Below are 453,737 nucleotides of genomic sequence, written 5' to 3'. Positions count from 1 at the left end.
GCTTGTCAGAGGATGTCTGGTCCCTGCATGCGGTGGCCCTAGATGTGGGACCTCTTGTTCACGGATTTCGTGGCTTTTCTTTTTGTTGAATTCATTGTATAAATACCTCATTTTGTCACCTGCTCAGCGGGTCCTTTTGCTCATGCAGGGGAGAAATCATCTCAGCTAACAAATAAAGGGTTAGGAAGACTCCTTTACTGCATTGATTAGTAGTGGTTACCCCATAGGCAGCGTAGCCAGGCAGCCAAGCAGTCATTCCACAGAGTGGCAAGGAAGGCAGAGGATGAACAATGTTTCCATCTTGTGGATCAGGAATTTGCATATTCATAGGTTATGCAGCAATAGTCATGATTATTTTGCAATCTCTTAATGTCACCATTCACCATCTTGTGTACCATCTTGCACAAGGTCAAAAATGTGTCTAAAATTGTGTTCGCTAATCTCCAAAATTTATAAAGTACTTAAAAAACTTTACACCAAAAATACCCAATCAATAAATCCAATTAATAAATGAGCTAAGGAACTGGGCAGACACTTCACAGAAGACAATATGCAGGTGTTAACATCTCTAGTAATTAGAGAAATGCAAATCAAAATCAGTAAGATTTCATCTCACCCCAATTAGAATGGCTGTTATCAAAAACACAAGTAATAATAGATGTTGGCATGGATGTGGGGGAAAAGGCACACTCATACATTGCTGGTGGAGTTGCAAATTAGTGCAGCCACTCTGGAAAGCAGTATGGAGATTCCTCAAAAAACTTGGAATGGACCCACCATTTGACCCAGTTATCACACTCCTTGGTTTATACCCAAAGGACTTAAAATCAGCATACTACAGTAACACAGTCACATCAATGTTTATAGCAGCTCAATTCACAATAGCTAGATTGTGGAACCAACCTAGATGCCCTTCAACAGATAAATAGACAAAGAAACTCTGGTATATATACACAATGGAATATTTTTTCAGCCACAAAAAAGAATAAAATTATGGCATTTGCAGGTAAATGGATGGAGTTGGAGAGTAATCTTGCAAAGTGAAATAGCCAATCCCAAAAAACCAAAGCCTGAATGTTTTCTCTGATAAGTGGATGATGATACATAAGGGCGGGGGGAGGATAAGAGAAGAATGGAGGAACTTGGGATTGTGTAGAGGGAAATGGGAGAGATGGGAGAAGGAAAGATAGTGGAATGAGACAGACATCATTACCCTGTGTACATGCATGATTACACGAATGGTGTGAATCTACATTGTGCACAACTATAGAAATGAAAAATTGTACCCCTTTTGTGTACAATGAATCAAAATGCAGTTTGCAAATATATATATATATATAAAAGTAGAAAGATATAAAGAGAAAAAAATAAATTTGTGCTAGGTCTCCCCTGGATGTATCTTTTAACATGGAAATGAAGTTAAATGATGGTCCCACTCTGCCCCGCTACCTTGGGTCCAGAGGTTACTTCCAGGTAAGGGGTTGTGGTCAGACCTGCTTGCATAGCCTTTGATATTTTCTTGTTTGTCTAGAACAGTGGAGGCAGTCGGGGAAGACTTTTTACAAGGCACTTTAAGCATACGGCCAGCACTACTTTGCTGTCACCAGCTTAAACTTTAACCTGATACTTCTGCCTCAGTTTGACCACAAACCACTGCTGTGAGGTGCCCTTTTACTGCCCACTGGGCTCTTGGGAAGGGAGCTTGACTCTTCTTTCATGTTGTGCTATTTTCTCTTTTATGAATTTGTGCTTTGCCTCCCCCATTAAATTAATATGAAGTTCAAATATGGTGTCAACCTGCCTTAGGATTTCCCATTGTACCCGTAAATCCTCTGCTCAACCCCCGGGCTGCCAAAGCCCCAGCATATTGTTTGCAATCCTGAAGAAAGAACTTGGAGGACTCATGGAAAAGTCTGGAAAGTTTACTACTCCTGCACTTCTCCATAGAATAGGTGGGGGAAATATGGAGGGCCACACGCTGCCCACAGCAGGAGAAATAGATACCGGATAGACCATGTACCGACTGCTGGATTGCTCGTGTGGGTTTCTTCAGATGTTTTATGAGTAAATGGCTTTACTTCACAATCTGCTTTGATCACCACTCTGCTTTGATCACCACCTAAAAATTGGAGATAAGGGAAATAGCCAATTTCCTTTTCCTTACCCTTGCTAACACATTCTTAGAAGTTCTTCTTAGCTCACCTCTAGAAACAAGTCTTCCTAGGGACTGACCCATGTTCAACCCCAGCACCCTCATTGTGTTTATTGGGGAACATCAACTCCACAGTGAAGAGGTATATCTTTCAGATTTGGCCTCAGTCTTCAGTAAGTTACCACCTGAATTAGACCTTAAGGGAATCAGAGAAAGGAGCCTCCCTCTCTCTCCTCAGCCAACTCAGACAATGAAATGTTTGCTCCACCATTAAGGAGTTGACTTCAGTTAGAAATAAAAATTAAAATGCAACTTTAGCTAATAGAAATGATTCATGGGCATCAAGACTCTAGGGCGAGAGCCCTAGGGTCTTAGGCTCCCAGTCCTGAAGACATAAAACTGGGACCTCTGTTAAATTTAGAGCATTCTGCCTCAGTGTCTAGGAAGATGTCTACCAGGGCTCATCTGGTCGGTGGTGCATCTCAATATAATAAATAAAACAGGCTGGGGATGTAGCTTAGTGGTAGAGTATCCTTGGGGTTCAATCCCCAGTACTAAAAAAAAAGAGAGAGAGAGAGAGAAAAAAAAAAAACAGATACTTAGAGGGGTATAAGAGAGAAGAGGAAGTTGAGGCAGAACAAGAAGGCCTTAACCCTGGGGCTAAAGACTCACATACCTACACACAATTGTGTCTGCAAAGGGGGATAAAGATGAAGCTTTGAGGTATTTTTAGCAAATCATGCAACTAATAAGGCTAGTGGGCGCTTTTGAGCACCTCTACAACCTGTTAGTATCGCAGGATATAAAGATAAAAGAATTAATTTTCAAGATTGTCTCATCCAATTCTCATCTTACAGATAAATAAGCCAGAGAGATTAATTTCTTTCCCTAAGGCTCAGCCCCCAAGGGAAATTCTCCTGTGTTCCATTTTACACTACGACACCTCTGGGGCAGGCGGAGAATTAGCCTGGGGCCTCAACAGGTTTCCAGTCTGGTTCGGGAGGTGGAGAGGTAGGATGGGTTTCACTCCTATCCAGGCAAAACTGACCCCACCGGGGCCCCTCCAACTGCTCCTCATCCCATGGAAGAAGGAATCTGCAAGGCCAAGGGAACACCTCTCCAGATCCCATCTGCCCCATGTTGAGGCCCCAGGACTCCAGAATTCCTTCCCCTCTGGCTCCAGGCTCTTCCTCAGGTGTCTCCTCCCAAGAGTGGACCAGCAGCTCCTGGGTCTGGTCCTGAGGAGTGAGCAAGGAGTAGCTGCGGCTACAGATGTGCACAGGAAGTCTCCAGGAATGAAGCAAAGAATCGCGTGGGAAGAGAAGGCCAGGAGAGCTCCGTGTTCACAGGGCAGCTCATTCCTGCTCACAACTCCTAGGAGTCTGAAATTCCGCCTTTGAACCCAGCCAGGCAGGTCTTCACGCAGGTCACCATGAAGGTCAGGGAGGAAGCCAGGCGACTCTTGTTAGATGCTCTGCTTGCTTGGCGTGTGTTTGCTGAGACTTCACTGCATTGTGTGGGCACCTCCACCTGCACACGTGGCTCAGGCCCCTCTGTCCTTAGGGGTGGCCTGGGTGTGGAGGGGAGGGAAGACTGACCAGCAACTAGAGGCCTTCCAGCTAGAGGCCTGGAAGAGGAATCAGGACTCCCCAGTTCTGTACTCTGATCTGTCACATGAAAGTTTGTGAACCTGGGCCAAAAACTTTAGCCTATTCTCAAAATTCCATCTCTTTTAACTGAAGATGGGCTTGAAATGCCCACTTCAGCTAGCTCTGGGTTGTTAGGAGAATCACACAAACTAAGATGAATGTCCAATAAGTTCCTTGCATGTCTCTTGAGCACTTAGCACATGCCAGGCACTGTAGTGGGCTCTGGGGACACAACAGCAAACAAAAGGGAGGCCTCTCTTTGTGGAGCTTACCTTCTGGTGAGAGAGACAGGCAACACATAAGTCACAAATACTCAGCTGGTGACAGATGTTCGGGAACTAATTAAGGAGGAAAGGAGTGTGTGTGGTGGCGGACAGTGATACCATGTTAACTAGGGGGACAGCAATACCTTGTTAACTAGAGCAGTCAGGATGGTGACTCAATAAGGTAACACTGACCCAGTGGGGACAGCTGGAGAAAAGGACTCCAGCAGGAGAAGCAACTGTAGGAGACAAAAAACAACTGCAATAAACATCCAAAAAACATTTACTGAGCTCCTATTGAACAAATGTCCCATAAAGTGCTAAGAGATGAGTAAGATTAATTAGCTACAGTTGTTTCAAAGAAATTAACAATCTTACAGCTTACAGGGAAAAAATAGGTAAAGTAAAAAAATTATGGCAAAGCAGAACATGATGATTGTCCAGAGGGAAGTTAGAAAAATGATTAAAAGGGCCAGGCATGGTGGCGCTCGCCTGTAATCCCAGCTGGGAAGGCCAAGGCAGGAGGATCACAAGTTCAAAGCCAGCCTCAGCAATTTAGCGAGGCTCTAAGCAACTCAGTAAAAAGTCTCTAAGTAAAATACAAAAAAAAAAAAAAAAAAGGGAGGGGGCTGGGGATGTGGCTCAGTGGTTAAGCACCCCTGGGTTCAAACCCTGGTTTAAAAAAAAAAAAAAATCAAAGGGGGCAAAGGTGTTTGATAAGGGGACTCAAAGAAAGCTTCATTGTGTAGTTTGCAAAGGAGCCAGGCCTCCGGGAACCTCAAGGGATGAGGCGGATTTAGAGGTTATAGAGGACTGAACAGGTATGGTAGGGGGAAGAATGGAAGGCCTGAAGAAAGACATAAAGGCAGGAACATGTGAGATTTTTCTAAGTAGTATGTCAGAGTAGCTGAAAAGGTGAGTGGTCACATCCCTGGCTGCATGTTAAAATCACCTGGACTCCAAAAAACAAAACAAAGCAAAGTACCCACCCCCAACCCAGGCCACACCTCTAAACAATTAAATCCGAATCTCTGCAGACAAGACTTGGGCAACCCTTTCTGAAGAAAGCTCCCCAGGGTTCTGATGTGCAAACAGGGATAGAAACTATTAAGCTATAAAATCGAATCAGCCAAGAGATAAAACAGGGTCCAGCACAAGTGGCGTGCACCTGTAATCCCAGCAACTGGGGAGGCCCAGGCAGGAGGATTGCAAGTTCAAGGTCAGCCTCAGCAATTTAGTGAGACCTATCTCAAAAAACAAAAATAAAATGGGCTACAGATAAAACTCTGTAGCTCAGTGGTAGAGCACCCCTAGGTTCAATCCCCAGTACTGCAAAGAGAGAGAGAGAGAGAGAGAGAGAGAGAGAGAAACAGTTACTTGGAGGGGTGTAAGGGAGAAGAGGGACTGGACTTAATTTGTAGGCAATGAAGTGTCAGTCCAGATTTTTTTTTTGAGATATTATTAGAACTAAGCACAAAAAAAGATTACTGTACTAACAATATATAAGATGATTTAGAGAGAGAGAAACCTAAATGGGGGATCCACGGGGACAAGATCTTAGCACCACATACGTGAAGTATCAAGGATCCTACCATTTCCCACCGTCAGATAGACAAAGCTTTTAAAAATTTGGTTTTCCCCATGCAAAAGCCTGGGGAAATAGCCTCTTTCAAATTCTACTGGTAGGAATGGAAATTGGTGTAGCCATTTTGGAAGACAATTTGACCTTATCTATCAAAATTTAAAGTCAATTCATCATTTGCCTCTGAAAGTCCTCTTGAAATACATATACTTTTCCTCTCTCTCTCTCTCTCTCTCTCTCTCTCTCTCTCTCTCTCTCTCTCTCATTTCTTTTTTAAGTCAAGTGTATTGCAGCCACATAAATTCAGTTAGGTAATTCAATCAGAGAAAATTCACCTTGTTAAAACAGTGGATGAGTTTGACAAATCTATGAAATCCTATAACCACCACCACACTTACAATATGGAATATTTCCATTGCCCTAAGAAGTTCCTTTCAGTCAGATGTTGTGGTTCACACCTGTAATCCCAGCTACTCAGGAAGCTGAGGCAAGAGGGTTACAAGTTCGGAGCCAGGTTTGGCAATCTAGCAAGGCCCTATTTCAAAATAAAAAATAAAAAGGACTGGAGATATGGTTCAGGGGTAGAGTACTTTCCTAGCATGTGCAAGGTCCCTGGGGTTCAATACCCAGTATCACACACACAAGTTCCTTCCTACCAACTTTCCATCCCCTGTCCCCTCACCACCCCTATTCTCGATAACCACTGGTCTGGTCTGGTCTGATTTTTTTTTTTTTTTTTTTTTTTTTTTTTTTTTTTGCAGCTTTGCTTTTTCCAGAATTTCATATAAACAGAATCAGGCAGTGTGTAGCCTTTTGAATCTGGTTTCTTTTAGTGAGCAAAATGTCTCAGGTTCATATAAGTCATCCCATATATTGGTCATGTGTTCCTTTCTATTGCTTAGTAGTATTTCACTAAATGGATATATAAAATTTGTTTATCCATTTTACCAGTTGGTAGACATTTGAGTTGTTTTCAGGTTTTGGCTATTATGAATAATGCTGCTAAAACTGTTTCCAGGTTTCGTGTGAACCTACATTTTCATTTCTCCTGGGTGAATGAATACCTAGGAGTCAAATTGCAGGGTTGCATGGTAACTGTATATATAACTTATGAGAAACTGCCAAACTGTCTTCCAAAGTGAGTTATATTTTGCATTTCCACTAGCATTGTAGGGAAGTCCTAATTGTTCTGTGTCCTGGTTAACACTTGATCTTGTTGGTCTTTTTCATCAAGCCTTTGGAGTAGCCATGGAGAGACAACTCATTAGTCTCATTTGCATTTTCCTAAGGAACAGAGAGGTTATGTACCTTTTCATGTGTTTATTTTTGCCCCGATGCATCCTCTTTGATAAAGTGTCATTCATATCTTTTACCCATTATATGTTTGGGTTACTTCTCAAATTGTAAGTATTTTAATATATTCTTAATAAAAAAAATCTTTTCTGACATGTGTTTACAAATATTTTCTCCTATCCACAGTTTGTCTTTCATTCTTTTAATGGTGCATTACAAAAGGAAGAATTTTTTTAACTTCGATGAAAACCAATTATTTATTTATTTATTTTTGTTGGCTCATGCTTTCTGGGTCCTAAGGATTACGTGATTAGGAGACGCTGGATTAGGAGAAAAGACCAAGCCTTGAGTACTAAAGGCATTGACTGGAACGTGCTGAGCAAGCACCGGGAGCTCTGTTAACATGAGCAGTGGCCACGAGCAGCTGGGGCTTGGAGGAGTTGGCTGGAAGGCTAAAGATACAGATAGGAAGTCGTCGGCACAGGGTTATTAGCTAAAGATGTGAGAAAACACCACTGTGCCTAGAAAGAGAGGAGAGAAGGAAAGAAAAGGGGACAGGGGAAGGGCCCTCAAGAAAGAACTTCTGGAAAAGCTGAAGAGGAGACAGTGAAAAAGGTGGGGAACCGTGCAGAGAGAAAGCAGAGCACCATGCAAATGAGATGTCACCAAAAGCCTAGGATGAAAGTTTTGAAATAAAGGGATGAAAGTCTTGAAATGTCAGGGTCAAAAGGACCCAGGGGAAGACCTCTTTGAACTTGATGATCTAGTCATTAACAAGAGACTTTCTCTCTGTGCCTGGCTTATTTCACTTAACATTATGTACTGCAGGTTCATCCATGTTGTTGAGAAAGATAGGATTTTCTTCTTTTTATGGCTGAACAGTATGCCATTATAAACCCCACATTTATAATTCAGCCCCCATGGATGGCCTCCTAGGTTGCCTCCACATCTTGGCTGTTGAGAAAACTGCTGTGGTGAACTCGAGCATACAGACTTCTTGACACGTGGATTCGGTTTTCTCTGGACGTGTACCCAGTAGTGTCATCGCTGGATCACATGGTGATTCTGCTTTCTAGTTTTTAAGGAACCTCCACACTATGTTGAAGGGGGTAGGAGACAAACAGTAAGAGGAGAGAGAGTGAACAGGTTGGGAAGCAGTGGAGACACAGAGAGTGGCACACAGTAAGGCTGAGGTGCTTTCGGGGTAGACAAGACTGAGCATCCTTCTAGATAAAAGAGGAGTCCAAAGACTGTGAGCAAAGAAAATGCAGCAGATCATCGCCAGAGCAAACTCTCAGAGCTAAGAGGAGATGGAACTGAGAGCAACATGCAATGCTTTTGAAAAGGTGGAATGCACAGCCCACAGGCTAGCGTCAGGAGGGATGCTTGGTAGATGGCAGTGGAGGGAGAGGCAGTGTGGTGTTTCTGGTACAGTAGCCGAGAACAGACACAGGAAGGGCTTGGGTTATGTCAAGTGGAGAAAGCTAATACCAACTGGTTTATGAACTAATACATAACACTCTATGACTGGGAAGGAATTGTGACAATCTTAAAACGGTTGCATTAGGATACTCGACTCACAGCCATTCTTCCTTTAGGCGATGCCACTATATTCATCCTTTTAATAAAAAAACAATTCGACATCAATGCCGTCCTCCCAGAGAGGAGAGAAGAGGCAGGTGAATCAAGGTGGAGGCCTTCAGTGGCCTCTGACTTAGTTTCCCCCTCTTTACCATCAACAGTGTCAGTGCTAGATGGCAGGATGTAGGCTATGAACACGAAAATCTGAAGGAACAGATCAGCTAGTAGGTAAGGAAGGTGTCATCGAGCACGTGGGACTTGAGCTGGGTCCTAAAGTGCGGAAACCATGGGTAACATTTGTAAAAGGAAGACAAAGAGGAGGAGGAGGGAGGCTTGCAGAGAAAACAAAGTAGGAAGATAGAATTGACTAAAGCATGCCACGAGACAGGGCCTCTTGCCTAACGGGAAGAAAAGTTATTAAGAGGAATTGAGGACAAAAGAGAAAATAAGGGACTGGAGTTGTAGCTCAGTGGTAGAGTGCTTGCCTAGCATGTGCAAGGCACTGGGTTCAATTCTCAACATCACACATAAATAAATAAAATAAAGGTTCACTGACAACTAGAAAGAGAGAGAGAGAGAGGAAATAAGTAGGATAGGGTCAGATCTAGACCTGCCCCAATCTAAACTAAATAACTACCTCCATTCACCTCAGCCCCTGGGAAGGACTTTCTGCTACCAAAATAAAAGCCAGTGGAGGGAGGGACATCCTCAGAGTGCCGGTGACCACGGGTACAAAGGGTGAACCAGGTCCATGCCTGGGTGGATTGGGCTGGAGATGTCTGCCACCCTCGCACAGCTCGGTGGCAGCAATGGCACATAGGAAGGTTCCGTAGGTAGGTTCCAGACTTGCTCTCTGCCCTTGCCGTTTCCCTCACTGCCTTTTCCTCCAAGACTCCACAAGCTACGGGAGATCAGCCGGCTCAATCCTCTGCCTGCGCTCGCCATGGTCATCTCCTGCGTAGTTCCAAGCCCACGGCAACTCTCTTGAGGCAGGCAGAAATCCACATTAGCATCATGGCAACAGTTGGTGCAAGCTATTTTTAGGATCATTCGCCTTCTCCGGCTTGATACTAACTCCAGCTCACACATAACCATGTTCTAAAATTCAACTCTGGCTCAAGCTCAGAATAGCATAATGATAATAGTCTAGCTCAGTTCCTCCCTCTTCCATCTTGTCATGAGTTCAGATCAATTACATGAATAAATGAAGCCAAACCCAGATAGTAGCCATTTATCTGTCTAGCAGCCTTGAGTCTCTAGAAACTTCTCTACTGCTCAAATCTCTAGAGGCACATCCTTCCTGGGGTTGAAACCCCTGGTCTTGAGTCCTCTGGCATCAGGGGCCTCACTCCTCCAGGAAGCCTTCCCTGATCTCACCAAGGCTGGGCTTGTTGCACTTCCTCTATGTTCCCACAAGTCCCCAAAATACCTCTGTCACTGCATTGGCACATGGAATTAAGTCTTCAGGAGTCTGCTCCCCAACCAGACTGCGAATTCTTCAAGCACGGGGACCTTGTCCTTTTCATCTCTTCCCCACCCACTGCTCGGTGTTTGTTGAATGAATAAACAGAAGTATAAGAACAAAGCCAAGGCCTGTCTCTTCTCTCATCTCCTGCTCCCCTCTCCCCAGAGGGAGTGAATTAACCCTAAGAGAAGCATGAGGTTGTCCTTAGTTCTTTGGTACCAGGCCCAGAAAAAGGTAGCTTGGCATCTACTTTTCCATCCTCCCACTGACAGAACAGCTTATCAAACATCAAGGATGTCAAGAAGTGCTGGATTCCTCTGCCGTGCACTGAGAAACACCAACCAGAGATCTCTTGAAAATATAAAAGGCTGCTTCAGATAATGACATCGGCTTGGCCTTCTAAGGAGCTGGGGAAGCTGTTCTAGCCGACATCAGCAAACATTTATTAAATTTAGTGGACTAAGGCTCTTGACAGAAAAAGAGGAAGAACACAAGTTCTGCCCTTTAGGAAATGGCAATCTCCAAACAATAAAACAGGCTTGAGTAGTGAATCTTGCTCAATATTGTACAAAATTGAATTTTATAGGTTCTGGATGACAATTGCGAGAAGCTAGATGACAACTGTGAGAAGCTAGAAGACAAAATTACCTGCCATGAACAACTCTCCGTGGAATTCATCCACCATTTTAAAGGGAAAATTAGGAAATTTCTGGACCAATACTGTGCAGAAAAACTTTCAAGAATGATGGATTTGCTCTATAAATCTGTGCTGTTCAATGAAATGGCCACTAGCCACAAATGGCTATTAAGCATACAGAGTATGGCTCAGACAATTAAGGAACTGAATTTTTAATGTGATTTGATTTTAGTTAATTTAAATTTAAATATCCACATGGGGCTAGTGGTTTCCATACGGGACAACATAGCACTAGACTATGGAAAAAAAATGTGTGCTGACTTCCATGGGAAATTGGAGAATCTGGCAATTAATAATACACCATGCACCAAATGTAGAAATAAGCACCAAACTAAATATACAATGATGATTATCATTGCTCAATTCTTTGCTGGAATTTCATTTAAGAATTTTGTAACTATGCTCATAAATGAAATTGACTTCTAATAGGATTCTTAAGAAATTTTCCTTATCAGTGATAAGAATAGCACCTATTGAACTCACAGAATAAATCTGGGTTCATGCCATCTTTTTCATTTTTCTAAAAAAAGAATTTTAATTTTTTATTACACATTGTAGAAAAAGCATAAGAAATAAAGAAGCAAAATTCTGAATATTGAAATGATCTGTAATCTCACCTTCCAGAAGAAGTATTATTAACAGTAGGTGAATGCTCTTCCCAGACTCTTTAAATGCATAAATTCACATACAAAATAAAGATTTTAAAAATGGGGCCAGACAAGATGAAAAATTTTGTTTCACTCAACAATATATTATGAATATCTTTCACCTTAATAAATAATACTTCCAAAATGTACCTTTTACTGGTAGAATTGTATACTAAAATATAAGCCTATCACAAGTTGTTTAGCATATTCCCTAATGATGGGTACTTAGGGAGTTTCTAATATTTTACCATTCTAAGCAATGCTACATCAAACACTGTGCTGGATCCTTTTTTTTTCTTTTCTTTCTTTTTTTAACCCTCCAGTGCTTGGGATCAAACCCAGGGCCTTGCACATGCAAGGCAAGTGCTCTACCACAGAGCTGCACCCTGCTCAATGCCAGGCTTTTAATCAGTGCTGTGCTCAGTTCATCCACCACCCTTCTGCACCATGCCGTCTGCTTGGAAGGCTGATCTTCGTAATTATGGACTTACTGTTGCATCCCTGGGATTCCTCGTCTCCGGCTTCCTGTGGGTTTAGCCCAAGGTAAACATTAGCAAGGAATCTGATGATGGGAAGGAATGGGAGATCAGGGTACCAATTCCAGGACTACTGGTTGACTGAGTCTCTGAACTAAGACCACCACGCTGGCTGAAGGTTGTCTCCCATGGCCACTTTTCCTGGGCTTCCAGAACAGCTCCTTCCCCTTGCCACCATCTTTTGCTGGCTTCCTTTAACCCTGCCCAGACCTTTATAAATGGTCCTTCATTAAACTCTTCCCGCTCTTCCTGTTTAAGTGTCCCATTTGTTTCTTGCTAGAGACCTAACAAATATAAACAACTTTTTAGGTGAAGTTCTCATTATTATTATTAATTATTACTATTTTAATAATCATTTTTTTATTATCACATGACAAACCTCTGCAACTGGAATTATTTGATCAAATAGCATGTATAGTTTAAAGACCTTTACAACACAGTCTTCCAGTGTACCCTTCCTCCAGCAGTGTATAAGAGTTATCAGCCTTCCAGGTCCTTAATCCAACTGGGTATTCTCATTTCTTTTCATCTTTTTTTGTGTTTATAAGCACATCTGTAATATGAGGAGCATCTTGTCTTTGCTCCAGGGCTTGGGGGACTATCAGTTGTTACAGTCTATTTGTTTTAGTGTTCCTTACATAACTTTCAGCTTTCCTCTGCTATTAGCTGTTACAAATTGACTTGCTAGCCCATACTTGGCCTTTAGAAAGTCATTATATAGCGTGCACCTGTATTCCCAGCAACTTGGGAGACTGAGGCAGGAGGATGGCAAGTTCAAGGCCAGCCTCAGCAACTGAGTATGACCCTGTTTCAAAATAAAAAATTTAAATGGGCTGGGGCGTAGCTCAGTGGTAAAGCGCCCATGGGTTCAATCCCGAGTACCCCCCACACAAAAAAAATTCACTAAGATTCTAGTGCTTTTCATCTTACCCATTTGTGTGGGGCCTTCTCTTTTCCCCATGCTCTGCTAAAGGTGACCCAACCTTTGTGTCACACCTCTGCCTGCACAGCAAGTCACTCTTTGGATTTCAGTTAACTTGCCTTGTGATCACAGTTCTTTTATGGACTCAAGAGTATGATTTTGTAGATCATCTGGCTTTGTCCTTGATTTTCTACACCCTAGGTGACATGAGACTTTGCATTTAATTTTTTAAAAACATAATTAAATCTTAAAAGTATTTTTTTATATTTTTAGTTGTAGATGGACACCATGCCTTCATTTTATTATTTATTTATTTATTTATTTATTTATTTATGCAGTGCTAAGAATCAAACCCAGTGCCTCACATGTGCTAGGCAAGCACTCTACCACTGAGAACTAACCCCTAAAAATATTTTTTATAAAACACAAAACCATGTTAAATTCCATATGCAGTGTGGAAGAAATTTATCTCCTGCCTCTCACATATTATGTGCAATGCTACTTATCTATCTACTGAGGAATCACAGGAATTGTTTCATGGTACAGAATGTCCCACAGCTGCCAGGAGCACTGTGGCAAATGCTGTTCAATTTGTGACTATGTCCAGAACTACTGATGAAAACAAAAAGAAGGAAGGAAAATGGGCGCCGGAAACGACTGAGGGAGAGCAATTCATTTTACAAAGCTCTCTGAGGAGTCAATTCGCTTCTGCCTACCTGCTTATTTCCACCACTGACATCCTCTGCAAAATCCAAACCCATGTTCCTGCATCACACAGCCCTGCAGGGCATTCAGATGTGTAATGCGCAAGTCCACGAGTCCCCCAAAGACCACCAGGGAGCCAGAGTAGGATGGGAGCGCAAAAGGACCAGTTTATTCAAGCAGCTGCTCGAGCACTCGACACAGACCAGTTTAGCAGTCCATGCCGAGTACCGCGAGCACAAATTTACAAGCTGTTTTATACACTTCAAAGGGACTCAGTTTCTCTTTTACAATTGGAGGGTTTGTGTCCTTGTTTGCATATTAGGATACGTTTTGGCTGCCAAGTGTTAGTCATCATAGTAACCACTGGTCTATATGAGGTCAGCAGTGAGGTCAGCTTGACCGCAGTCGGGGGGATCCCCCATTACCCCTAGCAACAGCCTAAATTAGCTGCCAAGGTCATCCTGTTATCTAGCTAGGCCAACTTCAGCTCGTCTGCAGCTTTTCATTTTTAACCCCTTTTTAGCATCAGCAGCACTGGCAACTTTTTAAGTTAACTCATTGGGGCCTTACAGATGCAGCCACCTCGGTATAGAGGACACACAATAGAAGCTGTTGAGAAGCATTTCCCTGAGTACTGAGTGATATATGTCACAAGCAGAGACAGCCCTTTAAAGCAGAGACCCAGAGCGAGGGACCCAGGTGCATCAATTTACCTCATGTCCATTTTGATAACCACATGAGATGGTTTACCTAAAGGACTTCACCCAGTATTTGTCTCATTTAGTAAAGTTGCAAGAAACGGAAGCTACTACAATTACCAATATTTCTCATCATTGATGAGTAGTATTAAGTATCTTAAAGATACTGATTTCAGTCCCTCTGCTTTTCATTTGGATTCCAATTCCAAAGTCATTTTATTTGGTATTTCTTTAAATGTTACTAACTACTTATTAGTTGTATAAAGTGCTGGTTCAGTGGTAGAGCATGGATTTAGCTTACACAGGCCGTGGGTTCACTCCCCAGCAAATTTGAAGTGTGTGTGTGTGTGTGTGTGTGTGTGTGTGTGTGTGTGTTTGGGTTTCTTATGATACTTGATAGAGCCCTGAGTATTTTGAGTTTCATACTCAGCCGATTTTTCATTACCAATTTTAGAAAATGCCCCTCTCCTGCAACCCTGATGAAGCCGCTAATCTGTTACTTCCTCAGAAATTCCTTTCAATGCACAGTTGAACTTCAGTGCTCTGTTGCCTAGGTCAGAGCAATATGATTTTGCTGGTAATATTTTAATCCTCTTACTCCTTCTGTCTTTTGAATTTTATTTTTCAATTGATCTGTGGTATCACTGATTGGTTATGCTGTAGATTTGATTATGTAGTTTTAGACATTAAACAATTAAGCACAAAACATTTAGTATTATCTCAATCTCTATAGCACTTACAAATGCATTATAACCTGTTTTCCTGTAGTATTTCCGTGGGATCCCAAGCAGCCCTAAACTCCTACTTGGAATTCGCATTTCTACAATTGGTTCGGGTTTCGCTCTTTGTGCTATAATTCCTAGAATTGCTTTTAGGCTAGTTTTCCCCTTTCCTCGTTATTCTTTAGATGTTTTTTCCCAGATGGTGTGTGTGTGTGTTTCTGGAGCTTTGTGCATGCTAGGCAAGTACTGTACCACTCAGGCACTCAGTACCCTCAGACTCCCCTGATTTCTGATGTTTAATTTTTTGTTTCAGATTATTTGGTTAGTATTTTGTCTGTCCCAGCATATAAAACAAAAACAAAAACAAAAACACTTGCACTCTCAAATCATTCATCAGACCTTAAAGACAAGCTCAGAAAATGTAAATTTAAGCAGAGAGAAGTGCTTACTTAAGAACAGACCGATCACCACTGAGAAGTCCAAATTTGAGAGTCTTTATTAAGCCAGCCGGCTGACTGTCTCACACAATGCCCCAAAAAATGGCTATTGGGAGAACAACCCCGACCGCAGGGTTGTAGGGGTTCTTATACCAAAAATTACATCAGTCATAAGTATCTGTTGCTATGATTCGAAATTACACATTAACATCATGACATCATCAACAGAGGGGGAAGTGGGTCAAAATGATGCTTACCTAGGTACAAACCAAAGAATGGTTGCTAAGATCCACACAATCACTGTTCACATGGTACATTGTTTAGGAGCAATAGGGATCAAAAGAGAGCAATTTTTTACTACATGTGAGTTGCCATTGTATATTATTAAACATGTCACACCAAGTAACTGATGAGGGGTGCAGAGGCGGGGTGTTCCCATGGGAGAAGCTTATTTTCTACATAACATGGAGTCTCAGAGCAAAATGGAGTCTGTTTAGTCATTTCCCTTTGAGTCTGGCCTATAACAGTCTCATGGAGCCAGATCTGTCCGCCCATCACAGTAAGTGTCTGTAATCCCAGCTACTCAGGAGGCTGAGGCAGGAAGATATCAAGTTCAAGGTCGGCCTGGACAACTAAGTGAGATGAGACCCTGGCCTCTCTCAGAATGAAAAATAAAAAGGCTGCAGATGTAGCTCAATTATAGAATGCTTGCTTAGCATTCATGAGGCCCTGGGTTCAATCCTCAATAGTTAAAAAAAAAAAAAAGTAAATTTATATTTAGGGCCTCAACCAAGTTAGAAGCCTTCAATTCATGAATTACCTTGATATTTATAAAAATAGGGCCAGGGGTGTAGCTCAGTGATAGAGTGCTTGTGTAGTATACACAGGCCCTGGGTTTGATGCCCAGCACCACAAAAAAAGTCAATAAAAATAAAACAAAAGCAAAATCATTAATTTATTGATTTTCTCAATGACGCATTAATTATGTTAGTATCCTTATTTATAAATACTTTTAAATTTAATGAAATATGAATCAAGAAGCAAAGCTTAACAATTATCTTATTTTGGTGAGGCAAATTTTTTTAAGTATTTTTTTTAGTTGTTGATGGACTTTTATTTTATTTATTTATTTACTTATTTATTTATTTATCTGCAGTGCTGAGAATTGAACCCAGTGCCTCACACATGCTAGGCAAGCACTCTACCACTGAGTTACAACCCCAGCCCAAAGCAAATGTTTTTAAGGAAAATATTTTCAGTTCTTTTTAAGACAAGACAGAGTTTCCTAAATAATTGCTAATTATCACATTAGCTGGCTTCTTGTGCAACTACTTGAACGCGAGTCTTACTACTGAGAACTTCTACCAGCGATTAGTCAGCTATCAGATTGGTGCTATGTGCTATTTTACTGAGCTCACCAGGCTCAGTAAACAGTGACTGTCAGCCTCGACAGACTTTATTCTGTTTTTTTTTCCAAATATCATATCATTTTGAAATTTTCTTATTGTGTTATCAAAATAATACATGTAAGTAGTTTTTTAAAAAATCATATAGATCCACAAGCTTTTAACAAATATACTATCTTAATTCTCTACAATTGTTTCTTTATATGTGCAGGGATGGGAATGTAGGAGATCAGGACCCAGGACCCTGCACATGCTAGACAAGTGCTCTATCACTGAGCTACACCCCAGGCCTTCTTGTTTTCTGAGACAGGGTCTCACTTTGTTGCCTAGGCTGGCCTTGAACTTGTGATCCCCCTGCTTTAGTCTCCCAAGTAGCTGGGATTACAGGCGTGCACCATTGCCCAGGCTCTAGTTGTTTCTTGCTTAAGTCTATTGAGATTAGCAGGACAGAGAGAGCAGTCCTTAGCACCCACACTGGTTTTCCTCAGCTAGACAGCTGAAATATTCCCATCACAGCTTTCCTAATTGCACTATGACTCATTTCTACATTGCAGTATCAACTCTAAGGATTGTCAGTCCAAAGTAATTTCATCACTTCCATTCCCATTATTATATCATTTGCTTCTCATGGGCTTTCTAAATATAAAAACTATTTCTATTCTATGTGATGTTACATATTCATAGGTTTCCCACCCATGAAGATGTACTTTCAAAAATATTGACAATCAGTTTCCTATTATCAGGGTATATTCACAGTGTCATCATTGTCCCTCCTGTTGTTTCTCCCTCCTCTTTTACACCATGAGCTCACCTCATCAGTACTCCTGGCTCTGATGTTAGTCAACAGTTCTTCTGTCCCAGCATATCTTTTCCACATTCCTCGGGCTGGCTCTAAAAGTCTTTGGTTTACTCAAATAGTAATATTGCTGGATCTCTCTACCGTACAGTTTTCTTTTTTTCTCTTTTTTTTTTTCCAAGCCAAACTGTATCCAGCTTTATTAAAGATACTTTTCATAAACAATCATGGTATTTCAGGCAGGACATGGGCAGACAATCGTTAACAGTATACAACAACTTTTAAATTCTCTTCCTCGGTGGACTACCAAAATCAGAAAGCCACTATAAAACCCAATGAAGTCTTCATTTGATGCTCTGAACAGGGAAAGTTTAGAGTGAGGGTTGACATTTCACATTTAGCATGTTGTTTAACAACTTTTCACAAGCAAACCCTGACTTTCAGGAAATGAAATGAAAATGGCAAAAATTATTAATCTGAAGATCCACAATCTAGAAAAGGAACTGTTGCTCTTCTGAGGGACAATATCTCAAAGATGTCACTGGGAAGTCCAGATGGCCTACACACTGGTAAAAAACAATTGTTGGCAGACGGGTCCCAACAGGTCTGAGTTTAGGGGAGTTAAGCCTATGCCGATGGCAAAGAGGGAGAGGAGGACATAAGATGAATTTGAGTTTTTCCATTCCACAAGGCGTTTGTGCCAAGGTGGCTATGTTGCCAACACCAGGGAATCCCTCCTCTTGGGAGCCAAGAGGAAGTCTCTCAAAACTAGCAGGGGAAGGTGTTTTCCCACAGCAATCCAGCTTTGGAGACATTCTACTAGAGACGTATGCTCCGTCCCCTGAAAAAAATAATGAAGTGTTCTGTGTGCTAACAACATAGCTTAAAAAAAAAAAAAAAAAAGTAAAACTAAATTCTGCATTTTTATAAAACTCGATAAAAAATAGTATTTCAAACTGTACAGTCACTAGGAGTACACAGTTATAAAAAATGCACACACTTCACTTGGCATGTCCAGCACCGTCAGCTTTCTGTGCCTGGTCTCTTTTGGCATCTCCATTTTCTGCAGGGTTATTCCCATCCTCGACAGCGTCGGCTTTGAAAGGAGCAGACTTGCATGTCTAACGAATAAATGGCAAGCCCCTAGTGGAACGCAAACCAAAAAAAAAAAGACATAAGTGTCAGGAGAGCGCTGCACCAAGGAGATAAGACCAGAACTGGAAACAAGCCAAGAAGAAGGGTGTATAAACGCCCCTCTCAGACAGCTCCTCGGCTCAGCCCAGATCTCCTGACAACCCACGTCAGCCAGGTTCGCGAGCCCCACCGATCATCCATCCGCCGAGACTCCGCTGCTCTGACGGCTTCACGACCAGCAGAGACCTGCCTGTCCTCCATTCCCAGACCATCGACCGGAGGAAGTTCCGAGACCAGCCGCCGTCTGCTCTCCGACTAAGATACGTCGCATTCGGGGTCCTCGGAACCGACAAGGCAGAGAGGACTTTGGACTATTTGATTGAGGTGTGTTTATTTGCCATTCGATTTGATTGATGTGTGATATTAGGAATATTAAGGTTTGTGTCATCCCGAGTGTATCAAATAAAGCCCAATTTGGAACCAAATTCTAGTCACTCGCCTGTCTGCCGCTGTTGACAGACTTTTACCTTTTTCCCTCTGGGTACCTTCTCTCTCTTCTTTGCAGGGGCCTTTTTAGGCCTGGGCTCTGGCTTTGGAGGAGCAGGTTCAGCAGACAGCCTTGCTGACTTCTCTGTGGTTCGTCCTTCGCCTTGGCTTTATCTCCTTTAGCATCCCCTCCGCCTTTCTCTTGGGCATGGTGGCGATGGTGGTGGGACGCAGGCGCTGGACGCGGGGATGCAGCACGCGGCCTTGGTCCGTCCGCAGGTCGTTCTCGCCTCTTCTTCTTCACACCGCTCCCCCAACACAGTTTTCTTAGGCAAATATTTACCTTCCTTTCTCAGGACATTTGGTTGTATTATAGGTATGTATGTAAAATCAACACGACATCTCTGCTTTTGTCTTAGACGGATCATTCCCTACACAATCTTAAAAGGGCCTAGGCTTCTAAGAGCAGGAGGAATTAATTCAATTTCACACATAAAATGACTCATAAAGACTACATGATCCATCAGAAGTCACACAATAAATTGAAGGCAGCCTCAACTCAGACTCCCAGTCCAGTGCCCATTACATTAAGCTATACTCCTTTCTAACCACTAACTTTATAGGTTGAAGTATTAAACTTGTGCTGTATCATGGAAGTTAGTTTTCCTTGGTCTTTACTAAGTTTGCCCTAACCAGAGTAATGAGTGAAAATATATACAACCCACAAAAAGATTTTTCAAGAACTCATAGTTTCAACAAAATTTGATCTGATCCCTCAAATTCCAAAGAGCTTCAATCTGTATCCACCTGAAAAGAATGTACTAACACATAAGTACCATATGAAAGAAGTCATTTCCCTACATTGTCACGAGTACCGAGAGTTTTAGTTAACTATGAATTCATGTGCAGTGATTTTCAGGATAAATAGTTACGTGAAAACAAATGAAGTACAAAAGAGTTGACGATAGACTCCTTCTTCATGGTTTTGCTTTTTGTGGTTTCTGTTACCTTTTGGGCAACTGCAACCTGAAAATATTAAACGAAAAATTCCAGAAAGAAACAAATCATACATTTTAATACATGCCCTCCCAAGTTGTATGATGAAATCTTGCAGTGTCCCAGCCTGTGAATTATCTCTTTGTCCCGCATAGCCACACTGTATATGCTACCCACCCATTAGTCACCCTCTTGGTTATCAGACTGACAGTCATAGTATCACAGTGCTTGTGTTCAGGTCATCCTTATTTTACTTAATAATGATCTCAAAGCCCAAAAATAGTAATGCAAAGGAGGCAGCAGGGTATAAATCACAGAAGAACAGATTAACTCTGATTCTAGATGGCAATGCCTTAGGGCACATAGGGAAAACACAGTATTACAGAGTTTGGTGCTAGCTGAAATTTCAGGCATCTACTGGGGATCTTAGAATCAATAAGGGGAGACTGTTACCTTTTATTATGTTATATTTATATAAGAAAGAAGGGAAATAAGACTTTAAATATATAGACATATATTTACATATATGCATATGTTTATATGTGTGTATACATTATATACCCCTATGTATATATTATATGTATCTACCCATCTAAACAAACAAAAACCACTGTAAACTCACCAGGTATGGTGGCACACACCTGTAATCCCAACAACTAGGGAGGCTGAGGCAGAAGGATGGCAAATTTGAGGCCAGTCTCAGCAACTTAGCATGACCCCCATCTCAAAATAAAAGTTGAAAAGAGCTGGGAATGTAGCTCAGTGGTAAGGCACTCCTGGGTTCAATCCCCACCAAAAAACAAAAACCAAACAAACAACAACAACAAAAACCTATGGAAAACTAAAACAGAGAGTTATGAGATTGGTTACAGTTATAGATCAAATTAGGTCCCTGAGAATTCATGTATTGAAGCCCTAACTCCCAGTGTGACTGTTTTGGAGATAGTAATTAAGTCTCAGTGAGGACTCATGAGTCCCTAATCCAGTATGATTAGTGTCCTCGTAAGCTGAAGAGACTCCAGGGATGTGTGCACGTGAAGGAAAGACCATGTGAGGACACAGGAAGTGGCAGTCGCCTGCAAGCTCAGGAGAGAGGCCTTAGGAAGAGCCAGACCTGCACACTCCTTGGTCTTGAACTTCAGCCTCTACAACTGTAAGAAAATAAATACCTGTTGTTCAGGTCACTCAGTTCATAGCGCTCCTTATAGCAGCCCTAGCCGAGGAACACCGCTACCTACAGGGGTGGGTGGGAACAGGATGGGAAGAATGAGAGGTAGGGTGTGTCACCTTGCTGAACATCCATTTTTGTTTAGTCCCTACCTTTGAAACCACTTTTGCATTTCATATACTGCAAAAAGAAAAAAAAGGAAAGAAAAGAAAAATCAAGGATAGGGGCTATCCCCCAAATTAAAACAATAGGAGCAAATGAACCAAACTGTATTTTCAAAGGAATAACCTAACTAACCTGACCCAACCTAACTCACTTTGAACACGCTGTTTGGATTGTATGATCCCAGTTTAAGGATAAAATGGCCACTAGTCAAATATTAACTGTAGTTAGAATTCCTCTTATAGAGGTGTTTAGCAATTCTAAAATTTCTTTTCTATACATTCTAGAAGTGAACATTAAGTAAATGTATTGTTTTTTTTTTTTTTTTTTTTTTTTTTGCGGTGCTGGGGATCGAACTCAGGGCCTTGTGCTTGAGAGGCAAGCACTGTACCAACTGAGCTCTCTCCCCAGCCAAGTAAATGTATTGTGAATAATGGGAATATAGTCTAATGCAGTGGGCAATGGACTGGGGGCCTTAAGTTGAGGTTCTGCCTTCAATGTATAGTATAAATTTTGAAGGATCATGTAGTCTTCTCATTGTTTAAGAAGCAATTTAGAAATATGGACAGGAAGTAAGAGAGAATGAAGCCTTTGGAGCTGCATCAGATCTGGAGGATTCAATGTGAACTCAAGGGTTTTAATGTATATATAAATAGTACCATATACAAATAAATATTGATTGTGCAGTATGTATATGTGTGTAAATGCATACGTGTGTGTGTGTGCACCCATTTCTAGACCCCTATCCAAGAGAATTCTTTCCCCAACAATTACTATGAGCACATCTCAGTTTATATGCAGATCTTGATTTTAAATGTCATTTTCAGCTGGGGGTATAACTCAGTAATAGAGTGCATGCTTAGCAGGCAGGAAGCCCTGGGTTCGACCCCCAGCACCAAAAAAAAAAAAAAAAAAAAACAAATAAATAAACAATAGCTTCTTCTAAAAATCAGCAAGGTGGAGAAGAAAAGGTGAAAGTTTTTGCTAATGTTTTGAAGAAAAGGTAGCTTCCAGGGCTTAAGCATAAATGAACCTCACAAAGTAATGCCCAAAGAATGATGAGGACATGTCAAAAGGACAGAGAAGCTAGCTTGAAGGGACTCCCACTGGACAAATAAGAAGCAATTTGTGCACCAAAGTAAGGATAGAGCTGGGAATGTAGCTCAGTGGTAGAGCCCTTGCCTAGCAAGTAAGTAAATAAGGGAAAACTCTTCTCTCATAGTAGGAAGCCAGCCAGTAAAAGTATAATAAATAAAGGAATTAGAAAACTACCCTTGGCAGCCATTACCATAAGTGATTCTGACAGGAATCATCGACATATGCTAAAACAAATAGATGAAAGTTTGAAGAGTAACATACCTTTTATATTGTCTCAAAATATTACCCCAGAAAATAATTAATGTGTCCTTAACTGACTTGTTCTCTGAAAAAGGAATATGAAAATCTCTAGAAGCGCCAATAACCTGGGTCAGGTGAATATAACAACACTGATAGAATCTTATTTAGGGACTACATATTTGACAGAGTTATCAGGTAAAGAAATGGAATTGGAGCCTGTGGAAGTTTCCTGGACCTCAGGTCTCCCTGCAATAGTGGAATGGCAGAGGTGGTAGTGAAGAAAATAGGCCCAGAATTAGATTGCAAAGTCCACCTCTACCACCCACAAGGCACGTGACTTTGTCTGTTAAGTACCCTGTGCCTCAGTTTTCTTATTTATAAAATGAAGACAATGCTAGTAACAGTACCTATCATATTGGGTACATTCTGGTGTGTAAATGAGATTATGTATTGTATCAGTCAGCTTCTGCCACATAACAAACCACCCAGTCCTGGTGATTTCAATCAGTTAGCATTTATCATTGCTCACAAACCTGCAGGTCAACTGGTCAGTTCTCTTGGTCTCAGCTGGGCTCACTTGTGCACAAATGGTCAATTGCAGGTGGAGGAGGTGACCCTGCTGAGCTCATGAAGTGGCTGAGTGAGGGGTAGCAAACAAGAGGCTGCTACAGGATGCCCTCAGCCAGGACAACTGGACTTTCCTCATGGGAACAGGCCAGCCTAGGTTTCTTCGAGAGAGAACGAGTGGAAGTGGGCGAGGGCTCTCCAAGAGGCTTAGAACTGGCATATTTTCACTTACCCTGCATCCCATTTAGCCAAAACAAGTCACCTCACCTGCAGGAGTTTGGGGAAGGAGGCTCCATCTTTCCAAAGGAGGAGCTACAAAGTCACACAGCAAAGGCTATAGATACTGAGTAGGGTATTGAACTATTTTTGTAACCAAAATGTCACTGAAGGTGCTTCATACAAAAGGATGACCAGGCAGCAAATCTAGACTAGCCCAGAGACCACCACTGGGTTTGGATCTGGGCAATGGCCAGTGCTAACTAAGCCCTGCCCAGGACAGGCTGGGTGTTTGAAACATGGTATTAACCACACGTTCCAGTTTCTGTATCTGAGGTTTTGACCTTTCTGACTAGAGAGGGACTGTCCCTCCTGGAATTATGGGATTCCTAGAGATAGAAAATGACTCTTGAGTGAGCCTTTCATCTGCAAATCAACCAGTCCAGAATGTCTCCTTTCTGCCATCCGTTCTTCCTTGGCTCTTGCACTACAGGACTCTGTTCTGCCCTGATCACTGAAGGTCTAGGAACAGACAACGAGCGGCAGCCCCTGCGCCCGGAGCTGCTCAACCACCAGTCCTAAACCTGCTCAGTCTGCTTACCCACCTCACCGTCCCCACCCTCCAGTCCCCCACATGTCCTGCCAGTTACCTGCGAGCACCCCTCAGGTGGCCTTGCCTGGTATGGCTTGGACCCCTCTTCTCTGAAAACTGCCTTTTCAGTGACAATCTGGTCTGCTAACTTCACAACACCTGAATAAATAAAACCTCTGTTTTATAACACATGGTGTTTGCCTCACGTGCAGGAACAGAGCTGGCTCAGTCTTCAGATGGTCAGGCACCTAAGGGGACTTCGGTGTGGGCAACTGAAAGAGGCTGTCATTGATGACACGATAGGGGCTGAGCAGAGGAGGCTACCAGGACTGATACGGAAAACAAGCGGGAGTTTGATCCACACAGTCAAGGATAACAGGAAGATCCACTGATAGAAGTTAAGAGTAGCTACCAGCTGGCATAAAAGTTATCAAAATTTGGGAAGGAAGGATGCAGATCAGGTGTACAGACTCAGGAGAAAGTAACGTGGATTGTGTTACGAGGCAGCTTAGCTTGTCCTGGCTATGTGCTTCTCATCTGGGATTTCTTGAATAGAACTACCAGCAAATTCTACCTGGAGGTTCTTAGAGACATCTGGTAAACACAGACAGGGGCAGAAACCAGGCGGAGAGGTTGGCGGTGAGTGAAGCTGTGAACAGATGGGGTTTAGTGCAGTAGTTGAACCCAAGATGTTGCAGAGGAGAGGACAGATGCAGAAGATCAACCTGGGGCCTGGGGGCACAGCTCAGTGCCAAGCACTTGCCTAGCTTGCCCAAGGCCCCATGTCCAATCCCCAGTACGGGGGAGGAGGGAAAGAACGCTAAGAAGAGGACATGATTTGTCTGTTTTTGTTTTGAGCATTTTTATTGTGTTTTGAGTGGTTTTTTTTCCCCTCATTAACATAATGCACGTTCATTGTAGGAAATCTGGAAAGTTCAGAAGGGTCTAAAGTTCAGAACTGGTCCACTAAGATACCATTGCCACCTCAGGCACAAGATGCCGTGACTGTCACCACTACCACCACAGTAGTGCTGGGTCCCCAAAACTGAGCTGAAATACTATCTAGAAGTGAACACTATTAATATTTTTCCTATTCAACTATTCTTTTTCATATCTGATGTCATGTTGAGGATGAAACTTTTTATTCAGTTTTCTGTACCCCGTGAACAAACATTGTAATAATATTTAGAAAACCTTCTACCCCCTTTCATTTTTATTTTCGTTACTGGGGATTGAACCCAAGGATGCTTTACCACTGAGCCACATCCCCAGCCCTCGCCCCCAACTCCTCTTTATTTTCTTTTGAAATAGGGCCTGGCTAAGTTGCTGAGACTGGCCTCAAACTTGTGATCCTCCTGTTTCACTCTAACAAGTGGCCCCCATTCCTTTTAAAAGTAAGAATGGAGGGAAATGTGCATAACAACATGAGGATGCTAATGTAATGGAATGCGGAACGCACCTGGCATTCCAAATCCTCATCATGTATTGTGTAAGTCTGTTTCATGTGGGGCATAGTCTGTCTCTTGCTGTGGAGACACTCACACTCCCATCCTCCCCTGTAGCCAGAGCATCAACAGGTGACACAGATTCTTCCCCCTGAGGCTGCACTTTATAATGTCTCACTTCATCAGAAGCTGGTAACCCAGAGAAACAAAGTCTGCACAGACTCCATCTGGATGGTGGGTGGCTTCAGTTCAGTTTTGGGGACCCAGCATTACTGTGGTGGTGGTGACAGCCGCAGCATCTTGTGCCTGAGGGAGGTGAGGGAGCAGTGATGTGTTAATGGACCAATTCTCAAGCACAATTTGGGGTGAGGTTCCTGGTGGCAGTCTCTAAACTTTCTTCTTACAGTTCCTTCAGAGTCTGTGAACTATCCCATACTCTTTTTTTTTTTTTTTTTTTTTTTTTGCAATGCTAGGGATCGAACCCAGGGCCTTGTGCTTGCAAGGTGAGCACTCTACCAACTCAGCTATCTCCCCAGCCCCCATACTCTTAATAAATTCCTTTACTTTCCAGTTTTGTTTTGAAAACAGGGTCTCACAATGTTGCCCAAGCTGGTTTTGAAATCCTGGACTCAAGTGATCCTCACACCTCAATCCTGGGTAGCTGGGACTACAGCCATGCACTACTGGGCCTGGCCAAATTCCTTTACTTCGTTAAACTGGAATCACTTTCTATAGGTTGGAATTAAATACTGATTGATAAAGTGCATAACTAGGACATTGTTCAATCTCATTTTCTAATTCAACTAATAGTAAAGTTTTAAATATGTGCACTTATGTAATTGGTAGATGCATTAGTCAGTTTTCCATTACTATAATGAAATACCTGAATATTGGCTGCTTTATAAGGAAGAGGAGCTTATTTAGCTCACAGTTCTGGAGGTTCAAGGCATGGCGCCAGTAACAGCTTGGATCTAGTGGAATTCGTGGCTGACAGCATCATGGCAACAGGAGCACACGCAAAAGGAGGAGATGACGTTGGTCAGACAAGAAGCCAAAGAGCAACTGGAGTCCCACGTCCAAAGGCATGCCCCCCGCTGACTAAAGGACCTCCTGCTAGACCCTGTTTCCTAAAGGTCACGCACCACCACCCTGAGCCCAAGCTTCCCACATACAAACACTTGAGGGACAAACTCAAACCAGAACAGTATGTTTAGTCCTATTTCTGTTACTATTATCATTTTGGTACCGGAAATTAAACCCAGGGGTGTTTAACCAATAAGCTACGTGACAGGTTGACATATCTAACTCCATGGAAATGTTACAGGCCAGGTTATATGGGCAATGACTGAACACTCCATTTTACCCTGAGACTCCAAGTTATATAGGAAATGCTTCTCCCGCCTCTGTACCCACCAGCAGTTGCTTAGAGTCTCCCGTGAGAACACTCCGCCTCTGTACCCATCAACAGTGGCTTAGCATAGCATGTTTAGCAACACAAAATGGCAATTCTTATATAATGTAAAATTGTTCTCTTTTCAAATCCTATTTTTCTTAGACAATGTACCATATCAACAGTGAATGTCTAGATGTTAGTAACCATTCTTTAACTTGTACCCAATTAAGGTCGTTTTGACCCACATCCACTTCTGCTTATGATTTTAGATCTCATGATATGAGTTTATAGTTTTGAATCATAGCAACGGTCACTTATGATTGATGTACTGACTGATGGTATAAAAACCCCTGCAACCCTACGCTCGGGGCTGTTCTCCCAAGAGCCATTTTTGGCGTTGTGTGAGACAGTCAGCCGGCCAGCTAATAAAGACTCTCAAATTTGGACTTCTCAGTGGTGATCAGTCTGTTCTTAAGTTACACTCCGCAACAAGCTATATCCTCAGTCCTTTTTATATTTTATTTAGAGACAAGGTCTCACTAAACTGCTGAGGCTGACTTTGAACCTGTGGTCCTCCTGCCTCAGCCTCCCAAGTTCCTGAGATTACAGGAGTGTGCCGCCATGCCTGGCTTTCTTCCTACATTCTCTTAAAACTTCCACAATGATATATTACTATATTTTTTTAAAACTTTTTTGGAAAACTAGTCTCCACTAATAACAGAGAGAGTAATTTAAAAGCACAAGAATAATTTTTTAAAAATATTTCAAATCAATTTACAAAAATGCTAAACAGTAGTTAGAATAAAACTTATGCTTTGAGCATACAAATATAAAAATAAAAAGGAAATTACTATATACACATATAAAATATAAATGAATTTTATTTATGAATGTATAAATGAATACAAAATAGGGGAAAAATGCATTAAAAGAACATATACCATAATCAGGTAGAGTTTAGCTCAGGAATTTAAGGATATTTTAATATTATGAAAACATTTTATATAGTCAATCATATTAGGGATTTAAGTGATTAAAAAAAAAAGATTCCAAGTCATCTTATCAAGCTTTTAAATTCCAAAAAGAGAATAGATGTTATTCCTCTTATTCTAATAAAGAACATTCATTTAAAACCAAGAATCAACTTTATATTTAATGAAGAAATGCCAAAAAAATTTTTTATCACATTTTGTACTTAATGCAAAACAATAGAAATATATAAGAAAGAAATAACTTTGTAGCTATGGTTTTATTTTTAGAAAAAAAAAAGCCATCTACAACTATTAAAACAAAGACAATTCACCAAAAGATAAATATTTGTAAGATTAACAGCTTTCTAACGATAAAGATTTCCATGTTGAGTAAGAACACAGATATAAAACACTCAAGAAAGAAGTAACATAATAAGACCTAGACAAAAATAAGAACAAAGTATAAGAAAAAATCAAGAAACACACTTAATAACGGACAGATTAATTCTTGATGGAAAGAATTAGCATTATAAACAAAAGTGTTTAAGAGTTAATTTTAGATCTGTACAATTCAAACTGAAGTACTGAAAGAGATGTTTACCTTAAGTATCACACCCATTGGGAGAAAAAGGTTTCTGAATATTAAAGAATATAAGCGGGGTTTGAAGACCAATGAAGACCCATATGATGCTCATTCAAACAGATTCAAATACAGCATTTAATTCATAGTATGATAAAAAATATGCCTTAACTTCCAAATGTTAGAATTACCAAGAATAATGATTCTGCTCAAAGCCAGGGAATAAAAACCGAAAGACTGTGATGTATGTGGAAAGTACTGCGCTAGCACTACAGGAAGCGGGCACAGAGGCTCACACCTGTGATCCCAGCTACTCCGGAGGCTGAGGCAGGAGGATCTCAAGTTCAAAGCCAGCTTGGGCAATTAGAGAGACTCAGCCTCAAAATGAAAAATAAAAAGCGGGGCTGGGGAGATAGCTCAGTCGGTAGAGTACTTGCCTTGTAAGCACAAGGCCCTGAGTTCAATCCCTAGCACTCAAAAAAAAAAAAAAAAAAAAGAAAGAAAAAGGGCCGGGAATGTAGCTAAGTAGGATACTGACCCCTTTTCAATCCCCAGTACTGCAAAAAAAAAACCACAAATATATAAGAGCTGCCTCCCTAGGGGTCATTTGAAGACTGTAACTGCCAGGTTCTTAGGCAGGCAGAGAGAAGTGAGATCTGGGACTTGTAAAAGAGGGAACATCTTCCAGAGAGCACATTTCAAATATTCCAAGTGGGTCAGCAGAAAGAGTCTTAATTTCTAAAACTTGATTAAAAACCAATACTTAAAAATCGGAATATTTCTCACAAAATATGGATTTCTGGCTTCTTCAGAAATACTGGACAATATGACAAACTGGGTCCACATTCCCAGAAGGAAATCAGCGCGGCGCCCATTTTAGATGGGGCAATTTTCACGGCCCTTCCTCAGAGACCCATTTCTCTCGCAGACAGTCGCGACAGTCCACTCCAGGAGTTTATGACTTGCCTTATGTGAAAATAAAGCAATATGATTAGATTTGCTTTTCAAGGATCAACCAGACAGCTAGGTGGAGGACAGTAAGGAGAGCAATGAAATCCACAAAGGTCTAATATAAGAAACATTAAAATGAAGCTACCATCGTTGAAGTGGGAGCAAGGAGCCCACCTAGGCCCTCCTATTAAAAACGCCTAACACATTTAACTGTGGAATACACGCAATGGGTGATGGAGGTGTGAACCAAGGAACTGTGGAGGGAAGGGTAAGCCTTAGGAGGTTCCTTGGGAGTAAAATGTCTCCAGCACTGGGTAACCAACTTGGCACAGGAAATAAAGAAAAAGAAGAGTATAGGAAAATTTGCAGCTTTTTGGCTTAAGTCAAATGACTGGATGGCGGTAAGGAAACAAAAGGAGAAACAACCCTGGAGAAAAATGAATTAATTCAAGTTAGTATACGTCGACAATGTGGAGCCCAGAGACGTGAGGCTTCACCTTGTGACCCCCAATAAATTACCAAAGAAAACGCATCTCCAGCTCTAACATGGTAAATCTAACAGCTGGATCGTCAGATGGAAAGAGAGACGGATAAAGAAGTGTGATTATGCAACTCAGTTTAAAGATGCTTTCTTTCATTATCAGAGGTTTGTAATAAGTAACTAATGGAAGCCTGTTTTCACCAGGAGTTTGGCAATTACCAAGAGAGACTAGTGGCAGCTACCCAGTTTGAGCCTGTCCTTTGTGTAATATGTAACTCATCAGTGACAAGAATAGCCTGAGGAAATAATGACCTGTGCTTCTGAAATCTGCAGAACTGAAAAACATCTCATGACCAGACAATAAGGATCAGATGTGTATCATCTGGCCCACCCACTATGAGACAGGACCCACCAACTGGGGAACACCCATCTCCCATCTACACAAGCCACATCGAAATCAGCTTCCCAGCAAGATGGGCTGGATGGAGTGCCCTATCTTCTCACCTAGCTGGCTTTTTGAATAGTCAGCTTCTTTGCCTGAACACCTTGTCTCTTGACTTAACTAGTATGTAGTGGGGTGAGCAGTCAGACTTGATCCAGTAATTATATAAGGTAATTTTATAGAATGATTATCAGAAGAACTAAAATTAAAATGAAAGATGACAGAACTGAATAAAACATTCCAACAAAGATGACAAAGGGCCTCTCCTCTACCTACTTCACATGTAAGATCACAACTGTAAGATATATAAAAGGAACACAATGATGTGAAAATCTACCAAGTCTCTCAGTATAAAGGACACACGTTTAGACCCTCACTATTTCCATTAAAGGTGTATATGGCCTAAACAAAAGTATACATTGTAAAATGATAAAATAGAAATAGTAATAATAATTAAATGTAATTATTTACTCCCCAGGGCTGTGGGAGTATGAAGCTCAGTGGTAGAGTACTTGCCTAGCATGCACAAGGCCCTGGGCTGGATTCCCAGCACCACCATGGGAAAACAATAGCACCAGAAAAAATCAGAACTAGTGGGAAAAAAAAGAAAGAAAGAAAGAAAAAATACCTAAAATTTGCAGAACATAAGAATTTTCAGAAATACTGTTGTTGGCAACCACAGTAAAAAGATTATCTTAAGTTGTATGAATCATATTGTCCATGTAAGAGAAAACAGAAATTTCTCACTTGAAAACACTTTGTATTTCCCTCTCTCAATAGAAGAGCATTTCAGGTTTCTGAAAATTAAAACAGAAGTTTTCTCAAAATTAAATAATTTGGTTTTATGAAAACATACTATATTGTCCCTTTTTTTCACACTGCATTACAACAAAAAAAAATTTTTTTAAGAAAGCACTTTACACAATGATATTTGGAAATGTCACTACATTACACACAGCAAAGGGTTTCACAGAGCTGCCTCTTGGTGGTACCCCTTGATAAAAACAAAGGATGTAACAGCTACATGTAACTTGAGAAAGACAGCAGGGTGTATGGAAGCAAAGAGCAGAGGAAAGAGGGAGGAAGGGGAAGTCAACATGCAATGGGTAAAGCAAACAGATTTCCGGTGGTCCATCTGCATCCACAGAAAGAAGAGTTATAAGAGTAAGGGATGAACTGCCCCTCCTTAAAACTATAGCAGCTGGGCTTAGTAAAAGCTCAATAAAAGATAAAAATAGGCTGAGGTAGAAATCTTTGACAGGAACCCAAAGGTTACCTTCTCTGAGGTGCGGGCCAAGGTTGAACCCACAAAGCTTGTACATCATGAGCACTGTATGGATGACATCCTTTTATGAAAATCGTGGAGTCCCACATCAGCACAGAGGCCCCAGCAATAAAAGGCCACGTAAGCAATACACAAAATAGAGCCTGCAGAAGGCAGTTACGGAGAATACCGTTCACACACATATATCTAAAGAAATGCAAACCAAAAGACATTATCATTTAGCACCTATAAGCTAAGCAAAAGGAAAGCATGGCTTTATAAATTCAATACTGTGTACATTTTATAAAAAGGTCTATTCAAAATTTGTTAGAGTTGAAATATCCCAGAATCAGGGAGGTAGTTAAACTATGATAGATTAATGTATGTGCAAAAAAATGATTACGTATGATAAATGTGAACAAAATGGAAATGCTTATGAAATACATAAGTAGAAAATTGTGCAAAGTGTATGGACCTATGTAAACTGTTCATATGGACATGTCACTAATCACTGGCCGGACCACAGAAGTCAGCAGACATTTACCACTTGAAGAGCTCCTTCCGCCCAGCCTGGGGAAGGTGCTGAAGAACTGCAGAAGCTGCCTCTTCAGGATTTGCCCTGGACTGACCCCTCTGCTCATATTTTACCCACTCTCTGCCTGCTTCACATCCAGCCTCATCCCTAGTCACTCATGCCCAATTTTATCCTCCCCTCTTTAGCGCTCACAATAAACTGTGAGGTAGCTATGAATGACCATTATTAAGAAATTACTAAATGAACAAACGGTTACGAACTGAAGCTCAGCAAAAGACTTGCTCTCAGGTCTTCCAAGATGGACAAGCTTCTTACTTCACTGGTGCCCTTTTAAGGTTTACCTGGGCAGGGCTTCCTGGCCGACTGAGCAGGGACAGGGACCAGAGGCCTGTTTTCTGCAGCCCTGGCCTCCTGTGTTCCCTGTTTTTCAAGGCCCCGTGAACCCTCTGGAGAAGTAGCTGAGTTATCTAAAAGAAAGAAGAAAGGGGTGAGCTTTCAAAACATCTTTCTTATTACTTTAAGTTTCATTAGACATTGGGAACATCAGCCCAGGTAGCCAGGTCTCAGACAAGACTCCAAATACCCTCCCAGGGTTTGGAGAGTTTGTGACTTCTGAATTAAAATGGGCAATTGATGTATTAAAAATATAACAATATCAAGTAGAAAGTCAGTATTTCATAGTTAGAAGAGTCTCAGTAAACTTTACCAGATAACAATAACAACAGGCCCTACATATGAAATAGAGTAGAAGATCCTTTCCACCACGGAGGGTTCCCCAGACAGCCTGTGACACTGGTACACCCAGAGTCCCCCCTACTTTCAAAATTCATAAAGTCTGCCACTAACATTCCGACATAAGAAAACTTCAGGGCTGGGTACAATGGCACATGCCTGTAATCCCAGCTACTTGGAAAGCTGAGGCAGGAGGATCACAAGTTTGAGACCAGCCTGGACAACTTAATGAGAGGATGTCTCAAAACTTTTTTTTTTTTTAAGGGCTGGGGAAGTTGCTCAGTTGTAGAGTACTTGTGCAGCATGATCAAGTCCCTGGGTTCAATCCCCAGTACTAGAGGAGAAAAAAAGAAAGAAAGAAAATTGCAAATTAAAAGCTCAGTACCTCTGACTTTGGCAATTAATTAATTACCTTTTCTCATTCTAAGCCCACCACTAATTGATTTTAAGCTATAAACAAATTTAATAAATAAGCAGCACACTTTATAATTAAAAGAACATTCACATAGGAACAGGACTGAAAGGTCTACAATGACATTGTAATAATTATTACTGTTTAGAGTGAGGGGAATCATGTGCAATTTTTAAAATTTTTTTTTAGTTTTTGATGGACTTTTATTTTATTTTATTTATATGTGATGCTGAGAATCGAACCCAGTGCTTCACACAGGCTAGGCAAACACTCTACCACTGAGCCACAACCCCAGCCCAATCACATGTAATTTTTATTTCTAGTTTGTACTCCAAATTTTTCTGTAATTCTCCCATGGTGACAGAATCCTATGAGCACAATTCACTGATCTTTCCCTCAGTATTACATGCTAATAAAGGATAACACTAATCTTGAATCTTTTGGCATCTCTTCCATTAAATTGGAATTGCTTTCTCATAGTTTATATTAGAAAGATGTCCAATATACTAAAGCAAACCAAAAAAAAAAAAAAAAAACAAAGTTTTTCTGTAATGTGGTAAAAATTGCTAAAAAATGAAAAAAAGAAAAACCTTTAAACCAACTGATAAAAGAAAGCCACCCCTGTGTTATCCTTACCCTTCCAGCCACCAGCCCATCTACCTCTCCCCATCTACCAGGAAGCTGTTAAGACTGCTCCTGACCCCCAATCTGCCCAGGAGCCACTCTGTTCAAATACTATAAACTCAGTCTTCTGAAACCCTTCAATATTATCACTGGTTGACTGTCCTAACCTTCCCAACCACAAGCTTCAATTAATATATGAAGTGGTTTTTGTCCTCAGACCCACTTTCAAGTCACTGTTCTTATTTCTTTACTGTGAAGAATCCTGAATACCTCACCATTGATAGTTCCTGTCTGCCTCTGATATACCCACCTTTATTTTCAAGCATCTTGTGCAGCTTCATATGCTTGTAGGCAGCGATGATCTGAAAATTAACGACACTTGGAATACTCAATCCTTGCTCCTGTAGCAACTTCAGCGTGGTAGCGTGAATGAGCTGATGGGACCGTTTGCAGGTCTGAAGCTTGCACTCTCCCCTGACAAAGGCTTTGCACACGTGAAACTTGGTGCATTTGTCTTTGAGGTTGCAGTAACCATAGAAGGGATCCCCACCTTTGTTATACAGCAAACAGACCTGGGACAGAAACAAGGCAACACTTAAAATATTAGTTCTCACAATATCTTTATTTATTTTGCAGAACTGGGGACTGAACCCAGGAGCGCTTTACCACTGAACTACATCCCTAGCCCTTTTTACTTTATTTCAGGACAGGGTCTTACTAAATTGCCCACACTGGCCTTGAACTTGTGATCCTCCTTCCTCCCTGCTGACTTGCTGGGATTACAGTTGTGTGAGCTACCACACCCAGCTGTTGTGTCTTTTCAGCCCATAAACAAGTTCCTCTTAGTAAACTGGAGATTAAGTAGCATCTTCTTTTTTAATTAAAATTTTAATTGACACACAGTAACTGTACATATTACTATGTACCCTGTATTGAGGTACAGTGTGGCATTTTGATACATGTATACAATGTGTATATAATGTGTATAAAGATCAGATCAGGGTAGCTGCCATATCTGTCTCTTGGACACATGTCATTTCTTCGTATTAGAAACATTCAAAATTCTATTAGATATTTTGAAATATTCAATTAATTGCTGTCCACTATTGTTACCCTACAGTGCCACAGAACATCAGTGCAAGAATTAACCATCCTCTCCCTTCCTCACACCCTTCCCAGGCTGTGGTAACCATTCTTCTATTCCCTACTTCTCTGAGATCAACTTAGCTTCCACATGGATGAACATATAGTATTTGTCTTTCTGCACCTGACTTACTTTCCTTAGCATCACGTCCTCCAGTTCTAACCATTTGTTGCACAGTTCATTCTTCTTATGGCTGAATAATATTCCATTGTGTATCTATACACATTTTCTGTATCTATTCATCCATCAATGGACACCTAGGTTGTTTCCACATTTTGGCTGTTGTGACCAGTATCATGGTAAACATGCCATGCAGATGTCTCTTCAACATACTAATTTCAATACCTCTGCTTATATACCCCGTAAAAGAATTGCAGGATCACACAGTAGTTGGTTTTTCTTTCTTTGCTTGCTTCTTTGAGGAACCTCTGTACTTTTCCACAATGGTATATTAATCTATATTCCCACCAATGGTGCATGACAGTTCCCTCTCTCTGCATCCTCACCAGCATGTGTTATTTTGGGGTCTTTGTTTTGTTTTGTGTAACCATAGCCATTGTAACTAGGGTGTGATATGGTGGTTTTGATTTGCAGTTCCCTGGTGTAAATGGCATCTTCTGATTTGTCAAGGGCTGTTAAGATCTTGAAAGGTTGAGGGATAGCATAAGAGGGCCAGTGGGCACCAGCCAGGCCTCCCTGAGCTATTGTGTGCATTGGCTCTGGCGACCCCCTCCTCTTACACTAGACCCTCAACTGACCTGCTCTCCCCCAAAGCCCGTAGCCAATGAGGGACTTACATGGAGGTACAAGAGGCTGGCCCCTTGCCTCCAGGGTGGGACAATTCTTCAGTGCAATTTTTATTCCACAGCCCCACGAATCAGGTCAGAGCCAGACTTCACCTTGCTTGTAGTCTTTTCTTCCCTATATCCTGCTTCCCTTCCTCTCTTACTGGTTTTTCCTAAAGAGCCCTCCCTCAATAAATCACAAGACCTGAATCCCTACCTAGGCTCTATTCCAGTGACACCGACTCACTGGTGACACTAACATACTGTGTGATCGCGGCAGGGAGCAGGGGAGCACTGTCAGTGATTACTTTGAGACCGTGAATGTGAACTGGTTTGCTCCAGGCAAACCAAGGACATTCTCTTGGGAAGTTTATAAAGATGGATCAGGCTGTCAGTTCTGAAATGACTAATCAGACTTAACCTCACACACACAAAAGATGGCAAGATATTATATGACCCCAATGTGATACAACACCACCCTTATCCAGCTTTGACCATGAAAGTCATTCCCATGCAAATGGGGATGGTTAAGTTACCCCAATAATGCACCTATAAAAATACTCTTGCTGTAAAAAAATATAAATATTATATATAAATATATAAATATTCTTGCTATAAAAAATCAAACCCAAATCCCATCAAACCTTATTGGGACTAATGACACGTTAACTAACTCAGGCTGACTCCTTACTCCCTGGCGAGTAAGCAAGATCAAGGCCTCAAAGGTGGTTTCAATAGTTAATGACAATAAATCGGACCACCGTCAGGGATTGGTCAACAACAGTTCCGTGAACGTGATCAGCTCGTGCTTGCCATATAGTCCTATGGGACTCTCACCTGCATGAACACCACCCCCCCACACCCCCGTGCCTTGCTGACCTTTAAGCTGGTTGGTTCCTGCCTAGCCTCCACCCTACATAAAAGCTGTGTGATTTCCTCAATAAGTGAGTTCCTGCTGTGACTCGTCTCCCTGACACGTCTGATTGTCCTCGGCCCAGAGGGCTGCGTGCAGGCGGTCAGTCAGTCCTACCTATCCTGGTCTGGCCTTGTTAGGGAGTGTCCCCTTCCCTTGTCACTGGTTGAGAAGAGCAAGGGGGTTTAAGACCCCGACAAAACCTCCAGAGCTAACTATTAGTTCACCATATATTCAAAAAATAGAACATGTTAAATGATATGACAGGAACACCATCAACCAACCTAAAACAGGGGCAATTCTATAGGACACAGATAACCCGCTTTAAAACAAAGAAATATCCTATCTAGAATTGTGGTGCCAATTTTCTAAAATGAACTCAATTTTAATGCAATTTCAACCCTCCTCAAAGAGTTCCTAGAAAATAGTTTTAGGAATTTAAGTGATTCTAAAGTTTACCTGAAGAAGAAAACAAGAATTGATTAAACAAACAAAAAACTGAAAAAGAAGAGTAATGGGCATAGAGACTTGTATTATCATACATTAAAACACATTATAAACTATTTTAAACAGTGGGATGCTGGTTCGAGAATGTACAGAAGATCAAGGAAAAGAGACCCCAGACATAGTCCAAATATTAGAGTAATCTGTTCCCTAAAGACGTGTTAGAACTTGGGAGGAGAATGGGGAGTTACAGGTAAAGGGAATAAAGTTTCACTTACGGATTAGTTCTGGAGCCCTCAGGTACAGCATGGTGTCTATAGTTAATAATAACCTACTCCATGCTTGAAAACTGCTAAAACAATAGATCTTCAAAGTCCTCATCACCCCAAAATTTTAAAAAATAACCATGTGAGGTGATAGATATGTTAATTAGCATGATTATGGTAATATGTCACAATGTAAACTTATACAAAAACACTTCATCATATACCATAAATATATAATTTTTACATTTCAATTATGCTTCAACAACAAACAAAACTGATAGATCTCAATGATAAAGCTTTGTAAGCCTGATGTTTTCTTGTAGAAAACTAATGCTTCAGGGTTTGTTTAGTGCTTTTATTTTTTAAAAAAATGTAAGACTCTTCTGGCTTTCTATTTCTTCTTGAATCAATTTTGATTTGCTCTATGTCCTAGAAATGTGTCCATTTCAGGTAAATTTTCAAATGAGCCAGCCTAATATTTTATATACTATCTGCCATGGTCTTTTTTTCTTGTGTGCTGTGTCTGGATTCTGAGCTGTACCTTTAGGACAGCAGGGAAAGGATCAATTGGGCATCTTCACACAAGAGACAGGAGGCATCATTCTCACCTCATCCTCTGTGCTTGTCTGTGGTCCCTGATGTCTGGGTGTCCATGTGCTGTGTCCCACACACCTCTAGGCCCAACTGAAGGGGCCAGGGTAGTCTCCCACTGTAAGGGTTCAAAGAACACTGAAGCAGTCTAATAGGACAAGATGAGGCTGGGCCCAGGTCATCTAGGTAGAGCCATTGTTGTGGTTTAGATATGAGGTGTCCACCAAAAGCTCATGTGTGAGACAATGCAAGAAAGTTTAGAGGTGAAATGATTGGGTTGTAAGAGTCTAAACCTAATCAGCACATTAATCCCTTGCTAGGGATTAACTGAATGGCAACTGTAGGCAGGTAGGGTGTGGCTGGAGGAGGTGGATCCCTGGAGGTGCGCCTATGGGGTTTATATTTTGTCCTTGTTGGGCAAAGTGAAGCTCTCTGCTTCCTGATGGGCATGTCCTGAGCAGCTTTCCTCCAGACATTCGTCCACCATGATGTTCTGCCTCACCTCAATCCCTAAGGAATGGAGTTGGCCTTCTATGGACTGAGACCTTTGAAACTGTGAGTCCCAAAAATAAACTTCTCCTCCTCTACATTTGTTCTTGTCAGGTCTTTTGGTTACAGCAACAATAAAAGCTGACTAAAACAGCCATAAAGAAAAAGATTCAATGAGTTTGACCATATAAAACTGTTAAACTTCCATAAATCAAGAAAAACGATGAAATTCAAAGGCAAACAGCAGTTGTACTGCTCCTTCTCTCTAATAGAGGAAGGTCTGGTCCCAGCCTCATAGCTGCTGCCACCCTCCTGATCCTTCCTGCCAGTAACCTGCACCAACTTCTGGGTGGATCTACTTTCTGCAACACAGTGGGATGCACCTGGCTCACCCACAGCACATAGAAAACCTGCTGCAAAATTTTCAGAAGGTTAAAATGAGACAGAGGCCAAGAAGAAACCTTGGTTCCTAACATCCCCTCCAGGACTGCCTTGGGTACAGATTCAACTGCCTCCAGGGGGCCTCTGCCATCTGCTCCAGCTCACATTTAACCTCATGACTTTCTTTTCCTCTGGACCCTACCACACCCTAGAGTTAAAACAAGGCATCCTGAATGACTGTCTCCTCACTGTTTGACCTTCTTCCCACCCCTTTTCTGGCAACAAGAGAAAGTCTATGATAGAATCACTGTGCCAGATTAGAAAATTCTACTTTCAATTGGTGGTCTCATAATATTTTCTCTTGGGATTCTCACTATTTGGTTTAAAATAATTCTTTATAGCTAAACAGAAATATACATGCTCATTTTGCCATTATAGCAATTATAAAGGGTACTTTTTAAGGATTTGAAACTAAATCATACTACTTCAAAGCAATTACAATATAAAGTCAAAAAAGGAAATGAGGGAAATACATATAGACATCTTTATAACAAATAAACTCCAGGGTCACTCACCTCTGGCAAAAGGCAAGGGTCATTCTGCAAAAGCAGGATCCGAAGCTGGGCTTCATTGAGGCCAAAAATCCCATGATTTTTCAGGACTTGGATGTTGACAGGTGTGTGGATATCATGGGAAAGGGTACAGGTAGACCTGGGGGAACACGAAGCTCTGGGTCAGAAGCCCAGGTGAGGAAGGGCCAGCGGGTGGAATTTTTGCCTTAGGCAACTTTCAACTTACAGGTGGGTCAAACAATTTCCCAGACACTGATTGATAGTAAGAAAGTTGGGTTGAAACTACTCCCTTCCCAGGGTCATTTTCATGTTCACTGGGGCTGCTTTCGAACCAAGGGCACCTCAGGCAGTCAGCTGCCCTGGCTGCACATCTGTTCGTCCATAACTGCACTTGGCCTTCTCCACCCAGAGAGGGCCCCATCTCCCACTGACCACTAACGTTGGAAAGAAAGCGCCTCCACCTAAACTGGGGGTGAGGGAGCGGCGAGACTACGCCACGCAAGAGCTTCAGCTCGCGGCTCGGGGTGTAGGTCCCCACTCGCCTCCAGCCCTGTTTCCGGGGGAGGGATGAGGGTCGGGCCAGACCAGGATAGTCAGGCTCGGGAGCACAGCCGCGCTCCTGTGAGCCCAGTAACTTGGGGAGCGGACTCTCAGGGGATCCTCAGGTGTCCCCCTAGGGCACTTTGAGGCGGTGAACTCAAAAGTTCCAAACCGATTTAAGCCAGGCGCGGGGCGAAGGCACCGCGGCGGGACAGCAGTTCGGGGGCGATTGGGGAATCTGGGCCCAGGGGACCTCCCGCTTCACCCCGCATCCAGCCGCCAGCTCAGGCGAGGCCTCCCCAGGAGGAGCCTGCGGCGCCCCTTCCCGCCCCTCCGAGGGTCCCGTCTCCGCCATTCTCTGCTCCGGCTCCCGCTGGACCTTCCGGCCGCGGCTCGCGCCCTCCTCCCGGCCCTCCCGCGCTTTCGCCTTCGCCTTCGCCTCACCAGCAGTCGCGGTGGGGGCACTTGCCCAGCATGTGCCGTCGACAGAAGTGCAGCTGGTCGCAGGCCTGGCACTCCCCGCGCTGGTAGCGAGCGCAGAGGCGCGCGGAGGACACGGCCACCACCCTCCAGGCCCAGGCGCCGCCGCCGCCGCCGCCGCCGCCCGCGCCGCCCGCGCCCGCCGCCGCCTCGGCCTCTGCGTCCCAGAGGCCCTCCTTCATCTCCACCTCCTGCAGCAGGAAGCGCTCGGGCCCGGCCCGCTGCAGCACGTCCCGGAGCTTCGCCTCCGACAACTCCACGTGGCCGCGCAGGTCCTGCAGGAACATGCGGCCGCCGTTGGCGCACAGCACCTTGGTGAGGAAGGAGCACACCGTGAGGTCCGCCATGGCCGGCGGCCGCGTCCCTGTGCGCCCCGCGAAACCCGAGGCGGCCAGACTCCTCCCAGTCACGTCCACGATTTCCAGCAACATTCCAGGGTCCCGCCTGGGGGAGGAAGGGCGAGGGCAGCCCGCGGTGGGCGGTGAAAGGAGGCCGGGGCCTGCGTGCCCACTGGGCAGGGATTCAGGCAGGGGTGGCATTTATTGAGCGTCTGCTCTGTCCAGGCACCGTTCCAGGTGAGTCCTTGTCACAAAAGAGACTGGCAAACCAGAGTTTTGCGAGTAGTAGTAGGGGCTGCAAAGAAGATAAAATAGATAAGGTGGTAGGAGGTGAATTGCTGGCCACTTTAGGCACTTGGTAGGGGATGTCTAAAAGGAGGTGACCACAAGCTTCGTGTGGCTGCAGAGCACTTGAAATGTGGCCAGTCCCTGCTGAGATGTGATATGTAAAACACACACTGGATTTGGAAGATTTCAGATAAACAAAGAATGTAAAATACCTCAATAACTATGTGAATCACAGGTTAAATGGATACTACTTTGGATATGTTCTTTAAATAAAATGTAAAGATGGTTTCATCTGTTTCATTTACTTTTCCCATGGAGCTATGAGGAAACTTGACACACGTGACTTGCTTTTCCTCCTGGACAGCACTGATCTCGACCTGTACATCTATGCTTTTTGCCCAACGTCTCATTTAGCAAACATTTATGGAGCTGACTCCTACTGCACTGACAGAGTACAAAGATGAATAAAGGCAACGGGGACGCGGCTGGTCTACTTGCTGTCTTCCGGGTGCTTGTGAGTATGACATGAGCTGACGCCATGTAACGTAAAAACTAGAGGAAGGTAGCCGGCCTCTTGCTGTAAGACTTTCTCTGCCAGGTTAAGAAATTAGGACTTAGATCCTGAGGTCTTTGGGAAGCCACTGAAACAAGGGTTTTCAGCTAAGGAATTACATGGTCTCTGCCTGCACGTGTGCATGGCTGTGTCCTTTGTTTCATTCAGTTCTGGTTTTCAATGTGTTCTCTTAAAAAATACCTATTCTGACCTCCCAGTCTAAAGTAGGTCCCCAGTCTGCATTTTTCTTCTTTCTTATTTATTTATATACTTGGAGAATTCATGCTTATGAAAGCAGGAATCCTCTTGGTCTTGTTCATATTTATATCCCTTCCACCTAAAAGACTGTCTGCCATGTTGAAAGACAGGTGTTTATTTGTGTATTTTTTAGGCATGCATGCACGCGGGGGTCAGACCCATCACCTGTGTATGCTAGGCAATCCTTGTGCCACTGAGCTATACCCCCAGCCCAAGACAGATGTTTTAGAAAGACTCTGGCAGTACTGAGACCAGATTTCAAGAAAGCAAGACAAAATAGGAAATAACAGAAGAGAAAAAGTTTTAAGACACCATCAACCCAGGGCTTGAGCTGTGGCTCGGGGGTAGAGCACTTGCCTAGCACATGTGTGGCACTGGGTTCAATCCTTAGCATCACATAAAAATACATGAATAAAATAAAGGTATTGTGTTCATCTACAACTAAAAAATACGTATTTCTTTTTAAAAAAGAGACTGTCAACCCAGTTTTTATTTTGTTGTGTTTGCAGTGAACAATCCAAGGTAAGATGTGTAGTGTACACACACACACCTTAAGGGAGATGAAAAGGGAAGGGTATAGATTTGAGTGACATCAGAATATCAGGTAACTGAAGCTGTGAGGATTATGGAAGGATAAGATCTTGGGGAATACCACCATTAAAGAAGCAGGTAGAGGAAGAAAAAAAATCCAAAGTGGCAATAGCTGGTGTCCTCTTGTTAAGACAAGATGACAATAAATCACCAACTCGATCTTTTTTTTTTTTTTTTTTTTTTTTTGGTGCTGGGGATCGAACCCAGGGCCTTGTGCTTACGAGGCAAGCACTCTACCAACTGAGCTATCTCCCCAGCCCACCAAGTCGATCTTAAGGCAGGAGAGGGAACCATCTTTACTCACCAGCTGGTGGGATGGAGGAGCAGGCTGCAAGACTGCACCCTTGACCCCCTCGAGGGGTTAGAGCACAACTTTTATAACCATAAGTAAAGCATGTCAGTACATTAGTCATAAGTGGCTGTTGCTATGACAGTCAAAGAATGGTTACTAACATTTAAACAAATGTTAAGGTACATTACCCAAGAAAAATGGAACCCAGAGGGAGAACAATATTACATTGTATAAGAATTGCCATTTTGTGTTGCCAGACATGCTATGCTAGGCAACTGTTGATGGGTACAACATGGGAGTTTTCTCATGGGAGAAGCATTTCCTACATGACAGGGAGTCTCAGGGTAAAATGGAGTCTGTTTGGTCATTGCCCGTATAACCTGGCCCATAACACTTTTGGTGCTCAGTGTTTTTAGCAGGATTCTCTGCCTAAAGAGAGACAGACTAGGATTCCCAAGGAGTTCAGACCTCCAAAAAAAAAAGCCCTCAACCAGTGATATTAGGGAATTGGTGGTGTGGGAACCCACTTGGGCCCCAGAGTATGAGGATTATTTTAAACTAAAAATATTTGAGATTCAACAGACGCAGAAAGAAACACTGCTGGAATTCTCCTTATCTCACTGAAAGCAGAAGCTTCCGAGAGCGAGAGTGAGTCTGTATGGATCCCCTCTCTGGGCCAGTTTCATGGCAGGAAAGAAAGAAAGGGAGAAGAGGGAGAAGGTACTCCCACACCTATGTAAGCATTATCTCAAACTTTTCTCCACTTTGTTACCTAGAAACCCATTTGTTCTTCCCATAGAAGCCATTTTGCCTTCCTTTCTCCCCTATTAATCTCAGTTTGTAAATTCTTCTCTTTAACTGATGTTTTTGTTTTGTTTTGGTACTGGGGATTAAACCCAGGGGTGCTTAAACCCTAAGCCACATCCCCAGCGCTTTTTATATTTTATTTAGAGGCAGGGTCTCACTAAGTTGCTTAGGTCCTTGCCAAATTGTTGAGGCTGAGTTTGAACTTGTGATCCTCCTGCCTCAGCCTCTCACGCTGGGCTCCTCTTAACTGTTTAGGAAGCCGCTATGGTGTGCTCCATATGTACGTGAATAAACTTTGGAGTTTTTTTCCTATTGTCAGTTTAATTTGCACCACCCCACTAATGAACCAGCTCATTATTCCTCCATGGAGCAACTTGGAGTGTGTATTCCACAACCTCCCACAGGTTCTTCAGTGGAACTGAGCCCGCTGCCCCTGGCCATAGTCTGCCCATTAGCACAGCCTGTAGCGTCTGCCTTCCTTTCCCTGTTTCCTCTCCCCATTCCCTTACCAGTGTTTCTAGGATCAACTTCCAAATCAACTGCTTGCTTTCAATCCTTATCTCTTTGCTTCTCGGGGAAGTCAGCCTAAGGTGTAAGCTGAGAAAGAGCGGTTAGAGGATAATGTGAGTCATGGATAGACATATGGAGGAGACAGGTTCAAGGAGAAAGTGGTCAGCAAGGTAAAATACTACAGGGAGCAGTTTTGCTACTAAGGGCAAAAGCAAGTGTTTTTCAGTCATTTGACTATTCCACTGAGCTGTTATCCCCAACCTAACACAGCATACTTCTGTAGATTAAAAAAGAATGGGACTTTGGATGGTGTAGAGGAAAATGGGGCAGGAGGGGTCGGGGAAGGAAAGATAGTAGACAGAGAAAGACAGTATTACCCTGTGTATATACATGAATGGTGTGAATCTACATTGTGCACGATCACAAAAATGAAAAGTTGTACCCCACTTGTGTTCAATGAATCAAAATGCAGTCTGTGAAAATAAAAATGAAAAGAGAATGGGAGGGCTGGAGATGTGGCTCAGTGGTAGAGTGTCGGGGTCTTAAGCCCCCTTGCCCTTCTTGACCAGTGACAAGGGAAGGGGACACTCCCCAACAAGGTCAGACCGGGATAGGTAGGGCCGACTGACTGCCCGCTCCTAGCCCTCCGGGCGGAGGACAATCAGACGCGTCAGGGAGACCCGTCACATCAGGAACTCATTTATTGAGGAAGTCACACAGCTTTTATGTAGGGTGAGGGCTAGGCGGGAACCAATCAGCTTAAAGGTCAGCAAGGCAGGGGGGTCCACGCAGGCAAGAGTCCCATTGGACTATATGGAAAGCACGAGCTGATCACGTTCACGGAACTGTTGTTAACCAATCCCTGATGGTGGTCCGATTCATTGTCATTAACTATTGAAACCACCTTTGAGGCCTTGATCTAGCTCACTCGCCAGGGAATAAGGAGTCAGCCTGAGTTAGTTAACGTGTCATTAGTCCCAACAGTAGAGCGCTTGCTCAGCATGTGTGAGACACTGGGTTAGATTCTCAGCACTGCATATAAATAAATGAATAAAAATAAAGAGTCCATCAACATCTTTAAATATATATATATATAAAAAGAATGGGAAAATTCAGAGACTATAGACTTTTTTTTTTTTTTTTTGCCTTGCTGGGAGTTGAACCCAGGGACTTGCACATGCCAGCTAGGCAAGCCCCTGACCACTGAGCCGTTCCCCCAGCCTTATATGCTACTTTTATACATGTTATCTGAAAAGGAGATGATAGGATAATAATTAGAGGAAGGCACAAGTTTCAGAAAGATACTTGATTATAGGTGAGACAAGTATGGTGATATAGCAAGTGGAAAGTGCTAGCAAGAAGGAAAGTTGAAAACACAGGGAAGAAGATGGTTAGTGGGTAGGTGATGTCCAAAAAGCAGTGAGAGAACAACGGGACCCAGTGGGAGAACTGACCTCAGACAGGAGGAGAGAGACCTTTTCTGTTCAGTCAAGAGGAAAGGAAGCGAGGACACCTGCACATAGAGACAGGTCTACGGGCTCAAGTCAGGAACTGGAAAAGGTTCCTCCTAATAGTTTCGCTTTGCCTTTGTAAGTAGGACACAGGTTGAAGAATGAGTGGGAGGGGTCCTTGAGGAGACTGGGAGGGGTTGGCAGGGCAGACTAGGGGTAGGGAGGATGCTGAGGGATGGTGGCAATGGACAGCCTTGACGAGGGCAGCGGCCACGGCTGTACAGTGCACCCTGCTGGTAGCTCCACCGTTCTCCCTGGAGACACTCAATGGATAGGAGCAGAATCTGACTGATCCCCTTTTAGGTTTCGCCAAGTAGATGAGCGCAAGGTTAGAGGTTCTGGGTGATCACAAGTATTAAATGGAAGAGGGGTCAGAGGTTGAAGGATGGGTTCACAGCTAACTGAGTGTGCAAAAGGAGACAAGAAGTGGCTGAAAGCGGGGAGAAGGTAGATGTGGGGATGGTAAGAGAGCGGGAAGGTCAGGGATAGGAAACAGAAGTTTAGGATTTCAGAAAGAGCAGTTCTAGAGCGATTCTGACTAATGACAGTGGGTGACAGATGTGGGTTCCCCAATACAGTGAAGATGAAGACAGAGACCGCTAGGCTGGGGACATTGAGTGGGTCGTCCGTAGGAATGTCGAAAAAGGATGGGGGGGTTGGAAGTTGAGAAGACTGTGAATCAGAAAAAGTGTGGAGGAGACCAGAGTACGTCCAGGGAGAGGGTAGGGAGGTGAGAGGAAGAGGGAGACTGTCCTGTAGAGGCAGCACAGTAACACACATCTGTGGGCTCTGGATCTGGGTTCGTAATTCTGGCTCTGTTCCTCACTAGCTGTGACACCTTGCACAAGTTGAGCCTCAACAGAGGTACAGATCCAGGAGTTCAAACTGTGTGGTATCAGGAGTCAGCTTCCTGTTATTGTAACAAATGCCTGAGAAAAATCAACTTAAAAAGAGGAAAGGTTTGTTTTTGGCTCAGTATTGCGGGTTTCAGTCCATGACCAATTGGCCCTATTGGTTTGGTCCTGTGGCAACACAGTATACCATGGAGGGAGCAGGTAGTGGAGTAAGTTGCTCACCTCGTGGTGACTGAGAAACAGAATGAACAGGACCAGCATCCCCAGTCCTCCAATGACCCAAAACCTCCCACTATGCCCCACCTCTTCAGATTTCCACCACCTCCCAGGAGTTCCACACTGAAGACCAAACCATGTACACACGGGCCTTTGGGGGACATTGCAGACTCAAACTCTATGGCATGGATGATACCTGAAGTCTGGACAAAAAAGATCATTCATAGGGAAGGGGATAGAGGGAAACAAAGAAAACATCCCGGAGTCAACTGCTGGAGAATGGCAAAGAGAAGCAGCAGGTTGCAATTGGGCGTGGCATTGTAGGCTTGGGGCTTTGGCGTTCAAGCAGTTCCCTGGACGTTCCCTGGGGTCCTCCACCCCTGATTCTGAAGCTCATGCTCAAGCTGCTGGCACTTGCAGGCACACTTCTGGAGCCCAGTGTCCAGGGACGGACACTGATACTGCTGAGTGCGTTCTTCCCCTCTACCCTTCATGTTGGAAATGAAAGCTGCCTGTTATCCCTCACACGCTTTCAAAGCCATGTCCCGAAACAGCCCCAGGGGCCCTAACCACACACATCCTGCTGGGCACTCATTGCCTTTCCTGATAGTTGTCCTAGTAGCTACAGGCAGGAGCAAGAAGTGGTTGCCATTTGGCTTCACTTCCACCAAATGCTGATAATTGCAGATTTTTTTTTGTTGTTGTTGTTGGGTGCTGGGGATCGAACCCAGGGTCTTGTGCTTACAAGGCAAGCACTCTACCGACTGAGCTATCTCCCCAGCCCCAATTTTATTGTGAGCATGCTAGAACAGAGTAAATAAATACATAGGAAAAAAAAAAAAGACCCTCAAATACCTGCCCACACTTGGTTCGATAGCATTTTCATGTCTTTGAATGCAAGTGCCTTAACAGCAATGGGTTTGCCCTTCCTGGTTTTACTTGTAGTGAGGTCCCAGATCAAATGGCAGTATACCTTCCCTTTATCAAATCTGTGCTGCCATACACGTTGCTCTCCCTCGCCTTCTCTCATCACCCAAAGCTTTGTGATTAAAAACCAAGTGGAAGACTGGAGAGGTAGCTCAGAGGAAGAGTGCTTGCCTAGCATGCGTGAGGCCCTGGGTTCAATCCCCAGTACTGCAAAAATAAAAGAACAAGGAAAGGTTTTTGAGTCTGCTGACGACCACTTACACATTTAACTTCTGTGCTTCAGCCTGGCCCTGCTGCCCACCCCCAGGGGCCAGAGGAGGCAAAGAATGAAGGTATGTTCTCAGCTTCTGGTCCTTCCAGCCCTAAACCTGCAGATCAAAGATGTGCCAACCAACGGTGGGCTTCTCCATCACCACACCTGCCATGCCTGGCAGTGTTCCTAGGTCATCGAGCAGCAGAGTGATAACCCTGGAAGGGATACAACATATCACCTTTTCCCACCGCCCTAACCCTTGGAATAGACCAGTGTCTGCAATGGCCTTTTTGGAAATACCTACCAAAAAAAAAAACAAAGGCAACAGAACAAAATTATTGTTTTCTTTTTATTACATCATCTCAAATGAAGCAAACAAGAACAAGAAGCAATATAACTCAACTACTACAACATAAATAGTTGAGCTTACTTATTCATCAGAGTCTATCCAGCATATCAGTATATTAAGTGCCCAGCTAGTCTGGGCATCAGTGGTAGCAAAAACAAATAAGACCGGTTGACTCAGCCCTTGGGGAGCTTACATTCTAACGCAGGAAGCAATCTCAAGTTTCATAGATGCTAATGAACAAGTCAATGCACAAAGTATTTTAAAAACTCTCAGGGGAGGGGAGCAAGGTGTGACCTATTCTATAGGACTCCTGATGGAGGTAACAGTTGAATCTAAAGCTTCTAGACATCAGTGAGGCCAGTGGTTCTCACTGCAGCGTATGGAATGTGATGGGTAGGTGTTGGCTTCATGATAATTGGGAACTATAAGCGGCACTGAGTAGAGATAGTCGGGGGTAGCAGATGTCTTGCAGTGCATGGGTCAGTCCCACACAATGAATGACCATCCTGTACCCAGTACGACTGTCTGATGTCCTGTTGGACATCTATGCAGGACCTACAGCTTGTCTGAGAGAAAAGAACCCATGTTCCCTCTGAAACAATCTGCAATTTGTCCTGTTATCCTTAGTTCAATGAAGGTAATTTCGCCCTTTCCTTTATTAAAGACAGATAAGGTATATGGTCTGTTATGACTCACCCTAATACTGGTTCCCTTTCTAGTGTCACCCATAATGCTAATCTTTCACTTTCCTGTACTTCTTTACAGGAAGTAGCCCCTAACTAACTCTTAATTCCAACCCTATTCATTATAAGAGTAAACATCTGTCTATTTCATGGTTTATAGCGCAGTCATGCCTGAGCATTTATATATTGAAATTCACCTTATTTTCACTATAAATTTCTAATTTTCTATATCCAATATAATAGAGTTAGGCCATCAAATTAATATGTTAAGAATTCATGTGTGTCGATATATTGTATTATCTATAAATCATCTCAGGACAGCAAAGGGGATGTTACAAAACATTTGCTCTGAAGAGGGTGAACAGGTATAGTGGGTAAGTGGTTGCTATGACAGGGGCTGGTGGGGCGCAACTGGCATTCAGCAAGCAAGAACCAAGTATGCTGAGCATCTTGCGATATGGTGGACAATTTCTCACAATGAGAAATCATCAGAAACCCCATACGGATTTTGAATGTCTCGCTAGACATTCACATATAATCTACAGCTCGTCTGTAAGAATATAATATTTTCTCTTTTTTTTTTTCTGTTTCGACAATCTGTAAATTTTCTTACATAGCCTATTTCAATGAAGGTTATTTCGTTCTTTCTCTTATCATATACACACAAGTGTTATATGCAAATAAGTTGCTGTAGCACTAGTTTTTATTCTAATGCCCCCTCATATCCCTGCTTTTTTCATTTTCTTTGTCTATACAATAGCATCTGCTCTACTTTCAAGCTCAAATTTATTTATTATAAGTACAAATTAGCATGTGACTACTTCATTATGCCTCCTAGTACTATAAGGTTGTGCCCAAATTGTGGGCCTTCTGTTTGTCTTTTATATTAATAGTAGTATTACTTAAATTTTATTGTATGTAGGCAGAGTATATTACCTCTGAATTGAATTTTGAAGATAACAAAACAGATGTTGCAAAGTATTTCTTTTTTTCTTTTCTTTTCTTTTTTTTTTTTTTTAAGGTAGAAGTACTCAGTAGGAAACACTGAACTAGACGAAGAGAGCACCAAAGAAGTGCATGGGAGCCAGGCTGTCTCATGTGGAAGAAATAAATGATAGAAGTCTAGGGAAGGGAGGATCATGTGGGGCCATGATCATGCTTTTGAATTTTATCCTAAAGATCAGATCAGATTTGTGCTTGAAAAGAGAATCACGAAGTAAATATTTTAAAATATGACCAATCTTGCTGCTATGTAGAGAACAACTTAGAAAGGGACCAAGGGGTATTGAAGAGGTAAAATGTGACTTGGGAAGGACTTGGATATGTAGTGGGAGGGACAGCAGGAGTCAAGTATAGCTCCTGGAATTCCACTTGGGTAGATGGGATCCAGTGACACTGTTTACTTGGGGGAGGACCATATTCCTGTGAAGGAGGCGGATGGACATGAGCAGCTAGAGATGCCTGTGAAATAGCCAACTACACATCTGGAAGGAGCTGGATAAAGGGCACCTCTACAGCTCAAGGGTCAAGGTCAAGAAATGAATTCTAAGTGTCTTCATTTGGAGTGCCCGTTCAAAATCACAATCAGAGCGAATGAAAATAACCACTTGTGTGAAGCCTTCCAGAAAAATAACCCTGCTCTTACAAAAGACCTTTACACATGTGTTACTAGTGGAAACACTATACCAAGGAACTGTGAAGCTTTTTGAACTCATCTAAAACCTAATATGAACTTTCGGAAACTGATAATGGAATGTTGAGAAGGAAAATTGGAAGGAAAAACCTGACTCAAGATAAGGAAGATGATATTGGTCCAGGCACCTCAACTGCTCTAGAAACTAACTACATTACAATACAATCTACTGTTTTTACAAAAAGAAGCCCTAGAGGGCACAAGGTCCCTATTTGGGACTTCATTCTCTTTGTTTAGAGTCTGTGCTCACAAATAAACGAATCTCACCTCATAAGAGCCCCATCCTTCAACAGGGATGGCCTGCTCCTAACTCCTGGGTGACTCTCCTCGACCACAGCAAACGACTACAATAGCACACAGGTTTATCAGTCATGCTTGTGTGTGAACCTGCTTCTGCAGTCCTCCTAAAATACAGACGTCATCATGAAAGTCTGGCATGCAGAACACCTTTTCTGTAATCACATTAATTAGAATATAAATGTCTACTCTGTCATCATTAAATAAAGAGCCCAAATGGGCAGTGAACTCCAGTCGCTTGCTTCTCTCTGAGACATACTTGATGGCTCTTACTTATTGCATCCCAGAAAGAGTCAGTCCTATGGAGTCTGTCTTCTGAATAAACGCAGAGTCAGAGAAACGGGTCCCCAGATTACTTTCATCACATGATACGGTATAGTACTGCGGTTATGTCTACAATAGCATTTACATTTCATTTTTTTCTTGTTTTTCCCCCTCAATGTGTCCGTAGGCACTTTTCTCCCAGCTGTTCATAATCTTCCACCCAAGTCTGTAATGTCTTATGTCCTTATTTGAATAGGTATTAATACCTGTTAAATTTCTCAAATTTCCCCAATTAATTTTCTTTTAATTTAACTAAAACATAACCATGCTATACGTAAAGCTCAAAAGAGAAGAGAAAGATTAATGGAACTGTGGAAAATTCAGAAAAGAGTCTTGACCGATTGTAGCTAAGACAACACAAACATCCTAACACACTGGAATCACTGCAAGACCTATAAAAATACCACTACCTGGCTGTTGCCCCTGCAAAGAGTGATTTTGTCGGGATAAGGTACAACCTGGGCATTGGAGTTTTTGTGCAGCAAAGTTTGGGTACCACGGATTTAAGGCATTAGGTAATTTGATAAGAAAATGTAAAAATCTAACTGTTACCTGGGGCAATTTGGTCCTATTTGTGAACAGAATGGGTGTGACATCCTTTCTAACAAATCACGCAGGCTTTATCTGTTTCACTATATTCAATCACGTACGCTGGGTACATCTGATCCTTCTGAAAGATGACAAAAATGGAGGGATTCGGAATCGTATCCACGCAGCTGTCATTGGGAGGAGGAGGCCTCGTGTATGTCATATTTCCCTCGATAAAATTTCCAACCAGGACTCGGGCAACGAACATAATGGTGTTTTTAGCATCATACTGGCAATTTTTATGGGAAGAGAAGGCTTCTTTTGCAAAGTGATTTCCTAGAAATAATCAGAAAAAGTTTCAGAATTATTATGAAGAAGATGCATAGTTTGTAAGATTCTTTAGAATCAGATGATTGGCTGGAATAAGCATATGTCAACAGTATCTTACTGATACCTAGAAACCCACCTCTGTATGTAAACAAATGTTTATGACACAAGTATACTTAGCCACCATATAACCCTCCTGAAAGAGCAGGGAAACATCTGCTCTGGCATGAGGCTCACAGTGGTGGGGAAAGCCAGAGGGCACCATGTGGTGATGTCACAGGGACCCCATTCAAGCAACTCATGCAGGGGAAGTTGAATGAATCGAGTTGGAACCCATGAGCCAGAGATCCTCCAGAGCAGAGGCCACTCCACACTGCATACATTTTAAGGAACAAAGGTCAATTACTATTACTAAGTGGGTCTTGGAAGGTATGGAAAGAAGGGGAAGGAATTGACCCTGACAAAGTTTTCCAAAGAAAGCTGATGCACCATCCTCAACTTTAAAACACCCCAGATGACCATGGAGATTTCCGCACCCAGCAGATCAACAATTTCCTGACAAGAGAAAATTTCCTATTTTTATTGTTTAAGATACTTTTTCTGCCATTTTAGCCTTTTTTTTTTTTTTTTTTTTTCCCTAGTACTGGGGATTGAACCTGGGGCCTCATGCGTGCTAGGCAAGCACTCTACCACTGAGCCATGTCCCCAATCTGTTTTCTGTCATTATAAAGGAAATGCATACATAATGGCAAATTCTGATTTCCATGCAAAAATCAATTCACAAAAAGGAAATTGTTTTCTTTGTGGCAAGAAACATTTAATAAATTTTATTATGTTTGCTGCCAACTTTTTAATAGTTAAATGTTTGAACTCCAGACACATTGCTTATTCTGAATAGATCAAATACTGGAAGTTCTGGGTAACTGATGTTCTACTGTATTTAACGTAAAACATGGAAGTCCACCTGCTATGGTTTGGAGGTTGAATGTCCGCTTGTGTTAAAGGACTGGTTTCCAGGATGGTGCTACTGGGAAAGGTTAGAACTTTAGGAAGTGGAGCCTAGTAGGAGGTCCTTAGGTCATTGGGACCAGCCCTTGAAAGGCTGTAAAATTCCACCCATCTCCCCTTCAGCTGGTGATATGATCATCTTACTCCTACACACACTCCCACACAACGGGTGGCAAATGGTGGCCAGGACTAAGCCAATGAAGGACCATGCTTTAGAACCTCCAAAGCTGTGAGAATAATTAAACTTCACTTTTCGAGCTAGCTGCCTCTGGTATTTCACTGTGGTATTGCAAAGCTGATTAATACACTACCCATATCAACCTGCCAAATCCTGTCCTGCTGCCCTTCCCCAGGAACAGCCTGGTGGGAATGCTTTCACACCTATTTATATGCATCCACATTCATATATGTGCATATACTCTGGAATAGTTTTATTTTAGTTTATGTGTTCATAAATAGTATTATACTCTAGGAATGATTCTACAACTTTCCTTTCAACTTTAAGTCCTAGAGATCTTGCTATGTTGGTACACCTATCCCTCCCCCTGTTCTTTCTAATGGCTGCAGAGAACTACATTCTATGGGTATATCACAATTTAAGTACTACTAAATTGATGCAAATGTAGGTTGATTTCACTTTTTTGCTATTACAGCATTTCTAAATAACCCATACAGAACTTCAGAACCTGTATGAAGTTCTGTAGAGCAGATTGCCAAGTCATAATGGCTGAGTCAAAGGACCTGACATATTAAGTTGTGACAGGCATTGAAAAGTAGTCTAACAATTTTATCACTAGCAATGAAGACAGTCTTGTTTCTCTACATCCTTGTCAACGTTGGTTATGTTGGGTCTAATTTTTGCCAATCCAAAGGGAAAAAAAAACCTTCTAAACCCACCTGATTTGTGTATTCATTTTCCTGAATACTACTGACACTGAGCATCTTTTCATACATTTATGGGCATAATTCACATGCTTTGTCTCCAAATGGTTTTTCTACACTCTTTTTATTTTGTATTATCCTTTACCAATGTATGGCATAACCAAGACAAGTTTATATTAAGAGACAGCAGGGATCAAATGATCAGGATCAGGCTATGGTTGTGGCTCAGTGGTAGAGCGCTTGCCTAGCATGTGTGAGGCACTGGGTTTGATCCTCAGCATCATATAAAAATAAATAAATAAAATAAAGGTATTGTGTCCATCTACAATTTAAAATTTTTTTAACAAACAAAAATAGGGATCAGGATCTTTTTGCAATCTTATGAGATGGGTCAGGAGATAACTGGGAAATGACCAGAGACACACAAAAGTCACCAACCCACCCCACATTTCTGTTGACTGCCAGTTGTCACTGCCAACTGCCCTCCTTTGTCAGTCTTGCCAGATAACTAGTTACAGCTACATCCCATACTGCTCTGCTATAGTATCTGCACTGGTCTGGGGTAGCGGACGTGCCTTCTTTGTGTTATTTCTCACTGTGATGAGCACCCACTACAAGTTCCATGTTACACTGCCAGGCTACCTACATCACAGCATAGTCCTATCTTGTTTCTTAAAGTGTCTGCAGTCACTCCTCATATATCAAGAACTTCTAAACAATTTAAGCTGTTTTGAAAAGAAACTTTCTAAAGCACACACATTTCTGTGACTTAAAAAAATAAACAGGAACCAGGGTATAGCTTAGTAGTAGAACACCTAATTAGCAAGCACGAGGCCATGGGGTCCATCTGAACCATCAAACACATAAAAAAACCATTTTAACCTTTCTCTTACTAATAACTCAGACGTAAATATTAGCTCTGATATATGATATTATAACATAGGTACACCCTCTTGAGTTACTAAGGTAGAAAGCACTACTTAGTCCTATAATACAGCTTGAGGAAAAAAAAATGTATTAGTGTTTTGCAGTCCCACTAAAATCCATTGACTTCCTTCCTCTGCTTGTCTCTGGCATCTCTTTGCTCCCACTCCGTATTTGCTGGGTTCAGGAACAATACAATTCACTGCAATAAGACTCCATAGATTCTGCATGTGGATATCCAGCTTTCTCAGCCGCAGTTATCAGAGAAGCTATCCTTTCTCCAGTGGAAGTTCTTTCTTGGTACTTTATTGAAAATCAGTTGCCAGTTTCTTTCTTTTTTTTTTTTTTTTTTAATATTTTTGGTACTGGCGATCGAACTCAGGGCCCTGTGCTTGCGAGTCAAGCACTCTACCAGCTGAGCTATCTCCCCAGCCCAGTTTCTTTTTTTGAGACAGGATCTCACTAAACTGCCAAGGCTGGCCTCAAATTTGCAATCCTCCTGCTTCAGTCTCCTGAGTAGCTGGGATTACAGGCATGAGCCATGGCACACAGTCATCTTTTATCAATCTTTAAACACTGTGCTGTCTCCAGCCTTCCTGACCTTTGATAATCCTTCATTTTCATGAACACTCTCTCCCTTCCTTCCTCTCTTTTCCTAGAGGTCTCACTTAGACTTTACCACAGGTTGCTTTTCTGTAATCTACTTTGATTCTTTTTTGTTTTCTTTTGATACTAGGTATTGAACCCAGGGGTGCTTAACCACTGAGCCACATCCCCAGTCCTATTAATGTTTTATTTAGAGATAGGGTCTCACTAAGTTGCTTAGGGCCTCACTAAGTTGCTGAAGCTGGCCCTCAACTTGCGTTCCTCCTGCCTCAGGGATAACAAGTATATGCCACCTTACCTGGCTTGATTCATTTTTCGATATAAGTTTATGTAATGGGATAATGTGTTTTATATATAAGGGCAAGTCTTTCTTTTTTTTTTAGGACAAGTTCTTATATATAGCCTCCTTTTATTTAGCCAGACATGGCCCTTGCTCAGGTATAATTAGAATTAGTGGAAGAAATATAAAGAGAGAGAAAGAATTATGGTCAGCTGGTAATGACCACATAGGATTTAGTACTACAATACAAGAAAAATCACAGGCTTTGTCAACTAGAAAGAATTCTGAAGGGCTGGGGATTATAGCTCAGTTGGTAGAGTGCTTGCCTTGGGTTCAATCCCCAGCACTGCAAAAAAAAAAAAAAAAAAAATTCTGAATAAAATCTGGGGAAGGAACACTTTCTAGGTTAAAAGGCAGCAAGGTTCAAGTTGACTCTGACCCAGTCATTCAGGGAGTCTTGGACCAGGGCACAGTAAGTGGCTGCAAGTCAGAGAGGAGGGAGAGGGAGGCAGACACAGAGGAACCCACATCCCACTCTCTGCAGAGAATACAACATTCAGTTCTTTGTAGACGCTTTTGGATTTTCCATGTAGACACTTCTCTTACCTCTAAAAATAACATTTTTGTTTTGTTTTGTTTTTCTTTTCAAGCAGTTTGCATGCTGAGGTGCCTGGGTTGCAGAATCTTAGGAGAATACAGTGTCCTGGGTAGTCAATGAATGTCCCTTGATCTAACATGCTTTCCATCTGGCCCTGAGAATCCAGTCAGCCAGGACAGGCCCTTCTTTCCTGAAAGATCCTCCCAACACACGCTTCTTTTTCTGCTTTCACCTTGCTTCTACTTTTATCCAAATCTGAACTGACTTTTTGTACTCTCCCCTGGCTGCTGAGAGTTTTTCCTAATTGCCAGTTCTTATTCTTAGCCTTGGTCCAGAATGAGCAACAGTTCTGATCCGGCATACTGCTCTTCAGACTCTGTTACTAACCTGTCTTCCGCTATTGTCCCTCCTTTCCCATCAGATACCTGAGCTCCGCTCCAGTTTATCAGGGTCCTTCCTCTCCCAGCACCCCTTAAACATGGCAAATACTAAACCACAGCCTAACCAGAATAGTTTCATACCAGCACCAGGGGAGTGCTTTCCCCAGAGAATAGCAGGATCTCTGGTATTTAGATAACCAGCCTCTTTGGGAAAAACCACCAGACTTTTCAGGATTATGGGTCCAGGGCTTCATGTCGGTCTATGTGATCAATACTAACGGCATCGTAGGAGATGGGGATGGAAAACCAACACCAAAAATAAATAATACTTCTACTTCTGTGCGACAGGAGACAGACCAGGAGAACCATCACCTGATGATTTCTCTTTTGGGGGTTATATGTAAATTTAATCTTAGTTGTATGAAATTATGATTAACAATTACTTGCTCTCAAAAGATAAGTGATTCTTTGATTTCATGGTGTTATGTTTTTGTTTTTGTTTTACACATTGCACACAAGAGATTAGAAGCAAAAAGAAAGAGGCATAAAGATTTTGTGAAACTTTGGGTCCCAGGTGACCCCAAGTGGTCTGAGGTAGGGAAGAGCCTCTTTTCCTCATCCTTAATTAGAAGCCTTTGGTGGCAACAGAAAGCTACTTCAAATTACTTTGCAGCCATGGACATAGGTCAGGAAGAGCCATCTCTAGGAAGTAGTAATGGTGGACAATGTACCAACAATGGAGCAGTTGTAAGCAGTATGAGGACCTGGGTCACTCCCAGAAACAGACAGAAGATGACAGGAGCAGGGGTAGGCCCACGCTCAACCCCCAAGTCAACTAACCATTCTAATCTGTGCATTTAAGGTTGCTGTGAGTTTACTTTCTATGATTGCCAAAGCCTAGACATGCTGACAAAAACAAAATCATGGGTTGGTGATATAGCTCAGTTGGTAGAGCGCTTGCCTCACAAGCACAAGGTCCTGGGTTCAATCCCCAACACCAAAAGAAAAAAAAAAAAAAAAAAAAAAAAAGCATTACATACACCTCTTACTAGAAGCACATATAAAGTCTGAGCGGGACTCTGCTAATTAGCCTCCTCTATGCCAGCACACACCTTTTCCATATTTGAGCTCATGAGGTCCATGCAGGGTCCAGTCGAAATTATTCACACAAATAGAATCCACATGGGCACGACCTGTTGCATAAAACAGCAAGCTCTCTTCTTTCTGCATCTTCGATTTCTTCCTAATATGAGAAATGACAGACTCAACACCAAGAACATTCCTCTCCCAGTCTACTTAACAACATTATTCCCAACTAAAGTCTAATCATTTATATTTCATTCAATTTCAAAATGGAAAACTTAGGCAGTGGCTATAAAATGATAAATTTATGAAGACGTTTAAAGGATAGACATATAGAATCATTGAACTGTGAAATTGGAAAGCTGAGATTTTTAGGCAATGGAAAAAAGAGAGAGAGAGAGAGAGAGACCAAATACTAGAGTAGTTATTTGACTACTAAAATAAACCAGCAAATATAAAGTTTGTTAGATCAGAACTAATCCTTCCAAATTCTATGTAAACCAATATGATCACATGGCCACCAACCTTTCAAAAGCTTGCAAGAGCTCTGGGTTCAAGATCTTCTTTATCTTTTCAATCTTGAAATTTTTCATAGAAGCTTTAAAATATTCACTTATTTTGGTATATTCTCTGTTTTGGTTATCAAGCTCTATCAACTAAAAAAAAATTTTTAAATATATTAATGTGAAGCAGGAAACATTGAAAGTTTGCTATATCTACATGTGTGGCCCCTACTGAGGATCACTACCAGTTCTCAATAGCCAAGGGGATAGGCTGGTTTAGGGTGTTCATTCCAGGTGTAGACACCCAATAGGCAACGGGCCTGTCTGTTCAGATGACCTCAGGTTAACAAAGCACTGTGCCTAAGGACAAAGGGATGTCCCCTGCAGTGTCTGATTTAGTCCAGTGACCTGACAAGGCCCTTGCTTAAAGCTTCAAACCAATGCAGTGACAGAGGAATTGAAGGTACCCTTGGAGTTCAAGCAGATTGGCCTTCACAAGGGCTAGAGCCAAACCTGGAGTCTCAAGTCTAGGAACAGTTCCACCCTACCAGGCTAGTGGCAGAGTGAGGCACATTGAGCCAAGTCATTTTTACTCTCTGAGCTGGTTTTCTCATCTGTGAAGCAAGGTACTAATGTCTACCTCAAGGATTGCCATCAGGATCTGCCCATATGCCATCATATGTGGCTGAACCACAAAAATGATGAGGCTCCCTGTCAGGGTTAGTTGTCCTCCAGAAAAGTGACACAATTAGAAGTCTGTCTTTGAATCCTGAACCTGGAGTTTTGTGGAAGCAATTCATTCATTCAAATCAACAAACATACATGCTTATAGCAAAATACTTTCCCCCCTCTTTAAAGGATTCACCCACCAATCAAGTGAAAAACAAGTACCTGGTAACCATTCAGAGGGTGGGAGCCAAGATCCCACTGAGGAAGCAATTCTGAAGTTAGCAGAGACTCTGCTGCAGGCCGCACCAGCTGATGGCTACAAACAGAGAATGAAAATTCACTTGGGGTCGTGTTTCACATGTCCAGGTGACTTTCTATCCATAACTTCCTAGGGATGCAGGGTTTATTTCTTTATTTTTCTTTGAAGTACCTCCTGGCCTGTTCCTGATATAGCTGTACAAGTAGTCGTGTTTTTTTTTTTTTTTAAATTTCAGTAACTATTCACAATTTAGTAAGTTAAATGCCATCTCTCCATTGATTTAAAGTGTAAACACATAGATTATGTTTTATATTTTGGTTTAAGCTTCAAAGATACTAATGTGTTAGAATAAAGCAAGTATCAGTTATAACTTTTGGTCAAATGATAGACACTGAAGTACAACAACGGATTTGGGAGAAAGAACACTGTCTTTGCTGCATTAACTGTATTTCAGGATAACCACGGAGGAAGAAAAATTCTTCTTTTAAGATGAATCACAGCTAATAATTGTAAGAGAAGCAAAAGAATTAGAAAACCACCATTTGCAACACCTAATGGTATATACTGAATTCAAACAGTGACCATAAATAGCTACTAAGACCATTAATTGACTGATCAAATGGAGAATGCTGTGATGGAAGGATCAGGTTGAAGTGACTGAAACCTCTACTTACTCTAAATCACTAAAAACAGGATAATCAGGTGTTACCTGCTTCCTAATAAGATGCCGCAGGAAGTACAAAGCATCCCTTGTAGATTATTCTTTTTTTTTTTTTTTTTTTTTTTTTTTTTTTTTTTTGGGTGCTGGGGATCGAACCCAGGGCCTTGTGCTTATAAGGCAAGCACTCTACCGACTGAGCTATCTCCCCAGCCCCTGTAGATTATTCTTGACAGAAAAACAGAACCTGTATCTAATCAGTCCTCAGATCTCATCAATAGGTTACAGAAATGACCCATAGATCTATGAGGATACACTTTGCTACATTTTGAATTTGGGGAATTCTATAAGTCAAATCAATCTTTTCTTAAAAAAAAAAAAAAAAAAAAAAAAAAAAAGAATAAATTGCATGAAGAAAAAGTGGAGGAGAGAAGACTGTTGAGAGTAAAAGAAACTTGAGAGACAAATCAACTAAATGCAATGTCCAGACCCCGTTTGAATGCTGATTGGAACAAACCAACTGTAAATTGTCACTTATGTGACAACGGAAAAACAGAACACAGGCTGGGCACTCAATGATGGTAACGAATCACTGCCGATTTTGTTAGGTAGGAAAATGGTATTGCATGATGTTTTAAAAACTCCTTATCTGTTAGAAACATGCCTAAAATATTTACATGACAACACAGGTGTGATTTGCATTCAAATATTCCAGCCAAAGAAAAAAATGAGAGGTGATGGTTAGGACAGATGGAACACCACGGCAAAATCGTGACCGCTGCTGAACGTCGGGGGCGGGGCACCCAGTAGGGTATCCTTCAGTTCTCTCTATTTTCGCCAGTGTTTGAAACTAAACACAATCAGAACAATTACCTTTAAAAATTTAATGCTTTAGGGGAAAATCTTTTAAAGATCTCCTCGTGTAAAATGAAGGGTCTGAGGGAATGAGAAAGATCGGCCCCAGCCTCTCTGTATTTTAAACTCTGATTTCCACTCTGTATTTGCATCTGTAGTGCAGGACAGACTGACACATGCACGATGAGATGCCCAGAGGGGGCTGGGCTGTAGCTCAGTGGTAGGACACTTGCCAGGCACATGAGAGGCACTGGGTTCCATCCTCAGCACCACATAAAACTAAATAAATAAAATAAAGGTATCGCATCCATCTACAACTAAAAATAATAAATAAATAAATAAATAAATGAAATAAAAGATGCCCACAGAGCGTGGAGTGTGCTGTATGTAGCTCACATCTCCAAGCACTGCATAAGCACTCATGGCCCTTGTCCTATTCTGACAGCAGGTGTCCCTGATGGATGGGGGACAGCAGCATTAAAGCTCCTTCTCTGCAGGAGCCCCAGTGACACCCTTTTTCTCAAATAATTTTAGCCATTTACTCTCACTTTCTACCTACGTCACTGTGTGCCATGCATAATTCAGAACATTTCAAGAGCTTCAAGGAGATGATAATGGGAACTGGAGGGGAAAGAAAGGGAGGCAAGGAAGGGCTTTGCTAGGGATGACATTTACACACAGAAGAACTACAGTCACACACTGCGTGCTGAGAGATGCACTGTCGGGTCATTCTGCTGCGTGGACCTCACCCACTGGGTTTGCAGAAGCGTGAGTGGCAGAGCTCACTAGGAGAGGCTATGTGGGTTGGCTGATGTGTGGCTTGTTGTTGACCAGAACTTCCATGTACTTGTGCAACTCCCAACTGCAGCTACTTATGTTGTCTCATCCACAGAACGTAAGCTCCACTAGGGCGTGAACTCCACTCCTCCCTCTCCCCACCTGCAATCTTTTTAACTTTATTAATCTGAATGTTAAAAGTATTGGAAGGGGCCTTAGATTAGCTAGATTGATCTGATTCTAATTCTTGGGAAATTGAAAAGAAACTCAGAGCACGCTGAGTGTGATGGTGCATGCCTGTAATCCCAGCTACTTGGGAGGCAGAGGAAGGAGGATTGCAAGTTTATGGTCAGCCTGGGCAACTCAGGAAGGCCCCATTTCAGTGTGAAAAACAAAAATTGGATGGGGATGTAGCCCAGCGGTAGAGCGCCCTGGGTTACATCCCCAGCCATGTTTTTTAAAAAAAAAAAAAAAAGCAAGATGGGGAGAAATTCAGAGAAAATTAGGCTAATTAGTGGCAGAAGTTTGGAACTCTGAGGTTAGAATTTACTCAATTCAGTCCTCTCAATCGTGCATGTAATAGTCCCCTCTTATCTGCAGAAAATACATACCACGACCCCTCAGCAGGTACCTGAAACTGCAGGTAGTTCTGGACCCTATATATACTGGTTTTTCCTAATTTATCCTACATATGATAAAGTTTGATTTAAAAATTAGGCACGGTGAAAGATCAATAATATAATAAAACAAGAATTATATCTACTGTGTTATGTGCATGTTTTTCTCCCAATATTAATGAGTCAATAATAGGTCAGTATCTTTTTGTTGGGGGTGGATACTAGGGTTTTACCATTAAGCCACATCTCCAGGCATTTTTATTTTTTTTTATTTTGAGACAGGTTCTTGATAAGTTGCTTAGGGCCTTGCTAAATTGCTGAGGCTGACTTTGAACTTGCAGTCCTTACCTCAAGTCTCCCAAGTCTCTGGGATTACAGACATCCACCACTATGACTAGTTAATAAGTCAGTATCTTATTGTACTATACTGTTTTCAGAATGTGGTTGACAGGAGTGTGTATGTGTGTATGTGTGTATGTGTGTGTGTGTGTGTGTGTGTTTACATGCACACACACATAGTTACTGAGTGTGTTAATACCAGGGGAATAAAAATATAACCAGAGAAATTAGTACTTACTGAACTAATCCTCAGTACTTACTGAACAGATCCTCACAGCTAATGAGCAATCGGAAGATTCTGAACTAAGGGGATCTATAGCTAGTCTTTGACCTGGTCACGGGCAAGGACCTGTGATCCCAGGCTGCTCCGACTCCTTGGTAAATGGGAACTAATGTTACCCCTGAGGCCAGAGGTAGCTCATTTCCCCATCCCAGTCTTGGATTCTCCCAGGATAGTATTTTCTATGTTCCCTCAGATTTATCCTTCCCTTTCTCACAAAATACCTTGAATTCCTATAACCAAAGAAACCTAATCACAATACCTTGATTTTACACCTGCCTTGAAACCTGTCTGACATATTTACACATCACCAGTGGGGGAAAAAGTCCAAATCCAAAAATGTTTGTGAATACAGTAGATTTTACTGAGAATTTCATGAGCAATTTCAGGTACTCTCCTATGGCAAAATTTCCTTTGAAAATCCCCTTTAATGCAAGTCAGTGTAATTATTATGTCAATTAAAAATAAATTAAAACAAAAAAGCTCCTTTAACCAATGTCATCTACCTTCTAAATCCTTGCTCAGGAACTTCCTTGTCCCTTTTTTCTCTCCATCTCTTCCTCAGCATCGCATCCTCTATAAACCACACAGCACAACCACAGACACACAGAAGTCACAGCAAAACAAAAACCCAGCGCTTTTGATTATTTCCTAGGTATGTCCCCATTAATCCAGTCATTATTGATATTGTGGGTCACAGTTGGAAAAACTGAAGCCCAGGATATTTAAGAGACTTGCCTTAAATCCCTGTGAGTTAGAGGAAAACGCCAGTTTCCTGATTTAATACTTTTTTTTTTCCCCCAGTGCTGGAAATGGAAACGCAGAGCTTCACACCCACGATGCAAGTGCTCAACCACTGAGTTCTGCCCTCAGTCCCCTGGGCCAGTGTCTCTCACTCATCTGTGACTAAGGGGACTGTTCACAGGTAATGCAAAGGGACACTGCAGGGTAAAGCCTGCAGGAGCTTTCCAAGAACACAAGATCCTGATGCATGAGAACTTGAAGAGATCAGGGAATGAACACCTCAAACATCTGCCAGCCAACCCTGCTGGATGACACTTACTCTGGTCCCCTTTTCATTTGGTGCATATCCAGGGAAGAAACAAATTTCGGCCTTCTGATGACATCCTTTTGAGTCTTGGAAATTATGTTCGTCTGAATCATCCCTTTAAACAGAAAAAATAAAAACAAGAATCAAGACTCAGCCCCAGAAAATGACTCACTTTTCAGAGCTACTTACACAGCAAATGTTCATGACTGAATTGTACATGTATGGATTTGGATGAAAACTGTTCATGATAAAAAAAAAATAAATAAAAAAAATTTATATCCCTCACTGACCTTACTCAAAGATTCAGAATGCAAAGTATTGAATCAACATTCAGAAGAAACCTAATCTCCCCCCACCCCACCCCCACACGTACCGCATGGGGACTGAGCCCAGGGGCACTTTACTGCTGAGCCTCATCTTCAGTTCTTTTTATTTATTTTGAGACAGGGTCTCACTAAGTTGCTGAGACTGATCTTGAACTTGCAATCTTCAGCCTCCCAAATTGCTGGGATTACAGGTGAGTGTCACTGTGCCCAGTCAGGATTAACCTAATCTTTAAATAAAAATTAGATGGCAAAAGAGAGCTAGGGCACCCAGATGACAAGACATCATCCATTCAAGCTACCCTAAACAGGACATCAGTGATTTGGGGCTGGAACGTGATAGAGCTTATTAATTTTTTTCTTTCATCAAGGGTGAAATGTCATTTTCAAGTCACGCATGTTGTAGTCCTGGCTCCAAACTGCAACAGTGATCCTTTTAAAAAGTAATCGCCACACATTGTACAACCATGTTGGAAAACAGTTTGGTAGTTTCCTATGAAGTTAAACATGTGCTGCTATATGATCTATCAATTCCACTTCTAGATATATATAGATAAATAAAAACCTATTATCTATAAGACTTTGCATATGAATGTTCACAGCTACATTATTATATAACCAAAAAGTAGAGATAATCTAAATATTCATCAACTGGCAAATGGATACACAAAGGATGGTAGATCCTCATAATGGAATATTCAGCAATGAAGAGGGAGAAACAACTATACATGCACCATCATAGATGAATCTAGAAAACATTGTTCTGAGTGAAAGAAGCCTGCTATGTATAGAATACGTAGTGCAAGGGTCTATTTATATAAAGTTCTAGAACAGGCAAAACTAATCTATAGGGATATAAAGCACACCAGCCACAGCTTGTCATGGGAGTAGATGAGGTGAGTGAGGGGAAGCAGAAACCCACAGCAAAGAGGCAGAAGCAAACTTTTGGGGTTTGATGAAAATGTTCTCTATCTCGATTACGCTGGTGGTTACAGGCATTTGTCAATACTGGACCAACTGCACACTTGAAATGCATGCATTTATTGTAATAATTAAGCCTCAATAAAATGCATATATTTTATTGTCATAATCAAGCCTCCATAAAGATGACGTATAGCAAAACAAACATAAGAGCGAAAGAGCAACCCTGATCACGCTGCAGTGCTGCAAGACCTTCCCACAGCTTCCATGTTTAAAATCAAAAAATCCAGGTTTCTCTTTGCTTTCATCTCTTGCAGAACTTCTTCCTTTCTTTGAAACTTTAAGCTTGGCTGCACCTGCCAGCCTCAACCTTAACGGCTACCTCTCCTGGAGTACCTCCTCCCACGGGCATGGGCTGCTCCCTCCATTCCAACGGTTCCTCCTTGGCCCAACCTGGGTGCTCTCCCCCTGCCTCCTCCAATGTCTGGCTCCTTCATCCCCGTGTGTCATTTTCTCCAAAGCAGTTACCACTTTCTGAAATTACCTGATCTGCTCACTTGCTCATGGACTTTCACTACCCTCTTGAACATGGGTTCCAAGAGAGCAACCTCACCACCATACCCCCAGAGCCAAGGACAGAGCCTGACACACAGATGCACTCAAATTCTAATTTGGTGAATGAGAGCAATAGAAAGACAGTCTGGAACACCACAAGCTGCTCTGAGCTGGTTTCTATGAACCAGGTGAACAAAACCAACTGACCAAATTGCTGTAGACTCAGGAACAAGGCACTTTAGTTCTCATCTCTACATCACCCTTTTAAATTGTGAGAGCCATATATTACCACCAAAGACAAAAACTTTACGGTTGTTGTTATTATTATTATGAATAGAATTGAACCCAGGGGTGCTTAACCACTGAGCCACACATCCCCAGTCCTTTTTATTTTTATTTTGAGAATGGGTCTCACTAAGTTGCTGAGGCCAGCTTTGAACCTGCAATCTTCCTGCCTCAGTCTCCTGAGCCACTGGGATTACAGGTGTGCACTACCACACCCAGCAGGTAAGTCATTTTTAATTCCATGACCCCATAGAACAGATTTTCCTTCATTGTTTTCCAGTTGTGGTTCACACGCACATTGTTGCAATGATTATGCACATTAAAATTTTTCAAACCTTTTTCCATTTTAAATATACACATAGAAAAGTGTATAAACATAAATTTGTGGTTCTGCCTTTTTCATTTAACAATATCCAGTTTTTCTTTTACTAACGCAGTTTTCATAATTGTAGTTTTTGACAACTGTCTAATACACACAGGCATGTCATATTCCTATTTGTTTAGCATTACTCCTCTAGTACACAGGCTATTCCTATTTTTTTAATACTACAGATAAGGGTTCAATAAAGCTCTTCACTGACGAAAGCTTTTATTCCCCACTTTCTGGTAAATTATTTTCTAAGGAAGATTTCTGGGGGATGAAACTAGTAGGACTATTTCAACATGTCTCAACATGGACTGCCAGGTTGCTTTCCAAAATGGTGAGTACGAGGAGGGCTGGGGACATAGTTCGGTGGTGGAGTACTTGCCTAGCATGCTCAAGGTCCTAGGTTCAACAATCCCCAGCACCACGTGCACACACATGCACACACACACACAGCCAGTATAATGGTCCTTAAAATCCGCATTACTTAATGTACACTAAGTGGTACAGGACTCAAATCTCAGGAACCACCTAGGAAGTCAAGGTCCTGAGAAAGTTTCAGTTCCTCCAAAATACCTGCCAAGCAGGTCCCAAAAGGCAAGTTTCTGACCGTGTACAAGGGTGCCCTGGAAGTGTGCCACTAGGACACTACCTTCAGAGGGAGGACAGCTCCTGCCGTTTTCTTACTTAACATAAGAAGAGTAGAGACACTGGTAGATGCTAACCAGAAGACCCTCCTGTAGTGGTTCAAATAAATACGGCAGAAAGCACACTGCTTTAGTCAATGTGATGGATGAAACCATCCATCCATGGATCTAGTGATGAACTCTCAAAGGAACAGCAAGTTTCTAAAACTCTGAAGGTGTCCAAAGGCACAAGGCCTCCACTGTTGTCATCAGCACCTGAAAATTCAACTGCCCACCCCGAATGGGAAACTCAGACCAGCAGAATTAAAGATCCGCCCACCTCGAGATGAGGAAGTGGGCTTAGGTGCCCTTTCAGGGCTGCAGGCGGGTGGTTGCAGCCAGGGCTCTAGAACACAGGCCCAACCGCTGCTGGCTGCACTCTGCTGGGCTGCTCACCTGGCTACCAAGAACCCTGCCCAGTGTGAGATACACATTCGCAGTTCCCACTCCCACACGGACAGGTGAGTTGGATTCCGACCACACACGACACGGTCAAACACAGAAACTCACCTTGGAAACTCAGCTCGTAGTTCCGTGACCCCGCCTGGAAGGGCACCACTCCTCTGGGACAGGACTGGAACAAAGACTCCAGGTAGGTTGAGTCGATGTTCGAACAGGGCTGGTTGTTGCTCTAAGTTTAAAAACAAATCAGGCAAAGACTTTAGAGTAGGCTTTTAGGAAATCTCGACTGTTCCATCTCATATGCTTTCATTTTATCCATGGAATTTGAACAGGAGTGCATCTTGCTCCCAAGCCAGATCACAAGGGCGTTCAGGCAGAGCCATGTCAATGCCGTAGGTGGTCCACCCTCTACACGAAAGTGGCTTGGATTTGCCACTGGGGCTATAATAAAAGGTGTGAGAACTACTCAGATAATATAAAGATCTAATCTCTGGCTTCAAGGTATCTGTGAAGCATCTGAGCATGAGAACCAGGTAAAGAGGAGTATGCTGATGTAGCTACAGAGCAGGTGAGGTCACTGTTCCATGAGGTCACAGCAAGTGCAACAGACCAGGGCGGACTGAATGTTAGCCCCTAATAGCAGGAGTTCACAATATTTAATGGTGGTGAAACATCTGCTTCTCGTGAACTAGCACGGAGGGGCTAATGACAGCAAAATCCTGCCAGCAGCCATGGGTGGGGAGCTACAGCCTGGAGTTCACAGCCCCTATAATGACACTGCAGACTCCTCGGCTTTCAGCCGTACTCATTGCCTTGCCGGTCCCTAATGGCAATGCCTACTGGAGATGAAGGGAGGGCACCAGGATGGAAGCATCCACGGAAATGTCCAGTCTGGAGAAGGGCCAGAGCTCATCTCTAGCTTTGGAGGAACATGTTTGAGCATTCAAACATTTGCACATGGTGCACAATGGGATTAAATCTGAATGTTGCTACAGGAGGCAGAGGAAGAACAAAGGGTAGAAGGCGTTAGAACTTTCTAACCTGCAGCATACAACAATGAAGTCATGCCAGGTAGCTGTTTGTTGCAGTAGCACTGGGATAGGAATGATCAGAAAAGAGATTGCTGCCATGACAGAATAAGCCTGGTAAACCATATACATTTTTTGACCCAAAGACCGACTGAAGTTGGTCAGGCAAATAGTCATGGGCCTGAGGGTTTCCCAACCCTCTAACTGAAGTCTTGTATCTACTGAATACCTGCTCAGCCTTATAGAACCCACCCTGTTCCTGGCTTGAAAGGCCAAAGTCTTTCAAACTTTGATGTACATGTGCATCACCCAGGGATCTAGATAAAGCACAGATCATAATGAAGGATTTGGGGTTCCACATTTCAACAGCTCCAAGATGATGCTGATGCCACTGGTCTGTAGGGTCTAGACCAGTGCTGTTACTAGAATATTCTGCAATGATGGAAACAGTCTCTGTGCTGTCCTATATGGTATTTAAGGGAGGCAAAATCTTGCCTTGAACTTTTTAGGGTTTTTCAGCTGGGCCTTAGAATTAAATTGACATAAGGAAAAACATACAAACTTTTACACGGGAGACTTCACCAGAAAACGAAGACCTGAAGTAGTAAGTTACAAACATATTACAAGGCAAGGGGGCTTGGCTGGTGCTCAGTGGATGGAGAGGTGGCCAGGAAGACAAGGTTTTCCTAACAGGCTTGTTTGTACAGATCTCCCTCTGCCCAAGCCCTGTCCTTGATGATAAGACCATGACCCTCCTTCTGCTGTAGGGGGGCGTCTTTCACATGGAATTTCATTCCCTGCTCTAAGAAGCAGAAGGAAGGGAGGTCAGAGTGATCTTCTTGCACCTGCTGTTTTCCAAGTGCCTTTTAACTCAAAACAGTTGATATACCAGAGGGGCTTATTTTTAACTCCTTCGGTAGCCTAGAACTATGTGACGATCGAGCATTCAAAATGTGACTAGTGCCATTCGCTGTGGGGCTGAGGTCCTGATTTTATTCTTAAGTTTAGTTTACGTAATTTTAAAATTTAATAGCCACACAAGGCTATAGGCCATCGTACGGGCCAGCACAGGGCCATTAAGTCAGTGACCTGGCTGGGCACCATGCTGACCTTCTCAGTCGTGTCCACACACTGTACTTGTGTTTGTGGATCATGGTAAAGTCCCCAAGGATGACATTTCCCTTCAGGTCAGTGCACACCCACAGCAAAGGTGGTTCTCAGGACTGGGATGATGTCCGTGCATGTGAGAGTCAGGAGGTCACACAGTCAGCTGACCAGTAGGGGTTCTGTCCAGAGACGACTCTCAAGGCTGGGGCATCTTTCTCCTCTCTCACACCTGTGTGCTGTCCAGGTCACTCACCAGGTGACCTGCTTTAGTAAGGGTCCCTTCAGTTTTTCTTGTATTTGCACTAAGCTGGCCCTAGCTCTTTGGAAATCCCCAGTCAGTATTGTCTCATGCTCCTAAGTGACAGGCAATGACAACCTTGTGAGACGCTTCATTAGTCCTTCTAGCTGTTAATTAATTTAATAGTTGTAATGTGTCCTAGAGTGTCCTACAGTACTGCGGTTCTGCATCAATGAAGAGATGATTGAATAAGGTTGGGCCTTCAATTATTTATTCTCCTAGACGACTTGCATTTATGTCTCAGTTGCAGTGGCCTGGTCTTGGCTTTTGTCCTGTGCCTCAATTACTCCTGCAACCCTGGCTTTCTAGAGCTATCACCTGCCCTGACTCTGAGCAGCCCTCTCAGGCCTAGGGCCCCTGCCATTCCTCCATGTCAGCTACCATAATGCCCAAGCTTAGCTCTGTGCTGGTGAGCATCTGTAGGAACTGCCTCTGCACATCCCACCTGCTGCAAACCCAGTGATCACCAGCCTCTGCTCTACTGTTCTATTACTGTCCAACAGCCCACCAAGTCAATCATCACCTCCAATACCATAGCATCTCCCAGCCCACCATCTAGGTATAAGTCCTCATTAAGCTCCCTCATTAATTTCCCTAAAAGGGTATCAATTCCAGAAAAATCACGCCAAGCAAATGCACCAACCCTTCGTTAGTGAAAATTTCTGTACCCCAAGTGCCTAGCATGTCTGAGGCACTGGGTTCGATCCTCAGCACCACATAAAAATAAAGTATTGTGTCCATTTACAACTAAAAGTATTTTTAAAAAAATAAAGGCTGGGGTTGTGGTTCAGTGGTAGAGTGCTTGCCTAGCATACGTGAGGCCCTGGGTTCAATTCTCAGGACCACAGAAAAATAAAATAAAGGTATGTGTCCACCCACAACCAAAAAATATATATATTTTTTAAAAATGAAATAAAACCTAGCTGGGCTCAGTGGTGCACACCTGTAATCCCGGCGGCTCAGGAGGCTGAGGCAGAAGGATCATGAGTTCAAAGCCAGCCTCAGCAACAGGGAGGCGCTAAGCAACTCAGGGAGACCCTGTCTCTAAATAAAATACAAAATAGGGCTGGGATGTGGCTCAGTGGTTGACTGCCCCTGAGTTCAATCCCCTGTACCAATAAATAAATAAACAAACAAACAAACAAATAAATAAAATGAAAACCTGCAGGGCACATCTAAAGACTATCCAGTGAACTTTCTTCTCCAACTATGCACTAGATCAAAATTTGAACCACAACTGAGTCATGAGAGAAATGGGGCTGCTCATTGTTTGGAGTTCAAATCTAGAACCACCACTTCTATTTTAATTGAAGAGCCAGCAAGGAAAACTCTAAACCCAGGGACTGATTTTCTTTCTTCTCTCTCTCTCTTTCTTTCTTTCTTTCTTTCTTTCTTTCTTTCAACAACAGAAGAGTCAACTTAGTGTCATATAATGTCACATAACGATGGGTCTAATGAATAAGAAACCATAAGAATTTATTCACACCTTCAATGAATACAGAACATGTGTTGCAGATTAAATGAATTCAACATTGCATACATACACAGACATAAAGTTATAGTCTACAAACTGCATTTAATGAGGGTCCTAAAGAATTTTGTATTAACGAGCTCAAGAAGCTTCTTAATGTCTTATTAGGGAACACAATCTACAAAACTTGTGTAAATTTAAATTTAGATACCAATTATACCCCACCAATAAGTCTCTGGGACCCTGTCATCAGGGAAAAAAAAAAAAGGTTTTCTCACTTTTCTCCTTTGTCTCAGTAAATTGCAAGGACCTGACACAAGAACTATTAAGATCTATAATTTACTTTTATTTTGACCGAGGCCACTTAGTTCAGGTTTCTAACTTTTATTCCCTCGGGCACTTCTACAGAACTGTATTTTAAGAATCTGTGCAGAGTTCAACATCACAGGAGCCTCTCCACACCATTCAGCAGAACGTGTTCCGAGAGACGCTACCTGGGCCCCCATGGGAGAGGAGAGCAGAGGGGACCCAGCTCTGGGGCCCTATCCTGTTTCAAGGGAGCAGCTGGGCTTGACTTCAGTTGGCTCATTTAGGTTCTTCAGAAGATAATTTGATAAAACATCTGCTGATGAAAAGCAGTCTGGACAGCACCGTGCTACTGAACTGACGGCAGGACGGTTGACTGTAGAACTCCCCACCTCCCGAGGCACACCTTGCTGTCCCCTCCATGAGACCCGTAGAGATCCCTCCCCAGCAGAAATCAGGGTGCCTCTCCTGAGCGGCCGGTGTGTTTTGCCATAGAGGTGCAGGGGATTTTGTAACAGATGGTGTTTCTGTTTGCTTTGGCAGCTTTGCAGCTCAGAATCAAATTCAGAGGCCACTGACTTAAACCTTTGTAGAACCTGAGGCCACGTTTCCTTTTCCTTACTTCAAAAATCTCTTGTTTTTGTTCTTTCTCATCACTCTGATCTCATTTTCTATTTAAGACCTCCCTTCCCTTTCTTCTCTGCACGCCTCTTTTTTTATCCTATGCATCAAAGGACAGAGACGTAAGACAGAAGTTCAGCTTTTCTAAACTTCTACCCCCTGTTCGATGTCCCCTCTGTGGGTCAGCCTAGAATCTTCTAGTTCAGGTCCTTCCAGTCCATCTGGATATAAACTCTGGATACTAGTATCCATCTCTACCAGATGTGGCTTCAGTGCTTGAGCAAATGAACACACCCTCTGGTACAATTACCATCCCACCCTCTCCAGCAGCCTTCCAGCTTCTCTCTCCTGCTCTCTGCCGGCTCACAGAGGCAGTCTCTGTACAAGTTAGTATTAACACAGAGAAAGCTACCACGAGACCCACCCCCACCCCTGATAGTGAGGAAGAGGGGTATATGACTGACTCATGTCTTCAGGGGTTCCTTAAAAGTGACTAATAGAGCCGGGTGCGGTGGCACACATCTGTGATCCCAGCAGCTCGGGAGGCTGAGGCAGGAGGATGGTGAGCTCAAATCCAGCCTCAACAACTTAGCAAGGCCCTCAGCAACTCAGAGAGACCCTGTCTCTAAATAAAATATAAAAGTGGGCTAAGGATGTGGTTCAGTGGTTAAGAGTCCCTGGGTTCAATCACCAGTATCAAAAAAAAAAAAAAAAAAAAAAAAAAAAAAAATATATATATATATATATATATATATATATATATATATACACCTGTCTCCAAATAAAAATTAAATAAAAAGAGGGTGTAGCTCAGTGACAGAACTTGCATGCACCAGACCCTAGACTCCATCCCCAGTACTGATTTATTAAAAAAAAAAAAAGTAATTTGTGTTTTTGTTTCTGATTGCAATAGGAATATATGCTTGCTTAAAAAATGTAAATATGGGGCTGGGGAGATAGCTCAACTGGTAGAGTGCTTGCCTCATAAGTACAAGGCCCTGAGTTCGATCCCCAGTACTACAAAAAAAAAAAAGAAAAAGAAAAGAAAAGAAAAAATGTAAATATGGCTGGGGCTGCAGCTCAATGGTAGAGCTCTTGCCTAGCATGTGTGAGGCTCTGGGTTCGATCCTCAGCACCACATCAAAATAAATCAATAAAATACAGGTATTGTGTCCATCTACAACTAAAAAAATAAAAGTAAATATGGCTAGGTATAAGTAAAGAACATCACTTTCTCCACCATGTCCACTCCGCATGGGTGGGCATGTAGACTTCAAACATTTTACTAATAGTGTTTTCCCCTCTAAATTGGCAAGTTTAAGTGAGAGCCTCCCACAAGGGGGAATGGTACTCACCTCTTCCCCATACTGAACCCATTTGTCAGATTCATTCTTCCAATACCAAATCCATTTGGTGGCAAAGACAGAGTTGGCTGACTTCGGGATTAAGGCGGATGAAGGAGTGGAGAGGCGTCGGATGGGACTCAAGTTACAAGTCATATTCCGGAAATTGAATTTATCAGTTCCTACAAAAAAGCTGAGAGAGAAAATTGTAAAGGAGATGGAAATGCTTCCTTGACCTGTTTTCTGCGCTCTGGTCTCTTCCCTAATGAGAGCACAGAATTAAAATTTTAGAGCTGAAAAGGATCTTACACACAGAAGAAGAACTGAAACACAGAGCGTAAAGAAACTTGCCTATGCTACTTATTTAATGACATCATGAATCGTATTGATTCTTCCCTCAAAAAATATCCCAAAGTAAAACTGCTCACAAAACAACTGATATGTTTAAGGGTAGAAAGTGCCTCGGTTGGGTGTGGTGGCACATGCCCGTAATCCCAGTGGCTCGGGAGGCTGAGTCGGAGGAGTTCACGAGTTCAAAGCCAGTCTCAGTAATTCAGCAAAGCCCTAAGCAACCCAGTGAGATCCTGTCTCAAAATAATAAAAGGGTTGGGGTGTGGTTCAGTGGTGAAGCGCCCCTCAATTCAATCCCTAAAACAAAAAACAAAACAAAACAAAAAAGTGGAAAGTAAATGGCTCGTAGTCAGCCAGGTTGAAAAATTATTATTTAAATAGTTACCAAAGTATAGTCTGAGACCTTCTGAAAGAGCTGACAAGGTCAAAGTAACTTTCAAAATTAAATCAAGACATTTAATGTTGCTTTTTTGGTTTCAGGCTTGCACAAGGGCACAATGGAGTTTTCTGGAGGCTACGTGATTTATAATTTCACAATAGATTTTTAAAAAGCAGCAGATTAGAGAATCTAGACATCTTCTATTAAGACCAACATTACAGAGATTTGCAAATATATAAAACAATGTCGCTCTTCTTGATAAATTTTTGGTTTTAGAAAACAGTCATGGTTACAGTTATCTATATGTAGTAACTGACATAACAAATGTAATTATATGAATATAATTATATAGAAATGTTAGTTATGCTAAGGAGTTTATTATTGTCATGTGTGAGTAGATTGATAAAAATTTAATTTTTCTCAGTTCTAATTTTTAATATGACAAACATTGATAGCTGTAAATTCATAGAAACAGACATTCTTTGGAATCCTCAATACATAAGAGTGTTGAGGGGTCCTAGATAAAAATGTCTGAGTACTGCTGCTATAAGAAAGATCTCTTAGATCAGTAAGTGCATCTCACCCAGGACCAATTTTAAACCCAGGGAACATTTGACAATATCTGGTTATCACAACTGGGGTAGGGCTGGGAGAAGGGAGGATGGTCCTCTTGGGATCAAGAATAGAGACCAAGTTGGGCGCAGTGGTGCACCTCTGTAATCCAGCAGCTTGGAAGGTTGAGGCAGGAATATTGCAAGTTCAAAGCCAGCCTCAGTAACTTAGTAAAGACCTAAGCAACTTAGTGAGACCCTGTCTCAAAATTGAATTGTTGGTTGGGGATGTGGCTCAGTGGTTAAGTACTCCTGGTTTCGATCCCTGGTACCAAAGAGAGAGAGAGAGAGAGAGAGAGAGAGAGACAGACAGACACACACCAAGAATACTGCTAAACAGTCCCCCACAACAAATAATTATCTGGCCTCAAATGTCAATAGTTTCAAGGTTGAGGAATTGTTCTAGATTTACCTAGGGGGTAAATATGTAGTTTCTAGAAACAAGAATAGCTTATGCTGCCCTCTGGTGGCCATATTCAACAACACAGAATCTCCACCAAAAATTCAGTCAATTCTGCAGATGAAAAAAGAAGGCACTTCCTGGCCACCACCCTTGCCCAAAGAAATTTATTGTAAACTAGGCTGCATCTTATGTCCCTGAACATCACAGGTAAATATGGTCATGTGGGTGTTACCCACTGCAGCCCTGAGAGAGCAGAAATGTAAAGTTACCTCCAAGACAGAGAAAAAACGCAAACACAAAGAAGTTAGAAAATGCTAAAGCACACAACAAACTTCTGCACTAGAAATACATGAGGCTACTCAAATCATATTTTTAAATTATGAAATGAAGCCAAAAGCTCATTTGTTGAAATTAATTTGGTTCTTTTAATAGTTCTGCATCGAGTTGGTAAGACTAAGAACTGACCTCCACACTGTGTTTTTCTGCAGGACACACTGACAAATATCAGTTAAACAAATAATCACATCACTGTTTACTTCACTTGAGTTAGTGAATATTTCCAGACTCCCTAGCCAGGCACCTAACAGTAGGATTTCCTTTGATGTGGATCACATAAGCCAGGGTACCCAACTTACATGTGGGTTTTGGGGTCACAATAGGCCTCCTCAACCTTCTCCGAATACGGAAAGTCCATCCAGGTGTCTGAAACGAGTATCTGCCACTGGTAGGGCCAGAGGGAGTGGATTTTGTTACAGAGGCCTACAAAGACAGAGAGGAGAAAAAACAAATAAGCCCATCAATAAATGAGCTAAGGAACTGAACAGACACTTCACAGAAAATACATCTCTAGCATTTAGAGAAATACAAATAAAAAACCACTCTAAAGATTCCATTTCACTCTAGTCAGAATGGCAATTATCAAGAATACAAGCAACAATAAATGTTGGTGAGGATGTGGGGGAAAAGGTGCACTCATACATTGCTGGTGGGACTGCAAATTGGTACAGCCACTCTGGAAAAGAGTATGGAGATTCCCCAGAAAACTTGGAATGGAACCAACATTTGACACAGCTATCCCACTCCTCAGTTTACACCCAAAGGACTGAAAATCAGCATACTACAGTGATGCAGCCACATCAATGTTTACAGCAGCTCAACTCACAATAATTAAACTATGGAACCACGCTAGGTACCCTTCAACAGATGAATGGATAAAGAAAATGTGGTATATATACATAGTGAACTACTACTCAGCTTTAAAGAAAAATGAAATTATGGCATTTATCAGTCAATGAATGGAGCTGGAGAACATCACACTCAGTGAAATAAGTCAGTCCCAAAAAAACAAAGGTCAAATATCTTCTCTGGTATGCGAAAGCTAATTCACAATAAGGGTGAGACTAGGGAAGAATAGAGGTACATTGGATTAGGCAGAAGGGAGTGAAGGGCAGGGTATGGGAGTAGGAAGGACAGTTGAATGCATCAGACATTACTACCCTATGTGCATGTATGATTTTAAGACCAGTGTGATCCTATATCATGTACAGCCAGAAGAATGAGAAGTTATACTCCAGTTATGTATGATGTGTCAAAATGTTTTCTACTGTCATGTACAACTAATCAGAAAAAAAAAAAAAAAAAAAAAAGAGGTCTATAGGTTGTTGGGGAACTCTAGCCAGTTCAACCAAGTCCAATGCCGACTTTCCCCATCAGGGCCTGCCTTTCCTCCCTCCCAGGTGGTTCCTGTCTGTACCTTTGCTCATGCTGGTCCCTGCTGGTACTGCCCCATGTCCACTGTTCAGGTCCCTTTATCCCCCATGAAAACTTAACAAAAATTCCCCACTCCCCACAAACTCATGAACCCTCCTGCTCCCCACATGCACATATGAAGACAAAATGCCCTCCAGCATAGGCAACCATTTATTATTTCCTTGAAGTCCTGGCCTAAAATTCATTTCTTGCAGAAAGAATCCCCCAACCTATCTCTCCCTTCTGATCTGATTCGTATTCTCTTAGCAAGTCCCTCACCTCGCCATTATGCATTTACTGATTTTATGCAGTTCTCTCAGGTGTGCACGTTTTAATGCCCCACCTTAATTACAAATGTTGCATTGTTGCTTATCTCACATCCCCTTTGCATAACTGGCATGGGCATGAAAAAATGGTCATTAAATGAATGCTTGCTGACTAATAGATCAATGTTATAGGCCATAATACAGGAATACAGAAAAAAGTCCTGTTTTTCAAATTTTTCATTATGTGCTAGGTATAGTGGCTCACACCTATAATCCCAGTGACTTGGGAGGCTAAGGCAGTGGACGGAAAGTTGTAGGCCAGACTGGGCAACATGGAAAGACTCTGTCTCAAAATAAAAAATAAAAAGGGTTGGGCTGGGGTGGGGTTTAGCTCAGTGGTAGAGTACTTGCCCAGCATGCACAAGGCCCTGGGTTTGATCCCCAGTGATGCAAAAACAAATTAACATTTTCATTATGTTATGTTTAAATCATTTTTGAAGTGTTCAAAAGATGTGTGACTATTTTAAAACAAAATGGCACCACAGGTGTTACGGTTTTGGATATGGAAGTTCTCCCAAAGTCTTGTGTGCCTAAGGCCCGGTCCTAACGCAACCACATTCAGAAGTCGGGTATTTGGGAAGTGCCTGGATCATGAGGGCTCTGGCCTCATCAGTGGATTCACCCACTGAGGAATTCAGAACTTGGTGGCTTTCCGGGGTGGAGATTCCTTAGAAAACTTGGAATGGAACCACCATTTGACCCAGCTATCCCATTCCTCGGCCTATACCCAAAGGACTTAAAATCAGCATATTACAGAGATACAGCCACATCAGTGTTCATAGCTGCTCAATTCACAACAGCCAGACTGTGGAACCAACCTAGATGTCCTTCAATTGATGAATGGATAAAGAAACTGTGATACACACACACACACACACACACACACACACACACACACACACACAAAATGGAACATTACTCAGCCATAAAGAATAATAAAATTATGGCATTTGCAGGCAAATGGATGAAATTGGAGAATATCATGCTAAGTAAGATAAGCCAATCTCAAAAAAGCAAAGGACGAATGATCTCGCTGATAAGCGGATGATGACACATAATGGGGGGTGGGATGGGGGCAAGAATGGAGGAAGGAGGGACTGTATAGAGGGAAAAGAGGGGTGGGAGGGGTGGGGGGGAAGGAAAAAATAACAGAATGAAGGAAAAAATAACATCATTACCCTATGTAAATGTATGATTACGCAAATGGTATGCTGTTACTCCAGGTACAAATAGAAACAACATGTATCCCATTTGTTTACAATAAAATAAAATAATAAAAAAAAAATGCTCTACCAGAATTTGGTGACTTTCATGGCAAGTGGTAAAACTAGATGCCAGGGCCTCACTGGAGGAAGCAGGGCATTGGGGACACACCCTGCAAGGGTGTATCTTGTCCCTTCCTTGCTCTCTTTCTGCTCTGGCTGCCATGAGGTGAGCCATTTTGCTCTGCCACACCCTTATGCTATAATGTTCTGCCTCTCCACAGGCTCAGAAGCAATGGAGCCAGTCAACCATGGACTGAAACCTCGGAAATCGAGGGCCAAAATAAATCTTTTTCTAAACTAACTTTCTCAGGTATTTGTCGCAGCAATGAAAAACTAACGCAACAGATAAACCCAGAACGGATTGCTTGAGGATGTAGAAAACATTCGAACCCTTGTACTTTGCTGGTGGGAATGAAAAATGGTATAGCCACTATGGAAAATGTTTTCTCCAAAAATTAAATACAGAATTACCACACAATCCAGAAATTCCAGGTCTGGGCATTTACCCCCAAGAAGTAAAAACAGTCTTGAACAAATACTGGCATACATATGTTCACAAGAGCGTGAATAACAAGGACCAAAAGGTAGACACTTGTAGAAAGTTCTTATGTTACTCACTATTAAGTTGACAACCCTTATACAGATAATCTAGACAAATTTCCTTTGAACCATGATCATCCATCCTAGAAGATGTGGTGCTTATGACATCAGATATGGAATCTATAAAACAAAAGAGAGAGGACACATGCATGCTGATCTTCATCTTTAAATGAAAACCAAAGATACCAGGTCTCACATTGGGAAATAATTCCTACAATGGGAGCCATGTCAAGAAAATTCCTGGGATTCATGTGTGACTCCCAAGAGCTCAGTCACCTCATAAAATGGAACACAGGCACTAGGGCCACACAAGAGCTATGATTATTTCTGAAACTATAGTCAAACAATTTTAATTCTCAATAAATGTAGCAGCCTATTCCATGTGGTTCTATCATTGGGTCCTGGCCTATCTTCATACATTAGGCTTCTCACCAGTACCTCCTCTTCACCAAAACCTCCAACACTAGCCTGTTAAAGGAAAAACTACCAGCCAGGGCCGCTCTGCTGCAAATTCAAGATATGGGTCTGAGTGACTCTGTGGAGTGACTTAGGCTGAGCGGGCTAACAGAGTCCTGGCAGAGTCATGACCTTGGGTCCCCCAGGCTGCAGCTCTGTTGCTCAAGGAAGGTGGAGGTGACTGAGGCAGAATGCCACCTCATGCGGACCTGGCTTCTCAGACTTTGACGTCTAGAATATTTCCCCCAATGGTTGCTATTTTTAAGCCAAAACCAGCAACACCAGTTTTGTCCATTATAGTTTCATCCACGTTTTGACTAGAGCCATTTTGAGTGCTATACACAGACTTACTACCCCAACACAGGTCCCCTCTACATTTACCATTACGAAAAGCTGCTCCTGGGTCCTTTCTCATCCTGGCAATCTGCACATCCTGGGGAGAAGTGCCGTTGTCCTGGTGATTCCTAGCTACAGCCGTTTCTCTCTGGTTGCTGGTGGTGGTTCCGTAATTTAAAAATCTTGCAGAAGTAATATCCATGGCCGCTCCATCAGCGTTATTATTAAAAAGAGGGACACGCTGAGTGTCCTGAGTCCCATTCTTGCCCTTGACATTCACAAGGTCTGGGGAGAGGATGGCCGTGCCCTTTCTGGTGGTTACGGCTTCAGGTATTTTTCCAAAACCAAGAGGCGAGACCACAGCAGCCGGACTTGGATAAAACACACTGTCTCTCCCAGTGCCTTGGTCGTTCAGCCAGGTTGGGGAGCCCTTCTGGCTGGAGGCCGGCGTTGAATCAGAATGATTCCTATAAAAGATGCCATCTGGGCTGCCATTCTCTGAAAACTTCTGGCTTGATCCCACCTGATCTGGTCCTCCAAGACCAGCTATCTTAGACAAGATGGAGGAAGACTGGGTGCGATCCTGACCCCCCAGATGTGTGAACTTGTGGGTGAGGTCATCCACCAGCCCATCCTCCCGGGGAGGCCCTTGGCCCACAACATCTGGGCTGGATGTGCGGGACTTCTGAGCAGCAGCTGAGGCAGATGGAAAAAACTCTTGGCTGTCCTGCAGGAATCTTTCCCTACTCTTGCTTCTACCTCTAGGCACCACAGGTCTACGGTGCGGGGTAGGAGCTGGAAAGAGGAAAAGAAAAATGAAACAAAATAATAAAAATTATTGAGCGGTTAAGGTCCTACCACTATTCCTCCTCTCTACTTTTCCAGCCTTGTTATTCAACTTCTATCAAACTGCTTGTCCTAATCTGGTGCATAAAAACATTGAGGAAGGGTGAATCCTGATGTGCTGTGAGCAGAGCAGGAAACAGCAACTATGGCTAAGCTGGGGATGGGGGTACCTGCTTCTCTCCTGGGACTCAGAGGTAGACCTTCCTCCCCACACCCCTAGGTGGCGCTGTCTGCTACTTCTGAGTCAGCCATCACTGCTACGGTGAATGCAAAGACCAAAAGGGGCAAATCAGAGAGAAGTTTCCAAATCATCTAGATTTTGCCCACACTGTAATATGGACGTACCTGATCATCTAAGGATTCATAATACTCAAACAAAATGAAACTACATTCTCAAGGTATGATTTCATCTAAGCTAGGAAGTTTTCCAGATTCCTTCATTAGGCACCCCGCTCCCAATGCCTAAGCTTAATAGCAAAAGTCAAAATTGAGCCAGGCATGGTGGTGTACCCCTGTAATCCCAGTGATTCAGGAGGTTGAAGCAGGGGGTGGGGGTCACAAATTCAAGGCCATCAAGGGAAATTTAGTGAAATCTTTTTTTTTTTTCTTTTTCTTTTTTTTTTTTTTTTTTGCAGTGTTGGGTATTGAATCCAGGGCCTTGTGCTTGCAAGGCAAGCATTCTACCAACTGAGCTATCTCCCCAGCCCTGAGATATTAAAAATAAAAAATAAAAAGGACAGGGGATGTAGTTCAGTGGTAAAGCACCTCTGGATTCTATCCCAGTACAAATAAACAAAGTCAAAACTGACAAAGCAGTGGCCTTTCTCTAGAACTGTGATGAGTCATATCCTGGAGGGAGCGAGCATGTGTATTGTGAGTGTGCATGAGTGTGCGTGTGGTGTGCATGTGTCTGCATGTGCGCTTGTGCACATGTGACGAAAAGCCACCCTCTGTTCAGACAGCACTGGGGTGTGAGAGAAAAGCATTAGGTATGGATTCAGAGCACGTGAGCTCTGCTACTCGCAGGTGAGGCCTGACACATGCCTTTTCATTATACATCACGTTACCTTTCATCCTTTTAAAAACAATGTACTTTTAAAAACGATGTAAGTCTGCCAGAAATAAAAGTTGTTCAATGAATTTTTATCATATCTGACTTACTACCTTATGAATAAATATTATTTAAGAAGTTGCTTAAAAATTCTGAGTCTTGGAGCTGAGATTGTGGCTCAGTGGTAGAGCGCTTGCCTAGCATGTGTGAGGCATTGGGTTCAAGTCTCAGTACTACATATAAATAAATGAATAAAATAAAGGTCTACCAACATCTAAAAGTATATATATTAAAAAATAATAATAATAAAAAATTCTAAGCCTCAATTTCTTTAACCCTTATATTATTATAAGCAATATATCTACCTTTCTTCATGATTTTGCGATGAGGAACAATGAGGTACTTTGGGTGAAAGTTCCTTTTGTAAATGATAAACCATTCCCAGATATAAGGAAGTGTAATTGTTCGTTACTTTTTACAGCATCTTGGACTCATGTGTTCTATGTGCTTCATGAAATTTACCTCTTCTACAGTCAATTCATAGACAAAAAATGTTGAGATCAAACCCATTACATAAAATGTGAAAATGCCTAAGAAATGGTTTCTCCACACCCACGAAGATGGCCATCGTCAAAAAATCAGAAAATGACAAATGCTAGAGAGGATGTGCAGAAAATCTGAACCCTGTGCATTGCCAGCAGAAATAAAAACTGACGCAGCTGCCGTTTTACCATGCGGCCCCACCTCAAAAAATTAAATTCAGGATTACCAGAAGATCTAGCAAGTCTACTTCTGGTTATAGTCCCAAAAGAAATGAAAACAGGGTCTCAAAGAGATATTTATACACCCACATTCACGGTAGCATTATTCACAAAAGGCAAAACTAGAAAAGACTCAGATGTCCATGAACAAATGATTAGATAAACAAAATGGGGTCTATTCAGACAATATAGCATGTGTGAGGCATTGGGTTTGAGTCTCAGTACCACATATAAATAAATGAATAAAATAAAGGTCTACCAACATCTAAATATATATATATATATTAAAAATAATAATAATAAAAATTCTAAGCCATTCTAAGACATTACTCAGTCTTTAAAAAAAAAAGAAAAAGGAGGAGGCTGGGGATATAGCTCAGTTGATATAGTGCTTGCCTAGCATGTACAAGGCCCTGGGTTCAATCCCAAACATCACTGGGGAAGAAGAAAAAAAAGGAATTTTGACCAATGCTATGACATAGATAACCTAGAAGACCTTAAGGTAAGCAAAATAGCCTGTCATAAAAGGGCAAGGATCCCAGCAGTTCAGGAGGCTGAAGCAGGAGGATCACAAGTTCAAAGCCAGCCTCAGCAAAAGTGAGGTACTAAGCAACTCAGTGAATCCCTGTCTCTAACTAAAATACAAAGTAGGGTTGGGGATGTGACTCAGTGGTTGAGTGCCCCTGAGTTCAATCCCCAATACTGCACCCCCAAGATAATAAAAGGGTAAATATGACCTGCTTCTACCTATATGAGGTACCTAGAGTTGTCTAATTTATAGACAGAAAGCAGAATGCTTGGGAGAGGGAATGGGGAGTTTTGAAGACAGAGTTTCAGTTTTGCAAGATGAAAAGTTCTGGAAATATATGGTGTGAGAGTACTTAATATCACCAACCATACACTTAAAAGATGGTTAAAATGATAAACTATTTATTTACTTACTTATTTTGTGATGCTGAGGATCATACTCAGGGCCTTGCACCTACTTGGCAAGCGCTCTACCACTGCGCTTACACTCCCCACCATGAAATGGCAAATTTTATGCCATGAATATTGATCCACAATAAAACAACTTTTTAAAGAAACAGTACTGAGAATGGTAAATTAAATTTTATATAGTTTCACATTGATGCTAAATTTTCTGTAACTAATTATATCATGGTTATGTAAGAGAAAAGTCTCACGCTGAGATAAGGTTGACATCAAATGCTTTAACCACAAAAATGTGTATGTGCATGAGTATCTGTATGTACACATGTAGAGAAAGGAAGAGATAATACAAATAGACAAAATGTTAACAACTGGTGACTCTCAAAAGAAAAGTTTGTTTCTTTCCCTTTAAAAAAAAAAAAAAAAACCTATCAATTAGCTTTTAGAAAAACGATAAAATTTTTTTAAACATTTTTTTAGATGTTGATAGACCTTTACTTTATTCATTTATTTATATGCGGTGCTAAGAATTGAACCCAGTGCCTCACACATGCTAGGCAACTGCTCTACCACTGAGCCACAACCCCAGTCCAATAAATATTTTTTGACCTGGGGAAATAATGCTAAGCATTAATATTAAACTGCAAAATCACATATGTATTATGATTATAGTTATAATAAAAGAGTGTATACACATGGACAAGATTTGAAAGAGAAAATGAAGACAGGTTTACGTGGTAAGGTAGAGCACTCACAGGTAGACTTGCTTTCTTTGCAACTTCTGTTGGAAGGTGCACACAGTTTAAAAGGCAAGAGCACATACCTCTCGGCCCAGAAAGGTTCCTCCGGGCGTGCTTGCTGTTGCAGATGTCCTGGATGTTCTGGACCACATCCAGGCTCAGCCCATGCTCCTTCATGATCGCCAGCACCTTTCTGTCCATCAGGTTATGGGATCTCAGGCAGTTGAGGTAACTACAATTTCCCCGGGTGAAGTGTTCACAGATGTGGAGTCTCTCGCATGGTGGCTGCTGGCTACAGATCTGTTTTCGACCCTCTCCTTTATAACTTTTGCATATCTGCAGAAGGAAAACACCAGAGCCAGAGATAAAACATCTCTGTGTACCTGCCACACATTCATTAAGGAAAGTTCAAACCCACAAAAATTTCTAAAGCAAAAGGAGGAAAATACATGCCCACAATCTCTGATGAGGTACATTCAATTGATGGCTTATTTGGGCAGAAATGGTCTGGAATCTAATGATAAGACAGTGATGAATCTGATAATCCTTGTCAGACTGCCAATTACAATAGAGTAGCTGAGCCCTGTGTTAGAAAAGAGCCCAAAGACAAATTTCTAAGTTTGGGATATCAACTTATTTTGCAATCAAATCGATGTGTGTTTTACCAATAACTGTAATTCAGAATTTGGTCTCTGATATGAAGAATGTGAAGTGTCTAAAATGATAAGCTAAAGAAGAAAATCCCTGAGTTTTTATCTAAATGGACATATCTACATATCTTGTGCTACAGAGATGTAGTTCCTACTGAGAAGTGGAATACTATCACGGAGGCCTGGTCATATGAGGCAGGACTAAAAGATACCAATGTAAAGTGGGAGGCCCTAAAAGCAGCTGGAGGACCTCAGGGGACCCACTGACTAGTTTGTTTCCTTTACTGTAATGGGAGGAAAATATGTGCCCCATCTACCTAAGTTGCACTGTTAAGCAGGTGAAGTAACGTGACTGGGTTGTACAGAATAAAGTGTGATGCAAATGCTTGAACCAATAATAAGAAAACCAATATGATGAGTAAAAATCCTGAGTTTCAGACATTTTAAAAATAAAAACACTTATAGATGCTTCAATGGGCTCTGCACAAACTAGATGAACATGGTTCCCCATCATTTGTCTAGATGGATCCAGACTCCAGGAACAGTAATTTAGCCACATAGCTTCTAACACCAGATTCAAAGATTCAAATAGATACAATTGGCTAGAGTCTACTCTCCAGATTCTAGCCTCTAGATCACCGGTTCTCAAAGTGTGGTCCTTGGACCAAGCACCATCAGCAGCACATAGACACCTGTTAGAAATGCAAAGCCTCAGTCAGAACCACCAGAGATAGAGCCCCCATATCTGTGTTTTAACAAATCCTCCAGGTGGTCCTGACACATGCTCGAGTTTGAGAAGCACTGTCCTGGAGGCTCTATCAAAAAAGAACAACTAGCAACTTCATAAATGATGCTTTGGTTAACATTCCCGTTATCATGCTGATATTGAAGCAAGAAGACTCTGGCCTTAAATAGGCCAGAACAAATGAAGTCATTCCTTCCTTTAATAAACACATTATAGTTTTACAACTTTACATACCAGGAAGTCAGATTTGCCTGATGTTTTCATGTTCTCCTAAGTCAAGGCTAAGTGGAAAAGTGGGGCTATTTTACATATTTTAGGGCAGGTGTGTCTTGTGCACTTCTGCCTTCATGGAAGGCACAGTGTCTGACACTTGCAGGCAGTTCTAAATCTTAACTGAATAAAAGTAAAAAAGTAGAAATAAAAACAGAGATGCCCAGAAGCGTTCAATGCCTTGTCCAAGGTCCCACGGGGAATTAAAGGCAGAGTGAGGGCTGCAAGGGATACCTAAGGGCTGAGAACACTCCAATGTTTTCTAGGTCCCTGTCCACTTCTCCCCAGCCACAGCTGATCCTCTACACTCCCTCTTGCACTTAACTTAGCCCCTCTTTCATGTATCACCCCTTCTGATAAAATCCAAATTGCAGCTGGGCATGGTGGTGCACGCCTATAATCCCAGCGACTCAGGAGGCTGAGGCAGGAGGATCACAAGTTCAAAGCCAGCTTCAGCAAATCAGGGAGGCCCTAAGTAACTTAGCTAGATCCTGTATCAAAATAAAAAATTTAAACAGCCAGGGATGTGGTTCAGTGATTAAGCACCTCTGGACCTCTGGGTTCAATCTCTGGTACTGAAAAAAAAAAAAAAAAAGGAAAGAAAGAAAAAAAAAAATCATCTCATGTCTTAGTTTCTAAAGTCCTCAGGGAAATATACTGAGCTCACAGTCAAAAAGTGTTTAATCCTCAGGAAGTCTCTTGTCACCTGGGAAAGTTCATTCCACTGAATTCCAACCTCCATCCCTTCCACCCACCCCATCTGGGCCTTCCATGTTTCTGTGCCTCTCTTTCAAAGTAAAGCTAATTTTTCACTTAAGGATTTTTCTCAGGTCAGATACCACACCCCAACAGCTCTTGTGATCTTCAAATATTTATGGCCACAGGGATGAGACTTGATTATCCACCATGGTCCCCATCTTTCTTCTAGAATTGGAGGCCTCCAAGTGTTAGGTAGACAAGTGATCACTCAGCCAAAAACTCCCTTCCAGCTAAGCATGACCATGCATGTGATAAGCTCTGACCCTTGAGATATGAGCAGATGTGCTGTTTCCATTGTCCAGGTCACATCTTTTATAAAGGAAACTGTCTGCCTTCCACATACTACTCTCTACCTTCCCACTGGCTAGATATGGTGACCAATGAGAACAGCCATGTACCTAGAGGAGGAAGACACATTTTGAAGATAACAGAGTTGACCTACTGGCCTGAGTCTCTGGATGACATTGTGGAATCCAGTTGCCTGACCACCCATATGCAGGCAAGAGCTGGCAAACTTTTCTGTAAAGGACCAGATTTTAATATATTAGGCTTTGAGGCCATTCAGTCTCTGTTGCAACTACTCAGATTGCCCTCTCAGAATGAAAGCAGTCACAGACAATATGTAAATGAATAGGTATGGTCATGTTCTGAGATTCCTTTATTTATAAAAACAGGTGGCTGGCCAGAGTTGGCCTGTGGGCTGCAGATTGCAGACTCCTAATCTAGACTATCAAGTGACAGATAAATAAAAGTATATTTTATTCAAGTCACTGCACTGCAGGGGAGTCTGTTATAACAGCTTACCCTGTACCTTCTTCTTCCAGATCATGTTCCCAACTTCACTGCAGAGACCACCCTGATGGAAAGCATCCACTGGTCCCCTGACTACTGGGTCTCCAGCTCATCCTCACTCACACAGGCTTCCCTAGCAGTCCTGCAGGGGAGGCAGCCCAGAGCCAAATGCTTATAAAGACTTTGAATATGAAGGAAATTGCTGGAATCTCTTAGGTCACTCAGCAGCAGCCCTGCTGCCACCTGTAGAGCCCTGATGTCAACCATGAGCGTCTCTCTGTCCCTACCAACAAGTCCATGATACAACACTGCCAATAATGCTCTCCCTGCCATTCAAACTGAGGAACTGTCACTTACCTCGGGCATAAAAAATGGGTCGCTTTGGAGGAGGAGTACTGCTAATTCCTCTTGGTTGAGTCCCGAGAGCTCGTGGTTTTTCAGGACTTGGAAATTCTTTTCTGAGAGAACCTCGTGAGAATATTTGCATAAGTTCCTAGAAGAAAACATGACAATCGTCAGTGTTTCCACATTTCACAGAAGTTAAGAAAAAGAAATCATCACACTCGCACTCAGCTGAGATCGATGCCCATATCCCTTGGTAACGAACACAGGTTGGTCCTGCTTGAAGAAGACGATTTAAAAAGATAAATGTATGAAGCAGCTAGATTGGCAGGGAGGGTATGTTTTATTCACAAATTACACACATGTACACACATGCTGACTTAGTTACTGCAATACTAACTGGTAAAGAAACTAAAATAAATCGATTAGAAATGACTTCCCATTGAGAAACAGATGACAATAAAGTTAAGAAGATAAAAGAATTCCATTTACTTAACTTTTTTGTTTTTTGGCAATGGGAATTAAACTCAAGGGTGCTTCACCACTGAGCCACATTCCCAATCCTTTTTTATATTTTATTTAGAGACAGGGCCTCACCAAGTTGTTGAAGTTGGCTTTGAACACGCTCAGCCTGCTGAGTTGCTGGGATTATAGGCATGTGCCACCGCATCTGGCTTTATTAACATTTTGATTATGTGAAATTGTTTGTTGCTTAATCTGCTCTGACTTATACATCATTGTATACCTTGTAACTACAAAGGAATAGAGGAAGTTCTTTATATTCAAACTACTCCACAGAAAAAGAAGGAAAATCTCCTTTACTTTAGGATGCTAGTGATTTAAGAAAACAGAGTCCAATGCAACTTTCTGAGGTGATAGAATTGATCTATAATCCAGCTTTTGAATACAAAAGCCATGAGCACCTAATATAATCACACTGAAGTCTGAGTGAGACAAGCATAATCTGACAGTTATCCATGTCCACAAAACAAACTCATTCCACTTCTTAGTTTACATATCCTACATATATCATTGAAGTCCTCAGGTTTATGGTTTTAATAGTTATTGATATGATGGCATATTAGTATTTTCTAGTTTGCACAACCATTATCAAATTGACAGATGGGTAATGGTCAGACTTCCACTATTTAAATAGCGGAACTGCAACTATCTGTGTAAAATAGACTTCTTTTACATTATTTCCTTGATAGCTGTTCCACTGGGAATATTGCCTCAAATGATGCACTAATTTTCTTGGCAGCTTATGTTTCACTTTGATCCATTGGTCTCTGTAAAACATGCCAGCAACCTGGGAGTGTCATGAACACAGACTTTTGTCAGTTTCACTACTGCAGTAGGTATAAAATAAACTTGTCCTCTTACTAATACCCACTTTTATTATGAGCAAGGCTGAAATATTCCCAAACGTAGGTGTGAAGCTTGTATTTCTTCTCATTACTATTTGTTTATATCCTTGAACCGTCTACATCATGGAGGAAAGGTACTGACCTGCGGATTTGTAATTGTTCCTTATGCTTTTTTAACATTAAATTTACCCATCTTGTTTATTCAAAGTTTTGCACATTTTTTCATCAGAAGTGATTAAGGTTGTTATTGCTAAATTCTTTTTTTTTTTTTTTTTTTTTTTTTTTGCGGTGCTGGGGATCGAATCCAGGGCCCTGTGCTTGTAAGGCAAGCACTTTACCAACTGAGCTATCTCCCCAGCCGTTGCTAAATATTGAAACGAACAGTTCCTCCTGATTCACCACTCATAATTTAGACTGTTTAACACTTGTGAAATTAATTCATACACCACAGCTGGATAAGTGTATCATTTTTCTCTCTTTCTTTCTTTTTTTTTAAACCAGGGATTGAACCCTTTTATATAAGTATATTTTACTTAGAGACAAGGTCTCACTGAGTTACTTAGGGCCTTGCTAAGTTGTTGAGGCTAGCTTTGAGCTTGTGATCCTCCTGCCTCAGCTTCCGGAGCTACTGGGATTATAGGCACAAGCCACCACCAGTTCAACGTTAATTCTTTAAAACATCTGAAGTTTATTATGACAAAGGCTGTCAAAGGGGGATATATGTGTTTTGCATCAATTTTTCTCAATAACATCTATTGAATATGATTTCTTCCTTGTTATCTTGTTAACCTTTTATCAAGTTTAGAACTACTGGAATCCCTACTGTGTGTGTTTTATCATTCTGCTGTTCTGCTTTGAATCCAATACCATAATACCATATAATTTAAAGGTCTTTTATGCTATATCTTATATATTATCAGAGTAATTTATAATATCATTGGCTTACTCCTTTTCAAAAAACACTTTAGTGTGCTTAACTGTTAGTTTCTCCTTAAAAATTTTCTAAGTCTTGTCAATTTCCATGAAACAGCACAACAGAGATTTTATTTCTGTTAACCCCATAAATCCCACTGCATATTTAACATGTCATCTTAACTACGTCAAATTTTCTGATTCAGGAACAGAAAATACCTCTCCACTTCTTCAAGCCTTGTTCTGTTTTCCCTGCTTTTAATTAAAATTTTTCTTTTAATAATTGTCTCCTTTTTCCCAAATATTAACTATTATCTGTTCCCCCTATTATTTTTAGTTTTTTGTCACTGATAAAGAGAAATGCAAAATGGTAAATCCCTGAAACTGGTGATTTTTCAAAAATGGAAACATCTAGGCAAAAGTTATTCTCTAAGCATTAATTGCTAAAAGTCACTTATCCAAATGTTGCCTGCGTGTGAAACATTTCTGAAACCCTCTGGAATTGCCTTCAGATCTAGCAGTAGAATTTCATAAGAAAAAAAGTCACGGAATCAACAACCCTGTAAGCCACCTGCTGAGCTCTGCCACCCTAGACAGCCACCCCATGATTCATGAACAGGTCAAGGGCAGCTGGTCTGTCTCTAGCAACAGACTCCACCCAGCCGTTTTCTCAGGCAGGCCTTCTCCTTCCACCAAATAACTTGGCTTGTTTCTGGTGCTGCTTGATAAGGCTTGATAAGGTTGACCTCGGCTCTCTGCTAACTTCTGGATTCTGCTATGTGGTTTCAGATAACTGCTCCCCACCCACCTCCACTTCCCAGAACCCTTTGCAGCTGGGCTGACACTGCTTTATCACTCACCCACTCCCAGCCCACAGGTGTCCTGCAGCCTCCAGCTCTGGCCCCTCATGTCTCCCCCAAACATGATCTCGTGAGGCATCTCACTCCAAGGTTCCCAGGCCATTGCTATTAATGTTCCTGTTGATATTGATCTGAAAGTGATCTCACTAAAATACTCCCACGGACAGACCGACAGACTCTGCCCTCTGGCCCTGAGACATTGATAACTGTTGGTCGAAGGAATAAGGAACTCCAGTCCAGACATCCCGAACATGGAGCCCAGCTGATGACACCTCTGCAGGTCACAGGGAGATGCAGGATTGGTTGTGCCTGTCCTCACCAAGGACATGTCACTTCCAAGGTCCCTGAACTCAGCACTTCCTCTAAAACACTAAAAGCAGTCAGGCAGCCTAATGGGGATCTGCCTAGAACCCCGAGAGTGCAGGCCTTTCCAAGCCCACCCAGGACATTGATGTCTGGAGGAGTCACACCTATCCTTGGTGGTCCCACCCTGGTGACCCTGCCATTTCCCCACATTCCCCAGAGTTCCCCCGACTGCTTTTTAGGGACTTTATCTTAGCCCTAATTGCAGTGTATTGATCAGCTACCAAGGAGGGGCAATTTGTGCTACATTCTACTTGAGGGCAAGCACAGCATCTAACATTTATTAGACGTTTGCTGAGTGACAGGAACTTTACATTTGTTACTTAATTTAGTCGTCAAAATAATCCTACTTTTGGAAACTGAAGCCTGAAAGATGAGAAATTAAGGGTGATTCAGATAAGGGGAAAAGCTGGTCATTGAACCCAGCTCTAAAAAATAAATAAAAAAAAAAAAAATCTAAGACTTTTCTAAATCAAAAAGAAAAAAAATTACCATTCTGGATTATTGAAGGCACTACTCCTCATTACTGCCTTTTTTTTTTTGGTACCAGGGATTGAACCCAGGGGGGCTTGACCATTAAACCACATTCCCACCTTTTTGTGTTTTATTTTGAGACAGGGTCTTGCGAAGTTGCTGAGGCTGGCTTTGAACTAGCAATCCTCCTGCCTCAGCCTCCTGAGGCACTGGGATTAGAGGCGTGTACCACCACGCCTGGGGTACACGCCTGGCTCTACCATGGCCCCTTGAGGACTAACACTTGGCACCGAGTGGTCCCGAGCACAGCATCCTCTGCACCAAATCGAAGCTGTACAAGTGCAAATTCTTGGGTCTCCTCCGAGACCTATCAGGTGATACTCAAAGCTTTTTGCATTCATTGGCATCAAGTACAGGGTTTGTTAGAACAAAAGCAGCCCCAGGGGTTCTGAATCAGTCGGTCTGCGGGCACTGTGAATTGACATGTCTAGCAGGTTCCCAGATGATGTGGAGGTGCCGGTTCTAGGGACACACTTGAGTACCACGGGTTCAAGGCTGCCTCCCCCAAGGGAACAGTGGGCCCTACAGAAGGCTGGTTAGGCTGCAGGAACTCCCCACTTCCCAGAGGTGCCCAGGACAAAGCAGATACTGTCTGCACTTGGAGATGATAAGCTTCAAACAAACTGCCTGAGTTGGGATAGGAAATGGTAACTTTAAAAAAAAAAAGGATTAGAAATGACCTTGAAAGAGGCAGAATTGTCTTTCAAGAATCCCAGGCCAGAGGGGGCGGAGGAAGGAAAGATATTGGACTGAGACAAACACTGTCACCCTATGTAGATGTATGAGGACCCGAATGGTGTGAATCTATATCGTGTAGAACCAGAGGAATGAAAGTTGTGCCCCATTTGTGTACAAGGAATCAAAACGCAGTCTGTAAAAATAAAAATGATTAAAGAGGAGAATCCCAGGCCAAAAACCTAAAAACAAACGACCCTTTCGCTTTTCCCTTCCAAGCACAGGAAAAAAAAAAAAATGTTATTTTAAATCAGGCAAAAAGTGTTCCCCCCTCTTTGGAGGGTGCCATCCAAACAGCCAGGCTCCACAGGGCTTCTTATCCCAGCAACATGTGTAATCAACTGGGGAGTGTTTAAAAATACCTGGGCCTGGCCGCACCCTCAGACATTGGCTTAATTGGAGTGGAGCAGGAACCCAGATGATTCTAATGTGCAGTCAGGGCTAAGAATCACTGGTTGGGCTTGTCACATTCGATTCTGGGTTAGGCTCCTGAACTGGATGTTCACCTCTGAGCCCTTGGGCTTTGCAGGTCAAGTAAACACAGGGCCAGCTCAAAAGCAGACCGAAAAGAAAGATAATAAACTAAGAGAATCTGGATAGTAACTTATATTAAAATGCCCTTCTTTTCTCCTCCTCAACCCTCTCTACCCCCATACCTCACCTGGTTGATGAAAACAGCCGATTTGTGTAGAAAACAGGAATTAGTTCACCATAATATAAGCCAGGTAGAGAAGGAACCAGGATGTGTGAAAGATATAAATCTACAGAACATTGGTCTAAAGAATAAAACATCAGCAATCAAAACACAACCCTACCAGGTATGGTGGCACACGCCTGTAATCCCAGCAACTCGGGAGGCTGAGGCAGGAGGACTGGAGTTCAAAGCCAGCCTCCGCAACTTAGCAAGGCCTTAAACAATCTAGTGAGACCCTGTCTCAAAAGAAAATCTAAAATGGGCTGGGGATGTGGCTCAGTGGTTAAGCTGGGTACAATCCCTGGTACCTAAGTAAATAAATAAATAACAACCAACCTAATAAAGTACCATTTTAAGGCCACAAGACTTCTATTCTCTTTGTGTTTATACTTCTCATGTTCACGAGTAGATTGCTGTCTTATGAAACTGTAGGGACGGCTTGCTGCCGGAACCCCTAGTAAGACAGGGAGAAACGTGGACCAAGAGAGAACATGTGAGCAGGGTCACAGTTACGTGCATGCGGGGGAGTGAAGAGGCGGATCGGGGAGAACTCGCTGGCCTTAACCACCATTGCGTTACGGGCACATGCTTGGCACAGAGAAGGGAGCCCCTGCCACCGCTGCAATGTGGCACAGTTCAAGCTTCAGTTCTCTGCCTGGCGAGAGGACTGCACCAAGCAGGCCAGAGACTGCACAGGCCACAGGAGGCGACCCAGGCTAAGGATGGGGGTGACTCTGTGCATGTTCTACAGTTGTACCAAGAGTGGGACAGACAAGCACTGGTGCCACCAAACATCATCTCTCTGTCGCTGTGGACAACTCCCCAGTCTGGACATTTCTCTAGTGGTTTGCAAACATTGTTGCCTGGTAGGATCACCCAGGGACATTTTCAAGATTTGCTCGGTGATAGATCACTTGCCTACCACGCCTGAAGTTCTGGGTGCATCGCCCTGAGTCCACATCAGGACTGAGAAAATGCACAGAGAGGGAAGACAGTAAAGGGCAGGAGCTGTGGCCGTGTTGCCAAAAATCTGGATGATTAGGGAAAGTAGGTCACACAAGCCTCCTCTGCCGTCACATGTCTCTTCTCCCCACCCAGATATAAATTCCTTTGAAAGCTAAGATTCATAATAAAACAAACAGCAAAATTAATAACTATCTAAGGGTATCTGAGGATTCCATTTTAAAGAGGAAGGGGAAGGCGCTCTAGAAGAGTCTACCTTTGTGACACAAAGCATGTGCTCAATGAACACTTGTTGCCAGGTAACTGGAATGCCAAAGGTCACATAAAGTAACAGGTAGGTTGCCTTAACATTTGAGAAAGCAATACTTTTTAATCTGCTGTTCACCCCGCCCTAAAGAATTCACACAACACTGCATTTGCCATCAGTCAGAGAGCACATCTCTGGGTAGCATTTGTTTCTGAAAATGGGGTTTGGACCCCTGCAAAAGAATCCTTCAGGGTGGTAGTTAAAATGTAGGTTCCCATGCCTGGGCTCACCCCTTTGGAACCAGAATTTCCCCTGTGGGTCTCAGGAGTCTGCAGTTTAGTAAGCTCAGAGGCACATGGAAGTTCGAGAAGCACAGTTTGAAAATTGAGTACTTGTACACCTGGACATTATTCAAAACAATCCATCAGGGAGAGGGGGAATGCTACAACTCATTGTATTTATTTTATTAATCTAAGAAGGAAATTATGGGCTGGACTGAAAGTACTGGAGGAGTAGGAGGATTAACTGGTTAACTGAGAAGAGGCACAACAAAACCTTTGGGGCTGATGAAAACATTCCATACCTTTTGTTGCAGTCTTGCAACATGGTGTGGGTCCATTTGTCAAGGTTCTTCACACTGTTCACTTGAAATGAGCCATTTTATTGGCTGTAAATCATACCTTGATGCAGTTGATTTAAATTTTTTTTTCTTTTTTTGGTACGGGGGTTGAACACAGGTGCACTCAACCACTGAGTCACATCCCCAGACCTTTTTTTATATTTTATTTAGAGACAGGGTCTCGCTAAGTTACTTAGGGCCTTGCTAATTTGCTGAGGCTGGCTTTGAACTCTCCATCCTCCTGCCTCGGCCTCCCAAGCCGCTGGGATTACAGGTGTGTGCCACTTCACCCGGCTTAAATGATCTCTTTTAATCTAATGTCACAAGTTGGTCTGAAAGTTCTTTTTTTGTATGGAAAACAGTTAAAAGATCATGAAATGGACCTCTACTCTCCTCCCCCATCCTGAGTCAGCTTCTTTGCTCCAACTTGGTTAAAGTGATTTCTGATTTCTCACTGGGCCTCAACTCCTAAGTCTTCCTAAGATCTTTGATTCCTTTTCCACACTCATTTGGGGCCTTGGCTATTTCAAAGCAGCCTGCAGGTAAAGATCACAGATTACTGTTTAGAAGACCATTTGGTCAGGAAGAGTAAGAAAATCAGACCCATTTTATGGATGACCAAAAAAAGCATTTACTTTAAATGTTATTTTTTGCCATTGCTATATTATGTAAAAAGTAGCAAGTATTTTGTTACCAGGTACTTATTTTTCATTACTGAAGATTTCATTATGGTTCACAGAACCCCTTATAACGTCATTGAGTTTCTTAGTTTAATTTCTACAGAACACTATAGGCATTGAAAGTCAAATATGATCAAATTAAAATAGAAAAGAAAATCAAGCAAACATGAAAAGAGAACAGAAATTCCCAAATAATTCTTATGGGGTATACCCCTTTGTGTCATGATATTATAGAAAAGAGCACGTCTTTAAGGCTCCCAACCTGACAACGTGACTCCACAGACAGAGTGCAAATTAGTAACAGAAAGAACTTCCAGGAAGACTCCTAGGTAAGTACCCTCACACAAACAACAGAGCTCATGGACAAGTAAAATGCACACCTTGCAAATGTCACACTTAGAGATGAAGAGGGCCCAAGAGGACATATATTAAGTGATTCAATTTACAGGAAATGTCCAGAATCCATAGAGACAGAAGGTAGATGAGAGGTTGGTTGCCAGGAGCCAGGGAAAGGGCAAGGAGGAGTGATAGCTGATGGATTTGGGGATTCTGCTGGGAGCGATGGAATGTTCTGGAATTTGATAGTGGTAATGGTCAGGCATCAGGAGAGTGCTTACTGACACTGAATCAATCACTTTAAAAGTTTTAGCTAGTTTTAAAAAAATGGTAAAAGTAAATAAAATAAAGGCTATTACAAACAAAAATAAAGAGGACACTAAGATGACTGAAAAATAAAATGCAAAGAAGCATCAAGTAAGACAATTTTATAAAGCAAGTAACAATGACTTAAAAAGGCCCAGAGACCCTAACATGAAGGCCAGTAATACCAGCAGCTCGGAAGGCCGAGGCAAGAGTATCGCTGAATTCAAAGCCCTGTCTCAAAATAAAAAAATGATACATGCTGGGAATGTGGATCAGTAGTTAAGTACCCCTGGGTTCAATCCTTGGCACAAATTTTAAAAGGCTTACGATACCACTTGGTAAGAGTATAAAGCAAGGGTGAGTTATATTGGCCAAAGTATATTGTTATATTATATATTGTGTGCACGTAAAAATATGTAACAATAAATTCCATCAGTATGTACAGCTATAACACACCAATCTTAAAATGTGGGGAAAAAAAGAATATAAACTAGATTCAGATCTAGTAGAAATTATACTTGGCAAACATGCTTTGGAAAACAATTTGGTATTATATCAAAAAACTTAAGGTAAGTATGGGAATTCCACTACAAAATAGCCAGGGAAACTCCAATACATGTACATAAAGAAACATATACCAGGGGCTGGGGTCGGAGCTCAGTAGTAGAGCATTTGCCTGGCATGTGTGAGGCACTGGGTTTGATTCTTAGCATCACACATAAATAAAAGAATAAAATAAAGATATTGTATCTGTTTACAACTAACAAAATTTTTTTAAAAAGAAACATACAGGGAGCTGGGGATATAGCTCAGTTGGTAGAGTGTTTGCCTCACAAGCACAAGGCCCTGGGTTCAATCCCCAGTACCACCCCCCCCCAAAAAAAAAAGAAACATACACCAGAATGTTCAAGCACCATGGTCCAGAAGCAAAAAGTTAAATCTCAATCATGAGAAAATGGATATGTAAATTGTGCACATTCATACAAAAGATAGCTACACATTTCAATGAATCAGAATAGTTTCCTTCTAAAACCTGTGGGACCCTGAGCAAGGCTCAGGTACAAATGTTTAAATATTTAATAGTAATACATCAAGCTAAGAAATTGTTAGCATGGTACAAAGGAGGCCCAGGTACAAATGTTTAAATATTTAATAGTAATACATCAAGCTAAGAAATTGTTAGCATGGTGGCACATGCCTGCAATCCCAGAGGTTCTGGAGGCTGGGGCAGGAGGATCGAGAGTTCAAAACCAGTCTCAGCAACTCAGCGAGGCCCTAAGCAACTCAGTGAAACCCTGTCTCCAATAAAGTATTAAAAAAGGGCTGGGGATGTGGCTTAGTGATTAAGCACTTCTGGGTTCACTCCCGTATTGCTTCCTATCTTAACAAATATGCTTCGTAATGACCAAGATGGCCAATTAGAATTCTTGGATGGCTCAGTTTTATGATGGAATATAGCAGAGTGAAGGCAGCCAGTCCTGCTCCCACCTCCAGCCCACCACCTCTTTCTTTTCCCACAGGGGCTTTGTCCTACACTGCTAATGCTGTCATCCAGAGGCAAAGGACATGCCAGCCTATACATGCAAATTTCTTCCACATGTAGAAAGACCCAGGGAAGAAGTACACACAAGTCCTGCAGGTGGTGAGAAGTCCAGGGGCCAGAGAATCCAGTGTATGGTGTAAACTCAAGGTGGGAACCACAGGTTCAGTGGGCACAATTCTGTGGCACCGTGGACTCCTCAAAAAGTAGATAGAGCTACAACTGGACAAAGACCCAAACCGAGAGCTATCGATCCCAGGGCCCACAGCAGAAGGTGGTAGAGAAATAGAGAGCTCTACATCAGGGGTAGTCTCAGAAGCATCGCGTTGAGCCAATGACAGCAAACAAAGCAAGTACAGTCATCCTTTGGTATCCACAGGGAATCTGTTCCAGGACCTCCCTAACCCAGGGATACTCCAGTCCCTTGCATAAAATTGTGTAGTATTTGCATACAACCTATGTATATCCTCCAATATACTTCATGTCATCTCTAGGTTAGTTACAACACCAGATACAACCAATGTAAATGCTACATATACTGGTGTAGAAAATAATGACGAGGAAAAAACCTGTACATGATCAGTGTAGATACAATTCCCTCCCCAAACATTTCACATCTGCACTTCGAGGTCCACAGATGTGGAACCCATGATACAGAGGACTGACTGTATTTGCACCTTCAGTATGAACACCATCTATAGGTCTGCAGATTTGAAAACAGTCAAAACAATCCTAAGTATTGCTTAAAAATACAAAATATGTAGAAAATAATACACGCATGAGAAAAACAATCAACAAATACAAACAACATTTATCTCTAGGGAGTAATGATCAAAGAAGAGAATTCAGGAAGGTTAAAATGTGTAATATCCCATTTCTTCAACTGATGGGTTGAAGATCTTTGTTGTATTCTTTACATATTTTCATAAGACTTAAATATCACATAATAAAATTTTAACGAGTATTTTTTTGTTTTTGTTTTGTTTTGTTTTGTTTGGAGAGGGGAGGTGGAGAGAGTATTGGGAATCAGACCCAGAACCTCATGCCCATTAAGCACACACTCCACCAGTGAGCTACAACTCCAGATCAAGAAATTCTTCTTAAATTAAAACAATAGTATTTTATACCCTCCCAACTGGCATACATTAAAAAAAGTCTTGGGTTGGGGAGATAGCTCAGCTGGTAGAGTGCTTGCCTCGCAAGCACAAGGCCCTGAGTTCGATCCCCAGTACCGCAAAAAAAAAAAAAAAAAAAAAAGTCTGATAGTACCAGGGGTCATTTGGCCAGAAAAAGGGGGAAACTGAGACTCTCAAACACAGAAGTATAAATGGTATAACCACCTTTAATTCTGATCTGTCTGATTCTGGAATTGTTGAAGCTGTACGACTACTCAGTCCAGCAATTCTACTTCCTAATGATCTGCCCTAGGGACACTGTTGCCATGAGCACCTAGAGACACATGTATTCTTGGCAGTATGGTTTGCTGCAGTGAGAAACTGTAAATAGCCATCACTGGGGGAATAGTTAGCTGAACTGTAGTATAAGTCGTATGGTGAAATGCTATTCAGCAGTTAGAAATGAATTAAAAGGGCTGGAGGTGTAGCTCAGGGAACATGTCCCTGTTTTCAATCCCCAGTACCAAACAAATAAAAAGAAGAATTGAAACATGTAAATGTTCCTTCTGAGAGGTGTTATAAGCTTATTTTATTATATATCCTTTTATATAATGTCATTTCTACTATGTATTCAGAATATGTATACTATGATGCTTGTCACATTATTCTTTGTGCATTTCAGTATTTCTCTTTCAATTTACGAAGCAGTCAACCAGTCCTTCTCCCATCTACCCACCCCCACCCAAAGTTTCAACTAACCAAAAGGGAAAGGCAAAGGTATACAAACAGGAAAGAGCTCACAGGAAACACCCACATGGGCAGAAACCACAAAGCACGTCAAAGACATTCAGAAGGCCTACTTTAAACAGCTATACAGAAAACATGCTTGCAAGTAATTATAATGACTTAAATTAATAAAAAGATCACACTTCATACAGAAACTGGGCAATGGAAGTAGCTACTTAAGAAGTTATACAGATCAGGTTCAAATATTAATTCTTCCAGCTAGGTGAACTTTAGTAAATTTCTAAAAACCTCTATGTTCAAGTTTCATGAGATTACCTCATGAAACCTACTCTCAGGAATTACAAAAAAGACAAACTTGAATATTATCTCTACTGGGCTTTTCATAGAGCTTGGTATATAATTATGTGTTCAATAAATGATAGTTATTGTTTGTGTCAGAACTGGGATTTGAACTCCATGTGTGGGAATATATTTCAGCAAAACAAAGAGAAATATCCAAACTGATGTACCAGAACAAATAATTACACAACACCTAAGTAAGCCTTGCTGTCAACTAAAACACAAGGCTCAAAGTAATGCAAAAGAGAAACTACAGAATAGGAGAAAGCCCATCTATAAACAATAGTACTGCAGAGGAAATTTTATTCAGTGAAAGGCACACTATCTCCATGTAAACACAGAACAGTTAACTGAACTGAATGTATATGGGTATTGATTGATTAGCAGACACCATTAGCCAATGACTCAAGAAGGAAGTCCTCAAACTTGAAAGTATCACTTTTTTTTTTTTTTTTTGGGGGGGGGTGCTGGGGATCGAACCCAGGGCCTTGTGCTTACAAGGCAAGCACTCTAGAAAGTGTCACATTTTAGAAGACAAAGTTCTGTGTATTTCCTATATTCAATCATGATATAAAAGGAAATTTTAAATATAGCTAAGACCAAAAAATGTAAGAAATAAGATTTTATCACTCCATTAAAAAAAAACACTTTAATAAAATCCTTGGAGGGATGATCTAAATTTGTATAGACAAGATAATCCCTATTTTACAAATAATATTTTAAAATACAGAAAAGTGCAGGTTAGCAACCCACTTTAGAAGTTTGACATGGTTTTGATGTTTCAAACCTGGTCAAAAAGTTTGAAAAAAAAAAAAAAAAACAACAACAACAATAAAATCCATAAAACTGAAACTCCTAAACATATCATGTTCAACAATTGAAACAAAATTTCTAAACATATGGGATACATAACATCTCAAAACAATTACAGATTATGTCTGTATAGGGTTTTTTTCCCCAGAAATACAAAGTTGAATTTATAAGACCATCAAGGAAATTTGAATACCAACTGGTATTAGATGATGATAAAATTATAATTTTTAGTAAAACGGGATCATCTGACTAATTATGTTAATAAAATATACTTCTTATCTGTTAGAGGTACTTAAGTCGTTATAAAGCAAAAGACTGCAGGAATTTGCTTTACGGGACAACACACTGGAATTGGAGACAACTGGGGAAGGGTGAATAAATGAAACGAGCCATATTTTGAACTGTTGAACCAAAATAATAGGCACATACATGGGGCTCATGATTCTTCTCTCCATTTCTGAATATGTTGAAACACTCCCAAGAAAAAAATTAAATTTAAAATTATAAGTCAACACAAACTAGTGAAGAATTTTTCATAAAACAGGTAAGGACAGAAAAAAGATCACCAAGCCTTCCGACCCTGTCCTTATTCAGTATAGTGCTAGAATGTTCCTTCCTTTCCTGTCTTCTACCTACTTCCCCTCCTCTCATCCTGGGTGATTTCTTGTTGCTGGTAACTTAGATGACTGTCTCTAGACCATTTCCCACAACTCAGATGCAGACTTTCAAACTGTTGCCTCACAACATACTAAATAAATATTTAAATAAGGGAGCACATATTCAAGCACTTTTTAAAAATTTCAGAGTGAGTTGAAAGGATTTTTGTTCTAAACAAATACATTTTTAAAAAATTACCTCATCTACTTGGTCCATTTGAAACACACCTCCTTTGCCTGTTTTGTTACACATATTGGGAGTGAGTGAGAGTTGTTTTTTGCTAATAAATGCATGACCAAAAGTTTAATAACCACCATTTTGGACGTTGGGTACCACTTACAGTTTTTAAGTACACTAAGTGTGAAAAGTAAGTACCCTATCAAGAAAAAATAATTGGGGTTGGGGAGATAGCTCAGTCGGTAGAGTGCTTGCCTTGTAAGCACGAGGCCCTGGGTTCAATCCCCAGCACCGCAAAAAAGAAAGAAAGAAAGAAAAAAGAATTGAGCAGAAGTCTCTAGGGACAGAAAAAGAAAGAAAAAAAAAAAAAAATGCAGGAGAAAGACAAGGCCGGAGAGAACCATTCATTAATTCAACAAGACATTCTTTCAGCAGTGTGACAAGAAAGAGGGATTGAGCAGAGAGGGAATGAGAGACCACACAAAAGGATCTGATGATCAAGTCTTGTAAGGAGGAAGATTAATAAGTTATTGGGGGGCTGGGATTGTGGCTCAAGCGGTAGAGCACTTGCTAGCACGTGTGAGGCACTGGGTTCAATCTTCAGCACCACATAAAAATAAATAAAATAGTTACTGTGTCCATCTACAGTTAAAAGAATACATATTTAAATTAAAAAAAAGTTATGGGGAAAGTCAGAAAGCCTGCCTGGAGGGAGTCTTGCCCCAGGGCAACTGTTGCTCAGATGCACGCCAGAGATGGAGAACTGGATTCAGAGGACAGACAGGTCTGGGCAGTGGATACATATTTGGAAGCCATTTTTGTAGATGTGACAGCTGACCCCACGGGAATGAGCTTCCTTAGGGAGTGAAAGACAAAAACGATTTGAGAGAGTGGTTCCAAAAAAGGGTAGTCCACGGTGTGGACCACCGCGCAGATTGCGGGAAAGGAGGTTGGGCGAGGTCACGACATCTTCGTTAACCTGGAAGGTAACCATTCAGGCCAGGTGGTATGGCCTGGCACCAGACAGGAGAAAACTGGTATTGAGGGCATAGAGGGAGCCAGGACCAAGTGGAGCCCTGCAGCTCCCGCCATGGAACCGATCCAGGTGCCGAGCGAGGCTGGGCTGCTGGGAAGACCCAACCTGTCCAGAGACGAGGGAAGCAAAAAGGGCAAAAGTCTCAAGAGGCGGGAGAGTAGAGGTATTTCCCTACTTTCCCAAAGCAGCCTCAAACTTCTCTAGGCCCTGCCTGATCCAAAGCATTGGGAGGGTTCGGGGCAAAAAGGGCAGAGGTGAGCCTGGTCTCTGCTGGGCAATATCGCGCCGGCCGTATTCAAGGAACGGTCTGGGGGCGCTGGAAGGAAGGGCAGCGCAAGGGTGGGAGCGCGGGCGCAGCAGGGGCTCTCCACCAGGAGCCGAGGAGTGAGCGGACGGAGAGAGCGGCCGTCAGATGCAGGGCCCAGCGAGGTCGCGCCTCTCCCCGAGCAGCGGTCGGCGGGGAGGCGCCCCTCCCTCCAGGAGCACTCACCTCTCCGACTGCGAATAGTGGCACCGGCCCAGCAGGTTGAGTTTACAGAGATGCAGGTTTTCGCAGGCTCTCTGGCAGTACTTGCGACGGCAGACCCGGGCTCGAGTGGTGGCCACCACCGACCGGGTAACCCCGGCCTTGCTGCCGGTCTCCAACACCAGGAAGCGGTCGGGCCCGGCCACCTCCAGCACCTCGCAGAGCTGCGCCTCGGAGAGCGCGATCTTGTTGAGCAGCGCTTCCAGGGACATGCGGCCCCCGTGGGCGCACAGGATTTTGGTGATGAAGCAGCACACCTCCGGGTCCGCCATGGCGCGCTCGCCTGCTCGCTCTGTGCGCTGGCCTGGCCGCTGCGCGGGACTCGACTCCGGGAAGAATCGAAACTTACAAGTGTTCGGGGGACGGAGGCGGGCGGTGCCGGGTGCCGAGTCCCGCGGTTTCGGTTTCCTACTAGGCTCTAGGGTCGCGAGGCCAGACGCACCGACGGCGTCCTCGGGTCGGGAAGATCTGGGTCAGGTTTAAAGTCAGCAGGAGAGCGAACGAGGGAACCGGCCAACGAGCGCGGGCAGATGGACTTGGCGACGCAGCAGCGCGCGGGCAGCCCCCTCTCGGTTCTAGTTCGACGAAGGTAGTTCCCCAGCTGGGCACCGCGAGGCTTCTTCAGAAAGAAGAGGAAGTAAAAATGGTCTTGGGGCTCTGGTGGGGATTTTATAAACCAACCCAAAAGGCGATGACGCGTCTTGATGGCTCACTTGAGGCGTCCTTCTAGTTCTCTGCCCCACCCACCCCCGGAAAGAGCCAACGTTAGGGAGCGCTTCTTCCCAGGCTCAGCCTCCGGAGATAGTGAATCTTCTCCACCTCTCCAGGATTTAGATTTTTTTTTCCCCCCCTCACTTTGTACTTGAGGAAGTAACTTGAGAAATACGCACTGTCATCAAGTGGAGCCCTGAAGCCACGAGGTTACCAAAATCTGGCCCCGGGGTGCCAGATCGCGATGCGCCTGGTCTAAGACTGGTAGGCACACTTTTCGCCACACCACCGACCCCTCTTAAGAGAAAAGCTATGATTACTCCCCCCTTTTCTTTCTTTCTTTTCTCTCTTTTCTCTCTTTCTCTTTCTCTTTCTCTTTCTCTCTCTCTCTCTCTCTCTCTCTCTCTCTCTCTCCCTCTCTCTCTCTCTCTCTCTCTCTCTCTCTCTCTCCTCTCTCTCTCTCTCTCTCTCTCTCTCTCTCTCTCTCTCTCTCTCTCTCTCTCTCTCTCCAGAACTTTGCGAAGAACCCCTTTTGACCCATTCAGGTCTTCCTATAATCGCCAAGGTAGGAGCCCCAAACCACTTCTTAATCCCCTCATAGCAAGAGGTCACAACATGCCTAGACAATATCCCAAGATTTAAAATCGGTTACCTCCCACCACTAGCTCCACAACCTTGGCATAGATTGTTTTCAAGTGAAAGCCTTTGAGTTATAAAAGATGCAGAAATAACTATTGTCTTAACTTCCCTTATCTGACTAAAGCAGAACCTCCGGAAAATACAACCATTAACGCCCCTGTAAGGAATTTCCTGCGTTTTCAGCTGCCTGGGAGACTCTGCACCCTTCCATTAACATAAAAAAGCCCAAGGGACTGTTCCACACTCTCCTGTTGAAGCCTAAAACCTCATTCCTGCTTTTGTTGTATTGAGATATGTAAACCTTTCCCTCAGAATGTTCCATGAATTTCCCCTCATTGGAAGCTCCTGAGGGCACTTGTGAACAAGCCCTGTTGTCTGACTATTCTAATTTGCAGGCCCCAGTGGACTCAAGTTAGAAAAAGAAAAAGGTTTTCCTCCCAACATCGCAAAATAAAATAAGTAGATCATTGATTAGAGAGGAAATAAGCCTTTTTAAAGAATCATAACAAGCCAGACATGGTGGCACACGCCTGTAATCCCAAGGGACTCAGGAAGCTGAGGCAAGAGGATTTTAAGTTCAAAACCAGCCTCAGCAAAAGTGAGGCACTAAGCAACTCAGTGAGACCCTGTCTCTAAATAAAACACAAAATAGGGCTGGGATGTGGCTCAGTGCTCCAGTGCCCCTGAGTTCGATCCCTGGTACCACCCCCCTCAAAAAAATTAACAATAATAAAATCTTGTTGCCAAATTAGAAATTCTTCAAAAAGATTATTGGGAGTTCTCAGTATGGTAATTATGATAGATAAACCGTGTCTCAGAAATTGAGTACTATGGTATGAAAACCAGCCAAACTTGGGCCCACATAGGATCATCTGACTTCTTGTTGCCTCTGGCTGTTGCTTCTATAGTTGTCTTTTAATCCACTTGGCCTTGTTTGTGGTCTGACAGGTTCCCAGGAGTCTTTTATTATTAAATCAATTAAGTTTAATGTGTTTATTGTCTATCTTCTTGTGGCCTGTTACTCTTAACATGCAAAGGTCTAAGAAACAGTCGGTGCACCTAGGGGACATGTATTTGGGAAGACTCAACAAACATTAACATGTAAGGAGTTGAGTTGAGAGTGGTGTTACACGCCTGTAATCCCAGATCCTGGGGAGGCTGAGACAGGAGGATAGCAAATTTGAGAACAGCCTCGGCAATTTAGCAAGACCCTGTCTCAAAATTTTAAAGAGAATTGTAGTTGTAGCTCAGAGGTAGACTACTCCTGGGTTCAATTCTCAATAAAGAAAAAAAAAAAAAAGGAAAGAAAGAAAGAGAGGAAGAGAGAGAGAGAAAGAGAGAGAAAAAGAAGAAAAGATAATCAGTAACTAACTACTGCAGCTGCAACAGGCAGACAGATTAGAGAATGAAGAGTCCAGTTTGGTGAGGGTTTGGGGAGTACAGATATATAATTCCCTTCAATTTGAAGTCATGAAAACCAATTTGAGTTGTGGGAAAGAAGGACAAAGGAAACGTTTAGAGAATTTTTGAAATACATGCCGTCACATGTCAGCTTCTCAGAAAGGAGATACAGATGCTGACTGTGCAGAAGATTTCCGGGGTGCAACACCAGAGGAAGCCAAGGGAAGAAGTGGGAGCCATCAGACTTGATTGCAGACCTGACAGTCCGCCAGCCCAAAGGGGAGCTCTGGAGCAGAAGCTCAGCCTTGGGCAGAAAAGGCTAGACCCTTGGAACACTGCCTTTGTGTCCTTGGTGGAGGCCACCAGAGACCATGAAAGAGCAGGGCAGGTCTGGGAGGAGCTGAAGCTGCGGGCTACCAGCTCAACATACACCTCCAAGCTCGGCCACCAGCCCTGGGCTGAAGGGCAACCTGAGGCAGGTATAGTCCATCCTTTGTACCACAAGACTTTCCTTCTCTATTTGTATTTGGGAAACAGCTATAGGAGCCATCTTCCCACAGGGAAACTTAGAAGAGGGCAGTTAATGGAATGAACTGTGGTGCCTGTCATCACAGTTGGTCTCAAGGCCATGCCTGGCCCTCATCACATCCTCTCATCCTTAGCTGCCACCTCAATAGATCTCCGCAGCTTACCAGGTCGGGTGCCCCGATCCTCATTCCTATGCAATGTGAGTACATTCTCCAGCCAGGGTTGCTACGCTTGTCCTGTCCATGAACAGCCAGAGTTAGGGAAAGCAGGACCAAGAATAACCCGAATGGGCCACTGGAGTATCACAAGTATTCCAGCAAGCCCTGCTGCATAAAAGCAGCTCTACCTCCCTTGCTGACCGGCATCAATTACCTCTCATAAGATGGCCTTTCCTTTTCTTACCTGTTAGTCCCTGTAGCTCGAGTTTCAGGGAGAAGATCCCAGTTCCAAGAGTCCTAACAGACCAGGCTCAAGCACCCATTCCAAAATACCAACCCAAGAGATGCCACAGCAAAAAGTGGAAAGGAGCTTTGATCAGAGAGGCCATGGTGGGACAAAGAGGTAAAAGGTAACCTAAGAATTGTCTTCCAGGGGCTGATGGGGACTTTGAGGTTTTATAGAAAAAGGGAACAGAAGCATGACTGGGAGGTGCATTGCATAGCTGGCAGAGTAGGTAATCCTGGTCAGGTTAGGTAGAGTTGATCATTATCTCAGGACTGGTTCTGTGAAGCCCCAGGAAAGCCATCATTGCTTGAGGGGGTGACTGGGTTCTCATGGAGAGATGACTGCTCCTGCTTATGGGGGCAATATCGTCATGGAGCAATCTGTTCTTCCAAGCTGCCAAGGCTTCCATTGCTTGGGGGTAGTTTTGGTCCTTTGTCATAAAGATACTTATCTATCAGACTTGTCGTTCCTGGAATGCAAGGTAATTGCAGAAGAGAGTGGCTCAGAAGGGAAAAAGTTAACGAGGCAAATAGAGTCTGAGAGGGACAAAATGGAGTTGATTTGGTCAAGGACTGGGCCCTCCTTTCCATTAGGAGACCCAGGTAGCCATCACTTGTAGTCCAATAGGATCTTCACTGTGTCTCTGGGCAAGTGTATCCCTTTGGGGGACCAAGACCTCTCACTCTGTGGAGCCCAGAGTTGTGGGAATGGAAAAACCCAGTGAGTCTCTGGACGTCAAGTGAAGCTGCTGCTTCTTCTGCACATGCTCTCCAGATCCATATATTCATTCTGTTGGGAACACATACTAGAATCCTACCTGATTCAAGGCATATACCATCATGTTCTGGAGAACACCATCAGTATGGTGTGTCACCCCCCATGCTCCACTTCAGCTGCAACTTTAACTGACTGTTGCAAAACGTCATCCATCTAGAAGCTTCTGTTTGGTGAGGTGTGTGAAGTGACCGGTGGATCCCATGCTCAAAGGCTCCCTCCTCCTCACTTCCTATGCCAAAAGAGAGTTGTCTGCTCAGCTGCTACGACATGTGGGATTCTTGTCTTTGAATCAGGCAATCTTGACACCACCAGATAGTGATGCTATTCACACCTGCTGATAGGAAAGGCCACTCCATATCCACAAGCGCCCAGTCCTATGAAAGTGAACTCCTGATCTTTCCACCAAGTAGCCTATTGGTGTTCTTAAGGAAGAGAACTTAGCATTGGTCTGGCAGATTGAGCCTCCTGGGGTGGCAGTGGCGATTTCCATTTTGGCAGATGGTGGTCTAGACCCATAGATTCTTGCATCCCCTCCATCTCTGTCATCACGTCCTCTTCATCCAACAGCAGTGGGGGAGGGGACCCATCCCCCAAACTGGGAAAACATTATCCAGCCAAGTTATTTTGTCTCGTTGGCACATTTTCTGTGGTAGGTACTTACTACTAAGCCTGGACAGGTGATACAAACATCCTCCCACTCTGTGCCCACTCCCACATATCCACCCCGTGCCTCTTCCCCAGACCTGCTTGTCTCTCATTTTTCAATCTTTTTCTTTCAGGTCCTCTATCCCCAGCCAGGAGATGGTAACTGCTCATGACTCACATTTATCCTAAGCTAAGGCCATTCTTTCATACCACGTGTGTGATGAGGTGTACATCTCCAAGCTCCTTCCATTGGGAGGTTATGGCTTATCACCCTTTCCAAGGCCTTCCCTGATAACACTGTAGGGTCCATGTACTGAGCAGATCTTTCCATAACCCAGGCTTGGTCTTCTCCCTTCCTCCTTTAGCAGCTTATATGGAATCCCCTCATGTGACCAGAGGCAAAATTCAGGAAGGGGTTCTGGGGCGACTGTAGTAAATGACATGGAAATCTGGGTTACTTGCTCTTAAAGCTGTACCCCCTGGTCCTGCTTGTGTTCAACCTCAGATGTACCACATTGATCCTTTGATGGCTTTAATACTGATCCTGCCTGACTTTATGACTTGATGTGTCCAACAGGATCTAGATCATCATGATGGTCATTCTGAATTCATGGTCACTTGGTATCTCTGCCAAGGTCTAACAGAAGCTAGGAGCTGTTTTTCAAAAGGAGCTTAATCCTTCATTCCAGGTGGCATGAGCTTGCTCTACAGTGTTAGGGAGTGTATTGTGAGTCTTCTTTGGGACCTGCCACAGATATACCACTATAAATATATATATTTATTTATTTATTTATAATATATATTTATATTATATATATTTGTATATATATAAATATATTTATATTATTATATATATATATATTTTTTTAATTACTGACACCTGTACTGACCACATCTGCCCAATTATGTGGTCCAGGCAGAAGGGCTGTTTGTAGCCTGGTCCTGCTCCTGAGTTCTTTCCTGTTCTGGAAGGCCCCACTCAGAGTCGGCAGTCTTCTGTATAAACCCAGTTGCTATGGTTTGCATATTGTTTTAGTCAGCTTTTTTGCTGCTGTAACCAAAAGACCTGACAAGAATAATTTTAGAGGAGGAAAAGTTTATTTGGGGGCTCATGTTTTCAGAGGTCTTAGTCCACAGATGGACAACTGCATTCCTGAGGGCTCCAGGTGAGGCAGAACATCATAGGGAGGAGTGTGGTGGAGGGAAGCTGCTCTGGACATGGAACCAGGAAGCACAGATAGAGAGAGAGACTCCACTCACAGAGAAAAAACATATTCCTCAAAAGCACACCACCAGTGACACACCTTACCTGCCTTCGGTTACCACCCGGTTAGTTCCTGTCAGAGGATGAATGCACCAGTTAGGTTAAGACTCTCACAACCCAATCGGTTCACCTCTAAACCTTCTTGTATTGTCTCATGTATGAACTTTTGGGGGGCACCAAATGTTTGACGCCGTCCTGCGGAATCAATTTGGCTCGGGAGACAAACGAAGAGCGAGGCTCTTGAATTCCGAACGGTTTATTATAGATTAAGGAAACCCGGAAACCGGAACCTCGAACCTGGAACCCAGGCGCTCGAGGAGAGTCGGCTTATATCCCCTCCAGGAGGTGCCGGGTAGGGCTGACGCCAATTATGTGAAGATCAGGTGAGGAGCCAGCTGCCCAATCATGGTAAATGTCAAAATGAGCAGGCACAATCAAGAGCACTGAGAACACATGTGCATGCATTGTATGCATGGACTTAATTGAATATGGCCAATGACAAATCACCTGAGTGTGCTTATGTTAATCAACCTCCTCACTGCCGATGTGACCAAAACAACTTCTGGCTGGCTGCCAGGCGCCATCTTGGCATAGTCCGCATGGCATAGCCCCCAACAGGTTAAGACTCTCACGACCCAATCATTTCACCTCTAAACCTTCTTGTATTGTCTCATGTATGAGCTTTTGGGGGGCACCAAATGTAAACCATAACAAATGTGTATCCCAAAAGTTTATGTGTTATGAACTTAATCCCCAGATTAATAATGTTAGTGGTGTTTGGGGGTGGGGGATCTTTGGGAAATAATTAGGGTTAGATGAGATCATGAGTGTGGGGCCCCCAGATTGGCAATATTGACTTTATAAAAAGCAGAGGACAGATCCATGCCAGCACAATGCTCTTGGATTTGCCAGCCTCCAGAACTATGTGCTAAATAAGCTTTTATGTTTTTAAATTACTTGATCTCAGATTATTTTGTTATAACAACAGAAAATGGACTAAGACACCAGGATAGAGACAGCAGTGGTATTCAGGGGTGTGGAATGTGTTTCCTCAAGAACCCAAAGATTCCTATATGCTTCCTTCTTTCCAGTAAGGGATATGAGATGCAGCAATTTATCTTTTGTTTTGGAGGGTACACTGAGCACACTGATAACTATGGAATTTCTAAACATTTTAATGAAGCGGCAGGTCACTGACTCTTCACAGGTTCAGCTCCCACTCTCTGGAGGACATGTCACTTGCTCCCCACAGGTTTCTCATCCAGCCTCACCAATGCAGTGGATCAGTGACATGCTCCAGTGCTCTTTGGACTGTATTGCGACAGAGCACCAATGGTTGAATACAACTCTGTGGTCACACTGCAAATACTTGTAATCCATTCCATGTATGGGGGACCAATCTCCTGAAGTCAGGGAGAGTGCACCCTGAAGAACCTGAACACAGAATTCCTGTGCATGAGCGGAAGTCAAGGAGGCTGGAATGCTGAGCGCAGGGGACGGACGGCAGTAACTCTTCACGCTGGGCCAGTTCTTGTGGGCACCATGACCCTGATTAAGGAGAAAAATAAGGCCCGACTGTACCACCTGCTGCGTACTTTAGGTGTGTGGTTCCTGGCATCTTATGAGGACACATCCTGTTTCCTCACTGGGAAAAATGTTTTCTCCATACCAGCAAACAAGTGAGTTGTTTCCAACGTGTTATGCCAGGGTTAAGATTTACCCTCACACTGCCCTCTAAGAGATGTGCTGTCAAGAACAAACGGTCTGCAGCTCTGCAGGCTCCCCAGCTCCCCGAATAAGCACATTCTCAGTTTTAGGACTCAGGGTCTTCGTGCATAATTGTGGGACTCAATGCTCAGCAGTAGTTTATTCGCGGCACATGTGATTAGGAACTATTTGCTAATTGGGGTAGAACTGAATACATTCTCCAAATCAACAGCCATAAACCACATACTGTAGGTTTCATAGATCTGCTCTGACAAAGAAGCTATGTCCAGCACAGCTGGTGTGACAGGGGCTACCACTTCCTTGCAGTATCTGGAGTCATTCTCTAGGATCCATCCATTTGCTGCAGGGTCCACAGTGCCAGGTTGAACAGAGATATTATAGGGATCATACCTATTCATCTTTTAGATACTTAAGAGTGAGTGGCACTGATCTTTGCCATATTCCCTATCCTGGCCAAGAAGTCAGGGCAATTTCAGATACTTTCACTTTGGCTTCCCTATTATGGTAGCTCCCACTCTACGAGACCAGAGTGAATGTGGGGCTGAGCTTACTTCCAAGTACGTCAATCTCAACCATATATTTGAGGATTAGGGCAATGACAACTGGTGAGTCCAAGGACCCAAGGAACCCACTGCAAGCTGGAGGTGAGTCAAGACTCCATTTGTCCCACTCTAACATCTAAGGTGAGGTCATCAGGATGCTTCAGGTCTCTGGGGTATCAGTTGACCTCTGACCCTGTGCCCAAGAGTCCCAAAATGCTGAGGTAGTCCTCTTTCCCCAGGATTTCCTCATTCCAGAAAATGCTGTCAATCTCTTTGGAGAGAAGGATTGGAAGAACCACTACAGTACATCACTGTCATAGTGTTACTGGTCCTTTACTGTGGGTTCCAAGTGAGTTCTGAGTCTGAACACTGGTTCACGTATGGAATCTGGTAAAGAATTGTGACTTTTCATTGAGTGATTGCTCTCCTTATTGTCCTGCTTCTTAATTCTATTCTTTCCAGATGGTACATATTAAACTACTTTGTTGACAACCTATTTTTCCTTCCAGGGACACTCTGCTCTGTTCACAATACCCACTATTCCTTACAAAAGTCTTTGCAGAAGTGACCCCTTGGTTGTCACTCTAACTTTGTCATTACAAATGTCCAGCTTCTGCTGTTGAGTGCCATCCCCTGGTGTTGTATCAGAGCCCTAAAATCCCCATTGCTATCAGTGAACCAAGTGCTAGGACAGTGCCTCCCTCCTACTGGGGAAAGTGTCACCAAACTTCTTGGTGATACCGGTGTCCCTCACACCTGTGTGTTCCTGATGGCCCTGATGAACGTGATTCCTCTGGCCGTCCTTGGGGCATCTGCTCTGGTGGTGTCTGATCTGACGTGCACTTCAGTGTGCTACTTTCCCTCTAAAATTCAGGTATTTCAGCTAACACTTCAAGTGCCATCACTTTCCCAGGTTGGAGGAGCCATGCTGGCAGCATGTCCCATCCCCTGGCCCCTGTATGATAGTAGGTCCTTAATCAATTCTCCTGTGTGCAGTCTCGCATCCCAGTTTACCTGAGGGAGTAGTTTTCTCAGAATGGCAAGTTTGGAAATCAAGAAATAGAGTAATTGAGTATACATCACTTATTTTAGACGCCTGACAAGGGAAGGAATTGAGAGCCAAAGGGAGAATCTTATTATTTGATTGTTAATTGCTTTCATTTTGTTGATCACTCTTGGGTTTTTATTGGTCTTTACTGGAAGATAGAGCACATTGATACTGGTCTGTTGGAGATTGGCAACGGGTTCCTGTTCCCGGTGTTGCAGAATAAACACCTGAGAAAGGCAGAGGCAAGTGTAGAGAGCAAGTTTTATTTAAGAAAGTGGTAGAGACAGACTCCCCTGAAGGGGAAGGGGACTTGGAGCCAAAAGTCTATGGGAGAGGGTGTGACTTGCTTTCTTAGAGACCCCAGAGCCTCCCTCTTTGTCTTCTCTTTCTTCCACACATATGTGACTGGGAGCAGGGGGTGCAGAGGGTAACTGTTAGCAACCCAGAGTGCCAAGGAGCATGGTCTCTTGGCAAGTCATTGTTCTTTCTTTAATAATCTCCTGTCACCCCAACCCCCCTCTATTTTTTTTTTTTTTTCTTTTTGGTATTGGGGATTGAACCCAGGGGTGCTTAACCACTGTGCCACATCCCCAGCCCTTTTTTTGTTTTGAGACAGAGTCTTGCTTAGGAACCTCACTAAGTTGCTGAGGCTAGCTTTGAACTTGTGATCCTCCTCCCTCAGCCTCCTGAACTGCTGGGATTATAGGGGTGCGCTGCTATGTCCGGCAGTCATCACTCTCTCAACCCCCACCATTCATTACTTACACTGACTGCCTGACCTTTGCCCCTGTCTCAATGTGTGAGAGTTTTGAAGCAATTCGGAGGAAAGTACAAAGCCAGAGCTACTGGGAAACATTATATAATATAGAGCTGGAGCTATAGGAATTGGTTGAACCACCAATTAGAGAAGAAAATGCATAGGCTATGATGAGTCAGCTATGCTAAGTCATAGAAATGAAAAGTACATATACATCAGAGGTCAAGTCAGGTGGAATAGCCAAAGTCCATGCCAAACAGGTGTTCTACAGCAGACAAGGGTGCGGGGAGAGGCCTCAGTCAAGCCGAGATAAACACACGGGCAGGGCAGAGTGGCCAGAAGGCACAGGGGTTTCCCCAGGGGTTGGACCTGCCTAGCAGCAAGGTTCCCTGGAAAGAGTGGAACTGGGAAGGTACGGAATTGTAAGTGCAGGTGGAGGGCTTGACCAGAGAGTAGCTGAGGGCCACATCCCTCCTTGAGGAAAAATTTAGACTCCGTTTTGATGGTGTTGAAATGAGGAATATCAGGCTGTGAAACCTCCCTGGTCACACTAGTCTGAGAGCAGAGGAAATGGATGTGGGAATCCAGAGGTGGGTTGAGTTGCTAATGATAGCCTGATGTGCACCAGCTGGTCCCCAGGGAGTTTTGCACCCCTGTGTGAACTCCTTCCATGTTGAATGTCGAATGGGACTGATTTGTGTGATATTATAAAAACAATAGTGGATTGGACACAGGGGCACTTAACCCCTGGGCCATATCCCCAGCCCTTTTTAAAAATATCTTACACACACACACACACACACACACACACACACACACACACACACATATATTTTGCTATTTTACTTAGAGACAGATCTCATTAAGTTGCCTAGGGCACACTAAGTTGCTGAGGCTGGCTTTGAACTCTCTATCCTCCTGCCTCAGCCTCCTGAGTCACTGGGATTACAAGCATGCTCTGCACCTGGCAAGAGTGTGACTTTCAAAAAACATCGTTCCTTTCTTTCTCTCTTTTCTTTGCTCTGGGGGAGCCAACTGTTAGGTTGTGTGCACACGTGAGCTGTTGTACGGAGAGGTCCACGTGGCAAGCTACTAAGTCCTCCGTCTGACAGCCAGCACTGAGTTGCTCAGCATGTAGGTTAGAGGTGAAAGAGAGCTTTCAGTCCCCAAGAAGACATCACATGATAGTAACCTTCAGGAGAAACTCTGAGGCAAAACCACCAGGCTCAGCCACACCCAGCAGAAACTGTGAGAGATAAGAATGTTTACCCTTGAAACCACTCGGTGTGTGGACTCTTGGAGGACACTGGGTAGGTGACCACATTCAGAGGTGAACTGGGAACACCAAGACCGCAGAGAAGGAGCAGGCAGGACAACAGGCGCCAGGTTGTGTGGGGCTAGAGGGAGCTAAGGGGGACCCCGCCAGGGCAGGACTGGGCCTGGCAGGCCAAGGAACCAGCAGTCGCTAGGTGACCTTTCCTAGCTTGGCCTCTTCCTTGAATTTTATTCCATCCAGGATAGATAGGATAGCTGTGCCCTCAACTGCAATGCACTAGGTGGAATGCTGGTAGGACCACTGACCCCTGAACACCTACTAGGCACTACTTGCTTTAAATAATATGCAGACTTAAACAAAATATGGTATGTGTATAAAATGGAATATTATTCAATCTTAGAAAGGAATGAATTACTGACACATGAACCTTGAAAACATGGCGAGTGAAAGAAGCAAACTCAGAGGTGTGTGTTTATGATTCCATCTTTAGGAAATGTCCAGAATAAGCAAACCATGGAGCCATAAAGTAGTTGCTAGAGCAAGAGGGGAACAGAGTGACTGCTAATGTGTATAGGCTTTGTGAGCAGGGATGACGGAAGTCTTCTAAAATTAGATTGTGGTGTTAGTTGTACAACCTGGGGAATATACTGAAACCACTAAGCTTTGCAGTTTAAAATGCTAAATTTTATGGTATGAAAATCATATCCATTAAAAATAATAATGAGTCCTGAAACACGTATAATAACCAATGTGCCCAACACTATTCTAAAACCTTTGTGTATATCATTCACTTAAATTATATAACCAATAGATGTACCAGGTAAGCACTATTGTTTATCATTTTATTTGTACGTATGAGAAAACAGAGACCCAGAGAGCTTTAATGACTTGCTTAGGTAACACAGCTGAAGCAAGTGGTAGAGTCAGGAAATGAGCCCTGCCAGTCTGTCTCCAGAGGCTGCATGCTCACGTACCTGTTACATGCTTCTTGCTGATACGTGATCTCAGATGCATCGTAATCAAATCAGTGAGGAGAGTTTCATTATCATTATTTACAGAAAATTAAAAATCAGAGAGGTTAATGTATTGGAAGCAGCAGAGCAAGATTCAAATCCAAAGCACACAAGCTTAAGAGGCCCTCAGTCCTTGCTGGCAGCTGCCTTCGGCCTGGGGGCAGCAGTGACCAGGCCATCCCAGGATCCCTCACCTCAGCAGGCAGCTGACTAGGGCATTCCTCTCAGGCTCTGTGGCCTGGAATGCCTGGTGTTTTTCCTGTTTACAGCTTATATTTATATGTCTTTCTGACTTCTTTCCATCAAGTAAACAATTACATTAGCAATCAGAACTTGAAAATTATTTCTCACAGTATCCTCACATGGAGGAGGCCACAGTTTTGCTGTTGTTTTGGTTCTGGGGACTGAACATGGGTAGCTTTGCCAAGCTACATCTCCAGTGCTTTGTATTTTTTATTTTGTGACAGGGTCTCACTAAGTTGCTTAGAATCTCGCTAAATTGCGGAGGCTGTCCTCAAACTCAGAATCTTCCAGCTTCAGCCTCCGTGTCACTGGACTTACAGGCATGCACCACCATGCCAAGCTTGTTAAATCACTTTCTGAAAAGCACTGAAATGTTAATAAACGTTCTTTCTTAGTTATATGTGTAGTTTACATTTTCTTCCTTTTAATTCTCAGTATCTTCCAAAATTCTCATAGTGAATATGTAGTACTTCTTCAATAGCATAATAATAACAACAATATCATTTTAAAATAACTGAAAAGTGTATTTCTTCAAGGAGTTTATTTTTGAGTGCTGAATCCAGGAATCAGTCTTTTTTTAATTTTTAATTTTTATTTTTTCTAATTAGTTATACATTACAGCAGAATACATTTCTGTTCATGGAGCACAACTTTTCATTTCTCCGGTTGTACGTGATGTAGGGTCACACCATTCGTGCAATCACACATGTATGTAGGGTAATGGTGTCCGTCTCATTCCACCATCTTTCCCACTCCCATGCCCCCTCCTTTCCCCTCACTCCCCTCTGCGCAATCCAAAGTTCCTTCATTCTTCCCTTGCCCGCCCCCATTATTGATCAGCATCCACATATCAGAGAAAACATTTGGCCTTTGGTTTTTTGGGATTGGCTTATTTCACTTAGCATGATATTCTCCAGCTCCTTTTATTTACCTGCAAATGCCATCACTTTATTCTCCTTTAAGGCTGAGTAATATCCCATTGTGTATATATGCCACATTTTCTTTATCCCTTCATCTATTGAAGGGCATCTAGGTTGGTTCCATAATCTAGCTATTGTGAATTGAGCTGCTATGAACATTGATGTGGCTGTGTCACTGTAGTGTGCTGATTTTAAGTCTTTTGGGTATAGACCAAGGAATGGGATAGCTGGGTCAAATGGTGACCAGGAACCACTCTTGCACTTCCTTAGAATTATCCATTAGTCATCCTCTCCTCATATAGCTTGATAGGAGGAAGTGGCATAAAATTTGGTTTCTAAGACATTCCTTTTGGTGGTAAGAGTGAACATTTATAACCTAGTGAACAAAAGAAGTAAAATAACTAACGGCACTCAGAACCAACGAATAGAGTTACTAAGGTCTGTAGGAGAAAGGTAGAGAGTTCTTTTCATGAGACTTTTTTTTTTTTAACCTCTTAAGGAAAAATCAACCTTACTGAGAAATGCCAAAACATTTTTTTTCTATGCCTCGTATATGCGAAGCATGTGTTCTACTACTGGGCTACTTCCTTAGTCCCTGCCAAAACTTCTTAATATCTCAGCATTTCCTCAACAATTCATGACCCTGCTGAAGGACAGGGGCATGATTTCCAGTAATTTCTAAGAAGTTAATATCACTGTGCATCAGGGTGAAACTGGAGATTTGGTGACTCAAGAACATCACTGAGCTCCGAGTTGCATTGCCTTTAAAACAAACAAAACCAGATTTAGTGAGATGAATTTTACGTATCATAAAATCACTTGTTTTAATTGTGGGATTAATGGGCCAATGATCTTTACTAAATTGACACAAGTCATATAACCATCACAATTTGTATTATTATTTTTAAATAATTTCTCAGAAAACTGTTCTTTTGTTACTACAATATATGGCAAGTTCCAACTTTGTCTCTTACCTGAGCGATCAGCTTTTGTGTACCTGTTATTACATGTTTCATAAAACCTAGGTGGGTGATTCTCAGAGCTGAAGTTGGGAGGACTAACATGTCAGGTACACTCGATGCCATATTCTGTCCCATAGCTACAGTTCAAACACCCTATATCAGGATTCAGAGATTTAAAACAGTACCCCAAGTTGCTGGGAGTCAGTGATCATTTCAACTGATTTAGCAAACTCAACAGGGTGCATTCGGCATTATCGGCAATACTGCCGTTAGACCCTGGTGAGGGGGCCCTTCTTGGAGCCCTGCACTGTGAGAGCACCCTAACCCAGGCACAAAGAGTCCATGGGGCTGAGAAGCCCTTGAAAATTCATGCACCTCCATCAGCCATGCCAAGATGCTCTGCATTCCCTGCCCATAGGCCCTCAACCCGGTTTCCATACCTGAGCAGGTCTCTCCTCTGGGTCTGCCCTCCCTTTAGGTCAATCAGAGAGTGACAGCACAAGGAATTGGGTACTAGGCCTTGGATTTGTGGGCTGTGTCCACACACATGCACAAAGCCCTCACAGTACAAGACAGAGAAGAGTTGTGGGCTGAGGCTTGGGGTTAGATCTCTCTGAACTGCCACATCCAGCACAGAATTCTGACGAGTCTGGGAATTTGGAATTGAAGTCTGAGCTTCTTCATGGTGGTATATCTGTCAAGGTAAAAGGGTAAAACATTTTATTTAAAAATTTGTTAAGCTGACTTAAACTTTTTCCGTATTTAGATATATGGCATGTGGTTCTTCCTGTGTGGTTTCATTTATGTGAACTATGCAGCAAAGGCAAATCCATAGAGACAGAAAAATAGATCAGTGGTTGTCAGAGTCTGGGGAGAGGGCAAAATGATGAGTGACTGCTGATGGACAGTGGGGGTTCCTTTTTGGACTGAAGAAAATGTTTGAGAATTCAGTCGTGGTAATGGATGCGCAACATTGTGAATGTACTAAAAGTCACTGAATTATACTTTTAAAAGGGTGAGTTTTGTGATTATTTGAATGATATCTCAATTAGGCTGTCTCAAAAAGATATAGAAAAATCTGCTACAAAGAGAAGTTAAAATATTTGTTTTAAATTTAAAGCCTGGAGCACACCTGTAATCCTAGCAACTCAGGAGGCTGAGGCAGGAGCATTGTAAGTTCAAGGCCTGCTTCAGCAATTTATGGAGGCCTCAAGCAATTTAGTGAGAACCTGTCTCAAAATAATAAAATAAAAGGGGTAGTGATGTGGTTCAGTGGTAAAGTGCCCCTGAGTTCAATCCCCAGTATCAAAAAATAAATTAAAAATCAATCAATAAATCTAACCAAATATCTGGATATTTCTGAAAATTAGAACCAAAAGAATTATAAATACAGTGCATGTCTGAAGTCTCTATGTGCCTTTCTGTGTCTCTATATATCCACATTTGTGTACATACCAAAAGTATAATTTTCAGTGAATTAAGATAAGTAATTATTCATTCTTAAACTGATTGAGGGAGTGAGAGGAAGGGCCGAGGCTGATGCAGGAGCAGTAAGCAAAGGACTCTAAGATATCATACTTACCTTCCATGAGTTTGTGGTATAATTGAAGTTTCATAGGACTGGTTATTCAGGGATTACTTTACCACACCCAAGTTAACAGTCACCCAAGTTGTTAGTTAAAACTAATAATGTTAGTCCCTTGGCATGTTAATTCCTATGTGTGTATGCATGCCAGGGATTGAACCCAGGGGCTCCTTATTGCTGAATCGCCCCCCTCCCCCACCCCTTTTCATACTGGTATTGAATCCAGAAGCGCTTTACCACTGAGTCACATCCCAGTCCTTTTCATTTATTTGTTTTTTTATTTTGAGACAGGATTATCACTAAATTGCTCAGGCTAGCCTCGAACTTGAGATCCTCCTGACTCAGTTTCCCTGGGATTACAGGTCTACACCATCATGCCAGGCTACTTTAGTCTGTTAATTCTGAGAGGTTGAGTGGATGTCTTTTAAGGTGCCTGCCAGCTCCAGCATTCCACGATTTGGTGATTTGTGAAGACTACCTTTGCAGCCACGTTAACTGGGTTCAGGAGTGAGACTTTTTTTTTTTTTTTTTTTGGTAATTCAGCACAGGAGCCATACCCCCAGCCCTTTTTATTTTCTATTTTGAGACAGGGTCTCGCTAAATTGCTTAGGGCCTTGCTAAATTTCTGAGGCTGGCTTTGAACTCGTGATCCTCCTGCCTCAGCCTCCTGAGCCACTGGGATTACAGGCGTGCACCACTGCACCCGGCCAGGACTGGGATAAAGTTGACACTCAGCAAATATTTATCACAGTTCCTTACTGCGTGGGGGCGTATTGGGTTCCACTTCCGCGTTCAAACGTCAACCCTCTCGGTTCAGATTCGCTCACCAGCAGGAGACATGACACGGTGTCAGAGCCCGGGGTTGCTATGGAGCCTAAATCCAAAACGGAAGTGGTCCTCGGAAATACATTTCCCAAGGAACTTGCATTTGGAAAAGCAATGCCCTTCTTTTTTTGGGGGGGTGGGGGCGGTGCTGGGAATCGAACCCAGGGCCTTGTGCTTGGAAGGCAAGCACTCTACCGACTGAGTTATCTCCCCAGCCCCAGCAATGCCCTTCTAATTAGTCTTTTCCTAAAGTAAATTCATAAGTAGACACACCGCCAAACTCGCTTTCAGCACAAAGAACGTTGCTGTCCTCCCAAGAGAGGAGCTTCCACTCCTCCAGCGGCGGAAGTGGTGCGGAACCAAAGAGCGGAGGTTCCTGGTTCTCCGACGAGCTCTTCTCCCAAACGGACCAGTCTCCCGGCTGGGTTGCCGTGGAGACCGAGCTAGCTGTGTGGATGCGGCGCCCAGCGGAGGCGCGGCCTTTGCTGTCTGTCCACAGAGAGGGCTCACAGGACCGACGCCAAGATGGTTAGTGGCTCTGAATAGTAAAGGTGTCCAGGGCTGGAGGTCAGAGACTCCCAGCACACTTTGGGGCGAAGTCCAGGTGTGTCAGCCTCCCTGCGTTCCCCACGGGGGCAGGGAGCGGTGCAGACCTAAACGCCTCCATGCTTTCCTCCCTCCTGCTTCTCCATTTCCCCCACCTGAGCTGCACAGGGGATGGAGAGCAGAGCACAGGGGAGGCCGAGGTGACAGAATCTGCGTGGAAACGTCTCCAGTGGATAAAGAAGTTGGGAGTAACTATTGGGTTCGGCTCAAGTACAGAGTGATGGCCCTTTTAGGAAAATGCAGTGCTTCAGAAGGGATTTGAATAGGCTTCCCCGGAGTTTGTTGTTAAGGATTTGACTTGTAAATCGTGGAGCTGTCGCTCTCAGTTTAAAACGACCATCGAAACTGGAGCATTCCGTTGTCTTTGTTGTTTCTTTTACAGATGCTCTCAAGGGCCAAGCCTGCTGTAGGCGGGGAACTACCGCACTCTGACAAAAGAAAGAAGAAAGGTAGGAAGATTCCAAAACTAGAGGAGCTTCTTTCACAAAGAGATTTCACTGGCGCTATTACCCTATTGGAGGTAATGTCCAAAGAGGGTTGCTTCTTGATTCGGTAAATACCAGACTATAGGCGAATGTTCAGGTGAATTCTGGTTACTGTGTTGTTCTAACAGTTGGATACATTATGGGGTTTCTTCAAGATAGAGCCTAGTAAATTTGGTAGGTTGCAGATTCCAAGTTAACTATGAACCTGACTAAAGATGAACTTAAAAATAACATTTCTTTAAAAAAATTTTTTTTAGTTGGCAATAGGCCTTTATTTTATTTATTTATATGCCGTGCTACAAATAGAACCCAGTACCTGGCACGCTAGGCAAGCACTCTGCCACTGAGCCACAACCCCAGTCCAACAACTTAATTCTTAAGGGCCACTTTGATTGTGTCTAGTTTCACAGATAGTAGATTCAACCTAAAAATATGCAGTGACACTTAATACAGTTTCATTTCTCACATTGTTTATCCTAACTCCTGGGCAATTTATGATGAATTTCTATTATGTAATGAAATTTGGGTCAAATTTAAACAATTTACTATGTTTCTTTTTAAAAAACATTATATCCCCAGAAAGCCTTTCAAATCTCTATGGCAGTAGTGCTGACCCCACCCCCTGCGCGTGCACACACACACACACACACACACACACACACACACAGAGCTGGTGATTGCATCCAGCAATCCAGCATAAGCTCCACCATTGAGCTACACTCCCAGCTCCAGTAGTTCTCACCTTTTAATATGTATTGGAAATACCCAGAGTAGTTACCAAAATGTGTGTCTTCCTGGACTCCTGCATTAGCAATTCTGATTCTTTAGGTCTGCAGCAGTCCTCAGGAGTCTGCATTTTAAGTAAGTAGTCTAAGTGCTTCTAATGGAGATGGTTCATGGAGATTGTACTTTGAGAAACTGTTTTGTGAGACCCTAGAGGTGAGTGCAGGGGCACACCAGAAGATGAAGAGTTTGACCAGCATGTCTGGTTGTGTGGTGCTGCAGTCATTTCTCCCAGACATTACTCTTGCTATATTACTATGAATCTATCTATAGTAGTTGTTTTAATTAACTTAACATATATTTCTCAGTCTTCCATGTCTTAACAGTACTCTGGAAGTGAGCTCAATTTTTAGCTTTTTTTAGTGGCAACTCATCTTTACAGTTGCAGAGATTGACTTGGAGGGAACTTCTAGCTCTATCAACCAGTGGGTTGATTATATAAATCTATTTTTGTCATTCTGTTTTCTTTCTTTAAGGCAATGATATTTTCCTTATTGTATTTCAGACTGCCTTTAAATTGGCAGGAAAACTCTGCTCTATGCCTACATTCTCAGGTAGCTAAATGGAGTGGGGAATGGTAACTATTATGGTTTGGAATTTAAAAAATTTCATGGCCTCAGGGAATTCCTGGGGGCAAATTCAGGGGTAATTCTTCAAAAATTCCTCCAGATTTAAGGCACTATACTTAAATTCATAGCATTTGGTGAGAAGAGTAAATTTTGATCCCAGACAAAAAAGTATCAAAGAGATGTCTTCCTCCTGTCATGACTAAGCCACTGTGGTGATACTCTATGAACATGTGTTGACTCACTACAAAAAACAAAAAACTCACCTTACCATGCTAATTCAGAATCCTCTTTCAAAGTCTCAGTCTATTCCTGCAAAACAGAATTTTTCTTTTATTGGCTGAGTAACTTATAAATATTTGTTCATGGTGAACATAAATGAAGCTAGTCTTCTGTAAATTGTAACTCCTTTAGACCTGGTAAACTAGCTTGGTCAAGGGTAGTAGAATGATTTAGTACTTTACCTCAGGGAAGGGTTATAACCTCTTAATAAATCTGTGTGTGCTCATGTGGAGGGATGAGGTGGAGTGCAGTAAGCATGGGGGGTGGGAATATGGCTTTGGAGGCAGACACTACTTTTAAGTCCCTGTCATCACATGTGCTGGCTGTGTGATCTTAAATTCCTTGCTCAGCCTCTCTGACCTTCAATTCTTTGACTTTAAACATTTCGCACAATTATTTTGTTCCATACATATCATCCAGAGTTATTAGAGAATTCAATGTTTTCCAGAGTAAGGTATCTATAAATATAGAAAAACAAGTGTGAAATATTTGAACATATAAATTTCTGTGATGGTTAGAAAATAATTGTGCTGAGTACTGTAAGTAGAGACCTAATTAAACTATATATTGTTCTGCATATGCTACTTAGCTTGCTGATAATTCATTAGTAACTTAATATAGCATTTTTTAAAACAGAGGATTTACTATTGAAAGTTTTTCATAATTTTTTTTCACGAACTTTAAACCTGAAGTTTAAACGTCATGTTGGAGAACAAGAAGAGGATACTAATTTGTGGATTGGATACTGTGCTTTTCATCTGGGTGACTACAAGAGAGCTTTGGAGGTTAGTAAAATTGTAAAAAATCTTAACAGGAATGTGTGTAAAATGTTATTAAACTTTGTATTATAACATCTACTCAAGGTAAAATTCAAACAATGCAGAGGAAAACAAAGTAAAAAAGAAAACTGAATCACCCTATCTACCTTCCCCAGTTCTATTTCACTAATAGAAACCCCCACTGACTCTTTTTTAATTTATTGATTCAGAAATCTATATATGGGGCTGGGGATTTAGCTCAGTTGGTAGAGTGCTTGCCTCACAAGCACAAGACCCTGGGTTCAATCCCCAGCACCACACACACACACACACACACACACACAAAAATGAAATCTATATATGTATTCCAGCATATGAGTATGTGTCTCGTTTGCTTTTTTACTTTAACATGTGTACTAATACAACATTAGCATTAGCATTAGGATGGTATTGAACATGCTAGGCAAGTACTCTACCATTGAGCTATACTGTCACCTGGAATTAGTATTTCTTACCCAAATCTCCAGAAGAGAAATATTGAACACTTTTGACAAAAACTTTCATCAGTCTGTTCTGAAAAGAATTTCACTTTTATTTCACTTGGCTATTTTCATATAATAGACAAGATTATATAATCTTTATGTAATCTTTTTTATTATTATTTTAAGTATAATTTCTTGGTAATCATTTTTCTTGATCATTGCAAACCCTACCCATCTGCAGTGATTAATATGTAGGAGAATGGGTCTCAATAAAATTATAGATGCTTTTTGTCAAGCAGTTTTGATTTATAAATGAAACTGCTGAAACATTTCCCACATATTCTTACTCAAAATGTAACCTAAAAGAATTTAAAGACTCTGCATAACAAAAAAATATTCAAGGCCAGGTAATGAGGAGGTAAGTTGAAGAACAAAGGAAACAAGACTCTTGAAGGAAAAGGAAAGATGTGAGAAGGACAGAATAAACTGGTTACTGTTTGTGAAAGATATAGGGAAAAAAGTAACCCAAATGTAATAAATACAAAAATAAACAATGGTATTTGATAAAAACCAAGAAGCTATGTGGAAAATGTGGTTAACAAAGTGAATCTCAGAAAGCATCCTTAAGAAATTTAATACCTTTTTTTAACATAAAGACAAATGAAGGGCTGGGATTGTAGCTCAGTGGTAGACCACTTGCCTAGCACGTGTTCGGCACTGGGCTGAATCCTCGGCACCACATAAAAGTAAATAAATAAATAAATAAAGGTATTGTGTCCATTTACAACTAAAAAATTAGAAAGATAAAATAAAGACAAATTAACAAAAATTACCAAAACTGAGAAATAAGTACAATGAAGTGAAAAAAAAAATTATTTGGTAGTAGTAGGGATCAAATTCAGAGCCTCATGCATGCTATGTATGTGCTCCATCTCTAAACCACATACCCAACCCTAGAATGAAATAAAATTTAAGTGTATTAAAGCTATCAGATTTTAAGTTAATTGAACCTAAGTATTTTACTTTTATATGTCTTTTTAAGTTAGCAAAAATAAAATATTTTTGTTGTTTTTCATGTCTGCAGTTTGTTAGCCTATTGTCAGTGTTAAAAGCGGAATGGGGAAACCTAGTGTAAACAAATGAACAACAGCCCTGCGTGGGTAGGATTGAGCTTCAGCTTCAATATCTCACTTTTTCAGTATAGAATGAGGAGTTGGTAAGATTCTCTAAATGTAAAGGTGCCCTATCTCAGTAAGAAATCTTAGTTCCTTATAAAAGGTTGGTCTATCAATTGCTTTACTGCCAAAATGAGATCAACACTTAACATGTATTTCAGGAATATGAAAATGCAACAAAAGAGGAAAATTGCAATCCTGAAGTCTGGGTGAACCTAGCCTGTACCTACTTTTTCCTTGGGATGTATAAACAAGCCGAAGCAGCTGGATTTAAAGGTAAATGAACTCTTTTTATATTTGATACTCTTCACTAAGAGTAAGAGACATTTTGGAGATTTTTAAAGCTTCTTTTATTCCTTTATCATGGAGGCAAGAACCAACTAGCTTTAGAAAACAAAAAAGTAGATTTATTTTTCAAAAAATACTGAATTTGAGCTGAGTGTGGTGGTACATGTCTATAATTGCAGCTACTTGGAAGACTGAGGCACAAGGATCACAAGTTCAAGGTCAGTCTGAGCAATTTAGCAAGACCCTGTCTTACAATTAAAAAATAAAAAAAATTTTTTTAAACAATAGGGCTGAGGTGTAGCTCCATGAAAGGCCCCAGTTTGATCCCCAGTTCCACAGGGGGAATGAATATTGGATTTGATCTATGTTTAAAGGAAGAGTTAATTCCCCTCACCCTCACATTAGTACCCCCCACCCCCATCAGCCTTCATCCAAGAAGCTACATCCCCAAAGTAGAAGGATGAGAGAAGAGAAAGGGAAGGTATCTCTTAGGCCCCGTCACAGTAGGACAATCTTGCTCTTGGTAGTACAGTAGTCAGGTGTAGGTATTTAAGCTCTTATGGCTGCAGTTTCATAGCTTCTTTCCCAATTTCTGAGTCAGAAACCCAGTAACTTTAACTTGAGGAATCCAGAGACCTTTTCCCCTGTGCCTTCTTATTGTCATGACAGTCATCTCAGGAGGATTGCATTCAAATTTGTAAACAAGAGTAAGGGGAAGGAGAAACATGGGAAAAAAGAATAAAGTTAATTAGAGGATAAATCAAATTAAGTTCAATGAAATTTAGAGAAATGGATAAGGGACTGTTTGTTAGGAAATTTGTTAGGGAAGAATACATTCCAGGGTAGAATTCATACACACTCACATACAAAGATATGAAGACAGGTGTGTGTGTGTGTGTGTGTGTGTATACATACATATTAATCTTCATGGAAAAATGGAACTTGAAGCCTTTCTTAAAAATATATATATATTGGGGATTTACCAGCTCGGGGGTGCTTTACCGCTGTGCCATATCTGCAGCTCTTTTTACCTTTCTTGTGAGACAAGGACTTACTAAGTTGCTGAGGCTGGCCTTGAACTCGCGATCCTCCCGCTTCAGGCTTCCAAGCCACTGGAATTTCAGGCATGTGCCACCATACCCAACTTGAAGCCTTTCTTAATTTGTACCCAATGTTTCATATTTGTGAAGTTTTTCCTAATTTAATCAAAAGGTCCTTTAACGTGTTTACTGTATCTCATGTTTCTAGACTTTGTGCTTAGAAGAGTGTTAGATACATAAAAAGTAGTCAAGGTAGCTATCTCTGTTTCAAAAAATATTTTTTCTTTTATATGCACTAAAATAGGATTTTTTTTGTAAAAGAGATGAAGAATTAAGTGTTTAGAACTGGAAAAATTTCTAGGAGTACAGAGGATATTTGGAACTGGAAAGATGTTGACCTTTATGTTTGGCTTCCTGTTTAAGTGTAGTACATTGCTATGCTAGAAGACCTTTGAGATAAAGTTTGGGATACTACTTAGGAAGATATGACAGTATAATTGTGGAAAAGAAGATTTCAAAAAGAAATTGAAAAAGAATTCTGGGTTGACAACTGAATGATAGTGGATTCATGCACATACTGAGATGACCACAGTTGTCCACTAACACTGTTTGGTTCAATATAAGAACAATATGAAAGTGGGCTACTGTTTTAATTGTGTGGAGTGTGTACTCTTGGAGAACATAACAAAATCAGAGAGAACAAGTGGTGGGAAGAGCAGATCTTAGAGCATTTCTCTTGTTCTTGATGTTGCTGCTGCTACTTCAGGTGGAGATCAGACTCAATATTCATTACATTAGACACATCTCAGGATCAGATAGATAAGTATTTAGGGAGATTCATCTGAGTATCATTTTATTCTTACAAGGTATTAAGTGCCATAGACTATTGAATTTTTTAACAACCAACTTGGATTCTTTTTTTAGCTCCTAAAAGTCGACTCCAAAACCGCCTGCTCTTCCATTTGGCTCACAAGGTATTTATGTTTTCATTTCAAAAAAATTTTTTTTTTGTTTTAACGGTATTTTTCTCTGACTTTCTTCTTTTTAACAATAGAGAAAGGCATTAACTATAAATTCTTGTTAACAGTATTTCTAGAATAAGTGGAATATAGATGTTAATTTTATCGGATTGTCTCTCCCATCAATGTTCTTTACCCTCCTAATTTATTCAGAGATGTTGAGTTTTAGCTCTCCTTACACAGCAGTCATTTAAGAAGGTCAATGTGTTTCAACTATCTTATCATCTCTTAGGAAACAGACTCAGAGACACCTTGCTCTGACTCACATACACTTTTCATAATTGCCTTATGGCAGTAATTTTGATCATTATAATGTCGTATTTTAAGTTCTAAGTTTTTGAAATATAAAAGTTATATACATTTATTTTATCAAACAAAATATAAGAAAGAAAATGAGCAAAAGAAATAATATCTACCATATTAAAAATAACTACCTTTTAATCTTTTGAATTATCTCCTTTAGGATATATTTTTATTAGAACTTTATAGTTATACATAGTAGTTGAATTCATCCCAACAAATTCATACATACATGGAAATCAATTTCAGTTCATGATCCTCCTTTCCCCTCCCATCCTCCAGCCCCTCTCCTTTTCTCCTTCCTCTATTAGACATTCTTTTACTCATCTGTTAATTTGTATTTGATTGTTTCTTTATGTTATTCTATCCTTCCCTCCCACTTTCCCTTATTTAACTCTAGTTTCCACATGTGAGAGAAAACATTTGACCTTTGAGTTTCTGAGTCTGTCTAATTTCACCTTGCATGATATTCTCCATTTCTATCCATTTACCAGCAGATGCCATAATTTCTTTCTTTTTTATGGTCGAGTAGAACTGCATTGTTTGTGTGTGTTGTGTGTATTATATATCACAGTTTCTTTTTTTAGTACTTTTTTAGTTGTTGAAGGACCTTCATTTTACTTATTTATTTGTGGTGCTGAGAATCGAACCAAGTGCCTCACACATGCTAGGCAAGCACTCTACCCCTGAACCACAACCCAGCCCCATCACAATTTCTTAATCCATTCATCTATTGACAAGCATCTGGATAGACTCCATAATTTAGCTATTGTGAATTGTGCTGTTATAAACATTGACGTGACTGTATCGCTTAGTGTGCCAATTTTAGATCTTTTGGGAAAATACCAAGGGGTGGGATAGCTGGGTCTGTGGTGGTTTCATACATAGTTTTTTGAGGAATCTTTACACTGCTTTCCAGAGCGGTTGTACTAGTCTGCAGCCCCACCAACATTGTACAAGTGTACCTTCTCACCAACCTTTGTTTTTGTTTATATTCTTGATGCTTGCCATTCTGCCTGGAGTGAGATGGGGTCTACATGCAGTTTCGATTTACATTTCCCTGATTGCTAGAGATGTTAAACGTTTTTTCATATATTTGTTGACCATTTGTGTTTCTTCTTTGAGAAGTTTCTGTTAGTTCTTTTGCCTATTATTAATTGGGTTATTTATTTTTTAATGTTAAAATTTTTGAGTTCCTTGTATATTCTGGATATTAATCCCCTACAAGAGAAGTAGATGGCTGAGATTTTCACCCATTCTGTAGACTCTCTCTTCAAGCTCTTAATAGTTTCCTGAGCTTTGCAGAGTCTTTTAGTTTGATGGCATCTTTTAGGATAATTTTTATATGCGTATTTATCTGTCTGTTACTTTGTTGTGCAGAATCAGATTCATACTGAATATTTATTTTTGTACTTCCCTTTTTTTCACTTTCCTTTGTTTGATGAGCTTATTTCTGCATCACTAAATAGGCTTCAAACCCAATTTTTAAATGGTTTAATATCATTCCATCATATGCATTGGATGTGCCATAATTTATTTACATTTCCTACTTATTTGATTTTTAGATAGTTTCTAATTTTTAGTTGTAAAATATTATTTCAAACATTGTAGAAATGAACTTATTGACTTATTGGGTATGAATAACTTTAAATCTTTTCATTGATGTTGCTAAATTGTTTTATAGAAAGTTTATCAAATCACTCATAGGCAGTATAAGAATAATTATTTTTGTGCATTTAAAAATTTTGCACTGGGCTGGGGATATGGCTCAATTGGTAGAGTGCCTCCCTCGCATGCACAAGGCCCTGGGTTCAATCCCCAGCACCGCAAAAAAAAAAAAAAAAAAAAAAAAAATTTTTGCACTGTAATTATCTCTTTGCTTCTTCCTCCTTTTAGTAGTTCTGCCAATTTTTACTTGATATGATTTTCAAAATTGGTTATTAAGTACACAGATTTGGAATTTTTGTGTCTTTCTAGTAGATTTCGTTATCATGAAATGTCTTTCCTTATCTCTAAAACTCCCTCTTTGTCTATTTGTGTAGCTGCACAGATGCATAGACAAAACTCCCTCTTCGTCTATTTGTGTAGTTGGTTAGTGTTTACCTATTGTTTTTCTTTATCCTTTTACTTCCTGCGTCCTAATAGTTCAAGTGTCTTCCTTATAAATAGTATATAAAAAAATAGTATATAAATGAGTTTTGGTGCTTTTTAATCCAGTTGAAATCTTCATTTTAAAAAAATTCCAGTATTTGATTTATTTCCTAAATTTAATGTATTTACTGATATGGTCAGCTTAATAACTACCTTGTACTACGCATTTCCTATTTGTCACTATGAATCTACATCCCCTTTTTTTCTTTCTCGTATTCTTTAGGATTGATTTTTTTTTTTTTTTTTTTTTGTGGTGCTGGGGATCGAACCCAGGGTGTTGTGCTTGCAAGGCAAGCACTCTACCAATTGAGCTATCTCCTCAACCCTAGGATTGATTTTTTAAAATTCCATATTTCTCCTTCAATGGCTTTAAAAAAATTTAAACCAGTAAAATAGATGAGGCTTTATCTAGTCAATCAGGAGTGGGATTGGGGTGGAAAGAGAACACAAATATACAAAATTTTATACCTCTTGGCTATATGTATACATATGCATGTATATAATGTATACATGTATATATACATACACATATATACATATATATACACATGCGCACAGTCTATCTATATATATACCTATATATGTACACACATACATATACACATACACATATATATATTTGGTGGGGTGGTTACTGGGGATTTAACCCAGGGTTGCTTAACTACTGGGCTATATTCCCAGTCATTTTTATTTTTTATTTTGAGACAGGGCCTCACTAAGTTGCTGAGGCTGATCTCGAACTTGAAATCCTCCTTCCTCAGCCTCCCAAGTTGCTGGGATCACAGGGGTGCACCAACACGCCTTTATGCATTATTTTGGGGTCTTAGCACTTTTCCTATGATGTTTCTAGCTGCTTCTTTTAAAAATTTTTTCCTACTGGAAATGCTACTGGGGATTGAACTCAGGACCTCACGAATGCTAGGCAGGCATTCTAACATAGCTACATCCCTAGCACCTCTCCTTCTTTTTTTAATTTGGAAAACTGTTTGGTTATTAACTCTTCAAATTTTTCTTCAGTCTCATACTTTCCTTCTAGAACACCAATAATATGCACATATGTAGACATTTTCATTGTGTTGCATGCATATAAACACTTTTTCACATTTCACTGTAGAGATTTTTTTTCATTTTACTAACCTTTCTTCAGTAATATATAATCATCTGTTAAATCCATCTACTTGGTTCTTAATTTTTATTGTGTTCTTCATTTCTTAAATTTACATTTTTATTTTATTTAATTTTTTTTTTTGCTGTGCTGGGGATCAAACCCAGGGCTTTGTGCTTGCAAGGTAAGCACTCTATCGACTGAGCTATCTCCCCAGCCCCTACATTTCATTTTTAACATTTCCAACTCTTTAAAAATTTTTTAGTCATAGATGAACACAATACTTTTATCTTTTTAATGTGGTGCTGAGGATCAAACCCAGTGCCTCTCACATGCTAGGCAAGTGTTCTACTGCTGAGCCACAACCCCAGCCCATTTCCAACTCTTAAATTCCCCAATTTTTAATTGAATTTTTAAAACATATCAATAACAGATATTCAAAGTCTGTGTATAATAAGTCTAATGATCATATTGTCTGATAACTGATTTTGGGATTTTGGTCAAATGGAACTAAGTGTCCTGTATGTGGAGTGTTAGAGGAAATGGAGATAAGTGTCCAGGTAAGCTTGGTAATGTTGCATTGAATGCTGGCTATGGTATATAAAAATAGAGAAGGCCAGGCCAGGCATGGTGGCGCACACCTATAACTCCAGGTGTAATCTGGGGAGACTGAGACAGGAGGATCAAGAGTTCAAAGCCAGCCTCAGCAAAAGTGAGGTTCTAAGCAATTCAGTGAGAACCTGTCTCAAAATAAAATACACAATAGGGCTGGGGAGATGGCTCAGTGCCTCTGAGTTCAGTCCCCAGTTCCTGCCCCTGCAAAATAGAGAAGGTCAGCTATTCAGGAGACTGAGGCAGAAGGATCACAGGTTCAATGTCAGGCTTGGTGACTTAATAAGCCCCTGTTTCAAAATAAAAAACAAAAAGGGACTGGTGATATAGTTCAGTGGTAAAGTCCCCTTGGGTTCAATCCCTAGTACTGAGAAGAAAAAACAAAAGAACAACAAGAAGAAGGAGGAGGAGAGGAAGAGAAGGAGGAGGAGAAGGAGGAGGGAAAAAAGAAAGAAAAAGAAGAAAAGAGAAAATATATATGGATAATTTTGAGACTTTGGATAATTCTTTCTTCTTCCAGAGGGAATTTGCTTTTGTTTTTGACAGGCACACAGGATAGGGGCAAATCTACTGATTTGTGTGTAGAATTTCACTACTTTAAAGCTGGTGTTCAGTTTTTCTGAAGGCTGGTCTATTTCCATTTTACCTTTTAGAGTACCTTTCCAGTGGTCCTAACTGATAGCCTTGTTGGGTCCTTGTCCATTAAATATTCTCTATCTCTCTCTCTCTCTGTCTCTCTCTTGTCTCCTTGTACGGGGAATTGAACACAGGGTCGCTTTACCACTAAGCCACATCTTCCTTTTTATGTTTTATTTTGAGAAAGGGTCTTACTAAGTTGCTTAGGGCCTCACAGAGTTGCTGAGGCTGACCTCAAACTTGCAATCCTCCTGCCTTAGCTTCCTGAGCTGCTGGGTTTACAGGCTTGCGCCACCATGCCCAGCCTTAAATTCTCTTTGAGATCTTGGTGTCTGAAGTCTTCACTATTTTGGTAGCTTTCTGATGCCTTCACACAGGTATTTAGTAGTTTTCAAGCTTTTCTACTTGTTCTTGGTGAGAGGACTGTGCTATAAGCTACTCCACCATTATTAAAAATGACAGTCTTTAATTCGGGTTTTTTTTTTTTTTTTTTTGAGGGGGCACACCAGGGATCCGACCCAGGGGCACTCGACCACTGAGCCACATCCCCAGCCCTAATTTGTATTTTATTTCAAGACAAGGTCTCACTGAGTTGCTTAGCATCTTGCTTTTGCTGAGGCTGACTTTGAACTCTCGATCCTCCTGCCTCAGCCTCCCAAGCTACTGGGATTACAGGAGCGTGCCACCACACTTGGCTTTAATTCAGTTTTGAGAAATATATTTTATTTGTTTTTCTTCTGATTTCAAAAATAATGAATGTTCATCATAGCACTTTTAGAAAAATCATTAAAAAATCACACACACAAATCAAGATTTCTTATAAGTCTGCTACTTAGAGATAACACTATTATATTTTGTTCTCTTTTCTTCCAGTTTTTTAAAAAAAATCATATCTTTTAAAAATGTATGAATGCTTATCAAATTTGGTTCATAATATTTATGCTGTTGTATAACCAGGTTTTTAAACTTAAAAGTGTCTCATACATTTTTTTCATGTCACAAGATATTCTAGAGAAGAGATCGTAAATAGTATCTCACGGGCTGAAAATGCACCACAGATGTGTTTCTAAAACAGCACTCCAAATTTTTATATTTAAAAATAGGGTATGCCACACAAACACTTTATTTCTGACTTTTGAAAAATTGGAAAATTTTAAAACTTGAATTCCCATTTCTACATGGAGCAAATTGAAGATCTGAAGATTGAAGCTGAGTAGATGGAATAGGTTGTCTCCATTTTTTCCTAGTCTTGTGCTGTCATAACATTTTAATTTGGAACCTCACTACTCTGTCCTGCACTTTAATGTCTTCATAGCATTCTGTCTAACAGATGTGTCATTATTCACCTCATCACTTTCCTATTGTTGCTCATTTGAATTGTTTCCAATTTTGATGTCTCAGGAAATAGTATCATTTGAAGCTTTTTAAAAAATGCATATTATAAATTAAACGGAGTACAGGCAGGTAAGAAAAATTAGACTCAATAAAGACTTTCCCAAGTCAGAGTTTAGAATGCAGTCTATAGACTATAGTATAGGCATTCATTAGCTGACAACATTAATATGTATTTTACAAATTAAACAGTAATTTACAAAATTACTTGTAATAGGTGATAGGGATGTAGCTCAGTGAGAGAGCTCACCCTAGAATGGACGAGGTTCTGGGTTCAGTATCTACCACCATGAAGAAAGATTATCTGTAATATAATTTTTGTCACTGACCAAACTAAAAGTCAGCTTCAGAATTTATTGTTTTGTGGACACAGATTCTTTAAAAATTTTTAAGCAAATAAGCCAATTTTACACCAGGCAGGCATGAGTAATCTATATATAAAGAGTCACTATCAAAATGTATCTGTTCTATCCAGGTATAAGCAAAAGGCAGCCATTATTTGCAGCTGCCATTTAATAAAATAAATATACAAGGTTAGAATGGAATTCTGACATCCTGAACAATACATAGTAACTAAAGAGAGGATGAAAAAAAATCTAGAACAGAAAATCTAGATAAAAAATTGTAATCACTAAGTTACACAATGAGAAATACATTTCGATTACATATTGTCCACCAAAAAGAAAGAGTTACACAATACCAGATAAATTGTTAAAGGAGGAGGGCAGAGATGTGGGGGGAGGGAGAGTGGAGAGAACAAAAATATAGAGAAAGGAAGGTAAGCGGATGAAGGTGGAGAGTTAGGTAATTAATATTAACTGTAATTTGAAGACTTTCCAGCCAGGTAAGGTGGTACACACCTGTAATCCCAGTGACTTGGGAGGCTAAGGCAGGAGGATTGCAAGTTTGAGGCCAACCTCAGCAATTGAGGGAGATCGTGTCTCAAAATAAAAAATATGAAGGGCTAGGGATGTAGCACAGTGGGAAAGCACCTCTGGCTTCTAGAATCAATCCCCAGTACTCGAAGCGGGGGGGGGGGGGGGGGGGGCTTTCGCTGCCAAGGTTCTGTCTTGAGGTTATTTCCATTCTTTCTCTGGAGAGACTGAAAAACACAGAAACACAGAGCCTAAGGGAAATAGAAAATAGAAATACAGTGGCCAGAAGAGGAGTTCAAATCTGTATCACATAGGTATTGATTTCTCTAACTACACTAATGTGAATCTTTACATGTCTGTTCCTCTCTCACAATTTTAGTTCAATGATGAGAAAAAATTGATGAATTTTCATCAAAATCTTCAGGATATCACAGAAGACCAACTCAGTTTGGCCTCAATCCACTATATGCGGTCTCATTATCAAGAAGCTATCGATATATATAAGCGAATACTGCTAGATAACAGGTCTGTGTCCTTTCATGCCTACCTGAAATGTCTTTCATTTTGTTAGTTTCTTTTATGACAAGTTTGGCTGAAGACCTACTGTCCTTTGGATCTAGTAGCACCATATGTTCAAATCTGTTTAGTTGATAATCTGATACAATTATGAATTACTTAGATATTGTTTAGATTGGTATTTCTCTACCTTTTTCATTATTACCCTTCTAAGGAGACTTTGTAGACATTTTTTCTCCAATTGCCCCCCCATGAGATTTTAATATGTATATGTATGTGTATATATATCTTATATATGAATAACATGTTTATGTTCTATATGTTCGTCTATGTTTACCCACAAAATGAGTATGATTTTTTCACTCTCCTATAAAAATCAACTTTAAAAAAAATCAACTTTTATAAAAACCACTACCTCTGGTAGTGATATTACCCCTTTTGAACATTCATGGTCTAGATGGGTCAATCTCAATGATGTGATCACATTGTAGGTAACTTGCTGACAAAATTAGAAATAAACCATTTTGAAGAATTAGCATCCCAACTTTATCATTTAACACTTGACCTCTTTCCAAGCTTCTCTGTCCCTTCTCTTTATGGGGTGCCCTTTGTTTTATGTTCAGTTATAGCGTGTGTTAATTTTTCAGTATGAACATTCTGAACTTTTCCCTTGCTCTCTAGTTTCCATCTTTTACTCTATTTATATCGACATACCCAAATATTACAATGCAAAAGGAGGAAAAATTGTGCTGATTGCATCTTGTCTTCTTTCTTTCAGGGCACATATTGACCTGTCCTCTTTGCCGTGTTGTCCATTTGAGCTCGTAGTTTGACATTTCTGTGAGGTATAGACTGTTAACTGTTAATTCTTTTCTCCAATAGGGAATACCTTGCCCTCAATGTTTATGTGGCCCTTTGCTACTACAAGTTGGATTACTATGATGTGTCTCAAGAAGTTTTGGCTGTTTACCTTCAGCAAATTCCTGATAGTACCATCGCACTCAATCTGAAAGCCTGTAATCATTTTCGCCTTTACAATGGCAAAGCAGCTGAGGTAGTGATTGAACTATTTCTAATTGACTGAACTCCGGTTTGAGTTACTTCATACTTTTTAAGTTACTCATTGATCTCTGTTATCTATAACTCTTCTTTAAAAAAAATTTTTTTTTATTTACATGTGCTGTTGAGTATCAAATCCAGGGCCTCACACATGCCAGGCAAGCGCTCTACCATTAGCCACAACTCCAGCGCCTGTCATCTGAAAGTCTTGATTAATATCCCTGGTCATTCCCAGCATGATTTTCTAAGAACCTAATTGTATAAATATTTTTGTTTATCAGATGGCATTCTAAAAATGTTGGCTTCTGAATTCTCTGTTATGTCTAATTTATTGTAGATAATTTGACCTAGATGCCCTGCGTTAACCTAAATATGTTTAAAACCAAGTGTGTTAGCTTCTTCCTCTGAAATATGTTTGTGGCTGTGTGGATGAATGTCACCAGTACGTATCCAGTAAACCACATAAGAAAATTGGTGCATATGTCACTCTTTTCTTCATCTCCATATAATCATCTGCCAGTTCCTATCAGTTACTTATTCTAGAAATTTCTTTTTATCAGTCCCCCGGTTCTCGTCTGCTACTGCTCTAGTCCAAGAGCCCCTCACCTCTGATTTTGGCCCTCTGAATAGTTTACCTGACTCTAGTCCCTCTTGTCCTCCCCACTCCAGTCCTTGAGCCTGTTGGGCATGCCCTACTCTCTTTCTGCCACAGTGTCACACACTCCATGCCCTCTGCTGCAACCCTCCCTCCTCTGCTTAGTCACCTCAACTTCTCTTCAGGGTTATCCCAAGAGATAAGCATGTAGACATTTTATAAATAATGAGAAACTGGCTAACTTATAGGCACTGTGCAGAACACTTCATATCCATTATTTAATTTTCTTGACAAGTCTATGGATAAAGGATGTGTAGCCTACTTTTATAGGAAATTGAGAGAAAACAGGAGACCATACATTATCATCACCTTTTATTTAACATATTTTATTTTTATTTATTTATTTTTTATTAAAATATTTATTTGGGGGCTGGGGAGATAGCTCAGTTGGTAGAGTGCTTGCCTTGCAAGCCCAAAGCCCTGGGTTTGATCCCCAGCACCGCAAAAAAAAAATAAATAAATAAATAAAATAAAATAAAATATTTATTTTTACAGACACATTTTGATTCATTGTACACAAATGGGGTACAACTTTTCATTTCTATGATTGTACACAATGTAGATTCACACCATTCATGTAATCATACATATATATAGGGTAATACTGTCTGTTTCATTCTACTGTTTTTCCATCCTCACCCCCTCCCACCCCTTTTTCCTCTACACCATCCAAAGTTCCTTCATTCTTCTCTTCTCCCCATCATCCCCCCATCATTATATATTGTCGTGTACTTATCAGAGAAAACATTTGGCCTTTTGTTTTGGGACTTGGCCTATTTCACTTAGCATGATATTTTCCAACTTCATCCATTACCAGCAAATGCCATAATTTTATTCTTCTTTATGACTGAGTAATATTCCATTGTGTTTAGATACCACAGTTTCTTTATCCATGCATCAATTGAAGGGCATCTAGGTTGCTTCCACAATCTAGCTATTGTGAATTGAGCTGCTATGAACATTGATGTGGCTGCATCACTGTAGTATGCTGATTTTAAGTCCTTTGGGTATAAACCGAAGAGTGGGATAGCTGGGTCAAATGGTGGGTCCATTCCAAGTTTTCTGAGGAATCTCCATACTGCTTTCCAAAGTGGCTGCACCAATTTGCAACTCCACCAGCAATGGATGAGTGTGCCTTTTTCCCTACATCCATGCCAACACTTATTATTGCTTGTGTTCTTGATAATAGCCATCCTAATTGGAGTTAGATGAAATCTTAGGGTGGTTTCAATTTGCATTTCTCTAATTACTAGGGATGGTGAGCACTTTTTCATATATTTGTTGATCACCTGTATATCTTCTGTGAAGTGTCCGCCCATTTCCTTAGCCCATTTATTGATTGGGTTCTTTGTATTTTTGGTGTGAAGTTTTTTAAGTTCTTTATAAACTTTGGAAATGAGTGCTCTGTCTGAGGTGTGTGTGGAAAAGATTTTCTCCCACTCTGTAGACTCTCTTTTTACATTATTAATTGTTTCCTGTGCTGAGAAAAAACTTTTTAGTTTGAATCTATCCCATTTATTGATTCTTGCTTTTATTTCTTGTGCTGTGGGGGTCTTGTTAAGGAAGTCTGGTCCTAAGCAATGTGATGGAGATTCGGGTCTACTTTTTCTTCTATTTGGTGAAGGGTCTTAGGTTAACATATTTTATTTTATTTTATTTTATTTATTTATTTATTTATTTATTTATTTATTTATTTATTTGTGGTGCTGGGGATCGAACCCAGGGCCTTGTGCTTATGAGGCAAGCACTCTACCAACTGAGCTATCTCTCCAGCCCCGGTTAACATATTTTAAATAAAATATAATTAAAAAATTTTTGTTGTTGTTGTTTAGACCTTTATTTTATTCACTTATTTATATGTGGTGCTAAGAATTGAAACCAGGGCCTCAAACATGCTAGGCAAGTGCCCTACCACTGAACCACAATCCCAGCCCTAAAACACAATTTTAATAACATTTTAACTAACATAAAGCAATTTAACATTATATATAGATACACACAACATATACACACACATGTGTGCACACATATTCACATGTATACATTTAGGTAGATAATAGGATGTTCATCTACACATAGATGTATAGATGTAGATATTTAAATCAGCAAATTAACTGTATCAAAACAAATTTTATGGAAAAAAGTAATTACAAGGAGCACTATGACACACTTCAACAGATGGAGAGTCACCCCTGAGTACAGCAGTGTTTGGTAGTAGGGAGAGAGGGTATGGGATGGAGAGTACAAAAAACAAATGCAACCTCTTTTTGTAGCAATAGGATATAGTTTTTATTTAATTTTGATAATCTTATTAAACCAGTCTTTTTTTTTTTTTTTTTTTTTTGTACTGGGGATTGAACCCAGAGGTGCTTAACTACTGAATACATCCCTATCCCTTTTTATTTTTTATTTTGAGGCAGCATCTCACTAAATTGCTTAGGCCTCACTAAGTTGCTGAGGCTGGCCTCAAAATTTTTTTTTTTTATTGTAAACAAATGGGATACATGTTGTTTTTCTGTTTGTACATGGCGTAAAGGCATACCATTTGTGGCTGGCCTCAAATTTGCAATCCTCCTGCCTCAGCCTTGAGTGACTGGAATTGCAGGTATGTGCTACCACACCTAGCAAACAAGGCGTTCTTATTAAATCAGGCATTTTTCTAGTTTCAGTAAAATGAATTCTGTATTATATGGTTCAGTTTATCAAAAAAACTAGTGGTGTTCTGTTCTTAAAATAATGTTTTCTGACCTGAAATAATCTGTAATGATTGATTTAACTCTTAAAGTACTTTGAATAACTTGCCAACATTAGACAACTTGGACTAGGGTTGTGGCTCAGTGGTAGAGCACTTGCCCAGGATATGTGAAGCTCTGGATTTGATTCTCAGAATCACATATAAATAAGTGAATAAAATAAAGGTCTATCAACATCTAAAACAATATTTTTTTTAAAATGATTACACAACTAACATAATAAGTGGCAAATTCAGGTCTCAAACACGTATAACTGACTCTAAAGCCTAGAGACTTAATCACTAAAATTTACTGCAGATTTAAGGTTCTTTCTTCTTTGCTTTTGGCATATGTGTCTCTATCATCATGCTTATCATTTGATAGTTACTACTACTTCAATCTAGACAATCTTACTGGAGGCAAGGACTGAGTTGTTTGACATTTGTAACCCAGGACCAGGCACAGTGTATGCACACAGTTAATGCTAACTGTATGTTGGTTGAATGAGAAATTAAAAGTATGACTGACAAGGAGAATTACATTTAAAGAAGGAGGATATGCAAAAGAGACCAATAAAGATGAAGATTACAAAAAAGGCCATTAGATTTTGTTGCAGGTTGAGTATCCTTTATCCGAAAGTGTTTGGAACCAGAAGTTTTAAGTTTCAGAGTTTTTTGAAGTTTGGAATATTTGCACAGACTTTACCAGTTCAGCATCCTTAATCTGAAAAACACACCAGTACTCAAAATGTTTCAGATTTCGAAGCCTGCCTTCCTTCCTTCCTTCCTTCCTTCCTTCCTTCCTTCAGGTTATCTTGATGTGCTGGACATAGTATTTGAAAAATTACTTATAGGAATAACTTAAGACCTGCAATGAGAATACTTTCCTCTCTAAATAATATGTATTCTCTCCACCAAGTGCTTGGTAGAAATATCAGACTGAGACCACCTTAAGCCAAAGCCAAGGACTGAGATTCTAACTGCCCACAGGATTCTAACTGAGCTGTAATTCTGCACAAGGCTTATTCTAGTTCTGTTCCATCCTTCCCTTGCCCGTGTGGCCCTTTGGAATCCCAGATGATCATGGCAAGGATCTCCTATTAGATTTCCCACCTTGTTCTGGCCCTAGGCTTTGTTTTTGTCCTTCTTGCCTGGTAAGATGATCAAGTAGAAGTTCTAACTGATTCCAGAGTAAAAAATGACTTCTGTGCTTTCTTACTTCTCTAGATTTAGTCTTTCTCCTTTGTTTTTGACCTGACAGTTCCTTATCATCTCTTTGGTATGCTTAAGAAAATGTTTTAGTAATTTCTCTATTTTTTAAGTTTTTTCCCCCCCAGCAGGAGCAGTAATTTGAATAATCTAGCCCCATGGCCATCAAATGTTACCTGGGCAGTCTGGGGCTGTAGCTCAGTGGTAGAGTGCTTGCCCAGCATGTGTGAGGCACTGGGTTCAATCCTCAGTATCACATAAAAATAAACAAGTAAAATAAAGGTATAAAAAATATAATAATATTTAAAAAAATGTTATCTGGGAGCCCAAAAGTCCCTGAAACCCATGTAGGGGGCTTGGAGGAGGGCTAGGAGAGAATGGGGTAGGCAGGCTGCCTGGGAATGGAGTTTAAGTGGGGGCACTCACGCCACTTGCACAAAGCACCTCCTTACATTGTGTCCCTAGGCAGCTCTCTTGTCTCACCTTTGGTTCTTGCTGGCCCTGCCTGCTTATTCATCTTATATTAAGCTAGACAGTAATAAGGAGATTTCTCAATAATGTTAAACAGAGCCACTTCTCTCACTAAATTTTCATTGGCAAATATAATTTTATTAAAATAAAAAATATTTGTGTTAACATGTAGTAGAGTTGTTACTACTCTTTTGATTAACCAAATACTTAAAAATTTGTTTTAATTTATTTTATGATAAATATCAATAGCTATAAATCACATAAACAAAAGCCCATTGAGCTCCTTAATAATTTTTAAGAGTATAAAATGGATCTTGAGTCCAAAAAGGACCCCCCAAAAATCCTGCTAATCTAGCCTAATATTATACCAAACTTCGGAATTGCTGTGGTGAACAAAGAAGAGATTAATAAAAGGATTGTTGCTTGGGTATACACGCCTATCATCCCAGCTGAGGATTTCAGATTTGAGGACAGCCTGGGCAACTTAACAAGACACTGTCTCAAGACAAAATAATAAAAGGATGGGGAGCGGGTGTAGCTCACTGATGGTGTTCCTGCCTAACGTGTTAGGCCTTGGGTTCAATCCCTAATACCACAAAGGGAAAGGGAAGGGGAAGGCGAAGGGGAAGGGGAAAGGAAGAAAGGAAAGGAAAGGAAAGAAAAGATTGCTAAAGAGGTGTGCACTCCCAGCTAAGACCAATGGAATGAGTTTGTAGAGGACAGTGAGAATATCAAGAATTTTAACAATTTTATTCAGAACATCTTAAATACCCACTAATGGGAGTAGAAAAAGAATAAGAGGAAGATTGTTGGGTTCAATCCACGGTACCAAAAACAAAAACAAAAACAAACAAACAAACAAAAAAAAAAGTAGAGGGGAACGGGGAGGGAGGAGTAGAGAGTAGAGAGAAAGAGTACTGCATTAAAGCAAATTATATTCCATGCTATTATAATTATGTCAAAATGAATCCTAATGTTATATATAACTAAAAAAGCTAATAAAAATTTTTAAAAATATGGATTGATAAGGTAGAAATAGCAGAAAGTTAAAGAAGGGGATAAGCCTAAGGACTTAGTGAAGACACTGTGGAAATGACTGACCATTTGTTCTAGAGTAAATCAAGGGGGGCAAGAGAAAACAGAAGAGCTATCCTAGATAAGACAAAAGGGAAAAGACACTTGAATTACATTATGTAAATTAAAAATCAGTTTAGCAGGAAGGAGGAACCACGAGAATCAGAATATAGATGAAATGATCAGATTGAAGAATCGAACTTAGTTGTTAAAGGCTTTGCTCTTTATCACTTTTGGCACTGAAAGAAAATCTAACACTAGGAGTGTGCTATTTTTCAAACTTGCCACTTAGTATGAAATTCAAGACTCTACCTTTTATAAGCCTTGCTGTGCTCATCTATAAAATGTGAAGAATAGTAATTACACTAACATAGTCATAAGGATCAAATGAAATGGCTTGTTTAATTCTTTGTAAAATAGAAATTATTATATAAATATGTGGCATAAGAGCTATAAACTTGTTATTTTCATAAATCTTTGCTTTTTAATTTTCAGGCAGAACTCAAAAGCTTGATGGACAATGCTTCTTCGTCTTTTGAATTTGCTAAAGAACTCATCAGGCACAATCTGGTGAATAACGGTTTCCCGTCTTGACTGACTTCAGCCCTACTCTACTTTGGTACATCCCAGCAACTAGAAAGATGAATAAAAGGAGATGCCCCGACATATATTGGTCCTCTTCAAAGGACTGTCTCCTTACTCAGAAAAGAGAAAATGAGGATATCAGTCCCTTTCCTTAAGGAAATATTTCTTGGGAGAGCAGGAATATATTACCTTTGGAAAGTCGCTCAAGGCACTGTAGATCCAAATGTTTGGTTTTTGAGCAAAGACAAACATATCCTTGTGGGTAGAAAAAATGGTGAAGATTTTCTGGTCTTGGAAAGATGGCCAAGATTTAGTGGGTTCTTTCTAGTCTAGGACATGGACCTTGAATAGCAGTGACATATGAAGGATTGCAAACATTGATTTTACTAGAAGTAAGTTTGCACTGGGGAATCCTAAAGCTGGGGCAGAGTGGTTGAGTTTAGGGCTAGATTATGATGACCATTGCTTTAAAAAAAATCTGAGTTCAGATTAAGTTTGATTCTATTGACCATGTAATGTAGTAAGATGCAGAGCAGCTGCTTTCAACTCAGATATCTGGGAACTTTGGACAAATTATGTAATATTGCCGAGTCTCAGTTTCCTCATCTAAAAATGGTGATAATAATAACTTTATCTTTTCCTTCTGATTTCTGTTTGTTTAGCACTGATTCTTCCATTCCCCAAGCTGAAAACCACAGCTATTTTAGACTCTCCCCTTCCTTTTATCTCTAATATCAAGTAGTAACTAAACCGTAATATTTCTTTCTTTGCAATGACTTATATTAATTTCATTTCTTCTCTAGGTCAGGTCTCCATCAAAGATAAAGTTTTATTTGGATAGCTTCTTTTATGGGCTCCTGCCTCTAATCTTTTCAGTTCTAAACTAATTTATAAATTCAATTATATTTTTATGGAGAATGATACATTTGAGATAACAGGTTGGAATTAAGCTTGGAGTGGGATCAAGACTAGAGCTGGACATGGTGGCACATACCTGTAATCCCAGCAGCTCAGGAGGCTGGGGCAGGAGGATTGCAAGTTCAAAGCTAGCTTCAGGAACGTAGAGGCTCTAAGCAACTTAGTGAGACCCAGTCTCAAAATAAAATATAAAAATCCCTGGAGATGTGGCTCAGTGGTAAAGCTCTTCTTGGTTCAAAGCTAGGTTTAAGAGTTATCATGGAGTCTTAGCAAATAAAGATTTTCACTTGCTGAAGTCCTGACAATTATATATGGAAGGATTAAAAACAGAAATTTATTATTTCAGAAGAGCATTTGTATTTAATGTGCTGGAGAAAGGAGCATCAGCAGATGACACAAGAAAGGGCAGACAAGAAGGGCCAACCTAAATAATGTCATGTCACTTAAAACTGCACACTTTAATCACCTGGGAGGCTCTTGAAACTAATTATGGACTCTATCCCCAGGGATTCTTATATATATACTGGGGTAACGGTGTCTTTCTATGTTGCCTAGGTTGGCCTTGAACTCGAAGGCTCAAATGATCCTCCTACTTCAGCCTCCCAAGTAGCTAGGACTTTAGGTATATACAACCACACCCAAACTTCCAGGGATTCTTATTTAATGGTTGAATTGGGGCCCAACCATTCATTTTCTTAAAATCTTACTAGATGGATGTCATATACACTCAAGGTAAAGAAACACTATATGTGCATAGAACTGGAAGGAACACTTTAGATAGTAAACAGGGATTAGCCTTGAGGAGTAAAATTAGAGAGGGAAGTGAGAATATAGAAATTTCCCCTTTTTTCTTTTGAAATGTTGCCTTTACGTTTTTCCCCAATAACCATATATTATTTCTATATCTTTTAAAAAACTGTGAAAAGTGTTAAGGCAATATAAATAATTGTGAAGAATATCAACTTTTGAAGTCAGATTTGAGGTCAAAATCAAACTATCATGTACTAACTTTGTAACTTTAGGTAAGTCACTTAACATTGCTGGGTTTCAGTGTTCTCATATGTAGAATAGAGAAAATTGAAGTACTTAACTCTTGTATGAAGAGTAATAAAGTAATGTGTATAAGGTGCTTTGCATGGTATGTAGCAAATACAGATTATCACTTATCTGAAAATCTTGGAATCAAACGTGTTTCAGATTCCAGAATTTTTAAATATTTGCATACACAAGGTGTGTTGGGATGGAACCCAAGTCTAAACCTGAAATTCACTTATGTTTCATTTATACATTCTATACATAGCCTGGAGTTAACCTATATCATATTTTTAGTCAGCCTGTATTTTGATTATGACCGGTCACATGAGATCACATATGGAATTTTCCACTTGTAGCATCATGTCAGTACTCAAAAAGTTTCAGATTTTGGATTTGTAGATTAAGGATGCTCAGTCTGTAGTAAGCATTTAGTAAATGGTGCTGTTATTCATATTGTCATGTTGAAGTCAACAGTGTCAAAACTGCAGACACACATGGAGCAAGCAGACAGAAAAGTTCTTTGCATTTGGTTAAATAGGTTAATTTGTGACTTGAGGAGTATGTTTACTAATGTGCTGAAAGAAAAAGCCAGTTTGGGGAGGAGGTTAAGGAATGAGAAGATAAGAAGAAATTAGAAGCAGTAAGCTACATACTTAGAACCATAGCATTGAAAGAAGGAAAAATAGGGCACTATCTGAAGGAACAGTGGGGCCAAGTGGAAGATTTTTCAAGAGAACAAAAACCCCTGTGTGTGTTTAAAGTTGAGAAGTAGGACCAGAGTGAAGATGCATTGATTAATGGAGAAACAAGGTGCAGATGGAGTCAGGAGTCATGGTATCAAGGGGGCAGGTGAGGGACTGGAATTGTGACTCACTGGTAGAGCACTTGCCTACCATGTGTAAGGCACTGAGTTTGATCCTCAGCACCGCATGAAAATAAATAAAGGCATTGTGTCCATCTACAACTAAATGTGTGTGTGTGTGTGTGTGTGTGTGTGTGTGCGCGCGCGCGTGTATTTTTAAAAGGCAGGAGAGCCTGCTGTGGTGATGCCTGCCTATAATCACAGCTACTCAGGAGGCTAAGAGAGGAGAAGCACAAGTTCAAGGCCATCTTAGCAACTTAGCAAGATCCTGTCTCAAAATAAAAAATAAAAAGGGGTTGGGTTACAGCTCAGTTGTGGAGCACCCCTGGGTTCAATTTCCAGTACCAATAAATAAAAAAGTAAATAAATAAGTAAATACATACATACATATATACATAAATAAAGTAAGAAGACAGACAAAGGAGTTATCTTGGGAAAACAAGGAATTACTGCAGATAGGCTCTGGAAATACAACAGTACAAAACCAATTGTCTTCTCACGGATGGTTTTTCTGCTTTTTGTTTCTTAGCTTTTCTCTATAGCACCTGTTATCATCTGATAACATTTATTTGTTCCCCACTTGAACAGTCTGTACGGTAGCAGGGGAGTGAGTGACTTGTTCCTGCTGTAACCCCAGTACTTATTACGAAAGCAGGCATGTAGGAGATGCTAATGAATATTAACTGAATTCATTTAAAAAAATATTATCTGCTATGTGCCACACATATAGCCCACTTTGACTCATTTAATCCCAGCTACTTGGGAGGCTGAGAAAGGAGAACCCACAGTTAGAGGCCACCTTCAGCACCATAGTGAGAGCCTGTCTCAAAACAAAACATGAAAGGGCTGGAGAGCAAGCTTAGCGCTAAAGCACCCCTGAGTTTAATACCAGGACCACAAAAGCAAAAGTAGAAGAAAGGAAAGGGTTAAGAATGTGACTGTGGAGGTGTTAAGAAGAATCAAAAGTAGAGCAGAGGAAAAAGAGGAGAGAGTAAGAAGCATAGGAATTAGTTAGGCAGTAAGTCGACCAATTTTTAAACATTTTCACTAATAAATATATACATGCCACAGTAACATCATTTCTCTATCTCTAGGTTGTTTTCCGAGGAGGTGAAGGGGCCTTACAGGTTTTACCACCCCTGGTTGATGTCATTCCTGAAGCTAGGCTAAACCTGGTGATTTACTACCTTCGTCAAGGTAAGAAAAAATTGTTATGGTCTTATAATGAGATATTTTAGAATATTTAACCTCTGATTGAACTACTTGCTTAAATTTTTAAATCTGTAATACTTCCAAAGGTAATATTTGCAACAAGTTCATAGGACATAACAAACGAATTTATTGGTGCTTATTTATCATCTTTTTTATTTTTGGTACCAGAATTGAACTCAGGGGCACTCGACCACTGAACCACAACCCCAGCCCTACTTCATATTTTTATTCAGAGACAGGGTCTCACTGAGTTGGTTAGTGCCTTCTTTGCTTTTGTCGAGGCTGACTTTGAACTCTTGATCCTCCTGCCTCAGCCTCCCCAGCCTCATGCACCACTTTGCCCAGCAGTGCTTTTTCTTTTTATCTTCTTTCCTCTTCTGTTGTTACCTACTTCTCCTTTGTTTTTTCTTTTTCCTCTTATTGTTCTGTCTTCTATCTATTCTCTTTTGATTTTTCATTGTTTTTCTTCCATTTCCCTTGTAGTAGTTCTTCCTTTTTCTAGTTCTTTTTTATATATAATACATATTCACATTTTCTTGTGTCTTTTTAAAATAATCATTAACTTTTAAAATCTATTCTAATTGTCTGCCTTTCTGTTTCTTTGTACCCCAGGCATCTTATGAGAAACATTTTGATTTTAAAGAGAATGTGGTATTTATTGACCCTAAGCAAAGTTAAGACTGTTGGACACCTGCCTGAGTTACCAGTACAGGGTAATGGCTGCCATGCATTGGTGGCGGCAGTCTGTCATGAACTTCAGACAACAGTGTGGGCCTTTTTAGGTACATGGTAGAAGCCAATCAGACAACATGTTCCTCATTGAGGAAAATGTGTTCATTAAAATGATCATATGGACTTGCAAGCAGACTCCTCTGTTTTATATAGAAGTAAAAAGAAATGCTTTTGGACAAGAATTAAAGAAACATATATATTTTATAAATTTAGTTTATTATGAAAATATTTTTTTCTTTTTTTGGTACCAGGGATTGAACTAAGGGGGGCACTTAACCACTGAGCCACATCCCAGCCCTTTTCTTTTCTTTCTTTTTTTTTTTTTGAGACAGGGTCTTGCTAAGTTGCTTAGGGCCTCTCAAAGTTGCTGAGACTGGCTTTGAACTTGCAGTCCTCCTGCCACAGCCTCCCAAGCTGCTGGGATTACAGGTGTGCACCACTATTCCCAGCTTTTATGAAAAATATTAAATGGAAACAGAAGTAAATAGTATAATAAATACCCAAATACTCCAGATTTAATAATTTTTAAGATATTGCCAATCTTTTGTATCCATCACTTAATTTTTTGTTCCTGAAAATTTTAAAGCAAATCTTAGACTTCATCATTTCATTCCTATATACTTAATATATGTCTTTTTTTAAAATGGTCATTTTTCTTACCTAAAAACAATGCCGTTGCCATATGATACCCAGTTCATATTCTTAGCTTTAACATATTTTAGGTGTCTCATGGTTTAATATGAATTTTCTAAGGATATTTGGTTATCTTTAGTATAACTATGCAAGATTCTCCAACAAATTGATGGAGAATTAGAGGGCAGATGAAACAGATTATACTTTCTGTGAATATGTATTTCACAGGGCTGGGGATCAAACCCAGGACCCACACATGTGAGACAAGTGCTCTACCACTGAGCTGTATCTTCAATCCTATTTTCTGTGAAAATTTGAATACTGAAGATTTTATCTTTTTTGGGACTGCTTCAGAGGGTTTGCTTGAATACATTGATATGTTTATTTTTTAAATTTCAGATGATGTACAGGAAGCTTATAACTTAATTAAGGATCTGGAGCCTACTACTCCTCAGGTAATTGAGAATGTGGAAAGTAGAACTTTGGAACTATAGCTGGGCATATTAGAGAAAAGTCCTGCTTGTAGAATCCCCAGAGAAACCATGTGTATTGATCTAGGAATGTTTTATGAGACTTGATATGAGAATCAATGTTCTGGGCTTTTTGATGTGGTTAAACTCCCTTACATGAAGTTGATTCCTCAAAAAGTTAAAGTTTGAAAATATTAAAATATATAATTTTGATGAAACTAACAGGTATACACACTTACCTCATGAGTATAATTGCAACTTGTCCTTCTCCCCCATTAGGTTTGTAATTTCTTATAGTTAGGGACTTTATCTGTACTGTAGCTCTAACATTATATATGCTAAGTACATAGTAGGTATTCCCTTTATTGAATGAAGGACTGAATGAAAATATTGCCAGACTTCTTGGAGTATAAACAATTATGTGTCTCAAATGTATTAAAAGTTTCATCATCTGGGCTGGAGTTGTGACTCAGTGGTAGAGTACTTGCCTAGCACATGTGAGGTACTGGGTTCAATTCTCAGCACTGCATATAACTAAATAAAATAAAGGTCCATCAACAACTAAAAAAATGTCTTTAAAAAAGTTTCAGCAACTTTTATGCTATTTTTTAATGAACACTTTTAAATAAAAATTGATAAACCTGCTAAGGAAGGTATCTATTAAAGAATTAAACCAAGTTTGAAAACAGGGATATAGATGAGGCCCCAGACTCCAAAAGAAAGAATGTCTTACAAATATGAATCAAAGGATTTTTTTTTTTTTTTTTTTAGGAAAAGGATCACTAGCAAAGGAAGGTATTATAACATTGGAAAAAGGAAATATATACGTGATTTGAACACAGAATAGCAGTGACTGATAGGGTAGTAAAAATGATCACAGAAACATCTTACTGGGGTTTTTCCCCCTTTAACTGAAGTACAAAACTTACTTCCTGGAGTTTCCACTGTTATTAAGATTGGAAGGTTAACTGGGTGTGTTGGTGCATGCCTATAATCCCAGTGGCTCTGGAGGCTGAGGCAGGAGGATCACAAGTTCAACGCCAGTCTCAGCAATTTAGCAAGGCACTTAGCAACTCAGCAAGACCCTGTCTCTAAATAAAATATAAAAAAGGGGGACTGGGGATATATCTAAATAAAATATTAAAAAGGGAATGGGGATATAGCTTAAGTGGTAGAGTGTTTGCCTCGCAAGCACAAGGCCCTGGGTTCAATCCCCAGCACCACAAAAAGTAAAAAAAAAAAAAAAAAAGTATATATATATATATAAAAGGGCTGAAGTGGGACTGTAGCTAAGTGGCAGAATGCTTGTCTAGCACTTGTGAGGCACTGGGTTCAATCCTTAGCACCACATAAAAATAAACAAATACAATAAAGGCATGCTGTCCATCTACAACTACAAAAAAACTGAAAAAAAAAAAAAAAAAAAAAAGAGGACTGGAGATGTGACTTAATGGTTAAGCACCCCTGGGTTCAGTCCTCAGTACAAAGAAAAAAATAGGTTGGAGTTTACAAATAATGGTGAATTCTATTGTATGGATACATGCCTACTGGAAATGAAATGAAAGTCTCCTACTTCTTTCATTCAAGCCAGGGACAGAACAGAGAAAAGTACTCAGTGTATGGAATGCCATGCTGCTGTAAGGGATTAACTAGAAAGATAACTATCTTACCGCTGTACTTCTTCTTAATCAGTGTTATTGTACATTTCCAGGAGTATATCCTCAAAGGAGTGGTTAATGCAGCCCTTGGTCAGGAAATGGGTTCGGTGAGTATGAATTTACTGGTAATCCATAGTTTGCAAAGTTATCGATGTGTGGAAATGACCAAAACGGATATCAAAGTGCACCAGTAACAAGCTTACCCCCACCCCAGGCTCTTCTACAGTTCCTTTTAGTTCTTCAAAATCTCCAATCTAGTTTCCATTGTTTAAAAAAAAAATCTGTTGTTAGAGACAAAAAAGAAAAAGAAAAAGAAAGCTTTAACCCTAAAAATTGATGCTTTGTTTAAAAAGAGTCCTATTCTTTTTTTTTAGTTGTAATTCGACACAATGTTGTCATTCAGTTTCAGATTATCATTTTATAGTTGCTTATGCTTGTAAGAATCAATATTGTTTTAGTCATGACTTAAAACAAGGATATATGTTAGATCTTGACAAATATGGTAGAAACATCAAGTGTAATACAAATAAAATAGTTTTACCATATCTTCTGCATCAGCTGTTTTGTTTTTCAGAGGGATCATATGAAAATTGCCCAGCAGTTCTTCCAGTTGGTGGGAGGATCGGCCAGCGAATGTGGTATGTTTGAAATCTATACTAATGACCATGACACACAAGTGGATATATATACATACATACATACATTTCACATTATGAAGTAGAAGGTCAGAATATTGGAATTATCTTTTCTGAATATCTTAGTTAAAGTGGAATGAGAGAATAAATAAATAAATAAATATTTACTCTTTAGATCATGAGTGTTTTAAAAGTTTGAATCATTTTTAGATATGAATTGTTACTTTTTATTGAATTTTCAACAGTTCTTTATATAATTGATCATCTTGCAGATATGTTTTGAGTGAAAAATATGTGGCATTTTTGCCCATATAAAAAAATTAAAATATTTAATATTAATCTTTTCTGTAATAATTTCTCACATGGATATTAAGCTTAGATAAATAGTGGATAAAAGCATTCAGAAAGTGTTTTACTGTTGTAGCAACCTATGTTCACATATATTTCCAAGTAATGGTCTTTCATTTGTATTATGAAAGTATTGATTTCAAAATTCAGTTTAAGATTTGAGAAAGGACTATAAAAAGGGATGATAGACAGTATGAATTGATCTGGCTGCATATACCAGTGGTCTATAACTGACATCTATTCTGATTAATGTTATTCATGCTGAACTGATTGTTAAATATTTTTATTGCCCCTGGGATATTCACAACTGTTTCATCAATACTGTTTGTGGAATAACATTTCCTTTCCCTGCTTTATTCATTCATTCATCTAACAAAACTATATTGAGGTATTGGGGATGGATGTGGCAGTAAACAAAATGAACAAAACTCCCTACCTTATGGAACTTACAGTCTTGTGGAACAGATAGACTGGGAACATAAGACATAAATAGGTTATAAGTGCTATGAAAAAAAATATTGAACTGGGTAGAGTCTTGGGAATGCCAGTGGCAGGGGTCAGGGTTATACTAGTCCTTTGCTACCTCAAATAGGAGACTGATACCAGACAGAAAGTTGGATTGGGATAAGAATCAACTGATTCTAAGACAAGTTATTTCTCCATTTGAGATTGGAAGTGCTAGGTTGTCTTAGACAAGTGATAAAGGAGATCAAGACACATTAAGTGTATGGATGTTAGAGTTGGACAAGAGAATCAAAGTCCCTAAAAATGATCTAGGGAATACTGTAACCAGTGTACCTGCAGAGTACTTGTTCATTTTGTACTTTGGGAGTTAACCCCCAGAGAGATTATTAGTCACTCAGGTGCTGTGCCCTCTGTTTTTCTGGGGCTTGATCCACTAAACATAATCTGTAATTGCAGAATCTAGAAAGATGTCTTAGAATATATTCTTATATCTAAGTTGTAAAATAACTCAATTTCAGCTAAAGAGAGCTTTTAGTTTCATTAACTTACATGGTTTCTTTTTCCCCTCCATTTCAGATACAATACCAGGGAGGCAATGCATGGCTTCATGTTTCTTCCTGCTTAAGCAGTTTGATGATGTCTTGATTTACCTCAATTCATTTAAGGTAAGTATAGAATTATCTAGATGACTGTATGTATGAAATACTATAAATAAAATGTCAGAAGTTAAAATACTCTTATAGATAAGATAGCCCTTTTTCTCTGGTGGCATTAGTAACATCAAGGAATTAGCCCAATTCCTTGAGATTATTTTATATTTATCCAATGTAACTAATGGTTTTATATTTTATATGTTAATGCTTTTTAACATAATGCCCACCCTTGGGATATTTTTCAGAGTTACTTCTATAATGATGACATCTTTAACTTTAATTATGCCCAAGCCAAAGCAGCAACAGGTAATACCAGTGAGGGTGAAGAGGTGGGTACCAATTTTTTTTTTTTTTTTTTTTTAAAGAATGACATTTACTAAAGCACCAGATTTTTTTTAGGTACCAGGGATTGAACCCAGGGGTGCTTAACCACTGAGCCACATCCCCAGCCCTTTTTAATATTTTATTTAGAGACAAGATTCTGCTGAGTTGCTTAGGGCCTCACTAAGTTGCTAAGGCTGGCTTAAACTCCCGATTCTCCTGCCTCAACCTCCCAAGGCCCTGGGATTACAGGTGTAAGCAACCATACCTGGCAAGGCACTTGCTTTTGAAGACATTTGAATAATTCTATCTAAAAGCATCTTCATCTTTTTCTCATAAAATTAATGGTCAAGGGTAAAGAATATTAAAGATTCTTTTTTTCTTAGATTCCATTAAAAACTACAATGTGACTAGACACAAAGGTTTTATGACATTAATATTTACTTCTTTTTTGATAAGTTTTATAAAAGTATATAACATGTATAGAAAAGTATACAAATTTCAAGTTATACCCTTTGATGAATTTTCATGAAGTGACATACCCATGTTACCATCACCTAGATCATGAAACAATATCATTATAACCCTCAAAACCCCTCCTCTCCTTTATAAGTCAGTCCCCCTTCCACCAGGGCCAATCACTGTCCTGATTTCAAACTCTATAGATTGATTTGTTTGAAATTTTCAAAATAATTCATTTGAATTCTTCAGCTTAATTTTGTTATTAATCTATAAAAGTACAGTGATTATCAGTCTAAGGCAAGCTGGTAATGTATATTTTGACTACAAAACCATTCTCCAGTTTATTCCTTTTCTTTCCTCTTGTTGCAGGTGTTTCTCTTGATCCAAAGCGAGAAGTTGAAAAATGATTACATTTACCTCAGTTGGTTAGCTCGGTGCTGTGAGTCTTCTTTTAAATATACAGTAATAATTCTCCTTTTATTTTTCTTATTTTACAATGTTTTGAAAATTACATTAAGCATTTTGTAATCTTTAAAATTTTTTTTTGTATTTTGTTCTATAGAATGAGTAAACACTGAAATTAAAGGTTGTTAGTGCTACTCAGTAAGAGTTGCCATGTGAATGTGTTATGTAAGTTCGCCCTATGATTAGTTCCACCATTCATCACTGACCTAGTACTTATAGTTCTGAAAAATGTCAAGTTCTTCTAGCTCGTTAAGGTTTCCAGACTCTCAGTGTTCAGTGTTTTTTGTGAAATGATACACTCTGATTTTACCTTTTCACTTTGTAGGCCCAAAAAGTGCCAAAATGTCAAAAATGCAGTTTCTTAATACACTATATAACGTATAAGCTCTCTCATTATTTTTTCTTGCTCCTTTTTTCCATTCAGATTTCAAATATGCACTGATTTTTTGCTAAAATTTTTTAGCAGTTAGGTTTTCTTTTTTTGAACATTTGTTGAACATTGTGTAAATGAGCACAATACCTTTATTTATTTATTTATTTTTATTTTTTTAATGTGGTGCTAAGGATCAAACCCAAGTGCCTCACACTTGCTAGGCAAGTGCTCTACAACCCCAGCCCAGCAGTTAGGTTTTCTAAGTGAACTGAAACTATGAATAGGATTGAATGAATGATAGGTGTCCTCTTTTAAGCAAATTGGCAAAAGTGGAAACTACAAGAAATCAACCCAATCTAAAAGATATGTGAGTCTGAAATATTTTAAATGTAAAATTCCAATAGAAGCCAACTTCATGCCAACATTGCTAGCTTTCCATGTAAGGGTATTCTACAACTACATTATATATTTAGGATATAGATATAAATTCATAGAATAACAAGATGTAAAAGTTATTTCCTTTCCTTTCTTTTTTCCTCTCTCGGTTTGCTTGTTTGTTTTGTTTTGTTTCAGTACTAGGATTGACGACCTCATGCATACTAGAGCTTCATGTATACTAGGCAACTACTCTAGCACTGAGCTATATCCCCAGCCCTTTTAAGGTTTTATGTTGAGGCAAGGTCTCCCTAAGTTGCCCATGCTGACCTCAAACTTGCAATCCTCCTGCCTCATCCTCCCTAGTAGCTGGAATTATGGGTGTACACCACCACACCTGACCAGAAATTATTTCTTTTTCACTTAAAAACCATAAATATTTGTTTGCTTTTATAGATATCATGAATAAGAAACCAAGACTAGCCTGGGAACTTTATCTCAAGATGGAAACCTCTGGCGAGTCCTTTAGTCTCTTACAGCTCATTGCTAATGACTGTTACAAGGTAAGTCTGAGTCTAGTAAAGAGAAAACTGAAGATGAGCATTACACTGCCACAGCGGCTGAATATTAGGGAAAAGTATCCTGGAGCCGAAGTGGTTATTGGTGAGAAGATTTTTGCATAGTGATATCAGAAATGTCCTTTTATAAATTAACTGAACTCAGAGGTAGACAATATTTATAGATATATCATTCATGGATTCAGCTGGTGGTTGAAAATTTGATTCTGAAATTATGTCTAGAGACATAGGTTGGGAATCATTGTCAACATTTAAGTAGTAATTGAAAGCATTAAAGACAGTGAGATTTACCAAGTAAGGAAATAAAGTGAGAAGAGTTACAAACCAGACCTTGAGGAATGTTAAGGTATAAGTGTTAGACAGAAAATGCAAAGGAACCAGAAAAAGTGATAAGAAAATAGTCATAGTTAACTGGTTTGTGTGTGTGTGTGTGTGTGTGTGTGTGTGTGAGAGAGAGAGAGAGAGAGAGAGAGAGAGAGAGAGAGAGAGAGAGAGAGAGATATTGGGGGGAGATGTGTTGGGGGCAGTTGAAAAGACAGAAAAAGTAGTTTGGGGTCTTATCCTATAGATTATAAATTTAAAAAAATATTAGCCTCAAATCCTAGAAATTTCTATTTTTAGAATATCTCATCCTGTTGAAAAGATGGGAAAATGTCAGATAAAGAGAATGTAGTGTTAAGCTAATCAATAACAGCTTGTTTCAAAGTGAATCATTACCAAAAAAAGAAGCGAATCACCAGTAGAGAAGGATTCGAGACACTGGAAACTTGAAAATAATGGTTTAACATGATTTGGTGGGCAGCGATGTGGTTAAGTAAGTTAGGGGAGGCAGAGGGAAAGAAAACATTAAGAGACAGGAAATGATTTCAATTTTAGATGTATTAAATACCAAGTATCATTGGAGCTCCCAATAGAGAGAATATGAATAGGAAATTCACAGAGTGAACCCAGAAAAGTATTTAGAAAAATCAGGAAAGGAAAAATGATTTTCATTATTCTTTTTCTAGTTCCTATTTATCACAAGCCAAGGAAGGGGAATGTTAATTCTGCACCTAGGTAGTAATATAAGAACTGAGATGACAGTAGCTGGTAGAGAAGAAAGTCAAATTAGGAAAAAGGTACAATGAGAATCATGTAGACCAGAGACTTTAAATCTGTGATTTTGAGGATAAGGAAAAAAATTATGGTGTCACCTTAAAAGGGAAAACAGGGTTTTTGAATTTAGGGAAGTGGGGTTGGGGAGTTCGTTTTCTTTTACAATGATGGGTAAAATTATACCGTAGGCTAAGGAAAAGGGAGATTAAAGATTCAACAGAGTACAGGCATTTTTGGTGGAGTAAAGCTGTAGAGGAGATAAGAGTGGGATCGAGTTAAAGTCAAAAGAAAATAACCACTGTGCAAAGCAATTTGGCTATCTGTCATCTCATAGCCACCCACGAGCCTGATGATTCAGTAGAAGGGCTCATACACACACACACACGATGATGGCCCAGCAATTGCACTCCTGTACATTTATCCCAGAGAAATGGAAACCTCTATCCACACAAACACCCAAATGTTAATAGTAGCTTTAGCTTTAATAGTCTCAAACTGGAAACAAAGTCTTTATGTAGGTGAATCATCAAACAAACAAAAAGAAACTATGCTGAGGAGTCTGACTCCATTTCCTAATGTTTAAGTGCTGACGGCTTTTAAGCCTCACTTCTGCCTCTTCCCTTTGGTCTCCACGTCTGGACAAAATGATAAGAAAACCTGGATGCTGCCTCCCTTGGTGCCGATATTCAATCTCAAAAGGTCCCCTACTGTGTTTTTATATGTATGTGAAATATATATCATTCTTTCCGGCATGGTGGTGCACGCCTGTAATCCCAGTGGCTCAGGAGGCTGAGGCAGGAGCATTGCAAGTTCATAACCAGCTTCAGCAACTTAGCAAGGCCTAAATAACTCAGCAGAATCCTGTCTCTAAATAAAATATTTTAAAAAGGTCTGGGAATGTGACTTAGTGGTTAAGTGCCCCTGGGTTTGATCCCCAGTACCAAAAAAGAAAGAAAGATATAACATTATTTGAAATGACAAAATTATACAGATAGAAAACAAATATGTGGTTGCTAGAGGTTAGGGATGGTGAGCAGGGATCGGCAACTATGTGTAACTATGAATGATAACCAAATCTTTGTGGTGATGGAATAGTTCTGTATCTTAATGGTGGTGGTACATATATGAATCCACACATGTGGCAAAATGACAAGTCAACACACAGTACCAATGTCAGCTTCCTGGTTTTGATAGTATGATACTGTACTGTAGTTACATAAACCATAACCATTGGGGGAGTCTGGATAAAAGGTACAGATAACCTCTATCTTATCTTTGTAACTATCTACAGAGCTGTAATTATTTCAAAATAAGTTTTTTAAAGAAATGAACCAATTAGAGCAATGTAAATGCATCTTACAAACATAATGTTGAGTCAGATGCAAGACACAAAAGAATATTGCAGTATTATCTCAGTTATATTGTTTAAAAATATATGGACTGAAGGCAAAACTATAAAGAAAGTAAAAAATTAATGACCATAAAAGAATAGTAGTTACCTTTTGATGGGGAAGGGAGAGGATTATGATCTGGCAGCGATACACAGAGAGCTTTTATTTTGTTTCAGTGTCTTGATCTGAGTGGTGGACACATTCATATTCACATTATACTTAGTAAGCTGTACATGTATGTTTCCTGTGCCATTCTATACTTGTGACATTTTATAATAAAATATTTTAAGAGAATGTAAGTAGAAGGAATAACCTTGAAAAGAATAAGAGCTAGAGCTAGGCAGAAAGAAGGGGAAGATGAATGAAGGTGTAAGTATTATTTGAAGTGAAGGGAAGAAACTTATGTTTTCCCTGTAAAGTAGAAAATTGAGTTAAACTAAGAATGCAGTAGAGGCCTTAAGGAAATTGCCAAATCTTTAGACAAACATTAATAGAAGGAATGGAAAAGTAACTAAACCACACTGAGTAAAGAGGGTGCCCAGCAACTTGGAAGCCTAAGTTATTGGCAATATGCATTTATAATTGCCAGTCAAAAAAACTTATCAAAGCAAGACTTAATGGTCTTCAGCATGTTCCAAGAGGTCAAGGAATGTGTAGTGTACTTAGGATAGATGTCTGTCAAAATGGATTACATATTTAAGAAATTGAGTGTTTAGACTAATGTCTGTCAAAATGGATTGCATAGTTAAGAAACTGAGTGTTTAGACTAGAGGTCAGTATACATCTAGGCATTTTGAGAATTTAAGAATAGGGAAAGACCACTCTTGAATTAAACATGATCAGATTAACATAAAATGAATCATAGTAGTAATATAAAAAGAATGTATTAAAGAGACTTGAAAAATCCCCAGTTCAATCAGTCACTTAGGGTTTATCCTCAAGATTGGAATATAATTAGAAGAAATAACAAGGCTTGATGACAGTATAACTTGGCTATATGTAAAAAAAAAGTTGCACTATTTAAAATGGATTTAAACTGAATCTGTCTTCAAACTGTGCTTTTCCTTCTCATTTTAGTTAGTTGAAATTTAATTTGCTAACTGAAAATATTGTCATTACTCATATCACTTATTTCACATGGTTCTATTTTATGTTATCTATATGTTTAGTGTCTAATTTTTTCAGTATAATTATTACCATAACACTTTCTTTTATTTAGATGGGCCAGTTTTACTACTCAGCCAAAGCTTTTGATGTCCTAGAAAGGCTAGATCCCAACCCTGAATACTGGGAAGGCAAAAGGGGTGCGTGTGTGGGCATTTTCCAGATGATCTTAGCGGGGCGAGAACCCAAGTAAGTACATAGACAGGAGATATTACCACTATTCATTTTTGGTGTGTGAGGGGAAATAATTGTTTTCTTGGATGGTATCTTCTAAAAACTTAAAGTTATAATGACATTTTATAATACTGAAAAAAATGTTAAGATGTTATTTCTCTTTTTTAACTGTGAATATTTAAAAAATTTTTATAGACTTCATTTTGATTCATTGTATACAAATGGGGTACATCTTTTCGTTTCTATGGTTGTGCATTATGTACACTCATACCATTTGTGTAATCATACATGTACATAGGGTAATGACATCTGTCTCTTTCCACCATTTTTCATACCCCCCCCCTCATTTCCCTCTACATAATCTAAAGTTCCTCCATTCTTCTCTTACCCCCACCCCCCACTCCCATTACATATCATCATCCACTTATCAGGGAAAACATTCGGCCTTTGGTGTTTGGGGATTGGCTTATTTCACTTAGCATGATATTTCTCCAATTCCATCCACTTATCTGCAAATAAAGATTTCAGCCAATTAGAATGGCTATTATCAAGAACACAAACAATAATAGATGTTGGCGTGGATGTGGGGGAAAAGGCACACTTGTACACTGCTGGTAGAGTTGCAAATTGATGCAGCCACTCTGGAAAGCAGTGTGGAGATTCCTCAGAAAACTTGGAATGGACCCACCTTTTGACCCAGTTATCCCACTCCTCAATTTATACCCAAAGGACTTAAAATTAGCATACTACAGTAACACAGACATATCAATGTTTATAGCAGCTCAATTCACAATAGCTAGATTGTGGAACCTACCTAGATGCCCTTCAACAGATGAATGGATAAAGATGTCATTTCTGACCATCCTCCAGAAATGTCTTGCTTTTATAGAATCAAATCATTCCAAATTATATATACTAGAACACTGAATATGCTACAACTCTTACATAGAAGGGCAAGATGTATCTTTTGTTCCAAATGAATGGCCATTTTCTTTTTGTTGTTGTTCACAGTGCTGGAATAGCCATTTTCATAAGCAAAGTCTTTTTTTCTCCTTTTTTTTTTTTTCAACTATTGGCTTTTTCATGTCTTAGTTTAGGCCTCAAAGAATTATGAATGAAGTGGATATGGTTGATAATTCTGTTTTTTCTTTTGCCTTTTGATGTTTCATGAAATGCTAAGACATTAGATTACAATAAATTAAGTGACTCATAGCTTCATTCAAATAAAAATTAAGACACTTAAAAGCTAAATTAAGTGTTCTAAAATAAATTAATGGAATATATTTGTTACTCATGTGTGAATAGAAATTATGATAGTTTTCTAAGCAAATAATCTATCAAATATTACTTCCTGCCTTGTACCTATTTCTAATCCTAAACAAAAATTTAAAAGCATTTAGTCAGGTGAAAGAAGATGTGGGGGTAAAGAAGTAGAAAATATGAAAATATTGTTAGGAAAGTGCCAGAGACAGTTACATATAAGTCTGGCAAAGTGATAAGCAGGTTTTAGTATGCATTACTTTAAATGTTTTAATTTTAATTAAACTTAATTAGTTAAAGCATAAATGCTGGTCATTTGCCAATTTTTTTTTGTGTGTGTAATGTTTGTGTTTGAACCCAGGGCCTTATGCATATCAGGCAAGCACTCTACCAACTGAGCTATATCCCCAGCCCACAAATCTTATTCTTTTATGCTTCCCTCCTCTGTGGCTTTCCTGACCAAATTTCTTGAAGTAATCACCTATTCTTCTAGCTTTATAAAATTTTACAAATATTAACAAGACAGGGATGTCTGTCTACTCTTACCACTCCTATTTAATATAGTACTAAAAAATCTAGCCAGAGCAATGAAAGAAAGAAGTCAAATTACCACTGTTTGCAGATTATATGATCTTATACCTAGAAAATGGAAAAACAAACAAACAAAAAAACTCCACCAAAAAACTGCCAGAGCTAATAAACAAATTTGGCAAAGTAGCAGGTTACAAAATCAGCATACAAAAATTAATAGCTTTCTTATATACCAATGGACATATCTGCTGAGAAAGAAATCCAGAAACTAATTCCATTCACGGTAGTCTCACAAAAAATAAAAATCCTAGGAATACATCCAACCAAGGAGTTGAAAGAGATGGTGAAAGACCTCTATAATGAAAACTATAGAACATTAAAGAACAAAATTGAAGAAGATCTCAGAAGCTGGAAAGACCTCCCATGTTCATGGATAGGCAGAATTAATTTTGTTAAAATGGCCATACTGGGGCTGGGTTGTAACTCAGTGGTAGAGCACTTGCATAGCATGTGTGAGGCACTGGGTTCGATTCTCAGCACCACATGTAAATAAATAAAGGTCTATTGACAACTAAAAAAAAATTTTTTTTAATGGCCATACTACCAAAATCAGTATACAGATTCAGTGCAGCGCCCATCAAAATACCAATGACATTCTTCACAGAACTAAGAAAACAATCCTAAAATTCATTTGGAAGAAGACCCAGAAAAGCCAAAGCAATTTTAAACCAAAAAAGCAATGCTGGGGGCATCACAATACCTGACTTCAAATTTACTACAGAGCTATAGTAACAAAGGCTTCATGGTAGTGGTATAAAAACAGACACATAGACCAATGGTATAAAATAGAAGACACAGAGATAGACCCACACAGATACAATCTCTGATCCTTCACAAAGGTGCCAAAAATATACACTGGAGGGAGATGTTTCTGGGACAACTGATTATCCATATGTAGAAGAATGAAACTAGACCCTATCTCTTACCCTGTACAAAAATCGACTCAAAATGGATCAAAGACCTCAGAATTAGACCAGAAACTATGCAACTCCTAGAAGAAAACATAGGGTCAATACTCCAGCTTTTAGGCACAAGCAATGACTTTTTCAATAGGACCCCTAAAGCTTGGGAAATAATGCTAAGCATTAATAAATGGAATGACTTCAAATTAAAAAGCTTCTGCCCAGCAAAAGGAACAATTAGGAATGAAGAGAGAATCCACAGAATGGGAGAAAATTTTCACTAGCTATTGTTCTGACAGAGGATTAATATCTAGAATATATAAAGAGCTCAAAACACTTTACACCAAGATCAAACAACCCAATTAATAAGTGGGCAATGAATTAAATAGATACTTGTCAAAGAAAGAAATACAAATGGCCAAAAAATACTTTAAAAAGTGTTCAACATCATTAGCAATTAGGGAAATGCAAATCAAACTACACTGATATTTCATCTCACACCAGTAAGAATGACATGCATAAGACCCTGGGTTCAAGCCCCATTACTGAGAGAGAGAGAGAAAGAGAGAGGGAGAGAGAGAAATTATGTCATTAGCAGGAAAATGGATGGAACTAGAGACCATCAAAGTTATGTGAAATAAGTTAAACTCAGATGGTTAAGGTTCTTATGCTTTCTGTAATATGCAGAAGCTGAAGAGGAAAAAGGAAAACAAATGTGAGGATGGATCTCCTAGAAATCAAAAGGAGTCATTAGAGAAAAGGGATCAAAGTGTGGGAGGGGGGCAGGAAGACCTGGGGAGTGATATTGGCCAAATTGTATTGTTATGTTTTGTGCATGTATGAATAGCCAAACCATGGAACCAACCTAGGTGTTCATCAATGGATGAATGGATAAAGAAAATGTGGTATATATACACAATGGAGTTTTATTTGGCCATAAAGAAAAATGGCTGCATATGTAACAACAGATCCCATCAGTACATATAACTATAATGCACCAATAAAAATGTGGAAAACAGGGCTGGGGAGATAGCTCAGCTGGTAGAGTGCTTGCCTTGCAAGCACAAGGCCCTGAGTTCGATTCCCGGTACTGCAAAAAAAAAAAAAAAAGGTGGAAAACAAAAATTTTCCAAATATGGTAGTGATACCCAGTTTAAAGTGATTACCACCTTAAAGGAAAAATCTAAGGCTCAGACAAATTGACTCATTAGCAGTGGAGCTAGAATTTGAATCCAACTCCCTGAATCTGACTTCTGGATATAGATATGCTTTCTACCTTGTCATGCAAATTAAGTGTAGAAATAGGAATATTTAGATCATCTGAAGGACAAAAAGATTAGTAGTATGTATTATGACAATATAGATAAGTAAGAACTTGGGTTAACAAGGAGTATTTCACAGGATTTCTGTTTTACTACGTAAGAGTAGAAATCTAGGAAGTTCGGTTTATCAGTGCACCATGAAGGATTCTATTCACAGATGCCCTGCTTGAAATCACACAGTTTGAAATCACTAGTTTATTTTGTTAATTTTCATATTTATTGAAATACTTTGTTCTTTCAAATCTTTTCCTCAGAGAGACCCTTCGAGAAGTACTGCATTTACTGAGAAGCACAGGTAACACCCAAGTAGAATACATCATCCGAATCATGAAGAAATGGGCCAAGGAAAACAGAGTGCCTATCTAAATAGTCCTAATCCTGAGAATCAGCTTCCACCTCGACTTAAAATTGGAAATCATTTTCCTCAAGTTGAATATAAGACACAGGGCTCTATTTGATTGACATTTTCCTTCCTTGCTCTTCAAGCCTCAAGATCAGTGATTTACTTAGAGTTTGCCTGCTGACTGAACAAAGTACTGTTGTCTGTGCTGTGGCCCCTGTATGATCCTACTAGCAATAAGACTTTGGACTTATCTGGTGCCTTTCTTCCAAAAATACTCAGAGTACTCTTAGATAGTTTACTGACTTTAAGGAAAGCAGCATATCCTTTTTGATTTTTTTTCTTTTCACATTTAGCATTTCATGGCATTTTCTCCCAGCTGCAATAACAGGTGTCTTTGATACTCAAGAATCACTATCATTCATTCTATCATCTTATTTTAGCCATCTCTGTACAATATCCCATTTTAGCACAGATTCCATAAAGGATTTTGTAATGCATCTCTGAATCTTGAAGAACAGAGGTTTTTAAGTAGCAGTGTGATTCTAAGAATGGCAGTAAAATCCTCTATCAAGCCATCCAGTCATTAATAGATAATAGACTTATGGGATTTCTCTTTCAGTAATTGAATTGTTGATGATAATATTTTACTGTGGAGTAAGATGAGTACTGCAGTTTTTAAAAAAGTGAGTACTATGAAAAAATGTGTGTGCTGCCTCTGAAAATATTCAGGAAACAAATCTCATGACTCACTTCTCCATCATATTTTAGATAACAAAGCAGGTTAGGGTTTTTCTTAATGTATCTGCTGAATAAGCATCATATTTTGAAAGCAGAGCTACAGAGGTTTTATATATGTATGTTGTGGGCATTTATTAACATAATGGTGATAAACCATAGATTGTGTAGAGCCCTCAGGGGGCTCCTAGTGGTTGGACTGCCCTCAGTCATGTTCCAGCCCCATGTTTCTGAGCTCTCACAACATAAACCTAAAGTACAACTGAGCACTTTAAGGCTCACAGCCTACTTTCTGGAAGTAGATCCACATTGTTTTACATATTGGGTTACCTTTGTTTCTATATTATGTAATTTTTTTTCTACAAATTTAATGTACTCCATGTTATAGGTCTAGAAAATGCAGAGCATTCCCTATACAGCACAAATGGGAAGAGAACTGAAAGGAAGAAAGAATTCCTACAAGCACTACATTAGTTCTTCCTCCTGCCTCCAGCATCCCACTATGGATGAGAGTTGTATAGATGGGCAATGGGAACATGACTGGGGTTAAAGCTGCCTAGGAGAGAAGATCAGTCACCAAAGATAGCCAATTACCTCAGGACAGTTACAAGGAGTTCTTTCAGCTCTGCTCAGGAAGATGGCCAGTTTTCCTATCATTTATGTTGGACTCAGATCTAATCAGTTCAGAGCACAAATCACAATAAACTGGCCTGAATAACTGGATTCTAGCAAACAAAGATACATCAGTTTTCATGTGCCAAAGCTGCTGTTTCCTCATTATTTTGTTTCTACTCTTTCAATAATGACTGGTTCTCAGCATCAAAGGCACTAGTAGATCAGATCTGGGCAGAACTTGCTATAATTTTTTGAATCAGCCTTGTAAATCTTTTCTTGCTTAGAATATTAGGAAGGGCTGGGGATGTGGCTCAGTAGCAAAACATCCCTGTGTTCAATGCCTAGTACAAAAAAGAAAAGAAACACAATAGTGGAAAAGACAGATAGAACTCCTCAGTAGCTTTTGGCAGTTAAATTTGTCTTCCAGTGAATTGCTATTATTTTCAAATTTCTTATACTTGAACAGCTTTTCCATTAATGGTGATTTACCTTTAAATGAGCTTTTGTTGAGTTTAACACTTAAGATTCCCCCTGATATTTTCCTGCCTTGTGGGGTGGAGGGAATACATATTCCAAAAAATAGCAGAATTTTAGACTAATTTTTTAAAAAAATTTTTTGATCTATAGGATTGAGCCAAAAACATAAAGGCTAGTTTAAAGAGAACTATCATCCAACTCTGTTATTAAGGGTAACTACTACTTCTAAAATGTCTTGACAGGATTTAAGCTACATGGCTGTTTTTCTTACATGTTGTGATATAGGAGAGAGGAAGGCCCAGGCTTAGGAATGTAGTATAATGTGTAGTTTATAGCATCATTGTACTGTTTATAGTCCATAGCATAATTACTTGCAAATGGAAAAAAATCTTTTACAATTATTTTTGTACCTCATAAGAATTATACACCATTGTATTATATCCAAATTAAAGTTTATTATTTGGTTCTTATCATGGTATTCTGTTGCATGTGGTGAGTGCAGGACTTGGATATGTCATATGGCATCTCCTCTTTATTTCCTGGCCCTAGAGTGAAGGTAGAAAAATAAAGTTTTGGGCCCCATGAGTTACTGTTTACCAGACAGGAAGTAGATATTTCCTAAGCCCTTTCCACTAAGAGTCTGGTGGTTCTTGCTTGATCACATTAGAATTTGGCTCTCTGCTGAATTGTAGCCCATTCAGAATTTATATGACCAGGCAAAGTATAATGCTTCACACATGGAAAGCTCTTAAATACTTATTAATAAAGTGTAAGTAAATATATAATAACTGGTAGTGCAAGGGACTTGTGAGATCTCACCTCATAAATTTTGGTTCCCATCTAATTATTGTTTTATTGTGCGCTAAGCCTTTGCTGGGTGCTAGGGATGCTAAGATAAGTAGTGCATAATACTAGCCCTTAAGAACGTCAGTCTAGGGGGCTGGGGAGATAGCTCAGACGGTAGAGTGCTTGCCTTGTAAGCACAAGACCCTGGGTTCGATCCCCAGCACCAAAAAAAAAAAAAAAAAAAAAAAAAGTCAGTCTAACAAAGTATATAAGCTAAACACAATAAGAAGTGATTTACATCATCAGCATCAATAAAGTATTACATAGCCAGGAGTGAAGGTACCTGCCTGTAATCCCAGCGACTCAGGAGGCTGAGGCAGGAGGATCACAAGTTCAAAGACAGCCCTAAGCAACTTAGCAAGACTCTGTCTCTAAATAAAAAATAAAAAGTGCAGGAAATGTGGCACCCTTGGGGTCAATCCCCTGTACCAAAACAAACAAATAAAAAGTATTGAGATAAAAGAAGGTTAATGAGAATGTTTATATCCTTGTAAGTGGGATACCTCCTGCCTCATTTGGGAAAAGCAATCAAAAGCTCAACATCTAGCAACAAGCCCAAGCTCTTCCCTGTGTTCAACACACACAACAGACTTCCAAGTACACAGAAGTCGAAGGACTTCTCTATGGTTTAATACACTTGAAAACTTTCAAGCAAGTAGGCTTCATTATCAAGTGGAAATCTACTTTCTAAGGGAAATGTGAATTAGTGACTTAGTTATTCCTATAGGCAGAACTCTCAATGTGACTTAGATGAACAGTCATCTCTTTTCTTCTTTACCCTATAAAATACTTCTGCATTAAGGTTTGTATGTACTTTATAATAATGCTCAAACCATAGTCCTACCTGTTGAGAGGTGGTCTCAGAGCAACAGAGCTAGAGGCCTAGTGATGTACCTGAAACCTACCTTAACTTTAGACTTTAGGATTAGGAGAATGCAAGAGAACACGCAGTAAAATGCTCAATGAATACCATCAGCTGATGTGTTTGTATTGAGTATGTAGTATAAAGACAGGTTGGCACATTTGTTAGCATCAATAGGGTTTCTTTAAATTCTGAATGTCCAGTGTACACCTAGAGGCTGCTCCAGGGGTTGGATCAAAGGAGAAATGGAAATACAGTAGGTTCATCCTTCAACTGTCCCTCATAGGGTAACACAATTTACAAACCTCAGATATAAGAAATAAGGACCTTGCTGGGCTAACCTTTGGTGAGAAGACAAGGGGCATAAACTGTGGGTACATTTTATCTAATTTGTTTATCATATTTATGTATATTTATGTATATTTATTTGATCAGTTATTTATATCCACTATGCTTGAGAAATGATTTGAGGTAAATTCTAATATATATATATATATATATATTTTTTTTTTTTTTTCATCAATAGATAGAAAGCATGTAAGAGTAAAGGAAGGATGCTGGGCACAGTGGCACAGGCCCATAATCCCAGAGAGTAGTGATGCTGATGCAGGTGGATTGCGAATTTGAGGCCAGTCTGCGCACTTTAGCAAGACCCTGTCTCAAAATGAAAAATAAAAAGGGACTGGTGATGTAACTCACTGACAAAGTGCCTCTAGGTTCAATCCTCAGTACTAAAACAGAATAATTGCTAAAGATGGACCAGAAATTCATTTCAAGCTTCCTGTCAACCAAAAGTAAGGGTCACACACAACCAGATACAAAATTCACAGTTCATCTGTGTGAATGAACTACCTAAGGGAAAGAAAGAACTTGATTTTCTGAGATTTCTGGTTGTTCATGGATTTATAAATTAGGTTTTCTATACTAAACTTGGACATAACTAAATGCTTAAAAAAATTCCAAGGAAATTTTATTATTCCTCTTAAACATGCACAGGTCTTTCCTACTGAAAGATAGTTGGACAGTAAGTAATTACACTCGTCTTTCTATTTTTGATTTTCTCTGTAAACATATTAGTTATACTCTCCTTTGCTGGTTATAACTGAGGAGTAATTAATATGGTGGAGCTAAGATGTCATTCAAGTTTTTAAAACTACAAGCACATGCTAGGATTAAAATGTAAGTAACAATGGCCTGAAGAATAAATTGAAAAGAAGATAAACACAGTGAAGTGATGGGATAGTGTAGCTTATACATTTACTGAGAAACTCAAAGGGGAAAAGCACTTGTGGAGTAGGTTAACTAGAAGAGTGGTGGATGCCGAATCCCAGCAATTTGGAGGCTGGAGGCTGGAGGCAGGAGGATAGCAAGTTTGAGACCAGCCTGGGCAGCTTAGCAAGACCCTGTTGGAAAATGAAAAATAAAAAGGGCTGGGGATGTAGCTCAGTGGTAAAGTGCCCTGAGTTTAATTCCCAGTACAAAAAAGAAGAAAAAGAAAAGGCTACACAAGAGAATCTTATGCCACAACTTAAAGTATAAAGAGTTTAGCTAAGTAAAGAAGTAAATTATGTCAGAAGATAGCAGCATAAAAGAAGCATGAGTGAAATTTACAGATGTTTAATCTCAACTTTAATAGTTCTTTCATCTGCACATAGAGATTAATGTGTTCTTTGAAAAACAATATGACCTTATCTTGTAAATAAGGCCATAGTGAGTTTCATGCTTCTGTTCAGGAATTTCACTCTGAGCTAGATGCCCAAGAGATAACTCCTATGCAAGTGTTTCAGGACATAGGTACAAGAGTGATCCTCTAAGACCCAGCACCTGGTCCATGCCTATAACCTCAGTAACTTGGGAGGCCGAGGTGGGAGAATCACAAATTCAAGGCCAGCATCAGCAACTTAAGATAACCCTGTCACAAAGTGAAAAAAAGAACTTTTGATGGAGCTCAGTGGCAGAGCACCCAGGGTTCAACCCCCAGTAATACACACACACACACACACACACACACACAAGAATGATCCTCGCAGCACTGTACCTAGGAAAAACTTAGAAACAACCCAAATACCCACAGATGGAAGAGTGGATGAACAAACTCTGGTGAAACCACAATGAAATAGTGTACACAATAAGTTATAGCTTCTTGCAACAATGTGAATGCCTCTTAGCAATATATTGCTTATAGTAATAACCTTTTTAAAGTTAAAACAACTTAAATATACACTCGAAAGGAAAGCACAGAAGTGGTGAATACAGAAGTCAGGGTGGGTTTTCCAAGGGAGCACCAAGGGCTTGGATGGAGAGGGTGCCATTCAGATAGGTGGAGATTAGATAGATTACCAGCAAATACTAGTTTTAGTTTTCATATGAGTGGTGAGTCACAAGGGTCTTTGATTCAATGACTTTAGCAGCCATGATGATCATACCAAGACCCATCGTTTCATTCAGGGTTGCAAAGCGATGACTTCCTAGTTCAGATTTTTTTCTCTGCTCTAAAGTTCTACACAGAACTTTCTCATTTAACTATTTAATTATTCTCAAAATCAGCTTATATGGAAAGGTGAGAGAATAAAATTCTTTTTTACAATTTTTAAAGAAATGAATTGGTGCCCTAGCCACCTCCATAGTAATCAATGAGGCTCGCCCCCCTCCTGGGCCAGGCAAGCAGTATGCCCCTGGGCTATGCTCCAGCCCCAGACTTCTATGGTAGTATTATGAAATCATAGATATTTTATATGATCAATTTATTGAAAACATTGTTCATTTTCATACTCTTGAGTTGTCCAATCTTAGGGCAATAAAAGATCTTTTAAGTTGACTCCTGTGAACTTTAAAAAATATTTTAATTTTGCAATAAAATACATAAAACATTCCCAAATCTAGGCATTTTTTTCTAAGGAAATAATTGGAGACTTACTTAAAGATACATGCACAAGATTGATGGCTGAAATATTGCTTATAACAATTAAAATGTAAGCAACATAAATGATCGCTCACAAATATATTCCTATCTAACACGGAGCATGGTAGATACCCAATGAACATTTATTAAGTGAACTAATCAAGGAATATCCATCAACAAGGTATCAGTTAAATAACTGCAGGTACATCTACACAATATAATACTTTGAAGTCATTAAAAAGTGTTATGGTTAATACACTATTTAATTACATTGTGGGCAGAATAATGGTCCCTCGAAATATTCACATCTGAATTTGCAGAACCCATGACCATGTGGAGCTACACAGCAAAGGAGAACTAAGGTTGTCAGAAGAACTATAGTTGCTCATCAGTTGGCCTTAAAACAAGGCACTTAGCCTGGAGTATTCAGGTGGTCTCAGTGTTATCACAGAGATCCTGAAAAGGAAGAAGGGGGAACAGATGATAGCATGGGAGTGACTTGACCATAGCTGCGGCTTTGAAGATGGAGAGAGGGAGTCATGAATAAGCAATGCAAGCCACCCCTAGAAGCTGGAGAGGGGCGGGAAGTGAGTTCTCCCCTGGAGCACCTGAAAGGAATCCAGCCCTGCCAACAACTTGGTTTTGGCCCTGTTAGACCCATTTTCAGTTACAGAGTATAAAATACATTTGTGTTGCTTTAAGTCATTGAGTTTGTGGTAATTTGTTAGCAACAACAGGAAACTAATACAACATAGAAACATTTATAAGACACAATGTTGAATTTAAAAAGTAGGTTACAAAATAACCCTTTTATGTCACTATGGTTTGAATGTATCATCCAAAATTCAAGTGTTGGAAACTTAACCCCGATGGAACTGTGTTAGAAGGTGGGGGCTTTGAGGAGGATTAAAGGGTTTCCACCTTCCACCACATGAGGACACAGGAGGAAGCCCTTGCCAGGTGCTGGCACCTTGATCTTAGACTTCCAACTTTTAGAATTGTTAGACAATGAATTTCGGATATTTAGAAATTACCCTCTCTTCTGTCATAGCACAAAATGGACTAAAGTGTGATTCCATCTTTGTGCAGAGTTGTATGTGCTTAGAGATGTCAGGAAAGATGGTCAAGAAAAATTAAATTTAGATATTTATTAATAGTCAATATACAGCTAATAGTAGCAGAAAAAATAAAGTTTGTTGTTCTCAAAAAATCAAAAGACAGGAAGTAGGTGGTTATTAATGTGAGTTCAATGGAAGGGAAAATGACCACCAGGCCATTATCCAGTGAGCCCACAGTAAGATGGAATTTGGCCCAAACTGTATTTACTACCTGGTCCCCCAACTCCAACTGGGGACCATGAGGATGGACACTGTGTACCACTGTCTACTAAGACTGAGTGCATGACAGTCCTCAAAAGAGATGAGGGCTGGGGAGATAGCTCAGTCAGTAGAGTGCTTGCCTTGCAAGCACAAGGCCCTGGGTTCGATCCCCAGCACCGAAAAAAAAAAAAAAAAAAAAAAAAAAAGAGATGAGTAGCCTTTAATGTACTGCCACCTGAGTAAACGGGCATAGGTCTTTCTGAGACATGACTAGAGAAATCATTAAAGTAAATGCATATGGTGGTCATTACATGACTGTACCTCTTCTAAAACTCATGGAGCTGGACATTCAAAATAGGCAATTTTGTATAAGCTTTAAAAAAAAAAAAAAGAATCTCAGGTTTTTCATACATTTGTGCTCATTCTCTATGAACACAACTACTATTCAGAGATTGGAATTAGACCTGGGCATCAGTCCAGGGTGTCATTAGAACTACCCCCCCCCCAAAAAAAAAAAAAGTTATAGGAACACAAGAGACAAGAAGAGCTAACGCTTCTGATGGGGGGAGGTGAGCACAAATTGCAAACAATTAAGTTAGATCAATAGATGACACTGGACTTCTCTACTGCAACTCTGGACACTTCATTATGATGCAGTGTCTTAAGAATTCTGAGAAGTATTTCCAAGTAAAAGTTGCCATTGAAATATGTAATAGAAAAAAATGCGTTTCAGACATGTACATAACATAAAAATATCCCTACCTGGGAGTGGTGGTGCACACTTGTAATCTCAGCAAATCTGGAGGCTGAGGTAGGAGGATCTCAAGCTCAGGGTCACCCTGGACAACTTGTTGAGACCCTGCCTTAAAATTAAAAAAAAAAAAAAAAAAAAAAAAAAAAATGAAAGGGACTGGAGATGCAGCTCAGAGTAAAGTGCTTGCCTAGCATGCTCAAGGCCCTGGGTTCAGTCCCTAGCATAAAACAAAACAAAAATGAACTCCTCAAAATGTGCTCCATCAAACACATGGAAACAAGGGAACAAACAAAAGAAAAAAAGAAGACGTCATACAAAGAGACAGAGGCTCCAACTTAAGCAAGGGGTCTTAGGAATGCCAGGATGATGGTGGAGAGCAAGCCTCAAGGCAGCTGGGCAATGTTTTCAGACATAACACAGAGCTCCAAGACACTCATTCAAGATCAAACACACAGAATACCTCATTTATTAATGCGCTGGGTGGGGGGAGAGTTTGGAGGTAAGTTTTATATATATATATATATATATATATATATATATATATATATATATAACTAGAAAACTAAACAAATGAGAAGATAATTACTAAAATGTTCAGGAAAAGAAATTATTCATACTTCAAGGCTGAGCTGTGAAAGCATTTATATGGTCACAAAACTGTAAGCACTGAACACTGATTCAACCTAAAAGTGATGCAACTGTATTAGGAGGATGAGAAGATGGGAAGTGTCCACATTGAACTGTGTGTGTATATATACATGTATATGTATATATTTTGTTGTGAAATAGTGCTAAATCCTCATGTTTTGTTGCATTGTAATACATGCAATCTGTTTAGATATGAAGTATCTAAAATGTAGTTTTGAGAAGCAGAGGAGACTGAGCAAAACAAAAAAATCAGAGATAGCCAGATTGCTAGAAAGCATTTGGCCCTGCAGCACAGAAGCAGCATTGTGAACAGCTCCCAGCTGTTTATCAAATGAGATGGAGAAGAGCAAATGCAGAACTCTGTGTCAGAAGGTAAATGCCAACTAGGTGGGTACATGGCCCTTGGGTCCCCCGACATGCATATTCATCAAACAGCTGCTCCACAAAAACTCATCTTTCTCAAAGACGAGTAACCAAACCAAACAGACAACACAGCTTAGAGCAAGGGAGAAACAGGGAAAGGAACAAGAAAACCAAATGTTATGAATATCATAGAAAATTGATGACTAAGAGAATTGGTGTACATACATGGAACCTGTAGACAAATATTCTATTCTAGCAAAAAAAAAAAAAAAAAAGTAGAAAGTAGTATTACAACTGGTATTTTTATCATTTGAAGCTGACAGATCATGTCACAGGTGTATAAGTGCATTTTGTAATATCAAGTTAAATGCAAAATGGAGAGAAAGAAAAAATACATTAATTTCATCATTGTACATTATGGACAACTTTCAAAGCAACTGAGGATTAAGGACATTTTAAAAATATTTCATTACAACAAAAATGTGAACTGTCCAAATTATCAAAAGTAACACACACAGAACAAGAAATAGGTAATTTCATGGAGGATTAAAAAAAAAGATTTGAAGGAGAAAGAATGGCATAAGATAATGGGTTAGATCTATGCTCAAACACACCTCTCCTGTCAAAAATGTAAATGGTCTTCAGTCACCTATTAAAAGAAAAAGATTGGCTTATAGATTCACACAGTAAAATCGAATTCTGGACTATTTGCTCTTACTTAGAACAAAGTGATGCATAAATATTAACAATAAAAAGATGGGCAATAGTACAATTAGGCAAATGCAAATAAAAAGAGAGCAGGTGTCACAATCAAACAAGGTTGAATCCAGGTCAAAATCATTAAATCAAAGAAGCACACTTTGAATGATAAGAAGTTCATTTCTCAATGAAGACATAACAGTTATGAATACACAACAAAGAAAACAGCACCGCTATTCTAAAAACAATAATGATAAGATCACGAGGACCTTAGTAGCAGAAGATTACAGTTCATGACATGTGAGATTTTTTAAAAATAAGTAAAATTTGCAAGTAATCTATCAAAAAAAAAAAAAAAAAAGGAATAGATTGTTATTATGGTTTATGCCTTCAAAACAAAGACTGGACCTCCCTTTCAAGGACTCACCGATCATCCAATAAAACTGATTGTTCATTAGAACAACATCACAAAGAACATCAAACATTTATTTTGCTGCTTACTATGCACTAGGCCCTCTTCTAAACACTTCACATTTATTAACTCACTTAATTCCAAAAACTTCTGAAGTATATGTATTATTATCCTCATTTTGCTGATGGAGAAACAGGCTTAAGTTATTTGTGCCAAGGTCAAAGAGCTTGTGCTAGTAAATGGTGGAGCTGGAGTTGGAGGTGGCTTACTGGTTAAGCACCCCTGGGTTCAATCCCTGGTACCAAAAAAAAAAAAAAAAAAAAAAGGAAAATCATCAGGCTCCATGAACTCTGCTCCAGAGGCCCAAATGGCTCTGCACAACCACTGTTGCCAAAAGCACCATGGGTCACCCCAGAAACCAGAAACGGTGCTGCACAATCCAAAGGGAGAATGACAGGACACCGCAGAAGGCAAGAAATGTGCGCCCCGCATTTTAAAATGCACTGAGATTGCTATAGTGAGTTTGCATTTTTGCCAATATCACATATGCAGAAAATAGAGAAAACAGTTGTACCGTCAACTTAAAACACTGCAAAGAGAACATTTGCTTAATGAAAATCAGGCAAAGACTTGTAAGAAAACGTCACAATATTTTCCACTTGAAACCATTCTTAAAGGCCAAATCATTCTTAAAGGCCCTTCTCTCCAGATGGAACCCAGACTGTGAATCACAAGATAACTTCCTTTTCTTCATAGCCCCCACCACATGAGCAGCTCTGCTCCACCACATGTTCCCTGCCATGAGGTCTGACCTCCCAACAGGGCCAAAGCCACTAGGCCAAGCAACCAAGGACCAAAAATGAGCCAAATTAAATATTTTTGAGATTTTTCCATCTATGAACCTAAAATATCTCACTATTTATTTATGTTGCCTTTGATTCTGTCATTATAAATTTCTAATTTTTCCTCATAGATTTTCATCAAACTATACAGAACTATCGCTTTTTTGGCACTACATATGTGGTCCAGTTTTAAATTTCCAATCCAGTTGTTTGTTGCTATTGTAAAAAAAAAAGTAATTGAGTGCTATATTAACTTTGTATTCTAAGTCCTTGCTATAATCTCATGTTAGTTTTCTTTTATTTTTTGTGGAGCTGAGGATTGAACCTGGGTCCTTGAACATGCTAGGCAAGCACTCTCTACCACTGAACAACATCCCCAGCCCTAGTTTTCATGAGTCTTTGGAATTTCCTGTGTAGGTAATCATGTATCTTTGCATACATGATTAATTGAATGATTGAATAAAGAAATTTTTCTTTAAAAAACATTTCTTTTTGCAGTACTGGGGATCGAACTCAGGGCCTTGTGCTTGTGAGGCAAGCACTCTACCAGCTGAGCTATCTCCCCAGCCCTAAAAAACAATTTCTTAATTTAAAAATTAAATTAAAATGCAAATGCTCAGCTAATCATGTTGATTCTAAGACAAAACAAGTCCACTGGGCTTATCTCCATAATTACACCTGTGTGTCTTGTATCTGTTTCTGAAGGTGGGCCACATAGTGTCCCTGTCATTGTAGATTATCAGTCAGAAATTATAAACTGGATGCATTGTATCCAGCTTATATCATACCTGTGTGGATCTTAAAAGTAATAGTATTGAGCAAAAAAAGAGAGAGAGAAACAGAATTAGGTATGTAAGATAACACATTTACAAATTAAAGATATATTCACATGAAATAATACAGTATATACAAGGTCACATACAAACAAAAGTATTATTTTGTTTTCAGTATCAGGGAGCAAACCCAAAGGTGCTTTACCACTGAGCTACATCCCCATTCCTTTTTATTATTTTTTATTTTGAGACAAGATCTCACTAAGTTGGTGAGGCTGGCCTCAAACTTTTGATCCTCCTGCCTCAACCTTGCAAGTTACTGGGATTATAGCCTGTGCCACTGCGTCCATCAAACTTAGAATTTTTATATTGGAAGTGAGGAACTGAAAAGAGATAAATACACACACACACACACACACACACACACACACACACACACTCACAAAGAAGTGAGAGATGTCAGAGACAGAGATTTAAAAGGGCCTGGAATAAACAATGATTCAACCTTCTTTGCCTGAAATGAAGAGAACATGCCTCTGGCTCCTTAGGGTCATCAATAATGTACATTTTGCCAAACCCAGCAGCCATCTCCTTGCCCTCATTTGCTAGACTTCTTGGTGGCATGGGTCAGCTGATGGCCCCCACTTTGTTTTTCCTGTAAGATTATGTCACTTCTCTACTTAATATTTCCCAGTGGCTTCTTGTTTCATTTATTTTTTAAAAAAACAGTCTTTCGATGTCACTTCATGACCTGGCCCCTTGCTCCCTCACTCAGATCTCCTCGTCTCTAGCACCTGGCCCACACTGCTCCTGCTCTCTTACCTTTCTTCCACCTCTCCAAGTTCACTCTGTCCACAGACTCTGCACTTGCTTTTCTCTGTGATTTTTCTTCCTTTGGATGTTCATAAGACATTCTGGTCTTTGTGAAAACATTGTCAAGAAGGTGTAAGTGGCTAAGTAGTTTACTATCATACCTTCTATGTAAGTTTTATAATTTTATGTAACTTCTGTACACCTTCCCTTCCAAGAGTGCTTTATCTCTGATCTTACAGCATACAGATAAATAACATTAAAGACACTCTGATTCTGCACTGGGAATTGACTTTGACCTCTCCCCATCCAACTTGAGGGCCTCTTCTCCTAACAAAATCAATCAGGATTTTCCAAATTCTCACAGAAATGTATAGGTAGACACTTTCTACGCCTAGTCCCTAAGAGTAAAATTACTTTTTCTTCATGTGTTCAATCTCTAAGTACTAGATTGAACATCTACTTCAGATTGATGATTGCAACCAATTAGAGGATTGTAGGATCAATTTTAAGGGTCAAAGTACTTCTTTAAAAAAAGTTGAAATAGACTACAATAATTTAATAGAAAATATCAGAATGCACCACATTTCCTGTCTAGGACTTCTGATAGTTTAATTATTTGTAAAGAGCAGGGTCAGGGAAGGAGGGGCAGTCCATACACTGGAATTTCCTGGGTTAATTTTTTGGACAGTTAGCATTATATATCCCAATTTTGTATTATCAGAACTCAGTATAACTTATGAAATGAAGTACATGAGAATCTTACTGGCTCATAGAAATCCCAGAATTTTCAATTGAGTTCCAGGGGAAAACTTGATGTTTTTCAAAAAGGATATCACCAGTATGTGTGTATGTATCAAGTATATTATACAAACTAGCATAAACTGCAAGAGGTTGTATTAAGAGAAAAAGAAATAAGGGGGAAAAAAAAAAAAAAACCAGAAATGTGTTCAGGTTTAGCTGCTGGATCTAGAATTGTAAGTAGTGAAAATATTTAGAAATATTCAAATATTTCTAATTCAAAAAATGGTGATTTTACAGCTCATTCAGAAAGGAAAACTGCGTTTCCTGCAGATGAAAACATACTCCCTTCAAAACTAAAATGACATCTGAAGATATAGCAGGATGAAATTATCGACAAACCCCTCAAATACATGCTTAGAAAAGGCAAAGTTATTGGCATAATTTCTCAGTTGTTCCACAAAAAGAAAGATAATCCTCATATTCAGTAGCCTACTGTTGTTGCAAAAAGAAAAGTGGATCATGGTAAGAGGTCAAACTCCTCTTCATTCAGCACTGATGGATATGGTACAGGTACATGTGCTTTTGGTGACAAATTAGCTGATAAAGGAAAATCATACTTCTTGGTGATGTCACAATATCAATTGTAATACCACAGAACATTTAGAAACTCCTACTACTGCAAGTTGTGTAACTTTTATGCCAGATATATGTAGTAAGACAATTTCATAGAGGGATTGTTTGTATAGAGAATGATATATTTAAAATTAGAAAATAGCATTTAGTGGCTAGGGATATAGCTCATTTGGTAGAGCGCTTGCCTCACAAGCACAAGGTCCTGGGTTCTAATCCCCAGCACCACACACACACACACACACACACACACACACACAAAGCATTTAGGTCAACAAAAATTGACCTATATAATTTATTTATAGAATTTCAACTGATAGAACAGCAAAGATGGGCTGGGGAGATAGCTCAGCGGGTAGAGTGCTTGCCTTGCAAGCACAAGGCCCTGAGTTCGATCCCCAGCACCGCAAAAAAAAAAAAAAAAAAAAAAAAAAAACCAGCAAAGATAATCAGCAAACAAGGTAGAAATGCAAAAAGTGGAAGAAACTACTAAAAACAAGATAAATTGAAACACTACATAAAAACATATTTAAGATTAATTTGATTTTCAAAACCTTAAATGAATAAAGAGGACAAACTATTGTGGATTAATACTTCATTTACACAGAAAAATGGTTACCATTTATCAGGGCAGATAAAGATTAAAGAACAACTTATTGCTATGAAAAACATGGGCATACATTATTATGATTTATAACTGTTTAAGTATGTGAATTAGAATGTTCAGTTTTGATCCATTTAAAAATAAAAGATCAAGTTGGACATTCTCTTAGTTGTGCATGGGGCATGTCCTCATGCATTCTGGCCTGGAATAAACCTAGGGACATTGCATGAACTAAAATCTTTCCTAACTTGCTTCTGTATAATTTATGATTTCTACATCTTAATAATACAATGTTTCTACGTTGTATTATAAAATATTTTTATATTGTATTGTTTTTACTTCCACTCAGGAAGACAAGTAGTAGGTATGTACATATGTGTGTACACACTGGGTTATAATGTAATATCTGTTTCTTATGGTGGGTTATGGTTCAAAAGGTTGAGAAAACACCCTGTGGGTTAATGGTTAGCAGAAGATAATGTTGCGTGAATAAGTCACACAAATGCCAAATGGTTTGGCCCAAGACCACCAGTTTGCAATCTGTAGGCTAAATTGTGGAGGATTTTGCATATACGTATATAATTTATTTTGTAGGTACATTGTACCTAGGATAGAAAACGATATGATAAAAAGTGTTCTAGAAGCGTTAATATGTCCCTTCCGACATTTTCCTCCAAAGTAGAAAGTTTGAGGGCAGAAAGGTCACTAAGTGCTAGTGCTAAGACAGTCCTAAAATGAGATCCTAATCGCAATCAGAAGAGTGGAGGGAAAGGAGAAAATGGAGGTAAACACAGTGCCAAGAAAAAAATGATAGCTTTTTAGAGCCAGGAGGGACCTTTGGAATCACAGGTTCCATCATCATGTTGGTTCAACATGGGGAAATAAAAGAACAATGAAAACCTACTCAGAATGTCTGTGACTTCACACTGACTCAGAATCCTCAATAGTTAATCCAGTGAGTACAATTTACGGAGGGTTTAGATTCCTTCGAGAATGTGGAGGGCGAGTCTTCAAATTTACTTTCTACTGAATGAATTTAAATGGCCAGTGATTCTCATCCTTTAAAATCTGAATTTCAATTAGTTTTTCCCGGTGCGTCAGGAAGGCGTGCCCAATCACCACTCTTCCCCGCCCTGAAATGGGTCATTTAGCATACTTGCAGAGGGTGGGTCCGCTAAAACACATCAACCCTCCTCAATTAGTTTTAATTCTATTGATTTCAACAGTGTAGGCCTTATGAATGAACCCAGTGTCCATCTGCTCGTTCCATTTTCCAACAGGAGAGCGTTACTGAGTTTTACGTAGTGCCCCCGCCGGGCGAGAGCGGGTCTGGAAAGGGGACGCGCGTGGGAGTCTGCGCCGCGCCTTAGGCAGGGGTCTGGTGGCGCGGGCCACCTGGGTTCTTCCCGGGATACGTCGGGCTGCCGGGGCCCTGGGCGGGCAGGCACAGCGGGCGGGTGGTGCGTCTCCTTCCTCTCTCCCGAACTCCGGAAAGCGTGAACACTCGGCTGACAACCCCGACTCCTTCGCGCCAGGAGCAGAAGGCAAATGTCTGGCGGGACCCGGCGCCATGCTAGGTTGGTCCCGGGCACATCCCGATGCTCGCCTGCTAGAGCCTCGAGCGCGCCGCGGTTTCCGGGTGAGAGTAGGAAGCTACTTGGGAAACCCCAGACCCCTCCCTTAGAGGAAAAGGGCCGATAGCGTCCCCGTTTCCAAGGAAACATGCCGGATCATGACGTCACTTCCGCCGGCTTGTCTGGACTCCAGACTGTTGGAAGGAAAAGAGGAAAACTGAGCAACAGCCACGACGGTGGACGCGAGCGTCTCCTCTCTGCGCATGCGCCCGCTCAGCGGCCTGCTTCTATTTATGTGGGGGATCCAACATGGCGGCTGCGGCGACCCTGGCGATGGCGGTGGAGCCCATCAGAACATAGTAGCGGGGAAGGGGGCACGGTCCACGCTCACGGTGGCGTCGACGAAGACGGCTGAAGGTGGTGGAGGGAAGAAAAGCGACGGAGAGCAAGAGGAAGGGCGGGCAGGCACGCAGCGCGGCGTAGAAGCGAGCGCCGGCTCGAGCGAAAGCGGAGGGCCAGAACAGTGGGGATGGCGGAGCCGCGCAGAGTAGCGTTCATTAGCCTGTCACCGGTGAGGCGGCGCGAGGCCGAGTACCCGGGGGCCGAGCGCGAGCCCGAGTACCCCCGCGAGCCCCCCCGGCTGGAGCCGCAGCCGTACCGCGAGCCGGCCCGGGCGGAGCCACCGGCCCCCCGGGAGCCGGCCCCCCGCTCGGACGCGCAGCCCCCTCCGCGGGAGAAGCCGCTCCCCCAGCGCGAGGTCAGCCGCGCCGAGCCGCCCATGTCGCTGCAGCGCGAGCCCCCGCGGCCCGAGCCGCCGCCGCCGCCGCCGCCGCTGCCTCAGCTGCCCTTGCAGCCGCCCCCGCCGCGGGAGTCGGCTTCCCGGGCCGAGCCGCCGCCGCCACCGCCGCGGGAGACCGTGCGCCTGGAGCTGGTGCTCAAGGACCCCACCGACGAAAGCTGCGTGGAGTTCAGTTACCCGGAGCTGCTGCTGTGCGGAGAACAACGGGTACAGAGGATTCCTCCCTCCCGCCCGCCCCAGACCCGGGCAGCCTCAGGACCCGCCGCCTCCCCCGGCTGGCTTGCACCCCGGGACGGCCCGCGGGCGCGTCCTGGTCACCCCGAGGGTGGGGTGGAGGGCCCGGGCCGAGCGGGTGGACCGGGCGGGAGCGCGGCGCAGCTCGGCTCCCCGGGGTGGCCGAGGCTCTCCCCGCGACCCCGCACCGCGCCTGTTTTCCTCAGCACCTTTCGAAACCTCCAATTTTCCTCTTCCTTTCTGCTCCCTACACAAAATCTTGGGGCCCTGCGAGTGGCGTGTCTGGGTTCTCGTTGTGGCGCTGCCGCTGTGTTTCCAGTAGCTAGGAAGAGAAAACCTTGGGGGACACGCCCCCCAGCCTGGAGCGGAGAGATTGTGTAACCCCTCGCGTTTCATCCTGGTCCTCATCACTGTGGCGCAGGGTGCCGGTCTGCTGGACTGGGCTTGCGTGCGGGGGGCTTTTTCATAATTGATGGGGATTTAAGAGTAATTAACATTTTCAGAGGCTAGGGATTCCACTTTAGGCACGAAGAAATTGCTTGGTTATTTGGTTACTCCCCCCCCCCCCTCCTATTGACAAACGTTTTAGCATCTTTTTGAGAAATTGTTTCTGGTGGTGTTTGTTCATATTGTCATTGAATGGAAGGAGTCTGGTGCCTACTCATCGTATTCTTATTTGAGTATCATTAGTTTATGAGTCTGAGTTGGAAAATAATATACTTGGCCATTGTAATTTGTGGATTTTGATGAAAAAAATATTGACTTTGAATTTTTAAAAACTTTATTTAAAAGACATAGGTGTACCTTTGATGGAACTGGTGAACAATGGGGATTGGAAAAGCGGTTTGTTGGTAATTGTAATTTTTATTGTTGTGGGTTCATCTTTAGAAGTGAGTCAGAAAGGGAGATGATAGAGTGACAGAGCGAGAAAAAGAGAGAAGGGAGAGGGAGAGAACATTGTCTTCTGTTCTTAGAGATTATGTCCTTTATTAGGTTTTGCTTTAGCATGGTTCTAATGGACTCCAGAAGTCACTTGTTTTGTTTTTCTCAACTATCTTTGTAGTTAAAATGAATGACTCCTTAGTCAAAAAGTATCATATTAAACAATGTCGCTAGATTTTATTTATATTGTAGCCAGGTAATCTTTTGATCATTAGTTACTAACAGTGCTGTGTGGTCAAATCATTACTAAATTATTTTAATGAAAATGAATTTTTTTAAGGGTAGAGACTATTTTGGGCTCTTTCACATAACGTTTTGTCTTCACCTAGTGTCCTCATCTTTATAAACGTGATGTAATTTTTTCCAAAGAAAATTAAAAATGTATGTTTGGAGCATTTTTCAAGAAATTGTAGGCTTGCAATTTTTGTAATTTTCATAAGTTACAGCTGAAAAGCATTATCTTTGGGTTAAAAATACATAATACTGGCTAGTGTATACTAAGTTCTTATTATGTGCTAGACAGAGTTGCCAGCAGAGTACATTGTTTTATCTAGTTTAGTGCTGCAGAACTCATGAGGTAAGAATTATTGTCCTTGTTTTACAAATGAGGCTAACACAGAGGGTTATACTTAATTTTATTAGCATTTATTTCCATTGTAATATGGATGCATATAGAACAGCAAAATGTCTTACAGTTAACTCATGCAGTTAAAATTTACAGCACGCTGTCAAAATCAAGTTAGTCATAGTACAAATACAGAGACCTTTTTTATAATCCTCTTTACGCTGTACTGTCCATGCCTGATAAATTATTATGTATTTTTAATTCTCAAAAAGAAGGGGGAAAAGCTCATTTTGACACCTTAGCTTTGTTAACATTTTGATATCACAGCTATTAACAGTCTTGCAGTGCTTAATGACAGGATACTTGCAATCTCATCATTGTGCAGCCAGCATAGAATGTCCTTAACTCACCTAGCACCTAGGTGGTATAACCTACTACTTTACCTTGGTATGTGGTCTATACCATTGTTTGCGTGCTTTGTCGTTGAGCAAAACATTGTTGTGTGGAGTGTGTCTATACTTTCATGTTTTAGGAGAAAGATGAATAATTTAATTTTTATGTTTACTCCATACATAACGTCCATTTAGGGGTAAATTAGTCCAATTTTATCATTGTACATTCAGCCATATGCCTTTTATCATTCCACAAATTTTTTTCTGCTCCACTGTTTAATATAACATACTTTTGCAACAAAGATTTACTAGATTTTCCTATGATTTATTCCAGTTAGTATATTTTTTACATAAGAAATAGTAGAAAACACTTGTTTAAGTAAAATTGCATAGTTCCATGATAGGAAACCCTGAAGAGAGGCCATCAGAAAGCAAAATGATTAGCTTTGGCCTGGAAAGTAATGACTCCCAAATATTCCTTTCCTCTCCCTCTGGGAATACTCCATATATTTTGAGAGATGTTATATTTTCAAAAGAGTTTTAATTTTGGGTTATTGTAATTGAACATATTTTCAGTAAATAGACTGAGAAGGGGAAAAAGAGGTCTTGTAAAATTAGAAGAAAAAAGGCTCCATGGACTGGGGCTGTGGCTCAGTGGTAGAGTGCTTGCTTAGCATGGGTGAGGCACTGGGTTCGATTCTCAGCACCACATAGATAAAAATAAACAAAAGAAAGTATTGTGTCCATCTACAACTAAAATTTTTTTTCAATAAAAGAAGAAAAAAGTCTCCAAATTTTTGAAGCAGCCATCTATCATGGAATAAGATTTCAGCTCTAGATCTCGAAGTTGATACATGTGGAACTAACTGTAGGTGGGAAAAAGTGGTACATGTGGATACCATCTGTATTGGGGTGCATTTCAATCAGTTCCCTTCCTTTATGTACAACTATAATGCACCAATTAAAAAAACATGGAAAAAATAAATCTGTCCCCTTAAATGCTAAATGAACAGTTAAATACCAGTCAACTGAAATGCAATCAAAAATTTTCTATGCCCAGTTTTTATAAATGAGGAAAAGCACAATTAAATAAGAATATGCTGGCAAAACAGAGTGCAAAGCCACCTCCCAGGTTGTTTGGATGCAGTCCACTGAAGATTTCCTTGATGCTTCTGTGCAGTACGAGGTGGTTCCGGATGAGACCAATGCATTGGAGTCATCTCTATCCTGAAAGATTGATTTGTTCACCATTTTTGTCTAAAGAGTGATAGTGCATTTTAGAAATAAGAATAGTAGTAAACCAGAACACAAGAAAAGAAAAAAGAAACAGAAAATTCATTAACTGAAGTACCAGTTTGTGAACATCATTAATTGGATGTTTACTGTAAAGAGAAAAATAAGTAATTGTAGTATAAGAATTCTCTGGCATTCTGCTGCTTGTCACATTGCATATTTTGGATAAGATGTATGATAGATCAAGAAATGATGTTAATAAGATCAAAGGGCAAAATTTTGCACATGGATAGTTAGGGTAGTTGGTAATTTTTTCAGGTGAAGAAAAATCATAAAAGAATCATACAAAAGTTTGATTGAAAGAGGGGACCTATTTTTAACAGTAAAAGAAAAATGAATCCATTTTCTTAAATTTATTTTTATAGACCATCAGAAGTAAGTAAAAAATGTTCTTTGAAGCCTGCATAAAGTACATAAAATATTTTAGAATGGCATATAAATAGGATTCTTATTGAAAATATACCAGAACATGGTGATTGCTCACTGTCTTTAACTTTAGCCTTAAGGCTGTACCTGAACATGTCTACTATTCCTTATTTCCTTACCCGTGTGTTCTTGCTATTTTATTTCTTTTGGATAATGTTTATATTTTCCATTGATAACTCCAGCTGGAATAAGGCATTCTACAGATTTATTACTTATTACAGTTCTAAAAATTTATTCTAAAGTTAACTCCTTTAAGCCTTAAGGAGTATCCTATTTTTTTATTGTTGTTGTTTTTAGTTGTAGACAGACAGAATGCCTTTATTTTATTTATTTATTTTTATGTGGTGCTGAGGATTGAACCCAGTGCCTCACAGGAGCAAGGCAAGTGCTGTACCACTGAGCTCCAACCAGAGCCCCATCCTTTTATTTTAATGTCCTAAGTATGATGGATTGTTTTGTGTTCATTCTGCCCATGTTTTTTCCTATCAGGTGTTTTAGACTGATCATATCTCAACCTTTATGTCTAGGATGGAGTGTCTCAGTTCCGAAGTATGGAGATCTGTGCCTCTTCTGCATTTTCCCCCCCTTCACAGTCAGCCAAATCTATACAGTATTTGAGTTGTAATATACTTTTTTTTTTTTTTTTGGTACCAGGGATTGAACCCAGGGTCACTCAATCCCTGAGCCACATCCCTAGCCCTTTTTCATTTTTTATTTTGAGACAGGGTCTTCCTAAGTTGCTGAGTCTGGCCTTGAATTTGTGATTCTTCTGCCTCAACCTCCTGAGTCCCTGGGATTACAGGCATGCACCACTGTACCTGGCCCATACTTTCATTTCTAAGTAATCAAAGATACCACTTTAGCAAAACATCTAGCCTTCCTTTTTAAAAATTTACTTTCAAATTAATTGTTTGAAATTAGATAAAAATAATATTTTTAAAAAGTAGCTGTGTGTTTTGGCTGGGGTTTTTTTGGTGAATTGAAAACCATATATAAAAATGTGTTTGCTAAAATAGTGAACCTGAGTAAAGGATGTGATTTGTTTGTTTTGGCAAATAGATGATAAATATAGGATCCTAGCTGTTGTGTGCAAGCACGCACTCTTGCTGCCTGTGTGTGTGCAGGTGCATGTGTTTGAACTGCATATTTTAAAATAAAATTTCACTGTCCCTACTAAAAGAAAACCATGGTAATGTAATCTTTCTGCAATTATTTTTCTTTTCTGGCTTTGTTTAAAAAGAATGTGTACTGGGGGCTGGGGATATAGCTCAATTGGTAGAGTGCTTGCTTTGCATGCACAAGGCCCTGGGTTCAATTCCCAGCACCACCAAAAAAAACCAAAAAACAAAAAGTTTATACTCCCCGAATGGATATGCATTGACAGGAGATAGAGAGTTGATTATGGGTCTCATCAGGAAGCTAGGGGGGCTGCAGCTACTGAAGTAATAACTCATAGACAAATGATTAAATGTTGACTCTATTTAATGTTCTAGACATCCTTTTAAAGGCATTTCCTAACCAAAACAATTAATCTTTGTTAGGGAAGACATCAAACTGGAGTTATACTTTTTTTCATTTTTACCTAATGTTTTGGAGAATTTTCACCTTACTATTTTGGGTGGGGTGATCACATGACCATTTTGCAGGTAGGGTCAGTTTGGATTGTTGCATTCTTGGCCACCAAAAAGCTAGAATGTATATAAGTCTATCAAAACTGCAAACATTTTCTTGTTGTGAATCAATAGTTCTTTTTAGTTACTTTTAATCCTTCTAATTTGCTTGTTTGCAGTAGGAAAAAGTGATTCTCATTGATTAAATTTCAGAATATATTCAACTATGAATAATAATTGAAGTAATTATACAGTGTATAATTATTGAATACACATTAGATGTTATTGATTATAATTGCATATTCAATTATATTGAAAGGTAATTGAAGTAGGTAATATATAGCAACAATAATAGTTGAGGTAATACTAATACTTTCATTTCTTTTCCTATTCACTTTGAATCAGAAGAAGATCATTCATACAGAAGACCCATTTAATGATGAGCAGCAGGAGAGGCAAGAGGTGGAAATGTTGGCTAAGAAGTTTGAAATGAAATATGTGAGTATAATAAACAGTGTTTGGAAAGGTGATTTTATCCTTCTGTCCTATTTTCTTTCCGTGGCTGGATGGGGAGGAGTTATAAATATCCATTGCCTGCCTTATCTTGTTGCCACAAATTGAAACCAAATGAATGTTAGACAGAGTTTGATTAGGTTTGTTATGGCTGTAGTAGTGGGCACCATTTGTTATAGTCCTTCTGGAGTCCAGAAAGCTTGCTTAACATATATTACCTCCAGTTCTTATAACAATACCACAAGATAAGTAACATTAACCATATTTTACAGATGAAGAAATAGACTCTGAGCCCAGTTGATCTGTGTTACACTATGGCAAGAATAGGCAGCGCATCCACGCTGTCTAGCTCTAACCTTGTGCCTTCTCCATTATGGGGAAGCGTGTTGTCTTAATTTCCTTAGTGTAGTTGTTTTCCAACCTGTCTTTCAAGAGTTTAAGAGAGTTAATGTATATGCTATATTTCCAGGTTGTTTGGATCAGTCTCAATCAGAAGCAACACAAAATTTCTTTGAAAGCGTCCTGTTTATCTTAAATATTCATGTACATTTTACATTCTATGTCACACTATATTACTTCTTGTTTTAATATAAAAATAATCTTTAATTACCTGATAAATTGCTTAACATTTTTCTCAGATTTTCTAGTATGATTTGTAGGAAGCTCCCCAGCCCCATATTTATCCTATGACTTTAACTACTCTTGGCACTTTGCTAAAAAATAATCCAGTTGAGAAAACCAGATCCCTTCTGGTTCTTCCATGAACATTGACAAGTGTTTTATAGAGATAGGATATCAGCTCACACTAACCCTGCCATTATATTATCCTCAGAATGCAACTAGGATCGTGGCTGACATTTGATGGCTCCTTGTAGTAATTAAGAAACCATTTGTGGGTGATAGAAATATCTGAGAAAAGATTGGAATTTGTGTCAGGCTCTAGGCTTACTTTGCCACCTACTGACTGTGTCCTTCAGGTGAGGTTATTTAGTCTTGTAGGGTCACAGTTAACTTTTTTGGAAATCGAGAGATTCAAGATTTTTAAAGACCCTTTTAGCTCTGTATTCTGTGACTATGTAATTATAAATCTAGAGATGAACTGGTGGGTATTTTAATAAAAAGAAAAGCAAAAATTATTACTCTAATTTGTAATTTTTAATTATAGTGTGAGATTATACTGTATTGCAATGTAGAAATCCTAAAACACTGTTTTGTTAAAAAAAGTATACATTGGTTTAATGTTTTACTCAAGCACTACATTTACATGGTTCAAAATTTTAAGAACTATAGCATGGAACTGGCTTCATGACTCAGTAATAGAGCACTTGTCTTGCATGTGTGGGGCACTGGATTTGATCCTCAGCACCACATGAATAAATCAAATAAAATTTAAAAAAAACTATACAGTAACTTTTTAAAAAAAAAAATTATTTTTATTGTGTTTCCCACTCATCTAATCCCACTTCCTAGGCAGGTAACATTTGGGTGGGTCCTTCTGGAGATGTTATATGTGCATGTCTCTCCCCCCCATATATATGTGTGTGTTTTTCTTTTTATTTATTTATTTATTTTTAAAGACTGCATTTTGATTCATTGTACACAAATGGGGTATAAGTTTTCGTTTCTATAGTTGTGCACAATGTAGATTCATACCATTTGTGTAATCATACATGTACATAGGGTAATGATGTCTGTCTCATTCCATCATCTTCCATACCCCCACCCCCTCCTCCCTCTCATTTCCCTCTATATAATCTAAAGTTCCTCCATTCTTCTCTCACCTCCTACACCCCCACCTCCATTATGTGTAATCATCCACTTATCATGCCTTTGTTTTTTGGGGGATTGGGTTATTTCACTTAGCATGATATTTTCCCATTCCATCCATTTATCTGCAAATACCATAATATTATTCTTCTTTATGGCTGAATAATATTCCATTATGTATATATACCACAATTTATCCCTTTATCTGTTGAAGGGCATCTAGGTTGGTTCCACAGTCTAGCTATTGTGAATTGAGTTGCTATAAACATTGATGTGTCTGCGTTACTGTAGTATGCTAATTTTAAGTCCTTCGGGTATAAACCGAGGAGTGGGATAACTGGGTCAAAAGGAGGGTCCACTCCAAGTCTTCTGAGGATTCTCCACACTGCTTTCTAGAGTGGCTGCACCAATTGGCACCACCAGCAGTGTACCAAGTGTGCCTTTTTCCCCACATCCACGCCAACTTCTATTATTGTTTGTGTTCTTGATAATAGCCATTCTAATTGGAGTAAGATGAAATCTTAGGTGGTTTTAGTTTGCATTTTTCTAATTACTAGAAATGTTAAACACTTTTTCATATATTTATTAACCACCTATATGTCGTCTTCTGTTAAGTGTCTGTCCAGTTCCTTGGCCCATTTATCAATTGGGTTCTTTATTTTTTTTTTTGGTGTAAAATTTTGTAAGTTCTTTATAAATTTGGAGATTAGTGCTCTGTCTGAAGTGCAGCACACACACATTTCTATTCTACCCCACCCGCTTTTTACACATATTACAGAATACTATATATTCTTCTGCTCTTTACTTTTTGTATTTTCTATATCTTAGAGATTTTTTTCCCCTCTTCTCAGAACAAAAAACTCATGCTTGTACATGCTTTCTTTATTTAAGACTGTATGATATTTTATTGTGTGGAAATATCACAGTTTATTTAACCAGTACCCACATAGGTTGTTTAAGAAAATTTTGTTCTTACAAATAATGCAGTAAATTACTTTGTGAAGTGTCATTTTACAAATTTTCAAGATTACTGCAAGACAAATTCCTACAAGTGGAAGACTTGGTCAAAGATTTTATACATTTATAATTTTGCTATATATCACTAAATTATCAGCTTCCATATTCCACTTTTTCCAGCTTGATAATTAGAGTGTTTTTTTTTTTTAACCATGGATTATTAAAAAACCAATATTAGAATTTCCCTCTGCAAATTGGAAAGATCCTGTACATAATGTGACTCAGTGTGACTCATGATTTAACTTATAATGTGATTCAGCATGTGATGTGCTGCCTCCCAAGTTAGCATTAATATTATTGGGGTCCCCTGAGTTAGCATTTGTCATAGGAAAACCTGTTTTGAAGTTGTGTGATGTATAAGATTGAGTTCCAAACAACTTGAACATGTCTAGACATTGACAATATGCCCAGATAAGATACTATTCTCTTTTTTTGAGCCAGGATCTCACTAAGTTGCTTAGGCTGACCTCAAACTTGTGATTCTCCTACCTCAACCTCCCAAGTCACTGGGATTACAGGCATGGGCCACTGCATCCAACCTGAAATACTGCTATAGCCCAAATTAATGTGCTATGATTCTTCTCCAGATTTTTATTTTTCCTACTCTCATTTCCATTCTAATTAGAGATTTACAATGTAAATCTGCATTGTGAAAGTTTTATATGCATTAACCTAAAAGCATGTCATAATTATATCTGTGAGTGTTAAATTTATATTATACATGTTATATTTATATTTATACGTGTGTGTGTGTGTATACATTATTTGAGAACTTTTTAAAAAATTAACCTGAGAAGATAATTCATCTTGCTCTAGGTCATCACAAAAAGATCTCCTAAATGGATATTTAGGGGTAGCAAATACAGATATTTTGCTAGTTGAAAATCAGTGATATCAGAAAATATAGGAAGTATAAAAATTGTAAAATTGAATTTATGGGGTTCCTGCTATGGTACTCTATCCCATTTTTATGGCCTGTGTCCTATTTCCTGTTATTGCTCTCATGCTCAGATAACGTGACAATTCATGTTTGCCAACAATTTGTAAATTTTTGGGGGGTAAAGAGCAATGTTATTAAATACTTAAACTGGTACCTATTGACATTTGTATACTAATATGACTACTAGAGTTTACTGACTACATGCTAATTGGGTGTAAATTTTGTTAAATAGGTGAGTCCAAGTTTTAATATTTCTGCTTCTCCATAAACTCCAGATTAGTGTCATTGGTTACTAGAAGCAGGATTCAGAAGGCATGGGAGCATTATTCTCCCAGTTAGGCTAAAATTCCAGATTCCCACACAGCTTTTAGATGATTTCTCGGTGGTATATGCCTTTTCTTGAGGTCATCTATGCTCTAGAACAGGGAATGAGGTTCAATTTAATGGTTATAGATTTGTTTTCATAGCTTCCTACAATATAGGATAACCTATGATGCTTAGAAGCTTTCTCTGTGACTTATTTTGCTTCTTTAATCCCAGCTGTCATGAAAGATCATGCTCCTAGAGTTGGATATAAATTCAGTAATCTGAGTAAAAGTGTCTGTCTAGCACACTACTGGTGCCTGGCAGGGGCTCAGTTAAGACTAATTCTGAGTGACTCCCTGGTAGGTATTCTGCCTGCTGTTTAATTCTGTGTGGTTTTGGACTCTCAGAGCCCTAGTAACTTTATATTTATCTGGAAAGAGAGTACAAGCTGGGCACAGTGGTATGTGCCTGCAATCCCAGCAACTCCAGAGGCTGAGGTAGGAGGATCTCAACTTCAAGGCCAGCCTCAGCAATTTTGTAAGACCCTGCTTAAAAATTTACAAAAGGACTGGGGTTGTAGCTCAGTCAGTAGTAGAGCACCCCTGGGATCAATCCCCAGTACGCCCCCCTCCCCCCCCCCACACGCACGGCAAGGATAGATTTAATGATATTAAAGAAATTCTGAACAGGCTTATAAATAGAACAGTTGATGATGCAATACTAATTTTACTGAAAGGCAAATTATGTTTCTAAAATCTTGATTTTCTTTTTTTTAAATTTTTCTTATTTTTTTAGATGTTGATCTTTATTTTATTCATTTATTTATATGTGGTGCTGAGAATTGAACCCAGTGCCTCACACATGCTAGGCAAGCACCCCACCACTGAGCCACAACCCTAGTCCCTTGATTTTCTCTTGATGTAGATTATAAAATTGATTTGGTTAAGATAGATTTTAAAGAATGGTAATATTTTAATAACTCTACAACACTTGATAAGTGACTTCTTCACAGTAAATTCTACTCAGTTGAATGGAAATAAATGTAATTTTATACTTAAAATAATTATGGATTTTTTTTATATGTCCTCAAATATGGTACTGATATTATTGGATATTATGAAAATATTTATATTTTCTTTCTGGGAATTTTGAGAACTATTTCAGTTACTCATTATTAATTAATCATTTTGCTAAGGAGTTAATACTTCCTTGGGAACTTCCTAAGGTCTGGTTTTCCTTCTTGGCCTTAATGTTATGTCTGATTTATAAGGATCAACTTGTAGGTCTATGGGTAAAGGAGTTTGGGCAAGCTTGGTAACATTAGCACACAATAAATTCTATTTGCAGAACACAAATACCAGTGTATTTAGGGTTCTGTAGACCAGCAGTAGTACATTATATATACCACTGGCCCACCATATCTGCAGTTTTTGCATCCATGGATTCAACCAACCACAGAACAAAAATACAGCCCCCCTCCAAATTGTACAGAACATGTAAAGACATTTTTTCTTGTTTTATTCCCTAAACAATATAGTCAACCACTATTTACATATTATTCACATTATATTAGTTATGATAGACATCTAGAGATAATTTAAAGTATACAGGGTAATGTGAATAGGTTATACACAAATACTTTGCTTTTTTCGGGGGGAGGGGTACCGGGAATTGAACCACTGAGCTACATCCCTAGTTCTTTTTATTTTTTTGAGACAGGAGCTTACTAACTTGCTAAGTTGTCCAGTCTCACCTTGAACTTAGAATCCTCCTTCCTCTGCTTCATGAGTTTCTAGGTTAGTAGTAGTGCTCCACTATACCCAGTTAGCTATATTTTGGTATTTTATATAAGAGATTGAGCATGTGTTGATTTTGAGTATCTGTGGGGGATCATGGAACCTATTCAGGATACCAAGAGATGACTGACTATATAGTAAAAATATAAAATAACTTTTTAAAATAAACTGGAGTGGGAAGAGGGGTCTTAGGGGAAGAATTCCTAACTCAAATAGTTTTATTTATTGCAGTAACCAATTCTGATTGCTTGCTATGACATGACCTTTTAATTCCATGGTCTCTTTTTTTTGAGCTAAACAAATTCTTTTCACCCTCTTTTAGAACTCTTGAGAATCTGCAGTTTTAGGATGTTTGAGAGGAAGGACTTTGGTCCCTAAGTGGTGATTATAGAAATCTGTGTATAGAGCTGGGCGCAGTGGTGCATGCTTGTAATTCCAGGGGCTTGGGAAGCTGAGACAAAAGGATCATGAGTTCAAAGCCAGCCTCAGCAAAGGCGAGGTGCTAAGTATCTCGGTGAGACCTTGTCTCTAAATAAAATACAAGATAGGGCTGGGGATGTGGCTCAGTGGTTGAGTGCCCCTGAGTTCAATCCCTGGTACCCGGCCCCCCTCCAAAAAAAAGAAATCTGTGTACAGTATAACTATGCTGTGTAATCAGCTTTTGGCTTTCTTTCCAGTGACTTAAAACTACCCATTTTTATTGGCAGGCCCATAGATAGAAAGAGAGAAGGTTTTGGCAGGGCTGGGGCAAATAGGGAAGCTTCAAGACTAAGGGATGTTTCTTAGTCATAAGATAGCAGTCTTTCTTAGCAATCAGTGTCTTAATTGCTTCTTTTGCCATATGTGACTAGTGAACATTGATTATTAATTTCATTTACCATTAGTTAGAGTTAGTGGAGTACTATTCTAAGAATATCGTGTTTTTTTTTCCAATTTACTAATCATACCACATTGTCTTGATATACTGATTATCAAGTTAAGCAGGTACTAATGACTCGGTAATATTCTGAGTCATAGTGAACTAGTACCTAGAATGATTTAAAGGGGTTTCTTCATTTTAGATTCAGCAAAATTTGAGGGTTTTTGTTTAGAAATAAATTTTGATTTTTATAAGTTCTGTTTAATAGATAAGCTGTAATATCAACAATAGCAAAGGTTCAGAAAATGTATCAAGTTATACTTTGATTTTATTGTAGGAAGTTTACTAAGGATGCTGAAAAGGAGAGTAATTGAAAATGGGTTTGTCTGATTGGAAAGACACTTGTATAGCTCTCTGCCAATCTGTCTCGAGTTCCTTTAGGTAAAATTTTAATGTTATAAGTTAATTTATATGTTCCTTTTTTGACAACTGTTAAAAACTTGGTTTATACAATTTGCACATAATTGAATTTTAGCAGAATTAGGAAACTGGAGGTTGGAGAATAGAAAAGGGGAGGTATGGCAAAAAGTAGGTCAAGGGTAATTTTCCCAGAGAACAAAAGGTGAAGAAAAGTAAACTGAGGCTAGAAAAATGTACCCTAGTGACCTCTGTGCTGGAGGGAACTGGGATTTGCCTAAAAGAAAATGTTTTGATAGAAAGCTATTAATAGGTAGAACCAAACCTATGATTTGAGAAAAAGTTGGTCTCCGGTAGAGTTGTGGCAAACACAGGTAGCCTAGAATTCTTTCCCTAAAGTAGATGGGAGGCAGAACCTAGAATAGAGTCCAGAACTTTGGTGTTGAACATTTGGTGGGTTACACCTAAGAAAGTAGAATTTATTAAATGGGTGGTATATATACTTAATAAAAACTCAAAAGTTATGAAAGGTAATATGATAAAAATTAAAATGTCCCTCCTATCCCTGACTCCCAGTTAACCATTTCTCTTCTCAAGACAGCCACTACTTTTGTTTCTATTCCAGGGAACTATGTGTACTTAAGAATTTTTGTATTTCAAAGATTTTTTTGTTCATATAAAGGAATGAGTAAATACAGATAAATAAAAATCAGCTAGTCATTCATAAGTCCAGTGCCAGGCAAAACCACTGATAATAGTTTGACGTGTGTCCTTTTGGAGCTTTAAAAAACGCACATGCAATTGCATATGTACTCTTGCAATAAAAAAAAAGTTTTTAAGTCACCTGAATAATACATGAAGATGTTCCTATTATTAAAAACAAATTCAGATGATACCATTAAACCAAAATCATCTTCACCACTGCCCTCAGTTATATCATTTCCTATCAATAATAACCATGGTTATGTAGTCTTTGAGCATTTTGTATTTATCTATAGATTTATATTGTTGTTTTTCATAAATGAGATCATCCTGCTCATGATAGAGGAAAGAATGTCTGGTTATTTAAATACTGTTTCCTTGATTACCAGTTGGATTGAACATGTTTTCAAATGTTTAGTAAACAACATTTGTGTTTTTCTGTGAATAAAGTGACCTATAAATAACATTTGGTAAACTGTTTTTATTATCTTCTGTGTTTATAACTATTGTTCTGCCGTATTGTCTTCAAATGTCTGCTAACATTGAATGGATATGTCAGTTTATATGATTTATACTTCTGTCATTGTTATGATGCTGTCATTGGTGAAGATCTTATACTTGTAAGATCATGTTTTGAGATGCATTTTGACCAAATTCATACTATTAAGATCAAGTAAAGTTTTAACTCTTGTGTACTCACTCTCATTGATAAGATTTACACTTATTCATTTAATAGCACTACCATTTGATTATGAGCTCAGAACTACTAGCAGCAGTCATTGTTTCTGGTGGCAACAAACTGGTCATCTTGACTAAGCTGTTCCTAAATCTGATTACCTATAAACTATTTGCTCTTGTGCATATGTATGATTGAGCTTATTACAACAGAAACTGTTCATTGTTTTGTTTTTAGTTTTCCCCAGGTGAATCTTACAGGCAGCTAGTTGCGCCTACATCAAAATCAAAACAAACAAAAAATGGACTAGGAGAGCAGAAAAAAGTCATTGTGATTTGAATTAGAAGGCCTCTAGGAAGAAAAATTTGAAACACGATGGGCATTGTATTGTTTCCAGTTTTGAACTGTGAAGGGCAGGAGAATTCAGTGAGGAGTAAATCTGTTATACATGAGGGGAAAGCATGAGGAAAGATAAGATAAGCAGGTGTGTTTGTGGGAGCATCAGTATGTAGTTTGAATGAATCCAAGTGTTCGTGTTAGAAAATGGTAAGAAAAACGTTGGATAGGTAGGTTGAGTTATCATGCAGACTGTATTTACCTGGTACCATATAAGGGTTTTGAATTATCTTGTAATAAATAGGACTCTTTTGGCACATTTTGAGAAGGGAAATGATATAAAATAGCATTTAGGAATATTAATTAGTTGGTATTATGCAGGATAAGTTTGAGAGGTTAATTAGGGTATTTATTACATTTGGGCGAAATGACCAGAATTCTAACTTTGGAGTTAGAATTGGAAATAAGCTATAGATGTGAATAATTATATGAACAGAAGTTAATAGGAGGGAGACTTGAAGTAGAAATAATAATCCTGGATTTGATTCCAGGCATTGCAAAATAATAATAATGATAATAATAATAATAATAATAATAATAATAATAATAATGGGCTTTTAAGATGTGTATTATTGAAGTATAATATATAAATATATCAATTTTTTTTAGCATTGGGGAATAAGCCAGTATAGGCAAATGCTATTCCTGAGCTATGCCCCAGCCCCAATTCATTGATTTTAAGTGTACAACTGGGTGAATTTTGACAAATGCATACAATCTTGTAACCATTACTACAGTCTTTATATAGAATATTTCTGTCATCCCACAAAGTTCCCTTGTACATCTCCACAGACAATTCTTACCTCCAGCCCTAGCCCTTGGCAACCTCTGGTCTATTTCCTATTACTTTAGTGTTTTCTTTGTTTTTGCAGTTCCCTATCAACAGATCTTATGTCTTCTGTGTTTGGGTTGTTTTAGTTAGCATAGTACTTTAGAAATTTTTCTATGTGTTGCATGTGTCAGAAATTTCTTCTTTATTGCTGTGTAATAATCTGTTTTATGGATTAGGTACCACAGTTATTTATCTATTCACCACATGATGGGCTTGGTATTGGTTCCACTTTTGGACTGTAATGAATAAAGCTGCCCTAAACATTATTGTATAAGTTTTATATGGATATAGTTTTCATTTCTCTTGGGTATATGTATGTAAGAGTGGAGTTGTTAGGACATAAGGTATAACTGTATGATTGACTTTATCAGAAACTACCAAACTTTTCCAAAATGGCTTGATGTATCACTTTGTATTCCTATCAGTGATATACAAGATGTCAAATTGCTCTACATCCTTGTTTACGGTTGGTATTATCAATCTTCAATTTTAGCCAATCTGAAGTTTGAAGGCAGAAAAATCGTAAGGGTAAGCAAAATGGGAATGACAAGGGGGAAAAATGAATTTGGAGACAGATGTCAGTGCAAACATTGATTTCAGTTTGGTGTATTGAGATTAAGGTGTCTCCATCTAAAAAGTGACCTCTTAGGCTCTCTAAATTCTCTTACAGAATTTTTCTAGACATTTATAAGTTTGAGGATTAGCTCACTCCTTTCTTTGTGACTCTAGACAAGTTGCTTGTCCTTTGTAAGCTTTGGTTTTCGTATTTGCTGAATGTGAAATTAAAAAATGATAGTACTTACATAGGATCTAATACAAAGTTAACACTCAGTAAGTGGTGTCATCAGCACCATCAACATCATGAATGGAATGTAAACATATGATAAGCCTTTTAGTAGCTTATGACTTTCAAATCTCTATTTTTTCCTTTCTGATTTATCGGCGTTCATTTTCTATATGATACCCATACTGATTTTGTTCAACACTAATCTTGGGGGGTTTACTACCCTATTCTAATCCCTTCAGTACTTCATTTTGTTTGCCTTGTTGGTGTATAAATAACTTAGTTAAGCCTTGACTAGGGCCTCTGTTAGAAAGGTCTCTGTATAACCTGCGTTTTTCCTTTCTGCTGTCTATCACTGCTATAGTTATTTGTTTAATCTTTCTCCTCTTCACAATACTATAAAATTCATAAGGCCAGCATGTGGTAAATGCTCAGTAAATTTAATTCGTTGAATAATTATCTTGTTGTAAGATCCTTGAAAATAAGAACTTTTCACTGAAAATATTTTGATATTTTAACATTACTTTGTATAGCATTAGTTTTATGAAATTAATTATTTATTTATTTTTGTTGCTGGAGATCATACCCAGGGAGGGCCTCACAAATGGGCTAAGCATGTACTCTACCACGGAGCTGCAGTCTCAACCCTTAACAGATACTTCTGAATCAAAATAGCAGTTTGCATTAAACTATGTAATTTAGTAGAATTATTGGGTCATATAAGATAAAGAGTTTTTAAAAAATTGTTTTAGCATACTCCATTATGAAGTAATACTTCATGGAAAAATTGGAAAACAGAAGAAGCAAAAGAAAAAATTTAAGAGTTTTATAGCATATTATTTATAACATATTATTTAGTCTCCAGGTGTTGGAGTAGTTTGTATTTTTTATTTTATCATTGATTTCTAATTTCATTCCATTGTGATCTGATAGAATGCAAGGTAGTATTTCTTTTTTTGTACTTACTAAGAGTTGCTTCGTGACATAACATAAAGTATTTTAGAGAAGGATCCATGTGTTGCTGAGAAAAAAGTGTATTCGCTTGTGATGGGTGGAATATTCTATATATATGTCTGTTAAGTCTAAATAATTGATTGTATTATTGAGTTCTGTGGTTTCTTCGTTCAGTTTTTGTTTGGAAAATTTATCCAGTGGTGAGAGAGGTGTCTTAAAGTCACCCAGTATTATTGTGTTGTGGTTTATTTGATTCCTGAAGTTGAGAGGGTTTGTGTGATGTATGTAGATGCTCCATTATTTGGGGGCATAAATATTTGTGATTTTTATAACTTGTTGATTTATGGTTCCCTTAAGCAATATGAAATGTCCTTCTTTATTCCCTCTTACTAACTTCAGTTTGAAGTCCACTTTATCTGATATGAGGATGGAAACTTTCCCTTTTTTACTGAGTCCATGTGCATGGTATGTTTTTTCCCATCCTTTTACCTTCAGTTTGAGGATATCTTCTCCTATGAGTCTTTTGAAGGCAGCATATTGTTGGGTCTTTTTTAAAAATCCCATCTGCCAGTCTGTGTCTTTTTTTTTTTTTTTTTTTTTTTTTTTTTGTGGTACTGGGGATTGAACTCAGGTCCTTGTGCTTGTGAGGCAAGTACTCTACCAGCTGAGCTATCTCCCCAAGTCCAGTCTGTGTCTTTTGATTAAAGAGTTTAGGCCATTAACATTCAGGGTTATTATTGAGATATGATTGTATTCCTGGTCATTTTGGCTTATTTTCAGTTTTTAACTTGACTTGATTTCTCCTTTGATTGGCTATTCATTTGTATAGTTCCTCCCTTTGCTGACTTGTATTTTTGTTTTTCACTTCCTCCTAATGGAATATTTTGCTGAGAATGTTTTGTGGTGCAGGCTTTCTGTTTGTAAATTCTTTTAACTTTTGTTTATCATGGAAGGTTTTTATTCATCATCAAATCTGAAGGTTAGTTTTGCTGGATATGAAATTCTTGGTTGGCATCCATTTTCTTTCAGAGTTTGGTATATATTGTTCCAGTCCCTCCTAGCTCTTAGGGTCTGGGCTGAGAAATTTGCTGATATCTGTATTGGTTTCCCCCTATATGTAATCTGGTACTCTTCTCTCATGACCTTTAAAATTCTATATTTATTTTGTATACTGGACATTTTCATCATAATGTACCTTGGTGTGGCTCTGTTGTAATTTTGTACATTTGGTGTTGGGTAAGCCTCTTGTATTTGATTTTGCATTTCATTCTTCAGGTTTGGAAATTTTTCTGATATTATTTCATTGATTAGGTTGTTCATTCCTTTGGTTTGTATCACTGTGCCTTCCTCAATGCCAGTAATTCTTAAATTTGGTCTTTTCATGTTATTCCATAACTCTTAGAGGTTCTCTTCATGATTTCTTACCAGATTCTCTGTGTAGTCAGCTTCATTTTCAAGATCAAATGTTTTGTATTCATTGTCTGAGGATCTGTCTTCCAAATGATCTGTTCTGTTGATAATGATTTCTATTGAGTTTTTAATTTGGTTATTATTTCCTACATTTCAAGGATTTCTGCTTTTTTTTTTTTTTCAGAATCTTTCTTTATTGAAATCTATTGCTTCCTGCATTTGCTCTTTTAACTCTTTAATGAAGTGATCTTTTGTTGCCTGCATTTGCTTTCTTATATCATCCTTTACTTTGCAAATCATTTTAATTATGTACATTCTGAACTCCTTTTCTGACATTTCTTCTATATAATGTGCTTTGGAATGACACATGAATAGCAGAAGATATCAGGGAGGAGAGAAAAAAAATGTTTAGAGCCAAACAAGAACACCAGTACAACATAACAAATTCTCTGGGACACAGTGAAAGCAGTACTAAGAGGAAAGCTCACTTGCACTGATTCAGTCACTAAAAGAATAAAAAAAATCAACAAATAAATGACCTAACATTACATCTCCAAACTCTAGAAACTAAAGAACACATTAACACCAAAAGTAGCAGAAGGGAGGAAATAATTAAAATCAGAGCTGAAATCAATGAAATTGCAAGAAAAGAAACAATTGAACAAATTGACAAAACAAAAAGTTGGTTCTTTGAAAAAATAAATAAATAAAATTGATAAACCCTTAGCGACACCAACAAAGAGGAGAGAGAAAACTCAAATTACTAAAATTTGTGATGAAAAAAAAATATCGTGATGGACACTATTGAAATACAAAATATAACTAGAATCTATTTTGAAAATCTATACTCCAACAAAATAGAAAATCTCAAAGACATTAACAGATTTCTAGACACATATGACTCACCCAAATTGAATCAGGAGGACATACACAATTTGAACAGATCAGTTTCAAGCAATAAAATAGAAGATGCCATCAAAAGCCTACCAACCAAGAAAAGCCTGGGACCAGACAGATTCTTAGCCCAGTTCTACAAGACCTTCAAAGAACTAATACCAATATTCCTAAAAGTATTCATGAAATACAAAAGGAGGGAAACCTTCCAAACTCATTCTATGAAACTAGTATCACCCTGATACCAAAAGTAGACAAAGACAATTAAGGAAAGAAAACTTCAGACCAATATCCCTGATAAAACAGATGCAAAAATTCTTAACAAAATTCTGGCAAATGGAATACAAAAACATATTAAGAAGATAGTGTGCCATGATCAAGTGGGGTTGATCCCAGGGTTGCAAGGTTGGTTCAGTATCTATAAATCAATAAATGTAATTCATCACATCAAAAGACTTAAGAATCATATGATCATTTCAATAGATGCAGAAAAAGCATTTAGTAAAATACAGCACCCCTGAATGCTCAAAACATTAGAAGGTATAGGGATAGTAGGAACATACCTCAACATTGTAAAGGCTATGCTAAACACAAGGCCAACATCATACTAAGTGGAGAAAAATTGAAAGCATTCCCTCTAAAAACTGGAACAAGTCAGTGATGCCCTCTTTCACCACTTCTATTCAACATTATCCTTGAAACTCTAGCCAGAGCAATTAGATGAAAGAATTTAAAGGGATACGAATAGGAAAAGAATAACTCAAACTATCACTATTTGCTGACAACATGTTTCTATTTTTAGAGGATCCAAAAAACTCCACCAGAAAACTTCTAGAACTAATAAATGAGTTCAGCAAAGAGCAAGATATAAAATCAACACTCGTAAATCTAATGCATTTCTTTTCAGAAGTGATGAATCCTCTGAAAGAGAAATTAGGAAAACTACCCCGTTCATAATAGCCTCCAAGAAAATAAAAAACTTGGAAATCAGTCCAACAAAAGAGGTGAAAGATCTCTGGAATGAAAACTACAGAACACTAAAGAAAGAAATTTAAAGAAAACCTTAGAAGATGGAAATTTCTCCCAAGTTCTTGGATAGGTAGAATTAATATGGTCAAAATGACCATACTACTGAAAGTGCTATACAGATTCAATGCAATTCCAATTAAAATCCCAATTACATACCTCATAGAAATAGAGAAAGCAATCATGAAATTCATTTGGAAAAATAAGAGACCTAGAATAGCCAAAGCAATCCTTAGCAGGAAGAATGTAGCAGGAGGTATCACAGTACCAGACCTTAAACTATACTGTAGACCAATAGTAACAAAAACGGCATGGTATTGGCACCAAAATGGGCAGGTGGATAAATGGTACAGAATAGAAGACAGAGACAAAACCACATAAGTACAGTTCTCTCATACTAGACAAAGGAGTCAAAAACATACAATGGAGAAAAGATAGCCTCTTCCACAAATGGTGCTGGGAAAACTGGAAATCCACATGCAGTAAAATGAAATGAAACCCCTATCTCTCACTCTGCACAAAACTCAACTCAAAATGGATCAAGGACCTACGAATTAGACCAGAGACCCTGCACTTAATAGAAGAAAAAGTGGGCCCAAATCTTAATCATTTTAGCTTAGGACCTGACTTCCTTAACAAGAGTCCCCAAGTGCAAGAAAAAAAACAAGAATCAATAAATGGAATGGATTCAAACTAAAAAGCTTTCTCTCAGCAAAGGAAACAAAAACATCAAGAGAGAACTACAGTGAGAGAAAATCTTTACCACATACACTTCAGATAGAACACTAATCTCCAGAATATGTAAAGAACTCAAAAAACACCAGAAATTCAAATAACCCAATCAATAAATGGGCTAACGAACTAAGCAGACACTGCACAGAAGATACACAATTGATAAGTATATGAAAAAATGTTCAACATCTCTAGTAATTAGAGAAATGCAAATCAAAACTACCCTAAGATTTCATCTCAATCCAATGAGAATGGCTTTTATCAAGAATATAAGCAACAATAGGTATTGGTGAGAATGTGGGGGAAAAGGTACACTCATATTTCTTGTGGGATTGAAATTAGTGCAGCTACTCTGGAAAGCAGTATGGAAATTCCTTAGAAAACTTGGAATAGAATTACCATTTGATGCAGCTATCCCATTCTTTGGCCTATACCTAAAGGACTTAAAATCAGCATACTACGGTGGTGCAGCCACATCAATGTTTATAGCAACTCAGTTCACAATAGCTAGATTGTGGAACCACCTAAGATACCCTTCAATAGATGAATGGATAAATAAAATGTGGTATATATACACAATGGAATATTACTCAACCATAAAGAAGAAAAAATCCTGGATTTGCAGGTAAATGGATGGAGCTGGAGAAAATCATGCTAAGCAAGATAAGCCAATTCCAATAAACCAAAGGCCAAATGTTTTCTCTGACAAGTGGATGATGATACACACGGGTGGGGGGCAATAATGGAAGAATGGAGGAACTTTGGATTGTGTAGAGGGAATTGAGGGGAAGGGAGGGGGCAAGGGATAGGAAAGATGATGGAATGAGACAACATCATTACTCTATGTATGTGTATGATTACACGAACTGTGTGACTACATCATGTACAACCAGAGAAATGAAAAGTACCCAAAAAAACAAAGTTTTTTATGATTTTGGCAGTGGCTTTCAGATTGCTTTCTAAAGATATTTAATTGGTATGTTCTTAGTAGTGTTTAAGCAGTCCTATTCTCATCTGTATGAATTTATAATTTAATAGGTAAGATTGCTATCTTTCTTCAATTCTTTTTGATTTGTTAATCATTTCCCCCTCTGAATTTTGATACTGCTTTTTTCCATTTCTGTTCAATGCATCCACTCAGATATTTATTCTTATATTCCTGCCATAACTATTTTTCTTCTGTACCTTGAATGTACTTCATATGTGGGAGGCCTAGACTTCATTAGTTTTGTCTATGAGTTTTTGTATACTTTCTAGTTCTCTCTCTCCCTCTGCAAATTCCTACTATGTGGGTGAAACTGTCCCTCACATATTCATAGACTGTTTTTAAGAACCCAGAAAACCACGCCGGACACGGGAACTCACATAAGGGAGTTTATTAAACACACAGAGTGTCTCCCTGCAGGGTGAGAAAATGAGAGGAAAAGAGAGAGAGAGAGCGTACACGCAGGAGAGAGAGAAATGGAGGAGACAGCATGAAAGCGAGGAGGAGAGAGAGAAGCATGAAAGTGAGGAGGAGAAGAGAAAAATGGCAGGGAGCTACCCTTAAGCAGTCGAATTCCGCGGGTTAACAAGACCAATAACGGAGAAGGATACTTAAGCTGACTGATGAACCAATAGCTAGCTAGGATGTTCACAGACTGACAAGTAGTTGGGAGGTGGGAAAATGACTGTAGCGGAAAGGGCGGGGGAGCAGCTTTATATTATGTTACATTCTCCTGTCTCTTTTTTTTTTTTTTTTTTTATTATTGTACACAAATGGGATACATGTTGTTTCTCTATTTGTACATGGCGTAAAGGCATACCATTTGTGTAATCATAAATTTACATAGGGTAATGTTTGATTCATTCTGTTATTTTTTTTCCCTTCCCCCCACCCCTCCCACCCCTCTTTTCCCTCTATACAGTCCTTCCTTCCTCCTTTCTTGCCCCCCTCCCTTCCTGTCTCTGTTTTTATAAGATCTTTTGTTCTCCTGTTTTTTACCCCCTTGTTTCTCCTTCCTGCCTATGTGACTAGACCTGGTTTTGCAGGTGAGATGTAAAAAGTCCATTCCTCCAGGGGCAGTCTTCAACTTCCAGACTTCCAGAGGCAGATTACTTTCATGGACTTCATTTCCTTGATTTGACTGATCCCCTACTTCTACACTAACTGCCTGTCCCCAATTCTGACTTCATTCCCCCCTCTAGTTTTAGGAACTCCTTTATTGCTGTAGCAAAAGGGGGTCAATGATCGCTCTGGCTTCTTCGAGCTGGAAGGGGGCAGCGTTGGGCAAGCAGTTTGGAGTTCCCTTTTTAGAAATCGGGTCAATCTAGGTGTCCATGGTAGAAGTCTGGTTGGGGAAGAACAGGTTGTAAAGGCATCTGAGGGTGGGTGCTTCTATGAGAGAAGAACAAAAAGACATGAGTACTGAAATGAGATTAGTACAAGATAAATGTTGCAGAATCTGGAACATGCCAATGAATATCATGAAGGTGACAGAAGTCAATAATCCCTCACCAGGGGGTGGAAGAACTGAGAAGTGTTCCCATAACAAGGCCTAACAACGGCTGGAGAGGACAAGGCCTTTATTTGGGAACTTTAAACACAACATTTAGTAGAGATCTCTATGTTTCTGTTACTAGCATACATCGATTAAGCCTACCTGTGTCTGTCGGCCTTAAACTGACTAAAAACTTCTGACTCTGGCAGTTTCTCTTGATAGTTATCAGGCACATTTGCCTAAGAATCTCTCTTTTGTAGCTTTTAGTCTTTATTCTAGTGGGTTAACACAAGTGTACATCTTAAGTTACATTTAACTTATTTCTTTTAAATGCTCAAGAATGGCTATATTTTGGTTTTAACTGTTTTGCTAGGTGTCTAAGATCAAACTGGTCAAAGTAACCTGTTCCTCCCAAAGACTCAGCTGAGTTCCCACAGGGGTCACTCATAGAGAACTTGAGAGCAGCTTCTTAGCTTTTGTGCTGTCCGTTAGGCAGGGTCTCCTGGATGAGGTGGCTTCCCTTGTAAGCACCAGGGACCTCCATGACCCTCCTCTGCAGCAGGTACACTGATTGGCTTTTCATCCTCTGCAGCAGGTACACTGATTGGCTTTTCATCCTCTAGTGGCCTCATCAATCTCCCTGATCGGGAGGTCATGTGACCCAGAGTTTCAAAGCTCCTTAGAGAAGTCCTCTTGTTCCCTGGGTTCAGGCTGACTTTGAGGACAAGATACTAGTTTTTTCTTGGCTTCTAATCTCAATCTCTAAATTTGATCTTAACCCATCCAGCAAGCCAGTCTCACCAGTCATAAAGTAAGAGTGCTGGGCTGTAATTTCAGTGTCTATGACTTCACAGTTATTTACCCCCTTTTATCTAATTGGGGTCTACATTATCTGTCCTGTAGGTGATGCCTTACTATTTCAAGTGAATTTATGGTGTTTGCTCTTGAAGCAATACTTTTGCAAAATATTAATCAGGCAACAGCTAGAGTTTACAAGGAAAATACAAAATAGAATCACCAACAGTAAAACATTCAGTTTGTGCAATAGCTATCCTGAATTTTGGCTGAGTTATTAATTATATCCCCTGTTTGAGATCACAGTAATCTTTACAACAAGCATTAAACTTTTGAACACAACTTTAAATAAGTTAAAGTCTGGCTTACTTTGGAGTCATTCTAACATGCAGCAGGGTGGGAGGGGAGGCAGAGCCTTATCTCAGGTAAGGCGGGGCTCTTTACAAATCTTAAGTGTTCTAATTCAGATGTTGATCTTTACTCCTTTCTTAAATGTCATTTTAAGAAGTTTACATATATTGATTCCTGAGTCTATATGAACACACAATTTAACATTATATCTAAAACATGAATTAAAGAAAGGCTGAGAGAGCTTTTAACTTTCCTTTTGTGTGTCAAAGTGGCAAAATGCTTTCATGTTTCACGATATTAACCTTTAAACAAATCAGGCTCTCACTAACTTTTAGAAATACATTTACATTTAAATTTTTTATCTCAATGTAAAAAGTAACAAATTTTACATATACCCTATTGATGACAGGTCCTGTAATAGAACATTAAATGATAGAAATAAATCTCCAATAACATTTACTCTTCTTATAAGTTTAAAATTATCATTACAGACAAGTTTAATTTGGAGAATAGCAGCTTGATAAATTTTCTGCTTTAAAGGCTTGTATACCTGGAAAATATGAACACATTTAATATCTGTAACGTAGCACAGTACCTTTTTTAAGACTAGTTGTTCTGAGGAATAGAACTTAACAGACATATTAAATTTTACCAATTATGAAAACACCAATAATGTTTAAGTATGTTGTTCCATGGAATTTAAGGAGTTGAGAGTACTCGATGTTATTTAATAATTAGCATTTTAACTTTGTAAATTAATCACATGTCTCTAACACACACATTTGAATAATCCCATACATGTCAACTCTAATTCACTCATCTTATTGTAAAAAAAAAACAAGATATCAGACAAGTGTACCAACACTATTCCTATGTAACATCTCCTCAGTAGAATAACTCCTGTCCTAGAAATAACTCTTTACCTTGCCTGACATCTGATTCTTACTGTAATTCTATAACCTGGAGTGAAGGTCCCAGTTTGCAGATCTGGCAAAATGGGAAAAATAGGGACCATTTAGTATATATGTTGCAGTTAAGCATGCATGTATGTTGTGTGTATATATGTGTGTATGTTTAATACATATGCATGTTTGTGCTTAAGGATGCCAACTGTTATTCTTGAGAAAGATTGTTGTTCTGAAATGATGCGTTCAACTTGCTTTATTTAGCATAATAAAAAGTTTGCCACCATGTGTTAGATCCAGAATTACTTTTGAAACTTACTAAATTGTAAAATTTATATATATGGGAACCAAAGTGGTATGCACCTGTAATCGCAGCTACTAAGGAGGCTAGTCTAGAGGATTGCTTCAGGTAATGAGTTCAAGGCCAGCCTGGGCAGATTAGCAAGACCTCATCTCATTAAAATAATAATAATAAATAAGGGAACTACCACTTCACCTCACGCCTTAGTAATTTCTTGGTAGTGATGGGATAGTAATAGTGTTTTGACCATTGGAAAGTAAAGAGTGGAGTCATAGCTTATGTTGGGGTTAGGGTTTTCAGCAATAGTATGGAATGCAAACAGCATTTGCTTATTTGCAAATCACATAGAAAGGGATGGCACCCTGTCGTCGATCTCAGTAAATCTAGCATCATTTTTTCTCCCAAGCCCTAGAGTAGATCACTGTTTCTTTACATGGAAACAAGCAGTTAGCTTTTATTTAAGGGCCATGTGGCATAAAAATGTCCCTCTTTAACATTTAGAATTACACTCGCATTGAGAGGTATTCACTGTGAGGACTGAAACCAAATGAGTTCATAGAAGTTCACACCTTATACCTCATGCTTGCCACAAGGCCTGCTGTAGCCCAGGGGTATGTTGGTAGACAGAGTCCTTAGCACTGTTTTCTCTCTTCCCAACCCTTTACCCCACCTTTCTCTCTCTTTGAGCCTTTTCTTCATCCCTGACTACCACACTGAAAGAAATGCAGTAGGGATGCATTAGAAGGATGCTTATAAGGTGTAACTGAATATAAGTAAGTAAATTTAAAAGTCCAAAATGAGACTTAAAGGCTTAACTAATATATGTTCATGTGTGCACACACACACAATTTTTTAAAACTTTTCTGCAGGGGGTAGGGTATACCAGCTATTAAACTCAGGGGCACTCCACCACTGAGCCACATCCCCAGCCCTATTTTGTATTTTATTTAGAGACAAGGTCTCACTGAATTGCTTGCTTTGCTTTTGCTGAGGCTGTCTTTGAACTCATGATCCTCCTGCCTCAGCCTCCTGAGCCACTGGGATTATGGTGTGCCACCATGCCTGGCACAAATTTTTTTTTTTTTTTGATGGTTCTGACAGTTGAACCCAGAGCCTCACACATCTGTCATTGAGCCACATCCCCAGCTTATTTAAATCACTCATGCCAAGCTTATATAAAAACTTAGGAATCCATGTAAATTTATATCTGAAATATGAGTTCTTTATAGAGTGATCAGTCAGTCAAAAGGCTCCATAAGATATCATCTGTATAATGGAATCTACAGGAACTAGTTTGTTTTGACATTGTTTTACTCTTTTAAAAGGATTTATTTAAAAAGGACTATGGCCTCACAAAAAATTGCAAATATAGTAAAGAAGACCCTTATGCCTATCACCCAACTTCTCCAGTGGTAATATCTTATACACTGCAGTTACAAAACTAGGAACTACACATTTACACAATATACCTAACCAGACAACAGACCTTATTCAGCAGATTTCACCAGTTTTTGATACCAGCGTTTTTGTTTTGTTTTTTTGTTTTTGATTCCAGAGTTGCTTTACTACTGAGTCATATCCACAACCTGTTTATTTTGAGACAGGCTCTTGCTCAGTTGCTGAGGGCCTTGCTACATTACTGAGGCTGGCTTTGAACTTGTAATCCTTCTGCCTCAGCCTCCTGAGCCCCTGGGATTACATGCATGAGCCACCGTGCCTGGCTGATTTCACCAGCTTTTGTATGCACACATTTATCATTTTTTCTGTTTATGTGTGTAATTATGTACAGTTAAAAATAATTTTAAGCATAGTTTTAGAATTGCAGAAAAGTTACAATATAGAACTGGGCACAGCAATGCACACCTTTATAATCCCAGTGATTTGGGAGGATGAGGCAGAGGGATCTCAAATTGTAGTCAAGCCTCTGCAACTTGGTGAGACGCTGTCTCAAAATAAAAAATAAAAAGTGCTGGGGATGTAGCTCAGTTGTAAAGCATCCCTGGGTTCAATTTCAAATTCCAAAAAAAGTAAAATTAAACAAGATAATACAAAGAGTTCTCATATAGTTCTCACCCGCTAACCCCTGTTAATATCTTACATTCATGTAGTATGTTTGTTATAACGAGGGAACTGACATTGGTATGTTATCATAATTAAACTCCAAACTTTATTTGGACTTTACTAGTTTTCCCCTAATGTACTTTTTCAATTTCTAGATCCTATCCATCATACCAAAACTCATTCATTGCATCTTTAGCCTGGTGTGGACTACGACAGGTTTTCAGATTTTCTTCCTTATTTTTGAAAATCTTGACAGCTTTGAAGAACTTTTTTGTAGACTTTCACTTTGGTCTGTTTGATGTTTTTCTCATGGCGGGGCTAGTGTTATAGGCATTTGAGAGGAAGACCTACAGAGGTGAAATGCAGTTTTTATCATGTATCAAGACTATATCAAGGACATGTCATCAGTATGACGTATCATTATTCCTGTTGATGTCACCTGACTGAGGTAAAGTTGGGCAGGTTTTCTATTGCAAAGTTACTTTGTTCTCTTTTCTGATTCTGAGCTGTGAAAGCAAGTCACTAAGCACAGCTTATTATGCAAGGTATAGGGAAACTTAACTTCAACCTTCTGTAGGGACTTATCTACAAAAATTATCTGAATTCTTCTAATAGATCTTTTAAAACTTTATGGTAACAGCATGAGTACTGAATTAGTCTGATATGTCTTTTCTTTGCAGGGTGGGAAATCCCGTAAGCACCGGAAGGATCGACTACAAGATTTAATTGACATAGGCTTTGGCTATGATGAAACTGATCCATTTATTGATAATTCAGAGGCTGTGAGTAATATATCTTTTTTTTCCCAATCAATTTAATATTTGTTAAATATTAAATACATACAACAGAAGATCTATACTTTAGTTAGAGAGGCCAAATGTCCATGCATAAAACTGTTAAGAGAAGTAGAAGAGTATATGAATAATGCAAAAATTAAAGAGCAGAGGTGAAAACTGCCCTCTGAGTTTAGAAAATGAGGGACCAATCTGGACTGGACTCTCTAGGAAATGTCTTAGTGAAAAGAAACTTATAGTTAAATATAGCAAGCTATACACATTTATTCCCCTGATACTACCTTAAAGTGAGATAATTTCTTTTTTTATTTAATTTTTTAAAAATTTATTGTACACAAATGGGGTACAACTTTTCATTTCTCTGGTTGTACATGAAGTAGAGTCAAACTGTTTGTGTAATCACACATGTACATAGGGTAATGACGTTTGTCTCATTCCATTATCTTTCCTTCTCCCCACCTCCTCCCCACCCCACATTTCCCTGTACTCAATCCAAAGTTCCTCCATTCTTCCCTTACTCTCCCCATCACCCCCTATTATGTATCATCATCCACTTGTCAGAGAAAACATTTGGCCTTTGGGTTTTTGGGATTGGCTTATCTTACTTGGCATGATTTTCTCCAACTCTATCCATTTACTTGCAAATGCCAGAATGTTTTCTTCTTTTTCCATTGTGTATATATACCACATTTTCTTTATCCATTCATCAATTGAAGGGCATCTATGTTGGTTCCACAATCTGTTGTGAGTTGAGCTGCTATAAATGTTGATGTGGCTGTATCTCTGTAGTGTGCTGATTTTAAGTCCTTTGGGTATAGGCCAAGGAATGGGATAGCTGGGTCAAAAGGTGGGTCCATTCCAAGTTTTCTAAGGAATCTCCACACTGCTTTCCAGAGTGGCTGCACTAATTTCAATCCCACAAGAAATACAAGCGCACCTTTTTCCCCACATCCTCACCAACACCTATTGTTGCTTATATTCTTGATAATAGCCATTCTCATTGGAGTGAGATGAAATCTTAGGGTAGTTTTGATTTGTATTTAGTAATATGTCTTTATTATAGCAGCTAATTTATTGGGATAGTAGAAGTCAAGGGTAACTTAACTAGCTCAACAAATGTGTTCTTTTGTGCTTTTTAAAACCATGTTTACTGCTTAAAGATTTAAAACTTTTAAAAGAATACTGCAAATTTAAAATTTTGTAATGTTGGGTTGACTCACAATGGGTCGTTATACTACTATAGTAGACCAGGTTTTGGCAAACATCTTTTTCTGTAAAAGCCACTTGGTAAGTATTATAGACTTTGGGTGCTGTCACAGCTACTCTGCCATTATAGTGTGAGAGCAGCCACAGACAATATTTAAGCAAATGAGTATGGCATTTGTAATAAAATTTTATCGATGAAGTCTGCAGTTTAAATTCATGTAATTTATTTATTATTTTATATCTTTCTCTCTTTCTCTTTGTCTCTTTGTGCTGGGGCTCACGCCAAGGTCCTCACGTAGGTCAGGCAAGAGCACTCCCAAATTTTCATGTGTCACAGAATCTTCTCATTTTTTTCTTCAACCATTTAAAAAATCTATTTTATTGGCAGCTATATTTGGTGGGCAATCATGGTTTGTTGACCTTGTACTAGATTGATGTTTTTGATAAGCTATGCTTGTTCTCAGGTCCTGCAAGAATCTTGTGGATTATTTAGTAGATGCTTGTTTCCAGACATGTGTAGTGAGCATTAATTCTGTCATTGTCCCTTGCCCAATCTAAGAATGAAAACAAGTTTTAAAAAAAGGGAAAATGAGGGCTGGGACTGGGCTCAGTGGCAGAGTGCTTGCCTAGCATGTGTGGGGCACTGGGTTCCATCCTCAGCACCACACACAAAAAATTAAGGCATGTTGTCCACCTACAACTACAAAAAAAAAAAAAAAAACTTTTTTAAAAATAAAGAAAAGGAAAAAACAATGGTTTAATACTGAAGACCTTTATATTAAGCAAATGGTTCCTAATCAGGGGTGAAAATTTTGGAATTCTTGTCTTAACTCAGACTTAATGAATTAGAATTTCTAGAGGTGAGGCTTCAGAGATTTTTGGTATTTTTTGTTTTGTTTTTAGTAAAACAAATATATAGTACATTGGTATATTGATTACCACCTATTGATTACTATTTATTATGATAAAACAACAAACACAAGATGATTATAAAGTAGAAAATATCTAAAAATATCTAAAAAACTTCTCTCCCAAGAGGTCAAACACTGTTTTAAGCTTCTGTATAGCTGTCCATAAATTTCCATGAAAGTAAACATACAACCTATACATCCTTTAAGGTAAATAACAGAATTAAGATCATTATATATATCATATTTTAAATTTTGTTTTTCTATTATAATATAGCATATTTTAATATTTTCATATTAGAATTGAGATACATTCCTTCTAATCATTATTGGCAACATACCTAAATTGCATAATTATTTAACCAGTCCTAGTCAATGTGTATCTAAATTGTTTCTGGTGTTATGTGTTTACAAATAGTTGAGCATATTGTTTGCATTTATCTGCTTAAGTAAATGTGTATGCGGTGTATTTATAGAGTACAACTATGTGGGTAGGTTAACTTTCTAGCAGTGGAATTTATTGGTCCAATGGTATTTTCATCTTGAATTTTTATTGATATTCCCAAACTTTGGGCAGGTATATTTTGAAATGACTTTGAAGATGAGACCAAGCAATCGTGGTGCTGCTTGATTGAAGTTAATTTGGCAGACATTTATAAAATACACTTAATGTTTAAATTGCTGTATGCCTTACCAGTCTGTTTTGATCAAATCCTATAGCTTTTCTCCTGAAATTCTCTTTCTCTACTAAAAGGAAGAGGGATTTGGAACGTTTCATATGGATTTTAATAGTCTCTTGATCTTGTAGCAAACGAATGAGGGCATTCCCGTTTTGCCTTAGGGAATATGTTCTTCTGTTCTTGTCTGTGTATTAGAGTAATCTAATCCCTGGGACTATAATATCCTATATAGGGTACAGTAATTACTTAGGGTATACAGAGTGACACTATTTAACTCCTACACTACTCACAAACTAGCATGTCTTTTGCCTGTGGTTACGGTACTTTCTTGTATAGTCGATGACAAATCTTATACAGGTAAGAGAGTGATAGGAAGGTTGTCCAGCATGATGCACACTGAATACCCTGTCATACTTACAAATCTTTTCTGGTGTCCTGACTAAATATAACATATCAATAGTGCCCTTTGGACTAGGGATTCCTTTCTGTTACCAAAAAGGTTGACAGCTAGTGTGGGTGTGGGTTTCAAGAGTCTTGACTATGATTTGGAACTCAAGACAGAAGTCCTAGATTCTAATTCTCCATCAGTTTCTAACTCACCATGTGACCAGGAGCAGGTCTTAGAGCATCACTTGGTTTTCTCTGCCATGATTTGCCCAGAATTATTCTGAGGCCCACATAAGGTGAAGAATGTAAACATGCTGAAGCATAAAGCAAATATAAAGCATTAGCAATAGTGTTAACATTATATGCAGATTTTAAATTCTGAATAACCCACAAAGGAACTTACTCATGGTTAAACATGTATGCATGCTTCCATAAATAACTTTTTAAGAAAAAATAATAAGCTTTATGTTTTAGCGCAGTTATAGAGTCCCAGAAAACTTGAGCAGAAAGTACAGAGAACATTCATATATAACCCTGCCCACCCCACACCCTCCCTTACTATCAGTCATTCGTTTGTTGTAATTGAGGAACCCAACATTGATCCACCAGTATCACCAAAATTCATAGTTCACATTAGTGTTCCCACCTGAAGTAGTCTGAGAGTTTGAACAAATGTATAGTGACGTGTATCCACCGTTATAGTATATACAGTATTTAGTATATTATAGTAGTTATACTTTCCTAAAAATCCTGTGTTCTGCCTATTCATCCCTCCCTTCTCTCCCAGCCTATGCAACCATTTAACTGTCCTCACAGGTTTGCCTTTTTCTTAATAGTTGAAATCTAAAGTATATAGAATTTCATATATAATCTTAATTTTAATAACTTCTTTTGTAGCATTTAGAATATTTCTAAATAAAGTATTTACAAACTGACTTTTGCAAGCTATAATTGGATTATAGGTCTATTTAATAGTATGACTAGTGTTCTCAAAGAAAATGGAATCAAATAGATTAGGAGTTATCATAGATTATGTAATTTTTGTTGTGTCTGTATATGCTTTTTTAAAAAAATTTGTTTTAGTTGTAGATGGACGTAATACTTTTTTAAAAAAATTTGTTCTAATTAGTTATACATTACAGTAGAATGCATTTGACATATCATACATAATTAGAGATAACTTCTCATTCTTCTGGTTATACATGATGTAGAATCACACATGATGTAGAATCACAGTCATATAATGTATGTACGTAGGGTAATAATGTCTGATTCATTCTGCTATCCTTCCTACCTCCATACCCCACCCCTCCCCTCCCTTTACTCCCCTCTGCCTAATCCAAAGTACATCTATCTTTAGCCACCCCCACTTACTGTGAATTAGTATCTGCGTATCAGAGAAAACATTCAGCTTTTGGTTTTGGGGGATTGACTTATTTTGCTTAGCATGATCTTCTCCAACTCCATCCATTTACCAGCAAATGCTATAATTTCATTCTTCTTTAAGACTGAGTAATATTCCATTGTGTATGTATACCACATTTTCTTTATCCATTCATCTGTTGAAGGGCATCTAGATTGGTTCCATAGTTTAGCTGTTGTGAATTGAGCTGCTATAAACATTGATGTGACTGCATCACTGTAGTATGCTGATTATTTATTTTTATGTGTGGCTGAGGCTGGAACCTAGTGCCTCACGTGAGCTAGGTGAGCACTCTACCACTGAGCCACAACCACAGCCCCATATGCTTGGTGTTGATGTGCATTGCATTTTCCACTGAGTTATGGGGAAGAAAATTTGAAAGCTGTTGCTCTAATAAAGATAACTTAAAAAAATTTTTTAGGTGTTGATAGACCTTTATTTTATTCATTTATTTATATGTGGTGCTGAGAATTGAACCCAGTGCCTCACACATGCTAGGCAAGTGTTCTACCACTGAACCACAACCCCAGCCCCTAAAGGTAATTTTTGTAGGTATAGTTATATAGTTAGTTACTAACATTTATAAGACACTGTAGGTCCCTATTTTTTAAGAGAAAAATCAAACTATAATACAGGTTGATTTGTAGAATAATTTACTATCATTGCCCTTAAAAAATTATTTTGTTCTTTTTATGTGCTAATTTAGATAACAAACAATTACAATCTAATCAGATGTTCCCTGTTTTTCTTATTGATTGTACAGTCAGTAAACTTTCCACATTTACAAATTATTTCATAAACAATAAAAATAATCTGGTCCTAATTAATTTTTAGAGTCATGTGCTACTTATTACTAAAAATGTCTGGAAATAAATGCTTTTGAAGCATTAAAAATTTCACATTTAGCCCGACAAATTGAAAAAGGAATGAAAGAAAATGTTTTTTATTTATTATTAAATAATAAATAATAATAAATAAATAATACCAATAAAAATAAATAATACCAATAAAAAATAAATACTAAATAAATAGTACCAGGTATGAGCAGCACTTTTATATTTAAGTTGTCCTTTTTCTGTTTTGTTTTTTTTTTTTTTTTAATGCATCCATATTTTTTTTTTACCTTTTTCTGGTTTTGTTTTTAACATTTTTACTTGTAGATGGACACAGTAGCTTTTATTTTATTTATTTATTTTTAAGTGGTGCTGAGGGTCAAACCCAGTACTTCACACATGCTAGGCAAGTGCTCTACCACTGATCTACAACCCTAACCCCGCAGGTTGTCCATATTAAATTTCCCTAGAACTTTGTGAGGTAAAGTAATATTGTCCTTGTTTGATAATCCCTCCTCCCCAAAATTGATGTTGATTTGCCTGGGGTTGTAATAGCTAGTCACTGGCAAAGGGTCTAGATGCAGAACTCCTGGTTTCTCAAGTTCAGTGTTCATTGCCTCTTAACACTTTTAAGTGGCTAAATTAAATATTCATAAGGAATTTATGCTCCTGAAGTGTTATGATAGAGAAAGCTCAGCAGAATTCTACATAGGAAGACAGTCTTGGAGCACATCAAAATTACTGTGAATACCTGGTGACGAATATGTTTTCTCCTTGGTGCAGTGCATAACTTAAGAGTCAGTTAGTGACTTTGTCATAAACAAAAAATTCCTTAATAAGGTAATTACCTGGTTTGCAAATAATGTTTTCCTTCCTTGCCTCACAAGAGTATCATAAGGACCAAAAGAAATCATTTATAGGGGCTAGAGTTGTGGTTCAGCAGTAGAGTGCATGCTTGGCATGTGTGAGGCCCTGGGTTCAATACTCAGCACCACTTATAAATAAATAAAAGATTCATTGACAACCAAAAAAAATTTTTTTTAAATAGAAATCATCTATATGAAGAAGCATTGAAAACTAGAAAACCTTATACAAGCTTATGTAAACAGAGGATATAGGCGTATTTATCTTTTTGCATTTATGCATTTTCAAACTAATTGCTACAAAGTTTTTTAATTCTTCTCACACCACTTCTATACTTGGAGATATACTGGCTGTTTTCTGTAGGATCTGTAGGGATCTTTAAAATAGTGGTATCAAGTAAAGCAATAAAATGGTTCATTTTTTTCTTTTACTCATTTCCTTTCTTTCTAATTCTGCCTGACTGAACTGGGTTCTTTTTTTCCCATTTTCCATACAATTTGAAGTAATACAATTTAAAATCACAATTTATTTCTTTATTGTTTTTATGGTATTAGGGATTGAACCCAGGGTCTCATTTAAGTTAGGCGAGTACTCTACCACTGTATTTGGGCCAGGGCCTCATTTAAGTTGCACAGGCTGGCCTTGAACCTGTGATGCTCGTCCCTCAACCTCGCAAATCACTAGGATCACAGGTATAAAGTTGTCACAACTTTTACATTTAGTCATAATATTCTTTCAATAATCGGTAGAACACGTGTATTCCTTGCCCATGAAAAGACTTCTTCTTAAAAAAAAAAAACAAAAAAACAAAAAAAACTCACTTAAAACCTAGTTACATAATATAAAAAAAATTCCAGAAGCAGAGTTCTGGAGTATCTTTGCACTGTTAGAACCTTAGCTTTGAGGGCACAGTCTGATTTAGGCAGTTTGAGTCTTTTTGCTCCAAGGAGAGTGCCTGCCTGGTTCATTCCAGGTTCTCCAGTATATGCTTGTAGACTTGGGCAGTTTTTCTGCTTCCCTTTAAAACATTACACGCTATTTTTTCTTCTAAACATTTTTTTAATGTTCCCAGTTAAAATACAGCACTAAGGATAATTATATGATTATAATCTCCTTATTTATAAAATTAACATACTGATATGTTAGGAAATTTAATCATCTGGTCATTCAGCCATCTTTTAATGTGTTTCAACTTCTCATCAAAAACCTTTGTCACTAACAATAGTAGCAATGGGAATGAGAAGGGAAACAGTGGCAGTGCTCCTTAACATTCCTCATCAGGCCATACCCGGTCTGAAGTATGCCACACGGTCAGAACCAACTTTTATTCCAGATAGTGAACTTTTTCCGAACGTATTCCATTAACATCCTCATTGCAGTCCTTTTTTCATTATCTTTTTACTTTTATTTTTAATTTACAAATAATAGTTGCACATATTTATGGAGTGAAACATCATGCTTTGACGCTCATGTACATTTTGCAATGATCAGAGTAATATCTGTCTCTTCAAACATCATTTATTTTCAGTGAGAATATTCAAACTTATCTCTTCTATTTATTTTGAAATATACATAACCTATAAACAACCTACAAAGCAACAGAATACCAAAACATATTCTTCCTGTCTGCCTATAACTTTGAACTTGTTGACCAGCATCTCTCATTTCCTTTTCTGCCACTCCCCCAAGAATCTATCAATCATTCTACTCTCTACGTCTGAGTTTAGATCATTTAGATTGCACATGTAAGGGTGATTTTATGGTATTTTTCTAGGTTCATCTGTGTTATTGCATGACAGAATTTCCTGTTTTTTTAAGGCCAAATAGTATTCTACTATATAGATGTACCACATTTTAAAAATTCATTCATTCATTAATAAACACTTAGATTGTTTTGTATCTCGGCTATTGTGAATAATGCTACCTTGAACACAAGAGTGCAGACATCCTAATTGATATCCTAATTTCTTTTTTTTTCCTCCACTCATTTCTTTTTAATTCAATATGATTAAACATGATGCCTTTGGCATGTACCCAGCAGTGGGATTGCTAGGTCTGCAGTCAGTTTTGCAGTCAGTATTTAAGGAAAATGTTTTCCTGATGAATTAATTTCTTTGACATTTATAGACAATAGGATATCTTAAACTTTTTTTTTTAATTTAGTATGATGAATTAGTTCCTGCTTCTTTAACAACAAAATATGGAGGCTTTTATATCAACACTGGCACTCTGCAGTTTCGCCAAGCTTCAGATACTGAAGAAGATGATATCACAGACAACCAAAAGCACAAGCCATCCAAGGTGAGTTTCTCCAGCATTGCACTGATAAGGAGAATGTTAAATTAACCGGATATACTTTTTGAATCTTACTTGATCAACAACTGTGACTATAAGGAAAAATAAAGTACTAACCATTGCTCAGTGATTCTATTTTTAATTACATGCTTTAAAACAAAAGTATGTGGATATGGGGAAATTGGTATTTATATCACAGAATTGTTTTCGTTTACTGTTACTCTCTATGATGTGGTTTAATAGTCTATTGACTATTTAATAGTCTATTGTTTTGGGGATAAAGTTAAGTTTCTAGGATAGATTTAGACTTGCTATAGAAATGACTATTTATAACTGTTACCATTGCTGAGGTCTAATTTGTAACAAATTCTATAGAATCAGATACACTGCATTTGGGAAATGAGTAATGTACATAGGTAAATGTTTGCTGATGTGAGGGCCAAAGACTTATTTGTATCAGAATCACCAAAATGCTTGTCAAAAATCCATTTTCAAAGCCAGGTGCAGTAATGCACACCTGTAATCCCAGTGGCTCGGGAGGCCGAGGTAGAAGGATTGTGAGTTCAAAGCCAGCCTCAGCAAAAACAAGGTGGCAAGCAACTCGGTGAGACCCTGCCTCTAAATAAAATACAAAATAGGGGACTGGGGTTGTAGCTCAGTGGTGGAGTGCTTGCTTGGCACATGTGGCGTACTGGGTTTGATCCTCAGCTCCACATAAAAATAAATAGATAAAACAAAAGTATTGTGTCCACATATAAATTTTTTTAAAAATTACAGAATAGGTCTGGGGATGTGGTTCAGTGGTCAGGTGCCCCTTTAGTTCAATCCCCAGTACAGGAAAAAAAAAAAAATCGATATTTGAAAGCCCTATTCTAGAGAACTAAAAGAGCTCATGGACCGCAAGAACTTGCCCATGAAGCAAGTAATTCTGTTGCACTCTGAGTGTTGAGAAAAACCACTGCTAACATCAAAGAGGAGAGTATTGATAGTTAAGTAAATGATGCCTTCTTAAAATAAATTTAAAAATAAATATATAAATAATGCATTCCTCTTTTTAATCATTTTGTAGGTTCCCAAAATAAAAGAAGATGATATTGAAATGAAGAAGCGGAAACGGAAAGAGGAAGGGGAAAAGGAGAAGAAACCAAGGAAAAAAGTACCCAAACAACTGGGGTAAGTTGAACCTAATAAGGGAACTAGTGTTATAGTCTGTTTCTCTTTTTAGACATATTCCCCACTAATTAATTAAGAGTAGCTAAGTCTAATTTAATAAAATATTTACAAATACTGTTAACTTAGTTATTTTTAAATAATATTTTATTATATGTTAATAAGTAGAAGGCTTTGTTATCTAAGAGACTTGTGGTATTCAAGAAGATTTTTATGGGCTGGGGTTGGGACTCAGTGGTAGAGTGCTTGCCTGGCATATGTGAGGCACTGGGTTCTATTCTCAGCATCACATATAAATAAATGAATAAAATAAAGGTCTATCAACATCTAAAAATATTTTTTAAAAAATCAGATTTTTAGAGTGGTACATTGAGCATTTTTCTCATTATAGTTTTGGGTTTTTTTTTTTTTTTTTTAAACCAGCAAGAGCCAGTTTAAAAAGATGATATAAAGATCAAATTACTTTTTTAAATCTTTTGGTGCTGACACTAAGCTGTGATGCTTGGGGATTAAGGATTACTAGTAGCCTGTGTATGAACAATTTAGGGTTGTTTTAATATTAAAAAAAAAATGTCATGTGGATATGGCTTAGTGGTAGAACACTTGCCTAGCATGTGGGAGGCTGTGGGTCTAATCCCTAGCACCACAAAAAAAAAAAAAAACAAACAAACAAAAAAGAAATAAAAGGAGAAAAAAATGTCATTGATTTTTTTGGGGGGTGGGGCAATACTAGCAATTGAATCCACTCTAACACTGAGCTATATCCTCAGCCCTATTTAGCTATTTTTAATGCTTATGATTTTAGGTGACATATTGCTACTAAAACCAAATAGAAATTTTTCAAAAGCCTAAGTCAACTGGGTGTGGTGGCACACACCTATAATCCTAATGACTCCAGAGGCTGAGGCAGGAAGGTTGAAAGTTTGAGAGCAGCCAGGACAACTTAGACAGACCCTGTCTCAAAATAAAAAATAAAAAGGGCTGAGGATCTGGGAATGTAGCTCAGTATTAAAACACCCCTGGGTTCAATCCTCTGTCCCAAAAACAAATAAGTCTTACATCCAAAGAATAAAATATTTGTGTGATACAATTAAAAAATTGTCATTGTCTCTACTTCTCAGTAGTAATTTTTGTAGATCTAAGGGAAAGACTTATGAAAGGCTGGGTTTTCTGTCCCTCCTTAGCAGGGAGGAATATCTTCATTTGAGACTGTCTGTATCCAAAAGATTGATGTATAGTAGTATTTCTCCTCATGTGAACTTGGGATTACAGTTGTAATCATGACTTGGAGTCATTAAGAGATTAGAAAAAAAAATGTGTGCCTTGCTAACAATTGTCTTTACAGGTTTTTTTTTTTAAATATTTTTTTTAGTTGTAGATGGACACAATACCTTTATTTATTTTTATGTGGTGTGAGGATCAAACCCAGTATCTCACATGCTAGACAAGCACTCTACCACTGAGCTACAACCCCAGCCTACTAATGGTTATCTTAAATATTCTTTATTTACAAGTAAACTTCTTGTGAAACATAAGGTATGAGTAATACCTTTAATTGATTTTCTAATTATAAATTATTTAGTAAATATTGTTCCCTGTACACTAGGCACTGTTGTAAGTTTGGGGTATATGAAACTGAAACATTGACCTCTCTTTGAGTACTAATAATCTTTAGGTTTTGTAGCACATGTAGAAACACCTAAGCCATAGGATTTGGAGAAGATTTTTAGAGGAAGTGATAGCTAAATTGAGACCTTTCCCCATGGTTCATGTAAGCAAAAGGTTATCATGGAGAACTACACATATCTGGTTGCCTAACGTAACTTGTCCTAGAATGGAAAGTGAAAGATGATCAGAAGATAGTAGCAGTTAGAAGAGGATCTAAGCAGACAACATGGTGGATAAAGGCTCATAGATCAAGATGGTGGACTTTCTGTTTCTTTGGCGGTTTGTAACACAAACTACCTCTGCTCCCATAGGTGAAGGGGGACGATAATGAACTTTTGCTTGTAAGGCAGCTCTTTTTCAGCAAAAGTGCATTTCTTTACTGCATTAATTCTTTAGGTGACTACTTTATAGATGGATTAAAGAATGTGAACCTTCCAAAAAGAATAGAAATTTAACTTTATTTACTTTAATGAACCCGAGCTACAGGTTTACTTCTTTCTGCTGTCTTTCTTTCTTTCTTTTTATTTATTGTAATGCCTGTTTATCTATTTGCTTTTCATGGGTGATAATCCAGATGATGTTGAATGTACAATGACGATGTGTTGTAAGAGTATAATTTAATGTGAAATTAAGAAAACTGTCAACTATCAGATGATTATTTTAGTACCATACCTTTATATTTACATGTGGCATTAACCTTTAAAGTTACACCTAGCCTCACTGATCACTTTTTCTTCACAGAGTTGTGGCTCTAAATTCACACAAATCTGAAAAAAAGAAGAAACGATATAAAGATTCTCTTTCTCTAGCTGCCATGATACGAAAATTTCAGAAAGAGAAGGATGCATTAAAGTCAGAGTCTAACCCCAAAGTTCCTGTGACCTTATCGACCTCCTCACTTACCAAGCCTTCCTGTCCTGCTACAGCATTGGGGAATGATGTCCCAGAATTAAATCTGAACAGCACTGATCCAGAACTCCCCATTTTTGTTAGCACAAATGAACACGAATTGTTTCAGGAAGCTGAAAATGCCCTAGAGATACTGGATGATTTTGACTTTGACAGATTACTGGATGCTGCTTCTGATGGTAGCCCCCTATCTGAGTCAGGGGGAGAAAATGGAAACACCACCCTGCCAACCTTCACCTCTCAGGTTATGCCTAAGGTGATACCTACACTCCCAGAGGGTCTACCTGTACTTCTTGAAAAACGCATCGAGGACCTCCGTGTAGTAAGTATAATAATTCTCTTGGTTTTTATTTGCTGCACAAACATAGCAATAAATGCTTCATTTTTTTAAAGACAAAAGTTGTTACCCATAATCCCAATGCTCTTGTAGCAACAACTTTTTATTTTCCAAATTCCCTTTAAGACATTGGTTATCTGCATAGGCTTTTTCTTTTAAATTGAAATAATTATAGTTACAATATGGATATATGTGATTCTTTTATTATTTCAGCTCACCTATAAGTATTTTTTCATATAGATTTTATGATTTTTATTAGCTACATAGTTAGGGAAAGAAAATAGGGCAACCAGATGCAGTGGTGCACACCTGTAATCACACAACTCCAGAGACTGAGACAGGAGGATTGCAAGTTCAAGACCAGCCTCAACAACTTAGTGAGGCCCTCAGCAACTTAGTGAGACCCTGTCTCAAAAAGTAAAAAGGGTGGGGGATGTACATCAGTGGTAATTTGCCCCTGGGTTAAATCCCCAGTACTCCTTCCTTCCTCCAAAAAAATAGGTCAAAGAAAGGAACAAATAAGAACGTTGCAGAAGTGTACCTGAACTTGGTCCAAACTGTATTGACATCCAGTTTTTTATAACCTATTTTCCCAACTGATCAGTACACATGCATTGTGTTCCTAGTAAAACAAAGCTAAGAGCTTGACCAGGCATGATGGCGCCTGCCTATAATCCCAGCAACTTGGAAGAATGAGGCAGGAGGATCGCAAGTTCAAAGTTAGCCTCAACAACCTACCCTCAAGAAAAAATAAAAGGCCTGAATATGTGGTTCCATGGTTAAGTGCCCCTGGATTCAATCCCTGGTACCAAAGAAAAAGCTGAGAGCTGAGACTGGTCTGTCATGATAGATTTCTTTCCTCATCAGCTTGGATTCATAATCTTCATTAATTAGCTTCTAATCCAGTTATATTGTACAAAGAGAGAGATAATATTTTTTATTAAAAATGTGCCAAACCTAGCTTAAAATGCTTCTGATTATTTTGTCATGTTTATTTGTTGAGCCTATGCCATATTTTAGTCATTTCAGAATTTTTTTCCTGATTACAAAGTAACATAAATACAGAATATATTATGTACTTAGTAAAAGACCCTCATTACTTGACATTCTCTACCCACAGCAGAAATAACCACTATAAAACTGCTATTTTTCTGCATTTTAATCCATACATCCTCAAATATTATTTCTAAAAATTATTATTAATGGGATTATAATATTTTGATTATTTTACACCCTACTTTTTCCCCCTAGAATTTCTCCATTTTCCATTTCTCCATTTATAAGATTATGATGGCTGTACCTTCAGTGTGATGATTATCATCAGAAGGTGATCCTTGTCCTATTAATGCTTTTTACCTTCAGTTTAATTTTGTATGATTTTACTTAGTCCTCTTTGTTTATTGTTGCATGGTATGGCTTTTCTCTTTGATTGCCTTTAACCTTTTGAGTTCCTTTATTTTAGCTCTTTAAAAATTTGCTCATTGACCTAATCTGAGCCTTTTTCCATTAATCTTCTCACCATTTCTGTGTGTGAAGTTTAGACACTGTTTCCTTTTTAAGAAATGTAAGTGGGGATAGTCAAAAAACTTGATCAAAACAATTTGTTAGTGGTAGAGCCAGAGTTTAAGCAGTGGGATTTGCCTGACTCCAAAATACATGCTTTCTTTTTCCCCTACTCTCCCCTATTACTGAATTCTTCATTTTCCCCCCCTAGGTTTTCAAAAGTGCAAGTGATATGACTCAGATTTTTCAAGATATAATTATTAATAATAGCTACTGGGCTGTGCATGGTAGCACTTGCTTATAATCCCAGTAGCTTGGGAGGCTAAGGCAGGAGAATTGTATGTTTCAGGCCAGCCTGGGTAATTCAGTGAGACACTGTCTCCAAATAAAAAGTAAAAAGGGCTGGGGATGCAGCTCATTATTCCTCAGTTCAATCCCCAGTATTGCAAAAATAAATAAATAAATAATAACTACTGTTTATTCAGCAAGATTCAACACTGTGTACTGAGTATGGTGCTGCTGTGCCGCTCTTCACAATGTCCCTTTTGCCTCTCAGGAGATAGCAATCCCTGACTGGGTTTGCTATTCTTTACTTATTGCATAATACAGTCCTCCCAAGAAACATGAGAGCAACATGTTGGCAGTGTTTTTCCCATTTAGTAGATGAAGAAACTAAGGTTCGAGATGGTTAAGAGATTTGTCTGAAGACACATAATTTTTAAGTGCCAAGCCAAAATTCAGACTTTGGCTTTAAAGTCAGGATCATTGCACTTCCTAGCTTATGTGTTGTCTACCGGCTTATGCATCATTTATCTCACTTCATAAACTAACTGGTCAGTCATAAGTGTGTCCAACCTTGAAAGGCTCTGTCATATCTTATAGGAAAAAATATCTGTCTCTGTAATAGCCATGCCAGGATTAACATGGCTTCTTCCTAAGCCCTTATTAGGAAATTATCAATAAATAAGATTCATTTTACTTACTGAAAAAATTCTCCATATTTTTTGAATGGTGTTTTTTTTTCAGGAGATTCATCTTCAACTCACATGCTCCTGTCTGATAAGCAGTTTGTTCTTGTTCTTTTCTCACTTTTTGATATTCTTCCAAGTTCAACCTCTTGACTTTTTAATTTCATTTTTTGAAATTTGACTTTTACTTTGACTTTCTTCCTATATTTTTGCCCCATACACATCCAGTCTTCATTCTATCTTAAGAAGTATGTCTCAGAAATTTATCTCTTCTACTTATAGCATGTAAAATTGTCAAATGATTTGGTAGATTGACAGTCAACACCTGGTTTGCTCAAGTTATTGGATCAGTTCTCTTAATGTTTTAGATCTTTTGAATTTTAAGATGGACTGTGTTGCTGGGCATAGTGGCACACGCCTCTAAACTTAACTCTGGAGACTGAGGCAGGAGGAACACAAGTTCAAAGCCAGCCTTAGGAAAAATGAGGCGCTAAGCTTCTCAGTGAGACCCCATCTCTAAATAAAATACAAAATAGGGCTGGGATGTGGCTCAGTGGTCGAGTGCCCCTGAGTTCAATCCCCAGTACCAAAAAAAAAGAGGGGTGGGGGGGAAGGGAAAAAAATAAAATTAATCAAACAGCATTACTCTATGTAAATTTATGATTACACAAATGGTATGCCTTTATGCCATGTACAAACAGAGAAACAACATGTATCCCATTTGTTTACAATAAAATAATTGAAAAAAAAGAAAAAAAAATATCTAATTTCCTCTGGAAATTTTGTCCCATAGATTGTGACAGAGTGTTCAGGTTTAAAAAGCCTTTTATTTGGTCATCTGGTTAAGATGGGAATTGTAGCGATGAAAATATCCTTAAGAGCTTATCCCTTGATAATAATCTCATCTAGTTTTTCATTGTTGTTAAAGGGGTAAAACCCAAACTGGCTTTTCCAAACCAATGGACTTGGCCATTGCATGAAACCTCTTTAAGGTTTAAGGTCTTTGTGTGTAAGATGGGGGTTATAATACCAAAATCTTTGACCATTACGAGGATTAAACATGGTCAGAATTATTAAGTACATAATAGAACTGGAGAATACAAGCTTAAATAATTATAGCTGCACCTTCAAAGAGTTTATTCTTTAATAAGTAAAAACAGAAACAAATAGGTGTAAACCTACAGTTTAAAGCATAAGATTATCAGTTAGTTGTTAAATCATGTAATAAAGACCAGTATTTTAAAAACTTGAAATAAAATGGAAATACTTATACATTCAAAGTAGGGCCAATAAGTACTGATGCATGCATGACAGTTTTGTTTAATAAACATACACATTGTGACTACCGGGTGACTCTAATTTTGTAAAACTAGATTATATTAACTTTTTAAGGTTATAAAGTTTAAATTTTTTCAGAAATTCTTAAAGTTCAACTTTTCATCAAAAATTCTTAGGTCTACTTTTACTCAAAGGAAATATGTCTAATCACTTTAGGTTTTTGTTTTTTTTTTAAAGTACATCATGAAGAGATTCTTTTTTATATTGTTGTTATTTTTTTTTAAGTATGGGGATTGAACCCAGCAACACTTTTCCACTGAGCTAAATCCCCAGCCCTTTTTTATTTTTTGAGGCAGGGTCTTGCTAAGTTGCTGAGGCTGTCCTTGAACATGCAGTCCTCCTGGCTCAGCCTCCCAAGTCAGTGGGATTACAGGTGTACACCACCAAACTTGGCATGAAGAGTTTATTAACTTCCAGTTTCATACATTTTATGAACTGTGATGATCATTGAATCTAAAAATAGGCAGTGCTGATTTATTATTGCATTGCTTCTTTTTTTAAAAAATATTTTTTAGGGCTGGGGATGTGGCTCAGTTGATAGAGTGCCTGCCTCACAAGCGCAAGGCCCTGTGTTCTATCCCCAGCACCGCAAAAAAAAAAAAAAAATTTTAGTTGTAGATGGCATAATACCTTTATTTTGTTCATTTAGGGATTTTTTTGTTTTGCTTTAATGTGGTGCTGGAGATTTAACCCAGTGCCTCCCATGTGCTAGGCAAGCACTCTATCACTGAGCCACAACCCCAGCCCTACATTGCTTCTTTTTGAATATTGTATTTCCCTTTGCCGAACCATCATTTTAAATGAGTTTTTAAAAAATCCTTTAATTTTTTCCCAACATTCATACTATCAGTTCCATATTACTTTATTTATTCACTACATGTTTGGCATTTATTGGACATTCCAACTCTACTAATTCTTTTATTGACATATAAAGTTAATTTGTTCCTATATATAGGAACCACCCATTTGGGTGCCCCCAACCACCCATTTGATCTGGATCATTGGTTGTATTCTAATCAGAAATCTTGTTAGAATTCCATGAACTCTATTGTCATTGACTCTATAACTTAAAAGCATAGTGGTCATATAGAGTCTGTATCTTGGATTCAAGTTAGATGGATTACCAAATACTTTTGTCTACTCATAGAAGTCTGCAGCTTCATGTTGAGTTTATCACATGATTAGCCTTTATATTTCTTTGAAATAACCTTCAATATTTCTAAGTGTCTTTTTTTGATTCTGAATACCTTGCGTCCAAAGGAAATTGATCTTTCATTCTTTGATATTCTTAACACTCACATGAATTTAATCTGTAGTAGTCTGAAAAATGAGTCCCAAAAGTGATCCATATTCTGATCCCTTAAACCTGTGAATATTACCATTTATGTTAAAAAGGAGACAGGGGTCTGAAGATATAATGTTAAGTGTCTAGAAGTGGGGAGATTATCCTGTGGGCCCTAAATGCAATCACATGCCGTCTAGAAGAGGGAAACAGGAGGAGATGTGATGCATCTAGAGAATCCATGTGAAGGCAGAGCACAGAGATTGGAGATGTGGCCCTTGAAGATTGGAGTGCTGTAGCTGCAACCAAGGAATGCTGACAGCCACGAGGAACAAGCTGTCCTCCACAAACTTGGTGACTTAAAACAATAGAAATTTAACTGGGCACAGTGGCATACACCTGTCATCCCAGTGACTTAAGAGACTAAGGCAGGAGGATTGCAAGTTTGAGGCCAGCCTCAGCAACTCAGCAAGGCCCTGTCTCAAAATAAAAAATATAAGAACTGGGAGTGTAGTTTAGTGGTAAAGCACCCATGAGTTCTATCCTCAGTACCAAAAACAAAACAAAACAAAACAAAATCCAAATTTAGTCTCAGTCCCAAGTCCAAATCAGTAGACTGAAATTCAGGTGGAAGCAGGGCTGCACTCCAGAGGCCCGGTGCTGCACAGCTGTGCTCACACCCCGATTTCAGCCCAGTAACGTGACTTGGGGCTTTGGACTACAAGAAAAAATTCCTGTTTATTTCTATTTAGTCACCTAGTTAGTGGTAATGTGTTGTAATAACTGTAGCAAACTTATTGTGCACATATCCAGTTAAATTTGGATCTCTCAAATGACTTTACCTGATTGTGGATCTTAACTCATGTGGTATGTGTACTCTGCTGTTAAGTTCCTTTTTTTCCCCCCATTAGGCAGTTCTTCTCAGAGTTCTTTTGTATAATGAGTATATTGATAGTCTTTCTTATGTTTCTCTAGGCTGCCAAACTTTTTGATGAAGAAGGAAGAAAAAAATTCTTTACACAGGATATGAATAATATTCTTTTGGAGTAAGTATTTCTCTTTTTTAATTACTAAAAAATCTTAAGAATTATTCATTTTAAAATATAGCAGGAGGGAGGCTGAGGCAAGAGGATCATAAATTTGAGGCCAGCCTGAGCAACTTAGTGAGATCCTGTCTCAAAATAAAAAGGACTGGGGATGTTGCTCAGTGATTAAGCACCCCTGTGTTCAGTCCCCAGAACCATATAAAAATATATATATACATATATTTTTTTAAAACTTTGAGACAGATACACACACACCCCCCCACACACATTAGGCCTGTGAGATACAGAAACTGAATGATGGTTGGTCTCAGACATGTACTCTTCCCTTTAATCCTGTAGCATGCACAGTTTACCTTTGTCTCTTAGCAGAATTATTCATCTACAGGTATTGGTTCTCTGCAAATGACCATTGTGCAGGATGGATATTAACCTGGACTTAAAAGTATTACATACTCTAGTTTATATGAAAATATCTTTCTGAAATTTACAGTGTTTATACAAATTGGCTTAATTTTCCTCTTATTTTCATTACTTAAACTTGAGAAAAACACTTCTATTGATATCTATTGAGGTTAATTATAATTAATACAAATTTTTGAAGCCAAATGAAAATTATGGTTCAATAAAGAAATCCTGGTTGTAGGATAGAATGGAAGTAATGTGAAGGCAACAGGTTAGTTTGGAAAAGGGAAGGTAAAGACTGATATATAAATTATTGATACTGATTACAGTATTGGAGATTGAAATCAAGGTACTCTACCATTGAGCAACCTTACAGTCCCTTTATATTATTTTATTTTGAAGTAGGGTCTGGGCAGATTACCAAGGCTGGCCTGGAACTTGTGATCCTCCTGCCTCAGCCTCCAGAGTAGCATGTGTGTAGTAGTAGGTGTGTGCCACCATGCCCATCTTAGATTGTATTTACATTAGGTTTTATACTTAGCTAATTTTGCACTTTGAGTGCAAAATTTTTTGATAGTAATAAATCTGTATATTCTGAGGTTGTGGTCAAATAAGCTGTGCTTTAAAGCTGTTAGCTCACATTTTAACCATTGATAACAAGAATCAAGTATATAATTGACTTCAGGGAGAAGTAGGCAAATAGTGATCATAAGGAAAGCAACAAATCTAGCTCCTCTGATGAAAAATAACATGACCAGTTGTAGTGGTGCACACCTGTAATCCCTGTCACTCTGGCAGCTAAGGCAAAAGAATCACAAGTTCCAGACCAATCTCTGTAACTTGGCAAGCTTATTTCAAGTTAAGAAATAAAAAGGACTGGGGATATGCAGCTTAGTGGTATAAAGGCCCTGGGTTCAATCCTGAGTACTTCAGTGATGATGGTGATGATGATCACAACAATGATAATGATAATGTATTCATATTCTGATGGTTTATAGTACCATACAGAAAGATTCAGGACAACAACGTAAAATACTGTGATTCTGTCTTTTAAATACATGATTGAGACAGTTTCTTGCGAGTCTAAAGAAGGATCAATTGGTTGATTAGTTCTGATTACTATTTGTAATTAATTGCAATATCCTGTATTGCTTAAAAACGAACTCAGAAAATATGTAACCCAGTGTTCTGTTAGTATTTGGGCAGAGGAGTTTCTTTTTTCTGTCCTTTAGGTTAGCTATGTTGATGTGTCTGCCTGGAAAAACAGGCAAACAAATGCTTTCTATCTGAGCCTCTGCCTTTTATGTACCTCCTTTTCAAACACCAGATTCACTATACAGTGTTGCCGTTAGTCATCAGAGCCGTCCCAGATTCCATAATCAGGGATCTGACTGACTCTTCTTTTTCTTTCCACCTGAAAGTCCCAAGTGTTAGATCAGCTCTTGTGACTGAGACTGTTCTTTTTGTTTTACTCTTCTGTGAGAGGGAATAACTATTTCTCCCCTGAGAGAGTCAAGAGACTATCCTTGGGACATGGCATCTCAAATAAGCAGACTACCAACATTTCACCATTAGGCTTCTTTGTTCAGTCCTTCCATGTCTATCAGGAAACAAATCTTAAGTTTTAGGGAGCCAGCTACTTTTTTTTTTTTTTTGTCTTCACAGAAAATGTGCTTCCATTTCTTTGAGCCCTTAGGTTCAGAGTTGAATTCTTCCCTTTAGTTATATTATTCTCTCTGCCCTCTTTTTCCACTTTCCTAAACAAACATGCCTTAATTCTATGGACTGAGTTGCTCTCTTTTTATTTTTATTTTTTGGGGGTGCTGGGTATTGAACCCAGAGGTGCTTAACCAGTGAGTTAAATCCCCAGCCCTCCCCTTTTTAAAAATTTTTTTAATTTTTTTTTTTTTTATTTTGAGGTAAGTTCTCACTGAGTTACTTAGGGCCTCATAAGTTGCAGAGGCTGGTCTTGAACTTGTGATCCTCCTGCCTCAACCTGCTGAGTTGCTGGGATTACAGATGCATACCATCATGCCCAGCCTGAGTTGCTTCTAAGAGAGACATACAATGATTTTGGTGGGTAGTCATCCCATGAAATTATCCAGGTGTATTGGCTCTGCCTCACTATTGCTTACTGCCTGGGAGGAAAGGAGATCAGCTCGTTAGAATGGGGAACCCTTTTCCTTTTGCATAATTGAATTTGACCTGAATCTACAAATACATAACATGCTGACTTGATTTTGTTCCCAATTACCTGAAGCAGAAATTGCTTATCAATCATGATACTCTTTGCATAAACATTCTGTTTAACAAATTGTTCTGGGTTTGTACCATCAATCCTTTTATACACTTAAAATGAAACTTATCTGCCATCTCTTTGTTAGATGCTCTTTTAAGGAGGCATCAATGAGTAGTGATTTGAATCTCAGTATAAAGGGTTCTCTTCAGGGAGTCAACTCTTCTTATATCTTAGTTAACCTCTTTGGAAACCACTGACTTATATACATAGGTCATTGAGTCAGTCTATCCTTATCTGGAATCTCTTAGTACTTAGAGTTTCTATTTTAATTTTCAGCCTCAAAGAACTTTCATTGACAGGGCAAGCCTAGAAGACCTCCAATACCATGAATTTTCTATTACCAATTCCAAGGAGTATAATTTTCCACATCTCATCTTCAGTGAAATTGCAATATGTCTGTGTTGTAAGTGATGGATGTACTTGATATGATATGGTTTCTTTTCTCTCCAAAAAACTATTAATTTAATCTTTGGGTGCATCTTACATATGTGAGAAGTATTTCAAAGTCTTTCTTTAGGGGCTGGAGTTGTGGCTCAGTGGTAAAGTGCTTGCCTCACATGTATGTGGCACTGGGTTCGATCTTCAGCCCCACATAAAAATAAATAAGGGTATTGTGTCCATCTGCAACTAAAAGTACTTTTTTTTTAACAAAGTCTGTCTTTACCTTCTTCTATAATAGAATGTGATGATTTGGTCATAGATTGTTGCCAAGAACCCAAATTTGATCATGGCCTTCAAATCTATCTATTGTTATCTTTCTACAGTGCTAGTGGCTAGGTAATTAAATCTTCCATTTGGGGAGACATCTCTGTTATTGGTTTGTCCTGCCTGCCAAAAATGGAACTATTGAAAACTTCTTTCTCTTTTCTTCCTCTTCCTCCTCTTCCTTCTTCCTCTTCTTCCTTCCCTTCTCTTCCTCTTTCTCTTTCTCTTCTCCTTCCCCCCTTCCCCTCCTCCTCTTCTTCCTCACACTACTCCTCCTCTTTTCCCTCCTCTTCCTCTTCCTCCTCTGCCTCCATCTTAACTAATTTAATAGTAGAAGTGGAAACTGGGAAATTTTAATATTGAACAAACTACTAAATATTTATCTTGTAATACCAGCACAAAAAGGGAAACAAAGAAGGATAAATTATTTCATGTCTATAGCTGGGCGTGGGGTATTTTTTCTGAATCTCTACTTTTCTCAACTATCTTTGAGAAAAATATTGTAGGAATTAAATAAAACTGTGTCACTGGCTACTATAGAGATTGCCAGAGTGTGGAAGTCTGGCACAATATCTCTGAAGAAATGAACTTTTGGTTGACCCTAAAATACTTGGCTCCTGTCATCAAAAAAGTATTGTCAGCTCATTGTGGTCATATAAATTCTACTCTGAACTCATAAATATCTTCTATAGTATGCTATTTATTGACAAGGAGGTAAATTCTATGAAAAATACTGTCTGGGAAATCATGGAAATATAAATTGAGAAAAACAATCAGCTACCTTTGTTCCTTGCTTAAGTAATGCCACCTAAAAGAAATCCCATACTGTTTGTTGTTGATTGTTTTTTTTTTTTTGGATCAGCATTGAGTTACAGCTACAAGAACTAGGCCCTGTCATTCGTAGTGGTGTCTACTCCCACCTTGAAGCTTTTGTGCCATGCAATAAAGAAACACTGGTAAAACGTCTAAGGAAGTTACATCTCAATGTCCAGGTAAGAGGAAGAACAATATCTGCCTCTAAGGTTTCACAACCTACAAAATAAGAATTTGTACTAGTTAGGGCCTTTGTACATTAATTGCTTTATACTCAGATTGAATGTATGTAATAATCATTGGAAATAATTGAAGGCTTTGGATTCCTTGAAAAATAGTTACTTCTCAATAATCGATAGGTCTAGATGTGAATGTTTCCTAAGGCTGATAAGTCAGTGTATAGCAGGCATGATCTTATAAGCATAGGATTCTTCATACAGGTAAATTGAGAGGCATTAGTTCTTTCTCAATTCAGAGCAAATTAATGAATGAATGAAATTTATTGATAGCTCAGATTTTGTGCTTTTGCCTGGCTCCTTCACACATTGGCAGTTGGAGGGACTTGCTGTCGTAAATTGAAATGGCAGAAATGGTTACCAAGGGGGGGGGGGAATACTAGAAGTAGGAAAATAGCTTTTTTCACATTATAAAATATTCTCTAAGGAACATTTAAAGTTTGATGTTTGAAGTTATTTAAAGCTCTTTTCCTTTAGTTATAGAAGATATTTATCCTTTTTTAAATGTAGTTTTATCACATAGTTTGTATCCCTGAACACTATATTGTTTTACATTTTTTGAGCTTCATATAAATGGAGGTGTATTGTCTGTTTTTTTTTTCTGCAGCTTGCTGTTTAACACTGAACATTATGTGCTTCAGATTTATGTATGTGTATATGTAATGGAAATCTATTCATTTTTACTGCATGTAAACAGAACACCATATATAGTGTTCTATTGTATGAATATATTCCAGTTCATTCCAGGCAGATGGTCTCAGCTACATAATTCTTCAAAAGTGATCATCCAGGAACCATGATACTGAATGTCAACATTTAAAAATGGGATTTTATAGCAAAATGGGATATTATAGCAGATAGTCATGGCTTAATATTTATTAATTGGTACATATGGGATAGGTTAAATTGATTATTAGTAATAAATTTGTACTCAAAGTGATCTCTCTACAAAAAAGTATGTTTTATAAACAGTTGATTTAGTGCTATGAATGTAGCTCAGTAGTAGAGTACTTGCCTAGCATGTATTAAGCCCTGGGTTCAGTCCCCCAGCACTGCAAAAAGAACAAAACAAAACAAAAAACCCTATTGTTGTAGTGGAAAAACCAAGTCTTAAAATATTTCCATACGTATGTTATTTTGCAAGAATGAAAATAATAAGTTGGTTGATTAGAGCTGTCAGATACAAACCTACTTGCTTTCCTTTTTACCCAGAACACATATGGATAAGTCTCTCCCAGTCTCCTCTTTCACTTTGGCCTTGAGTTTGCATTTCGACTTGCAGCATAAGTCACAATTACTAACAATAACCAAGAGAACAGGATGCCAACATCCTGTTGGTAACTACCCAAACAAGATCAAGTGGATCATATGTTCCGTATTCCAGAGAACTGCCTTCTTTTGGGAATGCTTTCCCATTGTAATAGGGACTATATAGTAATCTGCACAATGTAGATTTCATTCTCTCTTTTATCATTTTATTATAAAGTATATATAATTTATTGGTTAAAACATAGGACTTTTTTTTTTTTTTTTTTTGGTTCCAGGGATTGAACCCAGGGGTGCTTTATATTTATTTAGAGACAGGGTCTCACTGAGTTGCTTAGGGCATCACTAAGTTGCTGAGGCTGGTTATGGACTCTAGATCCTCTACTCAGCCTCCTGAGTCACTGGGATTACAAGCATGTGCCACTGCGCCTAGAATATGGGGCACTTTCAAGAATGTAAAGGAATACTATTGATAATTTTGGAAGGGCAGAAGATAAAAACTGGGACTCTCCTTGGCAAACTAGGAAATTTTATCATTCTAATTTTATAACCAGTGTTAATTAAGGGAAGTCAGTGCTGTAGAAGAAATGTCCATATGTAGATATGCTAACATTTCAAATCTGTAATCAATATCTTAAACATAAATTACACCTTTTGAGAATCTATTCTTTGAATAAATTTTGTTAAGATGTTTGAAAAACTTTCAATATGTTTTTTTCTCAGGATGATCGTTTAAGAGAACCTCTGCAAAAGCTGAAACTGGCTGTTAGCAATGTTATGCCTGAACAGCTATTTAAATACCAGGAGGACTGCCAGGCTCGTAGTCAAGCTAAGTGTGCCAAGTATGTACCTCTTCTGATTGGATGACGGGCTTTGGCATTTGAGAAACACTTTTAGGTGTTAGGGGTGGTCTTAACTGGATCTCATCATCAAGTACAAATCCACATACACCACTGAAATGATAAGTTGAATGTTTTCTAAATGATAGGTCGCTACCCCAATTGCTTTGGTGTCAAAGGCAATTAAGACTTTGTTGATTTACTGTATGAATGTGATCAAAGCAAGAGCTGGCTGGTCAGACATTTCACATATTGACTAATTTGACTAGCTGGTTCTGGACACATATTTTCTGATCTAAAAGACAAATATGCCTTTATTATAATTTGGATACTTTAATTTGCCAAGTACTTTATAACTTACTTAAAGTTTTATGTAAAAAGGTAGATCCCCTATTTACTCTGTTGTTTGAGTAAAAGTTTAATTTAGTGATTTAGGAAGTGTTTATAGAACATATTGCAGGCAATTTTGTGTTAAAACTTTGCTTCATAAAAGGTTTTCCAATTTTTAGGTTGCAAACAGATGAAGAACGAGAAAAAAATGGATCCGAGGAAGATGATGATGAGAAACCAGGGAAGCGTGTCATAGGACCAAGAAAGAAATTCCACTGGGATGACACCATTAGGTAGGATTTAGCTAGTCTTCACTCTTAACCAAATATACAGTGGAGAAGTAAGGTTACTCATAAAAGCAATCTGTAGGGAGTGGGAATGGGAATGTAACTCAGTGGTAGAGCACTTGCCTAGCATGTGTTAAACCCCGAGTTCAATCCCCAGCACCATGAGAAAAATGCAGTAAATGAAAGACTAGACTGGGAACAACCAAAGCTTAGTGTGTATATATTTAAGAGAACATTATTCTGGTCCTGATATCCTTATATTTTTATCACTTTCATTTTCATGTAATTCTTTTTATAACCTGATCTAAGAATGGAATAAGTTACACTGGATTCAGAAGGTGAACTATGCAATATACTTGCATAACTCAACCACCTTTCTTACTAGTATTTGTATACCCCACAGAGACAGCTCTTTTACCTATCTTTGGTACTTATCAAAGGAAATTGCTTCATGTTGGGGGTTTGACTAGTGCAGTGAATGACAAATTTTAAAAATTATCTTCTTGCTATAGTCTGAATTCTTCAGATAATATTCTATATTACAATTGTCAGATTTTTTTGCTTTTAAAAAAAGTCTTTGGGTCTGGGGTTGTGGCTCAGTGGTAGAGCACTTGCCTAGCATGTGTGAGGCACGGGTTTGATTCTCAGCACCACATAAATATAAATAAACAAAATAAAGGTGTTGTGTCCATCTACAACTTAAAAAAAAAAAAAAAAAAAAAAAAAAAAAAGTCTATTGTCAGTGCCTTAGAAGAAAACTCCAGAAATAATAGTGAAGAACTCTTTAAGAATGTCTGAATCACCATTGCCTTGGAAGGAACAGAGGATGATACAGTGTGGTCAAGTGACTCATTCTGGACTGTGAATAGGAAGAGGTTTTAGGAATACCTGAACAAATCAGTTAATTTATTTTGCTTGCTTTTCCATTTTTTTTTTTTTAATTTATGAGTAATACTTGTATAAAAACAATGGAACCTAGTCAAGTGAGCCTAAAGGAATTCTCTCTGTCTCTTTTTGGTACGGGGGATTGAATCCAGTGGTGCTTAACCACTGAGCCATATCCCCAGCCCTTTTTTACATTTTATTTAGGGACAGGGTCTAAGTTATTTAAGTCCTCACTAAGTTGCTGAGGCTATCTTTGAATTTGTAATCCTCCTGCCTGCCTCCTGAGCTGCTGGGATTACAGGTATACACCACCATGCCTGGCAAGGAGTTCTTTGAATAAAGATAATTCTGTTTCAAACTTAATTTTCTATAGTTTATTGTCTGACTATATGTAAATTTTTTTTATCTATTTAGAACTTTATTATGTAACCTTGTTGAGATCAAATTGGGATGCTATGAGTTAGAGCCAAATAAAAGCCAGTCTGCTGAGGATTATCTGAAATCCTTCATGGAGACAGAGGTGAAGCCCTTGTGGCCTAAGGGCTGGATGCAGGCAAGGTAAGAGAATGACTTCCTGGATTCTGATTTACTTTCTTACTATTATTATTATTATTAAGGGCACTCATGCACACAGTCATACCTGACATTGGTTTTGCTAAGAACTTAATGTGTTCAACATCCTATACAGTATCTCAGGTAGTTTCTCGAAATTTTTAAGCCCTTAAAATCCAAAACAGTTAGGTCTGTGGGCATATAAAGAGATAGGCATCAAGGTGATTTTTTTACTATCATTTTTCTTTTCTGTACCTGAATTTGCTAGTAGAAAAAAAGGGAAAAGGAATGATTGTTACAAACTTCAGGAGGGGAACTGCCTATGGGTAACGTGTAGTTCAGGAATCAAATACAGGAAGTAGAGCATAAGAAAATACAGGCAACGGTAGGTTCTATGGTGAGGTGTCTTGAGAAACTTAAGAATAGCCCTATTTAAAGTCTCAAGAGTTTTAAGAGTGTGAAACATCATAAACCTGGCTACCGTACCCCACTATCTCAAATTGCTCCATTTATTAAAGATTTTAAACAAGTAGAGGTGATAAAACTCTCCATAATTAAGCACACTAATACCATTACCTTTACTTGGTAAACATGCAAGTGATAACCTATTGAAAGTTAAATGATTTTGTGTAAAAAAAAACAAAAAAAAAAAAGCAATTATGTTATTATCTGCTATAAAAAAATTAATTGTGTTCTTTAAATTTTTCCAGAATGCTTTTTAAGGAAAGCCGGAGTGTACATAATCACCTTACTTCTGCTCCGTGAGTAAATGCAGATTCCAGATTTCTTGATTTTTTTTTTTTTATTCTCATTATAACTTTAGTAAGAATGTTTCATTTATTAAATGCTGTTGAAATAGGACTTATTTAAGCAATTTCCATTTACCACTATCTTCTTAAAAATAAATCATTGGCCTGTTGCCTGTTTGGACCTCAGAGTCTATTAAAATAGTTCTCAGGCTGTTTTTCAAGACCTCCTGAATCCAGATGTGACACTGACTGCCTGGGATTCTTGTATAGGGAATGATGAAAACACACAAGCTCAGGACAGGGGGTTGCGGGGTTCCCTTTGTTCCTGGATTTCTATCCTGCAGTCTCGTGTTCCTTTTCTTCCCCTCTTAGTAACCAGCTGCATAGGAACCTATGGCCTTCTGCTGCCCTAGCATGCCAGGATAGTTCCATATACAAATGTTCCCTGCCTTACCTAAAGCACATGCTGGGGGTTCAAACCCAGGGCCTTGCACATGCTAGACAAGTGCCCATGCACTGAGCTACATCCCCAGCCCAGTGAAAGGATTAGTAAAGATCTCTTATCCACCTTACATACAGTAAAAGGGCACATTTTGTCTTCTGTTGCTATTTGAGTGAATATTGGTCAGCTTCACAACTTTTTGTACCTACAACGTAGGGCTACTTTTCTGTAGCTTGCAAGTGTAGTCCTAAAGAGTTATTAAAATATAAAATTAGCAAGTTAAGAATTTACTGAGCATTCTATTCAATATTTTGCTAAGATATCTGATTGATATTGTTTGGACAGCATTATAAAATTCTTCCTTTCCTTGTATATCGTTGTAATAGATGGAAGTTTTTAGGAAGGACACTTTGTATACTATCAGGGATCTATTGAGTTGTGGTTTTAAGTTCTTATTATTCTTGGATGTTTTGTTGTTGTTTGTTTGTGTTTATGTTGAGATGAGTTCTAGCTTTGTTCTCAGGCTGATCTTGTACTCCTGGGCTCAAGTGATCCTCCCACCTCAGCCTGCCAAGTAGTTGGGGCTATAGATAGGCATGCATCATCCAACTTGGTCCCTTGCTTTTGTTTTTTGAGTACATTACAGGTTTACTTTGTTGCAATAACTTAAATTTATAAGTAAATAAACACACACATAAATTTATGTCAAGAGTATATATGGCCTTTAGTTTCCCTATAGTTCTAAAACCACATATGCATTACAGCTCAGGTACAAATTCAGCAAAGTAGCAAGATAAAAAATTAACACCCATAAAGCAATTGTGTTCCTATACACCAACAGTGAATCAACTGAAAGAGAAATTAGGAAAACTGTCCCATTCACAATAGCCTCAAAAAAAAAAAAAATAATAATATACTCAGAAGTCAGTCTAACAAAAGAGGTGAAAAAGACCTCTATAATGAAAATACACTAAAGAAAGAAATTGAAGAAGACCTCAGAAGATGGAATGGGTCTCCTATGTTCTTAGACAGGCAGAATTAATATAGGCAAAATGACCATACTATCAAAAGCACTATTCAAATTTAATGCAATTCCCATTAAAATTCCAATAATGTTCTTCATAAAAATAGAAAAAGTGGTCATGAAATTTATTTGGAAAAATAAGAGACCCAGAATAGCCAAAGCAATTCTTAGTGAGAAAAGCAAAGTGGAGGCATCACAATACCAATCTTAAATTATACTGCAGAGGTATAGTAACAAAAACAGCTTTGTATTGGCACCAAAACAGACATGAAGACCAATGGACTAGAATAGGAGAAACAGACAAACCCACATAAATACACTTATCTTATATTAGACAAAGGCACCAAGAACGTACATTGGAGAAAAGAAAGCCTCTTTGACAAATAGTGCTGAGATAACTGGAAATCCATATGTAGTAGAATAAAATTTAACCCCTCTCTCTCACCCTGCACAAAACTCAACTCAAAGTGGATCAAAGACCTAGGTATTAGACCCAAAATCCTGCACCTACTAAAAGAAAATATAACACTCCAGCATGTCAGCTTAGGAACCAACTTCCTCAACAAGACTCCTAAAGTACAAGGAGTAAAATCAAAAATCAATAAATGGAATATATCGAAATAGACTCTACTCTCATGTATAACTTAAAAGAACAAATTTTAAAAATCAGTAAATGGAATGGTATCAAACTAAAAAGCTGCTTCACAGCAAAGAAAATAATCAAGAGTGTGAAGAGAGAACCTAGAAAAGGGGGAGGAAATCTTTGCCACCCATACCTCTGATAAGATGTTAATTTCCAGGATATATAAAGAACTCAAAAAGCTTAGCACCAAAAAAAATAAAAAATAAATAACCTAATCAATAAATGGACAAAGGAATTAGATACTTCTCAAAAAACTACAGTCAACAAATATATGAAAAAATATTCAATATCACCAGCAATTAGAGAAATGCAAATTAAAACTACACTGATATTTCAGCTCACTCCAACCAGAATGGCAATTATCAAGAATGCAAATGACAATAAATGTTGGCGAGGATGCGAAGAAAGGAGAATACTGATACGTTGTTGTTGAGACTGCAAATTGGTGCAGCCACTCTGGAAAGCAGTGTGGACATTCCTCAAAAAAATAGAAACGGAACCACTATTTGACCCAGTAATCTCACTCCTTGGGATATGTCTAAAGGATTTAAAATCAGCATGCAGTGACACAGCCACATCAATGTTTCCTAGCAACACACTTCATAATAACTAAGCTATGGAAGCAACCTAGATGCCCACCAACAGATGAATGCATAAAGAAATTGTGGTATATACACACAACTGAATATTATTCAGCCATAAAGAAGAATGACTTTATGACATTTGCCAGGAAATGGATGGATCTGGAGACTATCATGCTAAGTGAAATAAACAAATCCCCAAAAAACAAATATGTGGATGTTAACCCACAATAAGGGGGGTAGGGAAGGAAAGAATAGAAGTTCTTTCCATCCTATACATCCACAAGACTGGGATCCCAATTAGAATAAGATATGCTCCATGTTATATAAGTATATCAAAATAGATTCTGCTGTCATGTATAACTAAAAAGAACAAAAGTTTTTTAAAAAGGGCATCCCTAAACAAAAAAATACAAACTAACTCATGTTTTAATTCTAAAGGTGTTTATGTATTTCCTCTCCCTCAGGTTTTTGTTTTTGTATTCGTTTTTAGCTGAGGTCTTCTGATGTGGCCCAGGCTATCCTGGGACTCCTGAGCTCAAATAATTCTCCTGCCTCAGCCTTCTGAGTAGCTCGAACTGCAAGCACATAGCACTGCCCACCAGCTCCCCTCACTATGTTAAAATAGGTTAATTATTATTGCTAGTTTTGTGTTTCATAAGCAGGAATCTATAAGATAAGTAAACAAGGAGGTCTTTTTGCTCTAGTGGCCTTTACCAAAAAACTTTGAAAATTACCATTGCCTTTATGAAACTGTAGATTCACAGCTTAAATCAAGATATTTGTTAGTCTAATTGATGACATTTTACCCTAATGAAATAAAAACACTCAGATGAGGTGAGGTATTTAAGTTTGTCAGTCATTAATTATTCAAAAACATTTGAGTGCTTCTTCTATGGAACCCATAAGATTGTTTTAATCTTTAAACTTTTCACACAATTTCCAAAGGTTCTCAAGTTCCGTAGTATTTTTTTTGCCCTTTTTTTGTTGTTATTCTGACACTTTTTATTTGAATTTTTACATTTAAAAGTAATTCTATACAAAAACTTAATAGTTTGTTGTTGTTGTTTTTAAGTAAAATGCAATTCACAGCTCCTTGTTATGGTCCAATTTTAGTTTGAAGTTTCTTGAAGCTGTTTTCCTACAAATAATTGTAAATTCTCAGCAGTTATTTGAAATAAGTTTCCTAGGCAGCTTTGTTCAACAAACTTTTGAATTGTTTTATGTATTTATATTTGCTTTAACTGTATCATCTACTTCTCATATTTTACTAATTGACCTTTTCTTCTTGTTAATCTGAATTGGGAAAATTGTGTTGCTGAATATTCGCATCTACACCAAGTACTTATATATTGTTACTTCTTTCAAAGAGCTTCCCAAATATTGGAAGAAATTTACTTAATTATAAGAATTGTTATCATTTCCTAATGAGTGATATAACTGCTACTGTAATGGCTTTTATTTTAATCTTTTATCTCAGGGCAAAGAAAAAGGTGATTCCTGCACCCAAACCCAAAGTAAAGGTGAGTATCTGACAAATCATAGTCATGATTAGTGAATATTAAAATACATTTTTAAGATGGAAAATATGTATGATGTTTAATAAAGATCATCAATAAAATAACCTTTAGTTGGTTATTTTCAACTTTTTTTTTTTTTTTAGTTGTAGATCGGTCACAATTCCTTTATTTTATTTATTATGGTGCTAAGGATCGAACGAGCCCAGTACCTCACACGTACTAGGCAAGCGCTTTACCACTAAGCTACAGTCCCAGCCTGGTTATTTTCAACTTTGTAAAAATCTTGGAACCTTTGTATTTGGTAGAACAGAAGACCATGTAGCAGTAGGAATTTACACATATTAATTAAATTGTAAAGTTTAACAATTCTTAGAAATACTGGATATAATACTGTTTTTAAATATCCTTCAATTTGGGCGTGGTGGCCCATGTCTGTCATCCTAGCAACTTGGGAGGCTAAGGCAGGTGGATTGCACACTTGAGGATAGACTTAGCAACTTAGTGAGACCCTGTCTCAAAATTAAAAATTAAAAAAGCTGGGATTGTGGCTCAGTGGTTCAATCAAAAAAAAAAAAAAAAAAAAGTGCAAGTATACAAGAGAAATTCCAAAGTTAAAAAGAAATAAAGAAAAAAGGAGGAGGTAAAGGGGAGATAAGTGAGATAGGCCAATCCCCAAAAAACCAAAGGTCAAATGTTTTCTCTGATAGGTGGATGATGATACATAATAAAGGGAGAGGGTAAGGGAAGAATGGAGGAAGGATGGATTGTGTGGAGAAGAATGGGGGGTGGCAGTGGGGAGGAAAGATAATGGAATGAGAGAAACGTCATTACCCTATGTACATGTGTGATTACACAGTGTGACTCTACTTCGTGTACAACCAGAAAAATGAAAAGTTGTACTCCATTTGTGTATAATAAATCAAAAAATAGTAATAAAATATTTTTAAAAATAGGGCTGGGGATATAGCTCAGTTGATAGAGTGCTTACCTCACAAGCACAAGGCCCTGGGTTCAATCCTCAGCACTAAAAAAAAAATTTTTTTAAATAATAAGGAGAAGTGGGGTATGGTGGCTTATGTCAGCAACTCAGGAGGCTAAGGCAAGAAGATTATAAATTTGAGGCCAGCTTCAGCAATTTGACAAGACCCTATCAAAAGAAAAAACAGTCTAAGGATGTAGCTCAGTGATAAAGCCTCAGGGGTTAATCTCCAATACCCACCCCCCAGCCAAAAAAAAAACCAAGAGATAAGATACTGCTGGGGGTGATACCTATCACTGAAATCTTGGTTGCCCTTGGAGCTTCTGCCTATCACCTTATGGTTTCTTTTTACATTTCTTCTCAGAATACAGCAGATGGGGTGTTCTCAGGCTTGTACAGATCAGAAGTTAGAATGAGACCTGCATAAAGCTGGGCCCTCAAAAGTAGCATCTTTAGTTAAAAAAAAAAGAAAAAGAAAAAAAAAGAACCAGAAGAAAAGTCTACCGTTAGCAGATTTAGGAACATTTTCTGTCTTGGCGTGGATTCTAGATTAGAGGAAGAAAGTCTTCCTTTAAAACTTTCCCTGGTTTAGGAGTTTGTTTTACATTACCTGAATAGACCGGGAAAACCCCAAACTGACAGAATAGCTTAAAATCATTTTAGTTAATAAAAACCCAGGTCAACTGGCAAAAGCAAAAATTCTCTCTGGAATAATGTGTCCTCACCCTTGGTCTCAGAGGCTTACTACTTACAAATTATGTCAAACATTAGCTTTAGGTGAAGCTTTGCCAGCGAGCTTGTGCTGGGCTTTGGAGAGGCCCTGGTGCCATCCCCAACACCACCAACAACAAAAAACAAAAATGGCATGAGCTTTAGTTGAGATACAGAGTTTAGAGCAAGAAGAGCATGATTAGATCTGTAAGAAGAGCAAGTGGTGGGTTTAGAACATAAAATAATTTTACTTAATTTTTAAATAAAGTAGAAGAGGGAGTAAAAATATTTCCTATCAAAACAGACAAACCAGATTTGAAAAAGAAGCAAGTATAACCTCTAAAATTAACACCTACAGCCATTTGAAATTTAATTTTAATGAAAGTATCTCTGTGCTGCTCTTAGATTTTGGATTTTCTCCATATCTCTTTGAACAGATGAGTTTATTTATCAGGTGATGGCCAGAGAGAATGTCAGCCTGTGGCCTTCTCAACTTTTGTTGCTAGAGCTTTGAATGTTCAGTAAATAGTCCTCTTTTTCTTAACTTATTTGTCTCCTAATCCAAATAATGTTAAATTTCTCTTTCATTAAATTTCTTGTTGGGGCTTTGTTTTGACACATGACTTTGTTTTTATTAGAATACTAATCTCTTAATGCCCATGCCTTATTTAAATGTTCAAATTTTGACACATCTATTAAAATATTGGTAATGAAATAATAGGGCAAGAAATTGATCAGCCTTCTAATAAAGATGTGTTAGAATGATATGAGGAAATTATTGGAGAGGGGCTGGTTGGTGTTCCTTGCTCTTTGATGAAATTAATTTTTTCATTTTCCCAAAGGAAAAAGGCTATATTGCTGGTTTGGATTTTTCCTACTACACCCCCATCCCAGTAACTTCTGTTTTTCTTCCAGCACTGGGGATGGCACCCATGCCTCACAAATCCTAGGCAAGCACTCTACACTGAGCTACAAACCATCCTCTTCATACCTTTTTTAGTTATAAAGGTAGTATAAGGAAATGCTTGCAGGAGAAAAAGTGTACAAGAAATTTCTTCTAAGAGGGAAAAGCAAAAACTTCCTGGTCTATATCTGCCCTCCCTTTCTTCTGGATCTTTCTTCTGTATTTCTTCTCATCCACCCTACCAATCCTTCTTTTACTCAAAGTGTGATAACCTGTGTTTTGACTCAGGTATCCTAAACAGTTTTCTCTGACAGTATAAGTCTACACAGTTAGGTTTAATGTATTTTATAAAACTATTAATTTAAAAAGTTATTTAAAACAGTAATTTTATACTGGTAACACCTTAAATATTATTCTGATACATTCCCCCACCTCAATTCTGTATTCTTTATAATGATGGAATTTAGAACTGGGGAGATAGTTTAGTGGTAGAGCTCTTACCTAGCACATTTAAGGCCCTAGTTTCAATCCTCAGCACCATAAGGGAAGAAAAAAAAAAAAAAAAAAAAGAAGCTATAATGATGAAATTTTCACTAATCACTTAATCAGATGACTGTCTTATCTATATGACCCATTCATCTCAGCAGCTGCTTGTGACTTTATGCAGTGCTTCTGATAAGCAATGAGGTTTTTAGTTGTGAGTCTTAGAAAAAAATGCTAAGGAGATTATTGAGTATAACAGCATTCTTAACAACTTACTTACTGTAATACCTTAGGAGGTGATGGGAAAGACCCTTCCTCTCCATTCTTTCCCCACTATGCTTAAGGTAAGTAATATGGTTGTAATAATCAGTTACGTTTGGGTCGGGTTTTGGGTTTGACTGTTTTTAAGAAAGTGGAGAGAGTTTGAAATGACTTTTGTAATAATTTTATTTTTATTGATCTTAAAAATGAAATGAATCAAATCCTCTTAAAGAAACTGTTGCTTTTTAATTTTTTTCTTTTGCTCTTTGAATATTCTAAACTGAATTCTAATTCTCTTATCTCTTCCTCAAATCTTTAAGAAAGTTGATTTTTTGGGGAAATTAGTATTCTTTTGGGTATTCAGAGTTTTAACTTCTAATATACCCTTATTTTCTTAGCATAGGTCCTTGCTCATAGTGGACACTCAGTAAATACATGTTGAAAAAAATTACGATATGTAATGACTTGTACCAGATGAGTATAAAATGTGATTTAAATATGCTCAGAAAGATTCATCTGTCAATTGATGTGCCATTTTCCCTATGTACTGTTAGTAGGTAGCAGCAGGAAAGGACATAGAAGGCAGAGAGAGTCGGCATCCTCAAAAACTTCACTAGACGAGAAGGGTAGAGTCTTAATGTAATTAAGGCACAGTTTCTCCTGTGTACTAGGAGAATAAAAAGAGAAGAATCTCTAAGCAGATGGATTTGCAGTAGGATCTGAAGATCTGATACAAGTGGGCTGTAGAAATGAAGTTCCTCAGTCACTGGCATGTATTAGTCTCATTTTCAACTGTTATCTTAGAGTGGCTATCAAGGGTATGGCAGTGCAGTGAGGACAGCTCAGGCAGGAGCTCCGTCCTCTTGAAAATTATTTTGAGTTTGACAATTTCACAAGATTTCCAATAGAAAAATAATTTTTAGTCATCATGAGAATTTCTTGGTCCTTTAAAAACTAACACTAATTTTTTTTAAACTGTTCATATTTTTTCTTTCCAATACAATGCTGCTTATGCTAGGAGTGTAGTCCAAAAAAGGACCAGAAAGCTCCTTCATCCTTGGTGGCTTCAGTCAGTGGTCCTTCCACAAGCTCCAGCACCTCTGTTGTTGCCTCAACCAGCTCCAGCTCAACACCAGCCCAGGAAACCATCTGCCTCGACGACTCCCTAGACGAAGATCTTTCTTACCACTCACCTTCACTGGATCTTGTTTCTGAAGCTTTAGCTGTCATCAACAATGGGAACAAGGGTCCTACAGTTGGTCCAAGAATAAGCATGCCAACTACAAAACCTCGTCCAGGACTGAGAGAAGAAAAATTAGCAAGTATCATGAGTAAGCTGCCACTTACTACTCCCAAAAAATTAGATTCTACTCAGACTGCACATTCATCAAGTCTTATTGCTGGTCACACTGGGCCAGTACCAAAGAAACCCCAGGATTTAGCTCATACTGGCATCTCTTCAGGCCTTATTGCTGGTTCTTCAATTCAGAACCCTAAAGTTTCCTTAGAACCTTTGCCAGCCAGGCTCCTTCAACAAGGACTACAAAGGTCAAGCCAGATTCATGCTTCTTCCTCCTCACAGACTCATGCCTCCTCTTCCCAAGCCCAAGTTGCTGCCTCCTCTCATGCTCTGGGAACATCCGAGGCCCAAGATGCTTCTTCGTTAACACAAGTAACAAAGGTGCACCAGCATTCAGCTGTCCAACAGAACTATGTGTCTCCATTGCAAGCAACCATTAGCAAATCACAGACCAACCCAGTGGTGAAATTAAGTAATAATCCTCAGCTTACCTGTTCATCCGCTCTCATTAAGACTTCAGATAAGCCACTTATGTACCGCCTTCCCTTATCTACCCCCTCGCCTGGAAATGGTTCTCAGGGGTCCCACCCCCTGGTTTCTAGGACAGCACCAAGCACCACTACCTCCAGTAACTATTTAGCCAAGGCTATGGTGTCACAAATCTCCACGCAGGGTTTCAAATCTCCCTTCTCAATGGCTGCATCCCCCAAACTTGCCGCATCTCCCAAACCTGCTACATCTCCTAAACCCTTGCCCTCACCCAAGCCTTCTGCCTCACCCAAGCCCTCTCTTTCAGCTAAGCCTTCAGTATCAACTAAACTTATTTCTAAATCCAACCCCACTCCCAAGCCTACTGTATCCCCAAGTTCTTCCAGTCCAAGTGCACTAGTAGCCCAGAGTAGCCACTCCTCTAGTAACCCAGTCCATAAACAGCCCAGTGGAGTCAGCATCAGCAGGCAGTCTCCCACCTTGAATTTATTGCCCTCTAATCGCACTTCAGGCCTTCCATCTACAAAAAATCTTCAGGCCCCTTCAAAGCTAACAAACTCATCATCCACTGGAACTGTTGGGAAGAACAGCTTGAGTGGAATTGCAATGAATGTACCTGCCAGCAGAGGTAGCAACCTTAACTCAAGCGGAACTAATAGGACTAGTCTATCTGGGGGAACAGGAAGTGGAACACAGGGTGCTACTAAACCGTTGTCTACTCCACATAGACCATCCTCAGCCTCAGGGTCTTCAGTGGTAACAGCCAGTGTGCAGGTATGTATGCTCTGGATGTTCATCTGATAAAACGTAAGGTTCCTCAAATTTTCTTGAGTCACTTTTATGAGCTTACTGTAATATATACACTGTTTATTATAAACTGATTATAGAATGGCCATGGAATATTCCTGGTGTTGATAGCACAATGATAAACACACTGTGGATAAGGTTTTTTTGAAGCATGTGGATTTTTTTTTTCCTAGCAAAGTATCGTGTTTACCTTAACATTTGTTGACAAATACAACTAAAGTACATATTTAGAACTCTGATTTAAAAAGTTAAGAAAAAGCAGTAACTTATTAATTTAACATACATACAATTGTCTCCTCTTTTCTTCTGCCAACTTTTAAATTTTTAGTTAAATTTATTCATTTCTATTATTTTTTTCTTTAAGCATTTATTGTCTTGATTTTTTTTAATTTTGTAGTTATTTATATGTAATTTTCTCTGTCAAATAGTGTTAATAGTTCTTTTATACTACACTTTCCCCGGTCATGAGTTTTAACTTAAACTTGCCTCTCAAGTTAGCTAGAGTGCCTTACATAGGAATCTTTGTGCGAAGGGCCCTTCAATGTAGCTTTTGCATACAGTCACTTTTCTGTGCTGTCACATATGTACATCTTGGGTCATTAACTGGTTCACTCTAAATTTTATAAATATTGCTCCACTGACCCTTGCTTAGTGTTAAGATTATAGAAAAGTCTGAAACCATACTGATTTTTTAATTCCCTTTTGTAAGTAATGTGTTTTCTCTGCTAAATGCTAGTAAGATTTTTCTCTTTTTCCTTGATATCCAAGTATTGGTAGGCTATGGCCAGGTTTGCCTAGTTTTCATTAATTTTGGACCTAAAATAGTAACACCTTTTAATCTCAGACCTGGCTCAGTTCAAGAATATTTTCACTTATTTTATGTCTGATTTTTGTTTCTGTTTCATTTATCCTAGGTTTTTTGAGAACTCTTTATTTTATATATTTCATTGCTGCCTTCTATATCATTTTCTTTTATTGTTCTCATCTCTGCTTTGTTTGTATTCTAAGACTTTCTCAGATTGTCCTTCACTTTAATGACTCAGTTTCTTTAACATTCTTCCCCAGCCCCCACCCACCTTACCCCCTGAAAGGAATATGCATTCACTGTTGTCAAATTTAGAGAAAATAAAAATCACCCATTATCCCAAATGTTTTTGCTCCGTAGGTTATTTTTTTTAATCTTCAAGAAAGTATGTTTCACATAATATTGTGTTTCATAACCAGCTTTTTAAAAATGTACCATTTTATGATGTGCAAATTCTGAGGTTCGTAAATATTCTTAGAAAACATTACTTTTATTGATGTATGAAATTGTGTTGTCTAAGAAAGTATTCTTAACTTTGTATGCCTCCTACTTATGTTGACTAGGAACATGTAATGAACGGATTTCCCTCTGCTGTTTGTAGAGGTACCCTGCTGTTCAGTGTTATATGAGGTTTTGTGTTCAATCCACATTTAATACCCAAGTTATCATTGTGCCCCTTAAGTAAGTTTAGCAGTGACTTCCAAAATTCTAATATAGAACAAATTCAGTTGACTGGTATTTCAGTAATTGAAACTTATTTTATCTGTATAATTTTACTTAAATCAAAAATAAGAAAATAAAGCTGAGCAGGGGGTGGCATGTACCTATAGTTCCAGCTGCTTAGGAGCCTGAGGCAGAAGGATCACTTGAGTCCAGGAGTTCAAGGCCAGCATGGGCGACATTGTGAGATCCTGTCTCAAAAAGAGAAGAGGCTTTAAATGCAGCTCAGTAGTTGCTTAGTTGGCTAGCATGAGCAAGGCCCTAGGTTTGCTCCCCAGCACTACAAAAAAGAAAAAGAAAAGAAAGGAAATAATGACAGTAAAATCACTATTAGAGATTGTATGTTAAATTTTTAATTATAGGTAAGGCCTGAGAATTATTCCTCATTACTTTTGTGTTACCTTTGCTAAAAAGTTGACACTTTTAAAAAATTAACTTTTAATTTTATCAAAGGTAATCAGTAGAATAATTCTTTAGCAATAACATTTCCCTACCCCATAGCATCAATTACATTTAACTGTTTTCTTCTAGGTATTTCTAAATAACAGTAATGATTAGAAACCTCTTAATTTATCAATTTTAGTACTATGTTATCTTCTGTCTTTTCATTATGAAAAATGAGACTCATAGTTCTCTTATACCTGCCTTGTTCTCCTCAAAGAGTAATTCAATTTTTGGTCAAATTCTTGACTGTAAATATTGTCTCTCTTGAACTAAATATCATAATTGTGCTTTTATTTCTTGCTTTATAAATGGGGGGGTTCCTAGAGCTAAAAAAATTTTTTTACTTGTTTCTTTTCCTTTGAGCTTAAGTTTAAAACTTTATCCTTTGTCATCGCCAGAATCTGTCAGTTCTATATTTTCTCCAGAGAGCTTCCTGTATTTGATCATGTATTTCAAAAGAACCCAGATACTATCTAAGAAATAATTGGTTTGCCAGCAAGAACTCTGTATGCCAGGATTTGTGTTTCTGACAAGTAACTACTCCCTCCTCGTTTTCTTCCTTTTCCAAATGGCTTTATAATGTGGAGAATCCAATGTTCCTGCCTTCATATCTGGTCTGTTTTTTTCTCTTACTGATTTGACGGAAGAAAAGGTCTTTTCTACTCTTTGTGAACCTGAAGTGGTTTTCTTGACATAGCATCCCATTAAAGTCTCATCAGCTACCTTGTAGCCTCCAGATCTGTCATAGCACCCTACCCTGAAAGCAGCCTTCTTATCTGTGCCTATGAAGCATTCACCTCCTGTCTGAAAGTCATCTGAAGCTGTCTACTCATTTGCAGTGAAAATGACAAACCATTTAAAAAAGGACATGAGTTAAAATCTTTCTGGGTTCAAGTTATTAGCTCTCCCTACTTTCTGTTTAACAATGTTACACTCAGAGATTTTCTCTTCTTTCTGACCCTTCAATGTACAGATTTTCTATGAATCCTGTCATTGCCACTTTATAATTCCAAAACCCATTTATTCATTAAGTAAATGTTTATTGAGTATGTACTATGTGCCGAGTATTCTTCTAGGTACTGGGGAACACTGTTCCTTTCTCATGCTGCATGTATTCTAGGTAGAAAGATGAGCTAAACACAAGTTTTTTTAAAAATGGCAAGTACTGTGAAAAAAAAATGCGATAAAGAGTGATTGCTGCTAACATAGAAAGGGGAATGGGGAGACCTCTTTGAGGAGGTTGCATTTAAACTAAGGAGCAAATGACAGGAGCTAGTCTTGTCGAAGTAAGTCCAGGTGAGAAGGCATAGCACTGTGAAGACACTGAGGTGGGAAAAGAGCCTGGGTTGAAGGCCTGCATGACTGGACTGTGGGGAGACACCTCTGTGTGTCATGGTGTCAGGCTGCACTAACTATAGGAAGGCTTTTGGATTTTATTCTGTGTGCAGCAGGAAGCTTTTGGAGGGTGGTCTTAAACAAGGGAGTGATGTGGTCTAATTTATGTTTTGAAAGATCGCTGTAGGTGGTGTAGAGAACAGAGGACAGATGCACTTACCAAAATAGAGTGCATGCTTTAAAAAGCTTTCATGTCCCCCATGGAACGAAAAACCTTTCCTTTCCTATCTTCCCTGGCTATGGGGCATCATCCTGAACTGTTCAGTTACTTCATGTCGAATGTTAGCAGTGGGCCCCTCACCTCTAAAGAGCTCTGTCTTCAAGAAGTTTATAATTGCCCATGTAACATTTAAATTATCTGGTGCTTCAATTTAGATTTATAAACAAAGGTGGATATGGAAGTTCTTAGAAAGTGTAAAGTATTAGTTATAGCATGGTATTTTGTTGTTGTTGTTGCTAATACTAAAGTTATTTAATTTTGGAATTTGCCCTGATTTACATTTTTCATCTATTTTAGTACTTCAATTAGACTCCCCCAGAAAAAATTTCAAAGATTCTCCTTATTAGCAGGATTTAGTGTTCTTCACTAGGGGTCATCAGTTGGGGCACACAGCCTTGCAGACTCCGTATCATCCTTATCATTGCCTTCTATGATAAAATCATGATTAAAATGAAGAAACAACTCTTACTGATTCTTAAATGGATACAAGATCCTTTCTATCCTAGTTGTTTGAAGACATTGTTATCTCTAACTGGGTAATTTATTCTTAAATGTACCACTGTGTATGGTAGTTGGCACAGTAGAGGAAAACAATTGTCAAGTTTACAAAACTGTCAAGTCCAAGCATAAAATGATGGAGATTTGTACTAAAATATAAGAAGTAGTTCTGGTAAAAAAGAAAGAATGTGTTTGTTGACTATGAGCTCAGCTTGTCTTCATTTTATGAGGCCTGAAAAATAAGGTTCCCAGTGTGAGTGGCTGGAAAGGAGGAGACGTGGTCACAGCTAGGCAGAAGGCGGGGCTGATTTCACGTCTGGACTCATCATGTCAGTGAGAGTCAGATACACAAGTGTGACTGGTCACTAAACTCACATATACACAGGATCAGAGTTGGCATGAGAGGCCACAACTGTGGTTATGTTAGCATTAGTAAAGGAGATGAGAGAAGGGAGGAGATTGAAGAGTGAGTGCAGTGACCAAAGTAGAAGACCACTACTTCTCCATGTTTTATCTTTAAAGTGTACAGATCCATGCAGTGTGCCATACACATACGGAAAAATTGTGTACATTTTCCTTATAGTTAACTATGTAATAAAACCATGACTATTAGTATGGGTTTTTTGCTAGAAATAGCATCCAAAATAAAACTGAAATAGCTAACATTTATTATTGACTAAAAAAAAATTAAAGAATTCTATTTTCCTGACCACATTTATAACTGTAAAATTTTTGACTAGTGAAGTTTATATTTTATAAAATAAGACTGCAAAAGAAAATTTGGTGGCAGAAACTTGATGGTATCTTATATATGTTGATAATTATACACAGAAAAGAGTCAAAATGGGGAAAATCATTAAATTGCTGCATACAAAATTGCTGAAAGAATTAAATTAGCTTAAGGGGTATATTTAAGTAATTTCCCAATGAAAGCTCATCAGTGTTAGCATATGTCTGATCTAAATGCCTTTATTCACAAACAGTGCCTCAAAGATCAGGCGAAAGAGCATGAAAACACTAATTTACTTTTTTACCGTAGGGAATCTTTAAGTTCAGTAAAGCAGTGATGTGGAAATCAGCTTTCATAGGGTAAGGAGTAACTAGATGATGTAGAAAAGGAAGCTGTGAGTTCAGCAAGTTTAATAGGAGTTGGAGATAAGTCAGGAATAACTGTGACTGTGAAAATGAATTAAAGTGAATTTCTCAGAGGCAGAGGAAACATAGAAAAGGTGGACCTCGAGAGATTCCTATAGGAAGCTCTGCAAGGTGAATTTGTGGCGCAGGTCAGGTGGTTGTCAGCCAGCCATGGGGAGAAGGGTGGTAAGGTAAAGGAGAGAAAGAATATCCAAATGACGCATCTCTTAAAGGTGTTGTGGTAGAAGTCAAGTCTATAGGTTAAGGGCTGGAAAGGGCAGTGGCAGAACAGCAGTTGCAGGCCTTGTGCCAGGAGAGAGTAACAAGCTGGAAAATGATGGAACATCTCAGAGTTCCATATGAAATTGCATGGAATTATTTTTGTAGTGATTCATGTCTGTGGGCCTGGAGCAGAAGTGAAGAAGTGGAAACGTAAGGGTAGAAATTAGATTAGGAGAGTCCTTGTTGACCAGTTCATAGGGGGTCTAAGGTGGTGAATAGCTGAGTATACAGAAATTCCAAATGCAGTTTGCAGATTTTCAAAACCAATATTGGTAGCTCTTTAAAATATATTTTTCACCTGAATCTTAATTTCTGTCTCACAGAGTTTATTAGAACAGATACAAGACACAGTCTTGCATCCATGAGGGTATTAAATACAATAAATCAATTTAGGTTGACTGCTCTATTTCTTACCTATTTTGACCCCTGGTTTCTGCACAGTCCACAGCAGGAGCATCATTATTGGCTAATGCCTCACCTCTGACTCTCATGACATCACCTTTGTCTGTAACAAATCAAAATGTGACTCCTTTTGGGATGCTGGGTGGCCTTGTTCCAGTGACCATGCCCTTCCAGTTTCCCTTGGAGCTACTTGGCTTTGGAACGGACACAGCTGGAGTGACAGCCACCTCGGGAACTACCTCAGCCGCTTTCCACCATAGCCTCACTCAGAGTAAGTGGGGCCTTTCTTTTCCTCGGCTGTCTAGTGTGAGAGAACAGGGAACCTGTTGGAGTTCTGGGAGAGTATAGGTTTTTAAAAAAGAAATACAGTTGATTTCATCTATAAGTCAACTTACTGGGCTCTGGGATTTATTTACAATTTTAAAATGAACTAATGAACCTTCTATTATCATACTTCTGTCATAGTGAAATTATAAGAGGAATTCAAATTTGTTGGGTTCTTTGCATATACCTATCTATATTTCTATATGCAAGCTTCTAAAAAATGTATATACTCTAGTTTTAGAAGACCTTTGAAGTCAGGGCTATGATGACATTAGATAAATTGAACTATTTTTAGGTTTGATTTTTAAGAGGGCTTAAATCTTTGTTGAAAGATCACTGACAAGTCTGTTTTCCTCTTAGATTTACTAAAGGGTTTACAGCCAGGAGCTCAGCATGCAGCAACACTTTCCCACTCACCTCTGCCTACACATTTACAGCAAACATTTAATGGTAAGAAAACTGCCTATTTCTTCATCTCTTTATTATTTATATAGGTTTATAGATACAGATTATATTTTTCAAAAAATGATGTAAATGGAATGATAAAAGGAAAAATTTTTATATGACTGCTCATTGGCAACAAACTCATTTTAAAAGAAAGAAAATAACTAAATGAGGTCTTTTGTTATGAAAAGAGCCGCTTAGAAGGTATTTATTATATGGAAGTGATAGCTAAGAAGATTCTTAAGATAGTTAACAGAAGTCACATGCAGTAATTATAGTAGTTTATATTTGTCAAAAGCTCACTAAATGCCATTTAGTCTTGTGTCTGTTTATATGATTAGCTAATTTAATCTTTAGAACAAGCCCATGAATGATAATGATCCCCATTTTACAGATCAGAAAATAATCAGAGATAAGCTACTTGCCCAAGGTAACTCACCAGTAAGCAATCTGAGATACAAACCCAGGAAGCCTATATTCTTTTCTTTTTTCTTTTTTTAATAGTGTTAAGGGTTGAACCCAGCATCTCATGCATACAAACTACATACTCTACCACTGAACTACACTCTCAGCCAGCTTGTATTCTTAAGCATTAAACTTTCCTGCATCTTAGCTTTCATTAAATTAATGTGGTCCACACTATGCATTGCATACTTGATTGCTGCCCAACTAGCCCACTCTGAAATCTGATGTTGGATAGAAGGCCCTGTGTATAAAACATCAGCCTCCAGATTCTTTTTTTTTTTTTTTCTTTTTCTTTTTCTTTTTTCTTTTTGATACAAGGGATGTTCAACCACTGAGACACACCCCCAGCCCTTTATCATGTTTTTATTTTGAGACAAGTTCCCCCTAAGTTGTTCATGGCCTCGCTAAATTTCTGTGCTGGCCTTGCGACTTTCAATCCTCCTGCCTCAGCCTCTGGAACTACTGGGATTACAGGCTTGTGTTACCACACCCAATTTTCAAGATCTTTTGAGGAGAATTAATTACTTACCTGCCTCTTTACTTTGGAAATGAAGAAAAGCCTCACTTTTCTTTTTGGCCACTGCATTAAAAATTATCTTTGAACCGGTTTCCCATTGACCGCAGTGCAGAAATGGGAGCTCCATAGCAATCTTGCGGCAACAAGTTGTCATTAATCCTATAAAAGATGGAAGGTAGATGGAAGCAAGAAGCTCTGATGTACTGTTGTACAGTTTAGTGACCATAGATAACAATTATATGTTGTATATTTCAAAAACCTAGAAGAAAGAATTTTGAGGGTTTTCCCTATCAAGAATTCATTTTTTAAAAACCAGATTTGAGCATTACACTGTACATGTGTATCAAACCTTCCATCTGTCCCATTAATGTATATATCTTTTGTGTTTTTGTATATCAGTTAAAAATAAAAAATAACTGGTCACAGTGGCACACATCTGTAATCCCAGTGAAATAGGAGACTGAGGCAGGAGGATCACAAGTTTGAGGCTATCCTTGGCAACTTAGACCCTGTCTCAAAATAAAAATTTTAAAAAAAGACTGGCGGTGTTCCTCAGTGGTGAAGCATCACTGGATTCAATCCACAGTACCAAATAAATAAATATCAATCAATGAATAAATAAGGCCAATGGTACACTGCTAACCGCATCCAGTTTGTACAAAATGGGCAATACAACGTAGTCACAAATAGCAGCACTCCTGATCTTGCTGAACTGGATAAGGCTTAAATTCACAAGTGGGACTGCTCTGTGACTGAACTGGTTCCTCCCTGAGTGTGGACAGCTGCTTAGTGTCATGATTCAGATGAAGACCATCTGCCTGCTCCTGGGGCAAACTGGCACAAGTATAATCACCTGTGAGGAATTAGGATTCTTAGGACTCAAGAAGACCTCAGTATTCAACTCCTCGTGAATCATTATCTGCTCAATACCACCACTCCAGAGTCAGAAGGAAAACATGACTGTCTGTAGTTTCCAAATAACTGAAGTTAAAAAGTTTAAAAGTTTTCATTTAAAAATACTTTTTACTATAAAAAATTGAACTTGAGAATCAGACTTGGATTTTTTTAATTCCAGAACCACAGATTTGAGCAAGATTCTTAACTTGTTTGACCATCATTTCTCTTGCTTATAAACTCAGGACAAGATGTTTTAAATACACTTCTTACAGGACTGTAATAAAAATAACTGATTAAAGCTTCTAGCATGAAACTTGGTGTATAGTAAGAGCCCAATTAATGTTAATTCTCTTGTTTAAAACAAGAGATCAGTAAACTTTTTCTATAAAGAACTAAACAGGAATACTTCAGACTTCGTAGGTACATGTTGTCTGTTGCCACTATTCGACCCTACCATTACAGGACAAAAACGACCATGGACAGTATGTAAACAAACAAGTTTGACGGGGTTCGTTCCAACAAATTTTATTTACAAAAACAGGTGGTAGGCCAGGTAAAGAATCTCATAGTTCAAAGCTGGGTCTGTGGCATACTCCTGTGATTCCAGCTGTAAGTTGCTGAGGCAGGTGGATTGCAAGTTTAAGGCCAGCCTCTGCAACTTAGCAAGATCCTATCTCAAAATAAAACAAAAAGGGCTAGGAATGTAGCTCAGTGGTAGAGTGCCTGCCTAGCACATGGAATGAGACCTTGGGTTCAATCCCCATTACAGGAGGAAAAAAAAAAAATCAGTCCAGTTAACTCCTGAGTATTTTACTTTGCTCAATCTAAAACTTCCTTGGGCAAAATCTCATTTAAGAACTGCCGTACTGCCGGGTGTGGTGACCCACGTCTGTAATCCCAGCTGCTAGGGAGGCTGAGGTAGGAGGATCGGGAGTTGAAAGCCAACTTCAGCAAAAGTGAGGCCCTGACTCTAAATAAAATACAAAATAGGACTGGGAATGTGGCTCGGTGGTCCCTGAGTTCAATCTCCGATACTGCCCCCCCCCAAAAAAAAAAACCCCTACCGTACCATTTTTGAATTTAATTATACCACAGATCAAACCATTTATCTCTACAAATGTAAATATAGCCTATTAAAAATGAGAAAAACTTAGGTGTTATCACCAAAGTCATTTTGTAGTATTCTGTTAATACAGCTTTTGAAATAGATATGTATTTCATTGATAACAGCTTTTCTTCAAGAGAGGCAGTTTTTTGGTTTTATGTTTTTCCAAAGTAATTCATGTATCACATGAGTGGACCTGGCCATGTAACATTTATGGCCTCTCTAGCCTTAAGATTTCGTTACTGTCTGTAATGATTTGTTCCTTTTTGCCTGTGTGTTTCTGCCATTCATGCCTCTTCCCTGAAGTAAAGCTTTCCTTCCCGTCTTTCTCTCTCAGGCCTGGGTTGTCTTGGGGCCTTCGTTTTCCTTGCCTAAGGCTTTAACCTGTTAGAGACTTTCTCTATATTCCGTTGGCTCTCCGGGTCATTGGGTCCTACTCTTGCCCAGGTATCCCCTTTTTCTATCCTCTCCCAGCATTTGTAGGTAATTAAACTCAGATTTAAATAAAGTAATCAACATTTTCCCCATAAACAGTAAAACAATGTAGAAATAGAAACCGTTGTTCCCAGTGGCAGACTAGGTTCCCAGTAACCTAGACTTTTGCTAGGTTAGGACCAAAACAAAAATACAGCTGAATTTTCCACTACCAATGTACTGCATTCATTTACATAATAATTGGGAATTAATTATCAAATACTGTATCATAGCAAAAAATTAATTTCACTTACAAGGAGGTGAAATTCACCTTCTCTTCCAGAGGAATCAAAAGATGTGATAGAAGGTGGGAATAATCTTGTTCTTCTATAATCCTCCAGCATTGGACAAAATCAGCCACTACAGTGCTTTACACTATGTGAAATATTAAAGGTTATCTTTTGAGAGAGGTCATCCACATAAAAATTTTAAAGTGAATTGTCTTTTTGTTCTGTTTCTCTTATGTGCTTTTTATAACATGCCAAACTATACCAGTTTAACATCTCTTTTTCTCAGATGGAGGCCAAAGTAAAGGGGACACTAAGTTACCACGGAAATCTCAGTGACTTCCCAGCAAGCAGAGAGATGAGACATTTAACTGGCTGATGGGATCTACCTGATGGGAAAGTCCTTATGTGGTCACAGGGCTGCTGTTTCTGTCGATGTTTACATTCTCGTCCCAAGCACTGTGGTGAGGAGGCAAAGGAAAGAAAATGTTACTTGAGCAAAGCCAGGTGCAGGAGGAAGAAATGCTTTTGTGCAAAGTTAGTGACCTTTGGTCTCTTCTAAAGAAAGACAAAGTTACCATGTTACCTGACTTGAAAGAGACTCAGTTGTCAAACCCACAGAAGTATAAATTTTATTTTTCCCCGGGGGGAGGAAGAAGGAAGTTGAGAGAATTTGGGTAAACACCATCCATCCTGGGGTTGGATCTGAACACTTGTAGACATAATTGCATAATAAAAGCAATAGATCTGGAATTAGGCTAGTTTGTCAGGAGTAGTAATCATGCCTGTTTAAGTGAACGATTAGCAAATTTGCCACGAAACAATTGACTGACCCTATGTCTGATATAAACACTAGCTGAAGAAATACTGTACCCTCAGACATCCTGAGCAAACTTGAATCTTCTCCAGTATGTAGCAACTCCCCATGTAAATCAGTGGACTGAAGATGCTTCAGGAAAGTTATTTTAGCACAGTGATGTATATTACTAAATCATTTAGATTTTTAAAAGTCAAGAAATTGAGCCTGTTGCTGTTAACAGACAAAAACCTACATGTCCCCTTTTTGTAAAAGGGTCAATTTCATCTTCCATTTAGAAGTAGGTACTTAACTCTTTTCTTCAGGTGATTTGTGCATCTGGTATTGACTGGTTCATTTTTATTTCTAGTCTTGCTGTTAAAATGTGACTCAGTTTCACTTGAGTAATGGGGAATCTTGGTCACAGGGCTGCTGCTTTCCTGCTCTTCACCCTTGCAGGCCTCCCAATAAAACTGTCAACTCCCCCAAGTCCACCTCACAGCTTCCCTTTCTCCTCTTTCAGCTAGTGGTTCTTCAGGTGATTGTTGGCTGTGGATACAAACAGGTGGCAGTGAGCACTACCTGTATTTCTTCACTGGTCATCCAAATAGCACATATATAGTTTGATTTTGTTTTTTAATTTTTAAGGGGAGGAATTGCATAGGGCTCTTTATGTACAAGGGATTCTCTTTTTAACAATCACAGTGTGGTTTTACTCGCTTTATCCAATGTAGTGAAATCGTTCAAAATTTGGAATTTTAAAGCTTTACTAATATTTCTCAGTGTTGATAGCGAGTAAGCCTACAGAGAAGACTCCTTAGTTACTGTAGCTTCCTTATGCAAATTACATAGTCAACAAAGGATGTGAAGGGGAAATGGGTAATTCTCTTTGCATACCTTTTATTTTGCCTCCTCATCATTCTGGTATCTCTTGAGTTGTAACTTATGAGTATTTTCAAACTATACCCAAGAATGGTGTAATCTCTAAATGGTGTAACCTTGGTCAGTTTATGACAGACTAACCAAAAAAATCAGCACTAAACTGGTGGTAGCAAGCTTTTTTTCATGTTTCCATTACCCTATACCAGTAAGTTTTTTCAATTAAGAGTATTAACCAGGCCCTTTTTTCCTTTAATAAGCAGAAGTCCCAAATAGCCTACAGGACTATAAATAAATAACCACAGATCTTTTCAGATCTATATGCCTATATTTTGACTTCAAAGTCACATTGGCTTGCTTCATAGCTGAAGGGTTAATAAATAACTGAACACTTTAGTTCCAAGAACTTGTTACAGTAAGAAGAAATGATTATTTCAGAAGAATCATTGATAAAATATTTCAACTCTTCAGAATCTAGTTTACCAATAAAACAAATATGGATGAATCCCAGTAGATATTTTGGAGGGATGCTGGGATGTTGTAGAGAGGTTTGATTTGAATTCAAGAAGTTTAATGAAGACTCATTTGTTTTTTTAATTAGGGAAGCTTACTCAACTTGTGATTTATTCCAGTGTAGCAGACCTCTTGCCTTTGCTCATGCTCCCTCGGTTGGTGATGGGAGTTTTCCTTCCCAAAGGGAACTTCACTTCCTCTGCCTGGAGAGAAGTTAGAGAGCATATTAACCTCGCTTCCTGCCAATAGCTGTACATGTGTTCATGTGTGTATGTGTGTGCATATAGACACACGCATCTTCATATAAATTGCTAGTATAAGTCAAAGAATAATAATTGTAATTTCTTAAATCCACCAGTTCTGAATCATGCTATATGAGGATCCTGAAGATTCTGCCTTCATTAGAAAAGATCAGGATTAATTCTATCCTGTGTCATTTTATACTAACCAATCAAATACTTGAAGGCCTTCGGCTCTGAGAATATGATATAAAGATTATGTTCTATTCTATTCAGTCTTGAATCCTTGACAATTATATTGGATCCCAGCCTCAGCAACCCCCTTCCCCATTTTACTGATCAATTTTTATCCGTTTCAATCAAGATCCCTCTTTTATGTTGTACAAATGGGTCAAGATCCTTGTCTTTCTCCATAAAGTATGATCAGAGATTTCTACATGTAAATACAAACTTATTTCTTTTCTAGATCATAACATTGAAAATGGTGTCCAGGCTTCATGGTCACCTGTCTTTACAGTTTTTATTACTAAAAAACAAACATATAAATGGGTTATTTTTTAACACAGAGACTTGTGACTCATACTGTATTTTTGCACTTAAAATCAAATTATGTTATTTTTTAAAATGATGAGTGATTGGAAAGGGTATCTATAGAACAATGTGTATTTCTAAAGAGCATTAGCAACATCCAAATGCAAAAGTAATCAGCACACTTAATTATATCCCACTCAGCGGGATTCTTGATTCAGGAAGATTAAACTGTTTATTTCCACTGTCTTATGTTTGAAATTGCCTTCACTGATATATAAGCTGTTACTGTACATACTAGGTAATCCTCAGTATTCACAAGCAATAACGGTCAGCAGAGCTGTCCTCAGAGATAGAGTGCTGGGCCTCAGTTGGAGACTGTTTGGGAGCAAAGTGTCAAGCTCATTCAGAGCCTCCAAAGTAAATGCAAGCAATAATTTCCAGTATAAGTTAATTATAATTCTTTCTCATATGCTTCTGAGATCAGAGATTTAGAAAACAGGATTTTAAAACAACCTGAAGAAAAGGTTTTTGGGAAAAGAAGTGAGGTTGATCTGTAGTCACAAAATCCTGATATCTTGAGAAAATCAAGAGGATTGTGCTAGTTCATTCTTTTATGCCCACCACCCCTTTGATGGATGTTGTTAGCCCAAATTATATGATTTTGTATCATAGACACTGTATAGGGTTTATTGGATCACCAACATAAGGGGAAGAACCGGGCACAGACAAGTTTGAATACTGTGGGTTTGACACCTGTTTGAAAACAAGTTATTGGAACTGATTTTTAACCCAGGATATTTGTTTCCCAAAGCAGATCTAAATTGTTTACTACCCAGGGATGGAAAGGGCAGGCACCTCTAGTCTCTCTCCTCTGGTTGCCCTCTCCCATACCCCTTTCCACCTCAACTTGGTTCAAGACATTTTCTGAAATGAAAATTCTACTGTTATTCAAACTGCCATTGATATTGAGAACTCTTATGTCCTTTGGGATCATCTATCAAACTCCAGTTATCTATCATATTTGCTGCTACATTTGTAAAATGAACTTTGTATTTGGTTGACTTTAATTTACACTTCTTTATTTCTAGGATTTTTGTCATGTAATTTGACCCATGTATAGAATTAGGATACTTTATTTTAGGAGTGTACCATTAAAAAGCACACTGGTCCCTATATTGTTTTTATCATTTAGTTTTGAATTTGTTTGCTTCATTTGTTGGTTTTTGTTTTTCAAGTTGAAAATAGAAGAATGAGAAAAATCTATAATCAGGCCAAACTTGAGAACTTTCCCTGTGCTTCAGCACCATGATTTCTGCTGACCTAATGTTCTCAGAAGGGGCACTTTTACTTTCTATTTTGCATGTATGATTGTTTTTTGTTATTTTTGCTTTGGTGGGGGGGTCGTTTCAGTTTTGTAAAAAATGAAGCAGGCGAAAAGTGCAGTAGTAGATAAATGATTGATCACAAACATGTTATGCAATTTTATTTTATAAAATTTTAAGGGAAAAGTTTAACTCTGTAAATAATTTCTTAGCTCTGATAAATGCTTATATTTCTCCTCTAAAACATGCTCAATTCAGGCCTTTGTCTTTGTTAAGTGCCTTTTTTTTTTTCTTTCTTTTTTCCCCTCTTTCAAAAGTGTTCTCAGATCTCCTAAAGTGCAGACTGATAAGTCAGGGGATTCAGGAGGAAGAATGTCAAACTTGCCAATGTTGTGTCATGCTGTAATGTTCTTCCTTTTCTTTATGTGTCTGTGGCTATACTGAAAGATACGTACAGACTTACGGATAAATCTAGTGGCTGCTGTATCATTGCACCCTCTCTGAACACTCCCTTTCAACATCTGCAAAACTTCTGCCTTGTTTATTGTTACTTTTAGTCGAGTTGATCGAAATGGGTGGATTGGGAAATTCTCTTTTCACAAGATGCTGTCTTCCCCCTTTGAATATCTGTTTGTAGATGTAACAGATATATATATACATATATATAAAAATATATAGTTTTACAAGTAAAATAAATTTAGCAGATTCATTGACTATTCCTGGATGTCGCCAACTGCTCCATGCGGTTCAGACTTGGCATGTGTAATTAGGAGAAAGTGCTGGAATGAGCAGAGTATCTTGTGGGTCGTGTTGGTGAGTGCACTGTGACAGGCAAGGCTCAGACCTGGAGGGCTGGAGGAGAACCGCAGGTGCTCTCGGAATGCATCTGGAAGGAAGTTAGCAACTGTGTCAACATTGGAAATGTATCATATTTTCTTCTGGAAAACTGATTTTTTTAAGAAATCATAGCTACATATTTATTATAACTAATAAACATAGAAGTAGAAAGACTTCAGATACTGAGGACAACACTCATATAATCTATAGCCTTCTTGAGCGCTCTTCAGTCTATTTTTTTAGTCAGATAACTACATTTGGCTCTGTCTGATCTTCTGGTCGTTTAGGTTTCTCCCTTGAGCAAAATAATCTAATTTTCAGTATCTAAGATTCATCTGTTTCTTGTGAAAAATATATAGATGTGACATGTTAAGGGAGACTAAATTGAACTAATCCTCAAAAACAGTACAATAATCTAATAAATTCCCCCTTTTAAGTGAAATTTTAATTGAGAAGAGGGAGACTGGTGGCTGAAAAGAGAAAGCAGAGGCTTCTGGTAGTAAAACTATTGTCAGGCAGCCGGAGTTCAGTAGTGAGTGTTAATTCCTAAATTACTATGTCGACGGGGACATCATTTAACCTTTGTGCCTCAGATTACCCATGAAACAATTGGGTATAATAATATTCACCTACCTCCCAGGGATATCAGAGACTTTACTCTTTCAAAAATATTTTAAGTTTTTCTAAAATGTCCTATATAATTAAAAATACTATTATCATCTTGCAGAGGCCGAAAAACGATTTCCTTACGATGGGTATAGTGAGCACCCTATGATTTTTAAGTTTTAAAAAATATCCCTGGAACTCTAATTTAGATACATATTTGCTATTCAAGCATAATATATTTGTGGCCAGGAAAAAAAAATGATTAGTTTCAGATTAACGAAATGATGACACTAAATTTCTTAAATATAAGTAGGGTTTTTTTTTTTTTAAGCTTTTTATGGTGTTATTGCTTATGTGATTTTTGCAAAGTTTTTTTTTGTTGTTTTTTTGTTTTGTTTTGTTTTGTTTTTTGGGTGCTGAGGATCGAACCCAGGGCCTTGTGCTTGCAAGGCAAGCACTCTACTGACTGAGCTATCTCCCCAGCCCCTGCAAAGGTCTTTATGGAGCTAAAGTTAAGTTTGGATGAAAGTTTTATCTGCCTAACTTTTCCATCTTCTCAATCTAATTTCCTTATATTACTTGTTTGGTGATGGATAACCAAGTTTTGACTTTCTGAGAATGAAGGGGAGTCTCCTTATGCTTGTAAATCAGAGACAACATGCAATTCCTACAACTGTAGGTTTATCCAACTCTGCACTGAAAGGGCAGGCACTACACATACGTAGCCAGCGACATACATTTTCAGCCAGTTCTACCTTTGTGGTTCAGGCTTCTCCAGCCTACACAGGGTTGGAGCCATCAGCTGCTCAGGTTGTAGGAAAATGGGACGGGGAAGGCAGGATTTGCTTCCCAGCTGGGTCATGGGCGGGGATGGTCAGGGGAGAAGGAAACATGGCCTCCCCAACTCCAGTTGGAAATGAAGATCATTTCATCCCACTTTCCGTCCCTGTGTACTAGTAATAACATAAAATTTTCCTTTTGTCATTTAAAACAACAGGAAGAAAAATGGATGCTGCATTTTGGGTTAGGGCTAAATGTTAGGATGTGTGTGAATTTAAAGTGTAGCATATATTCAGGGTCAGGAAAGAGAATGCAGGGGGGCGAGGAACAGCTCCAGCTCAAGGGAGATAGGAGAGAGCACCAGGCCCACGCAGATGAAGCATCTGGTTAATTCCAGAATCAGCCAAGACCCCATTAATGTCTAGTGATACGATTTGGTTTTGTTCTGAATCACATTTTTTACTTCTGTTGCTTTTTCCAGATAAGGCCTTAGTTAGTAGCCTCTAAATATGGACTATGCAGATAACCCTACTCTTTATTTTTCACATTTCCCTACTCCATTCTTCAAATAACAGATGTTAAGACTTCTACCCAAAGAACTAAGACATAAGGGTTTCATTGAATGTGTGTTTGTTCCTCCAGGGAAAACTAACAGAAATATAAAATAGACATATTTTGTGTGTTTATCCTAAAATGTGAACTTAATATTCAAATGCTAACTACAGACCCTTTCACTGGTGCGGAAGTGTAGTTAGTGTTGTGGAATGTCTGGTTTGTTAGGATGAAATTGTCCCAGTGTTCCATTCTGGAGTGTGTGGATTCTGTGATACAGTGTTCAGGTTTATAGAGCTGAACAGGTGATCAGACTCCAATTAAAAATAGCTTTGAATATGTGGAATTATTCTTTCTTCATTTCCTTTACCCTTTTGTTCTTCTGTCCTTTGCTGTGAGTTCTTAAATTAGCCATCTCATCAACCAGTAGCTCCACCACAGCTCCAGTGGCGTGTTGTTAGGAGTCTGGGAAGGAAAGGTCAAACTTTCCTCACATCATCTTTTCTCTCACTGTGGTGCTGTGTCCTATGTCCTCGTTGACCTGTAACACCTACAATGCAAGCAACTGTTGACATCCCTGCAGAGGGTGCAGGCAGACTCCCTAGAAGTTTAGTGAGAATGCCTTTCCATAACATCCATTTCCCTCACTTACTACATAAGAACCATTTGCTTGAAACTGGCTATTTGTGGTTTTTGTTTAATTTCCTCATAATGTAGTATTTCTACTTCTCAGTCTTTCCTCCATGTTTCCATTTTATAGTCAGTTAGTACCTAAACTCTGGACACTTTTTCAAACTGTTATCCAGACAGATCAAGAATGGTTTTTTAAGTTTCGGTCATATCATTAAGGGTCTTTGTGTCCAGGACTTGATGACTAGAATTTTTATCTCCTTTGAATTAAAATAATAAATTTCGTGGGCTGAAGTTACAGCTCAGTGGTATAGTGCATGCCTAGCATGTGCAAGACTGAGTTGGATCCCCAGCACCACAAAAAAAAAAAAAAAAAAAAAAGATTTTGTGACTATGTAATGTGGTAATAGTATATTTTGTGGCTTCCTGCTAGTAACTTTCACGGTTATTGCAGACCTTTTCCAGGGGCTCTTGTTTTTCTAATGGTCTAACTGGCTTGTCTTCATACTTGCCGTAGAACTAATCTACTTTGTAAAATCTGAGTCAAGCAGGCTGTTAGTACCAATTTTATGTTCCTCAGAAAACTCTGTATACAGTATTTCCTCCTATTTGCTATTAGTAATAGAATTCTGTCTTAAATCTGGTTTTTAGGTATTTTATAATAGAGCACTAGTAGAAGCCTGATTGACATATAGATTTGGAAATACAATGACTTGGCAATACTTCTAATTACAGAGCACATTTAGGAATTAGCAGCAACCAAGACCAGCCGGTTGACATGTTTTTCTGTCTGACAACCTGTCCTTAAATCATCAGACCTTAGCTATCCTGTTTTCTGTGCTTACATTCATAAACTTTCCTCCTTTTTGGCTGATCTCTGCAGTTTAGGAGTAGTGTGCCCTCTTTCTGAAAAATTGGGTTTTCTTTCCCTTACCTACAAAATTACCAAGGATTTCCTCAATTTTGCTTAGCACATCAAAAGGAAAAGCAGTTATTCTAAGTTGACAAAGATGTTGCTGTTTTATATAGTTAGTTGGAAAATTTGGCCAACCTTGGTCGGGTTTTTGTTTGTTCTGTTTTTGGTTTTGTCTTGTCTCTGCCTACATAATGAGTTACATACACCTTCTGACACCTTCAGGTGATCAGGGGGCCTTCCACCAGTATAGGTTGGTTCTTAGTCTACAAATAATTGCCTCTGATCCATGGCTAGCCTCCAGAGAAAAGATCCAAGCTTTGAACTGTCCTTTTGCCAACTGCCATGGAAAAATTATAAAGTATCAGAAATAGAAAATTGTTCTTTGAAGAAAGTATGTAAATCTGAGGCTCTCCCATGTCACTTGCTAAACACTGTCAAACTTTAAAGAAGAGGAAAATAAATCTCTGGCTGGTTGCAAATTTTATGCCCCAAATAATATATTAAAGTTTACCAAGGTAACTAAGTGATGAGTGTTTTCTCTCTTTAATTATGAGCAAGAAGATCTATTTGAGGTTGTAAAAATTAGTATGGAACTGCAGACCTATTTGCTATGATTGATTAGAAATCATGAGTCTGATTTTTTAGTCTGAGCAAGCACATATTTCCAATTCTTACAGTATGAATTTTGATAAGGGAAAGACTTTTGTTTGTAGCAGAAGGAAAAAATAGAACTTATTTATACAGTAAATGTCCACTCAACAGAGGGGCTTTCCTTCAGTTAAATGGTCCTTCTTTAGCCACCTTCACACTTAACAGATGCCACGGTGTTTCAGAAGCAGTCGCAAGAGCCGGTCCTATAGGGGAAGGGCGCGGCCTTCCGTGTCGCACCTGCTGGTGGGAGGCGCGTTTTTGCTCACTTGAAGGGATATGCTGTATTTCAAATAAGTGTGTGACTTAATATCTTGGGATTTTTTTTCCTCCTTTAAAAACTGGACCTGAACACAAGCTTTGAGTTGATATTTGTAATAATCTCAGGACCTGAAAGATTGTAGCATTTAGTGTGTCTTAAAAATTATGTACTGTACCAGCCATGGATTTTTGTAAATATACCTGTCTCCCTTTTTTGTATTATTTTAGTAAAAAAATAATAAATTTAAATAAAAGGGGGTGGTGATGATACGTGAATGGGTGTGGGTATGTGTGTGTGTGTGTTTGTATAAGGCTCTTTTGAGACGAACTGGTGCTTGTTAATTTCTGGCTCAGCTCGGAGCAGGAATATGGACAAACTGCTGCTACTGACCCTGCACTGAGCCGAGGTATTTCCATTCTGTCTTTGCCGGTGGTTGATTAAATGCTAGCTACCAGGAAATGACTTAGTGATAAATTATTGTTCCCACTGCCATCTCGCCTTTGCACTCTCAGTTCCCCATGCCCTTTGGACGCTAATGGTGAAGCGTTCCAGAGTCTGCTGCTCTCCGGTTTTTAGGGAGCTCTTGTCACTCTTTCCTAAGAAAAAAGAAGGGCAGGTAAATTTCTTTAACCAAAATAATTCGCACATTTCATAAAACCCAGGTGAATTTTGGATCTGTGAAAGAGCAAAAACATTCCTAAATACGGATCTGTGAATTTAGTAAATTAACCCATGGATATACTCCTTCAGTGCAGGGATTTTTGTTTATTTTTATTTTATTTTATTTTATTTTATTTTTTTGCAACAGCCTTGCTCATATTCCAGGTATAGCTAGCAAACCCCTGTTTTGAAGCAAGAGCCTTATTTGATTCAGTGTAGACGTTGCCTGTCTATCCTTTGTGACAGGGCCTTTTACATGAGTGTGGGTTTTTTTCTTTTTGTATGTGTTACGTGTTTGTTGTATTAAATAAAAAGGAATGTACATATTACTCTTGTGTCTGTCGTGTTATTGGTTAACTTGAATTTTAATACTACATTCTTTCAGCAGTGGTTGAACGTTGTCGTGTCACACTGTGCGAGGCACTCTGGGGTACAGATGTGAAGGACATGGTCCCCACCCTCAGCATATTCACAGTTGCAATCACTTGACAAACTAAAAGATGATCCGTGTGTGTCGCACAAGTGTGGTCCACTGCCACATCACGTTCAAGTTCCAGGCCCGGGAGAAGCTGTAGTATGGTAGATGGTGCCTGAGGCAGGTCTCCAAGCAGATGGGGTGCGTCAACGTCAGGAAGAAGCTGGGAGCCCAGTCCGATGCGAGGGGTATATGTGAATGAGGAGAGGAGGGCAATGGTGGGTGTCTTTGAATGCAGGTTCCTTTGGGTAATAGGGTGAGTGCTTGTGAGTCGATGCTACCAGAGTCAGGCTTTGAATTGTTCTTAGGGGAAACAGCCACAGAAGTAATCATCTTTTAAAGCCTTATTTGTATAGAACTTCTAAGAAAAGCGACATTAAGATAAAAGGGGAAGAATTCGATCTTAGAAGTCTAGGTAGAGCCAGGTGCAGTGCCACACACTGTAATCCCAACTATTCGGGAGGCTCACTTTACTCTTCTCCAAAGGGACAAAATCATCTCAGATTGGAGCTTTGGCATAGGAACACGTGACCAGTTAAATGGGTGTGTGGAGAAGCATCTCTAGATGGAGGTGGAAGCTAGATTTAACAGACTTTGTCCTTACAGACTTATTCTAGGGGAAACAGGTTTGTCAAAGGTTTGTGCACATCACAATGCTGATCAATTACATCAATAAAGTTAACACTAAAAAATTAAAAAGTGATCGAGATATCCATATGTTATATGAAAGAGCAGTTAAGTATAAGTACATATGTGTAGAAAACTACATAACTGAACAGACACTCCAAAATAGAGTGATGGTGTGTTTATTTTTCCATTTACTTGGATGTATTTTCAATGAACGTGGATAATATAAGTAAGTTGGGGTCTTTTGATTTGTTTTTCTTTAAGAAAAACTGGCTGGGTACAGCGATTCATACCTGTGATCCCAGTGGCTTGGGAGGTTGAGGCAGGGGGATCTCAAGATCAAAGTCAGCCTTAGCAATTTAGCAAGGCCCTCAGCAAATTAGCAAGACCTGTCTCAAAACTAAAAACTAAAAAGGGCTGGGGATGTGGCTCAGTGGTTAAGCACCCCTGGGTTCAATCCCTGGTACCAAAAAAAAAAAAAAAAAAATGAACTACAATACATGAACTTGGTTGAAGAGAAAGAAATGGGAAGGAGGTTCTTCCCATTTCACTACTGGAAGAAGGGAAAAGATAAGAATATGTTTCTTCCACTCATACACTGCTAGATCTCAAAAATGGATTTGCTTTGAAGGAAACACACAATGGATAGTTTGATTTAAAGTAAAAATGTTTTTGAAGGGATTACCCTTGCAGTGGGTGAAAAAAATACAAATACTAAAAATAGTAATAAATTGGATGTACACTGAGTGCCCATTTTCCTTCCCCAGAGCAACTGCTGCCACCAGTTTCTCCAGGTATAAGCAGAAGTATGGATGTGACTTTTGATCCTGAATTTAGCACACATACCTACTGTACTGAAGCATTTTTTCTGTTACCTTGGAAATTATTCCACATCAATCCATAACAGTCTGCCTTATTCTTTTTACAGTTGCATAGAAATCCAGAGTTATGATATTTCTTATCAGTGGCAATCAGATTACTATCACATGAAACATCACAGGCTCTTTTATATATTTGCAGTCTGCATGTTTAGCAAATGGATCATCAGAACTTTATTTTGGGGTGGAAAGTAATCTCACACTCTAGATCTGAAAGTCAGTGAGTGTCTGAAATGATGACCTTGTTTCCTGTACATAAAAGGCCTTGAGAAATGAGAAGATAAATCTTTTGTTTAAAAGAACTTTGAAAATTGGAAATGGACGCAGAAGAGCAAATTCTGGGTACACCAAGGGTTGGGTCATGTTGCGAGACCGTGTGTTTTTCAAAGGACAAGTGACAGCCTCTGACAGGTGACGAGTGTCCTTACCTCAGACAGACTGTGCCTCATTAACATGTGCCTTGATGTGACTTGTCTTTCTCTCTTCCTGTGCATTTACCTCTTCTGTGTCCCCATGTATGTCCCCTCAGCGTTTCCCCACCCTCTTTTCGAGTAGGGTGACAAGACTTAAAGCAGGAGAAGTTGGCGTTAGACAGACATGGCTTCCCTGGCCCCTCTACACAGCTGGGCCACTGTAGACAAGATGCTGAGCTCCTCTGGCCTGTTTCCTCATCCACAGGGTGATGGAGGCCTGGCAGGCGTGTTTGAATTAGAGACAAGATCCACAAAGCGCCTAGCATGTGCCTAGCACGTAGAAGAGCCATGGAGGCTACTGGGATCCTTGGTCTTTATGCTTTTGAAACTCATGCTTCCTCTTGCTCTCTTACTTTTCCAAAATACAGATGTAAAGCCTCGGTGTTTTTAAAAATCTGACATAGTTACTGTTTAACATACAGGCAAAGATAAAAGTCAGCTAAAGTTCTTTCATTCCAGGTGTGAGAAACCCCTAGTTTAAAAAGTAAAGGGAAGCCAGGTGGGATGGCGCATGCCTGTGATCCCAGCAACTCAGGAGGCTGAGGCAGGAGGATTGCAAGTTCAAAGCCAGCCTCAGCAATTTAGCGAGGCCCTAAGCAACTCAGGGAGACCCTATCTCAAAGTTAAAAAAAGAAAGAAAAAAAAAAAAAAAGCAGAGGTGTGAGGGTCTGGGGAAATGACTTAGTGGCAAAGCACCCCTGGTACCAAAAAAATAAAAGAGAATTGACTGGGGTGTGGCTCAGGGTAGAACATGAGCCCAGCTTACTTGAGTTCCTGGGTTCCATCCCCAGCACTGCCAAAAAATTTTTTTTGAAGTAAACAGACAGTAGAATGAAACAGACAGTATATATATGAGTACCTGAATGGTGTGAATCTACATTGTGTACAACCATAGAAATGAAAAGTTGTACCCCATTTGTGTACAGTGAATCAAGATGTGTCTGTAAAAATAAAAAATAATTAAAAAAAAGTAAACAGTATCTTGATTCACATAACTACATAATCTTTGAATTAACCCTGGTATAGGTGGAGCATTATCCAGTGATTCCATGTCTCTGAGATCCAGCTCTCTGTCCCCATCTGCCATTCAAACTGTCAGGCAGACTCCACAGGTGGCCCCCTGATGGCCTCAGGTTCTCCATCACAGGCAAATGGCTTCTGCAGTTACAAACTATATGTGAGCATGTGTTGCACATAATTTAGTTTTACTTTATTGTACCTCAAATGCAAAGCAATGCATTAATTACATGACTTGCCAGATGCATGTGTGTGATCCTAGTTACAGGAGGCTAAGGCAGGAGGATCCCAAGTTGGAGGCCAGCCTCAGAAACTTGACAAGACTGTCTCAAATTAAAAAAAAAAAAGGCAGAGGTGTTTATTGATGTAGCTCAGTAGTAAAGTCCCCTGTGTTAAATCCTCAGTACTACAATAAAAAATCATATGCCCTGATTCATATATAGCATGTTGTCAGTACAAAAGCTCATTCCCTCACTTTATGATATATCAGGCTTCCCCATTCTTCCTTAGTCCCCACACTGCTCCATCCCATAGGCACCCACTCTTATCTTTTCTTTTTTGGGGGTGAGGTACTGTGAATTGAACTCTGGGGCACTCTGCCACTGAGCTACATCCCTAGTACACACACACACCCTTTTTTTTTTTTTTTTTTTTTTTTGTACTACGGATTGAACCCAGGGGTCCTGATCCAAAGAGCCAAATCTGCAGCCCCTTTTTTTGCGGACTGTGGGGTGGGAACCAGGGATTGAACTCAGGGGCACCCAACCACTGAGCCACATCCCAAGCCCTATTTTGTATTTTATTTAGAGTACTGGGCTCACTGAGTTGCTTAGTGCCTTGCTTTTGCTGAGACAGGTTTTGAACTTGCGATCCTCCTGCCTCAGTCTCCTGAGCCACTGGGTTTACAGGCGTGCCCCACCATCCCCTGTGACTCTTTTTATTTTTTGAGACAGGGTCCCCCTAAATTGTGGAGGCTGGCTGTGAACTTACTTATAATCTTGCCTCAGCCTCCCAAATTGCTGGATTACAGGTGTGCACCGCCACGCCCAGCACTCTTACTTCTTTGGTATGTGATTTCTGTTATGTATACATCCTTTCAAATTAAGCAGGGTTATTTTGTGTATGTAAAAGCTTATACAATGACCCTGCTGTAACTTTCCTGCTTCACTACTTTTTTCACTGCCTTGAATTCATCCATGTTGATACGTGTACGTCTTGAGTGTGGCTGCTTCTTGCTGCAGAGGACTTCCTAGTATGCAGCAACCACATTTTAAATTTCTGTTCCCCTGAGGGTGGAACAAACAAGGCTGTGGCTCGTCTTCCTCTCTGTGAATTGCTTGCTTGTTCCCTTTGCTATTGTTCAATTGCATTTTCCCTCTTTTTCTTATAGATATTAATCTGTGCACTTCAGATGTGTCAGATACTTTAGTCTGTGACCTCTTAACTGTGTCTGTGGCACTCTCTTTCTTAATAGTCAAATTGACTGTATTTTGTCTTATGTTTGTGTTTTGGGGGGTTGTTAATAAAATACTCGCCTATTCCTGGGCCCCGGATTTCCTTCTGTTTTCTTCTATTAGCTTTACAGTTCATCTTTCAACTTTTCACTTCTAATCCATCTGTTTCCAGCTTGATATATCGTGTAATGTAGAGGTGCAGCTTTATTTTCCTTCTGTTATTTGGGCAACTCCCAAACACCATCTAGTAAATCCTCTCCCATAAATGTGTGTTGTGGTACCATTTTTGTCACATGTCAGGGTTTTTTTGTTTGGTTTGGTTTGGTTTGGGTTTTGGTACAAGGGATTGAACCCAAGAGGGCTGAACCACTAAGCCACATCCCCAGCCCTTTTTTTTTTTTTTGAGACAGGCCTTGCTAAGTTGCTGAGGTTGGCTTTAAAATTGCAATCCTCCTGCTTCAGCTCCCTCCTCCCAGCTCCCTCCTCCTCCCAGCTGCCGGGATTACAGGTGTGCACCACCACACCTGGCTGCCTGTCCTGTTCTTAGATAGGAAAGTGTCTGTTTCTGAGGTCTGTTTTGTTCTGTTGTGCTTTTCATTTCTGCACCAGTATTGTACTCTGTCATTACTGTGGATTTATAGTATGCCTTAATATTCAGAAAAGAGAGTCTCCCTCTTTACCCTTCTCGCTTGACTCAGATAATTGTGAATTTTATTCTCCTATATAAATTGTAGAATAAAAATGTTAAGTTCTCTTTAAAAATCCAGCCAAAACCGGGTTTGGTGGTGCACACCTATAATCCCAGCTACTCTGGATTACAGAGATACTGTACCACTGAGCTACATTTTGAGATAGGGTCTCACTAAGTTGCTAAGGTCTTGCTAAGTTGCTGAGGCTGGCTTCAGACTTGTGATTCTCCTGCCTCAGCCTCCCGAATTGCTGAGACTATAGGAGTGCCCATCTTGCTCTTGATTCTTTTTCTTTGAAATGGAGGTGCTCACATGCCTGCCATCCCAGCAACTCTGGATGCTGAAACAGGAGGATCACAAGTTTGAGGCCACCCTCAAGCAACTTAGGGAGACCCTGTTTCAAAAGAAAAAGTAAAAGGTTAGGGATGTAGCTCAGTGATAAAGTCTTCCTGGGTTCAATCCTGTGTATCAAAATGAAAAAGAAATGGGGTCCTAGGTCTCACTATGTTGCTTAGGCTGGCCTCAAATTCCTGTGTTCAAGTGATCCTCCTGCCTCATCTTCCTGAATACCTCAGACTACTGGCATGCACCACAGCACCCATTTTTGGTACTAGAAATTGAACCCAAGGACACTTTACCACTGAGCTACATCCCCAACTCATTTATTTGTTCATTCATTCATTCATTTAGATGGGTCTCACTAAATTGCTGAGGCTGGCCTTGAATTTGCGATCCTCTTGCCTCAGACTCCCACATCATTGGATCACAGATGTGTACCACTGCAATTGCACCTGGCTTTGCTAGTGATTCTTTTTCTGGGGGGAGGAGGGAGTTCCTGGGGATTGAACCTAGGGGAAGTTTACCACTGAGCTACATTCTCAGCCCTTTCTAGTTTTTATTTTGAGACAGAGTCTCATTAAGTTGCTTAGGGCTTCACTAAATTGCTGAAACTGGCCTCAAATGTGAGGTCAGCCTCCTGAGTTGCTGGGATTATAGGTGTGCTCCATTGCACCTGGCTGCTGTTGATTCTCCCACCCCCACGCCCCCGCAACCTGGGCAATATTTTCTTAGTTGTCGATGGACTTTTATTCTTTATTATTTTATTTATTTATTTTTATGTGGTGCTGAGGATCGAACCTCCTGCCTCACGCATGCTAGCACTCTGCCACTCAGCCCCAGCCCCAGCCCAGCCCCAGCCCAGTCCTGCTGTTGATTCTCAAAAGTTGATTTTCCATCCAGTATTTTTACTAAACTTTCTTAGTCTGATAACTCCTCTGATTATTTCATTAACTTTTCAATGGGGATGATCAGATCTACCCAAAATGACAGCTTTATCTCCTCTCCTAATTCTTTCACTTTTTATTCTTTGTCTTAGACCACTAGACTCATTCTTTAATAGTAGGATAGACGGTGGTGGCAAAAATGATACCTTTCTTCCTTAATGGGAACATTAAATCTATTCTTATTTATGTTTCTCTGTTAAGTATGGGTTTATTCTAGATTCTCCCCCTCAGAACTGGGGATTGAACCCAAGGGTACTCTACCACTGAGCTACATTGCCAGCCCTTTCTATTTATTTATTGCTTATTTTGAGACAGGTTCTCACTAAATTGCTCAAGCTGTCCTCAAACTTGCAGCCCTCCCGCCCAGCCTCCCAAGTTGCTGGGATCACAGGTGTTGCGCCACTCTGCCTGGCTACTCTAGGTTTCTGGTTATATAGTTTTTATGAAATTAAAGTTCTATTCCTTGTTTGAGAATGTTGGTCATATGCAAGAGCTGAATTAGTTCAAGTGCTTTTCCCATAGCACCTTTCAACACTTGCAGAAAATTTCTTAGCAATGTATTCATTTTTTATTCTTACTGTCTCCTGTCTCTGTGTTTGTTTCCTGGTTTTCCCACTCTGTTTTGTCTGTGAATGCCTTTTTCCTCTTTTTCTTATTATTCAAACTTCCCATTCCTATTCATTAATTTTTCTAAGAACTGTGAATGTTATTGGGTACATATATGTTCAATACAGTTGTATCTTTTTGATATAATATTCTTTTTATTATATAATGTCCCTCATTTTTCTTTGATATGTTTGTCCTAATATTAAATTTTATAGTCAGATATCTATCTCCCAAATAATATGCCAATGTATTTAGTTACCAGTTCCTCGGTCCGTAGACACCTAGCCTGTTTCCACTTTTGGTTCTTATGAATAATGCTTATTAACATTTGTATATAAGCTTTTGTGTGGAGGTATGTTTTAATTATCTTGTATATAACTAGAAGTGAACTTACTGGGGTCTTATGGTAACTATGTTTATTTTTTTTAAGGAAAGAACCACCGAAGTTTTTTCCCACATAACTGAAACCGAACTGTTTCACATTGCTACAGCAATGTGTAAGAGTTCCGATTTCTCCACATCCTCACCAGCACTTATTTTTCATTTTTAAAATGAAAAAAAAAAAGTGGTTTCTCATTCTCTTGACACACATTTCCTTATTAACTAGTAGTGTTAAATGTCTTTCCATGTACTTATTAGGTACTTACTCTATTAAGTATAACATACTTACATTAATAGTATGTTATTAATTTATTAATATAAATTTATTAATTTATTATTATAACTTATTCCAGGAGTTTCCAGAGAGGTCTTTTGTGCTGTGAACTTTCTAAGGCCTTGTATGTCTGAAAGTTTCATCTTCTCTTCCTCACTATTTTAAATAATGTTTTAGCTGGATGTAATTGTTTTTTCCTTTGTCACTTAGAAATATAGCTTAATTGCATTTTTTTGTCTCCAGTGTCTCTGTTGGGGAAACTAGTGCCAATCTAATTCTTATTCTTTTGTCTTTGATGTTCTTAAATTTCACTTTAATGTGTCGAAGTTTAGGTTTTTTTCTTGTCTATTCCTTTGGTTTCTCCATGAAACCTTTGAAGTGGAGTCCTTTTTGTCTTGAATTTTTAAACTTTCTCACTTATGATTTTTTTAAAATGCTCTTTTCCTACATTCATTTTCTCTTTCCAGAACTAATATATTGATACTACTATTCTCTATATTTTTTATGTTTGTTTTTTCTTCTTGAGATTGGTTCTCACTAAGTTGCTGAGGGTCTTGCTAAGTTACTGGGATTACAGACATGTGCCACCATGCCCAGTTCCTTAGTATTTTCTATCTCATTATTTCCCAATACTTTCTGAGGAAATTCCCTCAACACATTTAAATTATAATTAATTTTTTAGCAATACAGCCATTCTTGTTTATATCCACTCTATTGAGTTTGGTCAGCTACCCTTTCTGTCATACCTGTTAGCACAAAAAGACCGGGTAGGATGCAGACCTCATGAATCATCTCAGCTGCTTATTCAGGAATGAAGTTCCACACAGGAACAGGGGATACCAGGATGAAATGGATCGGTGGACCCACTTTCCTGGTGGAAAATGAGCCACTGAACAAGGAAAGGGACTGAGTTTAGATAGGTTATTTTGAGGGGTGGTCTAGTGAGCATATCAGTTTGGGCACTCAGGAAACAGGTTTGTGAGAATTTTAAAATTTGTTTTTACTGCGCAATATTTTTACTTGGAAAAGAATGGAGGGTCTGGGGTCAGCATCAGTGTTTATCTCCTTCCCTTCAGGGTCCCATTGTACTGTCACTGGGAAAGAAGGCACTGGGAAAGCTATCAGTGTATGGCTTCCTTTTTCACTCCCTTTTCTCAGGCCCCACTGTTTGGGTTTTTTTCATTTTCCATATCTGATAATGTCTGTTGTTTTCCTTTGGTCCTATATAACTGCCTGCTCCTTGTTATTATCCTCTTATCTCTCTGAAGATTTTATGTGCTTATTTTAGAGTCTTAATCTGTCTTGTTCCATTATGGTTTGTCTAGTAGAGTTTGTTCAGCTTATTGTCTCTTATTGTGATTATACTCTTAAAATATCTGATTATTTTAACCTGTATGCTTGTTTTTCCCTGCGTTTATCAGTTTTCTTAACTGCTGATGTCTCTTGCAAAGGGGCAGGGTAGAGGTCCGGGCCTCAGTTATGCTTGAGCAAGTGGGTTGGGAGCACCAGTGTTTTTTTCCAAAGCAGAGTCCTAGGCACCAAAATCACACCTTGAATCAAACTGTGGATCTGAATCTGCAGTTTATTGTTTTCTACTAACTTGATCACAGTGGTGTGTTTCTGTGTGTGGTTGGTGATTTTTTAGTTATCTGTCGCTGAACCATGGAACTTCAGCTATGGGCAGCCTTTGACAACTGATTCTAAAATATGTTCCTTTAAAGAGTTTGCTTCTTCCAGGCTCCTAGGGACATTACCAATGCAAGACATCTTCAAACTCAGTTTTCAGCTCAGAATTTCAGGGCCACACAGTCAGAATGAATTTCAGCCACAAATGCACATGAGTGATTAGTGCTGAGGGTTAAGAATGTTTGGAGGGTTCCCCTCCTACCACCTAGCGTAGGTTGTGATTGAGACAGAAAAATCTCTTCTTAGCAAGGTCAGGGATAATCATTTTTTTTTTTCATTCCCAGTAGGAGGTCACTCTTGGGAACCCTGCCTTATGCCAGAGTCTAGAATCTGATCTCTCACCCTGCTGGTGGGATTTCTTTCCTTTTGACTGCTTGAGGCAAATTGCAATGCATAATCCAGATCCCCAGGGACCAGCATGTGCCCTCAGTGAATGCTGACGGAGTGGTCTCCTGCCCATTCCTCCTCCACCTGATCCAAAGGAGTCCTGGCTCCTTTTCTTACTTGTCAGCTCTGTCATGCTTTGAAAAATGTTTTCATTTGTTCATTTAAGTTTCAGTTAACACTTTAAGGCGTTCTATATTGACAGAGATTTCTCTGCACATCTAATTGTCCATAATGTCAAAAACAAACATCCCATATGTATTTCGTATAAAGATAGTCATTAATATAAGAATATAATAAATATTCAGTAATTCCATATTTATCTTCACACAGCCTGTTTCATAAAACAGACTGTCATGTGTAACCATCAGGTATCCTAATGTAAGAACAGGTCTTTAAGTGATGTTGACCAATATTATATTGTGTACAAGTACAAATATGAAACAGCAAACCCCATTATTATGTACAACTATAATGCACCAATAAAAAATGTGGGGGAAAAAAAGAACAGAGCTTTCTTAAGGAAGAGAGATTAACCATGGTAACTTAATTAACTAAATGACTTTCTGTGTCAGTTTCACCAGAGACCCCAAAGGCTGAGAACAAAACAGTAGGTGCCGAGTTCTACATTCTAAAGGGAGGAGGCGCTAGACCACCTGCACCCACGCTCAGAGGCCGCGCAGCAGGCCGCTAGCTCTGTTGGGAAGGATCGCTGGGCACCCACCTCCAGGCTGTCGGAGTGGGAGAGGATTCCTCTGGAAGCGGTTGTCTGGGTCCTGGACATCCAAGCAGGAGAGGGACGGGGGTGCTTTCTCTTCGCCTCACGCCCCCTGAGGGGGTCCTTCAGGAGGACCGTGTGGACAGGGAGGCACGTCTCCTGGAGTGCGAGGAGCCTGGGGACTGGGAGTCTCAGGACGAACTGTAGGTTCCTGGGGAGGCAGAGCGGCTGCCTGTGGACTGGGCTGTGCTCCCGAGTCCCTGCAGGCCCCATGTGGTCCTCCAGAAGGAAGGCCTGTTCGGCCATTTTAAGAAGCTATCTGACTAAAGGGAACGTGCTCAGAGGGACGGGATGGCCTCCGTGGAGGAGAGGACTGTGGAAACTAAAGCACGGGGGCAGGAACCCCGGGGTCCAGCCAGAGAGGGCCTGGCCCCCAGGGGACGAGCTCTAAGAGATGGAGAAGTCTCAGGAACCCAGGAGAAAGCTCTACAGCAGAGGCAACAACACCGAAGATCCGCCACTCCCAGAGGACACCCCAGGGTCAAGGGAGACCTGTCCTCCGCGTCCTTCCCCTGCTTCCCTGGGAACAGGCCTAGAGCCTCAGCCAGCGCGTGGGGAGGAACGGAAACCACGCTGGCTGTGATCCTTCCTCCACAGAACTCCCGGCTGGAGGAGGAGAGACGTTTCACATTAAATGACATTTGAAGTGTTCATTTGACACTGGATGGGACTTGCTGATACCTAGAAAAAGAGACCTATTTTTAAAGTAATGATAAGACTAAAAATCACAGATCTCGTTTTAACCTGCGTGTTACCGAAAAGAGACTGGAGAAGCTGTGGATGTCACCCAGGCCAAGGAAAGAAGGTCTGATGACAGCTGATTTGCAGGCGCCCTGGTGAGAATCCCCGTGTGTGCTCTCTGTACCTGAGCTTGCTGATGCCAGGCTGCACCTGAGAGGGCAGCAGTCAGCCTGGCTGGCCTCCGGCCCTCACGCCCATGACTCAGCCCGCGGCAGCCTGAACTGGCACTCAGCGGGAAAAGTTCCATCAAATAAAGTTTGGCGTTTTAATGTTATGCTGACTGGATTTTTATAGAACCAAAGAAGACTGTCCTGACGGTTTCTGGGAAAACTGTGTGAACCACCTCGATTTCCTGCAGGAAAGGAAGAAGTCACCCACCCGGTTGGCCGTGGTGGGAAGAGACAGCTTGTCTCCACTTGCTTCTAGCAGGTCCAGTTTGCTTGTTAATAGTCACCTTTTCTCTGAGTACCATGATGTTCTGCAATTGATATGCTTCAGGATGTTATCAGTGGAGTTGATTTGATTAAAAGTAAGACCTTTGAATAGCAGAAGCTACTACATAATGGGAAGTGGCCGGGAAATTCTCCTGCATCAGACTGTCCAAGGTAAACAGTAATCACCTAGTCTTTCAGAAAAGAGAGAGCATTGCTCATTCGCTGGCCTTTCCTTTGATGACAAGAGGCTATCAGGAGCGTGCTGTTGTGTGGCTTTTGCAACCCGCCTTCATTCCCACATCCTCTTAGGTTTCTCTCCTTATTGCAGGGACTAGAACTATAGAGTTTACATTTCATGGGCTGGGGCTGGGGCTCAGTGGTAGAGCGCTTGCCTCGCATGTGTGAGGCACCACATAAACAATAAATAAACAAGTAAATAAATAAAGATATTGTGTCCATCTACAATTAAAAAAAAAAAAAAAAAGACATTTCACAAACTCCCTTGCCTTCAAGGTTCTGGATGTGAGTTCTTGCTGCCAGCATATTCACACGGGTCTCATGGGTGGGAGGACAAAGTGGTATTCTTGTAACTTTGGCAGTACCTAGGGAATGTGGAGGCTGTGGTAGACTCAAAAGTTCCGCAGTAGTCTGCAAATGATCTGTCAGCCCCCTATCTCAGAACACTGGGCCGCTGAGATCAATTACTGGGTTTCTTGCATTGCTGATCTGGGTGACACCAACAACCAAATTCCTGGGCTTTCAACTACCGTGTGGCTGTAAACCGGTCCTAACTCCCAGCTCCCACAGCCCTTTGATAGTGTCCTAGGCATCTAAATGCCCTGCACTGGATTCCTTCCTGCTTGAAAGACCTACAGTGGGTTCTCATTTTCTTAAGGAACCCTGACTGACATAGCTGCTTTACTGACATTTGGAAAGAACTGAACATACTTATTGGGTCTCTTTAAGTTGAAAGTGATTTTTTTTTTGTAGCTGTGAGACATTAACTACCATTTTGAAAGAAACTCATGTTATGAAGAGAGAAGTTTGAAAATGGATGTTTAGAGATGTTTATCACTATGTGATTTGTTGCCCCAAATAATGTATTAAACAAGGATTTCTCAAAATACTAACATTGAAATACATTGTTTTCAATAAAATGAACAATGATCTTTCTTTAATGAGAGACATTAGGACTTTTTTTAATGTTAATAAATGGAATATTTTCAAAATATTGTTTCTTTAAAAATATTCTTCATTTCTATTTCGTGCATGCTTTATAATACATGCACTATATTGGTTTGCAGTACATGTATATGATATTAAAATAAACACAGAGACCTATAGGGAGACACCGTATTTTTACTGATGTGGGTACACAGTCAAAACGTCTCAATATCTCTGCCCTAGATCCCCACGTACAGTTCCACAGTCGATGGAACGTGTGTCTTTACGTGACACGTGCTTGTCTGCACCCTCTTCCACTCGTCCTGACCACCTCTCCCCCAAATTCCCTGTCCCCCATTCCTAGATGCATGGTCAGACAGCCAGTTACTGCTGTCACTGCACAGAGGAGGAACTGGGCCATAGGAGGTCCGTTCCCCCAGTCTGACTGGGTTTGGGGAACTGTGGTCCCAGAACTCCACATGGACCCTCCCAGGGCTGGAAGCACAGCAGAAACCCACCTCACAACGGCTGGAGAGGGAGGGAGGGTCTCTCTCGTCAAAAACATGGGCCTTGCCCCACCCAGCATTTGCATGCACATCCTTTGACACTGTTCAAATGTCACCCTGTCAATTAAGACCCCCCTGAACACCTTACACAGGTCAACTTTATCTTTCTCTATAGCACAAACACCGCTTGCCATGCTTTCTGTTTCACTTGTGTATCTGATGGTTAACATTCTCCTGGGTCTGGAATGGAAGCTGGGGGAGTAGAGGTGGCCGCACCCACTCGCTGGCTTTTGTTTCTGGCCTGGTTCATAGCGGGGTTCAGTATTTGCTTTCCCCTCGCCCTGACGCCAAGACACAGGGTCGTCATCTAGGCTACGTCAATCAGAAACACCCACCAAGAGCACGACACGACTCTTAGGGAATGACTGAAGTCCATTCTGGCCTCAGTGGAAGCATACATGGGGTGAGTCTATCTGTTTCATTCTACTATCTTTCCATCTCCCACCCCTCCATCCCCATTTTCCTCTATACCATACAAAGTTCCTTCATTCTTCTCTTCCCTCCCCTCACCGCCACCCCCCTCGTTATGAATCATCATCCACTTATCAGAGAAAACATTCAGCCTTTGGTGTTTTGGGCTTGGCCTATTTCCCTTAGCATGATATTTTCCAACTTCATCCATTTACCAGCAAGTGCCATAATTTTATACTTCTTTATGGCTGAGTAATATTCCATTGTGTATATATACCACAGTTTCTTTAGAGGATAAGAATTTTTTAGCAGTTCATTAAACAGGAATTCCAGAATTACTTATCATCCCTTACCATAGCAGTTATTGAAAACATACTCCCAATACATTGTCTTATTTCTCAGGGCTGGCAGATTTTGAGCTGCTGCATATTAGAAAAATGCTTAAATTTTTGTTAAGAGAATAACTGATAGCAGTCTCCCTGATCCCTCCTGCATGTTTTCCTTTTAAAATCAGGTACTCCTGAACTAGAGGTTGACAAAAGTGACTGGGAGAGATTAATTTGTGCTCATTAAGTCATACTAGATTCCTCTGATTCTGGAAATGTCAGATTATATCAAAGATGACCACAGCTAGAACCGGTAGACCTCGAGAGAGATCGAGGACAGAGGAGCTGTTAGGGTGGGAGGGAAGTCCCGAGTCTAAGCAGTTGGATCCTGGCTCTTATGTAAAACAGTGGAGCTGAGACATAGGTAATCTAGTTGTACTGGGAGAGAGTCCAGGGGAAATAACAAGGATAAATGATGAGTCACATCAAAGATGAACCAGGGCCAGCAATTATGGAACTGAGAAATATATTGAATCAGAAGTCTGGAAGTCATGAGTACAAACTAAAGATGAATCTACACTCCAAAGATATGCAGGAGTTTGTTGTTGTTTGGATTGTTTTCTGGTACCAGGAATTGAATCCAGGGGTGCTTAACCACTGGGCCACATCCCCATCCCTGTTTATTTTCCACTAGAGACAGGGTCTCGCTAAGTTGTTTAGGACCTTGCCAAGTTGCTCAACTTGACTTTGAACTTGCTATCCTCCTGCCTCAGTTTGCCAAGTCACTGGGATAACAGGCATGAACCCCCTTGCTCAGAGTAATGCAGGAGATTCTAAAAGCAATTTAAAATAAGCCTGTAATCCCAGCAGTTTGGGAGGCTGAGGCAGGAGGATAACAAGTTCAAAGCCAGCCTCAGCAACTTGGCAAGGCTCTAAGCAATTTAGCGAGACCCTAATTAAAAATAAAAGGGACAGAGCTGTGGTCAGTGGTTAAGTGCCCCTGGGTTCAATCCCTGGTCCTAAAAAATAAACAAACTGGGCATGGTGGTGCAAACCTGTAATCTCAGTGACTAGGAGGCTGAGGCAGGAGGATCACAAGGGTAAGGCCAGCCTCCACAAGTTAGTGAGACCCTGCTTCAAAAAATAAAAAGAGCTGGGAATGTAGCTCAGTGGTAAAGCATGCCTGGGTTTAATCCCCAGTACCAAAAACAAAACAGAACTTTTAAAGTCAAGGGCAGAAATGGGTGTGAAATCAGATTGGGGAATAATTTGGAAGGTAGTATGGCCAGTTGCTGTGAGCAAGATTATTTTCAAAGATAGGACCTATTCTTTGAGATATCTGTGAATAATTCACATCTTGACAAGGAGGGTAAAGGGGAAATCAGAATATTATGGTTCCCGAAGTCAACCATTGCTCCTGTGACACCAGTTCTTAACTCCGACTATATATCATAAATAAAAACCAAATCATAACTGTCCCCTTCCCCAGGCATGGGTCAGAATCTCGGGGGGTTAGTTCCAGACTCAGTGTTCTTCTGTTCGTTGTGGCGCTGCGGCCTCAGCGTGCTCGGAAGCTGCTCCTCCACCGAGCTGCATCCCCAGCCCTTTTTAGGTGTCTTGAATTTCGAGCCAGGGTTTGGCTGCCTCCCGAGTGCCCACGGCTCTGCCCCCTGGTGTTTCTGTTCCCGGCGTGACTCTAATTGTCAGCGGGAGGCGAGCCCTGCTGGGCCTGAGCCCGCGGAGTCCCGGGTTGTCATGAGAGCCAGCAGAGACCCCAGGAGAGAGCTCCCATGTGGTGACGGGGTAGGAGCTTCTGGAAGCCTGGGAACACCTTGACCCTGGTCGCCTCTACGTGTCTAGCTCTTCAGAAAGAGGGCCAGGCCCTTCCTGAAATCCGATCCTGTCCCAGGTTGGTTGGCTGCCAGTCTTTTGCACCAATGTATAAAGAATTTGGTCAGAGGAACTACCTTCACTTGACAAGAAAAGCAGGAAAGCATTCTCCCGTCGTTTACCTCAACGATGGAGCCATGTCACTGTCTACAGAGGCACCAGGGTGCAATGAGCAGGAAGTCCAGCTTTGGGTGACAATCCTGGCCTCTCCTCCTGGCTCCACAGGGCCTCGAGCTGTGCCCCCTGGATGGTTCCCATTAAACCTGATGGGGGTTCCCCTCTCCTCCAAACAAAACCCCACAGTCATGATCTTAAAAAGCCTCAATGACTTTATTGTGAAAAATAACTTTTTTGTTTGAAATGTACATCACCTTGGATGACTCAACACCACCTGACAGAACTAGGTTTTAAAAGATGGCAGCGGGTGGTGGGGAGATAGCCCAGTCGGGAGAGTGCTTGCCTTGTAAGCACAAGGCCCTGGGTTTGATCCCCAGCACCCAAAAGAAAAAAAAAGGTGGCAGGGAAATTCTTTCTTTTTCTTTTCAGAGAGAGATGCCAGGGATTGAACCCAGGGGCACTTCACCACTGAGCTACACCCCCAGCCCCTTTTTCTTTACTTCTCTTTGGTGAAGCTGGGGATTGAACCCAGGGTTTTGGGCATGTGAGGCAAGCACTCCACCAACTGAGCTATCTCCCCAGCCCCATCCCCAGCCCTATTTATATTTTTACTTTGGGAAGGTCTCACTAGGTTGCTGAAACTGCTTCCATCCTCCTGCCTTAGCCTCCCTGGCCACTGGATCACAGGTGTGTGCCAGGACACCTAGCTGTGACACTTTTTAATTGTTGGGTTTTTCCCTCAGGTCACTTCTTACACTAAGTGAGGGTTTGTTTTTGTTCTTTTCCTTTCTGACACCAACCGATTCTCCAAATCTCCAGACACTAACTGGGTGTCCTACAATCCAATTCATTCTGAAACCAACCAGCCAGCATGAGCATCAGACGTCACAGGTCTAAGGGCTTGGTCTCCCACGACTGCCCTGGCTCACAAGACCTGGTCCAGTCCCCAGGACTGTAGGTTAACCACAAATTTTTTCTGTAAGTAAACACAAATTTGATAATTTTTGTTTGATACAGGTTTGACAATTTCTTAGGACTCACAGAACTCAGGAAAGTGATTTACTTACTATTACTAGTTTATTATAAAGGTTACAACTCAGGAACAGCAGCCAAATGGAGGAAATGCCCACGGCAAGACCTGGGGAGGTGGGCTGTGTGGCTTCCATGCCCTCTCTGGGGACCCTATCCTCCTGCCCCCTCAATGTGTTCACTAGCCCAGGAGCTCTCCAAATCGAGTTTAGAGTTTTTATTTTGTGGAGTGTCACATAGACATGATTAAGTCACTGGTCATAGTTGATTAAGTGGATGCCCCTCTCTATTCCCTAGAGGTTGTAAAGCGGGGCCGAAGGCTCCAAGCTTCTAATCAAGGTTTAGTCTTTCTGATGACAAGATCCCATCCTGAAGCTATTTAGGTTCCCACTGAGAATCACATTTAAACAAAATATTCTCCTTTTGCCCTTCTCATCCAGGAAATTCCAAGGATTTTAGGAGTTCTGTGCCAGGAGCCAGGGACAAAGACCATCTATTTCTTATACTACACCAACAATGCATGAGGTTGCAGCAGCTTCACATCTTGGCCAACATTGTTCATTTTCATGTTTTTTTAAATAGTAGCTTGTGGCAGAGAAATCTTACACAGATGAATGCCACAATATTCAAGTGCTTGACGTTGTAAATAAGGTTTTAAAAAATTCCTTTGAAAATCAACGTTTTTTTTTTAATAGATATTACAAATTACAAAACAAAAACAACCAATGGTCTTAGAAAGTTTATGTGAGCCAAGCACAGTGGGGCATGCCTGTAATCCCAGGGACTCAGGAGGTCAAAGCAGGAGGATTGCAAATTTGAGGCCAGCCTCTAGGAGAGGTAGGGAAACAAGGTCAAGAAGATGAAAGAAATTTGGGTCCCTGGGTGACATTTTAGAGCAGAGCTGCACTACTAACCTGGAATGACCACTTGTGGACCATCAGAGAAGAGGGAAGGAATATTTTACATTATTTAAGTCACTGTATTTGATGTTTCTTTGTTACAGCAGATTAACCTTTTATTTTTGAAGTACTAGGGACTGAATCCAGCAGTGCTCTACCACTGAGCTCATCTCATCCTTTTCAATTTTTTTTTTTTTATTTTGAAACAGGGTAGGTTTCCCAGCTGGTCTCAAACTTTTAATCCTCCTGCCTCAGTCTCCCAAGTCACTGGGATTACAGGCATGTACCACAACGCCCAGCATGCCTGTCCTAAAGTATACACTTGTTGGTTTCTACTAGTTATTTAACTATAAAATTACCACCAAATTGAGATGTTTTGGGGCTGAGGAGAGTGCTTGCCTTGCAAACACAAAGCCCTGGGTTCCATCCCTAGCACCGAAAAAAAAAAAAAAAAAGACAAATTGAGATGTTTTGTTACCATATTTGCATCATATATAAAGGGATCATCTAGTAAGTAGGCTTTGTGTTTGACTTGCTTCACACACAGTACTGATTTTGAGATTTTGAGAAAACTGATTCAACAGTTTTCCCTTTTTGTTGCCGAGTAGTAGTGCACTGCATGGATATGCCACATTTTATTTGTTCCTGTTGATGGACATTTTGACCAGTTTATTTCTATTATTTGTACATACAGGATGCCCCCCAAATGTGATGTGATTTCTTTTATATTCATGCTCATTGTCAAGTGGTTAAGCAGTCCCTAAGCAACAGCTCAATGCCTAACACTGATGCAGTTGTTGTGTTGGGTTGCCAAGCTTTGTCAGTAAGGAGTAAATGGGCCGGTACAGTGGTACCTGCCTGTAATGCAAGCAATTTGGGAAGCAGAGGCAGGCGAATCAACGTTTGAGGCCAGCCTCAGCAACTTAGAGAGACCCTGTCGCAAAATAAAAAATAAAAAGGGCTGGGGATGTAGCTCAGTGATAAAGTTCCCCCGAGTTAAATCTCCAGTACCTCTCTTCCCACAAAAAAAGAGGAGGGTGACTGCACTGGATTCAAATGATTTATTTACACAGACAGCAAAAGCAAGGTGAGTATGGTGTCTGCTCCCTATGTGCCTAGTCTATGACCAAAAGCTCCACCCTTGTTCCCAATGCCAATCCAATAATGAGGACACGCTTTTGAGAAAAAGGAAAAAGATTTATTGCTTTGCTAGCAAAGGAGAAACGCAGGGCACTCCTGTCTCAAAGGCTGTGATTCTGCCCATCAGTAGGAACAGGGGGGTTTTTAAAGAGGTGTCTCAAAGGCTACACTCCAGTATTTTGTTGGAGTTGTAATCCACTTGTTAATTTGGAGATAGTCATTTCTGAGATGATCTGGTGCCATCCCCAAAGTCTGGAGTACTTCGTTCCTATGGTGGGTGTGTACTCAAGGACAGATAAATCTGCCCAAAATGGGGAAGAAAGGTGATCCCTTTTCCCCTGAGATTAGGGAGTGGGAGAGATTTGGGAGGAGCAGGGAGAGAGGAAGAGAAAGAAACGTCCTCTTAAAAACATATTGCGGGCTGGGGATAATAGCTCAGTTGGTAGAGTGCTTGTCTTGCAAACACAAGGCCCTGAGTTCAACCCCCAGCACTGCCAAAAAAAAAATAAATAATAATAATATGTTGCAGTGGCAGAGCAGCAAGGGCTACATTCAAAGCATAAAGTAGGCCACTGTTTGAAGTCCACAAGAAGACGCTAATTGATGGAAGACCCTCAGTGCATGGAAATATACTAAGGGTGGGGAACATCCAAACTGGGAAACAAACTTCTGAAAACTGTTTAAGATGTTGTGCTTTAATATCCCTTAATTCTGCCAGTAACTACCTGAGGGTACGGAAGAGCACAGACTTGGAGACTGGGTTTTGACAGGAGCTCACATGTTAAATAAATACAAATGAGTGTACTGTTCATATTTCTTTGAGGAGATTCTCTTCCCAAAGGCACGGCAGGATGACCAAAGCAACTTCTTTTCCCAGGAGGTAGACGCACTGACCATTTTATCTTCCTCTTATCTTAGCCGGTTCTCGCTTCCTTCTTCACAAACCAGTCGTCTGTGCGCCAAGTGTCTTGTTGGCATGCTGTACTTTTAAAGTCTTGGTTAGTAGCATGTAGAAGGAAAGCTAGAACATTCTAAAAACGGGTTTCGTTTTTGACAAAAAAGTGTGACTTTCCTAAATGGCATCCACCATGGAGGCGAAGGGTGGCTGCGTTGGGACGGCGGGCGAGCTGAGGCCAGCCGTCAGTGTTCCATCTGAGCTCAAGGTTCTGCTCAACAGCGAATGTCACGGCGCCAGGAGGGCTACCAGGTGCCCTGCCTGAAGGCGCCTCAGCGGCCACGGCTGTCCTTCCAGAACTGGCCTGAAGGCACAGGCTCGATCAGGCCCAGGGCTCCTGCGGTGACGTCTCCCCGCAGGATGAAGGCGACAGACGACCTCAGGATGAGGTAAGTAAGGGGAAACGGAGGCCAGAGCAGCGGAGGTGTCGTGTTGACCCTGCTCCACGCCGTCCGAGGGCCGCAGGCAGGGTCCACCCGCTGGATGCGAGGGTAGGTCAAACCCCGAGGGCAGGCGGGCCTCGGCGCCAGCGGAGTTTCAGGCGCGGCGTGGAAGGAGCTGCGGGAGGGCAGGCGCTGGGAGTCCCGAAGCAGAGGGGGACCGGGAACGGAGAGCGACGGCGGAGACGTGAGCAGGGCCGACTAGGGCGACGTCCAGCACGTCGACTCAGGAAACCCAACGCCGTCCGCGGGGCAGTGGAGAGCCACTGAGAAATTTTAACGGAAGGCTCACGTCGCTGAGGCTAAAGTGGTCCAAACTATACAGTTAAGGGCGGCGCCCGAAAACAAACTAACTCCCAAATATCCCTAATTGCCAAGAAATCAACTACAAAGTTCCCGCAGTCCCATGTTTATCGCTGAGCTACCAATTCAAAACACATGGTATACCTTTCCCACAGGCTCCCAGTTCGGCGGAAATGAACTCAGCGTTTCAACCGGAAGCAGAAGCTGACCGCTGAGGACGCCGCCTAACGGCCGGCTGAGCAAAACCAAGCCAGAAAAAAAAAAAAAAAACCACCACGCCGGAAGGGGCCTGGCTGCTTCCTGTAAGAGCGCCACCGAGGAAAGCCTCAGAAGGGCGGGTCTCAAGGATCAGTTTGCGCAGAACGCTCAGATCCGCAACGTCGCACGTCCGCTTTTGCGCAGGCGCGGGGCCAGTGCTTTTGCGAACGCGAACGCAAACGTGTGCGCGCGCGCCCGCTCAGCGTCCGGCTCAACGGGTGCTGTATCGAGGGTAAATCCTTTGGAGCTGTAACCAGATTTTTGTTTTCTAAACTACAACTCCCAGCATGCCTCGTCCCTCATATTGTTACTAGGTGTGGCTTCTCAGGATAGGGTAATGAGAAACTTAAGTGATGATGACGTACCAAGGAGGAAAAAAATTGAACATGTTGTTTGAGCGCCTCGTTTGTAGAAGCCCCAGTGGCCTAATGGATAAGGCATTGGCCTCCTAAGCCAGGGATTGTGGGTTCGAGTCCCATCTGGGGTGGTTGTTCTTTTTTGTTGTTGTTTGTTTGTTTTTTAAGGATGCTTTTTTTTCTATTTTGAACAATTGTGCTAAGTATGCCACTTTCATTTTACTTTTTGGAAAAATGGGAATAGTGTATGTGTAGTTTTACTAGCGAATGGGCTACAGTTGTAATGAGGCTATTTCACCTCTTTCCTCTGAGCCGTAGTAAATTCCTTAAAGCTCTGGGCAGGTCTCAATAGGTTTAATTTTTTACCCCTTCTGGAACTCGTTAAAAAATATCTTCAAAGACTGTTGCATATCAAATCCTCATCCACTCCTGCCTGATCCACTTCTGAGATTCGGCCGTCGGTCAACTAACGACGTCTTCAGTAGTCAGCCCAGAAAGGATCTTTTCCCTCGCTTGGCCTTTCGCAGGGTTTCTGGAGGAACCGGTACCCAGTTGCACTCCGCGGTCGCTCGCTCTTCTCTTGATTCGTTAGGGCGCCGCTCGGTGTTCGATTAATATGGCTCCGCAGAACAGGGAAGTGAGACCTTTCACGCTGGGCCGTCGGCACGGGGAGCAGCAGTCAGAGTCCGACCGTACCACTAGGCGTCTTGCCGGGGGTGGGTGAGGGAGAGGGCGTCAGCAGAGGCCACCTCTGCAAAGAACGGGAAAATGGCGGCCTTAGGGTCCCCGGCGCGCACTTTGCGAGGCCTTCTGCGGGAGTTGCGCTACCTCAGCGTGGCCACCGGGCGGCCCTATCGCGACACCGCGGCCTATCGGTACCTTGTGAAGGCTTTCCGTGCACACCGGGTACGGACACCATGTCCCGGGAGCACCGCGTCTCGGGAAGAAAAGGCGGGCCTGGGCGGGTGTGCGGAGCACCGGGCCTCAGGGCCTGCGTGCGTGCGGCCGCCGCAGCCCGGGACTGCGCCCTCCGCAGGGGTGGGGCCGGGCCGGAGGAGTTCATTGGCTGCTTCTGGTGCTTGTGGGGGAGGGAAGTCCGAAGGAGGGGAGCGGGGGACAGGCCGACCCCGCCTGCTCGAGGCTTGGCGAAGGGGTAGTGTCACCACACTTAGGGGCGCAGCATCTGCCCCGCGCTCCTCACCCTTCCCAGGCAGACATACCGTGAGAAGCAGATTTTGAGGCATGAAGGAGAACCAGTGAGGCGGGGATGCTGGGAGCTTCTTGAAGGGTCGGAGCTGGGTTTTACCTTTGTGCCATCCCCGCACCGCTTGGGAGAACGGTGCCCTGTGGAACGGTGCTGCAGGGAGGTCGTACTGACAGTTACAGCCTGGCTTGCTGCGAGACCAGATGCTTTCATTAACGCTTCTGTGGCCAGTAAGTGTCAACATACAGCCCCCTTAGCGAGTGGAAGCGAGTGGAAGACTTGTCAACCCGGAGCACCAGAGGCTCAGGGACTTTTACTTGAGCAAGAATCAGTAAAACAACTAGAATTTAGAAAAGAATCCTCCGATTGCTGCGTTTGGAGTTATGGGTCTGACTTGGAAAGAAGTTGCAACCAATCTCAGAAGCAGAACATTGTAGAGTCGTTTGTGCTTCAGGGAAGGAAGCCTGTTGTCCTTGAGCAATGTGGGAAGGAGAATTATCATTTTAACTGTTGAATTTCTGAGCTATGAAATTTAGAATACAAAATCTTAGAATTAAATTTAACCTAATTCTTAAAAGGTCACAATGTTAGGCACTGGTGCTAGGAACTTGGGCCAAATACCAAGAATAAGATGCACATGAATCCTGTATTTTAAGCTTATAGTCCACCTTAGGAACCATACAATGAAACACTTCCAAGTATAAGGGTGTAGGCAATTGGGGCTTTGGTATAAAGAAAGGGTAGTTAAGAGAAGGCTTTCAGGAGCACATTAAGTAAATGGGGGTCAGGGAGAGAGAGGGTCCAAGTAAAGAAACTTTGAAAGCGAAGAAGTCTAGAACTGACATTGAGAATGACTGAAACTTAAGAGTGCAGTAGGTGAAGTGGAGGAAGATGAGGTAGATGGTAGGTAGGAATTTAAACTGTATTATAGGTGTATCTGGGTTTGGAGGTACAAACCTGTAATCCCAGCTACTCAGGTGGATGAGGCAGGAGGATCAAAAGTTTGAGGCCAGCCTGGGCAATTTAGTGAGATGCTCTTCCAAAATAAAAGGAAAAGGATTGGGGATGTAAGTTGGTGGTGGAGTGCACCTGGGTTCAATCCCTGCTACTGCAAAATAAACAAGCTAATTTTATTGTATAATGGGAGGACATTCTAAGAGTTTTAAGAGGCGACATGATTATAGTTGTACCTTATGGAGGTAACATTACTGCTCTTGAATGAAGTTTGGCAGGAGCTCTGAAATTGTGCTAAAAGATACTTGAAATTCATGCCTAAAATTCTAGGGCTGGAGATGTAGTTCAGTGGTATAGTGTTTGCCTAGTATGCCTGAGGCCCTAGCTTCAATACCCAACAACATGCAAAAAAAAAAAAAAAAGTTTAGGTGTAGCAGTGTACACCTGTAATCCTAGCAACTCAGGAGGCTGAGGCAGGAAAATTCTAAGTTTGAGGCCAACATCATCCCTATCTTAAAATAAAACATAAGGGTTGAAGATACAGCTGAGTGGTAAAACACCTTTGGTTTCAATCCCCAAGACCAAAAAAAAATCCCACAAATGTTCATTTTGATTAGCGTAACTAATGACTGCTATTTGCACACATGTGATAGCACATATTCTAGTTTTCAGATTCTAAGCCTATTCAGAGAAATGGCATTATGTAGAAAGTGGTGCCCAGGGACCAATCCACACATCCCCATGTATGTACACATCCCCTCTGTTCCTGCCCCATTCTTATAACCTTAGAACACAAAAAATATTTAAGCAGAGAACAGAATACTATGTTTCATTGAGACTTTGAAATGGATATGGAGTTTTCAGCTTTCAGTACCAAGGATTTAAACACCAGGAGCACCACTAAGCCACATCCCCAGCGCTCCCCTCCCCCCGCCTTTAAAAATTTTTTTGAAACATGGTTTTTCTTGCTAAATTGCTAAGGCCTTGCTAAATTGCTGAGGCTGGCTTTAAATTTGCAATCCTCTTGCCAAAGCCTCCTGAATCCCTGGGATTACAGATAGCCTCGCCACTCTCAGGAAATATCCAGCCTCTTAAAAGTCTTTAGAACCCAGATTTTTCAGATGGATAAATTGTAAGAGCCAAGTTTTTTTGTTTTGTTTTGTATTGAATATTGAACCCAGAAGGGCTTTACATACTGAGCCACATCTCCAAAAGAGCAGAGACCTTGTACCACTGAGCCATATCCCCAGCCCCTGGGATTACAGATGTGCACCATCATTGTGCTTGGCTTAAACAGGCTTTCTCTAGAGAGTAAATTCCACACATAGAAACGTGCATATACGTAAACCTATGTAGTGGTGCAGCCTGTAATTCCAGCAATTTGGGAGGTTGAGGTAGGAGGATCACAAATTCAAAATTAGCCTTAGCAATTTAGTGGGACCCTGTCTCAAGATAAAAAATAAAGGCTGAGGTGTAGCAGTGGTAAAGTACCCCTGGGTTCAATCCCCAGTGCCAAAAAAAAAAACAAAAGAAAGAAGAAGAAAACTTGTTTATTAGACCTTTCTCTGTATACTTTTATCTGTAGCAGGGTGTTAACCTTGACCTTTCTGCTTCTCTAGGTCACCAGTGAGAAGTTGTGCAGAGCCCAACATGAGCTTCATTTCCAAGCTGCCACCTATCTCTGCCTCTTGCGCAGCATCCGAGAACATGTGGCCCTTCATCAGGAATTTCATGGCAGGGGTGAGCGCTCAGTGGAGGAGTCTGCTGGTTTGGTGGGTCTCCAGTTGCCCCATCAGCCTGGAGGGAAGGGCTGGGAGCCGTGAACATGGAACAATTCCTTGGATGCTATCTTCATATGATGATTTAATCATTTCTACCAATATGTATTTATCATTAAATTTTTCTTAAAGTGTAGGGTTTTTCTCTGCAATTTTATTGACTGAATAAGGGAATAAACTGGAGGTTTCATCTTTACTGTCAGTGAATTTATTGAACTTCTTATATAGGCACTACCACCTTCTTGATCTACCTTTAAAAGTTGTTTTTTTTTTTTTTTTTTTAATTTTCAAATAATACAAGGCTCTGGGCATGATGGTGCACACATGTAATCCCAATTACTTGGGAGACTGAGACAGGAGGATTCAAAGTTCAAAGCCAGTCTCAGTAACTTAGTGAGGCCCTAAACAGCTTAGTGACACCCTGTCTCAAAAAAAAAAAAAAAAAAAAAAAAAAAAAAAAAAAATTGGGCTAGGGATGTGGCTCAGTGGTTAAGCACCCCTGGTTTCAATCCCTGGTGCCAAAAGAAAGAAAAAAAAAAGTTGGGGGGACAGGGGATGTAGCTCAGTGGTAGAGCATTTGCCTAGCATGCATGAGACCCTGAGTTTGGTTCCCAGTACCACTAAAAGAAAAAAAAAAAAAAAAAGCAAGCTAAAAGTAACATAAGCTTATTGTTTTAATGAATTCAAATAAAAGCCCATTTTTCCCCCTTGTCCTTCTCTCTCAATTCCCATTACCAGATGGTGACCACTACTTAGCAGTTTGATGTGCACCTTCCCACATATTTCCAATGCATATACATACAAAATTATATAGACATTATTAAAAAGTACACAAATATGATGTGTTAAGGTCCTGGCAGGAAACAGATGATACACTCAAATAGGGTTATTGAGAGTTAAAGGGATATGAGCTGAACCAAGTAATGACAAATTGAGGTAGGTGTAGTGTCACATGCCTGTAATCCCAGTGATTTGGGAGGCTGAGGCAGGGTGATTTCAAGTTTGAGGTCAGCCTAGGCAATAAAGAATTGGGGATGTAGGTCAGTACAAAAAAGTAAGGTAAGTGGTGAATTTTTTAGGGACTGGCAGCAGTGGGAGCTATTACCTCCCTAAGCCTGAAAGTACTGGTCCTTAGGTAGAGGAACACAGTCACAGATCAAGAGCAGCCCAAGGGGGCTAGGGAGATAGCTCAGTTGGTAGAGTGCTTGCCTTGTAAGCACAAGGCCCTGGGTTCAATCCCCAACACCACAAAAAAAAAAAAAAAAAAAAAAAAAGAGCAGCCCAAGGGATGAAGCCCAGGCAATGGAGTGAGCATGTTAACATTTATACCTCCTAATCACCTCAAATTGCTCTTCCCCTTGATCCATTTGGGTGAATAGTTCTACCACATATTTGGCTAATCAAGTAAAAACTTGGGCTTCATTTGTTATTCTTCTCTTACTTTCTACATTGAATCACCCAGCAATTCTGCTTCTATAATAGCTCCAATCACCTCCTCTTCTCTCTTCACTGTCTCTCCTGTAATTCAGACACCGATAATCTTTTGGCTGAACTATTAAAATGGTCCCTTTTTTTGAATACTTAATTCCTCAATTAAAATTATTATTCTGAACTGGGCACAATGGCACATGCCTGTAATCCCAGCGCTGAGGCAGGAGGATCACAAATTCAAAGGCAGCCTTAGCAATGGCCAGGCCCTGAGCAACTCAGTGAGACCCTGTCTCTAAGTAAAATACAAAATAGGACTGGGGATTTGGCTCAGTGGTTGAGGGTCCGTGAATTCCATCCCTGGTACACCCCTCAAGGCTGGGGATATAGAGTAGGGGTAAAGTGTCCCTGCGTTTTATTCCCAGTACCACCAGAAAAACAAAACCACAAAAACTTGTTTTAATCCTGGGGATCAAACCCAGGGTGTTTTACCACAGGGTTCCATGACCATTTTTTTTTTTTTAATTTTGAGACGGTCTTGGTAAATTGCTGAGGCTCACCTTGAGCTTGGTATTCTCCTGTCTCAGTTTCATGAGTTGGTGGGATTATAGGCTTGAGCCACCGTGCCTGGATCCTTTCTATTTTATTTATTAATATTATTTTTCTTGCTACCAGGGATTAAACCCAGAGAGGCTAAACCACTGAGCCATATCCCCACCCCTCCATTTTTTTTAATTGTAGATGAACACAATACCTTTATTTATTTATTTTTTTAATGTGGTGCTAAGGCTCAAACCCAGTACCTCACATGTGTTAGGCAAGTGCTCTACCCCTGAGCTATGACCCTAGCCCTCCCCACCCCTTTATTTTGAGATAGGGCCTTGCTGAGTTGCTGAGGCTGGCTTTGAACTTGCATTCCTCCTTCCTTAGCCTCCTGAGCTGCTGGGATTATAGACATGCGACACTGATCCGGCACTGGTTCTTTATTTGTGCCCCTTTTATGGCATATGTGAGTTTTTTCTGGTAAAAGAAGACACGGCATAATCTTTTTAAGACTAAGGATCATGTCTCATTCATTTTTGTAGTCTCCAGAGTAACTTCAACCCACATCGCATATATTAAATCAGTGTTTTTGAATACATTGCTCAGTTCTACTCAGTTTAAGAGTACAATTTAAACATCAGAACTGATCAAAGCATTTCAAAATACTCTTTCTGCTGGGCATGGTAAGACACAGGAGGCTGAGACGCAAGAGGATCCTAAGTTCAAAGCCAGCCTCAGCAACTGAAGCCCTAAGCAATTTACTGAGACTCTCTCTCAAAAAATAAAAAGGGATGGCGATGGGGATGTGGCTTAGTGGTTTTGCGCCCCTGGGTTCAATCCTTGCTAACAAACAAAAAACTCCTTCCTTTTCCTAAGAGAGTAATATTAACATAATAGTATTAAGAGGTCACACATTTATTCAAATGGCTGGATCAAAGAAACACAAATGTTTAACATACTTTTTGTTACCTACCTCATGTCATGGGTATAGATTTGTTATTAATATTATCTGAAGGTATGTTATTTGGGTGAAAAGTGAAGAGAACAAAAGGATTAGAATATGATGATTTTTTTTCATAAATTTTTTTAGTTGTTGATGGACCTTTATTTTAATTTATTTATATGCGGTGCTAAGGATCCAACCCAGTGCCTTACACATGCCAGGCAAGCTTTCTACCACTGAGCCATAATACCAGCCCTATGAAGATGTTTTGGTTTCCTTTGTTGTTATGATACTGTACATACAATAAATTACATTTAAAAAAAGAGACGAGGCATAATTGCCTAATTTTAAGAAATATGTATAATGGGGTCTGAACTGGGCATGGTGGCACATGCCAGTAACACCAGCTACTTGGGAGGTTGCAGCAGGACTGCAAGTTTTCAGCACACACATATCAAATGTTATGGGTTAATTTCCTCAGGCCATTTCTGTCCAGATAGTATAATAAAACTGCTTTTCTTTCCCCTGCTGTTTTTGCTGTGTGGTGATTGAACCCAGGGCATACCTGTAATCATAGCTACATAGACAGCTGAGGCTGGAGTATCACCTATTTGATGCCAGCCTGGGCAACTTGATGAGACCCTGTCTCAAAAAATAGAAAAAGACAGGGGATACCCAGTGGCAAAGCACCCCTGGGTTCAATCCCTAGTATGGGGCAGGGAGCAAATAGCTCAACTCAGTGTTAGAACTGATTTTGAAACACAGATTATATTAGCAGTGAACTTTCTATACTGGCAGGGTCTCTGGACTAGGGAAGCCTGAGATTTTGGCAGGATAGTGCCTTCCACTAGTTTTGCACGTGATACATGCTTTATTATATTCCTTTACTTTGCTGTTTCTTTTCCTTCCCCACTGGAATGTCAATTGCTCCCTCACTGGATACTCCCATTAGCACTTAAACATGCTGAAGGCTCTTCCTTTTATGTTGTCTTTATCTCAAATGTTTTATTAAAATTTTAAAATTTATTGTTTTGGTAGTATAGGGGATTGAATCCAGTGGGGCTTTACCACTGAGCTACATACCCAGTCATTTATCTTAAGACAGGATCTCACTGATGTGCCCAAACTTGTAGGGAATTGGGAATCCACCTGCCTCAGCCTCTGGAGTAGCTGCGATTATAGGACTGACACTGAGTTTGGCTTATTTTAACTGCTTTTTCACCTATTACCACCTTTTCTTGTTCCTCGTCACAAACAATGTGTTCAGTGGATGCTTTGCCACCGAGTCACATCCCTACTTCTTGTTATTTTTTATTTTGAGACACTAAGTGGCTTAGGGTCTCATTAAGTTGCTGAGGCTGGCCTTCTTAGTGATCCTTCTGCCTCAGCCTCCTGCACTGCTGAGATTATCGGTTTGCACCATTATGGCTGGCCAATGACTACATTTTTTTGATGGGGTGGCTGGGTACTGGGGATTGAACCCAGGGGTACTCATCCACTAAGCTACATCCCCAGCCCTTTTTATTTTTCAGACAGGGTCTTGCTAAGTTGTTTAGGGCCTTGCTAAATAGCTAAGGCTGGCCTCAAACTTATAATCATCTGGCCTCAGTCTCTCAAGTTGCTGGGATTATAGGTGTGCACCACTGTGCCAGCTCATTGGCTACATTTTTACAACTTAACAAGTCATACCAAGGTATAATTTACATATTTACATATACCCATGTTAAATCATTGAATTTGACACATGAATGCACCTGTGTGATAACCACCCCAATAAAGCTATATAAAATAAAATACAAAAAGGGCTGGGGATGTGGCTCAATGCATGAGTGCCCTGTGTTCAATTCCTGGTACCAAAAAAAAAAAAAAAAACCTTCTCAAATTGAAGTTTTGGAGACTTTTTTTTTTTTTTTTTGTACCAGGGATTGAACCCAGGGTTGCTTAACCAACTCAGCCACATCCCCAACCCTTTTTTATATTTTATTTAGAGATGGGGTCTGCTAAGTTACTGAGGGCCTCACTAAGTTGCTGAGGCTGGCCTTGAACTTGAGATCCTCCTGCCTCAGCCTCCTGAGCTGCTGGGATTATAGGAGTGTGCCACTGCGCCCAGCTCATGGAGTCTTACAAAAAAAATACAAATAAATTCACATCCATGTATATGATAGTAAGTAAAATTGCAGCAAATCAAAAGCAAAAAGAATTCAATTTTTAGGTAGCCAACTACATTCAAGGAGCGATAGACTGAATTGATTTCTCAGGAGCAGTGGAAAGAAAAAGGTCAGATGTGTCAAATAAAAATAATTTTTGACCTAGAATTCTATGATATTGTATAATTATATTCTGATAAAATATCCACCTAGAATTAAGGCAAAAAACAAATCTTTTCAGATGAAAACAGATGGACAATTTTCCCAATAGCAGACCAACACAAAAGCAAACTCTAAAGCAGGGCAAGCAAACTTCTGTAAGACCCAGAGACTACATATTTCAGTCTTGCAGAACCTACAGTATAGTATCTCACAACCACACAGCTGCTGTTGGGCAAAAGCAACTATAGATAATTTGTAAATAAATGAGTCTGGCAGTATTCCAAAGAAACTTTAGGCAGTGGGCTGGATTTAGCCTGGACTATAATTTGTTGACGCTTGTCCTAAAGGATAAACTTCAAACAAAAGGAAATAATCTCAGAGGGAAAGGCAAAGATTTCAGAGGAAACAAAGAGCAAAGTAAGTGCTAAATAATGAATACTGGTTATATGAAACTTCGTGTTAAGAAACATAGTACTAAAACACCTGGCTGGGTAGAGTGGCATATTTCCGTAATCCCAGTAACTCATGAGGCTGAGGCAGGAGGATCATGAATTTAAGGCCAGTCTCAGCAACTAAGCAATGTAGTGAGACCCTGTCTCAAAATAAAAAATGAGCTAAATGATGATTTAGCTCAGTGGTAAAGTACCCCTGGTTTCATTCCTAGTACCAAAAAATAAGAACTAAAACACTTGTATTCAGGAGCTTTGGATATAGCTTAGTGGCAGAGAGCGTGTTCAATGTGCTCAAGTCCCTGGATTCAATCAAAATAATAAATCTAAATAATAAACAACAAAACACTTGGTAACAATAGCATATAAACTGTGAAGAATGTAAATGGAATGTGTATGTGCTCTAGCTTCCTTGTATGTATACATATATATATATATATTTTTTTTTTTTTTTTTTTTTTTTTTTTTTTTGTAGTTGGACAGCATGCCTTTATTTTTATGTGGTGCTAAGGATCAAACCCAGTGCCTCACACATGCCAGGCAAGCACTCTGCCACTGAGCTACAGCCCCAGCCCTCCTTGTATTCTTTCTGTTAAGTATAACAAGATTGAATTAGACTTGGATACCTATGTTATAACTTCCAGGATAACCACTAAAAGAATAAAGGTAAAAATGATAAACCAATAGAGAAGAAAAAAAAATAGAATGATTAAAAAGCAATCAAAAAGGAAAGAAAATTAATACAATGAGACAAATGATAAAAATAATAATAAGCTTTTCTTCTTTTCTTGTACTGGGGATTTATTTAACCCAGGGGCACTCAACCACCAAACCACATCCCTAGCCCTTTGTATATTTTATTAGAGACAAATTCTCACCGAGTTGCTCAGGACCTTGCTAAGTTCTGAGGCTGGCTTTGAATTCTCGATCTTCCTGCCTCAGTCTCCCTAGTCACTGGGATTACTGCTGTGAACCATCATGCCTGGCTCATCCCTAGCCCTTTTTATTTCTTCTTTTGACACAGGGCCTCACTAAATTGCTGAGGCTGGTCTGGAACTTGCAATTCTCCTGTCTCAGCCTTCAGAGTTGCTGGGATTATAGGCATGTGCAAACTAACTTTAAACCCAAGCATATGAGTAATACATGAATATAAATGATTAAATGCTTCAGTTTGCTTCAATTAAAAGTGTGTGGGCTGGGGATGGAGCTCAGTGGTAGTAACATGCACAATGCCTTGGATTCTATTCCTAGCAAAAATACAAACAGTAAATACCAAACTATTTAAAAAAACCCAGCTATGCTGTTTATACTAAATACATCCAAAATGTAGGCCAAAAAGATTAATGTAATCAGGAAGGTAGAAAATTAAAAAAAGATAACTAAAATCTCTTCACTGATACATAATTATTCAAGTTGGGCAAGGTGGCCCAAGCCTTTAATCCCAGCTACTCTGGAGGGGGAAGCAAGAGGATCCCAAGTTCAAGGCTAGCCTGGGCCAAAAAATTAAATAAAAAGAGCCAGATGTATTAGTACAAAGACTGGGCAGGCCTCACCATCTTAGCAAGGTCCTCTGCAACTCAGTGAGACCGTTTAAAAAGAAAAAAATAAAAAGGGCTGGGGACGTAGCTCAGTGGTAGAGTGCTCCTGGGTGCAAGTCCCCGTATAGCAAAATAAAACAATTATTCTACATTTTATTTTTTGGTACTGGGGATTGAATGCAGAGGTACTTTACCACTGAGCTAGTGAGACAGGGTTTCACTAAATTGATGAGGCTGCCCTCAAACTTCCTTTAACCTCTCGTCACTGGGGTTACAAGTGTGCACCACCATGGCGGGTTCAACATTTTAGTGTACTTTCTTACGTTTATGTTTATATATAATAGTGCATCCCTCTAGGACATACTAATTTGTACATTTTTCTACTATTGTAGATCAGTTTTCGAAGGATAATGACATTTCTAGAATTTGGACTAGTTAAGAATTTGTGGTTTTCTAACTCATGGGAGGGAAACTTTTTGTTAATTATTAAAGATGACTCTTGAAATTTTTATTGGCCTATTATACAATTAAAGGGGTCTTGGAACTGTGCTTGCTATTTCGTTTTAATTTTTTTTTGTCGGTAATGCATTAGCCAGGATTAATTATACGTCTCAAGGCAATGCTCATACACCTATAGTGAAACAATATTAACGTCTCAAAGAATTTTGTCAAAGGTTTAAAAAACACCAGGCAAAAGGTTTGGTTTGGGTATTTTGCATTGGTTCATTTTGTCCTCAGACCAAAACTGCAAGAGTTGTGTGGTTATCTTCACTCGCCATCCAACATTAAGAAATCATTTGCTGAGCCCTGCGTGGTGACGCATGCCTGTAATCCCTACGGCTCAGGAGGCTGAGGCAGGAGGATCGCAGGTTGGAAGCCAGCCTCAGCAATTTTGTGAGAATGTAAGCAACCCAGCGAGACCCTGTCTCAAAAATAAAAAAAGGGCTGGGGATGTGTCTCAGTGCTTGAACGCCTTAGGGTCAATCCCTGGTACCAAAAAATAATAAAAAATTAAAAAAAAAATTGTCGCAGTTCTGACCATTAGTAAAGGTTAGTAAAGCCCGGAGGGCAGGGCAACAGGAAACCATGGAGCCCCTGCGTTCTCCCGTGTTCACAGTCGCTGACGTGCCGTTCTGCAAGATCGCCTCCTCATAAATTCTCACAATACCGGCTAATTATTATAGCTTCAAGTATAGCCTAACAGTTGCCCGCTTGATCCCAATGGGTAGGAGAGCCGGCTTCCCGGGGTACTGGGGCACGGATGAGGGACAGTGACCCAGCTTCTGCAGTCCAGGGCTCCGCCGCGGAGGAAAGGCCGCGTCCACTCGGCTTGGGCGGGCCCTGAAACTGTGATGTTCCACCAGGAACACGCCCACGCTAGCTGTTAGGACGGGGAGACTCCGTCGAACTGGTGGGCACGGTCTCTACTTACTTCGTCGAGCTAACCTTGGTACATTTTGCTAACTGGGGTCTGGCCCGCCAGTTCGGCCCTAGCCAGCCTGCTGTGTGAGGTCCGGGTTTGGCGCCTCGGGGCAGATCCGGCTGGAGAGTCGGTTAAAGAACCAGAGTCTCGCGAGATCTAGAGGTAGGGGGCGGGGGCAGCGCGTGCACGCGCCCGCGAGCCGTTAGGGTGGAACACCCGCCGGAGGCCGGGCGGGCGGAGCGAAGACAGTTGGACGCCAGTTGGTGGAGCCCCCGCGGGAAACGACTCAGCGCGAGGAGCGTGCGCGCTCCCGTCGCGACGACGGTGGCGGCGAGCGGCGTCACAGCTTAGAGGGGGGGGTTGACGGCTTCTGGCGGGTGGCGGTGTTGGAGGCGAGAGCTTGCTTAGCCCGTGTCGCTTCTGTTCCCGGAACCGGACGGAGAGTGAGGGCACGAGGGTCGCTTTCGGGAGCTGCTGTCTTCCACGTACACGTCGTCGTGAGGAGCGCAGCCCGGACTCTCCCGGGACCCCTCCGGCTCTCCTTCCGCACGCCTCGAGGCGGCGGCGGCCACCGAGACAGCATCGCACCTCCCCCCACCCCTTCCCCTCATCCCCCCGCCCGAAAGGGCCCTGTCTGCGCCCCACCCCCGCCCGTCCGTCCGCTACGCCGCCGCCATGTCGGCGCAGGCCCAGATGCGCGCGATGCTGGACCAGTTGATGGGCACCTCCAGGGACGGTAAGTGTCTGCCAGAGCCCTGGGGGTGGGGGAGGGGATGGGGCCGACGACGGGAAGGGGTCCGAGGGCGCACCTGGGCGCGCGCGTGTGGCTGAGTAAGGGGCTCCCAGATTGGTAACACGAGGTCCCCGGCTCCCGTCCCATCCAATCAGGGCTTGGCAGGCGGGCTTGGGGGGCGGTGACCGTGCGGATTGGCGGGAACTGCTGCCAATGGGACTAGGCGGGGCCTGGGGGCAGAAAGGAGAGTTTGTGCTTTTAATGTTGACTTGGCTGGGATGGGAGAGCCCACGTCTCTCTTGCGTAGTCGGGCGGCCCGTTTTGTTGCTGATTAGATACCTGCGGACCGCTAAGGCCCCCGCCCCCTGTTCTAGTTCCTTAACCCAGAGCTTTGGATCACCCCTCGTCGCCGCCCTTCAGAGTCCAGAGAGAAGCAGCCCCCGCCCCCCGCTCCGGGTGTGAAGGGAAACCTTACCCCGTCCCAGAGATGCACCATCCATCCCCACAGGATCAACCATTTTTATGGAAAATCTGACCCAAACCATGGTTTCTTGAAGTGGGTGTGTTTGGCCCCATTTTGTGAAAAGAAAAAATGTTATGGCCTGTTTTTCCGAGAGACCTCCATTTTGTTAGACAATTTAATAGAGGCTTTGTTCAGTAAATATTGACAAATCTTGCATGCGTCCCAAATAGGACCATTTTGGAAATTTGATGTCCAATAAAGCAGAATCGAGGGAAACAAAGAGATTTTTAGGCACTTAAGTTAGATTCTGAACAGAAAGCCACTACATACTGGATTATCTTTTGTCATAGAGAATTTCTAAGTAAAATAATGAAATCCTGTTGCTTTTTGGTTGATAATAATTAGTAATACACTCAAATTCAACTTAAATACACGACAACGTGGAGGAAAGGCCTAGTTGAATACTTTCTTTAAAAAATACCAAAATCATTGTTTTTATATGTTGCTTGTTTTGTCAGATAGTTTTTTAGCCATTTAAATGCTTTTTCTTGACAAGTTATTCAAATTGCTTGACTTGTGAGAAAAGGCCCTTGAATTTAATTTATGGTAGTTGCTCCTATGCTCTTATGATTTACTTGAGTGATTTGCAGCAAAATATGTGAGTAGGAAAAAACAATTGCATTAAAATATTTTTAGCAACGCATATTTAGAGTGGCATTTCAGCATTAACGGTTCAGTTTTAATAAAACACCCATTCTGGAAACTTTCTTCATAGAACATAAAGGTAAACAGGTGTAGATGACAAACTGTGGTTGTATAAAGAGAGGGGAAACATTGAGAAGAAAATAGGTTCTTTGTGCAGTAATTCTTGAAAATTAACATTAAATAAAAATGCCATTGGAGAAGATTATAATTGTTATTTTCCATGTGTAGATAAGAATGGTTATAACTGCAGCATGTCTTAACATTTCTCCTTTTCCAGCATGAGAGAGGGTATTGGGAAGAGTTTCATCCAGGATCTTAACTAACAGAATAATCAGTCTTTGTAATAAATTCATAGAAATCACTTAAGGCTTTACATGATCCTTTTAATCCCTGACAGATACCAATGTGGTATTTTCTGCATAAATTAGATTTTCTCATGTTATTGGCAAGGTAGTTGGATCAAGGTAACCATCATCTGAGAAATTTCTGAACTAGGCAGCTAATCTAGTACTGCAAATTATAGTAACACATACATAATCATATATTTGTGTATAGTCCCAGCAGAAAGCTCAATTTCTTAAAATCCATTCTGCTTTGTATACAAATTTATATTTTTTATGTGTCTGTCACTGGCCTTTTTTTGTTTTGTTTTTGCCTCCAGACTTAGAGGATTTATGAATGAATTCATGTTTACCGGTCCACAATAATATTTAACTGAAATAATGGACTTTCACTCCTATGTTGGGTCAGAAGTAAGAAATACACCACTTTCAAGGAAAAAAAATTGTTTTTTGTATATTCAAATTAATTTTTTATGTATTAGAGATAATCAGAAGATTATTTTCCTTCTAACTAGATATTTAGTGAATTTACACATTTGATTTTATAATTCAGGATATTTAAATAATTAGATTATTCTTTTTTAGTGTACTGTCAACTTTGAGTTATCCAGGGATAGGGGAACCTGGAGACATCACTGAATAACATCTTGTAATTTGAAACCATATATCGGGAAGCCTTGTATTAGACACAGTGTTTCTGGGGAGTGATGTTGGGTGTCTTTGGAAGTGGAAATGTGGAAATGGGGATCCAGAGGTGGGAGAGAGATGGAAAAGGTAGGTAGGGGGCATTTAAGGCAGCTTGGTCCTTTTTTTTTTTTTTTTTTTTTTAATCCCAGGGACTAAGTATAAAGCAACCATTTTCTTTTTGGGTAGTAAGGCTCAAGTTAGCCAGCCACAGTACACCTCAATCTTTAGTGTCCTATCCTTGAAAACAGCTCAAGTGGCACAGGAGTCCTGGTGCTCTGGCAGAACGTTAGTTTCCCTTCCAGAATATTTCATCCCTTTCCCCTTTTCAACAGTTTTTAATTCTTATTAAAATTCCTTGGAGATTTAAGTCTGTAAGTTAAATGTACCTTATCTTGAATTAAATGAATTAATCATTTAGATTACATAAACTTCACTGGAATCTTCAGGAATAGGAATTTTGGTGTGAGGGAAATGGAGAGGTAATTTTTGGATCACTGGGCACTTCAAGAAAGGACAGTCCTGGGTGAGTGTGGAAGGGGGGCTTTGAACAATTAGAGGGCAGCATGATGGTGCTGGGAGGCTGGGCAGGGGGATGATCAGGAGGTGGGAGAGGAATGCATAATGGAGGTGGGAGGGCCAAAGACAAACTTTGCCTTCTTTGCAATTTTGCCTAGGGCCCTGGTGGTGGCAACCGCCTGTGTGCCACTGAAAATCGTGCCGATGCCTGGCATACTGCATAAATGGAAGCAGGGTACCGCGTGAGTTGAAACATTGGTCACACTATATAAAGTTTGTATATGTGAATCAGTGTAACTCATACCCATGTAACTGGGGGTCTGACTGTATTTGGATTTTTCTGATAAGGCATCATGGGCTAAGGAAAAGAGCACTGAGCTGAGACTCAGGAGACCTGGTCTCTAATTGTAACCTTGGGTAAGTCACTTAACCTTTTTTGCCTCAAGTTAAATCTGTAATTTGTTCTGTGGGAAACCAAACAATTTCCTTTTAACCTCAAAAAATGTTGAAAAATAAATATATTTAAAGTTTTTAAGAAGGGAGGACCATAAGTAGATATCATTAGTGTATTTTTTTTTTTTTATCCCAGGTTCAAGAGTCATTACATTTTGTGAATACCTTTCTATTTTAGTTATTAGAATTAATAGGAGGGAGAGGGATATTCCATTTGATAGCAGGGAGAAGCCACATAGGAAAACTCAAGAAACAGTTTGAGAAGCAGTTTGAGAATTGTCTGTGTGACTGTTCTGTGCCCTCATACAGCATTTTTACTATGGTCATTTTTACTGGGTTGAATCAGTTGTAAGGATATCCCTTAGCAAAAGCCCTTTTGTGTACATATAGTTTGGTTATAATAAGTCTCTGGCCCTGATCACTGAAAGACATGGGAAGCTGCAGGGAATAGGAATTAAACAGGGTGTGAGGGTGTGAATTTAGATTATATCCTAAATTTAGAAATTAGGTAGGTTATAGAAGTCGGGTTGTTCTGAGGGTTGCAGATTTCTTAGTTGCATTAAGTGGGAGCAGAGACCCACTTTAAGGTTAAAGCAGACCAGGAATGAAAGTGTGCCCTCAAAACAACCTGTAGATTGAGAATGTAGACTGTAACAGACTTCTGTGGCATCATCTGTTGTCCATGACGAGCTTTCAGAAGATTTTAGCTATTTTTGGTATTAATCTTACTAAACTGTATGATACCCTTCTTTGGTTAATAGAGGATGTTAATCATAATATTCTTCATCAGTTATATTGTAAGTTATAGTTTATACAATATAAAATTGAAAGGACACTCATCTTAGGAAATACCCAAGAAGATACAATTCAGAAAGTAATTTACCTGCTCCTGATATATTTAGTGATGTCTAACTTTATAATCTGTAGGACAGTATAACATTACTGCCTTTCTGCAAAATTACTGAATCAGAGATTGCAGCAGTGTTTTCTTCAGTGGATTTACTTCTTTATAAAATCATCTTTACTCTGTGTTTCTTGACTTGTCATTAACATTGAACACATTTTCTCTTAATTTTCCCTCATTAATGTAATGAACCATATTTATTTCTTGGTCAGCTGTAAGCCATTCTCTTATTCCACTTGGATCATTCATTTTAAGTGAAGGAGGCGTAGCCTTTAATGTACAAGCCCATATTTTTTACATAATGCATATGTATTAGCCTAGATTTTGTAAATTTTTTAACATAAAAACCTTTAGCAAACCTAAGGCTAAATAGTAGTATCTCTGAATTTCAGTAACTTTGACTTCATGGTTCCAGGCATATCCATAACATTAAAGCTCTTTTAGCACCTGTATAGTAAATCAGTTAAATTTTTCCCCTCATTTTGAATAATATTTTTATCTACAGAGCAGCCCAGAAAACAGTAGAAATATCACCTCATAGAACCTTGTGTTGTCCTTTTTTCCACACTTGTTTAGCTCTCTTCCAGTAAGCCTATGTTTGAGTCATTATTTCAGGTAAAAAAAATAAATTGAAACAAAAAAATATTTGTGTGTAAGCTGTATAAGCAAGAAGTAAATGATTTAGTTTAGGTGTGATGTCATGTGAAGATAAAGGGCAGTGAGCTGCTAGTTCAAGACAGGGAATTCAAAAGCGAGTAGGTGACGTGGGTCAAGATCAGGTTTAGTGAGTTAGTGTTTAGTCAGTGAAGCTTGAAGTTGCAAAAGCTTCAGGTAAGCAGAGCGACTGAGAAGGTAGGCAGGTATCTTGAAACTGAAGATCAGTAAGTCTGGGCAAGACTAGATAAGTGAGCCAGATGCTTCTCAAGAATGGGATTCCAGAAAGGTCCTTGGAATGGACTGAATCATTAAAGCTCTGTGCTATAGTATAGCTCTTGAGGAAACATAAATAGTTCTACCCAACTTAATCAGTTTACCAAGAAATTGTAGACTGAGAAGATGAAGGAAGTTGAAACATCTTCCTGGTGATGGAATTAGAGAATGAAAGAGGATAAGTTCTTACAGGAATCTTGTAACTTCAGCACCTACAGAAAAATCATTGTCTTTTTTGGTTTAAATTCTCAAGTACTAGAAACCATTAGGGTAGGAATTGGAAGGCATGGCTAAAATAGATGTATTTTATAAGATCAAGGATATAGAGAAAAGTAGTTTGTGAGAACTCTGAAATGGTCTACAGCTTCATGTTTTGTTTTAACTGAATAATTTATGGCTTTGAGAGGTCAAGGGCATCAGAAAGTAATGTGTAGTTTAGTCATCTGAATGTTATAATATGCTATTTAACATTGGTCAGAGAAAGGAATCTTTAAAACTTTTCTAAAAAACACTCACTCAATATTGACCCATATGTTCTAATTTAGTTGTGAACCATGTACAACTGATGTTTGACCTATTTGATTCAACGTGAAAAGAATTAACCAGCTGCCCTTGCTGAATCTTTTGTCATGCCTTCTGAATATGGTAAATCGTTTTGCTTTTTATTTTCTTGAGACCTCAGATTTCTGCACACCTTAATTTTCTCTTTTAGAGTTAAATATTCCAAAGCTTTGCTTTTCATTAGAAGAGGTTGGATATTTATTGGATAGTATGTATTGTGTACCTAGTTCTATACTGTATTCTACCCTGGCGATAGTTTACACAATATGCCCTTTATAGTTGCTTGAGGGTATGTTTTAGATATGGGGCTGATGTGGCTCTTCCCTGCTTTTCGTAAATAGTTTTCCACAGTTCATGCCCATTCATATACATATAGCACCTGACAGCTTTGCCTTACAGCAATCCAATTGAATAGTTGCAGGAGTCTTATGGCAGGCAAGCCTTAAATATTTACTATCTGGTCTTTTATAATAAGGCTTTTCTTTTTTTTTTTTTTTTTGTGGACCAGGGATTGAACCCAAGGCATTTGACCACTGAGCCACACCCCCCGGCTCTTATTTTATATTATTTTTTATTTTGAGACAGGGTCTCCTTAAGTTGCTTAGGTCCTCTGAATGGCTTAGGTTGACCTTGAATTTGCAGTCTTCCTGCCTCAGCCTCCTGAGATGCTGGGATTATAGGAGTGTACCACCGCTATAATAATTAAAGCTATCATAAAACTTTCTAGTTACTAGTGTTGCTTACTGTGGTCCGTAGACCAGAACCCTTAGCATTACTTGTGAAGTCACTAGAAATGCAAATTTGGGGCCTACCCTCTTATTTCAGAAATTCTGGGTATTGGAGGCAAGAGGATCACAGATGAACCTCAGCAATTTAACAAGACTGTCTCAAAAATTAAAAAAGGATTGGGGATATAGCTCAGTGGTAGAGTACTCCTGGTTCAATCCCTAGTATGGAAGGAAAAAAAAAGAGAGATGCCTAAGTGATTCTGATGCATATTAAAAGTTTGAAAAGCCCTCTTCTAGGTAAATATTTCCCAAATGTAGGTCACACCTCACCCTTACTATTTTTTACTGTTTCCTATTTGTTTAATGTTGTTTCTTTGTCATCTCACTCTCTAAAAATTCAAGTTAATTTAAACTGAAGCTTAATTTACCCAAAAATAATTTATAGTGAAAACAAAATGGTGTATTATAGACATATAGGTAGACTGTTGTCATTTATTGTTTCCTGTGCTAAAAATTAGAATTTGTTGCTGGATTTGGTGGTACATGCCTGTAATCCCACAAGGAGGCTAAGGTAGGAGATGCAAGTTCAAGGCCAGTCTCCGCAATTTAGCAAGATCCTATCTCGTAATAAAAAGAGATAGGGATAGCTTGGTGGTAAAGTACTCAGTACTGCAAGAAAGAAAAAGAAAAAAAAGAATTTGTCAGGTTTATTAAATACAAACTTGCTAAATAGAAGCTTCTTTCTAGACTTAAGATGTTTAAAATGTTGATCAGCTTAGTCATAAAACACACAAAATCATCTTTTTTTTGCAAATTCCATACTTTGGAAAGTACTATCTAGTTATTCATGTGAGAAGAAACTGTTGAGCTGTATATACTTATACCCATAAATAGAAATGATTGGCTGGAAGTACAAACCTGTGAGATGGAGAGATCTAGACTTCTAGAGAGGTCCTTCTTGACCTCCAAAGTGAAATTGCCTCTTTTAGCTTGATTTCTCACCTCTCTTTTAGTGTTTTGGTCCATGGAAATTACTTGTTTTGTCACCAGTTCTGGAGGATTTCGCCAACCAGTTCCACAAGGGAATATGAAAAGACCCCTAGATTAGAAACTGCATTATGAACACGGGGAACAGAGCAGGATGAAACACAGTTGACTCACCTCAGAGTCCACCAATCATGTATTAATTAGCATTGTGAGAAATTTTTGTGTTATACTTTAATTTGCCTTATGGTGTTAGAGCGAATACTTCCCCACAGTGGTGTTTTATATATTGGCTGATGTGCTTTGGGGTATAGTAATTATTGATAGCAGTAGACTCTTCCCTTAGTATACCCAAGTTGCTGAGTTGCTTTTAGTCATCTCTTTCCTTTTGAAATTATGGAAGTATTTGCTTCGATCTCCTAGTCCTAGAGGGAACACAAAATCTAATGAGGAATAGTTACGTTTATTTTTAAGTGACACATTCTGTGATACTGGTTGTAGATATCTGATTTTGAAAAAAGTACTATACAAAGTACAAAGGACAATGAAATAAACACCTCCATGAATAAACAGATGTTACTTTGACTATTTTTGTGAGATTTAGAAAAGTGAATAAAGCATTACAAATGAAGTCCCTTATGTTCTCCTTCATGGTCTTATTCTTTTCCCAGAGGAAGTACCTGTTGTGAATTTGGTGTGTATCCAGTGCAACACAGTATTTCTGCTGTGTTGTTTCTCTAGTTTTAAGGCTCACGTCTCCTTCATGGCAATCTCTGTTTTTCATTTTAACTTCCTTTATCATTAGGTTGTCTGTTATCTGTGTGTGTGTGTGTGTGTGTGTGTGTGTATGTGTGTATGTGTGTGTGTTATTTTCATTTCTTTTCTTTTCCCTTATTTCTTTATTGGTTTTAGATTTGGGGATGCTTTTGTTGGTATTTATAGCTATCACCAACCAATGAGGACTTGTCTTTTTTAATAGATAAGCCAGCCAATCACTTTTTCTTTGATTCTTTTCAGCTATTTCTTCGTAGCCAAAGATAGCTTTCATTACTTCTAATTTTGTGTGTAGAAAATTCTGGATGATAGAAGGCACCAGATATCCAGAGTACGAGTGTTACTGTATCAGAATTGCAGCTCTGTAAGTAAGTATCAAAATATAAAATTTAGCAGGCTGCAACTTTTTATTAAGTATATCTTAAATTTTGTGTAATCTACTTTTATAACTTAATTCTTCAGCAACTTTTCAGGCTTTTATAGTGTCTCTTAAATCTAAGAATAGAAATATGCTGATAGCTTTCCTAAAGCAACTCTTCCTCTTACACTCTTCCCACCTCCATTATGAAGACAATGATCCCTGCCAGCTGCCACAACTCTGCTTGTATAATGACAGAAGATAGATTTGGAGTTGGGGGTGAAATTAAACCTTGAAATATAGCTATATTAATATTTGTTCTCACATTTCTATCTTTACCATTCTGTTAGTACTTAAAGACCTCCTTTTTCTCCTCTACCAAGAATGTTTCCCAGTCTTATTCTTTTATAAATTTTGATACATGAATTTTCATAGATGGGTGGGCTAATTTTTCAAATGTTAATCTTTGACCTTCATCAAGTGTGAACTTGTTTGGGAAAATTTTTTTTTAAGTGGACATTGCATTAAAAGTTTTTTGAACTTAAAAAGGATTTTGATGGGGTATTGTTATTGTTAGTACCTGTTTGTAATTATAAGCCATATGAATCAAAGGATTAAGAGGGATCACCTTTCTGAGCTTACAATAGTACCCCTTGTATTTGCATTTTCTGGAGGAAAGGAAAGCTGCTACTAAGTACAGTATAACTTTATAAATTCGTAAAGAATTGACTTGATACTACAGTTGGAAGGCAGACTGTTAAAACTTTATTTTCTTATATAATAATATATATCTGGAAAGTATAACATATCAAGCCATATTAAATGTTTTCAAAGCATCTGTGATTATTTAGGTTAAAACATAGCAGTGAGTCCTTAGGACTGCTTACATATGCAGTGGGTTAAACTTTTCTTAACAAGGAAACTTGGGAGTAAGGGAGTAATAAGTTTTTTTTTTTTTTAAACAAAGACTAATTACAAAAGTGTTTGTGTAGGTGAATTCTAAAGGAACAACAAAGGTAGGTGGGAGAAGTTAGAGTTGGTGAGAAAGCGTGAGGAGAGTGCAAAAGTGATCCAGTTGGTTCCTGAGTATAGTAGTCACCATGTAGCGGTAGTCACCTACTTTTACCTTGACTCCACATGAAGACACAGGGTTTATTTGTGTACTTCTTAGGGTCACTTCTACCCTGGAGTAGACTAGAAACTGTCTGTTGGTCTCTATGTAGTTCCCATATTATTATGTGGACTCTGCAGATTATATTGGATGAAAAGGTAATGAGAGAGAGAAGGGATTTGGGGATTCAAGGGGTTGGGGAAACAGTAGCTTTAAATTTTCAATTCTGTACTTTCTAGCTGTAGCTTTCCTGTCACTGAAGGTTATAGATCTTAATTTAGAGAGAAGGGACCTGCCCTGTCCCAAGCCAGCTGTGACATGTGGCCCCTAATAAGTCTACCTGTTGGGGAGGGCTTTGGTTGCCACATTGGAAAATGTGGGAGGGCTTCCCCCTTCCTGCCCCATTTATACACATGGGGATGCATCCACTGCTTTGTGTGCTGTTGCCTTTTCTCTTCCCTCTTTGTTTTCAGTAAGCTGAGCTCTAAGCTAATTCTGTACCAAAAAAAGGATTGCTTTTATAAATTGCTTGCCATTAATGCCTGATAATATGCAGTAAGATAGGATTCTGCATACCATTAAATATGTCAAATATTACAAACTTTAAGGTTCTTTTGAAACTATAATACTAAACTCAGTTCACTTTTGCTTAGCCTTCACAGTTGTTGATCACATAGCATGGTCATCCACTCACAGCTTAAAAAAATACAGGGAGCATCGGACAGAATGGGTAAAGTAAAATTTTGATGTTTTTAAAATAGCACATAAATCTATGAAAGTTGATTTGGTTTATTGTTTGGGAGGGAAAAGGTGGGTGGGACTGGCGGGGAAGGGGTGGGTATTGGGATAATAGCATGCATCGTGTACAATGTGAGATACCACATAGGCTGAGGTTTAAGAATTACTAAGTATAAGAATTTAAGTATAAGTCAGTTTCAGAAAAGGCAGGACCATAAAAGGCAATGTTGGAAATTAAAATGTGGTTATTTTGCCCTCCAGATAATAGCAATATCAAGTACAGTTTGGACAGATGCTGTCTATCCAGAGTGGCCTGTCCATATTCCCTGAGTGAAACCAACTGCCTCAGTCCACCTTGATCTCTGTTACATTAGTGAAGGAGAGGAATAATATGCATTCCAGTTTTTATTGTATACCTGTGACTCAGGTGTTCTCAAATCAAGATTATAGTTTATGATACCCATGAAGGGGTTAAACAAAAGGGATATAAGAGAATTGTAATTTTGAAGATAGTTGCTTGGTAGGAAGTATTAATAGAACTTTTGGTGTTTCTGTTTGAATGGAAAACTGTTCATGTGCCAAAGTTCTAAATCAGATTTATAATTTGAAAAACTTGGCATCATAGTTACACACAAAGCCTACTGAATTATCGTGGTTGTAAGACAGAAAAACCTCCATGTTCTTATAGGCAGTCTTGTTGACTCAAATAACTTGATCTAATTTTTGTTTCACTATTTAAAAAAAAATAACTGTACACTAAAAATTTGGATTGAAAAAAAATTAAGAGGGCATCAAATTTTATCCCCCTCCCCCCAAATGTTGTTCTGGCCCTGACTATTATTTCCCTACATGAAGCTGTTTGCCAACACTGAACTTTGTTTACTTGCTATTCCCCAAACCTTCATGCCTCTAAGCTTTGTCAAAGATATTAGTTCGGCATGGAACGTTCTTTCTTCTTTCCTTTGCTCTAAGTCCTATCTTTCAAATATTGGCTTCTACTTAATACATGAAGCCTTTCCCAACTTGATTAGTTCCTTGCTGCTCATTCTAGTCTTAAAATTTCTTCAAGGTTTCTATCACCTATTGGAAATACTCATTTGGCAGTTGAATCATGCTACCTTGTGTTATTACTTGTTATTTATTTATCCTGTTTTTCTAGCAAAATGATGGGCTCTTTAGGGATAGAGTGCTTTTCTTAAGCTGTTTGTAATTCTGTTGCCTAGCACAGAGCATAAGGGTCACTTAGGTTGATTCTGTGATTTAGATCTATTGTCAGTGTGACAGAGCAATTTTTCCCATTTATTTATTATCTTTTAAATATTTGAAAGGAAATTTATTGGGAGAATTGACTCAGACAATTTAGATTATTTTTATGACTGTATGCCCAGAAAACCCCAAGATGAAGTACATCAAATTTATAAAATTAATTCCTTATTTTATAAGAAGATTTGGTTCATATTTGTAGTCTTTTTTTTTTTTTTTTTTTTTTTTTTTTTGTAATAATGGATGCTGTTGTACCTAGTTTTCTTTTTGAAAAACATGGTTTGGGCCAGATACTATGACAGAAACCCAAATTACTAGTATTTTTATTTTAAAATTCTTTGTTGATTTAATCAAATTACTTCCATTGCATAAGCCCAAATGAACTTATTAAATACAGCACAGTTATGTAGCCAAATTATTTAAAAATGTTAGCATTAAAAATCCTTTGAATAGAACTTTAAAAATATCATTACACAAATCCTCACTTGCTAGTTGTCCTCAGAGTATATCTGTATTTCAATTTATTAAGAGTTTTATGATTTCTTTGTTTTAGAGATTTCTGTAATGGCTAATATTTGATAACTGTATTTGTTGTATTAGCTACAACAAATTATTTGCTATCAAATGATAGTACCTATTCATTTGCAGTGAGGATTTATTTTAAAATGCCTTTTGTCATTTAGAAAGACAGATTTTTTTTTTTAAATTCACCAGGGCTACCATTTGCTATATTTATATTTTGAATTATTGATATTTTATCTGATAGAGTATCTTTAAGGAACATATACCTTATTATTAGATTTAATGTGGTTTTTTACACAAAAACAGTCACTGTACTAGATGAAATGTTTGATTAGTAATACTTCTGTGAATGTTAACTTTATTCTAGGCCTAGCTTATATCCTTGAGCCATAAGTTGAGCAAAGTACAGAAATGATGTGTTACCAAAAAGATTAGAGACTTGTAGCACGGAGACTCCTAGATATGTAAGGGTTTCCGGCCCCCCTCCCCCTTTAAAAAATTTATCAACTTTAAAATCCTTAACCTAATTAGGATACGATTTAAGACAAAAAGTTCTTTTTCCTTTCATGCCAGGGAGCAAAAAGCCTTGACATTCTAGTATGAGTTTATCATAGTGTCATTCCAACATGAGCTTAAGGCAGGCACTCGCCAATCTTGATGAAATACTTTTTAGAGACACATTTTTTAAAAACCCCAGTTGGCCCAAAGGCCACTTCAGAACTGTAGATTTGGACTTTTACTTTTATTCAGTCGTATTCTTCTCTGGGGTCATACTTGTGAAGTCAGTATTGTAAAAAACAAAATAACACAAAACTATAAAACACCCTGATTTTGTTCACTTTTGTTTTCATATACAAGAATCTCTACAGTCAACATGTACTTCTAGATGCTGTATTGAAATTGCTGGCAGAGTCTATTCTATACAAACTGAACAATCTGGCCCCTTGTTTCATTTGTAAAGGTTCAATGTATCTATGCCTGCCTACTTCAGTCTGCAAGGGAGTGTCAGAAAGGCCCCGCAATCGCCGAGCCGTGAGTTATCACTAACTTTTCAGATGTGTTAATGAATGTGGAACAAAAGCAGTTGTGTTTAAAAGGAAAAGCGGACCATCAAAATAACCTTTATTATAGTAGCAGGCGTAAACACTAAATGGATTATTCCAAATAGTGTCAGAAATAACCTACTAGAAACTAGCCTCTAGAAAACCTACTGTTGAACTGCTCTGAAGCTACTATCTTAACTACAAATTATTGTTCTTAAAAAAAAAAAAAAAAATATATATATATATATATACACCCTGGTTGCAGATTAGAATGGTCTTTAAATCTTTTTTAACCGCATTAAAACAATTTGAACAAAATCTTATCCCATAGTGTTGAATTTAAGTTAAACTCTTCAATATAAGACCATTTGAAGGGTAGAGTTTTAAACTTGTTATTTCACATGTGAAAATACAGAAATTAAATGATTGAATCACTTCCTAGATGAAAATGAAGTGCTGCAGGCATCATATGAACTACCTAGGTATTTACAGTCTCTTTTGGTACCAACAGTTTTTGCTTCAGTAATTCACCAGTAGGTTTTCATTCATCAATGATGATGTCAACTTAAGGCTAAAATAAAACAACTACATTTCTTAGGGCTTATCATTCTATATAGAAAGAGGAAACATCCTTATGTATTTTTCTTTTGTTTTTCCAAAGAGATTCTAAGCAAAAAAAAAAAAAAATTGTAACTAACATCTGTATTTTGTTATTAGAGCTAGTTACCTTTCTTTTTTTAAGATTCTTTAAAGTTTTGAGTAGATAGCCGTATCAGTAAGCAGGTTGGATGCTTCTGTTGCTTAGGAGGTGTATTGTTTTATATGAAGACAGAATGAATTTAAGTGTACCCAGTTTGGCAGTATATAGCACAGATTACATAAAGCTTGGAGGTATGGAACCTTTGGAGGCATTAAAGTTAACATTTCAGTTAGGGAATGTGCCTTTGTTTGACTGGTGTGTAAGTCCTTCTTCCAGGTTTGTACGCTCTTAAACGCGTTATTCTACCCTCTCTAACTCCTCCCGGCAGCAAAAGGGAGACACTTCAACTGGAACAAAATAGTGGAAGAAATGGCGTCTGGGGTTCAGTGGGGATTCGCAGTGTGTATGCAATGTTTGCAAGATTACTTTTTATGTTTTTCAATTAATGTAAATGATTACAAAATAAATCAATGCTTACTGTGAAGAAGGGAACATTGTATACCAGTAGAAACTCTCTTAGTGGGTCTGCTGCAAGTTGCTTAACCTCTTGGAGCCTCAGTTTCCTCACCTGCAATATGAAGGAGTTGGACTTGATAATCTTGAAGGTCCATTCCTGCTCTAAAATCCTATGCTTTTCTGAGATCCTCTATTTAACAGAATGCATTGCTTTCCCACTTTGACTATTTGAATTACATGTGCAGTACACATATTGCAACTGCATGTTGTCTAAAATAGTTTTTCTATAGGATGTTACATAAAAAACTAATCCTTCTTGAGCTGATTTATAAATGTGTGTGACTATAGCCACACATAAAAAGTTAGTGATACCAGGGCTCTCAGAAAATAAATACTTTCTAGTTGTCTAACCTTGAATGTTATTAACTTTTCTATATTACAGGAGATACTACTCGTCAACGAATCAAATTCAGTGATGACAGAGTATGCAAGAGTCACCTTCTCAACTGTTGCCCCCATGATGTCCTTTCTGGCACCGTATGTATTAAATCTATTATTTGATATGGATGTTACAAACTACTTGATAAAACCCTCATTTGTGGGAGGGGGGCGTCAAATTACTAGGCAATATTTTTTTTTTTGGTACCAGGAATTGAACCCAGGGACTCTAAACCACCGAGCCACATCCCCAGTCCTTATTTTATTAGAGACAGGGTGTTGCTGAGTTGCTTAGGGCCTCATTAAGTTTCTGAGGCTGGGTTTGAACTCTCAATCCTCCTGCCTCAACCTTTTGAGTTGCTGAAAGTACATGCCTGGCAAACAGAGTAGACTTTTACTCAGAATAGTGTACATTTTTGTTAAGATTTGTGCAGATTTATAGTGGGGTGTTATGGTGCATGCCTGGGAGACTGAAGCAGGATCACAAGTTCAAGGCCACCCTAGGCAACTTAGTAAGATCCTGTCTCAAAATTAAATTAAGAAAGGACTGGCATTGCAGCTCAATGATAGAGTGCTTGGCTAACGTGTACATGGGTTTGATCCCCAGTACTGAAAAGTAATATTTGTGCCCATTTATATTGTGGAGTCAGTAAGAAAAATATTAGTAAATACTTATATCCCTACAGCATAACTTGAGAGTAGTGTTGTCATTACTGACTTCCTAATATAAAGCTCAGTTTAAATTCTATGATTGGTCTTAAGAGTATTATCTTTTTCTTCTTCTTCTTCTTCTTGGTATCAGGGATTGAACCCAGGGGCACTTATCCACTGAGTCACATCCGCAGCCCTTTTTTTGTATTTCGAGACAGGGTCTCGCTGAGTTGCTTAGGGCCTTGCTTAAGTTGCTGAGCCTGGTTTGAACTCTCCATCCTCCTGCTTCAAGTTTCTTGAGCTGGTGGGTATATTATAGGCCTGCACCACTGTGCCCAGCTAAGTGTATCATCATTTTAATTCAAGAATATAAAGCATATAATAATGGATCTTTTTAAATGGAATAAGAATTGAATAAGAATGGATTTGGTTGAAGTGATTATGAGTTGCTTTCTTTTACAGATGCACTCAATGATAGTGGGGAGCTAGTCGGGGCTAAACCTTGAACTCGCTTTATTTCTCATTTGCCAGAAATGACTGAAATGAAGAAAAGATTTCCAGCTTACCTTTTCAGAAGTAGTGAGTTCTCTTAGCTAAAGATGTCTGAGTGATTTCTTCTTTCGGAGGAAGAGTTAAATTAAGGACATACTCCAAACAGAAAAGTATGAAAGCATATGCAAAAGAAACACTTCTGTCATTTTCTAGTTGGAAAGACAATTGAAACTATGTTAAAAGAACCTAACATTCTACAGAGTAAGAAATCCAGTTTCTGATCATTTGTATAAGAACTGTGACAGATAGTAACCCAGATAAAAAAAACTTTCTATCTACCCTCTTGAGTTTCCAAAATTAAAATATTTTCTACTGTATTATAATACATTTGAAAATCTATAATTATCTGTATATTCTGGAATTCTTCATACTTACTGTTGTATAAAATTTAACAATTAAAGTAATTTTGTTTAATAACTTAATCATCCCTTCAGATAATTTAAAGAACAAGATTAACAAAATGTCAGAATTAGTTGTTTTTTTTTTTTTTTTAATATTCTAAAATCAACCGTAGCTATTTTATTCTTCAGGTATGGCATTAGTAATTAAAAAAAAAAATCTGTTAGCTTTACATCTCAAAATGTACATAATGCAGTTATGTACCTCTTTTGTGTGTGTATGTCACTTGAGATTGAAGCCAGGGCCTCATATATATTAGGCAAGCTACTACTACTAAGTTGTACTGCCAGCACTCATTTATTTCTTTACAATATTTCTGTGAGGTATATCATTCACAGTTTACAGATGAGAAATCAGCCTTAATGATAATTAAGTAACTTAAATTACTCAACTCTGTTGATGTAAAGTGAAACTAGAACCAAACCCTAATTTTTTTTTAACATTTTCAATTTTTTTTAAAATTTGGGGACATTTCAAATACATAAGCAGATAGAATACTATAATGAGCACTCATGAACCTAGTACTTATCAATTAGCTTTAATAACTGGTGGCATTTGTCTTTCTTCAAACTCAAATTTTCTGATCTGAGTTTCTTCCAGCATGTTTCCTTTTTTGTAGGGAATTCTTAATCATTGATCATGTTAAATAAAGAGGATAAATGCTTGTTCTTGGACTTTTCCTTCTTTTTTTTTTTTTTTTTTTTTTTTTGCACGGTACTAGGGATCAAACTCAGGGCCTTGTGCTTGCAAGGCAAGCACTCTACCAGCTGAGCTATCTCCCCAGCCCGACTTTTCCTTCTTATAAAACTTACCTATGGGTTATAAAGTATACATTGTTTTAGATTTTAATGTCTCTGACATGTGCATCTTAAATTCCTTGATTAAGGACTGGGGTTGTAGCCCAGTGGTAGAGTGCTTGCCTAACACTGGAAGGTACTGGGTTTGATCCTCAGCACCACTTAAAGATAATTAAAGGTATTATGTGCATCTACAACTAAAAATATTTTTAAAAAAGAAATTTCATGATTAAAAAAAAAGCTGTCTTAATTGGAAACATTTTTCTTATGGCATAGAACATGGAAATTAGGCTTAAAATTGAGGTGTCCTGTATTACATGATAAACAGTTAAGAAAAGCTCTTATGGGTGGGATGCAGCTGAGTGGTAAGGTGCTTGCCTAGCATGTGTGAGGCCCTGGGTTCAAGCCCCAGTACTTCAAAAAAAAAAAAGAAGAAAGAAAAGAAAAAGCTCTTTAAAGGCACCTGCAGAGTAAACACTCTTTTGCCAGCCTGTTGGAACTAAGTAGTTGTGACCCTCTTTCAGAATTTAGGAAGAGAGTTTTGAGGACCAGCTAAAGAATGCTTTGTGAAACTTTGGAGTTGTAGAGTGGTGTCTGGAAGAATTTGAAAATCATTGATGGTGTGATTCCTTGTGATCTTATTACTAAAAGGGGCTGTTAATAACATTTCATCTTCTGTAGTAATGGCTTATAATTACAGAGCTATTGCTTCTTTAGCAAACAAATCCTATAGAAAAATACTTTTCTGGAAAATAGTCTAATAGTTCACACCTCTTTGAATTGAAGATACAAATTTCCTTTTTTTTTTTGACCGTTCTGGGAATCAAACCAAGGCCTTGTATACACTAGGCAAGTGTTCAACCACTCAGCTGTATCCCCAGCCTTGTTTCTTTTCTTTTTACGTGTTAGATAAAGAATGAAAGAAACTTATATATTTATTTATTAAAAAAATTTTTTTTAAGTTATTGATGAACCTTTATTTTATTTATTTATTTACATTTGGTGCTAAGATTCGAACCCAGTGCTTCACAAATACTAGGCAAGCACTCTACCACTGAGCCACAACCCCAGCCCCATAAATTTAATCGAAAGGAATTCTAATTGTTGATTACACAATGCTTTTTCTTCTTTTTTGTTTTTAACCACGTTACCACGTAAAGTGGTGTTTCACCATTGAGCTACATCCCCAGTCCTTTTTTATTTTGAGACAGTCTTTCTAAAGTATCTAAGGCTATTCTCAAATTTGTTATCTTCCTGCCTCAGCCTCCCAAGTCACTGAAATTACAGGAGTGAGCCACTGCACTTGACTTTTTTATTTCTATAACTAAAGGATACTTGTTAGCTTTCTTAACTTTATTTCTTGGATCTGTCACTTCCAGCAGAATTTGGTTTCAGCAGAAATTAAGACTCAAATAAATTGAACTTGTCAAATGTCTCACAGTCAGAAAAATCCCAGTATTTTATACCCAAAGATGTCTTCCTTAAATCCACAGACTTAAACATTTTTTTCATGCTCTAAGAACTTGGGAATAGGTCAGTTTCTCCTATTTAACTAGAATTTCACATATTTTAAATAAAGGTATTTTCCCTGAAGTTTTATTTTAGAGATTCTGTTGCCCAGCAATAGCAGAGTTTTAAAAGAACTGATTAGAAAATACTTAGGGACTTTGACATTTCAATGTCATTATTAAAAGTTTATCTGTATTTTTCAGGTGATTAAATGTGGGAGTAGCAGTTGTCAAAATTCTGAATTGGTTTTATAGTGCCCCAGTAGGTTCTGAGTTTTATCCAAATTACAACTTTTATTAATTGAAACTCCTTTTATTGCTCCCTGACACTTTCCTCTAAGGCATGATCTGTAAGTTGTCTGGATACATACAAACCTGAATTTTTTAAAAAAATATTTTGTTTTAATTGTAGGTGTACACAATACCTTTATTTTATGTGGTGCTGAGGATTAAGCTGAGGGCCTCCCATATGCTATGTGAGTGCTCTACCACTGAGCCACAACCCCAGCCCCCTACAAACCTGAATTTTAAAACTACTATCTGTTGGGTAATAAGTATGTAAAAGAGCCATGAAAATATACAGAAGCAGAAGAATTATTAAGAAGTAGATCTGTTGGGCATGATGGCACACATCTATAATCTCAGCAACTCAGAAGACTGAGGCAGAAGAATTGCAAATACAAAGGTAGCCTCAGTAACTTGGTGATATCTGTCTCAAAATAAAAAGCTAGCGATGTGACTCGGTGGTTAAGTGCTCCAGGGTTCAATCCCAGTTACCTTCCCTGTCCCTCCCCCGCCAAAAGGAGCAGATCTGCACAACAGTTTTTCAGCCAGCAACTAAAATATAAGTCTCTTAAGAGTAAGTCTAGTAGTGTTTTATTCAGTGCTATATCCTCAGCATCTAATACAGGGTCTCTTCATTGTAGTTAATGAATGATTGATCCATTCAGATGTAGAACACTAAATAACTGTTTCAAAAATCAGCTTCATTTCAAAAATTAACAATTACTAATGCAAACCTCTTACCTTTCACTTAATAAGGAGTTGGAGAGTATCTTGGTGTTGAATGCTTATTAAAATATGACAGTAATGATTATACATGCAAATATGAGAAATTACTTGCAGATTCTCTAGACTTAAATAATCTTTTCCCTAAAAATGTTTGTTTTGGAATACCTTCATATTTAACAGATTTTTTTGGCATTAACCAAGCTTATTGGCTTGAATTTTTTTTTTTTTTAATTTATGACAATCAATTTCTAGAAATTACTTATAGATATGCCAAATACCCCAGGTACCACATTTGGTTTGAAGTATATTGTGTCCTGTTAAGCAGATTTGTTATGTTTTATTTTTTTCCAATCTATTACAAAAATATGCCTTCTATAACAATATTTTTAGAGATCACCTAAAGCAAAAATGTGTTTGGCATCTAGGAAATTAGAGATACATTAAAAGCTTCCCAATGAATAATTCAAGCTTTACTATTAAACTTTAAAAACCAAATCTTTAAAAAAAAAAAAACAAAAAAACCCCCCAAATCTTGAGTAGTGGAGTGTTGTTAGCAAATAGGCACATGAATACTATGAGCTATTCATCCTGAAGTATTTATGTCCTTTATTGATTTTTTGGGGTTTTTTTGGTACTGGGGATTGAACTCAGAGGCACTTTACTAATGACCTACATCCCCAGCTCTTTTTATTTTTTATTTTAAGACAGTGACTCACTAAGTTGCCAAGGCTGTCCTCAAATTTGTAATCTTCCTGCCTTAACTTCCTGAGTCTATGGGAATACAGGTGTGTGCCACTGTGTCCAGCTATTTATGCCCTCCGAAGTAACCCTTTTCTGTCATTCTGAATAATCTTATAGGCACTCGTAGTATATACTTAAAGTAAAATACTTCAGTCTTATTGAAGTGATTTTTTTTTTTTTTTTTTTAAGGTGACCTAGAGTCACCACCCGTTTTGTGATCTTGTTTTGATTTAGCCTTTGTCTCTGGTTGAGTTTGGTCAGCAAGATCTATTACATGAATAAATGGTAGTGTTGATGTCTACTCTTTTTTTTTTTTTAATTTATTTTTATTGTAAACAAATGGGATACATGTTGTTTCTGTTTGTACATGGAGTAACAGCATACCATTTGCGTAATCATACATTTACATAGGGTAATGATGTTTGATTCATTCTTTTTTCCTTCTCCTCCACCTCTCCCACCCCTCTTTTCCCTCTGTACAGTCCCTCTTTCCTCCATTCTTGCCCCCCTCCCACCCCCGATTATGTGTCATCATCCGCTTATCAGTGAGATCTTTCGTCCTTTGGTTTTTTGAGATTGGCTTATCTCACTTAGCATGATATTCTCCAATTTCATCCATTTGCCTGCAAATGCCATAATTTTATTATTCTTTATAGCTGAGTAATATTCCATTATATATATATATATATACACACACACACCACAGTTTCTTTATCAATTCGTCAAGATGTCTACTCTTTTACAATCAAAATTAACTATTTTAAATTCTTACTCTATATTAGGAAGTAAATCTGAGAGAGAAATCATTTCTAACTTACTTAATAAAAATTTGCAACTGGGCATGGTGGCACATACCTTTAATCCCAGCTACTCAAGAAGATGAGGAGGATTGTAAGTGTGAAGCCCTCCTTTGTAGTTTAGCGAGACCCTGTCTCAAAATTTAAAAAAAGTAAGTAGAAAGGGCTGGGAAGGTCCCTCAGTGGTAAAGTACTCCTGGATTTAATCCCGTCTCAGAGAAAAACATTTGTTTTTTCAAACATAAACATAAATAGAGGGCTGTGTAATGAACTTCCATGTATTCATCAGACATCTTCATTAAATACTTTACTCATGACCTACCTTATTTAATTTATAATCACTTTTGTTCTCTTTCCTTCCTTCTTTCTTTTTTTTTTAAATTATTTTACTGTAAACAAATGGGGTACATCTTGTTTCTCTGTTTGTACATAAAGTAGAGGTATACCATTTGTGTAATCATACATTTACATAGGGTAATGGTGTTTGATTCATTCTGTTATTTTGTTTTTTTTTTTTTTTTTTCCTTCCTCCCCACCCCTCCCACCCCCCTTCCTTCTTTCTTTTGCACATTTCAAATCTTGGGCCTATTGTTTAGGTTGACTGTTGATAGAATATAAATGGTAACAGTGACCAGTTACTCCAAACAAGCAGGAGGTCTGGAAGTCTAATATGTAGTTCACCTATTTCATGATCATGTTTCTTATTCTGAACAGTGATTCTCAATAAATGCTTATTCCCTAATAAATAGGAATCATTCTTTCAGTTTTCCCTAGTCTGTTTTTTGAGTCAGGGTCTCACTAAATTGATCAGGCTGACTTTGAACTAGTCATCTTCCTGTCTCAGGCTCTTGAGTAGATAGGATTAGAAGGCTGTTCTCTCCAGATCTTTTAAAGAGATTTATCCAGTTTTATAAATTCCACTTTGACAAGTCTGAGGAAACTAATGTGTTCTCTGAGGTAATGGAGTTATAAATGTGTCCTTTGGAAGATAGGGATTCCTGAACATAGAGCAAACACATGGTAATAAATAAAATCTTGGAATAACAACAATTAAAAAATTGTGAACAGGTGATTAACCACAAATACCAAGCACATTTACTTTTTAAAATGTAATGAGTCTAGGAAGCAAAACCAGATGACTTAGTAAATCCTTTTTAGTTTGATGATCCTACTCATTAAGGGAAATTTTAAAAGTGTTTTGCTCTGACATACAGAATAAAACATTTTGGAAATGTGTTATCCTATAAGCTTTTTTGTCTGTAGTGTAAAAAAATAAAGGTATAACTCTCTTGATTTATTCAAATAATATAATCTGTAAAATTTCCAAGTTTAGATGTGTTGTTTCCCTCTTACTATAATAGTGTTGGAGTGATGATGTTTATTGGAATTAAGTAGTGGAAGAAATAGAGGTGAGAGGGATCAGATCAATGAGTGCTGAGTGGAGAAAGTTAAGGAGAATTCACTACTGTTTTTAGAAAAAAATTTTTTTGTGTGTGTGGTACTATGGATTGAATCCTTGAGTACTTTACCACTGAGCTATGTCCTCAGCCCTTTTTATATTTAATTTTGAGAAGAATCTCATTAAGTTGCTGAGACTGACCTCAAACTTGTGATATTCTTGCTTTTGCCTCCCAAGTAGCTGGGGAATACAGACATGGACCACCATGCTCTGCTCCCTGAGTCCTCCTCAGAAATGTTATTTATGAAGTCATCAGCAAATAAAAACCAGTGTGAGCCAGGTGTGGTGGCACATGTCTGTAATCTCAGCTGCTCGGGAGACTGAGATAGGAGGATTGCAAATTCAAAGACAACCTCAGCAGCTTAGTTGAGGCTACACAGGTTAGCAAGACCCTGTCTTTAAATACAAAAAGGGCAGGGGATGTGGCTCAGTGGTTAAGTGTGCCTGGGTTCAATCCCCGGTACCAAAACAATAATAATAAACAAAACAAAAACAAAACAAAAGAAAAAACCAATGTGAGTAGGGTGCTGTGGTGCATGCCTGTATTCCCAGCAACACGGGAGGCTAAGGGAGGAAGATGGCAAGTTTGAAACCAGCAAAAATAATATAAAAGGAACAGGAATGTGACTCAGTAGTAGAGTGCCATCCCTGGATTCAACATCTAGTACCACAATGCAAAAAAGAACTTTAAAAAAATTAGTAAGTTTAAATGTAAAAGTTGCAAGTTTTAAGAAGTGATTTTTTTTTTTCCCCCCATCTGGGAGAGTGGTGCTGATTGCCAAGATCAGCATTCATTCGTTAAGAAGTACTTACTTGAGTACTTACTGTGTGCTGTGGGTTATGCTAGGTTGTAGGAATATTAGAATAGACATGGTTTCTGCTTTAGAGGTGGGAATGTAAATTCTAATGGAGGAGACACGCCATTATAAGAAATAATGTGACTTCAGTCATTGGTAAGTGCCGTACAGAATAGCATGGTTAGGTAATTCAGTGTGTCTCTGATCTGGCCCAGGAAGAGACCTAGGCAATGGGCTTCTCTGGCAGGATAGTTGGAGAAAACCTCTTTGAAGTGACATATGAAGAACTCTGATGTTGAGAAGAAAGTACTTATTTCCAAGGGGAAATCAACCTTCCATATGTTGTTCCTACACAAAAACTAGTGGTTTCCTGTTGTACATATTCCAAAAACAAAATTCTGCAGCCCTGTCTCTCATTTGAATAAATCACTTTGTTCCTCTTTTGTTGTTTCATTACTTTATTTCCCCTGCATGATTCTCATTTTCATTTACCTCTTTTTCTCTGCTGAAAACATCCTCTATTTCTCTTCCTGGGATATCTTTCTCTATTTAAATTCTGCCTGGCTTACTACACATGATTACTTTAGCTTATAGCAGTTTAGCCTCTGAACCCTAGTGTGACATCTCTGTACTTCTGAGTAGGCTCTTATTATTTATCTTGTTCGTGTATGTGTTCTGTCTATCCCAAGTTAGATAGTATGGTTTTGTTTTGTTTTGTTTTGGTACTGGTTTTGTTTTGGTACTGGAACTTGATCCCAGGGCCTTGAGCATGCTAGGAAGGTGATGTACAACTGAGGTTCATCCCCAGCCATTTTCATTTAGAGTCAGGTTCTTGCTGAGTTGCCAGGCTGGCCTCAAAGTGTATTCTCCCTCAGCCTCCCCGGTAACTGGGATCACAGGTGTATGTTACTGTACCTGGTGATAGTATAATCTTTTTGGGGCAACTCCTCATTTTTTTTCTAGTTATTTTTGCCTACCTAGGGTCAGAAATGGATTTGAATGTTTTTCTAGCTATGTTCTTTAAAATATACTAAGAACTGGTCATGGTGGCCCATACCTGTAATTTTAACTGCTGGGGAGACTGAGTCAGGAAGATTGCAAGTTCATGGCCAACCTGGGCAATTTAATGAGACCCTGTCTCAAAAGAAAAAAATAAAAAGAATGGAGGAGGGCTGGGGTTGTGGCTTGGTGGTAGAGCACTTGCCTAGTATGTGTGAGACAGTGGGTTCAGTTCTCAGCACCACATTAAAAAAAATATAAATTAAATAAAAGTTCATTGACAACCAAAAAATTGGGGGTGGGGGGAAGGGACTGGGGATATAGCTCAGTGGTAGAGTGTCCCTGGGTTCAACCCCAGTACCAAAAAAAAGGATGAAAGGATAGATAGTAAGTGGTTGATGGATGAATTCACACGTTGAGAAGCCAAGTTGCCCAGGCTGGCCTGGAATTTGTGTTCCTCCAGCCTCAGCCTCCTGACGCATTGGAACAACAGGTGTGTGCCACTGTGTGCCCAGCTTTAGTTACATGTTACAGGAGTTTATATCATTATTCACAAACATTCTTCCTTGCCTTCTCCAGTGTAATCTACTCTGACTTTGTAGGTACTGCTACTCCTTACAGATACTTTTCAGTATTTCTATTGTTGATGAATTGACTTACGAGATCAGACTCCTTTCTTTTTTTTTTTTTTTTTTTTTTTTGTGGTGCTGAGGATTGAACCTCATGCTTGCTAGGTAAATACTCTACCATTGAGCTGCATCCCCAGCCCAGACTTCATGTTTTAATGTAATTTTTTAAATGAGGGTCTCCTAGAAAAATGCATGCTGTAACTCCAAGGAGAAAAATATGAACTTGGAAAACATTTTGATACAGAGTACCTGCAGTTAATGTTAATCTGTTATCATACCAGACCACTGACTGCTACTTTGATTTCCTGCAGTTATGTCAAATTTGGCATGTTCAAAACAAGACATTTTCCTTCACAAATCGATTCTTCCACTCACCTCAGTTAGTTCTCATAGTGGCAACATTGTTCTCAAACTTGAAATAATTGAAACCTTGAAAAAAAGTTCCCTTGATCTCCTCTCCATACTTCATTTCTTCTTAGTTAAAAACCTGTTGATTGAGAGTCACTTATTGAAAGAATGTTGAGCTATACTAAAATCTGTTCAAATTTATACTCTATCTCTAGTCATTTGACCTCTCTGAGCCTTCATTTTTCATATCCGTAGGAAGGTAGCGTTGGAATTGATGATTTCAGAGATCTCTCTCATTTTTAAAATTCTTTTTTTTTTTTTAAGCACTCTAGTTTACCTCCATCACCTCCTTTCTTTTTGCCCTTCTAATTTGATCCAAATGGCTTTATTCCTGAGTTGTGGTAATATCCCTTTCTTGCCCTTGTTCTCTTTCTTCTTGTTGACCCATCCAGTAGTGTGATGCTTCAAAAACATAGGTTTTATTATGTCATATTTTTTCCAAGTAGTTAAGCATTCTTACTTCTTACTTGCCTACAGAGTAAATTTTACCATTGGTTCATTTTCAGATTCTTTAATAATATAATCAGAGGTTGCAGTCAGGTGGTCTGTAGGCCAGAATAATCCTGTATCTTAATTTTTCAATATTATCATCCCCTGTCTTCTATTAGTAACCACCTGGTTTCATTTAAATCATTGCTGTTCATCCTCCACATAGGAAAAAAATCATTTTCCCTCAAAACATTTGCTCAGGCTATTTCCCGTTTTTCTTTTTCTATGTAAATCATGTTTGCTTTTCCTAGAAACCTTCCATATATGTGGCTACAAAATAGAGTAGCCCTCTGTTACAAATTCCTTTAAAATGGAAGTATTAGGAAATATGAGCCAAGAAAACATGTTCTTTTTTTTTTTTTGGGTGGGGTACCGGGGATTAAACATGGGAGTAGTCGACCACTGAGCCACATCTCCAGCTCTATTTTGTATTTTATTTAGAGACAGTGTCTCACTGAGTTACTTAGTGCCTCACTTTTCCTGAGACTGGCTCCCGAGCCACTGAGATTATAGGTGTGTGCCACCAGGCCCAGCAGGAAAATAATGTTCTTAACATGTTGCACCTGATATTATATAGCAAAATATGGAGCACCTCATGTGGTGGTTAGCTCTGTATGGGTCTTGGGGATATAACAGTGATCAAGAAAGACTGTCCTTTTCCTCATAGAGCTTATATCCCCAGTGTCAATTAGCAAAAGTAAGTAATTTGACAGAGTGCATAAAAATTGTATTTGATCCATACAGCAATTTCGAAGTACTTTTGTAAAGAAATTCAGAGGGATTTAAATGAGTATCATCAGGGTCAGGTAGATAATAAGACGTAAAAGGAAGTTTTCTAACTTAATCCAGTGCCCATTCTATCTTATTTCATTCCTTACGATATAGTACTCAAGGACAAGAGGATAAAGCATAAAATAGGAATGTTCCCTGTTGAACCTCATCCCCATTCCTAGTCCTAGACCTGTAAACAATTTAGTGTACCTATTTCGCATTCCTTTCTGTGCATTTACAAGTGTGTGTTTTAACAGATGGCACTTAGGTTTGAATTTTTTCACTTGTAATGTCATTTAGAGTTTTCCATGTCAGTTGCCAACATTTAAAAAAAAATGCCTACATAATATTTTGTTGTTTTTTCTGCATCTTATTTAACCAGTGACTATTAATACATTAATAATGTTTATTTCTGTTTTTGGTGTACAGAATGGCAAAAAAATCCTTGTGTACTTCTTTGTGTACATTTATAGCAAGTGCCTTAATGTCTTGTTCTTCATTCAGAATATAAATTCTTGATTGCAGCATTTTAATTTTCATATTGTTTTGTAATTCTCAGGATCTAGCTCATACAACTCAGCAAGGTAATATAGCAAAGCAATTTTTTTTTCTTTTTAGTTATACATGACAGAATCTATTTTGATATTTTATAGAAGCATGGAGTATATCTTATTAGAATCCTAGTTTGTGCATGTACACAATAGTGAGATTTACTGTTGTATTTATGTATGTACATAGGAAAGTTATGTCAGATTCATTCCTCTCTTTCCTATTCCTATCTCCCCTGCATTCATTTCCCTTTGTCTAATTCACTGAATTTCTGTTCACCTCTTCCCCTCTTATTGTGGGTTAGCATCCATATATCAGAGAAAACATTTGACCTTTGTTTTTTTGGGATTGGCTTATTTCACTTAGCATGATAGTCCAGATCCATCCAGTTTACTGGTGAATGTCATAAAGTCATTCTTCTTTATGGCTAATATTCCAGTGTGTATGTGTGTACATATATATATATCAATCTCAATTTCCTTATCCATTTGTCTGTTGGTGGGCATCTAGGTTGGCTCCATAGCTTAACTATATTGTGAATTGTGCTGCTATAAACATTGATGTGTCTGCTTAATGTCATATGCTGATTCTAACTCCTTTGAATATATCTTGAGGATTGGGATAACTGGGTCAAATGGTGGTTACATTCCTAGTTTTTTTTGAGGAATCTCATACTGCTTTCCAGGATGGTTGTATTAATTTGCAGTCTCACCAATGTATGAGTATCCCTTTCCCCCCACATCCTTGCTGACATTTATTGTCACTTGTATTCTTGAGAATTGCCATTCTGGTTGGATTGAGGTGAAATCTCAGTGTAATTTTAATTTGCATTTCTCTCATTGCCAGAGATGTTGAACATTTTTTTCATATATTTGTTGACTATTTATTTTGAGAAGTATTTGTTTAGTTCCTTTGCCCATTTATTGATTGGGTTATTTTTTGGTGTTTGTTTTGGGTGTTAACGGTTTTTGAGTTCTTTGTATGTCTTGAAAATTAATGCCTTACCTGAGGTGTGTGTGGCAAAGATTTTCTCTGATTCTATAGGCTCTCCTCTTCATTGCTCTTGATTATTTCCTTTTCTGTGAAAGCAGGTGTTTTTACAATCAACTTGGAACTGCTACTGTTTCTGGTTTATATCACTAATCTGTTCATTAACAGACTACTGCCATTAATTTTCACTTGGTAGTCCTCTCAAATTTTTAAACCAGTGCTTTGATTTGCTCTACTATAATGTCTTTTTTATTTATTAGTTTTGATGTATAATTTGCACATGCTTCTGTTCCTGTTAAATATTTTTCCTATAAAATGAAAACGTTTCATTGGTTTTTCTCATTTTAAGATTAATGCATAGTCATTACATGTAATTTAGCCAATACCAAAAAGTTCAAATCAACTAACCTTGGGGCAGTGTGTATTTCTGAACCACAAAAATACCATTTTATTATGTGTCTCTTTGCCACCTTCTTTTTTACCTACTTAACAAGAACATCTCTTTTTGGTGCTGGGGATTGAAGTAGGGGCGCTTTATCACTGAACTATATCCAGCCCTTTCCCTTTTTTATTTTGAGATAGGGTCTTCGTAAGTAACTGTGGCTGGTCTCAAACTCTTGATTCTCCTGCCTCAGCCACCCCAGTAGCTTGTATTATCTGCTGGAACATCTTTTTTTTAATCGTCACATAATGTGTCATTGTATACCTATTCCATGGTTGAATCAAACTCAGGTTTGAGGCTCATAATCTTTTTCTTTTGTAAATCAAAAGCAACACTGTTAAACTTTGTTGTCCATTTGCCTTTGTGTACTTACATCATTGTTTCCTTAAATTCTTAGAATTCTGTAGTTCAGCCAGTTTCTTTTTTTGTGTGTGTGGTACTGGGGATTGAACCCAGGACCTTGTGTTTGCAAGGTAAGCACTCTACCATCTGAGTTATATCCCCAGCCCCAAGCACTCTACCAACTGAGCTATATCCCCAGCCCAAAGCCAGGTTCATTTAAATTTTATTTTGCAGTGGTGGAGATTGAACCCAGGGCCTTGTGCTTGCAAGGCAAGCACTCTACCCACTGAGCTATATCTCTAACCTGCAAGGTTTATTTAATAGTCATGTAGTATAGACAACATGGGATCTGCAAAATCTGGTCTGCTCTGCAGTAGAGACAAATAGAAAAAAAAAAAAAAAAAAAAAAGACCATTTGGGGCTGGGGAGATAGCTCAGTCGGTAGAGTGCTTGCCTGTCAAGGACAGGGCCCTGGATTCAATCCCCAGCACTGCAAAAACAAAACAAACAAACAAACAAAGAAAGACCATTCTTCTCATGAAACTTAGAGTACATTTGGACAGCTAAAATTCACTTTCAGAAATTAAAAAGAAAACACTTAACAGATTCAGATTTGTTAAACAAAGCATCATAGAATGCAAGGGGTTTTAAGAGACGTTACTAAGATCAAGTAGAGTTATTTGGCCAAGACCTCTTAGAGGAATGGGATTGAAATAGAGAAGACAAAATGAAGAACTGAATTCATTCAGTTGAAAATAAACATCATTTTTGCCATTTATAATGGAAGACGGTCTATCAATATCAAGAATAGAGCCAGGTGCAGTGGTGCACACCTATAATTCCAGTGACTGGGGTCGGTGGGTGCTGAGGCAGGAGGATTGCCAAGTTGGAGGCCAGTCTCAGCAATTTGGTGAGATTCTGTTACAAAGTAAACATAGGACTGGAGTTGTAGCTCAGTGGTAGAATGCCCCGGGGTTCAATTCTCAGCACTACCAAAATAAATAAATAAGTACATATATACATTCATACATACCAAGAATAAACTTTTGGAAATAATTAAAAAGTAAACTCCTGGGCTTGGACTGTAACTCAGTGTCTGAGCACTTGCCTAGCATGTGTGAGGCACTGGGTTCCATCCTTAGCAAATAAAGGCATTCTGTCCATCTACAACTACATATACATACACCAAAAAGTAAACTTAAACTTTTAAAAATTGAAACTCTTTTTATGACTTTTGTCATAGACCTTTGAAATTCAAAAAACTTATTAAACATTTTCTTATTTAAGAAAAGAGAAGTAGGAGCAGCAAATGTCTGAGACCTTGCTTTTGGAAGCACCATTGTACTGTTAGCAGTGCAGTCAGGACTGATGTGGCAGGGGAGCAGAGGCTCTGAGTTAGTTGTGTAGTTGATCATGGAGTGATTCTATCAAGGTGCCCTCTGTAATCACTATTTTAATGAAATGACTGGGATCATGAAGAATGTTCATCAAGGCATGCTTTCCCTTGTGTTCACTTTTACAGTGGCAGATAGTTGTGGAAGGTTCTTGGGGCTTGTTTTTAAAATTTTAGATACTTCTCCTATGCTTGGCACTGTGCCAGAGTAGATGCTTAGTTGTTTGGGTATGGACAGAAGAAAATAGATGATCAGTGTCTAGAATTCTGAAAATTAGTTTGGTACACTTACTGTCGTGCTAGGTCCCTGAAGAGATGAGATAAGCACAGAAGGTATCCCAGACCAAAAAGTCTTCTTTAGTAGAGCTAGACTCTTGTTCCTAGGGTTTTGACCCCCAAGCCACTGTGGGCAGCCAGACTAGACTCTACAGAGTTGCAAGATCAGATGGCCAAAGAAAGTAATAAGTCTAAATGGTCTACCTCTTGGAAGAGAGGAATGCAGATAAAACAGAACTAACCACTTAAGAAGGAAAGGAGTCCAAGGAGAGGTAAGGTATCCTCTTTCCCCATCAGAAGCTCATAACAGTTTTGTCCTGGAATGTTTCTTCACCACCTGTGCTTGTTAATAAGCCCATGGCTCCTCTGTCATATGTTCTCTGCCCTCTTCCTAGGTTGGTTCATTCAACAGATACTTTTAAAGGACTCCTGTTTACCAGGTGAAGTTACCTAGTAGATAAGGCAGATGAAAATCCTTTTTGTGGAGCTCACATTCCAGTGAGTTAATAAATTTTTCCCTGCCCATACATTCCTCCAAGGCAGATCTCCTCAACTCTACTTTCACCAGAAATTCTAGCATACTACAGTGGAATAATTATGTTTTTTATTTGTTCATTTTGTTCTTGAATGATGTAATTGCTTTTGTTCTTTTGGTTGGTTGTGTGTCATAGAACCTGACATAAAAATAGAGGTTAAACACAGTGAGGCAAATTAGTTATTTTTATGTTATGTGTTGAGAACAGATCAGAAACAGAGTCAGAGAGATAACTGATAAAAGGCAGAGATCTGCTATGCAGATCTTTTTCTCATGGTATGGGATATCACTGTTATTGAAAAAAACTTAAAAGAAGTCAGTACTAAAATATTGGAGCCTGCATGGTAAAGTGGAAGAAATGTTAAACAAAGAATTGGTCTAACCAGGTGTTCTAATAAGTACCCTCAAGCAAATCACTCTCTCTGTGCAGGGAATGGGAATGAAGGTAGATCAGTGAGTCTTTGTCAGCACCACACACTAAAAACACCTCGGTGATTTTTACAGTTCAGCGTTCAGGTGATATGGCTTGGGCATGTTTCTAAAAACCATAAGTATGAGGTGAGTGCTCTCCAGGTGTAGGTTGAGAACCACATCAGACTGTGACATCTTTGGTTTTATGAAATATGGTAAGTTACAGCATCCTATGAACAACTGTAATTTGTGAAAATACATAATGTGAAGAGCAACGTTGACGAGATTAATTCAGCCTGATGACTGATAGGACAAACGTTAATTCCTATCTTTTCTGGGAGTGTTTTATATATATATTTTTTCTTTCTTTTTTTTTTTTTTTCTTTTTTTTTAATGTGCACAGTACCTTTATTTTGTTTAATTTTTTGCAGTGCTGAGGATTGAATGCAGTGCCTCACACGTGCTAGGCAAGCACTCTACTGCTGAGCTACACCCCCAGCCCCTGGGAGGTTTTTTTTTTTTTTAAGAGTATTTAACTTTTTCTACTGCTTTTTCTTAATAATGTTGTCTAATAAGCAGCTTTTAATTTCTGCATATCCATTGACAGCTTTAGTCGCTGCTTATTATCACTGGGAAACTCAAGTTTGTTAAATTGTAGATATTGGACTGGAAAAATTTCAGCATGTTTAGTATAGCACTTTATGATGGGGGCTTTTGTAATAGTAATGAGAATTCTTTATTATTTCTTATAGAAAAACTTTGGGGGCACTATTTATACTTTTCCTTTATGTAATTAAGAACTGAGTGTAATACAGTTTTACAGAAAAATAAACCATTTTTAAAAAATAGTCATAAAGTCCCAAAGTTGAACGGAAGAATATATGCTACCTGGTTGAGTTTTTTTCTCTGTATATTAGATAATGATTGTTAAAACTGTAACTCACTAACTGTGGAAGCTTATTCCATCTTTAACATCAAGAGTTAAAAACACTCTGTAGTCCCTTTGGGCCATAATAAAACCTATTTTTGCTTCTTAACCAGCAGTTCTTCTGTTGATTGACGATTAGCTTTACATTTTGGTTTTTATCTTCTTTATCAAATTACCTCTTTTACCAGGCTTTTCTACATGGCTTGGTTTTGAGACATTTGGTCTGATTTGTTCATGTCGCTCTTTTTTTTTTTTTTTAATTTTTTGGGGTGCTGGGGATCGAACCCAGGGCCTTGTGCTTACAAGGCAAGCACTCTACCGACTGAGCTATCCCCCCAGCCCCCATATCACTTTTGAAGTACATTCGTATACAGAATGTTTTTTTGGAAGGTAAGGGTTTACATTTAAAACCAGCTGTCAGTAGACTTCTCATTTGACTCATATCCTTTCAAAATTAGTTTTAGATCACATTGGTTTATCTCATTCACACCATCCTGTAACCTTTTGACTAGTTATTTTTTGTCTAATATTCTGTTCATGTCTAATTACTTGTAAATTTGTTCTCTTAGTTGTAAAACTATATAAATTCAATTTATTTAGTTTAGAATTAATTGACCTGTTCTTTTGAACCTTGATCCAGTGAGTTCACTGTCCTTTTTAGTTGGGATATTGTACAAAATTGATCATATCCTCTGTTTTACTCATATCCAGATTTTTGGCAAAAAGTTACGTAGACAGTGTCATTTCCAGATACCATATGTAAAGCTAAGGTTCAGACCTATGTGCTGTAGATATCTGTTACCAGAACTTGATGATTAATACTAGCATATTTCTTTTAAAAATAATTAAAAGATTGATTTGCCTTCTACGAATGTTCTCTCTGATATGTGGATGCTAATATACAGTAAGTGGGCACAGGGAATAGAAGTTTGTTGGATTAGGCAAAGGGGAATGAAGGGAAGGGAGCAGACATGGGAATAGGAAAAATAGAATGAATTGGACATAACTTTCCTATGTTCATATATGAATGCATGTCCAGTGTAACTACATCATGTTCAACCATAAGAATGGGAAGTTATACTCCATGTATGAATAATATGTCAAAGTATATTCTACTATCATATATATCTAAAAAGAACTATTAAAAAGATTTATTTGCCTTCTAAATATTTTGTAAAACTTGAAACACTGTTGGGTTTTCTAAGTTAGTTTGCTTCTTACTCTTTATTTCATTCATTGCACAATTTTCATAGATTTAGTGCCATTTGTTTTTGCAAAAAAGTGAGGTGCAACCATTATGTGAAGCTTTCTTTTTTTAGTCGTGTTGGTGTTACTTAAAAATAATTTATTATACTTCACTTTTAAGGATATATTGTTTCTTCATGGGGTATTGCCACCTCCTTAAACAAAATATTGTGTGAGAAAATATTTGTCATCCTTCTTAGGGTCCCTTTGACCAATATAGCCTTATTGTTTATTTACTTGTATATTTATTTACTAATTTTGACCATGGATTGTACCCACGTATCCATATCCTCAGCACTTTAAATTCTTGTTTTTATTTGCAGTAGGGGTCTCACTAAGTTGCTTAGGGTCTTGCTATGTTGCATAGGGTTGCATTGAAATTGAAATCCTCTTGCCTTCTTCTCCCAAACAGCTGGAATTAGTGGTATGTGCCACTGTGTGTTACTCAATAATTTCTTTTAAAAAAGATCTCTATCACAAATTGATTTTTGTTTTTAAAAATTGAATATTTTTAAATTTTTCTTTACATGAAAAATATTTGTGCACATAAAATAGAAATATCATTTGATCCAAAAAATAATAATAATTTATTATTCATGAGACAGGGTGTGGCTCAGTGGCAGACTTGGCTAGCATGTGTGAGGTACAGAGTTTGTTTCAGCACTGCATACAAATAAATAAATGAATAAAATAAAGATTCATCAACAACTAAAAATTTTTTTTTAAATTTTGTTCAGTTGTCCATGGAGCAAGACTAGGATGCATGCAATACTCATGAATGTATGTTAAAATTGAGTAGTCTATGGTGCATGCCTATAATCTCAGCTGTTCAGGAGGCTGAGGCAGGAGCATCATGAGAGTTCAAAGCCAGCCTCAGCAACTGGGCAAGGCCCTAAGCAACGTAGAGATCCTGGACTGGGGATGTGGCTCAGTGGTTAAGCACCCATGGATTCAACCCCTCGTAAATCAAAAGAAAAAAAATTTTTTTGAATAGTCTAAATTGATGCACATCAGTTCTTCTTGACAGTTTAGTGAATATTTTTCAAGTCTGAAAAACAAAAGTAAAATGTTATTTACACATGCACATAGCCTAAATATTACCCTTTAAAAAATTTACTACAGTGTATTGAAATACGGACAGCACAATTCAAACAGCTATGAAAATTCTGCACCACTTTCACTGGTTTCTTTGTCTGATGCACCTGTCATCAGTGCCACTCATGTAAGATGGGTTTGCCAATAGTCCTGCTACTCTGAGCAAACCACATTGGCTGGTTTTTTGGCAGTGTACTGACAATGTGCGTGTGTGCTGTTTAAGTCTAGGTTCATATCTTGCAGTATGCTAAAAGACAAATGCACATCTGGGTGCCACTGGTGAATACATTGCTGCTATGTTTTTTTAAGTGGTGTGACAAACTGAATTATACCATGTGATGATTACATGATGAAAGTTATAAACTGATTTTTGGATTGAAAAAATGGTGTGGTGATTATGCAGTGGTGATCATTATGTGGTGAAATAGTTTAAATGTATCCTCTTCAGAAAAACTTCTGACCACCTTATCCCAAGTAGTCCCCCCATAGTAATGGGAAGCATTACTATTTTATTAGATTTCTTAATTTTGTTTATAGGTATAAATTTTATTACTTGTTTGAAACCCTCTCTTCTAGAATACAGACTCCATGAAGTGAAGTCATTAACTATGTCTGACTATATCCCTAAGTGGGTGCTTAGTTTTCAAATAAAGGAATGGCTTTACTGCTATCAGTGTTTTGTTGTATTTTACTTTATGTATCAGAAATAAAAGGAATATTTCCTATATTGTTTTGGATCATTGTACTCCGTTTTCATTAACTGTCCAGAGACTGTGAGACTTTCTGGAGGTAGGGGTTACAGACCTCCGATTTGAAAATCTCTGCCTGTGTGTGTGTATGTGTACACTGGGGATTGAACTCAGGGGCACTTAACCACTGTGTCACATCTCCAGCCTTTAAAAAATTTTTTTTTAATTTTGAGGCAGGGTCTTGATAAGTTGCTGCGTATGACTTTGAACTTGTGATCTTCCTGTCTTAGCCTCCTGAGCAGCTGGGATTACAGGCATGCACCACCACACCCAGCACTCTGCTTTGCTTTGGTCATCCATTAATCACATATGTAATTATCTTTGCATCTTCCCCTTTTTTTCACCCCAAAAGGATTTTATGAAAGTTCTTGTCAGTTGTCCACATACATATAAAAATGAATAGATTTGTAGGAATTTTGTCTCAGTTATGAGAAAAGCCCCTGGTTTTAAATAATGACTAATTAGAAATTCCACTTAGAGAAGGGTTCTAGTTCAATAAGAGTATTTTGTTTTATTTCCCTGATAGATACTGGGTCTTACTAATAAATTGTCTTTATTAGTTCACATGGAGTCTTGTCTGGAATCTGTAAGGTTACCAGTCTGTTTTTTGAGGACTCTATTTTTATTTGACAAACAGAATGCTCTTCAAAGAACATTGTAATTCAGTTTGGTTTACATAATTGTTTAGTTTTGTTTCAAATTAACTTTGAATATCTTTGTTATGCGAGTGAATGAAATAGGCTATAACATAGAATTTAGAAACTTTCAGATTCTGAAAAGCTTTTTGTTCTTAAGTTTAAAAATGTTCACTGTTCTCTGTTGTAGACAGAATTGGTGCAGGTTTTCTAATATTTTGTAATGTAAAGTTCCATAGATAAAGAACCATCTGTATGACTTAATATATATATTCAGAAGAGAACTGTGTTGGTTAAATGAATTTGTGAGAAAATGTTTTCTATTTCAACATTCTTTTTTTTTTCCTCTCCCCCAGAGAATGGATCTTGGAGAATGTCTGAAAGTCCATGACCTGGCTTTAAGAGCAGATTATGAAATTGCATCCAAAGAACAGGACTTTTTCTTTGAACTTGATGTATGTGATTTTGCGTTAATGGATTATATTGTCTTTTGCAGCAAAACATCTTGAAAATGTAGCAGTGTCTTTAATAAAATAAACTCAGCTGATTATTTTTATATTCATATCCAGTTTTTCATTAACTACATATATATACGTATTGGGGGTTACTTAGGACAATATTTTAAATGTAAAACTAATAAAAGAAATAGAATATATACCCATTTAGGTATATGAATGGGTTCCAAATGTAACTTGTATATTGTTGCTTGCTTTATAATTTATTTATTTGTTTAATATGCAAAGCTAGGACTCCAACTCAGGGCCTCTGTATGCTAGGCATATGCTCTATCCTGAGCTAAATTCTCAGCCTTTGATGCTGCTTTTATGTGAGAATTGCTTGTATAAAAATAGGGAAACTAATTTTTTTTCCCCACTTTTGTAAGGCCTATCAGTGGGCATTAAATAAAGCTAACTGATGAGCTCAAATTTTATGGTTTGTTTTTGGTTCTGGGACTTGAACCCAGTGTACTGCGCTACTGAATTACTTCCTGAGTCCATTTTTGATTTTGAAACAGCATCTTGCTAATTTATGGAGGCTGATCTTTATCTTGTGATCCTCCTCCTTCAGCCTCCCAAGTTGCTGGGATTACAGGTGTGTGCCATTGCCCAGCTTTATATTTCCTTTTTTAGTGAACTAACAGTGTACAACTATTTTATTTTTATTATTAGTTAATCTTGAATGTTGGCCATTTTTCCTTGATCTGTGCTATTTGCATTTTATAAAAATTATTCCTTTTTCTCATATATTGCAAATATTTTTTCCTATTTTATTTTTCATTTGGTGCTTTTTGGCTTTGTATAATATTTTTATAGTTGTCTTATCAGTTTTCAAAAAATCTATTTGATTAATTTGAAAGACCTTCCCTATTCTGAGGTGAAGCTCTTTTTTTTTTTTTTTTAAGTACTCTTTTACTTCATTTTATACACTTAAATCCTTGATCCATCTTGAGTTTATTCGCTCTTCAGAGTTTATTCTCTGTGTTTAGCTCCTAGTAACTGTTTAATCGACCCAATACTTATTTGTTGATTGGTCTGTCTTTTCTCTCATTGCTTTGGGATCTACCTTTATCTTGACATAAGAAAATTTGCATAGATTTCTGTTATGATTTGAAAGATAAATTTGACATTAAGAGAATTAAATGGTATCTCTGTATTGTCACAGATAAAAAAAAAAAAAAACTTGAAAGTATTGCTTTGAAGTATTCACTTTGTCCCTATTCACTCTGAAGAAATTCTTGGGTTATCAGACTATTTTTGGCATTCATTTGTGCAGAATAAATTTGTTTGTGTTTAAATTAAACATTTTTTTCAATGTTTGTTTTTAAAGTATACTTTAAAAAATTTTTTTTGTTTTAATGTAGACAGACACAATACATTTATATATTTATTTATATGTGGTGCTGAGGATCAAACCAGGGTCTTATGCATGCTAAGTGAGCACTCTGCCACTGAGCGACCAACCCTGCCCTTTAAAGTATACTCTTAAGTTATTATTTTAATTGTTGACATTACATATAGCTTGGTAAATGACTTTTATGTAAGCAGTGAGCTAGATTTTTTTATATTAGACATTGTTAAAAATTTTCCAATGGTTCATTCTTTGAAAGTTTTTTTTCCTGATTGTAACATTTTTATTTTGGGAAATTTTAAAAACAGACAACAAACAAAAATTACTGAAAACTGCCATATTTTGTATATGGTTATTTTACATTTTTTTCTTTTAAAAAAATTTTTTTTAGATGTTGATAGAGCTTTATTTTATTCATTTATTTACATGTGGTGCTGAGAATTGAACCCAGTCCCTCACACGTGCTAAGCAGGCACTCTACCACTGAGCTACAACCCTAGCCTCTCATTTTTTTCTATGCTGCTTTATATTATAAATGTGGGATCTTATTGAATGTTATGTTGGTAACTTGCCTTTTATTTACAACTTTTTACTGCTTTTATAATGTAAAGAATGTCTTTGAATATTTATTCCTCTGTGTTTTTTGTTAATTTCTTAGAATAAGTTTTTGCAGTGAAATTACTTAGGGGATATTTTAAGGATTTTTTTCCATATTTTTTTATTGGTGCACCGTACTTGCACATACTGATGGAATGGGATTCTTTATTAACATATTTGCACATGCACGCAATATAACCATATAATTTGGCCAATATCATTCCTCCATATTTCCCTTTTTCTTCCCCTGGTCCCTTAAAGAGGGTTTTCAGTAAAAATCACTGTGCCTTTTTATAAAAAGGCTGTATTGGTTTGTATCTGCTTTCTTCAGCAGAGTATGAAAGTGGCAAGTTTTTTATAGCATTATCTTTTCTGGAATTATTTATGTTTATTCTTTGCCAGTTTGGTAGAAGACAAATAGTATTTTGGATTTATAATTGAAACTGCTTTTGTTATTTATTAAAATTTCCATGGTTTCTACTTAATAACATTTTAAGAAACAAAGTATAGTTTTTAAATAGATATTTCTGAATAAAATTAACTTTCTGGCAGTAATTATTTTTTGATTAAACATTTTAGGCCATGGATCATCTGCAATCATTCATTGCAGATTGTGATCGTAGAACAGAAGTGGCTAAGAAGAGATTAGCAGAAACTCAAGAAGAGATTAGTGCTGAAGTGGCGGCAAAGGTAAGAATTTCAGTCCTTTCATTAGTACAAAGTATAGTTTCAACCCACTACTTATTTGTTTCACCTTTGTATTTTGAAATAATTAAATTTGTAAGAGAGTACAAAGACACATACACAGGAATTCCATATACTCTTTCTCTTGCCTCCCCAGTATTCACATCTGACACAGTTATAGTATGATATCAAAAACATGGACCTTGCTTTAAACCTTACATTTTATTCATATTTAACCACTTGTACTTGTTTTTGTGTATGCATGTGTGTCTGTCCAGCTCTGCAGTATCATATGTAAACTTGTGCATCTACCACCATGACTAAGACACTTAACTACAAGACTTCCTTATAGCTGGACATAGTGATGCAGGCATGTAATCCCAGTGACATGTGAGACTGAGGCAGGAGGATCACAAGTTCAAAGCCTGCCTCAGCAACTTATCGAGACCCTAAACAACTTTGCGAGACTCTGTCTCAAAATAAAACATAAAAAAGGGCTGGGATGTGGCTTAGTGGTTAAGTGTCCCTGAATTCAATCTGTTATCCATCCCCCACCCCCCCAAAAAAGCCTTCTTTATATGACCCTCTGTTTAACAAATATGTCCCTCCTATCCCTAACCTTTGGTAACCACTAATCTGTTCTTTATCTCTATAATTAGTTATTTCATGAATATTACATAAATGAAATTACATAATTGTGCACTAGGTTCTTTTGAGATTGGCTTTTTCACTAACTACAACTTTCTTGCAGTTCATCCACATTTTGTGCATCAGTAGTTCATTCCTTTTCATTTCTGAGTAGAAGTATTCCATGGTATGAACATACCAGAGTTGAACCATTCACACATTGAAGAATGTTTAGGTTGTTTTTACTTACTGGCTAATAGCAGATCTGCAGTACCCATTTGTATATAGATATTTGTGTAGACACATGTTTTCATTTATCTGAAATAAATGCCCAAGAATTCAATTACTGGGTCATAATATAAATCCATGTTTAGTTTTTGAAAACTGCCAAACTTTCTTAGAGTGAATATACCATTTTATTTTCCTGCCACCAATGTATGAATGCTGTAGTTTCTTTACATCTGTGCCAGCATTTGATGATGTCATATTTCATTTTATCTGTTTATAATAGTATTGATATTTTATTGCATTTCCCTAATGACTGATGTTGAGTATTTTTTCAGATGCATGCTTGCTGTCTGTATGTCCTTTTCAGTAAAATGTGTTGTTTTAGTCTTTTGCCCATTTTCTAATGTGATAGCTAGGTTTTTTTCCCCTTAGTTGTTGATGGACCTTTATTTTTTGCTTTATTTATTTATGTATGATGCTGAGAATCAAACCCAGTCCCTCACCTGTGCTAGACAAGCACTGTACCACTGAGCTACAATCCCAGCCTGATTGCTGGTCTTGTTAGTATTGAGTTTTGAGTGTTCTTCATACGTTTTACCTGACTCATTACTTTTTTGTTGTTGTTTCTCCTTTTAGATATACATGACAGTATTGACTCATTACTTTAAAAACACAAAAAGTAGGGAGAAAAGGATAATGAATCCTAGTGAAACCATCAATGAGTTTCAGAGCCATCAGTTTTCTGTTATTGTTTCATTATTGCAAATTCTAGATATCTTATCATTTTGTCTATAGAACAACCACAATATCACATTCATTAATTCTTTAATCCTATCTGATATCCAAGTATGTTTCTTTATCCTGTGGGCCAGTTTGTAATAATCAGAATCCAAACAAGGTCCTGTATATTACATTTGGCTGATTTGATGATTTAATACTTTATGTACTATTCTTATAATCCAATGCATTTTGTAAATATGCAGTTTGAGAGAATTCACAAAATAAAGTTCATGTGACAGGATTCAAATATGGTATTTGGATAATATGTACAAAGGGAAATAGATTCCCTTGTTTGAGGAAAGGGTTACTTTCAGCTAGCCTTTTCAGCAAAGTTCTCTGAAGATAGGGACTGTTAAGACAGGCATCCTGCACTGTAAAGGATATAGTATCTCATGAATAAAAGATATCGACAGGGCTGGGGTGATAGCTCAGCTGGTAGAGTGCTTGCCTCGAAAGCGCAAGGCCCTGAGTTCGAACCCCAGTACCGCAAAAAAAAAAAAAAAAAAAAAAAGATATTGACAAATGTTAGGTAGAGTCCAAGTTGTAATGGTTACATAGCATTGTATACTACAGAAGTGCTATAAAACAAAACCACCTCAAAATACAGTGTCTTAGACAAGTCAGTATTTATTTAGTGTGTTAGTATGTAGTCAATAATGTAGACTAAATTTCCTGTTACATGTCTGATAGTTAGCTGGAAACTATTGAGCCTAGCCTGGCCATGTTTTCATAATGATGGAGATGTGCAGAAGCATCACACCCAGTTATAGGAGGGTTTTTCAAGACTTCCTTGGCTCATGTTTGCTATCTTCCCTATTACCAAAGCAATTGCATGGCCAAGTTGAGTCAGAAAACAGTGGTGCTTAGTTAACATGGCAGAGGGCAGGGATACAGGAGAGGATGAGACTCTTTGTGCCTTAATGCAGTCAAACAGTAACAGATATTTAAAGGAAAGTACTACTTTGATAAAGAGGAACCATAGTGATAAGAATTGGGAATCTCTTTGAGGGAAGGAACATCTTGGATTGAAGGAACTTTGACATGTAAAGATTATTGACCATCTAGTTTGTTGAGACTGGATGTTCATAGCGAATGAAAACCTTATTTGCTAATGTGATTGGCCACATAGAGACGGAATACTTATTTTGATTCAAAATAAAGACTGTGTATCATGTGCCATTAAAACAATATGAGAGTGATGATGATATCAAACCCTAAGGCAAGAATGAACCCCACTAGAAAAACATGGACTTAGAGAGAGGGTGACCTGCAGGTGTCAATACTACAGTATACATATGAAGCATGTTTTTTCATTTTTCTCAACATCATGGGATAGGTATTATTTCTCTCAGATGAGGAAATGGATTTAGGTTAAGTATCTGGCTACAGTTTCACAGTCAGTAATTGGATTAGCAGTAATTCAGATCTATGGCACTTTTAAACTATAGTCACCCATAGCTTTACAAAGTGTCCACTAGTTCATATCTTTAACTCATATTTGAACTTGTAATATTTGTTGGGCGTCAGAGATATAAAGATGGGAAATTCAGACCGCTGTCTTTAAGTCATGATATGTATAAAAGTAATCGTCAGAAATGACACAAAGGGGGCTGGGGATGTAGCTCAGTTGGTAGAGTGCCTGCCTTGCAAGCACAAGGCCCTGGGTTCAATCCCCAGCACTGCAAAAAAAAAAAAAAAAGACAAAGGTGACACAAAGGAGAATATGGTCATTTATGCTTACATGTTTCAGTGGGACTGGGATGTGATGATTTTTCAGAAATGCTTCACCAAAAAGACTCTTTGAGTCAGATCTTGTTGAATGAATATTCACTAGGCAGGTAAGGTGGATATCCCAGAAAGAGGAACAGTCTGTGCAAAAATAAGCAGAAACAGGGAAAGTCAGGGAAACTAAAGATAATATAGATTATATTATGAGGAAGGGAAACAGCAAGAGATGATTTGGGAACATAGGGAGGCCCAGATCATGAGAGGAAAAGAGTTTTCACTTTCAGTACACCTCAGCAGAGGCTAGAAAGTAGCAGTTCTGTTGATTGCTAGTATCTTTGACCTTCACTGAGGTAAAGGCAGGCAGGCTCAGAACATCCTGGTGTCCCAGTAGATGTGATCATATTGCCTTAGATTACAAATCTTTTCTGAACATTTCTGGAATACTTTGAAGTTTAATATTCTGTTGTTTTTTCAGATTTTCTTTTCTGTTTGTTTTTAGGCAGAGCGTGTTCATGAATTAAATGAAGAAATTGGTAAATTGTTAGCCAAGGTGGAACAACTAGGAGCTGAAGGGAATGTGGAAGAATCCCAGAAAGTAATGGATGAAGTAGAAAAAGCACGGGCAAAGAAAAGAGAAGCAGAGGTAAGTTTTTAATAGTAGTATAACTTTAGTGTCTGTTCATGTTGTATATTTGACTAGAAATTTTTCCAAAATTTTTAAAAGGAATTTAAGCCAATTGAAAAGTATTTAAGTGGTCTGTGCTATGCTGTTGGGTTTTGCTTCAAAATTAGTGGTTTTGGGGAATTTGGAACCATGGACCTATTGAAGTGTGCCTTCTCTCATTCTTTTTTCTTCTTTTCTTGGTGTTGCTGGGGGTTGGACCTTAAGGCTTTATACATACCCTGCTGCTGAGCTGCATCCCCAACCTCGTTCTTCTTTCTCAGCACAGGTCAAATCTGATATTCTGCAAAGTTCTATTTTCATTGGTACATCTGATATGTTTTAGGAATTCACATGTCTTTGGTAGGGATTATACTGTACTCTTTTGTCATAGTGTTCACTACTCCTAACTGATTACATCTGGTTTCCTTTACAGTAACCTGCATGGCTTCTATAGGGAGTCTAACTTGTTACCTACTTTGCAGGTTTTTTTTGTTTGTTTTTTTAATCAACCTTGGGCATCTTCTCTCAACCCCGATCTTTTTTTCCCCTTAAACTTTTCACCAATATATTTTAGTTGTTAAAGAGGATAGGGTCTTTTGTGGCAGTATAAAAAATGATGAAGAAAGCCCTGTCACTCAAACTGCTTTAGGGTGCCTGCTCTTTTTCCTTCTTTCCTTCTGTTCTGGTATCACTGATGGTCTTCAGACTGGAGAGAAAAGGCAGAATATAGGTAAGCCATTTTACTTATTAATTGAAAAAATTTTTGTGGTGCTGGGGATGGAACCTAGGCCTCACACATCCTAAGCAGATTACCACTGAGCCATATCCCTAACCCTAGGGAAGCTATTTAATTTTATTATCTCCTTTAGTATCTTTCCTTAACCTGCCTGCTTGCTGTTCAGCAAAGGAGGAAGGAAAGAATTGAGGGGAGGGAGGAGAAAAGGAAAAACTATGATCATTGTTCCTCATATTACAGTGAGCATCAAGAAAGTATTACGTTCAGTATTCCTTATTTATAAGAAAAATATTCCTTAAAAGAAGAGAAGGCACTAATATGTGTTAGATATTTTCCATAGAAAAGAGAGAGTTGAAGGAAAACTTATTAGGCCCAGTATCTTATTCCTCAACCAGTCTTCAGTTTTTTTTGTTTTGTTTTGTGTTGTTCTGGGGATCAAACCTAGGGCCTTATTGCAAGCACTCTTAACACTGAGCCTCACCCTGGCCCCTCTAGCCTGTCTTAATTACTTAAACATAAACACTTTGTCTTTGGTTTGGTAACAATTTATAAAATGAGTTGGAAAATGTTTTTTCTTTTCCGAAAGCTTTTTTTCTTTCTAGGATTGGTAGTTTTTCCTTAAATATTGGGGCAGAGTTTACCACAAACCATCTAGGACTGGATTTTTCTTTGTGGAAGGAGTTTTTTGTTTGTTGTGCGTGCGTGCGTGTGTGTGTGTGTGTGTGTGTGTGTTACTGGGGATTTAGCCCAGTGGTAGTGCACTGGGTAGAACACCACAGGGGTATGTCCCCAGCCCTTTTTATTTTTCATTCTGAGACAAGATCTCACCAAGTAACCCAGGAAACTTGAAATTCTCCTGCTCTTCAGCCTCATAAGTAGGTGGGATTACAGGTGTGTGCCACTGTATGCCCGGCTTTTCAGTTGTTTATTGAGAGAGAAGTGGGTAAGTTTCCAACTATAGTAATTGTGGATCTATCTATTGTTTTTTCCCTTTTGTCAGTTTTTTCATAATCTGTTTTGAAGCTCTATTATTAGGTGAATATACATTTAGAATTATGCCTTTTTGATGAATGGATCCCTTAATTATTTTCAAATATTCCCCTTTATCCATGGGAACATTCCTTGTTTTCAAATCTATTTGTCTAATATTTATATAGCTACTTCAGGTGTTTTTTTAGTTAAGTTTCTCTTAGTTATATATATATAATAAGCCTTAGAGACAAATATTAGAGGTAAAAAATGAGGTATAGCTAATAGTAGTAATAAAATACAATTCTAAAAAAATACTCATTCTAAAAAAAATAGGAGGAAAGGAACAAATAACGTGAATGACAAGTAGAAAATAAATTGCAAGATGATAAATTTAGAACCAGTATATCAATAATTATATTAAATGTAAATGGTCTAAATATTCTGATTAAAAGGCAGAGGTTGTAAGACTGGATTTTTTTTTTTTTTAATTTTAAGCAAGACTCAGTTATATGCTGTTGATAACCATTTTAAATATAAAGACAAGTTCAATAATAGTAATAGGATGGAAGAAGATATACCATGTAACCATTCTCTATAATTTATAATTAATTATAATTAATTTCCTTAATATTTAGGATTTCTGTAAATGTAATTTTGTCAATCCAGAAAATAGTGAGCTTTTAAATGAAAAAGTACTTTATTAGCTGATTTATAACTAATTTCCTTGAAGACTCTTAGATAATGAAGCCAGTGAACATTATTTCTTTTCCTTCAATATAGTTTGCAGTTTTCATGAATCTTAATATATGTGTATTCAGAGCTTTACCCAGTAACTTAACATCTTTAGCCTGTTATGCATATGTTACCATCAGCTAGTTTTTTACTAAGGATAGCACTTTAAAAAATTTACTTGTCTATTATAGATGTGCTCCATATAATAAAAAACCTAATTTGTGACTTAAAAGGATTTATATTTGTTTTCTCAGCTAATATTTAGGATTAGGGAAACAGATGGGTACATAATTTGACCCCATAATGCCATCAACAAATAGACTATTTCTAGTTCTATGTTTAGCCATCCTTCCTGTGTGGACTTATCTAAATGCTTATCAATTTGTGGTAGCAGTATGGTCTACTAAACCTAAAACCTTACCTCGAAGATAAGTAAAAAGATGAAGGCATAATAACGGAGTTGACATACCTTCGTGTATTTATCTATACGTGTATGATTTAATTTAAAAATGTGTATTTATTTTGATATTCACAAAAGTAAGAAATAGTACAAAGAATTCTCCTATATTCTTTAACCACATTCTCCATGTTAACACTTTACCACATTTGCTTATCATTTTCTTTCTGTGTATACGTGTGTGTGGTTAAACCGTGTCTTAGTATGTTGCAGATAAGATGCCTCTTGTCAGGCCAGTGGCTCACACCTATAATCCCAGCTACTCACAAATTCAAGACTAGTTTGGGCAACTTGTTGAGACCCTGTCTCATAATAAAATAATTTTTTAAAAAAAGGACTGCAGATATGGCTGAATGGTAAAGAGACCCCGGGTTCAATCCCCAGTGCTGAAAAAAGGTGCTTCTTTATCCCTACTCTGTGTATTTCCTAAAAACAAGGATGCTTTGTTTATAAGCACAGTACAATTATGAAAATCAAGAATTAGTATTTATACAAGGCTATTAAAGACTTATTGTCCCAATAGTATTCTTTATTCTTAAAGAAAGAAAAATTTTTTTCTTAGATCTAGTCCAGGATCATATGTCTCATCTTGTTAGACCTCTTTAGTCTCCTTTAACTTGGAACTGTTCTAGTCTTTCTTCGAAGAATACAGCCTTAATAGTTTTGATAAATAGTTATTTTTGGGAAATGTTCGTTAGTTTGAGTTTGTCTTACCATTTCCTCATGGTTAAATTTCTTTTTTCTTCCCTTTCTTTCTTTTCTTGTCTTGCCCTCTCTCCTTCCCTTCCTTCTTCTTTTCTTTCATGTACTGGGGATTGAAAAAACAGGGTCTCATGCACATACTGAGTAAGTGCTCTACCACTGAACCACATGCCTAACCCCTCATGATTAGATTTTTATGGGAATACCACTGTAGTGATATATCCTTTTGAGACACTTGTTAGTGGTTTTTCTTCTTTTTTGGTGATGGTACATATTTTTCCCCTGGGAAGTTACTGTGTTCCCCTTTTGTAACTAGTAAATATCTTGGTATTGACACTTTTAAACCTGCATTAAATACTCTTCTCATTCCTTTTTATCTGCAGGTTACATCAGCCATTGGTGTTTTTTGTCTGAATTTATTTATTCTCTTTTGGAGAACTTTCCTATAGATTCTATCCATCAGTTTCCACTGATATCTTAGCCAAAGTTCTGTGGAAGCTTGAAAAATGTAATATTTTTATCTGGATGTGTTGCTGCCACAAATAAAAGCCAGAGTCCTATTAGTAAAGAAAAAGAGGACAGTATATAGGCAAACTCACCAATTTTTATTGTTTAATGAGTGAACTTCATACAAATGAAATGGGGAGTAAAAGATAAGTTAATTTCAGGCCACACTTTATCTCTTATCTTAATAGAACTATTCCTTTTCTTGGGAATTCTTATCATTTGTAGGCCATATCTACATTTCCAAGGAAGGGAAAACAATCTTTAGGAAGGAGGGCTGTAACAGTGTAGAAAACATGTACTCCTTTGCATGCATAGGTGACTTCTGCTTCCTTGACCCTTCACTGATAGGCAGTTTAGAGGCTGACTATATCATATTTTTAACAAAAACTATAGAGGAGACCCAGAGAAATGACAGGGAAGCAACAGATTTGTGAACTCAGCCAAGTACAGTGGTGGCAGGCCTAGTGGCTACAAAGAAGACATGGTTTAGACAGTACTCGTGTATGGGCAGAAAATACTCTAGGACTGTATTTGTGACTAATTGTATAACAGGTTATTTTAGTTTCTATTCTGTGGAAAGTGTAAAGCGTTCCAACAAAGGGTTTTTTTTTTTTTTTTTTTTGCACCCGTGCTGTTGATTGCTAAATATAATAGTCTGATCATGATGCTGAATAAATGTCTTTAAAAAAAAACTGTAGAAAAGGTCACTGAGAAAATCTTTTTAGACTCTTGTATTCTATATCATGGTAGAATTGTTAGGGTAGTTTCTTGGCAGAAGGTGTTTGGGCCTGTGACCTCTGACCTCCAGCAAAGTAGTGTGGGACAGGATGCAGGGGACAAGGAGACAAAAGGAAAACCTTTATTTTTCATAACAGTCATGCTTTTATATATTATAGCAAACATTTTGAGTACAATTGGTAGTACATTTTCTTGCATGACTTTTCTTTGCAGAGCTAGGATTCAACCTCAGGGATTTGTGCATGTACACAAAACATTCCACCACTGAGCCACATGCTTGGCACTCTTTTTTTTTTTTTTTTTTTTTGTGGTGCTGGGGATTGAACCCAGGGCCTTGTGCTTGACAGGCAAGCACTCTGCCAACTGAGCTATATTCCCAGCCCTGCTTGGCACTCTTGTTTGACTTTTTTCTTAAAATCATATCAATTTTAATTTCTAGACTAGTAATTATCAGTCTCCATAACCCACTGAAGCAAAAGGCTTCTGCATCCATTCTTACTCTTTTTTTTTTTTTGGTATCAGGAATTGAGCCCAAGGGTGCTTAACCACTCAGCCACGTTCCCTATCCTTTTTATTTTGAGACAAGGTCTTGGTAAGTCGCTTAGGGCCTTGCTAAGTTACTAGGACTGGTCTTGAATTTGTAATCTTCTTGCTTCAACTTCCAGAGTTGCTGGATTATAGGCACGGCCTCTGTGCCCACCTAGTCCTTTCTTATTCTTATTATGAAAGTCAAAAAGGTCCCAGAGGCCAAAAAGTGAGACAGGCACAGGGGTGACTGGGCCATTTCTTGCTGTAACCTCACAAGGAGCTATTGTGAGGGAATTTCAAACACTGGCTGTATAAAAGACTGTTTTCATTCATAAGCACAGAAAACTTTTGGTGGTGGTGAGCTGTCAGACTCCCAGATATCGTGGTTGGTGGTTGTGGTGTTTTGGTGTTGTATTTTTAATTTGGGTTTGTTTATTTATTTATTTATTTATTTTTTGGTGTTTGGTTGTTCATTTTTTAAACTGGCATCCTTATTTGGTGTTCTGGTGATATGTAGGAAAGGTCGTGAGAGTGGTATAGTGCTGCAGGGGATCAGGTCCTGAGGGCCATTGGGCAAGGTAGCTTCACCCAGGTGACACTAGCCTGCCATCTCCTCACTGAGACAGAGATGGCAATGAGAGTCATACCAGAGATAGAGTGGAACATTCCTGTCTTACCTGAACTTGATGTGATGATGGCCATGGACCACTGAAATGTAATCTAGTTCTTTGAGATCATCGAAAATATTTACATTGTCATGGAGCATGACGTGGGAGATAGCTATGGCCCTGCATCCTGGAGTCTGGTGGTATGCTGGAGGAAGAGGCTTGAAGACTGTGCAGGGAGATGAGGTGTGTCCTGCGGTACTGCCACAAGAAGGGCAATGCTCCTGGACCTAAATAGGAGAACATTCTGGTGCTTGCTTGAGGCAATTTCAAACTCATCGACATCGGCCACAGCACCAGATTCATGCCTGGGCAGAAGCTGAACAGGTTTGAGGGCACTCTTCCTGTACCTTATCCCTGAAGTCATCCAGTGGAAAGAATATGAGGGCCCCACAGTGGATATCTAGAGCCTGGGTGTCATTCTGTATTTTATGCTTACAAGGAGATGCTGATTTATGACGACCACCGCTAAGCAACTGAAGAAGTGGATGGTACAGGCAAGGTACGACAATCCCCCATGCGTTTCCAAGGAAGCACAAAGCCTCATCAATCAAATACTAATGGTGGAACCCATGCAGAGTGGAACAAATAAATAATGGGGCACCCATGGTTGAGTAAGGTTGAGGAATATTCACACAGCTATTCTATTAAGCCTGGACCCAACAATTATGGCAGTCATGCTTGAAGAGGGTTTTGAGCCCTGTAATACCTGGGTGTCCCTGGGAAATTGAAAATACAATGAGGCAATGGCTACATACCTGATATCCAGCACTAGATAACCCAGGGGGCAGGCTACACATTCCAGGTGAAGCCTGTGTGTTGCGGGGTGGACCTTGCCAGGTCCTGTAGTTCCTTTCAGTGTTCACCTAAAGTGGAGTGCCAGTGAGCCTGTCCTTCATACCCTCTCCTATCCCTTTGGGCATCAGCTGCCTGAGAAGGCCAAGCAGTCAGGGCAGAAAGTTGGTGGAGATGCCAGTGTGCTTGCTATTCGTCTCTTTTCTGCACATGAAGACTTCCGTTTCCAACGTAGCTTCCTACCTCCTGTAGGATCCTCAGTAGCTGGGTCCCAGCAGGCTGCAGCACAACCTCCCAAGGTATCTCTACAGGGCAATCCATGACAACAGCAAGGGCTGGAAGGGGGTTACTAGGAGGATCACCACCTACATTCAGCAACTGTGTTGTTGCATGTCTTGCTTCTGCCTGCTGGCTTTCAGAAAAAAAAAGTGGCTCCAATGAGAAGAGGGCAGAATCATGCTATGTTTAGAAGCACAGTGGCTCCAGTGAAAATACAGAGCTGGGACAGACAAATCAGTGAATAGCGAGAAGACCCTGAGATCTGTGTATTCTGACATCATGGTGCGGGTACCGTTGAGGCGTGGACTCCAGCAGCTGTGGGAATGTAATGTGCATGCAAGCTGACTCAGGCTTCTCTGCTTGGATTCTAGCCAGGAGCTCAGTTCCACCAGGAGTCTCCTCTGTCTCCACCTGCAAGGGACATCAGAGGCTCTTTTCCCTGGGATACTTCACCCTGCCCTGCTCTTCTCTCTCCTTTTTCCCATACGTCTAGGAGAGCAGAGATGGTTCTTAATAAATTTCTGTTTCTCAACACACTGTGTAATAAAATTGATGTTCCAAAGATTTTTAAAAAGGCAGATTAAAAAAAAAAAAAGGGAGGCTTCAGGGCAAGGGCTGTTGCCCAGCAGCCGTCCTCTCCAAGGCCTGGACCACTGTGTCTTCCTCTCCTGCTCAGTGTAGGTAAGAGTCTTGCTCACCTTGAGCCAGTGGACACCAATCCAGTTTCAGCCGGTTGCTTAGCTCAGAAGGAATCCATTTCCTGGTATTCAGGCCCCTCCCTGAGGTGTGAGGAGAGGGTGGGTGACAGCTGTTGAAGAAGACACATCTGGCAAGGCTTCAGGACCCCCAGAGTGTTCTGTGGTATTTTGTTTGCCTTCTAATGAAGTTTATGTGACTGTTTTTTTTTTTTTCCCCTCACTTTTTGTTTAGGAAGTTTATCGGAATTCTATGCCAGCTTCCAGTTTCCAACAGCAGAAACTTCGAGTCTGTGAGGTCTGCTCTGCCTATTTAGGTCTTCATGATAATGACAGACGACTGGCTGATCATTTTGGGGGTAAACTGCACCTGGGATTTATTGAAATAAGAGAGAAGCTTGAAGAATTAAAGGTACTTTGGTAAATTAATATCCCTGACTTTTTCCTATTTTGCTACTTATTCTTTTTATCTGCTATTAGTTGTCTTTTGAACAGTATTCTTGATTGTGATTTATTCATAGTTAGTATCAGCAGTTCACACTGAATAGTATAGAATTATAAATGGAAATTCAGACTGGTTTAATGGATGATGTCTGAGAAACAGGTTTTACAATATTATCCCATTATTCTGGGAGATATTTTATGTTGAATTAGTCATTTTAAACTGGTTTTTAAACTATTTCCTACAAAATCCCCTAAAATGTTTGTTGTTGTCCTTTTCAGTAAAATCAATAATTATATATTAATATAATATTTACAGGAAGATTGAGAAAATGAGCCCAGTATGTATTGAAATACTTTCAAGTTCTTTACTGAATACAGGCTTAGAGAACCTCTAGTTTTATGTACCTTCCTCCATTTCAGGAAGGAATTAGGACAACCTATGAAAGAAGGACAGCCACTATTAGTTAAATATATGTGCTGTTAAAAAGGCAGCATAGTTCTTACTCTTCTCCTCAGTGCTTTTGAGGGAATAAACAAATGCACACACAAAAAAGTGGGGTATTTTGAAGTGGTAAAAGGCAGAGTTGATAGATATCATCAGTTTGCCTTTCAGTGGTCTGATGTGGCTGATTTTTTAAGAGTTACAGTACTGTAGCCTTTTGTTACAAGTTGAGGACTGGCCCAAATATTAGCAGCACTGGGGAGTTACTTTCTATGTAGTTGTATCAATTGGAACTGACCCAAGATCCATAGCTTGGCTTTTACAATAATGTGGAATCAAAAAACACCCAGGGAAATTGGGTCTGATGGTACACATCTATAAACTCCTTTGATTGGTGACTGTTCCCCACCCCCCCCCTTGACTATAAAATGTACCCTTTTTTCAGCTGGGTGCAGTAGTGCACATCTGTGATCCCAGTGACCTGGGAGTCCAAGCCAGGAAGATTTCAAGTTTGAGGCCAGCCTCCACAACTTAGTGAGACCCTCAGCTGTTTAACAAGATCCTGTCTCAAAATAAATAAAATTGGTTGGGGATGTAGCTCAGTGGTAAAGCCATCCCTGGATTTAATCCCCAGTACCAAGAAAGAAAGAAAGAAGAAACCAACCAGGGACATATCCATGTATTTGCAGTATACATTTATCCCCTCTCCATTTTTTGAGTAGCTAGGATGAATCTCACATTTCTAAAAAAAAGTCAAAATGAGTTTCATTTTAATAAATGGTTGATGGGCTCTGTTAATAATCAATAACAGTACATTCTTGGGATTCTTTGCAGAAAGGGACTTAGCAGCAGTACTCTTTTATCACTGATATCTTTAAAGGCAGCAGCATCAAAATGGTGGTTGGAAGTAATAAGACTTTGCCATATCAGAAATGATAAGGAATGGATATTTGTGATAGTTGATGTTCATTATGAACATGTAAAATAATGCTGGGAAGCATTCAGAAGAGAAAAATCTTATCAAAGTGATTTTGAAATGTCATGAAGAAATCATGGAAAAATTTGAGGTATCGCACATTTTCCACAAAAGGGGTAAAAATTCTGGAAAGCACACTCATGAGCTTAATAATTTTATCTGGTGGAATGTCAAATTTAATTGTTTTTTTTTCAACAGATTGTGAGGTTAATTGTACTATATTGGGAACCAGATATGGTAAAGATAATTAAAAATTGACCTAGTAAATATAGTCTTTATTTATTGTTTTTAAGAGAGTTGTAGCTGAGAAACAAGAGAAAAGAAACCAGGAGCGCCTGAAACGAAGAGAAGAAAGGGAGAGGGAAGAAAGGGAGAAGCTGAGGAGGTATGGTGGCCTGATAAAATAATCTAAATATTTGAAGTTAAATCTTCTTGTTGTAAAAGAAACATGATTGATACATGTTTTTAGATGACATTAAATCTGTTCTGGGACATGGAAATTGCTGTTTACTTTTAAAAACTATTAGACATGAAAGGCAGTTTCTATGCACACATACAGACTTGAGTACCCTTTCTCCAAAGTGCTTGGGACAAGAAGTATATCAGATTTGGGAGTTCTTTTTTGGATTTTGAAATGTCTGCATAAACCTTACCAGTTGAACATCCCTACTTCCAGATCTGAAGTGCTCTCAAATGTTAAACTTCGTGAGAATCATATCTGTGCTGAAAAAGTTTCAAATTTCAGATTAGGGACACTCAATCTGTATTAACTCTTAGCCACTAAACTGAAGATGATTTCCAGAATGTTTAGAAGAGTGAATAAAATAAGCTCTGTGTCTTTAGGTCTTGTAAGATTTATAACAAAATCCTTTTCTAGCTCTTTAGTTTTTCATATTGTTTTTGTTTGTTTTGTTTTTTGTTTTTTGTTTTTTGTTTTTTAACTGGGGGTTTGAGCCCAGGGCTTTGTGAATGTGAGCTAGATGCTTTGCCACTGAGCTACATCCCAGTCCAAAAGTTTTTTTGTTTCATTGATTATTTTATGTTAAGCTTTGATTTCTTTTTTTTTTTTTTTACAATTTTAAGAGCCATAAACTATGAATTTCCATTAATTTAATAGTAAGTTACATATGTACAGCTCTATTTAAATTAATATTCATTAATTGGTGACATCTATAATTCTTCATATTTAGAGTGTTTAAACATTCTTCTGAGTCATTGGCAACTAAAATTGCATAGCATCATTGTGGCAACTGTTTTGTGAGTTGTGTTCTTAGTTTCTTTAAATGAATTTGGGATACACAGGCATGCCACAAGTGATTTACTTATTGTTGTTAATATGTGATGTTTCTTTAGTCATAATGAGTATGATATCTCTGAAATTTTAACACCCTCAGAGTTAGTAGATGTACCTGACTTAATTAAAACACTTTATAGTATATGAGTAGATCATGCTCACTACTTCTAAGCTTTGAGCATATTATACTTAAAGAACTTTTAAACCGACTTCATTTGTCTTAAATGTCTTTTACCAGGTAATCTTTTTGCACTTTTAAGGACAAAATGGAATGGAGCTGTGTGGATGTTGTTTCTTTAGGGGAAGTGCTGTCAGTCTTCCCATTTCTCTCTTTCTCTGTGTGTATGTGTATGTGTGTATATATATATATATATATACACACACAAACACACAGCTAAGGATATGTATTTTTTTCATTTACCATAAATTTTACCTCAGACCTTTATATCTTTGTTCTTTGGTGTACATTAAGTTCTTATGGGGATATTACCAAGTATTGTAATATTTAGGATGTTATAAATAGCATTTTATATAACATTGGAATTCTCAAGATTCAACCGAGACGACAGTAAAGAACAAAAATTTTTTGCAAGAATGTGCCTTCACATTTGTAAATAATGAGAAACTATCACCAACTCCTTTGGTTGCTGGGTGTTTTTTTTTTTTTTTTTCCTTTGACTATAAAATATACCCCTCTTTCAGCTGGGTGTGGTGATGCACACCTGTGATCCCAGTGATCTGGGAGGCCAAGCCAGAAAGATTGCAGTTTGAGACCAGCCTTAGCAACTTAGTGAGGCCCTAAGCAACTTACCAAGACCCTGTCTCAAAATAAAAGATAAAAAGGGTTGCGGATGTGGCTCAATGGTAAGGTACCCTGGGGTTCAATTCCCAGTAACAAAAAATAAAAAAAAAAAGTACCTCTCTTTCAGAAATGTTCAGAATATTTTTCTCTATGACTTTGAGAGAAGTATTGTAATTAAGTATGGAAGATGAAATTAAATGCTAGTATAAAAATTATACAAGATGAGATTCTGACTATGGTGCTAAAAGGACAACTAAAAAAAAAAAAAAAAAGTCCTTATCATTTACTGGGTCCTTACTGTATGCCGGGTGTACTGTACCAAGAAATTCACTATACTGGGTCCAGGGCTGTGGCTCAGTAGAGCACCTGCCTAGCATGCCCAAATCCCCAGCACTACAAAAAATAAAAGGGAGGCTTGCAGAAATTGACTGTACTAAGAAATTTGCTTAAATTGGTTTACCTAATCCTCATATACACCTCCCAATGAAATTTTTGTTATTATCCCTCTTTTTTCACTGACACACTAAGTTAAGGGAGGATATATAACTTTCCCAGCTTACATAGTTGTTGAGTGGTAGAGCCAGAATTAAAACTCATGTCTGCTGGACAGTGGTACACATCTATAAGCCCAGTGATTTGGGAGGCTGAGGCAGGAGGATTGCAAGTTTGATGCCAGCCTGGGCAACTTACTGAGTGGGACCCTATCTCAAAGTTTAAAAAAAAAAAAAAAAAAAAAAAAAGGGACCACCCAACTAGACCAATCTTAAATTCCTGACCCATAGAAAGTATGTGGAATAATAAATGTTTAAGTTGCAAAAAAATAATAATAATAATAAAAATATAGGTCGGGAATGTAGCAAATTGGGTGAGTGCCTAATAAGTATGTGTGAGGCCATGAGTTCAATCCTTAGCACCACAAAACACATAGAGACACACACACACACACATGCAGTTGCTCACATTGTGTGTTAACAGTATGCTGGGTCATGTGAAGATACATAAAATGGAGCTGGGTGTTTTAGGGATTATAATATGAGTTGTAGCCCCCAAAGGTATGTATTTAAATCATAGAAGTTTTATTCTGTTTCCAGAAGGGAGAAACAATGACAGAGGTATAAATAACATAATTTTTCCTAGGTTAGCAAATGGTTACCTAGGAATTAAGGAGTTGTGATATACTATTGTTTTAGTCTCCAGGAACATATTCTTTTTTAAGAGCCAGGTATCCAGTTAATGGATCCTGTATGGCAAGATGGGGAAGTCTGTAGTTGGTGGTGCATTTTGGAAAAAATGTGTGCGTAAGTACACACTTTTATGTTTTTAAACTAAAAAAATTTAGGAATCAAGAATAATTAATTTAACAGCACATCGCTCTGTTTGTTAATTTATAGTCACTTTTCTAAAAATAGATATTCTTTTTTTAGGTCCCGATCACATAGCAAGAATCCTAAAAGGTAGGTATTTATACAAGAATAGGTATAGATATAAGTAGTGAAGCTGTGTTTTTCAAAGGTAGTTTTATAAATTAACTATCTTATAAAAGTTAATGAGAGTTGTTAAATTATTACTATTTCTTGGTTCAGTTTTGAACATTTTCATTTTAGGAGAAACTGGTCAAAAGATACTCATGAGGGCTGGGGTTGTATCTCAGTGGTTAGCACACTTTCTTTGCACATGGGAGGCACTGGGTTCCATCCTCAGCACCACATTAAAAAAATAAATGAAGATATTGTGTCCATCTACAACTAAAAAAAAAAAATTAAAAAAAAAAAGATACTCATGAATCACAAAGTTTATCAGAGTAGAATTATATATAGTACTCTGGAATTATAGGGGAAAGCTAAAAATATTCCTAAATATATCTTTAAAATGTTTTTCATGCTAAGTAAATATATAGCTTTTTAAATATCAGTTTGAGTGGAGCTGGGGTTTTACTCAGTGGTAGAGTGCTTGCCTAGCACATGTGAGGCACTGGGTTTGATCCTCAGCACCACATAAAAATAAATAAAAGTATTGTGTCCAACTACAACTAAAAAAATTTTTTTGAAAAAAATCAGTGCGAGTGGTACATTTAAGAAACCGCATTTTAAGAGGTCGTACCTGTTGAAAATAGAAATAAGTTGATTAGATACATTTTTGAATGAGATCCCTAGAAGGGAAAATAAACTGTTCAGTCTGTGCCCCATTTTGGTCTCTTGTAAGTTTATTGTTCTCCCCTTTGAACTGTGAGCACAAAAAAATTTCAGAGGGACACTTAACAGCCCTAAGGAGGAAGGGAACAGTTAAAATACTTACTTTGATTTTCTGTGGTAATATTTGGGGTGTTTTTTAAAAGTCTATAATTTTTTAGTTAACAGAAAAATATTTTGTCTGAGAAAGGTGGAGAAAAGTGCTTTACTTCTTCATTCTCTCTTGGTTCTTCACTTGCCATGCTCATTTTGTCTTTGAACCTTTCCCACCTATAGTGCCCTTTCTTATTCTTTCCCAGATCCCACCATTTTTCTTGTTCAGATTACATCAACTTTTTTAATTGTTATTTGTTCTTTTTATACCTGACAATAGAATGTATTTTGGCATATCTTACATACATGGAGCATAACTTCCCATTCTTGTGGTTGTACATGATGTAGAGTTACACTGGTTGTATATTCATATTACATCACCTTTTGGAAACCTGCAAAGTCTTAAACTTCAGAGAGTAACTATTTCCCAAGAACTTTTTCCTAAAAAGTGAAGCATTTGTTACTGTGAAATAAAAACCTTATGTTTCTATTAGTTATCCTTTAGTACTTTTTAGAGCCTTTTAGTGGTATTTTTCCTTAAAACCCTAAAACAATCCAGGTATAGTTGTGCATCCCAGCTACTTGGTAGTGAGGTGGAAGGATCACAAATTCAAGGTCAGCTGGCCATTTTTTGTCTCAAAAAGGTTGGGGGTGGGGCCAAGGATGTAACTCAGTGGACAGTGTGGATAATTACTAGCCTTAACATGCTGGGGGACCCAACACTAAACAAACAAACAAAAAATGCACAGAAAGACAAAAGATATTAATAAAGGAATCATTTGTATTAGCTAATTTATGAGTTTCCCAGATGTAAGATGATAAGTAGAAACATTAAGTTATGATCATGCTCTTGTTACTGGTTGATTGATAAAAACTAATCCCTTTGTTGAAAAGCTATCTAAAGTATTTATTTATATACAGAACATCTTTAGATATTTGGGCTGTAAACTTAATTTCCACCACTGTAGTGTAAGCCTCCTCTAACCTCAGTACTACAGGAGTCCCTTAAGTGGTTGCCTCACTTCTGAATTTGCTCAGAACCCCTTCTCCACTTAAGTTTGTTTTTCAGACATCAGCCAGAATGAGCCTTTTAAAAAGAAATCTGTAAAATTTTCCAGAGACTTGGGGGTGTAGCTCAGTGGTTGGTTGGTTAGTAGGTAGGTAGGTAGGTAGGTAGGTAGGTGGGTAGGTGGGTAGATGGGTAGATGACATAAGATCATCTAAAGATTTTCCATCTCATTCATAGAAGTAAAAGTTTTTACTACAGCCTTTAAGTTAGGGTGACTGTGAATAGTTATGTCTCAAGATATCTATTAATAACCCTCTTTATATAGTTGCATTCAGGGTCTCCTGGTTTAAATGATAAAGTATTTGGTCATCGTGCTTATAAGACCCTGAAGTTACCCCTGCTTTACTTCATTCCAGCCAAACAGGTCTTTTCTGGTTCCTGCAGTATGCCAAGCCTTCTGCCACCTTAGGGTCTTTGCATCTGTGTGCTCTTCTCTGAGATGACTGATGTGCTTATTCCCTTCTTTCAGTCTTTCTTAAATGCCATCCTATCAGAAAAGCCTCTCCCTATTCTTTTTGTTTTGTTTTTGCTTATTTAACAGTACTGGAGATCTAACCCAGGGATTCTTACATACCAGGCAAGTGTTCTGCCTCTGAGCTACACCCCAGCCCATCTGCCTTTTCTTTATAAAATATTACTACCCCATTTCTCTACCCACCTTTACCCTACTTTCTTTATACTAGACAGAGATCTATATAGAACTCTTTTTAGAGTATAAACTCTTAGAGGTCAAGGTCTTGCGGGGAGGGATTTGTGTGTGTGTGTGTGTGAATATGTTTTGTAGTACTGGGTTGAATCCCAGGGTGCTCTGCTGCTAAGCCATGTCCTCAGCCCTTTTTGCCTTTTCCCTCTTTTCCTTTCTTCCTCTGTCTCCCCATCTCCCTCCCACCTTCCTTCCCTCCCTCCATCCATATCTCTCTCTCTCTTTCTCTCCCTCTCCCCCTCCCCCTCCCCCACTTTCCCCTTCCTTCTTCTTTTTTTTTTTTTTTTTTTAGTAATAGGGGTTGAACCCAGGGGAGCTTTACCAGTGAGTTACATTCCCAACCCTTATTTATTTATTGTGTACCCGGGATTGAACTCAGGGTCACTCGGCCACTGAGCCACATCTCTGGCCCTATTTTATATTTTATTTAGCATGAGGGTCTCAAAATAAAATTTAAAAGCCTCACTTTTGCTGAGGTTGGCTTTGAACTCACTCTCCTCTGACTCAGCCCCCTGAGCTGCCAGGATTACAGGTGTGCACCACTGTGCCAGACCCTTTTTTATTTTTTGAGACAGGTTCTCACTAAATCACTGAAGGCCTCACCAAGGTGCTGAGGCTGACCTTAAAGTTGTGGGCCTTCTTCCTCAGCCTCCAAGTCACTGGAGTTACCCGCATGTGTCACCATGCCCAGCCTCCCTTTTTACTTTGTTTAAGATAGGGTCTACTTAAGTTGCCAGGCTGACCTCAAACTGGGAATCCACCTGTCTCAGCCTTCTGAGTAGCTGGGTTTATAGTCATATGCTGCTGCTTGTGACCTGGACTTATTTTAAAGTTTATAAAATTATACATTGGAAGAAAAGAGTCATAGCTCCAAATGAGTAGTTAAACAAAGTGTTCTTTGATAAAACTTTTATTTAATGAATTTTATAATTCTTTCCCTATGTTCCTTTTTGGAAATACAATATTCAGTTGTGAGAATATTCTGTTCAGCTGTGGTTAATGCTAGGTCCACATTATTTACCGTTCTTTGACTATAATGACAGAAATGGAATGCTTTTGAACTTCATTTGTTATATAAAAATAATCATTTGAAAATGAACTCTGTAAAGTATATCATCTGAATAATTTGTACTTTTCAATGTGGTGTCAAAATATGAGAAAACATCACATTCTTAAGGCAACTTTAAAAATTTAAACCACTGTATCATTGATATACCATAAGAATTACCCATTTTAAATTTGCATGCCAGTGATTTTTAGTAAATTAAAACTATGCACCTATCACCACATACTATTTAGAACAGTTCCATCACTCTGAAAGCAACTTTTTTTAAAATTTATTTTTTATTTAAAATTTTTTTTATTTTTACAGACTGCATTTTGAATCATTGTACACAAATGGGGTATAACTTTTCATTTCTATGGTTGTACACAATGTAGATTCACACCATTCATGTAATCATACATATATATATATATAGGGTAATTCTGTCTGTCTCAGTCTACTATCTTTCTTCTCCCACTCCCTTCCGCCCCATTTTCCTCTACACCATCCAAAGTTCCTTCATTCGTCTCTTCCCCCCGCCATCCCACCTTGTTATATATCGTCATCCTCTTATCAGAGAAAATATTTGGCCTTTGCTTTTTTGGGTTTGGCCTATTTCACTTAGCATGATATTTTCCAACTTCATTTACCAGTAAATGCCATAATTTTTATTCTTATTTATGGCTAATATTCCATTGTTTATATATACCACAGTTTCTATAGCCATTTATCAATTGAAGGGCATCTTGGTTGGTTCCACAATCTAACTATTGTGAATTGAGCTGCTGTGAACATTGATGTGGCTGTGTCACTGTAGTATGCTGATTTTAAGTCCTTTGGGTATAAACCGAAGAGTGGGATAACTGGGTCAAATGGTGGGTCCATTCCAAGTTTTCTGAGGAATCTCCATATTGCTTTCCAGAGTGGCTGCACCAATTTGCAACTCCACCAGCAATGTATGAGCGTGCCTTTTTCCCCACATCCACACCAACATTTATTATTGCTTGTGTTCTTGAGAATAACCATTCTAATTGGAGTTAGATGAAATCTTAGGGTGGCTTTAATTTGCATTTCTCTAATTACTAGGGATGATGAGTACTTTTTCATATATTTGCTGATCACCTGTATATCTTCTTTTGTGAAGTGTCTGCCCATTTCCTTAGCCCATTTATTGACTGGGTTCTTTGTATTTTTGGGTGTGAAGTTTTTTAAGTTCTTTATAAACTTTGGAGATGAGTGCTCTATCTGAGGTGTGTGTGGAAATGATTTTTTTCCACTCTGTAGGCTCTCTTTTCACATTATTGATTGTTTCCTGTGCTGAGAAAAAACTTTTCAGTTTGAATCTATCCTACTTAATGATTTTTGCTTTGATTTCTTGTGCTATGGGGGTCTTGTTAAGGAAGTCTGTTTAAGCCAACATGATGGAGATTTGGGCCTACTTACTTTTTCTTCTATTTGGTGAAGGGTCTCAGGACTAATTCCTAGATCCTTGATCCATTTTGAGTTGGGTTTTTTACAGGGTGAGAGATAGGGGTTTAATTTCATTTTGTTGCATATGGATTTTGTTTTGCCAGCACCATTTGTTGAAGAGGCTATCTTTTCTTCATTATACATTTTTGGCACCTTTGTCTAGTATGAGATAACTGTACTTACGTGGGTATGTCTCCGTGTCTTCTATCCTTTACCATTGGTCTACCTGTCTATTTTGGTGCCAATACCATGCCGTTTTTGTTACTATAGCTCTATAGTAGAGTTTAAGGTCTGGTATTGTGATATCTCCTGCATCACTCTTTCTGCCCAGGATTGCTTTGGCTCTTCTGGGTCTTTTGTTCTTCCAGATGAATTTTCTGATTGCTTTCTCTATTTCTATGAGAAATGTCATTGGGATTTTAATTGGAATTGTGTTAAACTTGTTTAGCACTTTTGGAAGTATGACCATTTTCATAATATTAATTTTGCCTGTCTGAGAACACGGGAGATCTTTCCATCTTCTAAGGTCGTCTTCAATTTTTCTTTAATGTTCTGTAGTTTTCATTGTAGAGATCTTTCACCTCTTTGGTTAGATTGATTCCCAAGTATTTTTTTTTTTTCAAGGCTATTGTGAATGGAGTTGTTTTCCTCATTTCCTTTTCAGATGTTTCATCACTTATGAATAAAAATGCTTTAGATTTATGCTTGTTGATTTTATATCCTGCTAGTTTAGAACAACCCCATCACTCTGAAAGCAACATTTTAAATGAAACCACACACCTTTCTTTCCTCTTGGTTTTCCTCAAGTATTTCTGTTCTGTGCATGCCACCTCCACTCTTCCACACAATTTAGTGACCTGGTAGAGAATACTGAAGTGTTTTTCCTTCTACTCCTATATACTTTTTAGTAACACTCCCTGCCCTCTCCTCCCAATTTAGGTAAAGTTCTCAAAGTGATTTTTTTTTTTCATGTTTTTTTCCCCCTCCCCAGTTATGTGCTACTTGAATAGAGAACCGTCTCACTGTTTTAATTACCTTGTGATTTGGTATACTGTGAGCATTTTAAACTTATTTCTGTGATTCTGTAACCTTTCTAATTCATAGAGGCTTATTTATCCTGGATCGTATTCTTTCCCATGCCTCTCCTTCTTTTTGTCCATGTCCATCAGGTACATATTTAATTTCTAACATATTTCAAAAATTCTTAGTCTAAATGAAATTAAGTCCCTAAAGCATTTAGATAATATAATTCCTAGCAGGTAACAGTTATAAAGATTGTTGCTTTCATTTTTTTAAATATTCCTGATGTAAATTTACACAATACTGATTGACTTCTCAAAATTAGTATTTTAATTTGAAATTCTTGTATGCAGTTGTTAACATATGGCAATTAATTTTGGTATAAATTGAGTTGATTGGGAATGAAATTGTCAGTAAGGACAGGCTACTAAGGAATAATTTCTCTTTAAAGAAAAGGCTTTAGCGGGTTGGGGATTTAGCTCAGTGGCAGGCCCTGAGTTCGGTCCTAAGCCCTGAGGAAAAAAGAGAAAAGAAAAAAGGAAAAAGGCTTTGGAGACTGGTGTTGTGACTTAGTGGTATAACACTTGCCTCGCACATTTGAGATACTGGGTTTGATCCTCAGCACCACATTAAAATAAATAAAAATAATGTGTCCATCTAAACTAAGAAATTTTTTTTTTTGAAAAGACATTAGGCAGGTGGGGGTATGGCCCAGTGGTAGAGTGCTTGCCTAGCATGCATGAGGCACTGGGTTCGATCCTGGGCACCACATAAAAATCAATAAATAAAACAAAGGTATTGTGTTCATCTACAATTAAAAAAAAAAAAAAAAAGACTTTAGTAAATGCTAAATATTTGCTGACAACACTAAAAATGAAATAAAATCTTGTCTTTTTGTAGATCCAGGTCCAGAGAACATCGCAGACACCGGTCTCGCTCCATGTCGAGAGAACGCAAGAGGAGGACTCGGTCCAAGTCCCGGGAGAAACGCCATCGCCACAGATCCCGCTCCAGCAGCCGCAGCCGGAGCCGTAGTCACCAGAGAAGTCGTCACAGTTCTAGAGATAGGAGCAGAGAGCGATCCAAGAGGAGGTACTGAAGTGCCGATCAGAGGATATGGAGCTACCTTGATGGTTTAGCCTTTTGTTTACTTATGTTACTTATGTTTAGACTTTAGATTATTGGTTTGAAACTTGCACCTGGTGATATGTACACATTTGTGTGTGGGTGTATACATTTTTTTTCTGATTATATGGGTAGTTCAGAAAGACTTACATATGAGCCAGAGTAAGAAATTGAAACTGATATGTGCAGAGGTTATTGCTTTTCTCTGCTTAGTGTGTCTTGAAAAAACGTATTTTACAGGCAAATAATTTTAGATACTAATACTCTTCATTTTTTTCAGTATGTATTAACAAATTAGGGACTCTGAGAAGTCCTTTCATTAAAAGAGTTGTTTAGCTTTGTTTGACTTACTGTTTTCCAAACTTATTTGAGCTGGTATACTTTTTCAGAGCAGACACATTCTAGTATATTCTTGTTTAATCTAAAGTGTAGGCAATGCATTGTTGTATACACTGTTGCTTGGTGCAGGGCAAATTTAGAATTTTAAGGAAGCTAACTTCTTGGTATAAACAAAAACAAGTCAAAAGGTGCAAGGAGGGCAGGCATATTTAAGGTATATTTAAGGACCTGAATATTTAGCAAGAGCAGACAAAGGATTAGAATGTGGTAGAGGAGTTTAGCACTCACAATCTATATAGACTAAACTTCCAAAACCTCAGGTCATACAGCAGCCCTCAACCCAGGTAATTTCTATGGAATGTAATCTATACTGAAATTTTTTCTTTCTTTGTGTCTGTCTTTCTTTTTTTTTTTTTTTTTTTTTTTTTTTTGACTTTTTTCCTCCCTTAACAACCATTCTTAAGTATATACAGGATAAATATTTTGTGTGTTCCTAGTATACTTACTAATCTCATGTTTTCTATGGAGTACTCTTCATTAAAACCATGCTGAACCCATGGACACCTGTTAAAAATTTTTTTTTTTTAGTTTCAACTACCCCTTCCTTGAAGTCACTCACAAGTTGAGTGATTAATCTGCTCTCAATCAATATTTTTATAATATTTCTGACCTTGTTCTAAGTAATCCTTAAGGTGACTTTAGTAAGAATTATTATATACTTTCTACTGCATTATGCTTAGTAAAAAATAATATAACATAGTTGAGCAACCATATTTAAGTTGCTCTAAGAAGTTTTCTGTGTGACAACACAGGATTGACATCTTTGACCACAGATTATAAAAGTGCTAACCTTGATGTCATAGGGTGAGTCATCTAAGTTTAGATGAGGAAAATGCCAAAGTAATAAAAAACAGCTTCAGGTAATCAAACTTGAATAAAGCAGATGTAATTTAAACAGATAGGAAAGTTACTTATAATAAGGCCACTTCTCTCACACTCTTTTGAAACTGGATTTCTTGGAGGCCACCCTCAGTGCAGTGTCTAGAAATAGGCTTTTTAAAAAAACATTTCTCCACGAGTCTTAACCTGCACATGGAATTTTGAAAATCATGCAGCTAGGCAGTGGAAGATCTAGATAATTTCTTGTGTTGACCTGCCCAACTGTCATTGTTTCTGGTGTTTGTGAACTCTTAAATGTCCTTATTGGTGGTGGAGATGGGAGGGTTGGGTGTGAAGTCTCCTCCTCTGAGATTGTGTCATCTTAGTCCCTGATGCTTCCTGCATTTGTGAAGTTGTATAGGAAATTTTCCCCATACTACATGATACCCCTCACATCTAAGATTTTCAGCATGTTCATAAAGAGGCTTATTTTTGTAAAACTATTAAAAGTTTTGCTTTTCTCAAGAGAACTTCTCATCTTTGAATTCAAGTTACTCTTAAAAAGTTATTGGTTTTAACCCAAAATTTTCAGATAATTGCCCTTAAACCTACTTGTTATTACATACAACATGAATTTATTACTACCAATGTGGATTTAATTTTTGAAGGTAAAAGTTCCCTTTAAAAGTCTTGGACATTGTGCTGTTTCCTTGCCCTGCTGTGAAGCTGTGAAGCTCTGGTCTCTGTAGATTGTCTTTGTGATCTTTCCCTGGCAACATTTCCCGTGGGTCAGTGAGGACCATTTGTAGCCTTCTGCTCTTGCTTTGTAGAAATGAACAATGCAGACTTCAGAGGCAGACTCTTGGGTCTGGAACTTTGACCAATACCTTAATTATCCCTTCTGTTTTTCCCCATCTCTTAAGTAGCGATAGTAAGTATTTATTTGCTTTATTAGGATTATTGGTAGTATGAATAAAATAGTGTTTGGAAATTGCTCCTGTGTGGGACATTGTGATCTCTTAGAAAGCCTTAGTTGATGCTTACCTTCAGTTATTATCACTGACCTCTGGGATTTATCAACATCTAGTGTCCTTATTCTTAGGTATCATTTCTGTCATCTCTTTTCATATTTCATTCCCCCCAGAGACTATGGATAAGACTAGTTTAAATTTGCAATCACTTGATTTGCATTCTGCAATTTTTTTAACACATTATTTTGAAATTCAGCTGACTAAAACCTTAAGTAGAATGTTCAATTTTGATATGATAGAATATTTCAACCTTTTTGTTTAACCCTTCTTTACTGTATGTATAAAACTGAGTATAGTAGTAGTTTTTCCCTGCCTTATGTCTTCCTGAAAGTCTCCTTACTTTGGGCTGGGGGTTTAGCTTGGCACCACAAGCTAAGCATACTCAAGGCCTTGGGTTCAAATGCTGGCACACCTGAAAAAAGTATTATCCAGATCTTGCCAATGCCTCAGAACCTAATTTTGAATATGGATTAGGTGAGGTAATTATGTAAAAGTTTTGCATCATCTGTAAAGGACCAAATAAGTAATATTTGTTACTGGTTGTTTTAGATGTTGAGAGTATAGAAGACTATTCTAATCCCATAATATCCTTCCATTTTTCTTCTGAATCTCTGATATGAACATATTTGTGACATATCTAACTGAGGATGGGGATGGGAAAGCAGAAGGTAATAAGAAACTTTATTACAGTGTGATCATCTTTTTATGTCTTCCATTCTGGTTTTAATGAGCTTACTCAGGAGGAATAAAGCAGATTTTTAAGTTAACCGATGGTTATTTAAAAGCCATATTATTGAGTAGTTCTCTTATCTAGGTGTTGGCAAACTGTTCCCTACAGGCCACGTGAGGCCTGTGTCCTGGTTTTTGTACAGCCAGCAAGCTATGGATGGTTTTACATTCTTTAAAGGTAGATGTAAAGAAAGGGAAGAACACTACTACCACAGAGACTGTGTGTCACCTACAACACCTCAGATATTTACTGTCTGGCCAGACAGGAAACAAACAGAAGATTTGCTGACCCCCATACCAAGTTACTGATTTCCATCCAGTTTGGAATCATGTTCTCTTATATATTTTTTTAAAATTTGGTAATACCTTTTACTTTTTAAAGCTATTATCAATGTATTATTTTTATATTAAATACTTTTTTATGAATTGGAGATGCTTTATGGTTGTCTCCAAGATACTGAGAATATCTTGTCATTTTAGCTCATGCTTTTTGACCCTAGCTTTTGTTGCCACCTGTCTTGTTTTAGAGCCCTTATCAATGACCATAGTGCTCTTTTCTGTCAGTAAACTGACTCCTGTGTCTTGGATGTATTCTAATATATTTCTTCAGCTTTATATTTATCCTATTCTTTAATTTGGATTTTGGGTTTCCCAACATATTTTGCTCCTCAAATTAATATTTTTCAGATCCTCAAAAGAAAGATTCAGAGACCAAGACTTAGCATCACGTGACAGAGACAGGAGTTCAAGAGACAGATCACCTCGTGACCGAGATCGAAAAGATAAGAAGCGGTCCTATGAGAGTGCTAATGGCAGATCAGAAGACAGGAGGAGCTCTGAAGAGCGCGAAGCAGGGGAGATCTAATTAGCTGTGTACATAACTTCAACCCTTAAGCTTCCTATGGAGTCACACACTATTGTTTAGTTTACAGCTGTTCAGGGCGACAGTGAGCAGTTCCAGACATTGATCCAGCCAGGCTAGATGTACAGCATCTAACTTGATCTGAACTGAACCTGTTTTCCTTGAGGAAGCCTAAAACTACATCCATAGTTTCTGGTGAACCTGTAATACAGTTCTGAGAGTGCAGTTTTATATAATAAGACATTGATCTCTTTATTCTTTCAAGTAGGAGTGATAGTGAATGAATTGTGTTACTTGCCTTGGGAGTTTTTGAACATTTGTAAGACGCTGTCTTCCTTTCTACTGCAAGCAGCAGCTTTGGGAATTTTTCTTTTTAATTCTTCTTTCTCTGACTTTTGTATCCCCTAATACCTGCACCCTCCAACTGTAAGAGAAAGGGTCAGGGAAGCAATATAACTTCTGTTCTAAGGTTCTCCTCCCATTATTAATTACTAGCTAATTACAGTTCAGAGCATTTATACTGGAATGTGTGCTGGAGAAATTTAAAATACGGGGGTTTGTTGGATGGTGCCTATTTAGAGTTGGAAGTTGAACAGCTGTTGCATTACATACTTTTGCTTTTTTATTGAAATTTTGAAATCAGACTTGTCTTGATTTTTCTGTTCCATCAAATTGCTATGTTCAGGATGTTCTGAGGGGGGTGGGGGCAGGGACTCTTTCATAATAAGCACTTGTTTTATTTTGTGTGTGTGGAGTATAAAGGCTACACCCTTATTGTAAAAAATATTAATAATAAAATGAAAGAAACAATCATCACCACCTTCATTAAACTGTAACTTGTCTAGTAAATTGTCACTAGAACTATTTGCTGTGGGTATTTCCTCTATTCTGTTACATGGTTAACAGGACCGTACTGTGCAGGGAACCAAAAGAAGTAAATATACATTTGCGAAGATTGCAGAGGAAGTGTGAACAACTCTGCTTGCGCCCCTGCTGACTGTATTGCACTACTCAGGGCTGTAGAGAAGGACTGGACCTGCAGGCACAATGGGGGAGTTCTTGTTTTCTTGTTTTTCTTATTCAATAAACCTGAATAAAACCAGTATGTAACCAACATAATGAAACCAACAGTTTCTGCATTAAAGAGATGTATACTGCCAGGTGTGGTGATGCATGCCTCATACCCAGCTACTCAAGAGACCTAGGCAGGACCACTCCAAGTCTCAGGCAGCCTGGGCAACTTAGTTAGACCCTGTCTCAGAGTAATACACACACACACACACACACACACACACACACACATACACATATATATATATATATATTTTTTTTTTTAAAGGCTGGGGATGTAGCTCAATGGTAGAGTGCTTGCCTAACATGTGAGGCCCTGGGTTCGGTCTCCAACACTGCCTATAAAGTCACCCATTAGTGACTTAAACAATAGTTGCCAGGTATCACTTGTAATTCTACAAAGTATGAGGAACACAGGGACTGGGATTGTGGCTTCCCTAGCACATGTGAGGCACCACATAAAAGATAAAGTTTAAGGGAAGATAGAATTTAAAAGAAAAAAAGAAGGAAGTATGAGGAACAAAATACATTAGCCAAGGACCGGGGATATAGCTCAGTTGGTGGAATGCTTGCCTTGCATGCACAAGGCCCTGGGTTCAATCCCCAGTATCGCCAAAAAATAAAAAAATAATAAAAAAAAATAACATTAGCCAAAAGTAGTGTCTGTGAGTATAATTAAGGTCACCTTTCAAGAACTGTTTCTGTGTAATATTTGTTCTATTTGACAGGAATATGAATTTGAGAGAACAGGAAACTAAATTATGCCATTCTAAGTACTAATTAAAACTTTTATGTAAAAAAGGGACATTGACGTTCCAAGTTTACCAAGTGATGCCTCATTAACTAGAGGTTTCCTTCCATGTTTAAAAACGTTCCAGATATATGGTTTGTACAGAGTTTACTCTGAGAGGCCTATCTACACTCATGACCCATTTTCCTTGTTTTACTTTAGGTTGCTCAGAAGTTGTTTTGTGTCTGCTTTGTTCCCGGTGGCTTGTTGTTCTCTTGAGTCCTCACACACACTTTGAATTTAGTGTCTTGGGGTATGGAAGTAAGATCAGAGAGATTAACTGGTAGTGCAAGGAAGGATGTCTGGGGCCTGACCTGTTGCAGTTAGTGATATATCTAGGGTTAGATATTGAACGCCTAAAGCATACTTCTAAAAAGTGTGTTTGCATCCTGTTTGTACTGCTGGAATCCAGTACTTGTAACACTCGACTCTGTTAGCAGCTGTTACTGCATTGTGATTTGGGGGGAGTCCAGGTCAACAGCTACTGATGGCCAGTGTGTACACCTCCACGGTGGATCACTTCAGCTACGTGGTTCTTCACACAAATGATCCCAGTTTAAAAAATTCTTTTAGAACGACTCCCTTGTTTAGATACTGGCAGTATTTCAGCTTTAAGATGAGCAGTCTACATTTTAAGTAATCATCTTTGAGACAGGCCAGTCACTCTGAATTAGAAGAACCCTAAACTCTCAATATCTTCCCCCAACACACACACAATTAGGTACTTCTGTGGTAGCTGGTGGCTGAAGTAGAAAGGTTGAGTCCTATTTGACAAAAACCTTTGACCTTGTAGGATAAAGTAAAAACATGCTAAGTGGGTCCCTTCATTTCTCTGCTGTCTTGTATTTCCACAGAGCTCTTTGGCTGAGCTGTTAACAGCATAAACTGGAATGAAGGCAAAAAGCCTCCGTTGTTAAGTAGATTTGTTTTTTTCCTAAGGTGTTTTACCTCTCTGAAACCAAGACTACAATCAGAGTTAACTTGTCTTTATCCTTTTCAAGTTCCTTTTTCCCCTCCAAGTTCCATTTTGAGTATTTAAACTAATAATAGTTTTCAGCCTTGGCCTATTGAGCTACACAAAGCCAAGCATGCATTGCCTTGCAATAAGTTCTTTCAATGTAGTTTTTAGGTAATGGGCCATCTGTAATATGTAAGTTTTTTTTTTTTTTTTCCAAACCAGTGCTAAAGATAATTACTAGAATAAGAAATGTTTAAAGGTTTTTTGTTTTTGTTTTTATTTTTTTTTTAACTTGAAAATCCGAGAAAATATAGCACAGTTAAAAAAATATGCATCTGTTTACTGGAAATTCCATTGTTACGACTGTACTAGTTGTAAACCATTGAAATATGTCCCCTCAGCTGGTACCGTCCTGTTGTCCTGAATTTCTTGAGTGCTTCCTCCACCCTAGACCATCCTCCCGTCTCAAGAATAATGACTAGCACACCCTGGAACCTTCAGAACCTTGGTCTGCCACAACGTGCTGTACTGAAATATTTTGAAAAACATCTATTTATTTGGTCTGAAAAAGCAAGGCAGTGTACATCATGATTTTATTATACCTCAACTTCTGAGTATTGAAATTTCCTAGGGTATAAATAAGGCAATATAAATAGCCCTTTTAACATTTTTCATTTTCTTTGCCTGTTCTTATTTCAGGGAAGTCCCTGCCTTGGGAATTAGGGAAGACTGGAGGGGGCCACAGAACAGGGTTTTGTTGGCAGAGGCCATCACAGGGAGCAAGGAAAGGGTAGTGGTCTACTAGGGGAGTAGTGCTGGGGCCATAGGTGGCAGGGCCTTGGGGGGGGGGGGGGTCTGGAATTACCAGGAGATGTTTCTGAGCTGTGAGGTGCACCTGCATTTCTTCAGGTAGAGTAGAAATGGCTGTATTGGAGGTTTGGGGACTCAAGCATGTTTGAGGATCAGTCAAACTAATTACCAGCATAATAGGATTTAGGTTAAAAACAAGACATTGATTATGTATAACCAGAAGAATGAGAAGTTATACTCCATATATGCGTGATGTATCAAAATGTATTCTGTCATGTATAACTAATTCGGACAAATTAAAAACAGATGACATTGGGAAGTGCAGAACTAACAGGACTCCAGGAGGTGGCGCCAGAACCAGAATCTGCTCTAACTCTCCTTGGAGAGACTGATTCTCAGGTCCCAGTGCACTGCTGACTGGCTGGCAGAAGGCTGCATGTGCCACTTTTGTCCGTAGGCTAGCGCCTGAGCCACATAGCTATCTGAAGAAAACATTCCATTCTTCGTGTGTCTCTAGAGCAAGGCCATGCTGCAGGCATAGCTCGGCTGCTTCCTGAGCACTGCCAAAAACAAGCGGAAACAAGCAAACAAACAAGAGCAAGGCTACTTTCCCTCTTAGACGACTCAGGCAGACTTCTCCCACATCTCTGGCACGGACACACACAACAGTGGATGCTCGGTAATAGTAGAATGAGTGAATGAAATGCTTCATCATTTCAAGTGTGTCCTCACCCAGGTGATTTCATGTGATTGGCACAATCTTTTGGTTGGTAGCAAGAACAGTATTCTGTCATTTACAGGTGTGATGGTTTTATTAAGGATAAAGCTGATCCATACCAAGTGACCAATGAGAAGCCATGATAGCCAGTCTCTTTTTGGTTCTGAGTCCAGGCATGTCCAGTCTGGCTGGGAGAGGCCAGAAAGGAACATCATAAATGTCCAGATGGGAAGAAAAGCCAACATGAATGAAGCAGAGTAGCCATGTATATAGTACTATCCTGTAGCCAAGACCCTTTGTTACAGTCTGACTTTACTTTTACATTCTCTCTCAAACTGAGAATGACAAATGAAAAACCCATATTTATCCAGATTGGTTTATTTGAGTTAATATATTTCAGTTTGCTGAAAAAATTGTTTTCCCCAGAGAGTTTGATACCAATTACTGGAAAGCACTGAAATCTCTATCACAAAGTATTCCTGTCAAAAAATGTTTATATTGAATCTAAGCTTAGCTTCCAGTTTGCACGGAATGAAAGAAATCCAGAATATGTGTCATTCTGTGAAGACAATTGACCTGGCCTCTTCAAAAAGTCAAAATTTGGGGTTAAAGGAGATTGAAGAGATAACCAATAACAGTTCTTGAACTCTGATTGGGTTCATTTGAAAGATAGTGGAATGACTGGGAATCAGGTTATGGACAGAATGTAAACTTGTTAATTTTAAGTATGGTGGTAGAATTACAGTTGCATCAAAGAAGCATTAGGAGATACCTGCTAAAGTAGGGATGACGTGTCTTGATGTCTATAACTTAATTTCAAACAGTTCAGTTTTATAGAGTAAGCAGCAGAACCTTAACAATATTTAGACCTGGGTAGAGAGGCTGTGGGAATTCTGTTTTTCCCCCAACTTTCCACTGTGTAATGCTTTGTCCTGGCAGGAATGAATGTGAATGTCTTAGGCATGGTTTCTTGTGAGCTGCTGGACCAGTCTGAGTCAGGCTGGGCTCAAAAGCTGCAAAGGAAGCTAGGGCTGATGGCAACATGAGATGTGGGTGTCAGGCAGTAGCCCCGGCAATGCCCGGGAAGAGACCAGGCACGCTACTTGGAGGAACTTCATGTAGGCCGACCTGCTGTGTGCCTTCTCTGACCAGCTATGCCACTCCTCAGCATTTATCCTAAAGAATTAAAGTCCTCATACTGTAGCAATAAATGCATTCCCATGTTTACAGCATCGCCATTCACAACAGCCAAACTATGGAATCGGTGTTGGTGTCCATCGGTCATTGAATGGATAAAGAAAATGTGCTATATATACACAATAGAGTATTATTCAGCCATAAAGAAGAATGAAATTATGTCATTTACAGGAAAATGGATGGAACTTGAGAACATTGTGTTAAGTGAAATAAGCCAACTTCTCCTTTGCAGAAAGGGGAGGATACGTTCTGAAGGAGAGGCTGAACCTTACGCGAATTTACCTCAGCATGCTTGCCTTCCTCCTAGAGCCCCTTGGATTCCATGCTGGCTTCTGGGCCCTTCTTGCGGCTTGGGTTTTGCCTTTCAAAACAGTCTTGCTGTGGCTCAGGAGACTGAGGCCCTAAGCAACTTAGTTGAGACCCTGTCTAAAAGTAAAAAATGGAAAGGCAGATAGGGATGTTACTCGGGTTAAGTTCAATCCCTGGTACCAAAAAAGAAACAAATAAAACAGTCTTGCAGCCTGCTTCTGCTTTCGTTTTTTTTTGTTTTTGTTTTTTTTCTTTATGAAAGCAAATCTAAATCTGCTTTATAAAAGTGGAATATTATTTTCTGGTATAAATGGTACCAGATACCCTTGTTTGCTGATCAGCACATTCTATTCTATAAGGAAAGCCACAAATTACCATTAGAAGTGTGCTGGAGGGCTGGGGATATGGCTTATGGTGGTGGAGCGCTTGCTTAGCCTGTGTGAGGCCCTGGGTTCCGTCCCAGCAACCCCCCCAAAAATGTGGGGAGCACAGAACTACTGCACGGGCATGCTAGTGGGGCAGGGCAGCATGGTGCAGTGGCAGGAGCTAGCATTTAGGGGCTGGCAGACTCGGTTTGAGCCCCAGATCTGCCATTTACTAGCTGTGTAACTGTGAGCGGTGAGGAGCCAGGCCAGACGAAGCACAGCCTCAGCCTTGAGGAACCGCCCCCCTCATCTCCACCCATCACGACAACAAGCTGGAGCTGGATGTGCTACCATCCCCAACTTCACAGATAAGGTTGTTGAGGTTTAAAGGCATCAAAAAGCCACTCAGGGTATCTCAATTATGCTGGGGGATTTGAATCTGGTTCTGAAGAGCTGGTGCCAGCAACTCAGTTTTTCCTGAGTTTATTCAGAAGCAAAACCTATAATAGAGATGCCTAAAAATGATAATGCCTGTCTCTTTAAAAAGTAAAAAGTGGGGCTGGGGAGATAGCCCCCTGAGTTCAGGGCCCTGGGTTCAGTCCCCAGCACACACACAAAAAAAGTAAAAAGCAACTGCTTTTTTGAGATCGAGTTTGCATATAATGAAATTCACCAATTCTGTGATGCCCTGTGTTTTGACAACTGTATCCCATCGTGTGACCCGCCCCCCATAATTGTGATATAGATTAGTCCCACCTCCCCAAAAGTTCTCCCTCCCAACCCTTTCCTCAGACCCTGACTCCTGGTAACAGGGATCTGTCTGTGGAGCTCTGGTTCCATCTTCTCTAGAATACGACACAAATGGAACTGTCAAAATGCACTCCTGGCCGGCCCTGCACGGAGGTGCATGCCCGTAATCCCAACAGCACAGCGATGCCAAGTTCAGAGCCAGCCTCAGCAACTCAGCAAGACCCTGTCTCCAAATAACATATAAAAAAGGACTGGGGATGTGGCTCAGTGGTTAAGTGCCCCTGGGTTCAATCCCGGGTACCAAAAGCACCACCACCAATAACACACACTCCCACTCTGGCTTCCTTTCTCCAGTGTGATGTTTATGAAGTTCATCCGTGCTAGGTCTCAGTAGTTGCTTTTTACATCTGCGTGGACTCCATTGTAGGGATTGTGCCACAGTTTTATCGGTTCATAATTTTTGCATGTGTTTACTTGCGCTTGTCTATTTTCTTTGGTGAAGTATCCATTCCGATATCTTCCAGGGTCTGGCTCTGAACCCCGTTGTACCCTGCAAACTTTATCTTCTTTGAATCTCTGTGGCCTACACATAGGAACACAAACAAGCATGGAAGATTCTAATGGCTTTCTCCACCCTTTGCCTACTGTCCTTTTTGGGAAACTGACCCCCACAGGCATAGTATACTGCAATGGACAAGTTCTCCTTTTAATGACCGTGTGACTTCTCAGTGGTCCAGAATTGGCATTCGAGACTACTTAAGTTGATCAGAATCCCGCCTTGCGACTAGGAGTTTCCAGCTCAGATTGGCATTCTCTTGAATTGAGGACTTGTAAGTTAAGAGCTCTTGATGGACAGGTGCCACTACATTGCTGAGGTGCAGGTAAAGTGGGCCACCAGTAGAAGGACTGCTGGGCACGGTGGCACACGCCTGTAATCCCAGCGACTCAGGAGGCTGAAGAAGGAGGATTGCAAGTTCAAGGCCAGTCTTGGCAATTTAGCAAGTTTCAGCAACTTGGCAAACAAAAGGGGCTGAGGAAGCACTCCTGGGTTCACTTCTCAATACAATTAAAAAAGAAAAAAAATGACAGATGAAGACAAGTTGTCATTCTAGTCATTTCCCCTTTCTGCTTAGGCTCCTTCGTTTTGGACTCACACCTCAAGGAGTCCATTCTGATCATTAATAGATCAATGGGGGATTAAGTGTGCTAAGTGCTTAAGCACACTACAGGGAACACAGCTAAGTTGCCTGAAGTGTAACTGTTGCGTGACTGGGTGGATGATTTCAGCTGGAATTCCCAGGCATGGCTACCTGATGCCCCTGTCTACTTCTAGGTGTCCTTGGACTCCCACAGCCTCACTGGGGTTGAGTGGGGAAATGCCCTAGGGGGTCAGCGCCAGCCTCTCTCCAAAGCAGAAAGTGCGCACTGCTGGTCAAGCTTGACGTGACAGGGCTAAAGTACACCTCAAGACCCTGTGAAGTAAGAAATGAGATCTGGGACAGAGACCATTGTTTAGAACCATCCGTCTTCAGGATTTGGGGCCAGTACTCCAAATTTCTTTTTATAAGAACATCGATCATATTGGGTCAGGGCCCACTAGAACGACCTCTTTATTTCCAGAGGAGGTCACATGACAGGCACTGGGCGGTAGGACTTCAGCATTTTGAGAGGTGACCCTGTTCCTCCCATAGGAGCAGGCTCTGTCGCAATGCTCTCTTTGTTTACAGGACTCACACTAGCTGTCTGTAAACTTCTCCCCCGAATACCGTGCAGTGCGATTGCTTCTAAGGATATCAACATCTGTTTCTCTGTCGAGCAGAGCTGTCCTTTGCCTGCTGCTCCCTAAGCTGAAGCCTGGTTGGACAGGCTGAAGCACACAGTAGATGACTTCCAGTTTAGAAATGCCAGAAAAATGCGGCCTCCTCTGCTGCTCCTCCCCACATGTGCCCACAAGCAGCTGGGAAAACAGGAGGAGAAACTCAGATGTTAGCGCGGATGAAACCAGGAGACCTCTGCGGCCCCTAACCACAGAAGCTTGAGGAGAGGGTGCCGAACCATGTGCACTTCAAGTAGGTGTGCGAAGATGGCTGCAGGTCTCAGGAAGCAGTGGAGCGGAAGTGTCCAAAGTCCCGCCACACTCTAGACGGCAAGGCATGACAGGGTGCTGAGGAAGGTGCTTCCCAGTCCCGGGGGGTGGCTGGATGAGCACAGGCCATGAGGCTGCATGGGGGAGGTCAGGTAAGCCTTCTGTGCAGGAAGTCTGTTGGGGAGGTCAGCTGGGGTGGAGGGCAGCCGTGCACCAGAAGCCTGCTCCTGGTAGTCTCAGTTGGCAGTGGAGAAGTGAAACCAGAGGGCTTCACTTCCACAAATCTTGGTGTCTTCTCAACGTCTGCCGCCTGCAACACGCCCGAGGCCCTTTGCAACCATCAGCTTCTCACACAGGTGTCTAGAATCGCCTCATGCAAAGGTAACAGTTGGAGGGCTGGGGCACAGCCCAGTGGTAGAGCATGCCTCAGACCCTGGGTTCGATTCCCACCATTGCAAAATAAGTTTAATAATACTAACAATAATAATTGGGAAGGAGACAGGATGTCTGCAGGTTTTGCAATCGAAAGGAGAAAGAACATGGAAAAAGCAAATGCAGATACAGTATATGCCGTTAGTAAAATGTTGAGAAAGAGATGGGAAGTTATACCAACACGGCCATGGGGTCATGGCACTTAATGGAACAATCAACTCTTATGGAAAAGGGTGTTAAAGGCAGCCTCACCAGTTGTTAGGAATATGCAGATCACACCACACCCACAAGAATGGCTAAAAGGAAAAAATAGCAAGAGTCGGCAAAGTTGGGGCAGCTGGAACGCTCACGTCCTGCTCCCGCTCGTGGGGATACAGACTGGAACAACCAACTCCCAATGTTAAGTACGATTATAATGCACAAAAAAAATTTCAGCCTAATCCACATTTATCCTCTGGTCCACTCCTATGTACATACCCAGTAAAAATGTCGAGATATGTTCACCAAAAGATATGTTCAGTATATCACTGGAAACAAACCAAGTGTCCACCAGCAGTATAACAGGTACATAAGTTGTGGTAATTCCTACACTGAAATGCTGTTCAGCAACAAAAGAGAAGCTAGATAGCATTCAGTAACAGGAAGGAGTCCTGAAAACGTTACATTGAATGAAAGAAGCCAGATACAAAAGAATTCGTACTACACGAGTCCATTTATACTACTCTTAAGAATATGCAAATCCTGCTGGGCATGTGCACACCTGTGGTCTCAGCTACTTGGGAGGCTGAGGCAGGAGAATCACAAGTTTGAGGCCATCCTGGGCAACTTAGCAAGAACCCGGTTAAAATAGAAAGGGCTAGGGATACAACTCATTGGGAGACTGCTTGCCACGCATGTGGAAGGACCTGACTCCAAACCCCAGCAACACACACGCGCGCGCGCGCGCACACACACACTATGGGCAAAACTAATCTGCAGAGTTCAGAATAACAGTTCTCCTTGGGTTAAGGCAGAGGGAGAGCCTGCACGAGAAGAAGCTGCCAGGGCATGAGTTAGTTGTGTCTTGCTTAAAAGAAAAAAGTAAGTGCTGGCAGATGTGCGAGATCTCAGAAGGGAGGCGGTGAGCCCAGGGTGGAAGGGCCGGGCTGTGGCTCGGGGGAGCGCTTGTCCACGTGCAGGAGGCCCTGGGCTCCGTCCCGGCACCAGGGGTGAAAATTCAAATTAAAAACATGAGAAGATGAGCACGAAATGGTAGCTAAGAGAGATTAGGGACGGAAGTAAAACTGTCGCAGACATGCAAGCCCTCCAGATGCAGCCCACTGAAAACAGGTAACCCTGAAATCAGAGAATGCAAGAGGGGAAGAAAACCATCAAGGGCGAAGAAAGGGGACAAAAATGGAAATTTGCCAGGGAAAGTTTAAGACAAATAGACACAAAGTGACAGACAAGAAGATAATACCAATGCAATTAGTATTCTTGGGGGAGAAAACTGAAGTAACAGGGAAAACATTTTTTCAAGATTATTTTTTTTAATTTTTACAGACAGCATTTTGATCCATTGTACACAAATGGGGTACGGCTTTTCGTTTCTATGGTTGTGCACAATGTAGATTCACACCATTTGTGTATTGAAAAAAGAAAGCCAAGGGAACTTTCTATAATAAATGACCAGGATCAACATCCTGGAAAGGCCCTGTGGGGTAAGAACAGCCCTTTCCCCTCTGCTTTCCCACCACCATCCCCACAGGAGGCTTCTGTGACCAAAAGGTGTGGGGTCCTCCCCAGCAGCAAGCGAGCGAGCAGTCCCACAGCGGACACCGCCTGGGTATCCTGGAATCCAGCTCAGCTCTGACTCCCTCTGCCCGGAGGCGGCATGAGAGCCACAGATTGAGGCCACAGTCTCCCAAGGCTGTCGCCCTCGGATGCCCGTTGCCAGCCCCAGGTGCTTGACCTCTGCTTCCCACTGGCTGCGAAGCGGGGATCTCACACCCCCTCCTGTGTTTCCTGAATTTACCAGAGTGGCTCGCAGATCCCGCAGATCCCGGGGAACCCTTGACATTTCACAGGGTAAGGGAGAAGTGGTGTATTCATGCCCCCCAGGAACACACCACCTTCAGGAAGCTCCAGGCAGGCAGCTCTCCGGCAGCTGACTACTGTGATTCATAAAAAAGGAGCGAAAAGATACTGTTTAAAGAAATGGAAAACGCAGAATTTCCTTTCCCTAGCATGCAAATAGGTGTGCTATAGATTGAATTTTGTTCTTCCCAAAATTCTTATGTTGAATCCCTACCCCCCGCCACAGGGATGGGATTTGTAGAGGGGACCTCTGCAGGTATTTAGGTCATGAGGGTGGGCCCTCATTGTGGGATCGGTGTCCTAATAAGGAGAGGCACCAGGGAGCTTGCTTTCTCTGTGTGAGAACAAGCAAGAAGACAGCAGCCTGGAAAGAGGGCCCTCTCCAGGAGCCGATCATAATGGCACCCTTATCTTGAACTTCCAGGCCCTGGAATTGAGAGGAAGAGCATTTTTGGTGTTTCAGCCCCCCATCTGTGGCATTTTGTTAGAGCAGCCTGAGCAGATTCTACCACCACATAAAAGGAATCACTATACAGTGACAAAGACTCCCAAACGGTGAGGCACGTCCCCTACAAAGCACGCGTGGACCAACTAACGGAGTATTTTGGACATAAAATATGCAGAGAGAGCTATAACCAGACATTTTCTCTTATCCTTAAATACAAATGGATTGAATCCCCCTATTAAGTCTTGGATTGACTCATAAAACCAATACAAACTGTATAGAAGAGATAAGAGCCAGCCTGGCACAGTGGCTTATACCTGTAATCCCGGCGGTTCAGAAGGCTGGTGCAGGAGGATTCCAAGTTCAAGGCCAACTTGGGCAAATTAGTGATACCCTCAGCAACTTAGTAAGACCCTGTCCCCCAAAATAAAAAAGGAGTAAAAGAAAGGCAACATGAAATGGCCCTGTCTGTTACCAGGCTCAGCCTTGCCGATTGCCAGGGCCACTGGAAACAGAGGCGAGCCATCCAGACTCGTTAAAAGTGCTTTTGTTGGGACGGGGACTGTGGATATGTGCTCAATGTACAGGGATGCTGGGTGGCCTTGTGCAAGCTTCTGCTGTCTGAAAGCCAGACCTTGACCATGCAGGGCCAGCAGTGCTTGTGACTAATGTAGAGGACCTCACAAGCCAATCCCAGGGATCAAGGACCATGTTGCACAGACTCCCTAATCCAAGACCCGGCAGAAAAAGGGAATGACATGGCAATGACATCTGTCCTACAACCCAGGAGCAGGACTTCACCAGAGGAAAAATGGCCTTTTAAAGGAATAATTTTTTTTTTTTTTTTGCATTGAGGGGTGTTAACCACTAAGCCACATCCCCAGCCCTTTTTATTTTTTGAGACAGGGTCTCGCTAACTTGCTTAAGGCCTTGCTAAATTGCTAAGGCTGGCCTCCAACTTGCCATCCTCCTGCCTCAGCCTCCCTAGTCACTGGGATTACAGGCGTTCTCCACTGCACCCAGCCAAGTTAAGATCTTCACAGGATTCACCCCACTTTGAAATGCGCTGTGGTTTTTTGTTTTGTTGCTGGGGATCCAATCCAGAGCCCCAGGCAGGCTAAGTGCACACTCCACCTCTGAGCTCGGCCCTAGCCTGGGCTGTGGTTTGGACACTGCAGCTCCTCAGATGAGGCCTCTTTATGGAAGGAGAGTCTGCCTCTGACCATCCCTCTGGTCAATCAGCAGGTCCTGTGACTGTGAAAGACATCAGACATGCCTTCAGCCTAGACTCCGTTCCACGGAGAACACCCTGATTCTGTGTTCCCTTTGTCCCACAGTGTTTGGGCAGGGACCCTGAAAGGGGTTCTAGGAAAGGAATGTTGGACTGGATTGGTGTCCTCTCTCCCCACGGGTAGGAGGCCACCGATGTTCTATACCTGGACCCCACTCTCCTTTCCAAGGAAGGACCTGGGGCAGGCAGTGTTCCCAGACTGGTGGGCACCGCCATGGCACTAGCAGGGTAGCTCTCACAGCACTACCCGGGTGGCATCTACAACCCCTCCCACACTGGGGAGGCCTCTGCAGACCTGGAAGCTTCCCAAGACCACTGAGGTCACAGGGCGTGCCGGGGCTAACATCAGTTAACACCACAGAGTGTCTGTATTAGCGCCCCATGTGTTTCTTTTTTCTTTTTCTTTTTCCCGTTGTTGATGGACCTTTATTTTATTCATTTATTTATATTAATAAATATAAATTTATATGATAAATATAATTTAACGTTTGCAGTGCTGAGAATCGAACCCAGTGCCTCACACATGCTAGGCAAGCGCTCTAGACTGAACCACAATCCCAGCCCTTTTTTTTTTTTTTTTGCGGTGCTGGGGGTTGCACCCAGGGCCTGGTGCTTGCGAGGAAAGCACTCTACAACTGAGCTATGTCCCCAGCCCGCTTTGTTTTATTTATTCAGTTATTTTTTCAGAGTCGGGATTGAACCTGGGGCCTTGTGCCTGCCAGGCGAGTGCTCTGCCACCCCGGCCCTCCCATTGTGTTTCTAAGAAACTTGTGTCTCTCCACTGTGAGCTCGGCCTGCCTCCTTCTGGGCTGCCGGGTTGTCCCCAGGCCCAGAGAATGTCTCCCCGGCCTGGGCCCATCACACAGCCACTCACTGCTGGGCGAGTGGAGTGGTCTTATCCCTTGACAGCCAAGGAGGGACTCCATGGCCACAACTGGATCTTGTGCAAACTGGATAACTGAAGAGTCCACAGGAGCAGGCCCTTCAGATACCCGTGACATCACGTGCACAGAGTGATTGGGATGTGACACTGAGCAGCCCTGGATGAATGTATTTCCCTGAACGTGTCCTGCAAGGCTGGGCGTGGTGGCGCACACCTGTAACCCCCGCGGCTCAGGAGGCTGAGACAGGAGGATCGTGAGTTCAAAGCCAGCCTCAGGGGGCTGGGGAGATAGCTCAGTTGGTAGAGTGCTTGCCTTGTAAGCACAAGGCCCTGGGTTCAATCCCCAGCACCCCCTCCCCCCAAAAAAAAAGCCAGCCTCAGCAACTCAGCCAGACCCTAAGCAACTCAGTGAGACCCTGTCTCTAAGGTAAATAGAATAGAAAGAAGGGCTGGGGATGTGACTCAGCGGTTAAGCATCCCTGTGTTCAATTCTGGATAGTACCAACCCCCCGCCCCAAAAAAAAACCAAAAACACATGACCTGAGGGAGACGGCCACCAAAGCCAGCACTGCTCTGAGGAGCACCACATCCACGGGGCGTGGTGCACACCTGTGATCCTGGGGACCTGGGAGGCTGATGCAGGTAGATCACAAGTGTGAGACCAGCCACACTCATTTAACAGGTTTCTGTCTCAAAATAAAAAGAAAGGGCAGGGGATGTGGCTCGGTGGGAGAGCACCCTGGGTTTAATCCCCAGACTCCAAAAAATAAAAATAAAGAGCATCACATTAGACAGTGGGGGTTACACTAGCAAGTCGGATGACCTTGTGTGGCCCACCCTACAGCGCTCTCCTGGCCGCAGACATGTTGGGAACAACATAACCACTCTAAAGAGACTCAGGTCGACACCACCAGAGTCCAAGGCTCCCTTCCAGCTGCCCAAGGCCAAGACCAAGGCACATTATGGGTTTGTCACACTGGGCTTGTAGGCCAGGAGTCTGTTAGGTTGCCCCAACTGTCACACAGTGACTGCGGGCTACCTCTGAGGGTGGCTTCCCCTCGGGTGGCTTGGATGGGGCCCCCCCAGGGGCACCACGGATCTCAGCCATCCCAGTGGCCCTCAGTGAGCCCATGAAGAGGGTGCAGTGGAGCTGGGCTGTCTCTCCTGGTGAGGTCTCTCACTGACTGAACCTGGGCCTCCAGAAGGCCCTGTCGACATCACATAGAAGGCAGAAGCCTCTCCAATAATTCACCTCTGCAACTTTGACTCAAGAGACACCTGGCCATTGTGCAACCTGCAGTGTGTATATCCCAAAGAAGCCGCAGTTAATCAACTGCTCCACCATTTGTAAAAGCAATTACAGCTCCTGTGGTCTACAATAAAACCTTGGTTTGGGGGATGGGATCCTTGGTGGAAAGTTCTAGTAATCCTTCTAGGAATTGGGGTTTTGTTTGCCTTGAGTGTGCTGCACTCTACGTCTGAGCTACACCCTGAAGTTGTCTGGGGTCCTACACCGTGCACGTGCTCTTAGTGTTGTGGCTTTTCTTTGCAGTGTTCTATCAAGTGAGGGCACCAGACTGCCAGCAAGTCCACCCTTTCCAGAGGTTCAGGGAACATTGTGGCAGAGGTGGTGTTACCGTCTAGGGCTGCTGGGTTTTTGTCTCTGTTCACCAAAGAATCGAAGAACAGGACCCAGCAAGCAAGAAGTAGGTTTATTGCAAAAGGGACAGAGACTTCTCTGGAGAGAAGGGGCCCACGAGCTAGGAATCCAGTGAGGGAGCTTAGGCCTGTTCTTTTCATGGTCTCTGGAATTTCCTCCTCTCCTTATCTCCTCCCACGTCCACACTAGTGGGGGCTGTTATTGACTGGCGTCCCCTCTGTCCACACGTTTTAGCTTTCTATTGGATCCCCTGCTTAGGAGCACGAGTACAGAAGTGTCTGTCTGATTGGGTTCCCTGCTCGTGTCCGCGAGCACTTTCGTCAGGAAGTTGACCTCCTCAGAAGGCCCTCTCCGTGCTCCTTTGTTCTGGCCCTGCCCCAGCCTCCTCACTCGCCATCTTGCCCTGGCTGCCCAGGCCCTTCTACATCCCCCTCAGTGGGAGTATGAGGTCATGAGAGCCAGTCAGAGGGGTGGACTGCAGGCCTTCCTCCAGTTCCCCGTCCTTGTTTTCCATGTCCTAACTCAAAAACACAGAGTGCCTTGACAGTTCTGTGACCTGGTTGGCTGCATCTCTCCTGCAGGCTTGCGCCTTAGCCTGAGCCTTGAACTTCCCAGGCCCTGGTAATAGGACTTCAGGATGATTCCGGAAACACTGAAAGAAACTGATTGGCCTTGAGTCCAGTTCCTTACCCCTTCCTAGAACTCCATCCCTCCCTTACCCCAGGGGACGTACATATGTAGGTAGGACGCCCTTCTCATGCTGACCTCAGGAGGACTCTGTAAGTTCCCCCAATAGATTCTCCCACCAGTTGCCCTGGCCTTCAGTGCTTCCTGCTCTGGGACCCCAGCAGGCCCGATCTTGGGCCAGTTTGGGGCACTCCCTTGTGAGAGCTCTCCTGCCTATGCTTTTGTAGCTTTGGGTTCCACGGGACGAAATAAATCATAAGGGGACAAATGTAGATCAAAGTTTTTTTTTTTTTAATTTTTTTTGTTGTAGATGGACACAATACCTTTTACTTGGTGCTGAGGATTGAACCCAGTGCCTCGCACACACTAGGCAAAGCACTGTACCATGGAGCCGCAGTCACAGCCCTGATCAAAGGTTCTTAACATTTTTTGGTTCATGGATTCCTTCGGCAGTCTGGTGAAGTCTATAGATCCACTCTTAAAATAGTACTTCAAAATGCATGAAGTAAATTATGTAGGATTACAAAGGAATCCAATTGTGTTGATAAATGGTCATAAAAATTCATTAAAAATTTGTGATCCAGTTGATTGGTGTCCTGTTGTAACAAATGACTACAAGTGTAGTGGCTTAAAACACACACACACACACACACACACACATACACACATAATTTATATCTTCCTGCTGGAGAGGCCAGAAAGTCCAAAGTTATCCCAAGTTATGACCAAGGTGTTGGCAGCACCGGGTGCCTTCTGAAGGCTGTAGCAAAGAACCTGTTCTTCATCCTTTCCAGCTTCTAGAAGCTGTATTCCTTAGCTGTGGCCCTTTCTTTCATTGTCAAAGCCAGAAGCACAGCACCTTCAGGTATCTCCCTCCTCTGATCTCTGCTTGTGGTAGCTAATGGCCTCTCTTATCTGTGACCCACCTGCTTCCCACATGATTGTATTGGGTCCACCTGGAGAATCCATCTCTCTAAATCACAACAAACCAGGCTAGGAGAAAAGGATTTTTTAAAAAGCAAAAGTATTAATTAATTTTTAAAGGCACAGGCTGTTTTATTTAGAAAGTAGATACACATTCAAGGGAGAATGTGGGTCCTCTCCACAGGGAGAGACAGCCAGCCAAATCTTAAAAGGAACAGCACACAGTCAGCACAAGGCCCTTTGTTGGTCCTCAGTTCTTTGACATACCCTGGGACACATGTGTCCCTGCTTGCCCTACCAGACACACCAGTGGTATTTAAACTACTCCAGAACTTAGAAAAGGAAAAAAAGAAAAAGAAAAAAAAAGTCCTTGATTCTATCGATGAAGTTGGCATAATGTTACAATTAAACCTTAATAAAGCAGCATTAGAAACAGAAAACCTCAGATCAATTATACTTAAAATATTTCCTAAAACTTTAACATGAAATTTTGGCAGATAGATTCCAGCAACATACTTGAATTAAACACCATAATCAAAGGAGGTTTACTCCAGAAATACAAGGATGATTTAATTTTAGAAAATCTTTCATTATAGTCCATTGTATTAAAAGATCAAAAAAGGAGAAAGGGCCTGATCACTTAAAGAGACGCTGAAAAGATACCTGATAAAATTAAACTTCTCTGAACGTTTGCAGCTTTGCTCATACAAAAGAGAACTCCCTAAAATAAGAGGAGAGTACTGAAAATCAGACAAGGAAGCACAGGAAATAGTTCTTTTTAATTTTTTCCTTTTGCTCCCCCACCAGGTGAAACATTAGCTTAGTGAATTACGGGCCATTTCCATACTTACATGAGATGCGTGCTTTTGGACCAACACAAGGTTGGTCTGTTGAAACCCAGAACTTTGAGGGGTGACTTTCTCACCGAGAAAGGTGAGACCAGAAAATGGCACCCACGAGGAGGAGGAGGAAGCTCATTGACCCCCTGCTTGGATAAAAAAAAGTTTCCACTGACATGATGCCGCAGGACTGGATCTCCTTTGGCACGGGATTGGAATTTGGACTACCTGCAGGATCCAAAAACTTCCAACCTGAGAAATGAACATCAAAATTGTCCCAGACTTGGTGTCATCTATGGAGCCCTTAGTATAAATCAATGCAAACCTGCACCGAAAGGGTATTCTCATAATCACTGGGCTTGAAATCCCCATGGGATGGTAAGAACATGCTAAAGTTGAGTTTACAGGCCAGTGCAGTGGCACACACCTGTAATTCCAACAATGTGGGAGGCTGAGGTGGGAGGATCACAAGTTTGAGGCCAGCTTCAACAACTTAGTGAGACCTTGTCTCAAAATAAATAAAGTTAGGGCTGGGGCTGTAGCTCAGTGGTAGAGCACTTGCCTAGCATGTGTGAGGCGCTGGGTTGGATTCTCAGCACCACATATAAATAAATATAAAGGTCCACTGACAACTAAAAATTTTTTTTAAAAAAACAAAAAATTAAAGGAATAGGGATGTAGCTTGGTGACAAAGCGCCACTGTGTTCATTAATCCCCAGTGCCAAAAATAAATAAATACATAAAAAGATGAGCCTACTATAAAGAAGATTAAAGACAGACAAATGCTGAGATTTAGAAAAACACACTATGAAAAGAGGCCATTCAGAGTTTTAAAAGGACCAAATAGAATTTCTGCAAACAAAAGATGCAGTCTGGGCCTAAAAAACTGAGCAGGCAAGTTACATAAATTAGAAATAGTTGAAGAGAGTTACATGAACTAGAAGATAAATCTGAGGAAAATACTCAGAATGCATCAGAGATAAAGAAGAAATGCATGGACAAAAGATCCATCACATCCTCCATCAAACAGATTTTTGAGCTTTTCTGTGCCATAGATTCCTTTTTAGAATTATTTATGCATTTATTTAGAGGTACTGGGGATTGAATCTAGGGGTGCTTTACCACAGAGCTACCTACATCCATGGTCCTTCCTAAGATTTTTAAATTTTGAGACAGGGTCTCACTAAGCTGTGGAGGCTGGCCTCAAACTTGTGATCCTCCTGCCTCAGCCTCTGGAGTTGCTGGGATTACAAGCAAGCAACATATAATACCTGGTGCAGAATTATATTTTTTTAAATCATAAAATAAACATGACTATGAAAAAAACAATTATGGTGAAGGTCCTATTATCAGTATGCTCCAAAATCAATCTATTTGAAGTACAAGTTATATACAATATATTCATTTTGAGTTTGGTCTGATGAGCTTTGACAACTAAGTGTAACCATGTAATCTCTACTAATCAAAGTTCCTGGACCCTTCTCATTCACCCCTAGAAGAGTCTCTACCAGGAAACTTTGATTTGCTTTGTCACCATGTATTAGGGATATTCGTAGCATACTATTCATAGAAGAACCAGGTGAGGTGGAATACCATGGCTTCTATACTTTAATTTTGAACCCAGAGACCTTATCTCCTGTTAGTACTCATTTTCTGATAGTCTTGAGTTTTCCAGATCATCATGCCATCTGCAAATAATGGTGATTTTACCTGCTGCTTTCCAGATTGTGCTCAAATTTCCTTCCACTTTTTAACTGCCTTCACTTTTATCCTTGGGACAATATTAAATAATAGTGACCATGGTCAATGTCCTTTATTTCCCTAATGGAAATAATTCTGTTTTCCAGTGTGTGTTTGAGACAGAGAGAGAGAGAGAGAGAGAGAGAGAAAGAGAGAGAGAGAGAGAGAGAGAGAGAGAGAGAGAGAGAGAGAGAGGTGTACCTCTGTATTTTAGGGATTTTTCTTTTCTGTAAGCAAAGCTGCACATTAATAATTATCTGGTTGGATTCAAAAGTCCCACAAGGTTTAAAAATAGTTTTTATTATGATCCAAAATTATCCAGTTTGGAGCCAGACACAGAACAAACCACGACAGGCCCACACACTTGGGCTGAGGAAATTTCTTTCTGATAAAAAGCAAGTCAAGGCTCCATTTTTATACCAAAGGGTGGTGAGTATGGCCAAAAGTTTGTAGAGAGATGTAGCTCTTTTCTCTTCAGCTAGAAGTTGACTGGCCTTTTTAAAATTTAGGTCAATAAAATATGGCCCATGGGACTCTGGGTGACTTCCACGGCTGCCCTCAGGAGATCTAGCTCATGCTGTCCCTTCTTGGGGAACAGTCCTTCTTGGAGTTGCCACTCCAAGAGGAAGCCCAAGCAGCCTTGTGGAGGAGGTGCATGTGCGGGAGTGCCAAGGCCCCCACTAGGGGGCAGCACCATGCTTTAGCCAAGTGAGCAAGAACACTTTGGAACTTTTGGTCACGCCAGGGCTTGAACCAATACCACCCAGAGCAAAACATAACAGAAGCAGTGGGTGAAATAACTCGGGACCCCCTTTCTCCCTCAATCCACCTGATGGCTTTCCCCCTCAGTGGCCACTGGCATCTTGGTTTTCTCTGTAGTGTGCTGGAGAGGCAGGAGTGTGCCCTTTGGAGTCCGACATACCTGACTGAGCGAACTGCCAGAATTTCCCAAGCGGCTGGGAAATTTCCACCATCCAAGACTGTCCGTCCCCTTCTCCCAGACAGCCCATAGCAGTTATTGGTTCAAATGCACAACAAAGGCTTTCCTGCCCGATGGTCTGTCTTTAAGCAGAGAAGGCTGGTTTGCACAGCACGGTCGTTTCGCTCATGTGGCTTTGAGACTCCAGTGGTTTGGAGAGGTGTGGGCAGATTTGCAAGACTGCACACTCCCTTCCAGCCCAGCCTCTCGCTCTCCCGCTAGCCCAAAGGCTTCACTGAACCCTAACACATCTTCAGGTGGTTGTCCCCACAGCTGAGGAAGAGCTGTCCCCAATCTGCCCACACTTCTCTGAGTTCCTTCCTCACTTGGGCAACATGTGCCCACCAAGCCAGGAGCTCTCAGCCTCACCCACCCGGCGGCCCATTGCTTCCTCCCAACCTTGGGCATTGGCTTGCTGGGGCCCCTGCCAGCCCCACGTGCAGGATCTCCAAGCAGACCCTTTCTGTCCAGTCCTCCGCCAGCTTGCAGGGGGGAAGGAGAGCTCCCCTGCCCTCCTCCAGGGCCACCCACGTGTTTTCCTGTGCATTGTCCACAGAGGTGGCTGGTCACCTGTCAGTATACATCAGCTGCCTGGAAATGGAACCTGAGCCATGAGGCCAAGTCCCTCTGCCACAATACTTGCAAGACTCATTTCAGTGGGCTAGAGAGAACCCAGACTGGAATCACCTGTGGTTGTCGACCGGCTCCTTCCTCAGGTCTGGAAGAGTGGGTGGTATGAGGAAGCTGATCAGGGAGAGAAGGGAAAGGGCCATTTTAATGAAGGGTAAACCAAGGCCCAGACATGCTGAAAACCAGCCCCAGGTGATGGGACAGGTCAGCACCAGGAGCTGGAGACTAAATGGGCACTCAACCTGAGGCCGTGGCAAATCTCCCTCCCCTAAGTCCAGGCCCCAGCCCTCACCTTGGCCCCCACAGGCTGAGCACAGGTGGAACCCAAGTCACTTGGTCTCCCTGGCACAGACCCAGGGTCTGGGCGAGCTGCAGTCCAGAGCCACAAGTTGGCCTTCCTCCAGGGCCCCGCAGCCGAGACCTGGGTTGTCCTCATCTTCCTCTGGAAGCCTGGGAAGGGTGAGGGGAAAGAGGGAGGCGCTCAGGGTACCAGACCCCCTGGCCTGCACAGGCCCACCCCGCGTGTGCCCGGTCCCTCCGCTGGCCCTGACACTCTGCCAGTCACTGCACAGAGGCAGGGGGCTGTCTGGGGAGGACATGAAGATGTCCCCTAAGTCAGCTGTGTGGTGCTGGTGAACCACTGAGCTGCAGACCTCGATCCGCAACACGGAGTGACAGTCCTGCTTGGGGGACACACTGGGGGACCCACATGAGGGGTGGAGAAAACCAGTGCCAGGGTCCTGGGCATGGGCATGGGGTGGGGCGTAAGGAGGATCCTGAGCAGGAGCGGGGGGAAGCCCGCGGTCACTCACAGCTGGGGTGCCAAGGGGGCCCCATCAATCCAGTGCCAGCCCCGGGGGCCTCGCCGGGCCCCTACCCAGGAACGTCTGTTGACCAGGTGTCTGCTCAGGAAGTCCTGGGGAGGAAAGCAGACTGTCACTCTTCTCTGGACGTTGGCGTGGCCTGCGGGGCATCCGCTTCCCCCAGGCTCCCCCAGGATCTCAGCCAGCCCACGCGCGGCTCGCAGGGATACCATGGTGATGAAGGTTGAGCTGGATGCCTGGGTTGCCGGCCCTGTGCTAAGGCCTAGGGACTGGAAATGAGGGCATCCCATCTCCGCCCTCAAGGGGATGCGAACTACAGTCACCACCGAGCAAGAGTACAGAGTGGGCAGAAACAAAACTGCTCAGAGAGGAAGAGGCCGGCGTCAGGTTGGGAGGCTCCGCAGAAGGTCCAGGTAACAGCCATAGCATGATGGGGCGGGAGGCGTGGGCTGGCGATCGATTAGGCCCAGGGAGGCCGCGGAGCAGATTGCTGCAACCAGAGCATAAATTACCTTGCGCAGGTTCAGGGCAAGAGCGGTAAAGTCACTTAAAAAAACGGTGAGAAGGAAGGCCACGGAGGAAGGCGGTATAGCACATGAAATGAGCGAGCTGAGTCAGCCGAGCACAGTGGCCCATGCCTGTAATCCCAGGGTCTTGAGAGGCTGAGGCAGGAGGATTGCAAATTCAAGGCCAGCCTCAGCCACTTTTAGCAAGATCACTGTCTCAAAATAAACAATAAAAATGGTTGGGATTATAACTTGGTGATAGGGCACCCTGGGTTCTATCCTCAGTACTGCAAAACAAAGAAAACAAAACAAAACAAAAAACAGAATCAAAATTGTGGCACGACTATAACAATAAAAATGTGTACATGACAAAGTCACACAAAGAATGAGAGAAGCGGAAATGAGTATTTTAGTTAAGAGAGGTGAACTTTCCTTTTCTCTTGTCCTTGATGCATTATTAAACACTGAATTAAAGCAAAAAAGGATAATGTTTTAAAAAAATGAACATGAACTTTTTTAACTGAGGAAAAATGTTTGTCCCAGGTGAGGACGTGGGGACGGGGACAGTGATGGTGGCACGGCCACAGCAGCGTCCTCCTGGAACCTAAGTTGGTGTGGCGTAACACATGAGCAGCAGTGCCACCCCTGTGGCTCAGGTGGGTGACTCCACTTTGAGAAGCAAACCAAGAATAAAAAGGGAGACAAAGAACGTACTCAAAGGCAACACAGTGCTATGTACACCAAAAAGGAAAAAAAAGAAAAGAAAAAGAAGCCGCAGGTGCCCAGAAATCAGGACACTCTTAGGCGATTATGAGACGTCAACATGAAGGAGAGTCACAGTGCTAACAGGGCACCATGCCTGGGGGGCGCGGGGAGCAGGGGCTGAGGGCACAGTCACAGAGCACTCGCCTGGCATGTGGGAGGCCCTGGTTTCCATCCCCAGCACCATAAAACAGTCAAACAGAAGCCAGGTGCCCGGTATCCCAGTGACTCCTGACGCTGAGGCAGAATTGCAAGTTCAAAGCCAGCCTCGGCAACTTAGCAAGACCCTGTCTCAAAATTAAAAAATAAAATAAAAAGGGCTGGGGCTGGGGCTCAGTGGTTAAGTGCCCCGGGTTCAATTCTCAGTGCCGAAAAGGAATGAATGAATGAATGAATGAATGAATGAATGAATGAAACAGACCATACTAACAGACACACACCACTTAGGGCACTGTCCAAAGGCATATACTCACACTCATGAAAACTAGAAGTGGCCTAGTGTGACTCAGTTTAAGCACCTGAGTGACAGTTGTCCCCTGGTGCTGCCATCCTTCGGGTCTCAGGTTAGATCACTTCCTTAGGGACACCAGGCTGACCTCCAAGGTGAGCTACCTTCAGAGTGTGCTCTGCTCCATTTTAATGGCTTGCTTACTTGCCAGCCTCGTATTAGACAGTGAACTTGGTGAGAACCGGGAGCCTGTCTGTTTTACTGTTGTACGAGACCCAGCACACAGTAGGGCAGCTCAGCAAAACTGCCTCCCTGTGCTCACTGTCAAAAATCAGCAGGGGCCACAGGTCACAAAGGCTATCAGGCCACTATGAGCCCCCCAGGGGTCAGTGCAAAGCCATCTTCCACCCCTTGGGGCTGGCCAGTACCAACTGGTCATCAGCCAGGAGGGGAGCCAAAAGCAACTTCCAGGTCCAAGGTTCTAACCTTGCCCTTTAACCCCAAAGACCAGACTCCATGTGACAACGGGGAGCAGCCAGTGTCAGATCAGATAAGAGCTGCAGCCTTAGCTGCTCATTTCCTCTTCTGCTGGACTCCAGAGGCTGGGGCTTGTGGGCGGGGACCCTGGAGAGGGGAAGGGCCCCGGCTGCACTGTGGTGTGAGTTGGGGCTGAGCAGTCCCAAAGCTTCTCCCTGCCTGCTCACAGATCCGCCAACTTCAGCCACTCACACTGTCCTCCTGGGTGGGAGAAGCAACTGTCCATTTGGGAAGCATGCCAGGGCTTGGTTGGTGCCTCTCCCAGGGCTCAGACTGGGGCCATTATTGTGCAGAGAACTCTGGTGCCAGGCTGCACCGTCTTCAAAGTGCTGTCCCATGACTTGTAAGCCAGGTGACCTTGGGCAAGGTATCCAGCCTTTCGGAGCAGCAAGGTCCCCTGTAACCATGGGGATGCTGTGCTATGAGGTTGAACGTGTAAATCTAATGGCACATAGTACATACTCATTAAACACCCTTGCAGCCATGAAATCTGTCCTTGTGGTGTGAGGGCAAAACTTTGTCCCTGCCTCCAACAAATGAACCTTATTTGAAGTTTATAGTCACCCATGGGGGATCCTGCCCTGTTTTTTGTCCAAGTCCCAAACCATCTGGTTCTTAAGTGCCCCTCATTTTGCCACCTGGGGAGGCCTGTTCCCACCCCCTCCACTCCAACTCTTTTTCCTTGCTGTTCTGAGTCCTGTTTTCATTGTTAGCAAAAGATTATGGTGCAGGAAAGGCATTGTCCTGAGTCAGAAATAAATTCCAGGAACTTGTGAGTAATGATGGCTTAAAGAACTGTACTCCCGAAGGTTGGACAGGTCCCGGGCCTCCAGGGCCTTGAGTTGCAGCTTCTCCAATTTTGGCCACTGTGGAGAGTGGGAATATGATCCTGAGCAGAATGGACTTGAAATCTGATGACTTACAGCTTTTTTTTTGTTTTGTTTTCTTTTTTTCTTTTTACAGAGATTCATATCTTAAAATGAAGATAAATCATTGGCAATGCCTTCTTACACTTCTTTTAAAATAGAAACATTACCATTTTAACCCTTTGTGTGTGTGTGTGATGCTGGAGATTGTACCCAGGGGCATGTGCGTGCTAGACACACTCTACCGCTGGACCCGTCTCCTGGCCCCCATTTTAATCATGTTTTTTTGGGGGGTGGTACCAGGGATTGAACTCAGGGTTAATCACGGAGCCACATCCTCAGTCCTTTTTTGTATTTATTTAGAGACAGGGTCTCGCCAAGTTGCTTAAGCCCTCGCTAAGTTGCTGAGGCTGGCTTTGAACTCAGGATCCTCCTGCCTCAGGCTCCTGAGCTGCTGGGATTGTGGGTGTGTGTGTTGGGAGAAATCCTAGTTCTTGGCTCGCAGCAGTTTATGTCTCAAGTGTGTAAACTTGCAGAGAGGAGCATTCCCCTCTGGCCACCTAGGAAAGTAAACAACTGCCCCAAATTGACCTAGTGTTACCAAGGGAACCTGGTGGTCTGATCCCCTGTGGTATGTTGTGATTGAGCAAGAAACCTATAAAATGTATGGCTATTCCTGCAGTAAACAAGTTTGCAGGCTGCTTGCCACAAGCTTGCTTTCACCCAACTCCCGGAGTCTGGGGTCTTGCCTCTGAGGCCCTTGCCTGAGCCTGAGCTAGCCTGGCACCCCTACAGGTGTGTGCCACTGTACCTGACTTTTTTTTTTGTGGTGCTGGGGATTGAACCCAGGGTCTTGTACATGTGAGGCAAGCACTCTACCAACTGAGCCACATCCCCAGCCCTGTACCTGGCCGTTTTAATCATGTTTAAGTGTACAGCCCAGTTGCACTAAGTACAATCACACGACTGAGCAGCCACCCCACTGGTCATCTCCAGACTTTCTTATCCTCCTAAACTGAAGCTCTGCACCCACTAAACTCTGACTTTCCATTCTGCCTTCCCCTGGCTCCTGGAAGCCACCCTTCACTTTCTGTCTTCAGAGCTCGCTGCGTAGCATGCATAGATGATATTCAAATGTTCCAGACTACCGAGTTTTCTTAATTCTAAGATGAATACATCTGCATGGTTTAATCCTTCTGAAAATTGAGACATGGCTTCCATTTGGTGTCACCGCTAACCTGGCGTCCTCCCCCCCACGCCCTGCAGAACACCTGCCACCAAGCCACAGGTGAGCGAGCAGCAAATGAGCGATGGCACAGGCAGCACTGCATTTTCTCCTTTTTTCTGACTCTGAGCACAGTCGGTTCTTAGGGAAGACAAACTCTTTAGCCTGCAGCTGTGGGGACCCCCGACAGCCTGCTGTGTCCCTGGGGTTTGTGTACCCACTTACGCTGTTCTCCTGCCACACACCTCCCAGAGGTTCTGGAACTTGGGAGGATCCCAGATTGTTAACTGCCTGGATCGTGAATCTTAACTTCAGTCTTTTTGCAGGGAAGGAGTTTATCTGGAGTCTGTTTTCTGCATATTTACTTGTGCTTCAAATGATTGATCCTGTATACTCAAATCTCAAGCTGTTTTGATCTCTCCCATTGCAGATCCACCAGTAGGAGCCTGGTTCAGGCAAGGTCCAAGGTCATTCTGGGTAGAACCTGCCCGATAGGAGGCTGCGGGGAAGAGGCCCTGCTTTACTGGCTTCTTGGTGGCACCTGCAGCACTCAATGGGTCTGTTTTAGGAGACAGAAAAAATATGCTGAGCTGCTAAATCCCCACTGGCTTGGCCCAGCACCCATTCCAGATAACCATAGGGACCTACTTTGGGACCCCACATTCCTACTGGCCTTTGTTTTGCAGATGCAACCAGCCTGGGACAGTTTGTCTACACAGACTGTTTTTACCTAAACTCTAATTATTGGCCTGGCCCAGGCCCTGGGCAGAAACTGCCATGCTAAGCTCCTTTGGCCTAGTGGGTTTCCTTTCCTCTAGCGTCTTCCTCCAATCCCAGCAGGTTTTATTTGTAGAATTCTTAGAAAATAGGTTTTTGTTTGTTTTTGTACTGGGTATTGAACCCAGGGGCACTTTACCACTGAACCACATCCCCAGTCCTTTTATTTTTTATTTCTTTTTTTTCTTTTTTTTTTTTTTTTTTGGGTGCTGGGGATCAAACCCAGGGCCTTGTACTTACAAGGCAAGCACTCTACCGACTGAGCTACCTCCCCAACCCCTATTTTTTATTTCGATACAGGGTTTTACTAGGTTGCTTAGGGCCTTACTAAATTGCTGAGGCTGACCTAGAACTTGTAATCCTCCTGCCTCAGCCTCTCGGGTCCCTGGGATTACAGGTGTGTACCACCATGCCTGGCTAGAAACCAAAGCTTTAAAGAAGAAGATAAAATTAGTCATAATCTACTTCCTGGTGGTGACCACTATTAAAATACTAGTATATTTTTTAATCTTCTTTTCAGTCTTTTTCCTATGCATATCCTATTTACCATATTAAGATCATGTAGGGAGCAGAAAAAAATTTCAAAAACACTACAATTAAGATCCACAATAAAAGGCTGGGGATATAGCTCAGCTGGTAGAGGGCTTGCCTGGCATGCACAAGGCCCTGCACCAAAAGCTAACAACAACAAAAAAGATCCACAATAAGGCCAGGTGCAGGGGCGCATGCCTATAATTCCAGCAGTTCGGGAGGCTGAGGCAGGAGGATCTCAAGTTCAAAGCCAGCCTCAGCAAAGGCGAGGCACTAAGCAACTCAGTGAGACCATCTGTAAATAAAATACAAGATAGGGCTGGGGAAATGGCTCAATGGTCGACTGCCCCTGAGTTCAATCCCCGGTGCCCTCCCTCCAAAAAAAAGATCCACAATAAAACAAGATATTGCATCCATGAAACAGGAAGAGAACATCATAAAAATGGAAACATCTGGGGGCTGGGCTTGGAGCTCAGCGGTAGAGTGCATGCATAGCATGCGTGAGGCACTCGGTTCAATCCTCAGCACCACATCAAGATAAATAAAATAAAGATATGTGTCCATCTACAACTAAAAAATTAAAAAACAAACAAAATGGGAACATTTGAAGGACCAAAAAAGTCTTAAAATTGGAAATAAGGCAGCAGAAACAAAAATGAAGGAAAAAACCTATAATGGAATGTTACTGTTAAATTTCGGAACACCAAGAGGAGGGAAGACTCTGAAATGTTTCAGAGAAGAAAAACAAACCGAGTTACATACAAAGGACTGGGGATCAGAGTGCGTTGAGCTTCTTCGTCACGAGACTAAGAGCTGGAAACAGCAAAGCCTGCGTCCTTCTGCGAGAAGACCACTTCCAACCTGGACTTCCAGACCCACCAAATTATCAACTGAATGAGAAGTTAGAATTAAAGTATCTTTTACCTCTTGTGCACTTTTCCAACCCCCTAGGACGTTTATGGATTGTACGCTCCACCAGGAAAAGGTGGATATGGGATTTTGCAGGCTAGGGATGGAACCCAGGGCTCCGGCATGCTGGGCAAGTGCTGTACCACTGAGCTACACCTCCAGCCCAAAGATCTGGGATTTAGAACAGAGGATCCTACACAGGGAAGAGGCAGAAGTCATACATACAGAGAATGCAGGTGAACAGAGGTTCCAAGACAATGGTTCCAAGTAGGCTGAGAACCAGATTGCAGCAGGGAATGGAAGATTCCAGGAGGCCGTCTGGTCAAGTCTCACCGATCCTTTTTAAAGCTTTGTTTTCTGGCAGGCTCAGGCTGCCTCACCTACCTCGACCTTCGGGTCACATCCTCCTGTTACACACTCTCAGTGCTGTGCACCTTCCCGTCTTGGCACAGGCCAGTGTCCAACCCAAACCTCCACACCAGGCAGACATCTGCCTCACTCACTGCTCTCCTGCCTCGTGAAGGGGGAGCTTGTTGATTCCGTCTCATCACTGAGGCCCCAAAGCCAAGCACAGAGCAGGTGCTCAGGGAATATTCATTAAAGCACTGACTGAAGGAATGCCCTCGGTCAGGAAAGGTCGAGCCAAGGATTGTTAGGAAAGTAAAATGGCAGCTTCTGTGGAAAATAATAGGACAGTTCCCCCCAAAATTAAAGTAGAACTGCCATATGATCCAGCAATTCCACTGCTGAGCACAAACCCCAAAGAACTGAAATGGCGTCTTGAAGGAATGCACATCCACGGTCACAGGTGCATTATCCACAATAGCCCTGACACGGAAACCCAAGAGTCCCACTGACATATGAATAAGCAAAGTGTGGAGTATCCATACAATGGAACGTTATTCAGACTTAAAAAGTTAGACAAGCTGACCCATTCTGTGACATGGATGAAGGCTAGGACAGTATGCTAAGCAAAATAAGCCAGTCACCAAAAGACAAACACTGGATTAGTCAAACTCAGAGACAGAAAGTGCAACGGTGGTTACCTTACCAGGGGCTGAGGAGGGGACTTGAAGAGGTGTGTTTCCATGTACTAGATGAAGAATTTGGGGGAGGTATGGTGGAGATAGTGGCATCATTAAGACTGTATTTAATACTAGTGAACCATACACTTAGAATGGTTCAGGCGGTAAATTTTGTTATGTGTATTCTAACACAATTAAAAAAATGGAAAAATATTAAGCCAAGGACTAGATCCAGTTTATTGGTCTGGTTGTAGCCCTTCTCAAACCCACTGACTGGACACTAAGCAGCAAATATTTCCTCCTCCCCCTCCCCCAAGGGATGGACTAAACGGCCCTGCCCCTTTGATCCTGGCCTTAGCCACGCTATTGCTTTGGTCAATGGAACATTCGGAGCTAGGACATGAGTGGCGGTGGCCTTTTTAAATGACGCTTGGACAGTTGCCTTATTTCTCGTACTTGCGCCATTTTTCTTATAGGAAGTTTCTCTCGGGGAAAGGATGAGACTCATAGGGCAAACACAAACCCAACCTGCAACCCGAGACCTGACGTGTGGTGCTGCTGCATGTCACTCTACTCCTCTGGGCCTTGGTGACTTCTGTGATGTAGAAGGACTCTATCTACAGATTCTTTCTGGTGCTAGGGTTCTGGGATCTGGGATGATAGGCACATCCCTCTCCGGGTCACCCATCTCACCTGGGTGTGGCTCAGCAGGGGCAGGGTAGCATGGTGGGCCAAGCAGAAAGCCTGGCTGGCCTCCCAGTCCTGTGCTTCCGAAGAGAGGTAGTAACAGTGCTCCTCCGACCACATCCAGCCCTGCGGGCACGGCCGGCACCTGGCTCCTGCAAGCAAGAGACGCTGGTGAGTCCTAGGGTAACTACGAAGAATGAAACGGTACACCCAGGAGAGAAAACCTGGCCATGACCTCGACCGAGGGGAGAATCTAGAGGGCCGGAGCTGGTAAATCCTGGGGTGGCAAGTGGGGTGAGCGGGCCCAAGGAAGGCTGCACAGTCTGTGAAGTACACAAAGTCCCCCGAAGGACTCACACCCATCAGGGTACCAGCCGCGTCCGGGAGAAGACAGGGAGTGCTTTTCTTATCCCTGCTCATGTCTTCATGCTGCGTCTCCCCGTGGAACGTCTCACTCTAATTCTCCGTAAGGGCTGGAGACTGCCCTGGAGTCCGAGCAGAGGGGAGCAGGGACACCGTACGTACCCGCTCTAGAGGCCAGGGCCACAATGGCCACCGTGGAGCTCGCCAGGAGCACCGCCAAGACTGCCAGGGCCCAGCGCAGAGACTTCATGTACATAGGCAGCCCTGGGGGTGGGGCAAGCAGAAGAGATGTGAGGCGACACCCCCAACCGCAGCCCCCCCAGAACCTCGCCAACTCCTGACACCAGTGTCATGGCCTCCTTGGCCCAAACCCAGCTTAGGTGATTGGGGGGAAGATGCTAGAAGATGTTCTTTCCTCAAATCATTAGGAGATGTAGGATTCTATAAGAGAGAGGGAACGGATGGGGTCAACAGCCGTTTATCCAGCACAGCGCCTTCGACCCAAGAACAAGCACCCCAGATAACTGGGCAAAGCCCCGCGCCCAGGAGGACACTGCCAACGGAGAGGAACAGGGCTCGACTGGAGTTCCCAGGCCTTGGCGCAAGGCCTGGCTCCATGGGTCCCTCACCCAAATCTATCGCCTCCTCACTCCCTCTAGGGGACGGAAGCTGAGTCTCAGCACCAGGAGGCGTGGCAGGTGGCAAGAGCAGCACAGCAAGGGCGCAGAGGCATGGCGTACCCTGAAGAGCCACTGCCCCGTTAAAGGAGTAACTGTGGGAAGCCAGAGGGGGACCTTGAGGGTACAGGAACCAACTGCTGAATCACAGCCCTGGATCTGGACACCCACGCCCCTTCCAAGGAGCTGAGCACTCCTGAATTTGGGCTCTCAGGACACAGCTTGAAATCGACGTAGCAAGACGAGAACTCTCCTCTCCCAGAGCCTCTGCTGCAAGGGCCCTAGGAGTCACTCGAGCCTCAGCAAGGAGGACCGGCCGTTGTCACATCTCCCACAGTCTGAAAACAGGCCGAGGTAATTCTGCAGTGGTATATTACCATTCTGAGAAGAGCAGCTGCATTAGAACCCACGTGTAGACCCAACACGTACAGATGGAACACACCACAGAGATGGACACGCCGCCAAGGCAGTCCATTATTCATCTCTAAAGGCATAGGCACTCTTGAAATCCCTGTGTTTTCGTTTGCTTTGGGAAAAAAACCGGCTTCAGAGGTCAGAAAAGGAAGGGTATCATGTTGCTACATGAAAAGTTGACAGTGGAGACCTGTCACCTTGTTTTGTTTTAGTTTTAGTTTTTGTACTGGGGATTGAACCCAGGGATGCTTCATCACTAAGCCACATCCCCAGCCCATTTTATTTTTTATTTTGAGGCAGGGTCACATTAAGTTGCTGAGGCTGGCTTTGAATCTGAGATCCTCCTGCCTCAGCCTCTAGAGCTGCTGGGGTTATAGGCATGCGCCACTGTGCCCAGCAATTTTTCTTTTCCTTTTTTATTCTGGAAATTGAACCCAGACCCTTGAGCACGCTAAATATGCACTTTAGTCCTGCATTTAAAACAAGAATAATGAAAAGTCATGCATACAATTTGCTTCTTTAAGGAATCTGACCCACCTTTCCACCAACACATCAATGGATAAACATGTTATGCCATATCATAGAATAGTATTCAGCCCTAAAAAAGAAAGGAAGTACTGATACTTGCTACAACATGGATAAACCTTGAAAACATTAAGGGAAAGAAGTCAGACACAAAAGGATACATATTACTTTAGTCCATTCATATGAAAGGTCCAGACAAAGTCTAGATTGGTGGGGTCTGGCCTGTGGGGTGAGGGTTGAAGAGTGGTTTCTTTGGGGATGATGAAAAGAATCTTAAAATCGACTGTGGTGATGGTCGTACAATTTTAAGAATATACTACAAACCATTGAACTTTAGATTGGTAAATTTTATGATATGAACTACCTCTCAATAAATCTCTTTACTTAAACAAGGAAGAATCTGGAAATGCTTGCTATAAAAGCTACACATAAAAAAAAAAAATAAAAGCTACACATAAAAAGGGAGTCTTAAAAAAAGGGAGTTTTAAAATAATAAAAGCAGAACAAAAAAGCTTGGAGAAGACAAGGAAAATAAATCAACCAATCACCTAGGTAACTAATTATTGTGGCTGAACACTACATTTAGCTCTGACCTTTGTAGAAAACAAAGGGGTAAAGAAATTCAGTAGGTGACAAGCTTCTCCCACACCAGGAAGGAGGACCCACATCATTCCAAGCTGCCCCCTGCAGAGCCAAAGCATATGTTCCCAAACCGCCCTTCTTCAGAAAGCAATTCTTGATTTTTTTTTTTTTTTTTTTTTTTAAGATACTGGGGATTGAACTCAGGGGCACTTGACCACTGAGCCACACCCCCAGTTGTATTTTGTATTTTATTTAGAGACAGGGTCTCACTGAGTTGCTTAGCACCTTGCTTTTTGCTGAGGCTGGTTTTGAACTCACCATCCTCCTGAGCCACTGGGATCACAGGTGTGCATCACTACGCCCGGCCAGAAAGCAATTATTATTTTTTTTAACATTTAAATATATATGTGTGTGTGTGTATATATATATATATATATATATATATATATATATATATGTATGTATATATATATATTTTAGTTGTAGTTGGACACAATTCCTTTATTTATTTTATGTGGTGCTGAGGATTGAACCCAGTACCTCGCACATGCTAGGCGAGTGCTCTACCACTGAGCCACAACCCTAGTCCAGAAAGCAATTCTTAACACAAACTCACCCTCCTTGTAACAAAAACACAGATGAAGCTAAATGCTCTTGAACTTGTTTTCTCCCTTCTCCCAATCCTGGAACTTCTCGGCTTTAAATCTAATTCTGCTTGATTTCCAATCAATACTTCCTGATGTCCTGATGTTCTCAGGATGGTCCCATGAGAGAACTATCATAACATGACTCTAACGATGTGTATCTCTTCCTCTCTAGCACCTTCCCGCAGGCCCATTCTCTAGTTTCCAACTGATTTTGATTGCTGCTTCAGTTGAGGACTAACACCTCTGCATCCTTTCTCACTGCTGTTCCCACCTGCATCTTCTACATTTGACACACCATCCTCTTCCACCTAGTAACACACCATGACTGGGGGACCTGGGTCTTATGGAATTCAAGTTTATTCAATTTGGGGCCATCTTTGTTGCTTTATTTATTTATTTACGGCACTGGAGACTAAACCTAGAGGAGCTTAACCCCTAAGCCACATCCCCAGCCCTTTTTATTTTTTATTTTGAGACACAGTCTTGCTAAGTTCCTGAGGCTGGTCTCGAACTTTCAATCCTCCTGTCTCAGCCTCTCAAGTCACTGGGATTACAGGCATGTGCCACCAGGCCCGGCTGACGGCCATCTTTAAAATATTATACAAACTTCCAAATACTAAGGGGCCCAAAGGGGTCATGCCAGTGAGACAGATGCCTGCTTTTACGTCATGGACTTTGGGTAAGCCTCTGCTTTTCTCCACCTGGGGACATCAGTGTCCTCCTGTTTTGATTTCCTCCGTGCACTGAACACTGAGCACATTCTTGCTTCCTGTCGCCGTCACCTCTGGAGTTCCTATGCTGCTCCACTTCTTTGGAACACCCCTCATCACTGCCACCTCTGCTCCCTTATCAACTCCGACAGTCTCTACCCCTCTCGGCTACAGCCAGACTGCCTTGTGCTTTTGCTGTATGAATATTTTCCCTCTGCCTGGATGAGGGACTTCACGTCCTCCTCCAAACCTTGATGTGCCAAGTCCAAGACAACCACTGAGATCAAACTCCCTCTCCTCTTTCCCCAGAGAGGGCCAGGGACTAAGAAGTTCTGCCATGAACTGATGCTCCGAGCAGACACTGTGTTGCTAGGAGTTGGAGACCCAGGGCCAGCCTGCCTGCCACCCTGCATGACCCCAAGGGAATGCTTACAAGGAGGCGACCCTAAGCTGAATGAAGAACGCTGCTTTGGGAAGCTCAAGGACCCCTGAGAGTATGCAATTGGTATACCTAAGCCGGCCTGGGGGCAAAGAAGGCGACTCCAAACCAAGAAGGAAGGATATTCGTTATCTGAAAATCTAGCTCTTTCTTCACTTTGAGGTTTTGCAAACTCTCCTCTCTCCTGCCAGCTGCCTGCAGGCTAAGGGCTGCCAATCAGAATACCAGAGTGTGTGGTCCCTTTGCTTACACCTGAACAGTTCCTTTGGGACACCTGCCCAAATAAGTGAGGGATGAGACCAAGTAGTGACATCCCCAACCCTCTTAAGGGTGACTGTTCCCTCTTAAGTTCACGAGGGAATGAGCAGCGGCCGGGTTGGGGCATCATCACACGGCTTGGGTAAGTCATGGAGCCTTGCCCTGGTTTACCCTTCTTGTTGAGGTCACCAGTTTGCTCCCACAGGCAGAAACCACTCAGCAGAACTCTGCATCCAAGAAGAATCCTGCAGACTAAGCCTCAGCCCTGCACTGGGCAACCCAGGGTTTGTTAACCCCACGTTTCCCAGAAAACAAAACCGAAGCACCAGGAACGGCATCTACTTGGCGGTATGTTCTGTCTGGCACCTCACCCTGCCACTCACTCTGTTTCACACCTCTCTGGTTATTGGGATAGTCCCCTGACCACTGTTTGGGGTAACTCCTCCTAATCATCCAGCCCAGAATCTGCCTCTTCCATGAAGCCTCGCTCCACATTTGACACTACTGGATGCACTCTTCCATAAACTCCCTCTTTTCTCTCTGTGCCTGATTTCCCTTCTATACATCCACTCCCCCATCTCTGTGGCTAGCTCCACTTCCCTTAAATGACACTTCTGCTGGGAGGTGGCTAAGGCATTTTCTTATTTATTTCCCCAACACCTCTTCCAGTGTTCTCCATTGTGGAAGGATACACAATCCATTACCTAGTTACCAGAAACATGGGAGACATCTCGATTCACCCCCTTAGCCTTACCTTCACGTGCTCACTGGTCTAGCCTGTGAATTCAGCCTCTCCAGCTCTCCCTCCTGCCCCTGCCATAGATCAAAACTCATCATCTTTGGTTGAATCACTGCTATTACCTCCTAACTGCTCCCCCTCCCTCAATCTCATCCCTGCCCCAACCTTCCTCCATAATGCTATCAGAGCTCACTTTCAGTGTGTGTGTGTGTGTGTGTGTGTGTTGGCAGGGGAGCATGGTTACTGGGTATGGAACCCAGGGCCTTGAACAGGCTAGACAGGCCTATACCACTAAGCTACATCCCCAACCCTATCAGAGCTCATTTTCTAGAAAAAAAAATCCAACCATGTCACTTCTCACTGGCTCTTAACTTCCCTATCGGTCACAGCTTTTTTTAAAGAATCTGAAAGAAAGTTATAGATTAATATTATTGTAGACAGAATAATGCCTTCCCAAAGATGTCCATGACCTTATCCCTGGAATCTGTGAATATGTTGGGTTACATGACAAAGGGAGATCAAGATGGATAATCAACTAACCTCGAGAAAGGGAGATAGTCCTGGGTTATCTGGGTGAGCCCAATGTGATCATGAGGGTCCTTATAAATGGAAGAGGGAGGCAGAAGAATGTCTGAGTCAGAGAGGTGGCAACAGGAGAAGGATTTGGCCTAACCCAGCTGAATTTGAATATAGAGAGGTATAGAGAGGGCCCTGAGCGAAAGACATGCTGGCCCCTAGAAGCTGTAAAAGCAAGGAAAGAGAATCTCCCCTGGAGCCCCCAGAAGGGAACATGGTCCTGCCAGCGCCTTGACTTTAGACCGGTCAGCTTGCATCAGACTTCCCACCTACAGAACTGTAAGCAAATAAATTTGTCATTTAAAGTCACTAAGAGCATGAAAATTTGTCACAACAGCAACAGAAAACAATATTCCTTCATGTAGAAAATATGCTTGTACCAAAGGCTGCAAAAGTCCCTGAGTGAATCAAGTCTGGAACCCTCCTCATATTTGAGAACCCCAGAACCCCTTGGGATTTGGTGCCTGACTAGCTGCCTCCTCCTCTCTCCATCTCAGATCTTTAGGGCTTTCAGCAGGTTGCCTGCTGGGCAGGGCTCTAACCCCTTAGGCGCTTCTTCCCGCAGGTCTGGCCCTAGAAGGGGCCCCTCCCATCTCAGCTCCCCAGACAACTGGAGACTGCTTCAGCAAAGCTTGCTGGTGCCACGTTCACCAACCACTCCCCGATGATTCTTTATCCAGGGTTGTTTACATCAGTCCCGGGCTGTTCCCACTTTTGTGCCAAGCTCTCCTCACCTCCACAAAAACACACAGGCCCACACCCTAGCAGTCTGGTCCGTGGTCCCCACTCAGTACGTGCTGAATGGATGAGAGGGGGCCCACGCTCCTCAGTATGGTGGACAGAAAAGAGCCTGTACTTGGAGGTCCATCCACCTCAGGGTTGTGGGCTTCGGCCGGGCTGGAGCGTGTTCCTGCCCTGGCCACCACCACCACCACGTGATCCTGAATCACTTCCCTTCATCCGAAACTCCTACCACCTCTCCTTCTGGAAGATGGTGCTTTTGCACACTACGAAGGAATGCGAAAGTTCTTTGGGGGTGGGGAGGGATTGTGGTTTTATTCTTTTACCGCCAACATTTTGATTTACATTTAGGTAGACCAAAATGTCATTAATTTTAAGGCAGAGGGACCAGATGGGGTCGCGACATCAGGACTGCCTTCCGAGCGCTCAAGTCCCTCCACTGCAGTGTTCTGGTGCGCGCGCGCCTCACGGACCCCTACCTGGCGCCAGGGAGCACTTACCTATGAGTGTGATCGCCCGGGGCAGTTTTTTGCCATCTATCCCAGCGCGCTGCAGCAGCGCGGCATCCTCCCTTTCCAGTCCTCGCTCCTGGCAGCGGCAACGGCACGTTGGAGAGCCCGGGGAGCCCGGGGAGCCCGGGGAGCCCGAGCGCCCTCCGGCTGCGTTGTCTTGGCCCTCCACGTAGTGGTCACGCTCGGTCGGGGCTGCCGCCAGCGGCGAGCAGCGGCCCAACGTGCCTCCCGGAGACGGAGCTCGCTGCAGGGTGCAGGAGCGGCGGGAGAAGGCAGGGGACTCCGGGACCGGCACCGTGAGGAAGCGCGTGGAGGGCGCCGGCGAGGGCGCGCGACTGCCGGTGGCCGCGCCCACCGACTTCACGCGCACGTCCACCTGCAGTTCCATCGGGGCCCAAGTGCCGGGCGCCTGCTCGCCAGGGGCGGACCAGGGCAACAACTCGGGTCCTGCTGCCTCGCCGACCGGGGGCTGTTCGGCCGAGGAGGGGCCAGGCGACGGCGGCTCCCGGCTGGCTGACCCCAGGCGGCGGAAGGCACCGTAGCCCAGGCTGAGTGGCGGCACCCTCAGGGGCCCGGGGCGAGACGGAGGCAGCTTCTTCCCGTCTGGGAGGTCCTGGCCCGCGCCCGCCGCCTCCTTCACGGCCCGGGTCGGTCTCGGGCTGCTTTCGGGACTCTCGGCCTGTTGCGTCTCCACCGGGACCTGCGGCTGATCTAGCCCCGGGATCTGGCTTCCCGAGAGCTCCTTTGGGATGTCAGCCTCGGCTTGACCTCCTCCCGAGGCCTCCTGCGTCCACTCCATTCTGCCCTCGGAGCCACCCGGAGAGGCAGAGCGGACCGCACCTGGACCCAGGTAGAAAGAGCTTTGCCCCCCTTGGGTGGGGATTGGTCGGGTCCCTAAGCTGAAGTCGTCGGCCACGCCCCTCTCATAAGGACCTCGCTGTGATTGGCTGTGACTAAGTTCTGTTGGCCCCGCTCCTTCGGGACACTCGCCTGGCCTGGGCAGTTTAGGGAACTGGGAGGAGCGCGGGGCCCGGCCCACAGGGCAGGGCGGACTCTTCAGAAAGGGCCGCCGAGGCGTGTGGGAGGGAACCCTGCGCCGCGCCCGGTTCCTCCAGCGTCTTTGTCTCGTGCTCCACCCACTTCCCCCTCCGGCCCTCGGCCACACTGTTGATTTTCAGTTATTGCCTGGGCGGGGAACCAGTAGCCCATCAGGATCCCGAGACCTCGGGAAAATTCATGAGCCCAAGGAAAAATGGGCGGCCGGCCGAAGAGTGGCAGAAAGTCACTGGCTGTCCCCACAATGTAGGGGGAGGAAAGGGCGCCACGCTTGAGTATATTCCCTCTGGCTTCAGTCGGGGGCACAGCAGCTCTGGAGGCTGGCTAAGCACCAGCAGCCCCCACCAGCTTGGCGAGGCAGACTGATCAGAAGACAGGCTTTAAAAATACAGGTTTCGTGGCTGGGGAACGTAGCTCAGTAATAAAGCATTTGTCTAGCATCTGCGAGGCCCATGGTTTGGTCCCCAGCGCCACAAACAGAAACCAGATTTTGGGCTGGGCCCCTGCCAGACCTACTGAATCATGCCTACTGATGAGGCCTCTGGTATTTTTAACGAAAGTCCAAGTCCCAAGGTTGGCAGATAAATACAGGCCACTCAGTTAAATTTGAATTTTAGATAAATAAGGGATAGTTTTCGGTATAAATAGTTTCCAAGTGTTGAACCTCTGTTCTAGAGACTTCTGCTGGAGTGATTTTAGGGACAGCATTTGAAGGAAGGGGAATGGAATTTATGGGAGTAGTGTTAAACGACCCTGCACCCTTAGGTCAGGCCTTTACTCCCATCCACTCAAGAGGCTGAGGCAGGAGGATGGCAAGTTTGAGACTAGCTTGGGCAATTTAGCAAGTCCCTGTCTCAAAATAGACAAATAAATAAAAATTGCTGGGACTCACATGGATGGTGCAGGAGGATCAGAGTTCAAAGCCAGCCTCAGCAATTTAGCCAGACCCTAAGCAACTGAGGGAGACTCTGTCTCTAAATAAAATATAAAAAGGACTGGGGATGTGGCTTAATGATTAAGTGCCCTCCTGGGTTTAATTGCCAGTACCAGGGGGGAAAAAATTGCTGGGGATGTAGCATAGTACCACAATCACCAGTACAAAAAAAGAGGAGAGTTAAAACTCCTGTAAGGATGTATGTGCTGTACTAGTCAGGATTCTCTAGAGGAACAGAATCAACAGGAAGTATGGGGCTGGGGAGATAGCTCAGCTGGTAGAGTGCTTGCCTCCCAAGCACAAGGCCCTGAGTTCGATCCCCAGTACTGCAAAAAAAAAAAAAAAAAAAAGAATGCCAGGAAACAGGAAGTATGATTATAAAAAGGGGATTTATTAGGTTGGCTTACACGACCAGAAGCTGGATAGTCCACAATGGCTGTCTGCAGACTAGAGAGCTGGAAGAACCAAGTAACTGTGCAGTCCAAGAGGTGGAAGCCCCGGAACAAGAATGATCAACAGTGCTGCCCTAGTCCAAGACCAAGGCTTCTGGAAACCTGGACAATCACTGGCAGAGTCCACTCTGGAAGAGTGAAGAAGCAAGAGTCTGATATCCTTAGACGATTGAAGCAGCGATCAAGAACATTTTCAAGAAGAGTCGAGCTTGCATCTGCATCTGCTTCCTTGTTCTTCCAACTTTTATTCCATCCTATTGGGTGGTGCTACCCACGCAGAGGGAGGGGCTGCACTTCACTTCACTATCCCACATGCCAATCATTCCTAGACATGCCCGCATGGACACACCCTGAAGTCTCTTAATCAATGACATCTCTTAATCCAATCAAGTTGACAATTTGAATTAACCATTACATGCTCCATGAAGAAAAATAATGGAGAGGAAAAGTCTAGAACAAGTGCTATATGAAAACATTTTACGTTTAATTCCTTTAAATGCCAAGACTGCGTATTTGATGTGGAGATTACATATATGCATTTTAGAAGTATGGAATGCTTCATACCAAACTGAGAAGTAGTGGATTTTGTTGTAAATTGTTTGGAGAGTGGGGAGGGCAGGGGAGGATGGTTTAAGAGACTTGAAACTCATCTATAATGTTTCTGCTTTTTATTTATGGATATTCTTAAGTTAAAATTCAATTTTTAAGAAGATTGTATATTGTGATTATAAAGCTAATAAAGTTTATTATAAAAACTAAAAATATTCAAAACATATTAAGTCCATACAATATATAGGAAAGGTCTCTACCCTTCCTCCTATTTCACCTTAGAGCTAACTGCTGTCCCTTTGAGAGTTGACTACTTGTCCATTTTGGGGATCTTCCATGACTGACAGATGAACATCCTGACCATGATTTTTGTACTTAAATATCCTCTTGGGATGATGATTATCAGTTTATAAAGTCAAGGACCTCTTAGCTCCCAGGTATTCTGGGTCAGAGAACATCAGCGTGAAAAGTACAGTGTGTCCCTTTCTTGCATGCTCCCAGGATCCCATGGGAGACACCCAAGGCCTGGCTTCCCGGGCCACAGCCAACCATCTTGAGCTCAGCTTCTGACTCAGAGGTGCCCAGGGGCATCCTAAATTCTGTCCTACATTGGAACTATGGGGAACAGTGCCTGTGGAGTGTCAGTTGTGGTCCTGAGAGGTCATGAAGAGGCCAGAAGACTGGCAGCCATATTGGGCCGTATACAAGAAGAGTGGCCAGCAGAGGTTAGAGTGGACTGAGTATGGGCCCTGGCAGTTCCTCTGCCTGTTTTCTGGACTATATCCTGGCCTGCCTACAGTGATGCCTCTATTTCACAAATATTCATTGAGTAGCTCTTCTGTGCCTGGCACCTTCTTGGGAGCTTGTGCCATGTCTTTTTCTGTCCCTTCCTCCTCTCCTCTGCTCTGCTCTCCTGTCTTCTCCTCCTCCTGCTCCTTCCTTCCTTCCTTCCTTCCTTCCTTCCTTCCTTCCTTCCTTCCTTCTTTTCAGTACTAGGGATTGAACCAGGGATCTTTACTACTGAGCTACCTCTCCAGCCCTTATTGAGACAGGGTCTTGCTAAGTCATAGGGTTGACCTTGAACTTATGATTCTCTTGCCTCAGTCTCCTGTGTAGCTGGGAATACAGATGTGGATCACCACACCCAGCCATCTATCTTTTCTCTTTCCCTTTCTCCTGGTTCTTTCCCATCATTATTAAACATGCTCAAGGTTTTTGGTTTTTTTCTCCCTTTTCTTTGTGTGTGTGTGTGTGTGTGTGTGTGTGCGCGCGTGTGTGTTTTGGCAACACTGAGCATATAACCTGAGGCTTCAAACATGCACACATGCTAGGTGAATACTGAGCTACATCTCCAGCACCAAACAGGCTCAAGTTTTAAATGCCTCCTGGGACCCAAAGTCCTCCTCCAGCTGAGACCCTACCTATTTCTTCCTTGTCACGACTAACATTTTTAAACAAGAGACTTGTCCTCCTGTTCCTCTTTCTGTTTCATCATGTCCCAAGCACACTTTAAACCACTACAGTGGTTCCTGCCCCTCCTCGTCAAAATTCTCCTTGCAGAAGGCACCACAAAATCCAGCAGAAGCTTTTTCCTGCTTGTCGTGTTGATACTTTCTGCTCTTTGAAGCCCACTCATCCGTGGCTTTCCTAACACCACACTCTGCTGGTTTCCTTCCATCTCCCTGGTTCTTCCTAGAGTCAGCCGCCAGAGGTTTCTCACTGACCCCTGTCAGTGAAACCAGTGGCCCAGAACTTTCTCCTGAACTGAGCTATAACATTTATGGTGTGAGCTTAATCATGCCCCCCACATCCCAACAAATTCCTCTGTTGAATTCCTCACTCCCAGTCCCTCAGAATGTGCCCTTACTTGCAAACAGGGTCATTGCAGATGCGCTCAGTTGAGACAGGTCATACTGGGTTAGAGTGGACCCTGAATCCAATACGACTGGTATTGACACAAGAAGAAGTGATTTGCACATGGAGAAACACGCATAGGGAAAATGCCAGGCAGACATGAAGGCAGAGATTGGGATGGTGCCTAAGCCAAGAAACGCCGAAGATTGCCAGCAAACCATTAGAGCTCGGAGAGGGGCACAGAATAGACCCTCCCTCCAGGCGCTCAGAAAGACCCGGCTCTGCAGCCAGCTCTGCCTGGTCTTGAACTTCTGGCACAGAACTGGGAGAGCACACTTCCATTGCCTAAGACACCCAGTCTGTGGTGCTGGGCTACAGCAGCCCTGAGAAACCAGTTCTTCCCCCGAGGTAACTTGTACTAATTCCAAAGGTTGCCATCCCCCTGGGAGGACTCTGAGGACTGTACTAGGTGCCTCTGCCACCCTTCCCTGTGGCTCACTCAGCTGACCAATCAGATTCTCCTTCTCAGAGGTTTGGCACTTGATCTAAGAGCCCAGAGCTGGGAGTGTCAGAACTCCCAAGGGGGCAGCTCTAGGGAGGTGGTTTACAAACTCGGCTCAGTTCCTTTGGTCGAGCCCACCCTCTGGCTTGTTTGTTCGATTCTATGGGTTCCCTGAGAAACCCAGTGTCCTTCCCTAACTCCCCCATCTTTTGCCTCACGTTAGTATATATTTGTGACTCAATCTCAGATGGCAGAAAAGCCAAGTCCCACCACAGACTTCTTGGAGTTCCTTTGGGGGGGGAGTAGGCTCAGGCACTGTCTTCATGGGCCTGTGGTAGCATGGCCACAGCAGCCCCTATGCCAGAAGGCCTTTTTCAATTGCTATGGGGGGACTCCCTGGGATAGGTAAATTATCCAAATGTTTCAAGGGGTGGGGGTCACATGTGAGTGACCCCCCCAAATATCTACGGCAGTCCTTCCTTCCTTCCATTCTCTTTCTTTCCCTCACTTTAAAAATCCTGTTTTCTGCTTGAAGCAGTAATACCTGCTTATGATTTAACAGGTAAATATTACAGAAATACAGAGTATAGAAAATGAAACACCTCACTATTTCACACCCTAGAGATCTCCATTATTAGCATTTTAATATCTAGTCTACTGGAGTCTTAAAAATGTATACAGTAGCTCATACTGTTATTTTATCTACATATATCTTTATTTCCAAAACTTCACTCCTATTAAATATATATCTATACATAATTTATTTAAGCAGTCTCCTGTTGATGGACATTTGAGGTGTTTCCAGGCAGGTGACATAATTACAGTGGTGCTGTAAATGTTATAAATACACTCACTGAGCATCTGTGTACACTGTGTTTTTAAAAAAAACCTCATCTCTAATGATCCTTCAGAATAGGTTCATTGAACTGAAAATGCTAAAAATAGGAAAGGAATAAGTCAAATTATCACTGTTGGCAGATGATATGATCCTATATTTAGAATATCCAAAAAGTTCCACCAGAAGACTGCTAGAGCTAATAAACAAATTCAGCAAAGTAGCGGGTTACAAAGTCAACATACAAAAATCAATGGCTTTTGTATACACCTGTAATGAATCTGCTGAGAAAGAAATCAGGAAAAAAATTCCTTTCACAATAGTCTAAAAAACAAAAAACAAAAAACAAAAAAACCCTAGGAATAAATCTAACCAAGGAGGTGAAAGACCTCTACAATGGAAACTACAGAACACTGAAGAAATAAATTGAAAAAGACACAAGAAGATGGAAAGACGTCTCATGTTCAAGGATAGGCAGAATTAATATTGTTAAAATGGTCATACTATCAAAAGCAATATACAAATTCAAAGGAATCTCCATCAAAATACCAATGACAATTCTTCACAAAATTAGAAAAAAGAGTGCTAAAATTCATTTGGAACAATAAAAAGACCCAAATCAGTTGAAGCAATTCTAAGCCAAAAAAAGCAACGCTAGAGGCTTCACAATACCTGACTTCAAATTATACTACAGAGGTAAAGTAGCAAAACCTGCATGGTACTGGCAGAAAAACAGACACAGAGACCAAGAGAACAGAAGACACAGAGACAAACCAACACAGACACAGTCACCTGATCCTTGAGAAAGGTGACAAAAACATACATTGAAGGAAAGACAATCTTTTTATAAAATGTTGCTGGGAAAACTGGCTATCCATATATAGAAGAACGAAACTCCACCCTGATCTCTCACCCTGCACAAAAGTCAACTCAAGATGGAAAAAAGACGGAGGAATTAGATCAGAAACTATGCAACTCCTAGAAGAAAACTCAGGGTCAGCACTCCAACATGTAGGCACAGGCACTGATATCCTCAATAGGACCTCTAAAGCTCAGGAAATAACGCCAAGAAGTAATAAATGGGATGACTTCAAATTAAAAGGTTTATGCACAGCAAAGGAAACAATTAAGAATGTAAAGAACCTACAGAACGGGAGAAAATATTTGCTGGCTACTCTTTGGACAGAGGATTAATATCTAGACTATATAAAGAACTCAAAACACACCAAAAATCAACTAACCCAATTAATAAATGGGCAAATGAACTAAATAGATGCTTCTCAAAGGAGGAAATACAAAAGACCAATAAATATATGAAAAAATGTTTAACATCATTAGCAGTTAGGAAAATGCAAATCAAAACTACACAGATTTTATCGCACTCCAGTTAGAATGGCAACCATCAAGAATACAAACAATAATAAATGTGGGAGAGGATGTGAAGAAAAGGGAACACTTTTTCACTATTGGAGGGATTATAAATTAGTACAACCACTATGGAAATCAGTATGGAGATTGTCAAAAGACTTGGCAGGGACCCACCCTATGACCCACCACATGACCCAGCTATACCACTTTTCGGTATTTATCCTAAAGAATTAAAGTCCTCATACTATAGTCATACGTGCATACCTATGTTTATAGCAGCACAATTCACAGTAGCCAAATAACAGAACCAGCCAATGGAATGGATAAATAAAATGTGTGTATACACACAACAGAGTGGATAAATAAAATGTGTATATATACACAATGGAATTTAATTCAGCCATAAAGAACAAAATTCTGTGATTTGCAGGAAAATAAATGGAACTTGCAAATATTATGTTAAGTGAAATAAACCAAACTCAGAAAGTCAAGGGTCTTATATTTTCTCTCAGATGTGGAAGCTAGAGAGAAAAATGGGGGTACTGGGCTCTCATGAAAGCTGAAGGGAAAAAGAGAGGAGGAAAGGGACCAGGGCGAGGGAGGAGGGAAGGGAAAGGGGGAAATCACAGCGGATGGTATTGACCACATTATATTGTTCTATCATGTACATGTGTGAGGATATGACAACAACTCCTACCATTTTGTATAGTTATAATGCACCCATAAAAATATGGGCAAAAAGGAAATGACGTTGCTGAGTTAGAGTGGTCACAGTTGGATGGAGGGTGCCAGATTGCCCGCAGGAGGCTGAGCAAGCAGTGCATGAGAGGCTGCTCACAGGGCCTCACCTTGTATCAGTCTTCTTATCTTACTATCCGAGAGGTGGAAATAGTGAATTTCATCTTGCATGTCTTTAGTTCTGAATGAGGTTGAATATCTTTTCATCTGCTAATGGTGTTCCTGAGTTGTGTCTTGGACTAACTCATGACCCTGGTAGAGGGCCACTGAGATTCCCTCCAATGCCAGTTCCAGGTCACTGGCCGGTTCCAGGAAATGGCCCAGAAGAAACCCTTGTCCTCCTGCCCCAGCACCATGCGGTTCGCTGGTCAAGGAAGGCAGATGGTATCTGACCTGTCTGGTCAGACTGAAGAGCCGTGACAGCGCAAGTTAAGCCCAGTTTCATTCCCCAGAGAGGAACAAACATGCCCACTCTTGGTTCTTGTCTGCTGTCATCCCCTCCCCCACGGCACCCTGGACCCTTCTAGCGCCCCTGGCTGCATGGTGAGGAGAGGTGGGGGGTCTCTGCACACCCAGCTCCCTGGCACAGCCCCTCCTCAGCCCACGTGCTGAGGGTCGGCTCAGAGGGTCAGCTCCAAGCCAGTGTGATACCCCCCACCCCCACCCTAGGGTGCTCCAGCTCTCATCTCAGGACCATCTTCATAGCACTGAGCACTGTCACCACTTTCACGTTTGCTTTATCATTTAGTGCTCATCTCTGGCCCTCGAGAAACACTTGCTGTGTCCCCAGGTCAGTGTCTGACATGCCCATCTCTGGTTCTGGGCTGAAGTCGTCCCCAAGGCTTAGCATATTTTGGTTGAGTAAATAACGCCAAACAGGGCATTGTGCAGGGTGCTTGACATATCTTGGCCAACTTATTCTTTCTCCTCCAAATTATAAACATTAAGAAAAGTGGAAAGACAAAAGCCGATCCCACGGATGCCCTCCGCCTGGATTCAGCACCGCGTGTTTCATGGTCCTGCTTTCCCCCGTCTCCATGCAAACACGCTTTCTGTTGTTGGACCCTTTGATCGTGAGCCCAAGACCTAATGAAACACACCCCCGCCCTTTTTCAGGTACTGGTGATTGAACTCAGGGTGCTCTACCACTGAGCTACCTCCTCGACCCTTTTTATTTTTATTTTGAGTCCAGGTCTGGCTAAGTTGCCCTGGATGACCTTGAACTTGTGATCCTTCTGCTTCAGCTTCCCAAGAGTCCTTTGATGCTTCAGCACAATCTCCTAAGAGTACAAGCATTTTCCTTTGTTAGTATGCTACTCTTCTCACAACAAAGAAACAATCTCACTACACTAGATGATATTCTAGAGACAAATTGCTCTAATTATTTTTTTCAAACCAGATCCCCATCAAGGGACACCCATTAACTTTTTTTTCTTCATGCTAGGGATCAAACCTAGGGTGTTATGCATGCTAAGCATGCACTGTACCGCTGAGCTACACCCTCAGCAAGGGTCATGCATTGTATTCTGATATATATCCATTTACTCTTTGTAATAACTCTAGGATGAAGGCCCAAGCTGTGGTTTGAATGTGTCCCCCTGTGTTAGTCAGCTTCATGTTGCTGTGACCAAAATACTTGACAAGAACAATTTAGAGCCAGGTGCTGTGGTGCATGCCTGTAATCCTAGTGGCCGGGAGGAGGATTCCAAGTTCAAAGCCAGCCTCAGCAGCAGCGGGACACTAAGCAACTCACTGAGACCCTGTCTCTAAATCAAATACAAAATAGGACTGGGGATGTGACTCAGTGATCGAGTGCCCCCGAGTTCAATCCCTAGTACCCCTCCCCCACAAAATAAAAAAGACTTGGAGATGTGGCTGAGTGGTTAAGCACCTCTGGGTACAAAAAGAAAAAAAAAAAGAAAGAAAAAAGATAAAGAAACAAACTTAAGAGGAAGAAGGGTTTATTTTGGCTTACAGTTTCAGAGGCTCATTCCATGATCAGCTGGCTCCATTACTCTGAGTCTAAGATGAGGCAGAACATCATGGCAGAAGGGCATGGCGGAGGAAAGCTGCTCATGGTGGCTGAGAGAGGAGAGAGAGAGAGAGAGAGAAAGAGAGAGAGAGAGAGAAAGAGTAAGCACAAGCATGCTCTTCTCGCCAGGGTCAAAACTTAAATTTCAAAGGTACAACCCCCAGTGACCTATTTCCTCCAGCCATGCCTCACCTGCCTACAGTTATCACTCAGAGTAGCCGTTTCCAATTATTAATCCATTGAATGGAACAATCTACTGATTAGGTCATAGCCCTCGTAATCTAATAATTTCACCTCTGAACATTTCTGCATTTACAGATTCACTTTGGTGGGTGGGGGGCACTTCATATCTAAACCATAATATCCCTAAATTCATGTTTGGTAACTCAATCCCAAATTCCTATGTTCATAGTGTTTGGCAGCGAGACCTTTGGGAGGTGACTGGGTTGTGAAGGCTCTGTCCTCAAGAAGAATCCTCCCATGGATGAATGGGTCATCATGGCAGCAGCTTCATTATAGAAGGGAGCTCTTGCCGGCAGGCTCACTCCGTCTTGCCATGTGATGCCCTCTGCCATGTTATGATGCAACAAGAAGGCCTTCACCAGATGCAAAGCAGATGCATGTTCTCGAAGTTCCCAGCTTCCAGAACCTGAGCCAAATAAACTTCTTTATAAATTATGAGGTGTCCAGTTTTTTGTCACAGTCACAGAAAATGGACAAAGACATCTCTAAAAATTCTTCTTTTTACAGGTGAGGAAGCATATTCAGAGAGGTTGAGGAACATGCCCAGTGTCCCAGTGACTCCTAAGGAGGAAAGCTTACGTGGCAGGGAACATCTCTGGTTTTGAAACACATCTTTTCTCCCTTTTGTGGCTCTGCTAGTCCTCTTGGTTCCCAGCCTGGCTGATCTGGTCCAGAAGGCCATGGGCCAGGGCACAGTGGAGGAGCTGACCCAGTTATTCAGCAGACTAAGCCTCACTTTTGGATTCCTCCAGCCTTGTCTTTTGTAACTCTCTGAGGCATAAGCTCTCAGTTGGGAGCCAAAGGTGGTTCTTTTTTGATAGAGGATCCACTTGAAGGTAGGATGGGCCAAGAAGAGACAAAAGGTGACTTTCCATCAGGTGTGTAGGTGAGGCAGCCCTGGGACTGGGAGAACATTCCAGCTGGATGTACACACACTCCCTGCAGAAGACTGGAGAAGAGCCACAACATGGAAGCAAAAACTTCTCCCTGAGTCACCTGCATGTAGGAACAAAGGTTCTCCCTTTCTGGAAGCTCCACCTCCCAGAATCCTTAATGCATCCCTTGCGGGACAAACTGACGGGTGGGAACAGCCAACTCTGACTCAGTGATATTTGGGGCAGACCTCGCTCTCTTGTTGATTAGCATCTCCAGATGTAACTGATCTCTCTGAATTTGAGGCTCAGCACTTGGGAAGACCTGGGTGGGGGCAGGTGGAAGGGCCAGGAGACCCAGGGGAAGAAAAGGAGTGCAGTTGGGCCAGAAGGACACAGGACCAGTTGTAGAAGACTTTCCCGCAGTCTGGGCAGGATGCCTGGTGCCAGAGTCTAAGTGCACAATGGGAGGAGACAGATTTGGGGATTCAGGTATCCTCTTCCTGTCTGAGCTGAGCCAGCCATTGAGGGTGAGAGTTTCTGGTCCAGGAGTCTTTAGGAAGATAACTCCCAAATCACACGGGCCTGCCAAGATCTAACAGAAGGGCTTCCAGTGCATCACCTGTCAGTCAGGACTAAAGGTAGAAATCCCAAGTCTAATCAAATAAGCAGCAGTTGTAAAATATGTTATTCAGGACAAAGGTGGTAATTAATTATAAAAATCAGGAAAAAAACATGAAGCAATCATTTGCAGGGATAAGAGGTGGCAGTGTTGGTAGAGAAAAGAGTGGAATATAAGAGAAGATCTCTCAGATACAATAATTTGCAAGTTTTTCCAACACGGCCCAGATGAAACACCAGTTATTTCAGTTCGCTAAGATATGGGGACCCTGCCTGCCCACCCCACCTGCTGACATGTTCCTGAACCAGTGTGTGAGTGTTGGGTCCATCCCCCCTGAAAAGTCTCTTGGCTTCCCTGTCCACCCCTGGTGCCCAGCTGATAGGCTGCTCTGCCTGCCTTTGCTGAGGTCCTGGGTCCTACTTCTCATCTACGTCCTCCTGAGGTCTTCAGTTTCATAACGAAGCTTGGGCCCAATGTCAGTTCTCTTGGTTCCTGGCTCCCAACGCCCCAGACTTGGGACAACTGAACCCTTTAGTCTGGGTGAACCCGCCTTTGAATACCATTCACTCCCCTTGGTCCCTCAGATGGGGTCCTGTCTGGTGGGTCTAGAGCTTTCTGTTTTCCGGTGGTCTCAGTGAGTGACCTCACCACTAGGTTCCTCTCTTCTATCCTGATTGCCTAATCTGGATTCCTTATTTCCTTCAGGAAGCTTCCTGCACATATAGGAGAAGGGGTCATGTTGACAGGACTTTCCCCACCTATATGAACAGTCCTGTACTCTGGTCCCTGTGTGATTTGGTGGCCATCTGCTCAGTTTTTAAGTGAGAGCTGAGTTATCTCCAGGTTCAGCTACTGTGTCTGGGGAAGGCCATCCCAGAGGTCCACCTCGCTTTCTTTAGAACCCAGCCCTTTACCTTAGGGAATAGCTCTGGTCACAAACTCTTCCTGAGTTGAGTCTTATCAACCTGCTTTCTTACGTCTGCACTGCCTTTTCTCCTTAGATGGACAGAGTTCCTAACAGTTGGTAATGGGAATGTGCTTCTGGACATTCAGATACAACAAATGTCACCTTTCTTTATTTCCCTAAGTCATATTCACCCAATTCTGATGACGGTGTATGAGGATTCCACTATGACTCCATTTCCAGGGACCCCTCATCCAGGAAATTTAACAAGAACCCCAGGGCTTATCAGTGTCCTGAAAGAGGTCACTCATCCTTGTGTCACAGGTTGCCAGTTTGCTTCTTCTGTCTGATGCATATGCATTCCCGCACAGCGGTCTTCTCCATGGCCCTCAAGCCCTTCCCCCTTCTAGTGTGGACGTGGACAGCCCCTGTCCCTACCTGCCCTTTCAAAGCCACCCCCTCAGAGGCCACAGAAATCCATTCAGGCCTTCTTCAGTCTAGCGGTTGCCATCTCCCCTGACTCTTTGGGAACACCTGTCCCCACCCAGCTTACCCTTGGGCTAGTTTGGAGACTAAGTACATGATCTTCCTCCATCTCAAACCTCATTATTTTATGAGTCCAGGCTTTTAGAAACAAAACATTCAACTTTCCCCAGGGACTAGGCACACTTTCCGTTTTTAGGCCAAAAAGTCCAACTTAAGAGAAGGAAGCAGAAATTATCTCTTTTGGGGTTAATGTGTCTACAGAAAAGGCGGATGGCTAAATTTATGTAGGTATTTATTTTCAGTGCTGGGGGCTGAACCCACAGACGGCTAATTTTAAACCAGGATACTTCTACCTGTGTGCTGGGTATTTCTTCAGTGCTGTTGGGAAGCAGGGATATGGAGTCACTCAGGTCCAAAGGTGTCATTCAGAGCAGACAAAGTGCATGCACTGGCTGGGCCCAGCAGCCTGGTCAAGAGTCCTTTTCAGGAACCCATACCTGGACCCCACTGGGAGACTGGACCACAGGGGAGAGGGAGGGGGGTCTCCCAGCAAGACCTAACTACTTGCTCTAGGCCAGCCTGTGGAGCCATCAGTGAGGACAAAGGGACTGAGTTCATTTTAAACCCAGAAGATTCTGGTTGCACTTGGCTTTACAAGATTGGTTCTCCCTGGAAGTTGGCTACTTCGGCAAGGCTGATTGCAAGACTAGACAGCAGGGTAGCTGCTAGAGGTAGCTTGGAGGTAGCAGGTAGCCCTGGGCTGCTCAGGGTAAAAGGTCAGACTCAGATTTGAGGTTTCCACAGCTCCTACGGTGCCTGGGGTTCATCTTCTCTGACTTCCTGGACTTTGGACATGGCTTTCTCAGAACGGAACTGACCTGGCTGCCTCTGCCTGTCCCAGGCATGGAGTCCCCTGCTGCCCACGTCCTGCTCCATCTCAATCCTGTCCTGGCTGTGTGATGGCTCACTCTCCGCCCATTCTCAGTCTTCTCTGCCCACCTCCAGGACAGGTGGACATGTTCCTGAGACCTGTTTCAGGTATTAAAAGGGCCCCAAATGCTCAAGGACTTGTCTAAGTGAAAGAGAGTCTCAAATGACCTCTGTGACTCATCAGGGACACTGGAATCCAGAGAGCCTCCACACTCTGCTTCCAAATCCAACAGCTAGTGAAGAATGGATGTCTGATGAGAAAGCCATGGAATACCTCTGCCATGAAGAAAATCTATTTAAGAAATAGTTTAAACTAGGGGCTGGGGTGTAGCTCAGTGGTGAAGTACTTGCCTAACATGTGCAAGGCCTTGGGTTCAATCCCCAGAACTGCAATAGACAAACAAAATAGAACTATTTGCTAACATTTCCTATTTATTTCTATAAACATCAATATCTGGCTGTCCTTTTAACAATGTAGACTGAAAACTTTTTTCTATTGGAGATATCATTGTTTGAATGCTATCCAGATTATGTTGCCACTTGTACATGCTCCAAATAACTGTTTAGTTTTTCAGCAGGCAAAGTTGTCCTTTGCTGCATTCTAAGTAGGCAGAATTATTTTAATAGTTGAAGTTGTCTGCCATCACCCTCCTCTTGCTGAAGTAAACAAAATTCTCTATTGAGGCAAAATCTGATGGATGAGTCTAACGGCCCTAATAGTCTTGAGACCAAGTCCATGGAATTCATCCATATCCATCCTCCATAAGAGAGTAGACGTTTTTTACTAACGGGAACCCACTAGAGACTCCAGGCCCCAGGGGACTGTATCATATGCTGTTCTGTGATCACAAGAGCCCAGATTAGATTTTCCAGATTATTGACCTACATTCAGAACCTTGACAGGAATTTCAAGGCCCAGTTTGGGAGATTAACCAGTGTCAAGCTTAGAGGTTTTGCTCTCACTGCTAATAATTCCAGTTTTATGCTAAGCTTTCTATACTTGAGGGGGAATCGAATTTATCATTTTACCACGAAGACTCATGTGGGGAATGAGAATTTAAGACAATAACTGGTTTGTATGTAGATTTCTTTGAGATATCAGTGAAAATTGAGAACACTCTAATAGGACACACACACACACACACACACACACACACACTTGCCACTTCTTCAGTTTAGGGGGTCTCAGATTCCCTGAATCCCATCCATGAACAGCAAGGACCCCAGCTCACAGGCAGAGACTAACCAGGAAGCTCATGGATTCCATTGTACTTTTGCCCATGAAGCTTTCATAGGTCTTTGGAGGTTATTTTCCATCTGTCTCATCAGAGCCCCAAACGGAAATTATGGATGACTTTTATCTGTGACCAGATTTGAACATCATGACTCAGACAGCAGGAGTGCCAGGCGAGAGCTGGAGAACACTGTGATTTTGAGCCAGGATGATGGCATTTCTGCAGGGAAGATACATCAACTAAGATAGACACTTAAGTGATCGTTGATTTTAAAGACAGCTTCAGAATGACGACTGATCAAGCTTATTTCAAAAGCCAAAGGGACCACCTCCCTCGGGTATGACAACCTGTGCACCCTGCCCAGGTCTGCCCAGCCTTCGATGGACCTACATTTTTCTCGCCACTAAAGATAACTCAGGGTCTGTTTTGATATTGGAACCTCTCCCCGCTGTGATCTGGGGACATGGTAATAAGGGATTGTCTGACTGATCCTCTGTCTTAGGGGTTTTACTGGTTATCTGGGGGTCAAACACAATCATGATTTCAAACGTGAGGCACAAGGGGAAGTTTCTTATAGGTTTGACAAGCTGAACATGTTTCCTCCCATCGCTCCGGTCACCATGGCAATAGGTAGGTGATGAGGGTTTTAGTGTCACCTTCTCTGGGTGTCTTCTTATTAAGAATTAAAGTTGTGTTTTAGTTAGGCACAGCGGCACACTCTTGTAATGCTGGTGACTCAGGAGGCTGAGTCAAGAGGATGGTAAGTTCCAGGTCAGCCTCAGCATCTCAGGGAGACATAAAAATAAAAAGGGCTGGGGATATGGCTTAGTGGTGAAGCATCCCTGGGCTTAAAACCCAATACCCGCCCCCCAAAAAAAAGAGAGAAAAGAAGGGGTTAGTGTTGGGGTTGGAGTTGGGTTTAGGGAGGGGGGCAGGAATGGAGGAAGGAAGGACCGTATAGATGGAGGGGAGGGGTGGGAGGGGAGGGGGGGAAGGGAAAAAATGGCAGAATGAATCAAACAACATTACCCTATGTAAATTTATGATTACACAAATGGTATGCCTTTACGCCATGTACAGACAGAGAAACAACATGTATCCCATTTGTTTAGAATAAAAAAAAAAATACGGTCCATGAAGAAATAAAAAAAAAAAAAAAAAAGAGAGAAAAGAAAGAAAAAAGAATAAAAGTTCAATTGTATCTTTGCCCATCTCAAATTCATGGGTTGAATCTAACTGCCGGTACCTCAGAATGTGACCTTGAAATCAGATCAAGGCAGATGAAATTAGTTGAGGTAAGGTTATTAGGGTAGGTGGTAATCTAACCTCGCTGGGTCTTTATGTAAGGGGGACATTTGGACACAGACACATGCAAGAATGGAGGTGAATCCTCATTCCTGATCTGTCCTTAGTATTTTGCACTTACAAATCCCTTCCACCATCATCACCCTCTTCTTTATTCTAAATGTCTGCCCTTCCTTATTGCATTTATACTTTAGCCCAACGTCTTCTCCTACTCTAAGACCTAATTGGATTCACCCCCAAACCTATTTCCATAGCCCTCCTGAAGAGAGTCTTCCTTATAGTTCTTTAACAAGTGTCATAAATAAATTTTCTTTAATACTTCTGCAAAACTCATGATACTCTTATACATGACTAAAAAAAAATGCAGGTGAAGATGACAGTAGAGATTGGGATTAAGCATCTGTAAGCCCACGAAGAGCAAAGATCGCCAGATATCACCAGAAGCTACTGAAACATGCTCCCTCATGGTTCTCAGAAGAAGCCAACCTAGCCATACCTTGACCTCAGGCCTCCTGAACTGTGAGACAACCAAGTTCCATTGTTTAAGCCACTTAGTTTGTGGTATTTTTTGCAGTCACCAGAGGAAGCAAATGGGCCTACCTAGTCCTTTGACAGGAAACATATTACTGTCCCATTTAGAGCTTCAAACAATGCTAAACCATGCAGACAGATGGAGGACACTTACACCTACACTTGCCCCCACCTTGGTCTTTGTCCACTGGAACTGTAAGGACCCTTCAGTTCAGAGGTGTGCTTGTGTATCTGAGGCATTCTGCAAGCAAGACAAATGAGCCTGGCTGTTCAAACTTGGAGTGAGAAGCCAGGCTAGCAATGGCAGGAGGGTGGCAAATACACATTATTGTCTGAAAACCTTTACAATTGATACTAGGCTTTTGCAAGAATTTTGACATTATTTGCCCAGCAGTGTCCCTGATGGAGACCAAAAGCTCTGGACAAGGTTTGCCCCTTGAGCAGGTTGACTGAACACCTCAGAGGAATTTCTCCCTGTGGTAGGAGGAAGGGAGTGGCCCACATGGCCAGGAATCCTGAGCTGAGGCTCTCCATTCAGAAGCCTTGTCCCAGGAGCACCCTACAAGTCCCCAAGGGCTGCAGATGGCTCCTTCTTGTGCCTTTGTGTTAGGAAAAGGGAATCCCCGGCAGCAGGCACGGCCTGCAGGGGTGGTTCTGCTCAGGGAGAGCAGGCGGGTTAGAGAATGGCACCCCTCCTCCCAGCAGACACAGCTCCTTGCCAGGAGGCCAGCTCTGTAATCATGTGAGGACTGAATTCCACTTGAATTCCCAGGTAAGGGGCCATTAGGCAGCCACAGGTGCCTCCGCTGGCACCTACTGCTATTAACGTGCTTCCCCCATGTGGATGGGGGATGACCCCAAACTGTGGATAAGAGGTGCTGAGGACCCCAGTTCTAAGTCCACGGATCCCTGCAGTCAAGTCAGAGCTCTCCACGGGGCTTAGGGAGAAGTTCTCTTTGCCGCTCCTTGTTCCCAATTCCCAAGGAACCCAGGGGAGAAAGGTCATTATCCTTCACAAATGTAGGGTTTGTGGAAAGATGCTCTTCTCTTCAAGGAGTCTGGTGCTTTCCCTCCTGAAAGCCAGAAAATCCCTGGTAAAAACCAAGGAGGGCGTCTCTGGGGAAGGAGCCGCTGTCTGGCTCCTGCCTGAATATTTGCGGGTGCAGGATGCCGGTCCTAGGTGTGTGCCTGGGACAAGAGGGAGTGGGAGGACCCAGTTCCAGGGACAATGAATTCTGCCCTTCCGCCGACAGTCTGGAGCGGGCGTGCACACTGAAGGGCCAGAGCAGGACCTTCAGACACTGGTGGAGGCTCTCTGGGGCCTCTGTCTCCCCAGCCTCAACAGATAACGGGGCGTCCTCCGTCTGAACTACTTCCCGACAGGTCCTGTGTCGGGCGCGGGCTCTGCAAGGCGATGCTCAGTGGGGCGCAGTGCCGCCCGGCTCCGCTCCAGTATTTGGACCTCCCAGCCGGGCTTCTGGGGAGCTGGCCCCAGGCGATGGCAAGCCTTCCCGTCAGGACGCAGTCGTGCGTCCTCGGGGTCACTAGAGGGCGACCTTGTGCAAAAGGAAAGCTGCGAGCGGCTGGGGACAGCGCGTAGCCCTGCAGGTCGGGCCGGGCTTTCGGAGGCGGGGTCCCTCGAGGGCACCAGGGCCACGCCGCCCGCGACCGCAGCGCCCGCCGGCCTCTCGGGCAGGGTCCCCGGGCACTCTCGCAGGGGACCCCGGGCCAGCCCCCAGGGTGCCCAGAGCTGCGCGCAGAGAAGTGGCGATTGGTGGCGCGGGGCACCTGATTTACCCCAGGCCGATTTTGGCGGGAGCGCTATCTCAGAGGGAGACAGGACGCCCTGCAGGGTGGGGCCTCCCGAGCTCAAGGTCACTGCCACGGGGCCCCGCGCCCGGGCGGCGCAGGAGCCTGGCCATCCAGAGGCTATAGCAGGGTGCACCGAGTAACAGTGGAAATTCCGTCGTCGTCGTCACGATCGTGATCACGGCTCTGCTTGTGTTTGGAAGCCTAACGTGGATTCATTCCGCCCAGGGAACCGGCCTCACAGTTTCTTGGCCTCGGTTCATGACTCTTCCAAGGTCTAGACCCCTCCGGCCATTGGTGTCACCTGTGAGTTAACAAAAAATAAAAGAATGAAGGGTGGGATGGAACTTCAGAAAAGCTTGGACATGTTGTTTCCAAAGTGAAACCAGGGAAAATAAAAGAATTAAAGGCTATATTTTTGCCCAATTCAAAATGGAAAAAAAATTTTTTTTCAGTGCTAGGGATTGAGCCCAGGGGCACTCTACCACTGAGCTATGTCTCCAGTGTTATCCTCTCCTCTCCCCTTTAAAATCTGTTTCCAAATAGGGTCTTGCTAAGTTGCTGAGGCTGGCCATAAACTTTCAATCCTCCTTCCTGGGTCTCTGGAGTCACTTGGATTACAGGCATGCATTACGGCTGCTGGATGAAAATACTTTTAGCACCATAGAAAACAGTGCTTATCTTACAACTTTGGATACCTACTTAATGGAATCTAGACTTGTTATGAGAAAAAAAAAATCTAAGCTACTTTTTTGCTTGTCACCTGTTAATTAATATCTGGGCCTATTTGTAAAATAGTAACCTGCACACAGTTTTCTAATCTTTGCTCCTGGCTTAGTCAGCTTTCTGTCACTGTGGCAAAATACCTGAGATAATCAACTTAAAAGGAGGAAAGGTTCCGTGACTCAGAAGGCTGAGGCAGGAAGATTGCAACTTTGAGGCCAGCCTTGGGAACTTTTTGGGAGCTTGTCTCAAAATAAAAAGTTAAAAGGGCTGGAGTTGTAGCTCAGTGGTACAGTGCACCTGGGTTTAAGTTCAGTACAAACAAACACAAAAATAAGGAGAAAGGGTTTGTTTTGGTTCATGGTTTCAGAGATTTCAGTCAATGATTGGCTGAGTCACTCGCTTTTGGGAGTAAGGCAGAACATCATGGTGGGGCCTGTGGGATGGAGCAAAACTTCACCTCATGGCAGAGCAGAGAAGCAAGGAGAGGGACAGGAAAGAGCCAGGGTTGCAATACCCCTTCAAGGGCACATCCCCAATGACCTAACTTCCTCCCATTAGGCTCCACCTTTTAAAGGTCCTACTACCTCCCAATAGTGCCACACACTGGAGACCAAGCCTTTAACACATGGGCCTTTGAGGGACATTTCAGACCCAAACTATAGCAGTGCCTTACATTTAACCCACAGTATTTGGGTTAAACATATATTATTTCATTTCACCCTGAAACAACTCCTTACAGTAGCAAGGAAACTGAGACTTAGAGTAGGAAGATAACTTGCTCAAGGTCATATGGAAAATAAATAGCACAGCTATTGCTGAAATTACTTTGTGCCATTGTGTGTGAAGACTACTTGTGTACCAGGCACTGTGTAAGACTCAGGGGATCCAGAGCTCACTAAGGTGCTTGGTGGTCTCTCTTTCTTTTTTTTTTTTTTTTAATATTTTTTATTTTTACAGACTGCATTTTATTTATTTATTTATTTTTATTGTAAACAAAAGGGATACATGTTGTTTCTGTTTGTACATAGAGTAACAGCATAACATTCGCGTAATCATACATTTACATAGGGTAATGATGTTTGATTCATTCTGTTATTTTTTCCTTCCCCCCACCCCTCCCACCCCTCTTTTCCCTCTATACAGTCCCTCCTTCCTCCATTCTTGCCCCCCTCCCACCCCCCCATTATGTGTCATCAACTGCTTATCAGCAAGATCATTTGTTCTTTGGTTTTTTGAGATTGGCTTATCTCACTTAGCATGATATTCTCCAATTTTATCCATTTGCCTGCAAATGCCATAATTTTATCATTCTTTATGGCTGAGTAATATTCTATATATATCACAGTGTCTTTATCCATTCATCAATTGAAGGGCATCTAGGTTGGTTCCACAATCTGGCTATTGTGAATTGAGCAGCTATGAACATTGATGTGGCTGTATCTCTGTAGTATGCTGATTTTAAGTCCTTTGGGTATAGGCCGAGGAGTGGGATAGCTGGGTCAAATGGTGGTTCCATTCCAAGTTTTCTAAGGAATCTCCTACAGACTGCATTTTGATTCATTGTACACAAATGGGGTACAACTTTTCATTTCTATGGTTGTACACAATGTAGATTCACGCCATTCATGTAATCATACATATACATAGGGTAATTCTGTCTGTCTCAGTCTACTGTCTTTCCTTCTCCCACTCCCTTCCGCCCCATTTTCCTCTACACCATCCAAAGCTCCTTCATTCTTCTCTTCCCCCTGCCCCCCCATCATTATATACTGTCATGCACTTATCAGAGAAAACATTTGACCTTTGGTTTTCTGGGCTTGGCCTATTTCACTTAGTATGATATTTCCCAACTTCATCCACGTACCAGCAAATGCCATAATTTTATTCTTCTATATGGCTGAGTAATATTCCATTATGTATATACCACCATTCCTTTTTCCATTCGTCATTTGAAGGGCATCTTGGTTGGTTCCACAATCTAGCTATTGTGAATTGAGTTGATGTGAACATTGATGTGGCTGCATCACCGTAGTATGCTGATTTTAAGTCCTTTGGGTATAAACCGAAGAGTGGGATAAATGGGTCAAATGATGGGTCCATTCCAAGTTTTCTGAGGAATCTCCGTATTGCTTTCCAGAGTGGTGCACCAATTTGCAACTCCACCAGCAATGTATGAATGTGCCTTTTTCCCCACATCCACACCAACACTTATTATTATTATTATTATTTGGTGGTACTGGGGATTGAACCCAGGGCCTTGTGTCTGCTAGGCAAGCACTCTACCAACAGAGCTATATCCCCAGCCCGGACACTTATTATCGCTTGTGTTCTTCATAGTAGCCATTCTAATTGGAGTTAGATGAAATCTTAGGGTGGCTTTAATTTGCATTTCTCTAATTACTAGGGATGATGAGCACTTTTTCATATATTTGTTGAGATCACCTATATATCTTCTTCTGTGAAGTGTCTGCCCATTTCCTTAGCCCATTTATTGATTGGGTTCTTTGTATTTTTGGTGTAAAGTTTTTTAAGTTCTTTATAAACTTTGGAGATGAGTGCTCTGTCTGAAGTGTGTGTGGAAAAGATTTTCTCCCACTCTGTAGGCTCTCTTTCACATTATTGATTGTTTCCTGTGCTGAGAAAAAACTTTTCAGTTTGAATCTATCCTATTTACTGATTTTTGCTTTGATTTCTTACGCTATCGGGGTCTTGTTAAAGAAGTCTGGTCCTAAGCCAATGTGATGGAGATTTGGGCCTTCTTACTTTTTCTTCTATTTGGTGAAGGGTCTCAGGACTAATTCCTAGATCCTTGATCCATTTTGAGTTGAGTTTTTTACAGGGTGAGAGATAGGGGTTTAATTTCATTTTGTTGCATATGGATTTTCAGTTTTCCCCGCACCATTTGTTGAAGAGGCTATCTTTTCTCCATTGTAAGTTTTTTTTCTTTTCTTTTCTTTTTTTTTTTTTTTTTTTTTTTGCGGTACTGGGGATCGAACTCAGGGCCTTGTGCTTGCGAGGCAAGCACTCTACCAGCTGATCCATTGTAAGTTTTTGGCATCTTTGTCTAGTATGAGAACTGTATTTATGTGGATAAGTCTCCGTGTCGTCTATCCTGTACCATTGGTCTACCTGTCTATTTTGGTGCCAACACCATGCCGTTTTTTAACTAGAGCTCTATAGTAGAGTTTAAGGTCTGGTATTGTGATACCTCCTGCATCACTCTTCCTTCCCAGGACTGCTTTGGCTCTTCTGGGTCTTTTGTTCTTCCAGATGAATTTCATGATTGCTTTTTCTGTTTCTATGAGAAATGTCATAGGGATTTTAATTGGAATTGTGTTAAATCTGTATAACACCTTTGGAAGTATGGCCATTTTGATAATATTAATTCTGCCTATCCAATAAAATGGGAAATCTTTCCATATTCTAAGGTCTTCTTCAATTTCTTTAATGTTCTGTAGTTTTCCTTGTAGAGATCTTTCACCTCTTTGGTTAGGTTGATTCCCAAGTATTTTATTTTTTTGAGGCTATTGTGAACAGAGTTGTTTTCCTCATTTCCCTTTCAGATGTTTCATCACTTATGAATAAAAATGCTTTAGATTTATGTGTGTTAATTTTATATCCTGCTATTTTGCTGAATTCATTTGTGAGGTCTAGAAGTTTTCTGGTGGAGTTTTTTGGATCCTCTAAATAGAGAATCATGTCATCAGCAAATACTGACAACTTGAGTTCCTCTTTTCCTATTTGTATCCCTTTAATTTCCTTGGTCTGTCTAATTGCTCTGGCTAGTATTTCAAGGATGATGTTGAATAGAAATAGTGAAAGAGGGCATCCCTGTCTTGTTCCAGTTTTTAAAGGGAATGCTTTCAGTTTTTCTCCATTAAGAATGATGTTGGCCGTGGGCTTAGCATAGATAGCCTTTATAATGTTGAGGTGCATTCCTACTATCCCTATTTTTTTCAAGTGTTTTGAGCATGAAGGGGTGTTGTATTTTGTTGAATGCTTTCTCTGCAATTGAAATAATGATATGATTCTTAACTTTAAGTCTATTGATGTGATGAATTACATTTTTTGATTTCTGAATGTTGAACCAAGCTTGCATTCCCGTTGGTGGTCTCTTTCAGGTTGAAAGTCATTCAGAGAGGAGATGGTACCTGACCGTCCCCATCTAAAATATACCCCACAATCATTGCCCTGTATTTACCTTCCACCTGATCTGCTTATTGCTTATCTTTCTCCTCCCACGATAGTATGAACTCCAGGGCAGATGCTCAGAGTGTTTGTGAAATGCACGGAGATGGTTGCAATTATCTAACATGGCCCTCTCCTCTGCTCATGGTCTCCCTTTCTTAATCTGCTTGGGCAGGGCAGCCTGGAGCATCCAGTTTCCTGGCAGGGTTGCCAACTCTCACCCACTGCTGCTCCAGGGATGCTCCTAGCATGGTCCCCTTCCCCAGTCACTCCTCTTCCCTGCTGGCTCCACCCCCGCCCCTTGATATTGGAATCCAGGCTTCTGACCTGAAAGAGGGAACATGCCTAATAAGAATTACTAGAGCTCCAAAATGGTTCCTAGGGTTGGAGGCAGCTGCCTGGCCCCCAGGAGAACTATTTCTCAAGACCTTCTGGAATCTCTAAACATTGCGATCCGGCAATGGTTCTAGAGACAGGTTTGGTTGTTGCTCTGGGAGTGGGGCTTGCCACTGGCACCTAGTGGGTAGACACCAGAGATGCTGCTCACCAGTCTGCAGTGCACAGGACAGCACCCACGACAAAGCAGTATGTGTTCCGAAATCGCAAAAGCGTGGGAGCTGAGAAACCCTGGAGGCAGGGATGTGTATTTGGCTTCTGAGTGACTTCTGTACAAATCCAGGCCCGGGTCGCTGTGTGCCTGCCCTCGTGCTGCAAGTTAACCGCCTGTCCACCTCTACTGGTGCTTTACTTCTTACCTCGTGACCCTGCGTCCGACAACTGAGCCAGTTCCTGTCACTTTAGAAGCATCTCTGTGGATTCAGGAATGCAGGGCGACGGAAGCCTACAGTGAGAAGTGAATGCTGCAAACTCACCGTCCCCTCTCTGGGCCTCTGGTCACTCACAGAGCAAGGACACTCATCACTAAGCTCACCCAGAGTCTCATTGTGTCATCCATTATTTAAGAAGAGGTTTAGACAGCAAATATTTGCTGGGCGAGTTTAAGAAAGTCAATTGGGAAATTGACCCACAGCTTATGGTCTAAACTGGATCCGCCTGGTCTGGGAGGACAGGCACAGACATCCAAACGCCTCTTGGGGGCGCTGTTCTCTCCTCAGAACAGCCCCTGGAGTCCCCGACTTCTTCCTCAGCCCAACAGTGACCAGCTCATGGCCCTCAAAGGTGTGTTCATTCTGTAATTTATCCTGATGTTCCCATCAAAAGCCTTGACGAGTTCCTGTCGCTGGGGACCGGGATCACTAAGCCAAGGATTTTCTCTGTGGATTTCCTGTTCTAATGAGAAAACAGTGATTGGACCACTTCTGAGCAGGTCAGCCTAATGGCAAAAAGTGTGCCCTTAGGCACGCTTTCCAGTCCCCCGTGAATAATTAATCGTGTGGATTATTTACGCCTCTCTGGTCTGCAGACGGTTTGCTTCCATGGTGTTCTTCACCTCAAAGTCAAGTTCAAGCATTTCGGAGAACTTCTGACCTATTTCACTTCTAGCAGAAACACTTCCGCAAGGGAACAAAAGTTGTGTTGGGATGTTCACTGCAACGTTGGGTACTAGTGAAAAATTAAAAATTCAAATGTCCTTCAACAGGGGAAAAAACGAAGTAATACGAAATTCTATATAAGAAATGTTATAGAGCTATGTGAAATGACACAAGAAGGAAGTTGCAGAGTGTATTGAATAATCCCACTTTTGTAAGAAAAATTTTTGTATTTATTTTACATATATTAAAAAGAACTTAGAAGCACCTAAGTAGTATGCTAAATTCTAAAGCAAAGCAATTAAAAAAAAATTATGTATTTACATGAAAACAGCCTATTTATGTATTAGTTTTATAATAAGAAAATCTGTGTTTGTTTCCATCGTTTCTGAAAAAAAAAAAAATCCTATCGTATTTGGTTTTGTCCTCGCTGATGTGAGTTGTTTACTGTCACTGGCGGGTTCCTGTTACCCTCTAGGGAGAGGGCTAATGCATTGGCGGTGGTTTTTGGCAGGATTATTACTGAAGGCACTGTTCTCATCCCAAAGTCAATCTTTTGGCGAGGACTAGCTTTTCTTCTTCTTCTCCTTTTTCTTCTTTTTTGGGACCAGAGATTGAACCCAGGAGCACTTAACCACGGAACCATGTCCTCAGCCCTTATTTTGAGACAGGGTCTTCCTAAATTGCTTAGGCCCTCACTAAGTTGCTGAGGCTGGCTTTGAACTGTGATCCTCCTGCCTCAGCCTCCTGAGCTGCTGGGATCACAGGCGTGCACCGCCATGCAGGTGAGGACTAGCTTCACTTGACTGCAGATTTTGGTTCCATCAGGAAATGCTAACCATAGGTCCCCTCTCATTCACAGAGTGGGTCCCCAGGGCCCACCCTTGTAATGGTCTCTCAGTCAAGAACTTTTAAGGCAAGAAGGATCCATCAGGAGACCCAGCTGTGGTTGCCATTGGGGCCTCATTCACCTCTGTATTCCCAGGGTCAAGCACAGGGCATGGTGGGTAGTTGATGCTCAGCAATTGTTGAATGAATTTGTCAAAGGAAGAAGAAACCTTTGAGCCAGCGTGGTTTCCATGAAACTTTGGGAAATGGGGTGTCTGAGAAGATGGCCTGAAGTTCCTGGGTGACGGATCCAGAGCTGAACCAGTAGAGCTTTTCCTTTTGTCACGTTGTGGGCAGGCGGTCCTGCCACCCAACAGCACCTATGGTGGCTTAGCCTGCAGGAGCAGATGCCACCCTGAACCCAACACAGTGACAAGGAGTTGATTTGCAGGGATTTTTTTTTTTTTTTTTTTTTTTGGTGGTGCTGAGGATTTGAACCCAGGGCCTTGTGCTTGTGAGGCAAGCACTCTACCAACCGAGCTATATCCCCAGCCCGATTTGCAGGGATTTGCAGAATCCTTCTGCTGTGCAATAGCCAGTCCTAAACATTAATCACCTCCCGTAAATAACGAACAGGAAGTGGTGTCAACGGCCAAAGTAATACCAAGATCTTCTGAGACAGCTTTGGGACCAGGCCAAGAGGGGCCTAAGTAGGCTTGCAGCTGCTCTGAGGTCCTCCAAGGGCCCCAAATCTAGGCCCACCCGGAGGCTGACCCTTTCTGTGTTTTTCGAAAAGGAAAAAGATCCTCAGCCTTCAGCTCTCCCAGCTGGGCCCCAAGTTCCCCTTTCCCACTGAAGCTGTCCCCTGCCCTAAACAAACATGGCAGGTGACTCTGCTTTGTGTCTGCAGCCCCTGCTCTTGGCCCCTGGGCCTTGCTACCACAGGCCCATTGCCCCTCTGTCAAAATCTTTTCCAGGTCTCAGATGCTGGGTACCTAGTGGTCTTCTCTCCATCTTCTGTGAGGCAAAAATTCTAACCTAGATATTTCAAATGGAGCCTCAAGGTGGGTTTTGGTTAGTTAATTTCAAGAAAATGCACAGGTACACAGTCAAACATTTAGAAAGATAGATAACAAAAATAAATGAGTCTTCATTCCATCCTACGTCTCCATGCCTATAGGAGCGCATGCTCAAACGCACATGCTTGTCTCTTGGCGGACATAAATTGGGCACACGCTATACATACTCTTTTGCACCCTCTTTTCTTCTAACTTATTTTATCTTGGGGATTGTTCCCAATTAGTACATATATATATGCCTTATTTTCCAAAACTAGCTGTACTGTTCTGCTGAATACAGATAATTGCCTGTTTAGGATGGTTCGACTTAAGATTTTATAGTGTTGTGAAAGCAGACCTGTACAACAATTTTGTTTTCCACTGTCAGGATAGTATTTAATACATTTTGTGAGTCAGGCATGGTGGTGCATACCTGCAATCCCAGCACCTGGGGAGGCTGAGGCGGGAGGATTGCAATTTCAAGGCCAGCCTCAGTGATGTAGTGAGACCCTGTCTCAAAAAAAAAAAAAAAAAAATAGAAAGCAAAAAAGATTGGGTCCAGTACCCATGGGTTCCATCCCCAGTACTGCAAGAAGTGAATAAATTACTGGAAATGCTCAAGACTTTATTATAAAATAGGTTTTGTGTTATGTGATTTTTGCCCAACTGTAGGCCCAATAAGTGTCCTGAGCATGTTTACGGCTGGCTAGGCTGAGCAGAGCAGTTCAGTGACTTGGGTGTGTTAAGTGCATTTTAACTTTTGATTATTTTCAACTTAAAATGGAGTCATGTGCTGATAAAGCCGTTGCAATCTGAAGAGCATCTGCATATGGCAGACAGCTGTTGTCTTCCTTGCCCAGCAGACTTTCCCTTCTTGTAACAAGTGTAGCTACAGCTCCATTTTCTTCCTCCCTCCTTCCTTCTCTCTGTCTTTCGCGTTGCTGGGGATGGAACCCAGGGCCTCGCGCATGCTTGGCAAGCGCTCTGCCACTGAGCTGCGCCCTCAGCCCGGTGACCTGGGTTTTGTCTGAGGTCTCCCTTCTTCTTCACTTTCGGCCTTGTGATTTGGGTGGAGTGGCTCTGAGCCCTGCCCCAGGGTTGGGCCTGTGACCCAGACCTAACCTTGGCGCCTGGTTCAGAGGGGGTCACCTGAGCTGTGATGCTGGGGCCATCTGAGGTGTCGAGGACAGGGAGCTGTCCTTTTCTACTGGCTCTGCATTGGGGAAGATTCGGGCTGGGAGTCCTGCGGCCACTTCCCACTGTGTGGAGTCTGAAACTGAAGCCAGCACAGAGAGCAAGGCCAGCCGGCGGAGGCAGCTGGTGCTGGTGAGGAGGCCCGGGTCTGGTGGAGGCAGCTCCAGCCCTCCCTCGCCCCCTCTCCACCCGGAGCCCTCACTCCCGTTGCCTGAGCTAATGTGGGCTGGGCTCTCTGTTGCTTGCCCTGGAAAGCATCCACATAACACAAGGTGGCATAAAGAAGGGGGCCTGGGCACAGTGGCAGATGCTTGTAATCCCAGCAGTTTGAGAGGCTGAGGCAGGAGGACCGTGAGTTCAAAGCCAGCCCCAGCAACAGCGAGGCGCTAAGCAACTCAGTGAGACCCTGTCTCTGAATAAAATACAGAACAGGGCTGGGGACGTGGCTCAGTGGTCGAGTGCCCCTGAGTTCAATCCTTGGGACCCCTCCCCCTGCTCCCCAAAAAAAGAAAAAACAAAAAAAGAAGAATGAAGAATTGCAAGTGACCTGAAAATATAGAGTTGGCCGAGTCAAGGCAAGAAGACCTTCTCCTCTCGCTGGCAAGTGGGCCATTCGTGATACGTGGTGATGAGCGAACTGGTGAAGCTGCTGCTCTCAGCCGCTCACCTACCGGGCACCTCAGGGGCTACGTCGATGGACTCTTCTCGCGGCTTTGCAGTGAGATCGCACGCAAAGAAACAAACCTGAAGGGAGTCCTGACACGTGCCACCATGTACGTGACCCTCAGGACGTTGTCAGTGAAATAAGGTGGTCCCGGAAGGAGAGATGCTGCCCAGCTCCGTGAACATACAGGTAGCACACAGAGGGCAGCTTCTCAGACGCAGGGAGGAGAATTGTGGCCAGGCCCGGAGCTGGGGACGTTTAGCGGTGCATGTGCCGAATGCCACGGGCCTTAGCGCTGGGGTGGCGGGTCTGTGTCAGGTGTATTCTACCACCGTGCACAAAAAGCAGGCACAGAAGGAGGAACTGGCTCTGTTAGGGGAAGCCCTTCCTGTGCCCTTCCTGCCCTTGGTGCAACCCAACATGACTGAACCTCGGGGCAGCCACCTCAGACAAGCCGAGTTATCTGCAACCAGCTGAAGTTACTGTGAGCAAAGGCGGGAGGCAGAGGGCAGAGCAAGAGATGAGGCCGGGAGGGCACGGAGGCACACACTGGTAATCCTGGCAACTGGGAGGCTGAGGCAGGAGGATCCCAAGTTCAAGGCCAGCCTCAGCAACTTAGTGAAGCCCTGAGCAACTTAGAGAGGTCCTGTCTCAAGATGAAAAATAAAAAGGGCTGGGGTTGTGGCTCAGTGGTGAAGTGCTCCTGGGTTCAACCTGGCACCGAAAATAAATAAATAAATAAATAAAATAATAATGAAAATAATAAAAACAAAAATAAAAATGGGGAGATGGCTCAGTGAATGAGTACCCCTGCATTAAATCAAATCCCCAGTATCAAAAAAAAAAAAAAAAAAAAAAGAGAGAGAGAAAGAGCCATAAGGTTGGAGCGATAATCACTAACATTTTGTTGATTTTCTTGTGCCCTGTTTTACATACTCGTGAGAATTCATCTACTTCTTACAGCACCCCAGGGAGTAGGTGTGCTTTTATAGTTGAGGGATGAAAGCTTGGGGGCAGTTGAACAGAAACCCCGAGGAAGCAAGTGACAGAGTTAGCAGGTGTCAGAGCTGTCGGCGTGGCTGGGAGGCTGGTGGCACTCGGTGTTTCTCACCCTGCGCTGTGTGCTCCGTGATGGCCGGTCCTTCCTGCTTCTTCCAGGCACTCCTCCCCAGAGCCTTGGAGGTCACCATGGGGGCGCAGTGCGGCAGGAAGGAGCACTGACGCCGGAGCGAGAGGCGGGAATTTCCAGGACGGTCTGGGATCAAAGACAACTCTTGCCAGCACCTCTGCCTTGTGGCGGTTCCGTGGTGTTGAGCAGCAGAGATAACCCGGAGGCTCCCGAGACCCTAAGGAAAAGGGCTTCAGAGGAAGTGGCATCGGGCCCACAAAGGCTGGGCTTTGCCTCCTGCCTGGGGGCCTCCAGCCCTGGGCAGACGGGGGTGCTCCTCCCCCTCGAGGCCTCTCCTCACTCTCACCTCCTTCGACTCCCAGGGACTCCCCTCCTTCTGGAGCAAAATTCAAACTTGCAAAATTATCTGCTGCTCCAAATCCTCGTGATATGCTCACAGCCAGGAACCCACTGAACCCAGGCTCATTTCCTGGGCCACGATGTTACGGGTGACAGACAGTCGCAGCCGGCCCTGGGTTCTGAAGACCTCCTGGGCCAGTCTCGGCTCTCCCCTTTCCACCCTGGACAGTCTGTTCGCGTGCACTACCTGGGTTGCACCTAGAGGCCGTGTGTTGAGATTAGGCGACGCGTGACAAGGACTGTGAGCCATCACCTGGCCTGGGAGGAGGGTGGCAGGAATGAGTTGAGGAAGGGTCACATCACAAGGAACCTGTGGCAGAGGACAACACAGAGGCACGGTCCTTACACTAGGGAGACTTGTTCTGTCAAGATGAGCCACAGTCCAGAAAACTCCCCAGAGGCGTGGGCTTGTCCCAGTGTAGAGGCATTTCCTGTTCCATAAGGAGAACGGGGTCTACCTGAAGTCAGGAAAGGAGGACCTTGCAGACCCCTGGCCAGGCGGAGTGGTGAGGTCAGACAACGAAACTCAAGACTTGGCAATGGGAATTTGATCATTTAAAAAAATTGCTTTTTTTGGTACCAGGGATAGAACCCAGGGTCTCACCAGGCAAGAGCCATACCACTGAGCTGCATCCCCAACCCTTTTTATTTTGAGACAGGATATCCCTCAATTGCCCAGGCTGACCTTGAACTTGAGATCCATCTTTCTCAGCTTCCTGAGTAGCTAGGAGACCTGCATCATCATGCCTGGTTCTAAAAGGTTTTTAAAAATTATAAATTGACAGATGATAGTCATATATATTTATGGTAATCTTATGAGATATATATAAACATACACACACATATACGATGTGCAACAATTAAGCTAATTAGTGTGTCTATCAACTCAAATATTTATTTTTTGTTGGTGAAATTTATTATCTTAGCAATTCTGGAATATACAATTGTCCCGACCCGCGGGACATCAACACGGGACCGCAAACCTGAGAGAGAAGGAATGAAGGGACAAGAGACGCAGGGAGAGGCAGCAAGACAGGAATTCTGATCAAGCTGCAAATTTTTATTGTTCACACAGGGGTATTTATACTGAGGGAAGGAGGGGTGTGACAAGGTGCAGGCTGGTTGGCTGTGTTCTTCTGCTGGGTTCCTGATAGGGTGCAAATTCGCGCCGGCCGGGAGGTGAGGTTCGCGCCGCCGGGAAGGTGAAGTTTGCGCCGGCGGGAAGGGAGGGGCGCTGCTGCTTATTGTAAAGATCAGAATGTTCTCAGAATGAGAACTTCTTGGTCCCTGACATTTCCCCCTTTCTTATATAAAATTATTGACATTTTTCGATAGCCATATTTTAAGGGGGTGATAGAGGTTATGTGGCGAGACGTGGGCACAGCTTGCCTGAACAGGTATAGGGCTGGAGTGACAATCCCTCGGGAACTGCGCCTGTCTTAGGTTGTCCGTGATAGAGCAACATCCTTACCCGTCATTGGATAATGAGGCTCTAGCCCTCATTTCCTGTCTTAGGTTGGTATGAGCTCTTACGAATCTTACCCGTCATTGGCTGTCCAGTTCAGCTCACAGGGGTGATGGTCTTTTAAGATCACCATCACGATCCATCATCTCCAGTCGATGGTAATGAACCTGAATAGGTTTCGCCTGTATAGCCTCAATTTGAGCTTTAAGAAAAGCCATGATCTTGTTGAATATCAAAGGACCTATAGATACAATAAGCAGCAAGCAAAGGAGGGGACCTTAGCAGGGTCCTCAAGTCCTGCATGGCTGTGGGAGAGCAGTGAACAGGCAGCCATTATCCAGAGAAGCAATGGTGTGCAGTCACAGGGTCTGTCATTCAGGGGATTTTTCGCATAGATTGTTGGCTGCATCTATAAGAGAGGAAGATTCATCCTCAGGGGGAAGGTTTCCGTCCCTGGGTTGTGGTAAATCATTGACCTGTTTGACCAGGCGTTCTGGTAACCATCTTGGGGCTGCTTGTTCTTGATCTAAAATACAAGCTGAGCCTCGTCCCCAAATGAGGACGGGATCTGGGCCTTTCCATTTATTTGTTAAAGGATCGCGCCACATAACAGATGGGCGAGCAGAACTAGAAGAGGGATGCCAATGTCTGTCTGCGGTCGAATGTCCTTCATTGTCTAGGGTAAGAAAGTTAAGAGCAAATAATGCATGATTAAGGCGATCCCTGGGAGTGGTAAATGCAAGGGAAGAGGCCTTAAGGCGGGTAAGCCAGGTTTTTAAGGTGAGGTGTGCACGTTCCACAATGCCTTGACCTTGAGGGTTATATGGAATTCCAGTAGTATGAGAGATTTGAAGAGTGGCACAAAACTGTTTGAACTTGGTACTGGTATATGCAGGGCCATTATCTGTCTTAATATGTGCTGGCTTTCCCATTATGGAAAAGGCTGAGACAAGATGAGAAATGACATCCTTGGTAGCTTCTCCGCAATGCGGTGATGCAAAAATAAAGCCACTAAAGGTATCTATGGAAACATGTATGTACTTTGTTTTCCCAAATTCAGGAAAGTGAGTAACATCCATCTGCCAAATCTGATTGGGCAGTAATCCTCGAGGGTTAACACCCAGATGTTGAATAGGAAGGGAGACAACGCAAGCAGGACACGCTTTTACAATTTCCCTTGCTTGTTGCCTGGTAATTTTACAAAGTAGCCGAAGGCTCTGAGAATTTAAGTGGTGAAGTTTGTGTAAATCTGTGGCCTCTTGGATGGATCCAATAAGAACTGGGAAAAGGGACCGAGTGGCTGCATCAGCCTGAGCATTACCCCGTGATAGGGGACCGGGAAGATCAGAATGTGCTCTAATGTGTCCTAAGAAAAATGGATGTTTTCTAGCCTGAATTAGTCGTTGAAGCTGGTTAAACAAAAAGGCTGCGTTGGAGGAAGCCTTAATGGCGGGTGAAATCTCCAATAGGGGCACAGAATGGGCAATGTAAGCACTGTCTGTATAAATATTAATAGGTTTATCAAAAAATGTCATAAAGACTTGTGTTATAGCAAACAATTCTACAAGCTGTGCTGATGGATAGGCAGTGTCAAAGGTGGTGGGCTGATTATCAACAACAAAGGCTGCACGGCCATTGCTGGAGCCATCTGTAAAAACAGTAAGGGCTTGTGGAATAGGAGCCTTCCGAGTAACCCGAGGAAAAATAAATGGATGTAACTGAGCAAAATGCAAAAGGGGGTCATTGGGAAGGTGGTTATCGATTATTCCCAAAAAGCCTGATAGAGCAATACCCCATTCATCCCTCGTCTGTAGCAAAATTTGGGTTTGATCCTTAGTGTATGGAATCAGAATGCTATCAGGGTCTTTGCCAAAATGTTGTCGAGAAAGCAAGCGACCTTTAATAATGATAGAAGCTACCTGAGCAGGATAGACAGCAATAACTTTAGAGGATGTGGCGGGCAAATGAACCCAAAGCAAGGGGCAACCTTTATTTTTAAAATATGGATCCCGCTGCCAGAATAGTCCTGTGGGTGTATGAGGGGTGTGTAATATAACCAAAACCAAAGGAAGGTTATAAGATATTTGTGTAACAAATTGTTGAGCAATGGCTTCTGTGACTTGAATTAATGCTTGCTGTGCCTCGGGAGTAAGCTCTCGAGGAGAAGAAGGGTCAGAATCTCCCCTTAAAATATCATTAAGAGGCAAAAGCACATAGGTGGGCAGTTTTAAATATGGTCTTAGCCATTGGATATCCCCTAGTAGTTTTTGGAAATCGTTAAGAGTGTGGAGATGGTCCACACGCAATTGTATATTAGGGATTTGAATTTGATTAGTTTGAAGTTTGAGGCCCAAGTAGGTGTAGGGGTCCTGTGTTTGAACCTTATCAGGGGCTATCTGAAGCCCCAAGGCAGTAAGGGCTTTATAGAGATCCAAATAACAATTATTAAGATCATAGGTATTAGGTGCAGCAATTAACAAATCATCCATATAATGTAATATATAAACTTGTGGCCACCGCTCTCTCACAGGGTCTACTGCTTGAGCAACATATTTTTGGCAAAGACTAGGGCTGTTAGCCATACCCTGGGGAAGGACCTTCCATTGAAATCTTTGCATAGGGCCCTGAAAATTGATGCGGGGGAGGCTGAAAGCAAAATAGGGTCTGTCATCAGGATGTAAAGGAATAGTAAAAAAGCAATCTTTTAAGTTGATGACCATTTTATAATAGTCCCTAGGAATAGCTACCGGTGTAGGGATGCCTGGCTGTAATGCCCCCATCGGGCGCATAACCTTATTGATAACGCGCAAATCCTGTAAAAGGCACCATTTGCCTGATTTCTTCTTAATAACAAAAATAGGAGTATTCCAGGGTGAGGTTGAGGGTTCCACATGGCCGGCTGTCAACTGTTCCTGTACTAACATGGAGGCAGCCTCTAATTTTTCTTGGGTAAGGGGCCACTGATCCACCCACACAGGAGTTTGAGTTTCCCAAATAATTTTGTCTGCATGGGGTACAGGAGGGTCAGGGACCGACACTAAAAATCCACATACCCAAGTCCAAATTTGTCTGTTTTTTGTATGGGCTGTACAGGCTCAACCTGTCCTTGTCCTAGCCTCCCAAGGCCTGTACCAGGGATAAAGCCCATACGAAGCATTTGATGAGTGACTAAAGAGTCGGGACTAGCAAGAATAACTTTCATTTGGCTTAGAATGTCTCGTCCCCAAAGGTTGACAGGGAGATCAGGAACAACAAAGGGGGTAACGGTTCCTTTATTCCCTGTGTTATCTTTTGTGTCAGTCCAATTAAGCACCCTGGAGCTAACTAAGGGGTTTCTTGACTGCCCTATTCCTTTAAGGTCAGTTAGTGATGAGGTGAGGGGCCATTCTGATGGCCAATATTTTTGAGAAATAACTGTGGCATCCGCACCAGTATCTAGGATCCCTCGGAATTTCTTTCCTTCAATAAATAAGGTAAGAGTGGGTCTTTTGTGGGAGATAGGTTGGACCCAATACACATCAGAGGAACCTAAGGAGGCTGTGTTTCCTGGTGAATTTCCTGAATTGAGGGGAAGGAGTATTAATTGTGCAATTTTTGTTCCTGCAGGGATGGCAGCTACTCCGTTAACAGCTGTGGCCAGTATTTTAATTTCTCCAGTGTAATCATCATCAATGATGCCAGGGAAGACCTGAACACCTTGTAAGGTGGTAGAAGCTCTCCCAAGAATAAGAGCACACATATGAGGTGGAGGGGGGCCTACAACCCCAGTGGGTATTATTTGAGGTCCTTGCATAGAGTCTAATATTGTATCGGTGGAGGCACAGAGGTCCAATCCTGCGCTGCCTGGGGTAGCATGTTGGAGGGAGGTGATTGTGGAGAAGGACAGGGAGCCTGGATTGGGCTGGGAATCTGAGAGGGAACAAACCTTATTGCCCCTGGGTTTGCTCTGGGGGTGGTCGGGGCCAGGGGCTGGCCCCGAGAGGAGTTTCCCGAGAAGTTAGAGGGAATAGGCTGTCCAAGGGCATTGGTCTTGGATCTACACTCCTTGGCCCAGTGGCGACCTTTACCACATTTAGGGCAAAGGGTGAGCGGAGGTGGTTTAGTCCCTGTTTGAGGAGATATGGGTCCTTGACCCAGTCTCCCTGTTGGGCAGTCTCGCGCAAAATGGCCAGGTTGTTTGCAAGTAAAGCAAGTACGTGGGCCAGGGTGGTGAAGGGCCTTGGTGAAGGCGGCACCAATGGCGAGACCCATGGCATGGGCTGTTCCTACCCGGCACACAGCCTAATGAAGTCAGAAAGGTCCCCTTTATCTTTGTGGGGCCGAAGAACATCTTGACATATTGGGTTGGCATTTTCAAAGGCAAGATATTTTACAAAGGAGCTCTCGTTTTCACTTGGTCCAAGTAAGCGCTCCGCAGTTAGATTAAGTCGGGCAACAAAGTCACTGTAAGGCTCGTCAGGACCCTGACGAATTTTTGCTAGGGAGGTGGTGGCCGAGCCCTTTTGAGGGAGCCGTCTCCAAGCATGCAAACCAGCAGTTTGAACCTGTGCTAGGAGCCCAGTAGGAAAGCGTGCCTGTTTAGGGTTAGTATCAAATGGCGCATTACCCACTAATTTAACATAGGTTCAGGATTTAGAGGAAGCCTTGGTTGAATTTTTTTGGGCAGTTTCCCGACAGTATTCCCTAAAGTCTGCGTTCCACAACAGGAAGTCACCCGCACTGAGGGTGGCTCGGGCCAAAAATTTCCAATCATTAGGGGTGAGCCACTGTGTACTATGGTTCTCTAGCAAGGCCAGTGTATAAGGTGCAGTGGGGCCATACTGTGTACAAGCCTTTTTAAGTCTTTCAAGAAAGCGGAGGCTCAGCCTTTTATAAGAACCAAGGGTTCCACTCTGTCCAGAGGTGGGCTCCTCCTCATCCCCTGATTCCTGGTCCTCCTCTTGTTCCCTCTCTGGTTCTACCTCTTGTTCCTCCCCTGGTTCCTCTTCCTGACTTCCTTCTAAATTCTCTGCTTCAGTTTGGGGGGGCTGATCTGCTTGACTGCGAGTGACTGGAAAGGCAAGAACAGGCTGACCACGTGGCTTCACCTTACGAGTATTAAGGGGTTTTGGGCCAGTTTGTGTTAACTCCGTGCCCAAGGCCAGTGAGCGAAGCTCGGCATCAAGGGCTTTTAGTTCTTTTAAAAGTTGGATTTGTTCCCGCCTATGTTGGAGAGACTCGCGTAAAGGGGTTAGATTAGGCAAGGGAAGCGGGGAAAAAATGTCTGGGGGGGCAGTAGGTCCCTGAAGGACCGGAGCACGAAAGGCAGGGGGTGTATAAGTGGGAAGTGGATTTGTAAGAGGTGGCAGGTCTGGAAAATGGTGTTGAGCCACTGCCTCCTCCAGGGTGGCCTCATCCTCTGGGGTCAACTCATCATGGGGATTTAAAACCGGATAAATCTTAGGGGGATTTTTAGGGGACTCCTTTGGTAAGGTGGGGTCTGGGAGGTTCCCAGGGTCTGGGAGGGTCCCAGGGTCCTGAGAAGGCTGAGCAGGGGGCATTTGAAAACTAACCGAAGGGCATGCCGATGGGGGGCGAGAGGTGGATTGCATTGCCTGCTCCCCAATCTTTACAAGTTTTAAAGTACCACTGTCAAAGGGTGAGCTTTTAAGAATCTCATTAATTAAATTCCAATAAGAAAAGACAGTGACGGGCACCTTTTGAGGACCAAAAGTCTCATAATAATCTTTGAGGCAGTCTCCTACTCTGAGCCACCTTTTACCATCAATCGATCCCTCGAGGGGAAACCAAGGACACAAATCCTCTATGTATGAAAAGAATAATCTTAAATCCTTTTTCTTAACACGCGCTCCCCGAGTCTTGAGGGCCTCCTCGAGACCCGTCAGAAACAAATCATGTGACGAGACTGCTTGTCCCATGGTACGTCACTTACCTTGCGCTGACCTCACTCTCCTCCTGGATCTGACTCCCGGTTGCGTCTACCAGGGCGATCCCGAATCCTGCTTGGCCAAGTCTTCCCCGGAGGGCAGCGTTCCGCTTCTCAAAGTTTCCAATCGACCACGTTGGGCGCCAACTGTCCCGACCCGCGGGACATCAACACGGGACCGCAAACCTGAGAGAGAAGGAATGAAGGGACAAGAGACGCAGGGAGAGGCAGCAAGACAGGAATTCTGATCAAGCTGCAAATTTTTATTGTTCACACAGGGGTATTTATACTGAGGGAAGGAGGGGTGTGACAAGGTGCAGGCTGGTTGGCTGTGTTCTTCTGCTGGGTTCCTGATAGGGTGCAAATTCGCGCCGGCCGGGAGGTGAGGTTCGCGCCGCCGGGAAGGTGAAGTTTGCGCCGGCGGGAAGGGAGGGGCGCTGCTGCTTATTGTAAAGATCAGAATGTTCTCAGAATGAGAACTTCTTGGTCCCTGACATACAATAAATTATTAATCATTATAGTTATATATAATTATTATAATTATAATTATTAATGTATATTACAAATATATATTATATATTATAATTATTAATAATGTGCCTGTAATCCCAGAGACTTGGGAGGCTGAGACAGGAGGATCACAAGTCTGAGGCTGGCCTGGACAACTTAGAGACTCTGTTTCAAAATAAAAATAAAAAGGACTGGGGTAAGCTAAGCGGTAAGGGGCTCCTGGGTTCAAGTTTCAGTACCAAAACCAAAAATAAACAAACAAAAAGAGCAAATAAACCACAGCTACCATGCTGTGCAATAAATCTCAAAACACTTCCTTTTTTCTAACTGAAACTTTGTACCTGTAACCAACAACTCTCATTCTCCCAACCCCTGAGTGTATTATTGTTAATAACCAAGAATAGACCCTGTGAAGGAGAATGTACCAAAACAACCAAGTCATAAACCATCTTCTGCTGCCTGTACTTTGTATTCTTCTCCTTGTCTTGGTTTTGCCTTTTTTTTTTCTTGATTAATTTATGGACACTACAAGAAATTTCTTATTGTGAATGGTCTGTTTCTGGCCCGCTTTCTGCCAAGAACTGAGGCCTCCTTGCAATTCCATGGAAGTGTGGGGAGAAGGCAAGGGTGGCCTGGTGCAGACGGTAGGTGCTTCGCTGGCTTTTGACCTGCATCCTCACTGCGGGAAGAGGAAGTGACTTCTCCAGTGCAGTCCAGGGGCCATGCAGGGGCCTGTAGTCTATGTGCAGCTAGGTCCTCACCTGGGTGCAAATGCTCCTCCCATGTCCTCCTGGTTTGCCGCCTCCTCATCAGCACAACAACCCACTCCTAAGCTCACGTAACAAACAGTGAGGAAGTTCCTTTCCAGATGGGAGAAAGTGTGGCCCTTCCTAAGCAAGAGGGATTTGTCTTGGGTGGGGGTGGTCTCACACAGTGCCCATTTTTCTAGAGGAAAATGACATTTGTGCTATACGGGGTCCCTAACACCCCAACATTGAGTGTACTGCTTAAATCAGAAATTGTGAACTGGCACCCCAGGGGCTGAATCAGTCCTGCATGTATTTTTCTCTTTATACAGTGTTTTACATTAAAAATACGAATTATTCGTTAGCATTAAAGATTGTGAAGTCTCATGTAGGTACTCGTTTCCCAGATCCTTTGGAAAACTGGGAAGTCTGGTGCCTGCTTGGTAAGGACCCTGTGGCCTTAGTGCCCCAGCTGGTGGGCTTCACTCCTTCCCATGATCTGTCTGGTCTTGGAGATTAGGGTTTTGCAAATCTGTGGCCTCCACGGTTCAGTAAACACCAACATTCCAGAAATGCTCAGGGCCCAAGGGGAAGGGACAAAGGATCAGGTCTCACAAGCAAACTGGCAGGCGGCAGGATAATCTATTGAAATAAAAGCTTTATTTGTCTATATGTTTATTTATTATCGGCAAAACCACAGTCTATACCACCTTGCCTAAAAGAATTTAAAATTTAATTAAAAAAATTTTTTTTTCAATACAAGGGATTGAACCCAGGGTCTTGTGCATTGCTAGGCAAGTGTTCTGCCTCTGAGCTCTGTCCCCGGCCCTTTTCATTTTATTTTGAGATAGGGTCTCAGTAAGTTGCTGAGGCTGGCCTCAAACTTGTGATCCTCCTGCCTTAGCCTCCCCAGTAGCTGGGAGTACAGGGATGTGCCACCACGTTCAGCTCACCTAAAAGGTTTAGTGGGCAGCCTGAGAATAAGCCTGATCTTTACTAAAAATCTAAGGCTGCTGATGGGATTATGGGGGTGTCCTAGAGAGGGAGGGGACAAGAGAGAGAGTCTTAGAGGAGAGTCGAGGTGGGAAAGGTGGAGAGGCCTGGGGGTTTCTCAGAGCAGCAGGGCCCACCTGCCACTCAGTGATAGTTTCTTGGAGGTGGCCAGTAGCAGGGTGGCCAGGGGAACAAGGACTCTGGTTCCCACACCAACCCCTATGTCTTGTGCAGGCCAGGAATCAGGGAGAGTGAGCTTCACGGGACAACGGATGTCAGGCAGGACCATGGCCGACCTTCTCTCATAAGCCTTGGGGATTTGGGGATTCAGAAGCAGCTTGGAAGGATGACAGGCCCTTGAAACTGGCTGAGAAGGAAAGAAATTAAAGACGGAGGCAGTGGTGCTGGTGACTCTTGGAGCCACCATGCCACTTGTGAGAAGCTGTCAGGAGACCACACGTTGTAGGATTCCACTGAGACGGAATTCCAGAAGACGGACAGCTGAGTGTGGTTGCCGGGGCCGGGGGGAAGGCCAAAGGGGGAGCGATGGGTGTGAGGATTCCTTTCAAGACTGTGAGAATGTTCCAGAATTAGGGGGGATGGTGGCACACCACTGGGAATATATTAAGGACACGGAATTGTAGACTTGAAATATGGTAAATTTCATATTATTTCCATTTTAGCTCAATGAAAAAACTTCTAAAAAGCTGAGATGGAATTTCCCTGCACCCCAGTGGGATGGTGACCTGAAGTGACAATTTAGTTGATTTAAAAGAAGAAAAGGAAATGCCCCTCCCAAACTTTGAGTTTGCGGGTCAGGATTCTTACTGATTATATAAGGCTAGGAAACGGAGACTGAGGCGATACCCTGAGATACAGGGGAACGTAGAGTTCCCCGGGACCAAGCCATCCAGAGACAGGGACTGACAATTGGTTAGAGAGCAAGAAACACCCTGTCCTGGGGGACAGGAGAGGGGTGCGGCCAGGGCAGGTCTGAAACAGTCCCAGATCTCTGTATCCTAAGCCAACCCCATTTCCCATCGAGCACCTTGATCAACGTGTGACGATCCTGCCACGGGTGACACTGATGAGGGGCTTCCCTGGGGAGCTGAGGTGTTCAGTGCAGGAATGTCTGATCGGAGGGCGTTTGGGAGCTGCGGGTTAGTTAGCACCTGCTCCTCCCGGGTGGGATGGAGCGGATCCCCTGCCAACAAGCAGTGACAGTCCTGCTGGCTTCTCGGGGGGCCAAAGCGGAAGGGTCCCATGTGGCTCCAGGTTCTCTGCCCCTGACCACTGCTTGTCAGCAGGCAGGCCCTGTCCGCTACATTCGAGCTCCTCAGGCAGTACTCGGCCAGCCGCTGAAGGGACCCTGGCCTAGAACCTCTTCCTCAGCCCTGACTGCAGCAGCCCCTTCAGGGTCTCTAATTAAGGCAGCCTCAGGGTCATTGTCTTAGTTCGGATTCCCCCCACAGCAGACTTGGTGCTCCCCACACAGGACTTGGGTGCGAGGAGTTTGGGGAGGTGGCCCCAGGAAGCCTCAGGAGGGAAGCAGGGCAGCCCACGAGAGGACCTGGGGACTCCGGCGGCTCATTCCCTGTCTTTGATGGATGCTGGAGGCTTCTGAGGTCTGCCCCACGGCTGTGCTTCGCTCCTTCACCCGGGAGATTCCTTTTGATCTCAACTCTTTATTGCAAGAGCCTCTTCACTGAGTACCCTGCGCCCAAACCGCCTGGCGTCTGCTGCGGAGGTGACTTTGCTACAGCTGTGATCATGACCTTTCCCTGGTCCAGATCTTCAACGCTTCCTTGTGCCCATACGATGAAGTCTGAAGCTTTGAGCCAGGGGTTCAAAGAGGTACTGCCCTAGGAGCCATCCCTGCCCCACACAGATGACCCCAACTGGTTGGGAACCAAGCAACGACAACAGAGAGAAAGCGGGTGGAGGCGGGTGGGGACACTGACAGTTGGCCGTGCATGTGATCCAATCTCCTCTTCTCAACAGAGCTCCTGCTCACTGAGACTGGCAGTTCCTTCAGCTACAGACCACCTTACTCTTCAGATTTCCTTGAAGACAGAAGTGGTCAGTGGGAGGAAGTGGAAGTCATTGGCATTTCCAGAAAAGCTCTTTAAAGGTTCTTGATTCAGTGAGAACATATGCCCTTTCCCCTTTGATCCTTTGTATTTCCTACAATCTGGTACACAGTGTGATGGCTGGAACTACAGTGTTCACATTGTCACTATGAGGAGATCTTGAATATGGATACTACATATTTTGGACAGTATGTAAAGGAAAGAGAGAAGGTGCCTGCGTCCCTGATGACGTCAGAGCTCTCAATCTAGCCCCCGGCTGACCACCTCCAGTCTTCTTTTATGTGTCCTTCTAGTTTAGGCCACGGCTGCTTATAGCCTGCTGAACCAAATCTGAATGAATGCAGTATCTTGAGAATGTGCGATATGAAGCATATGCAGAAATGAGATAGGCAAA

At 40.5% G+C, this 453,737-nt stretch overlaps 7 protein-coding genes, 1 long non-coding RNA gene and 4 other non-coding genes across 27 annotated transcripts; 7 read left to right on the top strand and 5 right to left on the bottom strand.

Moving 5' to 3' along the window:
• Nucleotides 1–29,134: 29,134 nt before the first annotated feature.
• Zc3hav1l (zinc finger CCCH-type containing, antiviral 1 like) lies at nucleotides 29,135–41,478 on the bottom strand. 2 transcript variants are annotated; one of them, XR_007109713.1, is made up of 6 exons: nucleotides 40,610–41,478; nucleotides 39,629–39,764; nucleotides 34,351–34,612; nucleotides 32,614–32,739; nucleotides 31,750–31,944; nucleotides 29,135–29,565 (listed from the first exon to the last, which is right to left on the bottom strand). XR_007109713.1 is itself a non-coding variant. In XM_047559897.1 (5 exons), the coding sequence occupies exons 1-5, from the start codon at nucleotides 41,182–41,184 to the stop codon at nucleotides 31,931–31,933; spliced, it is 1,113 nt and encodes a 370-aa protein (XP_047415853.1). In that variant the 5' UTR covers nucleotides 41,185–41,478; the 3' UTR covers nucleotides 29,135–31,930. The 2 variants fall into 2 exon arrangements, 1 of the variants encoding a protein (XP_047415853.1); XM_047559897.1 differs by having other exon boundaries at nucleotides 29,135–31,944.
• An 8,103-nt stretch (nucleotides 41,479–49,581) lies between these two features.
• Zc3hav1 (zinc finger CCCH-type containing, antiviral 1) lies at nucleotides 49,582–104,402 on the bottom strand. The gene is made up of 13 exons (XM_047560851.1): nucleotides 103,616–104,402; nucleotides 88,101–88,236; nucleotides 84,611–84,863; nucleotides 80,245–80,994; nucleotides 79,426–79,527; nucleotides 76,103–76,226; nucleotides 73,736–73,916; nucleotides 67,658–67,778; nucleotides 64,026–64,128; nucleotides 59,400–59,493; nucleotides 58,531–58,661; nucleotides 58,035–58,165; nucleotides 49,582–52,253 (listed from the first exon to the last, which is right to left on the bottom strand). Exons 1-13 carry the CDS (start codon nucleotides 103,921–103,923, stop codon nucleotides 51,991–51,993), a joined length of 2,697 nt encoding a protein of 898 aa, XP_047416807.1. The 5' UTR covers nucleotides 103,924–104,402; the 3' UTR covers nucleotides 49,582–51,990.
• Trnav-cac (transfer RNA valine (anticodon CAC)) lies at nucleotides 97,500–97,572 on the top strand. The gene has a single exon. It is a non-coding gene; the product is annotated as a tRNA-Val (tRNA).
• Nucleotides 104,403–117,706: 13,304 nt separating the features above from the next.
• Nucleotides 117,707–121,018, bottom strand: LOC124991745 (uncharacterized). The gene is made up of 3 exons (XR_007109937.1): nucleotides 120,894–121,018; nucleotides 118,990–119,243; nucleotides 117,707–118,349 (listed from the first exon to the last, which is right to left on the bottom strand). It is a non-coding gene; the product is annotated as an uncharacterized LOC124991745 (long non-coding RNA).
• A 70-nt stretch (nucleotides 121,019–121,088) lies between these two features.
• On the bottom strand, nucleotides 121,089–121,172 carry Trnag-ucc (transfer RNA glycine (anticodon UCC)). The gene has a single exon. It is a non-coding gene; the product is annotated as a tRNA-Gly (tRNA).
• Nucleotides 121,173–121,383: 211 nt separating this feature from the next.
• Nucleotides 121,384–166,792, top strand: Ift56 (intraflagellar transport 56). 2 transcript variants are annotated; one of them, XM_047562730.1, is made up of 18 exons: nucleotides 121,384–121,487; nucleotides 121,948–122,085; nucleotides 124,374–124,466; nucleotides 126,258–126,372; nucleotides 128,349–128,398; nucleotides 135,894–136,039; nucleotides 136,913–137,084; nucleotides 143,725–143,799; nucleotides 147,724–147,826; nucleotides 149,606–149,661; nucleotides 151,388–151,441; nucleotides 151,909–151,972; nucleotides 153,359–153,447; nucleotides 153,681–153,764; nucleotides 154,588–154,657; nucleotides 155,888–155,994; nucleotides 159,715–159,848; nucleotides 164,163–166,792. In XM_047562730.1, the coding sequence occupies exons 1-18, from the start codon at nucleotides 121,485–121,487 to the stop codon at nucleotides 164,272–164,274; spliced, it is 1,665 nt and encodes a 554-aa protein (XP_047418686.1). In that variant the 5' UTR covers nucleotides 121,384–121,484; the 3' UTR covers nucleotides 164,275–166,792. The 2 variants fall into 2 exon arrangements, with proteins under 2 accessions (XP_047418686.1, XP_047418687.1); XM_047562731.1 differs by having other exon boundaries at nucleotides 121,422–121,487; nucleotides 121,948–122,014.
• A 14,286-nt stretch (nucleotides 166,793–181,078) lies between these two features.
• Nucleotides 181,079–270,006, top strand: Ubn2 (ubinuclein 2). 3 transcript variants are annotated; one of them, XM_047560459.1, is made up of 18 exons: nucleotides 181,079–181,866; nucleotides 187,530–187,619; nucleotides 210,716–210,817; nucleotides 219,294–219,431; nucleotides 220,495–220,598; nucleotides 223,005–223,494; nucleotides 229,576–229,646; nucleotides 233,915–234,044; nucleotides 236,091–236,209; nucleotides 236,716–236,829; nucleotides 238,123–238,266; nucleotides 238,971–239,021; nucleotides 243,180–243,222; nucleotides 246,590–246,640; nucleotides 247,576–249,120; nucleotides 255,093–255,324; nucleotides 255,738–255,827; nucleotides 259,796–270,006. In XM_047560459.1, the coding sequence occupies exons 1-18, from the start codon at nucleotides 181,390–181,392 to the stop codon at nucleotides 259,843–259,845; spliced, it is 4,041 nt and encodes a 1,346-aa protein (XP_047416415.1). In that variant the 5' UTR covers nucleotides 181,079–181,389; the 3' UTR covers nucleotides 259,846–270,006. The 3 variants fall into 3 exon arrangements, with proteins under 3 accessions (XP_047416415.1, XP_047416413.1, XP_047416416.1); XM_047560457.1 differs by having other exon boundaries at nucleotides 181,080–181,866; nucleotides 187,527–187,619; XM_047560460.1 differs by lacking the exon at nucleotides 246,590–246,640 and having other exon boundaries at nucleotides 181,081–181,866; nucleotides 187,527–187,619.
• Nucleotides 270,007–291,769: 21,763 nt separating this feature from the next.
• Trnar-ccu (transfer RNA arginine (anticodon CCU)) lies at nucleotides 291,770–291,842 on the top strand. Its single transcript has one exon. It is a non-coding gene; the product is annotated as a tRNA-Arg (tRNA).
• Nucleotides 291,843–292,384: 542 nt separating this feature from the next.
• On the top strand, nucleotides 292,385–295,844 carry Fmc1 (formation of mitochondrial complex V assembly factor 1 homolog). Its single transcript, XM_047562864.1, has 2 exons — nucleotides 292,385–292,617; nucleotides 295,489–295,844. Exons 1-2 carry the CDS (start codon nucleotides 292,480–292,482, stop codon nucleotides 295,690–295,692), a joined length of 342 nt encoding a protein of 113 aa, XP_047418820.1. The 5' UTR covers nucleotides 292,385–292,479; the 3' UTR covers nucleotides 295,693–295,844.
• Nucleotides 295,845–304,535: 8,691 nt separating this feature from the next.
• Nucleotides 304,536–373,862, top strand: Luc7l2 (LUC7 like 2, pre-mRNA splicing factor). 11 transcript variants are annotated; one of them, XM_047562856.1, is made up of 15 exons: nucleotides 304,985–305,016; nucleotides 307,884–307,967; nucleotides 310,558–310,657; nucleotides 313,303–313,427; nucleotides 315,182–315,258; nucleotides 318,013–318,083; nucleotides 319,693–319,787; nucleotides 341,643–341,741; nucleotides 344,311–344,421; nucleotides 348,278–348,421; nucleotides 356,484–356,660; nucleotides 358,404–358,495; nucleotides 361,631–361,660; nucleotides 368,696–368,887; nucleotides 372,586–373,862. In XM_047562856.1, the coding sequence occupies exons 6-15, from the start codon at nucleotides 318,026–318,028 to the stop codon at nucleotides 372,761–372,763; spliced, it is 1,176 nt and encodes a 391-aa protein (XP_047418812.1). In that variant the 5' UTR covers nucleotides 304,985–305,016; nucleotides 307,884–307,967; nucleotides 310,558–310,657; nucleotides 313,303–313,427; nucleotides 315,182–315,258; nucleotides 318,013–318,025; the 3' UTR covers nucleotides 372,764–373,862. The 11 variants fall into 11 exon arrangements, with proteins under 11 accessions (XP_047418809.1, XP_047418814.1, XP_047418808.1 ...); XM_047562857.1 differs by lacking the exon at nucleotides 318,013–318,083; XM_047562852.1 differs by lacking the exons at nucleotides 310,558–310,657; nucleotides 313,303–313,427; nucleotides 315,182–315,258 and having other exon boundaries at nucleotides 304,540–305,016.
• Nucleotides 373,863–387,223: 13,361 nt separating this feature from the next.
• On the top strand, nucleotides 387,224–387,303 carry Trnat-ugu (transfer RNA threonine (anticodon UGU)). The gene has a single exon. It is a non-coding gene; the product is annotated as a tRNA-Thr (tRNA).
• A 4,311-nt stretch (nucleotides 387,304–391,614) lies between these two features.
• On the bottom strand, nucleotides 391,615–411,565 carry Klrg2 (killer cell lectin like receptor G2). Of its 2 annotated transcripts, XM_047559878.1 has the most exons (6): nucleotides 410,669–411,564; nucleotides 404,023–404,124; nucleotides 403,504–403,649; nucleotides 395,213–395,316; nucleotides 394,693–394,850; nucleotides 391,615–394,514 (listed from the first exon to the last, which is right to left on the bottom strand). In XM_047559878.1, the coding sequence occupies exons 1-5, from the start codon at nucleotides 411,477–411,479 to the stop codon at nucleotides 394,730–394,732; spliced, it is 1,284 nt and encodes a 427-aa protein (XP_047415834.1). In that variant the 5' UTR covers nucleotides 411,480–411,564; the 3' UTR covers nucleotides 391,615–394,514; nucleotides 394,693–394,729. The 2 variants fall into 2 exon arrangements, with proteins under 2 accessions (XP_047415834.1, XP_047415835.1); XM_047559879.1 differs by lacking the exons at nucleotides 391,615–394,514; nucleotides 395,213–395,316 and having other exon boundaries at nucleotides 394,699–394,850; nucleotides 410,669–411,565.
• Between the last annotated feature and the right edge of the window lie 42,172 nt (nucleotides 411,566–453,737).

Source organism: Sciurus carolinensis, chromosome 8, assembly GCF_902686445.1.
Source record: "Sciurus carolinensis chromosome 8, mSciCar1.2, whole genome shotgun sequence".
NCBI lineage: Eukaryota > Metazoa > Chordata > Mammalia > Rodentia > Sciuridae > Sciurus > Sciurus carolinensis.
This window is presented reverse-complemented; position numbering and strand designations above follow the sequence as displayed.

Bases quoted from the DNA above. Each gene is read 5' to 3' on its own strand.
- Ubn2 (XM_047560457.1), top strand. From the start codon at position 181,390: ATGGCGGAGCCGCGCAGAGTAGCGTTCATTAGCCTGTCACCGGTGAGG. The intron at 223,495-229,575 runs GTAAGTATAATA...ATGTTTCTCTAG, and splicing joins GCATCGAGGACCTCCGTGTA to GCTGCCAAACTTTTTGATGA. The intron at 239,022-243,179 runs GTGAGTAAATGC...CTTTTATCTCAG, and splicing joins AATCACCTTACTTCTGCTCC to GGCAAAGAAAAAGGTGATTC.
- Ift56 (XM_047562730.1), top strand. The intron at 124,467-126,257 runs GTTAGTAAAATT...CATGTATTTCAG, and splicing joins ACTACAAGAGAGCTTTGGAG to GAATATGAAAATGCAACAAA. The intron at 153,765-154,587 runs GTGGGTACCAAT...CTCTTGTTGCAG, and splicing joins ATACCAGTGAGGGTGAAGAG to GTGTTTCTCTTGATCCAAAG.
- Zc3hav1 (XM_047560851.1), bottom strand. From the start codon at position 103,923: ATGGCGGACCCGGAGGTGTGCTGCTTCATCACCAAAATCCTGTGCGCC. The intron at 80,995-84,610 runs GTATGTGCTCTT...TCCTCTTTCCAG, and splicing joins GAACCTTTCTGGGCCGAGAG to CTCCTACCCCGCACCGTAGA. The intron at 79,528-80,244 runs GTAAATGTAGAG...TTTGTTTTATAG, and splicing joins AGGAGCAGCTTTTCGTAATG to ATTCCATATCTGATGTCATA.
- Luc7l2 (XM_047562852.1), top strand. From the start codon at position 307,930: ATGCCTGGCATACTGCATAAATGGAAGCAGGGTACCGC. The intron at 341,742-344,310 runs GTATGTGATTTT...TAAACATTTTAG, and splicing joins ACTTTTTCTTTGAACTTGAT to GCCATGGATCATCTGCAATC. The intron at 344,422-348,277 runs GTAAGAATTTCA...GTTTGTTTTTAG, and splicing joins GTGCTGAAGTGGCGGCAAAG to GCAGAGCGTGTTCATGAATT.
- Fmc1 (XM_047562864.1), top strand. From the start codon at position 292,480: ATGGCGGCCTTAGGGTCCCCGGCGCGCACTTTGCGAGGCCTTCTGCGG. The intron at 292,618-295,488 runs GTACGGACACCA...CTGCTTCTCTAG, and splicing joins AGGCTTTCCGTGCACACCGG to GTCACCAGTGAGAAGTTGTG.
- Klrg2 (XM_047559878.1), bottom strand. From the start codon at position 411,479: ATGGAGTGGACGCAGGAGGCCTCGGGAGGAGGTCAAGCCGAGGCTGAC. The intron at 404,125-410,668 runs GTAAGTGCTCCC...CCCCACCCCCAG, and splicing joins CCGGGCGATCACACTCATAG to GGCTGCCTATGTACATGAAG. The intron at 403,650-404,022 runs GTACGTACGGTG...TCTTGCTTGCAG, and splicing joins GGCCCTGGCCTCTAGAGCGG to GAGCCAGGTGCCGGCCGTGC.
- Zc3hav1l (XM_047559897.1), bottom strand. From the start codon at position 41,184: ATGCCACCCCTGCCTGAATCCCTGCCCAGTGGGCACGCAGGCCCCGGC. The intron at 39,765-40,609 runs GTGAGGCGAAGG...GTGTTCCCCCAG, and splicing joins TGCCCCCACCGCGACTGCTG to GTCTACCTGTACCCTTTCCC. The intron at 34,613-39,628 runs GTGAGTGACCCT...TTTCTGTCCCAG, and splicing joins ACCCTTGCCTTTTGCCAGAG to GTCTGTTTGCTGTATAACAA.